The following is a 496765-nucleotide window of genomic DNA, read 5'->3' on the forward strand; positions in this document are numbered from 1 at the left end:
GAGAAAAAAAATTACAGGTCAAAAGAATGGTTGATGTTGAACAACGGAAATGAAAGGAAGATCTTGCAAGCAGAATATGTTAAAGCAAACACAAGAAGGTCCTGTATAGCACTGTTGAAAAATGCTAATAATACCACACAAAAAGAAGAGCTTCCAAATGGGCAGGTAATTAGAAATGGAAAATGAAGTACCGGTATTACATGAGTTCAATATTTCAACACCTACTGAACAGTAATACAAATGATGACCCACAAAATGTGCCAATAAACAATTATGTTCTGAGCTTGCCTTCGGGAGATGGTGGGTTCGAATCCCAATGGCGACAGACCTAAAGATGTTTTCCCGTGGTATCCCATTTTCACACCAGGCTGGGGCTGTACTTTAATCAAGGTTACATATATTTCTTCCCACTCCTAGCCCTTTCCTGTCGGGTTGTCGTCACCAAAAAACCTATCTGTGTCAGTGCGACGTAAAAAAGATAACGCAGGAAATTCGACGTGGCTGGAAGTAGAGACAGGAATATGTAAAATGCACTTGACTGGATGAGATTAGTTTAGAAATAATAATAATAATAATAATAATAATAATAATAATAATAATAATAATAATAATAACATATGGCCTCCGAAGAGGCCTGGCCCAGGTCTTTTAAGTTGATGCCGTATAGATGACTTGCACATCTGTAAGGATGGGCCCCTTCCTAAGATGAATTTTAATGCTGAAATTGGCACAAACACCCAGCCCCCAAACCAGAGGAATTAATCAATGGAAGTTAAGATCTCCGACCCAGCCAGGAATCCAACCCAGGACCCTGGAACAAAGCCAGCATGGTAACCATTTAGCCATCGAGCTGGACAGTATGGACATTACCAAAGTACTTGGAGAATCTGGAATAAAATTGTTATACAGAGTGCTAAATAAAATTTGGGAGGAAAATGAAATCCCCAGCTGCTGGAGGAAAGGCATGATCATTCCAGTAATTAAGGAAGGTGCCTGAAAGAAGTTTAATAACTACATAGGTATAACCCTTCTACTTCACGAGAGAGAGAGAGAGAGAGAGAGAGAGAGAGAGAGAGAAAATCCTGGGGAGAAAAATCAGAACATTTGTTGAACTTAAACTTGAGGAAGAGCAACATGGATTCAGACTGGGCAGATCATCTTTAAACCTGTTTTCAACAACAATGCTCTATATAAACGGGATTTTTTAATTTCAATTCATTTATAAAAAAACAAGGTCATTACAATTTATTTATCCACATAGATTCCTGCTTTGGAGAAATGCATTTGTCCCGACGTATGGGCAGCCTTTTGATGCCCTCATCGTGAAAAGAACAGGGTCGTGTCACCAGCCAGATGCACACGAAGTCTTCCACACTCAATGCCCTTCTAGAGCTTCTTTGAGCTGTCTGAACAAATGGAAATCGCAGGGCGATAAGTCCGGGCTGTAAGGAAGATGATCAAGTGTAGTCCAGTGCATTTCATGCAGCATGGAGACAGTTAGAGCTGCAGTATGTGGCCGTGCATTATCGTGGAGGAGGATGACTTGTAGAATCGGTTGGTCACATCTTTTGTGATGATAAGCAAACCTCACCTTGTTGAACAGCTCGCAGTAGAAAGCAGCATTGATTGTAAGTCGCTCATGCAAAAAAGTCAATCAGCAAAATGCCTCGGCGATCGAAAAAAGAGTTAGCAAGAACCTTGCCAGATGGCAGTCGAGTCTTGGCTTTCACTGGTGCTGTTTCCCCTTTCCTCTGCCCCTCCTTACTGGCTTGTTTGGATTCGGGAGTGTAGTGATGGACCCATATTTCGTCGCAGGTGACGATCCGACTTAAAAATGCATCATCTTCTTCCACAAACCTTGCTGTAAGCCTCTCAACTTCAGATTTTCGGTTAAAAGGCGAGGAACCCATCTGGAACACACTTTACGGAACTGTAGGTCATTTGTGATGATTGCTTGGTAGCTCGCATGACTGATTCCGACTTGATCTGCAGTTTCTGATACTCTCGCCGTTCGATCGTCGTCAGTAATGTCTTTAACCGCACTAATGGTTGCGCCTGTAATGCTGGTCCGAGGACGGCGAGCGTGTTGCTGAATTTCCACACGTTCTCGTCCTTCCTTGAACTTTTTATGCAAGGCAAACACACGCATCCTTGACAATGTTTGATTACCGAACTGTGCAGTCAATCTCTGGCAAATTTCCACAGCTGTAACTCCTTCACGAGCAAGAAATGTTATAATTATGCGTTGCACAGTGGAGGGGTGCACCTGTTGCTCTGACATCTTGAGCGTTATTGACGAAACGGTGGGAAATATCTAACAGCACGCTCTCCCCACTCCAAACAGTCCCGCCTAAGCATGGCAGAAGTGCGGGGCCAGTCCTACTAACTGCTGATGTTCAGGAACAAAAATCCCATTTATATTTGATCGACCATCTTAAGAATAGATTGTTACACTTGAATTTTGTATAATGAGAAGGCATATGCTCATCTGCCACGTAAGTAAATAAGTGCCAGATGAGATTATACCTTAAGTTAAACAACTGCATCGAGAAACAAAGAGCTGTATGCTAATTCGAGGGGGCAGGTCAAGTTGTTTTGAAATCAAGAGCGGAGTCCAACAATGAAATTGTCTATCACCACTTCTCTATATTATTATAATGGATGAGGTTATGAAAGCAGTGAAAAGAAGGATCCAACAACATATGTGCTTGTATTTACTGATGTTAAGCTATAGGGTGAAACAAAAGCAGAAGTACAAGCTAAACTAGATCTTTAGAAAGAAGAATTTGAAAGAATCGGAATGTTCATCAGCCAAACTAAAACAGTTGGTTTAGTGATTGTTCAAAATCACAAAGCAGTCCATATGCAAGTGAAAAATGAAAAAGCAGATTTTATTAACTTCAAAAATTTAAGAAACTTTGTTTCTTCTGTCAATTTCATAAACCAAGAAATAGGCTATAAGATACGAGCTGCATCAAAATTCTACCACTCCATTCGTTAACTTTGGGATGATACATTTCTCCAACCTTTAAAGATCACATTTACAAAATATACCTTGCACTAACTCTAATGTTGTACCGACTAAAAGTAGCAACCCTGGCTGGACCTGCTAAAAACTACCTACAGACCACTGCAAACGGCAAGGAGAGACAAAATAAGGAATGAGAATATCCAGCAAAATCATGGATTGGACAAGAGTCTATTGGAAACCTAGTATTAAGCAGATTACGATGGTATGAATTTATGAGAATGAAGGTTCCTAATAGGACCTCAAGAGCATACTATGAAAGGAATATTGTTGGCAAGAGGCCCAGAAGGAGGCCTTGTGACAATTGGGAAAAGCGAATTTTCAAAGACTTTGATAAACATGATGTAAATTGGCAGCAAAAAGTAGAACATCAGCAGTTGATTGGTAGGGTGAACTCGAGGAGGCTCATAAATAACCGCATCCTGCTTGCTGGAGCAGAGAAATGATGATGATGATGATGATGACTAGGGCAGCGAGATATAGTTCTTTACACAAACTGTTTATTTCTCTTTTTGTACAGAGGGTGAATTAGAACAGTGGTTCATTTTTCACGGATTTCTTCTACAATCAAGATATCTTGTAAAAATTTTCGGTTTGGATGCTTATCATTCTATTATCTATGAATTTTCTATAGTTTAACTATAATCAATTATGTGAAAAGTAAAAAATAAAAGTAATTTTGCTGAAGTATTTTACTCACTTACAATAACTAATTACTTTTCCAACAAGTAAAAGAATGAAAATCCTCAGACTGTTTCCAGTCATTCGTCCAGGACGGGAATGGAATGAATGAAGCGGTGAGAATAGGAATTGTGCCAGCTACTGAACCCTGTCACACTCCTTTGTGGCAATGATTAATGACTGGCAGATGGAACGACAAGATATCGGAGAGTGTCGGTGGAATGAAAGATGACAGGGAAAACTGGAGTACGCGGAGAAAAACCTGTTCTGCCTCTGCCTTGTCCAGTAGAAACCTCACATGGAGTGACTGGGATTTGAACCACAGAACCCAGGGGTGAGAGGCCGGCGCACTGCTGCCTGAGCCACGCAGGCTCACTTCTCCAAAAGTAACAAATAAAATTACAATTACTTTACAGAACACAAGCTGTTGACTTTTATTTTCAGACTGAGCTGGATGACACTGAAGTTTGCAAGTAAAAGTATTCCACTTTTTATTTTAGCATAGAGACATTAAGTCACTATGATCACAAAGTGAGACTAAAGAAACTTTCAAAATTATTGCTTTCAAGCAAATTTTACATGTCACATTCTTGTTTAAATTATATTCAGAGCCAAAATTTCAAAACATATATTCAAATAGGGCAATGGAAATTACTTAACCCCTTCGCCATCACATGTTTATTCTGGTTCTGTTCTCAGTGACGTAGTACACAATCATCTCAACCAGTCCTGGATGTATAACAAGGTTGTTAGCTATGGATTCTGCATTGATAGAGGAATGTTTGCTTGGGGTATAGGTGTTGAATCCAATTCCCATGCACAAGGAGTTTTGCAGGCAGGTATGATCGAAATTCAACCAGTTAAAACGAGAAATCCAACAATAATCGTTTTATTTGCAACCATTCTCTTCAGAAGAGATACAAAATGGTTTAGATGTTCTACAGACTGGCAAAGCGGTGGGATTCGATAGTATGTATCCAGAGTTCCTCAGGAAATATAGTTCAGCAACCAAATGATGGCTTGCCACCTTCTTCTGTTCCATTTTGCAATCAGGACGTCTACTTTCGTCTTTCAAGGAAACCAAAATGATTGCAATATTGAAGCCAGGAAAGGATGCAAGGTTACCTCAGAGTAATAGGCCAGTTGCCTTACTTAGTGTCATCTACAAATTACTTCAAAAGACTCTTACTGAATAGAATTGCTCCTGAAATTGGGCGGCTGATTCCTGTCGAATAAACTGGTTTACACCCAAAATGAGACTGCTGTGATCAAGTCCTTGCCTTAACTTCTTATCTAGAAACTGGCTTGGAGATGAAACTCAAAAGTGTTTCTGCCTTCCTGGATCTTTCAGTGGCCTATGATGCTGTCTGGAGAAAAAGATAAAGATAGTTCTTACCTTAAAACAGTCACCCGCACTGGCGATATGTTGAGTAACAGGGTATTCCAAGCTCACACTGAAAATGTCAGGAGCAGGTTTCATGCACTCAACAGCGGTCTGTTGCAGTGATAAGTTGAATCTTATATATTATTTAAATTGTATATTCATGACCTGCCTGAAACTGTATCCTGAAAATTCATCTATGCAGACGATATAACTCATAGTCCATAACACCAGCTTTAATCCAGCAGAAGAAACCTTGAATGAAGAGCTTGAGAAGACAGATGACTACTTCAGGAAGTTATGGATCCAGCCTAGTCCCTTCAAAACTAAGGTAGCCACGTTTCACCGTTTCACATTAGGAACCTAGAGGCAAACTACCATCGTGAAGTGACATTCATGAATCAATATCTAAAGTACAGCAGCTGTTCTAAGCACTTTAGTGTGACACTAGAAAAGTCGCTCATTTACCTTTGTAATATTGAAGAAATGGCTATAGAACTAAAAAGTTGTAACAACCTACTCAGCAGGAACTCGCCGTCATGTGCTTTCTGGCTAAATACTGTGCAAGCGTATGATTGAATAGCTTCCATTGCCGAATGGTTTATAATCAACTCCATTAGATAATGCAGATCATCTCTGGTATTCTACATTGCACTCCCTCCCAGTGGCTAACTGTACATTGTAATATTTCTCCCCCTCACATCAGGAGACAGCAAGCTCTTGTCTGCCTGAGGTGTAGAATTTAAGGAGAATGACACTCCTCCTATCCATCACAATATCAAACAGCTCTCTACATCTAGGATGAAATCCCAAAAAACCAGCATGTAAACGGCCGCTCAGTTCAACCATCGAAATGCCTGGCGAGACAAATGGTTATACTCATCACCTCATGGCCTCATTCAAATCTGTGACCCTACCACAAGACTAACCGGGATCAGTCTGTCTCAGACAGTCTGGTCAACACTGAAATTAATTCAGTGTGGAACTGCTCCTGGCACAGACCTACATCAGTGGGGTTGGATGGACTCTTCTCGATGGGACTGTGGTTATGAAATCTTGTAATCTATATGATTGCCTCATGGCTGGCTGAGTTTTTTCATCCAAGAACGCATGATACAAATATAGAAGGCACACCTGCATGATATGTTTGAAATATTTTATAAAAAAATACTAATGCTAGGAGAGACTTAATTATAGTCAGAGTTGGGAAGTAATTGGGTTAAAGTAATTGAATTAATTGTAAAAAATAATATTTCAGCCATTCTTACTTGTAATCATCATTACTAGTATTGGTTCTCTTTACAGGTGAACCAGTCCAGCTACTCTCTGAAGGATTTGGGCTGAACCAACAAAGTCAATGGTGATATGTACAATACAGGAAATGCCTGTGGCCCTAAACATGCAATTATATTGCAGCTTGGCTATTTGATAGAAGACGAATGGTATCCTGTATATAACCCGTGGTCATCTTACTCCTGATGGAGACTTTGTTTCACATGCTATCGGTATTTGACCTATTTTTATTTAAACACCTGCTTCACAGTGGCAGTCAGTAAATGCTGGTAATTGATTATGGCCGTCTTTCAGGCCGACAAATTTGTTACGGTGAAGGAGATGCGAGGAGAAAGTTAGGGATTTGGCGGTTGTGGCCTATACTAGCAACTGTCCTGGCATTCGCCTTAGTGCAGGAGAATGGAAAACCATAGAAAACCATTCTCAGGACAGCCAGCGTTGGGGAGCTGCCGTGAGGTCCAGCGCTTTTCCATCTCCTGAATAAAGAGGCATAGAGCCACGGTAGAGCTGAGGCCCCCACCCACCCACCCTCTGCTCGACTGGCTGGTCAGAATGCAGAGCTGTTTGACCACGGGTCAGTTGTGGCCACTTGTGGGCCGAGACCCACTTTTCATCTACCGACTTCAGGCTTTATTTTTCTTGAGTTCATTGATAGCTTGTTCTACGTCCTATTTTGATGATACAGAATCTTTGGTTTGATGCACTTGTCTCTGTCAAATGATAGCGGATTTTTTTGTAGTTCACAGTTAAGCAGCAGTTCAAATATTTTTCTAAGACATTATTAAAGATTATTATTGGTTCTCTTTACAGGCGGACCAGTCCAGCTACTCTCTGAAGGAGTTGGGCTGCACCAACAAACTAAAAGGTGAAATCAATAATACAGAAAAGTCCTGTGGGCCTAAACATGCAGTTACGTTGCAGCTTGGCTATTTGATAGAAGACAAACATTATCCTCTTATTTCTGTGTGCCACATCAAGGACGAGTCCACCACTTTGTTTTCTCAGCACAGTATACATGGTAAACAAATGAAAGAAGCTGGCAAAGATAAATCAGCACGGCCAAAGTTTGCAGTAGGAGGGGATGATTATTATCCGGGGTTTTCTCCAGATGAAGCCTATAAAAAGGCAACTCAGAAGAATACCCTTAAGAATATTCTGAATTCTTCAAATCTTGCACAGAAATACATGCGTAAGACGTATATAGCCCGTGGTCATCTTGCTCCTGATGCAGACTTTATTTTAGATCCTTATCGGCTTTTGACCTATTTTTATGTAAATACTTGTCCAGAGTGGCAGGCAGTAAATGCTGGCAATTGGTTATCACTGGAGAATTCTGTACGAGACTTGGCCAAATCCAGTGAAATAGATCTGGATATAACAACTGGCTGTTATGATATACTTAAGTTGGGGCCTGATAAAGGTAAATTAACAGAAATATACATGTATTACAATACATCTCATAAGTCGCAATTACCAGTACCTAAGTACTTTTGGAAAGTTGCTTACAATAAGGATAAAAAGAAGGGAATAGCATTTGTCGCACTGAACAATCCTTTTGTTGAAGAAGTTACAAACGATGACAAATTGTGTACTGACATTTGTGAGAAGGCAGGGTGGATGCCTAAATCCAAAGTTTGGCAAAAACTCGCTAATGGCTACTTATATTGCTGTGAGGTCAGTGAACTCAGGAAAGCCATATCATATGTTCCAAGCTTTGATATCAGTGGGATTCTTGAAGGTCCTCATTAAAATAGAATAAAATGGAATAAAATAAAATAGAATAAATTTAGGTAGCACATCAATTCCTTCTCTAAAGAAAGAGTGAAAAAATCCAAGCTGATGAAGAAGAGAGGAAAGCTAGGTAAATCTGAATATAAAGATGAAGTGACAAGGACAATAATTCCTACGTCCTTAGCAAAATTTATCAGAATATTAATTTACTGTAAAGCATGTGCTTAAAGATGTAACAAGTTTTCCTTTAGTGACAACAATTCACCATTGTTATATGGCTTTCCTGTTAGTAAAATCTATTATTTACAATTCGTTAGGTCACTTCTTTTCAATTTACGTTTAGAACCAAGAAGCTTTTTTTATTACTTCAGAAACTTAAACTAAAGGAAACATTGTTTTTATGATGCAAAACACGGCAAATATTTTTGTGCATTTTTAGGGATATTAAGTGAGTGTATTTATGGAGTGTTATAATTATTAATTATGAATAAAATATGTGTTAAAATCACATACAATCATTTACCCCTCCTGTAAAAATAAAACAGGAAATATTATTATGGCCATTTTGTCACCCACGTCTTCCGCATTTGTTGAGGAATATTAGTTCTGGAATACGGTAATGTGAAAGAAAGGAAGAGAAAGAATATGAGTGAAAATATACTTTTCAATAATCAGGAATACAACATCCCTTCTATGAATCTCATTTCAATGAACACATTCTGTTCAAAGTACAATATATTTCACAGGAAGAAGCAATATCTATATATAATAACATGTCCTGACTGACTGACTGACTGACTGACTGACTCATCATCACCGAATCAAAAATACTGGACATAAAGAAATGAAATTTTGAGGATGCATTTATATTACAATGTACGTGCTCACTACGGGAGGACTTTTATATTTCGTCGCTAAAGAGGTGAAAAAGGTGGTGAGTTTTTAAAATGAGTGTACTGTATCTAGGCCTATATCTCTAAAACGTAACAGGTTAAAGACTTAAAAATGTGTATTTGGAATTTTAAAATAAAGAAACGCGTATTTTTTGTTTACGGAGAATCCTCTTAAGTGGGGTAGAAAAAGGTGAGAAATTGGATGAATAACTTTTATGAGGATACTTATGTTTCAAAACTGAAGATGTTACAGTCGTGGAAATTGGTATATGGAATCTCCTTTGAAAATAAAGAAATACATAGTTTTTATCTTTGGAAATCTTCTTTAGAGGGGGTAAACAGGATTGACAAAAGGTGTGAAATTTTAAAATAAGTATATCTAAAATTTATCTCAAAAACGTAACATGTTACTGACGTGAAATAATTGGTATTCGGAATCTCCTGTAAAAATAAAAGAACACGCACAAAATTTTCTGAAAATCCACTTAAGGGGAAGTGTTAAAGTGAATGTTTAAAATGATCATATATACAGTACGGTATATCTCAAAAACTTAACATATTACAGACGTCAAAACTGGTATTTTTAATCCCTTTTAAAATAAGCTAACACGTATTTTATTCGGAAAAGCACTCAAGGGTGTGTAAAATTGACAGAAGAAGAGGAGTTGAATTATTTTTATTTGGATTCAGGTATTACAGGCGTGAAAATTGGTATTTGGAATCTCCTTTTAAAAATAAGAAACAGTTTTGTTTTCGTAAAATCCACTTAAGGGGGTCAGGTGGGTGAAAAGAAGTGAAGAAAGTGATGAATTCTTTTCATGAGGAGACTTCTATATAAAATACTGAGGATGTTACAGATAGAAAAATTGGTATTTTGTATCTCCTGTAAAGTAAATGAACACGCATAATATGTTTATATGAAAATCCACTTAAAGGGAAGTGTTCAAGGGAGTGAATTTTTAAAATGAGCATGTCTCCAGTATATCTCAAAAACGTAACATATTACAGACGTGAACATCGGTATTTTTAATCTATTTTAAAAATAAAATAACACGTATTTCTGTCCCGGAAAAACACTTAAGGTAAGTAAGACCTGCCTATCTCGCCCATGTTAAATCTTCAAACTTTTGGTACATTTTACTCAAAATATGTTTGGGTTAGCCACTTGAAATTTTCAAGGATTACAAGTTAGAACATTAACTACAATAATAAGAAGGATTATTGGCAGAAACCAAATACTTTCGTCAGTATGAATTTTTTCTTAAGGTACGATTTTTAAAACTAAAATAATGTCGAAAAATATTTATATTTCATTTTGTATTTTATTTAAAGGCATATCCCTTCTTATTACTGTTAATCAGGATGATGTTGATGCACTAACAAAATTTAATGGACGTATCTTTATTAGTTTTCTTATAAATGGTACCAAAGTAGTGAAAAATATTAAACCGATAAAAATGAGGTTGAAGTTTCTCATTATGATTTGTTAGCTCTGACAATTTTTAGAACATTCCTGCCCAATAACTTGCATCATTTGTGTCCTTCTTAGTCCTCTTAAGGTTTCTCTTCAGTCTTCTGGCCCTTTTACTCATTTCTTCCACCATGAGGTCTGCTTTCTTTATTCGGATGTCATCCAACTCCATTAGGACGTTCAGTGTATTGTACCCTCGGAGGATGTTCAACATCCTCAGCACCTTAGCCCTACCAATATTCCCATCATTAAAGGATATAAAAGCATCACATAGCCCAAACTCTAGTGTAGTATTATCAACAAACACTGTTTTCGGAACTCTGGACCACAGAACATGATTGAATGCTTCATTAAAGTTCTGTGGTTTTCCATGCAGGCACATTTTTGAAGATCTGGGTGTGCCAAATCCCAGTATACTGGCTTTATAGCTTCAGATACAACATGAGGTAACCCGTGGTGCTTATTATTTTGGTCTTTTCTGTTATATTTGCACCATGACTCATCTCCCTTAGGGAAACAGTTTTCCTTTTGATGAACATGAGGGAGATTCAATGACTATTTCAGATCCAGAAACACTACATGGCGAGCATATGGCGATGTCATTTTTAACCTCCACTACATTGGAACTAGGCCTATCTGTACTTTCACATGAACTAACGGTATTTACACCGGGAAGTTTACGTATGTGTCGATTTCCCGTATTCTTCCTCTTTCCAAAAGATTTCAAACGAACAATTCTTCAATACGTCTATGCAAAATCACAAGGATTATAATACTACAACGATGTTTAGTAACCACTCGTAACATAAACAAGCAATACCGGAAGTTGTCATGGTTACCAACACAAAGTCTATGCTCTACAGAGCAGACCGAAGTTAGTTTAGAAATCTATGTATAACAGTTCAGAAGTTATACGCAAAAACATAAATCTCTGTAAAAGTGGGCGTTGTCTTTCATGGTGCAGCATAGTAATTTATATGTTCTAAAATGGTCTATTTTCATAATTTTTTTACTTTTTTAACAAATTCTTGTTCTCTATATTGTAAACAAATAAAAACGCCCAAAAAGAAATGTTCTGTTTTTTTCGCCCCAAGAAGGGTCTTTCTTACCTTAAGTGGTGGGATTGTAAAAATGACGGAAAGGGGGTTTAATTATCTTTATGAGGATACTTATACCTCAAAAACTGAAGATGTTACAGATATGAATATTTGTATTTGTATTCTCCTTTAAAAATGAAGAAAGACGTATCCTTTTTTGATAAGAGGGGAGAATATACGAATTGAAATATGATTTGAATTCTTTGTTTGAGGATACTTATATCTCGAAAACGAAATATGTTACGGACGAGAAATTTGGTATTTGGAATCTCCTTTAAAAATAAATACACGCGTATTTTGTGGCAGCGGAGGGGTTGGAATCAACCAAAGGGGGATGTAAAAGGAGTTGAATTATGTTTATGAGCATAAAAATGGAAAGTGGACTTAAAACAATACACCCCTAAAGGAATTTTGACTGGAAGGTGGGGAATGATGAAGAAGGTATGCATTCATATGAGTATGTTTGAATTATAAAGTTAAAATTTCAAATTATATCCTAGCTGTTAAATAACAGAAGGTTTGAAACACATTTAACCACTCAGACAGTCATATGGGGTGAAGATCTGAAAACAAATATATTCATTCCTTCCTCCGAAACGGTTTAACGTACAAAGTCAAAATTAAAAATAGCGGTAATATTTTAAATCCCAGAAATAAAATAGGAAATATTGTTTTAACGTTACACCTCTAAAATCTTAAATGAGGTTAGCTCCGTAAACGAAATTAATCATCCCTCGAAAACCGTTTGATGTGCAAAGTTGTAATTATACGAGAAGGGTCTTCTTTTATGTCCTATGTGAAAATGATCATATACTTCAAAATACAGTATTTCTCCCCTAAGGGGTTCAGATGGTGATTGATTCTCAAAACCACAATATCTATTCTTTCAAATCCGTTTCGGGCAAGAACTTATTTTTTTTATAAAGAGCGGTCTTCTGTACCCAAGATTTTAACAAATATTTAAAAACATTCACCCCTTAGAAAAGTATTCAGTCCTCCATTACTAATCCACGTGCAAAATCAAATTTTCACAGGTTGGTCGTTTTTACTTCCTAGATGCTAAATACGATAGGGTTTAAAATATTCAAATTCTTCTGTATGGGGTTCAATTAGTGTTAGATCAGAAAATAAATTATCATTCCCCTAAAACTGTTTGACGTACGAACTGAGGCCATGTCTTCAGGCTCAGCTACAGGGGACTCTCCGAAATGTAAAACTTTGAATAATAACCCATATCGAAGCACGGGTACCTTGATATTCTGCAATAAAGAAATTAAGGTCTAAAAGATTAGTAGGTCCTAATCAAATTATTCCTACAATTCTCATTAAGATGTCAAAATGTTCAGAATTTCTAATGAATCCCTTACAGTTCATTTCCAACGTATCAATACTTTTCGAAAAGAACTGAAATTAATTCAAGAAAGTCCTATTCTGAAGTCTGGGAAGCTAATGTTAATTAAAATAACTGTCACATTTGTATTTTGTTGTTTAAATCCAAACTTTTACAATATATACTCTGAAATAAAATGTATGCACACACAAAGCCAAGTACTGTCAAGCAACAGCATGGTTTCAATTCACCACAGTTAACAGAAACAAACCTAGTACACCTCACATAGACTATCACTGAGCAGCTAGATAAACACATTCTTCCAAAGATTTTGACTGCATGAGCCACGACATTCAACTACAGAAACTTTGTGCAATAAGATACGAAGTATTTTTCAACATTCTTACTCAGTTATCAGCAACTAACTTGGTGACAGGAAGCAGTATACATTACAAGAGAATTAACTGTGGATAATTTACGAAGTCTGTTCTGGGATTGCATAGGGTTTGAACCTAGGCCTGCCTTTATATTATATTTTTGTTAATGACATTCCCCACTTGTATTAAAAATTCCAGTTACTGAACTTGACATGAATGATTTTAAACTCTTCAAACCAGTCTCCTCACCTCAGGATTGGAAATTATTACAGGCCAGGTTTTACTACTGAGGAATGCAATCAATCTAAATGTTAAAAAGGAGATCAATATATTTTACAAAGTCACTGAGCAGAAGTGAAAATGAGCACCCTGTTTACTGAGAGTGAGTGAGGTAAATGACCTTACAGTACTGTTTAACAAGGGACAGTCATCCATTTCACATTTTCTCAAGCTCTCAGCTGAGGCTTTTCACTACGTAGGTTTCCTAGAGATTCCTAGGTTTTCTGGAGATCTGCTTATTTAAGTCTAAGACTTTCTAAGCTGGTGTCATCTGGCACCCAAACCGTAATAAACATAATCAGATGATTAAACTGTCCGGAGATGATTTATGAATTGTAAAATTAATGGTAGTTAGGCCTAACAGAATAGATATCAAATTTAACAGGCTGAAAAACACACAGAAAATCGTATTGAATTTCTGTATAAATTAATTAATGGCTTGATGGACAGTTCCGAATTCGTAAGCAAAATTAATTTCAGTATGCCACATATTAACTCTTGTAAGCATCCATATTTCAGGAATAATCTTGCAAAGAAACATGAGCCTTCAGTAATTTATCACTTATTATCAGAATGTATAATACCGGTACATGTAATGGCGGTAAACAGTGATTTAGTTTTTTCTTCGAGTGAAATGTTCGATAATAACATGTGCCTGAAGTTCAATGGAACTAATCATGGAAGTAATGATAGTTTTAATAGTATTAATGTTGTTATGCATGCATGTTTAAGAATGCTTTTGGTAGCGAAGTGTCGGATCCGGTAGACGATCTCGTTTTCGATAACCTCACTTCGGACTCCTCGTATTTGAGGTTCAGAATAAGATCTCTGGAACATGAACTCTCATCTAAATATGAAATAAACCAAATGTTATCCACTGATCTAGAAAATGCTCTACTCGATTTAAAGAACTGTAAACAAAATAATATTGAAATGCCGAGATACTTCGAAAATGATTTTGAAGAGGTTAAGTCGAAGAATTTAGGCCTGCCCGGGAATGTGTTGCATTTAAGGATACTGTAAATAATAATTTAATGACACAAAACCGTTTTCAATTGTTATAGTCAAATGATCAAGGGTAAACACAGAAAATGACCCAGCTCAGTGTCGAAAAGACAAAAGAAAAAGACCGTCGGTGACCGGAACATAAAGAAGCCTGTACAGTAATAATGGGGAACTCGATGATAAGAAATGTTGGACCCGAAGTTGAATAGGGTATTGCGTACTGCTATCCAGGCATACGATTAGGTCAACTTGCTGAACATGTGAACAGTGATAGTGTTTCATCCTCTTAGAAAATTTATACAGAGCGCGCTCTTGGCCATGTCTCTATTGAGTGACCAGAATGCATCTGGTTTGTGGCAACGAGAGAAGACATTAAGAAACGACATGTCGGCGAGACATGCATTCACGGCCACATGGCCTCCAACTTAATCAATAGTCATCCAGGCATTTCAGTTTATTGTTTAACGTGTAAATAGTTTTTATGAATTTTGTTAATCATGTACAATTGTAATAAAAGTTTTATTACGTGTAGTATTGGTGAATGACTCGGCCCTATGGTCTTATCACGTGCTTAACCAAACTACAGTCCACTACCAGAATAATCATCGCTGTTTAGTAATACAACATGTGTGCTACAGCATTCAATTCGTCATTCCAACATTTTTTGGTCCATTTCCGGGCCCGATATTACACGGTAAAAGTGAAACGCGTGTGAAATATCCGCAGGATTGGAAACATCATACAATGGAACGTGGGACTCTTCAGTTTACAAGGTCAGATTCCTTTTAATTGCCTTTTCCTTGCATTATTTACATTTGTGTGAGCCAGTGATTTACGATGGATGAGAATGAAATCGCAAAGCTGATCAAGCAACGGGGTTATCTGAAAGGTAGAATCACAAAAATCGAAACTTTCGTCGAAAAGTACGACACTACTCAAAACCTAGCAGACATTAGGGTTAGATATGATGCACTTATTGATTTAGAAAGCAAATACGATCTATTTCAATCGCAGCTTGAGGTGGAGGATAGTAAACGAGATCATGGTGTAGATAGAGATGAAGTAGATGACATTGTGTACAGTTTGAAGGCAAAAATGCAGGTATTATTGTCGCCAGACCAACACGAAAATGCCGGTAATACCACAAGTAACACTTCTAATTCGTCGCACGAAAATATCAACATCAAATTACCCGCGATTAAACTACCCATGTTTAGCGGTAACTATGAAGATTGGATGTCGTTTGAAGATAATTTCAAACTATTGGTGCATGAAAATTCCAGTCTAGCATCCATTCAGAAATTTCACTACTTATTAGGAGCAGTTCAGGGTTCATCTAAAGCATTAATTCAGAACCTTCCAACTACTGAAACAAACTATACGGTAGCTTGGAACCTATTATGTGATCGGTTTCAAAACAAGAGACTAATAGCAGCAAAACACGTTAGAGAAATCTTAAACATTGCAACAGTGGAGAATGAAACCGCTGAAGACCTTAGGCAGTTCATCGGCACATTCTCAAGCAACTGACAAGCACTTAAGGCATTGAAATTAGATACTCCTCTCGAAGAAGTAATACTGTCACAACATATTGTTGATCTTCTTGATTATGAAACCAGGAGGGGCTGGGAACTAGAAGCAAACGCCAACAAAAATTCCTCCCTCAAACAATTAACATCTTACATTGAACATCGCTGCCAAGTCCTTGAAAGCATGCAAACATCTGTCAGCCAAGTCAAGGTGTGCGGTAATAAAGAAAGCTCACACAAGAAAAAACCGTAGTCATATACAAATGTCGCATGCATTAACAATCAGTGCTCTTATTGTAAACAAGGTCATGCACCTGGACTTTTTGCATGTGAAGCATTCCTCAAGTTAACAGTGTCAAATAGCATTCAATATGCTCGTGACAACAAACTCTGTTTAAATTGTCTTAAAGGATCACATAAAACGTCAGAGTGTACATCCAGTCACTGTCGCAAATGCAACAAGGCCCACAACACATTAGTACATCTTGAAAATCACAAGTCTAGTACAACTAACGAAACTACTTCTAACAACAAGGTGGTATTTGCCAGCGTTCACACAACCACCAAGAATGAACATTCATGTACTCGAAACAACCCATATGTTTTGTTATCCACAGTTATTGTCAAAATCAAGGATCATAGTAGTAAATTTCGTAAGGTTCGAGAACTCTTGGACAGCGGCAGTCAAACTCATCTCATCACCAAAGACACTGTCAACAGACTAAATTTAAAATGTAAAGAAGACACCACTTGTATTGTAGGCATTAACAATTCTTCATCAACTCTGAAACACAGTGTGGATATTCACCTCCAGTCCACAGCATCAGATTTTAACACTAACATAAATTGTTTAGTGGTTCCTGCCATCACAGGAGAAATGCCTTCCATGGAGTTAGATTACAAATCGTGGAACCTACCTAATGACATCACACTAGCAGATCCTAAATTCTACAGTCCAGGCAAGGTAGATTTAATCATTGGTGCAGAGATGTTTTTTTAACATTTTAAAGACAGATGGGAAAAACGTCCAGGTGATTACCCGGTATTGCAGGACACTCATCTGGGTTGGATAATTTCTGGTAAATGTCCTCAGTCAAACAGCCATCCTGCATGCAACACAGTCACTTCTCTCTTTGTCAAAAAGGAAGATCAACTCGACACGCAACTTCGTAAATTTTGGGAAATAGAAGAATTGCACACCAAACCTAAAACTCAGGATGAACAACAGTGTTTACAGCACTTCAAGGAGAACACCACACGCACTCCTGAAGGAAGATTCGTTGTCAGGTTACCTCGTAAAGAAACTCTATCACCCTTGGGCAATTCTCATGATATGGCAACACAACGATTTCAACAACTGGAAGCAAAATTCAAGAAAAATCCAGTATTGCATGAACAGTATGCGAACTTCATGTCCGAGTATGAACAGTTATCTCACATGAGGGAGGTAGGCCTAGATGTAACAAATGATTCTGAACATTATTACTTGCCACACCATGCAGTATTTAAACAAAGCACAACTACATCAGTCAGAGTAGTTTTTGACGCATCAGCCAAAACCACTACTGGAGTGTCGCTTAATGATACATTGTTAGTAGGGCCTACTATACAACAAGACCTTTATTCCATTGTATTAAGATTCTGGACACACAACATTGCATTTACGGGAGACATCACGAAAATGTACAGACAAGTTCGGGTTCATGAAAATGACACGCGGTTGCAAAGAATTATTTGGAGGGAATCGCCACAAACAGATATCAAGACTTACGAATTATTGACTGTCACGTATGGCACAGCTTCAGCTCCATATTTGGCAACACAGTGCCTCAAACAATTGACAGAAGATGAAGCAACTTCATTTCCACTGGCATCAACGGTTTTACAAAGGGATTTTTATGTTGACGATGCCCTGTGTGGTGCGTCCAACATCGCTGAAGCATTACAGTTGCAAAGTGAACTCATTGCCTTACTCAATAAAGGTGGTTTTCCCATCAGGAAATGGTGCTCAAATCATGAAGCTATACTTGCCGCTGTTCCACCTGAAGACAGAGAAATTAACTTACCTTTCCAGTTTGATAATGATGACACCATACAAGCTTTAGGATTATCATGGCATCCTACGTCAGACAAATTCTTAGTAGCAAACAGAATCAAACACATTCCAGGAAACAGTAACATTACTAAACGCACCACTACGTCAACAGTAGCTTCAATTTTTGATCCATTAGGACTCATCGGCCCATTAGTAATAACCTACAAAATGTTTCTCCAGAAATTGTGGTTACACAAACTTGATTGGAATCAACCATTACCTGAAGGCTTAGCCGCAGAATGGAAGGTGCTTCAGAACCATTTGATGCACATTGAAAAAATTCAGGTAGATAGACATGTCTTAGGAGCAGGTGTGTGTTGTAACATTCAAGTGCATGGTTTTTCAGACGCCTCTCAAACAGCATACGGAGCTTGCATCTACCTTCGATATGTAAATCAGCAGGGGGAAATACGTGTCAAGTTGTTGTGCTCAAAATCCAGAGTGGCTCCAGTCAAACGAGTTACACTCCCTCGTCTTGAATTTCTTGCAGCCGCATTGCTGGCTCAATTACTTCAAAAATCCATTCCAATTTTAAATCTTGAAGTTAACGAAACTCATTTGTGGACAGATTCTACCATTTTTTTTATCATGGTTGGCTTCTCCTTCATCGCGTTGGAAAACATTTGTAGCCAACAGGGTGGCAGAAATTCAGCAGTTAACTAATGTCAAAGATTGGCATCATGTTTCATCTCATCAAAACCCTGCAGATTTAATTTCTCGAGGAGCTGAACCTCAAGAGTTACAACAGTCCACATTGTGTTGGTCAGGTCCATCGTGGTTGTCAGCACCTCAGCTCAACCTGCCGCAGCCCCTCGTCATCAATGAAAGTTGTCACACCACATTGGAACAGCGAACAGTAGCAACATTACTTGTCACTAAAGGCAAAGACATCATCGAAAGATTTTCTTCGCTGACAAAACTACAAAGAGTTCTGGCATATTGCAGCAGATTTATTTACAACTCCAAACAGCCAAACAATAAACGATTGGGACCGTTATCAGTTCAAGAACTTCAGTCATCATCAATGTCATACATTCACACAGCGAAGGCGGAGTCATTCAGTGAAGAAATCAAGGAATTGCAAAAGGAAGGCAGTGTATCAAAGAAAAGTCAGCTGAAACATCTCTGTCCATTTCTACATGATAATATACTTAGAGTTGGTGGTAGATTGAAGAACACGTCGCTCCCATTCTCAACAAAACACCAAATTTTATTACCATCAAAACATCACCTGACGACTCTAATTGTCAAACATGAACACTTACAACAAGCTCATGCAGGACCAGAATTGTTGTTAGCAACCCTCCGTCAACGTTATTGGATTTTTAATGGTAGAAATGTAGCCAGACAGCAAGTGCACAAATGCGTAACATGTTACAAATTGAAAGGCGTAACTAGTCATCAACTCATGGCTGACTATCCTGAGCATAGAGTTCAACCAGCACGTCCATTCAGTGTTTGTGGCATTGATTATGGAGGTCCTATTCTACTTCGCCCAATTAACATGAGGAGCAATGTACCTATCAAGGCATACATCGCACTATTTGTTTGCTTCACGACAAAGGCTGTACATTTGGAAGTAGTCAGCAGTCTTACCACAGATGCCTTCTTAGCCGCACTTCGCCGTTTCATAGCCAGAAGAGGAAGGCCCGTAGATATATACAGTGACAATGCTACTACGTTTATTGGAGCCGACAGAGAATTAAAAGATCTTCACCAATTCATGGCATCACAGCAGCATCAAGAGGAAGTTGTAAGCAATCTGGCAAACAAAGGTATCAACTGGCATTACTTTCCACCTCGTTCACCTCATTTTGGAGGATTATGGGAAGCTGGCATCAAGTCAGTTAAATATCATTTGCATCGAGTTGTTGGAAACTCATCGTTAACATTTGAAGAGCTTAGTACTGTGCTCACACAAATTGAAGCCTGTTTAAATTCTCGTCCACTTACAGTCCTATCCTCATATCCGACTGACCCTCAACCCTTAACTCCAGGTCATTTTCTTACTGGAAACAGTTTGAATTCTATTCCTGAATCCAATCTGACACTTATACCCAGTAATAAACTTGCAGCATGGAAACGGTTGCAGCAAATGGTGCAACACTTTTGGACCAGATGGCATAAGGAATACTTAACTCAACTACAAAACAGGCCAAAGTGGGCCTCCAAGCAACCCAGTATACAACTTGGAGCAGTGGTGGTTATCAAAGAGGACAATTTACCTCCGCTTCAGTACAGACTAGGTGTGGTTGAGGAACTTCACCCAGGTCTCGATGGACTTGTGCGAGCAGTCACCATAAAAACTGCTTATGGAAAATTCAAGAGACTAATAGTGAAGTTGTGTCCCCTCCCCATCGAGTAATGTTTTTTGACAATATGATTCCTTACAGTGTCAGTGAGTTGATTGTATAAAATTGTATTTGTATTTATGTTGTACAGTCATTTAACAAGATGAACAATTCAAAAACTTTCATTGTGCAGCTGTGAACAAAACAATCCATCAACCTGCACACCAGTGTACAGTTCTGTTTCATTTTATATATGTTAATTAGTGATTGAAGTTCATTTAAGTGCAACATTTATTATTATGTATTTGTATTCTGATGACATTTTTGTTTTATGTTATTTTCATTGAAACTGTATTTTGTCTTGATTGAATGCAATCAACAGAGGGGAGAATGTTTCATCCTCTTAGAAAATTTATACAGAGCGCGCTCTTGGCCGTGTCTCTATTGAGTGACCAGAATGCATCTGGTTTCCGGCAACGAGAGAAGACATTAAGAAACGACAACATGTCGGCGAGACATGCATTCACGGCCACATGGCCTCCAACTTAATCAATAGCCATCCAGGCATTTCAGTTTATTGTTTAACGTGTAAATAATTTCTATGCATTTTGTTAATCATGTACAAATGTAATAAAAGTTTTATTACGTGTAATATTGGTGAATGACTCGGCCCTATGGTCTAATCGCGTGCTTAACCAAACTACAGTCCACTACCAGAGTAATCATCGCTCTTTAGTAATACAACATGTGTGCTACAGCATTCAATTCGTCATTCCAACAGATAGTATTAAAGAAAATCTTGAAGCCCTCATTGCTCACATTGGCACAAATGACCTTTACAATTTGTCAACACCCAGTGACATAATGGCCGAAACTGAATTTATTATTACTACGATAAAAAGGAAGTTTCCAGTGGTAAAGCTTTGACTCAGTGGTATTTTATATTGATTATCACTATATAAATTAGATGCTGTAAACTCCACTCTTGACTGGTTATGCCGTAATGGAGATGTCCTTTTTGTCCATGCTAATAATTAGCTTAGAGGCAGTGATTTTGGGAAAGATGTGATACATCCTAACAGAAAAGGAATCTCTAAATTTGGCAAACTTCTCAATAGAATATCTGGAAGGATGATCTCGGGAAACTAATTAAGAAAATGAGGGGGGTTGCTGATCCTAATGGCGAAAACTTAAGTGATACAGAAAATGATTTAGAAACTATAACCTATATCAGGAATGAAATACAATATGTAGACAGGGAAACAGTTCACTCAGGTCAGATACACAATACTAAGAAGGTGCCAAAGACATCAATAAAAAGGTTAGTTGAACACTTTAGAGGATACTGTCAAAATGTAAATGGACTTCTAAGCAAACCAATTGAACTTAGAACTTCTTCATGTTTAACAGACTACAACTTCATGATATTAACTGAAGCGAACTTAAATGATGAAATTAGTGACGAGTAACTCAGACTCGAAACATATTTAATTTTTAGATGTGATAGGTCTTCTTTAACGAGTATGAAGGCATCCCATGGGGGTGTAATGAACTGTATTAGCAAAAGGTTTAAACCTACTCTGATACCGTGCATTAGCACAGTTGAACAGTTGTTTGTGTCCCTGACTTTTAACACCACAAAATTAATTATTGGTGATGTATAAACCTCACCAGGGTCTCCTGTCCAAAATTATTTTGAACATTGCATTGCCGTTGAAAAAAATATTTCAAATCTCGACAGCCATTTATTGCTCCTTGTTGATGACTGCAATCTACCATATCTCAATTGGATAGTAAATGAAGAAACACATTCTGGCCTTGTGTCAGTAGGTAACCACACAGTGAAGTCCAATTTAGTTATAGATACATTTTCTTATCTCTGTTTAAATCAGTATAATTCTAGCGCAATTTTTCTGAATCATTTTCTTGATTTGGTTTTCAGTAACTCCAGTTCCATAGAAGTAAAATCTAGTAATGAAAGTATTGTCCCCCGCGACAGACACCACCCAGCATTAGGGATTTCTTTATCTATAAATTAGCTATACAATTCCTTACCTGCTGATAGTTTTTATTTTGACTTTTTAAATGGTGACTATAATGGACTAAATTATTACCTGTCATAGTTCAGCTGGAAGGTGATGTTTCAAAATGTATCAATTGATAAAGCAGTATAAACCTTTTATTCAGTACTACTGTACCGTATCGTAGGGGTAAGGACCACCTAGGACGATGCCTCAATTTCTTGTCTGAAACATCCGACTGACATCCAAGAACACAGATTCTAATGTGAATTCGGGTTTACAACATTGTCAATCGTGCACTCCGCACGAGCCCTTTAATCCAAAATCCACATATAAATCAGCGTGCATCTCAATATCCAACGTGCAATATCACAAGCCCTTAAATAAATATCCATGGTTCGACTTCCTGCTCAAACTTTTCCCAAACAAGCCTCCAATCTCTTTCAATGACCTTGCTTTAAATCAACGGCGTGCGTGCAACACGTTCCTTCTTGCAGACACTGTACGCACATGCAAATAAACATACAACTAAGTATAATGACAGGAACAATGGAGGTTTGTTGAATGAGAAATACATTTAAGGGGTAAGATGGATTATTCCAGAAAAATAAATGATTCAAACTAACACAAAAATGAATCAACATAGAAATGGACTAAAATCGGCTCCTAAATATGATCCGCACAAGATAACAATCATGAATTGAAACAAAAATAATTACTGAATCAAACAAACACGGATAAAATTCCGAAATGATTTACACAATAGATGAAAAATAAAATATCGTCTCAAATCAAGATATACAAAACCAGAATTCTTGGTTTACATGGAGTCACGACAAAACTGAGTTTACGATGTTATATAATTGTGAGGCTGCCTCATTTAAGTGTGATGTTGAGTGGCCTAAACACGATTGAATGTGCTTAATATGAATTTATGATATACGAAAAAATACTAGTGAAGCTCAACTATCCTATACGTACATCCGTGAATACGGTTATGAATATCAAATATTATACACTGGTACAAGGAATGGCAAAATATAACACATCCAAAAACATAGATTCTAATGTGAATTCGGGTTTACAACAAAGATCTAGGCAGAACTAGAAAAACCATCAATCATCAAAACAGCTTGCGGGCTGTATCCCCAATTTAAGAAGTCAACATTAATTTCATCACATATCATAAATAAACAATCCTGAAAATAAAACAAGGCAAAAATATCACAATGCACAATTAGAAGGCAACGGGCAACATTCCCGTGTGATCTAGCTGCAAATGAGCGCAACACAACGCCCACCGTCGTCTCTCTTTTTCGCGGCACCTGCTTGGCTAAAAGCTGTAAATGTCAAAAAGAAAATCTACTCACTAGATTTGATTTGCTGTTTGGGGGCCAGTCTTACTACGGAAGCGACCTTTCATTTCACAACAGGGCAAACATTTATCTAAGCTGATTACACTGCTCAGTAGTGATCTCATCAATCATCAGCCTCTCGCGGGCTCATATTAATACACACTACGGGGAGACTAACATCTTTCTCAAATGCACATAATATTCTCATTGCCTGACAAATCATACAAGGCTTCCCCTCGCATTTTGAATTATATATATCCCCGTTCAAATACTAGGTTCTCTCTGGCCTCTCACATTTAATACAACATTGTCAATCGTGCACTCCGCACGAGCCCTTTAATCTAAAATCCACATATAAATCAGCGTGCATCTCAATATCCAACGTGCAATATCACAAGCCCTTCAATAAATATCCACGGTTCGACTTCCTGCTCAAACTTTTCCCAAACAAGCCTCCAATCTCCTTCAATGACCTTGCTTTAAATCAACGGCGTGCGTGCAACACGTTCCTTCTTGTAGACACTGTACGCACATGCAAATAAAGCATCCTAACTGAATCTATATTCTGTAATTAAAAAATGGAATTAATGTCAACGCAGCAAGTGTCTTACTCCCAAATATTCTGATGAGTGTGGCTGGCTAAACCTTCCACATGTAGAACACAGGAATAAAAATACAAATCAATCCACAAAACACACAGAAAATATACAAAATGAACCTACCGTTTCCTCAGTTCCCAACTATTTAGCTATATAAAATAAATCAAAGAAAGCATGCAGTCCAACCCTGTCCATATTTTTAATTAATAAAATACAAAACAAGCAAATGCCATCAGGCTGAAATTGACATTAAAAGCACTATACTAGCTCTCGCTAGCATTTAATGCATATCATAAATCATGCAGTTAAAAAGACATCATGACACTTAACTTCACCAGCTCACACGACGCCGCCAGCGCATTACATCGCCGCTACGTCTAGACTCCTTACTCCCTCATCATCACACGTAGCACACGGAGATTAGTCTTTGGTTCTTCTTTTGGTGATGCCATCTTCTTCCAGACTCGTTCCTGTAGAACTGCAAAGTATATAGAAAGTTAGTTCCTCTTCACCGCTAAGCGTGCTCGGTACACAGTATCAAACCAACACAGGCTATAAGAATAATGTAGCCTTAGAACGAAAATTAATGTCAGCACATCGTACGTCTTAAGATATAAGTACCTTAGGTTTAACGCTTGTTCTTGGCAGTGGCACAACGTTTCACGAAACGCACTCTTACAGTTTATCACGCGTTCACAACCTGACCGTTGATAATAATCATGAGCGTCCCTCGCACTTTTATTATCAGATTGCAGTAAAATATTTACTAGTTTACACAGTTAATGCACGAAAATAATGCCATCCCGCACTTGGCAAAGGAATGCAGTTAATTTTACATCAAGACGCGGTTTCTCTTGTTTTAAAAGTACACTGTTACTGGTCTGCCTGACCAAACAAAGTTTTGACCACGTGGAAACCGTCCCTCGCGTCACGTACAATTCTTACCACGCGCAGCAAAAGAAATGAGAACGCTTCACCTTGCGGCGAGCTTATATATCCTTCACCAGATTCGTTAGCTCAAGGGGAATACCCTAGTGTTTGAACAGGTAACCAATCAGCGGTCTAGCCCTGATTAACGGCTCTGTATTTCAATTAAATAATTAGCAAAAGCACTCAAGTACTCAGTTTAAAAATTCAGTTGTATTCCATAATTTTCTCTCAGATATCTGTCACACTCAGACCTGTGGAATAGCCACAAATAACGGATTTAAATACCACATTGTGACAATCACAGCACTACCACAATGAAGTTGGTCAATCTGGATGCTTTGTCTCAGGCTTCCCTAGATTCAAATTAGGCACGCCCCTAGCTTCTCATTGGCTAGATTCAACTGGTGGTGTGATATCCGCTTACACCTGCGTATCGATACTACCTTGCTTCAAAAGGTGTAGCATCATGCGGCTGGTGGAAAATTACCGGCGAGTCTCTCACACTTGTCACTCCGCCTGACTTCCGGTCTCAACTCTAACTTGCTATGTTTGAACCATCAGACTACTGTCCACGTTAAATATATGATTAAATGTACCTAATGAGGCGTATGGGTACGGCTCACTACAATATGGCGTGGAATTTTACACTTCTATACAGAATTTCAAGACTCCTAAATTCCCAAAGTGGTATAATCATAAACTGAATTCACTGATTATTGAAAAGAAGAAAGCACACAAGCGGTACAAAATATCAGGTCTCAATAGTGATTATCAGCATTTCTTGAAATTAAGAAATGAATGCAAGTCTGAATCCAAATTTTGCTGTACAAACCATATCTCCAACTATGAACAAAGTATTACTTCCAATCCTCAGAATTTCTGGCAATGTCTAAGTTCTAAAAGGTCATGTAATAATATTCCTTCGACAATGCATCTTAAAGAAGTTACAGCAGATATTGGATAAAATACTGTCAATATTTTTGATAAACACTTTTCGTCTGTTTATTCTTCTTATCAGAATAGCAATAGTATGTCATATGATCATACTTTCTTTGTCAATCTATCAGTTATAAACATTGGCAAGGCAGAAATTTACAACAAACTGATATCTTTGGAATTAAAGAAAACTGAAGGACCTGATAGTGTTTCAACTTATCCGTTCTAGTACTGCTCATTTACTTTATGTGAACACTCTTTTTATCTGTTCAACTTAACATTAAACCAAGGTGTTTTCCCAGTGGAATGGAAGAAAGGATTTATTAGTCCAGTTTGCAAAAATGGTGAAAAAACTGACATGAAACAATATAGACCAGTTTCAATTTCTTCTCATATTTTCAAAATTTTTGACCCTATAATTCTTGACAAGATTTCACCTCTCTTTAGAAACATCATCATTGGTGAGCAACATAGATTCTCTTTAGGATGGTCAACCAGTAGCAGTCTTCTTTTATTTTATAGTTCCTCTTGGATGCGATAGAGAACCACTGTCAGGTGGACTGCATTCATACAGACTTCTCAAAAGCTTTTGACATTGCTGACCACGATATCTTGCTGCAAAAGCTAACAGGTTACGGAATTAATGGGCCTCGCCTCTCCTGGTTTGAAGCGTATCTTAAAAATCGCCTGCAGACTGTTAAGATAAGGAATCATTTTTCTGTGCCTATTATTGTTACCAGTGGACTTCCTCATGGGTCTCACCTTGCGCCCTTACATTTTACTCTCTAAATTACATTCAAAATATACTTAAGAATTCTGAATTGCTTTGTTTGCTGACGATGCGAAACAATTTATGTAAATTAATTGTCCACTTGATTGTTTAAAACTTCAACAAGATTTTCAACATCTGGAAAAGTACTGTATTCGAAATGGTTTGATACTTAATGTTGAAAAATGTAAAATGATATCGTTTTTAAAAACAAGTAGAAAATATCATTTCAGTATAAAATTTATTAAAAAACATCATTCTAACTCCTGTTTAAGAAGTTAATGAGCTTGTTGCTTTATTCAGTTTATGACCTATCATTTAATGAACATATTGAAAATATTTGTAAGAAACCATTACAAAGATTGGATTGTATTACTAGATATTCAAGGGAATTTTCAAACATAGGTACCTATCGATTGCTGTATGTATCTATGGTACGCCATATACTAGAATACTGTACACCTGTATGTAATACTTTTCATCAGACCTCTATCCTTGAATTAGATTCAGTACAACATAAATTTCTTAGTTTATATTCATTTAGAGCAGGATTCTCATATGAAAATATTGTTTATTCATCCCTACAACATTCTTTAAATCTGCATAGTCTGTCATAACGCCGTGAATTCCTGGATATATTTTCATTTTTAAATTGCTTCATTCCTTGGTGAACTGTCCACAGCTCCTTGGAAAAGTTAACGTACATGTACCAGATAGACACCCGAGGTTTAAGAATACATTGTCTTCAAATTGGCATAGAACTAACTACTCATTCAATGGGCCAATTGAACGAATGTCAAAATCTCTAAACAAAGTGGATAATGATATATTTAACCGCTCATTGTCAAAATTTAGAAATCACTTGCATATTCTCCAGAATTGACTGTTACTTTTCTGTGCTTACTTGTAATATAACCTGTGTATATTTCTGTACATAGTTTTCTACTTTTACTCCACTGAACTCAGTGGCGTGCGGAGAACATTTCATTACCCCAGCTGCAAAAACGTTCTTTTAAATATAAACAATCGTACCCCCACTGCACTCTCTAAAGTCAACATTACCATTTTATAAAGCTGCGTTTTTCGTGGAAATGTGTACCTGGGAAAGATCTTTCAATAATATTTTCAACCACACGCTCGAACATACTTCCAAATTGATATCCACGGCAGTGACACCACCATCATAAATTAATCTATGGCAGATTTTAAACAATGTACTTAATGTTTAGTCCTGTCACGCTTTGTGATAATAGAGTCATGGTTTTCACAAAAATACACTGGGACTAACTATTTGTTTTTTATCTCAAAAGCCTAAACTAATCAGCAAAATGTAACTGGTATTTTACCGTCGTTAAAGTTTTATTGTTTCACTCGCATACTGGGTGTACGTGCATCAACGAAAAACGAGGGAAAATATTTGTCACGACGTATAACGCACGTTATACTGTATTAATGAAGAATGGCACAGAACTCGCGAAACCTTCACCTACAATCCAAGAGAAACACTTAAATCTGTGTTCATGCTGGGCAACCTATGTATTTTTTGCAGCTATCGGAACTCATACTCTACACGTGACATCAATGAAGTGCTTGATAAAAGTGTCTACCCCGCTTGCCTCCAGGCCGACGTAAAGAGTTCCCGGTCAGCTTCTCAGGGAAACATCATAATTTCATTTAATTTAACGTGGGATCCGAGATAGATCATCTACCTGTCGTATTGAATAGTATATCATCAATCACAACCCTGTCGAATGGCCGTCTCCATCCGACACACCTTGACAAAGAGTTAAGACCGCATATACGAAACCTTAATTCAATCTATCTCGTTCTACGATAATCCTAATAAATAATAGACACAATCCTTATTTCTACGTATATATTAAATGTAATAATTTGAAAAAAAGAAAGTATGGGAAGAGAACAATGTGTTCCTGTAGTCTCATTTTCGCTGATGAAATAAATATACACTGTAAATGTTCATTTGTACTACGGTCCGTCGTATTTACATTTCATTTGTATTACAATTATAATTGAAATATTTTCCTCTGAATTAAACTGGTCAGTCATTCCCTAAACCTGACACTTCTCATCATTTTAATCTACTTTCTTCATTCAATCTTTGATCAACTCCTCTGTTAGGAAATTGGAGTTTAACATCGCTAGTAAAATGCCCTACTTAAAGCATAATCTATTTAGATTGACCAAAATTTGAATCCAGACTGATCTCCATCACATAATTCTAAAGTTTCAATTTGAATCTCAACATTTATCATCTTTATTATATGAAATTTTATTATCTGAATCCCTATCATCTCTAATTTTATCATATGGAAACTTATTATACGATATCTGCTTGTTTGGTACCTTATTATGCATTTCGTTGACTTTTGATCAATAAGTTTCTTAAACATAGCCATTATTTGCTGTTATAAAATTACCATTGCCAAATGAAATACATATACACATATCCTTTATACTTTAAATTCATTTGCCGCATTAGCAAACTTTTACAAAGGTCACTAGGAAAGTTTTGCGATACGCAAAAACGGTTGGCTGGACACCCCTGTTATGATGAGAGATGAAAAGAGGGGTGGAAAACAGTCTAGAAGACAGCAAGGCGCGATCTTCACACCAGTTGTTACCAAGCAATGCGATTGAAAGCAAGTTAAGATGTCAGTGTGGTCTAATTGTGAATATCGCGCAATTATCCGCTACAATTTCGCTCGTGGATTAACTGTTGACCAGTGCCTAGAGGAAATGACTCCTGTGCTGGAGAATGACTGTCCACATCGGACAACAATTTTCTGCTGGTACAAAGAGTTCCAGAGGGGAAATTTTCTGATTGAAGACGATCCTCGTTTTGGGCGACCGTCTGAATCAGTGACTGAGGAAAGCATTGAAGCTGTGAGGAAAATGTTTCAGCAACAGAGGCGGTTGACATATCTGCAGGTAGAAGAGACCCTCCACATCCCTGCACCAGCTATTCATTCAATTCTACACGACCATCTCCATGTTAGTGATTCGCACCTTTCCCCCCAGGTTAAACTGCGGAGCTAGCAAGAAATAAAGATGTTATGTGGCCATTGCCTTGTCGGTGTACTGCTGCCTGATGAAACAGGCGCCGCCCGCCTCCTGCTTTGACACACACACTAGGTCAGATGACGATCAGTTGGCCAAGAGACGTGAAAATCCCCAGTTTATAAACCCTCGGGGAAATTTTGAGATCATTGAAGATTAAACTAGCCACACCCTCTCACTTTTATTGGTGAATTTAAAAGTTACACTGAAAATCAAAGAAGAAGACTGTGATTGGTAGAAAATTAATTACAGAAATTAGGGATTGGCTAGATTAAAAACTGGCGGAAATAAAAAAGGAAATATTGCCAACCCAGAAATAAACGAACATCAATTAGAAAAAACCTATGAATACAAAACTTCTTTAAATCAAAGGTTCTTTCACTTCGCACCAGGGTGCATGATCATAGTTATTTGGTAGTGTCATCTATGAGAGAATGTCCAAACTTCTTGATGAATGGAAAACAAAAAAGTAGAAATTCACACAGTTCAGGAAACTTCACAATAACAAAATTACGTCAGATTTTAGTTTGACATCTTCTGAGTAATGCTCTGAGTAGGTATAGGTTTTCATTTCACTGTTTTACCAGTAGAGGACTACTTTAAGGTGCTATATTTAAATGCGCGGCAATGGGGTGCACCTCCTGGTACAGATTCCGCTCCCCCAAAATGTCCTTCCTAGGGGTGACACGGAAGAATTTTGAAAAAGAATATTTACAGTTGAAGAACATTTTCTAAGTTTTCTTTAAGTTGATAGGTAGAAACTAGTTTAAATCCAGCTTCAGAGTGTCCTTGTAGACGTAGAAGATTATATACATGTGAATATTTTTGACGGCAAGTCCTTTCGCCGCTGCCGATATCCCGTCGAGGTCGCGCGGACTCCTCAAGTACCCTCAGATTCACCTCTCCCGCTACTATGAGAGGGGTAGTCGCGGTGATGGTCGCCGCAGATTAGAAGAATATGGGCAGTCCCAAGATGGGTTGGCGGTAGGGCACCGCACTTCAGCCTTTGCCGGGAGATGGACTCGGGCGCCCCGTTCCCAAAGAGTCTTCACGGGAGTGGAGTGGGACCGTACCCCACTTCCGTTGCAGTACGGCAGCGAACGGCTGCGGGGCACTGAAACAGTAAGATCTCGGCGACAGAAAAGTGTTGTTGTTGGAAACTTGGGATTAGAGGGTACGATCTTTATTGGTGATGCTGAGGGGCGGGCGGCGTGGAAGGCCTTTTTATACCAATGGTGTGGATATGGAGGAGACGGGGGTTTGGTAATGACCACAAAGGAATTGACAGCAGGAAAACCGGAGGGGAAGATCGTACATACAGATGATATACAAAATATAATACGATAAACGGGGCAGAAGGCCTCGATAGATTATTTAAAAAAATATATAACCTTCAAACTCCTGCTAAATATTAGCGACTACGAATATCAGAAAAACTAATTATACGGGTTTAATCTGAGAGAGATAGACTCTAAAGATCCTATCTGTGGCTGGATTGCTCACTAATAATGTAACGGGAGTCCGGAAATCCAATATGATGCATGGCCCATGACATCTGGGGGCAGGCTTGCCCGCGGGAACAAAGTTTCTAACCATGACCTGATCTCCTACTTTTAAATTGGTGGGCCTCCGTCCACGATCATATCTTTCCCTAACCTTTCCATGTGACACCTTAAGATTGGCCTTAGCCTTCTTCCGTAGATCTCTAATATTATCGGGATCTATTGTCTCTGGTTAGATATCATTAAGTGACCAAAGGTTAGAGAGCGGCGTGTTAGGCACAAATTTAAACATCAAAGAATCAGGAGTGAACTTATGGGACTAATGAACTGCCGAATTCAAAGCAAAGGCCAAACAATGCAGGGATGTATCCCACCAGGAATGATCTTTATGATGAAATGCAATGAGAGCTGATCTAAGATTACGGTTTACCCGCTCAGCCAGAGATGGTTGAGGATAATACGCCGATGTTGTTACATGTGATATAGACAGATCAAAACAGAATTTACCGGGCGAGTTGGCCGTGCGCGTAGAGGCGCGCGGCTGTGAACTTGCATCCGGGAGATAGGGGGTTCGAATCCCACTGTCGGCAGCCCTGAAGATGGTTTTCCGTGGTTTCCCATTTTCACACCAGGCAAATGCTGGGGCTGTACCTTAATTAAGGCCACGGCCGCTTCCTTCCAACTCCTAGGCCATTCCTATCCCATCGTCGCCATAAGACCTATCTGTGTCGGTGCGACGTAAAGCCCTAGCAAAAAAAACAGAATTTATGGAGGAGGTTGGGTGTAAATGCCTTAGCATTATCAGAAACTATATATTGACACGGACCAGAAGAAGCTAATATGGTATTCAAACAAAAAACAGTGGACTGAGCGGTTGCCAGCTTAGTCGGAAATAACCAGGAAAACCTAGTGAAATCATCTACACACACTAGAATGAATTTGTTGGCGTTCCCCTTTGATTGGGGGAAGGGTGCGACGTAGTCTATATAGAGGCGTTCCATGGGGCGCGAGGCTTGATGAGAAGATAGTAGACCTAGCTTAGTGGACAAGGTGGGCTTACTAAGCAAGCAAGATTTACAAGCTTTTACCATTTCTCGAATTTCGCCGTCCCTACCTTTCCAAATAAACATCTCTCGGATCTTTTCTCGAGTTTTGAAGCTGTCTAAAGGCCCCCTAATGGAGTCTCATAATAGTACTTGAAGATCATAGGTACAAGAACAACTGGAACCACAACTTTCATCTTTTGATCATGCCTTGACGGGCAACATAAAACCCCGTTCCTCAACACACAAGGGACGACATATTCCCCAGAAGAAAGGGTTTCAATGATAGGGGCAAGCACAGGATCTTCACGTTGATATTTTTCAATATCCCTGAACAACATGGGAGCATCAGTTAGAATGGCATTAATGCCCGAAGATATGGGCGTGGGAAAATAAGAACAATCTTCCAGTTCGGAGGTCTCCATACCATTAGCAAACATGCGGCTTAGTCCATCCGCCACAACATTTTCGGATCCTCTGATATGCTTAACATCAAATTGGAAGGCCGAAATCCTGATGGCCCAACGGACTATACGATCAGTACGACGCGGCCTAGCTGAGACCCAACTTAACGCTTGGTTATCTGTTTCCAGTTCGAACTTGACGTGTTCCAGATAGAGGCGGAACTTCTCTAATGCAAATAAGACTGTGAAACCCTCAAGTTCATAGATGGAATACTTGGCTTCTTGAGCCGATAGTGTGCTAGATGCATAGGCGATGGGTCGCCTTCCGAGTTCACTTTCTTGAAGAAGCACAGCAGCCACCGCCGACGACGAGGCGTCGGTCTGAACAATGAATTTCTTCGAGAAATCAGGCATCGCAAGGACCAGTGCATTACAAAGAGCTAATTTCAGATCTTCAAAAACAGCTTGTTGAGACGGCCTCCACTCAAATTTAACGCCTTTCCTACGAAGTAAGTTCAAGGGCGCCGCTCTGTTAGCGAAGTTAGGAATATATTTCTTGAAGAAATTCACCATGCCTATGAATCTGGCAATACCTTTGATGTCCTTAGGAGGTTTGAAATCACGGATGGCGTGTGTTCTAGAATGATCAATAGAAACACCATCGGGCGACACAATATGTCCTAGGAATGATAGAATGATATGGAAGGCTTAGCAAACGCTACCTTAGATAACTTCACTGTTAAGCCTGCCTTCCGAAGGCGATTAAGCCCCTCTTTTAAATGATCTAGATGTTCTTCAAAGGTCTCAGAAAATACGACGACATCATCAAGATAATGGTACAAGTATTCGAATTTGATGTCGGAGAAGACCTATCTAGCAGTCTCGTGAGCACGGCTTCCCCAGTGGGGAACACGAAAGGCATACGGTTGTACTCATACAAGTTCCAGTCCGTAGCAAAAGCTGTTAGATGTTTTGATTCTTCTGCTATAGGGATCTGATTGTACGCCTGATTAAGGTCTAAGTTGGTGAAGAACTTTGCTTTCCGAAACCATGAAAAACAAGAGTGAAGGTCGGGAAGAGGCACAGATTGTAACACAACCTTCCTACTTTAATGCTCTGTAGTCAATAACAGGCCTGAAGCCGCCTTGTGGTTTCAGTACCAGAAAAATGGGCGATGAATACGCCGACTTAGAAGGCCGAACCCATCTTTTAACATTTGAACGATGATTTCCTTGAGAGCCTTCATTTCAGGAGATAACCTATAAGGTGTAAATCTAACCGGGATCGAATCCGTAACCTCAATCTTGTGTTCAATAAGGTCAGTAACACCAAGAGTATCGGAAAATACATCCGGAAATGACTGACACAACTTACGAATACTATCTGCCTGCTCCTCAGGTAGATGTCTAAGGTCAAACGACATCTCATCCTGGGTAGGCCAAACAGATGAACATGATGTAGAATTCACTTAAGCAAGGGAATGTTACAGTTACTAGCAAATTTGAAAGTGCACGTCTTGCTCTGAATGTCGAGCACTAGACCAGTAGAAGACATGATTTCTGCTCCTAATATTATGGGGCAAGACAAGCGCTTAGCCACAAACAATTTAACTTTCCAGGTGAATTTAGAGATCCGAATTTTGGCAAAGATAAACCCTAAAATTTCTAATGGAGAAGATTCAGCTGAAACGCATTGAACCGAAGACGAACAATAATCAGAAAAGTTACAAATACATTAATTTAGAATACCAGTCAGCCGAAATAATAGAACAAACACTCCCAGAGTCTAATAGAGCGGTAACGGACTCACTATTCAATTCCACTTTCAGAAAATGTACAAGAGCGTGGGTCTCCGCTGCAATCCTAAGGCATTATTTAGGGCATTCAAATGCGGGGTTAGAAGAACCTCTACCCTGTTCCGAGCTTTCGGTGGTTTTAACCGGGGCTGAGCCTTGGGAAGATGAATTTGCCGACTCAGCCGATGCCGCTAGTCACTTTCGATTATTCGAGATGGTGGAGGTTGCACCAGAAGTTGAACGGAAGGCGATGCTATTGGCATTAGGGAAATTGACGAGGTTATTAAAGGAGCCACACTTGAAACATAATTGTGATGAACCTGCTCCATTTTTCTCCCACTGGATTCAATCAAAAGGCACTTGTTGCGCAGATGATCTGTCGACCCACAATCATAGCATTTTCGGGTGGTGATAGTTCGGCGAGGTTGAGGCCGAAAGTTGCTCGAAGACGGAGGGGGCGACTCGTAAGGTGACGGCATACCTAACTCCTTCGGCTGAGACCGCCATAGCGTCTAATTCAGGAAACGTTTGAGGACGCGACGCAAAACACAAGCACGACATGTAGGACGGGGAAATCCCTTCAACAATTGTCTGCACGATTTCTTCAGGAAAATGAAGAGCGAATACCCTGGTGTATGACGTATTGTCCTGGATGAAGTCAGCGAGATATTCATCCATTCGCTGTACTCTATAAGAGTACTTCTGAATTAGAGAGGATATTGCCCTAGCCGGAATGAAATTCGCCAGAAGGTGTGCATGGAAGTCTTCTATAGAAAATTGCTCAGCTATGGCTCTGACTATTTTGTCCGAGAGGACACCTATGGAGTAAGGGTAAATAATTTGAAGAATTTGAGAAGGAGAAAGAGAAAACACTAGAGCGTGATCTTGAAAATAAACTAAGAACCCTAAAAATGAAATGTCATCGTTAGTGGAATTAATAGAATACTTAGAGATTCCCCTAAGCAACATAGCCAAATGGTGAGGCAAACTACTGAGCCCAGGTGACATAGTAGGTAACGGCCTAGGGGGTAAAGAAGCTTCAGAGACAGCATTTAAAAAGAATGGTGGGATGGATGTACGACGATCAGACTCATATTTTAATGGGGCAGAATTTTCTTGCGCTGCTAAAGATTTTCTGCTTTCCTACCCCTTGGAAGGATCTTCCTCACTTACGATATTTACCACAGGGTGTTGGTCGGCTGCCCCAATCAACAATTGAAGAACTTTATTTGACATTTCAGAAAGGTGTTCCACTAGATTACTAGCTTCCCTAGAATGGTCTTCTTTTAGTTTAAGAGACAATAGGTTCCCGACTCTATTGTAAAAGTGAAACAATCTAGCCTGTACTCTTTTAAGTCGGTTAGGAGATGGATCACTCACTTCAAAAAATTAATTACAGACGCTAGCTCGGTGGTGTTGTCAGTGATATCATTCTCTCTCCCAAATTTGGGGTACTAATAGGCAATTCTAGGGACTCCTTCAGTTTGGTTGTATCTGCCGCAACCGTGTTTCCAGATTGAACATTTCTAGTAAGCAATTCGTAAATCAATTCCTCCTTGCGCAAGTAGCCGGGATGGAGGACTTCGCGAAGACCGGACATGATGAAAGAAATTTACTAATTTTGGAAAAGGGAAAAAAATCCAGCGAGTGAAAAAAATTAGAGTTCGAAGCGGATTCTATGTTTAGCCGTCAAAAGGGGCTTAATTGAGACCCATTCAACCACGTTCTGCTAACACTTGATACGGAGTTACCCGTGGAGCAGAAAGAGGTTAAAGAAGGTTCCGGGGGGGAATGGTTCTAACTACAATATTAAAGTTAATTTAAAACAATAACAAAGGGTATATTTATTTAAAATTTCGAAAATCAACAAATAACAACGTAAGAGGTACGATTAGCAATTTAGAAACAAGTCAAGGAAAATACAACATAGTGAATTCCACAAGTCCTGGGCTTCTTGAGCTCTCAGCTCAAATTTACAAAGAGCACAAATTCATTCAAGGGCAGAAATCCCACCTAATTCATGCAGCACTTGCTCCCAAAACAGAACATCTAGCCTTCAAGAGGCATTCGTTAATTTTGAAAAAAGAGTTAACAGCCTCTCAGTTTTCCAGGCCTATTCAAGGCAACATCAACTTACAGTTCCTGACCTCTCAAGGCACAACTTAAAATAGGAAACTGATTAACAGGGGTCTTTAATACCCAACCTAGTGGGCCTTCATGGAACAAGAATAATGGCTAAATAAATGGCCCAAACACAAAATGAATGGAGGCGAATACTTGCACTCCTAGATATGAACACTTAAAACCTAAAGGGCAACAGGCTGGTGAAACAGGGGCTATCCCCAAACTATGGAGGTGACTCTTATAACGTTGTCACCTCAAACCAATATGGAGGGGAGCTCGAGAGGGTACATCACTCTCTATCCCCGATTTATAGTAAAGATTTTATGAAGTTTTTACATTAGCCGGCAGAAAGTTATATTTTTAGGAAAACTAGGTTACATAGTTAATTATTCTGACCTTTCTCTCAGGTTAAACTGCGGAGCTAGCCAGAAATAAAGATGTTATGTGGCCATTAACTTGTCGGTGTTCTGCTGCCTGATGAAAGAGGCGCCGCCCACCTCCTGCTTTGTCACACAGGCTCTCAGTTTTCCAAGCCTATTCAAGGCAACATCAACTTACAATTCCTGACCTCTCAAGGCACAACTTACAATAGGAAACTGATTAACAGGGGTATTTAATACCCAACCTAGTGGGCCTTCATGGAACAAGAATAATGGCTAAATAAATGGCCCAAGAGACGTGAAAATCTGCAGTTTATAAATCCTCGGGGAAGGTTCGAGATCATTGAAGATTAAACTAGCCAAACCCTCTCACTTTTATTGGTTAATAAAAGTTACACTGAAAATCGAAGAAAAAGAAGAAGAAGACTGTGATTGGTAGAAAATTAATTACAGAAATTAGAGATTGGCTAGATTCAAAACTGGTGGAAATAAAAAAGGAATGAAGCAGATTATGGCACAATTGGAGTTTGAAATCCTTGGGACTAGTGTGAGGTGTCCGCTAGTGTTAGCTGCGTGAAGTAAACTCATTCATCTACGGATTGCCTGAACTCTCCCTTATTCAAGATCACAGTTACTCCTTAATGAGTTCATCATTGATGTTTTACATTGTATAAGTTTTTAATTTTATGCTAGCGTGTGAATGTGGACTAGTTCAACTTGTATTTCCTTCAGGCATTGTGATTCCCTCTCCTACAGAATTTGCAATTACCGGTGATCACGTCATATCATCCTTGGTTACGTCGTCATGCGCCTTTTGACTGGTTCTATTTGACTCGTACTGTTCAATTAACTCTAATTCAACTTTTGTTTTCGCACAATTGTAAGAACTCCAACGTCAATAATTAATCCACGCTTCACACATTGACGTGTATTTTAATTGTCTACAATGTCTAATTTTCTTTTTTACCTTAACAACCCCATGATTGTTTTTAACTCCAAAGACTGCCATCGTTCGATGTATTTCACCATAAATTCTTGATGTTGATCTGTACATACTGTTACTAATTAAGTCTAATGTTATCATATTACTTTTTATTACTCATTGTTATTCTTTTAACAATTTTAATCACTTAAGTTCAGGGCCCTGACTTTAGTCTTTGTACTAACGGCTGATGATGTTCGCAATGCCGAACGAAACATGTTCCGTTATTTAAGCCATTTTTAAGACACCTCATAATTATTTTATAATTCAATGAGTGTATTATATTGTATTGAGCAGGTGGTTGTTAATAAAATAATTTTATAATTTTAATAATCTCATTTTTGTCGGTGGCTGTGCGGAATATAAATATACATGAAAAAATATTAAAAATCAAATCAAATCAAAATCTCTTTATTTGCAAATGAGGTGTCTACCTCGGTGGCAAATGGTACACTAAAATACATTATTGTCAAGCACTAAATATTAAATTAACAAGAGAAGAAAATTTTTCCTATAATACAATATTATACAATTTTATAAATATTATAATAAATACAGTATATATTAAAGTAAAACTAATAACAGAAGCTCTCTTGGTTTGCCCCTGTGATAAAGTCTAATGTTGATGGCATAAATTGTCAGTGTCAGTGGAAATAACCTCGATTACTATTAGTTGGCCACTGATTTATCTTAATATTTCGCTGGTCAGGTGTAGTCTATTTGTAGACGAATAATGCTACCCACCTGGGATATACAAAAATACATCGAGTACCTTTCAGGTAGAGACCACCTGAGGACACTGCGACTGCGAGGGACAGAAACGCAAATACATACACAAGCTTGGCGACAGGAAGCCAGGGACGAGGGGAGAAGCGAGGGCTAACGCATTCCCGGCCATATTCCTAGGGAAACTCATCTCTTGTGCTCCCATGTATACAGTAAATGAGCATCCCCTAGAAGATAAGGTTTCCCGCAACACGTGCAGGTGGAAGGATACGATATGCAACATGGCCTTGCTTTGCCGAGTAATGTTCTATTTCGTTATCCTTATACAGCAACAGGGCGTGGCTTACTATGTCTCTTGGCCTGCGATGTAATATATCCATCCAGTGGCCACATTAGTTATAATGATGTAATATATGCATCATATTTTGTCTGGCGATTATATTATAGTTTTGTGAAGTTCATCTAAACATGGAGGTTCTGTCAGCCAATTTTCATTACAAGTTACTCACGAGATGTCTTAAACAGCGGCCAAAATTCAGCAAAGTGATTGGTCTATAATCTTCTACAAAGTTAGGATTAGGTTTATTCTGTACCGTTGTAATCAATCCCTCTTTTAGGCGACTTATATTTTGACTTGAACATAACACATCATTTAAAGCTATCGTAAGGTCTTCTTTTTTGATAACTGGCCAAAATGTCAGGTAGAATTCCCTTCCACGGCCATCTGGTCCCGGGGGGTTATCTTAGGCAGACTTCTCTTTATGGCGTTATAAATGTCATTCTCCTGCAATTCTTAGATTAGGTAAACTTATTGCACATGGGCCAGTCTTCCTCTGACAGAATGAAGAATGGCACTGTTGCTGTAAATAAGGTCATGATTCGTTTGCTCGTACGGCTGTGTAAAGAAATACTCACTTATGTTCTTTATGATATCTACATTACCGGAAGACTCCCCACTTCATCACTGGCTGAACAGTCTCATTGGAAGGAATTACACGAGTGTCGTTAAATTGCGTTAGAGGTGGTGGTGATGAATATTGTTTAAGAGTAAGTAAAACTAGGCAACCATCAACTATATAACACTAATCAGAAAGAATAAATGGAAGGAATCCGGCACTTCGAACTATGAATATATCAGCCAAAGAAATACAAAGACCACGAAGGGCGTGAAAATAAAAGGGATAGGTCTTGAATGCTCTAATACGGTCGGGGTCGGAAAAGAATAAGAGTTGACCAAGGGGAGTCGGATAGGATAGATGAAAATGAGGATCATGGCACAAGTAAATGGAAGTAATACAAGGACTCAGCTGAAGGCCCAATGGTCGCCAACACTGGCTTCCAAGTTAAGAGACGATCGGGCCCCTTTTAGTCGTCTCTTAGGAGATGTGTTTAGGAGCCTGTATCTGACCTATCAAAATTTTGCTCGCTAGTGCTAATATCATCGGTATCTAATTCCACATTTTCCTTGAGAGGATTGCTAGTGTTGGAGTTACTAGAATTATAACCTCTTCGCCAACAAACTGATTACGTTAAATTCTATATTTCCTAGGTCAGAATTTATAATTCTGTTTCCTGTTCTAAGTTCAGTGACATTTGCTTTGAAGTGGGATGACTGTTCTTCAACTTGAATGTGATCTATAGATTGCTCCATTCCTACAGTTTAATATACATCTGGTTGTAGAACTATTCCTGGTCTGTTTACATTGACTGATTTTCCTTGATCATGTGTTACAAAGTTTTTTGGTAGTGGATGTGTCTCCGCTTGCGTTGTGATAACCTGCACTGTTAGATGTGACTCAACGTCTCTAACCTGTTGTGAATCCGGCTTGTCAGTCCTGCATATGTTTACATCTGTAGCTCTTGCAATTCATGGGGTGGTACCGTTCCCTGCAACTACTTCACTCATCAGCCGAGGTCCCGTTTCACTAGTCGAATTTGTACCTCACCTTGCCGGGCAGTCTTGTTGAAGATGGTCATTACACTACAATAATAACATGTTTTTGACTGTCCTTCATAAATGATCTAAGCTCTATACCCATCAATTGTCACTGTTGTCTGGATAACACATTGAAATTCAATATGCATATCTCCAATTCCACTATAACTCCACCATTGTCCGGTCCCAAGTCCGGAATGGGAAAGGAGGAGTGTTGGCTGGCTTGGAAACCAGCTGTAAAAAAACTAATACCGAGTGTCTAGTGGCGGTAAATAACTCGACCCCCACAGGGCCCAACGACTTAGGGTGGATGAGCCTTTTTGGGTGGGGTGATGGCCCCTCAGTGTAGGAAATGACACTGGAACCCATCATCTGTGTTTTCGCCCAACGGAAAAACGGACGGAGGAACCTCCTTTTAGTGGTTCTCAGCGCTCGTGGATACGGATGAGGTCATGTCAGATGGCCTGGCTGTGAAGGCGCAACTCAATGGTATTTTGAGTCTGCGGTAGTCCGTTGCAGTCTTGGTACTAGAACCTGCACGTCGAATTGCATTTCTGCCACAGGGAATAGTTCCGATATCATAGAATATGGGTCACTTCCTTGCAAGCTGCGATCCACCTTAAACAAAATCCCGCTTTTGGCACTTTTTCTTGCTATCACGCCCTTCAACTGAAGTCCAACGGCGATGGGATAAGGATGGTGGAGGTAGGTTTTCGGGTGAAACGAGAAGCCTCTAGTTCGGACCTGCACGTTGGAAGTAGATGTGTGATACTCGTCTTTCTGAGACCCCATGACTCCTCAGGAATTCGGTCCTGCATCTGTGATTGGGCAGGCCTATTTAGGATCACTGCTGTCCACCCTGAATGGAGAAGACCCTAGAAAATATGGGCTATACATCGGTAGTCACACTCTCAGCCGACTGGGAGGCCGCATCCAGCGGGTCAACCCTCATGCGGTCGAAAAACGAAGATTACCAGAACTTTGATTATAGGAACCTGAAATGTTCGAACCCTACCCGATTTGAAATACAATAACAGACCTGAGAGAAGAATAGCGCTTGCCACCCATGAACTTGGACGAAATGAACATTGATATCGCTGCCTTAAGTGAAACCAGACTGTCCAGCGAAGGTAAACTTACAGAGTTCAGCTCAACAACCTTCTGGTAGGAAAAATATGAGGAACACCACATTCATGGTGTTGAATCTGCTGTGAAGACCACATTGGTGAATAATTATCAGCTAACTCCAACCGCTGTCAGCTAAATAATTATGACTCTCCGAATCCCAAAATCTCGAGCCAAATATGACACTCATTTCCGCATATGCTCCCACCTTGGATGCTGACGTAGAAGCTAAAGACCAATTCTACAACCTGCTGAGCACTACATCACCAAAGGACCACCAAGAGACAAGCCCTTACTACTTGGCGATTTCAACGCCAGAGTTGGTAAACATCACCAATTATGGGGTAATGTGATAGGAAAACATGGACTTTGCAACTGTAATGCCAAAGGTCTGCTGCTCCTTGGTTTATGTGCTGAACATGAGCTCTTTATTACTAATACTCAGTTCCGCGTGCCTAATCGCTACAAGACCACTTGGATGCATCCTCGCTCAAACCACTGGCACATCCTTGACTATATCACCACCAAGCAATGTGATAAGAAACATGTCCTTGTTACAAGGACCACAAGAAATGTCGATGACTGCTGTACAGATAATAAACTCCTTTTTTGCCGCTTTAGAATCTCAGTCTGTTGCAAACCAAAAAGATCCATCCACAACCTGCCCAGAAAAAAATTTGATACTTCCAAACTTCAAATTGAATCCATTGCTACAGATTACAGAAATGCAATCTCAAACACACTGGCTGGTCATCCAGTCAGCAGTGATAGTACAAATCAGGAGTGGGGCACACTTCAGAAGGTCATCACTGATTCAGCAGAGGAAACAATTGGTTTCGTGAGGAAAAAAGACAAGACTGGTTTGATGAATTAAGTGCCTGATCAATGCCAAACGGGAGGCCCATCTATCCTATCTTCAAGATCCATCTTCCAAGGTGAAGGAATCACATTTTTAGGAACTTAAAGGAAAATGTCAAGCAAAAATTGGGGAAATCAAGAATGACTGGTGGCAACAAAAAGCTGAAGGACTGCAAGGGCTATCTGATGTCCGAACCTGTAAAACTTATATGCTGGCATAAAGGAGATATATGGTCTTATTCGATCTTCATCGAGGTCACTGAAGACTGCTGACAACTCCATAATTTTAACTGATAATGGAGAAATTTTAGGGCATCGGAAGGAATATTTCTCTGTGCTTCTAAATTGAGCCTTCATTGTCGCTGAGGACTTCCTTCGTAATGTCCCTCAGCATCCCCAACAATCATGGATGGCAGTTCCACCTATATACAGAGATTTCACAAAAGCACTCAATGAACTAAAACCAAGAAAGGCTCCTGGTCCTGATAACATCCCTCTGGAACTGATACAAAATGGAGATATACCCGTGAAGACTAGACTTTTCACACTCATCCTCTTGATTTGGGAAACTTGAGAATTGCCTGACGTCTTGAAGGATGCTATCATCATCACTATCTTCAAGAAAGGCGATCGTAGTGTATGTGGGAACTGGTGTCCTGTCAAACACTCCCAGTGTCAATCGCCCCCAGTTTAAGTTGCTCCCAGCGTAAAATGTGTGGCAATCGCTCCCAGTCCGGTCCAGCTGTTCATCTTGGAAATCGCCCCCAGGAGGAGCCGTTCTCATTAAAGAGCATTCCTGAGGGTTTTCCCACCACCTCTCGTTTCTATTTAAATCCAGCAGTTTCTGCAGCCCAGCTACGGTGGTGGTGGTGGTGGTGGTGGTGGTGGTGGTGATTACTGTTTTAAGAGGAAGTACAACTAGGCTCTAATCAGGGAGAAAAATAAAGACACGGGCCACGTAGGGCGTGAAAATGAGAGACTTTATAGTCCTCGCAACCTAATAGCGTGCGGGTCAGAAAAGAGCAAGAGTTGACCAAGGGAGGTCAGATAGGTTAGATGAAAGTGAGGAGCCTGGTACAAGTAAATGCCAGGACTCAGTTAAAGGCCCTGTGGTCGCCATACCACGCTCCCAAGTTCATACTCCCCTGGGGCCCCTTTAGTTGCCTCTTACGACAGGCAGGGAATAACGCGGGTGTTTTTCTGCCGCCCCATCTACAGGGAGAGGCCAGCTACGTACGGACGAAATGTTACACTGACTGTGCGTGACCATCAGTTGTGTTTAGGACGACTAACTACTCCCATCACACTTTATCCACAATATCTTTTGTATACATGCGTGTTTAAAATCAGCTATTGGCTTCGTCAGTTACTTTGTGCTAAAATTAAGCTCCGTCAATTGTAAGCATGGACATTTACTGTATTTACATTTCTCCCTGGTTCTATTTACATATTTACTTTCGCCAACCAACGATGAACCTTCTAGATTTCATAGCAAATCTTCAAAGTTTTTGGAGATGGGAAATTGTTTTCAAACAAGCGACAATATCACCACTTTCTTCATATTTAAACTCTTCTTTCTAGTCTGTCATCTAGAGCGATGTAAGTGGTCTTTCTTCGTTTACCTTCCGTACTGAGCTTGGCCCTTATCAGCGCACATGCAAAGATTTCTGCTTCTTTCTTTAAACATTTGATGAGGTCTTTGATTCGAGGATTTGGTCTTCCAAGTTCGGCGTTAATTTTGTTGTGCCATCCCTCGACGGAGTTGGTGGTTCAATGACGCCTGCCGTAACAACTCCAAATCTCGACTGGAACTTCTTCATTCTCTATCCATCTTTCTATGAAATAGTCCAAAAATGCAGAAAGTTTTTCATTGTCAGGTACTCTGGAATGTATTTCCAACCAGTCTTCGGAAACCTCCTCAGGTCGAAGAAACGCTAAAGAAGCACACATACGGATGATCATTCACACTTCTTCGTTCTTCATATACTTGCAAGTTCCAAATCTTGAACTTTTCCCAGATTAACTTTTTATGTGGAAGTAGTATCCTCTTACCTCTACTACTAGAAATACAACTTCAATGGCCGAAACTGCTACGATTATAAATCGACCGTAACTCTCGCTGGATTCCACTCTGATATGGCCTCAGTAAGAGGGCGAAAAAGCCGAATGTATATTTATTTTGTTTGGAAAAAGAGCAAATACAATTGGATACATACTTTTTGTTTAATTTTTTGAGCTTCCAATGTCTACATGAATGGTATAAATTGGCGAAAATTGTTTACTGCAACTCTTAAAAGTTCCATAAAAAAATCTTGCTTACTTCTCAAATATTATTTTCCTAAAGTTTCACTACAGTGTTGCCTTCTTTGAAAAGAAAACTACTCCCGTCTGTCGTAGTAAGCAATTCCATTTCCACGATGACTTCTTCAGTCGATTCCGGTTCTCGTTGATTATCTTGCGATTTGGCCTGTGACGACATAATGCCCTGTTCGTAACTTGCCGTGCTGGTATTTCGGTTACGAAATCACAACCTTTGTTGTGTAGATGAGCCATTTGTTCACAGTGTATTTTACAAACTGGCGTGGCCTTCTCGCGTGCTCTCTTCTTCGCCTGATTGAGAGCTTTTAATACTTCTAAGCGAGCTTCATCAGGAAGTTCATATTGATGCTCGCTTGAATACAGCACTTCACCACGTTGGCTCTTGATTGATCCTCAGCAACGTGCCGATCTCTCCTTTGTACAGCACCAAATTACAGTTTTATCTTCTTTTGTCCTTTTAACATTGTTCGAGTAACCTCGGTAGTGGGCGCACGGTTTTACGTGAATGTTCGTTGAAACTTCCATATCAAGCACAACTAGAATGCACTAAATAAATATGACCAGAACACTATGGCACTGCGAGCGAAAATGAGAGGAAATAAGGCTAGCAGGCAAGTGCAATTTTTGGAGTGAAAGGGATAGTCCTGTGGAATTTTCTGGGAGGAAGCCGGATAGCGAGTGAGTCACGCTCAGTTGTAAACAGCTAATGGACCGGGGGCGATTGTCACACATTTTAAACTGGGAGCGATTGTCACTGGGAGCGAATGGCATATATTCGTGGGAATTACTGTGGTATACCGGTTTTGTCAATTGCAGGTAGAATTCTCGCAAGAATTCTATTAAACTGGCTCCAAGTTATCTCAGAGAGGATTTTTCCTGAGTCTCAATATGGAGGTTTCCGAACTTCCAGAGAGAAATATAACCTTCTGTGCTGGACACCCCCATGAAAAGTGCAGAGAGCAAAAGGAGCCTCTGTATTTAGTTTTCTATGATCTGGAAAAAGCCTTTGATGCAGTACCAAGATCTGCTCTGCGGGAAATATTGAGACATTTTGGATGTCCTGAACTTTATGTGGAATTCGTTCGAAGCTCTTCACGATGACATGTCTGAACATGTTCTTCATGGTAACTCAGTATCAGATTCGTTCCCAATCAGTTATGGATTGAAACAAAGCTGTATGCTTGCTCCTACACTCTTTGCACTGTACATGGCTGCAATGCTACATGAATCACCTGCGAACAACTTAGGCGTGTAGATTAAATTTCGTTTCCTAGGAGGCCTTTTCAATCTGGCGAGATTTCGCCCACAAAGACATATTCTGGTTACCCAGATGGCAGACCTGGCGTATGCTGATGACACCGCATCTCCTGCTCTAACACCCACAGAACTACAACAGTCAGTCAATTGCTTTCAAACCGCATATGATCGCTTTTGTCTTTCCATTAGTGCAAAAAAAAAAGGTACTTGGACAACCTACCCCAGGATTAACTTTTCTTGAGTTCAGTATCTCAGTCTTAGACACACCACTGGAGAAGATTGATCACTTTTCATATCTTGGAAACATCTTCTAAACGTGCACGTGTGAAGAAGGTGTTGATAAAAGAATTCGGATGGTAAATGCACAGAGTCTTCATGAATAATGGCCTAAAACTCCATACCGGTACCAAACTCATGATGTACAAAGCTGTTGTCATTTTCACGTTCACGTTACTGTATGGCTGTAAAATTTGGACACTCGATACCCGTGATATCAAGAACCTTGAGCGCTTCCACCAACAAACAATGAGATAAATTTGAATATTAAATGGGACGATTATATGACCAACTGCAGTTCTCGACAAAGCGCAGTTAAATAGCATTGAGGCAACAATCAACTTTCATCAAGTGAGATGGTTAGGCCATGTTAACCGCATGAGTGATACTAGGCTTCCCCGCCAAATTCTTTATGGTGAACTTTGCACCGGCAGTAGACCTCGTGGAGCCCCTCTTATGCGTTTTAAGGACCAGCTGGAACACGTCATGAAGACAGCTGGTATAAATATACAGACATGGGAAGAACCTGCTGTGGACCGTTCACCGTGACGGAACACTACATCCACCGCTGTCAACTTGTTTGAAGGAGAACAGCGCAGACATCAAGAGGCCAAGCGACAAACAAGAAGCTCCGTCAATTACAATCCAGACCTTCTGCATCCATTCAGTGAGATTTGTATGGACGTATGTTTTATGCAAATAAAGGTCTATTTAATCATCGCAGACACATTCAAAAACTTTATGCAGGAAGAAGTTATATATACTCGGATCGAGTTACAGATGACGAATTCCACTATGTATATTAAATGTGTATGTAGAAGACCAATTTTCATTATGAATTTCCTTAACTTTCTCATATTTACTAAAATACATTGCCATGATCATTTCAATAGGAAGATTATTTATAAGTAAGAGTTTCGTGTTCACATCAGCACATGTTATAATTACTTCTGAAAGAGAACCATTGAATTTCTTTACCTGAGATTTTTCTGCTGTTGAAGTAAAAATTCATTTCATCAGGAATTTTCTGCTTAATTTTTTGTAAACTGCTTTTTTCCAAATTAACCAATTTTATTGCTTCCACTTGATCCACACTTGATTTTAAGATTGTCAATCCATTCAAGAGTCTCTACTGGTCCAGGTTTGTTTACTTTATCAGAGAAAGCACATTTTGTTGTGTTTTTGCTAATGTTGAAGTTCGTTATTTTCTTTTTGTACTAACACCACTCAAAAAACTACACACCAGGGCAGTGCAGTCGATGTTTACGCCTGCACGTCTCACAGCGAACTGATGTTATCACTTCCTCTTCACTGTGGAAATACTTGCCAGTGAGGAACCTTTTCAGATGAAGACAGAGATCTAATCACTAGTGCTAGGTCATGGCTACTGGAGAGGGAGGATCAAATTGCTGCCAGCCAAGCAATACAACGCGAGCTTGTGTTTGAGTTCCATAGTGAGGTCTTATATTGTCATGAAGCAACTCACTTGGGCTGATAGAAGGCCGCAGAGTTTATTCTGGACTGTGCGCAAACATTTATCAGGGTCACATAATACAAAGTTGTATTGATTATTGTCCCTGACAGCACTATCAGAACACCACGTCTACACTATACAAAGTCTTTCTCCTTAAAAAATGTGACAGTACCTTGTTAAATGCACTATTGTCTAATGTTCGAATAGGTAGTGGAAGCTTAGTGTACATCTTAAGCTGTTGATAACAGTGGCTGCTTGTGATTTTACTAAGCCTGGAGTGAGAAGTATACAGGTCATTCTTGTATATTGTGTCGTGCATGTGAACTGTAGATCTTTCTTTAAATTCGGAAAGATTATCTTTCACATGCATAATATTTGTAGGAATATATGAACAAGGAAACTGTCATAATTTTCAGGCTCACAAAGGAAGTTTTACAGGAGTCTCCGAATTCTAAGACAGCAATTAGACGGACTGCCTTTTTCTGCCAAATAAATACATTACTTGATGTTGGACAATTGACCCATAACCTGACCCCATACAGTATATGAGGGTGAAAGAAGGATACAAGTAGCATATACCGACCGATGCAGGTTTTCAGTTTCCGCAACAGATACCACGCCCTGGCTAATCTCTTACAGAGTTCTGATGTTTGTATTTCCCAGGTAAGTCTTGTATCTATATGTAGGCCTAATAATTTAACAGAATTACGGCAGCCATTATTTACAGTGTGATCCAAGGTAAATAGGATATTTTCTGTTTCAGTAATATTAATAGTTAATTTATTGTGATGAAACCAGTTTTCAGCAATTTTAACAGATGTGTTGACTTGGTAGTGAAGTGTTATGATATAAACATTACTATTTAGGAAAGTTGTATCATCAGCATATAGAACTGATGTACGGGGAATATTACATGCTAGGTCAATGATATAGACCAAAATCAGGAAAGGCTCCAAAACTGACCCTTGTGGAACTCCTGCTTTAATCGTTTCCATATCAGATTTCATATCACTTATTACCACCATCTGTTTCCTTTGTTGAAGATAGGATGCCACTGACTTCAGTTCATGACCCCTTACTCCATTATAACTAAGCTTATGAATTAAGATTTCATGTGAGCCACAATCAAAAGCTTTTGGCAGGTCAATTACTGTAGCACCTGCGACTGTTTTACTCTCAAAATTATTTAATATGTCTTTGATGACACATTCAACTGCTTTTATCGTTGAATGATCCTTTCTAAATCCAAAGTGTTTGTTGTAAAGCAAATTATTTTTGAAAAAGTACTCATCGAGTTGTATAAATATACAGGATTCAATAATTTTGCTGAGAATGGGTACAAATGTTATAGGGCGCTAATTTGATGGGCACATTCTTTCCACCATTTTAAAGATAGGTACCGGTATCACATTAGACATCTTTAAACACTCAGGAAAAACACCTTGTCTAAGCATTAAATTTATGTAAAAAGTCAATGGCATTAATACCATGTCAATAACGGCTTTGATTGTATTGTTGGAGAGCCCATAAATGTCTTGGGTACTAGATGAATTCAAATTTGTAACAATACTTCTGACTGCAGATTTATTTCCAACCACCTAAAAACATTATTCAATACATTTGAGGGAAGATCAAAGATATGCAACCAGTTTAAGAAATCACGTTTACTTGCATCCCCATCTGAGGAAATGCTATTAGCCTGATCACATCTGCTCTCATGAGCATTGATAAAGCACCTATTACACTGATCGGGTTCTAGAAGAATTACATCTTTGTTATTTAGTTTGACTAGCACTTCTTACGATAGACCATGCAGCTTTGCATTTATTGTTGGCACTTTGGATATACCTGTCATTTGCTGCAAGTTTAGCCTCATGTATATGTTTTTATATACACTGAAGAAAATGGAAATTGCAACACCTAGAAGGAGTGGTGCTACATTGCTGCAATTGAACTTACAGGACGAGTGTTCGGTTGTGATTCGATGATTACATTTTCAGGTCCCTCTGAGCGCAAGTTTGGACAACAATCAATACAGGATATGCCCACCACGAGCTGCAATAAATTGATCAATTCGTCGAGGCATGTAGTCAATAAGGCCCTGGATCGCTTCCTGAGGAATTGTGACCCGTGCTTGCTGCACTGCACGAGTCAGTTGTTCCAGAGTTGTGGGTGGCTGAGGACGGTTGGCCAGTTGTCCACCCATCATGTCCCACACATGCTCAATAGGACTGAGGTCCGGGGATCTGGCGGGCCATTCTAAGGTTATGATGTCGTGGAGAGCTTCTCTGTAGATGCGTAGAGTATGAACCCGGGCATTGTCCTGCTGAAACATCCCATTAGCGATGTTCGCCATCATAGGAACAACCACTGGATTGAGTACCCTATCAACATACTGTTGAGCAGTCATACTGCCCTCAACAAGCACTAATTGTGATTTCACAATAAAGCCAATAGCTCCCCAGACCATAATGCTTGGTGTTGGCCTTGTGTGCCTCTCGACAATAAGATCTGGGCGGCCCCTGTCCCCGGTATGTCGGCGCACACGATTCCGGCGATCACTGCAGGCAAGACAGAACCGCGATTCATCACTAAAGACGACCCTATGCCATTCGTCGACCTACGTCGATCTTTCTCGTCACCAGGCCAGCCTTACACGTCGCTGTTGTGGTGTCAATGGAACACCTTCTGCAGGGACACGGGCTCGTAAGCCAGCTGCACGCAGGCGATTACCAACTGTTTGTTGTGTAACGTGCCACAGCTGCTCGAATTTGCGCTGCTGTTGCTTGTGGTTCCTTCCGGGCTATCCGAATGATGCGGTGATCCTCTCTCACTGTTGTCTGTAGCTCTGGGCCTGTGCCAGGTCTACCAGTTTGGGTACCTTCATTTGACCACTGCTGCCATGCACGTTGTACCGTAGATGCCTGTCGGCCAACATGTGGAGCGACAGTCCTTAGCGATAATCCAGGCTCACACAGCCCAATTATCCCAGCCCTCTCAAACGGCGACAGTTGTTGATAGCGTGCTCTTCTCTGTCGTCGAGGCATGTTTGACGAGGAACACTTCACTGCACAGACTGCAAGTGAACTACGCTACACCAGAGTCCGTATACTGGAGTTGATTCCTCCGCGACCAATCACGTGGGGAGACCTGTAGCAACAATCCAATGAATCTGAAACTTTGATCGTTTATATACCTACATGGCATCGTTCCATATCTTGAAAATCAACACATACAACCAATGCCTTCATGGTGCTGCAATTTCCATTTTCTTAAGTGTAATTTCCTATAGTTTTTGAATATTTCTTTATCCTCTAAATTATGATTTAGTTTTTACTTATTATAATAAGCTAACATAATGCTACGCATTTTACCCAAATCAGGCGTAAACCAGTTTTTAACTCTATTTCTTGTTGTAGAGCTGTTGGCCTTATTAGTTACAACATTTTCAGGTAAAGCTGAATTAAAATCATGTTAATGAAATAAGAAAATGTAAAGTAGACATGACTCATGGCATAAAGGCTAGTCCAGTCTGTTCTTATTAATTTGTCTTAGAATTCACTAACCCCTTTAATTGATATGACACGTCTGATGCATTTTAATTCTTTTGATGACTCAAAAGCTCTTCTCTTAGAGTTAACTTTAAATTTAACCCAAATACCACCGTGGTCTGACAACACATCTTGTCTCAGAAACGAACATTTCTAAAATGATCTATGTACATTGGTTACAACGTTACAACATTATCTAGGCATGCATTATTCCTTGTGTGTTCACCATGTGTACAATGTAAGTCATGCGATCTTAATATATTAAGGAAGTTTTGAGTTTTTGTGATACCTCTAAGATATTTATATTGAAGTCACCAGCTATAGCAACCTTTTGATCATATTTACAAGTTAAATTATAAATCAACTTCTCTAACTCTAATATAAATAATTTTATGTTGGTGTTAGATGCACGAATCACGATACACAGATACTAAACATGATAAAACATGACGCCTGCCGGTCGTGTTGCTCCTCAAGCTGTTGAAAATTTTCAGAAATGTAATAGTTTAATGGAAAGTAGTGAGTCCATAGAATTTAATGACGAGAAGAAGGTGTCAAATACCAGTGGAAGTGTGGATCATGATTCGGTGTTCGGCTGTGGTGCAGTGCACACATCTCTACCTGGTCACTGGTGCAACGGCTTTTGACTTTTTAGTCAGTAGATAAGTAGAGTGTTTTGTGTTTATACCTTTGTATAATTTTCTTTGTAGTAGTTTCGACTATTGCATAGTGTAATCGCCTTTCGGTGAACAATGTCTATAGATAGTGGAGGAGGCACTTTAGTGATACCTCTCGATATTGGTAATGATTCCACGCTTGAGGACTTACGAATGGACGATCATAATGCTGATTCTCAAAGAGAGACTCTACAAGATCCCGTACGTAACATGGATCAAAGTCAGCAAGTTCCGTTACATCAATACTCTTTACATCACCTTGGTCCCTACATAGTATACGTCAAATCGAACGAATCTACTAAAAATCGGACAGCTTTAACCTATGACTTTGGGTCGGGTATTCTATGAGAGGAAAATAGTTGACATAAAGGCCATCCATAGAAAGGGTAGAAACAGGATACAGATTACTTTCCACTCGTAAGGCTGCGAACGCCCTCCTTACTCATCCTATCTTCACTGATAAAACTTGAAAGCGTTCATTCCATCCTCGATTATTCACAGAGTAGGGGTAGTACGGGGGTAGATACAACTCTTTCAGAATCCGACATTCTAAACTATTTACAATCTCCATACACTGTTGTGAAAGTTCAACGTCTAAATAGACGATCATCGAAAGATGGAACCACTGAATATATCCCTACAGGTACTGTGAAAGTCATATTTAAAAGCCAACATCTCCCGAAAAGTGTTTCCATCTTTAGCGTCATTTTAGAGGTCCAAGCATTTATTTTTTCACCCTTAGTATGTAAACGCTGTCAGCGGTATGGCCATACTACTACAAATTGCCGGTCACGGGAACCTAGGTGTGGTAAATGTTCCTTCAATCATTCTTCCGAAGTCTGTACTCAACAACTCTTTAAATGCGCAAATTGTGCAGGAAACCATCCAGCGGGAGCTGAACGATATGAAATTCACAAATAGCAAAAAGAAATCACAAAGATTATGAGTGTTGAAAACAAATCCTATATAGAAGTGAAGAATTATTTTGCCCCATTTGAGTCCATATCCACTCCTCTCATGATGCCTCAGCATTTTTCCCCGTTACCAAACCAAAATTCACAACAATCTGAAGACACCTTTCTCTCGAAAGCGGAAGTACACTATGGTGGGTAGCAATCCCCCGCCCTCCCATCAAACCAGGTCATGACAGAATGGGGTATCTTAATCTTTTAAGTAATCCGAAGGTAGTGAAAGAACATTCTGGCACTCCAGTAGTAAGATTGATAAATGCTAATATCAACGAGACTGCATCCATCTCATTGCGGCCCAGTCAACAGGGACAAACTTTCGACCAGTGTACATATTTTTCAGCTTCAAACTCCTCTGCGGAGGCTCTAAATTGTAGTAAAATATTAATTCTAATGACAAATGTCAAATCGTTTCTAAGAAATTTGAAATATTAATGGACCACGTGGGACAAAACGTTCAATGGAAACATCTTTTAAAGTCTTTACATGACGAGGTACTTCTTTTATTGGGAAATTCTACTATCTCAAAGTAAAACATACGGTTATTGCAATGGAACTGTCGCTGCATTCTAAATAAGAAACATGAATTAGTGAGTCTGGTGAATTCCTTCAATCCGCAGCTAATTTTATTGGGGGAAACTTTGTTGAAATCTCACTTTCATATTCATTTGAAAAGCTTTTTGTCGATAAGGCACGATGCAGCCATTTCTGGTGGATCATGCATACTAATCAAACAAGACATCCATTTTCAGGACATTCCATTAAATTATATTATACCGGGAACTCAAGCCATCGCAGTTCCAATTAAAGATTGTTATGTGGTTTCAATGTACTGCCCACCGCAACATTAATAAAAGTGCTGTAGACCTAACGATTTGTACTGTTGACGTAGCACATAAAACAAATTGGAGTGTAATTCATGATACACATCAAAGTGACCATTTCCCAATAATAATCGATATCGGTCCACAAGTTTCCAGGAATACCTCTCATTTTACCACGTCCCGTAATCTCTGTTATTTTGATCATGACTTATTCACAACCTTTCTAATTGATAAAATACGCTCTACCATTCAACCTAAAACCCCTCTCGACTATAATCTCTTATTACATTTTACCCATTCCTTTTTAGATACCAATCATCCCATCGAAAACTATCAGCTTTTTAAAAACAGTACAAGTCTATTCGATGGTGGGATTCGGAATGTTCTTCTTTAGTCCAACAAAGACGAGCCGACTTAAAGCATATCAAAAACATGGAACATACTATCACTACATTCGATATAAAATATTGTCGCTTCTATACAGTAAATTTTTAATGAAAAAGACAACTTTCGTGGAAGGTTTTCGTTACATCCCTCAATAGACAAACTCCTAATCAAGATATATGGGCATCCATAAAAAATCTGTCACGCTCACACAAATCTCGTCAATAAATCGGACCTTTCGGAATTTTTCAATTCTATCACCACCTACACCAGATTACGTGGAACTCTCCTACAAATATAGTTTCATACAACCCTCCGCGAAATTTTCTAGTCTCCTTGAAAATGTCTCCCTATCTGAGCTCGATATGGCACATGACCATCAAAAAGACACTAGTCCGGGTAGAGATGATGTAACTTACAAAGTGTTGAAGTATCTACCGTCCCACGCTAAAAATGCGCTATGTGTCCTGAACACATTGACGCTATCTCCAATTCGGTTCTCAGAAAAATTTTAACCTAAAGGGCGGATTCTACCATGTCCAATAAAGGAACTTAGATGCGAAAATTACGAATTTTCGCAAATTGTACGTAATTATTAAATGCCAGTATGTGGCAAGCGCTACGACTCTCATGCCACGGTAGCCATGTTGATAACGTCATAGTTCATCGCTGCAACCTGTGTTAGGTCAGCCATGATGAAACTATGACGTCACGAAACAACATCTGACATAAACGAAGCATCCCATAGGTTACAGCAGAACATGAGCATTGCACATCACAGAATGCACACCTATTATATAAATCTACTGTGCCCTTCAAAAGTGGTAATATTTTATTAAGAGAGAACATTTTATTACAACAGTGAGTTGGGGCATTATTTCGACAGCCAGGAAGGGGAATTTCAACACTTCCAAGCCGGCGAGAACAAGTTATTTGGAGACTGGATTTCCCAGTTTAGCAGCGAGGAAGGGCGAGTCGGGAATTCTGTTAGTTAGATGTCCGTCAGTCAGCTGTGTGTGCCACGTGACAAGGTGAATAGTACGTGAGCCGGTCGAACGGTAAGTCAAGGACGATTGACGTAAGACAGTGTCAGCCAATAAAACGACAATCTTCGCCTGAATGTAATGGATCGACCAATCAAGATTAATTAAGAGACACACCTCCGTCTCAAGACGATGAAATGATGGTATTTCCAAAGGAAAATTTTATTCTGGATTCTGCTTCTGAACTCTGCGTCTGATAGTTACTCTGACTGCAACTACCGTCGAGTTTAGATGTCTTTTACTTCGCTGGGGAACTTTACCTCACAGAAGGCATTGAAATTTGAACATCAGCAATTCAGATATTCCCTAAATTCTGTCTACGAATAACTTGAGATTTGCAAATGATAAGTGTTTTACCCATCTCAACAAGCATCGGGCGTGTGTCCTGGACTTTTTCTAAGACCTGTTTGTCAGTTTCAGCTTTTTCAAGAGGAAAATCAGGAGAGGAAGACTACTGGTTGGAGTACATTTCAAGACACCTGTCCTTCCGGAAACTGAATTCTGCTGCTGTTTCCTGTACGCCCTCACGTCCTCAATGAGCTTCTAATTATGTGAGGCACCTCAGATATGGACGGGACACGGTTCGATGGTGGGTGAGGTGATCATACTCTAGGTCATCAGCCAGAATCCAGCAGTCAACAGTCACATGAGTACCATTTAAGAATTTTTCTTTCTATCTATGTATAATTTGTGTAAACAAAGCTTTTTCTTATTCATTTAGAGTAACTTCTATTAGTATTGTTATAGTTAGATTTTTCATTCCTTCTTTCCTTGGTGAAAGGTAGTTTGTGTTACTGAATGGATGTGTATTGGACTCTATTAGGTAGTCATTTGAGTGAGTGTCTTCGAGAGGAATTTCGATTGTCCCAAGTTCAGTATGGCAGGAGAACTAAAATTAATTTGACCTCTACGTTAATCTTGGATGAGTTTAAAATGATTTTATAATTTAATTGAAACCAGATCGGACAGTATTTCAGTACCTTTCATTATGTTAGATTTCATTCTATGATTATACGACGTTTCAATGGGTTTGACATACGCTAGAGTCATCTGAAATGTTATCGTACAATAGCCTTTGCGAGTGTGATCATGCGCGGTCAGAAGTAATAATAATAATAATATTAATAATAATAATAATAATAATAATAATAATAATAATAATAATAATAATAATAAAATTAAGTCAACTTAATTACGGGCTAAAGACATAAATAAGGTCATGAGTATAATATTATTTATTCTTGAATGAGATTAATGTGTGCTCATTTTGTGTAAATGTAGGCCTGGAACATGGCAGTATCCTGACGGATCATTTATATATTTTACTGTGCTACGATATGATTTTTGACTTGTAGATGGACACTATAATTTGTGGAACAATTTGTGCATCCATTATAGAGTAATTTTGGGAAGAAAATATGTTATTCAACATAATTTCTTCAGTTTGAGCACAGATTAATTGAGAGCCACAAGTATTAGGAGAATAAAATTAATACCGCAACTCATGAACCGTAAGCGCGTATTTTCGATTTTTGACCCGTGTTATAGGTATTTTAATCGATAATTTCCTGATGATTTCTATTCATAATATTCCCTTGGACATCGTTGTATGATTAATTTCTCCACTGAAGTGATAATCTTGACTCTATCACATCCCAAGTCGACGCAAGGAATTTTACATGATATCGTCATCCTAAGAATATTTTCCCTGACTTAGATTAAACACAAAAATAATAATCAAGGGTTAGTATTCGTGTAAATAGTTTTATAATGTTACCGTGTGCCTTTGTGTGAATGTGTTGTGTGTAATTTACCCATATTTTGTGTACTGTGATTTTTCTTGTCAATATTTGTGGTGATATTCTCCGTTGTGCGCGTAAATTTGGGTCGATTTTATGTCATTTTCGCGTGCTCATAATTTGATTGGATATGAATCCTTAGTAGATTTTATTGAATTTTAAGATAAAATAGGGTCTTATCTACTAAAGAAAAACGAATAAGTAAAGGCGATGTCAGTGGATCGAATTCACGAACTCGAATTTATAGATATTACATAACCATTAATTATACGTAAATGAGTAACATGTGGATTGACATGACGTCACATTTAAACTGATTATGAGAGAATTATTTACTGAATAATTATAAAAATAATTTGATTGGTAAATTCAAAGTCTAAGAAAGACAAATTGATAATAATTTCATGAAGGAAAAATTTTATTTTATTTTTAATAAGAGGGAGAAAGTGATTACTTTTCCATTAATATTACATGAGATCCAGAGGAAATATTTTAATTTTCGAAATAATGTAATTATTATTTGAGAAAGTGTTTTCGGAAATCATTTTGATTTTGTTACTAAGTTAAATGTAGGTTTATATTTATTATTAAAATTGCAGATTCGAACATCTGCCGTCCTTTAAAATGATGAAGATTTCTTACCAGTAGTAGCCTGAAGAGAAGACAATAATACAGAATTTCCTAGATTTTGTAATTTAAATGTTATTTTGGAGAGTGTTAATTATAATAAATGTGAAAAACCTATCTTAGCGTTCCTTTCATTTGCTGCTAGTCCTTAAGCTATCCCTGCCCTTAAAATTTTCTGCACAGCCAGTAAGCGAACGGTCTACCTCTGAGACTCTCGCTCACCGGCCGAGCTGAGCCCGGCATGACGGGGTCAGTATCTAGCTGGTAAACCTGTACATTCCGCATCCTAAGGTTTATAACAGTACAAGGAAGCTAAGGGGTATTACCAGCGTAAGGAAGGGAACATAATGCAAATAACCTGCATAAACACAATCCAAATAGCCGGCATACCTATGATATACATTTACCCCACGTAAAACTTTACATTCCGCAGCCCTACGTGTATAGCATTATACGGGCGTGAAACGAATGTGCATTGTATGTGAATTCCTTTTAGAGGAGAGATGTAGGCCTAGGGCCGCCCCGTGGCTACAGTACATGGCACGTGCACACAGTGCCAAGAATAGGAAGTGGTGTGTTCTAATGGTACTCACCGTTTAAGACGGACGCTCCCGTTGGTATCCATTGCACGTACGGCCGGCAATTGTCTATGAAGCCAGCTAGCATACGTTAATACAACAGCACTCACGAGTTTCGTTCCATCGCATTAGGCTACACAATAACACACCTACAACGCAAATCAACCTACACGGAATGTACGAGTGCGTCGTCCCGGAAATACGTACACGATATCGCACGATGTTTGTATACGAGCCATTAAGGGAATAATATCCGAAACGTGCATTGACAGTACTGGAACAGGTTGCACGACCACGTGGTAATGGCGACTGGAGCTCCAGCGAATCACCGCCCCTCCACCTTCGATCTACACATGCGTCAGGAGAAGTACCAACCTCAGGAACCTAACCATTTGGTGATAGATGACATGACGTCACAGAGTTGGAACGGCGGCCTGTTTCACTAGCATGGAAGCAAAATGCACGAAATGAACGTAATATAATAAGCAGCGTACTCACCTTATTGAGGATACCTCTCTGCGATGTACTTACCTGTTGATGGACGATGAAGGTACATCATACTGTTTTTTCCCAAATAGGATAACCGCCAAATACTGTTAGGCCCACATCTCGACTCTACAAGGACTTCCAAGTAAGATTGGCAGTATTTTCAAGTCCTGATAATGTTATACACGTTGGGTTGCGGAATGTATAGTTTTACTTACAATAAATGTATATAATATGTATGCATTCCCGAATAGTTGTACATAAAATAATCACAAGTTGTATACGCCATGATTATGCATTTTGTTCCATATTCCATTATGTGCCAAGGGTATGTACGTATTGCGATGAACACATGCACATCGGAACAGCAGGTGCTACGCCCCCTTCGTTACGCGTGGAAGGGTTGGCGGCCGTGTCTGACATCACAGCTTCAGTCGCCACATGAGTTACCTAGGCGGGGGGTGGCGTCATACTTATGACGTCACGATCACTTCTTGTCCACGGTGAAATGTTAAATAATTCAATCGGCGGCGCATGCGCAGTAGCGAAAAGTCGCACTTAGTTTTCGGATATTAATTCCCTGTCTCACTCTCACACTCGATGACGTCAGGTATGACGTCATCACCCCTCCGTCACCAAGTAAACATGTTCGCCATGTGTTCTTCCAGTCCTATATAGTGTCCTTTTCAGTGTTCTATATGGCAGGTAATAGTACAAAAAACTAGTATTTTCGCACCTCTACTCCTTCCTTGTACCCTAATGAACATACTGTATCTAATAGCATATCTCGGCGCCTACAAGTGAATTGGAGATAGCATTAATGTGTACCCTAACCTGCACGATTAACTAAATTTAACGACATACTCGCCGGCAATATCATTCCTCTCGATTGGAATGATTTTCAAATCATACCAATATTTAAAAAGAGAAACATCCTCAAGATGAAACCGGGTATAGGGGGATCGCGTTGGGATCCTATATTCGTAAAACATTCAAACGAATAATCTTGCACCGTATATTACGGTCTTTAGAATATTGTAATATACTCCCAATCTGTCCGTTTGGTTTTTCGAAAGTCAGAAGTACGGCAGACGCCCTTAACATATTCTTTACTGACTTGTTACTCGCTAGAAGCCGAGGTGACGTTTTGACCGCTCTGTTTGTTGATATCAAAGGGGCATATGATAATGTGGATATCGGAACACGCCTCGCTAAATTACATCAGTTGCAATTTCCTATCCGGTTTATTAATATCATATGACAATTATTAACTAATCGTCACATTTTTGTACAGAACAACGGAAAACTTCTCGATTCTAGGTACACTTCTAGAGGACTTCCCCAAGGTAGTATATTGAGCCCGATTTTGTATCTGTTATATACCTTACAACTACAGCAGGTGATCACTCAACAAGCCAGAATGATACAGTACGCCGACGACATCGTTATTTATTCCATTAAAGAATCGGTAATGGAATTTCGTACTATCATTGAAAATACATTAACAATTCTCCGTCGATGGCTTCTACGTCATGGTTTAGAAATCGAATATACGAAATCTACCGCAATTTTTTTTACGAGGAAACGTCAATCCGGCCCCCATGAGATTAATATCAAAACTTCAACCAAATATCTAGAAATTAAAATTGATCATAAAATCTTATGGAAAGAACATATCGACTAGTATCTTTCCACATTAGAAACTAAAAATAATATTAAATCTCTCACTAAACGCATATGGGGATCGGATCCATATGTACTTCTGACGGTATACCGTATAAAAATATAATCCGATCAGTATTCGAATGTGGTTGTCATTTCATTGATGTAGCTTCTACTAGCCACTTACGCAAACTAGATACCTTTCAGTTTAAAATAATACGATTAATAATGGGGGTTATGTCTTCATCCCCAACGAATGCACTTTTAGCTGAAGCATCGGAACCGCCATTAAAGCTTAGACGACGCCTACTAGCATGCAAATATATTCTAAATTCAGTTAATATCGCCGTCCCATTCTCCCGAAACTACAGCTTTTACAAGAATATTATCAAAAACGGAATCTTAATGAAGAACATCAACCGGCTCTATTATGGGCATTTAATCAATTTGGTCACTTTCGTACTAGTATGGTGCAAACATTAAACCACCCCAAATACTCCATGACTTTCCGAGCTAGTACATTTTAACCCGATATCCTACATATCTTCGAAGACAGTACTTTACTATTACGACAAAGTAGTCACGCTACGCAAAGTCTACATCACCTAGGCCTAGTCTTAAGCAAACACGAGCAGTATATTACTTTTTACACGGATGGCTCAAAACATCTATCTCCAACTGGCGTAGGCGCTGCATTTTGCTCGCCACAACTGGCAGTGGAAAAAATATACTCTTCCACACCTAGCTTATTTTAAGGCCGAAATATTTGCAATCCGCCAGGCCTTATTGTATATAAAGTATTCCGGAATATTACAAGCTCTAATATGCCCCGATTCCTTAAGCACTCTAACGGCATTAAGCAACTCCGAACATACAAATAATTGGTATATTCAGAATGTACGCAAGTTAAGCTACGACTTGTTCCTCCGTAATGTTAAGTTAACCTTCAAGTGGGTTCCAGGCCATTCTGGAATCCAGACCAACATCAAAGTCGACACACTAGCAAACGAGGCAGCTATGGGTACATGATTAGACTATTATTTCGCAGTACCACACACAGACTTATGGGAACACTGTCGACGAGTCATCAAAGACCAGTGGAATGCGGAATGGCGGCGATCCTCACAGACGAAAGGTAAACACTTATTCACTCTTATGCCTGACATTCCTACCGAACCCTGGTTCGCTTTTGGAAAATACACTTGCCGTCATATTCCACCATCAGACTGACCCGTTTAAATCATACATGTACGCCTGCACATCTCTATCGCCTCAGTATTATCGAAAGTAATACATGTCCATGTGCATTGGAATTGTGTCTCACGTTCTTCCAGTGTTCTGGAAGAGTAAGGTTCTCGTGTGTGTAAGTGTGTAGTGAAGTTTAGAACCGTACTAGTGTCGTATTCTTTTCTGGCATTTGATTTTGTGAAACAGAGCCCTTCTGTGCTGCTTTTAGAAGATGGATTCTGAAAGTGGAGGTGGTGGGACGAATAGACCACCGAATCTTGTCGTGGAATGCGAAGGAGTAATAGAAACCAGTCCTGACCTCAATCCCCCTACCTCGCCTACTACTAATAATTTAAATAGTACTGATCAATCTACCAATATGGATCAGGATGATAATCCTCCAGATGTAGAACCAGAAATCTATCCGCGCACGCAATTTGGTCCTCACTTGGTACATGTTGAATCCACGGCAAATAAAAACGTTGCCGGCCTACATCCCATGGCATTAGGAAAGCTCTTTTATGATACAAAAATTTCTGACATTAAAACGATTGTAAGGAAAGGGCGAAATAGAGTCCAGGTTGTCTTTAAACATGCTAATCAAGCAAATGAGTTTCTAAATCACCCCATGTTACGTGCCAATCATCTCAAAGCCTACATTCCAACCTCAAATGCATTGAGGGTTGGATTAGTAAGAGGAGCTGATAAATCCGTGACCATTCAAGAAGTTCAAGAGCACATTGAGTCGATTTTTCCAGTGAAACGAGTACAACGATTAAATCGCCGAGTATCACTAAAAAAGGCATTCAATATTTGCCAACTGGTTCCGTGAAGGTAACCTTCCGCTCACAAAAATTACCTCATCAGATTTCCATTTCCAGTGTCGTCTTGGACGTCCAAATCTTCATTTTCAATCCACTAATATGTCAAACTTGCCAACGTTATGGGCATTTGGCTGTGCATTGTACAGCAAAAACCCCACGATGTGGAAGATGTTCTTCTCCACACCTCACTAAAGATGTGTCAACAAGACTTACTACTCTCCCTTCATTGTCAGGGTAACCATGAAGTATGTTGTATGCATGAATATCAGGTCAATGTAGAGAAACTCATGTGTACAGATAACATTTCCTTCAAAGAGGCTAATGAAGCTAATGAGAAATTACACCCTTCACCGTATAACCGTATAACCCCCAACTCCACCCAACACTTCCCACCCCTTTCTGCACCGGACCCACACTCATCATTTGAAACCCGTAGGAAAAGAAAATTTACTTCGGTAATTATTCGGGAACCAAGGCCAGTACCCTTGCCAGGTTATGATAGAGAGGGATATCTAAGCATCCTTCGTGATAATAAACAACATGCATCCAATGCTAGTAAACTAGTGTCCTATGTTAACAAAGTGAATCCCACGTCTCCTAGAGAGGCTTCTTCCACTCAATCTGTTCCAACCCCTACCAGTGTACATCACCTTCATTCTTGAAACAAAAGACCCACTTCAAACAGAAATCACTAATACCGTATTACAACTGTTAATACTTCTAGGGTCCAACGAACAGTGGTCCCATGTGGTCTATAAGCTAAGGGATAATGTAAATAGTTTCCTCCAATTATATGATAAGAATCCTTCAGTGGAATAGTAGAAGTATCCTCCCCAAAAACATGAATTACTCTTATTAATACAGGAATATTTACCACATATCATCATCTGACAAGAAACATGGTTTCATCATACATCACATTTTCATCTTCATAGCTATAATAATGAACGTCTCGATGGCAATGGCTATGATGGCATAGCCACTTCTATAGCCTCTAATTTGTCATATCAGCTCGTATCAATCCAGCATCGCATCCCCAATTTGTATGTCCTCGCTGTCAATCTTTTAAAAATGTGTTTAGTAAATATATACTGTTCAACTAACCTTTACCTCACCAGACTACAGTGGAATGCACTTCTTGATCAATTTGCAGATTATCCATCGTTTATCACTGCAGGAGATTTCCATACACACCATACTTCCTGGGGTTGTGCTTTTGACTCCTCTTAAGGTAACAATTTACTTAATACTGCCTATGACTACCAATTATTAATTTTGAATGATTGGTCACCCACAAGGTTAACTGCTCCTGGAGCTCCTCCAAGTGCAGTAGATTTATCACAATATATCCTGGAAAACAATCAAGTATATCCACCTGAGTGATCATTTCCCCATCCTACTCACAGTTGGAGTCAGTAAACCAAATCGTATTCAAGTGTGTCAATCATATAAATCCTATCATATAACACTCAAAAATTTTAGTCTAGATACTTTTCATAATTATACTTTGTCCTGTACGCAACATTATGTGGATGCCCCACCAACATATATTCAATTAATAGCCCTCATCAAACAATACTTAGATCTGTATCATCATGTCGTGGTGACTATACCAAAATGTGTGCATACCGCAACAAAAATACATTGGTAGGATAATCAGTGCCATCAATTACTTATCGTCGTGCCTTAACAACGCAAAATTATTTCGCTCTTAAGAAACATACTGCCTCCATGCGACGAATTTTAATAATAAATGGCGAAAGGGTTGGAAATCCTTCATTTCCAATTTAACAAAAAATATGGGAGGCCATAAGACCCTTATCTCATGTTCATCATACCAATAGAACAGCAATTCTGGATCAAGAAACCCTTCAGTAGTTCTTCATGTTTCCCCATTAATTCCTCAGATGTTTAGTTCTCAATTTAGCACATTACTGCAACCCATTTCCTTACGGGAATTGGAATTTTGTATTGCTAAGAACAAATCTACAGGCCCTGTCCTGATTATATCACTTAATCTATGATACATGCCTTGCCTCCACAAGCTAAACAAATTATTGTAAACAATTTCAATCATATTCTGGTTACAACTCTTACCCCTTCAGAATGGAATGATTTCTTTTTACTTCCCATACAAAAAACAAATATACATCCCATGACTCCAAGCAACTACAGGGGAAAGGTGTTTTTCAAGATACTATTAAATCGTCTATTATGGTGTCTGGATTATTACAATCTATTACCTAAATATCAATATGCCTTCATACCAGGGCGAAGTACACAGGATGCCCATAATATTTTTATTACGAACATTCTGCTTGCAAAGTTTAGAAAAAATACTTTGATAGCAATTTTTTAGATATACAAGGAGCATATGATGATGTTATGATTGACCTTCTCTTACGAAAACTCCATTCTCAACACCTACCCCATATCTTCCTCACTCTAGTGCTCAATTTAATGATTGATCACCGAATAATTGTCAAAGCACCCAGCCACCCAATGCAAAATAGGTCTACATCACAAAGCCTGTCTCAGGGAGATATTCTGAGTGGTCTATTTTTGCATTGTACTTGCAGGACTTGGAACGCTTGGTTATCAGGTCAGCTAGAATCATCACCTTTGTAGATGATATACTTATTTACGCCAGTCCTGCAAACATAGACACATGTAGGCGCAATTTAACGGCCAACCTACGAGAGGTCATTGCCTGGTTTCTGGGTAATGATTTTCAACTTTCCCCTACTAAATGTTCCGCCCTGATCTTTACACATCACAGACAGTATGATACCTCTCCTATCATGATGTATAACATAGAAATTCCTATTCGTACCTTTCATCGCTATTTAGGCATACTTATTGATCATAAATTATCTTGGAAATATCACTTTCAGAATCTAAAACAACAAATAAATAATTATGCCAATATTCTTAAATCAGTTGTTAGGCGACAATGGGGAGCAAACCCAGTAGTTGCTCTTTCCTTCTATAAAGCTACAATCCGATCGCGATTGGATTATGGTGCTCACTTTTTGACTCTTCTGCGATTCAACTACGAACCTTAGATCACATCCAATATAGTGTCCTCCACCTTTGTTTAGGAGCCCTAAAAACCACCCCAACCAATGCGTTACTAGTAGAAGCTGGAGAGCAACCATTGCATACACGAAGATTATTCGTAGCCAAAAAAATATCTACTAAAGAAAATGCCCATGGCACACAATGTTATTCTCCACAAAATCCAACTCTTATATGAACTTCTATAACGTCATCCCCAGCGAACTATGTCACAGCTCGCCTTGGTTATAGCATACATACAAATTTTTCTATATATAAATTCATCCCTCAGTGTTCCTCCCTGCCCCAATTAGCTTTTCAACTTAATATCCTATATTACAAACCACAAATCATTCTTCCCTCTATAAATTCCTTCCATACTGGTTTAACTACGCTTCAACCTGCCTTGGTAACTATCAAACGCCTTAGATCATCCAATATGGATATAGGACTTGATATTTATACGGACGGATATAAAAACAAGACAGGAGTAGGAGCTGCCATTTACATACCCCAACTTGCAATCTCTCAAAAAGCGTCCTTGCCATCGACACTTTCTATTTTCACAGCAGAAATTTTTGCTATCCGGCAGGCTCTCTTATTTCTTAAGAATTCCCAACACAAAAGAGTACCATTTATATAGACTCAGTGAGCACCCTCCAGTCGATAACCGCTTTCAAAACACCTCACAATGGGGATGTTTACAACGTTAAAAAATACTTTACGACCTGGAAAAGGCTGGGATGGATACCGGGATATAAAAGCATTATTAGTAATACCATCGTTTATCAACTGGCAAAAGGATTAGCCTCCAATACAGCTATAATAATTGGCATAGCCCAACCTTTCAGTGATTTACTAACCTCAATTAAACATGACAACAATAAGCAGTGGAATGAGCTTTGGCGCGATACTTCCAAATATAAGGGCCGCTGTTATTATGCACTTCAATCCTCTGTCGGCTCGCAACCTTGGTATTACACTGGGCATTATTTCCGTCGCCATATAACAAATATTATCCGTTTACGATTTAATCATGCACCTACACCACAATATAAACAGATTCCATCTCCAAACATCTGCTGTGTGTTTATGTGGTGAGGTAGCGAGCGACGCAAATCATATTTTTAAATTGCGAATGTCTTGTTGTACCTCGAAAAAAAATTTGCACAAGTTTATTACAATTACGCATTCCGTTTCCAACGAGTATATCATGTTTGCCATATCAACCTTCTACGTCCATCGTTAATGTAATTAATCACTTTCTTGACCAAGCTCAGCTTATCGTTTAGTTAGGTACTACCAACATACCGACAACAAATAGCTAAATACATAGGGTGCTTTTCGTCATAGCGTTTTTATAAAGATCCCTTGTAGGTAGGCTCTTCACCGTTCCATTGTATATTTCAAGATCAGGTCCTCGAACTTCTCACACTGGCTTTGATAGACACTGGTCATAAATTTGCTAGATAGTTAAATCTTTCGTCGTTACTCCGCCATTCTCATTATATTGGTAACCTGTTGGACCGCCTCCATGTTTTGATATTTTCCCTCAGCATCTATTTCCCATCATTCCTCTCTTTTGTAATATCCTTTATATGTCGATCCGGTCCAATCACTCTGGTGTGAAGACTTGTACCCTGTGTCCCTGTGTTACCTTGTGTACCCTTCTAGATTTTGTATTATTCTCATCCCTATTTGTTGCAATGACAACACAATTATGGTCTACCTCCGGTGTATATTGATTGTAAATAGTCCGTCCTTATAGTCTTGTCGATCGAGCAGAGCATCAGATTACCCAGTCTACCTTTCTTATATTACAACTATACGGGAAGGTGGTCTACTCTAATATGTGTGCATGGTCTAGAAGAAAAATAAGACGAAGAAGGAGAAGATGAAGAAGTGCTAATATTTCTAGTGATCTTATAATGTGATACTACTCTCCTGAACACCTAACTTACAGTCATTATAGATAATATACCACAGTTTATCCCTTTATCCATGCTAACTGAATGAGCAAAATAAAATAAAGCCCAATCAACATAATCAAGAAAGAAGAAGACATGTCCATGTGGACAGGCACTCGGTAGTATCAATCACATTTTTTTAGTGTCAGACATACAAACATCAACGACGCGAGTTCATATCTAAACTTCTTAACCCGGGTTACCAACTGCCGTTAAAGGTTTTGTGTTTAGTGTACCAACCGACGTTTCGCATTGTAGATATAATACTCAATTTTGTAATTGCCTGTAACATGCACTTGTAACCTTTTCCTTTCCACCAGGTACGTACATTCACATCCCTATCCTTATTTGTGGTCTGGTCTAGTTCGTTTGTTGTAAGACGTAGTGACGGATCACACTGACGTGAAGATTTAGAACCTTGTATCCCAGTGTTTTTGTGTCCTGTCAAGATACGATTTTCTCATTAACATAGTCACTCATTTAATCATCTCTCGATTGAAATAGCCCCATTAACAAGGCCTCCTTTTATGTACCGGTAGTGTATATATTTTATTTAAGTTGGCATCCCTAATAGCATATACTTAACCGGCACACTAGTGACTGGACGAAGAGTTTTTTGCGAGGACCAACGACTAACGAAGAAGAAGAAGTATGGATCAGAACATAGGCCAAAGGGAAAAAAATTCGCGGAGTGGTTGTGTATGTGACGCACGCATCTTGCATACGGAAGCTGGGAAGTATGTTGACTGTGTTAATTTATTATCCGAACTGGCCTCAAGGGATGAAATTATTCGAATGTTAAGGGAAGACATTGAAAGTATTAAACGTAATAGATTTAGTTTAAATGGTCTGACTGAAGTGCAAACTGGGACATGTTCGGAAGTAAGTATTAGGAGTTGCAACAGCAGGCCTAAAACTAATTATGATCGGAGCGTAGGCCTAGGTATTGAATTAAGGAATAAGTTCCAGGTCCTTGAGTCAATTACCTCTAGTGAAAAGAATGTGTAAAGATTAATAACGTTCCAGCCATTATTGGGGTTGAGGAAGAAAGAATGTAAGGTAGTTGTGTACGGGGATAGCCATGGTCGGGGTATTGCTGTCGAACTTAGTGATATGTTACCGGGGACTGAAGTTGTAGGTTTTGTCAAGCCAGGTGCTCTGTTCAAAGAGGTTCTTAAGTCAGGTATGGAAGAGATGGGAACACTTAATGAAAATGACTACGTGGTGTCCGGTTCCATGGCTAAATGGTTAGCGTGCTGGCCTTTGGTCACAGGGGTCCCGGGTTCGATTTCCGGCAGGGTCGGGAATTTTAACCATCGTTGGTTAATTTGGCTGCCACGGGGGCTGGATGTATGTGTCGTCTTCATCCTAATTTCATCCTCATCATGACGCGCAGGTCGCCTACGGGAGTTAAATCAAAAGACCAGCACCTGGCGAGTCAAACACGTCCTCGAACACTCCTGGCACTAAAAGCCATACGCCATTTCATTCTTACTACGTGGTTATTATGGCAGTGGCGAATTATATTGCTAGAAATGAAGCATCAAATGTGATTTCTTTGGTGAAGAAAGCACTTTGCAAATTAAAGACCACCAATGTAATATATGTAATATTCCACATCGACATGATGTAATTAAATGGTCTTGTGTAAATAAGTTAGTTGATGATACAAACAGGTGGCTACAGAAGATTGTCAAATGCTTTGAAAATACAGAAATAATTGATATGGGCAATATGATAGAGGATATTTCACAAATTATGGCATGCTTCTTAGCAGGAAAGGGAAAAAGCAGCTATGTAATATGATAAGAAAAAGAATACGACAGACCCCAGGAAGAACTATCATGAATAATGCCATACCATTGCTGTTCGATAAAGATGAGGAAGTTGCAGAATATTTGCAGATAATGAAAGTAAGAAGAGTTGAGGAAGTTGTTGAGGTGAGTGCTACCACTAAAGAAGGATGCCCAGGAGAAGAAAAACAGCTGAAAGGGATTAATGTGATTCAGCCTCAATCATCAGAGACAGCAATACCAGAAAGCACCGAGTACTCTGGGAAAACTCATGAGGAAACCATTGAGCTTGTTAGTAGCAGTCAGTTGAAAGAACGAGGAGAGGAGTTACTGGAAAAATTGGATGTTGGAGCACCATTAGGATGAATTGAAGGAGGGCAAGCTAAACAACCAGAAATAAGAACGTCAAGTAGGACAAGGAAACGACCAGTATTACTAGAGCAGGATTTTTAAGGTAAAAGGTAGCAATAGTAATAATCTAAAGGAAGAGCTAAATCTGTTCCACCAGAATGTTCAATCTTTAAGAAATAAAATTCGAAGTATGGAGGTTCTGTTGGCAGATAGCCTACAAGAGTATGATGTTTCATGTTTAACTGAACATTGGTTGATAGAGGATGAGATTTAAAACTTTGTATTAGAAGGTTATGCTCTTGCAAGTCAGTTTTGAAGAAAGAAAATGAAGTGTGGAGGTTCATGTACATATGTGAATAATAATATCAAATGTAAGTAGTTGGATAAATTTGAATATCTGAATGTAGAGGAGCATTTCGAGGCTAGCTTTGTTCAACTACTGGATTATAAGTTAATACTTATATGCATTTATAGAAATCCTTCTAGTAATGTTGAAACTTTTTATAACAATATTGAAATTATTTTAGATGACCTACAGAATAAGAACAAAATGTAATAATCATGGGTGACTTTAATGTAGATTATTTAGGGAATAATGGTGGGCGAGATAAGCAAAGGCTAGAAATGTTGCTTTCCTTTTATGGTCTAAGGCAGTTGTAAATCAACCGAATAGAATATCTGGGGATACAAAGTCAGCAGTAGACCAAGTTGTATTGAGCGAGGAAATGTGGAATTATGAAATAGAAGTTTATGATACGGGTTTTTCAGATCATTTTGTTCAAATTGTGCATCTAAATTTTAGGGTAATAGGAAACCGTATTTAAAAAATACCAATGTAATTTACAGGGAAACTAGAATGTGTAACAAGGAAAATATTTCATATTTTAACCAGTTATTGGCCAAGGAAACTTGGGAGAATGTATATAGAAATAACTCTACTAATGAGGCCTTCAGTGAGTTTTTGGGTTTGTTCAACTATTATTTCAAGTGGCAATACCAGTCAAAATGGTAATTGTAAAGAATTATAGGAATGGGTGGATTACAACAAGAATTAGAAATTCAAGCAGACGATTAAGGTTTTTAAGTAAATGTGTGAAAGGGATTAACTCCTCATCTGAATTGAAGGATTATTGTAATATAAGAATATATATAGAGAAGTTTTGAAGACTGTCAAAAGATTGCATAATGAGAATGAGCTAAAAATTCTAAAAACTGATCTAAATGTATGTGGAACATTACAAAAAGGGAGAAAGTTACTCTAGTTCCAATAAAAAGAATATTACTCTTACAAATGCAGGGAAAGAAGTCAGTGATCCACAAGAAGTTGCAGAAATCTTTAGTAACTATTTTCTAAAGCAGTTTTGAAGTTAAAGGAAAATTGTCAAACATCAATGAGAAGAACAAAGTTGAATATAATTCACAGGAATGTATCATCCATGTTTCTTACACCTGTGACTGAGCAAGAGATAGAGAAGGTAATAAAATAGATGGGTAAAAATAATTCTTCTGGTTTAGATGGTTATTCAAACTACCTTATTAAATGCTGTTACCAATACATATAATCAAGCCTCTCTGTTATTTGATAAATTTGTCACTAACCACTGGTAAATTTCCAGACAAATTCAAGGTAACCAAAGTTGTTCCGATACATGAAAAGGGTTGTGAAGAAGATGCTGGTAACTATAGGCCTGTCTGCCTCCCCTCTGTATTCTCCAAAATACTGGAAAGAATTATGTACAATAGACTATTATCATTCTTAGAGAAGCATAATATATTAGCTGGTTGCCAAAATGGCTTTCGTAAAAATAGATCAACTACCACAGCATTCATTAACTTTATTGAACGGATATATGACACACTAGATGGGAAGGGTGCATGTATAGGTATTTTGTTAGACTTAACAAAAGCTTTTGATATAATTGACCACAGCTTGCTTTTAGAAAAGTTATACATGTACGGAGTTCGGAGAATGGCCTATAACTGCTTCAAATCATTTTTAGGGGATAGAATACAGATTGTTGAAATATCATATACCGGTACAGATTTGAGCAATAATGTAATTAAGAATGTGTATTCCTGTGCCAGAAACATAGATCATGGTGTTCCACCGGGGTCAGTTTTAGGACCGTTATTAGTTTTAGTATTTATTAATGATATTGTCCAAATTGTCGATGATATTCAAGGAGTGTAATTAAATTTGTTTGCAGATGATATTACTGTTTTTGTAGCCGTTGAAAGTTTTGAAGGGTTAGAATTAAAGGCAGGCAATATAGTGAGTAATATCCTGAGCTGACTTGAAGATAATAAATTAATTTTAAGTAAAGAGAAAACTTCTGTGATTAGATGTCACCATAAGATTAATCTAAATATGGAAATTAGTCCAATATCATTTGGAAATACCATAGTTGAGTACTCATCATCAACAAAGTTTCTTGGCTTGTGGATGGATGAATCATTAACCTGGTAAAAACATATAGAGTTTATAGGGAAAAACCTTAGTAGAATTTATTCCATGATAATATCTTTGAAAAATAGTTCTAATTTAGAGGCTTGCCGAATAATGTATTTTGCATATGTCCATCCCATACTAAACTATGGAATCATTTACTGGGGAAATTCACGATATAGAGAAGTCATCTTTAAGTTACAAGAGAAAATAATTAGAGGAATGGCCGGTGTCGGCAGGAGGACAAGCTGCACGAAATACTTTAAACTTTATTTTATTTTACCATTGCCTAGCCTTTATATCTTCCATACACTTGTATATATGAAGGAGAATGTAACCGTTTCACCATAAACTCCGATGTACATAGGTATAATACTAGAAATAGACACAGCCTGCATATAGAACCACACAAAAATAAGCTATATGAATCAAGTTTGACTTATGCAGGAGTACATTTATTTAATAAATAGCCAGACTACATTAAGCATATAAAACCATGTTCAAAATGTAAGAAAGAATTATTCAAATTTGTTTCTAACCATTGTTTTTATTCTATTGAAGAATACTTAGCTCTTGAAAATTAACTTATGTATCGCCTTTTTTAAATCTTTGCCTCTTTACCACATTGCATATTTCTTGTTATTTCTCAAGGCATGTATATTACTGTTTTATCCTTTGTTACTGTAAATGTTATTACTGACGTGTCCCATATCACTGTATGATCAGTTGGATGAAATGCAATACAATACAATACAATACAATACAAAATCATATTCACACAATGTAATAGAACTGATTCACATACGTTATTAATGCAAAAGGAAGAAATATATATTACTTCAAATTTAAGTGATTTCTTAACATACATGTTGCAGCTCCACCGTACGTTACTTGGAAGACTCTAGTAAAAATATTTCTTAATTCAAAATCGTGGTTCATGTTTGTGGGTTACTGTAGTCACGTCCTAGTTCGTGAACCATGGGCAACGGCTGAGTGGCCTAGTAAGTGGTCCTGAGAGTCGGGATACCAGTTGCTATGGAATGGGAGTAGGCATCTCGGAACTATTCTGAGTCCTGGCTCTCCTTGTGCTCAGGCGCCTAGGACCACCGGTGGTCCATAACCCGTTAGAGGAGAGATCCTCACTTGGACTACGTGTAAGTAGGGTAGCATCCTGCTTCATGAATCTACCGAGCTCAGAACATTTTAAGCAAGCCTCGGACCTATGGGAGTAACGGAGTCCCACTCCCATTTGACAGGCGAGGGACTCCTTGGAAACAACTTGGCGAATGTATTCGATGGGGAGCTATCAATATTAATGGGGCTTATGGAAGAAAGAAGGTAGAAATGGCTGAGTCAGCAAAGAGGATGCATCTGGATGTGCTAGGAGTAAGTGATATTCGGGTAAGGGGAGATAACGAGGAAGAGATAGGAGATTATAAAGTGTACTTGACGGGTGTTAGAAAGGGAAGGGCAGAGTCTGGGGTAGGGCTCTTTATCAGGAATACCATTGCACGCAACATAGTTTCTGTTAGGCACGTAAATGAGCGAATGATGTGGGTAGATTTGTCATTTGGAGGAATTAGGACTAGAATTGTGTCCGTGCATTCACAATGTGAGGGTACGGATGAGGATGAAGTTGACAATTTTTATGAAGCATTGAGTGACATCGTGGTCAGGGTCAACAGCAAGGATAGAAGAGTGCTAATGGGCGATTTCAATGCGAGAGTTGGGAATAGAACTGAAGGATACGAAAGGGTGATTGGTAAATGTGGAGAAGATATGGAAGCTAATGGGAATGGGAAGCGTTTGCTGAACTTCTGTGCTAGTACGGGTTTAGCTGTTACGAATACATTCTTCAAGCATAAGGCTATTCACCGCTACACATGGGAGGCTAGGGGTACCAGATCCATAATAGACTGTATCTTAACAGACTTCGAATTCAGGAAATCTGTTAGGAATGTACGAGTTTTCCGCGGATTTTTCTATGATACTGACCACTATCTGATCTGTAGTGAACTAAGTATCTCTAGGCCTAGGGTAGAGAAAGTGAAATCTGTCTGCAAACGAATAATGGTAGAAAATCTCCAGGACGAGAACATTAGACAGAAGTACATGGATATGATTAGTGAGAAGTTTCGAACAGTAGACAGTAAGCAGGTTCAGGATATAGAAAGTGAATGGATGGCATACAGGGATGCTGTAGTAGAAACAGCAAGGGAATGCCTTGGAACAACTGTGTGTAAAGATGGTAAAAGGCGAACATCTTGGTGGAATGATGAAGTGAGAGCAGCTTGTAAACGTAAAAAGAAGGCTTATCAGAAATGGCTCCAAACAAGGGCCGAGACAGACAGGGAGTTGTACGTAGATGAAAGAAACAGAGCGAAATAAATAGTTGTTGAATCCAAAAAGAAGTCCTGGGAAGATTTTGGTAACAACCTGGAAAGGCTAGGTCAAGCAGCAGGGAGACCTTTCTGGACAGTAATAAAGAATCTAAGGGAGGGAAACAGGAAATGAACAGTGTTTTGAGTAATTCAGGTGAACTCCTAATAGATCCCAGGGAATCACTGGAGAGGTGGAGGGAATATTTTGAACACCTTCTCAATGTAAAAGAAAATCATCCTGCTGGTGTTGTGAACAGCCAAGCTCATGGGGAGGAGGAAAATGATGTTGGTGAAATTATGCTTGAGGAAGTGGAAAGGATGGTAAATAAACTCCACTGTCATAAGGCAACAGGAATAGATGAAATTAGACCTGAAATGGTGAAGTATAGTGGGAAGGCCGGGATGAAATGGCTTCATAGAGTAGTAAAATTAGCATGGAGTGTTGGTAAGGTACCTTCAGATTGGGCAAAAGCAGTAATTGCACCTATCTATAAGCAAGGGAACAGGAAGGATTGCAACAACTATCGAGGTATCTCATTGATTAGTATACCAGGCAAAGTATTCACTGGCATCTTGGAAGGGAGGGTGCGATCAGTCGTTGAGAGGAAGCTGGATGAAAACCAGTGTGGTTTCAGACCACAGAGGGGCTGTCAGGATCAGATTTTCTGTATGCACCAGGTAATTGAAAAATGCTACGAGAGGAATAGACAGTTGTGTTTATGTTTCGTAGATCTAGAGAAAGCATATGACAGGGTACCGAGGGAAATGATGTCCGCCATACTGGGTGACTATGGAGTTAAAGGCAGATTATTAAAATCAATTAAAGGCATTTATGTTGACAATTGGGCTTCAGTGAGAATTGATGGTAGAATGAGTTCTTGGTTTAGGGTACTTACAGGGGTTAGACAAGGCTGTAATCTTTCACCTTTGCTGTTCGTAGTTTACATGGATCATCTGCTGAAAGGTATAATGTGGCAGGAAGGGATTCAGTTAGGTGGAAATGTAGTAACCGATTGGTTACTTGGTCTTAACGGCAGATTGTGCTGAAAGCCAGCAGTCTAATATCTTGGAACTTGAAAATAGGTGCAATGATATGGTATGAAAATTAGCCTCTCGAAGACTAAATTAATGTCAGTAGGTAAGAAATTCAACAGAATTTCATGTCAGATTAGTGATACAAAGCTAGAACAGGTCGATAATTTCAAGTATTTAGGTTGTGTGTTCTCCCAGGATGGTAATATAGTAAGTGAGATTGAATCAAGGTGTCGTAAAGCTAATGCAGTGAGCTCGCAGTTGCAATCAACAGTATTCTGTAAGAAGGAAGTCAGCTCCCAGACAAAACTATCTTTACATCAGTATGTTTTCAGACCAACCTTGCTTTACGGGAGCGAAAGCTGGGTGGACTCAGGATATCTTATCCATACCGTAAGTTAGATGTAACAGACATGAAAGTAGCAAGAATGATTGCTGGGACAAACCGGTGGGAACAATGGCAGGAGGGTACTCAGATAGAAGAGATAAAGGCTAATTTAGGAATGAACTCGATGGATGAAGCTGTACGCATAAACCGGCTTCGGTGGTGGGGTTATGTGAGGCGTATGGAGGAGGATAGTTTACCTAGGAGAATAATGGACTCTGCTATGGAGGGTAAAAGAAGTAGAGGTAGACCAAGACGACGATGGTTAGACTCGGTTTCTAACGATTTAAAGATAAGAGGTATAGAACTAAATGAAGCCACAACACTAGTTGCAAATCGAGGATTGTGGCGACGTTTAGTAAATTCAATGAGGCTTGCAGACTGAACGCTGAAAGCATATCAGTCTATAATGATAATGTATGTATGTATGTAATTCAAAATCATGGGGTACCGTATATATAGAATGGTCTCATCTCTAGTCAGCCAGTGCTCATTTACACACAAAATATCAGTAGTCCTTTTATTGAGTACCCGGTATTACATCTAATTCATCCAGTTTATCCAGTATAACTATGTTGATCATGATTGTTTCTACAGGTTCATTGATTTCAGTGAACTGATGAGAACCTAACCTAGTCTGTCTACGTTGCACATTAACACTATTCCCCAATACAGTTTTAAAAGTACCTGACCTTTCCACACTACCATAAGAATTGATATCATTCCTTGACTCTAACACAACAGACCGACCTACATCGGTCGCTTTCTCTAGGTTTCTAGAGGAATAGGAGAAGTTTTACACTCTACATCTTGAATTGCATTAGCAAACTCTATTATACTATTTACAACATACCTTTTTTCCCAACCTATTTAGGTGCAGATCATGTCAGGTATAAAACCTTCTTCCTAAATTACTTATATCTACATATTGTACATTCTACCTACATATTTTCAAAAGTTCTTCATTAACTTGTTTACCTCCTTGTTAACACAAGACCATGCCGGAAGATCGTGTCTATGAGGAGCCGAAAATACCACAACATTGGTGTGATGAAACACCTGTAGTCTTGATCTGAGGGAAGAGAGAATTCCTCTTGCATTATTTCTTCCCACATCGTTAGTCCATGCTAGATAAACAGCAACCCCGTAGCTCCTAAATGTTTACAGTATTTTTTACTTTCTGAGGTTATGTCATTAACATTTGCACGAGGCTTAATTACAGCAGAAACAACATGCTTACTGTTTCTAATTAGTTTTGTACCAATATTCCTCCCCTGACTATCGGTAAAAAGTCTTATCTTCACAGATTTCCGCGAGGTTTTGCAACTTGGTTTTACAAGATTCTTGTTACTTTCACTTCGAACATCCAACAAATTTACTTCAGAGCTGATATCTACAGATTCATGAGTGCCACTTGCAAGAGGTTCAAACCTGTTCTTTAAAACAGGAAAGTAACAATCGTCCTTTATCCGCTTTCTGAAGCCCGCGTATTTTACCGGCACCGATTCCCATCGTCTACAGTTTTTAGGCCTAATTGTTTCAGTTCGCACAGGTTAATAATTCGAATCCAACTCGAGCTCTAATCCACAGTTCAAATACTTACACTCCATCACATTAATCTTATCGTTAAGTGATTCATTTTCAGCTTTAAGATCCCCAATGTCATTTCGCAAAATATTGAAAATTTCCAACGCAATTTCATACTCTCTATCTTTATATTTGGAAACGAGATCACCGATAACAACATTCTCAATGTACTGATCACAAAACTAGTCTTCAATAGCATTAGGTATTTTTTCCTCCCTGGGCCTCTTCCTGCACTTTAAATACCACAAACGATCACACAATTTACACATGATGCGGTTTTTAACTGTTTTACGGCATTTACCGCACTTAATATCAAGTTTTACACTTACTTTCTTGGGAGTAGGCATAACCGTGTTCACAATACCAGACGCCATCAGTGCAGCTTCACATCTGGTATGTCGACAAGTGATGAAATTCAGACATTACAGCTATTGATGGAGAAGCGCTACGTACTACGTAAGGAACTCCACAGGGTGTTCGTTGACCTGAGAAAGTTTGTGACCGCATTCCCAGGGAAATCATCTGGGCGCTGTTGCGACACCAAAATGTCCCTAAAGAGTATGTGAGGCTTATTCAGGATATGTATTTTATTTTTGTCCCTCTACCAAAGTGAAAGCTAGTCCAGGTGTCTAAATGTTTTCCTATTGAAGTTGGTGGTCATCAGAGATTGGTGGGATTCGTAACTTCTTTTCTAAATGGACGCATGTTAACTGACCTTTCACTAACATTTTCAACACTACATACATGCATATCCTACGTCGTTCCATCTTATGCGATGGGTTGGTGAACGAGGCTTCTCCACCAGTTCTGGTCTCTGAACTTCTCTTATTCTTCAGTGTTTTCCAAAGTATGTCCTCGCTGTCCAATGTCAGTCTTCACCATGTCCTTGTACCGTACCTAAGTCTTGGTCCCCTCTTGGTCTTTTGTCTTCAAGTTTTACATCATATATTTTTTTCGGTAATCTGTTATCTTCCATGCGTCGCATGTGTCCATACCGTCTCAGTCGCTGCGATGTTATTCTCTCCTGCAGTCTTACAACTTGAGCTTGCTTGCGGATTTCCTCATTACCGACTCTGTCCCTCCGTGTCTTACCGATCATGCTACGGATAAATCTCATTTCTTCTGCCTGGATTCTACTGACATCTTTACTTCTCATGGTCAATGTTTCGCAACCATAGGTCAGGATTGGTACGTAATAGGTTTCATATATGACTCTCTTACATTTTGTTGGTATTTTCTTGTTCCATATTATGTCTTTAATAATTTTGTAGAAGTTGCTAGCTGTCTGAATTCTGCGGGAAATTTCCTTGTTTATAGAACCAGTATCAGAGATAACACATCCAATATATTTGAACTGATGGTTCATCTGTAGCTGTTTCCCCTCCATTTTAATGTGCCCCAGTGGTTGTTCATATATTTTCATAACCGTAACCTCACTTTTCTCTTGGCAAAAGAGGAGCCCATATTCTTTAGCAGCTTCTGTCCAGGAGTTTTTTGTTCTTGAAGGTCTCCTTTAGAGCCTCCCCATAAGCATATATCGCCAGCAAACAAGATAACTTTTATTTTCTTACCTCCAATGGTTTGGTGTACTTTTTCTCTGAATCTCGTTCACCGCAGCGATGAAAATAAAAGGACGCAAAATACCACCCTGTCTTAACCCAGATTTTATATCAAAGGTTTCAGTCATTCCTACAGGTGTGTTGACTTTACTGCATGTATCTTCATACAAATTCTTGATCATCTGTATCATGTCATCGTGTATTCCAATTCTTTCAACACTGCCGTATTTTAACATGGACCCTGGCAGTGAACTGGGTCTTTTTCCCGAATTTTAATACATTATTATACAATGGCGAAACATAGTATATACCTGATTTTTGTATCATATGAAGGTGTTGGCCATCCAAAACGAAGATGTTATCAGAAAGTACATATCTAAAGTATTTTAATTATACTAGTCCTACGAAAAAACATTACCAATAAGCCTGCTTAAACAATAAAATAAATCATTTAACGTGGCTACATAAGCCACAAAAAAAACACAAGTTCTGAGTAGCCTACATTTAAAATGCAAAATTTTCCTATTTAGGAATAGTTCGTTTTGGCACAGCAGCCTGAAAACATTGGGCTATGCAAAGTCCAACCTTGCATTCGTTGTTCCACCATCTACAGTACTTTCTCTTTGCGGTAGAGGTGAATCATCAGCCTGCGTCTCTTCGTCTTATGAAAAAATAAGACCAAATTTCAGGAGAAGTGCAGTATTTCTGTTGTTTGTATTCGGCGTAAACCAATGCAGCTAAAAAAATGAACTGGAAAGTGACATAACAAATAAAAATCTTCCCCAAACTATCACTTGATACGTTATCTGGCTTGTAATCAGAGTATTCATCGCTGTCATCTTTTTCTGAACCCAGTGAACCTGGCTCAATGATACTGATATGTTGGATACTTTATTGGAAGAAATAAAATATCCGACATATCAGTATCATTGAGCCGGCATGAGGACACGTTTGTACAACTCAGCTGACAGCACGAAATATTTGGCACACTCAGCACCTGGCACATCGAGAGTACTTCGGTAGAGGTCACGGCAAGGAGAACCTACGCATTTTATCATTCAGATTTGTGCTTCCTGATAAATCTTCATTCTAGTAGACACTAGATAAACTACTATCTCCAAGCAAGGGACGAGAACTATATAGGATACATGCAACTGCCTATAAACACGCATGAAAACCACGCCCGTATGGTATACGGATGCCGTGCACAACCAAGAAAGCAATGCGCCCGTATCCCATATGTGCACAGTGTTGAAAGTGCTAAAAGAGATCTGGCTCCTCTGAAAACCATAAAAGTAGTTAGTAGAACATTTAAAAAATCTCAAGCACAAATATGCATATACAATACAAAGTGGATCACAGTAGATACTTTTGGATGGTTCGGGAACCACCTCCACCTCCGGCTCTCCGGAGAGGCCTCCACCTCATTGACCTCTGGCAAGGTCATTCCTATGCTGGCTGAGACTGCATGCTTAACCTCACATTCATCATCTTGGATGGGCTTAACTTTATACTTTTTGCGCGTAAGAGATCAAGCCTAACCTCATGGAGGGGCCTAACCTCAGTTTTACGGCCAAATACCCTTCCTGACGCCTAAGAGAGTGAGCCTAACATCACAGCCGCTATCTAGAGGGGGCCTAACATCAGTTTTACGACCAGATCACCTTCCCGACGCTATCTTGAGTAGTAGTGAAATGGGTATTCTCGGGACGTTATTTTGAGTAGTAGAGCAATGGAGATTAGCATAAGAGAGCACACCGAACCGCATGGAGAAGCCTACCTCAGTTTTACGGCCAGATGCCCTTCTCAACGCTAATTGCACAAGATGGCGACTATACACAGCTCCTTATGAGACGGCTTAAGGGCGCTTGAGCAAGATGACTGCTGCACTTAGGTGACGGCGATGAGCGATTGTACAAGATGGTGGCTATACATAGGTTCTTATGAGGAGCGCTTGCGCAAGATGGCGGCTATACACATGCTCTTATGAGACTCCCTAGGGACGCAAGCGCAAGATGGCGGCCATCTAATTGCACAAGATGGTGACTATACATAGTTTCTTATGAGGAGCGCTTGCGCAAGATGGCGGCTATACACATGCTCTTATGAGACTCCCTAGGGACGCTTGCGCGAGATGGCGGCTATCTAATTGCATAAGATGGCGACTATACATAGCTCCTTATGAGACGGCCTAAGGGCGCTTGCGCAAGATGGCGGCTATACACAGGCTCTTATCAGACTCCCTAGGGAAGCTTGCGCAAAATGGCGGCTATCAAATTGCATAAGATGGCGACTATACATAGCTTCTTATGAGACGTCCCAGGGGCGCTTGCGCAAGATGGCGGCTATACAAAGGCTATTATGAGACAACCTAGGGACACTAGAGCAAGATGGCGGCTATCTAATTGCACAAGATGGTGACTATACATAGCTTCTTATGAGACAGCCTAGGGGCGCTTGCGCAAGATAGCTGCTATATATAGGCTCTTGTGAGACGCCTAGGGACGCTTGCGCAAGATGGCCGCTATCAAATTGCACAAGATGGCGACTACACATAGCTTCTTATGAGATGGGCTAGGGGCGCTTGCGCAAGATGGCTGCCATACATAGGCTCTTATGAGACGACCTAGGGGCGCTTGCACAAGATGGCTACTATACATAGGCTCTTATGAGACGCTTAGGGACGCTTGCACAAGATGGCCGCTATCTAATTGCACATGATGGCTGCCATAAATAGGCTCTTATGAGACGGCCTAGGGACGCTTGCGCAAGATGGCGGCTATACACAGGCTCTTATGAGACGACTATGGGTGATTGTGCAAGATGGCCACTATACATAGGCTCTTATAGAGAGAGATGATGGCCATGGGCGATTGCACAAGATGGCAGCTATACATGGGCTCTTATGGGACGGCTATGGGTGATTGTGCAAGATGGCGGCCATACAAAGGCTCTTGTGAGACGGCCATGGGCGATTGCACAAGATGGCGGATATACATTGAGTCTTATGAGACTGCCAAGGGCGCTTGCGCAAGATGGCTGCTATACACAGGCTTATATGGAGAAAGCTAGCTTAGAGCCTACTGCGCACGATGGCGACTGCTCTTATGAGACGGCTTAAGGGTGCTTGCGCAAGATGGCGGCTGCTCTTACGGAGAACGCTGGCTGAGGAGGCCTGCTGCACAAGATGGTGGCTATACACAGGCTCTTATGAAGAAAGCTATCTTAGAGGCTACTACACAAGATGGCGTCTATACATAGGCTGTGATGACTTCCTCCTCCCCTTCCTCCTCTGCCAAGGCATAGCTTTAAATCTCTATCAAACAAGTTTAAACATGCATTCTACTGCGCAAGATGGAGATTATACACAGGCTCTTATGAAGAAACCTAGCTTAGGGGCTAAGGCACAAGATGGCGGCTATACATAGGCTGTTATGACCTCCTCCTCTCCCTCTGACAAGGCATAGCTTTATATCCCTATCGAACAAGCTTAAACATGCATTACTTTAACGACGCGATCTTATGCTTAAGGCTAGAGTGAGCACGTGTTATTATTCTGTTTTAACCTGCAGCGATGACGCCATCATAATTATACATGTTTAGCCTTGTTCGTTTCCTCAGGCCTTAATAGATAGAATGAGTAGGTGTAAGGAGGCAAAGGAATGCAATAAGTACAACATTTTGAATGCAATTAAATATTTATTTGCAATGTACACATTTATTTTGCTGCTGACAAGGTTGTTATGCTTCTTAACAGCTTTCTGCGAAGTGGTAGCATACTTCCGAAATTGTAATGCCTCCTGAAACAATGAAATTAAACAAAACATTTAGAAATATATTATACTAAGTACCATATGGTATGCTTTACAAGGAAGATAATACAGTTCTTACCTTGCTATTCATGTGGTTTGTTCCTTTTCTAAATCATCGTCATCATGTACTAGAAAAGTTCATTCATACACTGTGTACAGTGTTCAATCCTCGGATTTGGTCCATCACAATCATCATCACCATTTTCCCTCCGATGCTTGTAATGACGTTGACAGGTTCTGCATAAAGCTACATCGACTGACATCTTACTATGGAGAGGAAGGATGTCTCGATAATTATTTACGAAAGGAGCAGCGTACGTAGATAAAAAATCCTGGTGGTAAACATTGAATCAGATGTTTAGGCATTTGAGATAAGGTTCCATGTTTATAGAACATCTTAATAGCCTTACTTACTCGTGTGAGGTAAATAATATGTTGCATATGAGCATGCGAACAGCATGCACATTGACAGTTTAGTTTGTTGTACTCTTTCTGTTCCATAGCGTACGATGTCAAAGCACACACTAATGTTGATGATAAAGGACTGTTCCGTAGGAGGAGGGATTGAGCTAACCTTAGTAACTGAGAGGAGGAGGAGGAAGATGTTATCTTAACAGCTGATACATTTAAAAAAGTAATGTCGGGAAGGGATTATGGTTCACAATAATATGCTTACGGCGGAATTCGTCTCCTATTTCTTTAATCTCTCGTACATACACTTTGTATCCAGCATCTTGATAAGCTCTTAGGAGTTGTAATCATTCAACGAGTAAGTTAACGTCTTTACGGTATCTTACATGTGCATAGGATAGCAGAGTTTTGCTAATACGTGTAGACTTGATGTGTAGAAAAAGGAAGAAGTTCTTTTAATGCGGTATGTGCTTCTGCAATTTTATCAGCAGATGGAAACGTAACACGGTTTGATTGAAAAGAAGCGGTTAAATCTCCTTCTGTTTCTTCTACTGATGCATCTTGCTTCTCTTCTTGAGATGTTTGTGCAGCTACAGAACATGTTGCTGGGTTACAAAATAATGTAGAATGAAAAAGCTCCGATGGAAAAGAAACGTTGTGTTCTTCTTTTCCTTCCTTATGTATCTCCTCTTTATCTGGTGTGTGAGGTTAGTAACAGGAGTTGTAGTAAGCTGTGACGATGTTATATCGTTTCGATCACGCTTCTTTATATCGCGCTTGCAACATTTAGCTAATGTTTTTATGCGTTCTACTGGTAAATTACTTAAACAAATGTGTTTAGAATTTGCATGTCGTGTGAGATTATCACGTCTGTTGAATATAGCAGTAGATTGTTTGCATGCATATATTTCGAAGTTATGCTTTACAGCTTTATGTCGTTCAAGATTGTCAAGTCTTGGAAAACTCACACTACAAAGATCACACATAAACATATTAAATGTTTTACAGGTAGATATGATGTGTAGTTTTACACTGCAACCGGAAAATAACACCGGCAAATAACAATTGCCTATCTGTAAAACTGCGTCTAATATAGAGGAGAAGGAGGAACTATGCCCTGTCAGAGGAAGAGAAGGCTGCTATCTTTACAGCTGTTTACGCTACGCCCTCCTACACTCGGTTTTCGAAGCAAACGCTGGGATGTACCTTAACTATGACTACGACCCTATTACCTTCATAGTAACAGAATTTTGTTAAAAAGCACCTTGATTTTAAAATACCCGCTACTACATGCATAAGGTGGCAACAGTGAGGTTTAGCACCGTCAAGATGACAGCAGTGAGGTTAGCGATGTTCTGCTGTTTAATTCCGTGCCCACGTGGTTAAAGATGGCAGCTGTTATCTTGACAGGTGTTAAAATGCACGTGGATTTTAAATTCCGGGCCACGAGGTGCATAAGGTGGCAGCAATGAGATTTAGCGCCGTGAAGGTGGCAGCAGTGAGGTTAGCGATGCTCTATTGCCCTTACAAGTGAGGTTAGGGTCCGTCAAGATGACAGCTGTCAAAACAGCACGTGGCTTTGTTTACAAACAAGAGCACGTGGTCGTAACGTCACGGTCACGTGGTATGCTGCGTCATTACGCGAAGTTCAAAATCCACGCCCACGTAGTTAGAACTTGTCAAAGGCACGATGATTTTAAATTCCGTGCTCTACGTCGTTAAGAGCAGCATTAAGAATAGCCATGTTTAAAAATCTTGTGAACATAGGAGCAGTAAGTTATTTATTTTCAACCGCTAGATCGTGTACGCATCACCTATCGATTCGACTATCGTACTAAACTTCTTCCGCTAGAGTGTACAACGATAGCATGTGTGTGTGCGCTGCTATCTTAGCATGACCTATGTACACTAACTTAACGGCGTAGGCGCGAAATTTAAAATATATGTGATTTTTGACGAGTTCTAACCACGTAGGCGTAGATTTTGAACTTCGCGTAATGACGTAGCATACCACGTGACCGTTAAGTTACGACCACGTGCACTTGTTTGTAAATAAAGCCACGTGCTTTTTTACAGCTGTCATCTTAACGGACCCTAACCTCACTTGTAACGGCAATAGATAATCGCTAACCTCACTGCTGTCATCTTCACGGCGCTAAATCTCATTGCTGGAACCTTATGCACGTCTTGGCCCGGAATTTAAAATCCACGTGCATTTAACACCTGTCGAGATAACAGCTGCCATCTCTAACCACGTGGGCGCGGAATTTTAAACAGAAGACAATCGCTAACCTCACTGCTGCCATCTTGACGGCGCTAAACCTCACTGTTGCCACCTTATGCATGTAGTAGCGGGTATTTTAAAATCCACGTGTTTTTAAACAAAATTCTGTTACTATGATGGTAGTAGGGTCGTAGTCATAGTTAAGGTACATCCCAGCGTTTGCTTCGAAAACCGAGTGTAGGAGGGCGTACCTTAAACAGCTGTAAATATAGAAGACTCCCCCTCCTCCTCCTCCTCCTCCTCCTCCTCCTCTGACAGGGCATAGTTTCTCCTGCTCCTCTATATTAGACGCAGTTTTAAAGGTAGGCAGTTGTTATTTGCCGGGGTTGTTGTTTTCCGGTTGCAGTGTAAAACTATTCATCATATCTACCTATAAAACGTATATTATGTTTGTGTGATCTTTATGTGTGAGTTTACCAGACCTGACAATCTTGAACGACATAAAATTGTAAAGTTTAACTTCGAAATGTATGCATGCAAAATATTATGCACTGCTATGTTCAACAGACGTGATAATTTCACACGACATGTAAATTCTAAACACATTTAAGTAATTTACCAGTAGAACACATAGAAACATTAACTAAATGTTGCAAGCGCGATATAAAGAAGCGTGATCGGAACAATATAACATCGTCACAGCTTACTACAAATTCTGTTAGGTACTAACCGCACACCACCAGATAAAGAGGAGGAAGAAAAGAAGAACACAACGTTTCTTTTCCATCGGAGCTTTTTCATTCTACTTTATTTTGTACCGGTAACCCAGCAACATGTTCTGTAGCTGTACAAACATCTCAAGAAGAGAAGCAAGATGCATCAGTAGAAGAAACAGAAGAAGATTTAACCGCTTCTTTTCAATCAAACCGTGTTACGTTTCCATCTGCTTATAAAATTGCAGAAGCACATACCGCATTAAAACAACTTCTTCCTTTTTCTACACATCAACCGTCTACACGTATTAGCAAAACTCTGCTATCCTATGCACATGTAAGATACTGTAAAGATGTTAACTTACTCGTTGAATGATTACAACTCCTAAGAGCTTATCAAGATGCTGGATACAAAGTGTATGTACGAGAGATTAAAGAAATAGGAGACGAATTACGCCGTAAGAGTATTATTGTGAACCATAAACCCTTCCCGACATCATTTTTTGAAAAATATCAGCTGTTAAGATAACGTCTTCCTCCTCCTCCTCGCAGTTACTGAGGTTAGCTCAATCCCTCTTCCTACGGAACAGTCCTTTATCATGAACATTAGTGTGTGTTTCGAACCGTACTCTATGGAACAGAAAGAGTACAACAAACAAAACTGTCAATGTGCATGCTGTTCGCATGCTCATACGCAACATCTTATTTACCTCACACGAGTAAGTAAGGCTATTAAGATGTTCTATAAACATGGAACCTTATCTCAAATGCCTAAACATCTGATTCAATGTTTACCACCAGGATTTTTATCTACGTACGCTGCTCCTTTCGTAAATAATTTTGGAGACATCCTTCCTCTCCATAGTAAGATGTCAGTCGATGTAGCTTTATGCAGAACCTGTCAACGTCATTACAAGCATCGAAGGGAAAATGGTGATGATGATTGTGATGGACCAAATCCGAGGATTGAACACTGTACACAGTGTACGGATGAACTTTTCTAGTACATGATGACGACATGGTAAGAACTGCATTATCTTCCTCGTAAAGCATAACATACGGTACTTAGTATAATATATTTCTAAATGCTTTGTTTAATTTCAATGTTTCAGGAGGCATTACAATTTCGGAAGCATGCTACCACTTCGCAGAAAGCTGTTAAGAAGCATAACAACCTTGTCAGCAGCAAAATAAATGTGTACATTGCAAATAAATATTTAATTGCATTCAAAATGTTGTACTTATTGCATTCCTTTGCCTCCTTACACCTACTCATTCTATCTATTAAGGCCTGAGAAAACGAACAAGGCTAAACATGTATAATTATGATGGCGTCATCGCTGCAGGTTAAAACAGAATAATAACACGTGCTCACTCTAGCCTTAAGCATAAGTTCGCGTCGTTAAAGTAATGCATGTTTAAGCTTGTTCGATAGGGATATAAAGTTATGCCTTGTCAGACGGGGAGGAGGAGGTCATAACAGCCTATGTATAGCCGCCATCTTGTGCCTTAGCCCCTAAGCTAGGTTTCTTCATAAGAGCCTGTGTATAACCGCCATCTTGCGCCGTAGAATGCATGTTTAAACTTGTTTGCTAGAGACATAAAGCTATGCCTTGGCAGAGGAGGAGAAAGTCATCACAGCCTATGTATAGACACCATCTTGTGCAGTAGTCTCTAAGTTAGCTTTCTTCATAAGAGCCTGTGTATAGGCGCCATCTTGTGCAGTAGGCCTCCTCAGCCAGCTTTCTCCATAAGAGCAGCCGCCATCTTGCGCAAGCACCCTTAAGCCGTCTCATAAGAGCAGTCGCCATCTTGCACAGTAGCCTCTAAGCTAGCTTTCTCCATATTAGCCTGTGTATAGCCGCCATCTTGTGCAGTCACTCATGGCCGGCTTATAAGAACCTATGTATAGCCGCCATCTTGCGCAAACGTCCATAGGCCGTCTCATAAGAGCCTACGTATAGCAGCCATCTTGCGCAAGCGTCCCTTGGCTGTCTCAAAAGAACCTATATATAGTCTCCATCTTGTGCAATTAGATAGCCGCCATTTTACACAAGCGTCCCTAGGGTGTCTCATAAGAGCCTGTGTATAGCCGCCATCTTGCACAAGCGCTCCTAGGTCGTCTCACAAGAAGCTATATATAGTCGCCATCTTGTGCAATTTGATAGCCGCCATCTTGCGCTAGCGTCCCTAGGGAGTCTCCTAAAAGCCTGTGTATAGCCGTCATCTTGCGCAAGCGCCCCTAGGCCGTCTCATAAGAAGCTTGATATAGTTGGCATCTTGTGCAATTAGGTAACCACCATCTTGTGCAAGCATCCCAAGGGTGTCTCATAACTCATAAGAGCCTATGTATAGCTGCCATCTTGTACAATCGCCCATGGCCGTCTCCTACGAGCAGCAGCCATCTTGCGCAAGCGCCCTTAAACTGTCTCATAGGAGCTGTGTATAGCCGCCATCTTGTGCAATTGGCGTCGGAAAGGGCATCCGGTCGGAAAACTGAGGTTAGGCTCCTCCATGCAGTTAGTTGTGCTCTCTTATGCTAATCTCCATTGCCCTACTACTCAAAATAACGTCTCGAGAATACCCATTGCCCTATTACTCAAGATAACGTCGGGAAGGGCATCCGGCCGTAAAACGGAGGTTAGGCCCCTCCAAGATAGCGGCTGTGAGGTTAGGCTTGCTGTCTTGAATGTAAAAAGTAAGGTTAAGCCCCTCCAACATAGTGTCTGTGAGGTTAAGCTCGCTCTCTTAGGTGTCAGGAAGGGCAGCTGGCCGTAAAATTGAGGTTAGTCCCCTCCATGAAGTTAGGCTTGATCTCTTACGCGTAAAAAAATAAGGTTAAGCCCCTCCAAGATGATGGATATGAGGTTAAGCATGCAGTCTTAGCCAGCATAGCAATGAACTTGCTAGAGGTCAATGAGGTGGAGGCCTCTCCCGAGAACCGGAGGTGGAGGAGATTCCCGAACCATCCAAAAGTATCTACTGATCACTCCTACCTCAGTGCAGAAACTATGTACCGGTACCTAAGTATGCTATGAGGTTCACACAGTGTCACCACTTCAGGCCAGCCAGCAATAAAGGCTGTCTAAACTCACCTCCAACTGTTTCACATGAGGTTTTTTGTTTTTATTAAAGGACCTTGCAGTTGAATATCATATTCAAACTTTTGCATATGGCCTTTCTATAAGATATCCATTCTCTTGGAGAAATTTTAGGGTAGGTTTCAATATGAGTTCATGTAAGTATACTGCATAACAGGAAATAGGATCCTTGATCATTTTACTTTTTATTATCATAATGTTACAGCAGCACAACTCACTTAAAAATAACCAAAAATGATTAGAAGACTGTTACCTGGTCAGTGTAAGTGTATACAGAATAGTTTGTAGTCCTTCACCCATTATTAATTTGAGTTCTGAAATACCAGTACTGGATATACCATATTTACCCGTGTAATTTTCACGCATGCATAATTTTTGCCCCCCAAATTTTGATGAGTAATTATTAGGATTTCTACTTTGTTCGCATAATTTTTCACTGTCTCAAACCATAGGCTACTCCACATCTTAGCACAAGTGCTGAAGGCAATGAAGTTACCCTCTGACATCACCGCCAACTGTAGTCTAGTCTGACCTTGAGCAAAACTGCATTCTAATCCTCATGTCTGAGATTATACCTTGGCCTGTGCTTTGTGATAAGTAGTTCTGTTTTTAGAGTACCGTAAGCTTGTGAAAGGCTTGTGGGTAGCTACATGCTGTAATTTGCTCTGTGTAGTGGTGTGTTAAGAAACAGCATCGCAAATTTTCGTAAGTAGGAGCACACACTGTCTTTTAGTGTGCTAAGTGCAGGTGTTTCAGTTTATCAGCATGGGGAAGTATAACAACTATACATCTGAATATAAGAAAATAAGAATATAAGAAAAATAGCACACGCAATGCAGAGGGAAAAGTTTCCATCTCAGAGGCATGTTCACTACTGGAGAAAGCAGAAGGAGGCCTAAGAAAAGTACCCAATCCTTCATAGGTCCAATGCATGGAAAATATCCTTAGATAATAAGCTCTTAATGTACTTCAAATAATTAAGAAATAGTGGAATTGGGGTATCGCATGAAATGGAAATCCGTGTATATGAAATTGCAGCATGGAGAAATATACATTATACAGAGCAGATTTCAAAGCAATCCATGACTGGGTACACAGATGAATGAGGTGAATAATATTTTACTACAAAGAAGATCATGTCCGTGTCCAAAGCTGTCTAGTGATCACACGGGAAAAGTTATTGAATTTCATTGCTACTTAATTAGACTGAGGGAACACAATTTGTATTTATTGTCACTAACCGGCAATACAGACCAAACGCTGGTGTTTTTTGAAATGCCAAGGAATACGACATTGCAAGAGAAAAGAACTTCAAGTTTATTAATAGAGACATCAGGCGCAGAAAGACAACGATGCACCGTCATGCTTGCAATTACCGCAGATGGAAGAAAACATCCACCGTAAGTTATCTTCAACAGAAAGACAATGCCAAAATGTCATTTTCCATGTGGGATACATGTACTCGTGCAAAAAAATAAAAGGGCTGGATGGACAGCAATCTAATGAAAGACTGGGTAAAAAACAGTCTGGAAAAGCCGTGCTTGTGCTCTACTTCACCTGCCGTCCATATTAGTAGTTGACAGCTTTAGGGGACATCTCACGCAAGAAGTCAAGGACTCTCTTCTCGAAGGTAGAACCAACATGGTAGTAATTGTAGGTGGTCTGACATCTGTTCCACAACCTCTAAATGCGTCAATTAACAAACATTTTAAGGATCGTATCCAGTGGTTTTGTACGGAATGGATGGCAGCGGGCAAGCACATATTCACTCCATGTGGCAAGATTTGGCATCCTTCTTTAGAATTAATGAGCCAGTGGATAATAGGAAGCTGGATTTTAATTCCATATGAAATGGTTATGAAGAGCTTCAGGAAAACGGGAAAATCCAACTCACTGGATGGTCTCAAAGATGATGAGATGACTTATGGAATGACAGAGAATCATATCCCTCTGAATGTGACAACTGCTCATCGGCTGAGAGCAACGATGAAAATGTCAAAAATATGGTTTAATTATGAAATTTATTTCTTGTGGAAATGTCAAGGTGTACCGGTATGATTGATCAGCACTTTTTTCTTGTGACATGCATTTTGTTTCCATGTTCATAACATTAACACTAATGCAAAGATGTTTGCCAACACCAAATAGTATCAGGTACTCATCCTTGAGGAATTTTCCATTGTTATCCAAGAAGCACTGTGGTCTGATGTTCTCTGGGTCACCTCAGTGGTTCTTGTCATTCAACAAACTCCACAAACTTACCTACTTTATCATTACAGATTTGTAGGCTGTTCCGTAGCAGCGCACAACAGTGCAAAGCAAACAACGCTAATTTTTTTTGCCTGGTCACCTACTTGAAGCAAGTGTTAAAAAGCTGGTAAGGTAAAGTGTTAAATGCCAGTAAACTAAAGACATATAAATTTGAAAACTTGCTTGTTGGCATTTCCTTTGTATATGGTATAATATTGCAGTGATGGAAAACGGACAGTCTACTGTAAATACATATAAATAGCATGCAATGTTGTGATAAAAATTATTTTATTAATGGTTGTCTAATCTGTAAGTAAATGTTCAGTGTTCATACAAAATGGAATTTTCCCTTCGAGAAGAAGTCTGCATAATTTATGCAGCTTTATTTTAGAACAAAAAATTTAGTCAAAATAAATACAAAAATGACGTGGGTAAATACAGTACCAGTAGTAGATTTGGTTAGCAGCAAGGTATTGCAATTAATTTGCAATGTATCTTATAGTCGTGGATTGAAAGTAACTTTAAATGGTTGAGGAGCTACAGTAAATCCAGATAAGGGAACTGTAGTTGGCTTTGGGCTGTTCTCAGGAAGAACTATGGTGAAATGCTGTAAAAGTGTAGTGAAGAAAAGGAACAATGTATTACGAGCCAAAGCTTCTCCAGGACAGAGACGTTTGCCAACACCAAATAGTATCAGGTACTCATCCTTGAGAAATTTTCCACTGTTATCCAGGAAGCGCTGTGGTCTGAAGTTCTCTGGGTCACCCCAGTGGTTCTTGTCATTCAACAAGCTCCACAAACTTACCAATACTGTTGTGTTCTGTAACACAAATATTACTATCAACATGAGGTTTGTCTCGAAGCTATGTTTTTCTGTTTTTCTAATTAGAGTTAAAGGAGTTAATTGAGCTTTCCAGTTGACCAACATATTATAAAGTTTCAAATGACTTGGGGCAGCTGGACTATTAACCCACAGGATTAATATTTTTCTAATAAAAAATGTGTCTATATATCAATTTATTCTTTTTTCATGAAAAATTGAATTTAATCATAAAAAGCAACGTGGCATGCTTAATATTGTTCAAAATGTATTTTTACATATTTAAAAGCCAACAATTATAGAAAAAAGTCATCAATGAGTATCTCACTAAATACACTTACATGTAGTTCATTCAGTTTTGCATTCCGAATATCAAACTACTTCACTTACACCACTCCCACAAATAAATGGAATATTTTGAACCACATACTCATCCATTGCCATGTATTATACACAGGCACACTGATAACAGTAGACCTACTTCCATTTTCCAATCCACTTGCGACATCATCTTCATTATTACTGCTGCTATTTTCTTTCTGATACCAACATACTCTACATTCTGATCACCGTGCATAGTATCAGTACAACTATCTGACAGGTAATCTTAAATTTGCTTTAGATCCCTCAAAAAATTAGCATGAATATCCATCATGTTCACGCAATGGCTCTGCGTCTGTCAACATGTAGACTAGTGAGCGCATACAATGATATGCAGACCAATGAGAACACATGGAAAAATTGTAACAAAATTATTTATGAAGAAGGCTGTGCTTCTATGAGTATAGGTACCCTTAATGAATATTACAATAAACTCCTTCCACCTACCAATGATAGTTCGAACCATTTACAGGCCAAAAATTAATGACAGCAGACTGCAATTTCTACATGTTGAAGTACCTTAGGGCAAAAAAAATTATGTGCAAGTGGCACTTCAATCATTCATCAATGATCTGCATTTAGGGCTGTTGCCCAGGTGGCAGATTCCCTGTTAATTGTTTACTTAACTTTTTCTTAATCATTTACAAAGAACTTGGAAATTTATTGAACATTTCCCTTGGTAATTTATTCCAGTCCCTTACTCCTCATTTTATAAATGGATATCTGCTGCAATTTGTCCTCTTGAATTCCAATTTTACCTTCATATTATGATCTTTCCTATTTTTAAAAGCATCAGTCTAGCTTATTCGTCTACTTATGTCATTCCATGCCAACTCTCCACACTAACAGCTCAAAACATATCACATAGTCAAGCATCTCTTTTCCTTACTCCCAAACCTTCCCAGCCCCAAATTTACAACATTTTCCTAACACTATTCCTTTGTTGAAAATCACTCAGAACAAACCATGCTGCTTTCCTTTGAATTTTTTCCAGTTCTCGTATCGAGTAGTCCTGGTGAGGTTTCCATACACTGGAGCTATATTCTAACTGCAGTCTTACCACAGACTTATACTCCCTCTCTTTTACATCCTAAATACTCTCATAACAACGTGAAGAGATCGGTAATCTTTCCTAACAACTTCCCTATTGAAGATCATTCCTTATACTAACTCCTTGGTACTTAAAGTGTTCCTCATGAGGTACTACCACCACATCAACACAATAATTAAAACTGATAGGACTTTTCCTCTTGGTAAAACTTATGACTTGACTCTTCATCCCATTTACTGTACTTTCATACCATTGGCTGCTGTCCATCTCAACATTGTTTAAGTCCCCGTGCAGTCACTCACATCCTGCAACTCCTTTGCTACTCTATACAGTATAACATCTTCCGCAAATAGCCTTATCTGTGATTCCAGTTCTTTACACATATCATTTACACTGACTGACAGAGCAAATGCAACACCAAGAAGGAGTGGTTCGAAAGGGATGAAAGTTGGGGAAAAAACAGAGACGGCACGGAAGAATTATTGATGTTTATTTCAAACCGATATGCGGGTTACACAATGCGCACGGCATCGACTCAGTAGGATGTAGGACCACCACGAGTGGCGATGCACGTAGAAACACGTCGAGGTACAGAGTCAATAAGAGTGCGGATGGTGTCCTGAGGGATGTTTCTCCATTCTCTGTCAACCATTTGCCACAGTTGGTCGTCCGTACGAGGCTGGGGCAGAGTTTGCAAACGGCGTCCAATGAGATCCCACACGTGTTCGATTGGTGAGAGGTCTGGAGAGTACGCTGGCCACGGAAGCATCTGTACACCTCGTAGAGCCTGTTGGGAGATGCGAGCAGTGTGTGGGCGGGCATTATCCTGCTGAAACAGAGCATTGGGCAGCCCCTGAAGGTACGGGAGTACCACCGGCCGCAGCACGTGCTGCTCGTAGCGGTGGGCATTTAACGTGCCTTGAATACGCACTAGAGGTGACGTGGAATCATACGCAATAGCGCCCCAAACCATGATGCCGCGTTGTCTAGCGGTAGGGCGCTCCACAGTTACTGCCGGATTTGACCTTTCTCCACGCCGACGCCACACTCGTCTGCGGTGACTATTACTGACAGAACAGAAGCGTGACTCATCGGAGAACACGACGTTCCGCCATTCCCTCATCCAAGTCGCTCTAGCCCGGCACCATGCCAGGCGTGCACGTCTATGCTGTGGAGTCAATGGTAGTCTTCTGAGCGGACGCCGGGAGTGCAGGCCTCCTTCAACCAATCGACGGGAAATTGTTCTGGTCGATATTGGAACAGCCAGGGTGTCTTGCACATGCTGAAGAATGGCGGTTGACGTGGCGTGCGGGGCTGCCACCGCTTGGCGGCGGATGCGCCTATCCTCGCGTGCTGACGTCACTCGGGCTGCACCTGGACCCCTCGCACGTGCCACATGTCCCTGCGCCAACCATCTTCGCCACAGGCGCTGCACCGTGGACACATCCCTATGGGTATCGGCTGCGATTTGACGAAGCGACCAACCTGCCCTTCTCAGCCCGATCACCATACCCCTCGTAAAGTCGTCTGTCTGCTGGAAATGCCTCCGTTGACGGCGGCCTGGCATTCTTAGCTATACAAGTGTCCTGTGGCACACGACAACACGTTCTACAATGACTGTCGGCTGAGAAATTACGGTACGAAGTGGGACATTCACCAACGCCGTGTCCCATTTATCGTTCGCTACGTGCGCAGCACAGCGGAGCATTTCACATCATGAGCATACCTCAGTGACGTCAGCCTACCCTGCAATTGGCATAAAGTTCTGACCATTCCTTCTTGGTGTTGCATTTGCTCTGTCAGTTAGTGTATATACTGTATATAAGAAAACATACTGCCCTGTGGGACCCCCCATCTTAATCATTACAGGATCAGATAATGCTAATCTAATTCTCTAATTTCTATTTTCTAGAAATGTAGCCATTGATTCAACCACTCTTTTGTCTAGTCCAGTAACCCTCATTTTCATCAGTAATCTCCCTTGATCTACCCTATCAAAAAATTATGTAATGGAAATGGAATGTAATGGAAACAATTAACCTATGTAATTGAAAGAAACAATTACCTTACATTATGAATCAAATTATGTGAGGGATTCAAATTTAAAATCAAATCTCCCCACTTCTCAAAGTAAGCCAATGGGTAAAACAATAGCAAAAAGGAACTTGTTAAAAAAGTGATAGTGTAACCGACAAAACATTATGTAAATGAAAAGAACAAACATGTGATGAATTAGATCATATGAGGAATTCAGACTCAAAATCCAACCTCCCCACTTCTGCATATGTTTCAGGACAATTTCTTGGCTGATAGAAATATCACTGTTTGCAATTCATTGTCATGAGGCACTGTTGTGGTTTGAATTTAACTTATGATTTCCGTATATCCAGATCCTAATGAATTGTTGGTGGGTTACCCTTATTGACATCTCTGAAGGAAGATTTCAATGCAGAGATTAATACAGTTTCAGAAAAAATGAAGTGGAAATGTTAGGGTTTGAATTTGAACAGTTCATATATAGAAAGAAAGAAGCATGAATTGGAACACATAGTAGATAAATACAACAGGTCAGTATCGGAAGAGAGCAGTTGATAGTGAAGACACAAAAGGACAATAATGAATTTGGATCTTCATACAGAGCTGTCTTCACATGGACAGGACCTCTCCTCATCATTCCCATTTCTTCTCCATCCATTTTTCTTCAGCTTCGCTCGCTTAATGATTCGAAGGTTGCGAGTTACAGCCTTATTTAATTTAACACTTTTATTGTGTTATTGCCCTCTATTGATATAAATAATATACATGTTAGGTTTGGAACACACAGCATCATCTAGAACAGGGTGTTGTCATGGCATCTAGTAATGCTAACCCGATGACCCAGCAATGCAAATTCCATCAGCGAACCACTGGCCAACCAGCTCCAAGACCCTCTAAAACTTCTGACATGGCTATAGTGAACCCAGGATTCCAACCCAAACTCTAAGGATGAAGCTAGTAAACAAGCCTGTAGAATGGTGGACCATGAAACTCCAATCCCAGACAATAAGAAACACTGTGCTATCATACTAAATGCAGTCCAAATGACTTGACTGCTAGTACCTAAACATCATTGTTGGACTCTGGGAACCTGGATCCAGCCATCAGTGGCATCTTACAACTAGGACTGAAGGCATCACACATTGCAGCCCCATTTTACATGCCACCAGGTAACCGATCACAGCAGTTATGCCGATGCAGCTAAAAATCCCACGCTGCCCAGCCAGGTTCAACAACATAGTGGGATGTCTCCAGGATCTGTTCTTAGTTCCCCATTCTTCATTATCAAACTCCATAACTTCGACCTGGATAAAAACTATCCCAAGGCTATCCATACCATAATTACCAGGTTCCTTTCTAATGCTCCTAAGGATTATAATCTAGAAATACATATAAGTAAGAAGGGATATAACTTGAAGACAATTATATTTATATTAGTGAACACCATCGGACTAGCTAACTTCATTATTACTATTATTCATTATTACTATACTATTATTACTATAAACTTCATAATGTTTCCATATCGTCACTGTAAAGCTTATGAAAGAGTTCACAGAAGTCCCAACTTAAAATACAAATATCAGTTTAATTAAAATAAACTAGACTGGGCGAGTTGGCCGTGATGTTAGGAGCACGCAGCTGTGAGCTCGTATCCGGGAGATAGTGGGTTCGAACCCCACTGTCGACAGCCCTGAAGATGGTTTTCCATGGTTTCCCATTTTCACACCAGGCAAATGCTAGGGCTGTACATTAATTAAGGCCATGGCTGCTTCCTTCCCATTCCAAGGCCTTTCCTGTTCCATCGTCTCCATAAGACCTATCTGTGTTGGTGCGACGTAAAGCAACTAGCAAAAAAAAAAAATAAAAAAAATCAGCCAGTACGTGTTTTGTCCTTGTATCGTGGACATCATCAGCTATTGCTTAAATACCAGTTAAAACTAAAAGATAAAGGTATCACATCACAAGAAATGAGTAAAATTATATAAAGGCTAAAATATCAAGTCCTTGTTGTTTAAAAGTCTTTGGTGACTGTAAAATAAGGCACAAACATGGGCTCTTCTTAAAGTAGATCATTTTGATTTAGACATTATAATACCATTTTTTTTTAAGTTTGGATGGGTCTACAGCAAGACATGGATAAACCAACTTAAGCCAGCGAGGATATATGTTCTTTCAATACCTTAACTTTTAACAACCTGGCCATGATTTCACACAATGTCCCACACAGCACAAATCAAGATTTTCTCCAATAAATCTATTCCCTTCAACCAGCATTACCACTCGCTCAAAGATTTTCTGGCAGATAATATAATAATTGAAATAACTTCAAGGAATCAAACAATAGTGTCTGCGACCATTTATATTCCCCCTGGATCCTCTCCACATAAAAAATTTGTAAGAGTATATTGACTTTAAATACACTATTTAATTATTGCCTATTTTAATGTAACAACTTACGATCTATTCTGACAAAACACTTACAATCAACTTTTACGTGACAACCAGGGTGTTGACTTATCCATCCCCTTCCCTTCCTATGCTATATCTAATACTACCCATGATATTCTTATCCTGTCCCCTACACTTGCAACTAATTGTGACATTACTCTGCTACCATCCATCAGCAGTGATTACGTCTCAACACTACTAACCATTTCAAATATATTAATAAATCAATATCAACATAATCAACATCCCCCACCAGTTCAGCAGTACAATAAAACCGATTGGGGAGCATACTGACAAACCATAACAGACTTATTACAAAACACTGAACTACCTACTACACCAGACGAACTATACGACATAATAAAAAATCAGAATCTATTTGTAGTTGTTTCAAAAAACACATAAGAGCCTCGGAACGCATTTATCAACTAAATTAAGATGCCAGCATGAGCAGACTCATGTCAGGGTTGATGATTTATGGCCTAATGATAGACAGGGTCTTGCAAAAATCCCGGAGGAGACTAACATGGATTGGCACCATCAAACTTACTCAGTGTCACAGGAGAATGCAAAGAACTTGTAGACCTCATGGAAAGGAGGAAATTAATGATGGGCTTACTGGAGCTGAGTGAAACCAAATGGAGAGGGAAAGGAATGAAGAAGTTAAGGAAACAGAATACACTGTATTGGCATGGAAATGAAAAAGAGATGAGGAATGGTGTTGGTTTCATCATGAGTAAATTTCTAGGAGTCGCTGACATTCAGTATGTTAGTGAGAGAATAATAAAGGTGACTGTGCATTTAGAGAAATAAAAACTAACTTTGGTACAGGTGTATGCACCTCAAACTGGATGTTGTCAAGAGGATAAAAACCAGTTTCTTGATGATTTGGAAAAAGTTATTAGTAAAGAGAGAGGAATCATTACAGGACATCTGAATGCATAGACAGGGACAGATAGAATAGGATATGAGAACGTAATGGGACCTCATGGATATGGTGGAAGAAATATAGAAGGTGAACATCTCCTTGACTTCTGTATGAGGAATGGATTGGTGATGAAAAACAGTTGGCTCAAGAAGAGACAGAGTCATAACATGATACAGTTGGGATGGACTACAAAAGACTGTAATTGATTATGTCATCTCGGATCAATAAAGGAGCAGAATGGTAACAGATGTCAGAGTAATACCCAGTAAGAGTTTCGACAGTGACCACCGTCTATTAGTAGCAGACCTGAGAAACTTCTATGTGCCAAAAGTACAGAATAGGAAAATGCCAAAAATCGAAGTATGGGAACTCCAGAAAACAGATAAGAGAACTGAGTACCAGAACAGGATAAAAAACCTGTTACCAAGAGCTGAAAGGAAAAATGGAGAGGCAGAATGGACCAGACTAAGGGACACATTGGTTAAGGAAGCAACTGAAGTTTGTGCAAAGGCGAGTATGAAAAAAAGGGCGAGGGAAACACCTTGGTAAAATGAAAGAGTGAGAGCAGCAATCAGGGAAAGAAATCTCTTGTAGAAAGAAAGGGATCGGGAGAAAAATAAAGCGGATCTTACTACAGATGAGGCAAAGATCAGAAACCTCGAACAAATATACTGAAACAAGAAACTGGACATTAAAAGAACAGTTACAGAAGAAAAGACCAAGGCATGGAAGATATTCACTCAGAAACTGGAGGAGGACAGCAGATGCAATAAGAAACTACTGTATAGTGATATAAGAGATAAAAGGAAACCAATGAATACCATAAAGGCACTTGAAGATGAAAATCTGGTTAGGAAAGAAAGTGACATGAGAGAAGTCCTGAAGAACCATTCTGACCACCTAATGAACAGATCAGTTCCAAAACAAAATACAAAACTGGAAATACAAGCCTACAATGAGGAACCTCCCATCACCTGGACATAAACTGAGACACCCTTAAAATCTGTGCCTAAAGGAAAATCTTCAGGTGCAGATGAAGTGAATGCGGACATGAGAAAGGCAGCAAGCATCCAGGGCATAGAATGGCTGCTCAGAGTACTAAATCCTGTATAGACAGATAACAAAATACCTGCAGGGCATTATAAATCCGCTGTTTAAGAAAGGCAGCAGATAGAAACCTACCAACTATAGTGGAATAACCCTCCTGTCTCATGTACTAAAAATTCTAGAGAAGATAATAGAGAGGAGATTGGGAACCATCATTCAACCACAGTTAAAGGAGGAGCAATATGGATTCAGAAGTAACAGATCAACAATGGATCTAATTTTTAGTACCCTCATGCTGGTAGAAAAGTATTGGGAGAAAGGCAAGAACCTGATCATTGCATTCCTGGATATAGAAAAGGCCTATGATAGTGTTATACGAGATACAATTTGGGAGTGCCTGAGGAAAAGAAATGTGCCTGAAGGACTGGTAAGGAAAATTCAGATATTGTACAAAGACTGTACTAACTGTATACAAATTGGGAAAGGTCGATCATCGTGGTTTGAGATCAAGAGTGGAGTTCAGCAAGGAAGTGAACTGTCCCCACTACTGTTCATCACTGTTATGGACAATATAATGAAGAACAACAAGGAAAAATTAGGTGAAATGAATTCAGTGGCTTTTGCTAATGAAATCATGATTTGGGGTGAAACAGAAGAGGAAGTACAGACCAGACTCAACGTATGGAAATCCCAGTTCCAAGAATATAACCTCAACATCAGCGAGACCAAGACAGTTGTGACGGCAGTCAACAGAGATGGGCATCCAGCAAGTGTATAACTAGGAGATCACCAGCTAGAGTATGTGGAGAGTTTTCCTTACCTTGGAAGTGTAATCTCCAGTGATAATTTGGTCAGAAAGGAAATTACAAACAAAGTGCAAAAGGGATCAGAATTCTACCAACAAGTAAGAATACTTTTATGAGGTGACAAGATTCCAAAAGCGGCCAAACTGATGATGTTTAACATATATTTCATACCAATATTGATCTATGGTATTGAAGCGTGCACCTTCACAAAAAGAGATTCATCAAGACTGCAAGCATCAGAGATTAAATTTCTTTCTTTTTTTAAATTATTTTATTTTTGCTATTTTGCTTTATGTCACAAAGACACAGATACGTCTTAGGGCAATGATGGAATAGGAAAGGCCTAGGAATGGAAGGAAGCGGCCATGGTCTTCATTAAGGTTCAGCTCCAGCATTTGCCTAGTGTAAAAATGGGCAACCACGGAAAACCTTCTTCAACGCTGCCGACAGTGGAGTTCAAACCAACTATCTCCCGCATGCAAGCTCACAGCTGCGCGCCCCTAACTGCACGGCCAACTCACACAGTATGAAATTTCTTAGATACACCATCCAGAAGACCAAGATGGACAAGTTAAGAAGTGAGGAGATGAGGAAAGAAGCCGGAATAAAGACATCCCTATTGGACCGAATCGGCACATCGAGACTATGGTGGTACAGACATGTGATGAGGATGGAGCCAACAAGAACAGCCAGAATAAATTTGGAAAGACAGGTGGAGGAGAAAAGACCTGCAGGAAGACCTAAAACCCAATGGATGGACATGATCGAGATTGATCTGGTTTCCAGAGGATGGACAGTGGATGATATTCTCCACGACAAGTTGTATATGGAAAGGAAGAGTGGAACAGGCTCATTAACAGTACCCGGAAAACTGGAACTCTACAATGATAATGATGAATCTATCTTAACCACTGCAGACCAAATTTACGTACTGTACCTCGCAACTCTTCCCACCCCTCTCACCCCGAGCACTTCAACTCCTAAAATACTCCTGCGAACAATACAAAGCATATCTTTAACCCATGACCCTAACACCCTCCATGAACACAAACCACACTCCGACGTGCCTATTCATTTATTAAAGCTATCAAAACAAAAGCCTGGACTAACGCTTGTACCAAACTGTCTAACAAAACTGACTCCCATAAATACTGGACTAAATTAAAACAGATAACAAATAGTAAAAAATACTACCCTCACTACCCAATATTACATAATAAATCCGTTCTCGGAGACCCGAGAACAAAAGCCCACACTTTTTCTGATTATTTTGAAGAAATTTTCTCCCCTTCCACTGATCTCAATTTCTACTATCTTGACCATGAAGTAATATCACAATACACAGCTATAACACAACCACCCCTCAGTCCTTCCTTCAGCCCTCTTTCTGCTCATGACTTATACCACCCATTAAATTAAGCCATTGCAATACAAGACAGACATATCAAAGAAGCTCCCCACTCCTTCCTACAACCCCTTGGCTCAATATATACAACTATTGTACAAACTGTTTTTTTACCCTTCCCAATAGGGACATGCTGTAATTCCTTTATTTAAAACCTAATAACTTACCCTCCCAAATAAGCTCATACCGGTACAGGCCTATAACTCTTTTACCTGTGTTATCCAAAATCTTAGAAACTATCCTAGCCTGACATATACACGCCTACCTAAACTCCCCCCATCTAATACCACAATCTCAAGCAAGTTTCCGACCACAGTATTCCACAGTTGATCATGTTTCATATTTAGGCATCTCAGACAATCATATGAAATTATCTTCATTTTGGTCTGTACGGAGAAGAAGACCACCCAATCAGTGCATAATTTATTTTATGATTACTGTAATTATACATCACAATGTGGAATTAGTTTCAACCAAGTGTTGGCCATCTTCAGCCACTCTAGTAAAAATTGATGAAGTACTTAACCTATTATATACATAAACAATGATGAAACATATACCTATAGCTTTTGTGCACTTGTTAAACCATACGGTAATATATGAAGTCAAAATCTTAAAGCCTTAAAAAGCAAAACTTTATTATGCATATATGATGACATGACAAGTATAATATTTTAAAATGAAAATGACTGAGGTGGGATTCGAACCCCATCAACTCAGTTGACCTCCCAAGGCAGAGTCGACCCCATTCCGGCCCTCGTACCACTTATCAAATTACGTGGCAGAGCGGGAATCGAACGTGGTCCTCCAGGAGTGGCTGCTAATCACACTAACCACTATACCACAGAGGTGGCAAGGCTATCTTCCCTCTTTAATACATGTCAAAAGAACTGCAGAGTTCTCCGTCTAACAAGAGTGGGAAGTCGATTCGGGATACCATGTTCTTCCGTTATGGAAGAGTTAGATGATTTCTCTGTCCAAGGTATTTGTAGCATCCTCCGCCAGTACCACATTTCAAATTCATCAATGAGCTTTTTGTCCTTGACCTTCAACCGTCCATGATTCCGAAGAAGACTGAAAATACTAAGACACAAACCAGACGTTTACTTGTGTTTTTACTGATTGCTCGGACATGCCAGATCATTCCAAGGTTATCCATAGCAACTTTCTGAAGAACAATTCCTCTTTTGATCTCTTTCTCCTCCGAAAACCATAAAAGTAGTTAGTGGGATGCAAAGTAATTATTATTATTATTATTATTATTATTATTATTATTATTATTATTATTATTATTATTATTATTATTATTATTATTATTATTATTATTGTTGTTGTTGTTGTTGTTGTTGTTGTTGTTGTTGTTGTTATGGTTGTTATTGTTATTATTATTATTGTTATTATTATTATTATTATTATTATTATTATTATTATTATTATTATTATTATTATTATTATTATTATTATTATTATTATTATTATTATTATTATTATTATTATTATTATTATTATTATTATTTGGTTGATGGTGTGTTTTACTGTAGTAACGTCCTAATTCGTGAACCATGAGCAATGGCTGAGTAGCTTAGTAAGTGATCCTTAGAGTTGCGACACTAGCTGCTACGGAATGGGAGTGGGCATTTTGGACTTATTCTGTGTCATGGCCCTCCACGAGCTCAAGCAGGTAAGACTATACAATCCACCAGTGGTCCCTAATACGTTAGAGGAGAGATCCTCACTTGGACTATGTGTACGTAGGGTAGCATCCTGCTTCATGTATTTACCAACCTCAGAACATTTTAAGCAAGCCTTGGACCTATGGGAGTAATGGAGTCCCACTCCCGTATGACAGGCGAGGGACTCCTTGGAAACAACTTGGTGAACAAAGTGGAATTCCATGGGGAGCTATTGATATTAATGGGGCTTATGGAAGAAAGAAAGTAGAACTGGCTGTGTCAGCAAAAAGCATGCATCTAGATGCTAGGAGTAAGTGATATTCGGGTAAGGCAAGATAACGAGGAAGAGATAGGAGATTATAACATGTACTTGATGGGTGTTAAAAAGGGAAGGGCAGAGTATGGGGTAGGGCTGTTCATCAGGAATTCTATTGCATGCAACATAGTTTCTGTTAGGCACATAAATGAGCGAATGATGTGGGTAGATTTGGCAGTTGGAGGAATTAGGACGAGAATTGTATCAGAGTATTCACCATGTGAGGCTGCAGATCAGAATGAAATTGATAAGTTTTATGAAGCGTTGAGTGACATCGTAGTCAGGGCCAACAGCAAGGATAGGATATTGCTAATGGGCGGTTTCAATGTGAGAGTTGGAAATAGAACTGAAGGAAATAAAAGGGTGTTTGGTAAATGTGGGGAAGATATGGTAGCTAATAGGAATGGGAAGAGTTTTCTGGACTTCTGTGCTAGTATGTGTTTAGAAGTTATGAATACACCGCTACACATGGAAGGGTAGGGGTACCAGATAAATAACAGACTATATCTTAACCGACTTCGAATTTAGGGAATCTGTTAGGAATGTACAGGGTTTTTTTGGGGATTTTTCAATGATACAGACCACTATATGATCTGTAGTGAACTAAGTATCTCTAGACCTAGAATAGAGAAAGTGAAATCTGTCTTCAAATGAATAAGAGTAGAAAATCTCCAGGACGAGGAAATTAGACAGAAGTACATAGATTTATGATTAGTGAGAAATTCCGAACAGTGGACAGTAAGCAGGTTGAGGGCAGGGATACTGCAGTAGGAACAGCAAGGGAATGCCTAGAAACAACTGTGTGTAAAGGTGGGAAAAAAGTGAACATCTTGGTGAAATGATGAAGTGAGTGCAGCTTGTAAATGTAAAAAGAAGGCTTATCAAAAATGGCTCCAAACAAGGGCCAATGCAGATAGGGAATTGTATGTAGATGAAAGAAACAGAGCGAAACAAATAGTTGTTGAATCCAAAAAGAAGTCATGGGAAGATTTTGGTAATAACCTGGAAAGTCTAGGTCAAAAAGCAGGGAAACCTTTCTGGACTGTAATATGGAATCATTGGAAGAAAGGGAAAAAGGAAATGAACAGTGTTTTGGGTAATTCAGGTGAACTCATAATAGATTCCAGGGAATCACTGGACAGATGGAGGGAATATTTTGAAAATCTTCTCAACGAAAAAGAAAACCTTCATGGTGATGTCGCAAACAACCAAGCTCATGGGGAGGAGAAAAATTATGTTGGAGAAATTACCTTTGAGGAAGTGGAAAGGATGGTAAAGTAAACTCCATTGCCATAAAGCAGCAGGAATAGATGAAATTAGACCTGAAATGGTGAAGGCCAGGATGAAATGGCTTCATAGAGTAGTAAGATTAGTATGGATTGTTGGTAAGGTATCTTCAGATTGGATAAAAGCAGTAATTGCACCTATCTATAAGCACGGGAACAGGGAGGATTGTAACAACTATCGAGGTATCTCAATGATTAGTATACCAGGCAAAGTATTTACTGGCATCTTGGAAGGGAGGGTGCAATCAGTGGTTGAGAGGAAGTTGGATCAATCAATCAATCAATCAATCAATCAATCAATCAATCAATCAATCAATCAATCAATCAATCAATCAATCAATCAATCAATCAATCAATCAATCAATCAATCAATCAATCACTACTGATCTGCATTTAGGGCAGATTCCCTATCTGTTGTTTTCCTAGCCTTTTCTTAAATGATCGCAAAGAAATTGGAAAATTCTTGAACATTTCTCTTGGTAAGTTATTCCAATCCCTAACTTCCCCTTCTTATATACGAATATTTGCCCCAATTTGTCCTCTTGAATTCCAACTTTATCTTCATATTGTGATCTTTCCTGCTTTTAAAGACACCACTCAAATTTATTCGTCTACTGATGTCCTCCCATGCCATCTCTCCACTGACAGCTCAGAACATACCACGTAATCGAGCAGCTCATCTCCTTTCTTCCAAGTCTTCCCAGCCCAAACTTTGTAACATTTTTGTAACGCTACTCTCTTGCCGGAAATCACCCAGAACAAATCGAGCTGCTTTTCTTTGGAATTTTTCCAGTTCTTGTATCAAGTAATCCTGGTGAGGGTCCCATACACTGGAACCATACTCTAGTTGGGGTCTTACCAGAGACTTATATGCCCTCTCCTTTACATCCTTACTACAACCCCTAAATACCCGCATAACCATGTGCCGAGATCTGTACCCTTTATTAACAATCATATTTATGTGATTACCCCAATGAAGGTCTTTTCTTATATTAACACCTAGGTACTTACAATGATCCCCAAAAGGAACCTTCACCCCATCAATGCAGTCATTAAAACTGAGAGGACTTTACCTATTTGTGAAACTCACAACCTGACTTTTAACCCCGTTTATCATCATACCATTGCCCACCTTTCATCTCACAACACTATCGAGGTCACCCTGCAGCCACTCACAATCTTGTAACTTATTTATTACTCTGTACAGTATAACATCATCTGCAAAAACCTTATCTCTGATTCCACTTCTTTACACATATCATTGATATATATATAAAAAAACATAAAGGTCCAATAACACTGCCTTGAGGAATTCCCCTCTTAATTATTGCAGGGACAGATAAAGCTTCACCTACTCTATTTTCTAGAAATATAGTCACCCACTCAGTCACTCTTTTTTCTAGTCCAATAGCAATCATTTTTGCCAGTAGTCTTCCATGATCTACCCTATCAAATGCCTTAGATAGGTCAATCGCAATACAGTCCATTTGGCCTCCTGAATCCAGGATATCTGCTGTATCTTGCTGAAATCCTACAAGTTGAGCTTCAGTGGAATAATATTTCATAAACCCAAACTGCCTTCTGTCAAACCAGTTATTAATTTTGCAATCATGTCTAATATAATCAGAAAGAATGCTTTCCCAAAAGCTTTACATACAATGCATGTCAAACTGACTGGCCTGTAATTTTCAGCTTTATGTCTATCACCCTTTCCTTTATACACAGGGATTACTATAGCAACTCTCCATTCATTTGGTATAGCTCCTTCAACCAAACAATAATCAACTAAGTATTTCAGATATGGTACTATATCCTAACCCATTGCCTTTAGTATATCCCCAGAAATCTTATCAATTCCAGATGGTTTTCTAGTGTTCAACTTTTGTATCTTACAGTAAATGTCATTGTTATCATATGTAAATTTGAATACTTCTTTAGTATTAGTCACCTCCCCTATCTGGACATTATCCTTGTAACCAACAATCTTTACATACTGCTGACTGAATACTTCTGCCTTTTGAAGATCCTCGCATACACACTCCCCTTGTTCATTAATGATTCCTGGAATGTCCTTCTTTGAACCTGTTTCTGCCTTAAAGGACCTATACATACCCTTCCATTTTTCACTAAAATTTGTATGACCACCAATTATGCTTGCCATCATGTTATCCTTAGCTGATTTCTTTGCTAGATTCAATTTCCTAGTAAGTTCCTTCAATTTATCCTTACTTCCACAGCCATTTCTAACTCTATTTCATTTTAACCTGCACCTCCTTCTTAGTCTCTTTACTTCTCTGTTATAATATAATGGATCCTTACCATTCCTTACCACCTTTAAAGGTACAAACCTATTTTCACATTCCTTAACAATTGCTTTAAACCCACCCCAGAGTCTGTTTACATTTTTATTTACCATTTTCTAGCGATCATAGTTACTTTTTTTAAACTCCCTCATGCCTGTTTTATCACCCATATGGTACTGCCTAATAGTCCTAATTTTAATACCTTCCTTTCTTTCACATTTAGTTAAAACTATGACAAAAACAGCTTTGTGATCACTAATACCATCTATTACTTCTGTTTGTCTATAGAGCTTATCTGGTTTTATCAGCACCACATCCAAAATATCCTTCCCTCTAGTTGGTTCCATCACTTTCTGAATCAGCTACTCTTCCCATATTAACTTATTTGCCATTTGTTGTTCATGCTTCCTGTCATTCGTATTATCTTCCCAATTGACATTTGGTAAATTGAGATCACCTGCTACTATCACATTCCTTTCCATATCATTCCAACATAGCTGATTATCTTATCAAATAATTCTGAATTAGCATCAGCGCTACCCTTTCCCGGTCTGTACACTTCAAAGACAACAAGTTGCCTATTATCTTTAGAGAAGAGCCTTACACCCAAAATTTCATGTTTTTCATCCTTAACTTTTTCGTAGCTTACAAATTCTTCTTTCACCAGAACTCCCCCTCCTATCATTTCTATCCTATCTCTACGATAGACGAAAACCAGTGTGCTTTCATACCGCAGAGGAGCTGTCAGGATCAGATTTTCAGTATGCGCCAGGTAATTGAAAAATTCTATGAGAGGAATAGACAGTTGTGTTTATGTTTCGTAGATCTAGAGAAAGCATATGACAGGGTACTGAGGGAAAATATGTTTACCATACTGGGGGACTATGGGATGGAGGGTAAATTATTAAAATCAATCAAAGGCAATTTATGTTGACAATTGGGCTGCAGTGAGAATTGATGGTAGAGTTCTTGGTTGAGGGTACTTACAGGGGTTAGATAAGGCTGTAATGTTTCACCTTTGTTGTTTGTAGTTTGCATGGATCATCTGCTGAAAGGTATAAAGTGGCAGAGAGGGATTCAATTAGGTGGAAACGTATTAAGCAGTCTGGCCTACACTGACGGATTGGTTTTAATGGCAGATTGAGGTGAAAGCCTGCAGTCTAATATCTTGGAACTTGAAAATAGGTGCAATGAGTATGGTATGAAAATTAGCCTCTCGAAGACTAAATTGATGTCAGTAGGTAAGAAATTCAACAGAATTTAATGTCAGATTGGTGATACAAAGCTAGAACAGGTTGATAATTTCAAGTATTTAGGTTGTGTGTTTTCCCAGGATGGTAATATAGTAAGTGAGATTGAATCAAGGTCTCGTAAAGCTAATGCAGTGAGCACGCAGTTGCGATCAACAATATTCTGTAAGAAGGAAGTCAGCTCCCAGATGTAACTATTTTTACATCAGTCTGTTTTCAGACCAACTTTGCTTTACGGGAGCAAAAGCTTGGTTGACACAGGATATCTTATTCATAAGTTAGAAGTAACAGACATGAAAGTAGCAAAAATGATTGCTGGTACAAACAGCTGGGAACAATGGCAGGAGGGTACTCAGAATGAGGAGATAAAGGCTAAGTTAGGAATGAACTCGATGGATGAAGCTCTATGCATAAACCAGGTTTGGTGGTGGAGTCATATGAGGCGTATGAAGGAGGATAGGTTAGTTAGGAGAATAATGGACCTGTTACAGGGAGTAAAAGAAGTAGAGGGAGACCAAGACGACGATGGTTAGACTCAGTTTCTAATGATTTAAAGATAAGAGGTATAGAACTAAATTGAGGCCACAGCACTAGTTGCAAATAGAGGATTGTGGCGATGTTTAGTAAATTCACAGATGCTTTCAGACTGAAATGATGATGTATGTACAGTATGTTATTGTTATTATTATAATTATTATTTCTTTCTCACAGCTGCCAGTGTTGCTCAGCAAGGATCTAAGATAAAGAGATTCATTAATAACATCTAGGCCCCCTAGACGACCACTAATTTGGAGCTACTTTCCTCTGTCAACAACCATCACTTTCGTTTTGTTGTGATTTACTTTCAATCCAAGCTGAAGTCTTTCATTTTCTACCTGCTGCAACAATTCAGCAAGTTCATCTTTACTATTTCCCAGTAGAATAATAAATCATAAGGAAAATGCTGATTCTGTAACATTCTTCCTCCACCTGACACACTCCACCACACGAGCGCTAATGTGAGTCAATGCATAGTTTCACTTAAGCCCTTATAACTATATTTGGTGTAGACATTTTTCAAAAAATAAAAAAAATGCCTGATGGTACTGAACCAAGGAACACGTTACAGAAATAAGTTAATTTGGCTAGGATTTGAATCATAAAGAAAACGAGTAAAGAAACAGGTGATATTAGGCTGTTTTTCCAGAACTGCATTTAGGCCGGAAGTGATTTTTGACATTTTTTTTTTAGTTTATTACAGCTATCCTATACTCACAATTTGAAATGTTTATGATCTCTTTAGCCCTTCAACTTTCAGCACAATTGAGGAAAATGCTTAAGGTATGTGTACGCCCAGAAATTGTCAAAAAGTCTCATTTTTTCAATTTTGAATTTCACATTACCTGGCTTCGTTATTTTATTAGCTTTAATTTTTTGTAAATAACATAATCCTACCTTCACTACTTTTTGAGATACTGACATTTATGTAAAAAGCAGAACACTGAGCCACACCCCCTTTTATGGACACAAGTGTTTATTCTTTGCCTTCTGCTCATGCTGATCATCTGTGACTTTTGTTTTATTTCAAATTACTGATGTACAATATAGGGTTCACTCCACACTAACCCTGTGCTGCTGTCTATGAGAACTGTTCTTAATTATTTGAATAAACAGCTGTAAATGTTTTGAGCACCCTTTTTCATAGTATGGGGACCCGTACTTTTTTCCTGCTAAGAAATGTTTTCAACATTAAAAACATGGTTATATTTAACCCTCCGTTAGGCGCGCAGGCTACAGGTGTAGCCCAGCCATTTTGTTTTCGCCCTCACTCCTAGGCTCGCTGGCTGTAGAAGGGGAGACTATCAGTATCTTTCTTCGTCACGCTGTTCTTGGGATTTACTGTGTTCTGGCACTGCTTACTGAAGTTGTCTTTCCACAATCTCACTTCAAAGTCGGTTGGGTTACAACTGTAGCCCGCGCGCCTATCCGTGTTATGGCGAGCAGTGATTGCATTCAAGTGACATCTACTGGTTTTAAAATGAACTAAATTCTCCAAACATATGAAATTGTTAACTATTCTTTATTTCAACAATGCAAATACCATAATAATACTGTTTTATTGTTTAGAATGTTGAGCACTACTTTCATCATATGAACATTTTGGTGCTAAAGGCCATTTCCCGTCCGCCTCTGGTGTAGTGGTTAGCATGATTAGCTACCACCCCCGGAGGTTCGGGTTCAATTCCCGGCTCTGCCACGAAATTTGAAAAGTGGTACGAGGGCTGGAACGGGTCTACTCAACCTCGGGAGGTCAACTGAGTAGAGGTGGGTTCGATCCCCACTTCAGCCATCCTGGAAGTGGTTTTCCGTAGTTTCCCACTTCTCCTCAAGTCAAACGCCGCGATGGTACCTAACTTAAGGCCACGGCCGCTACATTCCCTCTTCCTTCTCTATCCCTTCCAATCACCCCATCCCCCACCAAGGCCCCTGTTCAGCATAGCAGGTGAGGCTGCCTGGGTGAGGTACTGGTCATCCTCCCCAGTTGTATCCCCAACCCAGAGTCTGAAGCTCCAGGACACTGTCCTTGAGGCGATAGAGGTGGGATCCCTCGCTGAATCCGAGGGAAAAGCCAACCCTGGACGGTTAGCACATTAAGAAAGAAAGAAAGAAAGAAAAAAGGCTGTTTCCCGTGTTATTGTTGTCTATGTGGTGTTGGGTAGTTTGTAAAACCATAAATTTTCATCAATATTAATTTCAATAATTGTATCTACAAAATATACGAGTTTGATGAAAGTATGCATTCATAATGATGAAACCCGGAGCCTTAAACTTGGATTAAATTTCAATCACGTCAAAAGTGAAAATACACCACTTTGGTTTATTTACTTTTAAGAAATTTCAAAGGGTGAAATTGTTAAAATTTTGTAATAACAATGCTCAGAGTAGTCCAAAGATTGATCTAAAATATGTTTCCACATGTTAAGCTTGAAGTATAATTAAATACCGTTGAAATATATTGTGGGCTACAAGGGTAGCCCACGCGCCTATCCGTGTAACAAAACATGGCGCGCCTGATGGAGGGTTAAAATCTTGATTGTTTCTTTTTCCTGCTGCTTCCTCTTCCCACACAGATTTGCCGCTATGTTTATCCCACTATGTGTTCCTACTCATAACATTAGAAACTAAGGTGAAAGAGTGTGAATGATAAAATAAGTATACTGCTTACCATTAAAATTGCAGTACCAAGGTGGATGCATCTGACGCACACAGTGGGATAGGACAAAAATATGATAGTTGTTCAACCAAGTGGTGCAGCACGGTGACACTGATAAGTGTTACATAAGTGGAGGTTTGGGAGCTATTGATAGGTAGTGGCACAGTTTTTCATGTACATAGACAGAATTTGCATGCCTTGTCAAGGAATACAACAACCATACAAACAGGTTTCCAACTTTCTCTGTGGGAGAATTGCAGCCTTTAGGAATTGTGGATTATCTTTCCACGTCATTTTTCCTTTGACTGGAAGAAATGCAACCATAGAAAAATCAATATGGGATCAGTGGGTTGAGAAGTAAAGGGCTAAGCAACATGCAAGAAGCCAACGTCTTCATCGCACCAATGAACTCTAGTACATACATACATACATACATCTGGTGCACATGGTGTTTACAGACGGTACAGGCACATCACTCAGGATTTCAGGTTTGTGCCACATACGTCTGTGTCTGCAAGCATGTTCTGTCGCTGCCTACATGATTGCAGCATTTTATACAGGCACACACTAGTGTGGTTGCCACTGACTGCTTACCACAGGTGCCTGTGGCTGCAATAGTGCATAGAACATAGGGCCTGGGAGATGAATGACATACCATAATTTCTCTGATGAATCCTACTTCTGCTTGCAGTTCCATGGTGGTTGCCTCTGGGTCTGGTAGCACTGTGATGCGCACCTGACCAAGTCCTGAATAGTGCACTGTCATACTGGCCTGGCATCGAGAGTTATGGTATGGGGTGCCATAGGATTCCAGGCCTGCTCACTCTAATACCCATCATTTTACACAGACCAACAACCATTACCACGGAGGTCTTGTAGCCTATTGTTCTCCCCTACCTTCATCGCCAGCCTGGGGCCTTGTACTACATATCAACAGGACGTGTGACTGCATGGGGTACACGTACGACTCCTAGATGATGAAAATGGTACATTGCTTCCTTGGCCTGCCCATTCACTAGATCCCTTGCCCATCAGAATTGTGGTTCCATGGATGTACGATGACTGGCCTGCCACATTACATTCATGGCTACAACAGATAAACTTTAGGTTTGCATTGAAGCAACATGGGTGAAGATACCCAGACAGACATTCAAAGACTCTTCCTCTCAATGTCGTATTGCAAAGCAGCAGTTACTGCCAGCTGTAGAGGGACTACAGTCTAACTGATATTCCCATGATCAGTACATTGTACTAGATCTTCCGTCCAATAAATCTGGTTGTGATGTTATGTCCTTTTCAGTGTTGCAATTTTTCTGCTTTTTTCCTTCTTTCTTTTTTTAGAATTTGCTTTAGGTTGCATCAACACACATAGGTTTTATGGTGACATAAACAGCTAGGAGTGGAAAAGAAGTGGCTGTGGCCTTAATTAAGGTACAACCCCAGCATTTGCCTGGTGTGAAAATGGGAAACCATGGATAACCATCTTCAGGGCTGCCAACAGTGGGATTAGACCCACTATCTCCCAAATGAAGGTGACAGCTACGTGCCCCAAGCCACATGGCCACTCACTCGGTGTTGCTATTTTAATCATCAGCAGTATAATATTACAATAAGCACTTGGAACAGAAATACATTAGGGGAATACAGCACCATCTTACTTAAGAGGTTGTGGGGTTGTATGTTTCTGTTATCAAGCTATCATTCTCAGACCCATGAATGTTACATTTTATATTAGTTATAAAATAACACTAATTTACCTCTCACAACTTTTTGTGATTTTTACTTTATTTTCTTGTCAGTTACTTTGGTAATTGCTTGTATTTCTAGATTTGCTTTCTATGAAATGTGATTTTATTAGTTTTTAAGTTGATTGCCAGAGAAAGAGAATTTACCTTAGGAATGAAGTAGCCATGAAGTTCAGTATCATGGGTAGCCCTATGTGGTGGAGTAAGAGGGGCAATAGTGTTACAGCGCTGAACCTCTGTCAGTACAGCTTCAATGTAAGGCAGTCTGAAAAGTAAGAAGAGAAAATTTTAAAAATTCACTCAGGTCCTCTCAATTTTGAATGGACCTTGCGTATAATGGATATGTTGGGTTGGACAAGATGATTTTAAATAAAACTTTCATAAACGATCAACTAACATATCCTAAATTTAATGCTAATAATAATTTTGTTATAAAATCAACAGTGATTTAATTATTTTTTTTTTGCTAGGGGCTTTACGTCGCGCCGACACATATAGGTCTTATGGCGACGATGGGATAGGAAAGGCCTAGGAGTTGGAAGGAAGCGGCCGTGGCCTTAATTAAGGTACAGCCCCAGCATTTGCCTGGTGTGAAAATGGGAAACCACGGAAAACCATTTTCAGGGCTGCAGATAGTGGGATTCGAACCTACTATCTCCCGGATGCAAGCTCACAGCCGCGTGCCTCTACGTGCACGGCCAACTCGCCCGGTAGTGATTTAATAATTGACTGCTGAAAATTAGGTTGACGTTTGGAGGAGTCAGATGATGTTCACAATCAATCAATCAATCAATCGATCGATCAATCAATCAATCAATCAATCGATCGATCGATCGATCAATCGATCAATCAATCAATCAATCAATCAATCAATCACTACTGATCTGCATTTAGGGCAGTCACCCAGGTGGCTGATTCCCTATCTGTTGTTTTCCTAGCCTTTTCATAAATGATTTCAAATTTCCATTTATTGAATGGTTTTCCATGGTTTACCATTTTCACACCAGGCAAATGCTGGAGCTGTACCTTAATTAAGGCTACGGCCACTTCCTTCCCATTCCTCGGCCTTTCCTGTCCCATCGTCTCCCTAAGACCTATCTGTGTCGGTGTGACGTAAAACAACTAGGAAAAAAAAAGCATTTATTGAACATCTCCCTTGTTAAGTTATTCTAATCCCTAACTGCTTTTCCTATAAACGAATATTTGCCCCAATTTGTCCTCTTGAATTCTAGCTTTATCTTCATATTGTGATCTTTCATACTTTTAAAGACAAGACTCGACTGATGTCATTCCACGCCATCTCTCCAGTGACAGCTCAGAACATACTGTCCCCTTTTCTACCAAATTATAAGGGCTCAATACCACTTACGATATACATGTTGATTCCCATAGGGAACCTGAAATATTTGTCCCGAACGAGTAAATTTATAATACCAATGTAGTTGGTCCGTTATTGGACATTATAAATTTTTTCAACTAACTCATTCCTGGTTGACAGCGTTTCACCCAAGTGTGCTAAGTTGGGCTCATCAGTTGGTAAATCGTGCACCTACCAAGACGCATGGCTAGTGCATACCGTGGAGGCCACTGCGTAGGCTACTTTGAGCCACCGGCAGTGCCAATGCTCTGTGAGAGACTTTGTCCCATTTCTAAAAAATGATGCCTGCCTGGCTATCAGATGATATTACAGATGTTGATTCCCCCATAGGCAATCAGGATTGAGTTAGCTGGAAAATTTTATAATGTCCAATAACGGGCCAACTATATTGGTATTACATACCACTTAGTCGAGCAGCTCTTCTTCTTTCTCCCAAGTCTTCCCAGCCCAAACTTTGCAACATTTTTATAACACTACTCTTTTGTTGGAAATCACCCAGAACAAATTGAGCTGCTTTTCTTTGGTTTTTTCCAGTTTTCTCCATCAATATCAACATTCCCCATATCTCAAGATCTAACATTATTCTGTTTTACATTAAACATCGTCATATATAACATTATCTTTAACCTATATGTACATACTGCCCATTTCTTGATCATTTCTATAGTAATGGAACACATTCAAACATAATAGTACACTTTAAAATACTTCTAAAAAGTTTAACTGGTTTTTGTTATATTGTACAACACTTTAAAATTCATATCGGCAGCCCTGAAGATGGTTTTCCTTGGTTTCCCATTTTCACACCAGGCAAATGCTGGGGCTGTACCTTAATTAAGGCCACGGCCGCTTCCTCCCCATTCCTAGGCCTTTCCTGTCCCATCGTCGTCATAAGACCTATCTGTGTCGGTGCGATGTAAAGCAAAATAGCAAAGAAAAAAAAAAGAAGAGTCGGCAAAAGTTAAAATGTTTCTTGATATTGTTACTCATTTTAAAGTGTTGTACAATATAAGAAAAGTTAAACTTCTTACAAGTGTTTTAAAGTGCACTATTATGTTTTAATGTGTTCCATTACAAGAGACATTATCAAGAAATGGACAGTGTAAGTATATATGGGTTAAAGATAGTGTTATGAATGACAAGAGATATGGGGAATATTTATATTGATGTAAAAATCACTGATGAAAGGAGTTGGAGCTCCCGAAATATGTACCTGTGAAACATTGTATAAAATCAGATATTGATTATATATTGACAGGGTGGACTAAACAATCACCCGTTGTACATTATATGGAGCTAGTTAGTATGGACCAACTAAGGGGCCGAAAATGGTCAAATTTGTCGAATCTGTCTGTTTCCACTTTAAGGCCCCGAGATAAACCCATGTATTTAAGTAATAGAAAAGTGATACTACAGTAGAATTCCATTAGTTCGGCATCCAACAATCCAGAACGCCCGATGGTCCGGCACCATTCCAGGATTTTTAAAATGTTATTATCTCTTAATAATGATCTCTCCTGAAGAATTTGATGCATTATTTGTCAAAACCATTGGAAGCATTTTTTTTTTTTCACAGTTAATAGTGTAAATGTATCTGATACAGTCCAGTTGTTATGCAGTGATTTACTTAAATATCTCTATCTCTGGAAATATTCAGTCTAGAAGGCTGTGTGCTACACTGAATACTGGAAAGCCAACCATATAATAAAAAAACAGATTTCAAAAATTGAATGTATGGGCCACGTTTAAAAACGGATGGGAACATGTCTTCAAAAATTGAAGCGGACAGAAGGAAAAGAGAAGTTGTAGGTGGAAAGACTCTAAATGGTAAAGGAAGACTTACTGATAAAAACATTGACGAACTCCGGCATTATTATGGAATGGCAATAAGAAAGAACACGTTTGAAAACAGGAGTGTGTTATTAAACTAATGATTCTGCTGATCAACATTTTATTGCAAAACATTGTGTTACAGCTGTTTTCGCTGTATGCCTTAACCTATATCATAATAAGAGGTACCGCCCGATAGTCCGGCAATTTTGGTAATCCGGCACCGGGCCGGTCCCAAACGTGCCGGACTATCAGACTTCTACTGTAGTTGCTAGTTGTGGGCAAGCCAGCAGCAGAACAGCAAGCAGAAAACTGTGAAACAAGGTCCACACAGCTCATTATTAAGACAAGGATGTGCAGCTACACCATATATCCAATGGCCAGGTAGGATTCCAGCTTCAATTTTGGAGTCCTGTAGTAGAAACAGGCAACTAATTTTTTCAAGTGGTATTTTCGTAGCACATTGGTTATGTCACCAAAGTTTTAGGGTAGGTTTCGCCATGATGGGTGTAACGCTTCCCTTGTCAGCCTAATCTTCCTATACAAAAAACTAACACTAAATGAATGTGCATGTGCACCCTCCTGATAAATGCTAGAAAGCAAAAACAAGCTGGCTGGGAGCTGAGAAGAAATAGGCCTGGAAAAACTGGGACTGATGAGAGGAAAGCTCATTTATGAAAATGTGGAGTTTTTCCTTGTACATTTTTCTGTTGTTCTCTCAGTCCTCACTAGCTCATTATTGTGTTCATATTCCTATCTGCTATCCTATATTCCCACCTTTGAAAGTCTGGAAATTGTTATCTCTGCAGTCAGCCTGAAGTCAATAGCAAAGTTTTCAAGATTTGTAATTAACTCTTAGAGGACAGAATTTAATATATTAAATAGTCAGAGATCCAGCACTACTGGCAGACATAGTAAACAAAAACTCAACAGATGGCAGTAAATGACACTTATAGGTCTGGCTGAAAGAGAAATCCTCGAATAGTGTTACATTATCTCCCTGCTAGATTTTTACAAGCTGTGAGAGGTTATTGTGTTTAGTCAAGCATGCGTTGCAAGTTTTAAGACCGGCCTTTTTGCATTTTATATAACTATTTTGTGACATGGTTAGTAAGAAGAAAGTCAGTGAGTAATAAAGTGCTTCAATTTTAGACTCTATTGATGTAGATGAAAGTGATTTTTCACATCCTGTATAGCTGCGTCGTTCGTGGTGTGGAACCAAGTATACCAGCTGACATCATCACCCAGGAACTTCGCCAGACAGGACTGCCCGTGTGACGAGCGTTTCGCATCCACAACGTCGACGGTCCAACCTTCTTAGTCAGACTCCATCTTCCAACTTCTGAAGATGCTCAACGTCTCATTAACAATGGGATAAACCTCTATGGCTGCCACCATCGAGTTGAACCATCTCGCTCGCCTCCCCAAACCTTGCCCCGACATACCACAATGGTCCAATAACGGACCATTATATTGGTATTATACCACACCTCGTCGCCGTCCCCGACCTGCCCCTCCTCCTCAACCACCTAGTCCACATATCCAACCTCATCCACACCCACCCTGTTACTTTTCGCCACCATCGCCAACCTCTCGCCTCCTCAGCCTCCTACTCACTTCTCTTGTTAATTCCTCCTCCTTCTATCACATCCTTGCACTTCATCTTATCCTTTGCAACTTTGGTTAACCTTTCCCTTCTTCGCATCTCTACTGTACATGTATTTGTAAATCTGTCCATAAAGCATTAGAAAACCTACACATCCTTTATTCTCATCTCCTTAACTCATTCATACTGCCTTTTACCCATCTCCCTCTTCTCTCAATTCTTCCCAACCCTGTCTAATCTCCTGGCCAGAGAGAGGGCATTACCCTTTAGGTGGCCCGCCCCACCCCTTCAGAGTGGGGAATGAAAACATTAAAAAAAATATATATATATATTTTTAAAAAAGATTTTTCATTTGAAGAGTCCAAAGATGGATATTCAGGTAAAGTGTCTTCTCAGTGCAATAGTGACTCAAGTGCCCCAGAGAATGAAACAGCTGATGAAAGGACTGATGTGAGTAACTTGGACCCAGGACTTTCAAGTACCATTCTAATATGTGATATTAATCAAGGACCAATTTTACATTTATGTCTTTACATGGTGACTGAGCCTACAGGGTATTTTTCACAATTTTTTTATACTGGAATTTTGGCAAAATTCACCAGGAAACAGTAATTCATAGAAATAAATGGAAACAACACTTCCACTAGAACATGTAGAAACAAAGACTGGTCATCTTCAACACTATCTGATATAAGGGCTTTGATTGGTATAATACTTATTTGCAGAATGACTCTTATGCCTTTTTTGCATCACAATGCTGCCGCAAAAAAAAAAATCTGTAATATCCTATGGACCTCTGCAATAGAGTACATCCAATATTTAAGGTAAGTACTGTAATTAATACTACATACATATGCATGTTTATAACTAGCGTTCAATAATTCTAGATGAGTTTTAATTTGCCATATTTTCAGTTTGTGTACAGACAATAATGCTTCCTCCCATGTAGGGTTAATGTAATAGCTATGGATGAAATTTGCTCTGAATGACCAAAGAAAGAGTAATAAAAATTTGTTTGATTCCCAGGAAGTTGATGATTGGAAAAAGGGTATATACACATAAAATACAATGAAACCTGTCTTAAAGAATTCACTGAAAGTCCAGTTTAAAGAGAATTCTGTTTCATGACACTTTCAAGCATTATTAGTAATGGAAAGGAAAACACAAGAGTCAAACTGAGTCATATAGAGAAAAATAGGAACATACTGAACCCAGCCTATGCAGTGGCCTCCATGGTATGAAATAGCCATGTGTCTTGGTGGGTGTGCTATTTACCAATTGATGAGCCCAACTTAGCACACTGGGGTGAAATGCTGGCAACCAGGAATGAGTTAGCTGGAAAAATTTATAATGTCCAATAATGGACCAACTATATTGGTATTACAAATTTACTCATTCGGAACAAATATTTCAGGTTCCCTATGGGAATCAACATCTTTATCATCTGATGGCCAAGCAGGCATCAGTTTCTGAAAATGAAACAAAGTCTCTCATAGTGTATTGGCACTGCTGGTGGCTCCAAGTAGCCTATGCAGTGGCCTCCACGGGGAGGGAGGATACATACATACACAGACGAGGAGATCTCTGAACGAGGACTCATCGCTCCTTTGTCTCTTCCTGTATTTTTGATCGGTCGGAGGATGCCACATCTATACTTCGTTCTTCGCCGAGCCAATTAGTATATTGGCTGTCCCCAAGTTGGGTTGACGGCCTTCCCCAGCCAGCCATGTCTACTCTCCTAGTAAGTGATGTTGACCCAGCTCTATCGGTTGAAGACATTGCTAATGAACTTCGCCCGCTCGGTGTCTTCAGTGTCACTCACCTCTGTAATGGCTCTGTTCCTACACCGGAGATTCTTCTTCGTTTCCATTCTGCCAGTACCAGCCATTCCGTCCGAGCTACCGGTGTGGTTATCCAGTGCAGACGTCATCGTGTATCATCTATACCAGCACACACCAACGCTCAAGGACCTGTACCACCTGCTGCTCGCCCGCCTCCACCATACACACCACCCCCACTCCCATCGTCTTCTCGTTGCACCGCTAACACCATTGCAACTACTCCCATTTCTGTTCCTATCCCTCCCAACATTTCGCCTACCGTACCTGTCCCTACCACGACTACTCCCACTATCACCACTACGTCTACGCCACTTTCTCCCATGACTTCTATTACTACCACCACCTCGTCCCATACATCGCCTCTCCCGACCTCTCTTCCTCTCCCTCCCAACCCAGAGCAGACAAGTCACCAGGAAACATCTCAACCACCATCTATCGAGGGAACCTCTACCGATCCTCCTGACAATGCAACACGTCCATCTTCGCCACCACCGCCATCTGATCATAACTCAACTTACAGCTGTGTTCTGCACGGTATGGACCCTAACATAGCGCCTGCTGCCATCACTCGTGACCTTCGCCAGGCCGGAGTACCTGTCACGAGAGCATCCCGCATCTATAACTCCGACGGTCCCACATTTCTGGTGAGACCCCAGCTGCCGACACACACCGACGTCCAGCGCCTCATAGACCAAGGCATCCACATCTAAGGCCACAATCGTAGAGTTGAACCCTCTCATTCTTCTCCACTTCCATCGCACCATAATCACACACTACGCAGCTGTCCCTGGCCCGCCCCATCTCCCCAATCTCCTCGTCCGCATCTCACCGCTCCACCACCTCCCAACTACTTTATGCCTCCCTTACCTAACCCGGACCTTTTTCATCTTATATTCGCTTCCCTTGTTAACTTCTCCTCATTTTACCACCTCCTAGCCCTCCATCTTTTCCATCACACTGTCATGTAAAGCACTGTATTTAACATCTTGCATTGTATCGCTGCTCAATAAAACTTCATCTCTCTTTTGTAAAAAAATAAAAAATAAAAATAAAAAAACAAAAAACACTTAGCTAAGAGGCTTCCCACTCCTTAATCACATATCTCCTTTCCCCTCTCCTTCTTCTATCCAATCTCCTCAACCCGCCCAAGCTCACGGCCAGAGGGAGGGCGTAAACCTTCAGGTGGCCCGCCCCACCACTTCAGGGTGGGGAATGAAAACATTCTCGCATGCACGCACGCACGCACACCTCCACGGCAATCCAAGTCAGTATTACGCTGCCTAGCCCAGTGGGTCACGATGGCAAGCAATACGGGAACTAACAATAATTAGAAAATGAAGTAAAGCAGCAGGGAGCTGAGAAAGAACCAGGCACGGCCGCTGTGGGATGTGAAACTCTGCTACCAGAGGCTTCATCAGATTTCATAAACGCCAAGACGAAGTTGAACCATCCAGCCAAAGATGCCGCTTCAAGCGTGACGGATACAGAAGGAACCATGAACAAATACGTCTCAACTACTCCAGAGGTTGCCAAAAGCATTCCAACTGGGACAAGGAAGAAGTACGGCAGAAAGACACCAGATGCCACCACGCGAAGCCCTACAAGTTTCGACTCTATGAGAAGAGATCGCTCTGTGTCTCCAGCTTCATCCATAGAAGACGAAACTATTAGAATGCCGAGAAGGAAAATCGACAGGGACTCGCCTAGCCCAGAGGATAGAAAACGCAGAGCTATTAAACGAGAGCCAAGTGTATCAACGGGGAGCACATACACCCCGTTCTCCAATGCTGAAAACCCATCACCAAGTGGCACGTCGCCACTTAACATCAATACAGCAGATATTATGGCTCCATTTCACTTACCATCTGAAAACCGTTTGCCAGCCTTTATGCCACTATCTAATCTGAGCTACGCAGAAGCTGTTCGGAACCTGGCACTACCAAACCAAGTAAGACTTCAGAGCGGAACTGCTACGGGTACAGGAGTACAACTCAATTCTACATAATTAAATTAAAGAACTTGGACCCCAATAAAAACCAGTCAAAGGCCATCCACTCCATAATAACAAGATTCCTTCCGAACGTACAGAAGGAGTATAACTTGGAAATACAAAGAAGTAAAGAGTACCACAACATCAAGACTTCAAGGCCATTCTATTCCATACTGGTCAACACTATCGGACTAGCACACTTTGGTAAGCATGCCATAGCTCAAAATATGGCCGTACAACCTAGGCAATACACCACCTACGCGCCTAGCACCCACATTGTCAGTTGTGGCCTACGGTGTGGATCGTAGCTACTCAGAGGACAAGGTTGCAGCCCAACTACAACAACAAGGGCTGCAAATTTTTAAAACTATACACATCAGGAATGACAGAGGACCAACCTCACTAATTCGAATCCTGTCATGTGACATCTCACCGAGCTCGATAGCTGCAGTCGCTTAAGTGCGGCCAGTATCCAGTATTCGGGAGATAGTTGGTTCGAACCCCACTGTCGGCAGCCCTGAAGATAGTTTTCTGTGGTTTCCCATTTTCACACCACTCCAAGCCCTTCCCTGTCCCATCATCGCCATAAGACCTATCTGTGTCGGTGTGACGTAAAGCAACTAGCTACGAGATGTGCCCTCATCTACGCCAAACGTCAATGTGTGGAGCTGTCAAGGTCGTTCCCACCACAACGTAGATGCTGTGAACGCTTTCAAGGATACGACCAAAAATGTCAAAAACATATCAGATGTAAGGCTTTTCAGGCGTTTGCTCTATTAACCAGCAAACTGCACTAACAAGACTTCACCAAAATGCAGTACATGCCGGGAAAACCACCCAAATTTTTCCGCTAAATGTAGGGGTAAACCTCAACCCAACCCGGAACCATCCTTCCCATAACACCCATTGACCTACCCACCCCAACCTTTACCTCCATTCTCCCTCCCCCCTCCATGGAGAACATCCTTAGATTCATTACCCTAGTCCTACAGAATGTACTGCCATTCCAACGTTCCCATGTACTCGATCAGATTCAATTGGTGGCTCAGTTGGTATTTCAGACTCATCTGGATACCACGTATTCAGGAACTAAAATGTTCTGCACAAGCTTTCCACTAAATCCATCTCGGCTACTTTAAAAAGTGAAAGTCTACTATGGTAATATATGCTCATTGAGAACCAACCGACCGCTCATTGAATTACACATCGACCAACACAACCCGGATGTCATAATTTTTAATGAAACATTTCTAACTAAAAAACAAAAATCACAAATTAAAAATCACACACTCTACCACTCCGATCACCCTAACAGAGGCCGTGGAGGGGTAGCAATCAGTGTACACAAATCTATTCCATCAAAACTACACTATCACTAACTACAAGAATATCAAACAGAAAACTTAATAACTGAGGTAACTATTGGCAATCAAAACATTGCAATAGCTACCATATACGCTCCTCCAGGATCACCTCCACCTAAAGAATTGGTAGAATATATTACTCAGAATATTTCAACCTATTTAATTATGGCAGACTTTAACGTTACATCATATGATATCACTCAAAAAAGAACTTATAAACAAATTCTACATGACATCCGGGGGGTGGACATTCCTCTCCCTTCTCCCACATGACCTATATCTAATAACACCCTGACATTATAATTCTTTCACCAACACTTGCAAATAATAGTGACATACTTATGCTACCATATATCAGAAGTGACCGTATACCATGTTTACTAACCCTACCAAACCTACAAACCAACCCATTCCAACACAACCAACGACCCCCACCAGTATGACAATATAACTGCACTGATTGGTCAGCCTACAGACAAACTATCACAGACATGATCCACAACATTACGACACCAACAAACCAAGAAGAACTACACAACATAATAAAACAACTTGAAACAGCCTTAACTACTGCAGACAAACTCCACATACCCCGTCATACTTCACACCCTTCAAAACCACCACTCTCACCTAGAGCCTTTCAGCTACTACAATATTCACACGACCTGTACAAAGCCTACCTTCAAACACGAGACCCCAATATTTTGATACCACTGTGTGTAGTATGAGCTAAATGGTTAGTGTGTGTTGGCCTTTGGTTCAAGGGGTCTCAATTGGATTGGGGATTTTAACTTTCCTTAGTTAATTCCAATGGTTCAGGAGCTGTTTGTTTGCCAAATTAAACATTAGAATTCATCTTAGGTAGGGCCACATTTTCATATGCACGTAGATTGCCTATCACATGACAACTCGAAAGATCTGCACCCGGCTCCGGAGGCCACACGCCATTATTGTTGTTGTTGTTTTTCATATTATTATTATTATTATTATTAATAACAACAACAACAACAATATATATATATATATACATAACAAAATATGTCAAAGTACAGTACCCACATCTTATTATTTTGCTTTCCCCTATTTCTAATGTTGCCCGCATTTACCGTTTTCCTGCATCCATCCTCATTTTCCCCCTTCCCTCCTGAAAAACGATGCTTCAAGGTTTTACTGTCTGAACACTATTTAACAGATACTGAGAAAGCAAACCTATTTAGTAGGGAATTCAGAGATTCAGTAGATGATTGTCAGGAGTTGGAAACTGAAACAGAAGACAGAGAGGGAGAGAGACAGAGGGAAACAAGAAGCTTCTCATTCACAAATGAAGATATTCTCAGAGAAATTCAACTGCTTCAGCAAGGAAAAGCAGCAGGAAGTGATCAAATTACTGGGGAGGTATTAAAGACAATGGGGTGCCTTATTTAAAATTTCTCTTTGACTATGTCATAAACAATAATGTAATACCAAAGGAATGGAAGGAATCTATAATAATACCAATTTATAAAGGAAAGGGTGATAAAAGGAAACCAGAGAACTACAGACCAATCAGCCTGACCAGTATAGTTTGTAAAATACTGGAGAGTTTAATATCAAAGCACCTCAGAGGGATATATGATGATTAAAATTGGTTCATGAGGAGCCAGTATGGATTTAGAAAGAAATTTTCTTGTGAGGCGCAACTGGTGGGATTTCAGCAGGACATATCAGATCAATTGGATTCAGGAGGTCAGTTAGATTGCATAGCCATAGATCTTTCCAAAGCCTTTGATAGAGTGGAACATGGAATATTATTAAAGAAATTGGAGGGAATAGGATTGGACGTAAGGGTTATACATTGGATAAAAACATTTCTAAATTCAAGGATTCAGAAAGTCAAAGTAGGAAATGATGTATCGCAGGAAGAGAAAGTTTGGAAGGGAATTGCACAGGGTAGTATAATCGGTCCGTTACTTTTCTTAATATATGCAAATGATTTAGGGAACAATATAACATCTAAAATAAGATTGTATGCAGATGACATAATTGTTTATAGGGAAATAAACAACACTGAGGATTGTTCAGAATTACAAAGGGACCTTGAAAGTGTCCAACAATGGGTTGAAGAAAATAATATGAAGGTTAATGGAGGCAAATCAACTGTTACAACTTTTACAAACAGGAGCTTTAAAACTGAATTTGAATATACTTTGGATGAGGTAGTTATCCCAAAAGATGGCAAGTGCAAATACTTAGGTGTGAGATTTGAAAGTAATTTGCACTGGAAGGGTCATGTTGATGACGTTGTTGGGAAAGCATACAGATCGTTACATGTCATAATGAGGCTACTTAAAGGATGCAACAAAGATTTAAAAGAAAAAAGTTACTTGAGTATGGTTCGTCCATTATTGGAATATGCAAACAGTGTTTGGAATCCTCACCAAGAATACCTAATAAAAGAAATAGATAGTGTGCAGAGGAAAGCAGCAAGATTTGTAAAAGAGGATTTCAGGAGAAAGAGTAGTGTATCAGAAATGTTAAAGGAACTTGGGTGGGAAACTTTAAGTGAGAGAAGGGAGAAAACTAGACTTATAGGATTATATAGAGCCTATACAGGAGAAGAAGCATGGGGAGATATGCGTGAGAGGCTTCAGTTGGAAAATAATTATATCGGCAGGACTGACCACAAATCTAAAATTAGAAGGAATTTTAGCAGAAGCGATTGGGGTAAATTTTCATTCATTGGGAAGGGTGTGAAGGAGTGGAACAGTTTACCAGGGGTAGTGTTTGATCCTTTTCCAAAATCTATACAGATATTCAAGAAGAGAATAAACAGCAACAGAGAAAATGAATGAAGTGTTAGAGGGCATTCGACCAGTGCAGGTTATTGTAAAAAAAAAATTTTTAAATGTGTGTGAATAAATTAATTCCATCCCCTGGTCTAAGGAGTTTGGACAGCCAAAGTAGGGGACTGCCTGTAGGGGTGAAGTACAGTGGGGACTTCGAGGACCCTGGGACCGCTACAGTAGCTGTGAAGGCCCTTCAGGAACTCTGAAAAGTGGTGGCAAAAGGGGCTCTGGTTAAGACGCAGCAGGTCGTTATGCTACTAAGGTTCCAGAATGGGTAAAAAAAAAAAAAAAAAAATAATAATAATAATAATAATAATAATAATAATAATAATAATAATAATAATAATAATAATAATAATAATAATAATAATAAAAAATAAGTACATAAATGCAATGTAAATTTTAATCTTATACCAGTTATATAGTATCATTTGAAGTAATTCCACATACTGTATATCAGTTGACTATATTTGTAAGTAGTACAGGAGATATTATAAGTAGAATTTTGTAAACAATATAAATTTATTAAGGATGAGCTGTGTGTTTAATAGAAAAAATTGTTAGCGTAAATTGTATAATATTGTATATAGGAAAATTTTCTTCTCTTGTTAATTTAATATTCAGTGCTTGACAATAATGTATTTTAGTGTACCATTTGCCACCGAGGTAGACACCTCATTTGCAAATAAAGAGAATTTGATTCGATTTGATTTGGTTTGATTTGATTTGATCTGTAGACAAGTGTCACAATATATGAGATGGTGGTGATGTTTCATTTTAAGCTATTAAACAAAATTGTTATGTGGTCTCCACAGAACAATTCAGAGGCTTCGTATAGCCACAATGAAATAATAAAATATTTCAGAAAAATTACAGATAGAAGGTCTCAATTCTTAAGCGATTATTTAACACTTTAATACAATTATATTTACCTTTCTATAGACAATATAAAATTGTCTGTACTGTTACAAATACCTGGCTTTGTCCTGTAGTGATGGTGGATGCGAGCGCCCAATGGTACTGTCAATAGCTTCGTGCACCTTCTCTTGCACCTCGGGATAAAGCACCATGTAAAGCAGAGCAAAGCCCAATGTGTTGCCAACAGACTCAGCTCCAGCAGTGAAGAGGTCCATGCAGATTACAACAAGACTATTTTCTACAAGGGAAAAAAAAAAAAAAAAAAGTACAGTATACATAACTTAACCAGGTTTTAAAAGATTTTATCTCACTCTGAATGAGATCAAATTGAGTTCTTGTACTTATGAGGAAAGCACAATGTTACTGAAATCCCTGAAAACAGTGCACAACACCTGGTGACAGTGGAGTAGATATCACTTTTCCTTGGGAATAATAGTAATATAAAAACACAACTCCACCGTTGTCTGGTCCGGAGCCCAGAATGAGAAAGGAGGAAGGTTAGCTGGGTTGGCAATGCCGAGTACTGAGTGGCGGTACACGACCGCTAAGAGGTCTTCCAGCAGAGGAGCCTCCTTAGGATTGGGTGATGGTCCCCCAGTGAAGGAAATGCCACTGAAATCCAGTGTGTTCTGATCCAATAGCAAAGCAGGCAGAGGAGGAACCTCTTATTTCTTAGTTCCCAATGGCTGTGGAGGTGGAAGAGGTCATGCCAGATGGATTGCCTGTAAAGGCGCAACTCAATTGTACTCTGAGTCTGCAGAAGTCCATTGCAGTTCTGGTGCTGGAAACTGCATGTCTCATGCTATATGTGCTGCAGTGAATGGCTCCAGGAACATAGTGTGTGGGTCACTCCCCAGAAAGTTGTGATCCACCTTAAACAAACTCATGCCTATGGCATTGTCTCATGCTGCTCCTCTAAAAGCCTAACGGCTATAGGATAAGGATGATGGAAGCAGGTTTGGGTAAACTGGAAGCTTCTACTCTGGACCTGGATGTTGGTGGCAGATGTGTGACGGTCAGCTTCCTGAGACCCTGTGACTACTCAGGGATCCAGTCCTGCATCTGTGACTAGGCAGGCCTATTTAGGACCACCGCTGCTCATCCTGAATGGGAAAGGCCCTAAAAAATGTGGGCTAAAAGTCAGTGGTACTTTCAAAATTTGTCTGGGAAACCACACTCAGAGTTTTACCCCAACTTGCGGTCCAAGTCATGAAAGAATGATGCCATTATGATAATTATTTGAGGATATTAGGTCGTGTAATATTAAATACCAGCTGACACGTTTTGATCCTGTGACCAGGATTGTCTTCACGGCAGTAACAAAGCATAATGGCAACTGTCACTTCATAGTAACCAGATTCAAGATAGAGGGATCCTGTTAGAAATATAGTTCATTCCAGGGCCTCCAGAGTCACAGAGAAAGATGTTGACGATTTAACTATAGAGGGTAGCCATGATCTACTCAGTATGTAGCCGTCACCTTTGTTGAAATTATTTGGGCATTTAGCAATTTCTATCGCCTCACGAATGATTCTAGAAATAAAATGTTTCTCTTTACAAATGATGGAAGTTACATCAAAAAATTACTTGATGGTCATTACGTATGGCATGTTCTGCCACAGCAGACTTCTCTGGCTGGCAAAGACATAAGTGTCTGCGATGTTCTTTAACCCTTTAACATCTTTGCCAGCCAGAGAAGTCTGCTGTGGCAGAACATGCCATACACAATGACCATCAAATAATTTTTGATGCAACTTCTGTCATTTGTAAAGAGAAACATTTTATTCCTAGAATCATTTATGAGGTGATAGAAATTGCTAAACGCCCAAATAATTTCAACAAAGGTGACGGCTATATACTTTTAGATCATGGCTACCCTCCATAGTTAACTCGTCAACATCTTTCTCCGTGACTCTGGAGGCCCTGGAATAAACTATATTTCTAACTGGGTCTCTCTATCTTGAGTCTGGTTACTGTGGAATGACAGTTGCCATTATGCTTTATTACTGCTCTGAAGATGATCCTGGTTGCAGGATCGAAACGCATCAGCTGGTATTTAATATTACATGACCTAATATCCCCGAATAATTATCATAATGTCATTTAGTGGTCGTGAAAGTCTATGTATTAAAAAGAATGATGTCATTGCCCTGAGTGAAACCAGATTTGCAGGAGAAGGAAAAATCATCAAGGCTTCATCAGGCTACACCATCTTCTGGGAAGGAGAGGAAAATGAATGGTGCATCCATGGTGTGGGTTTTTCAGTAAAGATCAAACTGGTGAATGATCATCGACTTGCTCCCATTGCAGTAAACGAAAGACTCATAACTCTCCGCATACCTCTTGCAGGAGGTAAATTCATTACTCTCATTTCCTCATATGCCCCCACTCTTAAGGATGATGAGGATTCTAGGAACCGCTTCTACCACCAACTGAACACAGTCCTCACCAACTTGCCTGTTACAGACAAGCTTGCACTACTTGGAGATTTCAAAGCCAGAGTGGGGAGGGACAACCTCTTATGGGGAAAAGTCATGGACAAACAGGAATCGGCAACTGCAATGCTAATGTTCTGTTACTTCTTGGCTGTGTGCAGAGCATGAGCTCTTTATCACCAATACCCAATTCCAACTGTAAAATCACTTCAAGACCACATGGATGCACCCACACTCTGAACACTGGCTTATGATAGATCATGTCATCACCCGATAGTGCGACAAGAATTATGTCCTAATCATGAAAACAGCCCAGAATATTAATGACTGCTGGACAGATCATAAACTTCTTATTAGTCGATTCAGGATTACCATCCATAAAAAGCCATGAACCCACTTCACGAATCCAACAAGGAAGAAGTTCTACACCTCTAATCTTCAACTTGATAGTGTTGCCACAAAATAACAAAACTCTTTTCTAGAACAACTAACTTACCATCCAATCAACACAAAGGATGTAGAATGTGAATGGACCAAACTTCAAAATATCATTACAGAGTCTGCACAGAAAGTCATTGGCTATGAGGAAAAGAAGAGACAAGTCTGGTTTGATAATAACAATGAAGAAATCTTGAACCTCATCAAGGATAAACGGGATGACTATCTATCCATTTCTCAAGATCCATCCCTCAGAGAAAAGAAAATGCATTTTAAAGAACTAAAACAGAAGTGTCAGTCTGAAATCAGAGAAATAAAGAACAACTGGTGGCAGCAAAAAGCCAAGGAACTTCAGAAATTCTTAGATATCAGGGACTTAAGCAACTATTATGCAGAACTGAAAGAGCCATATGGTCCTGTCCACTCATCATCACGAACTCTGAAAGCTGTTGATAATACCACTATTCTTACAGACAGCCAGGACATCTTGAAACAATAAAAAGAGCACTTCAGCTCACTCTTGAACCATAGTTCTGCTGCTGCTGAAGATTTTCTTCAACATGTTCCGCAACGTACTCCTCAACCCTGGATGGACACTCCTCCAACCTTCCAAGAGTGAATCAAAGCTCTCAGCAGAATGAAAACAGGGAAGGCTCCAGGATCAGACAACATTCCTCTTGAACTCATTCAAAGTGGAGGCTCACCTCTAAAAGCCAGGCTTTTTCTATCTGATCCTTCTAATCTGGGAAACCAAATATGTTCCTCCTGCCATGAAAAACTCCAGAATAGTTACAGTCTTCAAGAAAGGTGATTGCAGCATCTGTGGAAACTACCGTGGTATATGCCTACTCTCCATAGCTGGAAAAATATTTGCTAGAATCTTACTGAATCAACTTCAGGTTGTTTCTGAGAGGTTACTACCTTAATCTCAGTGTGGGTTTCGTGCCTCATGCGGTAAAATTGACATGATCTTCTGCACAAGATAACTCCAGGAGAAGTGCAGAGAACCAATGGCACCTCTGTTCTTAGTGTTCTATGATCTTAAAAAGGCCTCTTAGTATAGTTCCTCAAAATGCTATGTGGATGGTTCTGAGACACTTTGGATGCCCCGAGCATTTTCTTGGTCTGATGCTAGCTCTCCATGATGGTATGGTTGGTCAGAATGATATCTCAGAAGAATTTTCAATCACAAAATGGACTCAAGCAAGGATGTGTCCTTGCACCTACACTTTTTGTCCTGTACCTGCCAGTTATGCTTTATGAGACAACACCTGCAAACAACACAGGTGTGGATATTAAATATCAACCAGGCCAGACTTCGCTCCAAAAGATTAACCAATTCCACCCAGGTCACAGAATTGCAATATTCAGATAACAATAATTCTCCAGCCCACACACCAGAAGAGCTTCAACAATCTGTCATCTGCTTCAACAGAGCTTATGAAAGTTTGGCCTGACTGTCAACATTCAGAAGACCAAAGTGCTTACTCAGCCCATTCCTGGAATGCCCCCCCACACACACACACTAGATTTTGATATCACCATACCTGGCACAGCTCTAATAATAATTTCGTGTGGCTATTTCTAGCTGGGTGCAGCCCTTGTAAGGAAGACCCTCCGATGAGGGTGGGCGGCATCTGCCATGTGTAGGGAACTGCGTGTTATTGTGGTGGAGGATAGTGTTGTGTGTGGTGTGTGTGAGTTGCAGGGATGTTGGGGACAACACAAACACCCAGCCCCCGAGCCAGTGGAATTAACCAATGAAGGTTAAAATCCCCGACCTGGCCAGGAATCGAATCCGGGACCCTCTGAACCGAAGGCCAGTACGCTGACCATTCAGCCAACGAGTCGGACGGCACAGCTCTGAAAAGGGTAGAGCACTTCTTGTACCTTGGGAGTATTCTCTCAATGCACTGTACCTTTGAGTAGGACGTGGAAAACAGAATACAGGCTGCCCATGTGGCCTTTGGACGTCTTTCACATAATCTATTTCAGAACAAAGATCTAAGTATCCACACAAAAATAATGGTGTTCCAAGCTGTTGTTATTTCTATGTTACTCTATGGGTGTGAAACCTGAAACCTATATCGCCGGGACATCAAGAAACTGGAACGCTTTCATCAACAAAAACTTAGATCCATCATGAACATCAAATGGGATGACTATATAACTAATATAACAGTTCTCGAGAAATCAAAACTAAACAGTATCAAAGCCACCATCGTTGGGTCATCAGCTTATATGGGCAGGCCATATCCATCGTATGGGTGACAGTAGACTCCCTTGGCAAATCCTGTATGGTGAACTCAGCACTGGCAAGAGGACTCGTGATGCTCCTCTGAAGCGATATAAAGACCTACTTAAGCAGACCATGAGAAGAGTAGATATAAACCCTAATACTTGGCATAATCTCACATTGGATTGCCCTCACTAGCATAGGAACATCAAAGATAGGAATAGGAAACTCGCTAGAGAAAGAATCTACATCAAACACTGCCACGTACCCCACCTTCCATCGGATGCAACATGTTTGGCCGCATGTTTTATGTAAGAATTGGTTTGATAAGCCATCAGCGCCACCTTCATCGTGTGGACTAAGGATTATGGAATTCCAGGCAAGAAACAAAAACTCGGATACAAGTATCGGCCAACAACGACGAAAAACACATTTGAAATGGAAGTAGAGGCTTACCTGTATAAAAAGACACTCAAACTCGTTATACACTTTACAGATTACCTATCAGTGGAAGATGAAGTTACACTGCTGCAGCATTTAAGTGAGGGAAAGAATATAGTGAGAAGGCAGTAACACACACACATCCAAAATGTGACTCACTGTTTCACAATTGAGTTAAATTATTCCCAGTAATCTATATTAGTGAATTCATTTGGTGACAAACCATAACAATATAGCTTAATACAAGTGCACAATTTTAACACTTTCAAAAAAAAATTAAAAACTGATATTCAGTCATTTAACATGAGTTACAAATATACAAAGTAAAACACCTTCTTTTCAAAGCATATAAAGACACAAAATTAACTTGTTTCATCTTCTTTTCTGAGCAAATTCATCTGGCAATTCAACAGCTGATAGAGGAACATCCTTCTGAATAGACAATATGGCAAGGCTATTTAGTCTTGTCTGAGAAGCTGAATTTTGCAAATAGGTCTCTATTCATTTTCAGAGATGAAAAGGATCTTTCTGCTGTAGATGTTGAAACTTACAATGTGCACAATATTTACAGTAGTTTTGAAATGTTGGAATCAATTTCAAGATTACAATGCTGAAACACCTCAATTGCACATCTATTTTCTTTACCCCATCTTAATCTAATTTGTTAATAATAGATGAAGTATCATTTCTCGTCACCTTGAGAAAACTATCTGAAGTTGCTAAGCTACTTATATGATATTTTGTTTCAGAATGTTGTCTTTTTTGTCTTCTTTTGCTTTTTTCCAATAGTCAAATTTACATTTCACTATTTGACCCAAGGGCTGGTTTGCTATTCCACAAGAAAAATGCAAAATTTGCAGTAAGATACTTTATCAACTTTGGATATGCTATCCATTCAAATTCTTCCAGCCATTTTTTTTCAGAATCCGAGTTTCCTGTCTTTAACTCGTTCAGATGCGTGCACGGTTATTTTTTATACAGGACAAACCGAATAGTGAATAATTCTTGGTGTAATTGGAATTCTGCCTTCCACTCCTCACTACTTTACCAATGGACTCTCTCATGCTGTCCTGATTCCTTGCCATTTTTGTATTGATGGTGTTGTTCAAACCATTAACACGTTTGTGCGCTAATGTCAGTCTTTCATAATTTTTACTCAGAGTGTGTGCTTGTGTAAGTTTACAGTGCGAACTACTTTTCTCGTGGTCGTATGGAAGTTGTGCAATGGACAGACTAACTGATAAGGATTTACAGTGATTTACTTGGTCACAGAAAAAATGATGAAGTAACTGGTGGAAGTGATGATTCGATATAGACTTGGTTTATGAAAGTGATGATGGCAGCGATACGGAGCAGGACAGCTGTACGACAGAACACGAAGGTACTCCTTCCAGTGAATATGACCATGAAGTTGATAAGGACTATACACTTTTAGGTATGCGACTTGATGTTTATAAGGGGAAGGATGGTACCGTGTGGTACAAAAGTATCATTCCTCAAAGGAGCCGCACCAGAATGCAAAATATCATTATTCATTTGCCAGGTCCCAAACGAGAAGCTTGAAATGGAAAGACTACTATTGATTGTTGGAGGTTAATGATAGTTGATAGGATAGTTGATTTTACTGTAGCATTTAATAACATTTACAATGACAGTCTGAAGTCCAAATATTCTAGGGAGAGAGATGCCACAGAAACCAACAAATCAGAAATAAAGCTTTGTTTGGACTTTTATACCTTGCCGGTATGCTGCGATCAGTACATCTCAATACAAGAGGTCTTTGGGCCACCGACGGGTAGTGGTGTTTACATTCTCATTGCAATGATGTCCAGGAAAAGATGTATTTTTGCCTTATGATGCATTTGATTTGACAGTATTATTTCTAAAGATCAGAGATGCTCGACGGACAAACTTGAGCCCTTACGAGAAGTTACTGAAATATTCAAGGTAAGCATACAAAGTGTGTACACGAACAGTGAATATGCCACAACTGATGAGAAGCTAGAACCTTTCTGTTGTAACAGTTCAGATCTCATTACAAATATTCCTCAGCATATATAATTATTATTATTAACTATTATTAATTTTTGTATTCAGTTCTATCATCTGATTTCTCTATTTATGATCACTCGCTACACTTCATTTCATCTATTATGTACCATATGTATGTGTATGTTAGAATTAAGGGAATTTGTATACTGCAAGATTTGCTGCTACGTGTAAGAGATTAATTTAATATGTGAACGAAAGTTTAAGGAGTTGCAATAGGTGGTGAAATACAGCTACATTTAGTGTGGAGTCATGTTACAGCTTATCCATTACATGACTGGGGTGTATTCTGTATATGTTCAATTGAGTTGATTTATGTTGTTTCTATGCCAGGTGAAGGTAGAGTCTTTGATGTGGAGACTACCAGTGCGGTAGGAAATGTATATAACTGATTGAGCAGTATGCTTTAATATATAGGTCATGCTATCTTTTGTTGCTGAAGGTGAGTCACCGATAAGAGGATCGATCTGCAAATCTGATCTGAGAACTACAGCTGATGCCAGTTCCAAGAAACTCGCCACAACAACAATTAAAGTGTCCAAGGTAGTGTGAATCAGTAAGGGATAAATTTAAATTGAAAATGTCCGGCCAAGTGTATTTTAAAGTTAATGCCTACAGCTTCATTCCATTTTAATTTCAGACTTTTATATTGTAATTTCAGTATTGCAGCAAATCTCATAATTTTCATTTCAAAATTTAAGAATATAAATTATTTAGTATGAAGTGCAGTTAATTGTTTTATTTCATGGCAAAACAGGTAATCCCAAATTCTAGGTTTGAACCAAACCACAATATCCTTTTCCCAGAACTTATTGTAGAGTATACTGTCAAGTAAACTTATTACCCCATATCCTAGTGGTATTCAAGAATCTCGCTCTATAATTGTTACATTTATTTGTAGCTGGCACCCATCACCAATTAAAGTATTAAAATTTCTGTTCATTGTATGTGTAATCTCAATCAGTTAATTACAAGGTGATTGCCCAACAGCAGGGCATAGTTTATGTGGAAACCTCAGGGTTAGCACTAAGTGGCACCATGAAATGGGACAATTAAGTATTTTATTTTATTCATATTTTATTATACAATAATAATTATCACACCATGGTCATTGCAGTTTTAGACAGTATATGCCTAACAAGACTCATAACAATTTTGTTGGTCCATATCAATTTGCACACATTTTTAATGTTTACATTTTGATTTTGTCTGGTTTTAAATTGTATGGTCCTTTAGATATTTTAACAAATTTAGAAAACTCAAGTTGATATGCTGATAATTTATCTTTCAGTTCTTTCACAAAATGCTAAATGAACTTCTTCTGTGGATAAGTGGTAGAATGCCAGCCTCCAGATCCCAAAATTGTGGTCGAGGTAATCATATTTTTTAAGGGAAAATATCTATTAGCACTTCAAATCATACAATGTTGAGTAAAAGAGTCTGGACAGATATTCAGTGATTTTCAAACAACTATCAAAGGGTAGAAAAGGGTCCCCACAATTCAATACCATAAGTGTGTATATTGTCATAAAACTGGGACTAGTTTCAACCCCATATGCATTGGGTCATCTTCAGCCACGCTACAATTGGAAGACATATGCCCACATATAACCAATAATAAACTAAACACTTTGGTATGCCAAAATTTACAGTACATTCTTAATTTAAAACTTGATGAAGTCCGAGCAACACATCCAAACTTGAAACTAAATGACACATCAAAACTGCTGTGGTTGATGCCTAACTAGGTTGTCGCTTCTACAGCAGCCAAATGTTCTTGAGTTGATCTGGGAGTTGGCATCCCTATTTGCATAGACGAGCAACTTGATTTATACTTTATGTTTGTTCAATGTAATATGGGTAATGACTTTTATGTAGCTTGAAGAGTAACATTCGTAATTTGAATAGGTGTTCCTTTTCGTCAGATGTAGTGATCTATTGCTTAATTTGGTATGAAGTGCACAATTTATCAATAAAACCACCAACACAACTAAAAGACGTCAAATTTATACTTTAAACAGAGAATCATTACACACACACAAAATATTCCTCCTTTACGTTCAATAATATAAACATATACCAAATTACTAATATTTTCAAGAAGCATAACCAACAATACCTTTTAAAACAAATAATAACCATTTTTTTTTCCAATTTCTTCAATACACGTACTATCAATCCAACTAATAAGTTACACTGGGCAAGTTGGCATATGGTTAGGGACGCACAGCTGTGAACTTGCATCTGGGAAATAGTGGGTTCAAACTCCACTGTTGGCAGCCCTGAAGATGGTTTTCCATGGTTTCCTATTTTCACACAAGGCAAATGGTGAGGCTGTACCTTAATTAAGGCCACGGCCGCTTCCTTCCCACTCTTAGTCCTTTCCTAACCCATCGTCGCCATAAGATCTGTCTGTGTCGGTGCAACGTAATGCAAATAGAAAAAAAAAATCTCAATCAGGTGTCTACAAACTGCAGTGAAAGTACATATATAGGACAAACAGGACATAATTTTTAAATATGATACATGGAACATGTCAATGCTTCAAGATACAATCGTTTCTCTGCCATGGCGCAACACATGAGAGACTTAAAACATAATTTTACATCAATTGACCAAGATCTAAGCATATTAAAAGTGGATAAGAAGGGCACCATGCTCAGCATTTTGGAGAACTGTTACATTAATTTAGAATAGTACTCCAACCCTAACCATAATATTAATCAAAATAAATGAAAAATCAAACATTCTATTATATATAATCATTCCTATATATACAAAGTATAAACAGAGAAAAGACATGTCATGTCCACCAATCAGTTCAAACCCACCTATCCGCCCCTCCTCCAACCCCTGCCATCACAGGCTATACTCCTGCTTCCTCTCAACAGTCAATCTGGTGTTGGTGCCCGTATCAGATGCACGCAACTTACGAAGAACATAGGGGTGAGTTTACCATAGCTATATATATTTATCTCGATCTTCTAGCTTCCCTTCTTTTCTCAATAATTTACTTCAATTTTTTTTTTTTTTTTTTTTTTTTTTCAGACATTCACTTCCTACCAAATTAAAAATAGATCACTACATCTGATAAAAAGGAATACCTATTCAAATTTTTTAATATTCCCCTTCAAGCTACATAAAAGTCATTACCCATATTACATTGAACAATCATAAATTATAAATCAAGTTGTTCATCTATGCAGATAGAGATGCCAACTCCCAGATCAACTCAAGAACATTTGGCTGCTGTAGGAGCGACGACATAGTTCGGCATCAACCACAGCAGTTATGATGTGTCATTTAGTTTCAAGTTTGGATGCGTTGTTTGGACTTCATCAAGTTTTAAATTAAGAATGTACTGTAAATTTCGCATACCAAAATGTTTAATTTATTATTGGTTATGTGTGGGCATATGTCTTCTAATTGCAGCACAGCTGAAGATGACCCAATGTATATGGGGTTGAAACTAGTCCCAGTTTTATAAGACAATATACAAGCTTATGGTATTGAAGAGGTGTACCCTTCTCTTCCCTTTGATAGTGATCAGTTGTCAATACGGACCATAATAAAACTCATAACTTATGATTTTCAAACAAAATTAATTAAAGCTCGGCCATATTTGGAGTTCCAGTTCTTTGTCATCTGATAAAGTAAAACGAAACATCAAAATTGACATGTAAGCAGCCTAAATGGCATCAAATCTAAATGTCTGCATATGGTAAATTAATATTTTTGCTTACACATTGAAGATTTCTGGCAATGTAATGACAGAAAAGGGAAAGTAACATCTGTGGCCTGAAGCAAAGTGTAGCCCCAGGATGTAATAATGGGAAAAAACAGAAAACCATCTTTAGCACTGCCGATGGTGGTCTTCAAACCCACCATCTCCTGAATGCAATCTCACAGTTATCTCAAACCGTGCAACCAATTTTCTTTGTATTATTCTATTGTATTATTACAAAATAAATTAAAATTAGGAATCAATTCGATGGGTGAAGCTGCACGCATAAACTGGCTTCAATGGTGGGGTAATGTGAGACGAATGGAGGAGTGTAGGTTCCCTAGGAGAATAATGGGCTCAGTTATGGAGGGCAAGAGAAGTAGAGGGAGACCAAGACGATGATGGTTAGCCTCAGTTTCTAATGATTTAAAGATAATAGGTATAGAACTAAATGAGGCCACAGCACTAGTTGCAAATAGAGGATTATGGTGACATTTAACAAATTCACAGAGGCTTGCAGACTGAATGCTGAAAGGCATAACGGTCTATAATGATGATGTATGTATGTTAACATTTTTAAATGTGAAATTCATAAGTTTAAAAGACTAAAAATCTTCATCCGTAGACACAGTCAGGGAAATCAATATGTTCTTTCTTTCTGACTAAACACAGAAACACAATTTTTAAAAAAGGATGTCACTGCATCGCTCAAACATTTTTTCACTACCTAATCTTATCTATATAAGTATTACCTACTTGAAGTCCGGCTCCATGGCTAAATGGTTAGCATGCTAGTCTTTGGTCACAAGGGTCTCGGGTTCGATTCCTGGCAGGGTCGGGAATTTTAACCATTCTTGGTTAATTTCTCTGGCATGGGACTGGGTGTATGTGTCATCTTCATTATCATTTCAACCTCATCACAACACGCAGGTCACCTATGGGCTTCAAATCATAAAAGACCTGCACCTGGCAAGCCGAACTTGTCCTCAGACACTCCCGGCACTAAAAGCTATATGCCATTTCATTTTACCTACCTGAAAATGATGAGCTGTCTTTTGGTTGATGATGCATTTCTGTAAGGTACACATCAATGAAGTCTCTGGGATTTTCTTCATCAAGTGTTTCTTCATGTTGTCGAATTATTTTCTGGAAATAGAGAAGAAGGGTTTGTTGTACACATATAAAATAAAACTGTAAACATTAAATTTGTGTGCAATATCTGGGATATTTTTGAGTTTTCCTTTATGCTGCTTTATTAACATAATTATCCATTTGTATGAAGTCACTGTGGAGAATGGTTGAGTTAAGGAAACAGACAACGTGTATCTTGTATGGAAAATACAAGTTAGGTATAAGATGATGATGATGATGATGATGATGATGATGATGATGATGATGATGATGATGATGATGATGATGATGATTGTTGTTGTTTTAAGAGGCCTAACATCGAAGGTCATCAGCCCCTATTAGGTATAAGAAAAGGCATCTTTGTTTAGTGCTTTAACAATTACGCTCTTTGTTGATTGAAGCTGAGATTTGGCTTTTATCATAGACAAGGGCACGGAGTGCATTTAAACACTGTAAGCAATGCTTATTGACAGGAAATTCAAATTATGCATGTAATCCTACAGTACAATGCTTTAATATACATTATACAAAATAAATCTTACTTTACCCAAACAGAGTGTACACCTTGCTGCACTGCTCAAAACTGCCAGTGCTTTAACTCGTGAGCCAGCTGTGATAACGATCAATGCACTCGGCTGGAACACAAAGCCACACGACAACCGCCTTGTAAGCAGTTGGAAAGGTAGTTACATGCAGACTTAAGAGCGAAGAATAATAGTTAACCTCCCGAGTTTTTAGTGCTGGGTTGAATATTTTAACAATGGCAACTTCATTATCCATTGTAACTAGTTATGACTGCAATTGGTCTATGGAAGACTTATTGATGGTAAAGTCGTTTAGTGCTAGAAATTACCCCAACAAACTAAGCATTATTTCAAAAGGATGACCAATATTCTACTAATCTCCACTCATTCTACACTGTAAGTGGCCTACTACTTCAAGAAACAAAACCATAATGAGATTCTGTGGCTATTAAAAACATGCAAAATCATTCTTAGCCATGTCTTTTCTTAATGAAAAATTTCTTTGAAAAGTACACAGAAAGATCTATCCCAGGTGAAAACACTCTGCAAAAGAATTACTTTTGCAGGCAATATACAGAGCCAAAGAAGAAAATATTAAAGGGGCAATAGTAGAGCATCCTGTTTGTTTTATTTTAGATGGAACACCTGATTCTGTCTTGAGAGTGGTCCTGGATATCCTTGTGATGCCCCTGTCAGGAAATCCGTCGAAGACAATGTTGTTTGCAATGTATGAATTGCAAATAGTCAACTCTACAGTTGCCATGGCTGCTGCTGCACTCAGGAATACCATACAAGAAAATATGGCAAGTTTTTACTGACCAGTCACCTTACTTGGTCGCAGCATTTAGACAGTTGAAATCTCTATGCCCCCTCTATAACCTGTGTTGTTCACACTTTAATTCAAACTCCTTTATATCCAAACTCAAGAAGACTCTGATTAAGGCTCCCAATAGAGCACACCATTACAGAGAGATCACAGACTTGCCGCTGTCCAAATTTTCCACTATAACCAGATGGGGAACGTGGTTCATGGGCTGTTTTTCTGATTGAGAATTTTAACAAGATTAAAGAGTTCTTGTGGTGCTTAGACAATGAATAATCGACAGTATAGAACAAGCAAAGGATTTATTGAAGAATCCAAATTTGGGACAGTATTCAGTGCACTCCTTCAAATTTCTGCCGAGTGCCACTGTGAGGCTTGAAGAGGAGACATTGTCCAAGGAGACCCAGTAGAGTGTGGTAGAAGTGAAAAACATATCAGATGAATTTGCCAATGATAAACCAAAGTAAAGTTTATAAAAAAATCCAGGGATTAATCCGCCAGTGCACAGGCTGGATCTGTGAGACCCATGCGTGTCTATTAACATGCTGGGTTCTTTTTTTTTTGGCGGGTGGGGATAGAAGTAATTGGTTCCTTGCGGTTTTTGCTACATTCCTGTCCGAACATGTTTAGTAACTTGCGATGAAGTGTTCGCTTTTACTTGTGATCTGTGCAATACTTTAGTGCTCTGTGGACCTGTCGGACCCAATCTGTGGTGGTGGTTTTTAATAAATTATTTTGTTTGAAACTTTTTACATTTACCAACTTGTGCATCATGCAAGTTGTTTCTTCATGTTATTTGTCTTATATTTTCAAACTGTATTGAAAAATAGCATTTTATGTTAGTTCTTATAGTGAATCCGGGGCAGAGGAAGAAGAAGAGCATGAAAATATAGGGAATAAAAGAAAGTGGTGTGCATATTGCATAGACACAAAGATCCACTACTTGTGCTGCCAGTGCAAAAAGTACCAGTGTTCTTAGCAGGCTGTATTTCTGTGGGATGTCCTTGAATATGACAAGTAAATGTTCCATTGGATTGAACTGATTGTCCAATTTTCAAACATTTTGAGTATAAATATTTCAGTTTGTGTTAAATATAGGCTAATATTAATGTGTAAAAATTCAGTGGTAAAAAAAATTAATTGTAAAATAGTATCATTCTGATTGAATTTTTTGATTTTGTGATAACAATACGATAACAATGCTGCATTTATAACAGAATAAGATTGATGAGAATAAAGGAATAAAGTGATTTTAAATAATTATTAAGAATGTGTTTCAGAATGGGTCTCTAAGACCCAATCTGTGCACTCACTTAACATATTGTGACCAGTTGACTGGCGAGTTGAAGAACTAAATAAAGTGCACTGGTTTAAAGTTCAGAATAAAATCTTCATTTTTTCTGTTGGCTATAATTCATGTTGACTGGTCTTTTTTTTTTATTATTATTATTTTTTTTTAATAGAGAGATTCTGCATTCAGAGGCAGAATCTGACTTTCAAACATAGTGAAATGTTGAATGTGATTGAATACAACACTTGCCATACATTGTGGTGGTGATTTTTATTTTAATAGGAAGTACAACTAAGTAAATGTAAGATAGTGTGTGCCATGTGTATCCGCGAATGTGCTGATGTGTGTTTTCATTTAACCTGGGAGAGGGCGTGCCACGGAAAAATCTCTGCACTTTTTAAAAATTTTGTTTCTATGAGAATGTGACTTTGACCAACTCGCATATGCGCTTGTCTTGTTGTTCTCAGGGATTTTAGAAACCAGTCGTCATTGTTAGTTTATTTCTATCTCTAATTCTGTTGCTGTGGTAATTGTTACTGTTGGGTATCTTCTTCGATGCAAAAGTATTCTCCGTGCATGACTCTTGCTGACACAATATATTTTTGTGTTTCCATGTGAGTGTGTTAGATTCCGTGTATGATATTATCTACTCATTGTGCTCTTTCATTTACTAGCATAACAGATATAACTGAGGAGAAAAGGATTAATAAACTACTTATGAGTGTGGAGAAAGAATTTGATCAAAATAGCTCACTTTGCAGATTATAAATTTCATTTCTTGTCTGTATTGAAGATCTATTTGTGATACAAAATGTATATAATTTTATTATAGACCACCTATTCAATACATGATAAGCTAATGTGGAATTTACCCCAGAAATTCTTTATAAACGATGTTTGTGGTATTACCTCTTGGGGCTAAGACATCCATGCGACAGAACTGTACATGAGAGAAACAGTCTTCTCTCAAGTCGAAAAAATAAATACATGTTTCTTTACTTTTAAAGGAGATTCCAAATACCTATTCCCACATCTGTAACATCTTCAGTTTTTGAGATATACATAAATATCCCCATAAAAAGAATTCAACTCCTTGATCAGTCCTTCCCCCACCCCCACCCCCACCCCCATTTAAGTGCATTTTCCGAAAACAAAAATATATGTCTCTCTATTTTTGAAGGAGATTTCAAATACCAATTTTTATGACTGTAGCATCTTCAGTTTTCAAGATATAAGTATCCTCATAAAAAATAATTCAATTATTTTTCACTTTTTTAACCCCCAAACAAAAAGGTACATGTTTCTGTATTTTTAAAGGACTTTCCAAATACCAAGTTTTTTGTCTCTAACATGTCTCTAACATATAATGTAGATATACTGGTACTCATTTTAAAAATTCACCCCCTTTTCCAATTCCTTTCAGCCCCTGAACTGGATTTTCCAAAAACAATAAAATACGTGTTTCATTGTTTTAAAGGAGATTCTAAATACCAGTTTTCATGTATACACATCTGTAACACCTTCAATTTCTGTGATAAATGTATACTCATGAAAATAATTCAACTTCTCCTTCTTCACTTTTTTCCACCCCTTGCCCGCCTTAAGTGGACTTTCCAAAAACAAAAAATATGTGTTCCTTTATTTTGAAAGGAAATTCAAAATACCAACTTTCATGTCTGTAACAGCTTCAGTTTTGAAGATAAAGTATCCTCATAAACATATTTCAACTCCTTATTTACTTATTTTCAACCCCACACCCCTTACGTCGATTTTCCGAAAGGAAAAAAAAACAAATGCGTGTTTCTTTATTTTTAAAGAAGATTCCAAATACTAATTTTCACGTCTGTAACATCTTCATTTTTGAGACATAAGAATCCTTATAAACGTAATTCAACTCCTTCCCCCCCCCCCTTTCCTACCCGATAAGCTGATTCCCGCTCCCCAAAAGTGCGTGTTTCTTTATTTTTAAACGTCACTTTACAAGTGAACTATTTAATTAAAAACAAGTCTGTATACGCTTCTTAGAGAGAGAATTATTAGTTACCCTTCCTGTTGCTGCGTAGTTGTCTAGTGTTACTCACAACTTCATGACAACTGCTTGTTGCTCCATTTGTGCTCCTTGTATTATATGAGTGAGTGTGAGTGAGCTTGCATTTTGGCAGGGAGTGGGAAGGGGAAATGAAGGTAGGCGGTGCATTGATAGCTAATGTAGATGGTGAAGGGGACTACCTAGGGGTAGTAAGGGGAGAAGTAGAGTTTATTTGCGTCAATGAGTTACTAACTTTTGTCAGATTAAAATTATTATAGAATTTGTTTATATCAGATTTAAGTATTTGTATTAATTTCGGTAATTGTTCTAAGAGCGGATTGTTTAATTCAATTTCATCATTTAAGTTCTTATTTTTGTTGTATACAGACTTATAGACTTATAGCTGAAGTCTTATACATATTATTTCATTAGGCCTACAGTGCGACTCGTTGGCTGAATGGTCAGCGTACTGGCCCGGGTCCCGGGTTCGATTCCCGGCCGGGTCGGGGATTTTAACCTCAATTGGTTAATTCCTATGACACGGGGGCTGGGTGTGTGTGTTGTCTTCATCATCATTTCATCCTCATCACAACGCGCAGGTCGCCTACGGGAGTCAAATAGAAAGACCTGCACCTGGCGAGCCGAACCCGTCCTGGGATATCCCGGCACTAAAAGCCGTACGACATTTCATTACAGATACATCAACAAGCTCAATTTGAAATCTGCGGTGTTCATTCAAATTCTAATTAACATTAGAATGTTTTCAATTTACCAACAAGTACATTCAAGAATAACAAAACTGTCATAATGACAAACATTTGGATTTTTAGCCAATACATATTACACTAGTATTACTCCAGTAATAATTGGGAATATGACAAAAGCTTATAATATAGGCTATTATTAACTTCATAAAATTGTTAAATATACAATGGAGGTTCAAGGACTATTATACAATTCAAGAAATATTGAACCAATATAATTAGCCAGATCTCAAACAAAGGTTTCAAAAAGATGGTCAACAGATGAGTTTCATTCATAAGTTAAACAGACAGTGTTAAAACCAAGATTTTAGACAGCTGTGTCTTAGTTTAAAGATATAACATTTTATTGTCACATGATCAGTAAAATATTGTAAGACTTGTCACTCATGCTTGTGAAGCATATTTTAACTCAATAGAATATGTTCATGATCATATTAAATCTTAAGTAAATGTTAATAGGCTGATGATGCTCACTAAAAGGAGTGAAAGATGTACCATGTTAACAATTTAATAAGGATGTAATTCCACATTAGTTTATCACGTATTGAATAGGTGGTCTATAATAAAATTACAATAATTTTATATCACAAATGGCTCACTTTTATGTGTGCAGATTTTGGGTCATTGGCTTCATTTTGATAGAAGTAAAGATGAACTTAATGAAGATACTGAACTGACTGTAGATTCAGAAGATTTTTTTTTTTTTTTTTCTAGGGGCTTTACGTCGCACCGACACAGATAGGTCTTATGGCGACGATGGGATTGGAAAGGCCTAGGAGTTGGAAGGAAGCGGCCATGGCCTTAATTAAGGTACAGCCCCAGCATTGCCTGGTGTGAAAAGGGGAAACCACGGAAAACCATCTTCAGGGCTGCCGATAGTGGGATTCGAACCTACTATCTCCCGGATGCAAGCTCACAGCCGCGCGCCTCTATGCGCATGGCCAACTCGCCCGGTAGATTCAGAAGAAGAATGTAAGGGAGAAGAAAATAAAGTTGAAGAAAGTGCTCATGAGATGGACATGGAAAATCAGTAAACTCGGAATATGGAGAGAATATTCCACCACATAACACTGAAGCTACCCCACAATACACTGGCAAAGACGGCAAAACTGTTTAGAATATTCATTGTGCTAAAAAACATGGTCATACTCCTCTCCTATAGGGGAGGCTAGGAATATTCATACTCCTTTACAGGTGGGAGAGTTATTTTTTCCAAACAAAGTATTGGACGACATAGTAATGTATACCAATATATGGCTTGAGAAGAAATGTGATAAATTTCAAAAGCATCATGATGCGAGAGAGACTAATCTTGCAGAAATTAAAGCCATGTTTAGACTTTTATCTGGCTGGATTTTATAAGGCAAAGCACCTCAACCTTTCTGATTTATGGAACACAGATGGAACTGGAATCAGCTGTTTCAAAATACGAGATTTCTGGAAAGGTAGAAGATGTAGTTACCAGCAATACATTTTGAAGATGACTGACAGAACTAAGATTGAAAAGTTGTCTGATTTAGGAAACTGACTTGATATTCTAATAATGACCCAGTGTATGTAGTGTAGCATATAATGATAGAACATGAGATTTTTATAACAGCAAATGTGGTGAAATTTTCTTCGTCTAGGTCATGTAAAAATAATCTGCATACTGAGCCTTAATGCATGCACAGATGTGGCTAAATATTACACCTATTTCTAAAAAAAGTGTTATTTTACTTATAGCCAAATAAATAAGGCATGACTCAAGTGTAGCATTCTTTATTGCAAGCTCATACCCACACAGAGAAAAGTTCTGCAAGTTAAAATAGTAATCTTTTGAGAGAGCAACACAGTCTTTTTTGAAGTTCTTTTTTTTGCCTATGACTTCCTTTCTTTAATTTTGATGAAAAATTTTCCCTTTAATATCCAGTCTCTAATTATTAGACTATATCTTACTGGTTCCTACTTCCTCTGTCCATGTTTAAGAGGTAATTTTTCCCTACAGTCTCTCAGATATGAATTGTATCATTTAACAGACATTGTAACTCTGGATGCAATCTGATAAAAATAGTTCAGTCCAAAGTTTATGCAACACATGTGTCTGATGTTGTTATTCTTCACAAACAAATCTAGGATGAATTTAATCAGATATGGAACATGAAGTTTTCAGTAGAATATATCAAAGCAAGGAATGCATGTTAAGCTTAAGGGAATGCATTAAAGAAGATTGAGGCCATTTTGAGTAATTCTTATGATAATGTGTCAATTTTGGTTTGGTTGTTCCCTGTAGCTTAATAATATGTTCAGGACTATGTTTACATGAAATGTATTTGATGCTCTTGGAAATATGCCCTTCTGGTTTATCGCACCAATATTTACGCACCTCACATTACTGATGGTGGAATGTAAATGAGTGTGTATCTATTTATACTGGGTGTTCAACTTAGAAAAGGACTGTACATTGAGGGGGAAAAAATAAAATAAATAAATAAATAAATAAATAAATAAATAAATAAATAAATAAATAAATAAATAAATAAATAAATAAATAAATAAATAAATAAATAAATAAACAAACAAACGAATGAACAAATGAACAAACGAATGAAATAAATAAATAAATAAATAAATAAATAAATAAATAAATAAATAAATAAATAAATAAATAAATAAATAAATAAATAAATAAATAAATAAATAAATAGCCTTGTGAATCCCCTAAGGGCTATGGCCTCCTGCAATGAAGGACAGTGCTCAGTTTAACTCATCAGGTGAGCAGGTCCTGAAGAGGATTATCATATAGGTTATTTCCTAGTTTGTTTCGTCAGAAGATATTGAGGAGTACATAGGCATAACTATGAAATTAAATCCTGCATAATATATTTTTCTGCTTATATGGATATTTTTCCATGGAACCGATTTTATTTTACATAAGACCCGTGTAAAACAAACCTCATTTAATAATCTCGTCCACTTGTCTTAAGCAGACACTTTACACATTGCAGGACACTACCTTTACACAGGGCTCTGTCATCCTTTCTCTTAATATCATTCTGCAAACATATTTCATGTCTAAGGAAAACAAATAAATGTACGTAGGAATGCTGAAGTAGCCGTGAAGTTAATAGTTCTGTACAGGACTCTTTCTAAACCTTTCATTAGGGTCACCTTGTCTTCTAGTTAGTGTACATTCTGAGAATTCCAGTTCCCCGGGACTGTTTACTCACAAGTTACCAAGGGATTTTCTGACTCAACCTGCATCATTTTATTCATAACTCAGACTGTCGCTGTTAAGGTCAAGGTTGGCTAGTTCAGTTAAACTTGACAAGGAAGAGACTTTCATGTGCTGAATGTTGAGACAGAAATACCGTAGCATTTCAATCACCCAGTAAACATGAATAGGAGGGGTGTTGTGGTATATGAGTGGTTCAAATTTTTTCGAGCAAGGAATGTCTGAGTGAGTAGGCCAATTACAAGAAAAATCATGAGAAATCAAAAATAATCTGAAAGTTCAGGATAACTGAATAAAGAAGTGTTATTCCCTTTTTGAGAATATCACAGTAAAGAAAAATGTGCTAAATTTGTACATCCAGCTGAATGATTACTTCCCGAAATTGTAATGAATGTAAAGGCTGTAAAATCACTGATAATATCTCCCAGGCAAATATTTAGTTAGAAATTATTTAGAAAACTTAAAATAAAGATGTACGCTTTGCCGTTAGAATGTTTGATTAATTCTTTACAACCTTGTTCTAGTGGACACCTCTCATAATGGACATTTTTTTTACAGAACTGATGGTGTCCACAGAAGGGAGGCTTCACTGTATTTTATTTCTAGTACAGTAGTGTATAACTGAATGACAGAGATAAACTACCAAGGGAACTAATGGGCTCTGTGTTCAACTTAAAGAGAAGCAGAGAGGTAACTTATGTAGGAGATAAAGGCTAGACTCTCTATATACGGTACTACTTTCAAGATAAAAGCTATGGCAGCAGTCTAACTGCAAGTAAAACTTAGAAAAAGCACTTAGATTATTCATGGACAAAATTGGCATAATGATTTTAGATGAAAATTTTATGTATGAAATAAAAGGACAAAATAAAAATAAAAAGACATTGAAAAGTCATAAAACCAATGTACTTTGATTTCTGAAACAGTTTGTTCCTTAGAACAGACCAGTACCCTGCTCTATTGCTCAATCCATGAGGTCCACTTGGTCAAATATTGTATAGTAAAAACATTCCCTTCAATGAAATTACTTACCCGCATAAAATTCTGAAGATTCCTTGATGCTTCTGCAAAGTCTTGATCAATCACAAGTTTTGGAGCAATCCATTCGATAAACGGTAAAATGTTCCTGAGTGTTGCTCCAGAAGGGTTCCCACCTCGAAACTGACGTGTAATGTTCTCCAAAAGTTGGCACAACTCTGGATTATTGCGTTTATAACGAGTTCCTGCCATTGTACCACATAGTACATTCACCGCTGATAAATTAAACAGACCACTCACCTAAAAAGAAAGACAATATTTTGTTAGAACTTCTTATCATCCCTGTCTGGCTCCTTAGCTAAATGATCAGCATAGCCACCCACCTCCCCCTCAGTTCGATTCCAGGCCTGGTCAGGTATTTTAATCATAAAGGGTTAAATCACTTGGCTCAAGAACTGGGTATATGAGCTGTTCCTAATATTCCTGCAATGCCTGCACTACACACAACACTGAAATGAAATGGCATATATCTTATAGTGCTGAGAGTGCCCGAGGAAAGTGCGGCTCGCCAAGTGCAGGTCTTTTGATTTGACACCCACAGACAACCTACGTGTCATGATGAGGATGAAATGATGATGAAGACGACGCATACCCAACCCCGGTGCCAGCGGAATTAACCAATTATGGTTAAAATTCCCAACCCTGTCAGGAATCCAACATGGGACCCCTTTGACCAAACACCAGCATGCTGACAATTTAGCCATGGAGCCAGACCACACAACACTATCTTCTATACCACAATAACGTGCAATTTCCCATACACAGCAGATGCCGTCCACCCTTGTCAGAGTCCTCTGCTTTACAAGGGTTGCACCAAGCTAGCAACAGCCATACAAAATCATCATCATCATCATCATCATCATCATCATCATCATCATCATCCAAATAACAATATTCTATAATGTAGAAAAGTTGTATGACTTCAGATTTCTAGTTGCATGCAGTGAACACATTCGTCAACCCAGCTGCAAAATTAGAAAGAAAAAAAAAAACAGAAATTGCAGCCCCACCAGTGGCTGGTCATTTGGGTGGTGCTAAGGCACGCGCCCCCCACGGGGTTCCATTAAATTAGGGAATTTTAATCTTAAATGTTAACAAGGGAAATATTTTACTATTATTAGCAAGTGCGCGAGTTGTACTGTACTGCGGCCTGATGTGCTGCTGGCCCTGCGCATACTCACTGGAGAGCACGATATTTAGCTGCGTGTTGATGAATGATCTCGTGAGGTGATTGTGACGAGGTGAAATTAGGAGAAAGGTTGTGATTTATATGTAGGCGTAGTGTTATGTTTGCACTTCGTACAGTATGATTACCATCGAACATATTAAAGAACTAATGTTTTCTTCTCTTTCTATCGAAAAGAAAGTCGAACTGAAGGAGTGTGGTATGCCGACGCCAAACGTCTCGTTGAAAAAACCGGAGACCAAGGAAAATTAAAATAGGGCGTTTCAAAGACAAATTAATTCTCCTGACGTATATAACAAGAACGCGCGGATATGTGGAAGTGATATCTCAGAAACCTTTTACTGCATTCCTTGCCTGCTATTCTCCCGTTCTACGAAAGGAGATAAGTGGATCACCACAGGGGTGATATCAATAGTACCATGGACTCTGAAATGCTTGGTAAAGTTAATGTTGTGTCTTGTTTGAGTGATCACTACAGTGAAGCTATTCGTAAACATAATTCAATCTTGGACAAGAACAGGCAAATGTTAATAATAATAATAATAATAATAATAATAATAATAATAATAATAATAATACAAACAAAAGCGGACATGAAGAACGCACAAATTCAACCTGAAGTAAAGAAGAGTGGCAAGGAGTAGTGCTTCTAGAAGACTGCAGTTTCATCTCTTCACACGAGAGTTTCAACAATCTAACAATTTTATGCTGACACTTGAACTGTTTAATACTCTTCTTCACTCTGGGCTCATCAGTTGGAGAGAAAAACGTTGTGAGTAATTTCATTCATTTTCTCCAACACCCTCAACCATCCAAAGAACCCGCTTTACTTATTTCAATGTAACAATTTATTTCAAACCTCACTTGAAGTGAGCAATGGAAACGTCTCTTTACAAAATTTACGTTCTTAAAAAACTACCAGTATACAATTTGTTACCAATTTTTAAGCAAGGACATTCATAAATTTACAACTATTTGTATATTAGACTTTATTAAGGTTTCATTTTAAGAATACCAAAACTATTGTCAACCATTTTGCTCACCGTTTGAAACACATTTCCAACATCATCTTCATATTCATATCTATTTTAATTACAATCAGGTACCTGATTAATTAACTTTTAGATTGAGATCAGGCTGAAGATGCCCTTAATTAAAGGGCAAAACATGTCCCTATAGTTTTATTTACAGATTTAATTCTTTATTAACATCTCTTTTTATGTATTGAATAGGTGGAATAATTAAACTTTATTATGTATTTAGCCAACGGCCGTAGCTGTGTTGAAACACCGGATCCCGTGAGATCTCCAAAGTTAAGCGACATTGGGCGAGGTCAGGAGTTGGATGGGTTGCCACGCACTGTTGGTGGAGGGTAAGGGAATGGAGGAGCGGAAAGGAACTGGCCACCCTACCGCACGTAAACTCCGGCTCAGGAACACCTCTGCGGAGGTTCGGACCTGCCCTCGGGCAGAATAACCCTTACCTATTATATATTTGACTTCATTGTACATTTCAATACGGACCAAAATATGAGAATTATAACATGTAACATACCACTTAATCGAGCAGCTCATCTCCTTTCTCCCAAATCTTCCCAGCCCAAACTTTGCAACATTTTTGTAACGCTACTCTTTTGTCGGAAATCACCCAGAACAAACCGAGCTGCTTTCCTTTGGATTTTTTTCAGTTCTTGAATCAAGTAATCCTGGTGAGGATCCCATACACTGGAACCATATTGGGGTCTTACCAGAGACTTATATGCCCTCTCCTTTACATCCTTACTACAACCCCTAAATACCCTCATAACCATGTGCAGAGATCTGTACCCTTTATTAACAATCATATTTATGTGATTACCGCAATGAAGGTCTTTTCTTATATTAACACCTAGGTACTTACAATGATCCCCAAAAGGAACTTTCACCCCCATCAATGCAGTAATTAAACTGAGAGGACTTTTCCTATTTGTGAAACTGACAACCTGACTTTTAACCCCATTTATCATCATATCATTGCCCACCGTCCATCTCACAACACTATCGAGGTCACCCTGCAGCCACTCACAATCTTGTAACTTATTTATTACTCTGTACAGAATAACATCATCTGCAAACAGCCTTATCTCTGATTCCACTTCTTTACACATATCATTGATATATATAAGAAAACATAAAGGTCCAATAATACTGCCTTGTGGAATTCCTCTCTTAATTATTACAGGATCAGATAAAGCTTCACCTAACTCTAATTCTCTGATTTCTATTTTCTAGAAATATAGCCACACATTCAGTCACTCTTTTTTCCAGTCCAATAGCACACATTTTTTCCAGTAGTCTTCCATGATGTACCCTATCAAATGCCTTAGATAGGTCAATTGCAATACAGTCCATTTGGCCTCCTGAATCCAGGATATCTGTTATATCTTGCTGAAATCCTACAAGCTGAGCTTCAGTGAAATAACCTTTCCTAAACCCAAACTGCCTTCTGTCAAACCAGTTATTAATTTTGCAAACATGTCTAATATAATCAGAAAGAATGCTTTCCCAAAACTTACATGCAATGCATGTCAAACTGACTGGCCTGTAATTTTCAGCTTTATGTCTATCACCCTTTCCTTTATACACAGGGGCTACTATAGCAACTCTCCATTCATTTGGTATAGCTCCTTCAACCAAACATTAATCATATAAGTATTTCAGATATGGTACAACCCATTGCCTTTAGTATGTTCCCTGATATCTTATCAATTCCAGCTGCTTTTCTAGTTTTCAACTTTTGTATCTTACTGTAAATATCATTGTCATCATAGGTAAATTTTAATACTTCTTTAGTATTACTCATCTCCCCTATCTGGACATTATCCTTGTAACCAACAATCTGTACATACTGCTGACTGAATACTTCTGCCTTTTGAAGATCCTCACATACACACTCCCCTTGTTCATTAATGATTCCTGGAATGTCCTTCTTTGAACCTGTTTTTGCCTTAAAGTACCTATACATACCCTTCCATTTTTCACTAAAATTTGTATGACCACCAATTATGCTTGTCATCATGTTATCCTTAGCTGACTTCTTTGCTAGATTCAATTTTCTTGTAAGTTCCTTCAATTTCTTCTTACTTCCACAACAATTTCTAACTCTATTTCGTTCCAACCTGCACCTCCTTCTTAATCTCTTTACTTTTCTGTTATAATATAGTGGATCTTTACCATTCCTTACCATCTTTAAAGGTACAAACCTATTTTCACATTCCTCAACAATTGCTTTAAACCCATCCCAGAGACTGTTTACATTTTTATTTACTGTTTTCCAGCGATCATAGTTACTTTTTTTAAACTCCCTCAAATCTGTTTTGTCGGCCATATGGTACTGCCTATTAGTCCTAATTTTAATACCTTCCTTTCTTTTATATTTATTTTTAACTACGACAAAAACAGCTTCGTGATCACTAATACCATCTATTAATTCGGTTTGTCTATAGAGCTCATATTGTTTTTTCAGCACCACATCCAAAATGTTCTTCCTTCCAGTTGGTTCCATCACTTTCTGAATCAGCTGCCCTTCCCATATTAACTTATTTGCCATTTGTTCTTCATGCTTCCTGTCGTTCGCATTACCTTCCCAATTGACATCTGGTAAATTGAGATCACCTGCTACTATCACATTCCTTTCCATATCATTTCCAACATAGCTGATTATCTTATCAAATAATTCTGAATCAGCATCAGCGCTACACTTTCCCGGTCTGTACACTCCAAAGACATCAAGTTGCCTATTATCTTTAGAGATGAGCCTTACACCCTGAATTTCATGTTTTTCATCCTTAACTTTTTCGTAGCTTACAAATTCTTCTTTCACCAGAATGAATACTCCCCCTCCTACCATTCCTGTCCTATCTCTACGATACACACTCCAGTTCCAAGAGAATATTTCTGCATCCATTATATAATTTATTAGCCTGATTCATCTCCTATTACAAAATCTGGTAAGTATATATCCAGTAAATTACTTAATTCGATTACTTTGTTTACAATGCTTCTACAGTTGAGCACTAACATTTTTATCTCATCCCTACTTGATTTCCAGTTCCCTGTTCGCTTAACACCGTTCCCTAGGCCACCCCGTTTCCCTGAATGTACCTGCCTATAACCCTTCTGAACAAGTTTCCTAACTTATATGTACCACTGCGGTTTAAGTGAAGGCCATCTGAGCGCAGATCCCTGTCTCCTACCCAACCATTAGGATCTAGAAATCTCACTCCCAGTTTCCCACATACCCACTCCATAGTCTCATTTAAATCCCCACTCACCTTCCAGTCAGTATCCCTCTTACACGGTATTCCACTGATAACAATCTCCACTTCCTTAAACTTCATCCGTGCTGCATTTACCAGATCCCACACATCCCCAACTATGTAGGTACTTATACCTGCTTGCCTTACGTTGTTAATACCAACATGAAATGCTATCACCTTCTCCTTTCCCTCTTCCTTCTCCTCTACTTTCCTCAACATCTGCCTCAACACCTGGATAGCACTCTAGCCTGGTTCTCTTTCCTCTACACACTTTCCCCACATGTCTAACGATGGAATCCCCCATGACCAGAGCCTCAACCCTACCCACCTCATTTGAACCCCTCCCCTCCTGGTCAGCCCTATCTTCTCTCACTGCTGCAGAAGCTACTTCCTCCTCCCTTTTCTCCCTCCCATGACCCTGTTCCACCTGTCTTTTCCTTTCCACTACACTACATTTCCCTTTCCTACCTTTTCTCTTCCTCCTACCTCCACACTTCTCAGCAACAGTTCCCTGTTCCTCATCTTCCCTCGGTTGTTCTACCTGCAGTGACTCGTACCGATTTCTCACAGACACCTGTCTTGAATTCTGATCCTGATGTTACAGTCGTGATAATTGGTATTTGGGATCTCCTTTAGAAATAAAAAACACACACATTTTTTAGGGGTAGCAATCAACTTAATAAGGAGGGCTGAAAAAGAAGTTGAATTCTTTTTATGAGGATACTTATATCACCGGGCAAGTTGGCCGTGCAGTTAGGGGGGCTCAGCTGTGAGCTTGAATCCGGGAGATAGTGGGTTCGAACCCCACTGTCGGCAGCCCTGAAGATAGTTTTCCATGGTTTCCCATTTTCACACCAGGCTGGGGCTGTACCTTACTTAAGGCCATGGCCGCTTCCTTCCCACTCCTAGGCCTTTCCTTATCCCATCGTTGCCATAAGACCTATCTGTGTCGGTGCAACATAAAGCCAATTGTAAAAAAATATACTGAAGGTGTTAGAGACGTGAAAACTGTTATTTGTGATCTCCTTTAAAAGAAAAGAAACACATATTTTTTGTTTTTGGAAAATGCACTTAACAGGGTGAAAAGAATTGAAAAAGCGGGTGAATTTTTAAAACAAGTACCGGTATATCTACTTTATATATCAAAAACATAACATCTTACAGACATGAAACTTGGTATTTGGAAAGACCTTTAAAAATATAGGAACATGTTTTTTCTTTTATTTTGGAAAAGGCACTATTCGGGAGTGAAAAGAAGTGAAAAAAGGGGAACATGTATGTTTTTTGGAAAATCCACTTAGGTGGAGGTAGGGGTGGGGGAAAGACTGATTAAGGGGTTGAATTATTTTTATGGGGATACTGATATCTCAAAAGCTGAAGATGTTACAGACGTGGAAACAGGTATTTGGAATCTCCTTTAAAAATAAAGAAACATATTTTTTTTCGATTTGAGAGAAGACTGTTTCTCAAATACAAGTTTACAGTTCTATGTCGCATGGTCATCTTAGCAACGACATATCCTTGGGGCAGACTATTCTTCTGTATCTTCCACCTGCTGTTCTTCCCCTGGAGGTACATGTAGAACAGGACAGGAAAGAAGGTACCAATAAATGATATCAGTTGGTAATCCTTGTCAGCTTGTACACATTCTTCAGTAGATTCCTATGATTTATGGTGTCATATACAATGCTGAGCTCTACAAAAACCACTCCTGTGATTTCCCTCTTCTCAAACCAGTAAGGTAGAGGATTTGGCTGCAGCACAACCTGACAGAATCCTATCTGCTGTAGTATGGAGTTTCCTTCCAGTATGTCTTGGATCTGGTTCAAGATCATTTGTTCTAAGATGTCAAAAGAATGGTAAAGCAGAGGCATGGGATGGAAATGTTGGGGATTATTTAACTCTTTTTCCTAGTTTTGAGCAGTGCTACAACATGAGTTTCCTGCCACATCTTTGGAATCTGTATATCGGAGACATGTGTTCATCAAGAACAGAAGCCACTCAAGAGTTTGGTGCCCAAAGTTTTTGATCTTCTCTACCCTCAGTTCATCAACCCCAGCTTCTTTATTTTAACTCCATGCTAGAGATAGACACTTCTATCTATCATACGGTTCCATTAGAAAGAGATTCTCATCAGCCAGGTTGAACAATAGAGGCTCCTGTGTCTTTCTTTTGGGGATTTTGCCATTCAGGAGCAGTCAATTTGGATCTGTCACTTGATCTGTAGACACTTGTGATGATGCCCTTCGTTTTAATAGCATCTCCATTTAGATTTCTTAGGAGTTTCCAGGCCTTCACATTCAGGCTCTCTACCATGTTGATCCATTTTGTCTCACAGTCTTCAGTGCTGGTCAGCTATCAGATCTTTGCCAGCTTCAATGTTGTTCTCTGACAAAGGGATCATTCACAAAGAAATCTTGATACCAGTTAAGCAGAGGTTTGGCATTCTCAGAGAGTGTTCCAATATACTAGATTCTGCATCTTCATGATACGGTTTTCCTTGACTCTTTATTGATGATGTTTTGTATTGGATAAAAGTTATTTCCAAACAGTCCTGAATTATGTAGTGGAGGCTGGTAGTATGCAATAAGCAGCCAATGTGAATGTACGGATCGGGCATCTTTTTCAAAACAATTTATCGTCAGATGAGTACAAAAATGGTGATCCTCATATTTCGAAGATATTCCCTCTGTGTATCAGTGGTAGAGTGTCGACGTCTGGATCGCATGATTGCAGGTTTAGACACGACAGAAAAACAAATTTCTGAAGGATGAAACAAAAGGCCATTTGGCTCTCCACGTTATAGAGTACATTGTTGGCATGTTAAAGATCTCTAATACCACATTAGGTGCTTACCCAACAAAATTCATTAAAACTCAGACATACTGTAGACCACCCAGCAGATATCTAAACTACTCTGCTATCTGGTAGAGTAAAACAGAACATAAAAATTACCTCAGAGGCAGCATAGATGGTGTCAAATTGAAATGCCTGCCCATGATGGCTGAGGCCATGCGATTGTTATATTTATTTATATTGCAAAGTTGTGTGCATATGTGTAGTGCCTGTGGACCTAAACAATTGTGAATTGAATTTTGATTCCCCCATCCCACTAGCTTCACTAATGCATCACCAGTACTGGGTGCTTAGAAATGAGGGCAATGGGTTTAGCATGGCAAACATCCAAACACTTCACCTTCAATGTTCCTTATTGGCATAAAACATGAATGATAGCATGAAATTTAAAATTCAGCCATTTCCAGAAAATGAAATGCCATTTCATATCAAAATTGCTACTCTTTTAGCCAAAAAGTAGGTGATGCAAATACAGAAAAATGAATTAATTGAAAACCTTGAAAAGTGTAATGAGCAATGAATCAGTTCCATTAACAAAAGTTTACAGTTAAATAACCTGCAATGTCTTTCCTTTGATCTCCTTTATTAATTCCTGTATCTCTTCCACCATGAGACCTTCCATACTTGTCTTGCCAAAGCCAAATTCCTTCAGTTGTCTGAGTGTAAACCGCCGCTGTTCTAACCATGCAGCTCCATCATTGAACAGTATGCCTGTATTGAGAATCACAATAGAGAAATTAGACACTGAGATCCAATGTAAACATATACTGTAGTACTATTGATTTTAAGAATATCAAAAGAACAGAAGAATAACAAAACTCAACATGATTGTATAATTGTTCTAACTCAAGCCATAATTTTAAAAACATGAAATAATAATAATAATAATAATAATAATAATAATAATAATAATAATAATAATAATAATAATAATAATAATAATAATAATAATAATAATAATAATAATAATAATAATAATAATAATAATAATAATAATAATAATAATAATAATAATAATAATAATAATAATAATTGTACCGGGAGGTACACATCAACTCCGCTCATTCAAAATAAGCACCTTAACAAACTCCTCTATTGATCAAAAGGTGAAACTGATACCACATGAAGTTGGAACTTTAATCGGAAGATGTCACTACTGAAATATTAAGTAATTGTGTTATTGTGAAGTTTCCTAAACTGATTGAATTTCTCCTTGTTTTGTTTCACTATACATCAAGAAGTTTGGACATTTTTCCACAGATGACACTACCAAAAACTCTGGTGCAAGGTAAAAGAACTTACAACTTAAAGAAGTTTTGTTATTCTAGGTTTTCATAACTGAATCTATGTTCATTTATTTTTGGGTTGGCAATACCTCTTTGACTTTCTGCCAGTTTTGAATCTGGCCAATCATGAATTTTTGTAATTAATTTTGAAATAATCCTGCATTTCTTGTTGTCTTTGCTCTAACCAATAAAAATTGAGAGGGTGTGTCTGGATTAGTCCTGAATTCTCTCAAACCTTCCCTGAGGGTATGTAAGTTGCAGTTTTTCAATTTTCCTTGTCTATTGATCGCCATCTTTCTGAGTGTGTGTGTTAAGGCAGGAGGCGGGCGCCTCTTTCTTCGTCCAGCAGAACATCCGCCAGGTAATGGCCACATAAATTTAATCTTTCTTACTGTTTCTGCATACTTATCCAAGGCGAAGGTCCGAATTTTTAACTATGTGACCATTTTAATGTAAACTTCTTCCTTTCCTTTTCATGTAAAATTTCATAGTCTTTAACTGTAAATCGGGGATAGACAGTGAGTTACCCTCTCGAGCTCCCCTTCATCTTGGTTTGAGGTGACTACGTTTTTGCAACCTTTCGTTCCTGAAATATGTTAAAGTTATTTCCATGTGAGCCACCTCAGTAGTTTGGGACTAGCCCCAGTTTCATCGCACGAGAGCCATGTAGGTTTTTAATACTTCATTATCTGGGAGCACAGTGTATGCCTCCATTCTGGTTGTGTTTGGGCCATTTATTTAACCTGTTCTTTTTCCGAAAAGGTCCTGTAGGATGGCTACTAGATACCCCTGTGTAAAACTATTTCAATTTGTAAATCGTGCCCTGAGAGGCCAGTGATTGTAAGATTTTGATGTTGCCTTGAGTAGGCTGGGAGAAACTGAGAGCCTGTTAGCTCTTTTCAAAGTTGTGTAATAGTGAAGGGTGCCTCTGGAAGGCTAGATGTTGTAATTTAGGGAGCAAGTGCTCTTGAATTCTGCCCTTGACTAAATTATTCCTCATTTTGAATTCTAAACTTGAGCTGGTAGCTCAGAAATTGTAAAACTAGGGGTTTGAAGCCCAAAATTGTTAAAGTTCTGAATCTTGGATTTTTTCCAAATCTCTTTTCAAGATTGGCATTGTACCTGATTTTCATTGTGATTTCACCAAGTGGAAATTTGTTAAGTTTGTTTTTTTATATTGAAAGAAATATAACCTTTGTTAAAATTTTAATTCAATTCTTGATATTGTAGTTAGACCCATTCAAGCTCGCACCTTCTTTCACCTCTCTGCATTCCACAGATACCCCAGAATAATAATAATAATAATAATAATAATAATAATAATAATAATAATAATAATAATAATAATAATAATAATAATAATAATAATAATAATAATAATAATAATAATAATAATAGTAATAGTAGTAATAATAATAATAATAATAATAATAATAATAATAATAATAATAATAATAATAATAATAATAATAATAGTCACTACTGATCTGCATTTAGGACAGTTGCCCAGCTTGCAGATTCCCTATCTGTTGTTTTCCTAGCCTTTTTTTTAATGATTTCAAAGAAACTAGAAATTTATTGAACATCTCCTTTGGTAAGTTATTCCAATACCTTCTTTTTGGTTCTGTAAACATTTTGACCCAATTAAATGAAGACTGTCTGTTTCAAATCAGTGTCACAGTGAACTTGTAGATAAGAACAGACATATTTTAACCAGGATAATTAACTTTATTAAGTTTTGCGGAATACATGAACTACCTCTTCAAGGTCATAACGAAGGTGATAGTTCACACAATCACGGGGTATTCTTGGATCTGGTGTCAGAACTGGTGGCATTATACAGCAATCTAAGCGATCACTGTCTCAATTCTACAGTATCAAAAGTTCCTCAAAAAAATTCAGAATGAATTACTTGATTGTATGTTTGCGGTCTATAGAAATACGATAGTACAGGCCATTCAGGCAAATGAAACTTCAGATATATTGCGCATGTCACAATTATATTCTTGTGATATGTTACTCATAGTGGTCCAGTTGAGAGATTAATTTCCTTTTTACATATTCAAGATCGAACTGAAGACGGTTTAACGTCAGTTCTGAAACAACAGTTAGAACTGAACAAGCTAGAATAGAAGTTAAATGCTCAGTCTTATGATGGTGCTGCCATGTTTAGTGGGGGGGAAAATGAGGTACAGGTAAAGAAAAGATATATTTCTTCATGCACATGTCACTGTTACACCCATCTGTTAAACTTGGTAATCAAGAAAGCATGCTCGACTGCAAAATCAGTGTTGTTTTTCATCAATATATTGGGGTTTTAATAATTTTTTCTGTTTCTTCCAAGCACACTGATTTGTTAAGATCTGTCTGTGGCAGTGTGGTTCCAAAAACTGTAGAACCATGCTGGAATTTTCATAGCAAACTTGTTAATACAGTACTGTCTCCAACAATAAGGATGCTCTTCTTGAGTGTGTTGGAACCATTCAAAATGACGATGGTTGGGATGATGTTACAGTTAGAGAGGCAATAAGACTAGCTAATCTTCTGAATGATGAGGAATTCCTATATGTTCTCTTTTTTTTTTTTGCGTCGCACCGACACGGATAGGTCTTACGGCGACGATGGGACAGGAAAGGGCTAGGAGTGGGAAGGAAGCGGCCATGGCCTTAATTAAGGTACAGCCCCAGCATTTGCCTGGTGTGAAAATGGGAAACCACGGAAAACCATTTTCAGAGCTGCCGACTATATGTTCTCTAATTTTTTAATTCTTTTCTGATACACGGTGACATACTGATACTACACACTACAGAAGTCATCAACCAATGCCCTAAAATGACATTCTGTACAATACACTACAAAAGTCACCAAACAATGCCTTAACTGTTCGTACTTCAATTCAGCATTTGGAAACTGCAATAATGACATCAAAAGGAATTTACCTGAGTTGGAACAAAATTCTGAACGCCCAACAAAACGTGCATGGAAAGAAGTGAATATGAGTGCTAATACTAAAGAAGCGTGCAACATAATTGTGAATCAGATGAAATGCCGTTTCAAAGAAGCGCAGCACACACAATGTTCTTCTTTAATTGATCCACAATTTTTTGTAGAACATAAAGTTACTTTTCCTAGGGTATTTGTAACCAGTGCAGTGAAATAATATCCTATGGTGTATGGGTAGCATGCTGCCTCTTTCCCGGAGGCCCCGGGTTCCATTCCTGGCCAAGTTAGGGATTTTTAGCTGGATCTGAGGGCTGGTTCAAGGTCCACTCAGCCTACGTAATTAGAATTGAGGAGCTATTTGATGGTGAGATAGTGGTCCCAGTCTAGAAAGCCAAGAATAATGGCCGAGAGGATTCATCGTGCTGACCAAATGACACCTCGTAATCTGCAGACCTTTGGGCTGAGTATCTGTGGCTTGGTAGGCCAAGGCCTTTCAGGGCTGTAGTGCCATGGGATTAGGTTGTGAAGGATAATTTAGAAAGTGAACTAACTGTGCTTTATAGAAATTATACATTTGCGAGTGTAACGAGTGTACTTTCTCTTTGGATCCTAATGAAGTAAAACAATCTGGAAACAGCCTTAGCAGAGGCACACAAACTGGCAGAAATAGTTCTTACAACCCCAATTTCAACCACGGAATCAGAAAGGTTTTTTTTAGTATTCTAAAATGAGTTAAAAAGAACTCAGTGGGACAAGAAGTTTTAAACGCATTAACTGTACTTAGTATTCATAAGGACATCATTGTAGGGATTCCAGAATTCAACCGAAAAGTGATTGATTTGATTGCTTCTCAGAAGAATCAACAAATGCAGTTCCTTTATAAATGAGGTAACTTTTACAATTTTTTACTACAGTATTAGCATGAATTAGAATCAAGCATGCTTAACTGTGCTGATACTCCAAATAAATATGCATGTATACAACACAGCAAAAGCAACAAAAAATACATAAACAATAATAATACCCACATTAGCATCAACTGCCATTTGAACCATGAGCCGATGAGCATACTCTAGTTGGGGTCTTACCAGAGACTTATATGTCTTCTCCTTTACATCCTTACTACAACCCCTAAATACCCTCATAATCATGTACAGAGATCTGTACCCTTTTATTACTTTCCCATTTATGTGATAACCCAATGAACATCTTTCCTTATATTAATACCTAAATACTTAAAGTGATCCCCATAAGGAACTTTCACTTCATTGATGCAGTAATTAAAACTGAAAGGACTTTTCTTGTTAGTGAAAATCACAACCTGACTTTTAACCCCATTTAACACCATATCATTGCCTGCTGCCCATCTCACAACATTGTAGAGTTCTTTTTGCAGTTGCTCATAATCTTGTAACCTATTTATTACTCTATACAGGATAACATCATCTGCAAAATGCCTTACCTCTGATTCCACTTCTTTACTCATATCATATATATATAATAATAAGGTCCAATACTACTGCCTTGAGGAATTACTCTCTTAATGATTACAGGATGATTTAAAGCTTCTCTGAGTTCTATTTTCTAGAAATATAGCCACCCATTCAATCACTCCTTGGTCTAGTTCAATTGCCCTCATTTTTGCCAGTAGTGTCCCATAACCTACACTATCAAATGCCTTAGATAGGTCAACTGTGATACAGTACTATATTAGATACTATCTAATACTTTAAAGGGAAGGACATTGCAGGATGAGAGCTCTATTCAGGAGCAGAATTCCAGCTAACTCATTCCTGTTGCCAGCGTTTCACCCCAGTGTGCCAATTTGGTCTCATTTATGATGTCCAATAATGGACCAATTGTATTGGTATTACAAATTTACTCATTTGGGATGAATATTTCAAGTTCCCTATGGGAATTGATTTCTGTAACATCTGGTGGCCTAGCAAGCATCAATTTTTGAAAAAGGGACAGTCTGTCATGGTGCATTGGCACTGCCAGTGGCTTTAAGTAGCCTACGCAGTGGCCTCCACGGGATCTTCGTTGAGGACCGTGCATCTGGTGGAACTATGGTGTATTACTCTGTAGTCAACTACCCAAAAAGTCCAGCGTTTGCCTTACACCAAAATGCGGCATGTTATTTGATGCCTGTTACATAACATGTTCAGTTAAGATGGACTTAGAGCAATCGAGGGGTTTTACCCCAGGACAATCGGCACACATTGGTGTGCAACAGTTCTCAGAACCGGGTTCATCAAATCCTCTATACTCTGAGCTTGCCCGAAGGCTAACTGAGAACAAAACACGCAGAAAGACTCTTTAGTGATCTGTGTTCAGTGGGGTTAATAAACTTAAAGTTCATTGTGATCAAGACTCAATAAGGCATAAGCATCCGGGAGACCGTGGGTTCGAGCCCCACTATCGGCAGCCCTGAAGATGGTTTTCCGTGGTTTCCCATTTTCACACCAGGCAAATGCTGGGGCTGTACCTTAATTAAGGCCACGGCCGCTTCCTTCCAACTCCTAGGCCTTTCCTATCCCATTGTCGCCATAAGACCTATCTGTGTCGGTGCGACGTAAAGCAACTAGCAAAAAAAAAAAAAAAAAAAAAGGCATAAAAGCCCAAGGTTTGTGCAGACTCTTCAGTGAACCATAATGGTTCACCTCAACAACTCCGCCACCACCACCATCACTACTCTCTCCACTACAGCTGCTGTAATGGCCAGCTCCACTTGTACAACAAATACCATCACCTCCCCAGCAGCTACCACACCGCAACCATGTGTCCCTCAGTGGACCCACCTCCAAATTTTCATCATCTGTTAGTCCCACCTTTGCCAGTAAGAGACTCTAGACTCCAAGTAAAGAGACCAGTTTCACAAGCAGATTCAGAATCCGAACCAGCTGCTTGATGCCTCACCACAGATACTCATCGCACTCCAGCTCCAGCCAACGAAGAAATGGACTTAAATCCCACTCCACCACCGCCCAACGCCTCATCAGCCATCGATTTTCCTCCTCTGTCCCAAGTACCTCGTCCCATCACCAGTACTGCGTCCCTCCAACACCAAATTCAAATCTTGTAGAGTTTCCTCCTCCGAAACCCAACCCCTAAGTTCCAATCCTCGCAAAAAATATTTCGTACCCTCCACCATTATCACAAGAAAATGGAACAAATAGTCGACAGAAGACCAACTGCAAATGACTACATCATCAAGGTTAATGGGGAAAAGGCCACTGCTAAATTAGTAAACTCCATCGGTGCTGCACAATTGGGATTATCTTCACCCTTCCAACACCTATCACAACTCTATATCCAGACTCCTCCCCCCCCCCCAACCCCATAACCCCCCCCATATACAGTCTCTTCAGCTGTGTAATCAGAGGGATTCACCCGGAGCTGACTGAAGACAAAATATTACACAAACTTAATGCTGAGAACATCCCGGCACGAAAAGTGTTCCATATCAGGAACACATCCGGGCCGACCTTCCTGGTTTGCGTGCTTCTCCCCACCACAGCAAATGTAGACAGGTTGTTAAAATTTGGAGTATCTATCTTAAAGCAACACTATCGTGTGGAATCATCTAAAGCCCCTCCACCAAAAATGATTCGTTGTGAGTGATGCCTTGTTTATAACCAACACAGCACCGCCCAATGCTGAGCACAACAACTGGTCTGTGGGCACTGCACACAACCCCATCCCATAAATCAATGTTCCAACACACAAGCTCAACCTCTCTGCAAACCTTGCAGCCTAGCACACCCTACATTCATATGCCTCTGCAAAGCCCGGCCCCTCCCTCCAAAAAACGTCCAGACCTAGTCGTCACCATCAGAACCATCAACCCTTTCTCCACCACCACCACCACCATCCAACTCCCAGTTTGCTCCTCCATCCATAGAAGATATTGTGCACTTTTCTACTACTCAACATATTTCCATATCACCACACCCTTATCCTCACACACCTTCGAGCAGCCACCAACAAAGCCCTCAACCTCCACTTTTAAATAACCCATTCAGGTTTAAACACACATTTTCTATTCTCCGCCTGGAAACCCTTGATTAATGGTTATTACAACCCAAAGAAGAAGATCCTCCCTCCCAATCTCCACTGTTTTCCTAAATATTGAATCCTTTTGTACCTAACACCTCCACCTCCAGCCCCTCCTTCAACAATACCCTGCACATACTGTCTTACTAAATGAAACCATGTTCCATCACTCCCAACCTGCCTGCTTACATGGCTTCACCCACCACAGAGCACACAACCCCTCCTCCCCCCCCCCCCCCAGATGGTGTCGGTCATGGGGGTGTGGCCATAACTGTACGCCCCTTTCTCCCGACACGTATTCATCATTCCCCCATATCCCCATTTTTCTCCAAATCCCTCATTGCAACCATTTACTTTTAATCTAGAATCCTTCACCTTGCAACCATCGACACCCGATCTCATACCCCTCTCCCAACGGATTTTCTCACTTACCTTCACAACTCATTCCTACACACCATTATCCTCACAGATCTGCAGCTACATGGTAGAACAGCCATTGAACTTAATATGACACCTTCTTACACAGCATAGATTCATCAATCATTCCCCTCCTAGGCCCATCACACCCTTCCTCATAAACTACTCCTGATGCCGTTATCGCTCATAATTCCTTTATAAACCTTTTACAAGTCTCTTTCCTCCCCAGTATAGGCAGTGACCACCCGCCTATACTACTACAAATCCCAACCCAGGGCCCGTACACCAATCCTCCACACATCGTCACAAATGTTTCCAAAACCGTGCCCACATCAGCCCAACCATCTTCCCTCCCACTGATGCCCAATCCTTAGAAACCGTGCATCCATATCACAATAACCTCAGTCTCTAATGCCCATACTCCCACCTCTCTTTACACTCCCCATAAACCAAGACTCCCACCTGAATTCTGCCATCTCCAGAAACTATCCCAATATTACCTCTCCAAGTTCTCCGGAACCCGTTATCCCTACTTTCTCCGTCTCCATTGCCAAACCAGCCTACAATAACTAACTACCTCCATGCCCACCATCGCTGATCTTGGTCAAACACTTGCACTTCCGCAAACACTCAACATGCCTCTCCTTCCAAATTCTGGCATAAGCTCTCTTCCCTCCTAGGCCAATATCGCACACTGAACTACCATAAATTTCACAATGGTCGGTCTCCAAGAAACATCAAGGATAAACTGGAGATTTTTTTTCCTCTCACTTTTACAAATGCTATACCTCCACAATCCATCATTCCCTAACTGACCCCACCTTTTATCAAACCTTTTATCTTTGCCCTACTTACAACTGTCCTCGAACCATTTCCTAATACCCCACACCCTAAACACCCCAATAACAACCACTGACAACACAGTTGCCCTATCCCGATCCCAAGACACCGCTCCAGGCCCTGATCGCATCCATTACCGACACATCCGCCAAGACCCATCTGAACTCCTCTCACTACTAGCCACCGTATATACATTCATCCTCACCCCTAGTTTTCTTCCCACCAGCTGGAAACGATCCACCATGCTCCTCTTCCCTAAACCTTGAAAAGACCTGTCAGACCCAGACTTATACTATCCTATTTGTCTTATAACCATCCTCATCAAAATCCTGGACAAGATCCTAACTTACTATATTCATCCCTACCTTAAGTCACACCACCTCCTACCACCTCCTACCACCTCCCCAATGTGGTTTTCATCCCAAACTTTCCACTTCACAACAGCTCCTCTGCCTCACCCAGTTCTTTGCCGATAATTTCAACTTAGCCCGCCCCAGCCTCCTCATTACCTTTGACTTCAATAAATCTTTTGATTCCGTTTGGCATCCTGCCCTAATTTATAAGCTTCATCTATTCACCCTACCTCACTCCCTCGTCTGCTTCTTTGCCTCTTACCTACACAACAGAACCACCTACATATCCATCCAAGCCCACCTCTCTCAACCCTTCCCAATGTCTCTAGGAGTCCCTCAGAGCTCTCCGTTCTCTCCATTACTCTTCATTCTCTTCATAGCTGATATCCCCAACCACCATCCCCAATTCAGCTCCTCCAATTTGCCAACAATACAGCAGTCCTTGACCCCCTCCCATCAGTCCAAGCCATGAACTGAATTCTTCAACCCTACCCGAAGTCCTTTACCTCCTGGTGTAAGCATTAGCATCTGCATACCAATCCCTCCAAAACCCAATCCATCTTACTCCGACCTCGTCATGGACACCTTTCCACCACCCAAAATCCCGAACACCTCTGCCTCAAAATCCACAAGACCCACCTTCGTCCCCAAACTACTTTGAAATACCTAGGCATCACCTTTGACCAACACCTGTCCTTTCGTCCTCACTTCCTTAATGTCAAATCTAAAGCATCCTAGAGATCCCAGCTTCAAAAACTAAGAAACAATGTTAAGTTTTGGTCCACCCAATCAATACACATCAACAGAAATTTTAAAAATTTAAATGACGTACAAGAAAACAAAAATCCGTTGTATGAACAAATATTATCGCTTCTATCCACACAAAGAATTAATAATTAGAAGTCACCTCCTCTAATTCAAACTTCCCACCCTCTGGCTCCTACTACAGGCCGAGCTATTTCCCCTTACCTCACTAATAGCACTGCCCCCCCCCACCCTACAGCCACTAGCCATGTTCCGCCAGGCAAAAGAAAACACAACTACAACACACGCACTAGCGTGGCGAGAAGCAACTCGGAGCAAGGCTCATTTTAAACCAGCTCTAGGGAGTGTCATTTACGGTAAGCTTTTACGTCATACAGTGCATTCATGGAGGAATCTATTTTCTTAGTTATCTAAGGGTTTTAAAACCCATTAAATTTTATATCTCTTTCTTTCCAGACCTTGTTTTTTTCAAAAAGGATTGTTCTTAGGAAACAATGTGTATTGATTGGGCAGACCAAAACCTAACATTGTTTCTTAGTTTAAACTGTATTACAGATCTACATGATGAAATTCGTAAATTGTACTGATCTCAGCTTCTCTGCTGACTAGCCAGCACCAGCTAGGATCTCAACACAAAACTCCTCCTCCTTACCTATAAAAACTTTATCAGACCTGTTGTCACTTATGGTCACCCTGTCTGGGCAGCCGTTGCCCATTACCATCCCATCCTCTACCATCCTCTGCTATCCATGGAACATCACCTGGTTTGCATTGCTCTCCATCTCCCTCCTCTCTATCATACTAAAGACCTTTATGACATCTTCCCCAAACTGGACATCCATGTCTCCCTCCTGTTCCAAAGATTCATAGAAAAAGCCTTGACCCCCAGCAACCCCATCACATCTCCACTCTGGTCACTACCCTTTAAGACCCCTCGACATACCTTATCCCCGCTCCTCTATTACCACAGCCTCATGTAACCCACAGACCAACTACACCACATTTAGGAAGGATTGAATCTGGGTAACCTCCCCCTACATCCCACTCCTTCCCCATCCTCTCCTCTCATCTCCAGTAGTCTAGCCGCACCTTAATATACAGAGTGTTTCTATATTCCCATTACAAACTTTAAGGGCATGCAGTGGGGACCAAGACAGTAAAGCTTAGCATAGGAACTTGTGTCTGGAAGTGTACCATCTTTCTGCTACCTGTAAAAAACCCACCACAGCACATATCCAAATCTCCTGCTTTGTATTCGCAACTGACTAGAGTACATACGTCATTGTGTGATCACGTGAAGTCTCATACCCCTACAAGTTTGCTGACATTCCATGTCATTCAGTTGAGTGTGTGATCCGCATGGAGACGTGTTGTAGGGCCTACCTGCTGTTGTACTTCAGATTTGCATTCATACTACAGTACAGCAATAATTCTTTACTACGTACACAGCAGTAAGCTGTACGTATAATAATTCATCTGCACCAAAATTTTGGACAATAGTGGATAGGTCGTGGTGGTCCAATTACTTGGCCTGCACGTTCACCCAACTTGACACCACTAGACTACTACCTGTGAGGTGACATGAAAATCTGTGGAATGATATAGATGATGATTCCCATAGGGAACCTGAAATATTTGTCCCGAATGAGTAAATTTATAATACCAATATAAATGGTCCGTTATTGGACATTAAAAATTTTCCAACTAACTCATTCCTGGTTGCCAGTGTTTCGCCCCAGTGTACTAATTTGGGTTCATCAGTTGGTAAATAGCACACCCACCAAGACGCATGTTTAGTGCATACCGTGGAGGGGAGGGGGATCTAACCCCCGGTACATCTCCCCCTCCAGCTACACCCCTGTGTAAAATGCCCTCAGACTCTATTCTCTCGGTCACTGCAGTAAATTAAAACACAGTATATTCAAGACCTTGCCTATAATATTCTACAAAAATATTTCTTTTCATTTTCTAGGTATACTTAGTATTTAAACGTATAACAATAACAAGTAAATGATAAACAGTACAGAAAAGATAAGAAATGTAATGCCATATTTATATTATTATATTAATTTTAAAGAAGTGACATACAATCTGTAATATTTTTGGTAAATAATTAAGAAAAATATGAGATTAAAAAATCCCAGTGGAAAAAACAAACAAACAAGCAAACAAACAAACAAACAAACAAACAAACAAACAAGGAAACAAACAGGCTATAATTTGACCACTTACAGTCTATAATAATAATAATAATAATAATAATAATAATAATAATAATAATAATAATAATAATAATAATAATAATGTTTGTTCTTATGCCCCATTAACTACTTTTATGGTTTTTGGAGATGCCGAGGTGCCACAATTCAGTCCCACAGGAGTTAAGGTCAGCACCTCAATCGTCTGAGCCACTCAAACCAGAACTTACACACTATTGTTCAATTTGACTCACCAAGTCGCTTGTTGAGAGATCGCTCCTTGAACTGAGTACTGAATGGACGTCCCTGCAATTCTTCTCTTTTGAGGACCTCAATGACAGTGGATGGATCGCAAACAACAATAATCGGAAACTTGGTTACCATCAGGCCAACAACAGGTCCATATTTGTTCCTCCATTCTTCCATCCGCAAATAAATGAGTTTCCTTGGAATTGAGAGAGCACTTCCTATTAACGGAAGACATGGTGGACCTTAAAAAGATGACATACAACTTCATTAGGAAAAGAGTGAAATCAGAAAGTACAAGCTCTCTCTCTCTCTTACAGAGAATGTAAAACATATGCATTTGTTATATTATGAATGCCAAAGCCTCCAGGTAAAACCAAACATATACAGACTTACAGGAGGAAAGAGAAACGTAAATTAGCAACTAGATACTAGTAGCAACTTTTAAATGTACAGTAGACATGAACGATTGGAAATTATACTTTCTATAGCTTTTGTTATGTATTATTCTTTATCGATAGGACCACTAATACTGTAGATACGGTATTTGAGAATTAAATTCCAGGCTTTCTCCTAAACTACCATGATGTTATTTTATTGGCACAGAAAGAGTACCAGTATCTGTATAAATGGCACAGATCAAAAATCAATACAATTTAAGTACAGTAATTCAATGTTTAAAAACCGACATGTTTGGTTTTACCCAACCAACAATTGACTTTGTTTTCTCTCAGATGCTAGCAGACCTACCTTTTTTTTCTCAGATGCTAGCTGGACTTATTCCTTTAATATCAGACTGTTTATATATTACAAATATTATGCATGTGAAAGAGAATCTTTCCGAATTTAAAGAAAGTTCTACTGTTCACATGAACGACACAAGATACAAGAATGATCTGGATACTCCTTACTCCAGGTTTAGTAAAAGCACAAACAGCCACTGTTATCAACAGCTTAAGATGTACAATAAGCTTCCACTACCTATTCCAACATTAGACAATAGTGCACTTAACAGGGTACTGTCACAATTTTTAAGGGAAAAGGCATTTTATAGTGTAGAAGAGTATCTAGAATGTGGTATTTCAAAAACTGACCTAATATAGGTAGCTAAAATAATTTTTCTAATGACTCAGGCATTATGGCTAAGATATTGTATATAGATTATTATTTTTTTTTTTTTTTTATTATTTTTATTAATACTTACCTAGTATAGATTTTCTGTACTTGATGATGGAAGAATGGGAATGTGAAAACAGGTTTGTACCTTTAAAGGTGGTAAGGAATGGTAAGGACCCACCTTATTATAATAGAGAAATAAAGAGATTAAGAAGGAGGAGCAGATTGGAAAGAATAGAGTTAGAAATGGCTGTGGAAGTAAGGAGAAATTGAAGGAAATTACTAGAAAATTGAATCTACCAAAGAAGGCAGCTAAGGACAACATGATTGCAAGAATAATTGGCAGTCATACAAATTTTAGTGAAAAATGGAAGGGTATGTATAGGTATTTTAAGGCAGAAACAGGTTCCAAGAAGGACATTCCAGGAATAATTAATGAACAAGGGGAGTGTGCATGGGAGGATCTTCAAAAGGCAGAAGTATTCAGTCTGCAGTATGTAAAGATTGTTGGTTACAAGGATAATGTCCAGATAGAGGAGGAGACTAATGCTAAAGAAGTATTAAAATTTACATATGATAACAATGACATTTACAATAAGATACAAACGTTGAAAACTAGAAAAGCGGCTGGAATCGATAAGATTTCTGGGGATATACTAAAGACAATGGTTGGGATATGGTACCATATCTGAAGTACTTATTTGATTATTGTTTGGTTGAAGGAGCTATACCAAATGAATGGAGAGTTGCTATAGTAGCCCCTGTGTATAAAGGAAAGGGTGATAGACATAAAGCTGAAATTTAAAAAATTTTTTTTTTTTTACTAGTTGCTTTACCTCGCACCGACACAGATAGGTCTTATGGCGTCGGTGGGATAGGAAAGAGCTAGGAGTGGGAAGGAAGCGGCCATGGCCTTAATTAAGGTACATCCCCAGCATTTGCCTGGTGTGAAAATGGGAAACCACGGAAAACCATCTTCAGGGCTGCCGACAGTGGGGTTCGAACCCACTATCTCCCGGATGCAAGCTCACAGCCGCACGCTCCTAACCGCATGGCCAACTCGCCCAGTAAAAGCTGAAAATTACAGGCCAGTAAGTTTGACATGCATTGCATGTAAGCTTTGGGAAGGCATTCTTTCTGATTATATTAGACATGTTTGCAAAATTACTGTAATAACTGGTTTGATAGAAAGCAGTTCGGTTTTAGGAAAGGTTACTCCACTGAAGCTCAACTTGTAGGATTCCAGCAAGATATAGCAGATATCTTGGATTCAGGAGGTTAAATGGACTGTATTGCGACTGATGTGTCTAAAGTATTTGATAGGGTGGATCATGGGAGACTACTGGCAAAAATGAGTGCAATTAAACTTGAGAATAGAGTGACTGAATGGGTTGCTACATTTCTAGAAAATAGATCTCAGAGAATTAAAGTAGGCAAAGCTTTATCTGACCCTGTAATAATTAAGAGGGGAATTTCTCAATGCAGTATTATTGGACCTTTATGTTTTCTTATATACATAAATGATTTGAGTAAAGGAGTGGAAACAGAGGTAAGACTTTTTGCGGATGATGTTATTCTGTATGGAGTAATAAATAAGTTACAAGATTGTGAGCAACTGCAAAATGACCTGGATAATGTTGTGAGATGGACAGCAGGCAATGGTATGCTGATAAATGGGGTTAAAAGTCAGGTTGTGAGTTTCACAAATAGGAAAAGTCCTCTCAGTTTTAATTACTGTGTTGATGGGGTGAAAGTTCCTTTTGGGGATCATTGTAAGTATCTAGGTGTTAATATAAGGAAAGATCTTCATTGGGATAATCACATAAATGGGATTGTAAATAAAGGGTACAGATCTCTGCACATGGTTATGAGGGTGTTTAGGGGTTGTAGTAAGGATGTAAAGGAGAGGGCATATAAGTCTCTGGTAAGACCCCAACTAGAGTATGGTTCCAGTGTATGGGACCCTCACCAGGATTACTTGATTCAAGAACTGGAAAAAATCCAAAGAAAAGCAGCTCGATTTGTTCTGGGTGATTTCTGACAAAAGAGTAGCATTACAAAAATGTTGCAAAGTTTGGGATGGGAAGAACTGGGAGAAAGAAGACAAGCTGCTCGACTACGTCGTATGTTGCAGGTAATAAATTTCATTTTCTTTGTCCATATTGAAGATCTACTTGTGATACAAATTCTTATAATTTTGTTAATTACCACCTATTCAATACAATAAAAACCTAATATAAACTTACATATTTATTAAGATGTTGATATGGTACATGTTTCGCTCCTTTTTCGTGAGCATCATCAATTGTCAATCAGGTTTATAGGCATAATCTTAATCCAAAAGAATTGTTTCATGATCTTATATAACCTTAAGTAAATAATAATTGGCTGATGATACATTGTTTGCATTGCAGCTGGCGTCAATGTGAACAGGAGTATGTCGTCACCAAAGATGAGACCAGGAATATCCTGATTTTCTGAACATAGTAGTGGAAATCTCTCCTCTCCTTCAAATTCTAACACATTTGTAACTAACCAGATAGCTTATCAGATCACACAGTATTATCATTTGTTATCTACAGTATTGGGGTACAAAAATTTAGATCTAAGCTAAATTTACCTCGCACCGACACAGATAGGTCTTATGGCGACGATGGGATAGGAAAGAGCTAGAAGTGGGAAGGAAGCGGCCGTGGCCTTAATTAAGGTACAGCCCCAGCATTCGATGAATATGGTAAACTCTTACAGAACTCGTATCATCGTACACCAACATCATCCATTGTAAAAGCACTGAAGGTGAAAAAGCTGAACGTGTATGCAGAGGTAAACTCAACCGCACAACAATTGACTATTGCAGATAAGTTTCTTAATAGATAAACTAATCTTTTCAGTCTGTGTAAACATGAAATTTAATACTTAGAACACTATAACACACCTATAAAGGAGAGAAATATGAAAATTAACACTTAGAAAACCAGATTAATGGTATGTAAAACAGGGAACAATTGAGAAAAAAAAAATGGCATCTTGAAGGAGTATATCTGGAAGTAGTTAACAAGTGAGAATATTCAGGAATTATAATATCAGGAAATGGAAAATGGTCTGAACATGTTAAGAGGGCAAAAACGATTGGTACACCAGCTCTAGCTAGTATACGAATATTAGAAAACCGAATGCCTAATATTGATTTTAGGGTGCCAAGAAATATGTTCACTGCTGTGATTAAATCTAAAATATTATACACTTCAGAGTATGGAGCAAAGAAAAAGAAATCGCAATGCTTGATTCAGTCACTAGTAGGTTTATTCAAATAATTGCAGGTTCTGCGAATAGTGGTGTAAGATTACTGTGTAGGGCATTAGTATAAAGGTTGATGTAATTATGAGAGTAATAAAATACTGGTTTAGGTTAAAAAGAAGAGAAGGAGAAGAAATTCTAGATATAGCTTACCAACACCACATGAGGTACCAGGACGGATACTGGGCGGGCAACTTAAAGAAATTGCTAGAAGGAATTGGAATGGGGAACATTTGCAACAAACATTTAGAAGAAAGAAAAGTATGTAGGAAAGTGTCACAGAGAGTAGCAGATATATAAATACAAATGATAAGAGTGTAAGGTAAAAATAGAACACTGAAGGAATTCATGAATATATATCCAGGCATGAGAATAACTCATGACAAATTAACAAAAAGAGAATACAGGGGAATGATAAGGTGGCTGATGGGAGTTTATAAAAATAAGGCATTTAAAGAAGTTATGACTACATGTTTATTGTATGGGAAGGCATTAGAAATTGCACATTTCTTGAGACAGTGTGAAAGTACAAGTATATTATGGGTTAAATATTTAGAAACAGAAGAGAGAAATAACATTAAAAGAGAACTGGAAATAGATGTACTATTGTCTAAATCATGAACTGGGAATGGAGAAGACCAGGGAAACTATTGAAATTATTGATAATTGTAAAAAGCATGCGAGAGAAAAATGAAAGTGGTGAATGAGGGAATGGTACATGCAATTGAAGGTGTGAATAATTAGGGATTTAACCTTGGCAAATAACAAACTGGAAGCAGTGGAATCAGCAAGAGTATAGCCTACATGGTTAAATATAATATAGGTCAGTTAAACTACACATACAGAATTGAATGCTAATGTTTCAGGATGAACAAGTCTCGTTTCTCCTACCTCGGTCAACCAAAGTTGAAAGAGAGAGACTCCAAAATTAATCATTTACCTGTACATTAAATAGTTTAAAATTTGACATATTTGAGTACAAAAAATGCATGCACAATCATGAATGTCTGATGTATCCTATCTGTATGGCATAATAATAATGAGGTTTTGTAACCATGTATGTACAAAACACAAATTATGATTCACAAGTACAGAACAGCAGAGAGTCAAAGTCAATAATGTGACAGGTTGACAATAATTATAATTTTACTATCTTGTTCTGTTTTAATATTTGTTCAGTTTCATTAGTGTTCTTTACATATTGTATATTTTCTAGTTAGTAGTATTTCTGTTAATTGATATGTATTCCAAATTAGGTTTGTTTGTTGATTTGTTAGTTTGCATGTTTTGGCTGTAATAGATATGTGTCTAATTGCCAATAAAGTGAATATTCTCTCCTCAATTTCTGGCGATCCAGAACTGGGAAGGAGAGCTATTCTATTCTATTCTATTCTATTCTATTCTATTCTATTCTATTCTATTCTCTTCTCTTCTATTCTATTCTATTCTATTCTATTCTATTCTATTCTATTCTATTCTATATCCAAGTTTTGATGAACAATCCCCATCAAAAATAAAAGTAAAACCCTAGATATTTCAGCATTCGCTAACGAAGAGAGCGATGTAAGTACTGTCCACATGGGGGAATAATTTGTTTCTTTCTGCCCAATTATTAGGATCAAGGTTGGTAGATGCTGGCGTTTTTGTAATTTTTTGGAGTAATTTTCTGAAAGAGAATTGAGTACAGTGGCATCGATCTACTACTACTTGCTAAGTTGGACGTAGCTCATGAGAGAATTCTGGACGTCAGAAATAAACTCTCATAAATGCAAAAATGATGATTTTGAGGTTTTTATCATATATGACTTGTTTTGGTTGTGTCTTCTTATGGATATGCTATTGTATGTTCTGCAGGAATGAAGATAAACTATATGATACTATCGTATGTGCAAGGATAACACTGTGGTAAACATGCTAAGATGATCATACAACAGTTCAACCTTATGCCGTCTGCCGCACTCCTTATCGTATTGGTTCTTACAGTGGTTAACCATGGTCAGAACTGTTTTAAAGATAGCAAAATATGTGCCTCAGCAGCTTCTTTCAGCTCTCCTCTAAAGTTAGTGAAATGTCACTTACGATAGTTTACCTTTGATGTCCAGAATTATGACCACGAATATATCAGATACCCATAGTATAGACCTAGCAGACAGATAACAGAACAACCTCTGTCAGTGTTGTCACAGAAAGATTGAACCACTGGCCCATGTTCTAGGAGCCTGTTCACATGGTAAACTCTTACAGAACTCGTATCATCGTACACCAACATCATCCATTGTAAAAGCACTGAAGGTGAAAAAGCTGAACGTGTATGGAGAGGTAAACTCAACCGCACAACAATTGACTATTGCAGATAAGTTTCTTAATAGAAAAACTAATCTTTTCAGTCTGTGTAAACATGAAATTTAATACTTAGAACACTATAACACACCTATAAAAATGGACAATTATATTGTGTCGACACAAAAAAAGTTTCCTTCTTAACAAGATGACTTTCTTTCAAAATCCTCATGTTTGAAATATTTGAGCATATTGTGCAGGATGAGTGGTGTGGCGGTGATGATTATTGTTTTCTGTTTTTGCTAGTGGCTCTGCGTCACACCGACACAGACAGGTCTTTTGGCGATGATGGGATAGGAAAGGGCTAGGAGGGGGGAGGAAGTGGCCATGACCTTAATTAAGGTACAGCCCCAGCATTTGTCTGATGTGAAAATGGGAAACCATGAAAACCATCTTCAGGGCTGCTGACAGTGGGATTTGAACCCACTATCTCCTGAATGCAAGCTCACAGCTGCGCAGCCCTAACCACACGGCCAACTCGCCCGGTGATTATTGTTTTAAGAGGAAGTACAACTAGGCAACCATCCTCTACATAACACTAATCAGAGAGAAAAAATGGAAAGGATCCGACACTTCAAAAAGTGAAGGTAATCGCCCAAAGAAAGTCTAGGGCCACAAAGGTCACAAAAATGAAAGACTCCCTAGGCCTGGAATGCTCTAATACCATCGGGGTCCGAAAAGAACAAGAGTTGGCCAAGGGAGGTTGGATAGGATAGATGAAAGTGAGGAGCCTAGCACAAGTAAGTGGAAGTAATGCCAGGACTCAGCTAAGGGCCCCGTGTCCACCAACCCACGGTCTCAAGTTAAGAGCTCCTGGGGCCACTTTTAGTCACCTCTTGCAACAGGCAGTGGATACCGTGGGTGTTATTCTACTGCCCCCATCAACAGGGGGATGCAGGTGGTAGGATTCCTAGTACTGATACCATCTCTTCGGCCACAGTTTATGAATACCCTTGCGTTTCGAGAATGTTTAAAATGATGCTGGCCAGTTTTGATGCGGTTGAGTGTACATGGCCTCTCCACCACGGCAACGGTATATGGATTGATGTAATCGCCTTCCAGCCACATTATTCATATGGATATATTATTGACCCCACCATCAGTCCCAAGACTCACAAGAGCGAACCTGGAGAAGTTGACAGAGAAAAGAGATGTCTTTACGAACTTACTATTTTCAAAAAAAATATCATCTTGTGTCTGTGACTGTAATTTAAATAATGACAGGCGCCAGAGGGACCACCCCTAAATTCTTCGCTGAGTTTTTGCTAAAGGTTCTGTATCAACAAAGCCTTTATTATCAATTGTTTTTATTGTTCTAGAATAGAAGAGAATAGAATAGATTACTCCCATCACCCTACTTCCGGATAGCCTGGAACTGGGGAGAGAGTAATCATTTATTGCAATCCAAATTATTTTTTGATACATGCATGATTTTCTTGTTACAATTAATGAATCTATTACGACATCAAACATTACAATTAATTCTAATCACTATTTACACCCAATCTCTAATCTGTAGTTTTTAAAATTTTATTTATTTTTGTCCTAGACGTTAACAGTGTTGTACAGTCTGGAACAACATGTATCTTACCCTTCTTCTTCTTTTCTTCATGGGGCCTCTAAATATTAGTTCCTAATTAGCGTCGACCTCTAAGATCTTTTGCTACCATTTTTTTCCTTCATTCCCACCTAGATATACCTGCTCCCTTCACAAAGCTGTTATTCTTATTGGGTCTTTGTATGTATATTACCCTTACCGATTTGTATTAAATAATTGTATTAAGAGGTTCTAACCATACCTATGAAGCAGAAACAATTCCAGTTCCCTAATGGCTTAGTACTGTACTGTTCTACTTGATTTAAACTATTTACATTATTGCTTTTATTCAGTAGGATTACTTCTTGTCATCATGGCAACTTGTAAATGCTACAGGAAGGTTTTGAAGTAAAAATGAAATACGTATGCAAGTCAGTAAGAATCTGCAATTTTGCTCTAATTGTCTTTAGGTTGGTTCTATGGTGCTGTGTGCTCACCAGGTGCTAAATGGCACCATTGTCTGCGTCTGTGGTAGGTTTCAGCGTTATCAGATCAGTACAGCTTGCGCTGTTGCGACATAAGGATGGCCGCGCCACTCTCTGTTTACACCAAGGAAGAACAGTGTTGTCCGTCTCTGTAGTGTAGTGGTTAGTGTGATTAGCTGCCACCCCCGGAGGCTCGGGTTCGATTCCTGGGTCTGTCACAAAATTTGAAAAGTGGTACGAGGGCTGGAACGGGGTCCACTCATCCTCGGGAGGTCAACTGAGTAGAGGTGGGTTCGACCCACCTCAGCCATCCTGGAAGTGGTTTTCCATGGTTTCCCACTTCTCCTACAGGCAAATGCCAGGATGGTACCTAACTTAAAGCCATGGCCGCTTCCTTCCCTCTTCCTTGTCTTATCCCTTCCAATCTTCCCATCCCTCACCAAGACCCCTATTCAGCATAGCAGGTGAGGCCGCCAGTTGTATTCCCCAACCCAATGTCTCACGTTCCAGGACACTGTCCTTGAGGCAGTAAAGGTGGGATCCCTCGCTGAGTCTGAGGGAAAAACCAACCCTGGAGGGTAAGCAGATTAAGAAAGAACATTGTTCCGTAATCTGTTTTTTTTTGTAGTCTGAGCGTGTACCAGGAGCGGAAATACATAGAAGACTATCAGACAATACAAGGACAATATTTTTCCACAGCAAAGTGTTTACCAGTAGATAGAACTGTTCAAAAGGGGTCACACGAGCGTGAAGGATGAGGAAAGATCCGGGCGTCCACCTGTAGCTGTAACTGATGCCAATATTGAGCAAGTGCATGATATGATCCTCAATAACAGACGAGTGACTGTTGATAACATGGCAATCCATATGCACATTAGCCATTGTTCTGTATATGAAAGACCGAGCTCGATAGCTGCAGTTGCTTAAGTGTGGCCAGTATCCAGCATTCGGGAGATAGTGGGTTTGAACCCCACTGTCAGCAGCCCAGAAGATGGTTTTCCATGGTTTCCCATTTTCACACCAGGCAAATGCTGGGGCTGTACCTTAGTTAAGGCCACAGACGCTTCCTTCACACTCCTAGTCCTTTCCTATCCCATCGTCACCATAAGACCTATCTGTGTCGGTGCGACGTAGAGCAGCTTGCAAAAAAAAAAATGTATATGAAAGCATGCATAACAGACTTAACTTCCACAAAGTCTGTTCAAGATGGGTTCCAAAATAACTCAATGAAAAGCAGAAGCGCAAGCGTGAGAGAACCTGTCGGCACTTACTGGACCGTCACGCTAACGAAGGTGAAACGTTTCTGAAAGGGATCATCACTGGAGATGAAACATGGGTTCACCACTTCGAACTTGAGAGCAAACATCAGAGCATGTAATGAAAGCATCCCAGATCCCCAGTCAATAAGGAAAAATGCAGGAAAAATGCTGTAAGAAGCCGTCGATTCAACTCCGATCAACAGGTGAAGGAAGTGGTGCATACGTAGCTTGCTGCACAACCAAAAAACCTTTTGTCCACAGGGTATTAGAAAGTTTTTGAAACAGTGGACCCTGTGCATTGAAAAGGAGGGTAGCGGGGCTGAGTGGCTCAGACGGTTGAGGCACTGGCCTTCTGAACCCAACTTGGCAGGTTCGATCCTGGCTCAGTCCGGTGGTATTTGAAGGTGCTCAAATACATTAGCCTCGCATCGGTAGATTTAATGGCACATAAAAGAACTCCTGCAGGACAAAATTGCGGCACCTCAGCATCTCAGAAAACCATCAAAATTAGTTAGTGGGATGGAAAGCAAATATTATTATTATTATTATTATTATTATTATTATTATTATTATTATTATTATTATTATTATTATTATTATTATTACTATTATTATTATTATTATTATTATTATTATTATTATTATTATTATTATTATTATTATTATTATTATTATTATTATTATTATTATTATTATTATTATTATTATTATTATTATTATTCCAAGGTTTTGGTGAATCAGCAGAGGTGAAAGAAGGTGCGGGCTGGAATGGGTCCAACTACAAGCCCGAAAGATGAATTAAAAATTCAATAAAGGTTATATTTTCAAAGCTTAACAATGTTTACATAGAATTCAAAACAAATTTTTAACAAGAATGATCAACAGCTATCCACTAATCAGGTACAAGGTATAATTTTACAAACAAAAACAAGAGTTTTGGGTATTAACAAGTTCTGGGCTCCGAGCCCCAAGTTCTGCAAGGTCTGAGCTCTCAGCTCACAAACACATATTTTAGAAAAGGGCAGAAATTCCCTCAATGCAATGGAGCACTTGCTCCCAGCTATCAAATGTCACACCTCCCAGAGGCACCTTTTCAAAATACCCACACAAAAAAAAGAGCTGACCCGCTCTCAATCTTTCAAGCCTATTAAAAGGCCATAAACGGACTTTACTACAAACTGCCCTCAAGGCATACTTACAAAGAAACAGGGGTATCTTGTACCCATTCTACCAGGCCTTAGTGGACAAAAACTAGGTTAATTTTAAATGGCCCAAAACGCAAAAGGAATGGAGGCATGAATTAGCACTCCTAAATACACCTTTTAAAACCTAAGAGGCACTAGGCCTATTGCACAGGGGCTAATCCCAATCTCTGGAGGTGACTTGTAAACAAAATAAATTTAGAACATTAAGAAGGAAGAGAAAAACGGTTATGAAAACATAGTCACCTCAAATTCAGAATGAAGGGGAGCTCGAGAGGGTAAAGCACTCTCTATCCCCGAATTACATATAAAGATATATGAAGTTTTACAAAGTAGGAAAAAGATTACATGTTTTAAGTTAAAGGTTATATATTAAAGGTTTCGGACCTGCCCCGCGGGTTAAACTGCTGAGCTAGCAAAGAGAAAAGAAAGATGTTAAACGGCCATTACCTTATTGAAGAGCTGCTGCCCGAAAGAAGAGGTGCTACCCGCCCCCTGCTATGCTTCTATACACTAAGCAAGATGTTGTTGAAGTGGCGAAGAGCCGAGAAAATCAGCAGTTTTTAAACCCTCGTGGAAGATTCGAGACCTTTCATGAATGATTAAGACACACCCACAGACATTTATTAGTCGTCTAAAAGTTACAGATCAAAAATTGGGAAGAAGGACCCGATTGGTCCAAAATTAATTAAAGAAATTCGGGATTGGCTAAGTTCAAAACTGGCGGAAAGAAAAATTAATATTGCCAACCCACAGATGTAAGAACAAAATTTAGGAAAGACCAAAACTTCTGAATACAAAACTTCTTCAAAAAAGTTCCTTCACTTCGCACCAGGGTGCGTGATCATAGTTTTTTTGGCAGTGACATCTATAAGAGAATGTCCAGACTTCTTGATCAATGAAAAACAAAACAAGGTGAATACACACAGTGACATCTTCTGAGAAACAGTTGAGTTGATTCGGTTTTTAAAGTTCAGAGTTTCTCCAGTAGAGGAGTACTTTAAGGCGGAAAATTCAAATGTGCGGCGTATAGGTGTACCGCCCGGTACAATTATTATTATTATTATTATTATTATTATTATTATTATTATTATTATTATTATTATTATTATTATTATTATTATTATTACAAGCAGGGTGACTATGTTGAAAAATGATATCAATAAAAAGTGTGTACTTTTTTGTAATAAATTATAAAGATTGGTTGCAGATACTTATTGACTTGCCCTTGTGTTTTAACTCTGAGCCATATGAATGTTACAATTTATATTTGAATACAAGCTAAGTTGTAAGAACTCCTCAGATTTACTGAGATGTTCTTTGAGGGCTAACGAGTAAGACCCTTTCTTACAACTGCTAGCCTATAACTACACTTTATTTTTTGTAAGTCCGGGTGTGGTTCATATTTCACTTTTGAAAGTGGTGACGTGTAACTGGCGTCTTGCTCCACCGTTTGGTAGCAGCACATGCACAGGGGCCAACCAACCAACTAATGCACTCATCATAGCCATCTCATAACACCACTGACAGCGTAAGAGCAGACAACATGTAAAGCAACCGTCAGGGACAGTGCTATACAACTTGTTTCCTATGGAAAGAAGGCATGACCACTGCAGAAATTCACGCGCTTGGTGGCAGTCTGTGGAGAACATGCACCACCACAGAAAAAAAGTTTACAACTGGGTGGAAGGTTGAAAAACAAGGGCGCACATTGGTGGACAAGGGAATCAGTTCTGGAAGGAATGTGACAGTATCAACACCAGCCAACATTGCCCGGGCCAAACAGGCCATCCAAGGAAATAAAATCATCACATTTACGGAAATGGAGGCAACCACGGGAATTAGCCGATACACTCTACAGTGGATCATGCACGGCCACTTGCAGTTGGGAAAGGTGTCATCCACGTGGGTGCCTAGAATCTTGTCTGCAGATGAAAAGCAGAGACGTGTGCAGAGAACTTTCGCCGCAACGCCATGATCAACATCCAGCCGACTTCATGGCTAGGCTTGTGACTGGTGATGAGACATGGCTCCAATACCATGAGCCACAAATGAAACAACAATCGATGCAATGGAAGCATAGGGGCAGTCCACCGCCAAAGAAATGTCGAACAGTGCCATCAGTTGGCAAGCAAATGGCGACAGTGTTCTGAGACACAAAGGGCATCTTTCCCATCGACTGGCTGGAATTTGGGGTCACGATTAACAGTGCAGCATATGTGGCAACCCTTAAGCGCTTACATCGTGCCATTCAAACTAAGCGACCAGGAAAATGGGCTAAAGGTGTGCATCTTCAACATGACAATGCCCGGCCCTACACTAGCCGAGAGACCACCACTGCCATTGATCAAATGGTATTCAAGGTGCTGTCACACCCACCATACTCTCCTGACTTGGCACCAAGTGATTATCACCTGTTCGGGAACGTGAAGACACCTCTGCGTGGTCGCCATTTTGCAGATTTTGCACAACTGGACACAGCTGTCAAAGCATGGGTATGCAGTACTCCGAAAAAAAATAGTTTGAGGAAGGTCTGGAGAGACTGGCACATCGATGGCAAAAGTGCATAGAGTTACAAGGAGATTATGTTGAGAAGGTGGATGCAACAACTGATCTGTAATGTACTTCATTTGGGTAGAAAAAAATAAAGTGTAAAACAATACAGTACACCCTTCATAGTATACAATTTAGGCAAAGAATGGTACATTAAAAGATTGATACCATTTGCAAGACACAATAACATAAGTAATTTGATATGCCAGGGCAATTGACTGAACATATTTTTTATTACGACATCTCATAAATTTTCTAATGAGCCACTATTGCTCATCCATGACATGAAACATAATTTAGGCAAAGAATGGTACATTAAAAGATCGATACCATTTGCAAGACACAATAACATAAGTAATTTGATATGCCAGGGCAATTGACTGAACATATTTTTTATTACGACATCTCATAAATTTTCTAATGAGCCACTATTGCTCATCCATGACATGAATCATAATTTACTGTACCTGGAGGGAAGTTCTTAGGACGAATGGTAACCCATGAGTACAGCATATACAGTACTCCTGCCGTCATCAACAAGATAAAGAACATGCTGTCAAATCCTGGAACAAATGGGGAGAGAGTTACATTAGTAGATTGTTTCATTGGAAGATATTTTGTAAAGAGAAAGAGAACTGGGGCTGTGAACTAGATGTTGGGCTCCTTTTAACAACAATGATAATGTTATTAGAAGGAAGAGGAAGGATCTTCAGATTAATGACTATCGCTCAATGTTAATTGTACGATCAGTTAATTTTCTGTAAAATAATACAAACTTACATACTTCTAAACATCTTCCAAAATATTGACTAAATCTTCCAAAATTTTCAAGCACTATCTTCTGGAATATTATTTTTAACCTGGCAACATTGCTTCAAGGTGGATTTACAGGAAGAAGAAAACAGTCATTTTTACTTTATTCGATGGAGCACATAGTAAGGAAGATATTATTTCATGAGTCTTACAGTGGTGTATCATTATTAAGAGATGTATTGAAAATAATGTATTTTACTCTGAGTATTTCCAAGAATATAACAGAAATGTTTTATACAAATACTAGCAATTACCCGCAGCTTCGCTCGCATGAATTTCGTAATTTGATCAAAGTAATCATTCCTCGGCATTGTACTAAGACATTATCTGAAAATTCCTAAAGTATAAAAACTCACCCAATAGTTGAGTTTTATTTACCCCTGAAATTCTTTGTAAACCATGTTTGTGGTATTACCTTTTGGGGCTAAGACGTCCATGCAACATAGAACTGTACATGTGAGAAACTGTCTTCTCTCAAGTTGAAAAAAAAAATACATGTTACTTTATTTTTAAATGAGATTCCAAATACCTATTCCCACATCTGTAACATCTTCAGTTTTTGAGATATACATAAGTATCCCCATACAAAGAATTCGACCCCTTGATCAGTCCTTGCCTCACCCTCCCCCCATTTAAGTGTATTTTCCAAAAACAAAAATACATGTTTCTTTGTTTTTAAAGAAGATTCCAAATACCAATTTTCACGTCTGTAGCATCTTCAGTTTTTAAGATATAAGTATCCTCATAAAAAATAATTCTACTACTTTTCACATCGTTTTACTCCCCGTTAAGTGAATTCTTCGAAAACAAAAAGGTACTTGTTCCTGTATTTTTAAAGGACTTTCCAAACACCAAGTTTCTTGTCTCTAACACATTAAGTTTTTGACATATAATGTAGATATACCAGTACTCATTTTAAACTTTCACCCGCTTTTCCAATTCCTTTCAGCCCCTTAACTGGATTTTCCGAAAAAAATAAAATACGTGTTTCACCATTTTAAAGGAGATTCCAAATACCAGTTTTCATGTCTGTACACCAGTCACACCTTCAGTTTATGAGATAAATGTATACTCATAAAAAATTTCCACGTCTGTAACCTTCAGTTTTGAGATATAAGTTTCTCCAGAAAAAGAATTCAGTTTTTTTCACTTGCTTTCACTCTTCCCACTTACGCGAATTTTCCAAAAATAAACAGTACCCGTTTCTTTAAAAGAGCTTCCAAATATGAATATCACGACTGTAGCATCTTCAGTTTTTGAGATATATGTATCCTCGTAAAAGGAATTCATCTCCGTTATCTTACTCCCCACCACTACCAAGTTGATCCACACCTACCCCACAAATGCGTGTTTCTTTATTTATAAAGCAGATTCCAAATTCCAGTTTTCACGTTTGTAACATCTTTAGATTTTTTGGTATATATATTCATACAAATAATTCAACTAATTCTTCAATTCTTTCACCTCCCCCCACCTCAAGGTTAAGGGTTTTTCCATAAACAAAAGAATACATGATTCCTTATTTTTAAAGAAGATTCCAAATACCAATTTTAACGTCTGCAACATGTTAAGTTTTGAGATTATGGTACTGTAGATATGCTAATTTTAAAAATTCACCCCCTTTTTCAGTTCCCCTTAGTGAATTTTCCAAAAAAAAAATTATGTTTCTTTACTTTTACACGAAATTCCAAATACCAGTGTTCAAATCTGTAATATATTACCTGTCTGAGATAATTTGCAGATACATTCATTTTTTAAATTCACCCCGCTTGCCACTCCTGTTCACCCCCTATTCACCGGATTATCCAAAAACATAAAAATGCATGTTTCTTATTTTCAAAGGAAATTCCAAAGACCGATTTTCATGTCTGTAACATTTTCAGTTTAAGATATATAAGTCTCCTCATAAAAGGTGTTCAACCCCTTTTCCCCCATTTTTCACACCCCCGGCCCAAGATGTTTTTCCGAAAACAAAAAAGTATGTGTTCCTTTATTTTTGAAGGAGATTCCAAATACGAATTTTTAGGTCTGTAAACTTTTAAGTTTTTGAGATACAGATATCCTCATTTTAAAAATTCACCCCCCCCTTTTCACTCCCTTAGCGCCGGAATATCCAAAAATCCTCCCTTAGTGAGCACCTACACCGAAATATAAATCTATCCCCAAAACTTAATTTCTTTATGTCCAGTCGTTTTGGCTCGGCGATGTCAGTCAGTCAGTCAGTCAGTCAGTCAGTCAGTCAGGACATGTTATTTTATATAGTGTATACGAAGTGTGTTCAAAAAAAGACCGAACTTTGTAAATTGCGCGCAAATCGCAACATTGAGCGAGTTGTGACTGTGGCGGCGCCTAGCGGCAACTTCTGACAACAGACCGCTGCTTTCCGCATTCCATTGCCTGCATTATCAGTTGAGTTAGAGCCTCCGAAGTGATTGCGTGTGTCACATGTTCGTCGAATTCTATAATGAAACAGCTTGAGGAACAACGCGTGTGCGTGAAGTTCTGCTTCAAAGTTGGGAAAACGTTTGTGGAAACACTGGAGATGAGACGTGGGTGTACGGTTACGATGTCGAAACCAAAAGGCAATCATCACAGTGGGTGGGGAAAGGTTCTCCTCGACCGAAAAAAGCACGAATGAGTCGTTCAAACATCAAGGTGATGCTGATTGTGTTTTTTGATTGGAAAAGCATTGTCCATCACGAGTTTGTACCCCGAGGCCAGACAGTGAACAAAGAACTGTACCAGAATGTTTTAACGCATTTGAGAGATGCTGTGCGCAGGAAGAGGCCTGAACTGTGGGAAAACAAATCCTGGATGTTGCACCATGACAATGCGCCAGCACATGCCTCTCTCTCGGTCCTCAGTTATCTGGCAAAACACCAAATTCCTGTTGTGCCCCATCCGCCCTATTCTCCCAACTTGGCTCCAGCAGACTTTTTCTTATTCCCCAAATTGAAAACCACCTTGAAAGGACATCGTTTCCAAGACATTGAAGAGATCAAGGAGAATGCGACGAGGCAACTTCGCGCCATCAAAGAAAGCGCATTCCAGGAAGTATTCCAAAAGTGGAAGAAACGTTAGTAACATGCTGTTGATAGTGCAGGGGACTATTTTGAAGGGGGCAGTCTGTGAAATGATGTAAGCTACATAATAAAGTTTTTCTAGCCACAGTTCGGTCTTTTTTTGAACACACCTCGTATAGAATATTAGAATGGCAATATAGCTGCTAGGAACGATATGGTTGTTCTGAAAGCATTAATATGAAAAATTCATTCAGTGCCTATGTCAACTGCCGCTTGTGAACGTGGTTTCAGTGTTGATCATAGCATCAAAACAGGCGGGGAAAAAAACCTTTACAGTATCTGATGACAATAACTAAACTTAATGAACCACTGAATATTGAATTTTCACAACTGTATTGTAATTGAAATCGACTTTCAGTCTATTAGGTCTTGTTACATATCCGCCTCTATCGTGTAGTGGTTAGCGTGATTAGCTGCCACCCCCCGGAGGCCTGGGTTCGACTTCCGGCTCTGCCACGAAATTTGAAAAGTGGTACGAGGGCTAGAACGGGGTAAACTCAGCCTCAGGAGGTCAAATGAGTAGAGGTGGGTTCGATTCCCACCTCAGCCATCCTGGAAGTACTTTTCCGTGCTTCTCCTCCAGGCAAATGCCGGGATGGTACCTCACTTAAGGCGACGGACACTTCCTTCTCTCTCTACCACTTCCAATCTTCCCATCCCCCCACAAGGCCACTGTTCAGCATAGCAGGTGAGGCCGCCTGAGCGAGGTACTGGTCCTCCTCCCCAGTCGTACTCCCCGACCCGATGTCTGACGCTCCAGGACACTGCCTTGGGGCGGTAGAGGTGGGATCCCTCACTGACTCCGAGGGTAAAACCAAACCTGGAGGGTAAACAGATTAAGAAGGAGAAGGTCTTGTTACGTACATATACACTGACTGAGCAAATATCATGGGATAGCGGAACACTGATGCGCAGGTGTGTTGCCTACGCACCACACGCCCCCTGTGCCAGCGGCAGTTGTATAGGAGACCTAGTGAGCAGTGGCTGCGCATGTGACAGCTGTAACACGGAACGTCGTCATGAGCTGCTGACACCGTTCGAACGGGCTATGGTGGTCGGTGCCCGACGGATGGGAAGTGCGATTTCGGAAGTGGTGCGGGAATTCGGCTTCACACGATCAACCGTGTCCAGGGTGTATCGTGAATGGTTGAATGCGAGTGTCACCGTCCACAACAGACGAACGACCGGCCGTCCAGCCACCCTCGATGACCGTGACCGGCGACATCTGAGACGGATTGTCAATACTGACAGACGGGCAACCGTGCAACAAATTACGGCTCCGTTCAACACAGGCCGTGCTAGACACGTTTCCCAGTGGACAATCCGTAGGAACATGGGTACTATGGGGTATGGGAGCCGGCGCCGCACACGGATGCCACTATTAACCCAACGTCATCGGGCACAACGACGCGCATTTGTCGCCAGTCACCAGGGATGGACACTGGAACAATGGCGTAACGTGATATGGTCGGACGAATTACGATTTCAACTGCACCATGCCGATGGAGGCACCGTGTATGGCCCAGACCACATGAAGCGATGGATCCCGCCTGCCTCGAAGGTGTGGTCCAGGTCGCTGGTGTCTCTGTTATGGTCTGGGGTGCATTTTCCTGGTATGGAATGGACCCCCTAGTTGTTCTGGAAGAGACTTTGAATGGTACGCGGTATGTTGAGCTGCTCGGAGACCATATCCACCCATTTTTGGCCTTCCAGCGCCCAGACGGTTCTGCGGTGTTTCAAGATGATAACGTGCCGCCTCATCGCTCCCACATCGCCCGGGAATGGTTCCAGGAACATACAGCGGAGGTCCAACGACTGCCATGGCCACCCAGGAGCCCCGATGTGAACCCTATCGAGCATATCTGGGATGTCCTGGAACGCAGGCTCCGTGCCATGGATCCTGCACCCACGAACAGACCAGCATTGGCGGCCGCTCTGCAAACGGTTGGGTGTCAGCTGCGTCCAGAGGACTACCAGGGACTTGTCGACCCACTTCCACGGCGTCTCACTGCAGTTCGCAGGGTCAGAGGAGGCCCCACACGCTATTAGGTGAATATCCCATGACATTTGCTAAGTCAGTGTAGAACGTGTTGAAGAGATAAGTACAGAACAAAAATGGTCAACCGGATACCAGTGAGATCCGAACCCACAACCTGCCGATTTCACGTCGGTTGCTCTACCACTGAGCTATGGTGGCCTAGACTTTATTCGTTCTGTTGGAAAGGATCTAAGCTAAACCATCTCACTGTGGAGTGCATGCAAATGGCCCGTTGTGAGCCAAGTCAATTAATATTGAATTTTCATAAACACATTGTAAATTGAAATCGTCTTTCAACCTATGAGGGCGTGTTACGTACAAATCATTATTTAAAAATTTAGAGGCGTGCTGCTGTGAGCTTGCATCCGGGAGATAGTAGGTTCGAATCCCACTATCGGCAGCCCTGAAAATGGTTTTCCGTGGTTTCCCATTTTCACACCAGGCAAATGCTGGGGCTGTACCTTAATTAAGGCCACGGCCGCTTCCTTCCAACTCCTTGGCCTTTCCCTTCCCATCGTCGCCATAAGACCTATCTGTGTCGGTGCGACGTAAAGCCCCTAGCAAAAAAAAAAATTTAGGATCACCAATAAAACTAGGAAGAAACGTAAGTAAAGTAGACTCGTGTCCTCATCCTGAGGTGGTGCAGCTCTTTTCAGGCACACCCCCAATGGAGGTGAGCTGCAGGTACCATTTCAACCACATACCAGCCCTCCTGCCATTCATAAATTTCTGGCAGTACCGGGAACCGAACCCGGGTGACTGAGGACTGCAGGTAATAGTACTAACCGTTACACTACGGATGCGGACGGAAACGTAAGTATTACATCGGTCCAAATTATATACTCTAGGGTAGTCCAAATTACATGACATACAAATATCTCATCAAAAACAATAATATGCAAAGTACTAAAAATGTATGTCCGCCTCTATGGTGTAGTGGTTAGTGTGATTAGCTGTCACTCCCGGAGACTCGGGCTCGATTCACGGCACTGCCACGAAATTTGAAAAGTGGTACGAAGGCTGGAACGGCGCCTACTCAGCCTCGGGAGGTCAAATGAATAGAGGGAGGGTTCGATTCCCACCTCAGCCATCCTGGAAGTGGTTTTCCGTGGATTCCCACTTCTTCTCCAGGCAAATATCAGGATGGTACCTATAGTAACTTAAGGCCACGGCCTCTTCCTTCCCTCTTCATTGTCTATCCCTTCCGATCTCCCCATCCCCATACCTGTTCAGCATAGCAGGTAAGGTCGCCCGAGCGAGGTACTGGTCCTCCTCCAAGTTGTATCATCCCGACCCAAAGTCTCACGCATTAGGACATTGCCCTTGAGACGGTAGAGGTGGGATCCTTCGCTGAGGAGGGTAAACAGATTAAGAAAGAAAGACTTAAAACGTGTTAATGAAACGATGTCAAAACTTGCTTAGATATTTCATCAGTACTTGTAAAAACTAAACACCCTCTTGGCTGAAATAACTGCTTCATAGTACACTTACTTGTCACTGTATAAGCTTACAAGGAATGTATTAAGATAGTTTTCCTCGTCCCCTTTCAACCTTAAGTCTATTGGCAAAACAACTGCCAGGAAGAAAGCTGCCCTCGGCTGTCTTGCTGGTCTCAGACAGGGGGTGACCACACTTGCAAATGCCAAAATTATTATCGATCCAAATTACACGGACTTCCCCTACCACCGCAGTGGGCCGGGATTGAAATCGCCACTTGAGCTCAGAAGGCCAGCGCCCTACCATATGAGCTACTCAGCCCGGCTTAGCTATACGAAATAATAATTTGTATACTTATCTTACTGAATGTATTATGGCTCTTTAATGGAAAGAAGTCCGGCTCCATGGCTAAATGGTTAGCGTGCTGGCCTTTGGTCACAGGGGTCCTGGGTTCGATTCCTGGCAGGTTCGGGAATTTTAACCATAATTGGTTAATTTCGCTGCCACGGGGGCTAGGTGTATGAGTCGTCTTCATCATTTCATCCTCATCACGACGCGCAGGTCGCCTACAGCCGAACTTGACCTCGGATACTCCCGGCACTAAAAGCCATACGCCATTATTATATTAATGGAAAGAACGCGATGAACCTGGTTCACCTATTTTAAAAATATTGTTTCATTCCGTAGGTAATAAACATCATTGAACTTGAAAAATAAAAGTCACTGCGATCCGCACGTGTAGCGAGGTGCTCGGGAACTGATAGAACTGCTATAGCGGAATACTTCTTTCAAGCTTTTACCTACACCTCTTGGTTCTTTGTCCCTGATCATCCTTTTTCCTATTGTTTACCATTTCTTAGAACAATTGAATTGAACATGAAAATAAGCAAGTCGATTCCTACACATCTTTTTATTAGTGAGGCCTGTAGCTGTCAAACATGCAGCAGTATATTTCTTATTAAAGTCAGATACATCTCAAAGTGCACACGACGGAGAAGAGTACATATTTATAACCTACTTGAACATTGAACGACTGATAAGGGGGTATACGATGTAATGCTGGGTACGGTTGGCGAGGTTCGAAGTTCACCTGATATTGTGAAATAGAATAGTGAACCTAAATATTAATCTCTCACGGGGAGACGCGAAAATGAAGTTAAAATTCAGATGTCGGTGGTAACGGTTTAAAGGTTAAGTACCGGTAAATAATAACAGTGTTCGCCTCTGTGGGGTTAGCGTGATTAGCTGCCACCCCTGGAGGCCCGGGTTCGATTCCAGGCTCTTCCACGAAGGTCCAATCAGCCTCGGGAGGTCAACTGAGTAGAGAGGGTTCGATTCCCTCCTCAGCCATCCTCGAAGTAGTTTTTCGTGGTTTCCCACTTCTCCTCCAGGCAAATGCCTGGTCACGGCCGCTTTCTTCCCTCTTCCTCGTCTATCCCTTCCAATCTTCCCATCTCCTCACAAGGCCCCTGTTCCGCATAGCAGGTGAGGCCGCCTGGGCGAGGTACTGGTCCTTCTTCGCAGTTGTACCCCCGACCCTGGAGGGTAAACGGATGTGGGAGAGGCGACATTTCTTCATATTGGTCTCTGAATTGGATATATGATGTAATTCGACGACGTAGGACTACGGTGGACAAGTATTGTATCCCATAGTGTGGAAGGTATGCCAACAGATTTTATAAATGGTGCTCTAATGTAATACCTGAAAATTCCGTAATGGACTGAGTTGTTCCAGCCGGTTCTGAACGTTCAAGATTAGTTACAGATGTGGAAACATTGTAGGCCAAGGTAGCAACTTCTCATTGCATATACCATTAATGAAATATGTGCGGACAAGCATTGTTCTGTTGATAGAGTCCTTGGACACCACGATGTAAGAGAGAACGCATAAAGATATAAAATGTCAGTAAAGTAACTTCAGTGCTCTAACTGATCCTCTTAGTACCTCTGATGGTGAACTGATATCATAACATTTGGTCCAACATATAATGATAATACGTGACTGTTAACAATGAAAGCATGGTGGTCCTGTTCTCCCAGACCTTTGTCATACTTGCACAGAACACACAATATGTTTATCGATACGTCGTGACTCATACCGACCCACCGACCTTCTGCAGCGAAGTAACATCCCACATATGCGCATCGTTTGAAAGTGGGAAACAATGGAAAACCATTTCCAGGATGGCTGAGGAGGTAATCGAACCTCATCTACCCAGTTGACCTCCCGAGGCTGAGTAGACCCCGTTCCAGCACCCGTGCCACTTTTCAAATTTCGTGGCAGAGCCGGGAATCGAATCCGGGCCTCCAAGGGTAGCAGCTAATTACACTAACCACTATACTACAGAGGTGGTCAATAATAAGTATTAATAATAATGATGATGTTGCGTCCCACTGACTTCTTAACGGTTTTTGGACACACTGAGTTACCAGAATTTTGTCCTCTAGGAATTATTTACGTGTCTGCAAATCTGCCGGCTCGAGGCTGGCTTATTTGAGCACCTTCAAATACCAACACGCGCTGGGATCGAACCCATCGATTTCATCTCAGAGGGTCAGCGTTCAACTATAGGAAGTGTGTAAGAATCAGCTCCAGGCCGCTGACAGGATTCTCGGTCCCCTGGGCAACTGAGGGGTCCGGGCCCCTAAATCCCGGTTCCCCCTCCTCCTCATTTAATTTAGACCAGAACTGCGAACTTACAGGTTATTTTACAACAAGGACTTACCTGATTATCAGTGCCTGGCGGCGGAGTTTGCATTAAAAATTGGTGTAAAATGGGTGCAAATTGTTTATGGGTGCAAACGTGATGTATCTGTGGCACTCATTTGGTACAAAAGCGATAATGGATGCACCGATTTAACACTAATTAAAAATGCACCATAATTGCACCACATATTTTTTCACATTCATTTACAGCATTTTTAGCTATTTGCTTTACGTTGCACCGACACAAATAGGTCTTATGCTAACGATGGGACAGGAAATGCCTAGGAATGGGAAGGAAGCGGCCGTGGCCTTAATTAAGGTACAGCTCCGGCATTTGCCTGGTGTGAAAATAGGAAACCACGGAAAACCATCTTCAGGGCTGCCGATAGTGGGTTTCGAACCCACTATCTCCCGGATGCGAGCTCACGGAACTGTGAAAGTTGCGCCGTGTAAAAGTTGCGCCGAGTAAAATTCGCGCCGTGGAGATTCCCCGCCGGGAGTAGATGTGGTTTGACAGCTGTCTTAAGCACCTGCTACTTGCGCTGCACCTCAGGGGCTTATTTCCAGGTCCAACGAATGGTGTGAATATCTGTAGTACTGAGATTTTGAAATTAATATATATAAAATGTTATTCACTCTATCAATGTTGGTTTCTTGCACATTTAGAAGACCTGCATCGTATTTATATCAGTGGGTGAAATGTGTATAACTATGTAGTTAGACTTTATTTACAAACCAAGTGTGGAAACATGGAATCATCCTTTCAGTCTCATGAAGAACATCCACAGCCTGTTTGTAGCTAACTGACAGGGTCAGGAATAGAATGAATGAAGGATGAAATACCGCTAAAGGAAGAAAATGCTGCCGAATGCGAGGTCTGACGTGCTTTTCCGGACAAAGATTAATGAATGGCAAATGAAATAAAATGATGACGAATTTGCTGGATAAAGAATGACCAGTGAAAACAGAAAAAAAACTGTCTTACCCTACGTTTCCCGAGACATGTACCCATTACGAAGTGATAGGGGTCAAGAATGAACCATAGCTACTACCAAGGAAAGGAAATTGTGTGCCCTGGCGACACCTGTCGCATTCCCCTGGGTATAAAAGATTAATAAATGACAAATGAAATTGTTTCAAAACAGTGATGCTGATATAAAGATGAAGAAATCGGAAATAATATTTTGAACGCCAGCTTTGTCCAGCATAAACGCTACCTAAAGTGATCGGACATTGAACCCCCGGAACAGAAGCTTTTTTTAATCTTAACAATAACTGAAATTTACAAAAGTATTGTAAACATTCGGAAAATCGCCATAAACTTTTCAGAATATTAAATTGAACATGTATTACGTTGAAATTTAAAGTTCTCCGTCGCAAATGTTCATTCGATCAGCGTTGTTTCATTATGTATTATTGAGACGATCTCCTTTGAATTTAAAACAGCAGCTTAAGTATTACTTGAATGATTTTACATTATTTAACAAACCAAGTCTGGCAATAAACTTCCCTATGGAATTCCCAAACAAACAAGACCTCTCGCTAATGAGATCCTAGAATGATTAATGACCACGGCGCAAGTTTTACGACACCGAACTCACAGCTGTGCGCTCCTGACCGCACCACCAACTCGCCCGGAACACCATTTTTAGACCAACAAATTTGGTGCAAGGGAAGTGACATTTTACACCACAGTTACACCAAACATTTCTGCACCAGTTTCGTGCCAAAAATACACCAAAGTTTTTCTTTCAACCTTCTCCATTGTCAACACCACTCTTGAACCAAATTTGCTTCAAAACCGCTCCAAATTTACACCAAGGATATGGGTACAATTGTGGAATCCCCTTGGTGCCATTTTAGTTCAAATTTTGTGCAATTTTCCTTCGTATTTACCCCACAAATAAAATGCTTCAAAATTGATGTAATCTTGGTGTAAAGTTGGTGTATTTTTGGTGTATGTTTCAAAGCAAGCATTGTGGTACATTTGTGGAGCAACCTTTGTGCCACTTTGTTGCGAAATTAGTGCATATTCTTTCGCATTTACCCCCAAAAATGTAGTACAAAATTGATAACAACAACAACAAAAACAACACTAACGTCATACTCCTCAATTCTGTTGCCTTCACCTGTTATTTCTTGCGCTTAATTATCGAGTTGCCATCCTCTCCCTACGTCATTTTTATATTACCACACACCCAGACGTGCGGGTCACCCATGGGCATCAAACAGAATGATCTACACAATCAATCAGCCAGTCAATCAATCAATCAATCAATAGAATGATTTCAAAACTTCGTTATAAGAATGGCACAATCTTCTGAGCACACTCATTGCATTTATACCTCTATAAACTTGTGAACAATGAAGACTTTGACCGGGTATATATTTGTTATACAGGGTTATTCAGCTAAGTTGTCCACTTCAAAAATATTCTGATCAATTAAAAATATAGACATTCTGCTTTCAAAATCTGCGCTTGTGTTGTACCATCTCGCTCGGTTTATTCGAACATGTGGTGTTTTTAGAAACACGGTCCAATTCGTCTCCATAACGCTCACAATTATGAAGAAAACAGTAGCAACTTCTATTTTTTTTAATGAGACTATACTAATTTCATCCAATAGAACAACTAAAAATCGAGAGACAAGTTCAGTGATGTGCTTATTTTGCAAATCCGACGAGTGCTTTTGGAGATATTAAAGTGTTTCACATGTGTAGGCATCGCTATGATGTCAGGCACATGCATGATTCTTCTGCGTGATTCATTCCTTGTTGATAAATACTCTTCTTACCTCCGTGATAAATACACATACCTTGCCCTTAACTTACACGGGCTCGGAGAAACAACACTCCGCGAGTCTGGCGTATACAGCGCAACAAGGCTGTATGAAGGTTCCGTACCATCAAACGACGTCCTGCTTTTCTCCAAAACATCCACCGAACGTGACCATCTTCTCGCCACTGGTGCACAAATCTGCCAACGCCTCCATCAAATGGAAGACACTCCCAGCAATATTTTAGAGTAACCCCCGGACTATTCTCCCGATCCACCTCCTTACACACCCCCGCCACAACCCTTGTCCTTTCCTTACACCACTACAACCACCACCACCACTACTACCACCCTCACAACCTCCCCAGTTCACACCTCCCTCACAACTTCCCTCACGACTACGGTAACAACCCACCCTATCCCTATCATGTCCACTACTATCACCACGCCTCCCACCCCTACCTCATCAAGTCAAGAACCAGCGCCTGCAACTGACACTACCACCGAATCAATGCCGCCACCATCGACCGATTGCACCTGCGTCATCCGAGGAGTGGACTCGCTCTTTTCCAACGACGTCATACTTCAAGACCTCCGCCAGACAAGAACACTAGTTCGCCGAACAACTCGGATTTTCAACGCTAAAGGACCTACCCACCTCGTTCGCCTTCATCTGCCGACTCCGGACATCGCCCAGCATTTCATCAACAACGGTATCCATCTCCAAGGCCGCCATCATCACAATGAACCATCTCGCTCTCCTCCCCAACCTGCTAACCGATCTCATACACCCCGTCGCCGTCCCCGGCCGGCTCCTCCTTTCCTTCCACCGAGTCCACAAATTCGTTTTTACCCTCCTCTACCCGGTTTTTCTCCTCCAATACCCCCCACAACAAACCCCCTCCACAACTTACTCACTTCCCTGCATAACTTCTCCTGTATCTTTCACATCTTAGCCCTTTCCCTTACCTCTAGCACTAACCCCTCCTTCGTCCACCAGCCATTATATCATCCTACTACATACTTCTAAGTCTGTATAATATATTTTGTACTACTTTGTAACCATCTATGCTAATACACTCACTCAATGAAATTCAATACTTAGGCATAGGCGCAATTCCTCTCCCATCTCCTATATATTCACATCCTTTACCCACCTCCTTCTTCCGTCACATCTCCCCAACCCGCCCGTATCTCTTGGCCAAAGAGAGGGCGTTACCCTCTAGGTGACCCGCCCCACCCCTTCAGGATGAGGAATGAAAACATTTAATAGACAGATATAAACAACAGTATAATGTAGGCTATAACATTTCGGAACTACAAAACTTTCGTTTCATTGAAGTTAAATAAGAAGGAGACGAAATAACACAGTGAAGATGAAATACTTCAGGTGCTTTACTGTCCTTCTTATGAGTACACATTACATGAAATGAAAACAACTTCAAAATCCAATGAATGACATGGTCATTGAAAATAATGGATGCAAAAATTAACGGAGAAAGTTACTGTTGGGCTCTTTGGTCCTCTTTAATGCCAATATGTAAGGTCGATATACCTTCGCAACAGACAATGGTCGAGTTGAGAATAAATTACCCCTGACATGCTAGCATACACCGCTGTTTAGACAAAATGGTTCATGTATTTTTAGGGGCATTGTTTCATTTTCCCCCTTTTCAATCGCTTTCAACGCGCAGGGAAATACATAGTCAAAAAGGTGGTTGAATGCATTTTTGATATTTTATCTTTCTCAGCATATCTGCGCTTGTGTTTTTTTTTTTGCTAGTGGCTTTACGTCGCACCGACACGGATAGGTCTTATGGCGACGATGGGACAAGAAAGGGCGAGGAATGGGAAAGAAGCGGCCGTGGTCTTAATTTAGGTACAGCCCCAGCATTTGCCCGCTGTGAAAATGGGAAACCACGGAAAACCATTTTCAGGGCTGTCGACAGTGGGGTTCGAACCTACTATCTCCCGAATACTGGATACTGGCCGCACTTAAGCGACTGCAGCTATCGAGCTCGGTGCGCTTGTGTTATAACATCTCGCTCGGTTTATTCGAACATGTGTTGTTTTTAGAAACATGTGAACCAAGCGAGATAGTTTGTGCCTGGAAGAGATTTAAATAATAAGTTCACGAGTCGTCACTGGTCATAAGATATTTCAGGCTAGGCCAACTACACTAGTGTCCAAAAGGTAAGCATAATCACCAAACGAGGCCATACCGCCTGATAGGAATGTCAAACGGATTGCTGAACAAACGGAAGCTGAATCACACACCAAATGTCATACAACTTGTCCAAAATACGGTGTCAAAAAGGTTCTGCTAGATAAGGCACACCTTTGACAACAACTAACAAAACTTGGCTATATCTTTCACAACAAAATATGCTGTTAATAGGGTGTATGGTTACCCCTAAAGGCCACACACGCTTCGCAGCGACGTGGCATGCTCTCTATCAGATGGTCCAAGAGCTCTTTTGGCAGTCGATCCCATTCCTCCGAAAGGGCAATGCGAAGGTCGTGGAGGGTCCTTGGTGGAGGCTGAAGAGATACAATTCGCCTCCCCAATGCATCCCAGACATGTTCTATAGGATTCAGATCCGCAGACTTCGCTGGCTAGTCCATGAGATGAATGTCTTCCCCAGCCAGAAATTCCTCCACCAGAGCAGCGGGTTGCGGTTGGGCATTTTCGTCCATTAAGAGGAAGTCTGGACCAACCGCACCTCTGAAGAGTTGAACATGTGGTCTCAGTACCTCATTCCTGTATCTCCGAGCGTTAACACTGTTCCTCGGACCACCCATGAACATGTGCAGGTCCGTACGGTCATTCAATATGATGCCGCCTCACACCATGACGCCACCACCACCATACTGGTTCCGTTCCACGTTGTTCCTGTGGTTGTATCGGCTACCCGGTTCTCTCCAGATTAATGTGCGACGGGAATTGTTGTGCAAACTGAAGCGGGATTCTTCTGTGAAGAGCACATGCCTCGATTCATTCATGGTCCAGTTTCGATGTTGACGGCTCGACAGTAAACGGCCCGTCTCTTTGCTGGAGTGAGCGGGACGCACACTGCTGGATATTGGACAAACAGCCCTGCTGTTCTGAGCCTCCGGTACACAGTTTGCCGGGAAACGGCAACCCCTGAGACGGCTGCAAGCTCCGCCGACAGTTGTCTTGCAGGTACACTCCGATTTCGTCGGACGGTTAAGGCCAGATATCGGTCCTGCTGTAGGGTGGTTACCCTTGGTCGACCTGGTACTGGCCTACGACTAACACCTCCTGTGTCTCGAAATCGTCTCCAAAGCCTGGAAATTACACTTTGTGGCACATTCAAGGATACGGCGACATCGGTCTGTGTTTGGCCTGCTTCCAGGCGGCAGAGTATTCTACCCTGCAAAACGGGGTCCAAATGACGTCGTTGTGCCATTATGTTGTCACGTTCACCACGAGGCTACACACCGCACACTATAACAGGGCAAACACGACTGAGGGAATATGGGGCGCAGGCACTGGTTGTTTACCTTGCGGTTACGGCGCTAGTCAAAGCAGGGAACACTCCTTTCCTATACAAAGCAAACACGTAAGGTTGGTAGGTGCATATGTCGTGCGATTTGCGGTCTATTTCCTGTTGCCCTGCTTACTCGTAACTTAAGTTAAGGCTCCCCCTCCACCTCGGGCGCTACGTCACACAAGTGGCCGGCCGCTTCAATTCTATCCAGTGACTTGTACGCTGAGCTGAATCTCGCAGCAGTGTAGCTATCAATGGTGTTTGAATGACTTATACGTGTGTGGACATTGTGAATTATGCCAACGTCGTGTTGTGTACTTGGTTGTGGAAGCAACTATAGTTCAAAACAGCCTAATATTCCAGTGTTTAAATTTTCTCCTGATTTGGCTCGGAAACAAAAGTGTATATTATACTGAGAGTCAACTCAAGACCTTAGCGGTCCCTTTGATGTTAGTCAGACTTCTGGTCGGTGAAAAGGCTTCGCAGCGCCAAATAGTTCCCTAGGTTTGTTACTTGTTCCTGAAGTCAGGAGCTTTCTTCAGTGTGGTTAGATATTCTGGTGAACTGACTTTACGAATTAAAACATTTTGCCCAGTATAAATATGGAAAATAATTCACAGGTTGTATGTTATTCGGGTTCGTTACCAACTCTTATATTTCATACGTAGATGGCTATGGATAGTTATTGTTCTCAGTGGTGTATGCAGCAAAATAATAATAATTTAATATGATATTGATATCTTATTGCACTGTGTACTTAGTAAGCTTTGTTCGAGTTCATTCCATTGTTGATAAGTTCGCATAATATGTGCGACGTTGAAGATGGATCCAAGAAAACTGTTGGCAATACTGGCTGCAATAGCATGTTCAGTATTCATAATGGCTGCCAGCTGTGAGCAAGACGTGTGTGATGCTGTGACGCTTGAGTCCCCTGTGAAATACTTTAAAGCTAACAAAAGTGGAGAAAAATTAAGTAGGAAATCTAAACCAAATTGTTTTAAACGTTTACAGTAGCCTACGAGATTAGAATCCACTGTGGACTGGAAGACGTGAAAAAGACCGCGCAGCTGACCGGCGTTTCTGTGTACAGTGTTTACGCCGCTCGCTTGGAATTTAAACTCCACGGAAAGTCCAAGTCTCCTGCGAAAGGTCGACGTGTCAGCTCAGTTCAAACTATGTACTCGCCGTAAATAAAACAGGAAGGGTCTTAACACGGTATGGGAATAGGATCCTCGGCGTATTCGATAATAATAATAACTTAATAATAAAAATAATAATAATTTGTACTTTACTTTATATTCGTAACCGCCTTCTCTACCTGCAGAAATGTTGTCATGAGGGGATCATGAGCTCGTTTTTACTTTCCGAATGAAGGGACCACAATATTGACAACATTCCTGGAAACATTGTATTTTGCAATCCCACTCACGGGTGGGATTTTCAGCTCTTTGAACTGTGAGAAACTACCACTGACAGTCGTTGCACGAGAGCGGAATCGTATACTTATGTTGTAAGTCTCCATGTGCCTCACACAAATTGCATTATGAAATAAAAATAAACCTTGCTTCTCTTGCCTCAGTATTCGTCAGTAATCTGTAGGTTTTACATGGTCAATAAAGGAATAAGTAGGTATGATACGTAATCAAAGTACAGCTATGAGAAAGGAAGTGATTTCGTTTGATGCTTCACTATTTCAGAATGAAGTACCGGTACTTGTCAGATAGACGCACGGCGTTAATGATGAGCTGGCTGGCCTTTGTTCAGGTCAGTTATAACCAAGTATCAGTGGGGAAGATTAGTGGGGGGGGGGGGACAGAAGCCGCCCCCTTTTTATGGAGAGAAATACCTATATTTTATTCCATTTTAGCCGCCTAAAACTAGGAGTTGTAGGAATGATAATAATACAAAGTATACAAAGCTTGTTGTCTTATCACATAATCTTTTCCTTTAATTTATTTAATTATTCAAAAATACTTGTCGGAATAAGCACAAAATACCTTTCGTCGCGGCTAACCTAGCTGTACAGCTCCACGGTAAGTAGTGGAGACTCAAGCAGGAACGGGTAGCAGAGGTACATTTTTGCCAAAACAAGGACACTGAGGTACGATTCACCCTTTTATCGCACGCACTCGTCATTCTGGCAGTCTCACACAGTCAATGTTTCTGAGTAGTTCTATCTAGCGTGTGTTACTTTGTTACTGTGTAATCAAACACTAAATTACTTTTTGATTGTACCGGTATAATGAAAATCCACAGCCTGTTTCAAGTCATTCGACCGGGTCAGGAATGGAATGAATGAAGCCCCCATCTAGCAGCGAGGATAGGAAATGTGTCGGCTGCCGAAGCCTGTCGCACTCCTCTGGGGCAATGATAAATGACTGAGAGATGAAATGAAATGATATTGGAGAGTGTTGCTGGAATGAAAGATGACGGGGAAAATCAGAGTACCCGGAGAAAAGCCTGTCCTGCCTCCGCTTTGTCCAGCACAAATCTCACATGGAGTGACCGGGATTTGAACCACCGTATCCAGCGGTGAGAAGCCGGCGTGCTGCCGCCTAAGCTACGGAGGCTCTGTACCGGTATAATAAAAAATAATATAATTGATTTCTGCACCCCACTAACTACTTTTACGGTTTTCAGAGACGTCGGGGTGCCGGAATTTTGTCATACAGGGGGGGGGGGGCTTAGAGTTACAAAATGACACAATGAAGGTGCTTGTGCGTGTGTGGTGCGCACATGTAAGCCTTGTCATTATTATAAGGACACTGATACAAGTGAATTACATTGATATTCAGGTTGCAGGACAGGACAAAATCTTACATTAAAATGCGGAACAAGAACAATACGATCAAGGTCAATAGTTTTACAACGAATGGTATTTTCAGTTTACAATTTAAATTACAACTTTCGAAAGTTCTTAGAAAATAGATTCAACAGATCTGCTAATTCTATTATTATGTTTCTGAATGTTTATTGTCAGTTTCTCTTTTTCTGTGTAAAATTTCCATAGGGTGGGGTGTTACTGGGGGTTATACCCCCCTCCCCCCTTGGCTACGCCCCTGAGTAAATTTACCGACACGAGGTTGGCGTATTTGACCACCTTCAAATATCACCGGTGTGAGCCAGGATTGAACCTGCCAAGTTGGACTCAGAAGGTCAGCGTTCTACCGCCTGAGCCACTTAGCCCGGCTAATTGTATAATCATGCTGTACATCTATTTAATTGTAGTACATGTTATTTTGGTGAAAGTTTTATTGAATAGTATTCAGTCAACATCTCAAACAATCTATTATTACCGTCTACCGACCTTAAGTTTGTAGAGTGTCCACCTTTTCTCTGTCGAAGTTCGCTCAGAGAGCATCGAAAATTTACCATTTGTAGCTAATCTTTTCAACTTTGATATCTGTCCCACCCCGGGTACTGTGTATTGTCACTATACATTGTTGTGTCTTCCCCACACACTTCTAATTCCCTGCTTGCTTGTTGTTTTAAAGGGGTCTAACATCTAAGGTCATCGGCTTCAGTGGCGTATACTGAGGGCTACCAAGGCTATCGGTGAAGCCCAAACCTCAGTTAAGAACGCTGGAAGTCTAAAGCACATTATAATGTAAGCATCTGACACATTGTTCCATTTACAAAATTTGAAAGCAGTGAGAAAAAACGTCGCACGTATTTCTGAGAGCAAGTCATCGGAGACTGATATCGCAGCCCACGCTCTCGTCCCTTTCCCCTCGACTCGCTTAATGCAGCTTACTGACGTAGGCCTGTGTCCGATAGGTGCTGGAGTCACAATTTGTTTAACGTCGCACCGACACAGATAGGTCTTATGGCGACAATTTAGGGGGCTGTCACACAGGCTCGATCGAACGACTGCGATCGACCGACTAAGAAAACAAACCTACAGAGGGCAGTGGCACCAGTCACACAGCATCGATCGTCAGCGATCAACTACGAGCGATGAAGATCGACTGGTTTGTAAAAACAGACGTGTCCGTTTTTCAGTCGCAGTCGTTCGATAATGGCGGACGCAACATAGTCATCTGTTGATGAAATCGAAACATTAATTTGCTTAGTGTATGAAAACAAAGTGGTGTATAATCCTAGACTCCCTGGGTATAGTAATAGGGAGACCGTGAATTTTGTATGGCATCCTATAGTGTGGAGAATTGGGACAAAAACTGGTAAGTAATTATTAGATTTATTACGATTATCTTATGAATAGTGTTATCTTAGATTATTTATTGATAAAATATATTATACGGAATAGATTGGTAAAAAGAGTTACACTAGGAGAAGTAGTAATTATCATTCTTGTAACTTAATTGAAGAAATGTTTGGAAAACATAAGCAGTGCTTTCCTAACCTCCATCTCGTACCTAATGAAATGAATACCATTGTTTGCTTTAATGACAAATAAGTGTAGGCCTATGCCATAAGTAGGCCTACTACATGTATATTTTCTTTGTCACAATATTCTGATTCATTGTTTCAGGAAAAAGTTCTGCCAAAACATGGCAAATTCTGAGGGCTGGATATCGAACTTGGAGAGATAACATCCTCCCTCTCCTCCCAGGTTCTGCTGTACAGAAAACATACAATGGGTCTACTTCAATGCCCTCAACTTTCTGGAACTCTTCATTGCTGGAAGAAGGTACAATTCTGTAATATTTATTTTTAAAAGTAGGCCTACATTACAGACCAGTGTTCTAGTTGTAAAAGAGTGAGGGGAAGATTCAGTCTGTAGGCCATAAGTTCCACCCATCTGTTCATTAATTTATCAGATATAACTGAAATATAATATAATCTAACCTAACAATCATCTTACTAAAATAATTATTGAAAGTAACAATTTCTTAAACAGAAGGCTTGTGTCCAGAGTAAAATGTAGCTCCAATTTAGAAGAATTGCATTAACATGTTGTTCATTTTTTTCAGTTCTATAACAAACACATCTATGGAAGTGGCACCTGGTGTATGAGAGCCTTTTCACCAAGCTGAAATATAGGAGGAGGAAGCAGAAATAATTTGTGTTGGAGGGGTTTAACTCCTACAGTTCAGAAATTACTGAAGGGACTTCAACTTCCAGTCCAGTGGCTTCTGCTTCTACAAACAGCTTTGCCAGCAGTTAAAAATAAAAGAAACAGAAATGTGAAAGTGACAGTGATGTGTTAAGTGAATATTTAGAAAAGATACTTAAAACTGAAAAGAAAATATAATCAATGTTATTTTTAGTGTCTTCATGACAACATGGAAAGAATGAGTGTACTAGGTCAAAGGGTTTTCAAAGTTAAAATTCAGAAACTGTTGTTCTGACTTTCGGTACATAGGAGAATGTGTGCCGGTAAAAAGATTTAAAGTAATGTGAGAGAAGAAATGTTCTTTGAGGAAAGTTTTTGGGTAGCAGCCTATTGCCCACTCTATAACCCTCCTTTCTTTTTTTTTTTTTTTATGTGCTCTTAAAAATCTCTGTTGAGATGGACTAGCAACATCTTGGTTTACCGGTGGTATGAGCGGAGCATAAAAGGATAGACTGAGTCTCCGAGCAGAACTGCACCAGAAAAAGGTCTCCAACCATCTTATTGTTCAAGTCACTTAGCCTTAGAGCCCTAGCATCGTTGACACTACCAGGCCAATTCTCACAACAGAATAGAATTCTAAGTGGTGGTGGTGGTGGTGGTGGTGATGATTATTGTTTTAAGAGGAAGTACAACTAGGCAACCATCCTCTGTACGATACTAATCAGAGATAAAAAATGGAAGGGATCCGATACCGGTACATCGAAAAATGAAGGTACCGGTATCGTCCAACGGAAGACAAGGGCCACAAAGGGCGTGAAAATGAAAGGCTCCCTGGGCCTCGCAACCTAATACCATCGGGCTCATAAAATAACACGAGTTGACCAAGGGATGTCGGATAGGATAGATGGAAGTGGCACAAGTAAGTGGGAGCAATGCCAAGACTCAGCTATGAGCCCCGTGGTCGCCAAACCACGCTATCAACTGTATATTTCTAAATTTGGCCCACATATGAGCATTACATTCAAGGAATGTTTCCCATACCGATCAGCAAATGCTGGTTCATACGCACTTGGTGCATTCATTTTTGGTATTCCACCAAGTACTTCACAAACTAAAGGAATACCGCCAAGTTCAGTGAATATGACAAATGCAGCACTTCGTCATAGTCAGCCAACCAACATGCGACATCATGAGGAAGAGTGTCATCTGGCGCTGACATAACTCTGCAGACTGTCGTTTTTGAAATACCATGTATATCAGAAACAGAATGCTACTGTGTACCACTACCTAACCAATTGAGTGCAATCTGAAGCTGCTGTTTTGAGGTTAGTGCTTCATTCCTTGCATTCTCCTATCAAGCACATATTCACATGTCCTGTAATCCAATGTAAATCTCTCATTGTATTCATATGTTTGTTCCCCACCAGTACATTCGCTCTTCGTCACTATTTGAATTAGAGTCAATCAGTTCACTGACCTTCACAATTTTATGCCAAACTATTAAAATACCACTCACTTTGCTCTTTTTCTTTTTTTTCTTTGCTATAGGCTTTACGTCGCACTGACGCAGATAGGTCTTATGGCGACGATGGGACAGGAAAGGGCTAGGAGTGGGAAGGAAACGGCCGTGGCCTTAATTAAGGTACAGCCCCAACATTTGCCTGGTGTGAAAATGGGAAACCACGGAAAACCATCTTCAGGGTTGCCGACAGTGGGGTTCGAACTCACTATCTCCCGAATACTGGACGCACTTAAGTGACTGCAGCTATCGAGTTCGGTCCACTCACTTTGGTTTCACTAATAATATAGATTATGAGTCGAAATACACTCATGGAAATAATCCCAATAATATTAGTAACTTTTATTAGTCATATTGTCCTTGAAATTGTTTACAAATATTATTAGGAATATCTACTAATACTTTTTACTCATAAACTAATAGGCCTAAATAATGTTATTACCTAATAACTCTATGAAACGTAATACTCATAATATTAGTTAATATTATTGGTTTCTTACTAATAATATTAGTGAAAAATATTTTATGAAAGGAGGCTCTACTGTACACTCGGCGGGTTTGGTCTAGCAACACCCTGTTCCGAAGGAACAGTGTTCCGTATCGCCAGCACTCAGCTGGATTGGTCTAGCAACACCCTGTTCCGAAAGAACAGTGTTCCGTATCGCCTGCACTCGGCGGGACTGGTCTAGCAACACCGTGTTCTAAAAGAACAGTGTCCCGTATCGCCTGCACTCGGAGGGACTGGTCTAGCAACACCCTGTTCCGAAAGAACAGTGTTCCGTATCGCCTGCACTCGGCGGGATTGGTCTAGCAACACCGTGTTCTGAAAGAACAGTGTTCCGTATCGCCTGCACTCGGCGGGATTGGTCCAAGAACGAATCCAACGGTCCTAATTGGTCCAGGTGTTTGAGAACCGCGCATGTTCCGCTCCCCTGGTTGGCTGATTGTTCCGACTCTGGGCGAACGTGAGTGCTATTTCTCTGTACTGGCTTCGAAGTTCTTTGAAACTTCACTGCACTGGAGCATCAATGGAAGGGCAAGGAACCCACAAAATATGAAACTGTAAGACGTAGAGGCGCGCATCTTAGTCAGCATTTTGACAGACAGCGAAAGTGTGCTTGGCACTGATTTTTAATCTTTATTCGTATGAATTCTTGCTGCGTGAAACCACGTGCATCGACAAGGTATTCTTTTAGCGCGATGTACGGCTGTTTGTGTTGAGCTATCCACTGCAATTTGTTCATAAGAAGTGATAAGGCTCGCTCCCACCTAGTGGAATCGAATCAAACCGAACAGCCGAAATTTCCACTCGACCGCTCACATCTAGTGGAACAGAATCGAACAGGATTCCAAAGGAAACTTCAGGCTTGCAATGGACGGTCTAATAGAAGGTGTGAGGAGGCAGAAAATTACGAGAGATCGGAGAAGTTTCTGGGTGCATGAAATTAACAAGAGAGCCAAACGGAGAGTACCGGTATTCAAACTTATTTGAATGTTTATTGTGCGATGAAGCTAAGTCTCGACGGTAGGCCTACTTCAGAGTACCTGTACTGCAATTTCAAGAACTATTTCAGATAGTAGAATTTAACAGAAACGTTCATATTTCGTTCGTTGGTAATTTGTTTTCCCTCGGACTCAGCGAGGGATCCCACGTCTACCGCCTCAAGGGCAGTGTCCTGGAGCTTCAGACTCTGGGTCTGGGATACAACTGGGAAGGATGACCAGTACCTCGCCCAGGCGGCCACACCTGCTATGCTGAACAGGGGCCAACCCTGGAGGGTAAGCAGATTAAGAAGAATTTTTTTTTGCTATGGGCTTTACGTCGCACCGACACAGATAGGTCTTATGGCGACGATGGGATAGGGAAGGCCTAGGAGTTGGAAGGAAGCGGCCGTGGCCTTACTTAAGGTACAGCCCCAGCATTTGCCTGGTGTGAAAATGGGAAACCACGGAAAACCATCTTCAGGGCTGCCGATAGTGGGATCAAGGATTCGAACCTACTATCTCCCGGATGCAAGCTCACAGCCGCGCGCCTCTACATGCACGGCCAACTCGCCCGGTAAAGAAGAAATATACGAGGGAAGGTAGAGGTCTCCCGACTTGAACTATTTGAATCTTTTCATCAAACGAACGGCCAGTAAACTGATTTACAATTATATCCGTTTTAGACTCATCCATCGTTAATACCACAATAAGCGCAAAATATAATAAAAGACCGAAAACGACGAATAGCACAGGAACAGCACACACAGAATGAACTCACTAATCAGCAAAACACACAATGAATTAACTCACTAGTTAGCCACAACTGAAGCACTGAAGGAAAGTCACCTCAGTGGCATTGGTCAGTTTCGTCACGTTGGGTTCTCGCTGGGGGATAATCTGTGGGTCCCGTTCGCTGTAAACATGTCGACTTTCTCCAAGTTGCTAACAGATGGCAGAGGGTAGCACGGGTATGGGGTGACAAATTCTGACCAAGTTTCAATTGCAGCGACATCGTTCGGAGGGTTTCAGAACTACGTCTGCCACCGAATGCAATTTTAAGATTGAATGCCTTGCATCCTTAACTCCGCCATGCTGTCTCTTTCTTCCTACTCCGGACCACCTTTTGAGCAGACTAAAGCGGAAGTGAGTGTATAGACCAGGGGATGGCGCGGGCGACAGGGGCAGCGCCTTCGGTGTTGTCACACGATAGGCGAGGGGGCAAGAGGGGTGCGCTCCTCAGAGCGAGTTTTGGCAATGTTGCAGTCTATGCGGAGCTGCCATACTTACTCACTCAGTGGATGTCCTGAACACGTGAGTGCAGTTTCAATCACAGTCTGTTTAAAAAATCAGTGAGAGAATGTTATCAATGTGCTTCGCTTTTACAAAAACAGTGTATGTGCGTATTGTGTGCTAATTCATAATTCTTGTAGTCTCTTGTACGTTTGTAGGTTTCTTCTTACTCGTTATTGGATATAATTGTGCAATGGATCCGAACAAAAATTCACCAGACTGTTATCAGTTGAAGAATAAAACGCAAGATTTTTACTTCTGGCGAGAGAAATATGATTCTGTCTGTTTATAAGCATTTCCGAGCGAATAGTATTGACGGCGGGATTAGTTTACCTCGTGTGCTGACCCCGGTTCTGATTTCGACTTGGGTGTGCAGCCACTCGATAGTGACACAGATTAATTACTGCCAGCGATTCCTGGGCTATGTTTTCCCTGCTCCTCACAGCCCCTCGCCTTGTGCACCCTCCTTACGTCTCACTGCCCCGCTACCGCTGTCCTGAAATTGAACCTCTTTGCAGGTTCCGAAGAACAACAGTGTGTTGATGTCAAAAATACCGCTACGCGCGTGCATATACAGAGCTTATTAAAGGAATAGGCTGTAATAAACCAGTTTATATATTAATTTCTAGAGGGTTCACTGAACCACTGAACATATAGCACGCACCGCCACTGGTCTAGTATTAATAAGTTAAATAAACTATCACAAAAACAGAACGTTCCCGACCGCATCCAACAAACAGCTGACTTTCCAGCTGAAGCTCATACACATTTGCCGCCAAAATGGTCGTCCGACAGATCTCGACCCGACCGTCTACGAAGTTGCACGAATCTTGATAATTCTGTTCGATTCCGCTCCGCTAGTCGAAAAATATTTTTGGCAGAGAATCCTGTTCTGTTCTGTTATGTTCGATTCCATTCGACTGGTGGCGATCGCCATCTCTATCTCTCATTTAAACACATGTTAAAAAACAAATTCTGTTCGGTTCGATTCCATTCCACTAGGTGGGAGCGGGCCTTTAGACCGTTATACATACCGGCATATAAAACATGGCGATATCAATATACCAAATGTTATTGAACAAGGCCTAAATATTTCATATTTTACTGGTACCTGTCTTCTTAGTTATTATGTCTGTCGAAACTAATGTATTTATTAGGCTATAAGATGCCTGAAAAATGAAACATTTAACAACAGATTACACCTGAAAATTCAATTCAATTTAATTAAGGTGTTTCTTTCTCAAGTTTCATTAATGCCCACTTTTTGTGTTAAAAACCATATTTCAGCGTTCTCTACAGACATTAAGAGTAAAGCATGAAACTAACAGTGAGGAAACAATATTAGAATGAGCATTTATGAGGTTCGTTAATATTTTCTAATTCCCCACTGCCTAAACCTTTTACTGTTATTTTGGAAATGTTATTCGGAAAATAGTATTTTTTCGGAACCGGAACAACCGAAACTGTTGCGGAAAAAGAACAACTTCGCCCATCTCTACCTCCTACCCTTCTGTCACTAGTCATGCACGACCAATAGTGTGTACAAGGGTCTCCTCACGAACCAATAGAAGTGAACATCGCCCAATGTTGCCGATTAGCGACTGCAATTCAGTGCTCGCGTAGCTCTGAAGGAGAACGTTTCCGTTAAGTTAGCATTGAAGTGCTCTATACTCCGCACGGCTCTACTTCTAAATTGACGTTTTGGCAGATTTTGGCTCCGTCTGGTGATTATGCGCTGAAGCATACGCATCCAACCAATCCCAATCTGCCATTCATATCGATTTATATCGGCAGAGCACGATCTCGAAACCCAGTTGCCAACTCTAATATTTACATTCGCCACGTGGTTAACCTATCTCACGCGAGGCCCATCAAATTATCAAGACAAGGCAACCTATCTCGCTCAGCGTGTATGGTATTTGGTATGCTTCGCGATCTTTTGCATTTTCCTTCAGTAATTAGTGTGTTTTTCATATTGTTGGAGGGTTCTAGTGACTGAGATCAGTGGAGTGTTCCCTTTGTAGGCCATAACCTCCTTTCTGTGCCAGCCATTAGCGGTGAGTGATGTTTTATTTCCTCATTCTCATTTATTCTTATTAATATATTCTCTTATTAGTGTCAGATGTTGTTAGTAAGTGTAGTTTTTGTGAATTTGTTTTCAATCCATATTCATTAGTTTTTCTGAGTACGGTATTACATTTTACAAGGGCTGTTTACCGCGGTCATATTGCATCAGCTGTTCTCGCGGGCGTAGCGTGCTGGCAACACAGGAAAAGCGATGCTCATTTGTTTTGCGAAACTTCAATTTAGAAGTAAGGCCGTGCGGAGCATAGCTGCGTGCTTTGTCTATCACTGCGCACGGCTTGACAACACCGAGCGTGAACCAGGCCTAAACAGGCAGTGCTGCCGGGTTTCGTATGCTGAGTGTTGCACTGTACTGAGCGAGAGATTTTTCCTGACGACTTTCTTGGAATGTGATATTTGCCTTATCGGAAGTACGAATAAGTTATTATATCCGTGTGTTAAATTATGGCAAGTACTAAAAGTTGTTCTCGTCGTCGTGTTAAACAGCTGACTACGGCTGTTGTGCTTCGTTACGGCAACAGCGCGTCCACACTCTTCTCTCTCATACCCCCCATCCTCCCTCTGTCACTCCTACCACTCCTACTGACGAAATCAGCGCTTAGCCGCTTACATCGCTCACATTCCAGGGTCTTACTTCAACTTGTCGTGTTATAATAATAATAATAATAATAATAATAATAAAAATAATAATAATAATGGTGCATGGCATCTGTATAGGCTTGGTGGTGACCTAATGAGGATAAAATGAATGGCGAAGATATCATAAACACCCAGTCCCCAAGCCAGGGGAATTAACAATGTGAGGGGATTGACTCTGAAAATGGAACCGGGGCTATCGGACCATCTATCCATTTAGCCACAAAGCCAGACTTTAATTTGCTACTATCCCCACTTTAATTTGCTAAACTTTAGGCTACCATCTCCACTGATCAGCTGCTGAGTGTCGGCGGAGGCAGAGGCCAGGGCAGTAGCTTGTGAAATAGCCTTGACAACACAGCAGGCTTCTCCGTTGGCTATTGGTTGCAGCTCAAAATGCTGAAGGCTTCACGTTCACTACTACTACTACTACTCAGTGGCGGCTTTTCAGGTGAAGTAGGTGAAGTGCCACTTCACCATTTATTTTTATCAGAATGAATTTTTTAAAATTTAATTTTCCTTTGAAATTTGTTGGTTTGCGGAAAGAAAATGTTTTTTGTACGGCGTTCGGAGCACCAAGAACTCGCATCACTTGATGAGAACCAGAGGAATTGACGAAAGTGCCGGCTGTCAGCCACCCACAACACGACGCGTGAACTAGAGTGAAGACGAGAGATTCAGCAGCTGGCTCTACCTCCCAAGTGCCGCTTGGCCTTGGCGGTTGCCATGACAACCGTGACGTCACCCGCGTATACTTGACTCAGTGAAATGAGCAAGTGAAGTTGCGGGAAGATCGGAATGTTTCGTCTTCCCTGAGTCATCCTGTGTGAAGTACTAGTACTTACGCATCGTGGTTCATTCGTAGTGTTGTGCTGTTTTATTTAAACATGTATCCTATTTATGACATAGTGTGTATTTTATTAGAAACACCATTTACACGTTGGAGAAACGAAGATCAGAATGAAGTTCTACGTTTTGGTCGCCCTACTGAATCACTGCAAATTTGTGCTACAAAAGAAGTGAATCATTCCGGTAAATCTTACAATCTTAGTTTCAAATGATCGTGGTTGAAGGAATTTCCATGGTTATGCTTCTCTCCAGCTCTACAGAAGTTGTTTTGACGGCCCTGCTTGCTTTTTAGCAATAAAAATAACGTTTGGAATAAGCAAGGATTTTCAGCCCTTTTAACATAACACGTTCTTTACATAAGCACTCAGACTCTGCGGAACATATACACTGACTAACAGAGCAAATGCAACACCAAGAAGGAGTGGTCAGAACTTTATGCCAGTTGCAGGGTAGACTGACGTCACTGAGATATGCTCATGATGTGAAATGCGCCGCTGTGCTGCGCACGTAGCGAACGATAAATGGGACACGGCGTTGGCGAATGGCCCACTTCGTACCGTGATTTCTCAGCCGACAGTCATTGTAGAACGTGTTGTCGTGTGCCACAGGACACGTGCATAGCTAAGAATGCCAGGCCGCCGTCAACGGAGGCATTTCCAGCAGACAGACGACTTTACGAGGGGTATGGTGATCGGGCTGAGAAGGGCAGGTTGGTCGCTTCGTCAAATCGCAGCCGATACCCATAGGGATGTGTCCACGGTGCAGCGCCTGTGGCGAAGATGGTTGGCGCAGGGACATGTGGCACGTGCGAGGGGTCCAGGCGCAGCCCGAGTGACGTCAGCACGCGAGGATCGGCGCATCCGCCTCCGCCGCCAAGCGGTGGCAGCCCCGCACGCCACGTCAACCGCCATTCTTCAGCATGTGCAAGACACCCTGGCTGTTCCAATATCGACCAGAACAATTTCCCGTCGATTGGTTGAAGGAGGCCTGCACTCCCGGCGTTCGCTCAGAAGACTACCATTGACTCCACAGCATAGACGTGCACGCCTGGCATGGTGCCGGGCTAGAGCGACTTGGATGAGGGAATGGCGGAACGTCGTGTTCTCCGATGAGTCACGCTTCTGTTCTGTCAGTGATAGTCACCGCAGACGAGTGTGGCGTCGGCGTGGAGAAAGGTCAAATCCGGCAGTAACTGTGGAGCGCCCTACCGCTAGACAACGTGGCATCATGGTTTGGGGCGCTATTGCGTATGATTCCACGTCACCTCTAGTGCGTATTCAAGGCACGTTAAATGCCCACCGCTACGTGCAGCATGTGCTGCGGCCGGTGGCACTCCCGTACCTTCAGGGGCTGCCCAGTGCTCTGTTTCAGCAGGATAATGCCCGCCCACACACTGCTCGCATCTCCCAACAGGTTCTACGAGGTGTACAGATGCTTCCGTGGCCAGCGTACTCTCCGGATCTCTCACCAATCGAACACGTGTGGGATCTCATTGGACGCCCTTTGCAAACTCTGCCCCAGCCTCGTACGGACGACCAACTGTGGCAGATGGTTGACAGAGAATGGAGAACCATCCCTCAGGACACCATCCGCACTCTTATTGACTCTGTACCTCGACGTGTTTCTGCGTGCATCGCCGCTGGCGGTGGTCCTACATCCTACTGAGTCGATGCCGTGCGCATTGTGTAACCTGCATATCGGTTTGAAATAAACATCAATTATTCGTCCGTGCCGTCTCTGTTTTTTCCCCAACTTTCATCCCTTTCGAACCACTCCTCCTTGGTGTTGCATTGTCACTGTCAGTCAGTGTAAAATGCCAGATAAATTTTAAGACTTTGGAAAGAAACTAAAAAAAAACATTTCGTGTGGCTATTTCTAGCCGAGTGCAGCCCTTGTAAGGCAGACCCTCCGATGAGGGTGGGCGGCATCTGCCATGTGTAGGTAACTGCGTGTTATTGTGGTGGAGGATAGTGTTATGTGTGGTGTGTGAGTTGCAGGGATGTTGGGGACAGTACAAACATCCAACCCCCTAGCCATTGGAATTAACCAATGAAGGTTAAAATCCCCGACCCGGCCGGGAATCGAACCCGGGACCCTCTGAACCGAAGGTCAGTACGCTGACCATTCAGCCAACGAGTCGGACGGAAAGAAATTAAATACGATATCTGATGCCCTGAAGGAAAATGGTAGACTGTACAGTTCAATGAAAATGTACGTTTATTAGGCTTTTCCTTCAGTTGGTAATATAACTTTTTCGGCTTCTAGCGTCAGTAAACAGCTGTGCGTCTTAAATGAAAACACGACAAAATGTCCAGCTCTTCCCGAGGGTGCCGCGTTTCCGTAATTATTGTTAGTCTCCCGGTCAGATCTTATCTGTACTTTGCATCGAACCCGGGCCCCCGAGGACGGCAGCTAGTAACGGTTAGTGTCGTTAGCTGCCGTCCTCGGGGGCCCGGGTTCGATTCCCGGTACTGCCAGAAATTTAAGAATGGCAGGAGGGCAGGTATGTGGTTGAAATGGCACATGCAGCTCACCTCCAATGGGGGTGTGCCTGAAAAGAGCTGCACCACCTCGGGATGAGGACACGAGTTTACTTTTTATTGTAGAGCAAAGGCAGCCTCATGGTTGCCGCGCTATGACGTTACACAGCGCTCCGGTCTGTATACATTTTTGCTCACGTGCTGGACCCTTCGCCAGACACAGGTACGAGGTACGAGTAGGCCTACAAAACAACCAGAAACAACACGTAGTTCCTAAATCTTTCGCTGGAAACAGAACGGGTTATAGCACTTCACTATATTATTAAGCCACGAGCCGCCACTGCTACTACTACTAAACGTTTTCATTCCTCCCCTGAAGGGGTAGGCGAGCCTCTTAGACGGTGACGCCGTCTCTCAGGCCGTGAGATTTGTTACGGTGAAGATGTGCTGAGAAGGGAAGGGGTGGGCGGCCGTTGTCTATACTACGAACTGTCCCGGCATTCGCCTTAGTGCAGGAAAATGGAAAACCACGGAAAACCATTTTCAGGACAGCCAACGGGTGGGGCCAGGCGTGAACTCCGGCACTGTGCTCCAGGCCCGTCTCCCGAATGCAGAGGCGTAGAGCCACGGTAGAGCCGTGGCCAACTTTCCTCTGCTTGGTCGGCCGGTCAGAGCACAGCGCTGTTGGACCACGGGCAAGCCATGGCCTCTTAAGGGACGAAACCCACTCTGCATCCACCGACGCTATCGAAAAGGGGTAACCTAAGTCTAGTGGTAGCCACGTCTTGATCATAGCATACGCCACTGATCGGCCCCTTCTAATTCCCAATCGTCGCCACTGATCAGTATCATTATCAAGTACTCACCGGGTTTTCTCCTTCTATGCTGGGTAGAGTGTTTTGAATGTTGGAATGTCAGCGGAGAGCACGTGCGTGAGATTCTATTAACAGCCTCGATGTGTGATGATAATAATTATCCACTGCCGACTGTACTCCATCTGGCGAGCAAATCCGGAAATGATGTCCGCTGACCTTCACCGTCACGGCTCCATTGAATTATGAGCTGGAGTGAACCAATGATGTATTATTATACAGTAGCGACGATTGGGAATTAAAAGTGCGGGGGCAAAAATATATACAGACAACAAACAGCATCCGGGTTTGTGGGTTATAGCGGACGGGGGTGAGGGGGGCATATATACATAAAAACTACCATACTTTATGAAGTAACAGGAACTATTTTTATCTGAGCATGCCGGTGGTTGAAGATACCAAATTTTATGACCGAGGCTGCCTCATGGTAAAACGTCTGGAAATATGAATGAACCCCAAATTAATCTCTTGAGTATACCGCTTTAATTTGTCAAGTGTTACAGTTCTACCCAGCCGTAGCCGAGGCTGGGTAGAACTGTAACACTGTAACAATTGAACGCATATTCAGTAGCCTACATTATGGAGCATCAATAGTGAGATTCGATGTATGCTCTCTCAGCGAACTTCGACAGAGAGGTAATGATTGACAGTTTACCAACTTAAGTGCGGTAATAATAGTTTTTTGAGATTTTGATTCAGTACTGTACTGTACAATAAAACTTTCACGAAAGGAACAATATTTCACATTTGTTACAATTAAAAAGATCTGCGGCGTGATTATACAATTAAAATAATTTATTTGACTACACAATAAAAAACTAACAGACGCTAAAGAGACTCCCAGACAGACGAATGCGCGCGGCAAGCGAGTGAATCATACCTCAGTGTACATGACCTTAGAAAAAAAGAACCTGCTACCCTTCCTCACAGCACAGGCAGTCTCCACTACTTGCTGTGGCGCTATACAAATCAGTTAGCCGGGACGAACGACATTTTGTGCGTATTTCCGCAAAAATTGTGTTTATTATTGAAGAAGATAAACGAAAGAATTACCTGATAAGACAACAAGGCTTGTACAAATTGCTTTTTTTTAATAATTCCTATAATTCCTAGTTTCATCCGGCTAAAATGGAATAAAAATGTAGTAGTTTTTTTTTTCACAGTCGCCCCCCAATCTAGCTACTGTTATTATACTTACCGCGGTATACATGAACACAGTCATAATCAAGCACACAAGACTGTTGCTTCAGTTTTGAGATGACCTTCGAGATGAGATCGAGTACACTTTCCGCATTAAAAACTCCATGTAAACGGGGACTCGTTCGCTACTTTTTTTTTTTTTTTTTGCTTTACGTCGCACCGACACAGATAGGTCTTATGGCGGCGATTGGATGGGAAAGGCCTAGGAATGGGAAGGAAGCGGCCGTGGCCTTAATTAAGGTACAGCCCCAGCATTTGCCTGGTGTGAAAATGGGAAACCACGGAAAACCATTTTCAGGGCTGCCGACAGTGGGGTTCGAACCCACTATCTCCCGATTACTGGATACTGGCCGCACTTAAGCGACTGCAGCTATCGAGCTCGGTGGAACTCGTTCGGATGGAGTCTGAAGGTCGATACGGTAAAATCTGGGATCGTATCGTACTCGGTTCCAATTGAGTTCCATGTCAACGCACACATCGCATCGCATCAAAGTCATTTCATTCCCACCCCTTTAGGGTGGGCGGGCCATCAGCTCAACAAGGAGCTCTTCAGCCTTTGAAACGGAAAAAAAGTATATGAAAAGAGTCTACGTGGGTATATGTATCGTACATACAAGAAAGGAGCAACAAAGTGGGGGGAGGGGGGGGGGCGAAGACCCACCAAAGCACCCCGCCCGAGCAGCACCCAACGAACACCATAGAAAGAGAAGACTTATTGTATCTCGGGCGCGCAATACCTAGAGAAGGAGAGAGGTGTACAGAGAAGTGCACAAGAGTGTTTACATAGAGTGCGCGAGTACAGGTTGAGGGTTCGGAAGGAAGTTATGGGGAGAAGGACACGGGTAATATTCCAAGAGCAGATAGTAGAGGCTTGTCAACGGGGATCGTACTGAGATCGTATTGAAAACGACTGCGCATACACTTCATGTTTGTACTGATGAAATCATCATCATCAAAGTTCTGTCGAAATAACAAATATAATAAGCCAATAAATATCTTTACTTGTATAAATGATCAGCAACTGCAATCTATATATATGTATAAAATAACATGTCCTGACTGGCTGACTGACTGACTGACTGACTCATCATCGCCGAACCAAAACTTCTGGACATAAAGAAATGAAATTTTTGGGATACATTTATATTACGGTGTAGGTGCTCACTACACTAAGGGAGGATTTTTGGACATTCCATCGCTGAGGAGGCGAAAAGGGGGTGAATTTTTAAAATGAGGATATCTATATCTCAAAAACTTGAAAGTTTACAGACGTAAAAATTGGTATTTGGAATCTCCTTTAAAAATAAAGAAACACGTATTTTTTGTTTTCAGAAAATCCCATTAAGGGGGGGGGGGTGAAAAAGGGGAGAGATGGGTTGATCACCTTCTATGCGGAGACTTATATCTTAAAAGGTTAATATGTTACAGACGTGAAAATTGGTATTTGGAATCTCTTTTGAAAATAAAGAAGCACGCATTTTTGTGTTTTTGGATAATCCGACGAATAGGGGGTGAACAGGAGTGACAAACGGGGTGAATTTTTAAAAAGACTGTATCTGCAAATTATCTCAGATACGTAACATATTACAGATTTGAAAACTGGTATTTGGAATTTCCTGTAAAGAAACATATTTTTTTCGGAAAATCCACTAAAGAGGAAGTGAAAAAAGGGAGTGAATTTTTAAAATTAGCGTATTTACAGTACATCTGAAAAATTTAAGATGTTGGAGACCTGAATATTGGTATTTGTAATCTCCTTTAAAAATAAGGAAATATGTATTTTTTGGTTTTCGGAAAAAAAATTGACGGGGGGAGGGGGGTTGGAAGAATTGAAAAATTAGCTGAATTGTTTGTATGAGAATATACCAAAAAAATTAAAGATGTTACAAACATGAAAACTGGTATTTGGAATCTCCTTTAAAAATAAAGAAACAAGCATTTTGCAGGGGGATCAACTTGCTGGGGGCGGGGAGGGGGGGTGAAAACGGAAATTAATTCCTTTTACAAGGATACATATATCTCAAAAACTGAAGAAGTTACAGTCGTGATTGTTCTGGGGTTACCTGCGGAACGCAGAGGTGAAAGGAGGTGCCGGGGTGAATGGGTCTAACTACAATGTCAAGAAAAATATAAAACTCAAACTGAAGGTTACACTGACTGACAGAGCAAATGCAACACCAAGAAGGAGTGGTCAGAACTTTATGCCAATTGCAGGGTAGACTGACGTCACTGAGATATGCTCATGATGTGAAATGCGCCGCTGTGCTGCGCACGTAGCGAACGATAAATGGGACACGGCTTTGGCGAATGGCCCACTTCGTACCGTGATTTCTCAGCCGACAGTCATTGTAGAACGTGTTGTCGTGTGCCACAGGACACGTGTATAGCTAAGAATGCCAGGCCGCCGTCAACGGAGGCATTTCCAGCAGACAGACGACTTTACGAGGGGTATGGTGATCGGGCTGAGAAGGGCAGGTTGGTCGCTTCGTCAAATCGCAGCCGATACCCATAGGGATGTGTCCACGGTGCAGCGCCTGTGGCGAAGATGGTTGGCGCAGGGACATGTGGCACGTGCGAGGGGTCCAGGCGCAGCCCGAGTGACGTCAGCACGCGAGGATCGGCGCATCCGCCTCCGCCGCCAAGCGGTGGCAGCCCCGCACGCCACGTCAACCGCCATTCTTCAGCATGTGCAAGACACCCTGGCTGTTCCAATATCGACCAGAACAATTTCCCGTCGATTGGTTGAAGGAGGCCTGCACTCCCGGCGTTCGCTCAGAAGACTACCATTGACTCCACAGCATAGACGTGCACGCCTGGCATGGTGCCGGGCTAGAGCGACTTGGATGAGGGAATGGCGGAACGTCGTGTTCTCCGATGAGTCACGCTTCTGTTCTGTCAGTGATAGTCACCGCAAACGAGTGTGGCGTCGGCGTGGAGAAAGGTGAAATCCGGCAGTAACTGTGGAGCGCCCTACCGCTAGACAACGCGGCATCATGGTTTGGGGCGCTATTGCGTATGATTCCACGTCACCTCTAGTGCGTATTCAAGGCACGTTAAATGCCCACCGCTACGTGCAGCATGTGCTGCGGCCGGTGGCACTCCCGTACCTTCAGGGGCTGCCCAGTGCTCTGTTTCAGCAGGATAATGCCCGCCCACACACTGCTCGCATCTCCCAACAGGCTCTACGAGGTGTACAGATGCTTCCGTGGCCAGCGTACTCTCCGGATCTCTCACCAATCGAACACGTGTGGGATCTCATTGGACGCCCTTTGCAAACTCTGCCCCAGCCTCGTACGAACGACCAACTGTGGCAAATGGTTGACAGAGAATGAAGAACCATCCCTCAGGACACCATCCGCACTCTTATTGACTCTGTACCTCGACGTGTTTCTGAGTGCATCGCCGCTCGTAGTGGTCCTACATCCTACTGAGTCGATGCCGTGCGCATTGTGTAACCTGCATATCGGTTTGAAATAAACATCAATTATTCGTCCGTGCCGTCTCTGTTTTTCCCCCAACTTTCATCCCTTTCGAACCACTCCTCCTTGGTGTTGCATTTGCTCTGTTAGTCAGTGTATATTTTCTTAAATAACAAAATTTTCATAACAATAAAATGTCAGGTACACTGACGAATTCTAGACAAGACAAGAAATCCAAAATTTAGTGACTGTTTTAAAAGAACTGGGCTTCTAGCTCCTCATTTTACAATTCTTGAGTTCCTAACTCAAATTTACCAAAAGCACAAATTTACACAAGGGCAGAAATCCCTCAATACATGGAGCGCTTGCTCCCAACTCACAATATCAAGCCTCCCAGAGGCACTTTTACAACACTAGAAAAGAGCTCACGTGCTCTCAGTTTTCCAAGCCTATTGAAGGCAATATCAGAAAATTACCATCACTCGCCACCAAGGCACAAAATTGGAAACAGGGGTATCTAGTACCCAACCTATTGGGCCTTAGCGGAAAAGAACAGATTAAGTAAATGGCCCGAAACACAAATTGAATGGAGGCATGTACTTGCACTCCCAGATATGAATTCTTAAAACCTAAAGGGCACTAGGCTGATGAAACAGGGGCTATTCCCAAACTATAAGAATAAAAAATGAAGACATAACGGAAAGGGAGAAAACCAGTTACAGGGCGTAGTCACCTCAAACCAATATGAAGGGGAGCTTGAGAGGGTACATCACTCTCTATCCCCGATTTACAGTTAGATTTCATGAAGTTATTACATAAGCTGGCCGAAGTTACATTTTCAGAAAAGTAGGTTACATAGTTAAAGTTTCGGATCTCTCCCTCAGGTTAAACTGCAGAGCTAGCAAGAAATAAAGATGTTAAGTGGCCATTACTTTGTCGGTGTACTCCTGCTTGATGAAAGAGGCGCCTCCCGCCTCCTGCTTGACACACACTCTCTGAAGGAACCTCGAGATGATTCTGAACTGACCATTCTCTCTGCTGATAAGTGTAATGTGACAGTGGTTATGGACACTGACCAGTATAAGTATAAGATCTCGGCTATATTGTCAGAGCCTGTTTACAGACTGAGCACACATGACGCTACCACTCGTGTGTCCAACACCACCGTGAAACTCTTAAGGCAATCTTCAATTCCAAAAGAGGAGGCTAAACATCTGTCCCCAGGGATGCAGTGCCACCTAGATTATATGGACTGCCTAAGATCCATAAAAAAGACTTTCCCCTCTGACCTATTGTTAGTGTGATAGGTTCTCCTACGTATGCTCTGGCTAAATACCTAAGCAAATTGCTTCAGCCACACATAGGACGTACTGAATTATACATCACAGACTCTCAGTATTTCGTCAACAAGATGCCAACCATAACCCTTCAACCTAATGTTCTTTTGGTGAATTTTGATGTGGAGTCCTGTTCACTAAAGTGCTGACTGACTCGGTCATGTCTCTCATTGAACACTTGTTCCCTGAGGACATTACTAATCTATTTTACCACTGCATGACTTCCAGCTATTTCTTGTGGGGTAGGAATTTTTATGAACAGATGGATGGAGTGGCTATGGGAAGTCCACTTTCACCCGTAGGGGCTAATTTCTTTATGGAGCATTTTGAGGAAGAGGCTATTACTTCGGCGCCCATCAAACCTATGATATGGTGGAAGTATGTTGATGATGCATTTGTGGTCTGGACAGAAGGTCCTGAGAAACTTCATCTATTTATAAACCACCTAAATCTGCAACATCCTTCAATTAAATTCACTATGGAGATGGAGTCAGATGGATGCCTTCCTTTCTTGGATGTTCTAGTGAGAAAGAAACTGAACGGCTCTTTAGGACATACCATCTATCGTAAGCCTACCCACACAAATCACTGTCTTCATGCAGATTCTCACCACCATCCAGCACAAAAACAAGGCATTCTCACGACACTCGCCAAGAGGTGAATGAATTTGTGAGCCATCAAATATCCAGGTGGAGATGGACATGCTCAAAGTCGCGTTCAAGGGTAATGGTTACAGCGATTTGCAGATTCATAGAGCCATGCATCCCAGAGAAATGACCAAGCAAAGCTCACAGAAGGAAGAAGTGAAGTGAAGGGAACTGCCTACTTGCCTTACATTCACAACACCACAGATCGAATTGCCAAGGTCCTCCACAAATACAATATAAAAATCACGTTTGGCACCGCCACTAAAATTGTTCAAAACCACGTTTGGCACCGCCACTAAAATTGTTCACAGTCTGAGTAAAACCAAAGACAAATTGTTCCCACTTTTACATCCTGGGGTATATGAAATTCCCTGTACTTGTGGTATGGTATACATCGGCCAAACATGCTGGTCCATTGATACCTGTACCAAGGAACATGAACGTAATATTCGTCTCAACCAGTCAGACAAATCGGCAATAGCTGAGCATGCTCTATCATCGGGTCATGATGTCATGTTCCAAGATGCTCGAGCTCTTACCCACACTAGACACAACAGGTCCAGGATTATACGGGAAGCTGTGGAAATATGTAGAATTCCTATAAATGTCAACATCTAATACATCTAATAACTAAACAAATGTAAAAACACAATTGACATGAAAACTAATGTACAAACACACAATTAACATTTTATAATGTTAATGTTAAGTATGTGTCATTTCATACCATTGTTGCCTCATAGCCTGCCGAATTGCAGATATATGGCACAGTTACAATGTTGGTCTTTCCAACTCTAATTTCTCATTATCGAGGATTATACAACAGTGTAAATAAGTGTCTCAACACTAGTAAGTCCTCTGTAGGCAATGTGATAAAATGACATCAGAATGGTTTCCTGCCAGAAACAACAACTTCATAAAAAAAACTGCAGCGGAAGTGAGTTCAACCCTCCAAGACTTTAGACATCATTAAGAAGGTAAAGGCTGCTGTCCTGAAGGAAAATCCACAATTAACATTTTTAAATGTTAATGTTAATTGTTTGTTTGTACATTAGTTTTCATGTCAATTGTATGTTTTTTCATTTGTTTAGTTATTAGATGTATTACATTAAGGCTGAAGATGGCCAGCCAAGGCTGGAACTAGTCCCTAGTTTAGTAATGTAATTCAATAATATTACACACCGGTAATATAGTATTGAAAAAGGTGGACCATACAACATTAATTTAATAATTATTATTGTGACCACAATTCAATTTGGATCAAAACCATGAAGTTTATATCCTATGAAGGAATACAAAGTAAAGTTTGCTAGGGGTTTCATGGTAGTGGCAGGATATTGTGCCCAGGGTAAATTCAGAATCCTCAAGGGGCCAAAAAAGTGAAGATCAATGCTACCTATTTCCAGAGGAATGTCATGGACCCCTATTTCGATGAAGATATCCCTCAGCTGTATGGTGAGGATGCTCAAAATGTCTGGATCCACATGGATAAAGCATCCAGTCATACTGCCAGATCATCAGTCACCTGCTACTAGAGAAAAGAAGCAACAACAGGTGTCCATGTCGTACCATTTAGTGACATCCCTGTCAAATTCCTGGATGCCTCGCCAATGGATTTATGTACCTTTGGTCTTCTGAAAAGAGGACTTACGTCTGGAGGACCTGCCACTACTAAGGGACTTTGGAAAGTGTGCAAGGAGGTATGGGATGATATTCCTCTTCCTGCACTCCAACAAAGTCTTCTACAGTGGAAATTGAGATGTAGAGCAATAATCCATGCCCGCAGCTATCATATCGAGCACAACTGGGTCTGGAAGAAAGAGCTCGCCTAGGACAAAAGGTACGTCAAAATCATCCAAACTTAACTGAGGCAACCCTCCATATTCTATAGTACTGAATCAATATATACCACAACCCAGGTACTTTTAGTTGTCTTTACATCTCTCCCCCACCCCCCCCATTTTAATTCCCAATCGCCACTATTGCTGAGTTCCGTGGTTCAAATCCTGAACACCCCATGTGAGATTTATGCTGGACAAAGTGGAGGCGGGACAGATTTTTCTCCAGATACTCTGGTTTTCCCTGTCATCTTTCATTCCAGCGACACACTCTAATATCATTTCATTTCATCTGTTAATCATTAAACATTGCCCCAGAGGAGTGCGACAGGCTTTGGCAGCCGGCACAATTCCTATCCTCACTGCTAGATGGTGGATTCATTCATTTCATTCCTGACCCAGTCGAATGACTGGAAACAGGCTGAGAATTTTCATTTTCACAAATGCTGGGGCTGTACCTTAATTAAGGCCACATCCGTATCCTTCCCACTCTTAGCCCTCTCCTATCCAATAGTTGCCCTAAGACCTATCTGTGTCCATGTGTTGTAAAGCAACTTGTAAATAATAATAATAATAATAATAATAATAATAATAATAATAATAATAATAATAATAATAATAATAATAATAATAATAATAATAATAATAATAATAATAATAATAATAATAATAATAATAATAATAATAATAATAATAATAATAATAATAATAATAATAATAATAATAATAATAATAATAATAATAATAATAATAATAATAATAATAATAATAATAATAATAATAATAATAATAATAATAATAATAATAATAATAATAATAATAATAATAATAATAATAATAATAATAATAATAATAATAATAATAATAATAATAATAATAATAATAATAATAATAATAATAATAATAATAATAATAATAATAATAATAATAATAATAATAATAATAATAATAATAATAATAATAATAATAATAATAATAATAATAATAATAATAATAATAATAATAATAATAATAATAATAATAATAATAATAATAATAATAATAATAATAATAATAATAATAATAATAATAATAATAATAATAATAATAATAATAATAATAATAATAATAATAATAATAATAATAATAATAATATCTAATGATAAAAACACCTAGCCCCCAGCCAGAGGAAATAACCAACAAAACTATGAAATATAAATTTCATGTTTCTGTATTGACAGCTAATCTAATATTCTTTAAATCACTACAACAATGATTTATTTTTGAACAGTATCCTCCTTATTCAATACCTCTTTCAAATACACTTATATAAGTATGGCAACTGTAGCTTTAAGTTCTCAGTCATTCAATCATATAATCATCTTCCAAGAGATTTAAAATCAGTTTCCAATCTGCCATCTTTCAAAATTAAAAGAAAGTGCTATGGAATCAATACCTAAGTAAGTAGATGACTTTCTAGACAAGACTTTGTGTAATGGTAACGTAAAGGAAATATTTAGAGTAACGTTCATTATAACAAATTTATGTATTTATTTGCAGCCAATGTATATGTATTATATTAATTTTAGACGCTAAACAAATTGTATTGTACAATTCCTGTATATGAGCCTTTGGCTCATTGGAATTAATTAATTAAGTAAAAAAACTGCAAAAAATGTGAATTTGAAAGACATAAACTTCACATTCGTCACATCTATACATGATTCGATCCTAATTGGATCATCTTCAGTAGAATGCTAAAATTGGCATTACATATTGTAGTTAAAAACATTTCAAAATGAATTTAAAATGTTAAAATGTTCTTATTAAGAAAAAGTTAATGCTCCTATAAGGTCATGGTTTAAAATCTTCAGTGTGCAGTGTTATCCACTTGTCATGATGTCCTCTTGATGTTATCATTAGTTGAATGTCATCTAATTGGACTAGGCGGTATATGACATATGCAATTATGGTAATTCTTACTGGTAGCAAATCAAATCAAGTAATATCAATTATTAATCGGATACCACCTAGTCCACTTAGTAGACTTTTTACTAATGATAACATCAAGATTCCTTGGACCACAGGCCAGCATGCTAAATATTTAGACATGGAGCCGGACATATGCCTTAGTGAGGAGAATGGAAACTGTAACCGGTACTTCAGTGGTTACACAAACCAAAATTGTAGTCCCAACTAACCTGGTTCCGGCTCTCTTCAAATATTTTCATGAATGCCCAATGGGCAGTCATCTGGGTGTTTTCAAAATGAGAGAGAAAATGCATAAGCACTTCATTTGGAAATCCATGAATAGTGAGGTCCATACCCTTGTCAAATCCTGTAAGACTTGTAACATCGGTAAACCTGCCCCGAATACTCATCTAGGTCTCTTGTCTTCCAAGCAAGCTTCTCGTCCAATGGAGAGATTGTTCATAGACTACATCAGTCCCTTCCTGAGATCTCGGAATGGTCATTGTTTCATACTTGTGTGTGTTGACGCCTTTTTGAATTTTACGTGGCTGTTCCCCATTCGTATGGCTAACGCCAACACTACCATCTTGTGCTTGAAACAGATATTTGCTTCATTTGGACCCTGTCAATTTTGGTAAGTGATAACGCAAGAGCCTTCACTTCTGTCCAGTTCCGGAATTTCTGTTTTGATCTATCCATTGCTCATGTAACCACTACCCCATATTACCCAAGGCCAAATTATGCTGAGAGTGAATCGTAACCTGCGATCTGCCATCATCGCTTATCACTCCACTGACCACTCCAAGTGGGATTCATCACTAAATTGGTTGTCGTTTGCACTTAACACTGCCATCCATGAAAGCTACAAACAAACCCCTTCCTCGTTAATGTTGGCTTTTACTCCAAATTTTCCACTATCTAATCTGTGGTCAATTAAAGATCTTCTGCCCGACAATGCCAGCCCAGAGAAAATCGGAGCTTATTGGCACCATGCACGAAAGAACTTAAAGGTTTATTACGCTAAGGTCCAGCATAATTACAACCACGGGCGAAGGCTGCATGATCTGTCTGTGGGTGACCAAGTGTTTGTTAAAACACACCCCGTCAGTAGCGCTGCGGACCATGTTATCAGTAAGTTGTCCCCCAGATTTCAAAGTCCCTGCACCATCTTAAAGTTCCTTACCCTGGTGACATTATTGGTGAGCAATCCCAAAAGGAAAAGAATCAGCAGAGTCCACCTCTCCCACGTGAAGGTACCTTAAGTTGTGTAGGGAGGGGTAAATACCATTGTTGGTGACCATGTAGATTTAGTTGTAAGCTATTTGTAAGATTTTAGTTGTAAGGTAATGATAAGTTTCTTGTAAGGTATTTGTGAGATTTTAGTTGTAAGGTAATAAGTTTGTGTGTAAGGTAGTTATAAGTATTGTGTAGGTAAATACTTTAGGTATCCTCTAGCACTTATCTACCTTAGTGTAATGTTTTTAGTATAATAAGTTAGGTTGGTTTTAGTTTAGGGTCACTGCTTGAAATTTATTCCCCTAACTTTCAGGCTTAGGGTGAACTCCTGTAGTTTCCTTTCACCCTCACCGTAAACTTGTCAAATGAATGGATTATAGATAGTGCTTACCCCGGGGCTAGGTGCCCTAATATCCCTGGTGTGCGAGGGTGGGTCCCTACTGCATACTCACTGAGCCACCCATTGGGTGACTCTGTGCAAGATCTTAGAGCCCAGCAGCATAGTTTTGCCTCAAGTATTCCCCTGTCTGCTGCGGTTTAGTTTATCTTACAGTGGCTGCAGTGACCAACTTTTTCTGACGGCAACCTAAAGTGCCAAGTTGGGAGGCACACTGTGTGCCTTGGACGCTACCATCCGGCACCACAATCCTGTGACGAATGTCCTAATGGAGGCAGTCTGACTGGACGGTGTCTCACCCATCTGCTTATTTGGTGCAAGATACCACTGGACTGCAACTTACCTAGCTACCTGGTTTGGACTGAAATTGAATGGAGGCTGGCAGCAAACAGCCGTGTCGGCAGCCACATCATCAGCAAGAACCTGTGGCCTAGCGGTGCAAACTCAATCCTGTGACTGGTGTGAAAAAGTGGTGCAAGATACTTAGTCCATAACTTGGCTAAGAAGGAGGCTTTGAACGCTGTCTTACAAGAAAGCGAAAAGGTTCTGGATTACTGACTTTTGGGTAGAAGGAATGAGTGTACATCCTTTCTGTGAACAGAGTTGAAATCATCGAAGCAATTTTACAACGCATTTTTAGTATGATTATCCACATAGGCATTTATGTGGTATTTATTGGCAAATCATAACCTCCATGCTACTGAAAGGACCTTTGGCATAGTGACAGTTTATTTTTATGTTCAACTTAAAATCATGGTTGTTAGTGAAGTGACTGTCATGTATCTTGACTAATCTATACTATAGTGAGAATGTTTCCAGAAGTGATCGCCTTTCCCCCCAGTAATATTATGTTAATGGTCGAGCATGGCTCGACTTTCGGCGGGAGGAAGATGACACAGGTGTAGAATATATGGAAAGTGGAGAGTGTTTGTAGAAGATTTTATTTGTAAATCTTTTTAAGTAGTACTTACTGTATGATCTGGAGTGTTGAGCTAGAATATTTTATTTGTATTCCATTCAGCTACCTAACCTGTACAGTGTAATAAATATTGTTCTACATAGGTTGATTGTAACAAGTAGATTACATTTCTATATTTTCTGGAAAAGTCCAGAAAGTTTGTGACGCAAATTCTTGAACAGGGTGTGTTGGCCTTTGTTAGTTATGCATTCTAGAAATATGTTCTTACTATTCTGGAAATGGAAGATTCACGATCGTATGTGTTCAAGAAAGTTATTTAAACATCGCAACCGAAGAAAGAGTTGTGATTGGTGAATCTTGGTGGCGATAGGCAGGCTCCTGCATTCTGATTGGTCACTCGGTGATCGCTCCAAGGCCGGTTTCACCCTTTAAAAGAGAGCAAGGCAGCATTTCGTAGTCTGTCTTCCATCTCTCAACTGTCCGAAGTTTTGATGTCGTCAGCAACACCTCGCTACCGGGATGGGCCACCTTGGGGTAAGCACTCTTGATTTCTGTTCCACCTTAAATTACATTTAATGTTTGCTTGCTTTTTCATTTAGGAGTTTGCCCTAACCCCACCCAGACTTGCCACTCTATTATTTCTGATGCCTTAGCTTTTCAGCTGGGCTGGCCTGTTTGTTTTAGAGGCATTCCACTTCCCTAGTTTTGCGAAAGATGTAATTTGTACCTTATGTTTTTCCCTCGGGGTTTTGCCTCTTGTAATTCCATGTCACTTGATGCACGCTGGTTTTTCCGCTGCTCTGCATCAGAAGTGTTTTTGGTGTGGGACCAAGTTGAACTGGCCTCTGCATCAAGTTTAGATTTTTGATTTTACCCTATTTCTTTTTATGTTGCTCAAATGTTTGAAAGGTTAGTTTAACTTCACTCTAATTTGTAAAAGTGTAGTGTGTTTGCTCTTACCTTCAAGATTGTATTGCCAACTTAGTTTGTAAATTGATGTATCATATTGGCTTCACTCTTTGAACTTATAGGAAGTAATTTATTTGTTTAGTAAAGTCCATTTTGTAAATAATATTTTGAAAATCAAAGATCACTCTTGATTTTCCCAAAAACCGCAACATAGACATATCCATGCCCCTGGTAGGTTCCCAGTACCATCCCACGTTTCTTGTTTGTTATCATCAGTTTGCCCTCACTGATATTTACTTCTCCTGTTTTCGCCACAGTTCTTCATTACATGATTATGATGTGTATAGTGTTTAGGTACCTTGTACTTTGATTTACTTTCCTCCCTTTAACTGTGTTTGTGTAACCGCTGAAGTACCGGTTACAGAAACCATTCTCAGGACAGCCGACAGTGGGACTAGCCCACTGCCTACTGAATGCACAGACCTAAAGCCATGGTAAAGCCATGGCCACTGTTAGCCAAAGCTCATTTGGTGGGAGATCATCATCATCATCATCATCATCATCAAAAGTTTACATTCCTGCCCTGAAGGGGTATGCAGGCCACCTAGATAGGGTAATACCCTCCTCTAGACAACAGATGCGTGTGAGTTAAGAAGAACTGATGGATGAAAGAGATGGATAAAGTAGATTTGAAGAGATGAAGGAGAGTTGTTGACCTCCTGGCTTATTGCTGTATTGGATTTTGTAAGAATTACATACTTGCATTTGACATGAATTACTGTGTATTTACATAAATAAGTTGATTTACAGAACAAGGGCTAAACAGATTTACTGAAAATGAAAGATAACATTACCCTTGGTTTGCACAAAAATGATGTGTTCATAGATTTAATTTGAATCACACTTAGCTTGCAGATAAGACTTAACATGGAGCTGATGACCTAGATGTTAGGCCCCTTTAAACAACAAGCATCATCATCATCATCATCATCATCATCATCATCATCACCATCAAGACTTAATATATTTGTATTTAGTAATATACGGATATACATTGTTTTTTTATTAACGTGATCATTTGTTTCCATATGGTACATACTTACATACATACATCATTTATAAACTGTTATGCATTTTAGCATTCAGTGTGAAAGTGTGACCTCCTGCTTGTACCATCAATCATTCTCACTACTTTCATGTCTATTACTTCTAACTTATGAATAAAATATCCTTAATCTATCCATCTTTCACTCCTGTAAAGCAAAGTTAATTGAAAACAGTCCAGTGTACAGTTAGTTTCATCCAGGAGCTGACTTCTTTCTAATCAACGGTTGATCACAACTGCAAGTTCAGTGCATTAGCTTTACTGCACCTTGATTCAATCTCACTTACTATACTACCATCCTGGGAGAGCATACATCCTAAATTATCTGCCTTTCCCTGCTTTGTATCCCCAGTCTGACATTCAATTTTCTTGGATTTATTACCTACTGAAATCAATTTAGTCTTGCAAAGGCTAATTTTCATACCATACTCATTACACCTGGAATTGACGAGGTCAGCATTGAAATGATAATAGCAGCAGGAGCAGTTGGTCTACAGTGGTTGTATAGACTCTTCAGAGTGATATGGAGAGAAAAGACTGTTCCAAAAGAGTGGACAAAAGGGATCATTATACCAATTTTCAAGAAAGGAGACAGGAAGCAATGTGAAAATTACAGATGAGAGACACTGATACCTCATACAGCTAAGATCCTTGAAAGAATCTTGAATAAGCGAATACGAGACAGAGTAGAGGAAAAATTGGCAGAACACCAGTATGGATTCAGAAAAGGCAGGTCCACATTTGACCCAAAATTTACATTGCATCAAATGATGGAAAGGTATTGGGAATATGGAAACGACATGGTAGTAAAATTTCTACATATTGAAAAGGCATATGACAGTGTCCCAAGGAATTTGGTATGGAAAACACCGATAGAGGAACAGATTTTTTGCTATTTGCTTTACGTCGCACCAACCCACAGATAGGTCTTATCGTGACAATGGGATAGGAAAGGCCTAGGAAGTGGAAGAAAGCGGCCGTGGCCTTAATTAAGGTACAGCCCCGGCATTTGCCTGGTGTGAAAATGGGAAATCACGGAAAACCATTTTCAGGGCTGTCGACAGTGGGGCTCGAACCCACTATCTCCCGATTACTGGATACTGGCCGCACTTAAGCGACTGCAGCTATCGAGCTCGGTGAGGAACAGATTGGAAATGAAACAATGCAGATGATAATAGCATTGTATGAAAATTGTGAAAGCTGTGTTAGAACCAAAGTGGGTCAAACTGAATGGTTCAGAGTTGAGACAGACTTAAGATAGTGAAGTGTATTGTCTCCCTTAAGGTCGATTCACACATCTCCGGGACGTGACGGCGCTTTCCGTGCCGTGACGGCATCTTCCGTGAAAATAAAATATCGTCGCCATGTAAACGAAGGGATGAGTTCATACACTTCCGTTGACGTCATTCGCCGTGACCTTCAGTGCTTCTCCGTGATCCGTGCCGGCAATACGTATTCGCTCGCCAACGATATTTTCTTGTTTTCACGGACGTGATTTCTCTCATCGCGCCTTCCTGCTTCTCTGCTTTCGTAGAGTACTGAGGTTATCTGTGTACGTTTGAACTTTATCTCCCAAAATGAAGGACGAACTGCTGATTGAATTAGTGAAGGCACACTCTTTTCTATATAATTTAGCTGATTCGAAATATATGGATAGTGGTTTGAAGAAGCGTGTATGGGAGGAAATTGGCGAGAAAATGGAAGCTGAAGGTAGGTAACCAATTTTTTCTGCTTTTAAGATTAAGAAAATCAGTCTATCTGTACATAGGCACCGACTTTATCGCGACAAGGCACTTCCTGCCCCCAACCTACAAAGTCAGAGGCATTAAAAATTAATCAACAATTTCATTTATTTAATTTTTCAAGTAATTAAAAGCAAATGTAGTGTACTAATACCATTAATACCTTCTTCTTTAGTAGTTGTAGTAAATAACTTACTAATACCTCACTTTATTGCACAACCCCCCCCCCCCCCACTACCACCACCACCTTCTAAATGTTTAACAAGTCGACGCCTATGTACCTGTGACAATGTGAATATCAATCCAAATTTAATATAGTTATAAACATAACATTATAAACAATTGTTATAACAATTATACGAGTATAATCATATACAGTAGGCCTATATAAAATAATATAATAATAATCATCATCATCATCATCATCTGTTTACCCTCCAGGTTCGGTTTGTCCCTCGGACTGAGCGAGGGATCCCACCTCTACCGCCTCAAGGGCAGTGTCCTGGAGCTTCAGACTCTTGGTCGGGGGATACAACTGGGGAGTATGACCAGTACCTCGCCCAGGCGGCCTCACCTGCTATGCTGAACAGGGGCCTTGTGGAGGGATGGGAAGATTGGAAGGGATAGGCAAGGAAGAGGGAAGGAAGTGGCCGTGGCCTTAAGTTAGGTACCATCCCGGCATTCGCCTGGAGGAGAAGTGGGAAACCATGGAAAACCACTTCGAGGATGGCTGAGGTGGGAATCGAACCCACCTCTACTCAGTTGACCTCCCGAGGCTGAGTGGACCCCGTTCCAGCCCTCGTACCACTTTTCAAATTTCGTGGCAGAGCCGGGAATCGAACCCGGGCCTCCGGGGGTGGCAGCTAATCACGCTAACCACTACACCACAGAGGCGGACATAATAATCATAATATACTAATTATGTTACTAAAAATTGACATTCTCAGAACTTAATATACTAGCATATCGGGAAGGTCTTCAGCCACTCACTTAGTGACGTTATCGACATCTTTCATATGTGTTCTTGCCACGGTACTGAACCAGCTTCTGAGCAGAAATAATCTTTTAACTTATCCCTTATGCAGAAAGCTTCTCTGGTCGAATTCCCACCACGAGGGGGTAAGTTTTGGAGCTGTGGATTGACAAACTCTTGGTTTGTGGATTCACTTGTTCCTTCCTCTCTTTCTCCTCTTCATCCAAGATTATAGCTATCATTAACAGTTCATCATCACTAAGAAAACTCATCATGGAACACTTGATTGCCGACTTATAACTGCACGGAACTGCACGGAACTGAAGTGTGAGAACAGACGTGAAATATTCATGTCGGAAAGGACGGATACGGAAACGGAGAGCGCCGTCACGTCCCGGAGATGTGTGAATCGACCTTAACTCTTCATTATCATCATGGATAGAATTCTACATAATAACAAGGAAAAGATGATGGACAAGCAAATAAAGTCTATGCTCTTTGCTGATGACATTGTAGTTTGGGGAGATAATGAAGAGGAAGTACAGACTCAAGATGATTTATAGAATGAGGGGATAAGAAATTTTGCAATGAAGATCAGTACTGCAAAGAGCAACACTTTGATCATCACGAGAGGTAACAGAAAATCCAGGGGAATGATAAAAATAGTAAATGAACCTCTTAAAGTAGTGAAAATTTTTAAATATTTGGGCAGCATGATGTCACAAGATGGAAATTTGGATGGAGAAATTGATTTAATACAGCAGTCTGCAAGTTTCTACCAGTGTGTGAGAGACATTGTGTGGAACAAAGATGTGTCAATGAAGTGCAAGAAGGTTTTATACTCATCCTATTAAAAACCTATACTGATCTATGCTTCAGCAGCCTGGACATTGACTAAGCGGAACCAAAATAAGGTACAAGCAGCTGAAATGAGGTTCTTGAGGAGCATACAGGAAAAGACAAGATGAGATAGAATATGAAATGAGGAAATTTTTTGCTAGTTGCTTTATGTTGCACCGACACAGACAGGTCTTTTGGTGACGATGGGACAGGAAAGGCCTAGGAATGGGAAGAAAGCAGTTGTGGCCTTAATTAAGGTACAGCCCCAGCATTTGCCTGGTGTGAAAATGGGAAAACCATCTTCAGGGCTGCCGACAGTGGGGTTCGAACCCACTGTCTCCCGGATGCGAGCTCACAGCTGTGTGCTCCTAACTGCACGGTCAACTCGCCTGGTAAAAGAGGAAATAAGGAGAAATGTGGGAGTGTGTAAACTTCAAGGAGATATTGATATAGCAAAGCTAAAATGGTTTGGACACATTATGAGAATGCCAGGAGAGAGAATACCAAAGAGAACATTCATGGATACAGAGACTGCAAAGAGGCCTAGGGGATGGCCTAGAATGAGATGGAGGAGCTCTGCTGTGGACTGTATTGCAAATAGAGGAGTCGATAGCAATAAAGTACTAGAAGAGTGGTGGAAAGATCAAGTAAGGTGGAGGGCTTTGGTACACTACCCTACCCAGAGAATCTGGAAAAGGGAATGGGTGAAGAAGAAGTAAGATTCATTGCACCTATTTTCAAGTTCCAAGATATTAGACTGCAGCCTTTCAGCAAAATCTGCCAATTAGATCAAGTCATCAGAATAGGCCAAACTGCTTACTACATTTTCACCTAATTGATTCCCTTTCTGCCACTTAATACCTCTCAACAGATGATCCATGTAAACTCTGAACAACAAAGGTGAAAGATTACAGCATTGTCTAACCCCTGTAAGTACCTTGAACCAAGAACTCATTCTCACTGCAGCCCAATTTTCACCAAAAGTGCCTCTGAGTGATTTTAATAATCTACATTTAATCCCATAGTCCTGTAGTATGGTGAATATCTTTTCTCTCAGTACTCTGCCATTTGCTTTCTCTAGATCTACAAAATATTACTGCCTATTCCTCTCCTGGCTTTTTTCAATTACCTGGTGTATACTAAAAATCTGATCCTGTCAGCCCCTCTGTGATCTGATACCACACTGGTTTTCATCCAACTTTCTCACAACCACTGATCGCACCCTTTCTTCAAAAATCCCAGTGAACATGTTGCCTGTTATTCTGATGAATGAAATACCTCAATAGTTATTGCAATCCTTCTTGTTCTCTTGCTTATAGATAGGTGCAATTACTGCTTTTGTAAGGTATCTTATAACACTCCATACTAATCTTATTACTCTATGAAGCTATTTCAGCCCTGCCTTCCTAATATATTTCACAACTTCAGGTCAAATTTAATCTATTCCTGCTGCTTTATGACAATGAGGTTTATTTACCATCCTTTCCATTTCTTCAAGTGTAATTTCATGATTTCACCAAACATCACTGTCCTCCTCCCCATGAGCTTGGTTGTTTGCAACGTCACCAGAAAGATTTCCTTTTATGTTGAGAATATTTTCAAAATACTGTATTCCTTCCACCTTAGCAGTAGTTCCCTGGGTTCTATTATGAGTTCACCTGATTTACCTTAAACACTATTCATTTCCTTTTTCCCTCCCTTTTTAAGATTCTTTAATATTATCCAGAAAGGTTTCCCTGTTACTTGACCTAGCTTTTTCGATTTATTACCAGAATCTTCCCATGACTTCTTCCATTCAATAACAATTTTTTTCATTATTTCTTTCATCTATGTACAATTCCCTGTCTCCATCAGTCTTTGGAGCCATTTCTGATATGCCTTCTTTTTAAGTTTACAAGCTGCTCTCTCTTGACCATTCCACCATCTTTACATACAGTTGTTCTTAGGCATTGCCTTCCTGTTTCTACTACAGCAACCCTGTATGCCATCCATTTTCTTTCTATATCTTGAACCTGCTTACTATCCATTGTTTGGAACTTTTCACTAATCATATCCATGTACTTCTGTCTAATTTCCTCACCCTGGAGATTTTCTACCCTTATTAATGTGCAGACAGATTTCATTTTCTCTATCCTAGGCCTAGAGATACTTAGTTAACTAAAATTCAGACAGTGATCTATATCATTGAAAAATCCCCAGAAAACCTGCACGTTCCAAACAGATATTCTTATTTCAAAGTCGGTTAAGAATGTAGAACTGACTGAGTCGGCAAAGAGGATGCGTCTGAATGTGTTAGGAGTTAATGATATTTGGGTAAGGGGAGATAACGAGGAAGAGCTTCCATATCTTCTCCACATTTATCAATCACCTTTTCATATCGTTTAGTTCTATTTCCAGCTCTTGCATTGAAATCACCCATTAGCACTATCCTATCCTTGCTGTTGACTCTTGACTATGATGTCACTCAATGCTTCATAAAACTTATCAAATTCATCCTCATCTGCACCCTTACATGGTGAATATACTGAGAAAATTCTCATCCTAATTCCTCCAACTGCCGCATCTACCCACATCATTAGCTCATTTATGTGCCTAACAAAAACCATGTTTCATGCAATAGTATTCCTGATGAACAGTCCTACCCCACACTCTGCCCTTCTCTTTTTAATACCCATCAAGTACACTTAATAATCTCCTATCTCTTCCTCGTTATCTCCCCTTACCCAAATATCATTAACTCCTAACACATCCAGACGCATCCTCTTTGTTGACTCAGCAAGTTGCAAGTTCTTTCTTCCATAAGCCCCATTAACACTGACAGCTCCCCATCAAATTCCATTTTGTTCACCAAATTATTTCCAAGGAGTCCTTGCCTGTCAAATGGGAGTGGATTCCACTACTCCCATAGGTCTGAGACTTACCTTTGGTGTGTAGCAGAATGTATATATTGTTCCATTACAAGCTTAAGAAAGAAAGAAAGAAAGAAAGAAAGAAAGAAAGAAACAAACAAGGCACTACTGTGCCATAATATTGGCAAAACAGCTGAAGTTCACAGCACGCGATGCTCGACACTGTGCTGTAGTGCCTTGAAAAATTGAGCGTCTAGATCTAAGACCTCAGTTACAGATGGAGTCATGGTGTATACACATCATAGTACTAAATGCAAGCAAGGCACCCCCCACCCCCTACTTACGCCTACCCTTCAGCTATCCATTCGCTCATAGCAGAGCCAATGCTAACAAGGCTGGTACAGATGGACATACAAGTCTCCTGCAGATAATGAAGGGATTTATGAATAAGTTGGGAGGATACAATAAACAAAATTGTTAGTTATTAATAGTTACTGCTCGCAGTCTTGGTTATAAAAATTTTGGGGCTAGCACTAGCTTGTTACTCTTTTCTAGAGTCACCTCTGATCTTGACTGATTCGTGCACCATTCATCTAATGGACCTGTAAAACCAATCATTCACTCGACACTTACTTGGTTACCTACCGTATGTGTACCATTTTTTAGTATTCCATTCTGTTGTGGCATTTTCTTGATAAAGTGGTGTGAGTGGCAGAAAGTAGTAAAGTCTCCAGTTGGGAATAATTATATGTTCTAGTAGTAAGTGAAAGGAAAAATGACAATATAAATTGACCATTTTATTTCTTTGGAATAGTTGTGAGCGAGATGTGCATTGTATTGATGGAAGCATAAAACTCACATTTCAGACATAATGTAATTCATACTACTGTACATCGTACATATATAATAAAATGCATGTCATCACAAAAATAGCCTTAGGTATTTATGGGAAGTAGCAATTGTTTTTAAATTTTTTAAATGTAGCTGAAACATTATTATATCCCTTATTCCCCATTTCCCTCAACGAGAAATAAATGTAACCTCAAACGGTTGTGGAGCTGTGGTAAAGCCTGGCAGAGGCAAGGTAGAAGGTTTCAAGTGTCCAGGTGGTAATGTTACAGAATATTTCTGCAAGAGTGAAGTGAAAACCAGGAACAACATATTACGAGCAAATGCTTCTCCAGGACATAGACGTTTGCCAACACCAAACGGGAGGAACCATTCTTGTCTGCTGATCTTTCCAGATGAGTCTAGGAAACGTTCAGGACGGAAACTGGTTGGATCATGCCAGAAGCTTTTATCTTGCAGCAAACTCCATATGCTGACAGTTACAAATGTATCCTGTAAGGGAGAGATTTCATGTCTTAATATCACCATTTTTAAGAATCTAATGCACTGGCTCCTAAACTTTCCAGCCTGCAAACCCCTGGCAGAAAATTAAAACTCCATGAACCCACTGTGAATTTTGAAAGAAAACAAACTGTAAATATGTCAAAATTACTAATATTTTAATTCAAATTTATTACAATCAAAGGGAAAAATTATAGGCTAAAATCAATGATATCAAACAATTTAACTTGAAATATAAAGCTTCATTAAAATAATTAACTCTGCAGTGTTGGGTGTGATGTCTTATAATTGTAATATTCAGTTACTCTCAATATCAAGTTTATTCATTGACTTTGATTTCAAATACACTTGCATTGGATATGGTCTCAAACAAATAAGTTGGGGGAACACAGTTAAACATTTCAAAGCTTTTCTTGAGGGGTTCAGGATATTCAATTATGACATACTGTATAACCAAATGTCAGCAACTTGTAGTTATGAAAACTGTAATTTTAATGAACCATCATTTGAAATTTCTGCCAAAGAATGTTATTCTTCCAGCATAAGAGAAAGTTTGACTGACAGGCTCTCAGCAATCAGATTCCTATCTGCATGTCAGTTTCATCCATCACCGAGAAATAGTCCCTTATTTGTAAGTGATTTGCCAAATAAGACTTCGTAACAGTGAGGATCACCTTTGGAACATTTTCTCCCGACATCTGGACAAGATCTTCCATGGAAGGAATTACTCAAAATTGGCAGAGTCTGATATCTGAATCCACAGCTTCAGGTTTTCTAATATTACCTTGGTTTTATCATGAAGCTGGAAAATAGTGATGCTACTTCACAGCAGACATAAACTGAGCACGTTCCACAAGTCACAGAATTTGTCTTTAAGGTTGAAGGTGGAATCGAACAAACAAAGCTTGACTTCATCCCTCAGTTTAACTAATCTGCTCAATATTCTTTTTCAAGAAAGCCATCTCACCTCACAGTGCATTAACACTTGCTTGTGACCACTCCCTTTTCCTTCACAGATTGTATCAAATAACCGAGAATTCAAAGAAGGTGATATAAACACTTCACAAAGCAAACTACTCCATAAAGGCAATGCTTCAGTTCTAGCAGCATCCTCTTTGCTATTAATGCCACTCTGTAGATACAGCAATGAACCTACACTACAAATGGTGCTACAGTTTTCATTACAGTAATCAATTAATGTTTTTTTCCACACATCGATCTTGCTCCATTACTGCTAACACCACCACATATATTCTAATTAATCCCATTGTTGATGATGATGCTTGTTCTTTGAAGGGGGCTAACATCTAGGTCATCGGCCCCTAATGGTACAAAATGAGACTAAATGTAATGACAATTTAAAAGTCCAAAATTCATCCACTGACCAGAATTCAAAATGTGATGATGAAGAATGGATGAATACGAATTTAAAATAAACAGCGGATCCAACTCATAATACTGAAAGTTAAACATCATTCCAAAATGAATCCACTGGCTAGAATTTTTAAAAAAGAGACGATGAACAATGGTTATGAACTTAAAACAATCAGTGGATTCAACCCGCAATGTCCCACCTTCCCAGAAACTATCTTAAAACAATAGTAAATACTGACCAAGTGGCTGCTTCCAAAGCACAATCCTGAATCAATGATCCTTGTTGTGTAAAAGGATCCAAAATCCAGGTCAATGACCGCTCATAATCATACTTATCATTAGGAAAGTAAGAACCATGGTATTTCTCATGTAGTGGTACTAATTGTGAGCAACGTAGACTTACAGTGTTCCACACGTTGTGGTACTACTCACAGGTAATGTAATACGCACAGGTAACGTAGCCCTATCGTGTTTCTCACATTACGGTGCCACTCACAGGCAACGCAAACCCATGGTGTTCCTCACATAGGTGTACTAATCACAGGCAATGCAGACCCATGGTGTTGCTCATACAGTGGTACTAATTACACGCAACACCCAGACCCGTGGTGTTTCTCACAATGGTACTAATCACAGGCAACGTAAGCTCGTGGTGTTCGGCATATAGTGGTACTAATCACAGGTACTGTAAGACTCATACTGATTCACCCTCTGTTGCTACTGATCACAAAACTGTCATGTACCTAACATAGTGGTACTACTCGCAAGTAAAGCCAACCCATGGTGTTCCTCGTGTAGTGGTACTAATTAAAAGTAGTCTCATGGTTCCAATTCAATCATCCCTTGGTCTCCCCTTTTAGCTGCCCTCTTACGAGACGCAGGGGATACTGTGAGTGTATTCTTCATATGAATCCCTTACCCACTGGGGGTAATCCCATTGTCATGAACTTGATCACAATCTTAAACAATTCTCCTGATGTGGTGTGTGATGGTATATGTTTACAAATTTATTTCAATAATCATAACAGATGAAAACAGTCCAGCTCCTTGACTAAATAGTCTGTGTTGAAGCCTTAAGTTCAAAGGATCCTTGGTTAGTTTCCTGGCCGAATTGTGGACTTTAATCACATGTGATTAATTCCTCTGACTTGGGGACTAGGCGTCTGCCACTCCACTTCATATAAATACAACACACTACACCACCAACCACGACAAAAACATGTAATAGTGAATACATCCCTCCATACAGGGTTGGCATCAGGAAGGACATTGCGACAAAACAGGGCCAAGTCCACAAATGAAACACAGTTCACACCCAAGACTCCACCAAGCTATGAGAAAAGTGGCAGAAGTAGGAGATAATAGACTAAAGTAATTAAATTTGCATTATAGACATGATAGTGTATAATCTTTTGGGCTTATGCCGTATCAAGAAAATAAGGTGAAATTCTTAACGTTTCGCACAAAATTGTGCTCTGCGTCCTCAGAAGAAATCTCGACTGTCCACGAGAAAGGCTTCTTAAACAATGACATTTTGAATTTCGGAACATTATAATAGAAGTGGAAATGGTACGTTCATTCACCACCAGATGGCCCCCCAGGATGTGGCACAACGCTAGCGTTTGAAGCGGAAGCTGACTGAACCATCACAATCAGACTAAACGGTTCACATATCGTGTTTGCGTAACATATGGCAGGTGTAAGTCATAGACATAAGCCTGAAATGAAACATCTGGCAATGAGAAACGTACAAATTCGGAAAACACTGAAACGAAATAACAATAGTGAAGGGACAGGGAAGGGAACTACCTATGTAAATTCGTAATGGGTGGCAATCAGGTATTATTAATTGATAGTCAGTGTTCCAGTTGAAATTGTTAGGATTTCTACGTATTTCCACAGCTTCCCGTATAATCCTGGACACCGCCCCTAAAATTGCTCACTAAACACTACAGGTCCAGGATTATATGAGAAGCTGTGGAAATACATAGAAATCCTAACAATTTCAACAGGGACACCGGCTATCAATTAAGTAATACCTGCTCGCCAGCCATTATGAATTTACATAGGTAGTTCTCTTCCCTGTCCCTTCACTATTGTTATTTCGTCTCGGTGTTTTCCAAATTCGTACATTCCTCATCTCCAGATGTTTCATTCCAGGCTTTTGTCTATGTCTTACACCTGCCATCCGCTTAGTGTGATTGTGATGGTTCAGTCAGCTTCTGCTTTGAACGCTAGTGTTGTGTCACATCCTGGGGGGCCATCTGGTGGCAAATGAACGTACCATTTCCACTTCTATTATAACGTTCCAAAATTCAAAGTGTCATTGTTTAAGAGACCTTTCTCGTGGACAGTCGAGATTTCTTCTGAGGATGCAGAGCACAGTTTTCTGCGAAACATTGAGAATTTCACCTTATTTTCTTGACACAGCATAAGCACAAAGTCTATAAGTACGGGCCGTGAGAGCATTAATGGCAACATTAAATTTGCATTATTCACAATCAGCGCTTTCATCTCAATGGACAGCAATAAAATGTAAACATTTTAAATTCTGTATATCAGCGTCTTCCTTTAATCTTTGCCTGTTTCATCTCTCCTTTTTCTTACAGTACTGTATTATATGATTATGAGTAGAGCACTGGCCTTCTGAACTCAAGTTGGCAGGTTCGATTCCAGCCCATTCTGATGGTATTTGAAGGGGCTCAAATAAGTCAGCCTTGTATTCGTAGATTTACTGGCACGTTAAAGAACTCCAGGACAAAATTCCAGCTTGTTTGCACTCATCTGAATGAAGGTGTGACGTGATATAAATGTCCTAATTGTTATTATAAATGAGTCTTAGAAGTTCACTGGTTCGAAACTGTGTTGAGAATATTTCAGATTTGGTGTGATGTAAAGCCACTAGCAAACAAAAAAAAGTATCAGATTGACACGCGCTCAGCCGCTTTGGCTTTGAAAGTTTTCACTCTTTGTCATGTGAAAGACACTAGGTCAACTAACACAAAGAACAAAACAAAACAAAACAATGCACTCAGCTAGTGGAAGAGAGATTACACCTGGTCAAATCAAGGTGAACATAATAAAAATCAATACTTGCAAGGCAAGGAAATGATGTTCCTGCAGCGTTCCTCTCATAATTATCATCCATACAGTTAATGTGACGGGGACAATATATTCCTTTCTTATTATTAATATAGTAAAATAAAGTGTTACTTATATAGAGTGAAAGTAATAGTGGTGTTTTGCATATATCCCTCATAATTTTGGAGCTGAAACCCAGGAATATCCATTCACTGATGTACATGGAGTGCAGAAGATATGCAGACATAAAGACGACTTTCTTCATTGAGGAGAAGAAAACATTAACATGCCTTTCAACAATGGGAAGACACCATTAAAGGTAAATTACACGCTCACTAGTCCTCAGTAATTGACAATCCTAATGCATGAAATAAGTGACATTTAAACATTTTTAGATGAGAATAGCCTACTTAATGTTGCCTATCTAAAGCTATTATTATTGAGAGTCATCATCATTTTGGTTGTAAGTAAACATTTACAAGAGTACCATCTGTTGACCAATTCAGAGGTTAATGTTGACTATACTGTTACCTATCAGCAATTCATCACACTATGTTGGTCACAATGCTCTCTATCAACTGTCCTCTTGCACTAACATTAACTCCAGTGACATCTAGAGACTATTTCCTACACTTTGCCTACAGCACCAGTACCTATCAACTTTTCATTCTACAGATTCCTTTGAAGCATCATCTTTCATTTACTCATTGAATCAATGGGTCAGATCGGATCATGGCTGATGGACCTGACACAAGACTGCTCAATAAGAATGGAAACAAACACATCGTCTGACAATAGGAGCACCAGAAGTCCAATCCCTGTCACCACCCACTCTGCAAGTAGTTTGCAGCATTCAACTGTCTTTTAGAGCTGCATTAGACATAACATTTATCCTACACCTTCCCTATTAAAGCAGGAGTCCTACAAGGTAGTCCATTGTCACCGCTTTTGTATATTTTGTTTTGTATTGATTTGTATCAATATTCCCCAAACTCTTCCCCCACTCAGATTATATCAATTTGCTGATGACATAGCAATACTGGCTCTGGAACTAATAACCGATCCCTGCAATCCCGATTACAAACCTATTTAAATGAGCTCGAACAATGGCTGAATCTTTGGCACATCAAAATCAATGTAGCAAAACACAATTTATAATTTTTCGTAATCGTAAATGTAGATGCCGTCCTACTAACCAAATTTACCTAACCTTACATGATCAACCCCTTACTGAAACCACCACTCTTACCTACCTAGGCATCACTTTTCAAAATAATTTAAAATGGAATATACATTTGGACCAGATTTACGAAAAGGCATCCTGCAGGTTTCACCTCCTCTGCTGGTTGTTAGGTCAAACCTGGGGATTAAAAGCAACACAAATTATTAATACATACAAAGGTTTTGTTCGATCTGTTATCACGTACACCTCCTTATCCTGGATCTCCGCCTCCCTTCTCCAATACCTCGACATATTAGAACTAGACCGTCACGCCATCCGACTGGCTTATCGCCTCAGACCAGAAACTAGACTCGAAGTAATAAATAACCTTTATACATTCCCAACAATCCTTTCCCATCTACATTCTATTCCTCTTCGCTATTTACAGAATGCTGTCTCCCGCAGCTCATCTGAACCTTTAGAAGCAATTAGCCTTTCTCCTCTTGCCACCGCCATCCTTACAAACCAACCAACACCTCTTATCAAACACCTCTTCCCACCATCGACCTCAGCCCACAGCTAAAGCTAAACGCACAAAGTTATGGACCACTGCAGATCGCACAATTCTGACTGAGGTTCTTATTCCAGTTATTTTTCCAATGCCACCTTACACATTTTGTGGAATTAATGGCGATACCACCGCCATCTCTGACCACATTTGTGTTAAGTGTATGTGTGACCTCTCAGAACTTATGGCGACTTGGCTTTTTCACTTGGACAAGAATTGGTTAATAATATTATGTCATTGCTTGTATATTTAAATTCCGATCTTGTTTATCATTTCATTCCATATTCTTTCACTTCAAGAAACAATGTTCACTGTTCTTATGTTAAGTTTGTAGTGTTTCGTACTTCAAGAAACAGACTTTCATTTCTGATGATGTGTTCTACAAAAGAAGACTTCTTTTTTTTTTTTTTTTTTTTTTTTTTAACTTTTGTAAAATGTGTGCTATTAGCACATGCTCATATAAAACATTTCACAACAAATTATTGCACATGTAATCGGCCAAAGAGTCCTTTTGTTGGACTGGTGGCCCGCTCCCCTCACGGGGAGAATGAAACAACTGTTTGAATAAATAAAAACATAACATTTAGGCTCTTACCGGGCGAGTTGGCCATGCGCGTAGAGGCGTGCGGCTGTGAGCTTGCATCCGGGAGATAGTAGGTTCGAATCCCACTATCGGCAGCCCTGAAAATGGTTTTCCGTGGTTTCCCATTTTCACACCAGGCAAATGCTGGGGCTGTACCTTAATTAAGGCCACGGCCGCTTCCTTCCAACTCCAAGGCCTTTCTTATCCCATCGTCGCCATAAGACCTATCTGTGTCGGTGCGACGTAAAGCCCCTAGCAAAAAAAAAAAAACATTTAGGCTCTAATTTGTGTACAGAGGGGTATGTGGCTACTTTTGATTAGATAGTATACATGGAACTGACTATTCAAAATGCAGGCCTTGTGATAATCTCTAGTTTGCATTCTGAATTCTGCAAATTGAATTAAACTTATAAGAAGATACAATGAGTTTTAACAAAATTTCATTTTGAATATTGATTTTAAATTTTAATACTATCAAGTTATACATGTACAGAATAACAAAATTTATAAAAAGCCATGAAATAAAGTGAGATATTTTATTGTAAATACTGTTATTTTATTTTTTATTTTTATTTTTAACATGCCATATAATTTCATCTCACTTCATCCCATCTCCATATGAGGAAATGGGCCTAAGGGGTAGACATACATACAACTTTTCTGTAATATAAGTTCCAATTAAAATACACTCCCTCTCTCTGATAAAAGGCCAAATATTAACTGAAATGCAGTACAAGTCTGTTATAGCGAGCATTCATAACAGCAAAAAATGTACTCGCTATAGTGGATTGTCGTTACATCCGATTTTTCTTAAGTCGGTTGGAAAAACCCATGCACATTAAAATTGGTATGAAACGGCAATCACTTTGTTCAAAACTTGTGTTTTCATGGATGATATCCACACTACGGCAGAGCTGTTTGTTATTTTCCGAAATCCGATACCACATGAAAGTGTATGTTTAATTTCATTCTGAAGAAATTATAGTATCACTCCAGAGGCTTCTATAGCAAATGTTCTATTTTTCTTCCTTAAATAGCATTACCTAACCTAACTGTACATGTATCATGAAAACATATTTCAAGCACATGTAAAGAAATGATAACCTCCTTGCTATAAAATTTCCCGAAATTTAACTACAAAATAACATGAAAATAAAAACTATCCTCTGAAATCAGTGATGTACTTTGCCATATCTTGAGGTGTATCACATTCTTACTTAATTTCAGAACATGATATTAAAATTAAGTGATCAATCACATGCAACATAACCACTGGGGTGCATACATATCGACAGCGGAAAAAATAGTGCACACTTAATCGTTCGTCCCAATTGATATTGATTTATAATGTAACTTGTATTGAACAGGTGGAACCAATATATATTATTAATTTAATTGTTACTGATGAAAAAGCAAAAAATGAAGAGGGCAGAAAATAATACAGGTGATTAAAGAATGAAGTGGATAGAAAGTGCAAGATAGTTAAGGAAGAACTGCTGAAGAAGTGCAAGGGTGTTGAAGGTTGTATGGTCCTAGGAAAGGTAGATGCTGCATACAGGAAAATTAAGGAAATCACTAGAGAAAGGCTGGAGAAAGGTTGTATTAAGGTAAAGACATAGATGATACGGTTCTGGAATAAGAAGAGGCTGTTGATGCTGATAAAATGGGAGACCCAATTTTGAGGTCAGAATTCAACAGAGCTGCGAGACACCTAACTAGGAACAAGGCACCTGGAATTGATGACATTCCCTCTGAATTCCTGACTGCCTTAGGAGAAACCAGCATGGCAAGGTTATTCCATTTAGTGTGTGAGATGTATGAGACAGGAGAAGTGCCATCCAATTTTTGGCAGAATGTTGTACCTATTCCCAAGAAAGCCTGTGCTAACAAGTGTGAAACTACTGCACCATTAGTTTAGTATCTCATGCCTGCAAAATTTTAACAAGTATTATTTACAAAAGAATGGAAATACAAGCTGAAGCTGAGGAGTTGGGAGAAGATCAATTTGGCTTCAGAAGAAATGTAGGAACATGTGAAGCAATAATGACTTTATGTCGGATCTTAGATGATCGAATTAAGAAGCACAATCTGTATAAAAATCAGTCTGCAGTGATAAGGATCAAGGGCTATGAAAAAGCAGCAGCAATCCAGAAAGGAGTGAGGCAAGGCTACAGTTTTCCCCCTCTCCTTTTCAATATTTATATGGAACAGGCAGTAAAGGAAATCAAAGAGGAATTTGGAAAGGTAATCATAATCCAAGGAGAGGAAATCAAAACCCTGAGATATGCCGATGATATTGTTATTTTATCTGAGATTGCAGAAGATCTAGAGAAGTTGCTGAATGGTATGGATGGAGTCTTGGGAAAGCAGTACAAGATGAAAATAAATAAGTCCAAAACAAAAGTAATGGAGGCAGGTGATGCAGGTAATATTAGATTAGGAAATGAAGTGTTAAAGGAAGTAGATGAATATTGTTACTTGGGTAGTAAAATAACTCATGATGGCAGAAGTAAGGAGGACATAAAATGCAGACTAGCACAAGCAAGGAAGAACTTTCTTAAGAAAAAAAATTTACTCACTTCAAACACTGATAGCGGAATTAGAAAGATGTTTCTGAAGACTTTCATATGGAGCATGGCATTGCACGGAAGTGAAACATGGGTGATAACTAGCTCAGAATGAAAGAGAATAGAAGCTTTCAAATGTAGTGTTACAGAAGAATACTGAAGGTGAGATGGATTGGTGAGAGGAGATCAATTTGGCTAAATTTCACAAGAAGAAGAGATAGAATGATAGGACATATCTTAAGACACCCAGGACTTGTTCAGTTGATTTTTGAGGGAAGTGTAGGGGGTAAGAAGGAAGGGGTAGACCAAGGTATAAATATGACAAGCAGACTAGAGCAGATGTAGGATGCAGCAGTTACGTAGAAATGATAATGTTAGGACAGGATAGGCTGGCATGGAGTGCTGCATCAAACCAGTCTATCGACTGATGACTCAAACAACATGTAGTTCTAATTATAGTCAGTTACACATCTTTCCACAAAACAAATGTTAAAATAATATTCAAAACTATTAAAAAGATAAAAATTGATACAAGTGTTATAAAATTTGTTCAGAAGTACAAACATCCTCACTCTGTCTTTTTATGTCACATTTCTGCTGTGCTAAATACACTTTCAGAAAATATTGTTGCTGGTGGAATACATAAATATTTCACAGCTAGTTTTTACAGCCTTAGAAACTTTGTACTTGTTTTCCAACAATTTTAAGCACTTTACTTTTTATTTATTTAGCATATGGCTTTCATATGTCGAAGGACATGATCAGCCCGCCTGGTGCAGGTCTTTCTATCTGATGCCCATGGATGACCTGTGTTTCTGTGTGTGTGTGTGTGTGTGTGTACATGCGCGTGCGCGCATGCGCATGCAAGAAAGAGAGAGAGGTGGATGATGATGATGATGAGGAGGAGGACGTAGGGAGAGAGTGAAACCCAGTGTCAGCACATAGCCTACTCCTGTCAAATAACATCAAAGGGTCTACTCAAGGCTTAATGTCCTCATCTGACAGGCGAATCATCATCAGAAATATCATACGCTCTCACTCCAGATGAACGCTGCAGACAGGTTTGGAACTGATTCCTGCCCTGCAGGCCAATATTCTAAAGGTGAAAATTTTCTCCATCAACAGGACTCGAACTGGCTAACCATGGAGGCAGGCCATATAGACTTGACACCTTAACAATCATGGCCACCAGGTGAGCACATTTAAACATTAATATAAGTTTTTAATTTCATTACAATATTTTGCCTTAAAACCCCAGAGTTCTTTTATGGAAACCCTGTATAAGTGGGGGTCCAACAGCGTTATGATGGAATATATTTGTTCTCTTCAGTGTCTTTGTGCTGCATATTAATTGCATCTACCAATGACTGTTTTACTGCCACAATTCCTGATCCACTGTGTGACAGCTTCTGAAGATAAGATACAACACAGTTTACAATGAGGTATGTCTCGGACACTGTCACTGGAGAAGAATTTAGGGCAGGTGTTCCCATTGAGATACTGTAAAATTTACTGGAAGGACAAGATTGGCAGATGCAAATACAATCGCTTTCTTCTGTTCTTGAAGTCATCTTAGCATACGAAGAGATGAATTCCACTGTGTAGAGAATCAGGTGGTGTTGTGGTAGAGAAAGATGTTTCTGTGCAGCTTTGAGAAGCTTTGTAGATTTTGAAGAATGTTTGAAACCTTCTAATTATTTTCTACATAACACAATGAGATTTACAACATTCTTTGAACTGAAAAGTTCCTTCAGGACAAATTGTAGTGTATATCAAATGGGGAAATTTCCCAACATCATGCCACTTACTACATTATGACTTATCAGAAACCAAAGCCAGTTTATTTTTTTAAAATCTATTTAAACCCATAATTTCTACTGGCTTCTTCAAAATATTCACCTTTGTATCTCACTTCTTCAAACAGTATCACTTCAGTGCATATATGCTGAAGTTTCTAGTCCTGATATGTGAATGATGATACTTAAGCATCAGTAGCTATTGATGTCTATGAATCCATTGTAACAGCTATGCTATCTGCATTTTGGAACTCATCTCTCACCCTTGTTTATACTTCTTGGTTCAGTTCTGGGAGCATGTCATTTGATACATGCTTATGAGTAAGCATGATATATCCACGTTCAAGGTGCTGAGATCAAATGCTTAAATCCTTCATCTTCTACAATGTTAAATAGCTAGTTGTCTTTGCATATCATGTAAGCTACTTTCTTGATAATTATCTTTGATCTATTATGACCTGATTTAATTTTGGATTTAATGTCCAGAAAAGATGTGAGAGTAGGCTAGATAGTAGTTGAGTGCTGTGATGATGTTGTTAACCCCTTAACTGGGGAATAGTTTCATAACGCCAATCAGCCAGTGGGTAATTATTCAGCGCTAGGTGCACTTTTGGAATGGGTACAGTAGCATGCGGCAGATGTAAATACCCGACAGAAAAATATATTTTACTTGATTTATTTAAATTATTAGTGATATAGTAGAAATTCAATAGCATTATATTAAAACCTTTTTTTTCTTGTAAATCCGTAAATATATACATATATACACAGTGTGTTCATACAAAAGTGAATATAAAAAGTGTTCCTTTCATTATTATGATGACATGTTTCAAGTTTTCAGATATGCATCAATAGGTCATACATACTTTCTGGTTCATAGGTCATTCAGAAATTCTGCACAGTGTGGTAAATACGGATGCACGGGCAAGCACAAAGTGCCACGTCACATTCCTCACAGCAGTAGACAGTTTCCTGTCGCCTCTGGTTTGACAGGCACACAACATAATGTTTTCTTTAGTGATTCCTACTTCCAGTCGGCGGGAATGTCAGTCTATACAGTGTCACTTTCCACTTCTTCTTCTTCTTCTTCTTCTTCTTCTTCTTCTTCTTCTTCTTCTTCTTCTTCAGGATCGTCGTTTTCTGTATCGCTTTGCCCGCCATGTTCATGTCACACAGAACAGTTTATCACCATACACAGACCAACTGAACGGATGAAAACCATAACGGTATAAGTGACTTTTTTTAAAAAATGAGTTAAGTGCAGGGTGTAACTCCGGGAGGGTGTATCTTTTCACCAGCAAAGAGATACAAGTGATAGCGGTAATATTCTCCGCTCTAGTGATGAGTGGTATAACTACAAATAGCATGCTTTATATGAGTGTTAAGATGTTTAAATGCCTTTTTCTCTGAATGAACAAAATGTTACTTATACCGTTATGGTTTTCATCAATTCAATTTACAAAAAGTTATCAGAACATGGACAATGGATTCGCAGAACAACTGTATCGTAAAAAGCCTTGAAGCAACCTGAGACACATTCTCAGCAATGACGCAGACATTCCGAGGCGTCTGCATACCAAGCCGACCAATCAATGGATTGAACTACGATTCCTTCAAGGAAGTATCAAGAAATATAAATAAATAAAAAACGATGACAACAACACGCAAATTTAGTAATTTCAATGTACATACACACAAATAAATTCTTTAGGAAGGATTTGGCGCGAACTACTCGACTGGTGTGAGATCGGATAAAAATGAATAGGACAGCAATAATCACATCTAATGTGAATGGAATTAGTTTTAAATTATGACAATAGATGGCAGAAGTGATTAAGAATAGCCAGACGGCTATAAATAATCATGTTATTTGCTTTACGTCCCACTAACTACTTTTTAAGGTCTTCGGAGACGCCGAGGTGCCGGAATTTAGTCCTGCAGGAGTTCTTTTACGTGCCAGTAAATCTACTGACACGGGGCTGTCGTATTTGAGCACCTTCAAATACCACCAGACTGAGCCAGGATTGAACCTGCCAAGTTCAGATGACTATAGGCAGCTAATCCAACGTAAGAACACATTTAGAATTACCAGAACACCTAAAGGCATCAAACCCAACACTCCTGCGACAGTTGTTGATGCCTTTAGGCGTTAAACCCAATTAAGGAGTTAATGATGATGATAATGAGGATAATGACTTCAAAATGGAATGAATGAGCACAGGCTCTTCCACTGTCATTTCTTCACTTGTTACACTTTCACTATTACAAATTATTTTGTTGGACTGAGGTGAAATACTTCTTCAGTTTGCTAGAATTGTAAGATTTACCTTCTTGCGAGAAACTCTTTTTACAAATGTGACAAATGGCATGTTTATCACTGACAGGATCCACTTGGAAATAGTTCCACACTTCACTCATATTACTATCCAAAAGTGGCAGAATATGAAACACACTTGCTTCTGTCACTTCAAAATAACCAACTTGAAATTTTAAAATAGTAATGTAAAATCAAAGTCAGGTTTCATGCTAAAGGTGCTGACATTTTTACAGTAAGTTGTTTCCTTGCTTGTGATTGTGATTGGCATGCCTGGTCTAGTCCCGGTTGGGAACTGGTTCTGAATTGAGCAGGAACCAGTCAATACTCTTCACGGAACAGATTGGGATGGGGGGCCTCAACCCTGACATGGCGTATCCCAATGGCTGATAGGGGAAGTTCCTGTAGATATGCAGGGCAGGTGCGAATAAGGTTATACCAAATAAGCACACCCGGATCAGCCAAGGCAATCCACTGCCTTTTGGATAGGGTTTTGACCCAAAGGCTATAGGAGTAAACCCAGAAAGAAAATCAAGCAGGGCCAGAAGCTTTAAGGGAGCAGCCTTCTCACTGTCCTAGCTCCATCGCAAGGTTAATTACCCATATGGTGTGAATTTCAAAATAATTCAGAGAAATAGTAGATTTGAAGCCAGACAGATCAGAATACGACGAATTGGTGAGAAACGGAATATGAGAATCGGAACCTGGAATAGTATCTCTCTGACAGCCAAGGAAGTGGAAGTGGTGATGGAGATGAAGAAATACAAACTCAAAAATCTCAGGATCAGCAAAGTGAAGAAAAAAGGAACAGGGGAGATGGAACTGGACCAGGGATATGGTCTGAGATATTCAGGAGTAGATAAGAGAAGTACAGCTAAAGAAGGGGTCAGAATTACCACAAGTGAACAATTAAGTAATAAAGTGGTGGATTGGAAGGCAGTAAGCACAAGGATAATGAGATTAGATCACGATCAGGAAAATAACTGAAAAGTTGCTCTCATACAAATATATGCTCCCACCGAAGATAAAGATTAGTTAGAAAAGGAGATTTTTTACTCAGCTCTCCAGAGGACATTGGACAAAGCTAGAGATACCATAGAAATCGGTGATAATAATGGGGAACTGGAATGCTAGAGTTGGGAATAAGATGAGTTCTGGTCATGGAAGCTTGGGAAGGTCTAGGGCAGAGAGAAGTCTGAACAGCAATGGGAAGAGAATACTTGAGTTCTGCATAGATAATGAAATGCGAACAGGGAATTCTTTCTTCCCTCATAAACAAATCTGCCAAATTACCTTCGAGGCAATAAGCAGAAATGCACGAAGTACAATAGACTACTATGTGTACACAAAGAATACCCACTATGATGTAATGGATGTGAGGGTATTCCATAGTGCAGAACTCAACACTGAACATCGTTTATTGGTAATGGAAACCCGGTTCAGATATATATGAGAGTCAACAAAAATGAATTATGTCAAAGTGAAAGTATCTGCCTTAGAGGATATCTCCAAGTGACGGGAACATGAGAATAAGTTGAGCAAAAAATACAGAAGGAGCAAAATCACAGAGGTATGTGGAACATGGAAGACAAATGGAAAGTGATGAAAAAGACAATTAACCAGGTAGCTACAGAGGTGTGCAGGATCAGCAGATTCAAAGGAAATAGGAGACAGACAAGATGGTGGAGTGAAACAGTAAAGGAAGCGATTGCAGCCAAGAAGAAAGCACGGAAAAGATATATGAAATACAAAAGTGAGGAAGACAAAGGAACATATATACAACTAAAAATGCAGCAGGGAGAGCAGTCAAGGAAGCTAGAAAGAAATCCTAGGAACAGTTCGGAAGGGAAATAGAAGAAAGTTATAAGGATAATCAAAGAAAGTTCTGGCATATGATGAAAAGCTTGAAGGGAAAAAGGGACAGAAAATCAGGAACATTGAGGATAAAAATAACAGGCTGAAAACCAACATAAATGACATCCTGGAAGTGTGGAGTGAATATTACTCAGAAACCTTCAAGGAAAGCAATAAAATGGTGGGCATGACACCAAAGGAAGTGACAACAATGGAGAGAGGGAAAAGAAAGAAGGTATTAGTTTGAAGGCAGTGTATGAGGCAATTAAGGCAATCAAAACTGGTAAAGCAGCAGGCTGGGATAATATTCACCTGGAGTTTGTAAAATTTGGAGGAAGAGAACTAGAGAAATGGATCTGGGATCTCTTCAAGTTGGTTTGGGACTCTGAGAAAATACCAGAAGATGGGGAGGAGAACATGATAGTTCCCATTTACAAGAAGGGAAGCTCAACTGACTGTCATAATTACAGAGCGATATGCTTAGCATGAGTTCTCCAGAAGTTATATTCAACTATAATAGAGAAGAGACTTAGAGAGCAAGTGGAGAAAGAACTGGAAGAAGAACAGGCTGGATTTAGACCCCATCAGCAAACACAAGATTGGATCTTCTGTTTGAGAAATGCAGCAGAAAAGATCCTAAATCGGGAAGGAGAACTATTTGCAGCATATATCGATTTGAAGTTGGCATTTGACAGAGTTACATGTAATAAATATCATACACAAACTTTCAGCTATAACACATGTAGCAAGAAGTCTACTGTTGCAAATACTTCTAACTCATAACATTACAAGCTATCTTTGTCACCGTCAAATGATTCCACTATTATATGCCTTTTCAACTAGAATATCTACAAACTCACAACTTGCAACATTTGAGCATTACTTCAGATTTTGAGATGGTCCAGAGAGATCCTATTTGAAACTGTTCTTCAACTTCTATTCTACAACTTCATATCCTCAACGTGTTCTACAACTTCACCATATGCCTCTGACTTTCGTCTTTTATCTTCAAGATTATGATTAACTTCGGATCTCTCGACCAACCTTTGACTTTTATTCTCTCTTCTTTACTTTGATTATATACGATTTTTTGCCATCGTCTAATTATAACCACCAGACTATCAACTTTATTTTTATGCAATCTTACTACTTGTTGTATAACAATCTGTTGTTTTATCCATTGCACTTATTTTAGCAGCCTTCTAATGTTAATTTTGTTAATACTTCCACTATTATATCTCATCACATTGTATTTTTTAAACCATCATTGTTATTTTTAATGTTATTTTACTTCAAATCTCCTCAAGATTTTAAAATTCATTTCATTATTACGTGTTATTTAGACGCTTATTTTTAATTTAAGGTTAAGACTGTGGCTGATGATGCCTTCAGGGAAGGCAAAACATGTACCACTATTAGTTAACAAATTTATGTAAATCATCCACGACTAGACTTTGTATTGATTAGGTGGTCTAATAAATAACTTACTGTTATTATTTCAATTTGACAGAGTACCGAGAGAAGAGCTATGGATGGCTTTACACAGGACACATATTACCTCCAAACTGACTAGGGTGATTACAGGAGGGTTATAGGTATAGTGAGGACAAATGGTCAAACCTCAAAGGAATTTACTATGGAAAGAGGTGTCAAGCCAGGTGATGGGCTTAGTCCCCTACTCTTTATAACATTCATGGATCAAGTTGTTAAACAATGTAAGAGGTGAACAAGTAAATGCAAAGTTGGACATTTCAAGAAGAGACCAGTGTGGATACAGGCACTAGTATACACAGATGATATCACACTTGTGGCAACATATATAGATAAATTACAGAGGGCAGTGATGGAATGGGGGTGCGCACTCCAAGACAGAGGGATGGAAGTTAATGTTAGTAAAAGTAAAGTTATTCACCTTACTAGGAAAGAACAAAAAGACCTTAACACCAAGTGGCAGAATGAGATTTTAGAACAGGTTCAACAGTTTGAATATTTAGGCAGCATCATAACAGCAGATGGGAAAGTGGATTCTAAAATAAATCACAGAATCCACAAAGCTAACAATCTATATTATAATATTAATAATGCCATCATAGAAAAGAGACAAGTTACCAGGAAAACAAATGAGAATATACAAATCAGTATATCTTCCAGTGCTGACATATGGATCTGAAAGCTGGACACTGCAGAGTAATTTCGAGAGCAGACTCACTGCCACAGAAATGAAGTATTTGCGAAAAACAGTTGGAAGGACAAGGAGAGATATGGTTAGGAATACTAGGACAAGGGAAGAGTGTCTTAACCAAGAACCACTGATCAGTTTAATTGAAAAGAAGGAACTTGGATGGTGAGGATGGAAGAGGAAAGGAAGCTTAAACAAATATTCCAAGCAAGACCAGCGGGAAAAAGAGGGAGGGGACGACCGAGGCTGGAGTGGGACACTTACGTCTTTGACCTGGTACAATAGAGGGGAAAGACTCCAGCAGAATTGAGAAGATTGGCACTGGGCCAGACTTCATATGGGAAGTGGATGACGGACTCGATGCCTGCGAGGGCATTAAGGAAAAAGAGAAAGAAGAAGAAGAAGTGATTATGATTGTACTACTAAATACGTAGAAGTAGCTCATGATTCCATAACTGCTCAGAAGTCTGATGATTCTTCAGCAGTGAATTTGGCAAACAAAAAGTAACATTACTGTACTGTAATACAGCTATAAATAAATGCCTAAATAAATTGAAACAAACATAAAAAACGTCGTGACTTTTTTTTTTCTGGCCATGTATTATGCAAATGTGAAAGATTTTACCTTTGGAATGAAATAGCCTTTCAATTCAGTATCTCTGGTAGCTCTGTGAGGGACGGTAAGTGGTGCAATTGAATTGATGCGTTGAATCTCCATGAGCACGGCTTCCGTGTACTGCAAACTGTAAAGAAGAACAAAGAAAGATTATGATTTAAGCAATATTTCTATAGCCTATGGACTTCTAGTATGCCCATTTAAGGAACACTGAATTAGATGGATGTTTCTTGGCCCCATAAATGGTTGCAAGAAGGCGGTTGTCACCCAAAGTTTTGTTATGTAGTGCTTAATGAGGCTTATTATACACCCATTGAAGACAAGATCAAAGCATCTAGAAGGTGTGGTGGAATTGAAATGAAACTGAATGCATTGAAAAGTCATATGGATTTTAACAGTTCCACGTTTAATTTTACGCATGTAGTCACGGTCAGAAAACACATTTCCATTTTTAAATTTCATACATCGCCTAGTTACTGCGTTCCCCTTTCTTCCTATATTTCTGTATGAATGTTTCAACTTACAACATTCCTGAAGTTTCTAACTTAGGTGCAATGACAGTTCCAGTTTATAACTTTTAAATAATTTCCAGTTCTAATTTGATGATGAGACAAGATAAAATATTCAGTCTAATAAAACATGATTTTGTTATAACCTATATTTGAGTTTGAAAACACATTCAATGTGCCATTCCTAAATACTTATTAAGTGACAAGTAATGCACATGAGAATGCTCTATGAAATGCTCAGGAATTACCCTGACATAGGATATACTATCATTTATAGACACAAAAACACAAATCCATTGTACAACAGCTCATTATGACCTTGGTCTGCCCATTTGACTGCTGCTCAAACAGATAGCCTGCAAATAAAGGAGTTCCACAAGGTGACTGGATCCACTGCTTCTCATATTATTATCCAGTTCCTCAGTTGGTCTCATAAGGCTGAGTGAATCCTCTTCCTGCCCAGAATTAAAATTCTTGTCTGGCTGGAAATAGAATGTCACAGCATCTTGGGTCTGGATACATGCGCCAATTTGGTTTGTAAGTACATTGTATCCTCTCCTGAAACATGTCAGCTTTTAGCTGTTATCACTGGCCCTTGATATACTTTAGACTGGCACTGGAACTGAGCTGACATCTGATATGGTCCCACACAAATTGAGGGGATTCTATTGCTCATAGGAGGCAGGTCATAGAAATGTGTGCTAACCAAGTGAGTTGGTTATGCAGTTTGGGGTGTGAAACTTTTAGCTTGCATTCAGGAGATGATGGGTCCAGCTCCATGGCTAAATGGTTAGCGTGCTGGCCTTTGGTCAAAGGGGTCCTGGGTTCGACTCCTGGTAGGGTCGTAAATTTTAACCATAATACGTTAATTCCCCTGGCACAGGGACTGCGTGAATGTGTTGTCTTCATCATCATTTCATCCTCATCATGATGCGCAGGTCGCCTACGGGAGTTGAATCAAAAGACCTGCACGAGGCTTCTCCGGAGGCCACACGCCATTATTATTCAGAGATGATGGGTTCAAACCCCATCATTCGCAGCCTTGAAGATGTTTATCTCAGGTTTCACATTTTCACTCCAGGCAAATGCTAGGGCTATACTTAAATTAAGGCTCTGCCTGCTTCTTCTTAGCCCTTTCCTATCCCATCATCACCAAAAGACCTCTAAGAATGTACTTGAGTGCAGTCTCAAGAGGGGTAATATGTCACTGATATACCACAAAGTATTTATGATATGTTCAATCACTTTCTGAGTTAAATGGGATGGTCTGAAAGCAGTTAAAACATATACCATAAAGTGGGGTAATTTCGACCATACAGGGTGAATTTGGCCACTGATGAATAACAACATTGATTTTCTCCTTACTCCCATACTAAAAAAGATGAAATACTTGCACAAACTAAAATGCACACACAATAGAATGCTCTATCAATACTCAGTAGTCCAAAGAACATTGACGGGCTCATTGTTGAGTCAATTGATTTATTTCGCAGCCCCGACTATTGTCTTGTTTGGTAACAGAAGAAAACAAAACTGTTCCCTAGCCCTAGCATTCAATTCTCTATTCCAGTGGTTTATGGCATCAAAATGCAAGTACGTCTGATAACCGATCAACCCAATTTGATGCAGTTTATTCAAATAGGTTTTTCAGAAATAGTTTTGTGATAAAAGTTGTCCTCTTCCAGGGTAACTTCAGCGATGCCAAGAACATACAGGTATTGTAATTACAATCCTGTTTACTTCAAGAATGCTTTAGAAGAGATTAATAAAGGCACAATAACAGTTCAGTAGGCATCTGAGAAGAAAGAGGAAGTTTATCCAGACAAGGAGGGGAAAGACAGTTCCCATTTTCAATGATAAATGTGCCTGAAGACAGACTATGTTGCTGCAGTTATCAGTTGACATGGATAATACACATTTAAGAACTTGATTGATTGCCCAGATATTTTCTAATTTAGAAGGCAGAGTATTATGAGGACAGTCTACAAGATTGCTTCCTTTTCAACCTTCTTTTCTCTCCTTACAATTGGACTTAATGATTTTCGTACAGTTTATTTATTACCTTTTGTACCATTTCACATAGTTATGCTATGCAACATGTAATTTGTAATATCATACAATACTTGTATGCTTAGGCTAAATAAAACAGTTTCTTCTTCGGAGAAAATATGAATTGTTAGGAAATATCCTGTAAATTTGATCACTACATCTGTTTCACCACAAATTGTTTTAATTTGTTTGTGATTATTGATACTGGGGCATTCTGCAGGTTTTTAAAAAACTGTCACAGTGGCTAAAGTAACACTAAGTTGAAGAAAACTTCATTTCTTGAGTTATTTATATGGTGGCCAAAGTTACGGCACCTAAAACATGGGGTAACTCCGGCCACCCTTTCGATAATCATAATTCATTCCTGATAACAATTAGAATTACATTTGTATTTTAAAATGAAGAACAAACATGACAGAACTTATATATTTCAGAAAATTAGAGGGAATATTTCACATTTAAATTTTTAAAATATACGAAAAAGTGGCCGAAGTTACCCCATTTTACAGTAATAGTTTAGAAAGCATAAAGTGAGGATTCAAAGTGTAATACATCTAACATCTGAACAAACTCTTTTATTACAGACTATAACTGATTATAAACTTCATTTTATCCGTATTGGCAATTGATCTCTTACATTAATACCAAAATAGCATTTACTATCCTCCTTAAGTCAATACATTAGTATCATCTTGTTGTTTCATGCTGTTTCTTTTTCATGAAGATGAGTAGTTACTAGACTCTCAATGACCAGTTGTCTGGGTAGAGACAAAATAGGATTTCATTAAGATAAGTTCGAGATTTCAAGTTCATAAGTATTTAAAAAGAAATAAACATAATTGTTTATATTATTTCTAAATATTTGAGTATGATTTGATATAATCTGATGATGTCCTTTCAAGAACAAAACATGCCATTCTTTTTTAATTAAGCTGTTTCCTTTTCTTTTCTTCTTGCTAATTGCTTTACGTCGCACCGACACAGTCTTATGGCAATGATTGTTTCCTTTTCAGGCACAATACTGTTATCATATGTTTTCTTTTTCAGGTAGTTTATGAATTTTTTACTCAAAATTAGTTTCAGCAGACTGAAGAACCTAACCATTAAAAATTACCTGAGTCAAAACTGAAAAGAGATGGCTTCAGACGTTACAAAAATTAATAATTACAAGTGACAAATTTCATAATTGTCATTTTTTAACATTACATTTTTTTAAAGAAATTATTTTAACTGGTCCACCTTTTCGAATATACCTAGACTATCCACTTAATTATAAATGGAAATTATAGTCATATTTGTTGAGTAGTACATGTTTCGACTCACATTCGATCATCAACTACTGAATATTGTGCATAACATTTGTGGACATCTTGTTTTTTCACTCCTTCTTCTCAACCCCATACCAATGGAGACTGAGCTTGGACTTAAATGGCATCCAGAGTGTCGCAATTCATTTCAACGATCCCAGAAAGTATGGATCTGACACTAATATTGATCTTCTGTGAGAACACACACCTATCTTCAAATGTTCAACTGCAATAGCTGTTTTTTTATTTTTGTTAATTGTAGGAACCCTGCTCTAGGAATGGGAAAAGCATTCCTGAGGCAACATCAAAGTGGTTGCTTGACAGAGTCTATTCAACAAGGCCTAAGGGGGAACATCTTTATCAAACCACAGAAGAAATGAATATTTTTTTTTTTTTTTTTTTTTTTTTTGCTAGGGGCTTTACGTCGCACCAACACAGATAGGTCTTATGGCGACGATGGGATAGGAAAGGCCTAGGAGTTGGAAGGAAGCGGCCGTGGCCTTAATGAAGGTACAGTCCCAGCATTTGCCTGGTGTGAAAATGGGAAACCACGGAAAACCATTTTCACGGCTGCCGATAGTGGGATTCGAACCTACTATCTCCCGGATGCAAGCTCACAGCCGCGCGCCTCTACGCGCACGGCCAACTCGCCCGGTGAAATGAATATTCATTTTGCTACTGCCATATACAAGTTTGACATAACCTTTACAACAAACAAGTACTCTTGTCATTAAATAAGGTCCAATAGTGCTTAAGAGATGTTCCCTTGGCCCATCTGTACACATTTACAAGCATCTGTTTTGTTTAGTGACAACATTAAGACTACTTCCACATCTACACCATTTTCCACTGGTTTTCACAGATAAGAAGAAATACTTTAGACAAAAGAAAGTTTGTAAGTATGTTTATTATTTTCTCATCTCATTTTATTATGTCTTATGTAACCATCTATTTTTAAGATTTTAATTTTCAAGATGTCTACCACAATATTTTGTAGGTAAGGATGCTCCATTGTGGGTCAAAACATGTACTGTATATAAAATGTGACTAGAATTTCTATTTATAATTAAGTGGGTAGTCTAGATGCATTGAAAATGTGGACCAATTAAAATAATTTCTTTTAAATAAATATTTTAATGTTAAAATATTCAATAGCCTAATAACTTGAGAAATCTTGCACATGTTTTTATGCAATTTTCACTGTTGCCCAGAGGATCTCCCAGAAAACGTTTCTATGTACTGTCCCCTTCTCCAGGGTCGCTCAGTTGGCGGAGCAAGAGTCCCAAAGGGTGGAATGTTCGCAGGGCCGACTTTACTGTTTCGGGACCGACCGTCAGAAATATTTATATTTGCAGGGCCATAGGTGACTGGATAGGTGACATAACATGAAAAAAAAATTGGAACAAAATAACAATAACATTTATCAAAATATAAAACAGTCTGGACAGTGCATAAGAAAAAGAAAAAAAAACTATTTACATAAATATAACTCAAATCGATTGATTCTGGTTTGCAACATGAATATAAGTCCACAGCATGCTCATGGGTTCCATTTGATTCAACCTGTCTTCAATTAAACACCATCCGAAGTCATACTCTAGGTCAAATCCTCCATTTATGGAACTGTAACATTGGACCAATCATAATGTTAGCGACAATGTCGTTATGACCGATAGTGCTACATTAGATCATGAAATTACAATTTTCCCTTGTGGGATAAATTTTTACAAATTATTTCTACCTCCTCATAAAAGTTTGGATAAATTCCCATCAATTATTTCTCATTAAATTACCATGTCCTTTCTCTGAAAATATTAATTTATTTTCTAGAAATTTCCTTTATTTTAGAGAATTCAGTAATATTTTACTTCTAAAAATATTTTTCCAATACTCAGAAAATCCACTTACAAAATACTTGGAAAATCTCAGAACATTATCGTAAGAAAAATCTCTCAATCTTATATGAAAATTTTCTTTACAATACCATTGGAAATTCTTTGACAAATTTGTTTGGAAATTCCTTGGCAAATTTCCCCTCCTTCATAGATTATGTTAGACTGTATTCCTTTTATAAACCACATTGAATGATTTTTCACTGACTAATACACTGTGGATAGATAGAGTGTCACATAGCAAAACGCACAATCAACGTAAACTAAAATTCCATTGGACAATAAACCACATAAGAAAAATCGCTAAAAGAATTTACATTTATTGAAACACATGGATAAGCTGTCACATAATAACACAATCTCCCCCAATTATTCATCAGCAGATTTTATCACATTTTCAAGGATATCATTATTATTATTATTATTATTATTATTATTATTATTATTATTATTATTATTATTATTATTATTATTATTATTATTATTATTATTATGTCTCCCTTCAGAATTAGGTTGAAGACCCTCGCATTATTTGCAGATAATAGCAATGACTCATCATGACCTGTGATAAATGACAAAAATAGGATGAATAAAAACATCGAAGAAATAATCATCACCATCAGTTAGGGATACTTCGAAGAATGCACTCATAACCTCAGGGAAAGAGAAAAATAATTATCGAGTCATACTTAACATAAGTTGTTGAGCGGAAGTCTATTATTCCCTGAATAATTAATTATATCACCATAAATCACAATTATCCTCACGACTAACATGTACCCTAGTGGTCCCATGTCGTCTAATATCATAAAAATTTATCATCACAATCATCACTCACATTTAATTCTCAACAACCATTTTAAATTGTTCTGACTCATTATTATTATTATATCCCTGATTATTACTCCTAAAAGGTCCGACTCGTTGGCTGAATGGTCAGCGTACTGGCCTTCGGTTCAGAGGGTCCCGGGTTCGATTCCCGGCCGAGTCGGGGATTTTAACCTTCATTGGTTAATTCCAATGGCTCGGGGGATGGGTGTTTGTGATGTCCCCAACATCCCTGCAACTCACACACCACACATAACACTATCCTCCACCACAATAACACGCAGTTACCTACACATGGCAGATGCCGCCCACCCTCATCGGAGGGTCTGCCTTACAAGGGATGCACTTGGCTAGGAATAGCCACACGAAATTTTAAAAAAATTACTCCTAAAAGCATCTTCTTGATGAGCTGCCTACTGTCCACAGTTATCACCTTCCCTTCTAAGATCAGTCTTACTTCACAAATCATTTCTTTATCAAGGCTTCAATTTAATTTTATTTTAACATAATCCAACTAATTACATCCTTATTGTCATGATTTTTATGAAGTCGCACATTATTCTTTTATTATTATCATTATTATGCTTATTATTAGGCTTCATTCCCCCCGTAATTCATTTCGAAGACCTTAATTACTTGTAACCTTGTGAAATTCACTAACAACTGGGGTTTATCAATCATTGAATCAACACAGCAATATTCCAAGAATATGCACAAAATGAAACTAATGAATCAATGAATCCATGACTACTCTTCCATCACCACCACTTAAATACTACATCTCTAACTAATCTACATTTCATTAAATAAGAATACAATCCAACTAACAATCTACTGAAAGAGAAGAAAATGTAACAAGAGTACTTATTATTCCAATGTAAATCTCCGGCGTCTTGAACGTAGCTGTAGATGTTAGTTCCTCCTCGGGATTATGGTGGATTGTAGATGAACAAATTCATCGTGCTGGCTCACACACGTTGGCTTAACACATCAGGATTCTTGTGAAGTCAAATAGCATAGAATCACTCCAGCCATGTTTTAGAGTTCCCAGGATTTCATTCTTGGCCAGTCCATGATGACGGCTGGCCTTCATAGGTGTTGCTGAAACTAAAATTTATTATTAAAATTTGATCCACACTCATTGTAGATTAACAGTTTGTCTTACAGTACTTAACTGGTGCAATGATGTACACTTTGGTTCAACCCTACAGAAAGCTTCAAATCTTGAGCTCATATCTCAGTTTACAGCACATTGTTGAGTTGTCGGAATCTCGGATAATCTACTGTATTACTGATGAAACGATGTTCCTTGGCCAGGTTTGTTCTAGAAGATTCTATTTCGGTGATAATCTTCCCTCGTAATTCATACTAGAACATTCCACAAATTTCTGCGGCAATACTTGACATAATGTGAGCACTGACTGTCCGTGGTTTGGAAAGTTCCACCCAGGAAAATGTACGGCAATAATATATCGCACTAGACTGAATCGTCTACACGTAAAATTAAATTAGCACTCTTAAATATCATAGTCGTCGTGCAGTACTAGATTGTAGTCAGTTAAAACCACACTCTTTGCTTTCTCCACTGGAACTGTACTGTTCGACGTCTCTTCTAAAACTCTACTGTTTGCTGTCTCTCTTCTGAAACCACACTGTTCGCTTTCTCCACTGGAAATGTACTGTTCGATATCTCTTCTAAAAAAACTCTACTGTTCGCTGTCTCTCTTCTGAAACCACACTGTTCGATGTCTTTCTAGAATGATTCTCCGACCAACCAACATCTTCACTAATTTTCATTAGTCATCAGCTATTCTGCGACGTGATTCATTCTTCAAATTTGGAGCAGATCTTTCTGGAATGTCATTCCTCTTGGCCTCTGGCTCGCTAGGTAACGTAAACCCTGTGACGTGCGGTGACCTTTATCGCCTGACCCAGTTCGCTCTCGTCCTCAGCGGAATGGTACGGTAATCAGCTGGTGCTTGCTCATGCGTAGACCCGTATTGCATTACGAAAATTAAACCAACTTCTCTAAATCCAATAAAATACCATTTGGACGGGTACAGTACCTACGTATTGAATTGTGGTGAAAGGAAGCCAAGCAGTAGTGGTTTCTCTGAAACAAGTCGAAGAAAAAGACACCATGCAAAACTTTCTCAGCTTACACTACCTAAACTGTTAAAGGTATCCACAGATTATATGCTTAAGAATTGTAGGGCATTCAATATAATCTGTGGGACTATATAGTTATCTTTAAAAGTTCACCTCCTGTGATATTTTTTTATGTTTGTTAACAATAGAACCCTTATGATAGGCACAAGAAGGGTATACACTCAGCTTACAGTTATAATTCCAATATAAATGGTCCCTATGGGAATCAATATCTATATCTTACATTTAGAACTCGAGAACCTCTAGACTGATTTTTATGTGGTTTTCACCGTTGCCTGGAGGATCTCCCAAGGGAGGTTTCCATATATTAAATATTGAACTGCAATGAAAGAAAGCTAAGCCACAATGGTTTCTGCAAAACAATTTGAAGAAAATAATGCCACAGGAACACTTTCATTGCTTATAATGCCTAAACAGTTAAATATATCCACAAATATACATTTAAAGAATATAGGAAACAAAATGTGTTCTGTAAAACGCGAACACCGTCTTGGCTTACGCTGCCTAAACTATTTATGTGCATGAAATTTATAGCACAATAAGTTCTACAAAAAGGTATGCAGGAGCACATAGCTATCTTAAAATACAGCCCACAATGACAGGTTTTATGTTGTACTTCACAGTGAAAAAGTAGAAAATATAAAATAGCAATGTAATGTGTGGTTGTCAAATACAGCCATGTATTTTTAACATTAGTCAACACTGGAATTATTACCTTCTAGAAGTTTTTGCCTAACCTCTGAAACTCAACGTTTATTCAAATCCATTTCACTGAAGCTAAAACAGATACACCTTTGAGTTCCACCTAATGATATTTCATAGAACTCAAAAGGTACAATTGCTTGGATTCATGAAAACTGGTCGACGCTAGTATACTATTGCAGTAACGTGTAAACAGTGTCTCATAATAAAAGTTGTAATAATTACTGAAAATCAGTTCTGAAATTATAGAAAATCTTACTTTTTTTTTCAATAACTTGCTTTACGTCACACCAACACAGATACGTCTTATGATGACGATAGAAATCTTACTTTAATGCTTGAGGTGACCTTCTTCGATCTTCAAAACAGTATCTATTGTACAAATTTTGACATGGATTTCACCAATTTTGCACAAATATTCTTTATATCTTCATTATGAAACCATACATTGATAAGCAAACGTATCATGCTCATATTCTTTGATCTATCCAGTTTTTCTTCGTACAAATGGCCATACATTTTTTATGGGACTTATAACGGGTGAGTTGCCAGGCCAAGGGAGCACTTGAATGCTTTTTTTCTTCTATAAATTTGTTCACCTTTTTGGATGTGTGATAAGGTGCCAGGTCTTGTTGAAAAGCACTACCACCATCTTCAAAGAGTTTTTGTAATGTGAATACTACTATCGTACATATTCATCACACCCTTAACAGGAACTAAAAGGCCCTGGCCCCTTCAACCTCAGAACATACCTTTTGGAGGATGTTTAGGTGCTTGATGAATATGGGCCGCTGACATTTTTTGTGATGTTTCTTTATGCACATAAGGTGTGCTGACCACAAACCTTGAAATGGCTTTCATCTGAAACTACAACTTTCTTCTTATCTTCCACAGACTCATCCGTATGGAATTTTGTTCTATATCAATTGTTCTTTGTGCATTACATCTGTCAGAAGCAGCTTCTTTGCAGGTCTGCACGTTCTTCTTCCTTCCTCCAACAGTCTGTGTCAAACTGTGGTAACATTTTGCATACACTGACTTTAATCCCAGTTTAGGTCAACAGCTGAGAGCTTGAAGTATATTTTATTTTTCCTTCTCAAGATTAAACAGTCTTCTTTTGGTGTGGAGTGAAAAAGGAAGCAAAAGAGAATTATATGAATGGCATACTTCAAGAGGGTAATGACCACAAAGGGAAATGGAAAAAGCTGTATTCATATATCAGGAATCAAAAAGGAAAAGGAGTCCAAATTCCTACAATGGTGGGAGAAGGGGGTGAACACTATTTAACAGATACTGAGAAAGCAAACCTATTTAGAGATTCAGTAGATGATTGTCAAGAGTTGGAAACCGAAACAGAAGATAGAGAGGGAGAGAGACAGAGGGAAACAAGAAGCTTCTCATTCACAAACGAAGATATTTTCAGAGAAATCCAACTGCTTCAGCAAGGAAAAGCTGCAGGAAGTGATCAAATTACTGGGGAGGTATTAAAGACAATGGGGTGGTACATAGTGCCTTATTTAAAATTTCTCTTTGACTATGTCATAAATAATAGTGTAATACCAAAGGAATGGAAGGAATCTATAATAATACCAATTTATAAAGGAAAGGGTGATAAAAGGAAACCAGAGAACTACAGGCCAATCAGCCTGACCAGTATAGTTTGTAAAATTCTGGAGAGTTTAATATCGAAGTACATCAGAGGGATATGTGATGATAAAAATTGGTTCATGAGGAGCCAGTATGGATTTAGAAAGAAATTTTCTTGTGAGGCACAACTGGTGGGATTTCAGCAGGACATATCAGATCAGTTGGATTCAGGAGGTCAGTTAGATTGCATAGCCATAGATCTTTCCAAAGCCTTTGATAGAGTGGAACATGGAATATTATTAAAGAAATTGGAGGGAATAGGATTGGACGTAAGGGTTACACGTTGGATAAAAGCATTTCTAAATTCAAGGGTTCAGAAAGTCAAAGTAGGAAATAATGTATCGCAGGAAGAGAAAGTTTGGAAGGGAATTGCACAGGGTAGTATAATCGGTCCGTTACTTTTCTTAATATACGCAAATGATTTAGGGAACAATATAACATCAAAAATAAGATTGTATGCAGATGACATAATTGTTTATAGAGAAATAAACAACATTGAGGATTGTTCAGAATTACAAAGGGACCTTGAAAGTATCCAACAATGGGTTGAAGAAAATAATATGAAGGTTAATGGAGGCAAATCAACTGTTACAACTTTTACAAACAGGAGCTTTAAAACTGAATTTGAATATACTTTGGATGAGGTAGTTATCCCAAAAGAAGGCAAGTGCAAATACTTAGGTGTGAGATTTGAAAGTAATTTGCACTGGAAGGGTCATATTGATGACATTGTTGGGAAAGCATACAGATCATTACATGTCATAATAAGGCTACTTAAAGGATGCAACAAAGAATTAAAAGAAAAAAGTTACTTGAGTATGGTTCGTCCATTATTGGAATATGCAAACAGTGTTTGGGATCCTCACCAAGAATACCTAATAAAAGAAATAGATAGTGTGCAGAGGAAAGCAGCAAGATTTGTAACAGGGGATTTCAGGAGAAAGAGTAGTGTATCAGAAATGTTAAAGGAACTTGGGTGGGAAACTTTAAGTAAGAGAAGGGAGAAAACTAGACTTACAGGATTATATAGAGCCTATACAGGAGAGGAAGCATGGGGAGATATCCGTGAGAGGCTTCAGTTGGAAAATAATTATATCGGCAGGACTGACCACAAATATAAAATTAGAAGGAATTTTAGCAGAAGCGATTGGGGTAAATTTTCATTCATTGGGAAGGGTGTGAAGGAGTGGAACAGTTTACCAGCGGTAGTGTTTGATCCTTTTCCAAACTCTGTACAGATATTCAAGAAGAGAATAAACAGCAACAGAGAAAATAAATGAAGTGTTAGAGGGCATTCGACCGGTGCAGGTTATTGTAAATAAAAAAAATGTGTGTGAATAAATTAATTCCATCCCCTGGTCTAAGGAGTTTGGACAGCCAAAGTAGGAGACTGCCTGTAGGGGTGAAGTACAGTGGGGACTTCGAGGGCCCTGGGACCGCTACGGTAGCTGTGAAGGCCCTTCAGGAACTCTGAAAAGTGGTGGCAAAAGGGGCTCTGGTTAAGACGCAGCAGGTCGTTATGCTACTTAGGATCCAGAACGGGTAAAAAAAAAAAAAAAATAGTAAATAAATAAATGCAATGTAAATATTAATGTTATACCAGTTTTATAGTATCATTTGAAGCAATTCCACATACTGTATATCAGTTGACTATATTTGTAAGTGGTACAGGAGATATTATAATTAGAATTTTGTAAACAATATAAATTTATTAAGGATGAGCTGTGTGTTAATAGAAAACATTGTTAGCGTAAATTGTATAATATTGTATTATAGGAAAAAATTTTCTTCTCTTGTTAATTTAATATTTAGTGCTTGACAATAATGTATTTTAGTGTACCATTTGCCACCGAGGTAGACACCTCATTTGCAAATAAAGAGATTTTGATTTGATTTTGATTTGTGTAGTCTTGTGCTTCCAACCATATTTTCATGCCTTTAGTGATAAGAAAGAACAGTTTCTTGGTATCATTTAAAAACTGAACTTATTATAGCCACACCAAAATCATTGAGTCGTAGAGGTATGCTCAGCTAATGTCACTATTTGTTACCATTTCTGCAGGGTGGTATCCATGATCAATTTGCAGTACATTAATACGATACAATACCAAAAATTTGCACAGCCATGCTTGGAGACATTCAAATAATGATTGTGTTATAAAGAACATCCGAAAATATACAATAATGTTAAGAATAACACCAAAATACCACTACAATGCAATACGCTCAAAGGCAGGTACGCATGATTCTGCTGTCATTAATTATAAGAAATCTTAGAAAAGACTGTATTTTGATTAATTTGCATCCTACTGTATACTTAAGAATTCGGTGTTTCATGTGAATTCATTTTATGTTTGAATCAATAATACCTCGATTTGTCTTGTAATGATGGTAGTCGGCCACGACCAATCTGGTGATCAATTTCTTTCTGAACTTTTTCTTGAACCTCAGGATGAAGTACCATGTACAGCAATGCAAAACTAAGAGTGTTTCCTACAGATTCAGCTCCCGCAGCAAATAAGTCCATACAGATAATTACGAGCATGTCCTCTGAAACAAAAAATATGTTCATCACAAAATCAAATCACACTTAAACACACACATGGGTTTGTTTTTATTTGTTATATCATCAAGTCAGCCTGTAGCTATTTCTTCATGGATGTACAGGGTGGCGCACAAATAGTTGACACATTTGAAAAGCAAATATAAAATGCAACTTATGTACTATGTGGTTCAAATTTCGTGCACACCTTTCCTGTTTCATGGAAATAACTGTAGAGGTGACACTGCTGCTTTGTCTCCGAATGCCTGAATTCCAGTGAGCCTTCTGCCATGGCCAACCACGGCCGACTATTTGTTCAGCAGCGTGCCAAAACAGTAATCTTTTATTGCAAATCGAAAAGTGTTACGGCGTCACATATAAAATTTCGAGCTGTATTTCAGACTAGGTGGACACCAGCAAGGAACACTATCCTTCGCTTATACAGAAACTTTGAAGAACAAGGCAGTGTGAAGGAAGAAAAGCGACCACGTGCACCAGCAGTTCGGTTTCCTGAAAACATCGCTGCAACAGGGCGAGCTTCAAGAGAAAGTGGAATATCGCGCTGTTCAGTTCAAAGAATGTTACACGGCGACCTTCAATTGTACCCATACAAAATGACTGTACTACACAAGCTAGCAGATCTTCACAGGCAGAAGAGATTGCAGTACGCATTATGGACTCAAGATAAAGATCAAATACTGTTTAACACCTGGCTCTCTGATAAAGCCTATTTTCATCTAAACAGGGCAGTTAATAAACAAAATGTGCAATTTTGGGCTACAGAAAAACCAGACAAGATCTCAAAGTCACATGGAAATGCGTGCTCAGATTGTGCAGCTCTGCAGTGAAATTCATGAAGACCTGTGCCCCGAAAGTCATCAGCAACATGCGTACTCGTCTCGAAGAGGTTGTCGGCAGCAGTGGAGGCCACACTGAACATGTGATATAGTGAAATGTATTTCCAGGGTCCAAGCTACCTGTGTTTAAAATTTCGTTAGTGTTCTTTGAAAAATAAAGTTGTTATTCTAAAAGTAAATGTGTCAACTATTCATGTGCCACCCTGTAGTATTTTTGCAGCTGTCTCTTGGTATAGGCCAGAGCAAAATGTAGCTTTGAACAGACATCTCAGTCTGTTGGAAACTGCTGAGAATGGGTGGTGCTAAGTTATAACATTCCGAGCACAACCGGTGAGTCTGAATATAGTCATAGGGCTGGTTGTGCTGCAAACAGTACTTTCTGGCCTAGCAGGAAAGCAATGGAAAACTACCAGATTCTTCATTATACCTTATACCCCTCATTATGGCACCACCATAGATTTATTGTTTCTCTGTATTTGTGCATCTCACAGAATGTTTATATTAGTATTAAAGCTTAAGGTCAAATTGATCATTTAAATTTATGCTACTTAGTTATGTATATTTATGTGTACGGTATTTATATTTAAACGTCACAGTACCTTAGGATTCACTTTCTTGAATGTGTAGTATAACTTTAATCATTCACTTAAATTGTTCTATTTATTATTACACATAATGAACTTCATGATTAGATCCGTATTGACATATAACTTGAGAATATACTTTTTAAGAGATGAGTTTGTCCACCTTTTCAATACTAGTTGGTATCCCTGAATTTATATGAAATTCACAGTCATATCAACTAATATTGAAAAGGTGGACCAAAATATATCTTAAAAAGTGTACTGCCTTGTTCTATTTAATCTTTGCGCATTTAAATTTTCTGTGATCCATGCTCCGACGACTCTTCATCCCAGTTGATACTATACTACTTTCATCTTGCGACTGTTTGCTTTCTAGACTGTTTGCTTATGAACACCTATTTGAGGAACCCACCAGGCTCTTGCTGTGATAAATAGTATGAAGGCATTGTTTGCAAGGACAGTTAGTATAATTCTTTCAGTAGGCTTGACAGAATCAATTAATCAATCAATCAATCAATCAATCAATCAATCAATCAATCAATCAATCAATCAATCAATCAATCAATCAATCAATCTGCATTTAGGGTTGTCATCCAGGTGGCAGACTCCCTATCAATTATCTACTTAGCTTTTCCTTCAACATTTTCAAAGAACATGGAAATTTATCAAACATTTTCCCATGATAATTTATTCCAATCTCTTACTCCTTGTCCTATAAATTAATATTTGTCTCAATTTGTCCTCTTGAATTCTGAATTTATCTTCATATTATATATTTCCTACTTTTAAAAGCTCCACTCAAGCTTATTTGTCTACTTTGTCATTCCATGCCAACTCCACACTGACAGCTCGAAACATACAACATATCTTTTTTTTGCTATTTGCTTTACGTCGCACTGACTCAGATAGGTCTTATGGCGACGACAGGATGGGAGAGGCCTAGGAATGGGAAGGAAGTGGCCGTGGCCTTAATTAAGATACAGCCCCAGCATTTTCCTGGTGTGAAAATGGGAAACCACGGAAAACCATCTTCAGTGCTGCTGACAGTGGGGTTCGAACCCACTATCTCCCAATTACTGGATACTGGCTGCAATACAACATATCAACAGAATTCTGTAATAAATAAGACTTTTCATGTTCTTGATACTATACATTTGCTTAAAGCAAGTTATCTAGTAGTACATGTTTCCTTTATTAGCTACTTATTTCATGGCTTAGCTGAAAACATTTTTTACAAAGAATTATAATCTTTGTTAAAATCCATCTTAAAGTTGTGCCTTAATTATGCTTAAAATAGAACTAATAAGGAAAGGGGAGGGGGAGGGGTCTAGAAGGTAAATGGGAGCAGTGGGGTGAGGAAAGGAAGATTAGTTGTACTTTCTTCTAACTTATAATATACAAAAGGTGATTGTTTGGTCTTCCCTGTCAATATATTATCAATATCTAGTTTTATACAATGTTACGCTTGTACATGTTTCGGGAGCCCAAACTCCCTTCATCAACGATTTCAACATCATCAGTATAAACATTCCCCATATCTCATGGTCTAACATTATTCTGTTTTACATAAAACATCGTCATATACTGTATAACACTATCTTTAACCCATATACACACACTGACCACTTCTTGATAATGTTTGCTGTAATGGCACATTAAAACATAATGGAACACTTTAAAACACTTATAAAAAGTTTAACTGGTTTTTCTTATGTTGTACAACACTTTGAAATATGTATTAAAACTTCAGATGGATTTCTTAGAAGAGTCAGCCAAAGATAAAATGTTTCTTGTTACTGTTTGTTCTGTTGTATTCCATTTAAGCGTAGGCCCATAAAAAAAAATCAACTATCATACTACCAGATTTAAAATCTTCGTCTTGTTATTGTTAAAACTCTTTCTAGGATAAACTGATTTATCATTCATTAAATTATATGACTTCTTAGGATCTAATTGTGTAATTGATTATATCAGGCCAGATGAAGTCATGCTTTGTTGTTGTTGGACTGGATTTTAAATAGAGTGGATCAAACCTTCCGTTCTACACTTCAACAATTTATAATAAGAAGAACAAATTCAAGGACATAATGGGTTGATCTTGTTGGAGTCATGATCAAGTTCATTTGTGAGAAGTCTCATTTATCCTTCTTTTTAATTTAAGAAATATTCTTAGTTTGAACTGGACAAAATCTCACCACCATATAGTTTACATGGTTTTTAAGGTCTCACTAACACATCGAAGGTATTCAGTGATGCAAGGATGGGAAAGGGCTAGGAATGGGAAGGTAGTGACCATGGCCTTAATAAGGTGCAGCCCCAGGATTTTCCTGGTTTGAAAATGGGAAATGATGGAAAACCATCTTAAGGGCTGTTGACAGATGGATTTGAATCCACCATCTACCAAATGCAAACTCACAGCTACATGACTCTAACCACATGGCCAACTAGCTCGGTTATGAAATATGCAATGAACAGATAGACATATATAAACAAGTACTGGTGGTGTCTCTTTCTGTTGATCTGCTAATAGCAAGTTCCAAACTGGTAATAGAGCATGATCACCATCATCCTTCTAACTGTGCTTCAGCTTCCAACACTTCAGTGAAGTATGGTCCACTTTGTCTTTGTTTCAGTAGACACCTTAATTTGCCTGTATATCTTTTTAGGGGCAGAGTAAATTGTGATGTCATGTGCTTTGCAGTTCAGAACTAACTTCTGCTAACACCTGAAGCGCATCACACCAAAAGTACAGTAGAATCTTGATGCATTTTCCCAGAACTGTCGTTTTCCCGTATTCATTTAATTTATTTGGTCCCAAAAATGGTCCATATAATCCAATGTTAAATTTCCCCACATCTATCATTCCTCAAACTATCGTTTCAGCGCATTGATTGTCAAAAAGTTATTTGGCTAATCCAATGAACCGTTCCTTAATAATGGTGTAGATCTCAACTAACGAAAACACAACGGAAAAATACCGCAAGTTTAACCTTTTAACTTTTACTATTTTCGTTTGAACATTGAAACTTTGATAAATACACTAACAATGTTTGGAAAATCAAGAATCAAATGAGAATTAGCCAGATCTTCCAATTTAACTGGCATGTATACTATGACTTGGACATAAATATTATGTTATTAACGTCTAGTCCATTAACGATACACTTTAATTGTCAAATTCTCTTGTTTAGTTTTTAAGTAGTGACAACATTTTATTAATATAATGTAATTAATGTCAAGTCCATTAATGAGACATTTTAATTGTCAATTTTTCTTGTTTACTATTTAATTGTGATGACATTTTATTGTGTAAAACCTTTTCAGTGTGCAAATTTATTGAAAATAGGACTTAATGAATGACTTAACCTTGAGACAATCATATAGAACATAGCCGAAGATGCTCGATACAGTGAGCAAAACATGTACCAGTTAATCTTTGTATTATAATGTCCCTTTAGGATAATAAACATTTTATGTATTGAATTGGTGTGGATAATAAATACAAGAATTGTAAATGCTAACAGTAAGTTCAATACAGGTAAAAACATGAAATTGGTCTGATGCAATATGTGACGTGCCGGGTCACCTTAATTTTAATATAAATACATACTTGCTCCCTCCCCTGCGAACCATGTGACCTTGCCGCGGTGGGGAGACTTGCGTGTCCCAATGAATAGGTAGCCGAGCCGCAGGTGCAACCATATCAGATGGGTACCTGTTGAGAGACCAGACTAAGGAATGGTTCATCGAAGCGGGGGTAGCAGCCTTTCGGAAGTTGCAAGGGTGGCAGTCTATATGATTGACTGATATGGCCTTGTAATAATACTCAACATGGCTTAGCTGTGTTGATACTGCTACACCGGCTGAAAGCAACGGGAAACTACAGCCGTAACTAACTCTCGAGGACATGAAGCTCTCTCTGTATGAATGATGTACTGATGATCGCTTCCTCCCGGGTAAAATATTCCGGAGGTAAACTAGTCCCCCATTCGGATCTCTGGGTGGGGACTACACGAGAGGGGGCGATCATCAGGAGATGGATACTGACATTCTGCGAGTCGGGGCGTGGAATGTTAGAATTTCGAATCGTTGTGGTAGGTTAGAGAATCTGAAAAGGGAGATGGATAGACTAAAGTTAGATGTAGTTGGTATAAGTGAAGTAGGTTGGCAGGAAGAACAGGATTTTTGGTCAGGCGACTACCGAATTATCAACACAAAATCAAACAGGGGAAATGCAGGAATTGGTTTAATAATGAATAAGAAAATAGGGCAGCGGTAAGCTACTACGACCAGCATAGTGAAAGAATTGTCGTCAAGATAAACACCAAACCAATGCCCACCACAATAGTGCAGGTCTATATGCCTACTAGCTCAGCGGATGATGAGGAAGTCGAAAAATTATATGAAGATAGAAGATTTAATACAATATGTAAAAGGTGATGAGAATCTAATTGTGATGGGAGACTGGAATGCAGTGGTAGGCCAAGGAAGAGAAGGTAATACAGTAGGAGAATTTCGATTGGGACAAAGGAATGAAAGAGGAAGTCAGCTGGTTGAATTCTGCACTGATCATAATTTAGTCCTTGCCAATACTTGGTTCAAACACCACAAACAATGGCTGTATACGTGGATGAGACCTGGAGACACTGAAAGGTATCAAATAGACTTCATTTTGATTAGGCAGAGATTCAGAAACCAGGTGTTGGATTGCAAAACTTTCCCAGGAGCAGACGTGGACTCTGACCACAACTTGTTGATCATGAAATGCCATCTGAAGCTAAAGAAATTGAAGAAAGGAAAGAATGCAAAAAGATGGGATCTAGACAAGTTGAAAGAAAAGAGTTGAGGGATTGTTTCAAGGAACATGTTGCACAAGGACTAAATGGAAAGGCTGAAGGAAACACAATAGAGGAAGAGTGGATAGTCATGAAAAATGAAGTCAGTAGGGCTGCTGAAGAAATGTTAGGAAGGAAGAAAAGATCAAATAAGAATCAGTGGATAACTCAGGAGATACTAGACCTGATTGATGAACGACAAAAATAGAAGAATGCTAGAAATGAAGAGGGCAGAAAAGAATACAGGCAATTAAAGAATGAAGTTGATAGAAAGTGCAAGGTAACTAAGGAAGAATGGATGGAGGAAAAGTGCAAGTATGTCGAAGGTTGTATGGTTCTAGGAAAGGTAGATGCTGCATACAGGAAAATCAAGGAAACATTTGGAGAAAGGAAATCTAGGTGTATGAATATTAAGAGCTCAGATGGAAAGGCACTTCTAGGTAAAGAAGAAAAAGCAGAAAGATAGCAGGAACATATCCAACAGTTGTATCAAGATAAACAAGAAGATAATTTGGTTCTGGAACAAGAAGAGGCTGTTGATGCTGAGAAATGGGAGATTCAATTTTGAGGTCAGAGTTTGACAGAGTTGTGAGCGACCTAAATAGGAACAAGGCACCTGGAATTGATGACATTCCCTCTGAATTACTGACTGCCATAGGAGAAACCAGCATGGCAAGGTTATTCCATTTAGTGTGTAAGATGTATGAGACAGGAGAAGTCCCATCCGATTTTCAACAGAATGTTGTTATACCTATTCCCAAGAAAGCCGGTGCTGACATGTGTGAAAACTACTGCACCATTAGTTTAGTATCTCATGCCTGCAAAATTTTAACATGTATTATTTACAGAAGAATGGAAAAACAAGTTGAAGCTGAGTTCGGAGAAGATCAATTTGGCTTCAGAAGAAATGTAGGAACATGTGAACCAATCATGACTTTACATCTGATCTTAGAGGATCGAATCAAGAAGGACGAGCCCACATACATGGCGTTCATAGATCTAGAAAAGGCATTCGATAATGTTGATTGGACCAAGCTATTTAAGATTCTGAAGGTGATTGGGATCAGATACCGAGAACAAAGAATTATCTACAATCTGTATAAAAATCAGTCTGCAGTAATAAGAATCGAGGGCTTTGAAAAAGAGGCAGCAATCCAGAAAGGAGTGAGGCAAGGCTGTTGTCCTCTCTCCTTTTCAATGTTTACATATATCAGGCAGTAAAGGAAATCAAAGAGGAATTTGGAAAGGGAATCACAATTCAAGGAGAGGAAATCAAAACCTTGAGATTTGCCGATGATATTGTTATTTTATCTGAGACTGCAGAAGATCTTGAGAAGCTGCTGAATGGTATGGACAAAGTCTTGGGTAAGGAGTACGAAATGAAAACAAATAAGTCCAAAACAAAAGTAATGGAGTGCAGTCGAACGAAGGCAGGTGATGCAGGAAATGTTAGATTAGGAAATGAAGTCTTAAAGGAAGTAGATGAATATTGTTACTTGGGTAGTAAAATAACTAATGATGGCAGAAGTAAGGAGGATATAAAATGCAGATTAGCACAAGCAAGGAAGAGCTTTCTTAAGAAAAGAAATTTGCTCACTTCAAACATTGATATAGGAATTAGAAAGATATTTTTGAAGACTTCCGTGTGGAGCGTGGCATTGTATGGAAGTGAAACATGGACGATAACTAGCTCAGAAAGAAAGAGAATAGAAGCTTTTGAAATGTGGTGTTACAGAAGAATGCTGAAGGTGAGATGGATAGATCGGATCACAAATGAAGAGATACTGAATTGAATTGGTGAGAGGAGATCGATTTGGCTAAAATTGACGAGAAGAAGAGATAGAATGGTAGGACACATCTTAAGACACCCAGGACTTGTTCAGTTGGTTTTTGAAGGAAGTGTAGGTGGTAAGAACAGTAGGGGTAGACCAAGGTATGAATATGACAGGCAGATTAGAGCAGATGTAGGATGCAATAGTTACGTAGAAATGAAAAGGTTAGCACAGGATAGGGTGGCATAGAGAACTGCATCAAACCAGGCTATGGACTGATGACTCAAACAACAACACATACTTGCTCATATACTTCTCCATAAGCAATATCCCTTGGGCACCAGCCTTCAAACTTATGGCTTGAAGATGATACTTGATAATTAATAATAATAATAATAATAATAATAATAATAATAATAATAATAATAATAATAATAATAATAATAATAAAAGGTAATGAGACTCTAAATACTCCCAGAGGTGGGGTGACAGAACACTAAACGTTAAGTACACACTAAACTGGAAATTAAGCATCATAAATAAGACTTTATGAAAATACCAATTAAAATTAATGTTTATTAGGGTGAAAAACATGGCAGCGCATACACAAACTCTGAACTTATGGAAGCAAAAGAAAATTTGAATGAAATAAAATTTAATAAACAAACTGTTGTGCAGAGACTTGCAGTAAATTATGCTGTTAGCTCACCATTTGCAGACTGTTATCTGGACACGATCTATGTAGCAGCTGATGTTTGATTGACCTCTCATGCTAATTGAACTAATTGAACAATGACTTTCCTGACTTTAACACTTCCTAAGTACTCCTTACATAAAGTTGTAAAGAGTCATGATTTCAATAGCAAAACCAACTTGGGTTACATTCATGGAAAGAATACACTTGCATTCTTCTGTATTACAGAATTGTAGTATAACTAAATACATAACAAAATTTCTCCTGTCCTGTACCAGTCAAAACTGGTCTCTCATTGATTTTAACTCTCGTCATTGAGATAACCAGGTCACAATGAGAGTAATTTTGAGTAGTGCTCTATTCAGATGCGAAGTAAACTATGTTAAGATATTCAGCAGTTAAGGCCTTCTCCGATGTAATGATATAATAAATTAAAATTGACCCTCTCCAGTTCTTGTCATGGATGTATATAGGCTCCAAAATCTCCCTCCATGTACCACATCATATGGTCCAGCAAGATCTGATGTACAATCCCTTCTCCTACCCATCGCTGTATATCCATCATCTCGTCCTATAACGTTTATTCACATAGGTCAAACTTACGCGTGCTCTCAAAGCATCATATAGCAAACTTCGAAAAGTAGGCATTAACAAGTCTTTAACTGCCTCTTCAGAATATGGAAGGGGTAAGGACTCTTGCAAGCTTGATGATGTACACTTCCTGGTAATGGGCTAAAATCAGCACGGTGAGTCCGGTCACCTGACCTCGGCTACCGGAAATTTACTGCAAGCTATTAACAGGAGTGATGTTGTAATACATTACTCAAGAAGTCGTTTGTTCAGAATACGTTATAGCCGTGATACAAAAAATTGAGATGATGATATGAAATGGATGATTAGGAACCCTATATATAAACATAATAATTTAAAAAGACCTACCACTAATTAAATATATACACCTTTCCAATTAATTACACCATTCAATAATTTTGTACCTACTGTGATGTTCAAACCATCACTTCTCGGCCACAATTTTTCCGAACTGATCGATCGTATGTAAGAAAAAATACATAAAAGTTCTTTGAATTTAAAGAGACAGCTCAATACTCTAGCATAGGCCTATAATAGCAGCAACCTGTTACGCGAGAATGTACGAGCGATTCCGAGTTGCTAGTCTTGAGCAAGGATCTTGTAGGTTAGAGTGCTCTGCACAGGTTATTCACACGCAACCTCACTAATGAGCCTTCAGTTGCCAACGCTTCTCCTCAACCCACTAACCGACCCCTAGAAGTATTCGTATTTAAAAGAATTAAAATGAAGGCATTGTAAAACTCAAATTTGCCCCCATTTTCTTTGTTGCTATTGGCTGGCTAGGGCTGCCACCTTCGATGAAAATGAGAAAATCGCACAGTAGTCACGGCGTGCACCAGGTTCGTTTTAATTAGTCACAGGGTGATGAATCGCATTGTACCTTGTGGAGTGTGTGGGATGCTAGAAGTATGTCGACAGCTTTGTTGTCCCTGCCCAATTGTCTTGTTACAACCCAGACCTAACCAAGCCAAACCAATGATATTTTCACTACCCTGGTTTTTTAACTAGTTGCTAAGTTGGCAGCCCAGCATAGCCCGCTGTGACATCGTCTGAGACGCGCAATGTTAAATTTCTAACCTCTGTGACATCGACCGAGCTGCACCGTGTTAGTTCGCTAACCAATCGTTCGCAAAGGGTCTATGGAATCTTTACCAAAATACAGGTTATCTCCATAATATCCACATACATAATTCATTTTCAATAAGAGAACTGACCTTAAAGGTTTTCAGTTATTATGGGATGTAAGGAAAAATGAAAAGAAATGGCATAAAAGTCGTGTTTTTAATTTTCATTGTGTATATCACGGTTGCAATATTTTGATATCGTTATGAATAGTAGTCCATGAGCATGTCCATCTCCATGGCTAAACCATTAGTGCCTGTCAGCCTTTGGTTCAAGGGGTCTCTATTGGGTCGGAGATTTTAACTTTCATTGGTTAATTCCAACGGTCCTGGGGCTGTGTGTGTATGCCGACTTGAGCGTTAGAATTCATCTTATTAGCAGGGCCACATTTTCATAGCCGCATAGATTGCCTATCAAGCAACAACTCAAAAGATCTGCACCCGGCTCCAGAGGCCACACGAAAAATGTCCAAACACAGTACCCGTGTTTTAGTATTTTGCTTTTCCCCTATTTTTTGTTACCCGCCTTTATCATTTGCCCACATCCGTCGTCATTTTCCCCTTCCCCCTTGAAAAAAAAACGATGCATTGAGGTTTTACTGTATTCAGTGATGCAAGGATGGGAAAGGGCTAGGAATGGGAAGGTAGTACCATGGCCTTAATTGATCTCTGTTATTTATTAAAACAGTTTTCCATATACTATTTGTATAGCTTTGTTTCTTCTGTAATTTTCTTCGTCAATTTTGAAATGTGTTTCTAAAACTTCAAAATTTTTCCACACAGCAGTTCTGAAGCTGCAAGTAACCCATCTAGTTCTAAAATTCTTTAAATTTTTAGGACTACAGTATCAAGCTCTTATTTATTTTATTTTTTTTATTTTGCAAAGATTCTTGTTCTCTTCATTGTGAAATCACACCTTAATAAGTGATGAGCTTGTAATTCCCTGGCATTTTTAGGTGACTGGTGGTGTATTGTTTATAAACTGTCAAGAAAACAATTGAAATTATTTATATGTCGTGTGAAATCTTTGTTCACATCATCAGCCACCGAAAGTTCCAGCCTGTGACTGGCAAAATACCAGAATAAAACATAAAATATTGGGAAATTGCTGCTTAATTATGGTAATTACATCCTTCTTTCTTCATTTACTTTTTTCTTTTTTTCTTTTTTTTGGGCACCAGGGAGAATGTAAAATTGTTTATTTTCTTCATCTAAAAAATTGCTACCAAACTCCATATGCATATAAGTGTAGTATACAGGATACAGGACTTCTTCCTTTTGCAACAACTTTGTGTATGTACCATCACAACACTTTTGTAAAGTCTTCAAAATTTCTGATGATGCTGATGCTTGTTGTTTTAAGGGGCCTAACATCGCAGGTCATTGGCCCCCTTCAAAATTTCAACTCAGCTGAATACATTGTAAAGTTTCATTGTAACATACAGTTGCATGCAGGTTAATCCAAACAAGATACAGAAAAGTGATCTCACAAAAAAAAAAATCTTGAAAACTACTGCAATTACAGAAAGTCGTGCCTTAATACTTTATGTGATCTTAGTTCCTCAAAACGGCATTGACACGTTTTGGCTTTTATTTTTGCAAAGATTCTTGTTGTCTTCATTGTGAAATCACACCTTGATAAGTGAACATATCATGCTCAATTTTGATGATCTATCCTGTTTCACCATTCTCTTCTTATAAATGGCCCATGAATTTCTGATGCAGTTGATATCAGGCAAGTTGCCGGGCCAATGGAGCACTTCATTGTTTTTGTTTTCAAAAAATTTATTGACCTTCTCGGAAGTCTGTCATGGTGCGGCGTCATGTTGAAAACAATTTCAAATCTGGAGAGAGATTTGTAACTCAGGCACTACCCTCCCTCGAAGGATTTCTATATACTGGTCATAGTTCATCGTACACTCAATGGGAACTAAAGGTTCTGGCCCCTTGCAAGTAAAACATCTGCAGAACATCACTTTTGGAGGATGTTTAGGTGATTGTTGATTATGGGCCAGTGTAGTTTTCTCCTATGTTTCTTCACACACATAAGGAACACGCTGACCAAAAACTTCGGAATGATTTTCATCTGAAAATGTGACTTTCTTCCAATCATTCATAGTCCAGTCTGTATGTAGCTTAGCTTATATCAATCACTTTTTGTGCACAGCGTCCATCAGAAGCTGCTTTTTTGTTTGTCTGCGTGCTCTTCTTCCTGCCTCCAACAGTCAGTGGAGAAATGTTGTAACATGAACATTTCACCCACTATGACTTAAATCTCGGTTTAGGTCAACAGCTCTTTTTTTCTTTGTTTCTTGACAAGTTGCATTACATTGCACCGACACAGATAGGTTTCATGGCAACGATGGGACAGGAAGGGGCTAGGAGTGGGAAGAAACTGGCCATGGCCTTAATTAGGGTACAACCACAGTTTCCTGCCTTCAGCGATAAACAATTTGCCATTGTGTCATAGAGGAATGCTCAGCTGACATCACAGTATTTTTTAATGTTTCTGCTGGATGGTATCCATTTCCTTGGTGTGAACATGGGAAACCAGGAAAAGACAATATTCGGGGCTGCCAACAGTGGGGTTCGAACCCACTATCTCCTGAATACTGGATACTGGCCGAACTTAAGCAACTGCAGCTATTGAGCTCAGTCTAGGTCAACAGCTGAGAGCCTGGAGTTTTATTTTACTCTTCCTAATGTGTTGCAAGCTGGATGTATTGACAGCATTGCTTTAATGCCACATATGGTGGCAAGTTTGCAGTTGACAATGCATTCCTGCTGCATCACAAGATAGAGACAAGATGGTTAAGAGAAGCAGCAGACAAATTTTTGCACTACTAATGTCTGTCTGTTATCTGTATTCAATATGTTCGGTTTAAGGATAATGTCAATGATCAGTATTTGTGTCTGTCCATACAGGGCCGTCTGGTTGTTCTAATAATACAAGTATTTTTGCTGATGGAAACACTGTTTGTACAGGCATCTGTATGGATTGTTTTCATTGGTCGCGACATGACCTAATAAATAAATGGTCTTCTTTTGGTGTAGTCTTACATATCCAATCACAGTTTTCTACCTTCAGCTATAAACAATTTGTCTTTGTGTCATACAGGTATGCTCAGCTGATGTCATAATTTTTTAATGTTTCTGATGGGTGGTATCCATTATCAGCTTGTAGTACAATAATACGTCACAATACTGAAAATGTATACGACCTGGAGATATTCAACTAATTACTGCATTATAAACAACATTCAATAATGTTAACAATAATGCCGCCATACACCTACAATGCAATTACCTTGAAAGCAGGAACACACAATTCTGTCAACATTAGTTATAGTCTTAGAAATTACTGTGTTTGGTTTAATTTGCATGCTACTGTATTTGAAATCCACACAGAAAACATGCGTAAATTTATGACATCAACGTCCAAATTCAGGAAAAGAAATAACATCAGAAGATAGCCAGTGCTCATGGATGTAGTGAGAGGAATTATCAACAGTAAAGCAATATAGTAATATAGGCCTACAGTGTATAACTTCTTCCAGTCTTAGTAATTTGTTGGGTAGTGATTTCAAAACTGTGTAAAAGTACTTTTTTCTACACTGAAATTTCCAAATGTTATCTTTACACCTCTTTTGTGATAAACTGTGCAGTTAATAAATCATCTCATCTTGATACTATATTTCAATTCCAAATAATTGAATAACATTCCCATTTCAAATGTTCTCAATTAATACCTGCAAAGGAGATATCATTTAAAAATCATACCTGAGAATGATGAGTTTTCTGGAGGTTGTTTAAGCATCTCTATTAAGTATGCATCAATGAAGTCTCGTGGAAGATTCTCATCTAGAACTTTCTTATGTTCTTGAATGATTTTCTGAAAAAAAAATAATAAACATATAATTATTGTACAGCCTCAGTTCTTTACAAATATGACAATAAGTTCAGACCAAACTGAATTTATTATAATATTTAACCTTACTAGCCTATGTATATCTCGATTATTTTGTAAGGTTTAAGTTTTAGCAATATGTTAAAATCAAACTGCAGTGTAGATTGATTTTTTTTTTTTTTTTTTTTTTTTAGATGGACAGCAGACAATAGTATGAATGTAAATGGGATTCAAAGTAAAGTTGTAGGTTTCACCAACAGGAAAAGTCCTCTCAGTTTTAATAATTGTGTTGATGGGGTCATAGTATCTCATGGGGAACAATGTAAGTACCTAGGTGTTAAAATAAGGAATAATCTTCATTGGGGTAATCATATTAATGAGGTAGTTATGATTGATTGATTGATTGATTGATTGATTGATTGATTGATTGATTGATTGATTGATTGATTGATTGATTGATTGATTGATTGATTGATTGAAAATGAAATGTCGTATGGCTTTTAGTGCCGGGATATCCCAGGAAGGGTTCGGCTCGCCAGGTGCAGGTCTTTCTATTTGACACCCGTAGGTGACCTGCGTGTCATGAATTGATTGATTGATTGATTGATTGATTGATTGATTGATTGATTGATTGATTGATTGATTGATTGATTGATTGATTGATTGATTGATTGATTGATTGATTGATTGATTGATTGAGATGTCTCCCATAAGGTTGTCCCCTCGTCCACGTTGTGAAAAGTGGTCAACAGTATGAAGTAGCGAGCCTGTGGGGGTGATGTACAGTGAATACTACATGCTCCCCATGACCACTACAGTAGCTGTGATGGCCCTAGAGGAACCCTGAAAACTGACACCTGGTGGTGCTTTAGTGAAGACCTCAATTGCAGCAACGGCAAAGAAAGGAGACTTCACATGGTTATGAGAGTATTTAGGGGTTGCAGTAAGGATGTAAAGGAGAGGGCGTGTAAGTCTCTGGTAAGACTGCAATTAGAGCATGGCTCCAGTGTATGGGACCCTGACCAGGATTTCTTGATACAAGAAGAAAAAATTCAAAGGAAACCAGCACGATTTGTTTTGGGTGATTTCTGACAAAGGAGTAGTGTTACTAAAATGTTGCAAACTTTGGGCTAGCAAGACTTGGGAATAAGGAGATGAGATGCTAGACTGTCAGTAGCTGTCAGTAGTGAGTTGGTGTGGAATGACATAAGTAAAAGAATAAGTTTGAGTGCAGATAGATAGATAGATTTATTTATTTATTTATTTATTTATTTATTTATTTATTTATTTATTTATTTATTTATTTATTTATTTATTTATTTATTTATTTATTTATTTATTTATTAATAAATTATGGCTTCTTTCATGTGTCGAAGTTAGGGCACACGGCCCTCTCTTACACTTAACCACAATACAACAAATAATATTAAGACTGCCTATTACTAATTATACTACTTATACTATTTCCTAATTAAGCTTACGTTACACACCCACACAATATGCAGCTTATTAGCTCATTAATTCAGTCCTCTTTTCTATCTCACACAGACACTTGCACACACACTTAACAATGTACACACTTATCAACTACCCTTTACATTATATAAAACTAACAGAAACAATTTTTACTTTGCAGTTACCAATGACACGCACACAATACATACCAATACACACTTCAATCAGTAACTCTCAACAGGAAGTCTCGGCAAGATATTTTAAATTTTAGGAAAGAGTCAATGCCCCTGACACTTACTGGCAGGGAATTCCAAAGCCTGGAACCGGTCACAATCAAGGGAAATGTTCAATAAATTTCCAAGTTTGTAGAAAATATTTAAGAAAAGGCCAGGTAAACAATGTAAATATGAGGTAAACAATTGATAGGGAATCTGCTACCTGGGCGACCGCCCTAAATGCAGATCAATGATGACCGATTGACAGTATCTCCCGAGTGCAAGCTCACAACTGCATGTCCTTTACCATATGGATATGGCCAACTCGCTTGGTATTACTTTTATCAGTCTTCCAGTTTCATACATGGTTTTCAAATTCCAGAATCCAATTCATGTCCTGTATTTCATTGCACAAGTTGTCTCAATAAAATCCGACCAGGATATAATTTGTTTCTGTGATTTGTTTCAGGTGTGCAAGTTATTGGCTCACAAAACCCTAGTCCAGTTGAAGGGCTACCGGTACTCGATTAAATCAAAGACTACAGGTGTAGATGGTATTTCTATTACTTTTATACATAACATTATGAGTGCTATCTCGCCTATGCTGACGCACATACTGAAATATTGTTTACTAAACGGAACTTTCCCTACTGTCTGGAAAACAGCCAATATTGTATCGGTACCTAAGAGTTTAGACCCACAATCACCCTCTGACTATCGTCCTATCACACGAAACAAATACGTAGAAAGATTTTTGGAGTTCTTCACCCTCTTAAACGGCAGAGGGATGTATTTCCATTTGAGCTACAGGCCAAACGAATACAGACAGTCATTCTCCCTATTCTTGATTATTGTGACACACATGACCTCTGTGCTGACGATCTTCATATATCGACACTGCAAGACAAGATATTAACAGGGATCTCCGACGACTCAGTGTACTGTATATGCACAACGAAGTTCTGAAATACCTAAATAAAAATGCTCTTTTATACCCTTTACAGCACTTTTGAAGGTTACTGAAGACATTAGAAACGCTATGGACAAACGACTGCTCACTATACGTATCCTTCTTGACTTCAGTAGCGCCTTTGACACTATAGTAATTCCGGCTATGATAAAGAAAATTGAACTGCTAAATTTCGACCTGGATGTGCTTAAGGTTTTTAGTTCTTAATTGAGTAACCGTGAACAGCATGTAACAGTAAATTATAAGGCCTCTAAATGGAAAATGAAACTTAGGTTGCCCCACAGGGCAGTATTCTACGGCTCCTAATTTTCTGTATTTTTATCAATGACGTACCATCTGTGACAGGAAATAACACACATGACCTCTGTGCTGACGATCTTCATATATCGACACTGCAAGACAAGATATTAACAGGGATCTCCGACGATTCAGTGTACTATATATGCACAACGAAGCTCTCTTATACTAAACTGCAAAAAAACTCAGACAATTATAATTGGATCACGAAAATTACTGAGCTGCTCAAACAATGTCGCAATCCCGCCTATCCTACTGAATTATTCCCTACAGTAAAACAGTTTAAAATCCCGGCTTAATGATGAATGAAGCAGTTGATTGGTCTGATCACACGAAACAAACACGTAAAAAGATTTTTGGAGTTCTTCACCTTCTTAAACGACAGAGGGATGTATTTCCATTTGAGCTACAGGCCAAACGAATACAGACACTCGTTCTCCCTATTCTTGATTATTGTGACGTTGTTTTAGTTGACATGATGAAAGAAGAAACACTTAAACTTCCACGAGCACTGAATACCTGCCTGCGATTTATTTACAAGATCGGGTACAATGTTCATATCACCCCATACTATCAGCTGTCTCATGGCTGATGTCTGATAGACGTTGGCAGCTACACACTTTAACGATGGTGATCAGAGTGGTAGCTGAAAGTCAGCCAATGTATATTTCTTCTAAATTCATCTTTTTATCATCATTTCACAACTTAAATACACGTTCTAGATTCATTCTTTCTATTTCACTGCACCGCACAAATAAAATTAATAGATAATTTGTGGTGACTGTCGCCAGATTATGTAATTCCCTGCCAGTTCAGGTCAGAGAAACTACCTTTTTTAAATAACGATTTAAGGTCACCTGCCGAGACTACCTGCCGAGGACAGCTGACTGAATGGTTGACGTATGAATGTGTGCATTCCTGAGGATTAGCCGTTTTTAAGAGTTTTTAATATTAATTAGTTCTAATATTAATTTAGTAAGTAATTTATTTAAATTTATTTTCAATTCTATTAATTTATGTAGTTTTAACTATTTTAAGTATGTCAGTATTTTATTTAAGATTATGATTAGTATGTGGTTAAGTGTACGAGAGGGCCTGGAGCCCTAACTTCACCACTGTACTGAAGACACTAATTAATAAATAAATAAATAAATAAATAAATAAATAAATAAATAAATAAATAAATAAATAAATAAATAAATAAATAAATAAATAAATAAATAAATAATGTAAAGCGTATGGGTATAGATATTTTGTTACTTGGTAAAGAAAAATACGCATTACAACATATGCTATGTAGGGTTTACCTTGTCCTATTAGTTTCCAACGCGGTTAGGGCCACACAGCTGTGAGCTTGCATCCGGGAGATAGTGGATTCGAACCCCACTGTCGGCAGCCCTGAAAATACTTTCCCGTGGTTTCCAATTTTCACACCAAGCAAATGCTGGAGCTGTACCTTAATTAAGGCCACGGCCGCTTCCTTCCCACTCCTAAGCCTTTCCTATCCCACCGTTGCCATAAGACCTATCTGTGCCGGTGCGACGTAAAGTAAATTGTTAATTACTTTCCTCACAAGCCTGGAATACAGTATATAGTAGTATAAAGTTAGAGTTCTGTGACGCTAATATTCGTATGTATAATTTTTATTAACGTGTCAGAAACCAACAACACTGAGCTGTTGCCATGTCAACACCGTTTTAAGGGTTACCGATCCAAGCCAGGATTTGAACCTGCGAACTCGGACTCAGATGGACAGAGACACAACCAACTGAGCCACATGAAAAGAAGGCGTTTGTAATTATTGTTATAAATAGATGCAGTTAGTAATTTTACAAAGGTTTTATGAGGAGCATTTATTAAGGCGTACGTTTTCTTACTGTCCTAAGGTCTCCTTATTTTCGAATTTGACTCAACGCATCCTGCATTCGATTCCCGGCACTGACAGAGTTAAGAAAGGCATAGGATGGGGAGGACACAACCTTGTTTTTGGGTGCAGTAGAGTTTTCCTTGAGTCTTCCATAATTGAAATATGTACGGCCTGGAAGGTAGTCACCTTCACGGAGTGTAGTACCAAAGTGGTTCCTTTTTTAAGAAGACAAATTAAATAAAGATTCTACTTCCTCACAAATGAAGAACGATATTATTAATTTTACGAACAGTTTCAATAATGCAGCCGGTGTATGTTAAGAGTAAAGAAGCTATGATTGTACATGGTAACAATCAAAACCAACAACATCTACTGAAGATCCATCAGTCGTCTGTGAGACAGTGAGCTGAGCGGATGTGCTGAGTGGAGCGCGGAGCAATGGGTATCACGTTGACACAATATAGGATAGCGATCGGCAGATGGAACTGTAAAAAGGGAAGTAGAATGGAAACAAGAATGGAGTTAAAGGGTGAAAAAGGAGGATGGTGGCTACGTTACTGGTGGCGGGGGTGGTGATGGTGTTGCTGATAATAGGAGGAGTAGAGATTAATCCCGGCCCAGGTCCAGTAGGTTCCATTGGATGGGAAGAGTACGAGGCGATTAGAGAGATGATAAGAGAGGCTTGTCAGACGGAGCAAATAAAAGAAATGTTCCAAGAGTTATCCAGGGAATTTATGGACCTAAAATTGAGTGTTAAAGAAGATGTAAAGAAGATATTGGAAGAGGAAGGGTGTAATAAAGATGAATTAGACCTATTGAAGCAGAAGGTAAGAAGTCTGGAGTGGGACCTAAGAGAAACGAAGAGAGCAGTCGAGAAGAGTTTACAAGATAACGTAAGAAAAAATATCTTCATATATGGTGTCCAAGAAGAAGAAAGAGAGTCAAAAGTTGAACTAGTGTACAAAGTGGTAGAAGTGATCCAGAACAGGATGAAGATCAACTTCAGTGAAGTTGATATTGACGATGTACAGCGTGTGGGGAGAGTAAAAGGAAAGAGACCAATTAGAGTGAAATTACTATCAACACTGATGGCGGACATTGTAATAAGAAATTCGAGTAATCTAAAAGGAGAGAAAGTGTGGATAAAATGGGAGATGGACAGGGAAGCCAGAGAGAAGAACAGAATTCTGAATAGACATTTAAGAGAGGCAAGAAAACAAGGTCTTAAGGCATATATTAGAGGGCAGCAGCTGGTGGTTGGAAACGGAAGGTGGAATCGAGTGTGGGGGGCAGGAAGGCTGAAAAAACTTGATGAACACCAACAGCAGCAGAACGTGTCTTTGGCAACAGTGGAAGTAGCAAGGAAGGACAGTGGCGTAGAAAGGAGTGATATTACGGAAGTGAGCGAAGTCCACATCACATCAGGTGCGGGAAGTAGGGATGTGCTGAACAGCAGTGCCAGCAACCAGGTGGGCGGAAATGCAGAGTCCTTGAAGAGTCATCACAACACAGAGATGGAGGAAGCAAGTAATGTGCCACAACTGGTGAGGAGTACAGTGAAAATTGTGAATGAAGGTAACAGTAGGCAGGGTAAGAATGCATCCTCTCCGAGTAAAAGGAACACAGAAAATAAAATGGAAAAAAGGCAGGCGCTAAATAAGGAAAGATCATTAAGTTTGAAAGATTTGTGGGGAAAGAAAAAAGGCGCAGGTATGGAGAAAGGGAAGGATGACGGGAGAAAAGAGGATGAGGAGAGATCTGGAGAGGACTCACAGGGAAGAGTGACAAGGAGTAGAGGTGGAAATGGAGAAGCACAGGTGCAAAGAGTGGGAGGGAATAAATAACTAGAGATGGCGATAGGGTTGTGGAATATTGAGGGGTTGATGGGGAAGATAGGGAATAAAGAATTGGAGAAATCAGTAAAGGAGTATGAGATTATTGCCCTAGTAGAGACGTGGTTAGGGAAAGGGATAGAAATTGAATGGGATGGGTATAGAGTAGTCAACGTGATAAAGGAAAAAAGGGGGAGAATAGGAAGAAACCCGGGTGGGATAACAGTTTTAATAAAAAATGAGATAGTAGAGAGAGTAGAGAGAATACAGAATGAGGTAGAAGGGGTGGTATGGCTGAGAATTAAAATGGGAAATGATGCGAAGGAGGCAATTTGCCTGGCTCTATTATACAACCATCCTAAAGACTCAACTTATGCGAATAAAACATTTTTTGAAGAACTGATTGAAGAAATAAACAAAATGAAAGGATTATATGTGGAAGATGGAATGATATTGTTAGGGGATTGGAATGCAAGAGTGAGTAATAGGGTACCCGATTATGGGAGAGAGGATAATGAAGTGAGAGAGTACAGAAGAAACAGTAAAGACAAAGATATAAATAGCTATGGGGTAAGATTATTAGAGTTATGTGCTATAGAAAAATTATATATTTTAAATGGATGGATGAAGGGAGATAGTAATGGTGAACTGACATTCATCACATCGAAGGGCGGGAGTGTAGTAGATATAGGAGTAAGCACGGAAATAGCTCTAAAGAAGATAATAAGTTTTGAGGTGACAGAATGTGTGATAACAGAACATATGCCCATCAAGATAAAATTAAGAGGGGAGTATGATGGAGTGAAGAGAAGGGTAGGAAAAAGAGACAGGTATAAGGAGGGATGGAGGTACATTTGGAATGATACTACGATCGAGAGATTGAGAACAGAGTTAAAAGAGAGTGAAGAAAGTATAAGTGTTGAAAGTGAAAGGATGTTGGAAGGAGGGGATGTGGATGAAGTTTTAAAACTAATAGAACGCCCAGTATGGAAGGTGGGTAAGAAAGTGAGAATAAGGGAAGAGATAGACAGAAACATAGGCATGGGGTGGTTTGATGAAGAGTGTAAGAGGAAACGAGTGGTTGTAATGACAGCTCTAGCGGACTTCAAGAAAGGAGGGGAACAAGGGAAAAGAGAGGAATATTGTAAATTAAGAAGAGATTACAAGAAGTTACTAAATGAGAAAAAAAAAAGTGCTGGAAAGAGGCGGAAGCTGAGAGAGTGAACAGGTAATGTAAAGAGAAAAGATTTGATAGGGTTTGGGAAACTATAAATAAGATAAAGAGAACTAGATCGACAGGGGGAGGAACAATGATAACAGAAAATGAGTGGATAGGATATTTTGCAGAGCTTTTGGATGGGAGGGGAGAAGGACAGGGGGTAAGGAAAAGATGTATATTGTAAAGGAAGTACAAATAGGAGTACAGTTACTAGATGAGGAGATAACAAGTCAGGAAATAGTCAGGGTGTTAAGTAAAGTAAAAACCAAAACTGCGGGTGGGGCAAATGGTATTACTAACAGGATATGGAAGGAAGTAGGAGCAAATGAAGTAATGCTGAAAGTGATGGTGAAATTTTTTAACAAGATATGGGAAACGAATAAATTCCCTAGCGAGTGGAGAAAAGGAGTACTTTGTCCTATATACAAGAACAAAGGAAGTCGAAGTGATCCAAACAACTATAGAGGAATAACACTCCTGGACTCGCTGTCGAAGGTATATACAGGAATTCTAGCTAATAGGATTATAAATTGGGCAGAGAAATATGGAAGGATTTCGGACTATCAAAATGGATTTCGAAAAGAGAAAAATACTGTGGATAATGTATGGATTTTGGATACTTTAATTACGAAGTATGTGAAAATAGCAGGGAAGAGATTATATGTAGCAGCAATAGATTTAGAGAAAGCCTTCGATGCAGTGAATAGGGAGGCGTTATTTACTAGATTAAGAGAGGTTGGGTTATCGAAGAAAAGAGGCTGGCAATAGAAGGAATATATGAGAAAGTATTGGTGATGATTAAACTAAAAGGGGGTGGGTTGAGTAAGTGTATGGAATCGAAAAGGGGTGTGAGGCAGGGTTGTAAGCTATCACTGATATTATTTCTACTGTTTATAAATAATATATTGGATAGACATGGAGGCGAGAGATGGCAATGCCCTTGGATTGGGAAGAGGGAGATACCGGGGCTGCTATTTGCAGACGATTTATTGATCTTGGCATTAACAGCAAAGGGGTTGCAAGAAGGGCTAAATGAGGTAGTGGAATATACTAGAAGATGGGCACTCAAGATAAATGTACGGAAGACGCAGATAATGATATGTAGGAAGAGGAAAGCCAAAAAATAAAAGAAATTCTGGACAGTCGAGCAGCAAGAAATCAGACCAGAAAAAAAATGGAGTACTTAGGAGTTATAATTAGTAGTAACGGTACGTGGAAAAATCAGATCAGAAGAGCCAGATATAAAGGGAGGGGAGCACTGGCAGTAGTGGGGATATTAGAAAATAAATTTCCGGATATAAAGTACAAAATACAGAGATTGGTGTTCCAATCAATGGTCAAAGGAAAAATGTTATATGGGGTAGAAATATGGGGATTAGAGGAAAATAGAAAAGAACTAAACCAGGTGGTGGCGAAATTCAGTAAGATTATTATGGGAGTCCCAAACTGTACTGCAAATGTGGGGGCTAGATTAGTATGTAAAGAATCAATAGACACTACTATAGCCAAGAGGGTGATGAAGTATTGGATGAGATTGGAAGAAGGGATGGGAGGGAATTTACTACAAGAGACGTATAGGTTCCAGAAAAATATGGAGAACGAGAGGTATTAGGTAAATAAGTGCAAAAATAAATTACGAAAACTGGGGTTAGGAGATATAGGATATGAGAGGTGGAGAGAGAAGAAAGAATGGGTATGGAGAAGGGTTATAAGGAGAGTTGCCGATATAGAGAGACAGAGTTTAATAATGGAATGTAGGGAAAGAGCCTCATTATCAGTATTAAACAAATTGTTAGAAACCATGAACCCGAAAATCGAAGTTGAGGACAGGAAGGGCAAAAGAGGTCTATACTGGTGAATTTTTGGAATTCCTAGAAACAGAGGGTGGATAGGTACAGAAAATGCGGGTAGATGTATTCTGTGTGGAGAAAGATGGTCGGACCTACATATATTCATCGAATGTAGGGAGTTAGAAGAGTTGAAAAAGAAAGCGTTGAGTAAAAAAGAGATAGAAAAAGTAGAAAAAAATGAAAGGATGACGGTATGGCTGGCCAGAGAATGGGGAAGAGTAACAAATATTTCCAAATATTTAAATATGGTTAGAATGAAATTTATAAAGAAATTAAGAGAATAAGGGGTAAAAGAGGGTTACAGAGGAAGGAGAGGAAAGAGGTAGAAGAAACTGCTAGGTTATATAAAAATTTATGACAATAAGAGGAGTTCGGAGTATAATCTGATAAGATTGTATGATGAAAAGAAGATTTGTATATATTTGGAGAGGATTGCATATGTGAGAGAACGGAGGTGGTAGCTAATGTTAAAAAAAAGGACAATAAAGTAACGAGGGCTGTGAGTAAGAGGAACTGTTGGACTGTTTAGAAACGGAAATAAGCGGAAGAAAGAGGAGGAATAAGGAAAAGACAGGTTTGATTGTTGGCAATTCGATGGTTTAAGATGTAAGTTCAAAAAAAAATTAGAGAGTAGTTTTTAGTTTTAGTCTAAGAGTCGTAAGAAGATGAAAGAAATGTAAGGAATAAGGAGCTAGAGAATTGTCAACAAATACATTTGTAAACAGTGTTTGAATATTAACTATAGGGTTAGTGGACAAGAAAAGGAGTTTGGATAACATAATAGAAGAAAACTTTAAACACTGGTTTAAAATTTTAATAAGTAATGAGTGGCCGTGAGGAAGAGGAACTGTTGGACTGTTTAGAGATGGAAAGGATTGATAAATGATGTGAGGAACAAGGAAAAGACAGATCTGATTTGTGGCAATTCGGTGGTTTAATATGTAAGTTCAACTATAGGGCAAAAATGCAATTAGGAAGTAGCTTTAGTCTAAGAGACGCAAGAATAAGAAAGAAAAGTGATGAATAAGGAACTGGAAAATTGTCAACAAGTACGTTTGTATATAGTGTTTAAATATTAACTATACGGTATAGTGGATGATTATCTGTAAAAGTTAGCGAATAAGTATTATAAGAGAGATGGACAGAGGCAAGGAAGAAGAGGGGAAGATTGGGGATGGAAGGGGGAGGGGTATAAGAGACAGACGGGTGGGATGGTACAGTCCCATCCTTAGGTGAAAGATGAAACATGTCCGCTCACAGAATAACAAGTGAATCAAGATGGTGGCAGGAATGAAGTAAGACGACACGATTATAGGCGAAGCAGTAGATAAATGCGTGACGGATCGTATGATGGACCGGCAACCGCCTCTACGATTCGCCACGTAAAATGAGGAGAGAAGTACGAGTTATAAGTGGGGGTAATATCTAACCCGGGAGGTGTGGCTGATAGCGGTGCTGGGTGCAGTAGCGTAGCCAGGATCGCCCAATGGGGGGGGTTACAGTTACAAAATTAAGATATAACATAATGAAACTGCTTGTGCGTGTCTGGTACGCGCATGTATGACTGTCATAAGGATACGCCCCAAGGGCTCTGAACTTTGGAGCGTGGGTAGGCGACCACGGGGCCCTTAGCTGAGTCCTGGCATTGCTTCCACTTACTTGTGCCAGGCTTCTCACTTTCATCTATCCTATCCGACCTCTCTTGGTCAACTCTTGTTCTTTTCCGACCCCGACGCTATTAGGTTTGCGAGGGCTAGGGAGTCTTTCATTTTCACGCACTTCGTGGCCCGTGTGTTCCTTTGGCCGATACCTTCATTACCTTTGGCGCTTTGCTATACGAGGAATGGTAATTTGTGTGTCCAATTGAGAAGCTTTCTTGCTTGCTTGCATAAATATGTTTATGAATTCCTCTTCTGCGTTTCCTCTGATCTTGATAATTCTGTCCTCCACAACATTAGCATATGAAAATGCTTTTGCAATGTCCAACTCTTCACTTTGAAAAAATCTGCTAAGAAGAGCACTTACATTAAATACTTGATTCAGTATATGTAGAGCATTAGTGCAGGCTTCTTTATTATTCCATTGTACTATATTTTCAAGAACTGCAACAACGGCATCAAACAGTTCTAGAAATACTGCAATTGAGTCATGGCGCTCCACCCATCTTGTTAGACACAATGCTTTAAGCCTCGTTTTGTCACTTTCAGGAACAGTGGCATCTATCGATTCTTTAAATGCATTTAACCTTTTAGGAAAACTAATAAATGAACAAATATTCCCCACAGTACCCAAACAGTTTCTGATTCCTTGGATTGAGCATGCACGGGTTATAGCAAGATTGAGAACATGTGAGCTGCAGTGCACGTACAAAGCCAGCCAACGAGTAGGTCTCCCTTATTATCGCGTGGACGCCATTACACTGCCTACTCATAGCGTTAGTTCCATCATATCCTTGTCCTCTTAAATAATTTAAGTTGACTCCTATCTTCTTAAGCACATCAATTATTTTGGCAGCCAAACCTCTTCCAGAGGCTTCAGTGATCGGTACAAACTGGAGGAAGTCCTCCCTGAGTGTCTGAGAGTCAGGGTCGACATACCGAACACAAAGTGACATTTGTTCCATTCCAGAAATATCACTTGTCTCATCGGCCATTATAGTGAAACACTGTGATCTGTTCACTCTGCGCACGATGTTTTCAACAATAAAGTCATTGCATACGTGAATGATCTCGTTTTGAGTTTGTGGGCTAATGTACATAGCATTGCGGCTGCTTGTAAGCAAATGAGTTTTTAAATCCTCATCCCCATTTCTTGCACGAAAATGAAGGAAAGTACTAAAATTTCCATCATTTTCAGTAGGCTATTCATCATTCAATATAATGGGTCCATCGTCTCTATGTCCTCTAAGGGGTAAACCTTGGCGGCCACACAAAATGATAGTTTCGATAATAGGAATAATCTTCTTTCTGTTGTCTTCAATTTCCTTTTTCATGTTCTTCTTACAATTTACTTTTCGTCGCACCGACGTAGATAGGTAGATACGTAGATGGGACAGGGAAGCAACCATGGCCTTAATTAAGGTACAGCCTCAGTATTTGCCTGGTGTGAAAATGGGAAACCACGGAAAACCATTTTCAGAGCTGCCGACAGTGGGGTTCAAACCCACTATCTCCCGAATGCAAGATCACAGCTAACTGTGCGGCCAACTCGCTCGGTTTTACGTACATGTAACCATGTAGTTACGAAAGCATGGTAAGATAGTTAACAACTAAGTGAACTAATTTGAATGATTATAAAATGAGTAATTCATCTAAGAAGAGTCGAATATCGGTATTATTTTTATTTTATTTTCAAAATCCACTTGGTGGCTGCGTAAAGACAAAGAATACACTGTAACTACTTCGTTAAATATAAGGATTTTTTTATAAATGATAAATCCATGATCTTTGTCTGGCGAATATAAGTGGTGTCTGAATGAGTGTCCGAAGAGAATCCCTGAGTGCTTTGAGGTCCTTGGTACTGATGTTGAAACTCGTCTTCTTAGCGATTGTCCCTCTTGCACCGATCATGAGACCCCTCACTTCTACGTCGTCAAGCTCGTATTTATTGTTGTTATATGGCTCTGTAGGCAGGTAGATAGGCATACGTTCAATCAGGTGCTGGAAGGTTACCTGGGGAGTGGCAGCCTATACTTCTTTCCTCTGTCTACTTCATCTGGTTGGTCGTACAGTAACAGATTTGGCCTAATCCAGCTTTAAAATCTAGTTCAATTTGAAGTTTAAAAACATAATTTTCGAAACGTTTGCACTTGACAAATGGGAGCATAGTATGACCCTGCTTTGTGAACAATAATGTCCTTTTTCTATGTAACCAAATACCTTACAATGCGGAGTACATTGTTCTTTTAGTAACTTGACTTGCGGTGCGGAATATGAAGCGTCTATTAACGAGTGTCAGTTCAACTTCAGGACAATGTCAATCGGAGTGTTTCTATTGAGGCGAGAAGATAAACAAACCACCGTCACCGTTTCAAAAATCTTTTCTGTTTCAAAGCATCGATGTAGCTGACATGTACGGAAGGACTGAGCTTCTGTTCACGCGACACACGGTACACGAAACGTTGTGGTGTCGAGGCATCGAAACAGCTGATTGAGCCGGCGGTGTTTCGAAACACACACACACTACAACCAAAGAGCCGGCGCGGCAGTCATGCAGACACTGAATCACCTCCATACTGAATTTGCATATTCCAACAGTTAATAGACATTATCTATTTTCTATTATCTATTATCTATTTATTTTAAGCAATGTTTCTTTAGTTTATTTTTAACTGTCAGTTTATATTTATTTTCTTTTGTGAAAGTTCCATGGGGGGGGTTCTAACCCCCAGTAACCCCCCCCTGGCTACGCCCCTGGCTGGGTGGGATGGGTCTCTCCTTACCAGGGAATGCCGCGTGCAGCCAAAGTTTCTTTTTCTTTATGTTTAGTTAGCTGTAGAGAGTAGATATGGGTTAGTACATTAGAATTGAGGTAGGGGATGCCCTAACATGCGGAGGTGTTCCTCGCATACCAGAGGCATCTCAATAGTTTTAGGCAAGTTGGTGCAGTGCTAGGCTGGATTCCGCCGGCACGAGCACCACTAAGTAGAGTAGATAGTAAATTGTTTTGTTTGGTTTATATTATTTTGTGTGGTTTTTTGGGTTCATAGTTAATAGTTTTAGTGTAGATAGTAAGAGCTTTACATTATATATAATAGTATGTTAGTTTATATTGTTTTGTTTGGTTTATATTGTTTTGTTTGGTTTTTTTGGGTTCATGTGTATTTCATATTCTTTATTGCCTGTAACCGATGGTGCAAACTAGGGTGGCAATAAAGAGTTATCTTATCTTATCTTATCTACTGAAGATCCGTCACCGCACTCGGTAGGACCGGCTTTCTTTTTATATCCACCGGACGAGTTGGCCGTGCGGTTAGGGGCGCACAGCTGTGTGCTTGCATCCGGAAGATAGTGGGTTCAAACACCACTATCGGCAGCCCTAAAGATGGTTTTCTGTGGTTTCCCATTTTCACATCAGGCAAATGCTGGGGCTGTACCTTAATTAAGGCCACGGCCGCTTCTTCCCACTCTCAGCCCTTTCCTTTCCCATCGTCGCCATAAGACCTACGGTGCGACGTAAAGCAAATTCTAAATAAAAAATCTTTTCACAGCCCCTTCCAAGGAAAAGTATTATCCACACTACTGGCCTGGACTTACACCCCACCCACTGAAATTATTTTGTGGGTACGCCACTGCATACACTCACCATTGAAGGTACAAGGTAAGTCCGAAGAATGGTAGGATACTCAAAATACGCCACCATAAATGATGCGGTTCTGGCTCAAAAGTGTAAGGAAACGTAAGGGACGGGATCTAGTGTTTAAGTAGAATCCGTATCAATAGAACGTGACTTCCCGTTTTAAAAATGTTTCATGTATCGACTGCGATTCAAGCTTGGGCCGTCCTGATGAGAAGATAGAACCATTGGAATGGAGTTATCACGCCCGCCAATTACAAAATAATTACCCGCACTTTTGATGGTGCCATTTGAGGTTCCAATAAGTCCCCAGGCATTTGACAAAATATATAGGCCTACCTATCGAACTTAGGCACGACTCCGCGATTGTCTTGCTATTTTAAAAGTAAAAAAACTTTTTCATAACTTACCGAGGATGCACATAGTGTTGGCTTCTCAGTGACAAAACGGTCCCTCTTCAAAAAAGGTTACTTATATGGCACAAAATGAGGAACTAACGTGCAGCTCACAATCCTGTCACAGTCTTCCCAACGCAGCAACTTAAACACAGCACATCTCTCAACCACGGTACAACCCGAGGATCCCTAGGACATTGTTGTTTCCTGGAACCGATATGCAAAAGCTGACAAGATGTTGTAAGCCTGCAACTGTTTCTGGACGTGGCCCCCGTTATCTCGGTGGTCACGTTCCGGCCCCCTACTGAGTAATCCCCTGCTAATTGCCCCTTTCTTCATGTCTTAAAATTTGTCAACCCACGGTTACATTCCCAATACTGAGGCCTCTACAGGGAAATATCCCCGCGCATCACAATCCTAAGTGTCTTCCTTTCATTCAAGCAGTACAAATATGGAGAATTATGTATGGCCCTATTGAGCCCTGCTAGTAGATTCTTGTCGCTACATTAACTTAACATTTTGGCGTACGTTTTAAATGTAGGATGCTAAAAGGTTTGTTTTTTCCACCTATTCAATACATATAAACTTTATAAATTAGGAATTTATTATTGATTCCGCTTGAGACATGTTTCGCCCTTCATTGAGGGCATCATCAGTCAAAATAACACCTCAAGGTAAAAAATCAGGTAACTGGTTAGTAGTTGACATGTACAAACTAATACATATTATTAATACAATTACAAAAATTAAGTATGGGAAATAGTTGTACAAAAGTGATGGTTGAACATATAGGTTTATAGATGAAAAGTCAGCATCAATGCCTAAAATTAACATAGTAGAGTTCGGCAGTGGTGCTCTGGAGAAACAGTTGACGCAATCATAGGAAAAAAGGTTTAAAAATATTTACATTATAACAATTAAGGGAGAAAAGGTGTAGTGTTCGGCGTCAATCTTTGTAACCAAAAATTAATGTCAAAGGTTGGTAACTATACAGTATTTACATTGTTCAATTGAACAGTTGAGATAAAGTTATAAAATATTTACATTATAACATCAGCGTAAATGTTTGTAATAAAAACTAATGTCAATAGTTGGTAACTATATAGTAATTACATTATCTAATATTTTTAAACTTTTTTTCCTATGATTGCGTCAACTGTTTCTCCAGAGCACCACTGCCGAACTCTACTATGTTAATTTTAGGCATTGATGCTGACTTTTCATCTATAAACCTATATGTTCAACCATCACTTTTGTACAACTATATCCCATACTTAATTTTTGTAATTGTATTAATAATATGTATTAATTTGTACATGTCAACTACTAACCAGTTACCTGATTTTTTACCTTGAGGTGTTATTTTGACTGATGATGCCCTCAATGAAGGGCGAAACATGTCTCAAGTGGAATCAATAATAAATTCCTAATTTATAAAGTTCATATGTATTGAATAGGTGGAAAAAACAAACCTTTTAGCATCCTACATTCGTTATCTTCAATACGGATAATAATGATTTTTATCACTTGCAACGTACGTTTTTAAGTTGTTCGTACCGTACGTAAAACAACGGCTGATCTTCGCTCTAGTTTCAGGAAATATTTTTTGGGGGGGGCGGCCCCACTGCCCCCCCCCCTTGGCTACGCCAGTGAAGTACGAGTACTTACGCATCGTGGTTCATTCGTAGTGTTGTGCTGTTTTATTTAAACATGTATCCTGTTTATGACATACGGTAGTGTGTATTTTATTAGAAACACCATTTACACGTTGGAGAAACGAAGATCAGAATGAAGTTCTACGTTTTGGTCGCCCTACTGAATCACTGCAAATTTATGCTAGAAAAGAAGTGAATCATTCCGGTAAAATCTTACAATCTTAGTTTCAAGTGATCGTGGTTGAAGGAATTTTCATGGTTATGCTCCTCTCCAGCTCTACAGAAGTTGTTCTGACGGCCCTGCTTGCTTCTTAACAATAAAAATAACGTTTGGAATAAGCAAGGATTTTCACCCCTTTTGAACATAACACGTTCTTTACATAAGCACTCAGACTCTGCGGAACATATAAGATGCCAGCTAAATTTGAAGACTTTGGAAAGAAACTAAAATACGATATCTGATGCCCTGAAGGAAAATGGTACACTGTATACTGTACAGTTCAATGAAAATGTACGTTTAAATAGGCTTTTCCTTCAGTTGGTAATATAACTTTTTCGGCTTCTAGCGTCAGTAAACTGCTGTGCGTCGTAAATGAAAACACGACAATACGTCCAGCTCTTCCCGAGAGTGCCGCGCTTCCGTAATTATTGTTAGTCTCCCGGTCAGATCTTATCTGTACTTTGCATTGTAGAGCAAAGGCAGCCTCATGGTTGCCGCGCTATGACGTTACACAGCGCTCCGGTCTGTATACATTTTTGCTCACGTACTGGACCCGTGCTGGACCCTTCGCCAGACACAGGTACGAGGTACGAGTACAAAACAACCAGAAACAACACGTAGTTCCTAAATCTGTCGCTGGAAATAGAACGGGTTATAGCACTTCACTACATTATTTAGCCACGAGCCGCCACTGTTCTATCTTACTATGCTCTAATAGATACACACACAAAGATACACTCAAATATAGCAGGCAAGATTCGGTCATATCTAAATATATCGTATCTACACTACAATTATCAACTGAAATGTGGTTATATGATTTTTACAGCTGGTGGTTTACTATTGTTTTCCCTACTACGTGGGACAGAGAATAAAAGTGTCCTTAAATGCTGAAAAATAACACGTTGTCTATAATAATTTCTGTCAAAACTATGCCGGGGGCTTGAATTGCAATATTATTGGGCTATAGGAATGATTAAACAAAGTTGCAAAGTACAAAGTATGCCGGTAACCTAGACCATGACGAATAGAATTGTATTCGTGTATTCGTCATGCCTAGACTACAAATTATTGGCATACATTAATTAGCTGATTTTTGTATTTGTTTACACAACTACCATGTGCATGTATAGTACGCGAACTTTTTCTTGAGCCCTAGTTCCCATTATGCATTGCACCGCTCCCGCGTCCAGGTGGGGATACATTAGTTTCCTGACTAGCTCTGAAGTGTAAATGGTCTGGCCTCTGTAACAATTCGGGTTGTGAGTTCCGCTTGAGAAAGTGTGCCGACGGGTTAAAGTTCAAATCAACCTAGGGTGAAAGACGTCTCCTACACGCTATCAGTTGAATTTCTAAGTACCTTTGTGTTGCCGAAGTAATCGCAAATGAATATTGCCAATGTAGTACCATGCTTGGTTCTTACAAGTCGCTATCGCATTCGCAAGTAGAATAAAAAGCTTAAAATATTCTTACATCTAGCTCTTATGCTAACTAGACATAAAAAAATTGTTAATTTTTTATATTTATTAAATAATTACTCTGAATAATAAATGAATTAATTCGCTATGATCACATTGGGATGTTCCACACTGTCCTGTTGACATTATACAACCATATGGGTTCCTCCCCTCGTCATTAAAATGAAAGTAAAAGAAAGAAAAAAAAGTATTCCTCTTAAGAACTTGCCGATAATGACAAAATCCTGGCCATGAATGTCCATATTAGTGCTTTGGCCTCGTTGGTAATTCAATTAATATCAAGTAAAATTAAAATAATTGGTTGAAATGAGTAGAAATGTTAATAAAGAAAAAATATAAATTCACTAGAGTTAAAGGTATTAGATGCATCTAATCGATTATGAATAAAAGTAGAATTACATTTACTATCATACAGTGTCACATCATATCAGATTGAAAAACGCAAAGTTTGTTCAGATAAATATTTGATTAAGTTTTGGAATCTCTTCCTCTGTAGCTATAATGCTTCCTTAAAATAATTCAAAGTCCAATGCTTTAATTACCAGCTCAAATGTGACTAATAAAATGAACGTCACCTTGTCCTAAATTTAGTATCTGTGTCAGTATACACAGTAATAATAATAATAATCGTATGGCCTCAGCTACCGTGTGCAGACATTTCAATTTGACGCCATCTGGCTGTCTGCTCGTCAATTTCGACGTTCCCTTTTACTCTAGGCCCCCACTAGATGGCAGACCGAGTAAACCGAAACTCTCTTGGGCGTCTATGGCTGAGATTTAATGAATTTTGTCGGGTAAACACCAAATGTGTCACCAGAGATCTTTAACATGCCGACATCGTACGACATGGAGTGTCGAATGGACTTTTTTCCGCCCTTCAAAAATCCGACTACCTCTGCCGGGTTTGAACCCGCTGTCTTGGGATTCGGAGGCCGACACTCTACCGCTGATCCACAGAGGCAGCTAGTATACACAGTGAAAATGTGGGAAACGATTTAACTCACTCAGAAAAACAACAGTTATTCAATAAGATTAAAAGGTGTTCTCACTATCAATTACAATTTCATTTTTACTTTCTCATTCAGATCTTCACGTTTCATCTTACTTGGTCTCAAAATAAGCAACGTTAAGTCCGCTGTATGTCGTAATGGTTTATATCATAACATTTGTATGGCTAATACGGTTAATATGAAAAATTAGCATCTCAATATTGGGTTAAAGATTCAATTTAAGTGTGCTCCTGGCTGAATATTACGTTACCATATGTATTTCATCCAATTTTTAACAAATTTATCCATAGGCAGAAAAATCTCTATGTTAGAAGACTCTACCCTCACTTAGAAACTCACATATGAATGACTAATTCACCAGTGGTATACCAATTTGTTCTTATAAATTCGGCAATTAACTTATTATGTGCGAGAATTCTCTAATGTGGTTAAATATATTTCATTGAAGGCCTATTTATTAACATAACTAGCTTCATGGCACTTTAGATGACCTTAAGTACTCCAAAACCAGGTTATACTGATGGCTTCGAGATCGTATTCTATGCTACTCTACATATCAATGGGATAAAACAATCATTTGAAAAACGGTACGCTTCATATATACCGCATCATGCATATCCAACACATAATAACATCGCACAGAAGACTATTATGACCGATCTCTCAAATAAAATAATAATCATCATCATCATCTACTAACACGTGCCTGCCATTACTACTATTCAACCATTAACCTTCTATATTTCACGTAGCAACCGTATCAAAACTCATTAGGCACTCCATTTCCATAAATACATAACATATCTACCATAACTTTCTCATCTTTGCCGTCGCAATAGTCCGCCTCTGTGGTGTAGTGGTTAGCGTGATTAGCTGCCACCCCCGGAGGTCCGGGTTCGATTCCCGGCTCTGCCACGAAATTTGAAAAGTGGTACGAGGGCTGGAACGGGGTCCACTCAGCCTCGGGAGGTCAACTGAGTAGAGGTGGGTTCGATTCCCACCTCAGCCATCCTGGAAGTGGTTTTCCGTGGTTTCCCACTTCTCCTCCAGGCGAATGCCGGGATGGTACCTAACTTAAGGCCACGGCCGCTTCCTTCCCTCTTCCTTGCCTATCCCTTCCAATCTTCCCATCCCTCCACTAGGCCCCTGTTCAGCATAGCAGGTGAGGCCGCCTGGGCGAAGTACTGGTCATACTCCCCAGTTGTATCCCCCGACCAAGAGTCTGAAGCTCCAGGACACTGCCCTTGAGGCGGTAGAGGTGGGATCCCTCGCTAAGTCCGAGGGAAAAACCGAACCTGGAGGGTAAACAGATGATGATGATGATGAATATATCGCAATCCTAAGCTGTGCTATATCATATCTTGTCATATACATTCCCTACATACGATCTCTTTATCTGATATTATGAATAAAACCATCACACATAATATAAACATTACCATTCGCACCTTACCACTTCACTGATAACAAAATAAACATGCTTATTGCCTTTTAAACACCGCATTGGATAATATTGCGAACGAGTTTCACTGGTGAGTTGCGCCTACATATGGAATTAACATTGATTACAGATGAATACCTGTATCCACATAACCATATTTCATTACGTTAACACGCACGCACACATTATCACAGCACAAAATATTAATATATATCCGAAGGTTAAAATACATTACGGTACTTACGTATATACGACTTAAAGAGAACTTAACTTGCTTATTTGGACTCTTCCTGTTGTTCTCCCTCAGGTCATCGGAACTAGTAGGTCTGGCTCCTCGGTTTTGTTTAGGTCAACGGGTCCATGTGTTCCTCTCTCAGCTGACTTTCATCCGTATTGGGTCGTCACAGCATAGCTCCGCCAAGTCTAAGTAGTCGTGCCTCTCAGCTGCTCACACCATCATGGTAACGTGTTGAACTCTCGGAAAAGAAAATTGCAATGCAGGGTTTAGTGTCGTCATCTTATGGTTAGGGTTTCATCTCTATAATACTTGCAATATTAAAAATGATTCTGTTTGGAATAATCAGTTTTAATATGGTTTCAAAACTGCTAACTGTTGAGGATAATAAATTTGGTAATCGGGTAAATATGTTTTTCTGGTTCCCTTATCGAAGAATACGTAGTAACTAGTTGGTCAGTGCTTCTCAGAACAAGCAGTATCGTGCAAAATATCCGTCCACTGAGTCGAGTCGTGACGTAATTGCTATTACACTCTTCTGGTGTTTCCTTATTGCTTCAGTTAGTAAAGCGACGTATATTACTTGGTATTTCGAACTCTATAGCCAACAAATATGTTGCTTTCGAAGTAAAAAGCTGCTTCTTTCTTCTCTTGCTCGTGCCCGTTAAGCTTAGTAATGTAGATTGACGAAATTTTCTAATGGAGGTTCCTTTTTTTATTAATAATAGATTTGAATAATCTGCATTTGTCATTCTTTTCTTACCGCCTTCTAAACGTGGTTCTTTCGGTAATTGCCCGTTGACAAGATATATCATTTCGGTATATCGGCGTTATTCCTTTCTAGATCGACGTTTTACTAGCTTGAACTCCATTTTTGTTCCTATTTATGCAGATACAGAAAGTGAAATGTCACATGTTCTTCCCCTACGTTGATTTAAATATATAGCTTGCTACATATTTATTTTACTTATACGTATTTCCAATATCATAATGGGACTTTTCACTATTCTTAGTCAACCTTCCGTACCCGTCATTGAGAATCTCTGATAATATAATTAATTCATTCTCTGTTGCTGTAGGCATGAGTATTGAACCTGTCTTCATTTAACTGGTATGCTCGATTATATTTAACTTTCCTGCTCCTTAAAGTATAACTTAATATTTGAGGCATATTGAATTCCTTTGCTTTTTCCTTCAAAATCGTGAATCTCATAAGCATTATTTCTAAAAGATCGATGAATCACAAATGGTCCGTCGAATAAGTGTACGAATTTTGCGAATATTTTAGTTGATTCCTTCGAAATCGCAGGTTTCTTTATCAATACTAGATCGCCTTCCTTCAATTCAGGATGAAATTTCTTCTCTGAGATTGTCTATGCATTCTCTCCCGAACAAGTTGATTAAGTTCGTCCTGATCTAGGCTCTGTTCAGTAGGTAATCGGATTATTGTGTCCCAAGGCCTTTCTGGTTGAATATTATGGTGTACTAGTTTTGGAATTTGGCCGCTGGATTCGTGTATGGTGTTATTGATGCTTTCTTCAATGATCTCAATTACATCTATCCATTTCCAGTGTTACTTAGAACAGTATATTCGGCAGAACTTAGCGATTTCCTTCATGCATCTTTCCACTGGATTGGATGCTGGATGTCTTATCGAACAAAGAATATACCTGATTCCCATTTCTTGCATTGCCTCTCTGAATTGTAGCGAAGTAAACTGGGTTCCCCTGTCTGACAGTAGTCTCTCAGGTTTTCCCATGCTAGGCAATACGTGTTTTGTTAGACGTCGTAGTACCTGTTTTGAATTGGCACGCTGTATCGGTTGTAGTGATATGTATTTCGAGAAAACGTCCATAACGACTACAATGTATTTGTGACCCTTCTTAGCGGTTGGCAGTTTACCGAAAATATCGATAGCATACAGTTCTCTGGCTCTTTGTGGCAATATGGCTCTTGGTTCATGCCTTATTAAGCAACTACCATGTTTGACTTTCTGGCAGATATCACAAGTCCTTACTTTATTCCTGACAGTTTTCCTGATTCCCTTCCAAGTGAATTTTTCTAGGATGAGTTGTGTTACTTTCTCTATTCCGCCATGCCCAGTAATCCTATGCACGTGCCATATTACTTCCTTATACAATACTGAAGGTAATACAATGCGTACTTTTTCTTGATCTTTGCCTTTCTTGGCCATTAGCATTCGTGTTCGATACTGTACACCTCTGTTATCTTTGACCTTGTCTCTGATCCACAACCTTCGTTCTCCAGCTTGTCTAAGACGTGTCTTAACTTCTCATCCTGACGTTGTAACTGTATTATATTCTTCAGCTTTTCTAATACTTCTTCATCTTCTGGAATCAGCTCTATTCTATGAATTTCTTCTGTTTTATTGGTGGGGTTACGGCTAAGAGCATCTGCTAGGACATTCTCCTTTCCACTACAATATTCGATATTTATTTTAAATTGTTGAGTGAATAACATTCACCTAGTTATTCTCTCATTAGTCATTGCTGCTTTTAGTCCAAATGTCAAAGCCTTATGGTCTGATCTGACCGTTATCGGATAGCCAAAAATTGCCTTTTTCCATTGCTGTAGTGCGTAGACTATTGCTAGCAGTTCTTGTTCCGTGGTGATATAATTAACATGACTCCTTAATTTTCGACTGGTAAAGGCTAAGTATGTTCTTTTTGGAGGTGACCCTTCTTCTTCTTGATAAAGACACGCTCCTATACCAATATTAGAGGCATCTGACTGAATGATAAATCCCCTTTCGTAATTAGGATAGCCTAATTTGATACTCCTAGTCAGTAAAGTTTTTAATTCTTGGAACGCCCTTTCTGCCTTTTCATCCCATTTCCATCTGTTATTCGCCTTCAGCAAATCTTGTAGAGGCGCTGCGGTTTGTGTATAGCCTTGACAATGATTGGAGAAGAATTGGGCCATCCCAAGGAATTGTCTGACGTGCTTAATGCGTTTCGGTCGCGGAAAATCGCATATCGCCTGGATTTTTACTGGGTTTGGTCGAACTCCTGTGCCGTCTATCATGTGGCCAACAAACAAAACTTCTTCTTGACAGAATTTAGACTTTGTGATGTTAATCTTAAATCCAGTTGCTCTCAAATTATGAAATAACTTCTCCAACTTGTCACAATGATCAGCAAATGTTTTAGTGGCTAGAATCAGATCGTCTACGTAACAGGTTATGAACTCCTTCACCTCTGGCGTCAGATTTCTGTCCAGTGCTCTCACCAAAACAGCGCAACTGTTCTTCAAGCCGAACGGGAGCCGACAGTAGACGTAAGTCTGATTGTCAAACATGAATCCAGTCAGCAATCGGGACTTTTCCTCTAAAACGATGTGGTGATAGGAAGACGTAAAATCCATCGTCGAAAAATACCTCATGTCTCGAAATTTTTGTACGATATCCTTAATCTTTGGTACCTGATTATACTCGGGAATTAACCGGGTATTTAATTGTCGTGCATCGAGGCAAATGCGGAGTTTCCCGTTGCTTTTCACCACGATGACTAACGGGTTTAAGTAGGGACTGGATGTTTTCATTATAATGCCATCATCCTCCATTCCTTTTATAATTTCTTTAACTTCTGTGAAGTGTTTTTCGGGTATTCCATACAATTTCCCTTTAAAAGGTGTCCAATCATTCACTATCAATTTGTATCTGAAATCCGGTATCTGTCCTGGCTTGTTTTTAAACAGACTGGAATACTCCTGTAAAATCCCATGAAGTTTAGACCTTTCTGCCGGTGAAATTTTGGCATTTGCGACTGCCTCCGCGATGTTTGGGGTATCTTCTTCCTCTACCATGGTCATAACTTTTTCGATACTTTCTAATACATCTTCACATGACATAACTATCTTGTTTTCTTCCGTCTGGAGTCTGGGATTTCTTTCTGAGTGTAGATCTTCTCCTTTCTCCTCCATCTTGAGATTATTAACTACACTAACGTCCTCGCTGATCTTAACTATCTGTTGCCTTTCTCCAGCGTTTTCTTCGCATATGGGAAATCTTATTTCTTGTCTCTTCATGTCGATGGTCATGCCTGTTATCGTCATGAAATCAATTCCTAATATAATGTTATATTTAATTCGGTTCATGACTATAAATGGATGTTCGAAATTTCTGTTACCTATATTGATTTCAAGATACGTCTGTATGTTGCACTCAACCGTCTTGTCAGGTATTATGCCCCGTATCTTAATCTTCGACACCGGTATTGTTAATAATTTCATCCTTTTACTCATGTCTTGAAAAAGTTCCTTAGATAGCACGCTAATGCTGGCACCAGAGTCCACAAGGCAATGTACTTTAAGTTCGCCTAAGCTCGCTATAATGATGGGTAAATTATATCTTCCTTTCATGTGATGTTCCGTTAGGTCTTTTACTAATTCGTCAGAATCAACTTCCCACGAGTCCACTTGTGTAATGAAATAACTGTTAATCTTGAAATTCTTTGCGTTCTTCACATCTTTAACTTCGCCTTCTATTCTGAAATCGGCGTTTTTTTTTTGCTTCCTGACCTTTCGGTCTCTCTTCTGCACTCAAATTCCTTTGTGTTAGGATTAAGTGCTTGTTCCTCCTGCCTTCTTCTCTTGTATCGTTGAAGTTCAAAGCTCTCCGCTCCTTCTACGTCGGTATTTACATCTTGATCTCTTATGGCCTTCTCCCATTTAGCCTTATTGTTTCGAGCTTCATTCAATTCCTGTATGTATCTCCTATTGTAATTTTCCCTTTCACGATTGTCTCTAACATTTCTTCCGTCATATCGGGGTCTTTTTCTGTAGTTGCCCCTTCCTCTACCTTCTCTATACCGATTCCTAAGTCGCATATCGGGTCTGAATCTTCTATTTCCCATGTATGTCCCTTGACCATAGGATTCCTTTCTGCAGTGGCATCTCTCTTCCTCCTTTCTGCCATTCTCCTGATTTCCCCACTGTCTTTTCTTGTTCATGTTCCTTCGTTCCTCTGGGGTATTCTTGTTCGTGTCATTCTGTGTTAAAATGTTAATGGTTTCTTCACCATAGTTATTCCTGACTACCCTGTGAGGATGTGGTATTGTGGTCATGTCTATCTGCCTTAGCATCGTTTCCATCTGGACTGCAGTTAATGGATTAGCGGTAGCTAATAGTCGTTGAACGTCTAATGGCAATTGTCGTTGTATGATCTTTATGGCTTCTAGTTCACTGGGTGGTGAATCCAGATCTTGAAAACGGTGAAATTGCCGGGCGAAATAATCGCTGTACCCTGTTTGACCGTTAGAAGCGTATCTCCGGGAGTAAAGTTCTAAACGTAGGTTTTGTTGAACGTTCGGACTCCAAAAACGCTGTAAAAATGCTGTTTTGAAATCGTTGTACTCATGAAAAGTGTACTTGAATGCCTGAAACCATAAACTAGGGTTTGCATCCAAATGTTTTTCTACTACTTTCAACCGTTTCTCTTCAGGGATACCATGTTCTTTGAAATAATCCTCCATTTCTCTGAGAAAATGTTTAGGTGAAATACTATTGGTGTTATCAAAATCCTTTGGCCTATCGTCAAATGTTTTATTACGTTAATTATAGTAGGACTTCCGTTACTTCCACTCTCCCTGTTTATTTCTCCAATGCTATGGTTTGAACGTGTAACCGGTATAGATGTGGTTTCTCTTTCATTCAGGTGGAATTCAACATTTTTGTGTCTCTCGCCGCCGGATATTATAACAGCTCTTCCTTGTCCTTCCTCTCGGATTTCTCGTATTTGAGCCTGTATCTGCCTAAGTCCTCCCTCAGATTTATTCATACTCTGAGTCAGCTCTTCTTTGTTCTGCTCAATCTCGTCCCTAATTTCAGCTATCTTGTTCCCGATCTGATCCGCAGCTTGTTCATATTTCCTTTCCAAATCAGTACTTGTTATCTGCATCTCCTCTCCTAATTTTCCAATCGTCTCTTCGCATTGTCTCCATTTTTCCTGGGAATCTATATTTAGTTTTCCATATTGTCCGTCAAATTCTTTATCTCATTTTCCTTCAAGGATTGGAGATAATTGTTATTCCCTATCATTTCTTTCTTGATATCATTTATTTCTTCTTGTATCTTCTGGTTTTTCTCCTCTATATTTTCTCTAATTTCGTCTTTCCACTCATCCATGTTGTTCTTGATCTTATCCATATCTGATGCTATTTTCTGGACCTCTTCCTTCATCTCCTCCATCATCTGTCTCTGTTTCTCTTCCTGTTTACTAGCGATCTCCTCTACCATTGTCTTCGTTGACTGTTGCCATTCTTCTTTCTGCTCCTTACGGAATTTCTTAAATAACTCCTGCTCTTCTTCCTTCCTCCTTTCCATTTTCTTTTCTAATTCCTTGATCATCTCCTGCTGATCTTCTTTCCTTTCCCTTCTCATTTCCTCCACGAGCCTTTGGTATTTCTCTTCCCATTCCTGTTCCTCCTTCTTTCTCTCCTCTTCCTGCTTCTTTTCCTTCTCTTCTCGTTCCTGTTTATCCTTCTTTTCCTTTTCTTCTCGTTCCTGTTTTTATTTCTTTTCCTTCTCTTCAAGTTCCTGTTTCTCCTTCTTTCTCTCCTCTCCCTGCCTTCTTGCTTCTTCCTGCCTTTCTTTCTTAGATTCTTCATCGCGCTTTCTGGCTTCTTCCATCATTAATCGTATAATTCCTTCAATTCCCTCTTGCTTCTTCTTTTGTTCTTCCTGATACTTTTCTTGTCTCTCTTCCTGCTCTCTTTGGTAATCTTCAAATTGTGTTCTTAAGTGGCTTAACGTCGTCATCTTGTCTTTCACGTATTACTTTAGAATTCTCTATTAATCCTGATAGTGCTCTAATTGTACCCTAACTTCTCTATACTTCAATTCTTACAGTACTCTTATATTTATCTCACACAACTATACTTGTATTATACTTAAATGGATAGGCTTAACTACCTAGACTAGGCTTTCCTCATGCTGCTGACCCAATTACATTATGAAACATGAGATCTGTGACCTAAAAATTGAGATTCCAACTCTTAATTCTGGAGAGAATAATTAAAAATTCAAACAACGTATTTCTTATAATCTATTTCCTATATCTAAGTTATTCCTCAACAAATTATGATTAATGTATTAACAATATTTCTTAAATACATCTCCAACCATCCATATTTACAATTTCAAAATCTTTATATCCTATATCGGCTTCCTATAATCTGACATTCGACTGCATCAGTCGTCCTCTGACATTTCCTTAGCTCATTCGTCCATTTCCGTTTCTTTCTCTTCTATTTCTGATAATTATTTATGGGCATCTTTTCGTCTTCACAGCTTAGTGTCCTCCTGTATTCCCTTGGATCCATAAAAAAGAATTATCTGGTCACATGACATCACCTTCACCAGACATACCTAATTTTTATACGATACCTCCATCTTCCTTCAATGATCACTTATTATATTTGAAAATCTCTTGTCAGTCCGCTCCTGAAATATCTTTTCCTTCTATTGTGTTCTCATGCATTACCATACATTGAAGTACCAATCCGTTCCTATCTAGTGATCATATCTGGTAAATTTTCTCCAATTATAACCAAGTTCAGGTCTACCTAGTTTGGCGACTAACCATTCATACAGTGTCCTCCTCCTGACTGCTGATACAGTTGTGCGTCAAAGATTAAAATGTTTTTGGCAGCTCTTTGCTCCCACGGCGTCTTTCTCTATTTGCCACACAGTTGGGCACCACAAACTAATATGCACCGCTCCCGCGTCCAGGTGGGGATACATTAGTTTCCTGACTAGCTCTGAAGTGTAAATGGTCTGGCCTCTGTAACAATTCGGGTTGTGAGTTCCGCTTGAGAAAGTGTGCCGACGGGTTAAAGTTCAAATCAACCTAGGGTGAAAGACGTCTCCTACACGCTATCAGTTGAATTTCTAAGTACCTTTGTGTTGCCGAAGTAATCGCAAATGAATATTGCCAATGTAGTACCATGCTTGGTTCTTACAAGTCGCTATCGCATTCGCAAGTAGAATAAAAAGCTTAAAATATTCTTACATCTACCTCTTATGCTAACTAGACATAAAAAATTGTTAATTTTTTTATATTTATTAAATAATTACTCTGAATAATAAATGAATTAATTCGCTATGATCACATTGGGATGTTCCACACTGTCCTGTTGACATTATACAACCATATGGGTTCCTCCCCTCGTCATTAAAATGAAAGTAAAAGAAAGAAAAAAGTATTCCCCTTAAGAACTTGCCGATAATGACAAAATCCTGGCCATGAATGTCCATATTAGTGCTTTGGCCTCGTTGGTAATTCAATTAATATCAATTAAAATTAAAATAATTGGTTGAAATGAGTAGAAATGTTAATAAAGAAAAAATATAAATTCACTAGAGTTAAAGGTATTAGATGCATCTAATCGATTATGAATAAAAGTAGAATTACATTTACTATCATACAGTGCCACATCATATCAGATTGAAAAACGCAAAGTTTGTTCAGATAAATATTTGATTAAGTTTTGGAATCTCTTCCTCTGTAGCTATAATGCTTCCTTAAAATAATTCAAAGTCCAATGCTTTAATTACCAGCTCAAATGTGACTAATAAAATGAACGTCACCTTGTCCTAAATTTAGTATCTGTGTTAGTATACACAGTGAAAATGTGGGAAACGATTTAACTCACTCAGAAAAACAACAGTTATTCAATAAGATTAAAAGGTGTTCTCACTATCAATTACAATTTCATTTTTACTTTCTCATTCAGATCTTCACGTTTCATCTTACTTGGTCTCAAAATAAGCAACGTTAAGTCCGCTGTATGTCGTAATGGTTTATATCATAACATTTGTATGGCTAATACGGTTAATATGAAAAATTAGCATCTCAATATTGGGTTAAAGATTCAATTTAAGTGTGCTCCTGGCTGAATATTACGTTACCATATGTATTTCATCCAATTTTTAACAAATTTATCCATAGGCAGAAAAATCTCTATGTTAGAAGACTCTACCCTCACTTAGAAACTCAAATATGAATGACTAATTCACCAGTGGTATACCAATTTGTTCTTATAAATTCGGCAATTAACTTATTATGTGCGAGAATTCTCTAATGTGGTTAAATATATTTCATTGAAGGCCTATTTATTAACATAACTAGCTTCATGGCACTTTAGATGACCTTGAGTACTCCAAAACCAGGTTATACTGATGGCTTCGAGATCGTATTCTATGCTACTCTACATATCAATGGGATAAAACAATCATTTGAAAAACGGTACGCTTCATATATACCGCATCATGCATATCCAACACATAATAACATCGCACAGAAGACTATTATGACCGATCTCTCAAATAAAATAATAATAATCATCATCATCATCTACTAACACGTGCCTGCCATTACTACTATTCAACCATTAACCTTCTATATTTCACGTAGCAACCGTATCAAAACTCATTAGGCACTCCATTTCCATAAATACATAACATATCTACCATAACTTTCTCATCTTTACCGTCTTTCCTTCTGTCATAGTATTAAATCATAATATATCGCAATCCTAAGCTGTGCTATATCATATCTTGTCATATACATTCCCTACATACGATCTCTTTATCTGATATTATGAATAAAACCATCACACATAATATAAACATTACCATTCGCACCTTACCACTTCACTGATAACAAAATAAACATGCTTATTGCCTTTTAAACACCGCATTGGATAATATTGCGAACGAGTTTCACTGGTGAGTTGCGCCTACATATGGAATTAACATTGATTACAGATGAATACCTGTATCCACATAACCATATTTCATTACGTTAACACGCACGCACACATTATCACAGCACAAAATATTAATATATATCCGAAGGTTAAAATACATTACGGTACTTACGTATATACGACTTAAAGAGAACTTAACTTGCTTATTTGGACTCTTCCTGTTGTTCTCCCTCAGGTCATCGGAACTAGTAGGTCTGGCTCCTCGGTTTTGTTTAGGTCAACGGGTCCATGTGTTCCTCTCTCAGCTGACTTTCATCCGTATTGGGTCGTCACAGCATAGCTCCGCCAAGTCTAAGTAGTCGTGCCTCTCAGCTGCTCACACCATCATGGTAACGTGTTGAACTCTCGGAAAAGAAAATTGCAATGCAGGGTTTAGTGTCGTCATCTTATGGTTAGGGTTTCATCTCTATAATACTTGCAATATTAAAAATGATTCTGTTTGGAATAATCAGTTTTAATATGGTTTCAAAACTGCTAACTGTTGAGGATAATAAATTTGGTAATCGGGTAAATATGTTTTTCTGGTTCCCTTATCGAAGAATACGTAGTAACTAGTTGGTCAGTGCTTCTCAGAACAAGCAGTATCGTGCAAAATATCCGTCCACTGAGTCGAGTCGTGACGTAATTGCTATTACACTCTTCTGGTGTTTCCTTATTGCTTCAGTTAGTAAAGCGACGTATATTACTTGGTATTTCGAACTCTATAGCCAACAAATATGTTGCTTTCGAAGTAAAAAGCTGCTTCTTTCTTCTCTTGCTCGTGCCCGTTAAGCTTAGTAATGTAGATTGACGAAATTTTCTAATGGAGGTTCCTTTTTTTATTAATAATAGATTTGAATAATCTGCATTTGTCATTCTTTTCTTACCGCCTTCTAAACGTGGTTCTTTCGGTAATTGCCCGTTGACAAGATATATCATTTCGGTATATCGGCGTTATTCCTTTCTAGATCGACGTTTTACTAGCTTGAACTCCATTTTTGTTCCTATTTATGCAGATACAGAAAGTGAAATGTCACAGCATATGGAGTTCAGGGCTCAAGAAAAGGTTCGCGTACTATACTCTTTGTTCTCGTCAGAATGCAGCAACAATCGTCAACAATCCAAAGACTGTTGAGTACCGTAATTATCCAGTGATGTACCGTGTATACTCTTTAACTTCTTTTAAATTGAAGTTTACAGGCGTATCGTGTTATTTAATTGAATAAATTACAGTATTACCTTTATGACAGTTTTAACGGATATCTATACGAAATACAGGAAAAGCTTGTAAGTATTATACCAACGAACGTACAGATATTTTAAAAAATAACTTTATATTACAACCTAAAGTATTTCCTAAACCTAAATTCGAAACAAGGTGCACCTAGCTAGCCTACTTAACCTTACCTGTTCTACTTGTTATAAAATGCAAATAAATATCACAACCGTACTCCCAATTTCTACCAACAAGCAATAAACACCAATATCAAAATAGAACTAAATGGATTTCTCTCTCTCTGTCTCTCTCACTCACACACACAATTAAACAATTGTAATAGGTTTTAACTACTTTATCACTGCAATAATGCAAGAGCACTCTCAACAGCCGACCATTCACAAGCGCATCCAACAAAATTTTGACTCGTTTATAGTCCGCGAAACTTTTAGCGAAATTTATTTGTACGGGGTGGTGGAGTAAGGAGGGACCTCTCACGGTTCCGATAATACTGCCAATTGAATGAAAATGAAATCTGAATAGAATCGATAATATGATCGATCAATATGAATTTTCTAAACCTTTATTATCTTAAGCCAACAACTGCGTCATACACACTTTACATAACATTATATAACATTTCTCGATGCGAATCTTGTTCCCAGCATGAATTCTATAGTTTGGCTTTGCTGTATAAACAACAACAGTACTAGTACGTAAAGCGTACGCCAAATGTCACACAGCGATGCATAAGCGATTCATAGTTTGTGTTTCAATCAATCAATACTGATCTGCATTTAGGGCAGTCGCCCAGTTGGCAGATTCCCTATCTGTTGTTTTCCTAGCCTTTTCCTAAATGATTTCAAAGAAATTGGAAATTTATTGAACGTCTCCCTTGGTGAGTTATTCCAATCCCTAACTCCCATTCCTATAAATGAATATTTGCCCCAATTTGTCTTCTTGAATTTCAACTTTATCTTCATATTGTGATCTTTCCTAGTTTTATAAACACCACTCAAACTTATTCGTCTACTAATGTCATTCCACGCCATTTCTCCGCTGACAGCTCGGAACATCCCACTTAGTCGAGCAGCTCTTCTTCTTTCTCTCAATTCCTCCCAACCCAAACTTTGCAACATTTTTGTAACGCTACTCTTTTGTCGGAAATCACCCAGAACAAATCGAGCTGCTTTTCTTTGGATTTTTTCCAGTTCTTCAATCAGGTAATCCTGGTGAGGGTCCCATACACTGGAACCATACTCTAGTTGGGGTCTTACCAGAGACTTATATGCCCTCTCCTTTACATCCTTACTACAACCCCTAAACACCCTCATAACCATGTGCAGAGATCTGTACCCTTTATTTACAATCCCATTTATGTGATTACCCCAATAAAGATCTTTCCTTATGTTAACACCTAGATACTTACAATGATCCCCAAAAGGAACATGCTTCCCATCAACGCAGTAATATTAAAACTGAGAGGACTTTTCCTATTTGTGAAACTCACAACCTGACTTTTAACCCCGTTTATCAACATACCATTGCCTGCTGTCCATCTCACAACATTTTTGAGGTCACGGTGCAGTTGCTCACAAGTTTGTAACTCATTTATTACTCTATAGAGAATAACATCATCCGCAAAAAGCCTTACCTCCGATTCCACTCCTTTACTCATATCATTTATTTATATAAGAAAACATAAAGGTCCGATAATACTGCCTTGAGGAATTCCCCTCTGAATTATTACAGGGTCAGATAAAGCTTCACCTATTCTAATTCTCTGAGATCTATTTTCTAGAAATATAGCAAAGGTTGCCAATACGAATCTCGAAGATGCCCGAGGTCGACCTATTCAGCACTAGGGTGTCATGTATCGCTAAAAGGTGCGCGTACGGTACACTCCGCTAAATACCTCAGAAACACACAAATTCCTATGATATTTGGATACAAGAATAAGAATAGAACTTTGACATGCTTACCCTGATAAAATGGTGAAGTTGATGGAAAGTTTTTGTTGTGCCATCATCCACAAGACTTGGAGCAATGCGCTTCAGGAATGGAAATATTACTCTCAGAGTCGCTCCAGTAACATTACCTGCTCGAAACAGCTTTGTCAGATTATCAAGAAGATTACGAAGTTCAGGATCATCTCGTTTGTAACGCATCCCTGCCATCACGCCCCATAGGACATTTACAGATGAAATGTTGAATAGTCCACTAACCTAGAACATCACAGTTTTGGTGATAGATAATGAAAAGAAATGGTTGGTTGGTTGGTTGGTTGGTTGGTTGGTTGGTTGGTTGGTCGGTCGGTCGGTCGGTCGGTCGGTCGGTCGGTCGGTCGGTCGGTCGGTCGGTCGGTCGGTCGGTCGGTCGGTCGGTCGGTCGGTCGGTCGGTCGGTCGGTCGGTCGGTCGGTCGGTCGGTCGGTCGGTCGGTCGGTCGGTCGGTCGGTCGGTCGGTCGGTCGGTCGGTCGGTCGGTCGGTCGGTCGGTCGGTCGGTCGGTCGGTCGGTCGGTCGGTCGGTCGGTCGGTCGGTCGGTCGGTCGGTCGGTCGGTCGGTCGGTCGGTCGGTCGGTCGGTCGGTCGGTCGGTCGGTCGGTCGGTCGGTCGGTTGGTTGGTTGGTTGGTTGGTTGGTTGGTTGGTTGGTTGGTTGGTTGGTTGGTTGGTTGGTTGGTTGGTTGGTTGGTTGGTTGGTTGGTTGGTTGGTTGGTTGGTTGGTTGGTTGGTTGGTTGGTTGGTTGGTTGGTTGGTTGGTTGGTTGGTTGGTTGGTTGGTTGGTTGGTTGGTTGGTTGGTTGGTTGGTTGGTTGGTTGGTTGGTTGGTTGGTTGGTTGGTTGGTTGGTTGGTTGGTTGGTTGGTTGGTTGGTTGGTTGGTTGGTTGGTTGGTTGGTTGGTTGGTTGGTTGGTTGGTTGGTTGGTTGGTTGGTTGGTTGGTTGGTTGGTTGGTTGGTTGGTTGGTTGGTTGGTTGGTTGGTTGGTTGGTTGGTTGGTTGGTTGGTTGGTTGGTTGGTTGGTTGGTTGGTTGGTTGGTTGGTTGGTTGGTTGGTTGGTTGGTTGGTTGGTTGGTTGGTTGGTTGGTTGGTTGGTTGGTTGGTTGGTTGGTTGGTTGGTTGGTTGGTTGGTTGGTTGGTTGGTTGGTTGGTTGGTTGGTTGGTTGGTTGGTTGGTTGGTTGGTTGGTTGGTTGGTTGGTTGGTTGGTTGGTTGGTTGGTTGGTTGGTTGGTTGGTTGGTTGGTTGGTTGGTTGGTTGGTTGGTTGGTTGGTTGGTTGGTTGGTTGGTTGGTTGGTTGGTTGGTTGGTTGGTTGGTTGGTTGGTTGGTTGGTTGGTTGGTTGGTTGGTTGGTTGGTTGGTTGGTTGGTTGGTTGGTTGGTTGGTTGGTTGGTTGGTTGGTTGGTTGGTTGGTTGGTTGGTTGGTTGGTTGGTTGGTTGGTTGGTTGGTTGGTTGGTTGGTTGGTTGGTTGGTTGGTTGGTTGGTTGGTTGGTTGGTTGGTTGGTTGGTTGGTTGGTTGGTTGGTTGGTTGGTTGGTTGGTTGGTTGGTTGGTTGGTTGGTTGGTTGGTTGGTTGGTTGGTTGGTTGGTTGGTTGGTTGGTTGGTTGGTTGGTTGGTTGGTTGGTTGGTTGGTTGGTTGGTTGGTTGGTTGGTTGGTTGGTTGGTTGGTTGGTTGGTTGGTTGGTTGGTTGGTTGGTTGGTTGGTTGGTTGGTTGGTTGGTTGGTTGGTTGGTTGGTTGGTTGGTTGGTTGGTTGGTTGGTTGGTTGGTTGGTTGGTTGGTTGGTTGGTTGGTTGGTTGGTTGGTTGGTTGGTTGGTTGGTTGGTTGGTTGGTTGGTTGTATAAAAGAGAATAACATTCTGATAATTGGCCCTCCATGAATTATTTCTGTTGATTTACTAGGACATCTAAGAAAACAATTACACTAAGTAAGAAGTTTGGACTTCATATAAACATTCAGGAAAAGAAAAGCAAAAAAATCTTCATAACCAAAAAGCAAAGCAATGAATATCATCAACACTGTTATGACCCATCAACCTGGACAGAAACACCTTAGGACAACATTGCCGGGCGTCCTGTATTTTACAGGACAGTGCCGTATTCATGCTAACTAAAAGTCATGCATCACAGGCAGTTCCTATCCAAGTCAGCAATTATCCCATATTTTGCCAGCTTTTATTAAATGAAAGGAATGGGTGATTCCCGATTAGACCTCTTAACAATCACTGGTCCTTTCCATTTAGCATCTCCCAGTTTATTTACAACCAAAACCAAACGAATCACTTCGACTGTAAGCTAACAGAAACAACAATCACTTTTCTTGAGGTAAGCTCATTGTGTAGCAACCTCATTCAATACAGAGTAACATGTCCTCTTGTATGAATGCAAGTTTTCACCTTATGTGGCATGCTGCCCACAAGTTCCTTTAACCACTGCTGATCTAATTTATCCCATTCTTTAGAGGCAAACCTGCGTAACTCCCATAGATTTAGTGGTGGGGCAGTACATGTTCGCACAGTTATTTTCAGTCGATCCCAAGCATGTTCCATGGGATTCATATTGGGGAACTTGAAGGCCAATCCACTCGGGCAATACCGACACGACTGATAACATCATTGACGATGCCTGCACGATGGATGCGAGAGTTGCCATCCATAAACTTGAATTCTTCCCAGAAATGCTGATGAAACAGTTCAATGAAGGGTAAGAGAATGTTATCCCTGTATTGGGAAGTGCTGAGTGTGCCCTGGATGGAAGATTGCTGATCCGTCACCTTGCTGTACTCGATGGAGAGGATGTCCCTGGCATGCAGCATTACACGTTGTCGATGGTCATCAGGCAATCAGACATATGCGGCATTCGTCTGTGAAGAGAACTTTGCGCCAACTTTCAACAGTCCATTCTTGGTGATTTTGTGCCCATCTGTGCCATTCAGCATAGTGTCTGGGCTTAAGGACAGAGTCTCTCCATGGCCACCTAAAATACAGAAACACACTGTGGAGTCCATTTCGTGCAGTTTGGTTGGACACATGCCTTCCGGTGGCCCCCCATAACGTCATTGTTAATCATGGTGTATCGTTCTACACTGGGATTTTATTTTAAGTAAATAAATATCACACGAGAACATATTCACTTCCTTATATAAATTACTTTATTTACACTGTACATCACAACACACAATTATACACAGTCGCAAATGACATTATATAGAACACTCAATAGCGGAGTACCCTGAAGTCGATTCTGACCACTACAGATATCAACTGACTCGCGCACTCTCTTGAATTCCCCGCCTCACTCACTCGAGTCCAATACTCTGACTCCACCTCGGAGCCCAACAGTCACTCCCAGTTCATTACTTGCCTGAGTCCCAAGAACTAAGAACTAAGAACTGCCTTCACTGATTGACAGCTCGATATTTATACTACTCGATCAACCATCTAGAATGATCGACTTCTGGAAGAGTTCTTACAACACTCTAAGGGAACACACTCGAAACATCGATCGACCAGCTAGTCGAATGGGTACTCGAACATTCCTTTCCTATTTAAAAATGTACATGGAAATATCTACAACATTCGTAATGTCTCTACATGTATCTGGATAATAAAACCTTGCCGTAAGTTTCCAGAACCTTTCACCTATACCAAATTATAGTACAATAAGTCTAACATACGAACCTTATGGAATTTTCTACCTCTTTCGACTCTATAGATTTTGAGGTTAAACAATACGTATTTGAGGTTATACAATGTTATACTACATATTTACAGAGAAATCATATACTAGTCATGTTGAACACTTAATGAAAGATTAAATAAACTATTATTAGAATATATTAAACATACTAATTGAAGGTTTTACACCAAATTACGATGTCGTACCTACGACAGGTGGCAGTGTGATCGGGGTTCATGTGGGGTTGGAAGTTGCAGATACCAGTCAGTCATCTACCACAGTTATTAACCCAGGCCTATCATACGGGGCAAGTCATGAACACTACCTGTGTTTTGAAAACGATTCCAAGTCTGTACCACATTACTCTGGCTTACTGCTATTCACCTTGTAATGTCTCATGTTGACAGTCCTTGTCAACATAAAGCAACAATCCGTGTGTGATCAAGCATTGATATCCATCGTCTTGGCATCACAGAATGTCCATATACTGATTACAAAAGCTCCACACTGTTGTCTGAACAAAGGTACACATGTAACAGCCTCACCGGCATTCAACGAAATGGGTATACTTGTGATAGATGGGGCTATACAAAAGTTTGTTTACAAGTTTCGACAGTTCTAAGGACGAAAGTGTTTCACAGCATGTCAACCAACATAGGTCAAGTAGGAATGTGTTTATGACATACACAGGTGATGCATAACTTTTTGACATGTGTATTATATAATAATGGCATGTGGCCTCCGGAGGATTCTGGTGCAGGTCTTCCGAGTTAACGCCTTATAGACAACCTGCGCGCCTATGGAGGTGGGGCCCTACACACACACACACACACACACCCGCACATGCACGCACGCACGCGCGCGCACACACACACACACACACAGCCCTGGACCCATCGGAATCAACCAATGAATGTTAAAATCCACGACCAGGCTGGAAATCAAACCCCGGAACTCAGGGACCAAAGGCCAGCACACTAACCACTTAACCCTAGAGCCGGACATTTTGTTAGTCACCATCAGTGATTACCTGCTGCTTCTGTACAATTTATTTTGTAAGCGTTCGCTAAAGTTCATTTTTCTCACAATTTTGGTAAATTGGGTTGGTACCTCGTTACATAACATCGTCCAATTAATATTACCTGTAGAGTTTTATTTCCCACCGCTTCCAATAAATCATGTACTTCTTCAATAATTAGGCTTTCCATGCTAGTTTTTCCAAATCCAAACTCTTTTAGGTGGCGCAGTGTGAAGCGCCGTTGCTCTGCCCATGCTGGACCATCGTTAAACATGATGCCTGTCACAAAGTTAAAAATAAGCTTCAGTTTAAGTTCTACCGTACTGTAAGATATAACCAATATTAAAAGGATGCAAAATCTCACCTAAGTGTTTGCCTAAGGAGCGTTCCCGTAAAGACTCGTTGTCGGGGCGTCCTTGGAACTCTTCCCTCTTGAGGACCTCCAGCACAGTGGAGGGTTCGCACACTGCAATAGCAGGCTGGCGGCCAAGGAAGATTCCCACCACTGGACCGTACTGAGACCGCCACTTCTCCATCAGAAAGTGAAAGTTCTTACTTTGTAAGAATGGGGCAGATCCAATAACTGGTAAATATGGGGGACCTATACAGAATATTTAACAAGGTTACAGGAACTCATTAAATAAATAAATGATGATGATGATGATGATGATGATGTTTGTTGTTTAAAGGGGTCTGACAGTAGGTCATTGCCCCCTACATAAAATAAATGAATCAATAAATTAAATAAATATTCTATTAGCAATCAAATATTTTGTCTGATGACAAGCAGAAGATAAAAGAAACATGCATACACATATCTATCATTTTTATAGACAGTTATACCTATCAACGTTCAGTCTACAAGCCTCTGTGAATTAATCCTCTTATTTGCAATCAGTTCTGTGGCCTTGTTTGGTTCCACACTTCTTACAATTAAATAATTAGAAGCTGAGTCTAGCCCTAGTCTACCTTTACTTCTCTTACCTTCCATGACCGAGTCTATAATTCTCCTAGGTAAACTGTCCACTTCTATCTGCATCACATTACCCTGCCACTGAAACTTGTTCATATGCCCAGCTTCATCCAACGAGTTCACTCCTTACTTAACCTTTATCTCCTCAGTGGAATTACCCTCCATCCAATGTGTATCAGTTATCATTCTAGTTACTTTCATACCTGCGAATTTCAGCTTGTGAATAAACTAATCTGAGTCCAGCCAGCATTCACTCCCGTACAGCATAGTCAGTCTGAAAACAGTGTTATATTAAAAAAATTTGGTCTGAGATCTAATTTACTTTTTAGAGAATACCACTGATCACAACTATGAGTTCATCATAGTAGGTTTGCTACACCTTCATTCGAATTCAGTTACTATACTATATTCCTGGAAGAATACACATTTTATATATCAGTACATGAAATGATCCACTTGTTCCAGTTCTGTATTCCCGACCTGACATTCAGTTCTCCTATGTTTCTTCCCAACTGACATCACTTAAGTCCTCAAAATGCTAATTTTCATATCATTCTCACTGCACTTCTTTTCAAGCTCCAAGATATTAGAAATTTGTCAGACTAAGTTATCATAACTGTTTACCACATTACAAACCTATTCACCAACTCCCTGTTATTGTATACCATTTAGTAAATGATTCATATATACACTGACTGACAGAGCAAATGCAACACCAAGAAGGAGTGGTCAGAACTTTATGCCAATTGCAGGGTAGACTGACGTCACTGAGGTATGCTCATGATGTGAAATGCGCCGCTGTGCTGCGCACGTAGCGAACGATAAATGGGACACGGCGTTGGCGAATGACCCACTTCGTACCGTGATTTCTCAGCCGACAGTCATTGTAGAACGTGTTGTCGTGTGCCACAGGACACGTGTATAGCTAAGAATGCCAGGCCGCCGTCAACGGAGGCATTTCTAGCAGACAGACGACTTTACGAGGGGTATGGTGATCGGGCTGAGAAGGGCAGGTTGGTCGCTTCGTCAAATTGCAGCCGATACCCATAGGGATGTGTCCACGGTGCAGCGCCTGTGGCGAAGATGGTTGGCGCAGGGACATGTGGCACGTGCGAGGGGTCCAGGCGCAGCCCGAGTGACGTCAGCACGCGAGGATCGGCGCACTCCCGGCGTCCGCTCAGAAGACTACCATTGACTCCACAGCATAGACGTGCACGCCTGGCATGGTGCCGGGCTAGAGCGACTTGGATGAGGGAATGGCGGAACGTCGTGTTCTCCGATGAGTCACGCTTCTGTTCTGTCAGTGATAGTCACCGCAGACGAGTGTGGCGTCGGCGTGGAGAAAGGTCAAATCCGGCAGTAACTGTGGAGCGCCCTACCGCTAGACAACGCGGCATCATGGTTTGGGGCGCTATTGCGTATGATTCCACGTCACCTCTAGTGCGTATTCAAGGCACGTTAAATGCCCACCGCTACGTGCAGCATGAGCTGCGGCCGGTGGCACTCCCGTACCTTCAGGGGCTGCCCAATGCTCTGTTTCAGCAGGATAATGCCCGCCCACACACTGCTCGCATCTCCCAACAGGCTCTACGAGGTGTACAGATGCTTCCGTGGCCAGCGTACTCTCCGGATCTCTCACCAATCGAACACGTGTGGGATCTCATTGGACGCCGTTTGCAAACTTTGCCCCAGCCTCGTACGGACGACCAACTGTGGCAAATGGTTGACAGAGAATGGAGAACCATCCCTCAGGACACCATCCACACTCTTATTGACTCTGTACCTCGACGTGTTTCTGCATGCATCGCCGCTCGCGGTGGTCCTACATCCTACTGAGTCGATGCCGTGCGCATTGTGTAACCTGCATATCGGTTTGAAATAAACATCAATTATTCTTCCGTGCCGACTCTGTTTTTTCCCCAACTTTCATCCCTTTCGAACCACTACTCCTTGGTGTTGCATTTGCTCTGTCAGTCAGTGTACTATAAATAATAAGACTGAAAGATTGCAGCCTTGTCTAAACCCTGTAACTACTTGGAACAAAGAACACATTCTATAGATGCGAGCTGAAGAGAAGACTATCGGGACGTGAGGTGGGACAGGGGGGAGCAGCTTTCTCTCTCAGTCGTCTCGGCTATGGCTCTTTCTAAAAGTATCGTCAGCCAGCAGCCAGTCTCCCTTTGATGATACAAGTGGCCAGTCGAACAGTTCGTTGAACAGCAATTTATATATTGAGGCTTACATAACTGTATTATAAAACATTTACGTTACATGTGCGAGTTTAATGCCATTGAACTGGCTTGGGCGAAGGCAAAGAGGATTGTACGGGAAAGCAATGTTACCGGGGACATTTCCATGACAAAGCTCGAAGCCGTAATGAGAACTGCAATTTCTTCTATTAGCAAAGAAGAGGTGGATGGATATTATTCCCACGTTCGTAACAGTGAGGAAGAGTACTGGCAGAACGATGGACTGATGGAAGACGCGCTCGAAGAATTCATCATATCTCTGGATCCCCTAACAGACAGCGAGTGACCCATCGAAGAAGCTCTTCAAACACTTCTTCGTAGAGTTTCTGGTAATTCGTTCGTGTAGAAACGTAACTTTAAGTCTCTCTCCTCCTTAGGAAATATTGTTTTTAATGTTATTTTTATTCATTATTTTGTGTCATCAAGAAAAATGACACAGGGACACAAGGACTGATGAAGCTAATTAGGCCTACTGTCTATTGCTTTAAATATCATTTTATTTCATAGTTTAGTGTATCATCAGGAAAAGTTACATAGGGACACAAGGACTGATGATGCTGATTTTGGTCTACAGTCTACTGTTTTAAATGTTGTTTTATTTCATAGTTTTGTGTATCAAACAAAGTAACATAGGGACACAAGAATTGATGAAGCTAATTTAGGCCTACAGTCTATTGTTTTAAATGTTATTTTATTTCATAGTTTAGTGTATCTTCAATGAATGTGACATAGAGACACAAGAATTGATGAAGCTAATTTAGGTCTACAGTCTATTGTTTTAAATGTTATTTTATTTCATAGTTTAGTGTATCATCAATAAATGTGACATAGAGACACAAGGATTGATGGAGCTAATTAGGTCTACAGTCTATTGTTTTAAATGTTATTTTATTTCATAGTTTTGGCTATCAAGAAAAGTGAAAAGCTAATTAGGCCTACAGTATTTTTAATATTTGTGATTAAATAAAATTCTATAAAATTGAGTTCTTCAGTAAACTAACTCGTCGATTAATGAATAAATTCCCTCCTCTCTCATCCATTTCAGACGGTACAGCACTGGCTTTCTGAGCTTACAATAAGTCGGTGGGTTCGATCTCGCCTAAGTGCAATAGTATTTGAAGGCGCTGAACTACGTCAGTGTCATGTCGACAGCTTTATCGACACTTAAAATACCCCTTGCGGCACAGAATATGTTTCGCACAAGCGAGAACATTGATAATACAGAATAGTAGAATAGAATACTCCCATCCCCGAATTCCGGATCGCCTGGAACTGGGGACAGAGTAATAATTTATTGCTATTTTTGATATGAATGCTTTTCTTGTATCTATTACTACATTAAACATTATAATTACTTCTAATCGCGAAATTGCAGTTTTTAAGTTTTATTTCTTTTTATTTCTCTTTGTCCTAGACATTAACAGTGTTATATTTTCTAGGACAACATGTATCTTACCGGTACTCCTATTATTAATTAGTGTAAGTTTTTTAAGAGTCCGAACAGATTTCTCCTTAGCTTACAATAGACATTATAAATTAACTGAATGAGTGAATGCCTGGATGAGTTGCCTGATTGGATCGTAATCATAAAATTGTTATACGCGCACATATTCAGTCTGGCTCATTATTATTATTATTATTATTATTATTATTATTATTATTATTATTATTATTATTATTATTATTATTATTATTATTATTATCTTCACCTAACGAACACGCCGAGACATGTGTGTGGGAGAGAATGCATTCGTAACTTGACACACTGACGGACGAAACTGACCTGCCTGTAGTTCGCTTCATGTAACTTACTACATTTGAAATATAGGAAATAAATATCGCCTTCTTCTAGTACTGTAACCTTCATCGGACGTTGGCGATCATTTTGTAAAAATATGTAAAAAAATATTATAATAATTAATACAGTATATATATATATTAAAATTAAAATAATAACAGAAGCTCTTTCGATTTGCACCTTGAGGATGGACTCTGCCCGTAATAAAATCTAATGTTGAAGATGGCATAAATTCCCAGTGTCGGTGGCTAATAACCTAGATTACTATTAGTTGGAAACTGCATTGTCTTAATATGTCGCTGGTCAGATGTAGTCTATTAATAGATGAATAATATTACCCACCTCCGATATACAAAAATACATTGAGTGCCTTGCAGGAAGAGACCACCTGAGGACACTGCGAGGGCGAACGTTTTCAGAAACGCAAGTACATACACTAGCTTGGTAACGAGAAGCCAGGGCCGAGGGGAGAAGCGAGGTCTAACGCATTCCCGACCACATTCCTAGCGAAACTCTTCTCTTGAGCTCCCATCTATACCAACATTTCTCTCTGAGGCTCGATTGTCAAGATAAATGCCTTTTCGACTGCCTGTAATAATTTATCCCAAATCCCCAGTAGTCCCTCAGTATTGCTAATATATTTTTCTCTGATACTATGCCAGATGCTTTCTTTAGATCCTCGAAATATTCCTCTCATATTCCTATTCCTCTCATAGCATTTATTGATACCGACACATACTGAAAATTTGGTCCTGACAGCCCCAATTTGGTCTGAAACTGCATTGCTATTCAGTCAACTCACTCTCCACCATTAATCATAATATCTTTTCTAAAATTCCTGTGATACTTTACCTCATATACTGATAAATGAAATAGATTAATAGTTGTTGCAATCTGTCCCATTATGTTTGTTATAGGTAATTAATGTAATTAGTGTTTTCATCTAACCAGAAGGTACCTAACAGAATATCGTACTATTCTATTAAGCCATTTCAAACTGAAAGAGGAACATTAAATGCTCTATAAATCATACTAAAGAAACCGGCTCTTTTATGAGTTCCCGGGTGTATAGAATCATTTTTGATCATGTTAACGGTCTGCGTTGGCTTCCTAAAAATATGAAATGATAGGTTTTTATTATTTCTGTTACCGGGTTTTTGTGGTAGTTAAGCATGAAAGAAGGTGCTGGGTGGTGAATAGGTCTCAAGCTACTAAAGAGAAATTAAATTTTAAAATTTAACAAGGTTATATTTTCTTTTCAAAATTAGGTAACAACAAATAGAACAGGTACTTAGTAGCCGAAATACAACTTGAAATGTACAATTACAGGGATTAAAGAATTTGGGCTTCGAGCCCTGAAAACACAATTCTTGAGCAACTAGCTCAACTTTACGATATACCAATTTCAACAAAAGGGGTAGAAGACCCCAATCAAACCTTGGAGCCCTTGCTCCAAATTACACAGCAAAGCCTCCTCGAGGCATACAACTCTCAGTCTTAGAAAAGAGCTACTCGCTCTTAAAGTTAAGCCTCTCCCAGGCCACACCAAACTCAACTTTCAAGTTGTCCTCAAAGGACATATACACAGGGGCAAAATACCCAACCTACTGAGGTCTATTAGGTGAGAAAAGATTAATACATGACCTCAAAATACAACTTGAGAGGAGGCGAACTTGCACTCCTAATACACTTTGTTTTTAAAACCTATTCTGGCTCTGGGCCACTAACGCAGGGGCTAATCCCATACTACAGAGGTGACTTAGAGAAGAACACTTTACATTACATAAACGAAGAATAGTTTGAGAAAATAAGTACACCTCAAAACAAATGTGAGTGGGAGCTCGAGAGGGTTAGCACTCTCTATCCCAATATGTAGCTTTACAAAAAAGATGAAAAGAGTAATTACATTTTAGGAAAAGGTTACATGATGGAAATGCTTCGAACCCGCCGCGAGTGTTAAACTGCCGACCTAGCAAGAAAAGAAGTAATTAATAGGCCATTACCTGGTGTTGAACGGCTGAAGAAGAAAGAGGCGCTTCCCGCCTCCTGCTATGTACTTAATACACTGAAAGATGGAACAGAAGTGGCCCGGAGACCCCAAAATCAGCAGTTTATATCCTCTCGCGGAAGATTCTAGGCGTTAGGGGAAAGAAAACACCCTCCCACAAAATCTTTATTGGTTCGGGAAAAGAAACCCCTACATAGAGGAAAAAGAAACACATTATTGGTGGAAAATTAATTAAAGAAATTCGGGATTGGCTATATCCAAACTAAGGGGAAAAAGAGGGGTATACAGCCAACTTAAACAATGACAGAAGGAAATTTAACTCTTGAAATAAAAATTTCTCCAACAAAATAGTTCTTTGACTCCGCACTAGGTCGCACTATTGTTGATCTTCAGTAGTGTCCTCTAGAAGAGAAAGTTCACACTTCTTAATACAAGCAAAACAAAAGTACGTCGAAAATGACACAGTTCACAAACTCAAAATTTTCCAGGTAGTGACATCTTCTGAGAAATTTGGAAATTAAGACCGTAGATAAAGTTCAGACTTCCTCCAGAAGAGGAGTATTAACTGGCGCAACTTTTAAATAAACGGTGTGGAGGTGTACCGCCCGGTACAGACCTCCCCCCCCAAAAGTTCCTCCAAGGGGTAACACAGAAGAACATAAGCGTTTGTTTGAAAATAAGTTCCAAGTTTTGATGTTGATATTAAGATAACTTGCAGAAGTTTTTGAGAAATTTCATAATCCAGTTCCAAAATTTTTGTTGTAGTTGGTAACGTAAGGTTTTTATATTTATCGAAGTTGAATTTCTGAAGATAAGCTTTTAATACTTAAAAGTGAAGGAAAAATTTGCAATGTCCACCAAATATTGTTGTTAAATTCCCAAATGTAATTATTGCTTATGGTGACTGTCCATGTAGTTGATGTACATTGAGTAGGATGGCCAGACCGGCCGTTGCAGCTTGCGTCCAACGGAGGCCGCTCGGACCCCTCAAGTACCCTGAGATACCGCTCGCCCGCACTATGAGGGGAGCAGAGGTGTTGAAGTACGCCGCGCCCGCGGTGAACAGATACAGGCCGCGGGCATGTAGCAGGTCGTGCGCCGCACATCAGCCTTGGCCGGGAGGTGAGCTCCGGCTCGCCGTGCACATGTCGTCCTCGCTGGAGAGGAGGGGGCCCATCCCCCTCCCCAGTCGCTGCACGGCGCTGCGCGGCTGCGGGGGCGCTGAAACATTAAAGCTAGGCGGCAGAATTGTGTTGGACTATCATCTTCTTTGAGGGTACAGGCTTGTGGAGAGGTTGAGGGGCCAGCGGCGTGCAGATATTCATGGCATTTACTATTATGAAGCCACAGTGTAAGGTGAAGCAGGAGACGGGAGCGTGGTAATGGCCGTGGCAAGAACAGGATGGCAGTTTAACGGGTCGGGGCAGGTTTTACACAAGGCTTACATCTAAAACCAAAATATTACAGAAGGGGCAGAATGCCTTAAAGTGAAACTCAAAAAAAAAAAAAAAAAAATATAACCTTCATATCCTTTCAAAATAATATGAAGCAAGTTAACACAGAAATTACACCGGTTTCACCTGGGACAGGTGAACCCTAAATATCCTCTCGGTGGCTGGATTACTTAACAATAAGGTAACCGGCGTAAGAAAATCGAGAATGATACAAGGCCCAAGAAATCTGGGGGCAAGCTTGCCCGCGGGAACAAAATTTTTGACCATAACCTGGTCACCTACCTTCAAAGGGGTAGGTCTCCGTCCACGATCATACCTTTCCCTAACCTTTTCATGAGACACTTTAAGATTGGCTTTAGCCTTCTTCCAAAGATCTTTGATGTTGTCCGGATCTATTGTCTCGGGCAGAATGTCACTCAGAGACCAGAGGTTAGAGAGCGGCGAGTTGGGAACAAACTTGAACATCAAAGAAGCTGGAGTAAACTTGTGAGATTCATGAACCGCCGAATTCAAAGCAAAAGCTAACCAATGCAGGGACGTGTCCCACCTGGAAGGATCTTCATGATGATAAGCAATGAGAGCGGACCTGAGATTACGGTTAACTCGTTCAGCCAGAGATGGTTGCGGGTAATAAGCAGAAGTAGTTACATGAGATATTGATAAGTCAAAACAGAATTTACGAAATAAATTAGATGTAAAAGCCTTAGCATTATCAGATACAATATATTGACACGGACCAAAAGAAGCAAAAATAGAATTTAAGCAGGTAATGGTGGACTGAGCGGTAGCCAGCTTAGTCGGAAATAACCAGGAAAATCTAGTAAAACCATCTACACATACAAAGATAAACTTGTTGGCATTGCCCTTTGACTGGGGGAAGGGTCCCACATAATCAATATACAGGCGTTCCATGGGGCGCGACGCTTGATGAGAAGACAAAAGGCCTACTTTAGTGGACATGATGGGTTTACTGATCAAACAAGATTTACAAGCTTTTACGAGTTCCCGAATTTCACCGTCCATACCTTTCCAGATGAACATTTCACGAATCTTTTCACGGGTTTTAAAGATTCCAAGATGCCCCCCCAATGGGGTCTCATGATAGTATTTGAAGATCATAGGCACGAGAACAGCTGGAACGACAACTTTCATCATCTTGTCATGCCTCGAAGGGCAACATAAAACACCATTCCTCAGAACATAAGGGACGACATGCTCCCCAGAAGAAAGGGTTTCCATTATCGGAGCCAGCGTCGGATCTTCACGTTGGTATTTCTCGATATCCCTAAAGAGCATGGGGGCATCAGTTAAAATGGCATTAACATCAAATAATGTGGACTCGGGAGGTGATGAACGGTCGACCGGTTCATGGTTCTCAACGTCGTTTGAAAACATACGGCTGAGTCCATCAGCAACCACATTTTCAGTACCTCTGATATGCCTGACATCGAATTGGAAGGCAGAAATACGGATAGCCCAACGGGCAATACGACCAGTACGACGCGGCCTACCTAAGACCCAGCTTAAGGCTTGGTTATCTGTCTCCAGGTCGAATTTGACATGTTCCAGATAGAGACGGAACTTTTCTAAGGCAAATAAAACTGCCAAACCTTCGAGCTCATAGATGGAATACTTGGCTTCTTGAGCCGACAAAGTCCTAGATGCATAGGCGATGGGGCGCCTCCCTAGTTCAGTCTCTTGAAGAAGGACTGCAGCTACCGCTGACGACGACGCGTCCGTTTGGACGATGAATTTCTTCGAGAAATCAGGCATAGCAAGTACAGGGGCATTACAGAGAGCTAATTTAAGATCTTCGAAAGCGGCTTGTTGAGAAGGTCCCCACTCGAATTTGATGCCTTTCCTACGAAGAAGGTTTAAGGGCGCCGCTCTATTAGCGAAGTTAGGAATAAACTTCCTGAAGAAATTCACCATACCAATGAATCTAGCGATACCTTGGATGTCCTTAGGAGGTTTAAAATCACGGATGGCCTGTGTTCTAGAATGATCGACAGCTACCCCATCGGGTGACACAATATGCCCTAGGAATGACATAGAAGGCTTAGCAAAGGCAACCTTGGACAACTTGACAGTTAACCCAGCCTTACGAAGGCGATTCAGAACTTCTCGCAGATGATCTAGATGTTCTTCAAAAGTCTCGGAAAATACGACGACATCATCCAAGTAGTGATATAAGTACTCAAATTTGATGTCGGAGAAGACCCTATCTAGTAGCCTAGTGAGCACAGCTGCCCCGGTGGGGAGCCCGAAAGGCACGCGGTTGTATTCGTATAAGTTCCAGTCCGTGGCAAACGCTGTAAGATGTTTAGACTCCTCGGCAAGGGGAATTTGATTATAGGCCTGATTCAAGTCCAAGATGGTGAAGAACTTGGCCTTACGAAACCATGAAAAGCAAGAATGAAGGTCGGGAAGGGGCACTGATTGCAACACCACCTTCCGATTGAGAGCCCTGTAATCAATGACAGGCCTGAAGCCTCCTTGGGGTTTCGGGACTAGAAAAATAGGCGAAGAATACGCTGACTTAGAGGGCCTAATAATACCATCCTTCAACATCTGATCGATGATTTCTTTCAGAGCCTTCATTTTAGGTGGATATAGCCTATACGGTGGAAAACGGACAGGAATCGAGTCCGTGACCTCAATTTTGTATTCAATAAGGTCAGTAACACCAAGAGTATCAGAGAACACCTCGGGAAACGACTGACACAGTTTGCGAATACTATCAGCCTGCTCCTCAGGTAGATGTCTAAGGTCTAACAACATCTCATCCTGGGTAGGCGAAATAGATGAACATGATACAGAATTACACTTTAACAAGGGAATTCTACAATTGGACGCAAATTTGAATGTGCACGACCTACTCTGGAGATCGAGCACAAGACCAGTGTGAGAAATAAAGTCCGCTCCCAATATAATGGGGCAAGACAATTGCTTGGCCACAAACAATTTAACTTTCCATGTAAACTTAAAAACACGAATTTTGACCAGTAAGGAACCTAGAATTTCTAATGGAGATGAATTAGCCGAAACGTATTGAACAGGAGAAGAGACATAGTCAGGGAGTTTACAAACAGATTTCAATTTAGAATACCAATCAGCCGAAATAATGGAACAAACACTGCCTGAATCTAAGAGAGCTGTTATAGGCTCGTTATTTAACTCAATCTTAAGAAAAGGAACAGGTGCGGGGGTATCCGCCGCAATCCTAAGACACTCTTTAGGGCATTCAAAAGATGAATTTGAAGGCTGGTCGTTCTCTGCATTTACAACCTGTTTACTAGGGGCTGAGTCTCGGGAATATGGATTAGTCGGCTCAGCCGACGCCACTAGTCACTTTTTATTATTGGCATAGCTGGAATTTGCACCAGAAGTTGAGCAGGAGGGGGTGCTATTTGAGTTTGTGCAATTCTTGGCGATATGTGAGAAGGCCCCGCACTTAAAACAGCCTTGTGATGACCCGTCTCCATTCCTTGTCCCACTTGACTTGATCAGAGGACATTTGTCGCGCAGATGGTCAGGCGACCCGCAAGCATAACATTTACGAGGATTGACTGGTCGGCGAGGTGGCGGCCGAGTGTTACTAAAAGAAGGCGGGGGTTCTTTCGCGACACGCAAAGAATCGGCGTATCTAACTCCTTCCGCTGAAACGGCCAATGCTTCAAGTTCAGAGAAAGTTTGCGGGCACGCCGCGAAACACAAATATGACCTATAAGGAGGTGAAATTCCCTCTACAATAGCCTGTACAATCTGATCTTCCGGAAAATGAAGGGCAAACACCCTAGTATAAAACTTAATGTCCTGTATGAAATCAGCCAAGTTTTCATCCAACCTCTGTACTCGATAATAGTATTTCTGAATCAGAGATGACCTCGCGCGGGCAGGAATGAAATTTGCAAGCAAGTGTGCGTGAAAATCTTCAATAGATGACTGTTCAGCAATGGCTCTTACTATTTTATCTGAGAGAACACCAATAGCATACGGATAGATAATTTGCAAAATCTGACATGGCGAAAGAGAAAAAACAAGAGCATGATCCTGAAATTCCACTAGAAATCTTAAAAATGAAATTACGTCACTGGTGGTATTAACGGAAAACTTGGATATACCTCTGAGCAACATTGCCAATGGATGAGGCAAGCTGCTAAACCCGGGCGACATAGTAGGTAAAGGTTTCAATGGCAAGGAAGTTAATTCAGCACGTACATTGTTCAACGATGTGCGGCGTTCAGACTCGTTGTCCAATGGGGCAGAGATAGTTTGAGCAGCAACGGTTATCCTATTGCCTTCTCCCTTAGCAGGTTCTTCCTCACTACTTACATTCACAACGGTGGGCTGATCAGATTTGGGAGGAACTTCCCCAGTTAACAATTGAGTGACTTTACTAGACAATTCAGAGATAGTTTCAAGGAGCGTATTAGCTTGCTTCCTCTGAACGTCATTCACCTTCAGAGACAACAGATCATTAACTCTATTTGAAAAGTGATATAGCCTGCCTTGCACACGCTTAATTTGATTAGGAGATGGATCATTTTCATCAAAAAAACTAACTACAGAAGCTAGCCCAGTAATATTCTCCGTGATCGTGGAAAGAGAGTCGTCAATTTCTTTCTCTCCCAAATTGGGGACGGAAATGGGCAAATCAAGGGACTCTCTAAGCTTGTTCGTGTCTATTGCAACCGTGCCTCCAGACTGAACGTTTCTGATAGTTAACTCATATATCAACTCCTCTTTGCGCAAATAGTTAAGGAGGAGAACATCGCGAGGGCCGGGCATGATGACAGAACAATTTTGAAAAACTCAAAAAATTCCAGCAACTGAGAAAATTGTTAGAGTTCGAATCAAAGCAATGTTTAGCCGTCAAAAGGGGCTAAATTGAGACCCATTCAACCACGCTCTGCTACCACTTGTTACCGGGTTTTTGTGGTAGTTAAGCATGAAAGAAGGTGCTGGGTGGTGAATAGGTCTCAAGCTACTAAAGAGAAATTAAATTTTAAAATTTAACAAGGTTATATTTTCTTTTCAAAATTAGGTAACAACAAATAGAACAGGTACTTAGTAGCCGAAATACAACTTGAAATGTACAATTACAGGGATTAAAGAATTTGGGCTTCGAGCCCTGAAAACACAATTCTTGAGCAACTAGCTCAACTTTACGATATACCAATTTCAACAAAAGGGGTAGAAGACCCCAATCAAACCTTGGAGCCCTTGCTCCAAATTACACAGCAAAGCCTCCTCGAGGCATACAACTCTCAGTCTTAGAAAAGAGCTACTCGCTCTTAAAGTTAAGCCTCTCCCAGGCCACACCAAACTCAACTTTCAAGTTGTCCTCAAAGGACATATACACAGGGGCAAAATACCCAACCTACTGAGGTCTATTAGGTGAGAAAAGATTAATACATGACCTCAAAATACAACTTGAGAGGAGGCGAACTTGCACTCCTAATACACTTTGTTTTTAAAACCTATTCTGGCTCTGGGCCACTAACGCAGGGGCTAATCCCATACTACAGAGGTGACTTAGAGAAGAACACTTTACATTACATAAACGAAGAATAGTTTGAGAAAATAAGTACACCTCAAAACAAATGTGAGTGGGAGCTCGAGAGGGTTAGCACTCTCTATCCCAATATGTAGCTTTACAAAAAAGATGAAAAGAGTAATTACATTTTAGGAAAAGGTTACATGATGGAAATGCTTCGAACCCGCCGCGAGTGTTAAACTGCCGACCTAGCAAGAAAAGAAGTAATTAATAGGCCATTACCTGGTGTTGAACGGCTGAAGAAGAAAGAGGCGCTTCCCGCCTCCTGCTATGTACTTAATACACTGAAAGATGGAACAGAAGTGGCCCGGAGACCCCAAAATCAGCAGTTTATATCCTCTCGCGGAAGATTCTAGGCGTTAGGGGAAAGAAAACACCCTCCCACAAAATCTTTATTGGTTCGGGAAAAGAAACCCCTACATAGAGGAAAAAGAAACACATTATTGGTGGAAAATTAATTAAAGAAATTCGGGATTGGCTATATCCAAACTAAGGGGAAAAAGAGGGGTATACAGCCAACTTAAACAATGACAGAAGAAAATTTAACTCTTGAAATAAAAATTTCTCCAACAAAATAGTTCTTTGACTCCGCACTAGGTCGCACTATTGTTGATCTTCAGTAGTGTCCTCTAGAAGAGAAAGTTCACACTTCTTAATACAAGCAAAACAAAAGTACGTCGAAAATGACACAGTTCACAAACTCAAAATTTTCCAGGTAGTGACATCTTCTGAGAAATTTGGAAATTAAGACCGTAGATAAAGTTCAGACTTCCTCCAGAAGAGGAGTATTAACTGGCGCAACTTTTAAATAAACGGTGTGGAGGTGTACCGCCCGGTACAATTTCTAGTAACTTTCAAGTCTAAATAATTTAAAATATTACCTACTTCAGAATCAAGTGTGAACTTAACATATGGATCCAGAGAGTTAAGTTGGTTTAAAAAGGTCTGACTGTTAGTTATTCTTTCATCTAATATTACAAAGGTGTCATCAGCATATCTAGACCAATGGTACAATCCTTAAAGTTTATCGATAATTTTAGTTTTTTCCATGTGGTAGATGTAAATTTCGACTAAGATGCCTGATGCTGGGGTACCCATCGGTAGACCTCTTTGTCGGTAGACTTTGTTGTTAAACATAAAATAGTTATTGTTTAAGACAAAGTCTAGGACGAATAAAAATTAATTTATTTCTTGAAGACTCAAGTGGCTAAATTGGATTGGAACATTATTAAACATTATTAACATTATTACATACATTATCATTAGTCCGTATGTATAGTGTTGCTTTGACATTCGTGACGTGATCACCAAAAGTGTAATTCCAACAACAGTCGCCCAATCAGCAATGCTGTCGCACCTAACCGAACCTAACCTAACCTGTCACTATCAGTGGTTTTCGGTTGATCACAGCCTAACCTGTCATTATCAGTGGCTTTCGGTGGATCACAACCTAACCTGTCACTATCAGTGGTTTTCGGTGGATCACAACCTAACCTGTCACTATCAGTGATTTTCAGTGGATCTCAACCTAACCTGTCACTGTCAGTGGTTTTCGGTGGATCACAACCTAACTTGTCACTGTCATTGGTTTTCGGTGGATCACAACCTAACCTGTCACTATCAGTGGTTTTCGACAGATCACAACCTAACCTGTAACTATCAGTGGTTTACGGAGAATTACACTTGATTTCGTAAGGGATGCTAGAGGCCTGTTGGCCGCTTCGCGGCCCCAGACACACTTTGCTTGTCCCCAGACCAATGGTTTTGCCACTAGCTGGACCTAACCAAACCAGACCAATGATTTTCGTACTTGCCAGACGTACTTCATACTCGTCAAGTTTTGGCCACGTCACATCAGGCGCATCATATCGGATCGTTAATATGTCTTTTACGAACCAGCTAGTGAAGTTTTAACCCAATTTAGTGTCTGTAAATCGTGTTACGTCGTCTCAAATGGCCAAATATACCAGACCATTAATTTATACATTTAGCTGCCACTACACGTTCCTTCGAATTATCCACCATGATTGCAAACCTCAACTTTCTAATACGTCATACATGACAAGGGCGCCCATGCCCGGGGGTCAGGGGAATGTCCCCTCCTAGCTCTCAGGGAAAGGAAAGAATCTGATATAGTCAGGTGTTTTTCTTTCAAGAAAATGATTTAAAAGTCGGTATTACGTAGAAGTGGTAGGGGATACCGTGGGTGGTATTTTACCGTGGAATACAAGTTCCCATTCATCTTCCAATATATTAAAAATACTACATCCCCCCGTCCTACAAACTGTCCTATGGGCGCCCTTGATACATGACGTCATATAGACGCACGAACAGCAGCCGCGGAGCCCGTGCTTGCGCGTGCCAGCGGATCCTGAAGTTACACCGCAAATAATATAGTTCTGCTACCCTTCCTTACAGCATATGCAAAGTATCCACTACTACTACTTGCTGTGGCACTACAGAAATCCGTTAGCCGCGACGAACGATATTTTTGGCCTGCGGTTGACTCACAAATCTCTTTCCGTAAATGTTAAGACAGCCTAACATATTTACTTACTGAGATCAAGGTCTTCCGCAACATTGCCATTTGATTTCGAATGTTCTGTAGTTTCTTGGACACTTCGCTTCTTCGGCGAAGGTACACTGCTCTGCTTCTTCTGCAGATGAGCAGGAAAAATTGAAAATTGTAGGCACTTCATTAACTAATAGGCCTAAACGTCACTTCTGACTTACAACATACATATATTTATCCTCGAAAAGTAAAGAACACGGAAAGCTGCATCTCGTGGGATACCATTTATCCTTTTTCATGTTGACTACCCATCTTTTTGCTACCTCCTGATTTTTCAAATGAATCTGAAATATAATAATCACACGTACTTACATAACATTTTCTTCTGAAGTTTACCACATTAATTTCTGATTTGGATTACCGCTACAGGTTTCTTACCTGGAAAACAACACGTCTGCTGTGTTATTACTTCTATTCGTACAACCGAATGACGAATACACTGAAGGGATGGTCTATGTATTTGTTAATGAATTTCATACAACGCTTGCTACCGTCAAGACCAACTACCAAGACCGACTCCAATCCTCAGACCGCAATAATAAAAAAACATGGCGGCTGAAGTAGCCGGATTGCTGGTGTTGGTTAACACGAAAATATCGCTTACATATGAATGGATGAAAACCATAACGGTATAAGTGACATTTTTTTAAAAATGAGTTAAGTGCAGGATGTATCTACGAAAGATGTATCCTTTCACCAGCAAAGAGATACAAGTGATAGCAGTAATATTCTGCGCTCTAGTGATAGGTGGTATAACTACAAATAGCATGCTTTATATGAGTGTTAAGATGTTTAAATGCCTTTTTCTCTGAATGACCAAAATCCTACTTATACCGTTATGGTTTTCATCCATTCATATTATATAGGCCTAAACGGCGGTAAATTAACATGACAAATGTAACATCATAGGGAAAATCACTTTTGAACTTATGAAAACGCTTCGCCAACAAGAATCACATACAGTATATTCTACTAGAAAAGAGACCAACAAGCTGATTATTTAGAAATTTCACTTCGTCGAATAACGCTTTTTTTAGATTTCACTTCGCTGGATAGATGGAAATACGTGATAAAACGTTTAAAATTATACTTCTAACATCATGTTGAATGTTTCAAAATAAATTAAGATACGAAATTCCTCGGTTTATTCGCTCTCATGAGAACTGTGAAACACAATTTGTTGCCTTAGTTTTGAAGTGGTGGACAATTTCTTAAATTCAGCACCCAACGAATAGGAAGTACACCCGAAATAATAATGTTATTAGCTTTACGTCCCACTAACTACATTTGTTACGGTTTTCGGAGACGTCGAAGTGCCGAAACTTAGCCCTGCAGTAGTTCTTTTACATGCCAGTAATTCTACCGACACAAGGCACCTTCAAATACCACCCGACTGAGTCAAGATCGAATCTGCCAACTTGAGGTCAGAAGGCCAGCGCCTTAACCGTCTGAGTCACTCAGCCCGAGTACACCCGAAATGATTATGTTAACCCAATGAACGTCCCTGGTAATGTTAACATAATGTCGACATATGGCATAACAGCACTTCACGCAATGATAGTAACCTTAGTAATGAAACGTTCAGGCACTAAATATATGATTTTTTATCCATTAAAGAACATGAGTGCAAAAACACTATTGACTAAACATTGATTTAAGCACATGCACGAGCTTCAGTTCGGCACAGTCTGTTTAATAACAGATAACGCCAGCATGAATCGGAAGGTGTTGGCAGTGTAAAATCCTACGTTACAAACCCAGCTAATCCCTCTAAGTCACTATTGCTTCTGTGTAACAGTATACAGATTGCTCCAACTGTCACAGTTATAAGTTCTAATATACTCCAAGATCCAGCCAAACATTTCCGCAGGCAAAGCACAGATTATTGTAAAATAAACTTGCATCTAAATCACTCGACACTTTGAAGCACATAGACACTGACGGAATAACACAATATCAATTATATTCTATCTAAATTAATATTTTTCGAGAACACGAATGGTTTGGAAGTAGAGAAATGACTTCCCTAACCTCAGACTTATTCTCAAAATGATGTATGCACGATAAACTTTTGTCATGGACTTCAAAACAATCACGATGTATATTCCTAATCCATTTCTATCTTAATGTTCTATTCTATAGGAAACTTAAGAATAGTTGTATGAGAGGCATTGCCATAGTTAGACTAAAACCTGGTCCATCTAGTGCACTTATATTCTTTAATGGGTAAAAACACGATCAAATCAAGCATATTCTCACATTACTGAGTATAATTACAGATCGTCTGTGTCCACTGACTCATATGAATACACTCGCACACTTATATTCTACAAAGAAACTAACATTTATAGTCAACTTTCATAAAATTACACAGACTACCTACGATAACAACAAACCAAAACAAACCCAGATTTCCAACAATTCCAGCTACTCGATTCGCCATCTTTGAACGATCGAGAGTAGCATTAAGGTCTGAGGATTGGAGTCGGTCTTGGTCTTGCTACCGTACATCTCGAACAAACACAACAAACTCATATGCCATTGCCATATGATATATGACGTCCTTCATAATGGCTGCCTTTACTCAGGTTGCCTCCGCCCAGAGCGCTGATACTTACCGGTATATATTGGTTTTCTGTGCTGCTTGCCACTTATCTCTTTGACTTTATATAGGCCTACTCTTCTCTGGCTCGTTGATTCAAACAGTGCAGTTCCTACCGCGCAGCGAAACGAAAAGGGTGTGTCGTGTGTTGTGTGTAGGGAGTTTACTTCGTGTGTGCTTTGCGGTGGTAGTTCATCTCATCTATAGTATACATTTCTCAGTGTGTGCTACGTGTGATGGCGGTCTCCAGTGGAGGGGAGGTCCTGTTGGACAATTTACAGTTGCTTATAGGTAAAGAGGTTACAGTACCCATGGATGATGAATCTTCGGATGACCAGTCTACTGACCAACTTCCTAAAAAGCAAGTACTTGATAATCAAACTGCTCAACGTGGTCAAACGGCCCCACTTCCCGCTCCTCAGGAATTTTGTATTAGGGAACATATGGGCCATATATCGCCTTAGTTGAATCCTTAAATGATAAAAATGTCGATCATCTCCATCCCATGGCTTTGGGCCGACTCTTTCATGAAAAGAACATGTCTGTACATTCTATCACGCGCAAAGGGAGAAATCGATTGCAGGTAGAATTCATTTCTGCTGTTCAGGCAAACGAATTTTTGTGCCATAATCTACTTGAAACCATACATGCCAGAGCCTACATACCAAGTTCACACATATTTCGTGTTGGCATTATCCGTGGAGTGGATAAGAGCCTGACGAAAGAGGCCATTCTCCAGCACCTGAAATCAACTGCCAAGATCAAATCTGTTCATAGGCTTTATCGTAAGGCTGTTATCAATGATATCACTGAATACATACCCACCGGTTCTATTAAGGTGGTTTTTCGAGCTCAAAATCTTCCACGCCAGGAGTCACTCTATAGTGTCTATTTAGATGTAGAACCGTTCATTTTTAACCCCATTATCTGTAAAAAAATGCCAGCGATATGGACATACCGCACGGCAGTGTCGAGCTCAATCCTTTAGATGCGGCAACTGTTCAATGCAGCACGCTACAGACAAGTGCACGGAACAGATCAGGAAATGCGCCCACTGCAGTGGGGAATATCCAACAGGCCACTTCATATGCCCGGAACTCAAACACCAACAAATGGTCAAAGAAATTATGAGTACCGAGAACATTTCGTTTCCTGAAGCTAAATCAAAAGTTACTCCCTCCCTTGTATATAATCCTGCCCAACACCCACAGCACTTCCTCCTCTCTCAAGGGAATCATACCCCCCCTCCCCAGTGAAAATTCGAGGAAGCGTAAGTTTACCCAAGTTTTAATGCACTCGCCTAGACCTACACCCATGCCTGGGCATGATAGAGCTGGCCATATGGCTATTCTTCGAGATCCCCCTAGTGCTGTTGATCTAACCTTTTGTCGTTCAACTTTGACTCCCATGCTTACGTGGACAACGATCTCGGATACATTCACCAGTGACCACTATCCTATCTGGATTACATATGGGGTTAGCAGACCCGTACACTCCCCTCATCCCCCCCCCTAGTCGCAAGTAACATACGAACCATGCGGTTTTTTGATGACCAGACATATACCTCATACCTTCAATATCACCTTCGACGCGACTCGGAACCCGCCTTCACGTACCAGTCCCTTCTTACACTTCTTAACCAATATCTTGATAGTTATCATCCCCACAAACCCTTTTTTTACTTCCGCCCCCCGCCCTTTCCAATATATTCATTGGTGGGATAATGAGTGCCACCAACTTATACTAACACGTAATCTTTTATTCCGCATGTATCGACGATCCTTAACCCGTCACAGTTATCTATGGCTGAAGCATCATATGGCTAAATCCAAACTCATTTTCAATCAGAAACGCTGTGTCGCGTGGAGGTTGTTTATATCTTCCCTCAGTTCGCACATGTCTGCTCTTCATTTATGGAACGCCATCCGAATGCTGTTGCGTGCCTCCCAACATAAAGCGCAACGGGTCATACCATGTGCTATTATCATTTCTTTTCTTCATTCCTTGACCCCTGATTACTCTTTACCAATATTTGAACTCCCCACCTATAATCCACATATTCAATACTCCAGCATTTTAAAACCCATCCAATTAAGTGAAGTAAAAGCTGTCCTTCATTCACCATCCAGATCTTCCCCAGGTCCGGACTACATTACATATCACATGCTCCGTTTATTACCTTCGAGCGCACTGTCAGTACTTCTCCATCTTTACAACTATATATTACTTACTACTCATATTACTCCGCAGTGGAATGAGTTTTTCCTAATCCCTATTCTCAAACCTAAAAAGCCTTCTACAGACCCGAACAGTTATCGTGGAATTGTCCTAGGATCATGTATTCGCAAAACGTTCTTAAAAATCTCCCTACAACGGTTGTTGTGGACTATAGAATATTACAATTTCATTCCCAAGTACCAATATGCCTTCCTAAATGGAAAAAGTACACAAGATCCTATCAATATTTTGACTATAGATCACCTCCTTGCCAACCATCGTAAACAGAGTACACTTACAGTATTTCTGGATATAAAGAGTGCCTACGACTCTGTCCCTCTACATCTTCTCTGGGAAAAACTCGTTGCGAAAGGCCTACCTCCCGCCTTTGTCGTCATTTTACAAACATTATACACATATCGTTCATTAACAGTTAAATCTTCATATAATCAATTCTAGCCGCTCTTCTTGTAATGGTTTGCCTCAGCGCGACATATTAAGTGGAATTTTATTCGTACTCTATATTAGGTAGTAATTTAGAACATCTCATTTCGCAATATGCCTGACTGCTTATTTATGCGGATGACATAAATACGTTTATATACATCTCATGATAGCATTGATGATGCAAGAATACTGATGAGAGACGTAATGAGTAAAGTACATACATGGTTTCATGATAATGGACTTCAACTTTCTATTGATAAATGTGCTGTAATGCTTTTTACTCATAAACGTTCTTATGACCGTTCTCCACTTACCTTCGATTTCTGTAGTATTTCCTTTACTACTCATCATAAATATCTTGGCATAATCTATGATCAAAAACTCACTTGGCAACGGCATATTAAATCGATATGTCAAAAAGCTGACGGATATCTCAAAATTCTTAAAACTGTCGTACGTCGTCAATGGGGCGCAGATCCGAACACTGCTCTCTCATTATATAAAATGACTATCCGCTCCTATCTGGACTATTGCGCTTATATACAGTAATAGAGATTGCATCAGTCACATCTCTTCCGCCGTTTAATACTTTACAATTTCACGCCTTTCGTCTCTGCATCGGAGCCCTTAAGACTACTCCTACCAACGCGTTACTGGTAGAAACAGGCGAATTCCCACTTGTAATTAGACGGCACATGCTTGCACAGAAATACTTGCTTAAACGTCTTGCCTTCTCGCCTTCCGCCTTAATACCGAAGTTGCAGATCTTACAGGAATATTATCAACAATGCCCTCCCCGTTCAGGACGATTGCCTGCTATATACACTGCTTATATTACTCTAAACGGATTCGGAACTTCGCCTCTCAAGACTTCTTCACTCCTAATGCATTCAATTCCCTTTACTAGCCTACACTATACCCCCAAAATTATAATTTTTCATAAATTCTCATTCTCTGGATCGACGTCTAATTCTGATCTTCTCTTTCCCCTGTCGAGAAAACTACGCATAACCCCTTCTGCTCGTGGTGTTAATATCTACACTGACGGATCAAAACATTCCCAAGCAGTTGGAGCTGCTTTCTTTATTAGCAATTGCTGCACGATTGAACGATTCCATCTCCCGACTGCTTTTTCTATTTTCTCTGCTGAGTTGTTTGCCATCCAATAAGCTTTAATTTATACACAACAACATTCCTTCTCAAAAGTTACCATTTATACAGATGTCCAAAGCGTTTTACAGGCATTATCGTCATTTACCCCCTCTTTAAACTGGTATTTATATCATGTCAAATCTCTACTCTACCAACTTGAACAAGATGGAGTATATATAACTCTTGTATGGATACCTGGACATTCTAATATTACCGGTAATGATCAAGCTGATCTTGCTGCTAAAGAAGCCAGCCGTCTCAACACCCCTCCTCTTACAGTAGCCATACCACCTATTGATTTCTACCCTTGTCTTAAAGAAACTGCCTACCGGTCCTGGCAAGACGAGTGGAACCAATCCGCACGTTTTAAAGGTACTTATTATTACCAGCTTCAGTCATACATTCCAAGAAAACCTTGGTTTTCCAAGGGCACATATACACGACGACATATTACTAACATAATTCGCTTAAGGTTTAATCATGCTCTTGCCCCACAATATAAATTCCGTTTTCATTTAGTTAATCTGCCTAATTGTGTGTGCGGTGATTCAGACGGTGATGTTAATCATTTCTTTTTCCAATGCCCTGCATATTTCCTCTCTCGCCGTAAGTTACTCACTAGTCTTACACGGATGAAAATTCCCTTCCCTACTAGTATTACCTGTTTGTTATCTGACCTCACCCCGGCCACCAGAAACGTTATTAATCAATTTCTTGATGACGCTCAATTGATTTTATAACCATTACTCACTCATAGTCTTGTTTTGACCACTTCTCAGTCAGATTCTACGCCAATTCTGTTTTTATGTCGGTTCTTCCCTTTGGTTCTACGTTGCCACTGTAGCTACTGCGCTTCTCGTTTCATTGCTGCCGTCTTTTGTCATTCATACTCCTCATTCTCTTTGATTTCTACCATACGTATTTTGGCGAGTTGTTCTTTTGTCAACCCGATCAAACAACGCGCGTTACGGTTTTAGGTTATCACGTCGATATTAAAAACACACCCTTCCGGTATTTTTCTCATACTCTTTAATCACTCCCTAAATGTCCACCCTCCTATTAGTGTTTTCCCCTCCCTAAAAAGACCTCCTTTCATGTTGTTGATCCATGTCTTATCGCTATTCCCAATTGTTGATCCGTTCATGTTCGTGTAAGTAATAAGACGCCAAGATGGATCACTTTGGCGTGAAGACTAGCACTTTGTGTCCATGTGCTTTTTCCTATGTTTCTTTACCTTTATGACTACAGTATGTGTTGATTCTCACTACTCTTAGAGGTTCTTGGGTCATACTACTTTCCGCATAGTTGCTCTAATCCAACGTTCTCATGAGGTATCCCCTATACATCCTTTACCCAGACTTACGCAGTTTTGTCACATGCAGAAAATGTGGTACAGTGTTTTCTCCAACATCATAAATTGTGGTTAATAGTGCAGTGAAGTGTTTAATACTTATGTACTGGACCAGGGTGACAAATGCCAAGCCAGTTCAAATTACCAGACGATGAAGATTTTGTAACCTTCATTTTGTAAACTTCATTTGTCTACCATCAGACAGTACGCTCCGGATTCCATTTTGAACTGTGTGCAAGATTCCTTTCGCGTGTGATCTATGAATAACTTGACAATCCTAACAGTGTTCATGAGCTTTATATCTCTTCTTCAATATGTGAAAAATTCATCTGTATATGTCTTTAACGCCCCTATTTTTCGCGTGATTCCGTTTATTAAAAAGTGTAGTGACTGGGTAACAGTAAAAGAGCCCATAAGCTTCACGAGTCCGCCTCTGTGGTGTAGTGGTTCGGGTTCGATTCCCGGGCACGGCCATGAAATTGGAAAAGTGGTACGAGGGCTGGAACGGGGTCCACTCAGCCTCGGGAGGTCAACTGAGTAGAGGTGGTTCGATTCCCATCTCAGCCATCCTGGAAGTGGTTTCCGTGGTTTCCCACTTCTCCTCCAGGCAAATGCCGGGATGGTACCTAACTTAAGGCCACGGCCGCTTCCTTCCCTCTTCCTTGTCTATCTCTTCCAATCTTCCCATCCCCCACCAAGGCCTCTGTTCAGCATAGCAGGTGAGGCCGCGTGGGCGAGGTACTGGTCATCCTCCGCAGTTGTATCCCGACCCAGAGTCTGAAGCTCCAGGACACTGCCCTTGAGGTGGTAGAGGTGGGATCCCTCGCTGAGTCCGAGGGAAAAACCAACCCTGGAGGATAAACTGATTAAGAGGAAGAAGAAGAAGCCTCACGAAAGAAGAAGATTCAAACAGTGAAATCGGAACGTATAGGCTAATTATGGGTGACAAGAAGTAGTAGATTAAACTGAGATTATTTGACACGTATTAAGCGAGCCATTGAGTTATACAGAGATGAAAGAAAGAATTGTTGTTGATCCTGGTTGTGCAAGTACCAGTGGATATTGAAGGAAGGTGGCCCAGAAAAGACTATAGGTTATATTTGATTTGAACTAATTTATGTTTCGTACGGACGGTAGCATATGTAGAGATTTTAACGGCGCCAGTGAAATGTGCGTGTCAGATATTTAGTGTCAATGAATCGGGAGGGGGATAAGGACATCCCCCCTACGAGCCGCTGTCATATGCCGTCGGTATTTCACTGTTGAGAATAATAACATTCAAAGCTGATCGATGTCTTTTAAATGAATCACTTTGAGTATAATTGTCTTAAAACAATCCGTCGTTTAAACAGTAGGCACGAAATTTCCATTTAATAAAGTACCGATAAGTCTTTTAAAAAAAGTTTTCATTCCCCACCCCTTCATGGCCACCTAAAGGGTCACGCCGTCTCTCTGGGCAAGAGATGCGGGCGGGTCGGGTAGAGGTGATGGAAGAAGGAGGTGGTAATTCGAAGTAAAAAATGAGGAGGTGTGTGCGTGGATATTATTATTTAAGGGGATGTGTGCAAGGATTGAAAATTCAGTGGAGAGTACGAGAGAGAGGGTGGAAATTGAAAAGGTGAAGTGCAAAGTTGTGATAGAAGGACGAGAAGTTTAAAAGCGATGTGAGCAGTAGGCGAAGAATGTCTGATGCGGGCGGAGGTGGGGGAAAATTAATTGGGTGGGTGTGGATGAAACCGCATATTGGGAGTAAGTGGTGGAGGAGGAGGAGCAGGCCAGGGACGCCGACGAGGTGATGTAGGTCGGGTCAAAGGTTGGGGAGGTGAGCGGGCGGGTTCTACTCGATGGTGGCGACCGTAGAGATGGATTCCATGAGCGATGAGGCGTTGATTGTCTGCAGACGTCGGAAGTTGGAGGTGCACGAGATATGTGGGTCCATCGGCGTTTTGGATCCTGAATGCTCTCCGCACGGGGATCCCTGCCAGGCAAAGTTCGTAGGCGATGACCTCAGTTGGGAGATTCGAATGTACGCCGCAAACAATACAGCTGTAGATGGTATGCTGGTCTGTCAGCGGTGATGGCGGAGGTGGTGGGCACGCTGTATCTTGAACGGTGGCAGTTTCCTCAGCAGGCTGCTGGTTTGTTGCATGTTGTTGAGTAAGGGACGGTGGGATGGGGAGAAGAAACGTCATAAGTGTGGAGGAATGGGACATAACGGTAGTAGTTTAATTAATAGTAGAGGAAGCATGGACAGAAGAGGTGGTGGTAGTTGTGATGGTAGAAGTGGTGGTCGTACGAAGGGAGCGATGTTAGAGGAGGCGGGAGTCCTTGGGATAGCTTGGGTGTGGCGAGGGGCTCAGAAGCGTCGTCAAAATATGAAGGGCAACGTTCCACACGATGCGTGGAGAGGACGAGGTACACACCGTCTTGGAGCAGTTGTTGTTCGGCATCTTCTGTTGGAACTTGAACGAGTATCCGACGAATGGGAAGACAATTTTCCTGTACCCGTGATACGTTGGTGATCGGGAAGCAGTTTTTGCGGAAGTAGTGGAGAAGTTCTTCATCCGAGTAAGTGGTAAGTGAGCTCGACATCGTGAAGGATGCAGTTGGGCTAGTTATTCCTTTCACGTAATTTAAACAGTAATATTCACTCGTGGATTCATCACGAAAATCATGTATGCTTATGCAGAGCTCGTCATTAATTAATAATAATGATTCGACTTATGAACCAAAGACATTTCAAGTCATTCAAGTCAGACATTTACAGACTTAATCCATTTGGGATGTTAAATAGTTTCCGACTTGTGTTATTCCTTTTTAATTCGTTTGATTTTCTTTTGATGATTTGATGATTAAGATTTTGATTTTACCTGCCAAAAGATTTAGAATAAATTTCAGTTTTGTCTATATGGTTGCTTTCATTCCTAACATTAATTCTTACCTCCTTCCAGCCTATTCGTAATTTTAAGGTTTTTTTTCTTTCTATTTGTTTGGGGCGTCGACATACAAAGATCTTTTGCCCCTACTTGCACCATATGTTATGAACCTGCGTGTTTTTGGATATTGCGGAAGTGTAAAGCGTTGAATGTGAGGAAAGGAACGTTAAGGACCACACAAACACCCAGTCCCCAGGCCGGCCAGGATATTAATGAATTACAATTAAAAACCCCTGACCCGGCCCGGAATCGAACCCGGGACCGCCGGGTGACAGGCGGACGCGTTGCTCCGTACACCGTGGGGCCGGACTTATTATAAGTTAGTATTTCGAAACTATCATCCAGCGTAAATCTCTGGGATTGAGCTACCGGGAAAAATAAGAAGGCTGAAAGGTCATAATATTATATAGATTTAGAGATCTAGATATACAGGGCTATTCAGCTAAGTTGACCACCTCAAATAACTCAAGAAACGCTCAAGATATCGAGATTAAAATCATCATCATCATCACGAGGTTATTTCATTCCCTCTCCTCACTTGATGAGGGGCGGGCCATCAGCTCAACAAGGAGCTCTTAGGCCATATAAAAAAGAAAGTATCCTAGAAGAAAGCAAGCGGAGGAGGCATGTGTTGTACATACCATAGAAAGGAGATTGTTAGTGGACCGGCGCAAGGAGACCGGGACAAGAAGTCGGGACCCAGGGGAGACCCGCAAAGCACCCCGCACAAGCAAACCCCCGCGAACACCAGAGGGAAATAAGACGAGAAATTTATTTGTTGCAACGTATCTCGGGCGCGTATTCCGAAAAAGAAGATGTTACATAGAGTTACAGAAGTACATTACATAAATTGAGCTGGAGTAATGGGCGGGTTCGGTAGGAAGTTGGAGGAAGGAGTGGGGTAGTGTTGTGATAGGAGGTAGTAGACGGTTGTGGTCATGTTGGTGACTGAAGTAGCGAGTAAACGAAGAAGGTCCAACATCGGGAGGGGCGGTAGGAAAATAGTGGGTTATGGAGAGGGGACGTTATTGGGTTGCGGTGGTGGGGTGGGTGGCGGGACTGGTGGAGGGCTATGAGAAGGGGTGGTAGAAGAAGAACGAACATGACGGGGTGGGGAGCGGGAATGTTCCACTCGGTAAGTTCTTCTGCGGAGACGGACGCCAGTGGTGATCAGCTGGTTTACGTCGGCGTTAGGCGAGAGTTGAAGACGGACCATGAACGTTGGGCCTTGATCGTTGAAGATACGGAATGCTCGACGGGCCGGGACACCTGCCAGTTGAAGTTCATTCAGTATATCCTGTTCCGGGATGGCAGGGTCAATGCCACGGACGACACAGCTCAGAGACGATTGGAGTTGTCGTGTTGTTTCGTTGAGTGTTTGTCCTTGGTGGGCTGGCTGAGCCTCAGAGGTGGCAGCCTGGGGGTTGGCAGGAGATTGAAATGGTCTCGGGAGAGAGACGGGTAGGGAGATGGTGGAAGTTGACATGGATATCGAGATCCTGTTTTCACTTTCAGTAATCAATCGCTACTGATCTGCATTTAGGTCAGCCCTTATCTGTTGTTTTCCTAGCCTTTCTTTAAACGGTTGCGAATATATTGGAAATTTATTGAACATCTCCCTTGGTAAGTTCATTATTCCAATCCCTAACTCCCCTTCCTATAAATGAATATGTGTCCCAATTTGTCCTCTTGAATTCCAAATTTATCTTCATATTGTGATCGTTCTTGCTTTTAAAGACACCACTCAAACGTATTCATCTACTAATGTCATTCCACGCCATCTCTTCACTGACAGCTTGGAACATACTACTTAGTCGGCAGCTCGTGTCCTTTCTCCCAAGTCTTCCCAGCCCAAACTCTGCAGCATTTTTGCTGTGCTACTCTTTTGTCAGAAATCATCCAGAACAAATCGAGCTGCCTTTCTATGGATTTTTTCCATTTCTTGAATCAAGTAATCCTGGTGAGGGTCTCATACACTGGAACCACACTCTAGTTGGAGTCTTACCAGAGAATTATATGTCCTCTCCTACCAAGGGCCTAATAATATGACTTATAGTACTTTTTTATAGCGCCAATTTCATCTGAGATAATGGTAAGTTACTAACTTGTTTAAATGGAATTACGGTACACTCTTTTCTGCACAATGCCTTTCAACCTACAAACATTACGAATTCGGGACCGTGATTATTTTGAATATCGGACAAGTACTTCTAGAGAAAATGTAATCTATAAAACGTGCTTCATTTGCCAGCTGAGGAAAGGGCTAGAATTGGGAAGGTAGCGTCCGTGGAATTAATTACGGTACAGGCCAAGAATTTGTCTGGTGTGAAAACGGGAGACCACAGGAAACCATTTTCAGGGCTGCCAACGATGGGATTCGAACCCACCGTCTCCCGAATTCTGATTAGAAATTGTATACCACCACCTCTCCTACTCTGCCGGCAAACATTCTGATGGTGCCAATTTCTGCCAACAGGACTCGAACCGGCTAACTACCTTAGGGTACGAACATGCCGAGTGGATTACTCCTCACTCAGTGCTCATAGCAGTGCTCTTCACTCATCACTCATCATTCAAAGGCGCACATACCGGGTAGGAGACCCTCGCTCTTTCTTCATTAATGAGGAAAAGTTTTCCATCCAGTTATGATTGTGCAGCATTCACGAGAAGATAGGGTTGTGTTCTTTAAATGTAATTTTGTTTCGTGAAAATGTTCATACTCCTCTGTATACATAATAGTACTGGACGAGTTGACCGTGCGGTTAGGAGCGCGCAGCTGTGAGCTTGCATCCGGGAGATAGTGGGTTCGAATCCCACTGTCGGCAGCCCTGAAGATGGTTTTCCGCGGTTTCCCATTTTCACACCAGGCAAATGCTGGGGCTGTACCTTAATTAAGGCCACGGACGCTTCCTTCCCATTCCTAGGCCTCTCCTATCCCATCGCCGCCATAAGACCTATCTGTGTCGGTGCGACGTAAAGCAAAATAGCATACATAATAGTTGGGTAGCAGAAGTGATGATGAACATAGCAATGATAGCAAGCAAACTATACTTGATTTCAAGTTCTGACAGAAGATACAGCCAACATCCAATTAATAAGAGAAGGCAGAGATTGGGTGAATTCCATCATTTATACCAAGAAGTGAAGAAAGACCCACAGAAATGTCACGACTATTGAAGAATGTCAATGCAGACATTTCAGTATACGATTCCTTGGCTGAATGGCCAACGTTGATACCTTCGGTTCAGTGAATTCCGGGTTCGATTTCCGGCCGGGTCGGAGATTTTATTGGCGACATTAATTCTTCTGGCTCGGGCACTGGTTATTTGCGTTTGTTCCAACACTCTCCTCTTCATACTCAGACAACACACCATACTACAAACTACCACCGAAACACGCAATAGTAATTACATCCCTCCACATAAGGTTGACGTCAGGAAAGGCATCCATCCGTAAAACAGCGTCAGTCAACGTGTGCGATACGGTTCGCATCCGCGGCCCCACAAGGTGTGGCAAAAGGCGGTAGAAAAAGAAGAAGAAGAAGGCAGACATTTCAATATTTGCTGAAAGGAATTGAAGGCAATATGAAACCATGGAAGTATAGCAGCTATCATGTCAGTCATACTTGCAATGAAGAAGAGCTGGTCATTACAATAACGTAAGCAGTAGTAATATAATATTATTCTCCACTTCAATAAAGCAATCTGTACTTCATCGAAAGATTAAATTTACCGAGTATAAAGATAATATTCAACATGGATATTTTACCTTCAGTGAACGCAGGACGATAATATTATGAGTAGGCGGCCGTGGCCTTGAGCCAACCAATCACAGAACAGCGCTCAAGAAGCACATCGCTCCAAAATCAAACCGATTTGATTCTTGAGGGAGGAGCGGAGAGAAGAGGGATGAGTGAAATGCCAGCATGAACGCTGCTATTGAAACATATGGGTTTGTTCTGCATGCCTCAGCTTCCTGTGGTTAAGAGAAAGGAGTGATGAGCGCTGAGTGAGGAGTAATCCACTCGGCATGTTCGTACCCTTAGAGACGTGATGCCTTAACGGCCATGGATAGCAGACGAGCTATGACAACGATCTGACTGGCGATGATGGAGGTGGTTGTCTTGATAGTTTTTATAAGCTGCAAAAATACGTGATCATTGATCGGGAAGGTAATGAAGATGACTATCGAAATAGGAAGCAACACGGGAAGGAACATTCACTCGAAGAACGAAGAGAAAAACGAGGCATAATAGAAAAGGTTGAAATTTTAGTCCTTATTGCCCAAATATCGCCGACCCGGAAGGAAATAAAAATGTAATGGTCCACACTAACCTAAGCCACTAAAACTTACCAAAAAAGTATTCATCATCATCATCATCATCATCATCTGTTTACCCTCCAGGGTCGGCTTTTCCCTCGGACACAGCGAGGGATCCCACCTCTACCGCCTCAAGGGCAGTGTCCTGGAGCTTCAGACCCTTGGTCGGGGATACAACTGGGGAGAATGACCAGTACCTCGCCCAGGCGGCCTCACCTGCTATGCTGAACAGGGGCCTTGTGGAGGGATGGGAAGATTGGAAGGGATAGGCAAGGAAGAGGGAAGGAAGCGGCCGTGGCCTTATGTTAGGTACCATCCCGGCATTCGCCTGGAGGAGAAGTGGGAAACCACGGAAAACCACTTCCAGGATGGCTGAGGTGGGAATCGAACCCACCTCTACTCAGTTGACCTCCCGAGGCTGAGTGGACCCCGTTCCAGCCCTCATACCACTTTTCAAATTACCGGGCAAGTTCGCCGTGCGTGTAGAGGCGCGCGGCTGTGAGCTTGCATCCGGGAGATAGTAGGTTCGAATCCCACTATCGGCAGCCCTGAAAATGGTTTTCCGTGGTTTCTCATTTTCACACCAGGCAAATGCTGGGGCTGTACCTTAATTAAAGCCACGGCCGCTTCCTTCCAACTCCTAGACCTTTCCTATCCCATCGTCACCATAAGACCTATCTGTGTCGGTGCGACGTAAAGCCCCTAGCAAAAAATACTTTTCAAATTTCGTGGCAGAGCCGGGAATCGAACCCGGGCCTCCGGGGGTGGCAGCTAATCACGCTAACCACTACATCACAGAGGCGGACACCAAGAAAGTATTACTGATTATTATTACTATTTTCAGCTCATGTCAAAATGTTTAGTAACCTGGTCTTTGGTTCAAAGGACCTCGGGTTCGATTCCCGGCCGGGTTGAGGATTTTAACTTTTATTGCTTAATATTTCAGACTCGGGGGCTGGATGTTTGTTCCATCTCCATTGTTAGAATTTATCACAGGTAGGGCTCTAGCCTCATAGACACGCAGGTCGCCTACTCGGAAGACCTGCACCATGCCTCTGCGGAGACTACACACCATTATGTTATTATTATTCTTTCGAGTGGGCCATCTGAGGACGACCACGATGTTTTTTACATTTCCGCTTGGAGAGGGACTCTCTGGCTATGTTTTTCCCTTCTTTCCTTTGTCCAAAAGGCGCCTGATCTCTTACAAGGTGGTCTGTTCTGAAAGATATTTTGTTTGATTATTCTACTGAGCAGGAAGCCTCCGTGGCTCAGACGGCAGCGCGTCCGCTTCTGAAGGCTGGATACCGTTCTCACAACATAAGGTTAAAGTCAAGAGTGTTAGCACGACCAGGGATAAAAAAAGCAAAATTAAAGAAAATACTTACAAATTATCCCAACAAAAGGCCGTCGCTGATTGAGGAAGCACTGGACACAAGAGGTCAAGCGAATCAACTTAAAATAAGCTTAACTAATTGGCTGAAATAATAATTCCTTGATCAATTTAAAGAAAAACTTTAATAAGTCAAAATCGTAAGGAACATCTGACCTTCTTAAAATAATTTAAATTTCGAGCAATTAATGAAAGAAACTCAATTCAGAATTATAATATCACAATCAAGTTTTAAGAATGAGGGCTGAAAATCTTCCAGAACAATAAATCAATGTAATTCAGTTCAACCTAAAATGCTAAGTCAACCCAAATCATTTAAGGTAAGTACCAACTTCCAATCTGTAATTAAAATTCAGATCCCTTAAGTAATGGGAGGTCAACTCAAATAAGAAAACTTGAATCAAATATTTCAATATGTAGGCTGAAAACTTCTCCAATCGATTATCTCGGTTACCACAAATGGTATGAGAAACAGTTATAACCCACAACAAACATTACTTCAAAAATGAGTCAGATATAATGCAATGACATGGAATAAATCCACAAGTAGCACAATAATTAGATACCCCACAAGGAACAGTAACTTCAATAAAATCAGTCACACAAGACTGAAGAAAGGTAAGCAACACGGGCAAACAATCCATCCCAAAAATCAGATGACAGTCAAGACATAATAACTACCCGACACTCATGTGTCAGACACAAAGGAGCAACGCCCCCTTTCGTTTGCATTCTGTTACACGGTAGGTGTAACAGAGTGACAACCACCATGATCAAATCCCAACTCAAGTACCGAGTAATTCATCAGAAAAGCTTTCATCCTAAAACTAATTCTTTTCCTCTTACTTGCTCCGAAGAGCTTAAATATATTTAAATAATAACATAATTATTACGACATAATTATTACGATTTTAAAGGGGGAAATGAAGTTAACCACCATAAGCTTAAGCAAACACTTCGTATATAGTAGTTAGTTGGGAGCTCCGCAACGTAAATATACTTTTACTAACATGGAAACTTCAAAAACAGCTTTAAAGCAAACATTAATATCTTTCATACACTCGAATTCAAATATCAAAGGTATGAGTATTACATTAAAGTATTACATAGATATGATGAAGTCTAGTTTGTTTTTTTTTTTTTTTTTTGTTTTTTTTTTTTTTAACTCTTAAAAATTTTAAGCTCGAAAGTCCGAAAGATCAGCTGTAGAAAATCACACATATCGTAGTGTTTAGTAGTGTCCATGTCTCTTAACACCATAATTAGCAGCCTTCGATGGGGTAGGTTAACCATAATAGATATGCTTGAAGCTACTTACAAGGTCAGACGCAAGAAGAAATGAAATCTCTTTAAAATAACAAACCAGTTCTTCAGGCCCTTACGCCCTGATGGAGAAATGTTTATCCAGGATCAAATCCCACAATCATTTTCCTTCTCTTTACGGATAATTTATCCTCAAACCAGAACCAGAAGCGTAATTTTTCAAGGCGTCTTCTTCCAATTCACCAACAAGAATTAAAAAAAACTGCAATCGATTTCATTATTGACAAGCCACGATCACTGGCCTAGCAGGGTTAACTACTTCCCGGCTAGATAGCAGCACCGCTTGGTCACCTCCTACGACTGGTTCAAACTCGAACGCCAGATGGCTCACCATTACCAAATCAGAGAAGGTTCAAGGAATCTTGAGATTTGAATTCACCGTGACGCAGACAGTAAGAGACGCATGAATAAAATGCTGAACTGATCGTACATAGCGAGGAATAATACTAAATACATTACACCGTGGTTCAAATCCCGGTCACTCTATGTGAGATTTGTGCTGGACAAAGCGGTGGCGGGACAGGTTTTTCTCCGGGTACTCCAGTTTTCCCTGTCATCTTTCATTTCAGCAAAGGTCAGGGGGCACTACGTGTAGGGGGGCTTGTCCTTTTCCCCTGGCCTTCCATAGATACTGTAAAGGTTTATGGTAAATAAATAATGAATGAATGAATGAACACTCTCCACTATAATTTCATAGCATTTATCAGTCATTAATAAATCACTTTGGGAGTGGCGACACCATCGTAATAATAGTATTTGGGGCCTATATGATTCAAAGACTGGAAAACAGGTTGTATGTTTTCATTCATTCTTCTGAGAAGTGCAAAAAGCAAAGCAAAGTCACCTCCGTACAGGCCATGAAGCCCCTTGGAGGAGTGGAAGGTAAAGGCTTCCACCATTGTTAACCTCGGCACGTGATGGGGTAGAGTGGGTAGCTCTACGCCCGGCCGCCTTTGCCCCCGGGAATTAATCTGGTACTCATTTTTTGTGTAGGCTGAGTGAACCTCAGGGCCAAATGCACCTCCGGAATTGGAAATCTCGTTTCTTAAATATTACGACTTCCTGACGGGGATTTGAACCTACGTCCTTCCGGGCGAACCGAGCATGCCTTTACCGCCTCGGCCAGGCAGCCCCTTCTGAGAAGTGCTCGGTTTATAATGTCGTTTTACTCCCAGTTCCTGTATGTCTTTCTTCACTTCTGTTAGCCATGGTGTTCCTAGCTTCCTGTTCTTCCGGTAGTTGAGAAGCCATTGGGTCATCCTAGTTCCTTGTTTAGTTTATCATCGTGATATGGCCATAGGAAGACGCCTCTTCCTGGCTACGTCTGTGATTTTTTCAGTATAACTGTATAGCTCTTTGGCCTGGCCGCCTTCTCTACTCGCCATCTACCTTGATCGGTCCTAGTATCTTTCTCAAGATCTTCTTCTCATGGACCTCCAGTTTGTCCAACAATCCTTTCCTGTTCAGTATGAAGCATTCTGAGGCGTACAGGGCTTCTGGGCGGATAACTGTCTGTGTTACTTTTTTTTTTTTTTTTTGCTAGGGCTTTACGTCACGCCGACACAGATAGGTCTTATGGCGACGATGGGATAGGAAAGGTCTAGGAGTTGGAAGGAAGCGGCCGTGGCGTTAATTAAGGTACAGCCCCAGCATTTGCCTGGTGTGAAAAATGGGAAACCACGGAAAACCATTTTCAGGGCTGCCGATAGTGGGATTCAAACCTACTATCTACCGGATGCAAGCTCACAGCCGCGCGCCTCTACGCGTCTGTGTTACTAGAGATACATTTCTTGTTATAAATGTTCGTGGTCAGTCGATATGCTAACTATAGTTTGTTAATCCGTGTTGTTAGAGCTACCCCTTCTGACATATTGGGTTCCAGCCATTCCCCCAGGTATTTAAATCTGTTGACTTTCTCAATATGGCCCTGTTCCAACTGTAGTTCGCTGGGTGTACCACTGATGTTAGTGGAGTGTTTTATCTTTTCTAGAGACACCTGTAATCCCACCTTTGTAGCCTGGTGTTTAAGTGCAGTGAGCTGTTTGTCTAGGTGATATTACTACTAAAATTATTATAGAAACTAACCCGTCAAAATCGGGTAAAAAGAGCTAGTAATGTCTATACGACACGAAGATATGCTATGCACGTTATTTCAAGCATGAAATGTCAAAGAAACTGAATACTGAAAGAGCAGAGGCAGTTCTATATCAGTTCTAGATACCTGTTTATACACAGTCTACCGCAATGAAAAATGTAGGAAGTAGAAAAGGTACTTACCTGGGGGAAAGTTCTGAGGTCGCATCGTGATCCATGCCAACAGGAGGTACAGGATAATAACTATGATCAATAGGATCCAAAACATGATGATCCAGGTTCACCTACAAAAATAAACAAACAGGAAGTTCAAAACTAATTCCTTGTGGAACACAGGACATTAACCCTTTCGCTTCCAGCGTTCGTATATACGGACGTCGGCAGTATGTGAAAGAAATCCCAACTTCCATATATACGGACGTTTCGTAAATAATTTTTTGAAAATATAATACGCTCTCAAATATACGCGTAACATACATTAAATTAATCGGGAAGAAATTTTCTACTCATATCAACCACTTAAATAAACTTTAGTATAGTATACAATGCCGAAAGAAGCGAGCGAAATCTAGAAGGCATTGATCTTGTGCGCCAGCTGAGTACGTTGTGGGAGGGATGTGAACTGTGTTGATATCAGTAGGCGTGTTGCAGAGATTTTTTTTGAAAAATTGCCTCTCCAAAAGGAAAGAAACTGCTATGTATGTAGTGCAGCCAGCACCAAATCTGGAGGCAAAAGGAAAAAATCTACTTTTATATGCTCAAAGTGCAAAAAGTGCTACCCTCTGCACAAATGTTAAAAGTTATTGGCACATATATATTGTACTGTAAATACAATAACTGAAAATAGTAAAGTGTTATTTTTTAAAGTTAATATGTTATTTTCATGAACAGTGGCAATTTTTTGGTGGGTGGGGGGACCAGGGTAGTGTTATCCAGCAATTAGGTTGAGGCAGATGCTGAGAAATGTAGAAGAGAAGGAGGAGGGGAAGGAAAAGGTGTTAGTGTTTCACGTTGGTACCAACAACGTAAGGCAAGCTGGTATAAGTACTAACGTAGCTGGGGCTGTATGAGATCTGGTAAGTGCAGCACGGGTGAAGTTTAAGAAAGCGGAAATGGTTATCAGTGGAATACTGTGTAGGAGGGATACTGGCTGGAGGGTGATTGGGGATTTAAATGAGACTATAGAGTGGGAATGTGGGAAAGTGGAAGTGAAATTTCTAGATCCTAATGGGTGGTTAGGAGATAGGGATCTGCGCTCAGATGGCCGTCACTTAAACCGCAGTGGTACGTATGTTAGGAAATTTGTTTAGAAGGGTAATAGGGAAGTACATTCGGGGAAACGGGGTTGTCTAGGGAGCGGTGACAAGGGTACATATATCTGGAAGTCAAGCTGGGATGACATAAAAATGTTAGGGTTGAACTGTAGAAGTATTGTAAAGAAAGGAATAGAATTAAGTAATTTAATAGATATATTGTGACAGTTTCGATAGGCCGGATGGCTCGAATATATGAACCGAGTGGTATATCTTTGAGTTAGTACTCTTTGCATTCACATTGACTTCACCTGTGGACTTAGTTACTCTTCTAATTAGTTGATTTAAGCCATAAGAATTATTACTGGTGTCGGCGGTTAGGAATGAACCCGTTTATGAAAGAAAGAAAGAAAGAAAGAAAGAAAGAAAGAAAGAAAGAAAGAAAGAGAGCGCGCCTCGCGAGCGTACGATAAATCTGTAGACCGTCACCGGCTGTATCCAACTAATCAAATCAAAATCTCTTTATTTGCAAATGAGGTGTCTACCTCGGTGGCAAATGATACACTAAGTAAACGACTTGTGATACTATTAAACATCGTGCTGGAAAGGTAATGTGTATTCCAATAATAACAATAACGAGACCTTTCCCGAATGTTCGAGGACTTTCAACCAGGTCATCTGCTTGAATATTAGAAACCTTAAGGTACACTTAGCTATCCTAGAATTATTCGATGGTATTCTGACGCTATGATCATCTTCCGTGTAGCCAAATGTGTAGATATTGTAAAATATTTTGTAAATATTAGTATGACTTAGTATTGCAATCATCGTTATGGTAGTTTTGAGTTCACCTTTTATCTTATTGACTCAGATGTTGTTATACTATGTGGGCAGTGTTACTTTCTTTGATATTCGCATCCAGGATTTGTGATGTGGCGTTTCAGAAGTTAGATTTTGTGTTAGGCAGACCATTTAAAATGACTATCACGATATTTCCAGAATTTAGTTATTTAATTTCGCTAATCCAGTAAGCGACTGGTAACTGAACAGATAATTATTTCGTTGAGTCGATTAAGTTTAAAGAGAAATTATAGCATCAAATTATGTAATGGTAAAAATGTAAACTTCGGCGTAAATAATTGAAAATTTAATATGATTATCGTACAAAATTTAATTTTATTTTCTTATTTCTAATATTTCAGAGTGGAACATCAGAACCCAGAGCTTTCAGTGAAATAAACAAAATATGTTTACCTGAACAAAACTATCGAAATTAATATGTAATTGTGATTTGTTAGGGTAAGATAGGGCGAAAAATCATGTACCGCCCCATTTGATTATTTTGTTTGTACGTCAAGAGCTGAATTTTTAATTTTATTAGCGATCATTTCCACAATCAGAGTTATTGAAGGATGACAATCTGAGATTTTTTGTTAATAAACCATGCCATATATGAATTTTACTCTGTATTTTCTTTTTTTATATGCCACAATGTAAGTTCATTTTCCTATGCATGCCACATCCTTGGTTATTTTACTTGAGCGTCCTATTTGCAAACTGAGCACCCCTGAGGTGTCTCAGTGTTCTCCGGTTGATGACTAGTATTAACGGGTACAATATATTTACCAGATATTGTAATAGGAGTTGAATCATGGCTGAGAAATGATATAATGGATGCAGAAATTTTCTCACAGAACTGGAATGTGTATCATAGAGATAGGATAGGAATGGTGGGAGGGGGAGTATTCATTCTGGTGAAAGAAGAATTTGTAAGCTACGAAAAAGTTGAAGATGAGAAACATGAAATTGTAGGTGTAAGGCTCATTTCTAAAGATAATAGGCAATTTGATGTCTTTGGAGTGTACCTACCGGGAAAGTGTAGCGCTGACACGGATTCAGAATTAATTTTGATAAGATAATCATCTATGTGGGAAACGACATGGAAAGGAATGTGATTGTAGCGGGAGATCTGAATTTACTAAATGTTAATTGAGAAGAAAATGCGAATACAGGAAGCATGACCAAAGTATGGCGAATTGCCCAATATGGGAAGGACAGCTGATTCAGAAAGCGACGGAACCGACTAGAGGGAAAAATATCCTGGACGTGGTGCTGATAAAACCAGATGAGCTCTACAGAGAAACCGAAGTAATAGATAGTATTAGAGATCACGAAGCTATTTTTGTCGTAGTTAAAAATAAATGTGATAGAAAGGAAGGTTTTAAAAGTAGGACTATTAGGCAATGCCATATGGCTAATAAAGCAGGCATGAGGCAGTTTTTAAAAAGTAATTATGATCAGTGGAAAACGGTAAATAAGAATTTAAACAGACTCTAAGATGGGTTTCAAGAAATTGTTGAGAAATGTGAAAACAGGTTGGTACCTTTAAAGGTTGTAAGGAATGACAAAGACCCACCTTATTATAATAGAGAAATAAAGACACTAAGAAGGAGGTGCAGATAGGATAGAAATAGAGTTAGAAATGGCTGTGGAAGTAAGGACAAACTGAAGGAACTTACAAGGAAATTGAATCTAGCAAAGAAATCAGCTAAGGATAATATGATGGCAAGCATAATTGGCAGTCATACAAATTTTAGTGAAAAATGGAAGGGTATGTATAGGTACTTTAAGGCAGAAACAGGTTCTAAGAAGGACATCCAGGAATAATTAATGAACAAGGAGAGTGTGTAGGTGAGGATCTTCAAAGCGAAGAAGTATTCAGTCAGCAGTATGTAAAGATTGTTGGTTACAAGGATAATGTCCAGATAGAGGAGGTGACTAATGTTAAAGAAGTATTAAAATTATTTTACATATGATAACAATGATATTTACAATAAGATACAAAAGTTGCAAACTATAAAAGCGGCTGGAATTGATAAGATTTCTGGGGATATACTAAAGACAATGGGTTAGGATATAGTACCATATCTGAAGTACTTATTTCATTATTGTTTGGTTGGAGGAGCTATACCAGATGAATGGAAAGTTGCTATAGTAGCCCATGTGTATAAAAGGAAGGGTGATAGACATAAAGCTGAAAAGCACAGGCCAGTAAGTTTGACGGGCATTCCATGAAAGCTTTGGGAAGGCATTCTTTCTGATTACATTAGACATGATTGCGAAATAAATAACTGGTTCGATAGAAGGCAATTCGGTTTCAGGAAAGGTTATTCCACTGAAGCTCAACTTGTAGGATACCAGCAAGATATAGCAGATATTTTGGATTCTGGAGGTCAAATGGACTGTATCGCGATTGACCTGTCTAAGGCATTTGATATGGTGGATCATGGGAGACTACTGGCAAAAATGAATGCAATTGGACTAGACAAAAGAGTGACTGAATTGGTTGCTATATTTCTAGAAAATAGATCTCAGAGTAGGCAAAGCTTTTTCCGACCCAGTAATAATTAAGAGGAGAATTCCTCAGGGCAGTATTATTGGACCTTTATGTTTTCTTATATATAAATGATGCGAGTAAAGGAGTGGAATCAGAGGTAAGGCTTTTAGCGGATGATGTTATTCTGTATAGAGTAATAAATAAGTTACAAGATTGTGAGCAACTGCAAAATGACCTCGATAATGTTGTGAGATGGACAGTAGGCAATGGTTCGAGGTCCACTCAGCCTACGTGATTAGAATTGAGAAGCTATCTGACGGTGAGATGGCGGCCCCGGTCTCGAAAGCCCAGAATAACGGCCGAGAGGATGCGTCGTGCTGACCACGCGGCCCCTCGTAATCTGCAGGCCTTCGGGCTAAACAGCGGTCGTTGGGTAGGCCAGAGCCCTTTCAAGGGCGTTAAGTGCCGTGGGGGGGGGGGGGCATACGAATGTGAAATATATTAGCAGTTACTATTTTTTCGGCATAATTCTTACTAGGCAGAAGGTGCTCTCGTAATAGCGTTGCATCAGTAGTGGCATGAATGTAAGGGTTGTCCCACGTGGCAATCTAGCTAATGGAGATTGATTCCCTACTATTTAGCCGCGCGTGTTCAAGTTCGATGAACTTTCGTTTTCTATTTGCTTGTCTTTACTTTAAGATTTATTGTTCGGGTGTCCGGTATATTTGATAATGCCGAGTGTTTACACTTAATTCATTTATGTAAGTTTTACACTACGAATGCGGTTTCGATTCGTCAGCTGTTAATGTATTTATTTTCATTTTTCGTTATTCACATTATTTATGTGAGACGCTGATCTACCGATCACTTGTAGTTTGGTTTAATGGGACAAGTGTAGGTAGACAGATTTGTAATTGTTATAGAAAATTGGAATGATTTCCTTTTGCTTGTTTAATATTGTAGACTTGTAATTTAACAAATTTAACGACGTAATTGTTTCATAACCTGAAAGTTGGTTTAGTAAGAATATTCTGGAGTGATTTATCACTTTTCTTTAACTTCAATGTTTGGCATTTCTTCTAAATGCATAATGAATTAATGTTTTCCTGCATTTCGCAGTTTTGTTCCTTCAGAACGATGTAACGTATGATCCCCTCGGATCAAGTGTTGTTGGTTCCTTCTGAACATCTGTTTGGGGTGTTTCAGTTTCGGGATTCCTTTGTAACTTAAGGGTGTCACGAGATGACAATACTTGGTGGAATTTTATTTTGGACTGATCACCATGCTTTCAAGAAATATTTCGCAACCTATGCAAAGCAACTGATTTGGTTCGATTAAGCATCCATTCGTGGAGTGTTCCAATATCCGATAGAATAACCTTAATTAATTAAATGTAAATCTGGAATTCTACTTGTTGAAGGTCAGATTTTCCACGGAACATGTGGATTAACTCTGTTACCGCTTGGATCAATGTTGCCTGATTTTCAGGGTTTTTTAAATTCTCGTTCTCTGGTTTTTGCTGTCCGCGAATTTTACACTACATATTCATTCTTTGAAATACAATAATAAGCAATTTCAATAAAATTTTACCACTCACGTTATGCATTGTTACTGCGTTAAGACATGTTGTGAAAATTTTAAGTGATGTTTCTTGCCTATTTAATAAGTAAATTATCGTGATTTACATTGAATAAATAATTTTAGTAAGCACATTTTTGCTCCTCATTTGAAGTAGTTATGCTCTTTTCTGAACCCTATCGTTACTTTTGGTCGATGAAATGACAGAAAAAACTCGCAACGATCCCAAGATCCAACTGAAGCAGCCGAGGCAGACAACCAACAATGAACGATGGAACAGTAAGTTTGGGGTTCAATACGATTGTTATTATTATTATTATTATTATTATTATTATTATTATTATTATTATTAATTTTTCCAATTTGCTTTACGTAGCACCACATAGATAGGTCTTATCGCGACGATGGGATAGAAAAGTTATAGGAGTGGAAAGGGAGCAGCCGGTCTTAATTAAGGTTCAACCCCAACATTTGCCTGGTGTGAAAACGGGAAATCAAGGAAAACCATATTCAGGGCTCCCGACAGTGAGGTTCGAATCCAATATATCCCGAATGCAATCTGGCAGCTGCATTATTATTATTATTATTATTATTATTATTATTATTATTATTATTATTATTATTATTATTATTATTATTATTATTATTATTAACATTTTCCAGTGCATTTCATATAATTATTTTGTAAGCAGGAGAAATTGGCATTGCACACTTATATCACATTCAAATTGACCGAACGAGTAGCTACACTTTTTGAATCACATAGCTGTCAGCTTGCATTTGGGAGATAGAGAGTTCGTGCCCCGCTGTCAACAACGCTGAAGATGGTCTTCCGTGGTTTCCCATCTTTTCACCAGGAAAATACTGGGGCTGTAGCCTACATTAATAAAGGCTACGGTCGTTCCTTCCCGCTTTCAGCCCTTTCCTTTACCATCGTCACCATAAGACCTGTGTGGATGTGATGATGATGATGATGATGGTCGTTTTAAGGTGCCTAACATCTAGAGTTCTAGACCGTCAGTCTCCAATCGGTGCGGTGTAAAGCAAATTGTAAAAGTCTATCAGAAGGTGATTTTATTGTTTGAAAGGGCCTAACGTATAGATCAATAAGACCAAACATCAAAGTAAAAAACTGACAATGTTTTCTTCCTCCTCCAGATGCCCGGTTTCAATGTCTTGCTCAGTCCAGCTGTAATTATCAGTCTGAAGACTAGATCATAAAGAGAATTCTTTCAGAAATGAATTTTCACCTTTGCCCTCGAGATAAAGACTACCGTTATCAGGCCCGAGGCTGATCTCTACAATGAGCCGTACAGATTGATTGGAAACTCTGCAGTTTGGCCTCCTCCACATTAACTGAATTATTTGCGCGATAACGTTGTATCAGTTTTAAACGCACTGACGTTGTTTTAGAGGAAATTATAATTCTGCTCAAGTTCCAAGATTTTTTTCTTTTTTTGCTTTCTGTGAGATCATGTTTACTTGGGCTATGTACCGTCTGCTATCTATGTTAGTTTATTTTGATGCGATAACGTCCATGGCAACAGGTTACATACATTCGAATCTTAGTGTAATGAACCTTTGCTCACATTCGGGCTAATTGCTCAACAACTAAAGATCAGATCCCATTTGTTGCGGTACCGTTTGATTGGAATGTGGGGATCAGATAAAATCGACTTTTGGAGGACTTAAGATAAAAATTCACAGTTCTAGCCCCTCAGGCAAGCAACTCAATGTTGAAAACATCCTACGAATTCTACTTAAATATAATAATTTATGAGAATATATTCTTTATTTATTCCTAAAAATTACAATCCTTTTCTTGATCATCGTTATCCGGTCGATTAGATTAGCAGTTTGCCTTTTTCTACCACTAAGAGCGCTGGAAATCAAATGGAATGGCGAATGGCTTTTAGTGTCGGAAGTGTCCGAGGACAAGTTCGGCTCACCAGATGCAGGTCTTTTGATTTGATTCCCGGGGCGACCTGCGCGTGTCAGCGAAATTAACTAATTATGGTTAAAATTCCCGACCCCGTCGGGAATCGAACCTGGGACTCCTATGACCAAAGGCCAGCACGCTAACCATTTAGCCATGGAGCCAGACACTACGAGCGCTAATGTGAGTCAATGCAGGGTTTCACTTAAGCCCTTATAACTATATTTGATATGGCCATTTTTCAAAAAGCAAAAAACGCCAGAGGGTATTGAACCAAAGAATATATTACAGAAAGAATTATGCCAACAAGTTAATTTGTTTAGGATTTGAATAAAAAAGAAAACGAGTAAAGAAACAAGCGATTTTGGTTTTCCTCAAACTGTATTTAGGGCGGAAGTAATTTTTCTAGTCCGCCTCTGTGGTGTAGTGGTTAGTGTGATTAGCTTCCACTCCCGGAGGCCCGGGTTCGATCCCCGGCTCTGCCGCGAAATTTGAAAAAAAATGGCACGAGGTCTGGAACAGGGTCCACTCAGCGTCGGGAGGTCAACTGCGTAGAGGTGGGTTCGATTCCCACCTCAGCCATCCTGGAAGTGGTTTTCCGTGGTTTCCCACTTCTCCTCCAGGCAAATGCCGGGATGATACCTAATTTAAGGCCACGGCCGCTTCCTTCCCTCTTCCTTGTCTATCCCTTCCAATCTTCCCATCCCCCACCAAGGCATAGCAGATGAGGCCTCCCCATTTGTATCCCCAACCCAATGTCTCACGCTCCAGGACACTGCGTCCGAGGTAAAAGCCAATCCTGGAGGGTAAATCGATTAAGAAGAAGTAATTTTCCTAGATTTGTTTTTTAGTTGGATAGAGTTATCTAAGACTCACAGTTTGAAACCTTTCTGGGACCTTTAGCCCTTCAACTTTCGGCTCATGGTTCGATGTCGGTCGGTCAGTTGCTTTCTTGACCTACGCTGCGTGAACCGTCAACGATAAACCCCAAGTGTAAGCGTATGAATTGTAGAGCATAGAACCTCTACAAAATGGTCCGCGATGATATATACCTATTTCCAACTAGTTGCCCTCTAGAAGCGATTTTATGTTACAGTCCGCGGTAAAAAAACAAGTAACTCCTTAAGATAAGTAAACATTTCGGTATTTTTAAAGGAGATTCCAACCTCTAATTTTCAGGTCTGTAATATCTTCAATTTCTGAGATACAAGTATCCCCATTAAAGGCATTCAACCCCTTTTTCACCCCTTTTCACCCCTCCTGTTGGGATTTTCCGAAAACAAAAAATACGTGTTTCTTTATTTTTAATGAAGATTCTAAATACCAATTTTTACATCTGTAAACTTTTTAAGTTTTGAGATATAGATACACTCATTTTAAAATTTCATCCCCCTTTTCACCCCCTTAGCGATGGAATATCCAAAAATCCTCTCTTAGCGAGCACCTACATCCTAATATGAATATATCCCCAAAGTTTCATTTCTTTATGTCCAGTAGTTTTGGCTCGGCGGTGATGAATCCGTCAGTCAGTCAGTCAGGACAAGTTATCTATATACATAAAATAAGAGTTTTGTCTGTACATTGCGCAGAATTTAAAAAGGATGGTATTTCTGTATCAGTCGTGTCCATAGTAACAAGGAAATGCACTTTTTCATTTTCCGTGATGTCTGTCTGTCTGTCTGTCTGTCTGTCTGTCTGTCTGTCTGTCTGTCTGTCTGTCTGTCTGTCTGTCTGTCTGTCTGTCTGTCTGTCTGTCTGTCTGTCTGTCTGTCTGTCTGTCTGTCTGTCTGTCTGTCTGTCTGTACACGCATCACGAGAAAACGGCTGGAGAGAATTTAATGAAAATCGGTATGCATAGTCGGGAAACAAGTCGCTACAATCTAGGCTATAAATAATGTTACTCACGCCGAGTGAAATGGTAGTTTAGGGGAAGGCCTAAAATTTAATTATCAAATATTTATATTATTATTGGTCTACCTTAGTGAAAATCGGTATGCGAAGTCGGGGAATAAATTGCTATAATTTATCCCATAAATAATTGTATTCACGCTGAAGAAAATGGTAGTTTAGGGGAAGGCCTAAAATTTAATTCTCAAATATTTATGTTATTAGTGGTCATGTCTTAACGAAAATCGGTAGGCGAAGTCAGGGTAAAAGTCGCTACAATGCAGGACATAAATAATTTTATTTACACTGAGAAAAATGGTAGTTTAGGGGAAGGTCTAAAATTTCATTCTCAAATGTTCATATTAGTGGTCTTAATAAAAATCGGTATGCAAGGTCGGGGAATAAATCGCTATAATCTAGGCCATAAATAATTTTATTCACGCTGAGATACATGGTAGTTTAGGGGAAGGCCTAAAATTTAATTCTCAAATATTTATGTTATTAGTGGTCGTATCGATTACATACCTACAGTTATATAGTTTTAAATTTCCGATCATTTATGTCTTATACATTGTTACCGTACCGGCTATGATCACAGAGACATTCATGAATTTGGATTTTTGTTACTAAGTCCAAATCAGCGCCGAGTCACGTGAAAATGGGTAAACAGAATTTAATGAAAATCGGTATGTGAAGTCGGAGAATAAGGACCTACGGTCTACGCTACAAATAATTTTATAAGACGACCTGATATCACAGAGTCGAAAGAAAACTAAATGTGAAGACCTACAATATAGGAAGCTCATAAAATCAACAATAGCATTACATTGACCATTGTTTATGATGTGCTTTGTGTCTTCTTTTGCCACTCATTTACGATAGACAAGATTACTGCTGCGTACCGAGTATTTTTTTTTTAATTTGCCCTACGTCGCACCGACTCAGATAGATCTTATGTTGACGATGGAATAGGATAGGGCTAGGAGTGTGAAGGAAGTGGCCTTGGGCTTAGTTAGGATACAGCCCCAGCATTTGCCTGGTGTGAAAACGGGAAACCACGGATTACCATCTTCAGGGCTGCCGACAGTAGGGTTCGAATCCATTATATTCCGGATGTAAGCTCACAGCTGCGCGCCCCTAACCACACGGCCAACTCGCCCGGTCGTACCGAGTATAACAGCCTGCCTGAATATTGGTGGGAAGTAGCTGGAGAGTTCGATACATTCTTTAGCATGCCATTCCACTGGTTCATACATTTTCTGATACTACTGGTACGTAACATACTGGTTCATTCATCATAGCATTCGAGCTATTCAGCCCCTACTCTGAGAAACTGATTGGAATGAGCAGAGTGCATATTTAACGGAATAATGTCAGAGGAGTGTTCGCGACTGTCTGCGGCTTGGTCATTCCAGCTCTGGAATTTTGGACTGTTAGATCGGCACCATAGTACTGTTCGTTGAAAGTGAGAAAAGTGCGGTTTTCCATTTGATCGAGTATTTTATATGATATTGCTTTTAATCTCTACTTTCCTACTGACGTTTGTGTAGTGACCTATGTTGACTTCAGTTAGGAAAACCACAAGGTCATTCTCTGAGAATCCAATCCCGTAGCGAAGCACGGGTACATCAGCTAGTTTTATATATATAACATCTCGTAAATTTCCCATCGGTTACAGGCAAAAAGCTATAATTTTGCCAATTTCTATTTTCTAACTCGTCTGGGAGATTGTGCTGCCATCTTGATATGGGGGAGGGGGTTAAAAATTAGGACTTTCAGGAAACTTTTAAGCCCATGAAACCTATAGATTATCGTTCTGGATAAATATCACCGACTGTGTTCTTATGCAGATATGCAACTCCCAACGTGTCCCTCTCAGAGAATTTTGAGAATTTTAGATTTTTCTAGGGATCTTGAAGTCATCAGGTTGTCTGGTACCAAGTTTTAAGTTTCTAGGATGCCCAGAATGGTCTCATTAATTCACGTCTGTTTTAATTTTTATGCCTTAATTTATATATGTATAGTACAGTATATATAGATCGCGCCAAACTGACTTCTATTTATTAATATGGATTATATATTTCACCCGCTTCCGAAGTGGTTCTAGGGGCGTCTTACTCCCACAGTATGTTTTCCAGGTAGTAAGTCATACTTGAAAGTCATACTGGAACATACACACGTCTATTACCTTGGGCATTCTTGACAATTTATTTTTTCACCCTTTCCCACCCTCTATGACAAAGGGGGGCATTTTTGACAATTTATTTCTTCACCCTTTCTCAACCTCTATGCCAAAGGGGGCTGAAGCTGGACTTTAAAAATCCGGAATGTTACTATTCATCTCAGCGACCCGGAAAACTATGGATTAGGCAGTATACTCGATTATTATTATATCTCACTCCCCCTCCCCCCTAAATGGGGTTAAACTTTGAGTTTTAAAATATCGGGAGTGTTACTATTCATCTCAGCGACCCCGAAAATGATGGCTTCGACGCTATTTTCGATTATTTTTAAATCTGAATCCCCTTCACCCCCACGAGGAAGGGGGATGAACTTGGACTTGTAAAATATCCGGGGTCTCACCATTCATCTCAGCGACCCCGACAACTATGGATTCAACATTATTTTCGTTTATTTTTATATATCACTCTCCAATTGCCACTCACCACGAAGGGGGCTGAACTTTAAAAAATTCCGGAGTGCCATTTTTCATTCAGCGACCCCGAAAAGTATGGATTCTACACTACTTTCGATTATTTTTATATCTCAGCCCCTCGCTTCCCCCCCCCCCGCCCCTGAGGGTTCCTGGGGTGTAATACCCCAACGTGGTTTGTCTCCTGACACTAAAATTTCGAAGTGTGCAATTCACCTCGGCGAAATCGAAAACTATGTATTGGACACTATTTTCGATTACATTTATATATCACTCCCCCCTCGCCCCCGATCCCAAAGGGGGATGAACTTCGACTTATAAAATAACCGGAGTCTCACTATTCATCTCAGCGACCCCGACAACTATGGATTCGACACTATTTTCGATTATTTTTATATATCATTCTCCCATCTCCCCCACTACGATGGGGGCTGAAATTGGACTTTAAAAAATTCCGGAGTGTCACTATTCATCTCAGCAACCCCAAAAAATATGGATTCGACACTACATTCGATGATTTGTATATGTCAGCAACTCGCCCCCCGCCACTAATGTTTCCTGGGGTGTATTACCCCCACGTGGTTTGTCTCCTGATACTAAAATTCCGGAGTGTCACTATTCATCTCAGCGACCCCGAAGACTACGTATTCGACAGTATTTTCTATTATTTCTATACATCACTCCCCCATCCTCGCCCCACCCCCCAACGAAGAGGGCTGAACTTGGACATTAAAAAATTCCGGGGTGTTGCTATTCAATTCAGCGAGCCCGAAAAGTATTGATTCGACACTACTTTCGATGCTATATATGTCTCACCCCCTCGCCCCTCCCCGTCCCTAGGCGTTCCTGGGGTGTCCTACCCCCACGTGGTTTGTCTCCTGATACTAAAAATCCGAAGCGTACAATTCACCTCGGCGACCCCGAAAACTATGTATTCGACACTATTTTCGATTTATTTATATATCACTCCCCCCTCGCCACCCACCCCAAAGGGGGATGAACTTATAAAATATCCGGAGTCTCACTATTCATCTCAGCGACCCCGACAACTATGGATTCAACACTCTTTTCGATTATTTTCATATATCACTCTCCCATCGCCCCCTACCACGAAGGGGCTGAAGTTGGACTTAAAAAAATTCTGGAGTGTGACTATTCATCTCAGCGACCACGAAAAGTATGGATTCAACACTACTTTTGATGATTTTGTATCAGAGCCCCCTTGCCCCCCAGCCCCTAAGGTTTCTTGGGATGTATTACCCCCACGTGGTTTGTCTCCTGATATAAAAATCCCTAGTATCACTATTAATTCCAGAGACCCCGAAAAGTATGGATTCGACACTATTTTCTTTAATTTGTATATCTGAGCCCTTCCCCCCCCCCGCCCCTAAGGTTTCCTGGGCTGTCTTATCCACACGTGGTTTGTCTCCTGATACTAAAAATCCGGAGGGTACAATTCACCTCGACGACCCCGAAAACTATGTATTCGACACTATTTTCGTTTAATTTTATATATCAGTCCCCCTCGCCCCCCACCCAAATGGGAGCAGAAATTTGACTTTTAAAAAATCCGGAGTGTCACTATTCACCTCAGCGACCCCAAAAACTATGGATTCGACACTATTTGTTATAATTTTTTACCTGACACCACTAACCCCCACCCCTAAGGGGGCTAGAGGTGGCTTACTCCCACAGTGCTCGTCTCCAGATAGCAAAGAATAAGTTTCAAAATTTGATTGAAATTGCTCCAGTTGTTTAGGAGGAGGTGTGTCATTTACACACGTGCATCCATCTTCAGTCCCCCCTCGCCCCCTACCGAAATGGGAGCAGAAATTTGACTTTTAAAAATCGGGAGTGCCACTATTCACAACAGCGTCCCCAAAAGCTATGGATTCGACACTATTTTCTATTATGTTTTAAAATGAAACCCCTAAGGGGGCTAGTGGTGGCTTACCCCCACAGTGCTCGTCTTCAGATAGCATATAATATGTGTTCAAAATTTGATTGAAATTGCTCCAGTGGTTTGGGAGGAGATGTGTCATTTACACACATACATCCATCATCAGTCCCCCTCGCCCCTCCCACCCAAATGGGAGAAGAAATTTGACTTTTTAAAAATCGGGAGTGTCACTATTCACCTCAGCAAGCCCAAAAACTACGGATTCGACACTATTTTCGATTATTTTTACCTGACCCCCTAACCCCCCACTCCTAGGGGGCTAGAGGTGGCTTACCCCCACAGTGCTCGTATCCGGATAGCAAATAATAAGTGTTCAAAATTTGATTGAAATTGCTCCAGTGGTTTAGGAGGAGATGTGTCATTTACACACATACATACATACATACATACATACATACATACATACATACATACATTTTCGTTTATTTTTATATATCACTCCCCCTCACCCCCCAAAGGGGGCTGAACTTGGACTTTAAAAAACCCGGAATGTCACTATTCATCTCAACGACCCCGAAAAGTATGGATTCGACACTATTTTCGTTAATTTGTATATCTGACCCCCTTGCCCCCCCCCGCCCCTAAGGTTTCCTGGGCTGTCTTACCCCCACGTGGTTTGTCTCCTGATACTAAAAATCCGGAGTGTACAATTCACCTCGACGACCCCGAAAACTATGTATTCGACACTATTTCCCATTAATTTTATATATCAGTCCCCTCTCGCTCCCCACCCAAATGGGAGCAGAAATTTTATTCTTAAAAATCGGGAGTGTCACTTTTCACCTCAGCGACCCCAAAAACTATGAATTCGTCACTATTTTCGATTATTTTTTTACCTGACCCCCTAGCGCCCCACCCCTAAGGGGGCTAGAGGTGGCTTACCCCCACAGTGCTCGTCTCCAGATAGCAGAGAATAAGTTTCAAAATTTGACTGAAATTGCTCCAGTGGTTTAGGAGGAGTTGTGTCATTTACACACATACATCCATCATCAGCCCCCCCCGCGCCCCCCACCCAAATGGGAGCAGAAATTTGACTTTTAAAAAATCGGGAGTGCCACTATTCACCTCAACGACCCCAAAAACTATGGATTCGACACTATTTTCGATTATGTTTTTACCTGAACCCCCTAACCCCCCACCCCGAAGGGGGCTAGTGGTGGCTTACTCCCACAGTGCTCGTCTTCAGATAGCAAATAAAACGTGTTCAAAATTTGATTGAAATTGCTCCAGTTGTTTAGGAGGAGATGTGTCATTTACACACATACATCCATCATCAGTCCCCCTCGCCCCCCACCCAAATGGGAGCAGAAATTTGACTTTTAAAAAATCGGGAGTGTCACTATTCACCTCAGCGACCCGAAAAACTACGGATTCAACACTATTTTCGATTATTTTTAACTGACCCCCTAAACCCCACTCCTAAGGGGGTTAGAGGTGGCTTACCCCCACAGTGCTCATCTCCGGATAGCAAATGAAAAGTGTTCAAAATTTGATTGAAATTGCTCCAGTGGTTTAGGAGGAGATGTGTCTTTTACATACATACATACATACATACATTTTTATACGATAAATAGTAAGATAAGATTTTATTTTACTGTAAGCTCTATGCAAGTGCTACTTTACTTTCACATTAACAGCCTATTATCAAAATACATTAGGCCTACCTATTTATCAGAATTAACTCAAACTCTACGTTTTTCTTCAAAACAGTACAAAACAAGATACTAAATGTACAAAACTAAAATGTTACATTTCTAATTTCAAGATTTATAAAAATCATCATTTCGAACAAGTACCGGTTTCTGAGTTAACTTGCGGGCGTTTTCAAGATTCGAATTAAAGAAAATGTAGTGGTGGGAAGGGGGGCTGGAGGAAATCATTCTGAAGCTTCTCACTCCACACATCGTAGTTTTTTGGTGACAGAACGATGGGAAAGGGAAAGGGAAAGGGAAAGGGAAAGGGAAAGGGAAAGGGAAAGGGAAAGGGAAGGTAGCGGCCATGGCCTTAATTAAGGTACAGCCTCAGCATTCTTAAAGACACCATGGCACTAGAGACCTGACGGGCCTTGTCTTACCAAGCGACCGCTGCTCAGTTTGAAGGCCTGGAGATTATGAGGTGACGCATAGTCAGTGCGACGAGTCCTCTCGGCCATTATTCTTGGTTTTCTAGACCGGGGCCGCTATCTCACCGTCAGATAGCTCCTCAATTGTAATCATGAGGCGGAGTGAACCTTGAAACAACCCTCAGGTCCAGGTATAAAAAACCTGACCTAGCCGAGAAACGAATCCGGGGTCTCCGAGTGAGAAGCAGGCGCACTGCCGGCGCCCCAGCATTTGCCTGATGTGAAAATGGGTCCGTAAATTGACAACAGAATTTAACCTGTCTGTTAGGTCATCAGCCCAGAGGCTGGTTGGATCCTTAAATAGCATCACCAAAGGCTATGCAGTTATAGGAAAACCAATGGCAGTACCTAAATGAGGCGTACTAGGCAAGACAAGGAGTGAGGTAGTTTGCCATTGCTTTCCTCACTGGGCCAGGCAGTGCTATTGTAGCACGACTGACTCTATGAGCAACACCTTTCATAACACTCTCTAAATGCCCTAAATGCCATTACTCAGCACGACCCACTGCATCCATCAAGAAATGACAGCAGGCAGGAATTTAACCTAATGACTGATATCTACTTTTACACTGAAACACGAAGGAGCCTCTTCTTCTGCATTCGATAAGGAACACATGGTGGTGTTAAAAGAGACTGGGAAGTAGAGTGACGTTTCGGTGTGAATTAACGCGCTACTTTCGTTGTCGCAGCAGACATGGAGTATTCGTCACTGCCACCACTGCGAATGCATCGTGTTGGTGTCGAGGGTCTTTATTATTCTGGTCAGAAAAGTATTCCTCTCTGTAAACCTTCGTCCATATTTATACCGATGACTACTTGCCATGCTAGATACATCTCTAGCAACCTAAACGGATAAGGAAGTAATTGTCTAAATCCTTGGCTGAATAGTCAGCGTTGTGGCCTTTGGTTCACAATGCCCCGACTTCAAATCCCCGCCGGGTCAGGAAGTTTAGTCTTAAATTATGAATTCCCCTGGCTCGGGGACTGGGAGTTTGTGTTGTCCCCAGCATCCGTGCAACGTATTCACCACAAAATACTATTCTCCAACCACAATAACGCGTAGTTTCTCATACACGGCTGATACCACTCACCTTCGTCGGAAGGTCTGCTTTACAAGGGCTGCAGCACGCTAACAATAGCCATACGAAATGTATTATTATTTTACAATTTTGCTTTACGTCGCACCGATACAGATAGGCCTTATGGTGACGATGGGATAGGAAAGGGCTAGGAGTGGGAAGGAAGCGGCCATGGCCTTAATTAAGGTACAGCCTCAGCATTTGCCTGGTGTGAAAATGGGAAACCACGGAAAACCATCTTCAGGGCTGCCGACAGTGGGGTTCGAACCCACTATCTCCCGGATGATGCTCACAGCTACGCGCCCCTAACCGCACAGCCAACTCGCGCGGTGTTATTATTATTATTATTATTATTATTATTATTATTATTATTATTATTATTATTATTATTATTATCCGCCTCAGTCGTGTAGTGGTTAGCGTGATTAGATGCCACCCGCGGAGGTCCGGGTTCGATTCCCGGCTCTGCAACGAAATTTGAAAAGTGGTTCGAGGGCTGGAACGGGGTCCACTCAGCCTCGGGTGGTCAACTGAGTAAAGAGGGGTTCTATTCCCTCCTCAGCCATCCTCGAAGTGGTTTTCCGTGATTTCTTAATTCTCCTCCAGGCAAAATTGCGGGTTGGTACCTAACTTAAGACCACTGCCGCTTCCTTCCCTCTTCCTTGTCTATCCCTTCCAATCTTCCCATCCCCCAACAAGACCCCTGTTCAGCATAGCAAGCGAAGCCGCCTGGATGAGGTACTGGTCCTCCTCCCAATTTTATCTCCCCGACCTAAAAGTCTTACACTCCAGAATACTGCCCTTGGGGCGGTAAAGGTAGGATCCCTCGCTGAGTCCGAGGGAAGAAAACCAACCCTGGAGGGTAAACAGATTAAGTAAGAAAGAAAGAAAGAAAGAAAGAAAGAAAGAAAGAAAGAAAGAAAGAAAGAATTATTATTATTAATATTATATGTGCGAATAAGCCCATTAAGGCTACGCAAAGTACTTGGAGGCGTGGATTTGCCTTCCTCTGTGCCCATATTTATTTCATTCTTTTACTGTGGGCTTCCTGTCTGTCTTCAGACCAGGTTGTTCCGGTCTTCTTCTTTGGTCTTTCATCTTGGTCAACTTACAATTTATGAATTCTGGATCTGAAGATTACCCTGTTTTGGTTATATGCCGGTGTAATTCCTGCCTGTTTTTCAAATCGTTTTTAATTTTGCCAATCCATTTCACTGTGTCTGTTTTAGCCTTACTCCTATTTTCACAGAATTCGACTATTCGTTTGGTAAGTCTGTCTGGATGCATTAGTTTAATTTGACCATAGAATCTTAGCCTGCGTTTTTTAATATCACTGTGAATATTTGTGTATTGTTTGATTTCCTGTCTGCCTCTAAGTTGGTATTGTCCGTTGGTGAGTTTCGGGCCTAGAATTTTTCCTATGATTTTGCTTTCCTTTGTCTCGTGTTTTCAATGTCTGCTTTCCTGTTCAAAATTAGCGTCTCTGTTCCATAAATACATTCTGGTTTAATGTAATGACTGTATTGTAGTGTCTCAGTTCTGTATGCTTGGAGATACATTTTTTATTATAAATATTTTGGGTCAGTCGATGTGCAGTTTCCACCTTTTGGCATCTAATTTCATTGGCTTTTATTTCGAGTCCATTTCCCTGAATTGTTTCACCTTCTTCTTCTTCTTCTTCTTCTTCTTCTTCTTCTTCTTCTTCTTCTTCTTCTTCTTCTTCTTCTTCTTCTTATGACGCCGTTTCCCTCCGAAGGTTGGCGATCCAATTGATTATGATTACACGCGAAACGGCAGCACGGAAGATTTCTATAGACGTTTGTCCATACCACCGCCGCAAGTCTTTCAGCCAGGAATTTCTCCGTCATACTACAAATCTCTTCCCATCAATCTTGCCTTGAATGATCAGTCGGAGTTCGTATCGTTCACCTCTCATAATGTGCCCGAGGTAGCTGAGCTTACGCTCCTTGATGGTTATGAGAAGCTCTTTCTTCTTGTTCAAGATGTTGAGGATTTCTTCATTTGTCTTCTTTTCTACCCAAGATATTCGGAGTAGTCTTCTGTATAAGTACATTTCAAAAGATTCAATCCGCTTCTCCAATAAATGGCTAAGCGTCCACCCTTCGAAACCATACAGAAAGACAGGAAAGACATAACAACGTAGCATTCGAACTCTGAGCTGGAGGTTGAGTCCTCGGCTGGTGAATAAGGTCCTCATTGTATTGAACATACATTTCGCTTGTCCAATCCTGGATAAGATTTCACATTTTGAATCACAATGCTGGTTCACTAGAGTTCCAAGATATTTGATGGAAGATACTTATTGGACGATGTTGTTAAAGGGAGGCCGGTTTTGGTGTTTTCGAGAATACAATCAGCTTGGTCTTGTTAATATTCAAGGATAAACCGTAGGTTTCACTGGTCCTCACGATGTTGTTTATAATGATTTGAAGATCACTAGGGTTGCTGGCTAACACAATCGTGTCATCAGCAAATCGGATGTTATTAATGGCATAGCCATTGATCTTGATACCTAGATTAACATCTTCCATAGCCTCTCTGAACACAGCTTCAGAGTAGATGTTGAAAAGGAGTGGGGACAGGACACATCCCTGACGGACAAGTCTTCGTATAGCTATGTCCTCAACAGTAGTTCCTTCTATTTTGACCTCTGCCGTTTGATTCCAGTACAGATGGGTAATGATACGAAGATCACCAACATCTACACCAGTAGATTTTAAAATCTCAACAAGTTTTGCATGAGATACGCAATCAAAAGCTTTTCGGTAGTCGATGGAACAAGTGTGCACATCTACATTCATATCTAGACATCTCTGGGTCAAAACATTCAAGGAGAAAAGAGCCTCACAAGTACCCAGTCCATTCCTAAAGCCAAACTGAGTATGTTCAACTTGGCGTTCGTATTTGAGGTATATTCGAGCGTGGATAATACGCAGAAATACCTTAAGCACATGGGACATTAGGCTGATCATATGATAACCATCACAATGTGATGCACCAGCCTTTTTAGGTATGGTGACAAAAGTAGATCTTAGCCAGTCAGATGGAATTCTACCAGATTTATATATTGCGTTAAATAATGTAGTTAGCAGCTCTAGTCCTCTGCCATGGCCTTCAGCAATGAGTTTGAGAATTTCTGCATGAATCTTGTCCGACCTACAGCTTTTCCATTCTTCTGAAGTTTGATTGCATACAGTACTTCCTCTTGGGTTATATTTGGACTTGTTTCGCTGCCTTCGCCTTGGTTTGTCTGGCCTTACATCGCTAAATAGTTTTTCAACATATTCTTTCCAACACTTCAACTTGTCTTCGACTCCTACCAAAATGGTGTAATTGGCATCTCTCAGTATAGATTTACATGGTCTGTGACATTTCCCTACAAGTTCCTTGAGCTTGTTGTGGAGATTAAACAAGTCATGTTTCTCTTGGAGAAGTTCTATTTCTTTGCATCTCTCCAAGAGCCATAGTTCTTTTGCTTCCCTACACTTCCTCCTCACTGTCCTGTTTATTTCTTGGTATTGGACTTATATCTTTCACTTTCCGTCTTTGGTCCATACGCTGTAGAATATCTTCTGTCATCCATGGCTGTTTTTTTAACTGTTCGAATATCCTATATCATTCTCTTGAGTATCAGTGAGTATGTTTAGTGCAGTCCATTGTAATTCAATATCCTCTGTTTCCAAGTTGTTTATTGTATTCATACGTTCTTTGAGCTTCAAGGTTGTTTGAGCTCGAAATACGGGGTTGTCAAGGCTCTTTGTATCGATGCGCTTAGGTCTGTCAGAGGGTATGTTCTTGACAAAACGATGAAGTGTTAAGTCCATGGCGACGGGATTATGGTCGCTGTTAACATCCGCCCCAGGGTGGGTTTTGACAGCTTTCACGTATCCTTTCAGATGACTTTTGATGAGAATGAAATCTATCTGATTCCTGACAATCCTTCACAATCTGCAGGAGACGTCCGTGTATACAAACGCTGTGGATGTAGCTTGAAAAAGGTATCAATAACAGAGAGCTGTTGTTCTGAACAAAACTGAACTAGACGATCACCTCTGGCATTTCTCTCACCAAGGCCATATTGTCCAACAATTTCATCCTCTTCACCGAGACCTATCTTAGCATTGAAATCACCAAGGACAAGAGTTTCATCCCCTTTCTTTGTAAGGGACATTGCCTCCTCCAGAATGGAATAGAATTCATCGACTAATTCGTCATCCTTATCGCCTGTTGGAGCATAGGCCTGGATAATATCCATGGGACGATGGGAAGTTTGCAGTTTAAGAAACATGACACGCTCTCCAAAGGGAATGAAATCGATGACAGACTTCACCAGATCAGACGAGAGGAGCACAGCCACTCCATATTGATGTTGAGGATCGTTACCACCAGAGTAATACAGAACTCCATGATTAGTTTGTTGTGTTCCTCACCCAGGCCATCGAACTTCACTAAGGCCCAATATCTTGATTTCCAAGCGTTGCATTTCTGATTCAACGTTTAGAAGTTTCCCAGCCATATATAGACTTCGCACATTCCATGTGGCGATTCTTATTCTTTTGTTATAAATTTGAAACTTATCAATATTTGACCTCGGGGGGATTCTTAGTACTCTCTCCCCTCTTAAGAGGTGCCCCGGACTGAGGGCCGTTTCTTTAGTATCTGTAACCATAATCATATTGAAAGATTTGGAAAGATAGCTCAGTAGGACTTCCGTTTCCTTTCTGTGCCGCAGTGTGAGAACCGTGGAGGCTGTTACAGCTGCGCATCTCACATCCAATGTAGAACCATTGTTTCACCAAGATACTTAAATTGTGATACATGTTTAATTCTGCCATATTTTGTTTCCATGAATTTTGGTGCATGTTTGTTGTAGGTCATGTATTCTGTCTTTTCAAAACATACCTGAAGGCCGACTTTTTCCGTAATTTCTTTCAGGAGTTCAGTCTGATTTTGGGCTGTTGAAATGTCTCGGGTTAGTTTTTCTAGGTCATCCGAAAATTCTAAGCAATGTATCGTTAGTTTTCCTCTGCCTGAAGTGATTGATTGGTGAATTTTGAGGACCAATTTCTGTTTGCGCCACTCTTGTATCACTTTTTCCAGGACGCAGTTGAAGAGTTAAGGGCGAGAGTCCATCTCCTTGTCTTACTCCCGTTTTGATTTCAAAGGGATCTGAGGTTTCCCCAATGAATTTAACCTTGGACTTCGTGTCTGTCAGTGTCTGTTTTATGACTGAAAGTGTTCTGATGTCTAAACCTTCTTCTTTCATTATTTGAAAGAGTGATTTACGATTCACTGAATCATGCGGCAGGCTTTTTTGAAGTCAACAAATCTGCAGACTTAATTTTTGCTACAAATTCTCTGATGTCTTAGGATTAGCTTTAGGTTCATGATTTACTCTGGACACGATCGTCCTGGTCTGAATCCTGCCTGATATTTTCCGATTTGTGGTTCTAGTTGTATTATTACAGGACCACTCCAATTCGAGTATTGTTGACGTGGTTTTCATAGTCCCGTTCAGGTGTACAAACCCCTAGCCCTGTTTATGACATGAGACTACTCGAATATTAAAACACGTATACGATGTTAAAATATAATATTAAAAATAATTTAATGATAATAACAATAATAATTTTCGACACAAGAACCTAGGGCGCCTCATTACGGGACATCCGCGGCAAGGTTGATTTCCGATACAAACATCTCGGCTGAAGTTCATGATTGAGTACATCGAGAATTATTGAAGAGTATAGTTTAGCCATCAACATTGAACAGAACTGGCCAAATAGACCTACGTAAAAGAAATTTACCCTTCCCGGGCAGTGGATTTGACGGATATGCAGGATTTTTGATAAATAATGGAAGCCGGACTAAAGATATTCTTACCAATACAAGTAGGAGTTTGCTTAAATGATGCAGGAAAACTATTGCATTAGGTATGTCCACACTGGTGCGCTTTTACTAGCGTTAAATGCATGCACTGCATCACGGGGATTCCGGTAGCACGGAAATCACCGCCTTAAGTTTGGGAGGCTCTCGATAAGCCTTTCGTCGCTCGACATTGGTGATTTCGGACTTTCGGAATTCTGGCAAGCCCCTCGAATGCGTTTTCGATCATTTTGAAGCCATTTATTGTCCGTTTTGCGAAAAAGGGAGACTTTTTCACACTTTTTCACACTTTTTCGCACCACAATTTTGTGAAATGTTCTAAGCTTTTTGTCAAGTAGTGGAAGATAACTAGAAATATGGAAATATATCAGTACTCTGAACCCCTCACCGATGCCATAAGAAAATGGTGCTTGAACTTATACGGACATATACTAAAGGGCATGGATTCAACCGGATTAACCAACAAGATATCGATGAGTAACAAGAAACTGTCTGAACTATGGATAAATCAGACACATTGACAGTATCAGATAACATCTAAAATAGTCTGTCAGTACACAGGATACTATACATGCCAGGATCACATACAGAAACAATATCTGTAAGTGGGATCAATCAGTCACCACTGATCTGCATTTAGGGCAGTCACCCAGATGGCAGATCCTCTACCCCCTGTTTACCTAAACGTTTTAATAATAATTTCAAAGAATATGGACATTTACCGAACACCTCCCTGGGTAGATTATTTCAATCTCTAACTCCTCTTCCTATAATGAATAACTGCCCCAATTTGTCCTCTTGAATTCCAACATTTTCTTCATATTGTGATCCTTCCTACTTTTAAAAACACCACTCAGACTCATTCGTCTACTAATGGCATTCCACGCCATCTCTTTACTGACAGCTTGGAGTATACCACTTAGCCGAGAAGCTCGTCTCCTTTATCCCAAGTCTTCCCAGCCTAAACTTTGCAACATTTTCGTAACTTTACTCTTTTCGTCGGAAATCACCCAGAACAAATCGAGCTGCTATTCTTTGGATTGTTTCCAGTTCTTGAATAAAGTAATCCTGGTTTGAGTCCCATACACTGGAACCATACTCCAGTTGTGGTCTTACTAAATACTTATATACCCTGTCATTTACATTCTTACTACAACCCCTAAATTCCTTCATTAACACATGAGAGAGCTGTAACCTTTATTTACAATCCCGTTTATGTGATTACTTCAATGAAGTTCTTTCCTTATATTAACACACCTAGGTAGCCTACTTACAATGATCCCCATGACGAACTTTCACCCCATCAACTTAGTAATAAATTAAATTTGAGAGGAGTCTTCCTCATTGTGAAACTCACAATCTACTACCGGGCGAGTTGGCCGTGCGGTCAGGGGCATGCGGCTGTGAGCTTGCATCCGGGAGATAGTGGGTTCGAATCCCACTGTCGACAGCCCTGAAGAGGGTTTTCCGTTGTTTCCCATTTTCACACCTTAATTAAGGCTACGGCCGCTTCCTTCCAACTCCAAGGCCTTTCCTATCCCATCGTCGCCATAAGACCTATCTGTGTCGGTGCAGCGTAAAGCAACTAGCCAAAAAACCCTCAAATCTGACTTTTCTTCCCATTCATCAAAGCATTGCCTGCTGTACATCTCACAACTTTGTCAAAGTCTTTTACAGTCGCTCACAATCTTGTATCTTATTTTCTACTATATATATAGCATAACATCATCCGCAAAAATCATTATCTACTGTATGATTCCAGTACTTTACACGTAAGACCGAGATCGATAGCTGCAGTCACTTAAGTGCGGCCATTATCCAGCATTCGGGAGATAGCGGGTTCGAACTCCACTGTCGGCAGCCCCGAAGGTGGTTTTCCGTGGTTTCCCATTTTTACACCAGACAAATTTTGGAGCCGTACCTTAATTAAGGCCACGGCCGCTTCCTTCCCACTCCTAGCCCTTTCTTGCCCCAGCGCCGCCATAAGACCTAACTGTGTTGGTGCGGGTGCGACGTAAGGCAACTTGTAAAAAAAATAAAAAACGCAACCTCTTATCATTTAAATCATAAGAAAACGTAGTCCGCCTCTGTGGTGTAGTGGTTAGTGTGATTAGCTGCCACCCCCGGAGGTCCGAGTTCGATTCCCGGCTCTGCCACGAAATTTGAAAAGTGGTACGAGGGCTGGAACGGGGTCCACTCAGCCTCGGGAGGGGAACTGAGTAGAGGCGGGTTCGATTCCCACCTCAGCCATCCTCGAAGTGGTTTTCCGTGGTTTCCCACTTCTCCTCCAGGCGAATGCCGGGATGGTACCTAACCTAAGGCCACACCGCTTCCTTCCCTCTTCCTTGTCTATCCCTTCCAATCTTCCCATTCCCCCGCAAGGCCCCTGTTCAGCATAGCAGGTGAGGCCGCCTGGGCGAGGTACTGGTCATCCTCCCCAGTACCCCCGACCCAGAGTATGAAGCTCCAGGACACTGCCCTTGAGGCGGTAGAGGTAGGATCCCTCGCTGAGTCCGACGAAACAGCCAACCCTGGAGGGTAAACAGATTAAGAAGAAGAAGAAAACGTAAGGGTCCAATAATACTGCCCTGAGTAATTTCCCTCTTAATGATTGCAGTATCAGATAATGCTTCACCTACTCTATTTCTCTGAATTAAAGGAGTGGAATCAGAGGTAAGGGTTTTTGCGGATGATGTTATTCTCTATAGAGTAATAAATAAGTTACAAGATTGTGAGCAACTGCAAAATGTCCTCGATAATGTTGTGCGATGGACAGTAGCCAATAGTATGATGATAAACGGGGTTAAAATTCATGTTGTGAGTTTCACAAATAGGAAAAGTCCTCTCAGTTTTAATTACTGCGTTATTGGGGTGAACGTTCCTTTGGGGATCATTGTAAGTAGCTGGGTGTTGATATAAGGAAAGATCTTCATTGGGGTAATCACATAAATGGGATTGTAAATAAAGGATACAGATCTCTGCACATGGTTATGAGGGTGTTTAGGGGTTGTAGTAAGTATGTAAAGGAGAGGGCATATAAGTCTCTGGGAAGACCCCAACTAGAGTATGGTTCCAGTGTATGGGACCCTCACCAGGATTACCTCATTCAAGAACTGGAAAAAATCCAAAGAAAAGCAGCTCGATTTGTTCTGGGTGATTTCCGGCAAAAGAGTAGCGTTACATAAATGTTGCAAAGTTTGGGCTGGGAAGAAGTGGGAGAAAGGAGACGAGCTGCTCGACTGAATGGTATGTTCCGAGCTGTCAACGGAGAAATAGCGTGGAATGACATTAGTAGACAAATAAGTTCGAGTGGCGTTTATAAAAGTAGGAAAGATCACAATATGAAGATAAAGTTGGAATACAAGAGGACAAATTGGGCCAAATATTCATCTATAGGAAGGGGAGTTAGGGATTGGAATAACTTACCAAGGGAGATGTTCAATAAATTTCCAATGTCGGTGAAATCGTTTACGAAAATGCTAGGAAAATAACAGATAGGGAATCTGCCACCTGGGCGACTGCCCTAAATGCAGATCAGTATAAATTGATTGACATAACCACCCATTTAATCACTCTTCTCTCTAATCCAATTGCGCTAATTTTTGTAACAGCCTCCCATGATCTACTCAATCAAAAGCCGTAGATAGGCTAACTGCGATGCAGTTCATCTGACCTCTTGAATCTAAAATATCCGTTATATCCTTCTGGAATCCTAAAAGTTGAATTGCATTGGAATAAATTTTCGTAAACCTGAACTTTTTAAAACCAGTTAGTAATTTCACAAACATGTCTAATAAAATAATAGGAAGAATCCTTTCCTAAAGATTACAAGTAGCACATGTCAAGCTGACTGGCCTGTAGTTATCGGCTTTATGTTTATCAACCATCCCTTTATACACAGGAGCTACTATAGCAACTGCCCGTTTACCGAGCTCGATAGCTGCAGTCGCTTAAGTGCGACCAGTATCCAGTATTCGGGAGATAGTAGGTTCGAACCCCACTGTCGGCAGCCCTGAAATGGTTTTTCATGGTTTCCCATTTTGACACTAGGCAAATGCTGGGGCTGTGCCTATGTAAGGCCATGGCCGCTTCCTTCCCCCTCCTAGCCCTTTCCTGTCCCATCGTCGGCATAAGACGTATCTGTGTCGGTGCGACGTAAAACAACTAGCAAAAAAAAAAAAAAAAAAAAGCAACTGTCCGTTCATTTGTTATAGCTCCTTCATACAAACAGTAATCAAAACAGATATAGTACTATATCCTAACCTATTGTATTTAGTACGAGTATTTCCCAGAAATCTTATCAATTCCATCTGCTTTTCTAGTTTTCAACTTTTTTATCTTATTGTAAACATCTCTGTTATCGCATATAAATTTCAATGCTGCGTTAGTATTAGTTATCTCCCCCTACCTGAACACTATCCTTGTAAACAGTCTTTACGTACTAAAGCGGCCCTTACACGATCAATATTATTGACAATATCAGTATTTTCAATACAGTCACTCAATCCTGTCAATATCACCGTCAATATCGCCATGCTCTACACGGTCAATATTATTGTCAATAAGTGTATCAATAAATGTGCTCAGTACGTTTGTTTCAAACATTCGGACTAGTAAAATTGTGTTTTCAAGTGAATTTTTGTGGCCTTTTTTTTTTTTTTTGTAAACAGGGTCGATCAAAAAAAGGATGTGTAGCCATAATTATGGCTATCGGAAGTATTCGTCGAGTGGTTGAAAGAGTGGTTGAAAAAACGTGAAGAATATTCTCGTTTGAAGCTGCTGAGGGAAATCAGGTTGACAGATGCGGTAGATTTTCACAATTAATTCAGAATGAAAGAAAGGACATTCATAAAATTGTTACAGATGGTAGAATCACTCTCGAGAAGACAGAACAGAAACATGAGGGAATTCATCCCTCTTAATGAAAGATTAGGCTTAACCCTGAGGTACTTAGCTACGGGAAGAAATATTGAAGGTTTGAAGTTCTCTGTCATCCTGTCGCTTGCAACTATCAGCGAAGCTATAATTGAAATGTGTGAAACTCTTGTTCATGTCCTACGAGACTACATGAAAGTAGGTGTTTTAAATATATTTTCCAGATACCATGCTACTTACCTAAGTATATAAGTTACCGAGCTCAATAGCTGCAGTCGCTGAAGTGCGGCCAGTATCCAATATTCGGGAGATAGTGGGTTCGAACCCCATTGTCGGCAGCCCTGAAGATTGTTTTCCGTGGTTTTCCATTTTCACACCAGGCAAATGCTGGGGATGTACCTTAATTAACGCCACGGGCGCTTCCTTCCAACTCCCAGCCCTTTCCTGTCCCATCGTCGCCATAAGAACTATCTTTGTCGGTGCAAAATAAAGCAACTTGCAAAAAAAAAAAAAAAAAAAAAAGTATATTAGTCTGTCATTACACACAACCTCTTCACTACCTATAATAAAGTTGTTAGCATGACAGTAGAAGTAGGGAAACGCATTTTGAATAATTTAAAGCAAAAGATGATAGTAATTATGTATTGATTAAACAGAAATAAAACAAGAAATAAGGCAATCAAAAACAATCAAATTTCAAAATCCTCAATCTGCGAAGGTGTTGAAAAAAGTCACCACTGATAAATCCTAATGTAGGTTGTTATTGATTAATGGGTTATCACTGTGAATAGGAGAAAAATAATTAAATGTGGAGAAGGATGAAGTGCTGCCACTACTTGTTGTGTGGTACTTTGAGAGCTTAGACGTACTTCATTAATTTTTATGGAGTTGCGATGGCGAGTTGCTTCAAAAAGCACGTCATTTATTACTTTCTCGGCAAACTGTCTCTGCTCTCCATCCAAAGTGAGCAGTTTTTCTCCCCAAGCTTTTGCGATAGTCGGTATGTTGTTGTCAGGGTTCACCGAGTTTTCCAAATATGAACATGTCTTTTGTAGAAGCTAATTTTGTTTAGCAGTTGGACCTTACGTTCTAGCTTTTTTTATTTTGAGGAGTTTGGCGAGAAGGTGTTGGAGGGATGATCGAACACACAAATAAATTGCATACCAGCTGAAAGGGGATGATGCGGTCAAGAGCAGCAATCCTAGCTGTTTTATTACTGTGTTTACGTTTTGAACAATTCCACAGTTCAGTAGACATTTCAAATTCCTCAATAAAGGTCCGAAGGGCTTCGTCTTCCGGGTGTTCAGTCCCTTCGTCACATACATTATTTCTTCCACCTAACTCGTTTATCGCTTCGAAGTCTTCAGATATTTTCTCAAGGTCACTCGTGTAATCCATAATACACCGCACAAATATCACTTCCGTTCCCTACGAAAGCGCGGTAACAACTGAGTATTGACAATATTATTAACGTCCGCCACTAGACGATCAATAACATTGACAATATCCCCTCCGCTTTTAAATAATGACGCTCCGAGATCAGAAAATCTGGATTTCATTAATATCACTCCAATATCTTTCATGGCTAAATGGTTAGCGTGCTGGCCTTTGGTCACAGGGGTCCCAGATTTGATTCCCGGCAGGGTCGGGTATTTTAACCATCATTGGTTAATTTCTCTGGCACGGAGGCTGTTTGTATGTATTGTCTTCATCATCATTTCATCCTCATCACGACGCGCAGGTCGCCTACGGGAGTCAAATCAAAAGACCTGCACCTGACGAGCCGAACCCGTCCTGGGATCTCCCGGCACTAAAAGCCATACGCCATTTCATTTTATAACTCCAATATCTGCCGTCAATACTCTTTTTTTTTTCACCTTGCACGATCAATAATATTGACAATACAGTATGATATTGACAATATTATTGATCGTGTAAGGGTCGTTTAACATAAAGAGAGAAGAGGAAGTTCTTTACCAAGCGAAGACATCAGTTAAGCCAGCGTACGAACACTTTCCGACAAAATCTAAGGGAAGTTTGGGCCTAAGTAGAGTACTACTATTACTTATAAATCTGGTGAATTGGCTGCGTGGTTCGGGAGATGGTGGATTCGAACCCCACTATCGGTAGCTCTGAGGTGAATTTTCTGAGGTGCCTCATTTACGCAGCAGGCAAATGTTGGTGTCCAAAGTTCCTTCTTTTCCAGTCTTAGACACTTCCTATCTCATCGTCGCAAGAAAACTAGTCTGAGTTGAAGGGACGTTAAACCACCATCACCACAATCATAATAATAATACTCGTGGTAGTAAGGGTCGCGTAGCTGTAAGCTTACATTCGGGAGACGGTGGGTTCGAATTCCACCGTCGACAGCCTTAACGATGGTTTTCCGTGGGTTCCTATCTTCACAAGAGGTAAAAACTGAGGCTGTACCGTAATTAAAGCTTCCTTGCCGATGTGTTTCTGCAACGTTAAAACGCCGGAAGCGTTATTACTGTATCACCATTATCATTGTCGTTGTTTGAGCCATCAGTCCATAGACTGGTTTGATGCAGCCCCCCATGCCACCCTAGCCTGTGCTAACCTTTTCATTTCTACGTAACTCTTGCATCCTACAGCTGCTCTAATCTGCGTGTCATATTCATACCTTGGTCTACCCCTACCGGTCTTAGCACCTACGCTTCCTTCAAAAACGAAGTGAACAAGCCCTGGGTGTCTTAAGATGTGTCCTATAATTATATCTCTTCTTCTCGTCAAATTTAGCCAAATCGATCTCCCGTCACCTATTCGATTCAGTATCTCTTCACTCGTGATTCGATCTATCCATCTCACCTTCAGCATTCCTCTGTAACACCACATTTCAAAAGCTTCTATTCTCTTTCTTTCTGAGCTAGTTATCGTCCAGTTTCACTTCCATACAAAGCCACGCTCCACACGAAGGTCTTCAAAAACATCTTTCTAATTCCTATATCAATGTTTGAAGTGAGCATTTTATGTCCTCCTTACTTCTGCCATCGTTAGTTATTTTACTACCCAAGTAACAATATCCATCTACTTCCTTTAAGACTTCATTTCCTAATTCAATATTTCCTGCATCACCTGCCCTCGTTCGACTGCACTCCATTACTTTTGTTTTCGACTTATTTATTTTCATCTCGTACTCCTTACCCAAGACTTCGTCCACACCATTCAGCAGCTTCACGAGATCTTCTGCAGTCTCAGATAAAATAACAATATCATTGGCAAATTTCAAGGTTTTGATTTCCTCTCCTTGGATTGTGATTCCCTTTCCAAATTCCTCTTTGATTTCCTTTACTGCCTGTTCTATGTAAACGTTGAAAAGGAGGGGGCACAAACTGCAGCCTGCCTCACTCCTTTCTGGATTGCTGCTTCTTTTTCAAAGCCCTCGATTCTTATCACTGCAGACTGATTTTTATACAGATTGTAGATAATTCTTCGTTCTCACTATCTGATCCCAATCACCTTCAGAAAAATAGCTTGGTGCAATCAACATTATCGAATGCCTTTTCTAGATCTACGAATGCCATGTACGTGGGCTTGTCCTTCTTGATTCGATCCTCTAAGATCAGACGTAAAGTCAGGATTGCTTCACGTGTTCCTACATTTCTTCTGAAGCCAAATTGATCTTCTCCCAACTCAGCTTCAACTTGTTTTTCCATTCTTCTGTAAATAATACGTGTTAAAATTTTGCAAGCATGAGATATTAAACTAATGGTGCGGTAGTTTTCACACCTGTCAGCACCAGCTTTCTTGGGGATAGGTATAACAACATTCTGCCGAAAATCGGATGGAACTACTCCTGTCTGATACACCTTACACACTAAATGGAATAACTTTGCAATGCTGGTTTCTGCTAAGGCAGTCAGTAATTCAGAGGGAATGTCATCAATTCCAGGTGCCTTGTTCCTATTTAGGTCACCCACAGCTCTGTCAAACTCTGACCTCAAAATTGGGTCTCCCATTTCATCAGCATCAACAGCCCCTGCTTGTTCCAGAACCAAATTATATACATTTTTACCTTGATACAACTGTTGGATATGTTCCTGCTATATTTCTGCTTTGTCTTCTTTCCCTAGAAGTGGCTTTCCATCTGAGCTCTTAATATTCATACACCTAGATTTCCTTTCTCCAAAGGTTTCCTTGATTTTCCTGTATGCAGCATCTACCTTTCCTAGGACCATACAACCTTCGACATCCTTGCCCTTTTCCTTCAGCCATTCTTCCTTAGCTACCTTAAAAATACACTTTCTATCCACTTGATTCTTTAATCGCCTGTATTTTTTTCTGCCCTCTTCATTTCTAGCATTCTTGTATTTTCGTCGTTCATCAATCAGGTCTAGTATCTCCTGAGTTATCCACTGATTCTTATTTGATCTTTTCTTCCTTGCTAACATTTCTTCATCAGCCCAACTGACTTCATTTTTCATGACTATCCATTCTTCCTCTATTGCCCTTGTGCAACATGTTTCTTGAAACAATCCCTCACACTCTTTTCTTTCAACTTATCTAGATCCCATCTTTTTGCATTCTTACCTTTCTTCAATTTCAACTTCAGATGGCATTTCATGACCAACAAGTTGTGGTCAGAGTCCACGTCTGATCCTAGGAAAGTTTTGCAATTCAACACCTGGTTTCTGAATCTCTGCCTAATCATAATAAAGTCTATTTGATACCTTCCAGTGTCTCCAGGCCTTGTCCACGTATACAGCCGTCGTTTGTGGTGTTTGAACCAAGTATTGGCAAGGACTAAATTATGATCAGTGTAGAATTCAACCAGCCGACTTCCTCTTTCGTACCTTTGTCCCAATCCGAATTCTCCTACTGTATTACCTTCTCTTCCTCGGCCTACCACTGGATTCCAGTCTTCCATCACAATTAGATTATCGTCACCTTTTATATATTGTATTAAATCTTCTATCTCTTCATATATTCTTTCGATTTCCTCATCATCCGCTGAACTAGTAGGCATATAGACCTGCACTATTTTGTGGGCATTGGTTTGGTGTCTATCTTGAAGACAATAATTCTTTCACTATGCTGGTCGTAGTAGCTTACCCGCTGCCCTATTTTCTTATTCATTATTAAACCAACTCCTGCATTTCCCCTGTTTGATTTTGTGTTGAAAATTCGGTAGTCGCCTGACCAAAACACCTGTTCTTCCTGCCAACGTACTTCACTTACATAAACTACATCTAACTTTAGTCTATCCATCTCCCTTTTCAGATTCTCTAATCTACCACAACGATTCAAACTTCTAACATTCCACGCTCCGACTCGCAGAATGTCAGTATCCATCTTCCTGATGATCGCCCCCTCTCGTGTAGTCCCCACCCGGAGATCCGAATGGGGGACTAGTTTACCTCCGGAATATTTTACCCGGGAGGAAGCCATCATCAGTACATCATTCATACAGAGAGAGCTGCATATCTTCGGGAGTTAGTTACGGCTGTAATTTCCCGTTGCTTTCAGCCGTGTAGCAGTATCAAAACAACTAAGCCATGTTGAGTATTATTACAAGGCCATATCAGTCTATTATCTAGACTGCCGCCCTTGCAACTTCCGAAAGGCTGCTTCCCCCCTTTCGATGAACCATTCCTTAGTCTGATCTCTCAACAGATACCCATCAGATATGGTTGCACCCTGCGGCTCGGCTATGTGCTTCATTGGGACACGCAAGCCTCCCCACCGCTGCAAGGTCACATGGTTCGCAGGGGAGGTTATTATTATTATTATTATTATTATTATTATTATTATTATTATTATTATTATTATTATTATTATTATTATTATTATTATTATTATTATTATTCAAAGTAGTAGTAGTAGTAGTAGTATTCAGGAAATCATCTCAGAATGCGAGGCTGTCTTTACGCCCGCTTCCCCATTCAAAAGTGCGCCTGTTCATATTTTCATGTCCGGCTCCACGGCTTAGTGGTCAGCGTCCTGGCCTTCGATCTTCGAAGTCCCGATTTCGGTACTCTGCGGAATCAATATAATTGAGTCAAAGGGTTAATTCCCTTGGCTGCCTGGCTCCTTGGCAGGAAGGTTAGACTAGACTACTGGTCTTTGTTTCAGAGGTTTCTGGGTTCGATTCCCGGTCAAGCCGAGGATTTTAACTGCGTATGGTTAATTACCCTGGCTCAGGCACTGAGGATTTGTGTTCGTCTTAATACACTTTTCTTCATCTACAGACAACACACCACACTAGTGATCAGCTCAGGAACTCGCGCAATAGTGTACACATCCCTCCACATAAGGACCGTAGATTTTTTGGCAGGGAAACAAACTCCTAAAGGGATAAACTCCCGGTACCTTGGCGTCTCCGTAAACCGTGCATGTAGTTACTAGTATGTAAAACCATTAACATTATTATTATTATTATTATTATTATTATTATTATTATTATTATTATTATTATTATTATTATTATTATTATTATTATTATTATTATACCAACTTTCCTACATCTGTGCGATCGCGGGTGCGAACTGTGTCGAACAAGTGGATTTGACCCTGCTCTACGGCCGAATGCCCTTCCTAACGCCAACCCTATATGGAGGGATGTAATCACTATTGCTTGTTTCTGTGGTGGTTGGTAGTGTAGCGTGTTGTATGAATATGAATGTGTTGGGACAAACACAAACACCTAGTCCCGGAGCCAGACGAATTAACTGTACGTGATTAAAATCCCCGGCCCGACCGGAAATCGAACCCGGGACCTTCCCAATAAATTGGGATAAAGACCAGGAATAACAAGAATGTTAATTTCCTTTACTCGGACTGGGTATTTGTGCCTTCCCCAACATTCCTGCAACTCACACACAACACTATCCCCCACCACATTAACTCGCATTTCCCTGTGCAGCTGCCCACCCTCGTCGGAGGGTCAGCCTGACAAAGGGCAGTGGCCACACCAAATATTTCCTATTATTGTTCATGTAGACTAACAGACACTAAGGAAAGCTTTCTGTAATTTGAAGTACAGTAGATAGTAATTGAATGATTGCTTACAGTTTGGTGAATGCTGCTTCCTTGCGCCGCAACCAGTTCGCCCACTTCATGAGCAGTATCTAGTGTCACTTTGTGTACACTCATATTTGGTGTCGGCCGTGCAGGCCTCTATCTGGTGGCGAGCACTACAACTTGGTGACCTTCCCATGCGTACCGCTCCGCATGAGAGCAAGAGGCACGGTCGAGGATGAGAGCATGCTTCATTCCATGTTCCAATTTCTCAAAGCGCGAAGGAGGAGAAGGACATGTTAAGAATGAATTTTTTATTAAATATGTCTAACGCCGTCGTAATTACTAGGCCTATCAGTGACCTGTACCACTATTCTTTTCTTTTTCCCTCTGGCTCAGTGAGGGGTCCAACCTCTACCGCCTTAAGGACAGTATCCTGGAGCGTGAGACATTGGGTCGGGGGATACAACTGGGAGGAAGACCAGTACCTCGCCCAGATGGCCTCACCTGCTATTCTGAACAGGGGCGTTGTGTGAGGATGGGAAGATGGTAAAGCAAAGACAATGAAGAGGGAAGGAAGCAGCCGTGGCCTTAAGTTAGGTACCATCCCGGCATTTGCCTTGAGGGGAAGTGTGAAACCATGAAAAACCACTCTGAGGATGGCTGAGGAGGGAATCAAAAACCCCTCTACTCAGTTGACCTTCCGAGGCTGCGTGGACCCCGTTCCAGCCCTCGTACCACTTTTCAAATTTTGTGGCAGATCCGGGAACCCGGACCTCCAGGGGTGGCAGGTATTCACACTAACCACTACACCACAGAGGCGGCCACTAATCAGTTTCACCCGATGTAACGGGCTATCGCGGACTGGTGGCTGGTTGGAAATCACGCCTGTTGTCCTTAGGCGTCTTTCAACACGGCGGAATGTCGTAACAGCCGGGTGTCGCCTGTCGGGATACCGTTCCTGGTACAGACGTAGTGCCTTAATTAAGGCCACGGCCGCTTCCTTCCCACTCCTAGCCCTTTCCTGTCCCATCGTCGCCATAAGACCTATCTGTGTCAGTGCGACGTAAAGCAACTAGCAAATAATAATAATAATAATAATAATAATAATAATAATAATAATAATAATAATAATAATAATAATAATAATAATAATAATAATAATAATAATAATAATAATAATAATAATAATAATAATAATAATAATAATAATAATAATAATAATAATAATAATAATAATTGTACCGGGAGGTACACCCCAACGCTGCGCATTTAAATCTTGCGCCTAAAAAACTCCTCTACAGGAGAAACAGTGAACTTGAAACTAGACCTATTTAAACCTTTACTCAGAAATTGTCACTACTGTAATTCGACGTAATTTTGTTATTGTGAAGTTTCGAGTACTGTGTGAATTTCACCCTGTTTTTGTTTTCCGTTCATCAAGAAGTTTGGACATTCTCTCATAGATGTCACTGCTAGAAAACTATGATCATGCACCCTGGTGAAAGAACGTTTTGAAGAAGTTTTGTATTCATAAGGTTTTTTTTTTACTAATTGATGTTCATTTTTTTGGGTTGGCGATATTTATCTTTTCTTTCCGCCAGTTTTGAATCCAGCCAATCCCTAATTTTTGTAGTTAATTTCCAACCAATCCCATATTTCTTCTTCGATTCTGAGTGTCGCTTTTAAATTTGACCAATAAAACCCTGTGGGTGTGTCTTGATTATTCATGAAAGGTCTCGAACTTTCCCCGAGGGTTTATAAACTGTGGATTTTCACGTCTCTTGGCCAATTGACCGTCATCTAACTTAGTGTGTGTGTCAAGCAGGAGGCGGGAGGCGAGAGTTTCGTACTCTCTCGAGCTCCCCTTCATATTGGTTTGAGATGACTACATTTTGTAACTGGTTTTCTTTCTTTCCGTAATGTCTTATTATTCTTATACGAGTCACCTCCATAGTTTGGGAATAGCCCCTGTTTAATCGGCCTAGTGTCCCTTCGGATTTCAGACTTCATATCTTGGATTGCAGATACACGCCTCCATTCTATTTGTGTTCCGGGCCATTTACTTAACCTGTTCTTTTCTACTACGACCCAATAGGTTGGGTACTAGATACCCCTGTTACCCCTGTAATTGTAATTTTCTGATATTGCCTTGAGTAGTCTTGAGAACTGAAAGCACGTTAGTTCTTTTTCTAGTGTTGTAAAAGTGCCTCTGGGAGACCTGATATTGTAATTGCTGGAGCAAGGGCTCCATGTATTAGGGGATTTCTGCCCTTAAGTAAACTTGAGATCTTTGTAAAGTTGAGCGCGTTGCTCAGGAATTGTAAAGTGAGGGCTTGAAGCCCAAGATCTGTTAATACCACCCATCTTCTCTTTTCTAGACTTGTTTATTGCTACTGGTACCTGTTACATTGTTATTTGTTGAGTCTTGAAATTCAAAAAGAAATATAACCTTTGTTACAGTTTTAAATTAACTTTGATTTTGTAGTTAGACCCATTCACCCCGGCACCTTCTTTCACCTCTGCTGGTCTACGGGTATCCCCGTAACAACAACAACAACAATAATAATAATAATAATAATAATAATAATAATAATAATAATAATAATAATAATAATAATAATAATAATAATAATAATAATAATAATATCACAGATGGAATAATGATAATAATAATAATCATAATAATAATAAAATAATAATAATACAGATATCACCTTGTAACGGGATTTGAACCGTTACAATTCGCCTCCCTCATAAATAAATCGAAGAACAAAGAATCGATTGATTTATGAACAACATAATATATATATATATATATAAGTTGAGCGTGTTGCTCAGGAATTGTAAAGTGAGTGAGGGCTTGAAGCCCAAGATCTGTTTATACCACCAATCTTCTCTTTTCTAGACTTGTTTATTGCTACTGGTACCTGTTACATTGTTATTTGTTGAGTTTTGAAATTCAAAAAGAAATATAACCTTTGTTACAGTTTTAAATTAACTTTGATTTTGTAGTTAGACCCATTCACCCCGGCACCTTCTTTCACCTCTGCTGGTCTACGGGTATCCCCGTAACAACAACAACAACAACAATAATAATAATAATAATATCACAGATGGAATAATGATAATAATAATAATAATAATAATAATAATAATAATAATAATAATAATAATAATAATAATAATAATAATAATAATAATACCCGGTCAGCTTACGTGGGGGTCTGGTTCTGAAATGAGTAGGAGCTAGGCATAACCCTGCGTAAGACACTGGGGTGGGGGCCCTCAACCCCGACACGGCGCGTCCCATATGGCTGATAGGGGAAGCTCCTGTAGATATGCAGGACAGGTGTGAATAAGGCTTAGCCAAATAAGCACCCGCGGATCAACTGAGGTAAACAGAGAAATGGTCAACGGCCTCGACGGCAGAAGAGGACATATCCCAATGGCAGAGAGGGCGGAAGAACCGAATCAAATCCACTTCGCGTCTGACTTGTAGCAAGCGGCAAGTGGTCAGCGTCTGATCACCAGAGGTGCGCCTGTAAATATGCTCCAGGAACTAACAATCCCTGGTTCTACACCACCAGCGAAAGCTAGAAGATTGCTTACAAGCAGACATGACTCGTACAAGTAAAGACAAAATTACCCCAGGTGGACAATCCACCCACTCTAAAGTGGCAACCAAGCATTCGGATTCTGGGGAGCTTGGGCGAATACGAGAGAGCAAGTCGGAGTGCTCTGATAAACTTCCACGAAAGACTCACACTTTCATTGGCACATTCAACATTCAGACACTGATTCAAACAGGAAAACTGCACAATCTCACAACAGAACTTACAAAGCAGAAAATCCAAATTCTGGCCCTACAAGAAACACGGTTCACCGATTCAGAAACGATGGATTACAATAATTATAGGATCTTCAAAAGTGGAACAAACAAGAAAATTGGTAAAGGAGCAGCATTGTTAGGAATGGCCTTCTGTGTAGACAAAAAAGTTTTGGATTCAGTAATAGAGGTGAAACCCATCAACCTTAAGAATCAGGCATACAAACAAAAAATACACCTTCATTAATGTGCATGCACCAACAAATGGAGACAATAAAAAGGAGTCTTAAAAAACAGAAAGATCGGAAGAATCCCAAAAAGCAAAAACTTGGCGATCACCCATCCATCATTTAGGAGAATTTCAGATTGATCATGTGGCAATATCATATGATTACCAGAAGGAAATTCATGATGTGCAAGTGCGCAGAGGTGCTAACATCGATTCGGATCATTATTTAAGCAGAATCAAAATTAAATTCACACCCAAAGGGAAATTCAACAGGAAAACATCGGTGATTCCAAAATTTGATCTGAACAAAATCAAGGACTCCAAAATTTCAGAAGAATGGGAAAAACTACCTGCAGAGAGGTGGGAGAATTTCCAGACTAAAATCATCGAAACGGCGAAGGACCTAATCCCTCTTCGCAAGATACCAAAACATCCTTGGTGGAATCAAGAATGTGAGACCGCACTAGAAGAAAGGAAAAAGGCATTTCAAAACTACAATTGTAACAAATCAGAAGAAACACAGAAGAAATTCTTCGAAGTTCGCAAGCATGTATCCAAGATTTTAAGACAAAATAAACGGAAATACGTCAATGTCCAACTGAAGTCAATTGAAGACAACTTCAAAAATTACAACACACACGATTTCTACAAGACCTTTGCGAACCAAATTAAAGGATATTCCCCACAGAACCTTTGCTTTCGGAAGCACGATGGTAAACTAGCCTTGACAAATAAGGAAAACTGCCAAGAATTAGCTACATATTTTTCACAGCTTTTAAATTGTCCAGAACCCAAAAAGAGATTCCAGAAAGTACAGCCAGAAATCATACCGGAAAATTCGTCACCACCAACTCAAGAAGAAATTTATTCACATATCAAGAAACTTAAAGACAACAAAGCATCAGGGGAAGACGGAATTGTAGCTGAACTTCTGAAAAATTTAGGTCCAAATTCACTCAGAGAAATTACACAAATAATCCAAAACATTTGGCAAACCGAAAAGCTCCCGGATGACTGGAAGATTGCTCTAATCCATCCACTACATAAAAAAGGCAGCAAGTTAGACGTAAACAATTACAGAGGAATCTCACTTGTATCAGTCACATACAAAATACTATCAGCCTGTCTCTTGCATAGAACACAACAACAATTAGAACCCAAATTATCGGAATTTCAAGCAGGATTCAGACCAAACAGGTCATGCCCAGAACAAATTTTCAACCTCAAAACCATACTTAAACTACGAGCCCTCAGACAAAAGCCTACGGTATGCACATTTGTAGATTTCCAAAAGGCATATGATTCGATAGACAGACCCTCACTATTCCAAATTCTAGAAGAGAGAGGACTAGATCCCAAAACCCTAGAACTCATAAGACAAACACTAACGGGCACAAAATCTAAAGTGAAATTTATGGGAGAAATTTCAGAACCCTTCGACATTCAAACAGGTGTGAGACAAGGTGATGGACTCTCTCCTATTCTGTTCAACGTCGTCCTAGACAAGGTTATGGAAGAATGGGAGAAGGAACTCAAGAAACTTGAATCTTGGAAACCGATCCGATTGGGCTTTCCCAAAAACAACCTCTACGTACCATACCTTGCATTTGCGGACGATCTGGCGATTTTAACACAGAATGAGAAGACTGCCACCAAGCAGCTTGAGATACTTAAGGAATCTGCAGAAAAAGTGGGAGTACAGATTTCATTTGAGAAAACTAAATTCTTCTGTTCAAAGACAGGTATCACGAGCCTGAGAACAAAATACGGTAAAATCGACCGGGTCTCGTACTTTAAATACCTCGGAGAATTCATCGAACCGACAGGCCTTGAGAAGATCTCACAGCAAAACCGTCTCCAAAAAGTCAAGAAGGCATTAGGGTTAGTTCAAGACATCTACAACAAAAAATGCATGTCAAGACAGACAAAAATTCGGCATTACAACACAGTCATAAAACCAATAGTCCTTTACGCAAGTGAAACATTGTCACTTAACAGTAAACAAGAATTAGAAGAAATAAAAAAGCAAGAGAGGGAGATCATCAGGAAAATCCTAGGAGCAAGATATACCCAAGATGGTTACAGGCTACAATCAATCAAAACAACAGAAAAAGTTTCAAACATTGAAATTGACATTAAGAAAAGACGAATGAAATTCTTTGGACACCTCACAAGATTACCAGAAAATCGACTGTCAAAAAGAATATTAAATTATGTTTGCTCACTTAAGAATTCAACACCCTGGCTGGACGAACTTCGAAAGGACCTCAAAAACGCAAAAATATGTGCAACAGACATTTTAGAAAGAGACACCTTCAGACACAAAGTCAACAAGTGGGAAGTTACATCAGAGCAACCAAAGCAAAAACAGTGCAGACCGAAATGGTCGGAAGAACGTAAACAAGCCTTCTCAGAGAGAATGAAAGCCTATGGGAAGAAAAAGAAGAACCCAAAGAAAGCTTGATTGAGTTGTTTGCTTAACGTCTTCCATTATTGGGAGAATACGCTAATAATAATAATAATAATAATAATAATAATAATAATAATAATAATAATAATAATAATAATACAGATATCACCTTGTAACGGGATTTGAACCGTTACAATTCGCCTCCCTCATAAATAAATCGAAGAACAAAGAATCGATTGATTTATGAACAACATAATATACATATAAGTTGAGCGTGTTGCTCAGGAATTGTAAAGTGAGGGCTTGAAGCCCAAGATCTGTTTATACCACCAATCTTCTCTTTTCTAGACTTGTTTATTGCTACTGGTACCTGTTACATTGTTATTTGTTGAGTTTTGAAATTCAAAGAGAAATATAACCTTTGTTACAGTTTTAAATTAACTTTGATTTTGTAGTTAGACCCATTCACCCCGGCACCTTCTTTCACCTCTGCTGGTCTGCGGGTATCCCCGTAATAATAATAATAATAATAATAATAATAATAATAATAATAATAATATACAACATTGACACATATAAACACTTTAAATGAGTATACAATAATAATTTTCTTTTTCAACATCCATACATTTTATAAAATATCAAAGATATGAGAATTTTTCTCGCACACTTTCATCGTAGATAACTGTCCAGTGTCCCATTCTCTCCTTCTCATACAATTCACAAGAGTATAGCACTTAATTTAACACATACAAATAATTTTAAATGATTATACAACATTCTTTTTTTTTACAATCAAAACATTTTATGAAAAATCACTTATATATGAGAACTTTTCTTGGATACTGTCATCACAGATTACTGTCCAACGTCTCGTTCTCAGCTTTGTCATACAATACATGACAAAGTAGCACTTATTCTTCCAATGCACCAATACGACACTTGGTTCACACGCAAATCGCAAATGTTAGTTTTATCTTGCCAGTTTCTCACAAAAATTAATCATCTTATTATTATCTCACCAAATCTCACGTGGAGTACTTCTTTACATTCATAATACTATAAATACCGACAATATCCCCTTCCCGATCTTTAAAGAATAGGCACACTCCCCGATACGGTTCACAATAGTGAAATACCCCTGATACAAAATAAAGAATTTAGACATATTCCCCGCCTCTGCAGATGATGGGAATGGAACTCTGAGTAGCACCTTGTCACACAAACTGAATCAATTTTGCCCTTATTAACTAACATATCTCAATAAATCCATCCTTCTTGGCAAAAATAAATCAAGATCAATACTATGGCTACAAGATGGTTCAGTTATTCCGTAATCCAGCATAATGTTTATTTGTTCTTCGACGTCACTAGCATATTTAAGTTGAATGGGGTACTTACCTCCAACAAATGATGAATGGTCATGTACAACAAATTTGTTCATATACGTGTTCTTCCTCACTTACCACTAAATACATCTCGATGCTTACCTAACATCGAACACAATTACTCCTCCTGTAATTCACTCAAATTACCTCACGTCACTGCCTCATATCAACTATCCCTCGGATACTGGTCGTATAGACACGTAACACACATCACAACATATCCTCTCACTAGGAACACTTTCACTCACCTCTCATATCTTTAATAGAACACACGTCACCAACACACTTACCTCAGACCATCATACGTATAATTAACACGTACTTCTTTGCTAGTTTTTCTCTCAGAACAAACACACACTACATAAATCAAAGTCTATTCTACTTCCATGATCTGTAATCCAGTCAGCTCCTAAAATAACTGAATACACAAGCTTTGGTACAACAAAGCATGGCTGAAACTTACAGCTATCTTCTATCGTGATTGGTACCGCTATCATTTTATTGACTCACTGTGACTTACCAAACGGCTGTTATAATATCTAATAGTACCTTCTTCACATCACAATTTTCATCATCGGAGTTACTACCTCACTACTTACATCATATTCTCAGTATTAAAAGTACTTACACCACTTATCAGATCACTTCTAACGTCTAACCTACTACTATTAATTACCTCATTATCTACGACTACGTCATTACTTAAATATCTCACTTAACATTACTTAGGTCACAATCACACTATACTCTTAAATCTACTTTCACTACATAACTACTTATACTACAGTACATACCTGTTCATTTTCTACCTTCAGCCTGTCCACCCGATTCCCTGTGAATCTGAAATACTCTGGCTCGATACCGACACCTGGATAACATTCATATTCGGCTTATCATTATCCCTCTGATAACTCAAATCCATACGCCTCCCATCTTCCGATTCTCTCTGGTTACTCCTCTGACCTCTATCACCATCGACATAACTCTTAATCCTCTGCTCATCAGGATTACTACTTCTCCTCTGATACTCGGCTAACATTTTCCCCCTCTCTCTACTATACTACTTTCCCCAGCCATCATGCGCTCTCTCTCGCGCCCCTGTAAACATTCCTCCCAAAGTCTGTCAATGAACTTCTCTTTAAATTCTCTTAAATTAGACATATTTTCCCAGTACACTCGAAACCATATTTTACTTTCACCGATAAAAACCTTCGACAAGATTTCCAGCACATATTCCTATTCAGTAATATTATTCCTCAACTTACTTGCAAATCTCTTCTCAACTAGTTTTACAAATTCTATAGGATTGAACTGTTTTCCAGAAAACTTACGTAAATCACGATCCCTACTGAACAAACCGCTAGCTACTACCACCCCTACCGCTGTCTCACCAGTAAATTCCTGCCGTATCACTCCCTGGCAGTTCACAATTTCTTCTTCCGCTACGCTCTCAGCATTCTCTTCCACTATTCTCACTTCTTCCTGCAATTCTTCCTCTCTGTCTCTCTCTCTCTCTCTCTCTCTCTCTCTCTCTCTCACCTGCTGTGATAGCGTTTCCTGTTCGTTCCGTAGTTCAATGACCTCCACAAGTTTGCTTTCAATTTGTTCATTGCTACTAATCTGTTCCCTCGTATCTTCCCCAACTGCATTGTAAATCTTGTCCAATCTTTTCTCGACTACCTCATGAATTTCTTCCCGATCATTAGAAATTCCATTACTTAACATTACGATATTTTTACTGTCCCCTGTACATATTTCCTTGACTTGCTCGGTCTGAATATGAAGATTGCTCCGACTCAATTCCATTTCGCCTTCAATTTCAACACACTCTTCATTTGACTTACTTTCTAACTTAGATGTTTGATCATTTACCTCTAATATCTTAGTATCTATTTTACTACTGATCGCACTGTTACTACTACTACTACTCAATTCCATTTTGCTCCTTAGAGAGTTAACGTGTTTATTAAAATCTTAATTACTCATAACAATTGATTCTTTCATGTGTTTATTAAAATTTTCTCTACTAGTATCTATCTTTTCTTCCATTTTGCTACTTAACTGTTTAATAATATTTTCGCTAAACTCAGTCATTTTGTCCATCAGCAAATTAAAATAAAATTCTTGGTTCAACCCCCCCGCGACTTCCTTTTGAGTTTCAGCGTGCTTCCCAATTTCTGCACTTTCCTGAATTACCTCAGAATTTTCCACCGTATTCACCTGCTCCCTATTCTGAATTTCATCTTGGATATCCTTAGAAGCAATGACCTCGTCACATAACTTGTCATTGTCTTCCTTGTCCATCTTCGGTTCACTATTAATAGTACGCGATCTCAAATTAATTTCCCTCTTCAATTCCTTTGACATACCCCCAAAATACAAACATATATATCACAAAATTACTCCTGACATTTACCGGTAATACTTATGTTGGCTTAAATGTGCATACTCTTCCCAAAATGAACCAATGATATGCTGTCATTCAGAACAAATTCTGAATTTATTCGAGCCCCACGTTGGGTGCCACATTGTATATGTTCTTGACTGAATTTAAGCGTGTAAAACTGCATTTATATTGAAAAATATGAAAATTAATATTCATTGAATAAAATACACAATCGCCGAACCTTGTACTCACACTTACTTCTTAGCTGCTTACTTACACATACGTTATTTCATGGGCGCCAGCTACAACTCAGTGCAGCAATAATAGAATGAGAATCTTGACTATCTCTAGGGTATGGGGTAATAAGCTTACTTTTGACAACGTACCATATAAGTTCTGGGAAGAGGAGATTAGCGTTCGTTTTGCCCATTTAATTTGAGGTTATCTAATTCTGTCATTGAAATAATACTATGAATTCATTTGATTGAACAACATATATTCTTTAAATTGTATATAAAGATAGTAAGTCTTGCTGCGATAAAACAGATGAGAATATGAAATTATGACATTGCAATTGTAAGAAACTGGGCATGAATTTGAATTCTTCTTGACCGGACACTTAACAATTATACACGAAATATATCCCTCACTTGTTCACTTGACTGTACCTTCAACACTTTGAGTGTAATTACGACGTATTCCTTTTATCTGGTGATTACTGTAGATGTGTCACGCCTAATTTGGTGATGTATCCACGTGACTGCTTCTTCTCCATGTCATATGACTTCTTGGTAAGTCTGTATTGTAGGACTTCATTGCAAGTGTATCTTTCTATGGCTCCATGGTAAGCCTTTACGTCCGTATCTTCAACTAAGTGACAGACCAACTGTAGCCTCACTCTCTCAATGACCAATGACTAATGGCTCACTGGGTCTTCTCCATCTCGTTCACTCTCGTTGACTCTCGTTGACTCTCGTTGACTGACCGACTGAGGCCTCTCCATCTCGTTCAGACTCCGACCAACTGTAGCCTCTGCTTCTAAATGAATAATGACTGACGCTACAAGATAGAGCCACCTTTTATAGACATTGGTTGACACACGTACGTAATCTCCAGAAATAACTATGATCTACTCCCACCTCGCGACAAATATTACACCCTATGGTGAAACCGCCCGCGGCAACCTGGGTATCTCAAAGAAAGTGAGCTCATCGCTAAATGCTCACGATGACGTAGCGATGACTTGGCAGTATCGCCAGCAGTATTGCGCAATGTAGCAATGTCACATCCAACATCTGATATATAACAATTCTTACTGTACATGTTTTTGGTGTTAATGTACACACACATAATAATAATAATAATAATAATAATAATAATAATAATAATAATAGTAATAATATCACAGATGAAATAATAATGATAATAAAAATACAGATATCACTTTGTAACGGGATTTAAACCGTTAAAACCTCTACCGCCTCAAGGGCAGTGTCCTGGAGCTTCAGACTCTGGGTCGGGGGATACAACTCGGGAGGATGACCAGTACCTCGCCCATGTGGCCTCACCTGCTATGCTGAACAGGGGCCTTGCGGCGGGATGGGAAGATTGGAAGGGATAAACAAGGAAGAGGAAAGGAAGCGGCCGTGGCCTTCAGTTGATAATTGGGAAACCACGGAAAAACCACTTCGAGGATGGCTGAGGTGGGAATTGAATCCATCTCTACTCAGTTGACCTCCCGAGGCTGTGTGGACCCCGTTCTAGCCCTCGTACCACTTTTTCAAATTTCGTGGCGGAGCCGAGAATCGAACCCGGGCCTCCGGGGGTGGCAGCTAATCACACTAACCACTATACCACAGAGGCGGCAAGGTGTAACTCTATACGAAAAATATCCCTTTTATTCCAGTACTTCATCACCAGGATATGAAAACAGGCCCACCCCGGACAGAGAGAATGATCGTATGTTGAGAAGAGCAGTTGTGTGGTCACTATTTAGTAATTAGTGTTGGTTGTCAGCATTGAGTGTATTGGAGTAGTGTGTCGGAAAGAAATGTTGAAGTGTTGTTAATGTTTATCGAGCTGTGTTATTGTCGAGTGATCCGTATTGAGTAGTTCAGTGTGTAAAGCAGTCAAATTGATTGTGAGTTAATTGGGTTGAGTTGACTGTGCGAGTTATTGGCCTTGTCTGGATTCGAGCCAAGTGTACAGCAGGTGTGAGATTGTTTGAGTTATCGGTCTTGTCTTGAGTCGAGCCAAGTGAGCAGCAGTCTGTGCTGTGATAGAGAACAGACCTGTGTTCGAACCTAGCTACAGGGAACTGCTGAGTGAAGTGACTGACGCGTGCGTTGCGAAGTGAATGTAGTAGCTATCAATAGAGGTTACTGAAGGATCGCGCGCTCCGGGTAAATACTAGACAGCTTGAGACCTACAATAAGGGCGGCTGCTCAGTGAAATGAGAGGGATAATTTCATGATTGACGAGCGTATATAAGAATGAAGCCATAAGACACACAGAAAGAAGAGGAAATTCGGTGCATTTGATGCAATAACGATATGGAAGTGTCACGCCTACTAAAAGACTGAAGAAACAAGGACAGTCTGAGAGAAATATACCGGGTGGTTCACCAGCCCCTTAATTTTTCGGAGGTAGGTAACCCAACTAACGCGTATATCACAGTCATCCAAAAAACTTCACTACCTGCTTCTTTATGGCCTTAGTACAAGCATACTATTTATTTCATGCTCGCGAATATGGTAGATTTAATTAACAGCAGTCTTATTTCTATTACTTAAACTATAATGAATGTGTAAAACGATCACATCTGCGAATAACACTATCTTACGTTTGGACAGGAAGTTTCTATAATTATTACAACGTGCTAGCACTGCACTGACGTTCCCGGTAGCTAAGGTGGCTAAACCACGCGTTACACTTGTTACATCAGCCAAGCTGTGTAGTAGTATGTCCGAATCACAGGCGGGGTCACTTTTTTTTCGATTGCCGCCGTTTACATTAACTGTTATATGGCCGCATACCATCCCGTTCCAAAGAGTGAATTTTTATTTGGCCCTGAAAAGGACCGTTTTTATCCGATGTTACGTAACCAGGTTGGACTACGACGTGATGGTCTGTAGGTAGGAAGTATGGTACCCTGCATATTCAGAGGAAGAAGTGTTCGAAATGCTGACCACCTTTTACCATTACGGAGCACGTGGCATACATTTTAATTCGCCCGTACTTCTACTTCTTCTTCTTCTTTATCTGTTTACGTTCCAGGGTCGGTTTTCCCTCGGACTCAGCGAGGGATCCCAACTCTACCACCTCAAGGGCAGTGTCCTGGAGCTTCAGACTCTGGGTCGGGGATACAACTGGGGAGGATGACCAGTACCTCACCTGCTATGCTGAACAGGGGCCTTGCGGGGGATGAGAAGGAAGCGGCCGCGGCCTTAAGTTAGGTACCATCCCGGAGGAGAAGTGGGGAACCACGGAAAACCACTTCCAGGATGGCTGAGGTGGGAATCGAACCCATCTCTACTCGGTTGACCTCCCGAGGCTGAGTGGACCCCGTTCCAGCCCTCATACCACTTTTCATATTTCGTGGCAGAGCCGGGAATCGAACCCGGGCCTCCAGGGGTGGCAGCTAATCACACTAACCACTACACCACAGAGACGGACTAGGATGAATTCTAAGGTTGAAAACGGCACAAAAACAGAGGCCCAGAACCATAGAAATTAACCAATTGGATTAAAACCATCGACCCGGCCGGAAATCAAACCCAAGACCCCTTCGACCAAAAGTCAGCACGCTAACCAGTTAGCCAGGCATCTAAACTTCATTAGATCACTCCTGCATTTCTTGTACCTAATTTTGTGTTAATAATTCTGTAGTCGGCTGACTAAGAAACCTTTACTGTTCTTGCGAAAGAACCTGACTTATGTACATCATCATCATCATCATCATCTGTTTACCCTCCAGGTTCGGTTTTTCCCTCGGACTTCGCGAGGGATCCCACCTCTACCGCCTCGAGGGCAGTGTCCTGGAGCTTCAGACTCTTGGTCGGGGGATAAAACTGGGGAGTATGACCAGTACCTCGCCCAGGCGGCCTCACCTGCTATGCTGAACAGGGGCCTTGTGGAGGGATGGGAAGATTGGAAGGGATAGGCATGGAAGAGGGAAGGAAGCGGCCGTGGCCTTAGGTTAGGTACCATCCCGGCATTCGCCTGGAGGAGAAGTGGGAAACCACGGAAAACCACTTCCAGGATGGCTGAGATGGGAATCGAACCCACCTCTACTCAGTTGACCTCCCGAGGCTGAGTGGACCCCGTTCCAGCCCTCGTACCACTTTTCAAATTTCGTGGCAGAGCCGGGAATCGAACCCGGGCCTCCGGGGGTGGCAGCTAATCACGCTAACCACTACACCACAGAGGCGGCACTTATGTACATACTACATCTAAATTTAGTCAATCCATTTTCATTTCCAGATTTTCTTACCTACTACAGATATTCATGATAATGTTATTGGTTTTACGTGCCACTAACCACTTGAATGGATTTTTGAGACACCGATGTGGCGGAATCTTGTCCTGCAGGAGTTCTTTGAGTGTCATCGAATGCACCGACAGGAGGATTACGTATTTAAGCACCTTTAAATACCATTAGACTCAGCCAATAGATTCATAGTTCCTGTATGGATTTATTTTACCCTTATAACGTAAAGTTATGTTCCTCGACAATGAGTAGATACATGGAAAGACAAATTCTAAGACGCTTTTTGTGTTTGAGTAGAAAGCGTATATCGCCGAGAGTATTTAACTATGTAACATACTATTATGCTTAATGTCTCAGTCGACAGAAAAAAGACCTGTTGCAAAAAAAAATTGAAACGTAGTTTTCATGAAATTAAGGCAATATTTGTTATAAATATGTGACGTCACGCGCTGTGTTGACTTGAGCGCTCAGCTGGAGGTTACTTTTTTTTTTTTTTTTTTTTTTTTTTTTTTTGCTAGTTGCTTTACGTCCCACCGACACAAATAGGTCTTATGGCGACGGTGGGACAGGGAAGGGCTAGGAGTGGGAATGAAGCGGCCGTGGCCTTAATTAAGGTACAGCCCCAGCATTTGCGTGGTGTGAAAATGGGAAACCACGGAAAACCATTTTCAGGGCTGCCGACAGTGGGGTGGCTGTCGTTGTGAATACATAGTAGTCAGTTTCTGAGAATAACAAATCTTACATGTTATAATTTTCATGTTTAGGTCCGTATTGAAATGTACAATGAAGTCAAATACATATTAAAGTTTATTTATTCCACCTGTTCAATACATTAAAAAAAGATAATGAATTAAATAAAATTGTAGGGACATGTTTCGCCCCTTAATTATGGGCATCTTCAGTCTTAATCTCAAACTGAAAGTTGATTAATCAGGTACCTGATTGTAATTAACTTACATATGAATGTGAAGTAAATGTTGGAAATGTGCGAAATGGTTGACAATAGTTATGAAATTCTTAATATCAGGCCTTAATAAATTCTAAAATACAAATATTCGTAAAATTATACACTTTCTCGAATATAGTTAAGAAATTCTTGAAATGAGGCCCTAATGAAGTTTAAAATACAAGTAGTCGTGAGTTTATACACTAGACGAAACTTTTGGATCTTAAACAGATTGAATGTCACTATAATAATCACATCAAGTGGGGTTTATAATAAATATGAAGTGATAAAACTGTAGTTTTCTAGAAGCATGAGAGAAGAAGAGTGTTTGAAGGTAAGTTGCTGTGTTAAATGTTAGCAGGAAGGAATTGAAGTGAAAATAAATGAAATTACACACAACGTTTTCTCTCCGAATCTTCTTTACGTCAACCAATTTCAACGTTAATAAAGAGGTAAGTGGTTTTACACACTTCGATTTCTCTTTAAACTCTCCTTTCATTCAAATTCATTCTTTAACACATAAATCTCCTATTGTTGCAGACTTCAATCCAAACCTCCCTTACGACTCTACACAAGAGACTACAGACGTTCCTTTCAGTTTGAGATTAAAGCTGAAGATGTCCATAATTAAAGGGCGAAACATGTCCCTATAATTTTATTTAATTCATTATCTTTTTTATGGTCCGCCTCTGTGGTGTAGTGGTTAGTGTGATTAGCTGCCACCCCCGGAGGCCCGGGTTCGATTCCCGGCTCTGCCACGAAATTTGAAAAGTGGTATGAGGGCTGGAACGGTGTCCACTCAGCCTCGGGAGGTCAACTGAGTAGAGGTGGGTTCGATTCCCACCTCAGCCATCCTGGAAGTGGTTTTCCGTGGTTTCCCACTTCTCCTCCAGGCGAATGCCGGGTTGGTACCTAACATAAGGCCACGGCCGCTTCCTTCCCTCTTCCTTGCCTATCCCATCCCTCCACAAGGCCCCTGTTCAGCATAGCAGGTGAGGCCGCCTGGGCGAGGTACTGGTCATTCTCCCCAGTTGTATCCCCGACCAAGAGTCTGAAGCTCCAGGACACTGCCCTTGAGGTGGTAGAGGTGGGATCCCTCGCTGTGTCCGAGGGAAAAGCCGACCCTGGAGGGTAAACAGATGATGATGATGATGATGATGATCTTTTTTATGTATTGAACAGGTGGAATAAATAAACTTTAATATTTATTTGACTTCAGTAACGTATCTAATAACGGAAAAGAAGTATTTTACTGGGATTTGTGAAATCCTAATAAGCAAGCTAACGAAACCCTGCGTTCGTTACAATACCACCAATATTTGTGAACAAAGGTAAACTTACAACTTCGTTCTACCATGCATATGGACCGGGTTTCAGCGAGAGTTCTGCACGACCGACTATAAAGACCATAGTTTAATTATCTGGTGGGGACAAAAGTTCGTTCAACGGGCGAGTTGGCCGTGCGGTTAGGGGCGCAATGCTGCGAGCTTGCAGGCGGGTGGGTTCGAATCCCACTGTCTGCAGCACTGAAGATAGTTTCCGGTGGTTTCCATTTTTACATCAGGCAAATGCTGTGGCTGTACCTTAATTAAGACCACGGCCGCTTCCTTCCCACTCCCAGCCTTTTCCTATCCCATTGTCGCCATAAAACCTATCTGTGACGGTGCGACGTAAAGCAACTTGTAAAAAAAATCCGTTCGTATCATCATTTAGAACGCCTGGAACGTATGGATCTCCACTTTTACGGCATGGACGGGTATGTTGCCGATGTAACTCCTAGCCATTCCCATACCAGGACACCTGTATTTTTATCTATAATTTTGGCTTTCGGGCTTAACGACCATTTAGCCAGCTACAATTTTGTATGTGCCTAATTATTAATTCACTTGATTAATTCAACTTATACATTAAGACGATCACAAACACCCAGCCTCCGAGCAGGAAGAATTAACCAGACGAAGTTAAAATCCTCGACCCGGCCGGGAATTGAACCCGGGATCCCAGTGACCAAAGACCATTTAGCCATGGAGCCGGACACATCTGTATTTATGTTTACATTTTCTCTATCTTAATAAAAGAGAAGGAAGTAGGTTAGTAGAGCAACACCATCGATGCAATTGAAAACATCGGTAATCTATCAAGGTACACTTTATTTCAATTTACTGTCTGGACTCTCGGAAGCAGCTAAAAGGAAACAAAAAAATTACATTTATTATTGACATCTACATCAGGGCATATAAAAATTATTTCCAAATCACAAAATTTTCATTATTTTATCGCACAAGTCTTATTTTGTACAGCACTCTCCATAATTATCAATGAAATGTTGGCATTTCACGAGTAGTTAAAAAAAAAGAGTTTTACGAAAACGTTGCAGGTTTTTGTTGAATGAACTCTTCGATGGAACTTCTGTGGTCCTCTAGCGAAACAAAGCGCTTATCGTTCAAAAAATTCTGCAGGGATAGAAATAGATAATTATCTGATGGAGTGATGTTAGGAGAGTAGGACGGGTGAGGTGACACTTCCCAGCCACAAGACCGCAACTTCTGACGAGGTGTGGTCTGGTGTTGTTATGATGGAACACCACTTCACTGTTTGTTAATTCTCGCCCTTTTCTTCAGTGACTTCTTTCAGAAGGTCCAGCTAAGAACAACATCTCACTGAATTGATATTCTGATCATTCCCAGTGGAGAATGCCTTTCCAATTACTTTTTCAGGAGCACGTTATCACCTCAACGCTTTGTTTAAGTTTAACTGAATGATTGCATTCCGTACAGAGTACAAATATCTTTCAGCAATTTAGTCTCCAGCCTGAAGACTGGTTGGATCCTCAAATGGTTCCACATAACGATTATGTGGTTACGGGAAAAAACTAAAAATCGACGGTGGCGTCATAATGATGTGTACAAGACAAGATGAGGAATGAGGTAGTTTGCCATTGCTTTCTTCACTGCCCCAAAGAAGTGTTATTTTAACATGACCAGGCCTAACATCCAGACACAATACTCGTACTCCGACTGTAATTTACACAGCACCACTCAAACCTCAGCAGCTTCCATATTACCACAGCCATAAAGGAGACTGAGACTTCAGTGGAAATTACATTTTTCCGGGTCTTTACCATGAGACAGATGCAAAAATACTGCACCCCTCAAGAAAAGGTCACATGGCACGCCAAAAATGTAAGTAGCTGGATGAAAAATCCACAGTCTGTTTCCAGTCGTTCGACCGGGTCAGGAATGGAATGAATGAAGCCCCAATCTAGCGGTGAGGCTAGGAATTGTGCCGGCTGCCGAAGCCTGTCGCATTCCTCTGAGGCAATGATTAATGAATGAAAGATTAAATGATATTGGAGAGTGTCCCGCCTCCGCTTTGTCCAGCAGAAGTCTCACATGGAGTGACCGGGATTTGAACCACGAAACCCAGCGGTGAGAGGCCGGTGCGCTGCCACCTGAGCTACGGAGGCTCTTAAGTAGCTGGATATGAGGTGTAATGTGTATCTTACCTAATTTTATCCTGAACACATATATCTTTTAATGAGCTGCCACTGCTATCAACTACAAAATGGTGTCTGAAGTCTACGAAATGCTAGATTCCTTGCGAAGCGATACATTGAAGGTGGCCCTATTTTGTATCACTGCTTACCCTAAGCGAATTTTCGTCACATGCCATATGACCTCACTCAATTCGGCAATTAAGCATGTACCGAGCAAGCGGCTGTGCGGTTTGGGACACGTAGTTATCAGTTTGCATTCGGGAGATAGTGGGTTCAAACCCCATTATCGGCAGCCCTTCAGATGGTTTTCCGTGGTCTTCTACTTTGACACCACCCAAAGGCCGGGGTTGTACCCTAATTAGAGCCACGGCTGCTTCCTTTCCAATCCCATCGCCGCCATAAGACCTATCCGTGTCTGTGCGACATACAGCAAGTCGCACCGACACAGATAGGTCTTATGGCGACGATGGGACAGGAGAGGGCTAGGAGTGGGAAGGAAGCGGCTGTGGCCTTAATTAAGGTACAGCTCCAGCATTTGCCTGGTGTGAAAATGGGAAACCACGGAAAACCATCTTCAGGGCTGCCGACAGTGGGGTTCGAACCTACTATCTCCCGAATACTGGATACTGGCCGCACTTAAGCGACTGCAGCTATCGAGCTCGGTGCGACATAAAGCAGACTGTAACAAGAAATTAAGCATGTTTTAATACGTCTCCGAAATTAAACGTTTTAAACCCCCTCCCTTGACAGTACATTATTGCATGGTAATACATCAGCGTATTCCATTGAGACGAGCGCACTGTCACAGCTGTGTGAGAGTGTGTTCAACTGTGCGGTAGTCTGGAGAATGACAGCTCTGAAGCACTGCTGTCAAGAGCTTGATTGATTGTAGAACGTCCGTGCGTACCAGATTCCCCGGCTCAACTGCCAGCCCTCAGTACAGTACAGCAAAACAAATCAGTGTCGGATTTCATAACGTCATGAATCTATAATTGTAGACATTGACTTTGCACTTGTTAAAGTATTCGAGCAATTTAGGTCTTTTCAACCGTGATATCACCAACGTTTCGCCCCAGGTTTGCATCAGGCTCGTCAGTTGAATATCCACACCTTTCCAAGACACTGGCGGCTGGTGCACCGTAGAGACACTACTGCAAGCCTCCTTTGTACCGGGTGGGCAAAGTAAAACTGGACCGGAAAATAGAGTCAATAGGACTGACGCTGGATTGATCCTTGTTAATGAACATCACAGAAGATGCTGGAAATGGCCTCATCTGAAGAAATGAAAAGCTGAGGATCCAAAAGTCGTGACTCCACTTCACTCAGAAACTCAACACGCGAATGTTCATCTGAACGCTTTAACGTACAGTATACAGTAAATTTGTAAGGGCCGTGCGGTTAGGGGCGCGGAGCTGTGAGCTTGCATTGAGGATGTAGTGGGTTCGAACCGCACTGCCGGCAGCCCTGAAAATGGTTCTCCGTGGTTTCACATTTTCACACCAGGCAAATGCTGGGGATGTACCTTAATTAAGGTCATGGCCGCTTCCTTCCGCACTCCTAGCCCTTTCCTGTTCCATCGTCACCATAAGACCTATCTGTGTCGGTGTGACGCAAAGCCAATTGCAGAATAATATAAATGTGTAAGGATGCCCGACTCTTTGGCTGAATGGTCAGCGTTGAAGTCTTCGGTTCAGAGGGTCCCAGGTTCGATTCCCGACCAGGTTGAGGATTTTAATCGCTTCTGATTAATTCTTCTGGCTCGGGGACTGGGGATTTGTGTTTGTCCCAACACTTTCCTCTTCATATTCACACAACACACTACACGACCAGCCACCACAGAAACACGCAATAGTGATCACATCCCTCCATATAGGGTTGGCGTCAGGAAGGGCATCCGGACGTAAAACAGGTCCAAATACACAGTTCACACCCGCGACCCCACATGTGTGGGAAAAGCGGTAGCAAAAGAAGACTAGCTGTACCCGGCCACGCGTTGCTGTGGCTCATTGTGGCTAAATATATAAGAAAGGAAAGCACACGTTTCTAATATATTTAATTTCACAATGCTTGTGGGCATACAATTTTTTCTATTGTCCGTGTGGATATAGAAATCGTTGATTTGCCTACTCTACAACACGCAACGTATAATAAATTGTTCGTGTGAGAAGCAATCCGTGTCTAGATCTAAATCGCACAATTCTAAAGATTGGCCCTGAGCTTTGTTGATGATGATTTGCAAACGCCAATTGAATTGGGCATTGCAATCTCTTAGATAGAAATGTCATATCCGTCGGAAACATGGGAATGCGACGAAATGAGGATATCTTCACATTCGAAAGGTCCTGTAAGGACTGTTGCTTCTAAGACGTTGCTCATTAACATTTTTTTCGCTGCAAGTCGCATACCGTTGCAAAGATTTGACTGGTTGATATTTCGCAACATGATAATTGGCACGTGAGGTGGCATCCGGTTTCATCAACTTCCTCAACAGTGTCGACCGATTTTTATATGACTGCCTCGCTTGGAATGATTTTAAACGGTTAAGTTCATAGATGTCTTTGTTCTTGGGAGCAAGAATAGCTCCTTCACTCAGCCAAACGTGATTCCTATAATTTTTTTTTTGAATACTGAAACATACATTTTCCACACATTCTTGTCCTGACGTCAGTAAAGTGCAGAAGTTGTGAGGGAATTAATTTCGTCCTGAGGTCAGATCAGCCGGCAACTATCCGTTCCCAATTTGCAGCAACTGATACGAGAATATGTCAGTTGATCGATCGTTTTGCAGTTGCAAACGCATATTTGTAGTTAATTTCAATGTCTTAACCTTTCGCCACAAAGTAGATTATTTGAGGCAAGCATTTATTTCGTCCACTGGTGTAGATCGAGGAATTACAGATAATGTTTGTCTAAAATCTCCTGCAAGCAATATTAATGCGTTCCCAAATGGTCTGATGTTTCCACGCAAATCTCTAATGAGCGACCGAGATCCTCAAGAGATTTTTGTGTGTACCATTGTGCATTCATCCCAAACAATTAGTTTGCATTTCTGTAAACATTTTCCCATGCGTGATGCTTTGGAAGTTTCAATAAATTGCATGTTCAATGATAATTTCAAAGCTGTTCTTCCACGTCGCAGCTATTCCATATGACACAATAGCTGAGGCTATGTCATTTTGGGATCTAATTGCTGCCAGAAATAATGTAATTAGGAGCGTTTTGACAGGTCGTCCTGGTGCGTTATAGAAGTTTTCATCAAGCCCGTTATTGACAGTTTGCATTATGTGATCGTGAATGCCTTTTTGCTCAATCGTGAGCTTAGGAATATTTGATTGCACATACGACAAAAAATTCTATCACCTGTGTTGTAATTTTGTTCACGACGCAATTCTACATCGAATGAAGCATTAGCAGATCGATTCGGTGATGGCATTCCCACTTGAATGAGAACTTTGTTCGCGATTTGTAAACATAAATCTTCAATCATAATCAATGCATCATTGTAGATTTCTGCTGAGAAATCCATGTTCATATTAGAATAGTCCTCGCGTATTGGACGGAAAATATCTTCGGACATGTGCGATTAATATTTCTTCCATAACTCTTTTGGACATGAAGGAGAGCAAGCGGTCAGTATGATTGTAAACAAAGCACGAATTTCATGTGGATGTGACTTGTTGCATACATCGCAGTGTCGGTCGTTCTCCAATAAATTAAGAGCTTGATATGCACTGTGGAAAGTGGCATGTGTAACGTCGTTGACAATTCTAAATTGCTGGAAAGATGTTGAACCGGGCACATTTACCAACAGCTAGCGAAGAAAGAAGCATTTATCTTGATTTGGATGCACGGTGTACAGTCTGCCCATTGTATTTTAATTGAATATACCAGGCTTCCGTCGACGTGCTCTCCTCGTTTGCGTCGTCAAATGATTTTCCACTCACATTCCATGTGTAGTACGTAGGCACCTCCGAATACAGCAGTGTTCTCGCAAACGCGTCATTTTGAAATAACGCGAAGAAAGCAGTTAACGTTGTAGCAGGTGGATTCAGGGTTATTTATTGCACATTTGCAGGTGTGAAATAAACGCGTTGTTCATTTTCTATATGTATTGCTAAGTAAACAATAGCTGTATGGGTAATGAAGGAATTAGCCATACATCTTCATTGCTGCTTATGTATGTTCCAGCCTGATACAGTGCGATTTCATCGATATGTATGACCGCATTCCTATCACTTCTTTCAGGTTTCACGCCAAACGCTGCCATGTCGCTGCCTTTATTCACGTACTTAGAAATGTATTTGTTCGATTTAACGGAGTTGCAGTATTCCACGTTTATATGCACTTTGTATGTTTTCGAGAACGAAGGCGAATATAGAACAACCCACTGCTAGTTTACTCCGATGTCACCGTTTCGTTTATTATGATTGCTTATTTACCGCCATCTTCTTCTGATCTTCTTTTGTATAAAGGATATCCATCGTTTCCTGTAACTGTGTTGGACACTAATGCTCGAGGATATCGTTTATAACATTTTCCACCTATCATGCACGGTGAATTTGGATTCAGTGTACCGCAAGGTACATGTATCATATTTTTCGTCACAGCTTCATAAAAATCCTTATCGACGTCAGCATCAAGTATTTCGGCACATATTACATCGTCGATTTCGTTTGAAGTACACTGACTGACAGAGCAAATGCAACACCAAGAAGGAGTGGTCAGAACTTTATGCCAATTGCAGGGTAGACTGACGTCACTGAGGTATGCTCATGATGTGAAATGCGCCGCTGTGCTGCGCACGTAGCGAACGATAAATGGGACACGGCGTTGGCGAATGGCCCACTTCGTACCGTGATTTCTCAGCCGACAGTCATTGTAGAACGTGTTGTCGTGTGCCAAAGGGCATGTGTATAGCTAAGAATGCCAGGCCGCCGTCAACGGAGGCATTTCCAGCAGACAGACGACTTTACGAGGGGTGTGGTGATCGGGCTGAGAAGGGCAGGTTGGTCGCTTCGTCAAATCGCAGCCGATACCCATAGAGATGTGTCCACGGTGCAGCGCCTGTGGCGAAGATGGTTGGCGCAGGGACATGTGGCACGTGCGAGGGGTCCAGGCGCAGCCCGAGTGACGTCAGCACGCGAGGATCGGCGCATCCGCCGCCAAGTGGTGGCAGCCCCGCACGCCACGTCAACCGCCATTCTTCAGCATGTGCAAGACACCCTGGCTGTTCCAATATCGACCAGAACAATTTCCCATCGATTGGTTGAAGGAGGCCTGCACTCCCGGCGTCCGCTCAGAAGACTACCATTGACTCCACAGCATAGACGTGCACGCCTGGCATGGTGCCGGGCTAGAGCGACTTGGATGAGGGAATGGCGGAACGTCGTGTTCTCCGATGAGTCACGCTTCTGTTCTGTCAGTGATAGTCACCGCAGACGAGTGTGGCGTCGGCGTGGAGAAAGGTCAAATCCGGCAGTAACTGTGGAGCGCCCTACCGCTAGACAACGCGGCATCATGGTTTGGGGCGCTATTGCGTATGACTGTATGATTCCACGTCACCTCTAGTGCGTATTCAAGGCACGTTAAATGCCCACCGCTACGTGCAGCATGTGCTGCGGCCGGTGGCACTCCCGTACCTTCAGGGGCTGCCCAATGCTCTGTTTCAGCAGGATAATGCCCGCCCACACACTGCTCGCATCTCCCAACAGGCTCTACGAGGTGTACAGATGCTTCCGTGGCCAGCGTACTCTCCGGATCTCTCACCAATCGAACACGTGTGGGATCTCATTGGACGCCGTTTGCAAACTCTGCCCCAGCCTCGTACGGACGACCAACTGTGGCAAATGGTTGACAGAGAATGGAGAACCATCCCTCAGGACACCATCCGCACTCTTATTGACTCTGTACCTCGACGTGTTTCTGCGTGCATCGCCGCTCGCGGTGGTCCTACATCCTACTGAGTCGATGCCGTGCGCATTGTGTAACCTGCATATCGGTTTGAAATAAACATCAATTATTCGTCCGTGCCGTCTCTGTTTTTTCCCCAACTTTCATCCCTTTCGAACCACTCCTTCTTGGTGTTGCATTTTCTCTGTCAGTTAGTGTTATTTTGTTATAGAGCGTATGGCAATCCTCTCTTTTGTCATTTCCCTGAGTTCGTCCAGCAACGCGCAGACCCAAACACTTCATGTTTTACCATGAAATCCATCAGCGATTTCAGCTTCTGTTTGAAAACACGTGCTGTGACGTCATGCCAATCCATCGGCGATTGCCCAGGAAGTGAGCTGTTGCCCAAGCTGATTGCATGTAAATGTGATGAATAGGTCTGGACGCCCGTAGTGACGAACATACGCAATTGCATGTTGAGTGTACTCATGCGTATGACGTGGACTGCAGTATATGAAGATGGCAAAATCGTTAGTCTACCAGCGTAGTTGTATTACCGTCAAGTACAACTGCATTCTTCAGAGAAAAGCTTGCTCTGATTGAAACAGATGAATATCAAACGTTCTGCTCCAATTTTTGCAAATATATCTACGATGTATTGGTGAAACAAATGACGGCATTTCAAAATGTGTCTTCATCCTCTCGAATCATTAATCGGTATAAATAATAGTTCATTGCGCTACATTTCTTATTTGTTTCTTCGCCACTGAATGGATTTATCATCTTAACGTTGAAGTGATATCCATCGGGACCATCCCAAGAAATGATTGGATGTTGCAGGGCATCGTAGCATCGATGAGTGTCTGCAACTTTCGTCAATTGATCGTTTTCCCGATGAAGAACAATATCTCTAGGTTGGAATTGGTCTCCGACTGTAACAAATGCCACGTCGTTTGTATAGTTGGAACATTGAATCTTCGCACACGTTTCACAGCAGGCGTTTTGTCAGCATGAACAACAATCTTGTGTGTATCAGATGACATCATGTCAATTGCCGTTTGAACAAACGCACTAAATTGTTTCATTCCTGAAGAAGCTCTTGCAGTTGGAGAACGATGGAACTTTTTATGCCGGTAGAAATTCCGCAGCGTGCATTCAATTCGTCATTTCCATCACCGATGAAATACATTTGTAGGAATTACTGTTGACCATCAGGCGTCGGAAACAGGGGATCGGCTTTATTATATACTATCTGTAGTACCCGGCGTTGCCCGGATAGTTTTTGAATGTTTACCTTTAATATTAGTATTACCAGTTAGTTAAGTGTGAAGTGAATGCTTATAGAATTCTCTTTGAGATGTTGATTTTACGACTTATTATGCAGTTTTAGAGTTATTTAGATGTATCTGATTTCAAGTTTTAGATTATTTAATTATCGAGTAAACACTAATCCCGGTCATTATACTATTTACTTTTAAGCCCTTCTCAGCTCCTGCCTCGATGGAGGCTGAACGTGGACTTACACGGTATCCACAGCGTCACAGTTTGTATCAGCGACACATAAACAATGGATTTCGACATTAATATTGATTATTTTCCTTATTTTTGCACGTCAGCCCCTCTCATGCCCCAACAACAGCGGGGGCTAGGTGTATCTGACCTCCACAGTAATGTTTTCTATATAGTAAGTTAAGTTTGATTGAGAGATATACTAGAACATACATACATCCTTAAACTCTGTTCCTTTGGACGTTTTCAATTTTTTGCCAGTTCTCATCCGCCTGCCGATTAGGGCTGAGCTTTATCTTAAACGGCATCCAGAGTGTTACAGTTCATCTCAGCGACCCCGAAAAGAATGGATTCGACACTATTTTCGATTATTTCTACATCTCACTCCATCGTAGGTGTGCTAGGGTTGTCATACCTCCACGCAGTTTGTCTCCTGATAATAAGTCATAAGTGACCAAGTTTGTTTGAAATTGCTCCCGTAGTCCCGATACGTATGGATTCAACACTAATATCGGTCATTTTCAGTCATAATTATATTTCATCCCCTTATCTAAGGCTTCTAGGGGTGTCTTTCCCCCACAGTATTTTTTTCAGGTAGTAGGTAATATGTGTATCAAGTTCTGCTGACAGTTATACTGGAACGTACAAAAACATCCTTCATCTCGGTCATTTTGATATTTTCTGTTCTTGACTCCTTCTCAACCGCCTGGCAATTGGGGATCAACTTGGACTTAAACGACAACCGGAGTGTCACTCTTCATTTCAGCGACCCCTAAAACCACGGATGTGACATTATTTTCGATTATTTTATATCTAACTCCCCCCTAACCCTGACCTCAAAGGGGCCTGAATTTGGACTTAAAAAGTCCAGAGTGCCACTATTCATCTCAGCGACCCAGAAAACTGTGGATTCGATACTATTTCCGATTATTTCTATATATACTCACCCCTCGTCCCCCACCCCAAAGGAGGCTGAACGTAGACTTTAAAAAGATTAGAAGTGTCACTATCCATCTCAGCGACCCCCAAAACTATGGATTCGACACTATTTTCGATAATTTTATATATCTCGCCCCCTACCCCGAAGGGGGCTGAACTTGGTTTAAAAGATTCAGGAGTGTCACTGTTCATCTCAGTGACCCCGAAAAGTATGGATTGGACAATATTTTCGATAATTTTTATATATCAGCCCCCTCGCCCCCCACCCCTAAGGGCGCTGGGGGTTTCTTACCCTCACGTGGTTCGTCTCATGATACTAAAATTCCGGACTACCGCTATTCATCTCAGCGACCCCGAAAACTGTGGATTCGGCACTAATTACGGTTATTTTTATGTATCACTCCCCCTTGCCCCTACCTTAAAGGGGGCTGAACTTGGAATTTGAAAATTCCCGGGATGTCACTATTCATCTAAGCGACCCTGAAAAGTATGAATTCGACACTATTTTCGATTATTTGTATATATCACTCCCCCCTTGCCCCCACCGTAAAGGGGGCTGAACTTGGAATTAAAAAATTCCCGGGATATCACTATTCATCTAAGTGACCACGAAAAGTATGGATTCGACACTATTTTCGATTATGTGTATATATCACTCCCCCTCGCCCCCCACCCCAAAGGGGGCTGAACTTGAACTTTTAAAAAATCGGAGTGTCACTATTCCTCTCAGCGACCCCGAAAAGTATGGATTCGACATTATTTTCATTTATTTGTATATATGAACCCCCTACCCCCCCCCCGCCCTCAGGGGTGTTTGGGATGTCTTACCTCCACGCGGTTTGTCTCCTGATACCAAGTCATAAGTGTATCAAATTTGGTTGAAATCGCTCCAATGGTTTGGGAGGAGATGTGGTACAAACCCACCCACCCAGCCACCAACATACAATGACTTATATATATATAGATAGATAGATTTGTCTTTTCGGCTTGAAAGTTGGCTTGAATTGAGCTGTTACGATTTCTGCGCCGAACGACGTTATTTGTACGCATGAGTTGTATTATTTCCTAATGTTAGATAGGAAATGCTTTGTTTCGGCGGTATATCCGGCAGGCAAGGTTTTTAATGGCTCAGGCGGTTCTCCCAGTAGAGGCAATTTAACTTTTCCGGCGGCGCAACACATTCCTTTAGTTTCTCAATTAAAATTCAGAGCCTTGCGATGCAGACACACTTCATTCATAGCACTGATGAGAACATATCGGTTCAAACTATAATCATCCGCTTGATTGTACCAGAATGCTAGGCGATTGTAATCGCGTGATTGCTGAACACGGAGTCTTGTTTGACGTTGATCTGCTGTTTCTTGTAGACGCCATTCAGCCACTCTCAGCCTGTCGCGTTCATTTTGTTGAGAACGATGCAGACCTGCAGAACGCGATCGCCGTGATGGCACCGTGTATTCTCAAGTCTGGCTGCACATCGGTCTGGTGATTCCTCGGCACGTATTTGAGCTATTCTTCGTCTGTTCCACAAGTTCGATGATGCCCGTTCTTACTCAGTTTAATTTGCAACTACTCGTCGCACTGCTTCCGCTCCGCGAATACGACGACCTATATTTGATCTTCTGTGAGGCATTATTTTGAAGAGGTGAAGCAGATGGATTGCACTGAAAAATAGGAAAGTTATAACAAGAACACATTTTAAAAACACGAACTAAGAAACAACAAAAAAATGAAAAATACTAACGAAATATTTCAATTCAAACGCAGATCAATCGACAGAGCTCAATTCCAAGGCCAATTGCACTGAAAAATAATAAAACCATTTAAAAAGGAATGACAGAAAAAGTGATAAATTTTGTTTTTCAAAAATAATACTATAGAATCGACTTAGTTCAGGGAATACCAGTGATAATACTAGTGTTAATATAAGCTTCAGTTATCTAGGAAATGACAACTCTTGAATACAATGAATTATATTTATTTCAATTATTGATTCAAAGAAAACAACAGATAAATTGATGATAAACCTAAATTGCATTCATTCATCCATTGGACCCATTAGTTTTGGTCATTATTATGTTTATAATTGGTTTAAGTTATGTGGACAATCACAATTGAAAATAATTTGTTTAATTTCCTGGTTCGAGTTTTAAATATTTTAATTTAGTTCTGTTACTTTCATGTTTCAAGTCTTGTTTATTTTCTATTATATCACTGCGCATTGAATTAACTTCTAACCGAAGAGTCTCCACTTCTTGATTAATTTGACTCTGTACACCATGCATATTGTTTAATAACTCCCTTTTTATTTCCTCCAATCGCTGTTGTACTTGTTCATTATTAGCTCGGAATGACGCAGTCATTTCTGTCCCTAAATTCTGTATTTCTTCTTGCATATATTTGCAACTTCAACTACAGATTGAATATTCTGACGAAATGCATCTACTATTTCTTAAAGATTTTCTTGCATTTTTTCCTGCACTCTTTCTTGATTTTCATGAATTTCCCTTCTAAATACTTTCTGTATTTCTCTTCGTACTGACCCTTGTCCATCTTGATTTTCTTTTTGGACTGTTTGTTGAATATCTTGAATTCCTTTCCGGACTGTTTCTTGTCTATCTTGAATTTCTTTTCGTACTATTTCTTGGATCACTTTCCGAACGGTTTCTTGTCCATGAAAATGAAAGTCCACAGCCTGTTTCCAGTCATTCTTCCGGGTCAGAAATGGGATGAATGAAGCCCCATCTAGCGGCGAGGATAGGAATTGTGCCGGCTGCCGAAGCCTGTCATACTCCTCTGGGGCAATGATTAATGCCTGACAGATGAAATGAAATGATATTGGAGAGTTTTGCTGGAATGAAAGATGGCAGAGAAAACCGGAGTACCCGGAGAAAAACCTGTCCCGCCTCCGCTTTGTCCAGCACAAATCTCACAAGGAGTGACCGGGATTTGACCCACGGAACCCAGCGGTGAGAGGCCGGCGCGCTGCCGCCTGAGCCACGGAGGCTCTTTTTTTTTGTCGTTCCTGTATTTTATTAACATTCTCCATCAAAGTTTCTAACAATGCCTTAATGTGTGCAGTATTTGACATTCTTCACAACTTATTACACTTCACTAACTCACAATCACCAATTAAATTTCTACACTCTCCCCTAACACAATTATTAATACCTATTCAACAAAGAAGACAGAGAGACTGTAGACTCCGGTTCGTGATGAATAAAGATGACATCGGTATGTTGCACAAGCAAAATATATTCTCAAATAACTACCCCGCTCTATACATAATTATTCAAAACGTATCCATAATTCATTTTTCCACATGATTAACCACTCATCAATACCAGCATCAACATAATAACACCTAACAAATGCATATTTTTATACCAGGACTTGAATATAATCGTCTATACCATCTTTCCAACCAGTGTCTCATTTAATTAAAGTTCATAATGTATTGCCGTCATAAAATGTAGTTTTTCCATTTACTCTTGCAAATTTCTACCCATATATATTATGTCCTCGTCGCTTAAGACATATGTGTCCATCCGACTCAACTGATTTATACCGTTATTTTAAATTTCATCCCTGAGTTATTTTCATTATATGAAGGGTGTAAATGTCAAACGTTCCAACTGCCAGTTTTTAAAACTTAGTTCTATTTCACAAGTACGTTGTATGTGCCCAGGAGCATATACCTAGCCGGGTTCCAAGAGCCAATACACGGAGTAAGTAGTTCAAAGAATCTGTAACAGATAGCGCTGTTCTAAGAGCCATGCTGTGCTGCCATCTATTGTTCAAAGTGCCATGCTTCTTTTTACGAACGTTTTGTTCTGTGTATTGAGAGCGGGAAATCGTATGTAGTTTGAAAGTACCTTAATAAATGCAATAAAACATTGTTTATAATGGAAGGAGAAATTTTGAGATCAGGAAAGGTAAAACATAACTTGAGAAGAGAACAAACGAAGAAACGAAGATCGGGAAAATGTTGTGAGAAGAGAAATACAAAGGCTGTTGTTCCAAATAAACAACTCCCCAGTAATGAGGTTAGTAATCCTTATTAACTGCACAGTAATGAAAATGTTGTATTGTTTCATTTCAAATGGATATCAAAAATAAACTTTGAATTCTTTGATCAATATTTTATGTATTATCTCTCCTAGCGTACTTTTTTAATGCTACTTCTACAATAAAGGAATTTTATGTGCATATTGTTTTAGGTGTCCTGTAGGTGCAGTTACCAAATGTGCAGATGTACCCTTTCAATGGAAGCTTTCTTAAATAAAATACATTTTTGTATTTTTCTCCTTAATAAGATACAGTATTTTGTGTATAATACAATATATATGTTCCTGCTAATCATTTATATTATTTTTGTTATTATTATATCCTTCTAAAACCTTAAATAAAATGTAACAACAGGTTTTATGGCACTTGTAACTGACTCGTTCGTCATATGACACATAGAACGTTCTTGTTGTTATTGCTTTGTTTATCCTAACCATTGTATTTTTGGCAAAGATCTCATTATACAAAATAATTCTGTAGTATGAAACTGCCTACATAAGTACTTTTAGTGTAATAAATTAAATGGAAACCGAGATAGATAGTATTTTCTTTCTCCTGTAAAATTTAGAAAATGGCACTTAGAACGTTTGACATTTCAACTCTTCATACATATTTTCGTTCACAACCCATATTTGCATATATTTGGCTTCCATGTTACATATACCAACACTACGTCACGTCTCAATATTTTTGCGGCTGGGTGGCCCTCTTCTCGTCGCTGTCTCAGCCGGCCCAAGAACAATCTAATTGGCAGACGCCTCGTTGGCTGTCGCCTTCCCCAAAATGTTCACCTGTCTCATCAAGGGCGTGGACACCTCTTACTCACCAACCGCCATCCGAGATGAAATCTGCAATACCGGAACCTACGTAGACCCAATTCTCCGCCTCCAGGATGGTTTATCCGGTCAACCTTCTCCAGATGTGGTGGCTTTTTTCAACATCCAGGACCACCGACTGGCATCCTTGAAAACGGTATCTTCCTCTGTGGTGCTGTATGTAGACTGGTTCCTAATCCGGATCATATCTTACAGCAAATGGCCTCCCTCCCTGATTTTCCTCTTGGCCCTCACCTCACCCCGCCTCGCATACAAATCCCTACCTCCCGCACGACCGCTTCTACCACTACTACTCTTACCACTACGGTCCACACTTCCTCGACTTCTCTTACTCTTACTACCACCGCCAGCCACTCTTCCCCTCTTATGTCAACGACCTCCTTCGTCAACACCCCTCCCTGTTCCCAGCAATACCCCGCCTCCTCCATGGATGCCACCGACGCGACTCATTCAACCCGTGAAGAACAGGCAACTGCCGCCTCAACGGCCCAACGTCATCTGCTATTGCCGAGTTGTGTCGTCCGAGGAGTTGACCCGGCCATAACCGAAGAGGACATCATGTACGAACTTCACACGGCAGGATTTCCGCCCACCAAGTCTATAGAATATACAGCGACCGTGGTCCTACGTTCATGGGGCGTCTCCAGCTTCCTTGCGATGACGACGTTCAACAACTGGTCTCCTCCGGCGTCCGCCTCCGTCGTCGGCACCACTGTGTGGAACATTCCCGCTCCCCGCCCCACTCGGCCCGCGCTTCTTCTACTGTTTCTCCGCCTCGTCCCCAATCTGCCCCGCCTCCCCCCCCGCATGCAATTCATCCTTTCTCTCTCCCACAACCGACTTCCATTCCGCCTTTCTCGATATTGGAACTCCTCCGCCTCCTTGCCACTTCCGTCACTAACATCACTACCACTTTCTATTACCTCCTATCCCAGTACTACCAACCTTCTCCTTACTTCCCTCCCAACCCGAACCCATACACCGTTCCATCTAATCTTATGTAACTACTTATGTAAATCATTGTAACTAGTTCTTTTCGTCATTGTGCGCCCGAGATACACCACACCAAGCCCTCAATAAATATGCACCCAGTAGGGGTTAGCTCCGGTGGGTGCGATGTGGACCCGCCCTGTGGGGCCCCTTGTGCGCTCGCAGCCCCCTGCGCCAACGCTACAACGTCTTCCTTCATGTATGTACTACACATACCTCTCTCCTCTTCAGTTTCTCTACAAATACATTTATTCCTATTGGCCAAAGAGCTGCATATTTCAGCTGGTGGCCCGCCTCCCCATTTCGGGAGGAATGAACCAACATCGTGATGATATGATTTTTTCCATGTTAAGCGCAAAATTATTATATACCTGTTTAGGCGACGACATCGCTCAGGGAGCAACACGAAACTACCTACAGGGCGTTCGAGTTATCTATGGGGAGAGACGGGTATATTTCTCGAGGATTCGATTTAGTTATATTAATCTTCAATAAAAATCAATATTTGTGCTTAGTGCGACCGAATAACATTTCCTCAGGTATCCCAACATTATTCCTCCACAACTTATATTAAATTAAATGTCTTAAATTATTCCGCTTTGAATTATGTGAAAAGATATTTTGCTATTTGCTTTACGTCACACCGACACAGATAGGTCTTATGGCGACGATGGGATAGAGAAGGCCTAGGAGTTGGAAGGAAGTGGCCGTGGCCTTTATTAAGGTACAGGCCCAGAATTTGCCTGGTGTGAAAATGGGAAACCGCGGAGAACCATCGGGACTACCGATAGTTGAGTTCGATCCACTACCTCCCGGATAGAAGCTCAAAGGTAAGCATCTCTAACCGCACGGCCAACTCACCCGGTGTGTGAAAGAAGTAACTCATAAATAAATTGTGTATTAATTTCTTTATACTTGAGTGAAGAATAAATTTAGAATCATTATCGACGTTGACATTTCAAAGTAAAGGAATAAGGAAAGACACTTGAATCAAGTGAATAACCAAGTCACCACAATCGAACAATTCTCCACTTTAATGAAAATTTATATTAGCAAATATTTGAATAAATACAAAAACCAACACTACACATAGATATGACAACGACGAATTCACTTCTCCAATATTCTATCGTACTCGAAGTTCTCAGTTCGATTTATGTTGCTTAATTTTCTGGAATAAAATACTTTAAATCTACTCTACCAGGTAATCTACGCTAGCTACTGATTCAATTTTACACAACATTATTTCTCTGTAAGTTAATATTAGATGAAGAAATTCTATCTACACGTTCAAAACATATTAAATGTTCATTAGGACTGATTACCACCACACAAACACACGTTTCTAATTCCATTTCATCTCTTTGACGACAGTACTCAATTACCCCATATCACCTTAAATTATTTCCACATTCTAACCTCCTTCTTAACTATTACAGGACCAGCTGACGATATATCGTCAATGGAATAAAAGGATATCTGTAGGCCAAATATTTTAACACATGAAAATATGATACTATATTAAGTGTCTTGAAGATCTTTTGGGACTGTTAGATTAAAGTTTACCGAGCTCGATAGCTGCAGTCGCTTAAGTGCGGCCAGTATCCAGTATTCGGGAGATAGTAGGTTCGAACCCCACTGTCGGCAGCCCTGGAAATGGTTTTCCGTGGTTTCCCATTTTCACACCAGGCAAATGCTGGGGCTGTACCTTAATTAAAGCTACGGCCGCTTCCTTCCAACTGCTAGCCCTTTCCTGTCCCATCGTCGCCGACGTATCTGTGTCGGTGCGACGCAAAGCAAATAGCAAAATAAAATTAAAAAAATTAAAGTTTGGTTGAGTATGAGAGTCAAAGCACGAAATAAACACCAACAAGTATAGTGCAGCACATCTAATGCAGAGCGCCAGCCCGCGCTAACTGTGCTGTCTGCTGTTGCCGTTTCAACATAAACCAAGTATGGCGGCAAGTAATATAATGTACTCTTCTCAGTTTCATCGTTTGTTTGTTTGTTTATTTGTTTTCTTATTTACGATATCTCCTTCCCAGAAATCTGATAAATCATCTAACAAGTTATCGTCAGCGTTCTTGTCGAGTTCTGCCTACAAATCTCAACTTGTCATACGTTTACGAGAAACACTCATTATTTACAAAGACGATGGTTGTATCACTCGAAACGGAAAGCAACATTCAAAATAATTATCCACTAGAATAGGAGATACCGTACATTAGCAAACAAACAAACAAACAAACGAAAACTGAAAAGAAAGGGCGTATGGCTTTTTTTTAGTGCCGGGGGATCCAAGGACGGGTTCGACTCGCCAGGTGCAGGTCTTTTGATTTGACTCCTGTAGACGACCTGCGCGTCGTGATGAGAATGAAATGATGATGAAGACAACACATACACCCATCCCCCGTGCCAGGAAAAGTAACCAATGATGGTTAAAATTCCCGACCTTGCCGGGAATCGAACCCGGGACCCCTGTGACCAAAGGCCAGCACGCTAACCATTTAGCCATGGAGCCGGACCGACAAATCTGAGAACAGTGCAGATTACTTTCCGCCTCACGTCGTAAGGTTATTATTATTATTATTATTATTATTATTATTATTATTATTATTATTATTATTATTATTATTATTATTATTATTATTATTATTATTATTATTATTATTATTATTAACCTTTATAGGACCAGCTGAAGAACTGTGTGTACCAAATACCAAGAAGGATGCCATGGTGTGTGCATTGCGAAACATATTTGTAAATAAGTTTTTGTAAGTGTGGAAAACAACTGGAAACGTTTTAAAACATGATTGGGTCAGTTTCAGTGTGTTATATTGTAGGTGTATATTGGTGTTATTCGAGGTTCTGGCTTTGTATCTACAAAGTGTAAGCAAACAATGTATGCTTACTGCCGTGCTAGTTTTTTAGACTTCAGATCAAGTTGATAATAACAATATTTTGTTAATTAATTTCAATCCGAATTCCAAAAACTTTTGTGATAATACGGAAAATGAAGTATGGAACGTAAATAATACATTTTCCATAAATAAATTTTGTTTAGTTTAGAAGCTACAAATACTTCATTTCAACATTTAAAAAACATTTTAGTATATATATCAAAAATATTCTTTATTTTAAAATATTAATTTGGTTCAAACTGCCTCCGGTTACATATCACAAGAAAAAGGGTTGTTTTCTCAAGATTTTGAAAAACGAATCGTGAAGAAATATTTATTACAGACTAAGTTATAGGTTTCTGAAAGGAAATGTAAAAATATGCCGCGAACGCCTTGGTCTTTTTCGCCATACCACATGCTAAACAGCTGGTCTTGTTAGGCGCGACCCGGCTCTAAAAGGGTTAAATCATATGTGCAAACATAATAATAACTGTATATTCATACCAATTATCACTTCATCATTAACGTTTCATTAATATTTGCAATACTCTATGTGAAAGTCCATTGAAAGTCCTGCATACCAGTCGTTCCTGACTTAATATTACTGTCAATATCCTAGTTCCTAACTTCGAATACCAATCCAAAGGTTAACTAAATTCATCATAATAATTCCCCAAGCGTTTATGAACTAACTTTTCCAATATTCTCTCGTACTCCAAGTTCTCAGTTCGATCTATGATGCGGAATTTGCTCGAATAAAATACCTTAAATCTACTCGACCAGGCAATCTACGTTAGCTACATTTGCAATACTCTACGTAAACGTGCTTTGAAATTCCTACATACCACTCATTCCTGATTTAATATTACTGTCATATCCTAATTCTTAAAATCGAATACCAGTCCAAAGGTTAACTAAATTGATCATCATTCTTCCTCAAGCATTTACATAGCGGTAATTTAGGTTAAATATTCATTATTAACAAATAAACTTACATTGCTAAAAAATGAAGATAGAATGTCTTTCGTAATTTACCATTAGTTACAAAGATAATTCCCACTCTTTCGTATATAAATGTCCATCTTTTTTTGCAATTATCGTTCGAGAGCACGAACAATGTATGACAAAAATAATGACATATTAGAAAATCTCAATTACCTCGTATTTTATGCATAATTGTTCTGTGACTGGATGTCACCTGAGTTCCATGATGTATACTTCTTAATTGCCTGTCCGCCATCTTTGTAATCTGAGCCGGTTAAAGGTTATTGTGTATATATACAACACGTGCATATTTTTACGATATAAAAATTAATGATTAGACGTATATAACAACACACGCGTATTCGAATGCAATGCAGGATCTTGGAACTTGAAAATAGATGCAATTAGTATTGTATGAAAATTAGCCTTTCCAAGATTAAATTGATGTCAGTAGGTAAGAAATCGAAGAGGAATGAATGTCATATTGGGGATAAAAAGCTGGAACAGGCAGAATCAAAATTTGAACAAACGAACATTTATTTATTTATTTATTTATTTATTTATTTATTTATTTATTTATTTATTTATTTATTTATTTATTTATTTATTTATTTATTTATTTATTTATTTATTTATTTATTATTTGCGTTTAAGCCATCTGCGGACCACTGTGCTTGTGATCTAGCTGTGTTTTTGTCGTCGTCTGCCCCTTTTGGCGTGCTGAATTGTGTTCTTAGCGGCCTCTTGAGCCTTCCTGCTGGCCCAGTATTCCTTCATTTTCTCGCTGAATTCTTTTCTGCGCTCCTCTGACCATTTATTTATTTATTTATTTATTTATTTATTTATTACCGGTACTTGATTAATTATTGTTAACTTACTTTTGGCATAATTATAATTACTTGTACTTTAAAATGGGCATAAAACTGTTTACCTCCAAATGGCTTCCTTTTTACAACATATAATAAACGTAAATCAAGCTGAGAGGTACTACTGTATACCTTCAAAGAGATTTCCTTCTAACAATCTTACCATACTAGAACCTCAAAATCACAAAGAATGGAGTTGCAATGTTTGATCTCTGAGGAACAGAGTCGTTGTATTCAGTTAATACATATATTCAAGATTTTGGTTAAAATTTCTCTTTCACTTAGTTCTGAAATAAATGCAGATAATATGCAATGCAGACGCTACATAAAGTGGCTTGTTAGTCTCAGTGGAAAATTGTATTCCATAAATTTAATATATTCAAATCCAACATAATCTGTTGGGAATGATTAAAGAATTGCAACCAATCAATACACTGGAGTAAGAAAAAAGCTATGAACTCTTTTGAAGGAAAATCTTGAGGCATTTTACATAACGTTCTGCTTGATAACATGAACAGAATTATAGTGATTATCCAGAACATGCCAAAGAGGTATAATTTTATACTTGATATGGAGTCGCAAGTTTCAAAACACGCAAGTTGTGTTCATGAACGACATTTCAACATGCAAGTGAGCTGTCACATGCGGTATGAGGGATGACTTTCACATCTTGTGAAACGTGCGTGGCGATCACGGGGCTCTAGCCGAGCATGACATCTTACAACCCTTTTCGTCATCTTTCATACTTGATTTGATCAGTGTTAAGAAAGGAAGTTGCCCCGTTATACTTCCTCTTGAAACAACAATCTCAATCATCTGTATTTTCAGATCGTTAAACTTTATCTTCTATCCAAATTAACTAGCCCCCTATGGGTAGGGGAGGTAGAATACATCCACGGCATCGCCTGTCTTTCGTAAGAGGCAACTGAGAGGTGACCCATGGGCCTTCATCTTGGGAGCCTGGATTGGCGATCACAGGTCCCGTAGCTGAGTATAGCTTCCATTTATGTGTGTCAGTCTCCTCGCCTTCATCTTTCCTATCTCCCTTGGTCAACTCTTGTTTTCATCCGACCCTAACGGTATTAGGGAATGTTTGGTATTCACGCCCTTCACAGCCCTTCCCTTTCTTTTGTCGATAACTTCATTATTGGAAGTGTGGGAGATCTTCTATTTTCATTCCGATTAGTGTTAAGGATGGTTGTCCAGTTATGAATCCTCTTAAAACAGTAATCACCACCAACACCAAGTTAACTTGGAATCTTGTAATGGTCGACTGAAAATCCCATTAAAAATCCAAACTAAAAACAGACTAAGCCAAGAACATTCAGTTTTTAAGGATCAAGTTCAGTGTGCATGGTTAATTAGCAAAGCAAGGTCATCTCTCTACAGGCCATAAAGGCCCTTGGAGGGGTGGAAGGTAAAGGCTTCCAATATCCGCAACCCCAGCACTTGATGGGGTAGAGCGGTTAGCTCTACGTCCAGCCGCATTTGCCCCCAGGCATGGTTAATTCGTAGAGATTAAATTTTCAGTTGAATAAGCATATCGTTACATAAGAACGCACACCTCATATCTGCAGTTTTTCCGAAATATCGTTTTATTAGCTAAAGACCCGTTCTTCTTACAGATTTATGAGCAAGGATTAATGTGGTTTAATTAAGGTGGCCCGCAAATATATGCGCGTCTTACAACACGCTCTTTTACGACCTTCTCATCGGATATATGAATACGATACTGGAGAACACACGCCACGTAATGTTGGCCATGACTGAATCACTGGTTCTCTAGATAATGACGCAGACTGAAATGTGAATTATAAACCCACTTAAGATGAATCCTAAACCTACACAATATTAAACAGACTGAAACACTGAATAGCCTCTACATACCGGGTGGGCAAAATAAAACTGGCCCGAAAAATATTTACAAAAGGACTCACGCGGGATTGACCTTTGTTAATGAACATCACAGAAGATACTGGAAATGGCCTCATCTGAAAAATGAATGATTGAGCATCCAAAAGTCCTGACTCCACTTCACTCAGAAACCACCGGCAGAACTCAACACGCGAATGTTCATCTGGACCAGAGGTGCTCAGCTGGGCGCCGGCTGAGGCTAGCCCAGTGCGGCCGGGCTGGCCTGACGTATGCGGGCAGCTTACGTATCAAGCATACGTCACGGTGAAGCGAGAGAGCGAACACACTTCGCAGGGAAGTGGAGCAGCGACGTTGGATTGTGACTACGAAGCTCTCCTCCACTAGTCAGCGAAATGTTCATCGGGTACAGTATTCTAAAAACTACTATAATCGCAAGAAAAACCGACCTTTTCAAGATATTCCTGTTTGATTTATACTGCGCTCAATATAAACAGTCAGTTCTATTTTCTTATATTTACACATTCAAAGAAAACGGACACATTATAATGTTTGTGTTACAATTTACAAAGATGCGGAGTTTAAGCCCACAAGCTACAATTAACAATTCCTTGGATGAGAATGACAATATTTCCATTAAGAAAAGTAAAATTCCTGTTATTCGTTCATTAAAACGTAATATGTTTACATAATTCAAGAAGTTTACAGCTTGATTTTGCACAGTGTTGAAGTGTTGTGTTACTTTTTCTGTTCACTGGATTTCTAAAAATAGTATTGTAAATTTTTTAGGCGTCTGATGATAACAGCCACTCTCTAAATGGCGAAGGAGTTTCATCACGAGTGAGAACATATAGATATTTACTATCCAAGATTAAAGTTCAACAGTGTAAATGCATTTACCAAATATATATACAGTAGGCCTATGTCTTCAAATAAATAACCTAACTGATGCTGGGCCGATGACGTAGATGCTAGGCCCCTTTAAACAACAAGCAAGCCTAACTGATGCTATTCCCGGTAAGTATGATTGAATTGATGGTGAGTTTATCAGATAATTTAACCCAAGCAACCACAAGCCACAGCTTATCCATCTTAACTCCGTATTATATTAGGAATATTTCTAAAGAACCTCTTAAAATGTATGAGTGAAAATTGTAATTCATTACGCACAGTACAAAAAATATTTGGGACTGTAGGCTTAACTCTTATTGTATATAGTCATTTTCCTTTTTCTAGTTGAGGACGACACAAATACACAGTCCCCGAGGCAGTGGAAATAACCAATTAAGGTTAAAATCCTTGACCCGGCCGGGAATCGAACCCGGGGCCCCTTGAGCCAAAGGAATTAATATTAATTTAGCTATTGTTCCCTTCTACTATTCCAGCAATCAAGCTCAATCGAATTAAGACGGACGCGATTACTAGTAATGAAGTTAGACACAATGAATAAACTGCATAAGATATCAAGGAATTGAGAGTATCGCAAAGTTGGAATGAATAAAATCTCGGTGGCAGTGACAAGACAAAGTAAATATTCGAATTCTTAAGGACGACACTGTTTAAAATACAAATGAAAGCCTAACTCAAGTGCATGGACGTGTTCTGAAGAAGTGGTAAAATTGCATCAAATTCCTAGAAACAGTGGAGGAATTAAGAAAGAAAAGCTGTTTATAGGACTTATATAAGCCTACAGCACAAGAATATATTATAAGATTTAACAAATACGCGTAAAGTAATAAAATACGCTACATAAACTGATTCGCAGTGGCAAACAAGAAAAGCAACGACAAGGCCGTGATTTCAAGAAATAATATTCACTATACCGCACTAGAGACGATAAACCACCATTAAAGCCATTCAGACGTGCCAAGTCTCCCGATTTGAGCGGGAGACTCCCGATTTTTCATCGTTCCTCCCGATCTCCCGATCGCCGGGTCCGATCTCCCGATTTTCAGAGCAATATCCGTAATTTTCGTATTATTTTAAACTCCCGCGTATTTCCTCGTTCTATCGATATATGGCTGAGTATGGCTGGTCGATAGTAGTTCTAATAATGATACCAGATGGCAGTACGGGGCACGGTGGCTAGTCATGTGCTGCTCTTTGATCTATAATACAGTCATTCTCTTTGCAAGCGAGTAACATTCTCTTTGGAGTAACCTAACCTCAGAAGTAGCACACCATAGTTGTTTTACCCGTAGAAGTGCTCGTGTTGTGCCTTAATATTTGTTTTGGCCAAAATATCAAAAAAGAAATATGATGCAGTGTTTAAAAGTGCTTATAGGGAAGAGTTTCCGTGTTTGAGTGAATCCAGAAAGGGACCAACGTTCACATTCTGTACTATATGTAGGTGTGAATTTTCAGTTGCACATGGCGGGAAAATGCGATATACTCAAGCATATGCAAACGAAAAAACATAAGGAGAGTGTCCAGTGTGTAGAAAGAAACCAGAAACTGAACTTTTCATGTAAAAACCAAGATGTAAATCCTGTGACGAATGCCGAGGCGTTATTTACGTCATTTATAGTAGAACATAACCTGCCTGTAAATTGTGCCGATCACGCCGGGCCTTTGTTTCGCAAAATGTTTCCTGATTCGGAAATCGCTAAACGATATGGGTGTGCTAGAACGAAAACAGCGACTATCATTACAGAAATGTGCATGGAAGAAAGGAAGAAAATTGTATCACATTTGCAGGTGAATGCATTTTCTGTTGCTACTGATGGTAGCAATAAAAGCGACTTGAAGATATATCCCATTGTTGTAACATTTTTTAGGCCTGAACTCAATGAAATTCAGAGTTGTCTACTCTCTGTGCCTAATTTAGAAGGGGATGCTACTGGAGCTAACATTGCCAATCTTTTGCTCTCAACTTTTCGGGAATTCTGCATTCCATTAAAAAACTGCCTAGCTCTTGGTGCTGATAATGCTCCAGTAATGGTAGGTTTAAAGAATGGTGTGACAGGATGTTTGAAGCGGGAAAATAGTACTAATCATCGTAGGCTGCTCTTGTCACCTAATTAATCTTGCTGCCGAGAAGGGTGCGGCGTGCTTGCCCGTAAATGTAGATGAAAGTATAATTGATATATTTTATTATCTGGAAAGGAGTGCAAAGAGGAAAGAAAAGTTCAGAGAATTTCAGACTTTACACAACACTGAGATCAGGAAAATTCTGAAGCATGTGCCTACTCGATGGTTATCACTAAGAAGGTGTTTAGATAGGATTTTGCTTCAGTGGGACCCTTTGGTTACATTATTCAGGAGCGAAATTGTGAGTAAGGATTCTCAGATGGGAACTTTGAAGACTTACAAAATTCCTAAGCGCAGTTTAAGTGCAGATGTGTCTTGTTTGTCTGAAAACATTAAGGAATGCCATAACATTTCACCTCACTCCTCAGTTAAAAGGAAAACCCAGTCATCAGTTTCACTTTAAAAAAATGAAACTACTGATCACACTAAGAGCCATGCATTGTCACGTGAAGAACGACTTTTCATGCTCCTTTCATCAAATTTACATAAATCTTTTTGCCATTTTCTCTCAAGTTTTATGGATATCTTTGAGAATCCAAACGTAGCTCTTTAGTCAAGTATGCCGCACATCCACTTATTGAGGTCAGTTTTGGAGGAGCTATTGAAGAATGTGATGGCAAGGTTTGTGAAACCAGACGTTATTAAAAGATCCTCCTCTCTCCTTGACGTAGATTATCATACTCCAGCAAATCAAAAGCATGATTGTGATTTGATGATAGGGAACTCTGCGTTTGTTTTAGTGAACACCTTGAAGTCTGAGGAAAAGTGCGTATTCTTTAAGTCTGTTAGAAAGTGTTTCTCTTCATCGTGTGACTACATGGTTCACAAATTTCTATTCAAAGATGAAGTTTTAATTAATGCAGAAGTTGCAAATATTTCTGCTATAAGTAAGGCATCATTTTCTAGCCTTAGATTTTTCATTAACAAGTGTCCGAACATTTTGACTAGTGAAACGGAACATTTGGATAAAGAAACTGATATTCTGCACTCCCAGTTCTGCAACTTTCAGCTCGAAGAAACAGACCTGGCAAAAGGAAGAATTGATGCTCAATGGGCATTGGTAGGTCAGATGAAATCAGCTGATGGTGTACTTAAATATGACAGACTTTCTAAGGTGATGCTTGCTATTTTATCAATTCCACATAGCAATGCAGAATGTGAAAGGATTTTTAGCAGAGTCACAAAGACAAAAACACAGTTCAGATCCTTGCTGTCTGAACAAACTTTGGAGAAACTTTTAACCTTGAAATCAGTTCAGCAAGGCAAGTGCTTTGAGCAAAAATTTAGTTCCGAGTTTCTGAAGAGGGCTAAGTCAGCTACTGGTGTGTTGAGCAACAATTAGTCATAATGTGAGTGATCACCATGTTGAAGGATGAGAAGTCACATGTTTCTACAGTTCAGGTATGTCCAGTATTTAGTATTCACATGTAAATGATGAAAAAAAATATATATGGGCAAATAGAATTGTTAATGTATTGAATTATAATGAATTTGTACATGTTTTGCCATCAGTGATGTGTCGTAATACGTCGCGATTCGCTGCGAAATTTCTCCTGATTTTTCACATTTGAAAGTTGGCATGTCTACATTCTTTACTGCCTAGGTGTTACAAATTGAAATATCTGCAGACATATTGGATATCTAATAGAAACATTGCTATTATACGAAGTTATATTAAGCCGAACCCAATTGTATAATTCATGTTAGAAGGCGTTCAAACTGTTATAATGTCACAGCTGATCTCATCATTGTATTCTGTATTCTCACTCGAGTTTCTGAAGGAAACCATGGCTTACTAAGAAGATTGGGAGCCGACTATCTGTATGATTCAGAACTGGACCGACATGGCTGAGATGATCCCTGGCACACGATTACACCAACGATGCCGGCCAAGCAGAATGACCAGAATCCAGAGCTGTAGAGGATGACCAATTGATAAATATTCGAGAAAGCGACGGAAAAAGATTTTTTTCTAAAATCATGTACATAGATAAATAATATGAAGGTTATGATGTCTGTAGTTAAAGCCTACGTTGATAGATATGTGTTTAGAGTCTTCAGAATGACTTAAATTACATTATATTCTCGCGAGTGATTATTTATGCCAGTGATATAAGGGAATTGGTATTTTTCACCAAATATAAGACAAACCCAAGTTAGGAAGTCTAATGAAGTGTTAATAGTGTTCTAAGGAATACAAAGAATCCCAATTAGCCATGTTATACTGTACCATATGTGAAATTTTAATAAGAGGGATAATTTTAGGATATTACGATGTATAGAGGTTATATGTTACCGTAATAAATTAGGATATGAATTAAATATGGAGATAATGTCAGATTGAAAATATGTTAACGTTATTTGATAGGAAATTGATCCGATACTACGAGTAAATGGAAATAAGGTTATTTGAGCGTCAGATAAGATATATAGGCATGTAGTTGAAATATGTGATGGATTATGACGTGATATAAAGTCAAATGAGTTACGATGAAAACATAACAATGTTATATGTTGTGAATGAAGAATTTGTTGAATGAATATGTAATACTACGACAGATATAAATGATTTATTTGAAGAGTAAGGAAAGGAATATTGGCGCACAGCAGGATCATATATGTTTATTACACAGTAGCAGTGTATTGTCTAAGAAACCATATCCTAGATTAATGGTGACGTGGTTATACATACAAATACTTATGGAATGTCACTGTAGGTCGAGATCATCAAAAAAGAATTCTTATAACAATAATTGGCTATGGACTTCGATATTTTAACTTAATATTACTATTTTAAAATCTATTTTTTTCCCAAATAATGATGGCATAACGGAGATTAACATTGGATAATTACTATCATATTGTGTGATAAATATAATTGAGAGTAGATACTATATAGTGTCTTCGAAAATGATTTTCCCTAGGCAAGATAATTAGAATAACTGGCACATTAGGTCATATAATAATATATTTGGTCACATTTGAGAATCTTATCATCCTGTTAGACACACCCAATGATTATTTACGTTAAAATGAATTGATATAAAGTATGATGATATTTAACAAAGTAATTTTAACTTGAATAGAATCAGATGTGTGCTGTCGAGTGAGAAACTTATCTTTTCCAGAAGCTTATATTGAAATGCTACGAAATAAAATATCGATCTTGTGTTAACAAAACTTGTCCTAAGCAAAGTTAATGAAAACTAATGTAAAATAAGGAAACATGTTGCGATTTAGGCGATTCTTGAACAACAAACGATATGATAATGTACAGAATGATCCTTCAGATGGATACAACCAACAATTTCCCACGTCAAGATACAATTTATATGTTTTAATGGATATTTTATTGGATATGATTAATAATCCATTTCAATTGTGATATATTGTAAAAGTAGTGAAAAATGGGAGAGCAAGAAGCCAAATAGCATAATTGATGCCGATTATATGAGCACAGATGAATATTACATATAAGAAGAATGAATATTAATCAAATTTTAAACTTAATTCTCACATTTTATCTTTCTCATCCACTTACTCTTACTTTCTTGAATAAGTGACATTAATTAAGGTTAATATGATATGTTATTGATGTTTTCCATGGTAACAAAGATCAACTTAGATTTAAACTGTAGAATTATCCATTTTCTTGCTATTTCATGATAAGTCAGATGGAGACGTCCATCAGTTCCGATGATGGATATATCTACATAGCGTATCAGCGTTTTTTGAATCCCACGAGCACTCAGAAATAAAATGTTTACGAAAAAAGAAAGGCGTAGTAACGCACATAGAAAAATATTGAACCCTGAGATCTAGTCTGGATATCTTTACATCAGCCATCCTGGTCGCGGGATGGACGTACTATGGAGCCGGAATGACACAGCGACGTACTCGGGACTAGAGTTGGGAGCGGAGCGACTAGCGTCCGGCTCCATGGCTAAATGGTTAGCGTGCTGGCCTTTAGTTCTAGAGGTCCTATAAATGGTATTTTTGTTTTTAGAATATTTAAAGGAATTTAAAGAATATTTTTCATAAATTTGTACCACAAATGCAACGAAAACCGGCTGATGCATGGCATTCTTTGAAATTAATGATGATAAAAAGAATCAGCAAAATGCGAAATTTGAGTCTGCATTTACGTGACGGGTGGTGGCATATCAAATTTGTTGGATCATATAAAGATCCACCACTATACGGGACAGAGCATGCGGGAGGTGCGCACGCGTAGACATGGGACAGCAACCGATTGGTGCATCAAAATCATGGTTTCCAGCTTTTCCTGTGATGGGCAGTTCTCCCACTCATTAACAGAGGTCAATTCTTCGTCAGTCTTATGAATAGTTCCCGGGCCAGTTTTATTTTGCCCACCTTGTATAATACGATGACGATGATAATGAAAATAGCTGATTTGAATAAATAAACCACAACCCACAGCAGTTCTCAAATATTGATCAGCTCACTTAGCTCTCTCAACAATAAAAATGTAGCCTCCAAACGTTTTCCGTAGAATGGTGCGCTCCCTCTTCAGCTGACCTGTTAACAAACACCGGGGTGAGTGGCTCAGACGGTTGAGGCGCCGGCCTTCTGACCCCAACTTGGCAGGTTCAATGCTGGCTCAGTCCGGTGGAATTTGAAGATGCTTAAATACGTCAGCCTCGTGTCGGTGAATTTACTAGCACGTAAAAGGACTCCTGCAGTACTAAATTTCGGCACCTCGGCGTAGTTAGTGGAACGTTAAGCCAGTAACATTAGTATTAACAAACAAACGATTACGTGTGAAATACGTAGCCTATTCATCAGTGAAGACGATCGCAGCAAAAGAAACCCACACAAACATGTAGAATTTTCTCGAAAACCCTTTAGAGTTACGAAGAAAGTTCATAGCTTATGATGTTTCTTGCAGGACATGTGTACTTCATTTTTCGATAGAGCCAACCGTTTACCCGTTATTTTAGTTGATGTAGGGCAAACATTGCCCAAAATTGGACATACCCCTGTAAAATCCCCCACTAGTTCGAAATAGTGAAATATATCCAAATCAAAAGTATCCCTTGCGTGACTCGAGATTTCAAACTATATCCTTACCAAATATCAACTCAATCGGTCCAGTAGTTTTCGAGCCTATCCACAACAAACAAACACGATCTCACATTTATTAATAGTATAGATTCGATGATACCGTTGTGGCTGTGGCTATACAAAGCCTCCAGTTCGTTCTATGAATGTCACGTAATAAAATGCTCAATAGAATTGGTAAACATGAACAGACACCGTCATTTTGTGTATTATGAATTTATGACACTTGCCTACAGACACCTCCTAAATGCAAAATGAAAATATTAAAAATAAAATATAACCCATAATATAGTATTGTGTACTAATCAACAAGTCCGCCTCTGTGGTGTAGTCATTAGTGTACTCAGCTGCCACCCCCGGAGGCCTGGGTTCGATTCCCGGTTCTGCCACGAAATTTGAGAAGTGGTACGAGGACTGGAAGGGTGTTCGATTCCCACCTCAACCATCCTCGAAGGGGTTTCCCGTGGTTTCCCACTTCTCCTCCAGGCGCATGCCACCATGGTACCTAACTTAAGGCCATGGGCGCTTCCTTCCTTATTCCTTGTCTATCTCTTCCGATCTTCCCATCCCCCCACAAGACCCCCGTTTAGCATAGCAGGTGAGGCAGACTGGGCGAGGTACTGGTCCTCCTTCCCAGTTGTATCCCTGTGACCCAAAGTCTCACGTTCCAAGACACTGTCCTTGAAGTTTGATCCCTCGCTGTATTCGAGAAAAAAAAACCCTGGAGGGTAAAGAGATTAAGAAAGAAAAACATATTTATAAAAATCAAACCAAGCCCAATGCCGCAACAGACCCGAAAGGCCATGGCCTACCAAGCGACCTCTGCTAAGCCCGGAGGCCTGCAGATTATGAAGTGTCATCTGGTCAGCACGACGAATCCTCTCGGCCGATATTCTTGGCTCCCTATACCGGGGCCGCCATCTCACCGTCAGATTGCTCCTCAATTGTAATCACGTAGGCTTAGTGGACCTCGAACCAGCCCTCAGATCCAAGTACAAATCCCTGACCTGGCCGGAAATCGAACCCGGGGCCTCCGGGTAGGAGGCAGGCTCGCTACCCCTACACCGCGGGGTCGGCTAAGGAAATATTTATAGCATTCGAAGAAAGCTTCTAGTTGACTCACTGTTGAATTTTTGAGGTTTGTCCGATTTTTCCTTTGATTTCTACATTTTCATTTTTGTTCACTGAAGTTTTCTTTATATCACACCGATGCAGACAGGTTTTATGGCGACGATGCAACTGAACAAGGTCAAAACTGGGAAGGAAGCAACCATGGCTTTTATTAAGGTACAGCTCCAGCATTTGCCTGGTGTGAAAAAGGGGAACCACCGAAAAGCCATTCTGTGGATTGCCGACAGCAGAGTTCGACCCACTATCTTTCCCGAATGGAAGCTGACATCTGCTCGGCCCGACCCGCACAGCCAGCTCGCTCGAAATACTGTGTTCTAATTCCAACTCGGCAACACTTAACATGATAGTTTCTTAACAAATTAACATGAATTTCTGAAACAAGAAGGCTTGGTAATTCGTGTCGTCGTAAAATAAGGTGATCGATTTAGCACTCATGCACGGTCCTCTGCACAGCTTTGAGTCGTGCGCTTTCCGATGCTATCCGAAGGTAGGCGAACGAATGGGGAAATGACTCGGTTGCCCCACGACCAGCTTCAGTCATCTGCTGAGTGCAGAGTCGGCTGTTGGTTCAGGTAGGGTTGTTCGTATGTGACACTTCCTGTACTCACGCGCAGAGCTATTGTAAACATGGGCAGACACTCTTGTCTTTCGGTTATAAATCGTGCCGATTTAGATCGGAGCACATGTTAATTCTACACTATTACACATGCGTTGGAGGTCATTTGCATACTGGCAATAATTAGCCATTATTACCGGTACGGCCTCATTAATTTTTTTTTATTTTATTATTGCTATAGTAGAGCAAGGATGATCGCAGTCGTCAGGCACATAAACTTATATAAGACACTTATCTAATAACATGTCTTATTATAGTGAACACGTACTTGTAATTTTTTGAGAGAATTTAGGATAGGTGCTAGGAGTGAATATAGAAATATCAGGGAACAACCGCAGTTAGATAGCCATCGAAAAAATAATCTATGGATCTGGAATCGAGCCTCTTAAGGAGATTATCTAATTTTCGCATACTGCATTCTTGAGATACAGTAGGCTATATTATCAGAGATAATTTATAATGCTATTTTAATAAAATCGAACTACTATTGCTATAATAATAATAATAATAATAATAATAATAATAATAATAATAATAATAATAATAATAATAATAATAATAATAATAGTAGTAATTGTACACTTCTGATACTTAGATAATTCAATTGGTCTATTTAACTTAACTGTCGACATGGTATTAATGTATAATTGTTGTTCTTAATTCTCTTAATATTTACAGTAGCTCTTCCTTCAAACGGGTGGAATATGTTAAATGTTGTGTGTCAATGAGTGTATATTAATTGGAAAAAATTACTGGGATTTAAAGAACTTTACCATTCCCATGTTAACAGGAAGGTCTGAGAGAAAATTGTTAAGAAATGAATCTTTAGCCTGGAAGGCAACTAATAACTGCAGAAATTGAAATTTGAACCAGTATGTATAGTAACGCATAGAACGAAATTTTCAATCCATTGAGGTTCGATTCCCGTTCCGATTTCTCCATGCTTCTCTGTTATCTATAATAATAATAATAATAATAATAATAATAATAATAATAATAATAACGTTAAGATTTTGCATATTTAACAGCATTCCATAGTTTAACTGCATTAGAGTAACTTTAAGTAACATAGGTAAAATTAAGTTACTACATGCGATGAATTACTGTTTGCAAGACTACCACCAAGAAAATAAAACCGTTAAAATTTAATTTCAATTCCATTGACGTGAGCCGCATTTTTCAGCCTCTTATCCATTATCAGACATTCGGAAGAGTTTAAATGTTATTTTGAGCTGATCATCTAATGACGAGTTTTGTCTTCAGATGTCGTGTGATAAATTGCATGCAACAGTGTATTAGCTCGTATTTACTGTGGTAAAGAAAATTGCACATAATTCGATATAGTCTAAATTTAAATTGCATTATGGCGTAAATTCGTGCATCAGCCAAGACAAAGAATGAAGAAGCCAGCACCAATGAGATGCCTGAGTGTTTCACTTCTCATCGTCATCTTGATGTCGACTGTAAGCGGTGAGTACTTAATAACTGATCTTTTTACAAGGTGATTACCGAGCAAGTAGGCCGTGTGCTTAGGAGCGCGTAGCTGTAAGCTTGCATTTGGGAGACAGTGGATTCGAACCCGATTGTCGCCAGCCCTGAGGATGGTTTTCCGTGCTTCCCATTTGCACACCACGCAAATACTGCGGATGTACCTTATTTAAGGCCACGGCCCTTTCCTTCCCACTCCTAGCCCTTTCTTATCCCATCGTCGCCTTAAAACCTATCTGTGTCGGTGCGACGTAAAGCCAATTGTAACAAAAAAAAGAAATAGGTGATCAGAACTAGACGCTCGCTTGACCGAGTACGAACGCTATCTGCATATACAGAATATTCCAAAACATGTGAGGGGAAAAGCAGCACAAATCAAATTATATAATTTTTTCAGGTAAGGTAAGGGTTATTCTGCCCGAAGGCAGGTCCGAACCTCCGCAGAGGTGTTCCTGAGCCGTGCGCCCTACGTGCGGTAGGGTGGCCAGTTCCTTTCCGCTCCTCCATTCCCTTACCCCCCCACCAACAGCGCGTGGCAACCCATCCAACTCCTAACCACGCCCAATGTTGTTTAACTTCGGAGATCTCACGGGATCCGGTGTTTCAACGCGGCTGCGGCCGTTGGCATTTTTTTTTTTCAGGAGACCCATTTAAAGATATGTCATTCTTAATGAGTGTGAGTTTCTTTGCCACTTTCATAAACTTTGTTTTTCCTCTAATCGTGAAAGAATTAATATAATATAATATAATATAATATAATATAATATAATATAATATAATATAATATAATATAATATAATATAATATAATATAATATAATATAATATAATATAATATAATATAATATAATATAATATAATATAATAAAAACCATTGATAGTTCAAAGTCAGGGAGACGCAACCCTTGTAAATATCCATAAAATGACCTTTCTGTGATATATGACACTTTGCTTGAAAACAATGTATGTTGGGTATTCAGCCCGAAGGCTGGTTTGATCCTCCACAGCTTCATAAAATGCTATCATAGATAGCCCAGGCGTCACTGAAGAGTCATACTAAGGAAATGAGGAGTGAGGTAGTTTACCGTTGCTTTCCTCACCGAGCAAGAAGTTGCTATTGCACATCATTTTGCCAAGCCCACTGAAATGCATGCACCAACCGACCCTATGAGCGATACTTTCACACCATTCATAACAGGGACTGGCTATATAAGGAATGGTATTGCTAGCATCGCTCATACCTCGGTCACTTTCATATTGTCAAAGCCAAGGATGAGACTGAGACAGATCAATAAAAGCAACAAATTGTCTTAGCCCGTACCAGAAGACATAGTGCACTGTAAACACTACATCTCGCCAACAAGGGCATTTGAAAACAATAATAGAGCTATATGCAATACATTATTATTATTATTATTATTATTATTATTATTATTATTATTATTATTATTATTATTATTATTATTATTATTATTATTATTATTATTATTATTATTATTATTATATTGAACTCTTTAATACGCAACTTAAATCAAAAGTAAACGTGAAGTAGAACAAATTAGAAAAATGGAAACTACTTGATGTGAAGTACAGTTTTGTACAAATCGTAAATTGATAATGCAGGAACACAAGACAATTTTGACATGGCATCTTGTATAATGCTGTAAACTATACCTCTTCAATATTGTCCCCCTTTCAACAAAAACAGGACATATTTAAAACCAGAATGACTTCAGTCATAGTGTTTCCTACAATAATATAATATAATATAATATAATATAATATAATATAATATAATATAATATAATATAATATATAAAGAGGAAAAATTTGTTTGTAACGAATAGACTCAAAATCTACTGAACCGATGTTAAAAATTACTTCACCTATAGAAAGATACATTACCAATGAGTAACATGCGCTGTATTTTATTTTCAAAACAATTCGAGGTGGGGGGGCACGGGGGGATATGTAAAAATAATAGGCTAATATAGGCAGAATAACGAATTTGTCGCATAAGGACGAGACAAAGCTCAATTTAATCCTCTTGACGCAAAGAACAAAACTCGGTAAGCCCCACGGGTCCGAAAACCATGTTTTAAGGCCCTAAAACCAACCGTTACGGAGATATTGGCACCACACTACCCCTGCTCTTGGAATCGGATAAAGTAATGAACTGCCGTAACCATGGCAACGTCAGCTCCAGGATTCTAGAGCAGCGAAATTATCTTCTTATAAATAAAGTTGTAGGGGGTCCTCTGTCTGTAATTCCTTTTGTTTTTGCCAAATTTTCAAATATTTATCCGTTTTAGGTCAACTCAAGACTGAATCGGTGGTTTTTACTTTTCGTGTCTGTTTTGTCTGTTTGTTTGTCTGTTTGTCTGTTCCACCAACACGTCGAAACGGCTGGATAGATCTCAACCAAACTTCATATTTAGAGTATACTCATCCCGGGGAAGGTTTCTATATGCATATCATTTTAAAATCTTTGAAAAGACGGGGGTTTTATAGGAAAACCACAACGGTTTTCCTCCATTTTCTCTTATACTATTGATTTTCTGTAAACTCTGTGGGCCATATGTGAAAGGTCTCTTCATTATAAACAACTTTCGTTATGTTCATAATTTACCTTACTCTTCAAATGACGGAGAAATTTACTATTTTCTGTCCATACCATGCTCTGCATTGAGTGACCGACAGACCGACAACGAATATATGGATTACCATGGCAACGTCTCTGACTGCTGGCCAGCAGGGAAGTAACGTATTGCCATTTTCCTCATCATTCCTTTAAATTCGTGGTTGTTCCTTGGGTAGAAACCAAGAGAGTCGTCAATCGGCCATTCTGCGGGATATTGGCGGAATATCATTGGAAGTTATAACCGTCCTCGAATAGCTTGAATAATAACACAAATATTCATCTTCTTATCTGATTACCTAAGAATCGCTACGTCTAAATTTCTCTCCGATTACCGCTTTCTTATGTCCATAACTGACACCGGCATAATTTATTGAGGAGCGTTTGATTTTCCAATACATTCACTTGGTATTTACATATTTGTCGTCATCCGGATGTCCTCAGTTATAATCCATTTTCTATTAATTTCAACTTACTAAACTGTATTATTTTCTTCCTTAATTACCACGTATGTATGCGAGTGCTAATCCCGAATGCTGGACACTCTTTTCTTTGAGGAAATATTCTAAGCTATGCAAATGTATAACTTTTGGCCCAGGAAAATTGCGAAATATGAATGCAATTTTAACGACGGTGCAGACCTTCGTTTCGGGGTAATTGGTGGCTAATCAGTAAGTCGTATCACAAGTCAGAAAGCAAATGGCGTTTCATTTTGGAGAGATCTACAACTTTTGTCCTATGACGTTTCGTCGTATTTCTATCCCTAATACGTTAAATACAGCTGTATTTCTCGATTTCAAGTTGATCTTGTACTTTTACACTATATGTTGTCATTTGGCACACTTATAGGAAAGGTAGAATCATGACATTCGGCAGGCACATTGACATGAACATTGGCCATGTTATAGCCAAATTTTATGATTCTAGCTGTCACATGAGTATCAAAATATACAAAGTAGTATGTGAAAACTGTACAAAATTTCACCCCATTCAATGAATTTAACTCAATCTAACCCATAAATATAGAAGATACGAGAAGATGTCATAGGACCAACCATGTAGAGCACTGAAAGGGGCGCCTGATGGTGAAGTTCGTTTGTAGATACGTCGTGCAGTTTCAAAGCAGTAACTATCAAAATAAAGGTCTGCACTTCTAGAGTGTGTCTGTACATTGACAATTTTGGCGAAATTTTCGTACGGTTATCCGTTTCAGGTGTAATAATGACCATCTGCATACATTCAGTTTTGGTGTCTGTCTGTTTGTTTGTCTGTTTGTCTATAACTTGGAAACTACCGGATATATTTCCACCAAACTTGATATTTAGAATCCACCTGTCCTTTGGTAGGTTTAGGGCAAATATTGTTTCTAAATCCCTGAATTGACTGGGAGATTATACGAAACCGAAACCGTGATTTTGCATTCCCACAAAATATACACAACCAAACTTAATGTAAATTTACCTGCCTTAATGGAAATTAATTTCTAAGCCTTTTTCCTCATGTGCATCATTTCAATACGAGAATTAATAAGGGAGATATCATTAACGGACCGTTTTCCGGTACAAGTCCCACCGGACTTAACTCAAGAGCGGGTGCGTGTAAAGCGTATTTTTTACAACTTGAAAACTGCTGAAGATATTTGAGTCAAACTTTACATTAACATCCACCTGTCCAACGGTAGGTGTTAATCGTCAATAACATTTCATGTTCCCGGAATGGACTGGCGGTTTATAGGGAACCGAAATGGTGATTTTACTCTTACACAATATATACAGTACAAGACCAACCTGACTTGAAATCGACCAAACGTGATGGAATTCCATTTCTAAAACTTTTTTCATGTGCATTTTTTCGACAGGAGGATTAATAAGGGAGATATCATAAACGGTCCGTTTTTCAGGTTAAGTCCAGCGGATATAGCCCAAAAGGTGTACGTGGAGCAGGTTCCTTATCTGTCTATGTAAATAAAATCGTAACGACTGTGTGCCTGTACATTGACAATTTTGGCGAAATTTTCGTACAGCTACACGTTGAAGGGATAATAATGACCATCTGCATATTTTTTTTGTTTAGTTTCTTGAAAGTCCTAATTTTTACACTCCTCACCGAAAACCCAGATTGCGGCATAATCTGCCAGTCGAAGAAGGATATTGAAATTTGGCAAAATTATACGTTTTAGCCTGTAACGGACGGAAAACTTCCAAGATCTTTAAATGTTTCCCTTTTTATCCCGAAGAATATTGAACTATGGAGGCAATTTTAATGATGGTGCAGACCTTCGGGAAGTATTATCACATAACGGATGGCACAATCCCCGTTCAATTTGGAGTGATCTACAACCTTGGTCTTACGACTTTTTGTCGTATTTCTATCCCTTTTACGTTTGATTTTTCTCTATTTCTAGATGGTAAGTAAATTTCGACTTTTCACATACATAATTCATACCTTCCATCACTTATAGGAAAGATAGAATCATCAAACTATACACGAAAATTGGTCCACCCAGTAGCCATATGTGAGCCAAATGCTATGTATGTAGCTGTCACTTAATTATCCGAAAAGCAATGCAATGTGAGATAATCTTACACAAATTTTACCCTATTCCACGTTTCCAACTCAATCTGACCCATGAATAGATGAGATATCATAAGACCAGCAATTTAGGCCGCTAAATCCGGCGTCTTATGGTACAATCCTTTCTCGATATGATGTACCGTTTAGCAGCAGTTAATCTGTAAATGAAGGTCTGCAATATTGTAAACAAGCACATACTTTCGTATGTCGAACTATATATATTCACTGATGTCGATTTTGTAGCGATCGAGAAAGGGTGTGTCTGCTATTGTAATCAGTACTCCCCACACCGACTTTGACTGGCAGTAGGAATGGGGTCCTTCTCCAATTCCATTGTAATGAATAATTCACTTCTCGATTTGACTTGCAGAAGGCAAGGGAGCATGCAGTTTTGTTCAAAACTCCCCTTACCCGATTGTGTTTGGCTGTAGGCAAGCGTTCCCGCAGTTATAAACAGATGTACCCATCTAAAATGTGACTGGTATTAGCCATACTGGCCTGCTATTTTGATGGAAACTCACCAACTTGGTGTGACTGGCAGTAAGCTGGCTAGCAGTTGGAAAGGGGGCCTGTCATTATAATGATAACTGCACAACTCAATTTTGACTGGTTGTAGGGAAGTTTCCTGCCATTATAACAAAAACTCCTCAATTTGTAATATGTCTGGAAGTAGGAAAGGGGGGCTGCCATTGTAACGGAAACTCCCCAAATCGATTGTGACCGCGCAGTAGGCAATGGGGCCTGCAATTATAATGTAAACTTCCCAACTCGATTGTGAATGGCAGTAGGCAAGTGAGCCTGTCGATATCATCACAAATCCGTAACAAGCACTTTACATTGGAAACAACGTATGGGGACCTCTCCATGCTGTTTCTCGGATAATGCTAAGAGGCATGCTATTTTAAAACAATCTTCATGTACAGTATTTACTTCAATATTCGTGTACAATGCAAAATACCGTAGCGAAGCACGGGTACATTTGCTAGTATAATATAATATAATATAATATAATATAATATAATATAATATAATATAATATATATCTCCGCTTTGTCCAGCACAAATCTCGCATGGCGTGACCGGGATTTGAAGCACGGAACCCAGAGGTGAGAGGTCAGCGCGCTGTCACCTGAGCCACGGAGGCACCTGCATAAAGTAATAAAACTGTACCTTTTTTAAAATTGATATAGGCTAAAGCGTAACGTAATAACTTTCTTCGGCTTATCCCAGCTATTTCTGGGGTCGCTGGAGTCACCCAGGGTCATTCATTTATTTTGGCCAGGGGTTTAATACTGGATATCCTTCCTGAAGCCACCTAATTTTTTAATCAAAATCTCCGTTGTCCCTCCAGGGTTAGTTTTCCCTCGGACTCAGCGAGGGATCCCACCTCTACAGCCTCAAGGGCAGCGTGAGACTTTGGGTCGGGGATACAACTGGAGAGGAGGACCAGTACCTCGCCCGGGCGTCCTCACGTGCTGTGCTGAACAGGGGTCTTGTGGGGATGGGAAGATTGGAGGGGATATACTTAAAATAAACAAGTAAGGGGTAAGGAAGCGGTCGCGGCCTTAAATTAGGTACCTTCGGATGTTTGCCTGGAGAGAAGTGGGAAACCACGGAAAACCACGCAGAGGATGGCTGAGGTGGGTATCGAACCCCCCTCTACTCATTTGACCTCCCGAGGCTGAGTGGATCCCGTTCCACTTTTCAAATTTCGTGGCAAAGCCGGGAATTGAACCCGGGTCTCCGGGGGGGGGGAGGGTGGCAACTAATCACATTAACCACTACACCACAGAGGTGGACGAAAAAAATAATAGGTTATACATATTTCGTGTAATATCACTTTTGCGAAAAAATGCAACCTCTACTGATATGTCCCAGATAGAACATTTTAACGTTCCTTCACTATGCCAATCAGTTCTCGATCTTTCTGTGAACGACTTAAGATTGCTTTATTGGTAATATAATTAACCCATGAAGTATGAATTCTTCTTTTGAAGATCCACGTTTCAAATACTTGGAACTCTGCGGAACGCATTGCTATTCAGTGTCCAATGATCGGCATCACAGACAAGTACTGTGTATGCATAACACTTCGCAAATTTGTATCTTGTCTCCAAGGAAATAGCACTTTACAAATTAAGGCTTTTGGCACAGAGTAGACTCTTGTTTTTCTTCAGGAAGCTTACTAGAGCCAGTTGAACTCTTGTTCTGGTCTCTAAGTCTAGATTTAGGACATGTGAACTTCCGAATTTAGTCGAGTAAATTTCCCATTGACGTTCAGGCAGATGTGACTTTATTGTTTCGACTGATGACCCACCCTTCACGTTTTCAGCGCTAACTTAAAGACCAATAATGTCTCCTTCAGCTGTTGTTCTGTCCATTAGCCGCTGAAAATCCTCAGAACTAGTGTCATCTGCGTATCATAAATTATTTAACAGTCGCCATTAACTTTTATGCTATCTTCTGCACCTTGTAATGCTTCGAACAACTCTTAAGCCCCTTGTTTTCGGTACAGGTTCCTAATGTAGTTCTCGATTATGTATCCTCTTGGTCCCAATAATGTGAACTGGATCAGAATGTCTGACGCATTCAAACGCCTTGACATAATCCATGAATCAGATCTCTGCAGTTTTGCAAGAGAGTCCGCAATCTAAGTAACGTTTCTCGTATTCTCAGGCTTATACGGAAACCAAAATTCTCTTCACTCAAGTCTATCTCCCATTTCCAAAATATTACCTTGCGCAATATTTTCAGAAGCAATTTGGAAATGTGGCTCATTAGACTGATCAGTCGGGAAGTTATTAGCCTAAATTTGTTGGCATTTGCCCTTTTGGGAATGGATATAAAAATTATTCCAGGCAATCAAGTGGAATATGCCCTGACTGGTACATATTTTTAAATTTCTCTAGTAAACAGGCTGTTTTCGTCTATCAGCTTTATTATGATTTCAGGATGAATTTCATCAGGACCAAGTGCTCTACCTGATTTTAGTAATTTGATTGCTATTTAAAATTTATAGGTCAAGATGAGTGGTCTAGTCTCCCCACTATTGGTAATTCCACACGTTTCGGTCTCTCCCCCCACCCCCCCACCCCCACCCCAAATAAGCTTTCAACATAATTTATTTATTCATCCTACGATTCTTCCCGATCTGAAACCAGTTTTCTTTCTGAGCTTAAGAGTGGCGTACATGAGGATCTGTGTGAATTAGGAGCCATGTAGTATTTGGACGGTATGTTCGTGGTCCTAGGTGTATTTTGATGTAGAGAGGTATTTACAAACTATATGCAGGTGCTATGGACACATTATGCGCATAATTCATTAGAATTCTAATTGCTAGATATTTACATAGTTAGGGATGATATTTATGTACAAATGTATGTAAAAATAGCACAGTCATCTCCGTACAGGCCATGATGGCCCCTGGAGGGGTGTAAGGTAAAGGCTTCCGCTATCTGTAATCTCGGCACTTGGTGGGGTAGAGTGGTTAGCTCTACGCCCGGCCGCCTTTGCCCCCAGGAATTAACCTGGTACTCATTTCTGGTGTAGGCTGAGTGAACCTCAGGGCCATGTGCACCTCCGGAAGTGAAAATCTCGTTTCTTAAATTTTACGTCTTCCTGAGGGGGAATCGAACCCACGTCCTTCCGGATGAACCGAGCACGACTTTACAGCCTCGGCCAGGCAGCCCCTACAAATTTATGTTCTTCTTCTTATTTATCTGTTTACCCTCCAGGTCGGACTCAGCAAGGGATCCCACCTCTACCGCCTCAAGGGCAGTGTCCTGGAGCTTCAGACTCTGAGTCGGGAGATACAACTGGGGAGGATGACCAGTACAAATGTATGTAGTCAATCAATTATCGATGAGTGCATTTAGTGCTGTCGCCCAAATGGCAGTCTCTCTATCACTTGCTTACTTAGCTGTTTCTTAAACGTTTTCAAAAAACTTCGAAATTTATCGAACATTTCCATTGATAATTTATTCCAATATCTTACTCCTCGTCCTATAAATAAATGTTTGCTCCAGTTTGTCCCCTTGAATTCCAAAGTCATCTTCATATTATGATCTATCCTAATTTTAAAAGCTCCGCTCAATCTTATTCACGTACTGTCATTTCACGCCATCATCTCTCCACTCACAGCTCGAAACATACAGCTTAGTCGAGCATCTCGTCTCCTTACTCCCAAGTCTTCCCAGCCTAAAGTTTGCAACATTTTCGTAACACTACTCCTTTGTCTGAAATCCCAGAACAAGTCGTGATGCTTTCCTTTGGATCTTTTACACTTGTCGAATCTTTATTTTCTATTTTGTTTTACGTCGCACCGACACAGATACGTCTTATGGCGACGATGGGAGAGGAAAGGCCTAGGAAGTGGAAGGAAACGGCCGTGGCCTTAATAAGGTACAGCCCCGGTATTTCCCTGGTATGAAAATGGGAAACCACGTAAAATCATATTCAGGGCTGCCGACAGTGGGGTTCGAACCCACTATCTTCAGGATGCAAACTCACAGCTGCGTGTCTCTAACCGCACGGCCAACTCGCCCGGTGAATAAGTACTTCTGATTTGGCACTGTATCCCAACCCATAGACTTTAATATATACCCAGAAAACGTATCAATCCCAGCTGCCTTTCTAGCCTTCAAATTTTGTACCTTTTTCAAATGTCTTCTTTATCAGAGGTAAATTTCAGTAATTCTCCAGTATTAGTCGCCTTCTCTATCTGGATATTATTGTTATATCGAACTCCCTTTACATACTGCTGACTGAATACGTCTGCCTTCTGTAAGTCCTCTTATACACTCCCCTTGTTCATTAACGATCCCTGGAGAATCATTCCTGAAACCTGTTTATACATTAAAGGGACCTTCGCCGTCCAACGGTTTTTCTACACCGTAACTCAGGCACGCAGGGCATTCCCTGTTAAAAAATGTTCTGACCACGTGGACAGAAGAAATTCCGAGAGGTGTCACCTCAGGGCGAGCTCATCCTCAGTCGTACTGTACTTCCTCAGACGACCGTAACACCACTCTTCGTTATGCATCACTATTCACCTTATCATTCAGCTACTTCCACAGCAGCGACCACGACAGCCACTACCACCACCGCCACTGACTTCAGTCAAACAGCCGCAGCAGCTTACCACTCAGCCGTAATGTCTAGTTTTGCCGCTCCTGACTACCAGGTCAGATTTCTTCCCACGACACCAGCTTCGCTGGGGGACAACACTACAGTTCATTCCAGTTTAAGAGGTTTCCTCCACAGTCTGCTCCGGAGGAAGAACAAGCCCCACGACGCCTTACTCTGAACCCGAAACCTGCCCCATCGACAGACATTACAAGTGCGCCTCCGCAGTCCATGGACGTCACCAATCACCCCATTTCTGCCAATTCTCCACCCACCACCACTACCTTCTCTCCACTCGGACTTTCATCCGTATCCGGCACAAGGCGTCCCATCATTTATTCCCGTTTGCTCCAACCTACCCCCTCAGGAACGCACTCATTTCTACTCTCCAACCCTGCCCCCGAGTTCCAGTCTCCCAACGCCATTTTCACCACCCTGCTCAGATTTAATATGCGCCGTGAGGATATAGCGGACATCCGACGAACAACAACTGGATTCATCATTCAAGTTAATGGGGACACCGCGGCCACTCAACTCACCACTGCAATAGGAGCTCACCAACTTGGATCAAATACCCCTTTTCAACTCCTCTCTCCTCAACCCATCAAAACTCCCCCTTCCTCACCACGCTACCGCCTTCTCAGCTGTGTAATACGAGGTGTTGACCCCTCTATTAAAGAAGAAACAGTTTATCTCCGAACTTCACGTGGAAGTTACCACTCCAAGTCAAGAGAGCATTTAGAATCAAGAACTCCTCGGGTCCCACCTATTTGGTGAGAATTCTTCTGCCATCGCCCGAAGATGTCGACCGTGATTTGGCCAGCGGGGTCTCTATACATAGACACCGCCATAAAGTGGAACCATCTCGTGCCCCGCCACCACAAGCCATCCGGTGTGAGCGCTGTCTCATCTACAATAATCATACCACCATTCGGTGTACCGCCAAGACTCCTAAATGTGGACATTGCAATCAAGATCACTCTACATCCAGATGTCCCAACACGCATCAACCCTCGCAATGCCATACCTGTGGAGGTACGCAGTGTATTCTCGCCGCTACCGTCGCCGCCCTGCACCACCTCGAAATCAACCAGAACTCATAGCCCCTATCAGAACCATTGATCCACCTACGTCACCTAGACGTCACCTTTTTCAAATACCTACAGTAGAGGATCTAATTCGTTTTGTCACCATTTCGTTACTAAATATCCTTCCCCACAACCGTCTCTTAGTCCTCACTCACTTACAAACCGCAGCAAACCAAACATTCAATCTTCATTTTCTCACTACCCATTCCGGCCTAAATTCGCACTTCAACTTTACACCCTTAGAAACCCTTGTTTGAACACATTCCCAGTACCCTCAGCTCATGCACCCACATCATAGCATCGCATCCTCACCACTATTTTTAATCACTGAATGGACTTACATCCTGTTAAATGTAGTCTTAGTGAGTGCACCACGGATATAATGTCGCTCTTCATATATTGGCCCCTCTGTCTTCAGAAGAGATCACCATGGCGAAGGACTCAACGGAAAAATTTCTAATCAGTACTGTGCTAAACTTTAGACCATCATACATGATTGTAAAGATAAAACTCATTAATCTATGTTAATATCCCAAGTGCTGTCAAACTGTATACCGTATTTATATATCAATGCACATGCAAAAAGAAATTGATGATGCCCTCCCCCATGTACTATAATAAAGTTATCCCGCTTTCACTACCCGGGAAATTACAATACCATTCTCTCCACCTCACCTATCCATCACTCCTTCCATACCACACCATCTCTCATGGCCAGAGAGGGAGTTGCCCTCTAGGTGGCCCGCCCCACCCCTTCAGGGTGGGGAGTGAAAGCATTTGAACAACAACATATGCATTAAAGTATCTATACATGTCCTTCCATTCCTCAATAAAATTCGTATGGCCGCCAAGTGTTAGCCATCATGTTATCCTTAGCTATTTTATTTTGCTGAAATCAATCACCCAGTAAGCTCCTTCAATGATTCCTTACTCCCGCAAACCATTCCAAACTCTATTTCTTTCTAGTCTACACCTCCTTCTTAATCTCTTTATTTCCCTGTTTTATTATAATGGGCCCTTACCACTTTCGAGGTACATATGTTTTCACACTCCTCAACAATTGCTTTAACTGTTGGCTTGGTATGTACATATCTACATGTGCCCTTAAGTGTATGTAGTTAGGAGTATTTTGTCGTAGTTGGATGAGTGCTGAATGTATTTGCAATGGTAGAGATCTGGTTTCTGTGTCTTAAATAGGTGGATTGTTTCCGTAACCAAACGGCTTTCACTGCCGGTGCCAGCATTTCTTCATTATGAAAGGAAGCGAGATGATCTCTGTACCCTTGTCTAGGGAGGGGTGATAAGGGTACAGAGATCTGTAAGTCAAGTAGGGATGACATAAAAATGTTAGTGTTGAACTGTAGAAGTATTGTGAAGAAAGGAATAGAATTAAGTAATTTAATAGATATATATTTACCAGATATTGTAATAGGAGTTGAATCATGGCTGAGAAATGATATGATGGATGCAGACATTTTCTAACGGAACTGGAGAGTGTATCGTAGAGATAGTATAGGAATTTTGGGATGGGGAGTATTAATTCTGGTGAGGGAAGAATTTGTAAGCTACGAAAAAATTAAAGATGATGTAACGTTCCAGACGTCACAGTGTAATTATGTTAATTTTATTATGGTTCATTAATTCAGGAATGGTATATTTGACATCATGATATTTACCTTCGCACGTAATTTTATTATAATTCATGTTTGATCATTTGCTCACTATCATTTCATTACTTTGTAAGTACGACTTTTAAACGAGGGCTGAATATCCTTATATTAACATAGACTTTTGCGACATTTATGTAAATTTAACTTGCAGTAGATTTTCCTCTATCTTGCCACATCATCGGGAAAGAAGAAGCGACAAATTTAGAAATCAATTCTTGGAAAAAGCCGGCACGTGTCCAGGCGCAACTACTGTGTTCCGAGCTGAGTAATTCAAACTGGTCACCGCCTACATTTTCAAAGGAGCGTCCCGTTGCCATGGATACTGAGTGAAATTGCTAATAGAAGAACAGTTGATATCATCGTGGGGACCCTTCATCTTCGATATCTGGAGTAGGGAGAGACATGTCACCTGATTGGACCACGCGTTTCGACCTGTAATTACAGCCAGTAAAACTTACTTAAGGGCATGTTGGAGCTCTTGGCTTCGTTCGATTCGATTCTATCTCGTATTTCGCTTTAGGTCTGATGACTTGTCTTACGGTTGATGTACCATAGTGAACGAATTTGATAGTTTATCACTTCTTCATTCTTCACTTCGTTACCACGACGTGGAACTTAAGAATTTCTGAATGATGAGCGTATAACCACTCTCATCAGGAAGTACAAACAGCTATAACACTAGACAGGTTTGTACCAGTCTAAAACAATAGGTAGCATTAAACTAGCTAGAAATGAAAGTACGGTACACATTTTCAGTAAAGTTGGAAAGATTTAATATCCTCTCCGCATAACCCAAAGGGGTTTTTCTAACGGTGATTCAGGGCTCATCTCCAATATATGGGATAGAGCATAACAGGGAGTGGTAGTTTCGAAGCCATCATCCTATTAGTGGTTGATGCACTTGGCGGCAGATGGAGATATCTCAAAGACGACCGGTGATGTTCCAGTTACAAGGACGGAGGCTTTCCAAGGACCAGCAGAACAAGACCACATGGTGAGCAAGCGAGTTAAAATATTGCAAGTTTCCGCGAGGTAGAGTCATTCGATTTTTTTGTTAAATTCATTTCCTACTTTAAATTCAGTTCACGTAAAACCGCCGTAATGTTTTATTCAGTATAATAAATGTTATTTTCTTGGTTCATTTTAATCAGTCTGCCTTAATTAGCCTTGTGATTTCTAATTCTTCTGCTTAATGATTAGTGATGAGAGTCCGTCCGAGCTTTCTTATAATTTTTTTGTTTAAGTCATCAACTTATAGACTGGCGCCCTTAGCTTGGATAGCTGCATTTCTCGTTCAATTGTTCTCCAAAAGAGGGGCAAGTCACAATGAGAAACATGAAATTCTAGGTGTAAGGCTCATTTCTAAAGATAATAGGCAACTTGATGTCTTTGGAGTGTACAGACCGGGAAAAGGTACCGCTGACAAGGATTCATACTTATTTGATAAGATAACTATCTATGTGGGAAACGACATGGAAAGGAAAGTGATTGTAGCGGGAGATCTGAATTTACCAAATGTCAAATCGGAAGGAAATGCGAATGAGAGGAAGCATGACCAACAAATGGCAAATAAGCTAACATGGGAAGGACAGCTGATTCAAGTGACGGAACCAACTAGAGGGAAAAATATCCTGGGCGTGGTGCTGATAAAACCAGATAAGCTCTACAGAGAAATCGAAGTAATAGATGGTATTACTGATCACGAAGCTGTTTTTGTCGTAGTTATACATGTGATAGAAATGGAGGTTTTAAAAGTAGGACTGTTAGGCAGTACCATATGGCTGATAAAGAAGGCATGAGGCAGTTTATAAAAAGTAATTGTGATCGGTGGAAAACGGCAAATAAGAATGTAAACAGACTCTGGGATGGGTTTAAAGCAATTGTTGAGGAATGTGAAAACAGGTTTGTACCTTTAAAGGTGGTAAGGAATGGTAAAGGCCCGCTTTATTATAACAGAGAAACAAAGAGACTAAGAAGGAGGTGCAGACTGGAAAGAAAAAGAGTTAGAAATGGCTGTGGAAGTAAGGAGAAATTTAAGGAACTTACTAGGAAATTGAATCTAGCAAAGAAGGCAGCTAAGGATAACATGATGGCAAGCATAATTGGCAGTCATACAAATTTTAATGAAAAATGGAAGGGTATGTACAGGTACTTTAAGGCAGAAACAGGTTCCAAGAAAGGCATTCCAGGACTAAGTAATGAACAAGGAGAGTGAGTATGAGAGGATCTTCAGAAGGCAGAAGTATTCAGTCAGCAGTATGTAAAGATTGTTGGTTACAAGGATAATGTCCAGATAGAGGAGGTGGCTAATGCTAAAGAAATATTAAAATGTATATATGATAACAATGATATTTACAATAAGATACAAAAGTTGAAAACTATAAAAGCGGCTGGAATTCATAAGATTTCTGGGGATATACTAAAGATAATGGGTTGGGATATAGTACCATATCTGAAGTAATTATTTGATTATTGTTTGGTTGAAGGAGCTATACCAAATGAATGGAGAGTTGCTATAGTAGCCCCTGTGTAAAAAGGAAAGGGTAATAGACATAAAGCTGAAAATTACAGGCCAGTCAGTTTGACATGCGTTGTATGTAAGCTTTGGGAAGGCGTTCTTTCTGATTATATTAGACATGTTTGCGAAATTAATAACTGGTTCGATAGAAGGCAGTTCGTTTTTAAGAAAGGTTATTCCACTGAAGCTCAACTTGTAGGATTCCAGCAAGATATAGCAAATATCTTGGATTAAATGGACTGTCTAAATCATTTGATAGGTGGATCACGGGAGACTGCTGGCAAAAATAAGTGCAATTGGACTAGACAAAAGAGTGACTGAATGGGTTGCTATATTTCTAGAAAATAGATCTCAGAGAATTAGAGTAGGCGAAGCTTTATCTGACCCTGTAATAATTAAGAGCGGAATTCCTCAAGGCAGTATTATTGGACCTTTATGTTTTCTCATGCATATAAATGATTTGAGTAAAGGAGTGGATCTCTTTGCGGATGACGTTATCCTATATAGAGTAATAAATAAGTTACAAGTGTGAGCAACTGCAACATGACCTCGATAATGTTGTGAGATGGACAGCAGGCAATGGTATGATTATAAACGAGGTTAAAAGTCAAGTTGTGAGTTTCACAAATAGGAAAAGTCCTCTCAGTTTTAGTTACTTTGTTGATGGGATGAAAGTTCCTGTTTGGGATCATTGTAAGTATCTAGGTGTTAATATAAGGAAAGATCTTCATTGGGGTAATCACATAAATGGGATTGTAAATAAAGGATACAGATATCTGCACATACTTATGAGGGTGTTTAAGGGTTGTAGTAAGGATGTAAAGGAGAGGGCATATAAGTCTCTGGTAAGACCCCAACTAGAGTATGGTTCCAGTGTATGGGACCCTCACCAGGATTACTTGATTCAAGAACTGGAAAAATACAATGAAAAGCAGCTCGATTTGTTCTGGGTGTTTTCCGACAAAAGAGTAGCGTTACAAAAATGTTGCAAAGTTTGGGCTGGGAAGAATTGGGAGAAAGAAGACGATCTGCTCGACTAAGTGGTATGTTCCGAGCTGTCAGCGGAGAGATGGCGTGGAATGACATCAGTAGACGAATAAGTTTGAGTGGCGTCTATAAAAGTAGGAAATATCACAATATGAAGATAAAGTTGGAATTCAAGTGGACAAATTGGGGCAAATATTAATTTATAGGAAGGGGAGTTAGGGATTGGAATAACTTACCAAGGGGGATGTTCAATTAATTTCCAATGTCATCGAAATCATTTAAAATAAGGCTAGGAAAACAACAGATAGGGAATCTGCCACCTGGGTGACTGCCTTAAATGCAGATCAGTATTGAGTGATTGAACACATGTTGTCAGGGGCAAGTTATGCAATTTGCTTGTTAGGCGAGGCAACCCGCCAAACTTTTATTTCTTCTTTCTTTCTCTCTCTCTCTCAAAAGATCGCTATTAGAGTTATTCTTGCTCTCCTCCTGCTATTAATTTTGGGTTGTGCTCACTGATGAGTGTTTTGGGGCGTATATATCCGTAAAACACGTCGTGTAGTTGCTGTACGAGTTCATTGGTGTTTTCTTGGTCACGTCGGTAAAAGCGCTTTGCAGCTCTGGTTATTTCTTCTTTTATCGTAGCCACCTCTAGCTGCTTATGAATCTCTCGGTTTCCTAGGTGGTAAGAGGCATCAGCAATGATTCTCAGTATTTTGTTTTTGTACTTTTGCTGTTGGTGATGCAGCACTCCTTAGCTGTGCCCCACATCCCACACTGTTAAAACATATAGCGTGACATTTGTGCGACCAGACTGCTAGTATTTTCCTCGTCCCCTCGCCTCCAAATCAAGACATTAACGCTCGGCGCGCAAGAGAGGAGCGCGGCCGGTGTGCGCGTTCCCGGGAAGGGGTTTTAGGCCAGACCCAGCCAATAAAAATAGTGAGTACTAAGTTAATGCCTGGGGGAAAATGCGGTTGTACATAGAGTTAACCAATTCACACCACTTAGTACCGATGTTACGAATAGTGGAAGATTTTACCTTCCACTTCGCCAAAGCCTATATGAAGTGTACGAAGATTACTTTGCTTTGTATACGAGGGCTGTAATTAAAGTCGTGGCAACGTAGTCCAGACACTTGCAGGAGATCGGGCATGCGCAAATAGGACATGGGATCGGTCAGTTGGCGCTGTTGTCGATGTGAAGTGTGCATTTGACGGGCTTCCAATTGGGAGTGTTGTTGCTGTGTGGCGTTGATGTGAAGAGTGTCGATTTCACCGCTCTAAAGTATGTTTTCAAAAGGTGATCAGCGTTCGTGTATTAAAATTGAGGCTTCCCTTGGCAAAAATGCATCAGCATGTTATCGAGGCTACCGGGCGAGTTGGCCGTGCGTGTAGAGGCGCGCGGCTGTGAGCTTGCATCCGGGAGATAGTAGGTTCGAATCCCACTATCGGCAGCCCTAAAAATGGTTTTCCGTGGTTTCCCATTTTCACACCAGGCAAATGCTGGGGCTGAACCTTAATTAAGGCCACGGCCGCTTCCTTCCAACTCCTAGGCCTTTCCTATCCCTTCGTCGCCATAAGACCTATCTGCGTCGGTGCGACGTAAAGCCCATAGCAAAAAAAAAAGTTATCGAGGGTTACGTGAAGCATGTGGGGGGGATGCATTACCGTATAGGACGGTTACACGAGGGGTCAAAGCGTTTCGTGCGGGTCGGAATGAGGTCTTGGAACACCCTCCGTACTCACCAGACATGAGTCCTTGTGACTTCTCCCTGTTTCCGAAGTTGAAGGAACCCCTCTGAGGCCACCGATTTCCTGACGTAGCATCTGTACTCCGCGCAGTAGGGCGCTTCGTCGCTGTCATCAACACAGAAAGCCTTGTCGACGGTACCCAACGACTTCCCGACAATTGACAAAAGGCAATAGACTTTGCGGTTGATTACGTTGAAGTAATTCAATGCAATTGTGTTGGTTAGTTCATTAATAATTTTGGGTTACATAGTATTCCTGCTTGTGCTGGCTCCTTTGTAAACAGAGAGTAACTGGGCGAGTTGGCCGTGCGCGTTGAAGCGCGCGGCTGTGAGCTTGCATCTGGGAGATAGGGGGTTCGAATCCCACTGTCGGCAGCCCTGAAGATGGTTTTCCGTGGTTTCCCATTTTCACACCAGGCAAATGCTGGGGCTGTACCTTAATTAAGGCCACGGCCGCTTCCTTCCAACTCCTAGGCCATTGCTATCCCATCGTCGCCATAAGACCTATCTGTGTCGGTGCGACGTAAAGCCCCTAGCAAAAAAAAACAGAGAGTAAGATGGGTCGAAACAGGTGGGGGATTCCCTCTCGTCCCCCTTTTAAATCGCTCACTGTATTAAATTAATTCTCCGTAAATTCTCTTTCTCCCTCTGAAGGGTAAATTTCTTCCATCTCCTCTTTTCTCGAAATGTGTTAATGTAGAGATTTTCTACTTTCCTTTCCCTGGTCTGTTTAAAACGTACCGACGCCTCGGTGGTGTCATTAAAGTGTAATTATAAGAGGAACTAAGCTGCTAATGTTGTGTATGAATCCCAGAGATCCAATTAGAAACAAGAATGTAGCGGACAAGGACCCTTTCATTAGTTTTCTTCATGATTTATGAACGACCGACAGCACAATGTGTGAACATGTAGTGGTCATTACGGTCGCGTGCTTCCTGTAAAGCCCCTTAATGAAATATCCAACGCTAATATTACAGCCTGAAGCAAGAAATATTATGTAATTAGCGGTTTGGTCACAAAATGCATTCTTTAATTTACAAATATTCTAAACAATATAGCACAGTTTGTACGGTAATTTCCGTTTCTTTGTGTGTAAAAGTTTTTTTAATGCTGAATTTGAATTACAATGTGTCCACAAGTTGGCGTTGCTTTACTGATCCATGTACTCACTTACCTGTAACTTACTTATGGAACAATTAGCGTCATATACTCTAAATAAACGAATAAACGAATACAAATATACACATTCTAATTCTGGCGTGACTTACTGGAGGGTCATTGCATCCTTCTATCCCTGACATCAATGCATTCCGGACGTCGAGTTCTGTTTTGTTGTTATTCACATTAAGGGGAGACCCTACTGAGTTTTAATTTTTCTACAATTCTTATCTGATTTTCGCCAAATTTTGGTAGTGCATTGAGATAAGTAAGTTTAAGCTAATTATAACATTTGAATGAATTTGAATGGATATTTTTCAATTTATGACAATTTTTTGAAAAAAAGTACATCATTTTCAAAATGTCCCATGCACAATATTTTAAAAAATATTTTCTTGAAACTTTCTTACAATAGTCACAACACATATTTTAATAATAATTGGTATTTATTTCAAAAACAATCCATTGGTTATCCAATTATTTCCATTTTTCTCGCTACACCTCATAACCATGTTAAAACCTATGAAAATTTTGGATTTCACACCAATATCTCTGAAAATTATAATTACATTTTAAAACGGATACTAAGTTTCATGAACCTTATAATGTAGAGTGTGTGGACACAGTTTGAAGGTAATCGTGCAAAAACTGTTGTGCAAGGAATGTTTTAAACATCTGAAATTGTTAGTTCTGAGAAAAAGATAGTTTTATAAATAAACATCTGTCAAGTAATAATACCTTCATCAGAACTTCCCAGCACCTATATTTCTCCTTCCTTAGCCCTTTTTCTCTCTTCAGCAACTGATTTTGACTGCTTCTGCGTCTTGCTAACAGTTTTTTTTGTCTTCTTTACTATTCATGGCACTTTTCTGCTTCCTGTCCCTGTCACGTTCATGACCCACTTTGTAAGTGGTTTCACTCAATTGTCTGCCATCAACTGCCATTTTGACCCTTTGACAGGCTACGGAACCCATATTGAACTCCCCCACAGCATTTACAACAGCCATGTCCACCCTTGCTTTGGAAACAAAGGTCTGTTTAGGGCATTTATGCCAATAACAGATTGTAAACTCTCATTTGGATTTTGAGTTTTTTCCCTAATACACCTCTTCAACAAATCATCAAAAATAAGATAACAGATGGCAGCACTATGCCATTCCTAAACATCATGCTCAAGAATCAAGTTGAAACACAAAAGAATCTTTGAGCTATGTCACTTTATCTGCAGGGAAGTGGGCGTGTCCATTCAAACTGAAGTGCACGTGTCATTTTAACGCCCCCGCAGAGCATTTAAAAATGGCCGTACAAGCAAAAAAATTATATCACAATGCGCGGCAAGGAATGAAATATCATCTGATGGAAAAATCTCATTTTCGGTTTCTGGACCATTTTTGACTGAAAAACTCAGTAGGGTCTCCCCTTAAACGGCATGCAATATGTAAGAGTTTCTCGCATTCTTTCTAAATAACTCCATATATTTTATCTGGAGAAACGAATGGCTAAAGACATCACTCACCGGGGGGAAGCAATAGGCCCACCATTCAGTTTTTTTTTTTTTTTTTTTTTTTTTTTTACAGCTTACTTTACGTCGCACCGACACAGATAAGTCTTATAGCGACCTTGCGGCAGTAAAGGGTATGAGTGGGAAGGAAGCAGCCGTGGCGTTAATTAAGGTACAGCCCCAGCATTTGCCTGGTGTGAAAATGGGAAAAAACGGAAAACCATCTTCAGGGCTGTCGACAGTGGGGTTCGAACCCACTATCTCCCGAATACTGGATACTGGCCACACTTAAGCGACTGCAACTATCGAACTCGGTACAATTCAGTTCACCATCGCACACACTGAAGTAAATATTTATCTTTCATAAGAAAACCTACCTCTTCTTTCAACATAATCACCCAGAGATTCATAATTTTGAGGTGTGTGTGGTAAGCACGATCATTGTTCCCACATAATTTTTCTAGTAACTCCCAATTCTACCTAGCAGTTCTCTCAAATTTCCTGGCTGACAGCGTAGCGTACTTCCTTAGGCCGGGAGAAAATGGAACCATTAGCCACTGTCACCAATGGCTCAATATGTCCACTAATTAGGTATGGAATCATAGGTTGCACTGAATACAATAAAGCCGACGTAAACGATGGCCAAGCCGACCTAAATCAAAGGCGGGCACATTCACAATTCGGCTCAATGAGCAGCGCTCTAGCTCGGGCAGGTAAAGGAGCAGAGAATGCGCTCTGACGGAACGTACAGCCTAGACTAGACTAACAATGCTTTCATTCCCCACCCTGAAGGGGTGGGCCGGGCCACCTAGAGGGTAACGCCCTCTCTCTGGCCAAGAGATGCGGGCGGGTTGGGGAGAAGTGACGGAAGAAGGAGGTGGGTAAAGGATGTGAATATGTAGGAGATGGGAGGGGAATTGTGCCTATGCCTAGGTGCTGAATTTCGTTGAGGGAGTTTATTAGCATAGACGGTTACAAAATAGTACAAAAGATATTACACAGATTTAAAAGTACGTAGTAGGATGATACAAAGGCTGTTGGACGAAGCTGGGGTTAGTGCTAGAGGTAAGGAAAAGGGCTAAGATGTGAAAGATACAGGAGAAGTTATGCAGGGAAGTGAGAAAGTTGTGGAGAGGGTTTGTTGGGTGTGGTATGGGAGGAGAAAAACCGGGTGGAGGAGGGTAAAAACAGATTTGTGGACTCGGTGGAAGGAAACGAGGAGCCGGCCGGGGACGGCGACGGGGTGCATGAGATCGGTTAGCAGGTTGAGGAGGAGAGCGAGATGGTCCAGTGTGATGATGGCGGCTTTGAAGATGGATGCCGTTGTTGATGAAATGCTGGGCGATGTCCGGAGTCGGCAGATGAAGGCGAACGAGGTGGGTAGGTCCTCTAGCGTTGAAAATCCGAGTTGCTCGGCGAACTGGTGTTCTTGTCAGGCGGAGGTCTTGAAGTATGGCGTCGTTGGATAAGAGCGGGTCCACTCCTCGGATGACGCAGGTGCAATCGGTCGATGGTGGCAGCATTGTACCGGTGGTAGTGTCAGTTGCAAGCGCTGGTTCTTGACTCGATGAGGTAGGGGTGGGAGGCGTGGTGATAGTAGTGGTCATGATAGGGATAGGGTGGGTTGTTACCGTAGTCGTGAGCGAAGTTGTGAGGGAGGTGTGAACTGGGGAGGTTGTGAGGGTGGTAGTAGTGGTGGTGGTAGTAGTGGTGTAAGGAAAGGACAAGGGTTGTGGCGGAGGTGTGTAAGGAGGTGGATCAGGAGAATAGTCCGGGAGTTGCTCTAAAATATTGCTGGGAGTGTCTTCCATTTGATGGAGGCGTTGGCAGATTTGTGCACCAGTGGCGAGAAGATGGTCACTTACGGTGGATGTTTTGAAGAAAAGCAGGGCGTCGTTTGATGGTGCAGAACCTTCATGTAGCCTAGTGGCGCTGTATACTCCAGACTTGCGGAGTTCAGATAGGATGGTGTCTTCAGTGATGGATTGTTGGACGTCCAGGACAATACAGGTGTGCATATTGGGAGGTCGACTTCCGATTTGGTGTCTGGCCTATATGCTTTGTTGGGTCGGCTGGGTGCGATGGGAGAGTTGCGGCGTCACCCGGCCGAATCAAAAATGAGGAGATAAGGATGTACAGAGTCAGCTGTTGTGACAGACAGCAAAAAGCCGAAGTCGTCCGTGTGCTGAGAGAGGATGTGACCACCTAGCGTACAGCCTAGTACGGCTCTCAGTTACATCTAGTGGAGGAACGCGTATCTATTTAAACTTTTAACATTTTTATCGTAACTAGTGCTTCGTCCTAGCCAGAGGATTAGTTATGGTAGGAAATAAAATAAGTTAGAAGTGTTTTGTATACAAATTCCATGTGCTAAGCGCGTACGTTTCATTATATTCATTTCATTAGGTTATGCGTAGAAAACAAAATTTTAATCAAATCAACTGTCCTAAGTTTAGAGTACTTTTCTAGAAGTTTAGCTTCCACTTATTAGAAATGAACTTTTTTAAATCCTGCACATGTTTCCATTATAATTTTTTTAATTTAAAAATTTCTATAAAATCATCAGTATTATGAACGTCTCTCTCCACTACGTCTAAGAAATGTTAATTTTTACATCATCTTAAAACTGATCCAAAATATATTTCTAGATAGTTTTTTCTTTTCAATTATCTCTAAAGGTTTCATCTCTAAAAATCACTCCATAAATCAATACTTCCTTGAAAGTTAATAACATTAATATTGTGCTTAATATCTAATAAATCAACTAAAATATAAATCAAATAAATTAACTCTAGCAAGTATTTATGGAAACGTTTCTGTCTATAGTTATATTTGTTATGATGATTTACTTTTGGTGGATAACAACTATAACATCGATTATCTAATATACTAGAGCTTCCACAGATCTGACAATATTCAAAATCTTTATCCACTTATTAAGGATGAACTTTTTTAAACCCTGCAATTTTTTACACCTGCCTCATCTGTCTCAAAATGTTCTCATGAAATCGCCTTTCCATTTCAATTTTACCTATAAAATCATTCCATACTTTGGTATTCTTTTTAAAATCCTTGATTTGAATATTATTCGTTATTTTTTAAATAATCAGCTATCTTTTTAATCAAAAATTCATAAGGTACTGATTTTCCATTATAGTTATCCATATAAGTAGAAAATCCTCGTTCAATTTTTCTATTATTAGCATCTTCGATTAAATTGAATAAATTTCCACGAAAACGGTTTAGTCTGTACGATTTTGTATTATACTTACAAAGCTTTATATCCGGTTCTAATATTTAATTTCGTATTTTTCAACAGATATCACATAATTCTGGAACTTCCGGGTGTTCTTCTTTTTCTTCTTCTATTTGTGGAGGTTCTCTCACTTTTCTTCTATTGCTTTAACGAGATCAGTTTTTTAATATTATAGCAATTATTAACTTTATACTGACTTCCCAAACGTCTTAATTCTTTTATTTATTTATTTATTTATTTATTTATTTATTTATTTATTTATTTATTTATTTATTTATTTATCTAATTGGTCTTCTGTTTGATTAGATTTTTGTAATATTAGATTAATTAATTCATCCTTTCTCAACTTAGAATAACCTTTGTATTTCTTTTGTTTACAAATGTTTTGTAATTCTGAGACTGTCTTTTGGTTCAGTTCAGATTCCATTTATATATGAAATTTTTTATCAACACCCGTTAGAGGAGAGATCCTCACTTGGACTATGTGCAAGTAGGGCAGCATCCTGCTTCATGAATTTACCGAGCTCAGAACACTTTAAGCAAGCCTCGGACCTATGGGAGTAATGGAGTCCCACTCCCATTTGACAGGCGAGGGACTCCTTGGAAACAACTTGGCGAACGAAATGGAATTCGATGGGGAGCTATCAATATTAACGGGGCTTATGGAAGAAAGACGGTAGAACTTGCTGAGTCAGCAAAGAGGATGCATCTGGATGTGCTAGGAGTAAGTGATATTCGGGTAAGGGGAGATAAGGAGGAAGAGATAGGAGATTATAAAGTGTACTTGACGGGTGTTAGAAAGGGAAGGGCAGAGTCTGGGGTAGGGCTCTTTATCAGGAATACCATTGCACGCAACATAGTTTCTGTTAGGCACGTAAGTGAGCGAATGATGTGGGTAGATTTTTCAGTGGGAGGAATTAGGACAAGAATTGTGTCCGTGTATTCACCATGTGAGGGTGCAGATGAGGATGAAGTTGACAAGTTTTATGAAGCATTGAGTGACATCGTGGTCAGGGTCAACAGCAAGGATAGAATAGTGCTGATGGGCGATTTCAATGCGAGAGTTGGGAATAGAACTGAAGGATACGAAAGGGTGATTGGTAAATGTGGGGAAGATATGGAAGCTAATGGGAATGGAAGGCGTTTGCTGGACTTCTGTGCTAGTATGGGTTTAGCTGTTACGAATACATTTTTCAAGCATAAGGCTATTCACCGCTACACATGGGAGGCTAGGGGTACCAGATCCATAATAGACTATATCTTAACAGACTTTGAATTCAGGAAATCTGTTAGAAATGTACGAGTTTTTCGCAGATTTTTCGATGATACAGACCATTATCTGATCTGTAGTGAACTAAGTATCTCTAGGCCTAGGGTAGAGAAAGTGACATGTGTCTGCAAACGAATAAGGGTAGAAAATCTCCAGGACGAGGAAATTAGACAGAAGTACATGGATATGATTAGTGAGAAGTTTCGAACAGTAGACAGTAAGCAGGTTCAGGATATAGAAAGTGAATGGGTGGCATACAGGGATGCTGTAATAGAAACAGCAAGGGAATGCCTAGGAACAACTGTGTGTAAAGATGGGAAAAGGCGAACATCTTGGTGGAATGATGAAGTGAGAGCAGCCTGTAAACGTAAAAAGAAGGCTTATCAGAAATGGCTCCAAACAAGGGCCGAGGCAGACAGGGAGTTGTACGTAGATGAAAGAAACAGAGAGAAACAAATAGTTGTTGAATCCAAAAAGAAGTCATGGGAAGATTTTGGTAATAACCTGGAAAGGCTAGGTCAAGCAGCAGGGAAACCTTTCTGGACAGTAATAAAGAATCTTAGGAAGGGAGGGAAAAAGGAAATGAACAGTGTTTTGAGTAATTCAGGTGAACTCATAACAAATCCCAGGGAATCACTGGAGAGGTGGAGGGAATATTTTGAACATCTTCTCAGTGTAAAAGGAAATCATCATGGTGGTGTTGCAAACAGTCAAGCTCATGGGGCGGAGGAAAATGATGTTGGTTAAATTATGCTTGAGGAAGTGGAAAGGATAGTAAATAAACTCCATTGTCATAAGGCAGCAGGAATAGATGAAATTAGACCTGAAATGGTGAAGTATAGTGGGAAGGCAGGGATGAAATGGCTTCATAGAGTAGTCAAATTAGCGTGGAGTGTTGGTAAGGTACCTTCAGATTGGACAAAAGCAGTAATTGCACCTATCTATAAGCAAGGGAACAGGAAGGATTGCAACAACTATCGAGGTATCTCATTGATTAGTACACCAGGCAAAGTATTCACAGGCATCTTGGAAGGGAGGATGCGATCAGTCGTTGAGAGGAAGTTGGATGAAAACCAGTGTGGTTTCAGACCACAGAGAGGCTGTCAGGATCAGATTTTCAGTATGCGCCAGGTAATTGAAAAATGCTACGAGAGGAATAGGCAGTTGTGTTTATGTTTCGTAGATCTAGAGAAAGCATATGACAGGGTACCGAGGGAAAAGATGTTCGCTATACTGGGGGACTATGGAATTAAAGGTATATTATTAAAATCAATCAAAGGCATTTATGTTGACAATTGGGCTTCAGTGAGAATTGATGGTAGAATGAGTTCTTGGTTCAGGGTACTTACAGGAGTTAGACAAGGCTGTAATCTTTCACCTTTGCTGTTTGTAGTTTACATGGATCATATCCTGAAAGGTATAAAATGGCAGGGAGGATTCAGTTAGGTGGAAATGTAGTAAGCAGCCTGGCCTATGCTGACGACTTGGTCTTAATGGCAGACTGTGCCGAAAGCCTGCAGTCTAACATCTTGGAACTTGAAAATAGGTGCAATGAGTATGGTATGAAAATTAGCCTCTCGAAGACTAAATTGATGTCAGTAGGTAAGAAATCCAACAGAATTGAATGTCAGATTGGTGATACAAAGCTAGAACAGGTCGATAATTTCAAGTATTTAGGTTGTGTGTTTTCCCAGGATGGTAATATAGTAAGTGAGATTGAATCAAGGTGTAGTAAAGCTAATGCAGTGAGCTCGCAGTTGCGATCAGCAGTATTCTGTAAGAAGGAAGTCAGCTCCCAGACGAAACTATCTTTACATCGGTCTGTTTTCAGACCAACTTTGCTTTATGGGAGCGAAAGCTTTGTGGACTCAGGATATCTTATTCATAAGTTAGAAGTAACAGACATGAAAGTAGCAAGAATGATTGCTGGTACAAACAGGTGGGAACAATGGCAGGAGGGAACTCGGAATGAGGAGATAAAGGCTAATTTAGGAATGAACTCGATGGATGAAGCTGTACGCATAAACCGGCTTCGGTGGTGGGGTCATGTGAGGCGAATGGAGGAGGATAGGTTACCTAGGAGAATAATGGACTCTGTTATGGAGGGTAAGAGAAGTAGAGGGAGACCAAGACGACGATGGTTAGACTCTGTTTCTAACGATTTAAAGATAAGAGGTATAGAACTAAATGAGGCCACAACACTAGTTGCAAATCGAGGATTGTGGCGACGTTTAGTAAATTCTCAGAGGCTTGCAGATTGAACGCTGAAAGGCATAACAGTCTATAATGATAATGTATGTATGTATGTATGTATGTATAAACTGAAAATTTGGTTCTTTTGCCCCTACTGGCACCATATTGTATGAAACTGCGTGTTATTGGAATGGCAGTAGAATGGAATGTTGTGTGTGAGGAAAGGATGATTAAAGACGTCACAAACACCAGTCCCCAGGACAATTATTATTATTATTATTATTATTATTATTATTATTATTATTATTATTATTATTATTATTATTATTATTATTTGCGTCTTGTGGAATAAAACATGTGACTTTATGTCACGACAGGTCTGCTTTATGTATATTAGCAAGAGTTTATTTAATGTAAGAACACGTAATTAATAGTATATATTTTTATATTACCTGTAAACATGATGTATACATCCAATGTAATATGTGCAACACAGGGTAATAGTCCAGAACAATGCATCTTGTCACTAGAGTTGTAGAGAACATTCCATTCATTGTAGATAGGTTATTGGAAACTCGATAAATTACGAGAAAACACGTTGTGTCATACTTTTCTAGAAGCCTGGCCAGGCAATGTATATAAAAGGGCAGTCTTGGGAGCTGGAGTTGAGTTGTTAGTGAGACTTGTTAGTGAAAGTCGTTAGTCAAGTGTATGAACTCATGTTGTGATTTTGTTGTGTTTGTTGACATGCTAATGTTGCAGTCTTCTTCTTCTTCTTCTTCTTCTTCTTCTTCTTCTTCTTCTTCTTCTTCGTAGCAGTGTTTTGTTCAGAATGGTGGTTTATTAATGAGTGACCGGGCGAGTTGGCCGTGCGCGTAGAGGCAGATCGGGAGATCGTGGGTTCGAATCCCACTGTCGGCAGCCCTGAAGATGGTTTTCCGTGGTTTCCCATTTTCACACCAGGCAAAATTCTGGGGATGTACCTTAATTAAGGCCACGGCCGTTTCCTTCTAACACCTAGGCCTTTCCTATCCCATCGTCGCCATAAGACCTATCTGTGTCGGTGCGACGTAAAGCCCCTAGCAAAAAAATATTAATGTGTGTTTAATTTGTAAATAAAACGGTGTACACAATTGATAGCATCGCGTGTGTGCATCCTTATGGTTAAAATTTTCTTTACAGCACAAACTATCAGAAGTCAGCTGCTCTCGGCTCTCATGACGTTAGCTCAAGGAGCGGGGCTCTCTCATTGTTCATCTATGGCCTAAATGAGTGGTATTCAAACTTTTTGGGTGGCGTTCCCCAAAAATCCAATCGTTTTACCTTCGTACCCCCGAAGTGCTTATATCAGAAATAACAAATGATTGTTGCTGGATGGCAAAATATAATCATCATCGTATCGTCATCCTCATCATCTCCGCAGCTTACCCCACTTGATCGTGGTCCCTGCACGCACTGAAGCATGCAAGAGTTGTGGCCGGGAATTTTAAATCACATGCCCTTCCCGCCACCACGGGAATGCCACCACAGCAACGCCAGGAAACAAACCACAGTCGCGGGGATGACAGGCAAGCAGCTAAGTCGCTACACCACCCTGTTCCCCAATAATAACAATAATGTATTGTATATATCGTCGCTAGGCAAAGGAAACCTCGTAACTCCTTCAGGGTAAAGTTTACAGAAGAACCAAAAACTGAGCGGTCAGCAATGGCCGGAGAATTGTTACTGACATTGTCATTGCTTAATGATAGGCCAGTTATTAGACCATTGGAATATTCTGTTCCCTTCCCAGGCAATGCGGCAAGCCTTCTCAAGACAAATGGAGAAGCGCAGTTTCCTTGTAGATGGAATTGAGTGGTTTTCATCACGGTAACTAGGAGAGAGACGGTAGGTGTCACACGCAGCCGGCCAGGAACGTATGACGTCAGTGGACTCCAGTCTGCCGAGCGCCCAGCTTATCTTCCTTATCACAAATACGTTTGCATTGTAATATAATATTTTCACATGAAAGCCACTAACATATTGCATAAAACTATTCTTTTTATTATTTTCTTTGTGTGCTTTTGAAAATATTGTAGACCTTCTTTTAAAGCCAGAATAGTGAGACCTTTTTTTAATACGTTCAGAAATAAGTTTTAAATGTTCCAATATACCTGTAATTTTAGTATTTATAGCTCCGAATCACTTGAAAGAATTTAAAATAAGAACCCTATAGACGTACAGATTAAATAAATCAAAGTTTAAAAATCAAGAAAACCGATGAAGTGGAGAAAGTGTGAGAATGTTTTGGGAAAGAACTGTTCCTTTTCTCAACGAGTGCTTAGTGGGACCAGGCCTCACTGTTCAGGTTGTAAATCTCTTTCAGAATCAGAGAGCAGAAAATTTTCGAAGATTATACGGACGCTAAACAATACGTAGTGTAATGGGAGGGAGAGTCCTGTGACGTCACGACCACGCCAGTCTACTGCGCATTCGTCTCGTGACACCTGTCGTCTCTCTTCTAGCTACCGTGGTTTTCATTGACTAGAAACGATATATATATATAAGAGTACTGTAACAATTGCTATTATACTATATACTTTGCTGGTGAAAACAATTAAAGTGAATGAGTGGATTTCGAAGCAAAAAAATTAAAAAGGCAATACAGCATAAGTAAGCATTTTTACATACCTAGTCAATGGAAGGAACAAACTGACACATATTTTAGAGGGAGTAGTTTGGAAAGGAGACTCTGTGTAGTGATAGACAAAAAAAACTAAACCAAAATGAGTGTTTATTGAAAATAAGCAAGCTCAACTCTTTTCTGAACTGCTCATTGAAAAATGTTAGAAGCTACGATAGATTTGTGTACCCCTTGAGACGACTCCGCGTACCCCTAGTGGCACGCGTAGCACACATTGAATACCACTGGCCTAAATCATCCACACTCCTTTGGAACAATCCTATATCTGAACAAAATCCCCTTCATTCCCTCGCACACGTCGAGAAACTTCCCTAGCTGATAATCCTTATTGACCTAAAGTGATAATAATAGTAATAATAATAATAATAATAATAATAATAATAATAATAATAATAATAATAATTTCGTGTGGACCTTGGAAGGCACCCCTCCCTGTTGGTGGGGCGGTAGAATAACACACACGGTATCCCCTGCCTGTCGTAAGAAGCGAATAAAAGGGGACTCAGGGGCTCTGAACTTTGGAGCGTGGGCTGGCGACCACGGGGCTTTTAGCTGAGTCCTGACATTGCTTCCACTTACTTGTGCCAGGGTCCTCAATTTCATCTCTGCTATCCGACCTCTCTTGGTCAACTTATGTTCTTTTCCGACCCCAACACTATTAGGTTTGCGAGGGCTAGGGAGTCTTTCATTTACACGCCCCTCGTGGCCCTTGTCTTCCTTTGACCGATATCTTCATTCTTCGAAGTGTCAGACCCCTTCCATTTTTCTCTCTGATTAGTGTTATAGAGAGGACGGTTGCCTAATTGTACTTCATCTTAAAACAATAATCACCACAACCACCACCACCACCCTTGGAAGTCAGACCCTCTGATGAGGGTGGGTGGCATCGGCCATGTGTAGGTAACTGCGTGTTATTGTGGTGAAGGATAGTTTTATGTGTGGTGTGTGATTGCAGGGATGTTGGAGACAGCACAAGTATCCAGCCCCCGAGCCATTGGAATTAACCAGTGAAGGATAAAATCAACGACCCGACCGGGAATCGAACTCGGGATCGTCTGAACGGAAGGCCAGTACGCTGACCATTCAGCCAATGAGTCGGACGCCTGAAGTTATGATGCTGACACGATCAAATGCCTACATTGTCCATCTTTTCATCACAGACATCAAACTGTTCAGGACAAGACTTTAATGCTTCCTTAATGGTGGAACAACTTCAACTGAAATGATACCAAATACTGTATTTGAGCCTGCATTTGAGTCTACTGGTGGGGCTACACACAGATGTAGTTACAGTAGCGGTGATTGGGAACTAGAAGTTCGGCTGGGGGCGGGGGGTATTTATATGAAAACTTAAAGAAACAAAAGCTACAAAATTGTAATTTTTGTGATGCTCTCTGAGCGAATTTCGACAGAGAGGTAAAGGTTGACAGTTTATCATTTTTTTTTTCTTTTGCTATTTGTTTTACGTCGCACCGACACAAATAGATCTTATGGCGACGATGGGATAGGAAAGGCCTAGGAATAGGAAGGAAGCGGCCGTGGCCTTAATTAAGGTGCACCCCCAGCATTTGCCTGGTGTGAAAATGGGAAACCACGGAAAACCATCTTAAGGGCTGTCGACAGTGGGGTTCGAACTCACTATCTCCCGAATACTGGATACTGACCGCACTTAAGCGACTGCAGCTATCGAGCTCGGTAGTTTACCAAATTAAGTGCGGTAATAATAGTTTCTTGAGACTTTGATTCAACACCATACAATAAAACTTTCATCTAAGAAACAATATCACACATGTAGGCTATTACAATTAAGTAGACTTATAGCGTGATTATCTATCTTAATCTGTTTACCCACCAGGGTTGGCTTTTCCCTCGGACTCGGCGAGGGATCCCACCTCTACCGCCTCAAGGGCAGTGTCCTGGAGTTTCAGACTTTGGGTCGGGGATACAACTGGGGAGAATGACCAGTACCTCGCCCAGGCGGCCTCACCTGCTATGCTGAACAGGGGCCTTGTGGAGGGATGGGAAGATTGGAAGGGATAGACAAGGAAGAGGGAAGGAAGCGGCAGTGGCCTTAAGTGAGGTACCATCCCGGCATTTGCCTGGAGGAGATGTGGGAAACCACAGAAAACCACTTCCAGGATGGCTGAGGTGGGAATCGAACCCACCTCTACTTAGTTGACCTCCCGAGGCTGAGTGGACCCCGTTCCAGCCCTTGTACCACTTTTCAAATTTCGTGGCAAAGCCGGGAATTGAACCCGGACCTCCGGGGGTGGCAGCTAATCACGCTAACCACTACACCACAGAGGCGGACATAGCGTGATTATACAGTTTAAAATAAATTAGTATTTGAGAAAGTGACAGACTGCCAGACTGACGAATAAGTGCGGTAAGCGGGTGAATCATACCTCAATATCCGTGACCTTGGCGAAACAATATACCCCTGCTACCCTTCCTCACGGCACATGTTTACGCTCCTGCGCGTGTCTACGCTACTTGCTGTGGCGCTATGCAGATCGGTTAGCCGCGATGAACGATATTTTGTGCGTATTTTCGCTAATATTTTTTTTAATAATTAAAGAAATTAAAGGAAAGAATTACCTGATAAGACAACAGGGTTTGTGCAAATTGCGTTCTGTTAAAATGATTTCTAGTTACAGCTGGCTAAAACTGAATAAAAATGTAAGGTTTTCTCCACAAAACTATTGTGTAGTTACGATTAGAGACAAATTAAGAGTGGAATTTACGGTCTCGTGAACTTTCAAGACAGCGATATATTGGCTCTACTTACAGGGGTGAAGCAAACATGTTAATGTAGACTTACGTTCCCCGACAAGGGGTAATTACATGGAAAGAAAAATTTGAAGCTTTTAGTTTTTGGGTTGAACGCATATATCGCCGAGACTGTTTAATTGGCAGATAAAAGAGGAGGGTACCTGCTGCAAAAGACCACAATTGAACATTTGAAACGTACTTTTAATGAAATGGCGCTTCAAGGTAAGGCAAAATTTGTGACGTCACATGCATACTCTGTTATAAGATGGCGCCCTGTATTGACTCGCTCAGTCGGAGGTTAGCTGTCGTTGTGAATACATTGTGGTTGGTTGTATAAATAACAAATTTAATAATGGGAAAGAAAGATTTGATTAGGATTCAAAACATGCAAAGGAAACTTGAAAAGTGAATGATGAAAGAATGAAAGAAATGAAACGAAAAGGTTGTAATAGGCGTTGCTATGAGAAACTGGAACGGTGAAAACAAAAGTAACTCTTAAATTGTGTCTCGTATTTCACATATCACAGACCCAAACTGCACAGAGTTATCACCCACATTCCAAGTGTACCACGTTCTAGTGAATCAAATTTATTATCCACATATTATTCGTTTTTTATTCCTAATAAGTCTCACGAAACCCTCAAAACCCTGCGGCCGTTACAATACTGACAGCGTACCGCCATTTTTTCTGCTAAGTATGTGTGTAGTTAAAGTGATTGTATTATAAATTAAATCTGTAGGAACTCTGCCCATAAACAAGGAAACAAATAGTCAATAACATTTGAGCTCTTTAGGCTTTTTCAATCGTGAAATTACCAGCGTTTCGCCCCAGTGTAGCAGAGGGCTCATCAGTTGGATTGCTACACCTTTCCAAGACGCTGGCGGCTGGTGCGCCGTTGAGACACCACTGCAAGCCTCCTATGTAGGACAACACAGTGACGGTGCACTAGGGGAAGCATGTGCTTCACTTGCATAAACGCAGGGCATTTCATATACAGTATGTAAGTATTTTCAAAATCGGACAGTTACGGTACATCACATTTTGTGTACGATAGTTTACAGTACATACCTGGTATCCGTTCTGTGGTTGGAATCAATGCCAGGAAACAGCTTGCGTGTCAATTCGTCCTTAGCCGAACTTACGCCGTCTGATGCGGAACGCAAAAGCCCACATGAAGTTTTTATTGATATCTCAAATAGTAACTGTCCGATTTTGAAAATGCTTACATATTTGAACTTGTACGCAGTTGAATTTTTAGGCCAGCTGTATGTATTCGTGCCGCTCCATTTAGAAAAATATGGAGTTAGTATTAATATCTCGGTCATTAATCACCCCATGAGAATAAGTAGCACATGATTTTACAAGCCCCTGGGTATCATTTACGAATAATATGATAACAGAATACCGATATCTTTAATGGTTTAGACATTTCCGTGTAACATCTTAAGTGAATAACTCTGTATAGCAACAAGAATAAATATTAGTGAACTGCAGGGCAGTAAGGATAATAATAATTGATACGGAGTTTTGTGGATTTGCAGAGGTGAAAGAAGGTGCGGGCTGGAATAGGTCTCAACTACAAAATTAAAGTTAATTTAAAACTTTAACAAGGTTATATTTTCTTTTCAAAATCAACAGATAACAACGGTTAACAATTCTCACTAGGTGAAATAACAAAGAACACTCAGGTACAATGCAAATTTACAAATTCTGGGCTACGAGCCCCAAAGTCTGAGTTCTCGACTCACAACCACAAATATCAAAGGGCACAAGACCCTTAATTACATGGAGCTCTTGCTCCCGCTTAGTAGTATCAAGCCTCATAGAGGCACTTTCGAAAGAAACCAGAAAGAACTGACCTGCTCTCAATTTTATAAGCACAAACAACTTTACTTCTACCTCCCCTCAAAGCACAACCAAGAAACAGGGGTATTTGATACCCATCCTACAGGGCCTTTACATGAGGAAAATAAAACATCAGGTTAAGTTACTGGCCCATAATACAAAATTGAATGGAGGCGAAGCTTGCACTCCTAACACACTTTTAAAACCTACTTGGCACTAGGCCGCTTACGCAAGGGCTAATTCCATACTAAGGAGGTGACACGTATAAGAAAACGTTATAACGTTAAGAAGAGAAGGAAAACGGTTATGAAAACGTGGTCACCTCAAAACAATATGAGTGGGAGCTCGAGAGGGTTTGTAGTTAAAGAGACGGAATTTTCACCAAATGTTTTTTTACATTTTAAAGGTAGGTTACATGAGAAAAATTTCGAACCTGCCCCGAGGGTTAAACTGCTGAGCTACCAAGAAATGAAGTTATTAAACGGCCATTACCTTGTTGATGAACTGCTGCCCGAAGAAAGAGGCGCTACCCGCCCCCTGCTACATAATCACACACTACGTAAGATGTCGATGAAGTGGCCCGGAGACCAGAAAATCAGCAGTTTTTATACCCTCGCGGAAAATTCGAGACGTTTCATGAATGATTACAACCCGCCCACAAAATTTTATTGGATAATAGCAAAAACTAATACACAAGACGAGGAAGAAACACCCTATTGGTGGAAAATTAATTACAGAAATTCTTGATTGGCTACATTCAAAACAGGCGGAAAGAAAGGATTATATTGCCAACCTACAACCGACAGAGCAAAATTTAGTTAAGACAAAACTTATGAATACAAAATTTCTTCAAGAAAGTACATTCCTTTACACCAGAGTGCGTTATCATAGTTTTGGTAGAGACATCTGTTAGAGAATGTCCAAATTTCTTGATACGGAGCAAACAAACACAAATCGAAATAGACACAGTTCAGAACACTTCCAAATTGCCAAATAGTGACATCTTCCGAGAAACCGTTGAGTTAATACAGATTGTTAAAGTTCAGGCTTTCTCCTGTAGAGGAGTTTCAACTGGCGCAATATTTGAATTAGCGGCGTGGAGGTGTACCACCCGGTACAATAATAATAATAAAAACATTAACAGCTAAAGTACGGTAAAATATCGATGTTAATACATTAAGATGCAATTACTGTGAGTGAATACAAGAGTATTTAAAATATAAACATGTAGAAATAATGAAAAGAGAAGAATAGACGGTAAAGAAGTATAAACATAGTCTTTTTCAGCCTGCCCATAAACATGAAATCTGTACAATGTGTTATTAAAAGTCTGTGGAAACAATACAAGTCTTATATCTCTTTTAGAATCTTCCCTCGAACAGTTTCCCTCTAACCAGTTCAACCTATCTGTGGCTCCAAAGACATATTATTTTATCCCCCAGTCCATCTCCAAACTTTTTCTCCGATTGCCCTGTGAATCTGAATATTTAACAGCACTCGAGAAAGTAGAACCTTCTTTTCTATTCTCTTGTTTATCAGAATGGGAGTTGTGCAATCTTGTTACCATGACGACCTCATTTCACTGTATCTGCTTTAAGAGCTGTTACAAGTGTATACAGTCATAGAAAAATATATTCTTACACTTAATACTGAAACAAAAATCCTTTAGTTAGTACACTTATTGCCATGTGCATTGTATAACATCAATAGATTAGCTTTCTGTACACTATGTAAAGATATGTACATCATAAAACATACAAATTGATAGCCGTCTCTGTCATTAATATCAATCAATCAATACTGATCTGCATTTAGGGCAGTCGCCCAGGTGGCAGATTCCCTATTTGTTGTTTTCCTAGCATTTTCCTAAATGATTTCAAAGAAATTGGAAATTTATTGAACATCTCCCTTGGTAAGTTATTCCAATCCCTAACTCCCCTTCCAATAAATGAATATTTGCCCCAGTTTGTCCTCTTGAATTCCAACTTTATCTTCATATTGTGATCGTTCCTACTTTTATAAACGCCATTCAAACTTATTCGTCTACTAATGTCATTCCACGCCATCTCTCCGCTGACAGCCCAGAACATACCACTTAGTCGAGCAGCTCTTCTTCTTTCTCTCAATTCTTCCCAACCCAAACATTGCAACATTTTTGTAACGCTACTCTTTTCTCGGAAATCGCCCAGAACAAATCGAGCTGCTTTTCTTTGGATTTTTTCCAGTTCTTGAATCAGGTAATCCTGGTGAGGGTCCCATACACTGGAACCATACTCTAGTTGGGGTCTTACCAGAGACTTATATGCCCTCTCCTTTACATCCTTACTACAACCCCTAAACACCCCCATAACCATGTGCAGAGATCTGTACCCTTTATTTACAATCCCATTTATGTGATTACCCCAATGAAGATCTTTCCTTATATTAACACCTAGATACTTACAATGATCCCCAAAAGGAACTTTCACCCCATCAACGCAGTAATTAAAACTGAGAGGACTTTTCCTACTTGTAAAACTCACAACCTGACTTTTAACCCCGTTTATCAACATACCATTGCCTGCTGTCCATCTCACAACAATTTCGAGGACACGTTGCAGTTGCTCACAATCTTGTAACTTATTTATCACTCTATAGAGAATAACATCATCCGCAAAAAGCCTTACCTCCGATTCCACTCCTTTACTCATATCATTTATATATATAAGAAAACATAAAGGTCCGATAATACTGCCTTGAGGAATTCCCCTCTTAATTATTACAGGGTCAGATAAAGCTTCACCTACTCTAATTCTCTGAGATCTATTTTCTAGAAATATAGCAACCCATTCAGTCACTCTTTTGTCTAGTCTAATTGCACTCATTTTTGCCAGTAGTCTCCCATGATCCACCCTATCAAATGCTTTAGACAGGTCAATCGCGATACAGTCCATTTGACCTCCTGAATCCAAGATATCTGCTATATCTTGCTGGAATCCTACAAGTTGAGCTTCAGTGGAATAACCTTTCCTAAAACCGAATTGCCTTCTATCGAACCAGTTATTAATTTCACAAACATGTCTAATATAATCAGAAAGAATGCCTTCCCAAAGCTTACATACAATGCATGTCAAACTTACTGGCCTGTAATTTTCAGCTTTATGTCTATCACCGTTTCCTTTATACACAAGGGCAACTATAGCAACTCTCCATTCATCTGGTATAGCTCCTCCGACCAAATAATAATCAAATAAGTACTTCAGATATGGTACTATATCCCAACCCATTGTCTTTAGTATATCCCCAGAAATCTGATCAATTCCAGTCGCTTTTCTAGTTTTTAACTTTTGTATCTTATTGTAAATGTCATTGTTATCATATGTAAATTTTATTACTTCTTTGGCCTTAGTCTCCTCCTCTATCTCGACATTATCCTTGTAACCAACAATCTTTACATACTGCTGACTGAATACTTCTGCCTTTTGAAGATCCTCACATACACACTCCCCTTGTTCATTAATTATTCCTGGAATGTCCTTCTTGGAACCTGTTTCTGCCTTAAAATACCTATACATACCCTTCCATTTTTCACTAAAATTCGTATGACTGCCAATTATGCTTGCCATCATATTATCCTTAGCTGCCTTCTTTGCTAGATTCAATTTTCTAGTAAGTTCCTTCAATTTCTCCTTACTTCCACAGCCATTTCTAACTCTATTTCTTTCCAGTCTGCACCTCCTTCTTAGTCTCTTTATTTCTCTATTATAATAAGGTGGGTCTTTACCATTCCTTACCACCCTTAAAGGTACAAACCTGTTTTCGCATTCCTCAACAATTTCTTTAAACCCATCCCAGAGTCTGTTTACATTTTTATTTACCGTTTTCCACCGATCATAGCTACTTTTTAGAAACTGCCTCATACCTGCTTTATCAGCCATGTGGTACTGCCTAACAGTCCTACTTTTAAGACCTTCCTTTCTATCACATTTATTTTTAACTACCACAAAAACAGCTTCATGATCACTAATACCATCTATTACTTCAGTTTCCCTATAGAGCTCATCTGGTTTTATCAGCACGACATCCAGGATATTTTTCCCTCTGGTTGGTTCCATCACTTTCTGAATCAGCTGTCCTTCCCATATTAACTTATTTGCCATTTGTTGGTCATGCTTTCTGTCGTTCGCATTTCCTTCCCAATTGACATCTGGCAAATTCAGATCTCCCGCTACAATCACACTTCTTTCCATGTCGTTTCCCACATAGCTGACTATCCTATCAAGTAATTCTGAATCCGCGTCAGTGCTACCCTTTCCCGATCTGTACACTCCAAATATATCAAGTTGCCTATTATCTTTAGAAATGAGTCTTACACCTAGAATTTCATGTGTCTCATCTTCAACTTTTTCGTAGCTTACAAATTCTTCTTTCACCAGAATGAACACTCCGCCTCCCACCCTTCCTATCCTATCTCTACGATACACACTCCAGTGCCGTGAGAAAATTTCTGCATCCATTATATCATTTCTCAGCCATGATTCAACTCCTATTACAATATCTGGTGAATATATACATATATATATATATATATATATATATTAAATTACTTAATTCTATTCCTTTCCTTACAATACTTCTACAGTTCAACACTAACAATTTTGTGTCATCCCTACTTGATTTCCAGTTTCCTGTTCCCTTATCACCGCTCCCTAGGCCATCCCGTTTCCCTGAATGTACCTCCCTATTACCCTTCCAAACAAATTTCCTAACTTATACGTACCACTGCGGTTTAAATGAAGGCCATCTGAGCGCAGATCCCTATCTCCTACCCACCCATTTCGATCTAGAAATTTCACTCCCAGTTTCCCACATACCCACTCCATAGTCTCATTTAAATCCCCAATCACCCTCCAGTCTGTATCCCTCCTACACAGTATTCCACTAATAACAATCTCCGCTTTCTTAAACTTCACCCGTGCTGCATTTACCAGATCCCACACATCTCCAACTATGTTGGTACTTATATCAGCTTGCCTTACGTTGTTGGTACCAACGGGAAACACTACCTCCTTCTCCTTCCCCTCCTCCCTCTCTTCTACTTTCCTCAACATCTGCCTCAACCTAATTCCTGGATAACACTCTACCCTGGTACCCTTTCCTCCACACACTTTCCCCACGTGTCTAACGATGGAATCTCCCATGACCAGAGCCTCAACCCTACCCACCTCGTTTGATCCCCTCCCCTCCTGGTCAGCCCTTTCTTTCCTGATAACTGCAGAAGCTACTTCCTCCTCCCTTTTCTCCTTCCCATGACCCTGTTCCACCTATCTTTTCCTATCATCTACTCTACATTTTCCTTTCCTACATTTTCCCTTCCTTCTACTCCCACACATCTCAGCAACAGTTCTCAGTCCCTCATCTTCCCTCTGTTGTTCTACCTGGAGTGACTCGTACCGATTTTGCACAGACACCTGTCCTGAATTCTGATCCTGAATAGAGCTCTTAGCCTGCAATCTCCTTCCCCTTAGGACATTAGACCACCTGTCTTCTACAACTCCTCCCTTTCCTTCCCCTCCCTCTTGTACACCTACTGTAACCTGTACGTTGTTTGAAGGAGTCCTATCTTCCTTCCTGTCTTCTGTGAGAATCCTAATTATCTCCCTCAAACTTTCCAACTCCTCCCTCATACCCCTCAATGCCTCGCCACACTCACAGAAACTACACTCGCGCTCCTTAGCCATTCTTTACGGGGGGAAAAATGAAATTAAAAATAAAATAACTTATTTGCAAAAAATAAATGAACGGAGGGATATATTGTCTGGGATAGTACACAACAATAAGGTAATTAATATACGACTACACTACAATACTACTTAGTCGTGCTCTATTTTTATCCTACAACCCCTGACAGGATAAAAACTGATGTTAATTACTGAATATCGAAAGTAATAGCCTACACAAGAACTACACAATTCCAAACTGCAATTAAGCCTATTCTAATTACAACAACAGTATTTTAGTACGAGTTTCTACGGATACCTCTACTACACCAGTACTACACAAATATTTTACAATAATAAAATAATCACACTAAATTCTAATAGGATATTACTCGTATACTACTGTACAGTACACTACAGTAATGTTAACATACAGATACTCCCATAAATATTCGGTCACTCTGATTTTTTACATACTTTTATTGGATTATTATTCTTACACTATAATGATAATGTACAATACAACGAAACATGTAGGAAAATATAATACAACGTTATAGACACATTGTGATGTAAGTCAAACTCTTCTGGCAGTCATTATTACGCCATCTGTCGTATATTTAAGTAAAAGCAATAATTCCAGTGCCGCCTCAAAAATATTCGGCCACTGTACAAAAAAGCAGCATAAACTCGCATAATTCACAACCCTGTTACACATTCAGTACATTGTAGGTCCACGTTGATGTTTTATGACCTCTTCCAGTCGATTCGGCGTACTGGCGATAACTTTCTTGATATAATCAGGGCTTAATGCCGCCCATTCTTGTAGCAGTCTCCTCTTCAAGTCTTTGAGGGAGCTTGTCGCCCGGAATTGCAGAGCTGTCTTCATTTGACTCCACACATTCTCGATGGGATTCAGGTCGGGTGATTGTGGTGGAGTTTCCAAAAACTTCGGGCAGTTGTACAGCAGCCACTCCCTGACAAGTTACGACTTGTGCTTGGGGTCCTTATCTTGGTAGAATTTGAAAGTATGCTGTATACCAAGTTGTTCCGCAGATTGTCGCAATTTTTTTTTTTTTTTAGGATAGCCAAATAGCCCTCTTTTGTCAAAATATTTTCAGTGAAACTCAGTGCACCAACCCCGTTCGATGCAACACATCCCCACACCATTTCACTTCCTCCACCATGTTTTACCGTTGCTTGTAAATTGTTTGTTTTCAGTTCCTCGTGATGTTTCAGCCACACCAATTCCTTTCCATCGGACCCAAACACGTTGAACTTTGACTTATCAACAAATAACACATCCTCCCACCAAGCACAGGGTTTGCTTTCGTTAGTTTTGCGAACTCTAACCGCTTCTTTTCATATACCGCTCTATCTCTTCTCCCAAGTAACTCATTCCTTCACAGTGCTCCTTGCACGGTTTTAGTACCCACTTTCTTTCTCCACTCCTCTAAAACATCTGCTACCACTTTCTGAGCACTAATTTTTGGATTTCGTTTCCTATTCCGAAGCACAAACCGCTCCTGTCCTTCTGTCAGCCTTCTTGGTCTGCCTGTGTGAGGAACTGAATCAATTCTGTCTTCATTTTTGAATCATCTGATTATATCTCCAACTATTATTCTGCTATGTTAAGCATCTGCGATATCTTTCTATGCGAGTTACCTCGAGCAAGATGGAATATCACGAGCTGGCGTTCTTCAAACGTGGTATTGTGTTGTCTTTTGCACCCTATTTGATACCAGTCCACAACACTGCAGCAAATGACTTCGGCACGACGCGACATGTCTTACGGCACCGCATTTCTGAACTGAAAGTTTTGCAACGCTATCCGCCCTGTCTCTGTCAATGAACACAATGGCAATCCTGGCCTTTCCTGGTGACCGAATATATTTGAGGCGTGTCATTTCACCCATGTTAGCAATACCCTATCTTTTACAGCATAATGTAAATCAATGCTCCCTGATTACTCTTCGGCATAAGCAACCACATGTAGTTCCATTACTTAGACACACTTGCTTTCCCATTCTGCTCATTGTTGCGTTATTGTCATCAATTCGCGGGTTTCATAAGTGGCCGAATATTTATGGGCGTGACTGTAAATAAATGAAAATGCCATGATTTCATACTCATAAAAAGTATTGGTACCGTCCGGTTTTATTTTCATTCCCCACTGATTTTAGTACACATTTAGTGAAATAGCGTATGGCTTTTAGTGCCGGGAGGTTCCGAGGACATGTTCGGCTCGCCAGGTGCAGGTCTTTTGATTTGACTCCCGTAGGTGACCTGCGCGTCATGATGATGATGATGATGATGATGAAATGGTGATGAAGACGACACATACACCCAGCCCCCGTGCCAGAGAAATTAACCAATGATGGTTAAAATTCCCGAACCTGCCGGGAATCGAACCCTGGACCCCTGTGACCAACGGCCAGCACGCTAACCATTTACCTATGGAAGATATTGGAGTGATATTAATGAAATCCAGATTTCCTGATCTCGGGGCGTCATTATTTAAAAGCGGAGGGGATATTGTCAATGTTATTGCGACATTGGACAATGCCTGTGACCAAAGGCGAGCACGCTAACCATTTAGCCATGGAGCCGGACTACACATTTAGTATTTTGTTGGCAATCCTTTTGATTTTACAACGGCCTCAAGCCGCCTAGGCATTGCATGGACTATCTTGGAGGTGAAGGTAGGCTCAATCTTACCCCATTCTTCCAAAAGAGCCATTTTCAAAACTGGCTTTGATGAAATATTTATTGTGCTCAGTCTCTTTCTAAGATAAGCCCACACATGTTCATTCGGATTCAGATGGGAGCATTGGGGGGTGTTACCATATATTTGGGTGTGTTGTATAAAATCCACAATCGTATATCAAGGGCCGTATGCTGTGAATCATTATCCTGCATGAATACGTAATTACCCAGAAGTCCCATTTTTTCAGCACTAGCTGCTAGATGTTTCTTCAAAACTTCAATATAGTGTTTACGGTCCATCTTTCCATCTATGAATTCTAAGGAACCTACTTCAGCTGAGCTCATACACCCCCAAACCATTAAACAGCCTCCACCATGCTTCACTGAAGGAAGCAGATTTTTTCTTCGAGTTCTGTGTTCGTTTTCCTCCACACCTTTTTGCCATATTCTTGAAAAACAGTCAATTTACTTTCATCCGTAAATGTAACTCGATCCCAGAATTCGAGAGAAGCATGTTTATAGTCTGTAGCATATTGTAGTCGTTTCTTCCTATTTGCTGGAGTAATTCAAGGTTTTCGCCTGGAATTTCTACAATGATACCCATTCGTCTATAAAAACTTTTGAACTGTGGAAGCACAGATATTAAGTTTTAAATAATTTCCTAGTTTAGACCTCAGTTTTGCAGCATTGATTCTAGGATTTTTCTTAACTTTCCTGAGGATTAGTCTTCTAGTTCGATCGTCTAGATTGCAGGTATATCCACATCTACGTGCATTTTTGATCGATTTTCTCTCACCGTACCTGTCAATAATTCCCTGAATTGTAGATCTTGCTTGGTCTCTTCACAAGTTTCGATATTTCCGAGAGCGATTTATAGGAATTATGAGCCCGGATTACAATTATTCTCTCTTCTTCTGTTGTTTCTTTCATTTTGCGGCCTATCTTACTGATTGACTGTATCACTTGTTGTTTAGAACGACTGAAGCACAACTGACTTGGTACAAGACGTAACTTTTACTGCTTACCTGCGTTGCAAGAGATGTTATCAGGGACTTTGATATGAAATAAATCATTTGTATGAATTTTTACGCATCTATATTTCGAACTTATTGGATGACACATTTGTTAAAACAAACATTTCTAAAGTACTATTGTTATTTCCGGTACGTAGTCATATTCATGTTTCGCGAAATACCGAAATATAGAAAAGTAGTGAAATTTCTAGCAGCCTACGGGCAATGCGTCAACCACAAACGACAACATTTGCTTAACGTTTAAGGTGTACGTATACTTTTTCCAATGACTGTACATACATACATACATACATAGTGTAGCAATAAGGTTGGCCAAACTTTCAGGACACATTCCTCACACATAGAAGAAGAAAATATTTTACACGGACTTGGGCCCAGAAACTATTTATATCTACGTTAGTCATTTCCTACAACTCTACACAGCACATTAATCATGGGAGACACACACGAACACAACGTACCAATACCACATGAAACCCTTTCTTACATAAAATGTTCAAAATATCTTCCCGTACAAGTACGGGCCGTGATGAGGTGGTGGTGGTGGTGGTGATTAATGTTTTAAGATGAAGTACAACTAGGCAACCATCCTCTACATAACACTAATAAGAGAGAAAAAACGGAAGGGATCCGACACTTCGAAAAATAAAGAAGTCCGCCAAAGATAGACAAGGGCCATGAAGGGCGAGAAAATGAAGGACTCCCTAGTCCTCGAATACCGTCGGGGTCGGAAAAGAAAAAGTGTTGACCAAGGGAGGTCCGATAGGATAGATGAAAGTGAGGAGCCGTGCACAAGTAAATGGAAGCAATACCAGGACTCACCTAAGGGCCCCGTGGTCGCCAACCCACGCTTCAAAGTTCAGAGCCCCTGCAGCCCCTTTCAGTCACCTCTTACGACAGGCAGGGGTTACCGTGGGCGTTACTCTACCGCCTCAACCGTCTGAACCACTCTTGCCAGGACAACCATTTTCTAAAACATTTTTTATGTACAGGTATTAGACGTAACCGATATTTGCAGAAATAATTGGATGTGATTCTTAATCATCGTAAAAAATGTCCGACTCGTTGGCTGAACGGTCAGCGTACTGGCCTTCGGTTCAGAGGGTCCCGGGTTCCATTCCCGGCCGGGTCGGGCATTTTAACCTTAATTGGTTAATTCCAATGGCACGGGGGCTGGGTGTATGTGTTGTCTTCATCATCATTTCATCCTCATCACGACGCGGAGGTCGCCAACGGGAGTCAGATAGAAAGACCTGCATCTGGCGAGCCGAACCCGTCCTGGGATATCCCGGCACTAAAAGCCATACGACATTTCATTTCATTTCATTTTATCGTAAAATGACAAAGCCATTTATTATACTGATATAATAACCATATTTCTTTGTCAGAATTATTTTCGGAAATTAAATTTCATCATCAGTAACAAATTATTTCTTCAAATAGTTCACAACGTACCTGAAAATAGTAGGACTGGTAGGATATACATGTTATTATGAGACAATTGTTTCTCTTGTATTGTGTGTTGCGTTCAGCTTAATGTCATGTTTGTTTGCCAGTTGCTTTGCGTCGCACCGACACAAATAGGTCTTATGGCGACGATGGTGCAGGAAAGGCCTAGGAATGGGAAGGAAGCAGCCGTGGCCTTAATTAAGGTAAAGCCCCAGCATTTGCCTGGTGAGAAAATGGGAAACCACGGAAAACCATCTTCAGAGCTGCCGACACTAGGGTTCGAACCCACTATCTCCCGGATGCGAGTTCACAGCTGCGCGCCCTTAACCGCAAGGCCAACTCACCCGATATTATTATTATTACTTCTTCTTCCTTCGTTATGCCCAATTTAAAGAGCGCATTTGAACTTGTTAGCTTGGTCTGACGGCTTCTTCTTCTTCTCCTCCTCCTCCTTCTTCTTCTTCAGATGTCACCATATACTTTCTAGCGTCTCCTACGTACAGCATCATTTAACTTGCTTGTTGCTGTGTACAAGTCTGTGGTTTTTCTTTTAATCCATACGCCATCTCATTATTATTATTATTATTATTATTATTATTATTATTATTTCATTATGCCTAATTTAAATAGCGCGTTTGAAATTGTTTCTTGACGGCTTTCCCTTCTTCTTTTTTCTTTTTCTTCTTCTCCTCCTTCTCCTCCCCCCAAAATCTCTTCATGAATTCGCTGTGGTGTTTTTTTTTTCGTTTTTCTCTCCACTATTTTCCAATGGTCTTTTTAGCTTTTTACACGAATCTGTGATTTGCAACCAGAATTCCAAAGTATTTACTATTTTTTATGGTATCGTCTATAGTGTTTAATTCTTGCAAACCCTGCTTAATTTCTTGCATCCAGTTGATCTTGACCTTCTTTGATTTGATGATAGTTAAGTTTTTAGCAAATCTATGATTGTCCATTCTACAGTTGTGACAAAGAGCCTCTGTGGCTCAGGCGGCAGCGCGCCGGCATCTCACCGCTGGATACCGTGGTTCAAATCCCTG

General features: G+C 39.9%; 2 protein-coding genes across 2 annotated transcripts; both read right to left on the reverse strand.

Moving 5' to 3' along the window:
* Positions 1 to 90000: 90000 nt before the first annotated feature.
* LOC136884955 (methyl farnesoate epoxidase) lies at positions 90001 to 218593 on the reverse strand. The gene is made up of 9 exons (XM_067157302.2): positions 218496 to 218593; positions 186370 to 186465; positions 172122 to 172358; positions 159566 to 159720; positions 150665 to 150910; positions 140891 to 141002; positions 128591 to 128771; positions 114929 to 115046; positions 90001 to 92909 (listed from the first exon to the last, which is right to left on the reverse strand). Exons 2-9 carry the CDS (start codon positions 186452 to 186454, stop codon positions 92586 to 92588), a joined length of 1458 nt encoding a protein of 485 aa, XP_067013403.2. The 5' UTR covers positions 186455 to 186465; positions 218496 to 218593; the 3' UTR covers positions 90001 to 92585.
* Positions 218594 to 240638: 22045 nt separating this feature from the next.
* LOC136884963 (methyl farnesoate epoxidase) lies at positions 240639 to 398600 on the reverse strand. The gene is made up of 9 exons (XM_067157312.2): positions 398486 to 398600; positions 363053 to 363153; positions 326785 to 327021; positions 326545 to 326699; positions 321712 to 321954; positions 287186 to 287297; positions 272779 to 272959; positions 259316 to 259433; positions 240639 to 241203 (listed from the first exon to the last, which is right to left on the reverse strand). Exons 2-9 carry the CDS (start codon positions 363135 to 363137, stop codon positions 240883 to 240885), a joined length of 1452 nt encoding a protein of 483 aa, XP_067013413.2. The 5' UTR covers positions 363138 to 363153; positions 398486 to 398600; the 3' UTR covers positions 240639 to 240882.
* Positions 398601 to 496765: the final 98165 nt, after the last annotated feature.

The sequence above is a fragment of the Anabrus simplex genome, chromosome 1, assembly GCF_040414725.1.
Source record: "Anabrus simplex isolate iqAnaSimp1 chromosome 1, ASM4041472v1, whole genome shotgun sequence".
NCBI lineage: Eukaryota > Metazoa > Arthropoda > Insecta > Orthoptera > Tettigoniidae > Anabrus > Anabrus simplex.

Coding starts and splice junctions, on each gene's coding strand:
- LOC136884955 (XM_067157302.2), bottom strand. CDS start 186,454: ATGTTCTTTATCTTGTTGATGACGGCAGGAGTACTGTATATGCTGTAC. Junction 159,721..172,121: donor ATCTCTCAACAAGCGACTTG/GTGAGTCAAATT, acceptor TTCTCAATACAG/GCATACTGTTCAATGATGGA. Junction 115,047..128,590: donor TCACTACAGGACAAAGCCAG/GTATTTGTAACA, acceptor CTTACTTTTCAG/ACTGCCTTACATTGAAGCTG.
- LOC136884963 (XM_067157312.2), bottom strand. CDS start 363,137: ATGTTTTGGATCCTATTGATCATAGTTATTATCCTGTACCTCCTGTTG. Junction 321,955..326,544: donor TGGGAAATAAAACTCTACAG/GTAATATTAATT, acceptor GTGATGTTCTAG/GTTAGTGGACTATTCAACAT. Junction 287,298..321,711: donor AACTTCACCATTTTATCAGG/GTAAGCATGTCA, acceptor TTTTTTTTTCAG/AAAATCATTCAAGAACATAA.